Source organism: Tyto alba, unplaced genomic scaffold (genome assembly GCF_018691265.1).
Source record: "Tyto alba isolate M040663 unplaced genomic scaffold, T.alba_DEE_v4.0 Super-Scaffold_22, whole genome shotgun sequence".
In the NCBI taxonomy this organism is placed as follows: Eukaryota; Metazoa; Chordata; class Aves; order Strigiformes; family Tytonidae; genus Tyto; species Tyto alba.
This window is the reverse complement of record NW_024881296.1, coordinates 31,979,684-32,487,888: the sequence shown is the minus strand read 5'-3', so window position 1 is coordinate 32,487,888 and position 508,205 is coordinate 31,979,684. Positions and strand designations below refer to the sequence as shown.

The 508,205-nt window shown below is 37.6% G+C and overlaps 2 protein-coding genes across 3 annotated transcripts; one reads left to right on the top strand and one right to left on the bottom strand.

Moving 5' to 3' along the window:
- Positions 1-28,856: 28,856 nt before the first annotated feature.
- Positions 28,857-53,951, bottom strand: LOC104366886 (vesicular inhibitory amino acid transporter-like). The gene is made up of 2 exons (XM_032992770.2): positions 53,715-53,951; positions 28,857-30,008 (listed from the first exon to the last, which is right to left on the bottom strand). Exons 1-2 carry the CDS (start codon positions 53,949-53,951, stop codon positions 28,857-28,859), a joined length of 1,389 nt encoding a protein of 462 aa, XP_032848661.2.
- Positions 53,952-84,904: 30,953 nt separating this feature from the next.
- Positions 84,905-478,745, top strand: LAMA2 (laminin subunit alpha 2). Of its 2 annotated transcripts, XM_042795938.1 has the most exons (64): positions 84,905-85,090; positions 175,469-175,639; positions 180,925-181,037; positions 204,136-204,378; positions 231,714-231,893; positions 234,064-234,153; positions 236,389-236,506; positions 238,169-238,347; positions 239,794-239,893; positions 249,463-249,623; positions 253,257-253,397; positions 254,749-254,922; positions 301,032-301,133; positions 301,697-301,908; positions 311,740-311,851; positions 315,628-315,741; positions 322,553-322,680; positions 328,314-328,400; positions 334,622-334,833; positions 339,386-339,492; positions 343,688-343,868; positions 347,265-347,401; positions 349,854-350,090; positions 353,581-353,724; positions 357,258-357,437; positions 358,242-358,430; positions 358,524-358,762; positions 363,405-363,522; positions 367,458-367,592; positions 368,251-368,375; positions 371,826-371,912; positions 372,805-372,998; positions 381,997-382,139; positions 382,676-382,774; positions 388,113-388,224; positions 392,619-392,781; positions 397,267-397,477; positions 399,047-399,163; positions 400,322-400,485; positions 404,076-404,214; positions 410,441-410,543; positions 419,008-419,124; positions 422,413-422,595; positions 425,246-425,400; positions 427,005-427,148; positions 428,067-428,200; positions 434,107-434,266; positions 439,151-439,275; positions 441,069-441,231; positions 444,386-444,530; positions 446,850-446,988; positions 448,654-448,665; positions 451,186-451,306; positions 453,590-453,808; positions 455,178-455,326; positions 459,063-459,239; positions 460,047-460,260; positions 465,550-465,662; positions 468,054-468,243; positions 469,795-469,950; positions 473,443-473,596; positions 473,951-474,081; positions 474,727-474,949; positions 478,482-478,745. In XM_042795938.1, the coding sequence occupies exons 1-64, from the start codon at positions 85,006-85,008 to the stop codon at positions 478,637-478,639; spliced, it is 9,528 nt and encodes a 3,175-aa protein (XP_042651872.1). In that variant the 5' UTR covers positions 84,905-85,005; the 3' UTR covers positions 478,640-478,745. The 2 variants fall into 2 exon arrangements, with proteins under 2 accessions (XP_042651872.1, XP_042651874.1); XM_042795940.1 differs by lacking the exon at positions 448,654-448,665.
- Positions 478,746-508,205: the final 29,460 nt, after the last annotated feature.

The following is a 508,205-nucleotide window of genomic DNA, read 5'->3' as shown; positions in this document are numbered from 1 at the left end:
GAACATGGTAAAAACATTTTTTTATATGTTGATTTTTTTAAAATTATTTTTTTCTTTCTCAAAACATATTTATCCTGAGGCAGTTCTATTCTATGTCTTTATTGCACAGTCTACACTGAAGCCTGTAAAGAAAGAGTGTTATGACCACTGTACCATTTTGTAACTCTAGAAAAATAAAGACACAGCAGTAGATATGTTAATAGACACTTTAAAGCTTATTGTTGCTCATTAAGGAGGAGATTCTTCTTTCAGCTGCACATCCAGACTGCCTGGAAAATGGAGATTTCACTGCTATGCTGGGGGCTTCAGGGAAAAAGTACCTGAGACCTATAATTTGTCTCTAATCTCTCCAAAGTAAGGGGCTGATATTGATGGAGGAGGTTCGTTGCTGTGCCTTTGATTTCCATCCAGCCATAATCTCCGCCTGACATAACTCCATCTGTGTAAATTTTTCGCTTTATATATTTAACAGCAACATGAAGAAAGTCTGGCACAGAATCTTAGAAGATGTTATTTACAAACACTGGACAAACATGCAGTGACCTTGCTGTGCCTATAATGCTTTGGCTGGTTTCTAAGAGTTTCTGAAACACAGTAAATAACTATTTACAGTGAATAAGCTATTTTACAAACTATTAGAAACATACTAGTTGATCCCTGTATAGGATATAATTGACAGGTCACAGAAAACTAGTGCTTTATTACTTCTGTGCTTTACTGGATGGCACTGTCACCAAAGAACATCTCACGTGGAGATAAGCCCAACCTTTAATACAAAAGGATACAGAAAGTTAGATATGCATAAAAGTTTGGCAAATATGCATGTTCTGTTTACAAAGCCTTGTAAATTCTTTCTGGATAACAGTTTATTAGTATCAAAGTAGTATCTGCGACAATATGCAGACACTGTATGTCTGTACCAGACATTCCTATAAAGAGTTTAGGCCACTTGCAATTGCTACTGGGGCCTGTGTTTCTTTGGTGGTGGCACAGAACTATTTGGGCAAATATACTGTAGATCAAGTACATAAATAGTACATAAATAATAAATAATATCCAGGACTGCGCTTATCTGTTCACATGTTTTCTCTGTGAACAGATTTCTGTGTGAATGAAAAGGACCATGCCAGTTTTATCTCGCATAATGCTGAAGTAATCTACTGTAATCATTCAAGATATCCATGAACCGTTTCCACTTTTGCTAAGATCCTTTCTTCCCCATGAAGGCTGTGCAGCTGCGTCTAACCATGGCTAGCCATGTGGTCACGTTGTTTCTCTCTCAAGAACATCCATCTTAAGACTGTACTTAAACAAGCCTGGGCAAGATTTTAAATTCCCTCTTCCGAGCAACCACTTGTGATTGATCTGATAAGCCTGGGCAAGATTTTAAATTCCCTCTTCCAAGCAACCACTTGTGATTGATCTGTTGCCTTTCTCTTGGACAACATAATGCCTAAGCTTTTGTTGTGAGCTGCCTTTATTGAGAAAGAGAACAAGAATCATTTGCAGGTATTTTTTAATAAGTGTCTCGATAAATCTATCTTTGGGAAAACGGTAAGGGTTCCAGTCTCCTAGTTCAGTATATGCTATTTATGGGTTTATTAACTTTACTACAGCAAAATCCAAGGATTTCCTCATGCTGTCAGTTCTCCATTACTAATTGTCACGGGTGTCCTCCAGGAGTGGTAAATCCTAGATAACAGGATGGCTGCTGGAAGGCATGTTCTTCTCAGACTGCTCCCTTGAATGCTGGTCTGCTACTCTACTGGTGGTGCCACCAGTTTCCCTTATCCTTGCACACATCAAAATAATGTGAAGAAATCACATGGCCTCTTTTAAAATCTGATTAAAAGCACCTGACCACTCAGGCTAGTTTCTGTTGATTAAAAAAAAAAAAAAAAATGGCTGTATATTAGGGATTATCAGATTGCTCAGAGCATTTTAAAGGGATACAACTGTTTTTCTATGCACTGTGATCCTTTTCCCTTGCATTCATAACCCGAGGTCCATCCTCTGCTACACTGTGGAGCCTCTGAGAAAGTCGAACAAAATGCTTCTTTGTGCTCTCTCCCCTCAGCCCTGGCTCTGCCCTCTGTTCCAGGCTCATGTTTGTACACAAAAGCATACATATCATTCATAGTGGCAGAAGCAAATCTGGATGAGCTGGGTCCCTTGCGGATGTGGAGCCAGAGGGCATGATCAAGCCTGCAGTTGTTGTTGACTGATGGCCCGTTCGCACAATGCACATCTGAAATAATTCTTTCTACTTAGGTAGTTTAGCTTATTGTTAAAATAAAATTGCTTGGTTTTTATTTGGGTAATGTGACTGCTGGAGGGTGTGTGAATAAAAGCTTTTGCATCTGAGAGCACTGAGATGCATAATATTAGTGTGATCATGATGTCGTCTTATTAGTAAGACAACTTGTCCTTTTTTGTCAGTGAATTGCAAAGATCTGTCAAGGCCCAGTTTAATCTACTCCCTGTAATAGGATTTGTCTGTAGCTTGAGGAAACAGAAGCTTGTAATGCATAGGGTTATTAAGAGTGGGATGTAAGCTATTTGAGACTCTTTAATAAAATATAATATCAGTATATTCAATGAATATGGAAAGAGGGATCTAAACATTTCTTGTTACAACCTTCAAATATCTTGGGAGAGGAGAATGATACCAATTAAAACAAGGGGGAAAAAAGCAATAGCTCTCTGAATTCTAACCTTCCTCAAAGTTAAATATTGATGTAAGTAAGAGTTCAGTTCAAGAATCTCATTGCCCCTGCTGTAACCATTAAACTAAATCCCTGCCCCGTTCCAAGACAAGGTTAATGTATTTAGGGAACCTTGCGAGCAACAGCCTTAGTTGCTTTCATGTACACCCATGCGTAGCCCTTTTGCAAACAAGGCAGTTTTAAACAAGGAAAGATACAGCTGCCAGGAGGTACAAAGTACTCTGCCCTCTGAATTGCCTCACTTCCTATGTAACAAGCTTTTGAGACAGCTGAAAGTATTTGCAGTCCCAAACCTCACTCACCTCCTCCCTCTGTGCCTTGACAGGAAGCACAAAAATCGAAAGCTTTAATTGCCTCTTTTTAGAGGGAGTTTTAGTGTCCAGAGCAAGCAATCAGCACAAAGTGATTGAATTTTTTTGTGGATAGAGCCATTAGGAACAGGGCTCTATTTTGTATGCTCCTGAGCATTAAGGTATACACTGGCAGGAAACAGGTGGCTTTAACATAACATTTCTGATCCTCCTCCACAAACACAGTTATACCCATCACATGTAAAGTTGTATCCCTGTTATTGGAGATTCCTGGAACTGGAGTATACTAAGACTGGCATCTTTTAGTCAATAACATCTTTGCAGCCCCTATAGTACATCAAATTCACTGTTTACCTTGCTGATTAATATGACCTTCTCTGTGTTATATCTAGACAAGTTAAATATCCAGATTGTCAGTCACTGCCAAAATGTCACCAAACCAATTGAACTAAAATCACAAATAAATATGTTGGGACACTTCTAGTTGAGGTACTCTACAAGTACTCCCTGATTATCGTCCTCCAAAAGTACTGTAGGGCAAAATGTATGTTTTGAAATGAAACGTCCTGGTTTCCCTAACTGGTTGTCTCTGAATACAAACTCTAGATTCAGATCTCTGAATGGCTCACTCATGAACTGTGCCCACTTGTCACATATAAGTAGTCCTCAGTCTGTGGAAAGAGAGAAGAGGGGGGGGCGGTAGTGAAGGGCAAATTTCACTTTCTGTTTGTTGGGGTTGGGTGTGTTTTTGTACCTTCAGAGTTTTGCACGAATGGCTAAAGTACAGTAATAAGTATGGTAAGATTTTTTTGTTTTAACTGAAAGAGAATTATTTGGGATTTGTCATTATGAATTGAAAATTATCTTTAGACAATGGTAAAAGAATGAGATGAAACAAAAGGGGATTTTTCTCTAAGGAATTAACCTTAGTTTAATGACTAAGAATTTGTTATTAATTAACCCGAGTTAATCTAATAACAAGGAAGTTGAACTCCCTCTGTAAAGTTATTTGCTAAAGGAAATAGGCCTGAATACTATCTCAGATAGACAGAAGGGAGGAGGCATATATATAGGTCATTTTCCTATTAACTGTGTTCGAGACAAAATCATACAGTGAAAGCATCAGAGAGAAATTTAGGCTAGTCATGATTCAAAGATATTCCACTGAGGCTTTCCCCAGGTCAGAAAGAGTGTAGTATGCCTTCTAGGAGTCCAGGACTCCCAAAAGAGTTTATAAACTGGCCTGTGGAGAGACAGCGGATGGTTATTCCTGTGGCCTCACCCATCCTCTGTCAGGAAGCTCATTCACGTTGGGAACTATTGCAGTGGTGAGACTGCTTTTGAGGATTAAATTGGACCTTACCAAAGAGCATCACGTCTCTATCTGTACTCCTTCCCTGAAGTGTCTCAGGTTACTCCTCTGAATTCTTCCTTCCAAAGCAGATATTACCTCTTTTTTATTAGAGAACTTGGAACATAAACCATCCTTTTTATTGCTACTCTGTTTTGGGTCCCAAAGGTTTTGCTTATGATGAGCAACATGACATCCAAAACATTTCATAACTTGCTGAAGAAATTTGGAGTCTATAATTTTCGGTGACTTCTAACACAGCAGAGAATTGAACAGATTGAGAGCCCCGCTCGCAGAGGGGATTTGAGGAGCACAGCGCTGAGCGGTGCTCAGGGGGTGCCTGCAAGAAAGGTTACATGCCTGTAACCCAAGGAAAGCACCAGCTCTAAGAAGCCTTGCGCCTCTGTACAGTCACAAAACCTACCTAGGAGGAAATCTCAGAGAGAGAAATAGGATTTATTCTTTCCTCCTTTCACAGAGATGAGCATTTTTCCCAGTCACAAATCCTCCTCAGTGGTAGGGACCTGAGAACCAAGCCCTTCCCTTTCTAAGCCAGAGAAAGCAGGGATGTGCCACTTCCCTCTTCACTGCTTCCAATAGCCGATGGTAAAGGGATGAAAGTAATCACTGGGGGCAGCATGCAGGGCATGGACCAGTCCTTGGCCTGAGCTGAAGCAGGAATCTGAAGGTTGTTTCAGTTTCTCAGATAAATGTGTTAACCACAGGCTGTAGGGCAACCCAAGGAGCACCCAGAAGCCTGCCAGACCAGGAGGTCTGTGGGTTGTCCACCCGGAAGCCTGCCAGACCAGGGGGTCTGTGGGTTGTCCACCCGGAAGCTTGCCAGACCAGGAGGTCTGTGGGTTGTCCACCCGGAAGCCTGCCAGACCAGGAGGTCTGTGGGTGCTCTACCAGGCGGGCTGCAGTTCACGTTCTCTGACCCAACACATTTCCACATCTGTGCACGAGAGAAAATCTTCAAAGAAGAGAGCACAAGAGACCAACTTTAAAAAACATTATAGCCTAGTGAAAAATATGCTTAGTGACAAATTAAGAGACCAACAGTCAAGCAAGAATTAAGGTTTTCTGTGCATCTTAAGTATGTTGACTTACTGGGCCTAAGGGAAGGAGTTAGTAGTGGGAAGTAGCTTCTCCCCGTTATTGCCAGGGGTCTGGTATACGTTCTGGTATTGCCAAGTTCAGTGCTGCCAGTCAGAGCCAGTTCCCCATACAGATGAAGATTGTACCCAGGCCTCTACCTACCTTCCAGGTAAATGCTCTAACCGTGCTCATGATGTAATTAGAGAGATTACTTCTGTCTCTTCTTTGCCTTTTGCTTTCATTAGACACAATTCCAGAAAACCATCATGATCAGGCTTTGTAAAAGCTGTAATTAGGGGCAGGGAACACCTGACTTTCAAATTCTACTCAGTTTTGTGGAAAACAAAGAGTTTTGCCAAAGACTTTAAGTGGATAGGATGAGAGAGTATTAGTGATCTTAATGATGAAAAGTTGACCTAAGTGTCACCCTCGGGCACCCTTAGTTGAACTAAAGTGGCACCCTTGGGTCTTAATCATTAGATTAAAAGAGAGATGAAGGTCTACAATGTGGACATAAAAACAGATAAAAAAGACCAGTGTTTTTCAAAAGCAAAATGTCCCTAATTAATTGATTTCCCACCCAAAATCTGAAGTGCATGTCACTTCATAAACACAGAAATTGTTGAAAAAAATGTAAGTAATGGGTTCCAGTGATGTGGGGAAAAACAAGGACTGACAAGAAAAGGCATGAACAAAGTAGCAATGAAGTTCTGCAAGTAAGGCTATTTCTGGCTGTAAATTATTTTAATAAGGCACACAAGAGAGAACCTGCTTCCAATATAATCATGGAAAGTCAGTTCTAAGCTTACTGTGTCTTACTAGAGCTAGAGACTGGTAAAAGATTTGGGGGGTTTTGGACCAAATCTTGTGTTTACCAAACCCTCGTATAATAGGATTGCAGAGTGGTTCACAGTGAAACCCTATACATTTCAAACAAGGTTTATAAGCAATGAGCCTGTGAAATCAAGATTTCTAGCTTCAGAAGGTTAAACCATCTGTTGACTTCATCTTTCTAAAGATTTCAGGACTAAATAAGAATCTGTGGTCCATGCAGCTGCAAGGGAAGCAATGCTCCACGCTTATTTTTTAATCTTATTTGCAACAGCAGATAAAATAGCCAGTCTTCAGGCACACATACACACATGATAGGCACTTTGTTAGTGAGATATCACAGAGCATACATCAGACGCAGTGGTAACACTTCTAATAATATTGAACAAAACTGAGCAAAATTAACCCACAGAAAAAAAAAAAAAAAAGATTAAAAAAAGATCCTACATTGTAATCTATTATTCTGTTGACTAATCTATCAAAGGAAGGAGCACTTGCACCATTTGAAACTACAGTGGTCATTTTTCTTCCCATATAGGATCAATACATATATAAATAGCTGTTACAGTTAGAAAATGGGTTTTAGATAACAGAGCTGAAGCTTCAAAGTTGGGTTGTTGATACAGCAAGTGCCAAGATTCCTTTAACCCACAGATACACTAGAAATTGCACAGATCTGCAGAAAAACAGTAAGAGGTAGGAAAATCTCTATAAAAGTGAAATTTCTCTCTACTGTAGGATCCCTTTGGCAACAGGGCTTCACTTTGTGAGTGGTGCTTGTGGCTGGATAAGGAGCTATTTCCTGCAGGATTTCTTCTTGAAAGCCTGAACTTTCCCTGTGGGAAATTTTTGTACAGGCACTAAATGCTTTACAGGCCATTGTACACTAGCTTGCCTAATTCTTCTCTCCTTCTAACTAACAAAGATAAAAAGGTATCTGTGGTATTTTAGGGAAAGCGGTTGTAGCCCTTTTTCTGTCTCTACAGTGAATGTTAGGAATATTCACCTTTAATTTGATCTTTCCCAGACTGCTGCAATTAGAATGTAGATTGTGTCCAGAGCAAGAAAGCCATGTACTGTCTAGTAGACTGCAGTGGTCAACCATTACCTTCCTAAATTCTAGAAGAAATATCTCTTAGAGTTTAAACCCAGCATAATTAGCTGCACCATTGTTGGAAGACCAAGCATGATAGTGGTGGACAAAAGCAAGGTCTGCTTCCTCTCAGTGGTTACAACCTCTATTACTTCTCGCACACATCAAGGTAAAGAAACAGAGACCACATCAGTGGTATGTGGTGTCAGGGAGAAGTTGCCACAACACACATGGTGGTGCTCAGAGAGGCACTGTGGAAGCTCCAGTGCTAGATCTCTGGTATAGCCTAGAAGAACTTACAAAATGAAAGGGAAAAAAAAAAAAAAAAAAAGCATTTGTCTCAGAATCCACGTGCACAGACTATCCATTCTGAGATGGACTATAGGTTCATGGGCAGCCTGCTTTACAGCTGTCCTCACCTTCATCCTGAAGAGTTCAAAGAATGATGACAAAATTACACTATATAACGTGATGTCCTATTATCTTTTCAGTAAAAGTATGTACAAAATAGACACTCTCAGGTGAAGCTTACTATCTGGACCTGGAAATTAGAGGATGAGGAGACGAAAAAAGAAAATGGGAATACACGTTCTGCAGAGAAAACCTGATCTTTTCTAAAAACAAACTAGAAATGATGAATGCATTGAGCAGACTGACAAAAACAGTTCTTTGGACCTGGCCATAGACAAACTTTAAATGTCTGTACATTTTTTTTTTTAACATATATTTAATACATATAATTACATACATTAAATATATATACCCTGTGGTGAAAACTGCATGTTCAAATATAAGGGTCAGTCTCTCTAACTCTAATAGATCAGTCTTGGAACCTCTTACACCTCCTCTGAAAACTGGGCTTTAGCTGAGGAGAAGTGAGAATTGAGCTAAGAAGCCTGTGATGCCCCTGGTAGCATCAGAGTCCATGGTGCAGGATCCAGGCTCAGCATCACATACCAGGGCAGCAGCCTCCTCACAAAGCACTCTCCCTGCTGAGCTTTCCTACAGCCCTGTGTTTGTCAGGCACCAGTCAGAGATCAACAGCTGCGCATAAAGCTGCAAATGTTTGTTGCATGTGCAGATATTTCCAGACATAGTGCAGAAAAGTCCCATTATTTTGCATTAATTGAAACACTTACTTAAGGAGCACTTGTTTACAATTCTGTAAAGTTCTTTGGTTTTCATTAGTGCAAAATAATAAGAAATAAGCATGTGCACTTTTGGCACATTTCATCTTAGGAAGTCAGAGCACTTCACAAATATTAATTAATCTAACACCCCGTTTATTTATCAGAAGCCTTTAAATGTTCTCAAGTCATAAATGGTGCTGTATTGTCAGTGCAGATTGTGTTGGTGATCTCAGCCAGTGCACCTGGGATTAATCACTCTGTTCCAAACAGGCCCTGGCACATAATTTGTTCTAATATATATGTTTGACAGATTACATAAATTAATATTAGTAATTATTTTAAGTGGCTTTAGACCTCATGAGTGCAGGAAGCTTCCTTGTAGATTGTTGGCTTTATTTTTTTAATAATGAAATTGCATTAAAAAAAATGAGGGTACAAATTATTTTTTATAAGATACCTTGTATTTTGACACATAAGGAAGATGTTCTATGAGTTTCTAAAGAGTTACTGTAGAATTAAGCATATCAGACTTTTTCCCAGATTAGTCTCAAAGCAGTGAGGTTAACAGCCTAATCCAATAGTCACTGCGTTTCATGATATCCTTTTATACTGGCTTCAGCCAGATCAGGATGAGATCTGATACAGTATATCCTCTTCTCAGCAAACCAGTTGTTAATATATACTTAAACCATGTTGCTTAACAGTGCCTCTGAAGAGAGATTGCCTTGAGAGTATGCTTAAGGTTCACTATATGCTTAAGGCTCACTATGCGCTCAAGTGCTTTGGTGAACTTGAGTACTTTAAAGAATTTAGAACATTTTGACATAAATCCAGAAATTAGAAGTATTTTAGCAAGTAATTAATTGCATTTGAGAAATGTTTCTCACATAACAAGCACAGGTCAATAAAAAATAAAATACTGAATCTTTTTTAGATGTGGTACCAAGGGTAATAAAATTTTGTGTGATGGACAGAGAACAGTCTTTAACCTAGATCATAAAACAAGCCTTTCAGTCTCCTGTTACATGGAGGTATCTGGATAAAGGATGGAGATACCTATGGAAAGTGAGTAAGAGTCAAATGAGTAAGCTCAAGTTGAAAATCCTGTTTCAGAAAAATTTCTGTGCAGATTTCTTCCAAGTCTTGAAGGTACCCAATATAGGAGGCCTTCCTGTCCTTCCATTAGACCTGGAAACAGCATGAAGTCCCGTACTCCTACTGTGGAGCAACCATTCTCTGTGCCAGGCAGTGAGCCAGGCTCTGGGACAGGGGCTGCCCTGAGGCACCCCATTGTATAGGTATGCTCCAGCAGGCTGGGAGTCCCTCGCGAAATGCAAAATCACAGATTCAAAAAGGAGGAAATTCCTCCAGACCCTCTACCACAGTTGCGTGCCTTACGTCTCGACTGCAGAGCAATGTGGCCCAGCCCCAGAGGGAGCGTGTGCCCCTGCCATCAGCCGTGCAGGGGACGCGCGGCCACCCCAGCTGCACCATCCAGGCTCTCTAGCCTGGTCAGAGCACTTCCTGGGGCGGTGGGAGATGTAGGTCTGAAACCTCTAACTGAGTTGGTGTTGAACTGAATGTGTCCATTTCCTAAGAATGAGTTTTTTAAAAACCTACAAGTGCTTCTTCTTGTGGAGGTTTTGAGACTGTGAGTCCTGGTTAGATCCTGAACGTTAGAGAGATGGGTATTTCAGATACTCCTTAGGACTCCGTGATTTTCGATGTATAGGCAATTCCATGTTCAGTGTATGACATTTCTTAATAATCATTCGGGGTGTATAATGATCCTGTGTAGGCTATGGGGAGTGCAATTCTGGGTACATGTATGTTACTTGCAGATACTTAAATAGTTTTTAAGATCTATTTCTAAGTGCCTGAAGTAACCTTCTTTACATGGGAAGTCAAAGTCAACTTCATATCACAAAAACTGAAGAGAGAAACATCAACAAGACTGTTAAAATAAGTGGAAGAATAAGTAGGAAACCACCTATTGGAGAGTTGGGGAGTATAAAGACAGTTCTTTGCTGAAGGAACTGAAACAATTCTATAAAAGTTCTCTGATGTGTCTTTGAAACTCCATTTCACATAGAGATAGCAATCTTGATTCTCAGCTGGTATAAACTGTCAGGGATACATCAAAGTAAATTTCCTCCAGCTTCTGATCTGGCCCAGAGATATCATCTACTGTTATCTATACTAGTATCATCTGGTATCATCTATACTGGCATCAGGTTGAAATGTACATGTCTGCATATAGATTTGTATCTGACAAAGACAAAGAACTGCGCTAGCATAGAAGAGAAAAATAACTAGTACAGAATAAAATTAATAACAAAGTCTGAAAAATTCTGTATACATGATGATGCACTGGTTACCCTTCAGTTTCTGTTTTTACTTATTTAAGAGGTGTTTTCTTTAAACTGACTGATAGTTATATTAGCCTCATTTATAGGCTTTTTCCAATGCAAAACAGGAGCAGATTCCTTCCTACTGAAGGCAGATGTTGTAGTAACACACCTAATGTACTGCTACTGTTTCATGCAGAGAGGATAAAACATATGATGCAGTCAGGGAAATGGCAGTTAAGTGTGCTCACTGCACTGGTTTTTGGCAATAAAAAAAGCTATGTCTTCCTCCTTTAGAAATCAAAAAATTGCAGTCAGAATGAAAAGGCTAATGTGGGCAAGTGACCCAGGTTTATTTTGCAACATTTTGTCAACAGTCTGATAGAGCCTCACAACTCTCAAAGAGGTTTTGTATGGTGTCTTCCTCTTGTGGCAAGCACACATGTGTATGAGTGTGGGTGTGTGGGTGTGCAGGTGTGTGGGTGTGCGTGTGGCGGTGGATGTAAGTTTGGAAATGTGAATTGCGATGATACCAGCCGCATGACTACTGCCTGAGGTGAGAGATTCCAGTAATTTTCCCTGCTGTTATGGGAAATGTCGTATGTAATTCCAGTTTTGACAGGTTTTTCTCTAATTGGTATCTGGCTATCGGATGCACCTTTTCCTGGAACAAGACACTGCCCCTCGGGCTGCGATCTGACAGTCCGCGGCAGTGCTGCTGCCTCTGCTTCTGGGCTAACGCTGGTGTCTGCACAACTCTGCGTGAGAATCCGGTGGGGAACTGACTTTAAAAAAAAAAAAAAAATCCCACCCCAGCATCAAAGGCCTATTTTTTTAGCTGGACTCAGCACAGATCCCTGGGGTGGATCAATGAATGGCCAGGGTGGTGGTGGGAGAGTCAAGGGGTCGGGAGCAAGTGCCTGGGGAGGAAGGGGTGGCAGCTTCTTGAGGTGACTCAGCTGATGCAAACTTGCCCACCACTGGGCTCCAGTGTAGGTGTAGGTACTTGCACCGCTGCTGTTCTGATTCAGGTTTGTGCTCAATCAAGCAGATTTAAATGACCACATAAGGCACAAGACCAAAGCAAAACTTAACTTTTTCTTGTGATCATAAGCTGCGAAACATACCATTGCAGCTGGAATGCTGGAGCTGCTGTAGCACTGCCTCTAGACCTAGGCAAGGTCTTGGATGTGCTAAACGCAAAGGTAAAGACTCATTAGTGATACTGACTTACCAGTCAATTTGTCTATTGTGTACACAGTACTGTATTTTTAACACTTCTACCACCGTTCAGCACATGGAGCATGTTCTGGCATGCATTTTAAAATGGCTGTTATCACCACTGTATTAGCAGGCAGGCAGTTTGAAATAATATTTGAAAGACCTGTAAGCAGACAAACTCTAAAATTTGAAATTCATTTGCCTTGAATAGATTTGGCCTGAAGACGGGTAAAAATCTGAGCTGTACCAGTCAACCGTAGTTCAGCTTTGCTCCAGAGGTACCTGCAGTCACACTCATTCTAGCACTAAACAACCACAGTTCCCACACCTGTAATACAAGGGTGACATTTGTATAAGTAGTTCTTTAGTGTGATCTGACTCTTTTTAAAAGGAAGGTTATAACTAGGAAAGGATTTTCACTAGGTGCATGGTGTTGAAAATTTGATTTTTAAAATCACCTCTTTTTCTGAAAAATTATGACATCAGAATATGATTAACTGTGCTATTCCTGCTGTATCTTATTTCAGGAAGACCACACTAGTGCCATGGAAGCAGGAGAATATTATTTTACATAGCATGCAGATTTAATTTCGAGATGTATGCTGACAGCCTATGTTACTCCTTCTGTCATAATAAAACAAAGTAATTAAGTTTGGAAAACCTCAAATACTCTTTTTACTTGATCTTTAGAGCTGCTGAAAATACTTTTACACTCAGAAATCTACTTTCTTTGCTTGTGCTGAGATAGTAGAGAGCTACTGGCCTTTCGGCTCTGTCCTAGAGTACCACTAGCTACACAGTGGACATTTTATCTGTTTGTTAATATAAGGTTAGACCCTGAAGTCCATACATGCTTTTTAGTCCAGCACAGTTTTCCCTAAAGTCAAAAGATTTCTTCTGAATAGGACTGATTAAACATGTCAGGAATTAGATCTGTATTTGTTTAGTGCCAACAGTGTGTTCAGCACTGTCAAGTATGTAATTGTTTCTATCTCAGGCATTTAAAATGCTTTATATACCCTAGTGTCTACAGACTAACTCAAATAACTCCATGTTTTTTGATGAAAGACTCTTAGATTTTCCGTAGGGCCATAGCAATAACCATCATTTCAGGATGGGCTTTGTGAACAAGTGATTTTTTTTTTTTTTTTTTTTTTTTTTCCCTAGTCCTACAGTGAAACCTTTCATGAGATTTCCTTTTTCTAATTTTGGAATTACATTATTGGAAAGGCAAGGAAATACAAGCTGAAATTCAGGACCTACGGAATAGCAGAAAACTTCTTATGGAAATGGAGTTCAGAAGTGAAATTATGAACCTACCTGTTTGTCGCATATGAAGCTCACTTATCAAAGGATATCCGGCACAGTGCCACTGAGGATTTAAATAAAATAATATGCTAGACAAAAAGATCCCTGAAGCAGTGAAGAAGTAGGTGTCCTCCTTACCACCTTTTAGATTGGGGGGGGGACACCTCCAGCACAGATCTGGGGCAGGTTTCCTTGGCTCCTGAGACAAAGGTTGTGGTCCCCAGGTCTGCAGAGGTTGACAGGATCTGCCGTCCTGTCTGGTCACTCTCCCCCTTCCATTGGTGATCCCCGCTCAGTGCTTCACCCCTCCGAGCTCTGCCTGTCGGGGGACAGAGCTGGGAGGCCAGAAGGGCAGGGGCAGTGAAGAGCAGAGTACCTCAGCCTCAGGATGCAGAAAAGACACAGAGGGATTGATCCACTTTGGACCCGACTTCTGAGTTGGCCCTGCTTTGAGCAGGAGATCGGACAAAATTGCCTCCAAAGGCCCCTTCCAACCTAGGTTGTTTATGACAACCCATGCTTATGAAAAAAACCCTACTTTGCAGTGTGATTCATTTGAAAATCATGAGCAATTTTTCATGTAGCATCTGTTTATAGTTATTGGATATTCTCAACATTTAAAAGAAATTTCAGAGCATTTCTACTGCTCAATTCTTCAGACTTGGATTAATGGCAAATGCTTCTCTTTTGGCTTTGCCTCTGAAAATCTTTTTATCGTATTGATAGATGGAAATCAGCTCCTGATGTCTGAATAAAACAGGGTGTGCATGTCTTTAAGAAAGACCACAGTGCTCCTGAGTCACCTGTGTAATTTTAGAGACATTTTTTTCTGTTATGCCATTAGCAGAACATATGTGGTCAATAAAGATATATTGAAGTGCTGCAATTTATTAATTAATTGTTCCAAGTAACTACTATGACTAACATTAAAGAGGTGACTCTCCTATACCAGAGATATAGCAAGTACCTGGTAACAAATATATAGTAGTAACAAGTGTATGACAAATAAATGAATAAACAAATTTATTTGCAAAGTAATAGTATATTTAATAAGTCAAATCCAGTCCAGAAACAAAAAGAGTTGTTTCAGTTTGTCCTTTGAATTGTAGTTTAATAATAGAGACAAAAATGGCTGAGTAGGGGAAGCAACCTATCAGTCAAAATGTGATACCTTTACTTTCAAAAACCATTTTATTTCACAAATAGTTCTATTAATTTAGTATAACACATAAGAGAGTATCACAGTTAAATCATGCAATCTTGAGGTTGTAAGTGGAGACCTGAAGCAAGATTAGCTTTAGTATCACAATTTTTTCAATTGATAAGTCAGAAATAAACACTCTCTGGTCTCAGTAGAAATACTGAGGAGAGCAGGATGTTAAGTTTTATTGTGTATCCTGTTTTTTAGTCAGCTCAGTATTACTTTTAAAATCTTTCAGAGTCTTCTGCAGGCTTTGTGTGAACAGAAAATAGTCACAGACAGCTATTCTTTTGCTTGCTGAAAATTAGTATCAAGCACTTCTACAATACAGTCTAGACAGGAAATTGCCTTGTCCTTCAGCAGAAAATTGATTAGGCAATTCATTACATCAGTCATCTAGGACACTCCATCCTTTGAAAATTTGTTTTCTGTGGCTCTGATAAAGGTAAGATCTATAGGTCTTCTCTTCTAAGTAGATGAGTCATCTTAGGTTGGACATTTCACACATGTTTTCTTAGGACAGCAATTCTTCTCTGTGGCTAAGTCAATTGAAGAAAAACATTAAACTTACCTGATGCTTATCTGTAGGATGCTCAGGATACAGGACAGAATAAGCCTCCTATAAAGAACTTTAGGTACTTCTGTTCCTCTTCAGCTTGCAATCAATGGCTTTTGTTCGTGTCTGAAATGTTTGCACTCCCCCAAGAGAATGCTCTCAGTAGAACCTGCACATCCCGGAGGTATTTTCATTGCTCTGTATTGATTTTCATTTAATTCTGTAGATCACAGTATATACTTTAACTCTGTAGATCAGCTCAGAAAAAATCTTGCTTACATGATGCATTCCTCTTCTGATGCATTAGTGTTAATCACAATTATCTGAGTTTTAGCATTTGCAGTCAGCATGTGACATAGTTGAACCTAAAAATGTGCCCCACGGATCCCATCCAACAGAAATAAATAAGTCACAAGAGTAAAGAAATGCAGCAATTCATACCAAATTATGACCAGGAGGAATTCAGAAAGCAGGAAAGCATGAACAGAACAATAAATGAGCTGAATGTAAGTATATGACATGGCAAAAAAGGAAAATAATAAATCAGTATTTAAAAAGTAGAGAAGAAAAGAAAGACGATAAAAGAAACAGTAAAAAAAAAAAATTAAACAATGATTTACAAAGGGGGTTTGTCCTTTTTCTTCCTAAATATGTAGTTTTACAATCTTCATTCTAAAAAATGCTGAAAAAAGTAAGAAAGTATCCTTCAAAAAGCTGAAGCCACATCCAAGCAAGCAAAGGAGAAGAGAATGTGAAAAGTGGCAAATTAAGCATAATGACACAAAACACAGGCCAACAATAAATGTTTTAGGGGCTATTTGCTAAACGCATGAAAACTAACAGCAAACTCTTCCTCAAAACCATTGGGAGTGGGAGAGCCTCCCTTGGAGTGGTTAAGGCCAATTGACATATCAATGAGAGGATAAATTACAGCAGAAAAGACAAAGGGATTCTTGCATGTTTCCTCATCCTGGAAGATCTAAGAGATTCACACTCCAGAAGTCGTCTTTAGGAGGACATATCAGAAGATCTGTTTTAAACTGAAATGTCTGTGGAGGAGGTTATAGAACAAATTTACAAAATGAACAGTAGCAAACTGCCAGGACCATATGGTATTTACCCAGGAGATCTAAAGGAAATTGAGGATGAAATAGCTGAGCTACTATCTTCCTGAAAACTGCCTCTGTACTAAAGATATGGAAGGTGGCAACTGTGACAATAGCTTTTTACAAGCATCTCAATTAGGGATTCTGGGATTACAGAGTGGTTATTTTGATTTCTGGGAAGGAACACACAATGTGGAAAAAATAATCCTAACTTACATGCAGGGCGATAAACTCTGTACTGGCTGCTACAACTGAGAAGAAAAAGGTCTTGGATATGTAACACATAATTCTGTGAAAATGTCAGTTTCATGTTCAATAAAAGTCAAAGAAACAAGTACAAAATAAGACAGAATTTTTAGGTATTACACTTGTTCTTCAGCATATGTGCCTCTTTGCAAAATGCATGTCAAAAGTATTTATTTTTTTTTTCTTTTTTTAATTTGTTCTGATAAACAGATTACCTCTATTTCCAAGCCGCTTGCTTTGACATGTCCTTGGGCCACCACAGCAAGAACAAAAGAAAAGAGCAGGAAATTATTACTGCAGGAATAGAGAACAAAACAGCATGTCAAGCTATGTCTGCTTTTAAACACTGTTACGTTTCTGGTCTTCCCTCCTATCTCTCATCCCCAGAAGGGACAGGGCAGAACTAGAAAAGGCTCAAGGAAGGACAATAACAGTGATCAAGGAGATGAAACTGCTTCCATAAGAGCAACATCTAAATTGTTTAGGACTGTTCAGCCAGGGAGAGACAACTTAATTTTGTACAGCTATCATGGCCTGGAGAAGGTAAACAGTCAGTGACTTTTTTCCAACAAAAGCTAGTGAGAGCTCAAATGATATTTTTGAGAGGTAGCTCGAAAATGAACAAAATTAGTTATACTGTGGAACTTTTTCCCACAGGATATTTTGATATTAAAATTGTACAGCTGCTCAGAAAGCTAATTAACAGAGGAAAAATCCACCAGATACTATATGCATAAAGATAATACCTCTCATTCAGGAATTTGCTGAACTGCTAATCACTGGAGATTGAACAAGTGTTGTAGGGAAGTATTAGCATGTTCTGGCTTAATTTTTACACTTTACCAAGGTATCTGTTACTGGCCACTGTTAAAGATCAACTTCTGGATGGACTTTTGAGCTTACACAGTAAGCTATACTTATAGTTCCTTGTTTGCATATAGGAATACCCCACACAAGGTTGTAAGGAATATCAAGGTTAATTTCTGAAATCCCTTATGCCCTGGTGTGTGGGCAGAGTCTCAGACAGAATCAACCTTCTGTTTCTCTTAGTCATAAATGTGGCTAGATTTTAGGTATGAAGGGAATGTCATAGCTACTACTGATACCTGGCTTCTCAAGAATGCAACTACTTCATCAGATCTTGAGGAAATGAAAAAAAATAGTGTTTGCCTGAAGCAATAAATTATTGTTTTCTATTAATTGCACACAGCATTGTGCCTCAGAGGAAGTGTGTAAAATTCTGTGCAATCATTTTGAACATAAAACAGAGCAAAAATAAAATATTCCAAAATATCTATAAAGAAAATCTGTGCCCAGGAAGAATTCAAGTGAGTGTGAAAAATAAAAATAAGTAAAAAATTATAAGTCTTTCCTGTAGTTGGATTTTTTTCAAGATACAACGAAATTAGATCTCCCTTAAGTTTTATTATCTGTAGACATTACACAGTTATGAATTCTAACAGAAAAGGCATTCATCAGTGCAACTCTGTTGTCAAGTTAGAGCTGGAATTTTAAATTAGAAATACATCTTCATGTGTCTTAAGTGTGACCATTTCCTACAGAGTTTCTGATGAACGTAGTAGCAATAAAATGCTCCTTCAGAGTTTGCACTTTGGTGATTAGTATTTCACTTTCATGACAACCCTTGCTTTTTAAGGCTAGAAATGAATGCAAACTATTACATTCTGCTTGTTGCTTGAGACCTTACAGGAATTAATTGCACACTTTTTTGTTTCTAGAATCAACATTCAAACAAACAAAAAACCTGGCATGAATGGAAACTTAACTATCAGCCCCTAGTTGCTGTGAATCAGATGACTGGAGTTTGATCTCACCTTTTCTCCTTGGAGACAATCCATATAAAAAAATGTTGCGTCACCAGTAGGTAGGGACCTATACATGTAATTTTAAAAGATGCCATTATAGGAAGAATGAATCAAATATTTGGACAGGAAATAGCCAAGATTCCCTTCTCCAACTTTGAGCAAGTCACTTACCCATTTCTCTCTTTTTCTCTTACTTTTTTGCTAGGTTTCTATTTATGACAGCAGATGTATATTGTCAGTAGTGTAACCCCTTCTCTGCACTTCAGAAATTCCTGATAAGTATCAGGATGCAGTGGCTCCAAATTAATACACTAACCAATATCAGTCTGGACAGACCTCACTGATGCAGAGAGATTTTACCTAGCCATGAGACACTAGCCAGTTACAACTTTGTGGCCCACTGTAACATCAAAATTTGACAGTTTTCAATCTTTCATTGTGGTTTCAGCAGAACTGGTGGCAATAAACATCAGTGTGGTAAAGGGGAGAAAATTTTAATTTCTGTTTGCTGGACATCTTGTTTTCTGAGTCTCAAAGGTGATAAGCAGGTAGCCTTTGCTTCTGAGACTGCGATGGGTCCTTCTAGACAGTTGAGAGATTTCCTGGATTCAATCAATTTTCTGAAGAGTCTCCTCAATTTAATTCATTTTTTCTCTCTAACCACAGCCCCCATTCAGCAGACTTACTAAAGAGGAGACAAACAATAGCAACATCAGCACCCCTTTGCTGGGAAAAAAGCACCTCTGTGAAACAAGAGGTGAAGCTAGCAAAGAGAAAATCAGTTTACTTTTTTTTTTTTTTTTTTTTTTTTTCTGCCAACTACTCTCTGTGTAACCCATGAGGGCTTAATTTCACAGTGATGTTAGTCTGAGTTATTTCATGACAACTGTTTTTTCAAGTTGCTTTTAAGAGATGAAAAATTCTATGAAAGGTGCACAGCTCTGGCAACAAGCTAATAGGGAACAGCCTGCTACAGCCCACAGTATATGAGCCCTCACTTGCCAATCTAACAGTCATTCCCTGTTTGTATGATTGGATTATTTCATTGGATTTTTTCCCAGATGGGCATTAATGTGTTTGTAGGGCACATTCATTTAAAGGGTCAATGTTTATTAAAGCTGCAGATATTGCATTTGCTCCGAGCATGTAATTAAAACAGCAGATTGCTCTCTGTTTTGCCTTTCATACAATAGGCTGTATTATAAAACATCTCTGGATGATTTTGTCACCTGTTTTTGTCAAGAGCTTTAAATTAGAATATATTATAGGCTTCTTATATGAAATGAAATAGTATTTTGCCATAAAGCTAAGGTTTTCAAAGATTATGATTTATACTGTAGGCAGGGAAATTCCATATTCCCTCAAATACCTCTGCCTTGCTTTATGGATTTGTTGTACCTTTCTCCCTGCTTCTGCTATCTAACTTGAGGGAGAAATCTTCAATGAAAAAAACACATTTAAAACTTATAATTTCTGAATACATGATACTGTACATAGTCATTCTTTCATAAAAGCAAGATTCTGATCATACTGTGATTCCATCATACTGTTTAATGTGATCAATATTAGTAATATTAATTGTCTTACAATTGCCTCTCCCTGAAATATTAATGGTGTCTATTTTCAGGAAGATACAATATTATTTTTTCTTACCTATACTGTCTTACCCAATTCCATTCTGCACTTCACATAATATATTCTAAGATTGTTTCAGTACAATGGCAAATGAAATTATGGTTCTTATATTTAATATATTATGTATTATGTATTATAAATTAACCATTGAGATCAAGCAATCTTTTATCAGTAGTTTTAATGACATTAAGCACTAAAATACAGCAGTCCCAGGCATTAAAGTTCTATGTTCATTCCCCCAATACACCACTTGTACCATACAAAGTCAGTATTCAGAGGCTTTGTTTCTCTTATTCTATCTTTAGAAGAAAGTCTCAGAGCCAAATCTCCAAGTTCATCCAAGAAGGAATCTGCAGACTTGAAAAATGAAGGCAGAAGGACTTCTTGGTTTTCAAAGTAACCTTTTGACCATATGTCATTAGGAGGCTAGATCTGTTCTAAGAGCCTCTTCCAATTGTGCTGGCTTAGCATTATTCCAGAAGCTTACCATGTCCAATCACCCTAAAAGAATCCTAATCAGGCCTTAGGCTGAAATGCTGCATTGACAGAAAAACTGGATGGCAAGCAAGATGTTGCATTTGCTTGTGCTGATGGCCTTGTCAAATAACTGTGTTTCCAAATTCTGGAGTTAAAACAGATGAAGTGTAATTTAAAATCAAGGTCAGTCTTTTGTTCCCAGGTAGGCAAACAAGCTAGACCTGCAAATAAGTTTTAGATTGTGGCCTTGACTCATATTTGAGGGTTTGGATCTGAAAGAGGAGCCTGGATGGACAACATTCAGAGATGATGCTTTGCATTAGACATTTATTTAAGAAGTGTCCTTCAGAGCTGCTCATACGGTCCATCCTAGGAATATAGGACTTCTGATCCAGTCCTTCCCTCTTTTAGACTTGTGGCCTTAACAACTTTCAAAACTACTGCAATTTGTGTCCTCATGTCCTTTTTGGTGCTGCTACAGGGCTCTGAAAATAACTGTTGTATTCCTGACTCCATTGATGCATTACACACTGGCCTGGAGCTCTCTGTACAGCTGTGTTATGGCAGGATTGATGATAAGACTTCCATTACGTTGATTTTTATTTTTTTGGGGGGGGCGAGTGGTGTGACTAATGGAGTTTGAGAGCATAAGAAAGCGCAATGCTTAACTGTTTTGAATTGCACACAACCACTGTGAAATGTAAACTATTAAGGTCAGATTTGTTTTACCTGCAATAACTAAAGTAGGTATATTTTATTTGGTAGTAACTTGCTTTGCATGACTTCCATTTCTAAAGGATTAAGGTTGGGCCCACAATAGCAAGGTGTGTGACTGATATGACTAGAAAGATGGTGGGAGCCTACACTTTTCATTTTTAATTCAAGTGACCACCTGTGTTAAGCAGCCTATGAGTTTAGTTACCTGTTTGCAGAGTATCATGTAAAAGCAACACATTGAACCAGCACCATTGAACCTGGAGAGAAGGTTGCCCACTTAGGTTTCCTTTGCCCTGGCTGCTACACCAGGTTAAGAGCAGCCTGTGGAAGTTTGGGGAAGTTTTTTTTTTTTTCCCTGAAAGCTGCTGAAAACACATGGGGGTGAGCTGCTTGTGATGTGCAAGTGAGAGAGGCAGAGACTAACAGCACAAGCAGAGAATGAAGGGATATCCAAGAAGAACTGGGAGCAGTCATCTCACTGGGCCTTAACTGTGACGGAGAAGACTTTTTCTGGGAAGCAAGGGGAGACAGTGGAACTTGTTGCAACCCAGTATGTTTCTGATTTGCAGTACTGAGGGTGAGACTGAAGGGTCTGCCCAGTAATTATATCTGGGACAGAGGAGAAATTTGTTTATAAATCATCTGCTTCTGATGTTTGTTTAAGTTCCTGTTCTCCAATAAGACAGCTTTTGGAAATCAGTGCTTCAGGAGTTCCAGGAACACTCACAAAACAGTTGCCCCACCTTTTATTTGGATTTATTTATGTTGACATACCTTTAAAATTTGACCAATTTCAGTTTCCCATCACACCATTCTTAATAAAACTTTCTCCTGAAGTGTAATTAGCAAGTCAGGACCAATGAGATTAGTGTTGTCTAATAAAACTGATAACTTAATGCCTGCTCTGTGTTCCCATCTGATGCCTCAGCTGGCAAGACATTCCTCTCTGTAGCCATCACTCCTAGGATTAGTTAACAGCTGATTAAATCACAGGAAAGCCCTTGTATCCTATGGATCGGGTGCTAGCCATGCTCCCTGCAAGCAGGTGTGGGAGCAGATATTTTCGTCTGATGGAGGGTTATGCCTTTGCTCCTGTGCAGACTGTTGTGAGTAGTAGCACCAGAGATGCAAGCCACAGATGGCAACAAGGGGATGCAGCTGTCTGCATGAGGCTTAGTATCCCTGAAGCAGCTGCACAGGGTATTTGGTAGACGTAGCATGGCTTATGTGTGCTGAATGCTCTCCTTTAATCCTTCTGCCTTCACCTTATCTTTGCTCATTACATTATTATTACAAATTATGATCATTGCTAAAGCTCTAACAATATGGCAACCTGTTGACCTAGTCCTATGTCCTGTGCATTCTCTGGGTTCCTGACCTAAGATAGATTACACTCTGCATTCAGTGTAAATTATTACTTTTCTTGACTTTTTTGTTTTGTTTTTGCTTTGTTTTCCACTTTGAGTAGGAACAATTTTATGAGTGTCAAGAGCCCTGTGTAGGAAGGGTAAATAGCATTTTAAATGGCAACCCATGACACAAGAACATGATGCAAAGCTTAATTATTGAATTCAGTCCCTTTTGAATCTATCACTGAAGCCAGAAGACAATGGTAAAAGATAACCTTGATGGAATACTTAAATTTCAGCTATTATTTAAATTACGTTCAATTTGCACAGAGTGAAATTAAGATTAATCTTATACCTTTAAAATTCTTTTCCACTGCAGTCTTAGTGTTTCTTTTTTCTTCGTTTCTCTAGTCATTTCCAAATTTGTTCCTCAAGATCCTTATCCCATCCTCTTTCCCATTGCATTTATTTATTTGATTAGCTACTAATAAATCTTTTATCTCTTATCATTCCCTGTGTCATCATCAGTGCTTTAGCATTAGTACTGAAAGCGCACAGTAAAACTCCTCTTGATGTTGGAGCAAATCTTTCTCTGAAGCGTCCACGCAGAATTTGGATTAGTGCTCACACTGCATCCGAAGGCAGCCTGATCTCCCACTGGTGTATTACATATTCTCTGGAAGGAACTGGATCTTGCTCTCGCACATTCCTGATTTTGGGGGAACTGACAGGCTAATTATGTCCCTATTACCCTGTGAAGGAGCTCACAGGGATACTTTCATTTGTATCCTGGTAGAAATTGCCATTTAACATGTTGTGTCACCTGAGGAGCAACAGAGGTACAGTAGAGTGCCACCTCAGTGTTATCTTTTCCCAACTCCTGCCTGACTGGAGTTTGCCAGCAGGCACCTAAGTGGATCTAAACCATTTTCAGACTGGGAATTCTGCAGGGATATTAGCTTTGGTTCTGGCTTGAGGTGCAAAAGAGCCTCTGTGGTGATCATTGTAAGAGGATAGTTTCCCATTTTAAGATCTTTTTGCCCTGGCTTTGGGTCTGCAATGTGATAACTGCTTAGGAGCAGTTTATATCTCTGAATCAGTGATGTAGGAGAAGTCAGGAAGAGGAACAGATAAGGATGCACAGAGAAACAGAATTTGCTTATAATATTTATTTAGCATTTTTTTCATATTCCTTTTGGAAACAGAAAACATTAAATACAGAGATAATTCCAGAGAAATTAGAAGGATTTTATTTTAAATGTTTTGAATTCATGAGAGTTTTGGGGAAGTGAAAGAAAATAAAACTGTTCACACACAGAATATATCAACTTGCATTAACTAGAGAAGCTTGAATTACTGCTTGTACAAGACTGTAGAAAATGTTTACAGGAGATGTTATTCTTATATCAGATGATTTCCCCTGCTTTGCCTTCCCCTTCTCTCTTTCTGAGTTTTTCCTTTCTCTGATATTTCTTTTCTTTTTCACTTGCTCTCAACTTCTCACTTTTTGTTAATTCCCAGTTGTCCTCTTCCAGTCCCTCACCACACTTTTTCTCCTCCTCTCCCCTTCTGTCTTTTTTGATGTATTTGCTCTATCTTTAATTTCTCTCCCATGTGACTTTTTTTCTTTCGTATCACTTGTTGATTCTCTCTCAATATATTTATGTAGCTACTTAACTTTACTGAATCTCTTAATAGTTCTATCCTAAAAGACAAAAAAATAAAATGGGATAGGCAGTTTTCAGTTAAATATTTATGCTGCATAATGGGCTGCTTGCTGTGTTATATACCTTCATGTTATCCTGACACAAACTGACAGAGGAGATAAAATGATGGATGAAGGAGAGAAAAAATGGAGTGTTGACTGTCAGGATCACCATGAAGACATGGTATAGTGAAGAGCATTAACCTAGAGCTTCCTTGGGACTCCCTTTTGGGTTAATCCATGCCCTGAGTATTGGTTTTGCAACTGTAAAATTAAGACTTTGGAATTTCCCTCTCTCAAAGAGACAGTGTGAAGACAAATACATTAGAATTTTGAGGGGTGTCATCAAAACATTACATAAAAAAGGTAATGACACCACAGAAGAATGAAAAACAGTTAACTTCAAAGTGGCAACAGCTTGACAAATACTTAAGCAGTGGACAAAAATACTGAAGTGGTTTTCAACCTGTGTATTTTCAAATTCATTGCCAGTTACCACAGAACTTGATAAATTTTCCAACATCTTATTTCCCATATGAGCTCTTGGGACAACTAAATCTCAGCATACTATCAAAATATTTTTTGAGATACATTTCCTTTTCTACTCAATTTTGGATGATAAATATTTTCTAAGATAAATATATCATGTGGATAATTAATAAAAGTGTGAGAGAACTGGATAAGTGATTTCTAGAAACCAGCTATCAGTTTTAAAAAAAATGTAGTTCTGAAAACAAATACTGAAAATTGATACTTGATTTAATGAAATATTTGCTGGATATCGTATTTGGTCCATTTTTTCACAACCACATCTTCAGAGTAGCCAGTTAACGCAAAGTGAATTTTGTACATGTAGTTCAGAATTCACTTCATGAAATAAAAATTAAGTGAAAAATCAAGGATGAAGAGTTAATTAAATAGCATCAGCCTCAAGAACTTCTTTCAAGACCTCTTCTGACATCTCTCTAGCATTTTTAGCAGCATTGACAGAGAAAACATTTATCTCTGCTGGAAAAAGAGAAAAGATGTGATAATGTGGAAAAAAATCTCCATTTATGAATTAAAGTGATGACCAAGCTTTGGTGTAAAAGTAAATTAAACACTGTTAATGGACTACAGACGTTAGAGCCTTGGTCCACCGAAGTCAATGATTATACTTCCACTGAGTCAGTGGGAACGAGGTTTTCAGTTTTCACCCTAACTTCAGACTTAAGCTTTTGAAAGCCTTCATAAGCACTTAAAGTTCCTCAGTTTATCTGCCAGAGATACCTTAGTTGAGCCTATATTTTAATTTTAGAGTAATCTGACTGACTTAAATCTGCATAACTACTGTCAGAACTAGGAATTCAGGGTTTGATGTTGACACTGCACTCCCTATAAAATGGGAGAAGCATTCGGCAATGCCTGTGATATTCTTACTGAAAGGAAGAAGGTTCCTTTACTCATACTTTTGCTGGCAAAACAAATGAAGCAAGACTGTTTGAAAATGCTTTATTTTAGCACATAATTTGTTCCTTAGCATTTTTTTCATGTTTACTACTGTTTGTTGTTTGCTTTCAGAATTAATTTTGATAAAGCACCATCATATTACAACGAATAATCCAGGAGTGGCTAAAATAATAGATTAATATTTAGTCAGTCTTTTACTTTTCTAGCTTCAGTGATTCTAATGATTAGTGGTATAAATTTAGTGACAAAAATTCTTGATAGCTATTCTACAGATAAATACACTGCCTCCTGGTTTGTAATTGGGAGTAATACCACCTTTCTCGATTCTCTAAACATATTCTGTAAATGTTATTTTAATGTCTAATATAGACAGTTGCAAATATTTTATGTACATTATTAATAGAATTTTGTCATTGGAAAGTATTCAGAAATAAGTCTATATCTAAAAATAGACAATTGTGTGTTTTAGGAAATGAAATCCAGTGAATCAGCCTTATATCATGAATATTTATTTTGTCTTTATCATGTGCTGAGCACCACATTCAGGCTTGAACTGTAGGGTGTGTAAGTGTATCTCTGCCTTTCTGAGTTGGAAGGTTCATTTAATCTTGACCCTAGAAGATAGTTTCTCGTTAAGATATCTGGCCATGGTTTTAAAGGGATTCAGCTTTTGTGTCCCACAACAATGTCACACTTCAAAATTGCTGAGTGCTGGCCACAAAAAGAGAACCTTGAACTATGTTTTCTCTTTTAATCTAGTAGCCTCTGTTAAGTGACTTCTCAAGGCCTTGCACTTGGATGACTTTCCTTTCGCTTTTGTGCATTTACAGTTGTATTTACTTGTTAATCATAGTCCTTGCTGTTCCCTGATGTTAACTGAGATTATATAAATGATTAAATAAGGACAATAATAATACATGTCTTAGAAAACATGAATCATCTCCCCTTGCAGGAAAGAGCTTGCCTAAGTGAGAGAGCATGACTGGGGGGTGTGGGGAGTGGCATGAAGCGCAATTATTTTTGGCTTGAAAGGAGTAGGAATTGGCTTCTTAAAAAGGCTGAGAGAAGACAGTCCAACTAAAAGCAGTTTTGAATCACACTGAGGAGCCAGGGAATTCCTAAAACTGCCATACAAATGAAGTGCTTATCCCATTTCCAAGCCTTCCTCAACAACAAGTGCACTGAGGCAATTCCAAGAATTTCTGAAGAGGTAGAGACAAAACATACTAAATAAAACTAGGAAATGGGAAAAAAATGTGAATTGTTTGTGGAGAGTTTTTAAGTAAAATAGCTGAAAGAATTTTTGCAAAACTCTTTGGACAACCTCTCTCTGTCCTCAGAGATTTATATAGGATAAATAGAACAAATACTGTTCCTGCATGTTTGTTTATCTGTGAAACTTTTCCACACAAAAAGTAATGATACCTTTCCATTGACAGCATCCAAGTAATAATATCTTTCTGATTGTGTCATAGGGGTAATAACAAGCTTTCAAGTACTTCAATGAGCAATATATTTTTGCCATTCTACATAAAAATAAAAAGGCTCCTATTTTATACATACCTCCTATTTATTCCAGCACAAATCTCAATATCAATAAATAAAACTGCTGTGGATTTGAATGCAGAATTTGACCCACTGTACCAAAGAAGTAATACAAGTTGTAAGAGACTAGTTATTTCCTCAGTTTTCTTAATAATTTTATAATGACACAATTAATTTGTTTTAATAAACTTTTCATCACTATTCGACACATGACAAACATACATTAGGAGACAAGGAAAAGAACAGGGTGATATACAAGGCTTATGAAAACTCCTCTTGTAAGTTTAATTAATGTTATTTATCATCCAGCAAATTAGCCTTGAGAGGTCACTGTTGCTCACACAGGACAGAAGCATTAATGCTAAAACACTACATAGAAAAACAGTTTATTTAAGCAGTTACTACTAGGCTTTTTACTCTATAATCCAGTCTTATGTTGACACACAAAGACTTTTTCATATGACACAGTAGAAGGTTGTGTGAAATTGTTCATAACGAAAATGTAATCTTTCTTCTTTCAAATCATTGCTTTAATTACCTAATATAACATAGATTTAGTACAATAAGATGATCTGTATTCATTAGAGTACTATGATTAGATTGCTTCTTGTCATGATGTTTTATCACTAACGTGAAACACATCACAATGTTGATCTTTTTATTAAGCCAATATCTCTTAAAGCTAAGGATCTAGCAAGTCATACAGGAAGTTAACTGAGTGTCTGTTTATTGAACTTGATTTACTTCCTTGAGCTTTTAATATCATCAGATAAAATATAAAGATCAAAGAAATTTCCTGCCTAAAAGGGGAAGTGAACTGCATATTAACTTTTTCATGCTACCAGTGAGACTTCTTGTAACTCAACCAATAGCATAACTGCATTGCAGAGGCATGAATCTTAGGAATTAAACTTGCAGAAAAGCTGCAGTCATAGGCTATAGTTTCTTTCAGAACAAATTCCCTTTTCCATGACTATGAGCTGTTAGAATGCCCATTTTAGTCTGACTGCATTCCCATTTGAACTCATGATACAAGCAGGCTTACAAAGCTGTTGTAAACTGAGCCCTCTTTCTGCCTACTCATTTAAAAAACATGTAGTAGAACTTGTCTTACATCAAAACCAAAATTCACCGATTTGTTCTTTTCACACACTGAATTACATTCCGCCAATAATGTGAAATCGTATTTCATCCATTTGCAATGACAGCTCTCTCAACCTCTTATCATATCCTGTAAGCTAGATTTGATAGCTTTGAGACTGAACAGTATCTAACCCTGTGAGAAATTCTGGTTACATTGGTGGAATCACTCACAGTAACCATTTTAGGATGTGCATGTCACGTATGAACAAAACCATATAGGATTTATTTAAAATGATTTTCCTGCTAAACCATCTCCAGCACCTTCTTTGTTTTCAGCAGTTTAAATAGGGGTAATTTTGTACTTTTTGGCTATAAAGTTTATTTTCCAATTTGCTTAGAGCCACACACATTTACTAAAGCCCTGACCCTGCAAACATTTAAGCATACGCTTAATTTTACGTAGTGACAAAATCTCTTATATACTGACTAAGAGGGTAAAGGCATTTATAAGATTTGAGCCTTTTTTGGCTTTCAGGAAAAATTTTTACACTCCTCCAAACACTTCAAGCAGCCCTTTTATTGAGCAAACTATGCCTGCAAGGCTACAAAGGAAACCCAAAATAAAACCAGAGATATCTGCACATTTCTCTAAGAACGATAGTTTTTTCCATTTAAGTTTTAAATGGAAGAGAGAAGGAAGAAGAAAAGTCATAGCAGCACCTGTTACACTGCCTGTTAAACCCATCAACAGGGCAAAATGCGGTATGAACATGGCCATCAGCAGAGTTAACAGGAGAAATAAGCCTCTTACACACAGAGCAAATAGTGGAGATCTGTAATTGGTATGGTTGCCTCTAGAAATACAAGTATACACAATTTCTGTGGCTGCAAAAAAGGGCAAAGGGTAAGAAAGAAGAGCCTTGGTTAAGAGACACAAATTCACTAGAATTTGAAGAAATGATGGCAAGTTGTCAGTAATAACTTCCTTTGTCTCTTCACCCCAGGTCAAGAATGCAGTCAGTGCAAAGGTTGTTTTCAAGACACAAGCAAAAAAGTGAGTCCAATTCAGCATACATCTAAATTCCCCTGGGTTTTTCATGTTACCTTCAAGTGTGGGAAGAAATATTTGTGAAGTGTAACTGAAAATGATCACCCCTACAGACACCAAGAAATCCTCAAACTCAGTAGAGAGTCTGAATTTTGCCCAGGACCACTGATGTATTTGTGTGAGACAGTAAGTCATCACTACAAGGATGATAATGAAATGGACCAAGGAGCAAAGCTGACTGAGTCTGGAAACAATTTTGAGAGTCTTGATAAATACACAAGGCAACAGCGTAACAAAGGCAATTACAGACCAAGTTTTCTCAGTCACGAGTACATATGGAAAACTATGTGACAGCAAGTTCCCACTAACCACCAGATACAAAATACACGTCATGATCAGTTCCATCACTTGAGTCACATTGACAACTATGCCGCCTAGTCTGGGAGCTAGCTTTTTGCAGCAGGCATTCGCAATATCTTCATAGGTGTCCCTCACTCTTATGAGCTGCCCATCTTCATTTTCTTCATACAGGCAAGCGATCAGAATTTTGCCCGTGTAACAGCATAATGCTGCAGCCAAGATAATAAGAAACAGGCCACTGTATCCACTCTGGAGAAGAGCATATGGCAATCCTAGGACAAATATTCCCTGAAGAGGAAAAAGAGAAAGAAAAGATAGCACAAAATCCCCCAGGCAAAATGTTTACTACAAGTCACACTCCCAAACCTGCCCTCCACTGAACATTGCTTTCACCTAACTGAGTGGTGGAAGTACTGCTACATTCAGGTAAGTAAGTAACAATCATGAGAAATGTGTTTATTTATGATAAATGAAATTATCACCAAAAAGAACTGCTCCTATTGAAACACATGTAATGATAAGCTAGGAAAAAAAGAATGTGACTGGATGATAGAGTCAGGTTCCTCGTTAATATTTAATGCTGATGTGATTAGAAGCACATTTTAGCAGGTTCATAGGCAGTTATTCAGTCAACATGCATATTAATGAAACAGGTTCAATATCAGTAAAATTAAGCAACTGTAGCATCATCTGTACCAGTTTCATTCAAACTAAAAATAGCACTGTAGATAGATTCAGTCATGACAATTCTCTTCAGTCTAAAAATTGTTAACAGAGCTCTAGAAAGAATATGGCATCAGAGTGACTTCAGACTTTGCTTGTGTTTGTTCTGAGGCTTTTGTATGCCTCATGCAGCCCTTGCTCTTGTTAAGTCCACTGCTAAAGTGATTCTTCTCAAAGCTGAGATTCTAGACTATAAAACTTATTTAGGTGCTTAAAAGTACATGTAAAACATATAGACATACTTTCCTATAAAAAGTTTATGAAAGGAACAGAATTATATTTGTTTTATCAGTAAAAAAAAAAAAAAGTGACGTGTTAGTATCACAGAACACTGCGTATTTTTTTGTCATTTTCCCTCTCTTTTTTTTTGCTATATTTAAGAGCAAATGACTCTTATATGTGGTTTATTTTCCATCAGCACAAAACCAGCAAGACCCTTGAAAAATAGTTATTCATAAAAAAGATTCCATTTAGGAAAGATGCTTCTGTGACATTTCTCTTTTTATGCTACAAAGCTGAAATTAAACAATGCACATTACTCACATTGGTCAAGCATTTTCGTTCTTGATGACTGAAGAAAGGTAGGGAAAAAACAAAATACAGTTAACTAGTTCTACAGAAATTTTTACTTCAGTATTTCTTACAGCACCAATTACATGAAGTAATATGAGCATTTGTCCTCATGTTTGCTATTCCGGTCTGACAGAAGGACTTGGTTTAGATCAAACCCATCCAAACTCTTTCTCTGACCAATCCTGAGCAACCCCATCTCCTCTGCAAAACCCATGAACCCCAAACAGAAACAGGCCTCCTCGCAAAAAGGGTGGGCGACCCACTCTTCTCTTGCTTCCTGAGTGGGTAGTGTCACTGACTGCCTTCAGGAGCCAAAGCAGAAGAGGTGAGTTCAGTGTTCTAAATCTTAATTTCATAATTTTCCATCCACAACTGTGGACATGAGGCCGTGTGGGGGACAAGTGTTTCAGGCATGCTTCTGCCTTTGGTATTTTCTATCAACGCCCTCAGGTTTTATACCCAGCAGTCAGATTCTGTGAAGGCAGTCTAGGAGCCAGGCTCTGCCAGAGCTCATCAGGAAGGCGGGTGATTGTCTCATCTTTGTGGGGTTTATACTTAGCACCCCACTTCTAAGTGATGCACGTACTCCCTGATCTATAAGGAGGGCTCTGAAGAGAAGCGATTTTTCAAACACTAAATAATCATCAATGTATAAAAAAAATTCTCCTTTTCTTCCAGCCACAAAATAGCAGTCTTCTTTAGGCAGGCTGTGGGATGAGCATCAACCAGAAAAGAAAGATTAGAAGTGCTTGAATTAGAGCAGTATTTTTTCTCTAAATCAATGAGAAAAATGGAATGCCCATCATATGAATGAACAGCATTACCTGTTTCACGAGGCTTCACTCTAGATTCAGATATCATCACCTTTCAGCTGAATTAGAGCTGGAAGAGTCATATTAAATACATGCCCTAGTACATTTTGATAAAAAGGTCTATGCCTTTATGTACTGAAACAGAAGTACCTTAGTTATTATTACTGATATAATAATAAAATTATTGACTAGTTACCTGTTCTGGTCATTTTCAATGACTTCATTTACATCAATAGCTTTGTATATGTCACAGGTGTCATTTCATTTAGGAGATGAGATGTCCAGCTACATAGCTTGTGCTACTTCAATCACCCAAATCTCCCTATTCTGATGATACAGCTCCATTCTAATACAGGTCTCGTGACCCAATTAGCTTGCAGTGTAATTAACATTTCTTTTGTACACGAACCTCACAGAATTGTTCAAAATTCTGCCATCTAACAGTCTAGTTTTTAAAAAAGACTTGTTATCTATCTGTATACAGATTGCAGGTAGCACACGTATAACAGTAGATTTTGATATCACACCATTTTTCATTGTGGATTTCACTGACTGGTAAGTTAGGTAGTTGCCTAAAGAACAAAATGTGATTTCTTTCCTATGAAAACAATCCTTGGAGAGCATTTATGTAACATACTGAGTTTAAAAGCATCACAAATAAACCACAGCTATGAAAAAAATGGGAAGATAAAAGACACAGAGTCATCTTCCATATTAACATAAGAACAATGATGTTTTCTCAGTTCCTTGTGGCTTGTAGCAAGCTTATCTCATTTGTTCCATACTCACAGCATTATTATTTTGCCCCTTAACCTGCATTTGGGAGTTCAGATGCTATCTGCTGATACAAAGGGTCACTGTATAATTAAACCACAGGTAAGTGTCAGCACAGGGCTTACCCACACAATGGCTTCTCCCCTGCTGAATTTAGTCTATTAACGTTTATATGACTAGCCTTAACCTACACCAAAGCATAAGTCATTCAGAGACATTATCACATTAGACAGCCATTTACAGTCCTCCTCACAGGTATCTGTTTTTCCATGCTTTATTGTTAGTTTAATCAGAGTATAACAGAATTCTAACCTCTAACATCTCCTTGCTGTTGTTTATGTCAAATAATTTTATCTGGTACCTAACACAGACCACAGGATGATAGAGGTGGGGTTTTTTGGGTTGATATTTTTTCCATCTTCTGAATTCAGCCTTTACTAAACAAACTCATTTTTTGCACTGTATATATTCTTTCTTAAAATTATGTATCAGTGATTGCTAATTTCAAAGTTTAGAGCTTAGAATTTCTAAACCAAACCTTTGTACAGAAACTCTTAAGTTTTTCTTTCAGCTGATGTATTTGACATCTTTTTCCCAGAGTTTGTAAACTTCAGCTTTCAGTTGATAACAGAAAGCAAACACTGTAGACATAAACTGGTTTTGCAGCTTTTTGGATACAGAGAATGGTTAGTGGAGAGAAATGGTAGAACTCTGAATATGTCAATATAGTAAGTATGTATGTGGCAAAATAACAGTGCTTTTCGTGCCTTGCCAGAAATTATTTTTCCATGAAAAAAAAAAAAAAAGTTTAATGTCTCAGCACATTGTCAAATTTCTACAAAATAACCAAAAACCTTAGTGATGGCCATGAGAACTCAAAGAACGAAAGACCCTTTGTCAGACTTCAAAACCCTTTTTGGATTTGATCTTCTGTTCTTACCTTTCCAAAAGCAATACTTTCTGTTAGGACCATTTCCTGAACATCACCTAGTTTCAAAGGAAGGTATCTTTGTTAAGCACTTATTTTGCTGTCAGCATAATATAACAGTACAGGCATCGAGCTGTGTTCTCTTGTTTAAAGCTGCTCAGCGTATCTGTGGAAAATTCCTCCTCCATAAAGAAATCCTTTCATGGATGTTGTTGAAGGTGGCTTTTGTGCCCCTCTCACGAGGAGTGAGTGTACGGAGAATGTAGACAGAGCACATCAACATTTCACTGATTCTTTGCTAGTGGAACAGGGACACAGGTAATTCCTACACCATTTGTCAATGTTCATTTGGTCCAGCCTAGCCCCAGCACTTGCTCTTATTGAGTCTTCTGATCCTGTGTCCAAATTATGGCACAGGCAGCCTTAGCTGTGAGGCACCAGTTAAAAGTGAGCAGCAAAAGGAGCTGTTTCTTAAATTGCCTTCCATCTCTTAGTATTAACGTTCTGTCTGGGAAGCATTCCTTCTGGTTTTATTTCCAACTGTTCTAGTGCAAATATGTTATCTCTATATATGCTGTTTTAAAGTGGTCTGTTTACAAAATAGAATAACACAGGGAAAAAGCACTCACACAGTTGGGAGATGGAGTTTTTTAAACAGTTTCCTATCATGGCTCAGCTTAAGTGGTTGTGTTATTTGTCATCACTCCATCCACTTTGTATAGGTAGGGACTCCAAGCTTGCCCAGCAGGCTGCACCTTTTTTTGTCTCCCAAGATGTTTGCAAGACTTGGGTATTTTCATCCTAGACTGAGGATGGAAGCAGATTGTACATTGTCAATGAGTGAATACAGGTGCCTGGGTGGAGGTCCTTGTCAAACATCCAAATTAGACCTAACCATAGGCAGCTGGGCCTAGAAGGAAGAAAGGACCAAGGGCTGAACTGGTGATCAGCCTTCAAAGAAATGGCAAGGACAAGAACGGAAAGGGCGTGTAAAGAAAGGTCAGTCTCAGCCAGAAGCTATTGATAAGCCTTGTCAGAATATCTCGAAGTGGAAGCAACCAGCTATGACAGCTACCACCAGAAATTACCAATCCACCTACAATACAAATGCAGCAGATCAGGATTTCCAAACTACATCTGCACACTAAAACATTTTTGCATTTGTCGATGGTGTGACTGCAATATTTGAACTACATGGGAGTGTTTCTCATGCCAGCAAGGCTGGCTGTTTGTTTAAAAATATTTGGATTAGCATAGAATACAAAAAGTGGGCCTTCTGCTATCATACCACTGTTTGACACTACTTCACCTCAGGTCAAGCACCTCCCCAAGGAATAAAATGTGTTTAGAAAAATGCATAAATGAGCACAGACAAGTACTCTGAGAACATATAAAATTCCTTAATCTTAAATTTTAAGACTTTTTAGTCCCAGGTAAAATGCTTGATTTCATAGGCTGTTTTAACCTGAAATACGTTTGAACATTGCTTGAAAAACAAAGCAGATTGAAAGATAATTAAAAAGTAAAGAAGATCAAATCATGGTCAGAGTTGAGAAATGCTAAAAGGCAATGAAATAAAATGGAGGAAAAGCAATGCTAAAAAAAAAGAGACAGAAAAATATTTTACCGTAAGACTTAATCAGATGGAAAAATAAATTAAAAAATTAAGTAGAATTTAACTGAAAATTATTCAGTTAGTACAGATCTCCTATATGCAGAATACATGCTAATATACCAAACTGCTGAATTAGCTCTGATTGCCTTTCTCACCATCTGTAGTTACTCCACTGGAACAATTCATTTAAGCATGAACAAGTGTTAGGCATAGAAACTATAAAGGAAAGCCTCCTTCATGGATCATCTTGAAAGAGTAGGGAGCTAAATCCAAAACCCCTGCTTTTCAGTGCACTTCCACAAAGTATTTAATTATGTTGTTCAGCATTTGTTGTCATTTAAAATCAATCGTTTTCCTGCACCAATGCAAGCCTGTGTTGCTGTGGTATTTATATGAACTTCAATAGCATTAAAATAAAAAATATAGCTAATCTCTTAATCTCATGCCATGATAACAGAGCTACTTGCTTGTTGACCTCCATGGTCTTTTTCTTTTTCAGCCATCACCGTGATCAACAGTGATTTTGTATCTTCTTCCAGATCACTGTTGACTACATTGAATATTACTGGACCAGATCTCAATTATTCTATTAGATAACCTCCTAACTCTACTAGAAATTAATTCATTTGACAATAGATCCACATCAACAATTACTTTTCTGGGATCTGTCACTTAGGCAGTTGTTAATCCATTTAATATGTATTCTCTTGTTGTACTAATTTTTAAATCAGAATGTTGTATATTAATGTGTCAAAATTCCTTTTAAAAGTCTAAATATATTATTTATCTTTTACTGCCTATTTTACAATATCATCAAAGAATTATATTAAGTATGTTTAATAAGGACTGTAAAGACTCTTTTTCCACAACTATAATGATTGACACTAATTATATTCCTAACTTTTTATTCTGTATCAATTAAAGCCTGTATTAACAATTACATTATTTTTCTCAGAATTGTTACCAGATTTCACTAGTCAGGATTTAACTGACTTTTTAAATACTGGAATGATATCCAAATTCTTCTGAAAATTTCACACATAATGGCAATTAAATAATAGTATTATCAGGTCAAATATAGCTTTCATTAAGTGTCCCAAGTGTGAACTTGCTGGGCATTCTGCTTTCAAAATGTTAATGAGATGATACATTTTAACATCCATTTTTAATAATGACTGTAGTTGTCTAATAGATAATTGTCCAAGTCTAAGCTTGGAAAAAACAGACATCTCAATTTATAACTCGCACCTACCTTAAGATAGGTCGTTAGCAGAGCTGAGACAAATTTCCTGTCAGAAATGCCTGTTTCTCTTGCTGAGCAAGAGAATATGCACACAACAGAGTGTAGACACACAGCTAAGAAACTCCGAGAGTTAACTTTTAAATGTCTTTTGCAGAACACAATGATACCTGTCCAGAAAAATTACAAAATGGCCCACTGTTCTCCTGTGCTACTGGCACATCCTCCAGATTCTCTACAGAGACTACTCATGAACAGTTGCATCTTTTTTCAGAGTTAAAAAAAATTTTAGAACCTCCCTCTATTGCTAATGTATGAAATCAGTGTAGCAAAATTCAGTGAGAGATCTCAGAGAAGAGGAAGGGGACTTTACATTAGGAAATCTCTAAGTTGATTTTTCCCACTCTCACATCCACATACTCAACAGGTGTGTGTGTCCTGGTGGCTTGGCCAGGATCACTTATGAGCACCAATGAGGACAAAGGATGCTGGCAGTCAAGTGCTCATTATGTCTCTGGTGTTCATCTTGACTAGTGATGACAAACAGATTTTGTATTTACCTTCTATACTCTTCTGGAATGGATGCAGTTTTGGATCTTTTGGTTCATTATTTCCTCTCATCCCTCATAAATATTAGGCAGAATTCCTGAATTTCACAGTACTGTTGCTTTCCTTATCTGCATGTTTTATAGATACTGTCCTCTACTTCATTCTCTTAACACTTATCTATAGGTCAGTTTTTCTACCTCTCAGTTTGAATGAAATCACATATATTGTGCTCTGTAGCAGCTAACACACACCTTCCCTTTTAACTTTGTTCTGCTGTTTCTCCTGGTGCTTTTAGACAAGCATACAGAGTTACATAAATAGACACACACTTCCATTCATACTTAATTTATACCACTATAGTATTTCTGTTTAAAATGTTTACAATAAACCTTGTCTTCTTTTTTTTCCTAATTGCTAAAAATTGCATTTTTACTGTCCTAAACTCTGGGAGATGCATTTTGTACTAGTGCCTTTGCGTTCTTATATCTCTTTGCTACACTTCATAATTTATAATTTACAGTGATTATTCTAACCCTTCCTTTCTCCCTTTTGTAATTTCTTTTTTTTTAATTTTAATTGATACATTCACTTCACACCTGAAGTAGGAAGGATTTTAACACATAGGCGTACTATTTCTTAATTATGAGATGTGGCTTCTGGACATCTCATAAATTCTTGTTAAACAACTTTGAAATTGCTTTCACAATTGGCTGTCTGTATTTATTCTTCCTAATCAATTATCTCTCATAATTTTCTCCAGGTTTGTAAAATTCACTTTTTTGAAGTACCAAGTTTTTTATTACTGTCCTCTGTTTTCCCATAGTGAATGTAATTAGATCCATTGATCTGTTCATCTTTATTCAATGTAATGAGGCTCAAAATAAAATTACCTTATGTTAGGTTCAATACCTTTTGTGTTAGGTAATTATCATCTATCATTTTTAGAAACTTTAATGATGTTCTACTACAGACTACATACAACCTCCAGCACAGGTCTTTAAAACTGAAGTCACCAAGAACAATACAATTTTTCTTTCCAGACAATAGCTCTAACACAGATAATCATCTCTCTAACATAGAGTGCCACCCTCACTTCTTTTACCTACTCTTTTTTTGTAAACATGATTTATCTGATTATTTTAAAATTCCAGTTGCATAAATCATCCCGCTATGTATTTGCAATATAAGTTACATCCTATTTCTTCTCAGCAGTAAGAAATTCTCATTCCCTAGCTGGCTACCCAGACTCCTGGCACTGCTCTGCACACACCAGGAAAAGAATTCATCTGCTTTCCTACTTGCTTCACAGTTTGTTCACAGCTCAGCTGAGTTCGAATTCAAAAATACTACAAGCTGTTCTGTGGAAAACTTCAAATATTGTCCATGGCCTGTATGACCTTAGCAGCAGATACATCTCCTTTAATGTCAGCGAAAAATCTTCCTTTAACTTCAGGGATGGCTGAATTAAACCCCAGCAATCTTGGTTTTCCTGATTTTTCCTATTCTTTCTCTCTGCCAATGCCAGTCTGTTTTAGCTGCAGGGAGGAAAGTGGCTAAGGTATTTATTCTGTGATTAATGGCTACAATCATCTTATACTGAGAGAAATTTTAGAAATGTTGTTCTGTCAATCCTTCAGGTGCCATAAGCAGATGATAAGGCAGATAGACTGCTCAGGAGATGCTGTGATAAGATAAGCAAGTAAGGAAGTTTCATGGTCTGCACTGCAAAATGTATGTGTCCATTTGACTGACAGAAGCCACTGATTTTGTTTGCCTTTTAGTGGCCTGATTAGTCTTAAGAATCTCCTAAAGATTAGGAAAGGGAACAGAAGAAATAAAATGTCTCAACAAAAAAAGCAATTGCTGCTATTAAGCATGACAGCTGATCCATTGGCTTTGCTATTGCTTTAAATATTTGTTCTAAAACTGAAATAATATGCTTGATGCTTAATTCTGCATGGTTTGGTGGAAAATGTTAGTTTGCATAAATTCAGAGCTGTCTGCAAGAATGCACTCAATCACACAAAGTAAATCTCCTAAGAAAATTACCTTTTAAGAAAACATATTATTTTGCTTGGTCCCAGAGGAGAAAGCAGGCTATGGTAAAAGAATGAGGGCTCTTATTATGTGTTATGTACTGCAGAGGAAAAATAGATGAAAAAAAGTAAGGCAGTCAAAACTAAAACAAACATTATTTTGAAAGTTAGTAGTGGTGAGCAACATGGACTCACTGGCTGCTTACCTATTTTTCACTTTATATGTCATCATGGATTCTCAGGTTTGCACCTGAAGGCAGGCAAGTACTCAAAATATCGGTACAGCAACATGCGAGTGAGTTTCCATGAAAATGTGGTCAAAAGAGCTTGAGGGGAGGCAAAGAGGGAACTCTGGGAGACTAGAAGCAAAGCAAAGCAGTGGGGAGACACATAACTTTGTTTGAGTGTGCACTGACATAACAAAAGGAAGAGTTAAAGTGCAGAGAAAGTTCAAACTTGGGCTGGGAGAAAGCATTTGGCTTGTTAGGAGTTTTTCTTGAATGCTGCCTGTATGGGACAATCCACAGTTCTCGTTCCTATTAACAGGTCAGGCTGAAGAGGAAATGGAAAAAACCAAACCCATACTACAAAGAACTTTGCACTGGAACAAACCTTATGCACCTCTGAGAGGTGAAAAGGAAGACAGGTTATATCTTCTGTAGCCTGGGTTATATTTTCTGAAAACTGGCATAGGATTTGCCATGACTGAATGCAGAATAAAAGATAACTGAATCCTCCCCCGGCTAATATTATCCTGTTCTTTCCTCAGCACAGACCCAACCACCAGTTTTAGGTGGACTCTTACTCAAGCTATAATGACTCCCAGAGCTCAGTGTATAAAGGGGAAATTTGTCTTAGAACACTGCCTGGAGAGAATACAGTTAATAGTCTGGGTGAAAGACATAAATAGTAGTATACTACTACTTTTGGTCTCTAGGAATCAGTAAACTGATATGGAGTATCATAGTATATTCTTCTGGAATATGTGAAAAAAAAAGATGCTGTCTTACAATTAGGCTGGGTATAGACAACAAATCTCTACTGCTTTTTCTCCCTTAACCTCAGTTAAACTTCAGTGACATCCCTGGAGGCTTCTACCTTTAAGATAATGTCCTGGGTTTGAGTGAGTGGTGGGGTTTTTTGGTAGCAGGGGAGGGGACTACAGTGGTGGTGGCCTCCTGTGAAAAGATTCTTGAAGCTCCCCTGGCTCCAAGTTGGCCCCACCTCTGCACCAAGGCTGAACCAACCAGCTGCACTTCTGCGATAACGTATTTAAGAAGGGACCTGGGAGGAAGAGTCGGACTTGTGAGGAGGAGTTGCGGCAGCTGCGTAAACACCAAGGTCAGTGGAAGAATGGAGGAAGAAAGGAGGGGGCAGGTGTGCCAGAGCAGAGGCCCCCCCCTGTATCCTGTGGGGAGACGGCAGGGCGGCCCCCCCTGCCACAAGCAGACACTGATTTATGGCCCATGAGGATCCTTGCATGGAAATTTAAGGTGACTGTGCCTGAAGGAGTCTGGGATCCTATGGAAAGAAGCAGCCCCCACTGCTGTAGTTCAGCGCTGGGAGGATTGCAGCATGCGGGGGTGTCCCACGCCGGAGCAGCTCGGGAAGGACTGAAGCCCATGAGGGGGACTCCAGTTGGAGAAAGTTGGTGTCCCACGCTGGAGCAGCGAGGGAAATGCTGCAGCCTGTGGGAGGGACTCACGATGGAGAAAGTTTGTGGGGGACTGTCTCCTGTGAGAGGGGGACCACGATGGAGCAGGGGGAAGAAGTTCCATAAGCTCCCCGCACTGAAGATGGAAGCAGCGGCAGCACTGACTGCACCCCCCATTCCCTGCCCCTGCGCCACTGGGGGAGGAGGTAGAGATATCGGGAGTAGAGCTGAGCCCAGGAAGAAGGGAGGGGTGGGGGGAAGGTGTTCTCAAGACGTGGCAATGCTTCTAAGTGTCCTACTCTCTTAAGTGTTGTTATTCGTGTCTGTAATAAGTCTATGGGGTTTTTTTCTTCCTCTAACAATTATGCCTTTTTCCTGTGACCATAATGGGTGTTTTATCCCTCCCTGTCCTATCTTGAATCCCCAGCCTGATTTATTTTCTCCTTCTCAGTGCTGGGGGGGCAAGGGGGAGCGAGCAGCTGTGTGGTGCTCAGTTGCCCTCTGAGCAAAAACCATGACAGGTAAAAAAAAGCAACAACTGATTTTATTGCTGATATTTCATCATGCACAGATACAGATAAAGTTGAGGTTGCTAATGTGTTCCTGTAATGGAGGTGTCTCTCTCCTATAATGACATAAAAGATCACATAATTCTGAACATTTAATGAAGTAGAATAATTCCTTTAATTTCAAGTAGATTAGACAAATATTCTCAAATTTGTATATTTAATAATAAAGATAAAAACTAAAGATCAGGAAAAAAATGTGATTGAGTTTTCTGACATGTCCTGAGTACTCAGTATAAAAGCGAAGTTATTTAAGCTCTCTTTAAAAAAAAAAAAAAAAAAAAAAATTAAATATAGTTATGTATTGTGACACCAGGCATATGGCATATAAAATGCATGCTGAAGATGTCTGTTTAAGGTCTCTAGACGTAAAACACTTAGCATTGTTACCTGAGGATGTATTTCTCATCTGTACAGACTGTGACATAGTGGTTCTTGACCTCTACTAGCCCATGAACAGAAGTACTGGAGTTACAAAGTAAGTCATATTCTTTTTCTGTGGGTTATTTTGTTCTTTTTTTTTCCTCTTTTTAAAAAAATGTATTTTCTTGGTCTGTAGCCATACTGAAAAGACTTGGATGCTGTCTGAAAACAACAGCTGAGGATCTCTGGATGAACAAACTGGGGACCTTAATTATTCTTGACCTTTGACAAAGACCTTAGGTTTATTCTTAACTTTTAGATACAAGTACTGTCTGTATGGATAGAGATAAAAACAATTCTTTCATTACTAAAATGAAGTTAGTTAAGGAATTGCTGTAAAATTTGGTATATTTTAAAAGATAGTTTAATTCATTTTCCTTAAATTGAGCCATTCTCACAGTGCAGGGAAAACTACTCAGCTTTATTGGATCTCCTTTTTGTTCATACTTTAGTGTTGAGAGCTGTAGTGATTTCATATTTGAGAAATTTATTTTAAGACTGGATTTCATTTCTGTTTCTTTCTCCTAAAAAACTTTAATTTCTCACATGCAAATTTTTATGCAAAATCCCAATTTATTTATGAGGTGAAATTAATGGATTTTAGGCAAAAACTCAGTGACTATTACTAAAATTACTTAAGTGACTACTTTTTTTACTCTCTTTGATGCCCAACAAAATGATCACTTCTTAGCATCTATGAACTGGATTAATCTTATCAACTTCTTCTGTCTAAAAAAGACATTTAATGAATGAGTACACACAGTAGCAGAAAAAACATACATGACAAATGTACCTTGCTTTGATGCACACTTATTAACAATGTGATTCCTAACTTCACATATCTACATACAGCAAAAAGTAAAGCTGATCTTCTAAGTCTGGAGAGTATGGAGAGAAATAAGTATCACCAGAGGACTATTCATCCCAACAGTGTAGGGCACTTATTTTAGGATTTGTGAATCTCCATGAGAGATGCCTTTCTCTCTGTGTTGCCTGTAGAGTCAGATGAGTTTGTTTATGAAGGCCATGAGACTGTGAGGTGCCCTGGAAGAGCAAACAAAGAGCAGGAATCTGGATAACTTGGGAAGATGACTGCACCAGGGGAGGCAGGAACAGGGAGAAAAAGTTGTCATTAGGTAAACTGGAGAACACTAGAATATAAGGCTGTGAACCATATGGGGTAGAAACGAGGGGTAGGAGAACATAACAGGCAAGAGGCTGTGAGGAGAAATGACTGGATATGAGAAATATCTAACTATACGCATAAGGCAGGAATAAGTAGAGGGCTAGAGGGAAAGTATGCTTCATGCAGTTGATTATCCTTTCTGATTAGGAAAGGAAACTTTCAGTGGTAGAATGACAGCTCCTCACAACTTAGGAGATGGTAAAGAGTCTCTGAAATCCCACCTGAGAAGCAGAGGGAAACCTATGGTTTTGTGCAGGTATTTTATTTTTAACTTGAGATGACAACAATAAAAAGTACAAAAGGAAGAGATCTGAGAGCAGCTGACTTCCCAGCAAAAGTGAAAAAAGTCGGTAGGCAAGCAAAAGCAATGAGAGCAGGAGTGGAGAACTCATTTGAAACTCCAGATCCCAATTAAAGCTTAGAAGATTTTTAAGTCCCTTATGGGAAGGTGGCTGCAGAGATGTCATTTGGAGTTGCAGAAATCATGCAGACAACGAGACAAGAGAACAGCTTCAAAATGTAGTGAGACAGAATAGACCTCGGTGCCAACTTCTAAATATGATACAAACAGTAAAATGAAAGCATTAACAGTCATTATAAAAGAAAAAATAACTTCTTATAAATAAAAATATCTTTCTTATATAAAAAATATATCTTACATTTTATAATTCTTATACCTATATTTACATTTCTTCAGGCTTCCGTAGAACGATTCATAACTTCTGAACTAACCAGATTTAGTTTGAAATAATCAAACTAGAATGAGTTTTAAAAACTGAAAAAAGTCCTTTGCTTATCAGTGAGGAACTAGCCTGAATCAAACATGTTTCCAGAGAGGAAAACTGAGCAGTAAAAAAACCTATCATGAATGGAAAGACCCATGTACAGTAAAGGCAAAAGCTGTAGCTATTGGTATGCTAGTGATAACATAAAACAACCAAAAATGCTTGCTCTAGGGACCTACAGAATGTAATTGGGTGGTGCTGTTACTTGTGTCAATTTAAGAAATGGACTGAGAGAAATTGAAATTGATAGCAGCGTATGTGTGTATGAGTTGAAGTGAATGTTTCCTCACTGTGCCTCATATGTTTACATTTTTCAGAAGTAAATATTAAATTTGATTTTTTTTTTGTTAGCTATTTAGTGAACACAGTATTGTACATATGGCAAAACTAGTGCCACTGGCCAAGAATACAGAGAAACATTGGCTTCCAAGAAACATGGTGTGTGTGGGGAGAAGAGGGAGAATAGATGCAAATAGAAGTAAATTTCTTTTATTTAGCTTTAGGGGCAAAACGTTTTATACAGCTTACTGTGCTAAAACTAGGTTACAATATATCATCTTCAGTACTGATTGTAATCAGCGTTTAGGGCTTTTTATTTTCTCAAATAGCTCCATTTGCTCATTCAGACAGAGTTTGTGCCATTTCAGCGAATCTCCTGCTGTCAGGAATTACACACATTGAAGTAAACTGTAGATTAACCATCTATGAATAGTGTAGAAGAAGATTCACCATTTGGAAAGTCTGCTACAGAAACATTACAATTTCTGATTCTATCAGAACATTATAATATTACAGATTACTTTCAGAATTAAATTCTCATACACACCTGCAGATGTTGAGCTTGTCAACCTTTATTCCTTAATGAACACTAAGGCTCACTCTTTATTTTTATGAAAAAATGAGCTCCCTTCTGAAAATTTGTTAATGGAAGTGAAGGAAGTTTATAAAAAACAGGAAAGGAATGCAATCTGACAAAATATTTTACTTTCTGCTGCCTATCACTATGTTCTTGCTGTCTTGGGAGGAATGTTATCTAGGGAGGACTTATATGTCTAAATACAGTTTATTAAAGTAAATTTGCTGAAGTTACACACCTCTTAAGTTTAAGAATAGGGACAGAAAGAACATTTTTAAGAAGAATATTTTCCACCAGTGATAGCTGCTCCGTGGCATGAGCTATAGAGGCACAAGTGGATAAATGATCTCAGCCACAGAAGTGTAGTAAATAATTATAATACGTAATTTGGGTTTTGTTTTGAAAGGTAACTGTCAAACATAATATCACAACAATAAAGTAAGCAGATATAACAGATAAAGAAATGAAAAGTTGCCTAATAGTAGTGGTTTTAAATACCATGTGACCTGCCATGAATTAAATAGGGAGAAATTATACCATCTGTTTTCATTCAGCTTGTTAAAAATGCTCTCAGGGAATGATGAGACCAAAACAAGACATGGTAGATTAATTTGATTTTAGTGTAGTGGGAAAGTACATCAGCCATTCCCTTCACCTGAGGGAGCCAGAGATCCTTATTCTGCAACAAGTCGTGGTGCACTGGGTTCTCCCATAGAATAAAGTGATGATTGATTTCAAGCAGCTGACTGTTGATTGATCCTGTTTGGTAACATTTACTGTTTCAAAGGGTATGATTTTAATAATGCTACTATCCATTTATCTTTGATATCATGGTTCTGTCATCCGCTTTCTTGACCATCTGGATTATTAAGATGGAATACCCATTTTAATGGCTGAGTATTCTAAAGGTACTCTTATCGCATTCGTCTGCTGATTTATCTTGGGCTCAGCCCCTACAATGGGTCTCAATAGCAAGGAGAATCCATTCTGCATAGAAAAAAAGAGAGTAAATTGAATCAAATGTCAAGATGATTTATCTCAAGCCACGTTTAAACAATCATTATTTTGTAAAGAGTTTCTGTAAAAATATAAAACATTTTGAGACTTACTCTCAAATTGTTTTCATTATTGGAACACCTGGAAGTCCTTGATTGGAAACCCATTGTGCAGGGCATTGTACAAACAAAGTACAAAAAGATGGTGTCTTCTCTAAAGAATTTAAAATCTATGAGTAAGATAACAGGAAACAAATACAGGCAGACAAGAGTCAAGAAAACCATGAGTCAATACCAGAAACTGTGAGTCAAGAGAGTAAATGGTGGTTTCAATATGCCTTATAACTGTGAAATTTTCAGCAAAATGACATTTCTAAGAGGATCAAAGGAGTGCAAGTAAATATCTTCATATAAATTCATAGGAATGCTTGTTTAAATATTTAACAAACTGACAATGGTAATTGTAACTGGAAGAACTGAAGAAGATCTGAGTCAATAGATGCAGAAAGATAAATGGTAGATTGTTAAAGAAAAGATGAGTACCTTACATTTGATCTGATGGTTGAATTGGCGCTTGCAAGAGCTAGTGGACACATGGGGTATGGAACTGCATCATCTTTCCAGGTGGGTGTGCATGGGGCAAGCTTGGCAAGCTCAGGGAAGAGTGTGCTACTGTGACCCGGATGGGGAGTAACTAGTGCTCAGATAAGTTTTAGCCTTGTGGATTGGCAAATCAGACTATGTATTAGTGAGGTTTTACAGTAAAAATAAGCAGAAGCTGGACATAGTCTGAGTGTGAGGATTTAGAAAGAGGCCTGACTGAAAGCTGATGACAGATAATAGGTGTGGATGGCAGCGAGAACAAGGACATTGACAGGTGATGAAGGAAGAAGGTTGGTGCAGGGAGACTCTAGATGGAAGACGAGGAGCTATGTTTAGCTGCTTATACTAACTGCTGAACAGACAGACCAATATTTTATTGGTTAGCAGAGAGATCTAAATAAGATGTGAACTTGGACTGGCCCAGGAAAACACACTCTGCTGTCGTCACACACTTGCACAAGTGGTGAAGGATGTGGTGTCTATCAGCAGTGTCTCCAGCAACCCTGAGAGCCTGACTCTGTTGCAGGTGACAACCTCTGGGAGAAAGGCAGGAGGCAGACATTGAGGAGACATCACCAGCATTTGTTTTATTTAATAATTCACATAACATTTTTCATTATGAAAAATCCTTGCAATGAAAAATACAAATGTAGTGGTGTAGCATGTGTGTGCTTGTAGTTATCTACCTACCTATGCAAAAGCTTTTTTTTGGCATTAACACTCCCAGAGTAGGCCATCTCCTGGGTTACTTGAAGGTTTCCTAATGAAGAAATGAAATAAAAAGAGGTCTGGGAGAAGGAGGCATAATGTTCAGGTTTCTGAAGTGTATCATTTTTTTTATATACGCCATGGGAGAAACACAAACTGACACACCCTTTTTGCGAGTATATGTAAATGTGCATGTAAATCACACCTCTGTCACTCAGCTATTAAGCTCTAAGAACACTGTTGATAGTAGTTGGCCTTTGAAGAATGGCAGGGTTTAAAGCTCTTGGGTGGAGATGTGCTTCCACTTCATTCATGTAACTGTACTTAAGTTGACTGAGATATAAAATAGCAGAAATACTGATGTTCCTGCTAAGGGTGTCTGTTGTCAATCTGAATTTGGCAGCATGAGAAACCAACGCACAAATTCCAATTAACACAGATGTTCACGTTACTACTGGCTAGAAAGCACAGCCATAAGGAGAAGAGTGGAGTCAGCCTCTCCTAGATCCTCCACTGAACCCCACACCAGGACCTTGGTGCCTATTCCTTGCTCTGACTCCACCAGACCTACGCGGGGCTCCCTCTTGCTGTCCAGCAATGAAGTTAATTTTCCGCAAGCTGTGTCTGTTTTGCTCAAAACTGTGTTTGGTAGGCTCCCTGTCCTTGTCTAGACCCATGCACTTTCTTGTCCCTGTTTTATTTGCTCTCCACCCTTGCCCGGCGGGGGGGTGGGAGCGTGGCTGTTAGCCAAGTCTAACCTGTCATATTACTGTATGCTTATCTCCTAGTTCATTTGTCCTTTTACATGCACCAAATTTCAACTACCATCTACTTCTGTACTGTACTGTAGGAGGGCTATAGACTCTCACCTATACGATAACTTCTAAAATATTAATAGTAGTTGATTTTCCAGATGAAAAATTTTCAAACTTATATGACAAGTGAACAATCAACAAGAACTCTCTGCTTACAAGAAACAGGCAATTGGAAATTCTTCAAGACTTCCCTGACCAGACTGTGTCAAACTGGACATCAACCTCAGGATAAGTATCCTATGCATTGCAGTGACTCAGCTACTGTTTCTAAGAATAACCTGCAAGATAGCATAGTGGCTTTGAAATTTAGATGATGAAATATACAGATTTCAAAAGTACTAGACAAGAAGAGTTTCAGCTAAAGTTGTTGGAAATTATAGATGACATTGCTAAAAATCAAGTGTTAAATAAATACTTTCTTGAAATGTAGGGTTATAATGTGAGGTTCTGAACAGAATTATTTAGATTTCTTTAATCACAGAAGCACAGGAGTCCTTCTGGCTACTGTTCTCAAAAGGATGTAATATTAGACAGCTATGTCAGTAAAGCTCAGGTAAAAATCAGTTAAGGATATAAAATAAAGGCAATGGTTAAGAATAAATATTATAAAAATATATCTATCTTACACCCAGTACAATCAACATATTCAGATTTAAGGCTGAGGTTGCATGTTAAATTCCATGACTGGGTTGAGTATTATACTACACACATTATACTCAAGTAATATATGTTGAGTGTCCCTCTTGTTTCAATGAGATAATTATCTCATATGTCAATTAGCTTAAAACATATCACCATCATAAAATATAGTCCACTGTATATCAGTTATAGCCAAACCATTGAGGCTATTAGAGTCATTTATGAAGGAGACAGAGACACACCTGTAACTCTCTTATGACTTACCTGTTAGGAAATGCAATTTTGGGCCCATGGTGTGGGCAAGCATAATCTAAGGACTGCTTTAACTTCTAAAAATTTTTAATGTGCCATTTTAACATCTAGAAGGCTGCAAGAATTACAGCACTTTGATCTGTTACTTGTGTAACCCATGTACTTGTTTCTGGGATGCTTCAAGAGCTAGTATGGTGCTTTCTGAACCATTTGTCCATATGTTACAACTGTTTCTATGTCCAGGGAATAATTTGTGGAGTAGTTACGTTATATCACAGCTCCTACATGCTGGCAAATTTGACACAGAGGAGTTATGGAAAACTGATTTGCCACTCCTAACATTTCCATAGTAGTTACAGTAGAATATGCTGATGTAAATCCATTCAGTGCTCTCTCCATCTGTTCACTGCCCAGATGATGTGACAAACAACATAAAATGCAAAACCTACAAAACAGCAACTTAAATCCCACGAGAACAATCCAAATATTTCTTCCCGGAACAGGAAACAATTTTAGATGAGCCACCTCTCTATGTTTAGGAGTTCTGGCTTCATAACATTTTTAGTGTTTGCAGCTGACCAAGGGAAAAGTAGACTGATATAGTGCATCCTCTAATGAGATTTATGGGAATGGCTGTTAGTTAACTCAAAATCAGTCCACTGCACAGTGCTTACATGTCAAATTAAGAGATTTCTGTGAAGTAGATATAATTTCATTGTTGCAGGAAAACACATTTTTGATAAAAAGCTTTTGTGATAAAAAGTACAGTTGGGAATAGAGAGAATATATATCCTTTATGCAGCCTTCTCTGTACTGTATGAATATGTGCACAAAACTAAAGAAATCTATTGCAGGTTATGAGCTGAAATAAAAGGTTATATGAAGTACTGACATATGTCCAGAATCTTGTTTTCCCTCAGGAGAAAATCCAAAGAGAAAATGAGGGCACAAACATTAGTCACAGAGTCTTCTTCCCTAAAATACATCTTTTATCAATTGCATTGCATAATGGTAACATTCTATCATAGGAAAAATAGATCTGAGTTTAGGTGGCTCTCACCAGGCTCTAGGCTTTTTTGGGGTCTTCAGTTGTGGCTATATGGGTTTGTGGTTGCAAACCTATGAAAATTAAATTTGGCCAGTACTGCAGGTGCATTTTAGCTAAAATAATATTGACTGGCATTTTTATGTGCACCAGATTAGTTTTACAGTTTTGGAAATTTACACTGTGTTGTCATTTTTTGACTAGCTCCATTTGGAAATTTGAATTCCTTACTGGTTCTAGGTTAGATATTGGCATTGGATATCTCCCTTTAATTCTCAGTACCATTTCTTGATATGAAATGCAGAAGTTTATTTCCCTCAGACTTCTATAATTTAGTTCAGAGCATTACTTCAGCTTCAATGTATAATTCAAGGAAGTTACTGCTCTGGGCACCAGAAAGGATTGACCCTTGTTCTCAAGTTTGGAAAGTAAATACTTAAGATCAAGTACTGCAGTTAAGATCTAAGTGGTTATTTAGCTAAGTGTCACTAAATTATTTAAGATTGCGGATGAGAAGATTTGTATTGTGGTGCATCTAATGACCTGCTGGCAAAAACATTTAGCTTTCTAAGCACACAAGCATGTACATATTTATATTTAGAAAACGCTTAAATACAGTGTCAGTAAATCTTAATGGAGGGGGTGTGTAGACCCCTTAAAAAGATGTTTGGTTTTATATCTTTAGGAGTATGTCTGTTATTTCTGTTTCTCAGTGTCACTGTGTTTTCCACTTAAGTCTTTGGGAGTTGTTGGTAGTCAGTAAGTACTCTAAAGATTTAGTCTGTGTTGGGGAGACGAAGGCAGGTAACTCAGAGGAAACAGAGTAAAATAAATATTAACTATGAGATATTCTCAAGAAAATCTTTTAGAGTTACATGAACAAAAATGAGCTAGATTGGAATGCAATATGGAAATGTATCTACAATGGCACACCCTAATGGATATACAGATATACACTTTAATTTTTAAAAATGGTGATTATTTAAGTGTTGAGTCTTTTCTAAACTAATGTACAATATACAGAATATAAATATGAGAATATTTATGATCACTACTATAATAATTATTAATATTGACACAATTTAAAATAATTATTAATAATATTAATTTCATTATTGTTATTCTTACACAAGTACCATATTGTGTTATTCTGATCATGGAACAAAAAAATTGCCTCTGCTGTATGTATTTCTAATCTTTGTACAACCTAATCTCTGCAAAAGACAGGAGACAAAAGATGGCTACATTAGGTATCAGATGCATTGAATCATATGGCACATGCTTTGATACATCATGTTTTGCCAAATGTCCAGGGAAGAATTGTGGGTTTATATTATACTGTATTTTAAAGACTGTACAAGCATCACAGTACTGAAAGCACTTTGGAGCTTCCCAGTAAAGTGGCTGACTTTTTTGCACTGTTAAACTTGTTTGTGCCTCTGGGACCTAAGTGAAGATAGACTCACAATGGTGTAAATTACAGCTATGCTGAGATGAACATTATTTCACTCGCTGTCATTTCACTTCTTCTCTTTCTCTCTCTTGGTTGTTCTCCATTCTTTGTTGTCTTGTACCCCTTTGTGATACTATAGACTGAATGCCTTTTTCTTTTACTTTGTCTTTTTCTTTCTTGGACAAACATTCTTCATCCTGTTTGCCACAATCCTCCTACGTGTGTCTGGCAAATAAATAGACTTTATTGTCCTTTGGTTCTGCTGTGAAATGCTGTACCATTAGAATTTAACTACTTTCTTCCTTGTGACTGTTGCTTTTCTTATCTATCCAGAACTACCATACAAGTCAGTATGAAATTTTTTGGCCTTCTACTGCAATATGCAAACAAATGCAACTTGCATCACTCTGCCAGATGATGTCGTTCATTTTCCCCTTTGAATTAACTCAGCTTTATGGATTCTGTCCTTACCTAGATTAACTGGCTACAGGTTTTCACTTGCCTGTGCAGTGTCGGAATATGAAGTATGTTTCCCTGGAAACTTCAAATGTCTGAAGCAATCATTTACACATACAGTATCATCACCAAAAATGCACATTTTTTTCAGCTGAAGTTAAAAACAAAATAAAAATATCTATGTATTTGTTTGAAAATATTTGCATTTAAAACACTGTAAGAAGCCCCTTGTATTTAATTTCAGAGACCAAAGAATTAATCGTTCCTATAATAAATCTGGATTGTAAAATAATTTCACTTTTAGACTAAGTGTATTCACTGGAATAACTGTTTAGAACATTTCCAAATTCTGCTGAAATATTTACCTCTAATTGCCATGCAAAACACTTCTGCCCTTTCCTCTGGGTAGGGCAAAAACAACTGTCATTTTAGCATAGATTGTCTTCACCAGACAAGAATGTTTGGATTGTTTTAATCATTCTGTTCACAACTCTGACTTTCTCTTCAAAGTTATTAATAGAAATGTCTTCAAACTGTTATTTTTTACTAACAGATGCCCGTTCAAAATTCTCTCCTCTTTCCTCCTCTCTTGCCTTCCCCCTTCCCTTTCTCTGCTCTCTATCCGTGTTTCTAAACCAAATGCCAAGGTATTGAGAAATAGGAAAAATACACACGTGTACATAGATTCACATATGTCCTCACATATGCACGCAGTTTCACAATGTGTTTTCAGGACACTTTGGCTGTACTCTTAACGAAACTGCAGCTCCTAGGCTTTGCCATCCTCAGCCTGCTTTAGGAGGAAAGCTCAATACAGCTGTAGCCAACTGCTCTTTTAATGCTGATTTCTAAAATATTTGACCAAATGAGGTCCAATAGCAGTATGCAACACTCAGCACACTGAGAGTTTTGACTAAAACCATAGTTACTTGTCTGATTGGATCATTTAACTTAAATTTGTCCTGTTCTTAAATAGGCAACTGTATGTTTGATTGTGATTTTATGCTGTGCTATTGGTCTACTTTTTAACTAGAAGCTATAATTAATAGTAATTGTGTGCATAACGACATTCAGGAATTTTCAGACACTTTGATGTATTTACAGAGGCATTATTACTTTTTTTTTTTTTTTTCAGAAAGCAAAACAATGGGTGAGAGAGAACATGACTTGCCAAAAGGTCATACAGCAAATATTGACAAAGTTGACTTCCAGAATGAAATCTTGGCTTCAGTGGAATCAAAGGCAAAACTCACAGAGATAACAATGGTCTCTCCTCCCAGACTCCTGTCCTGACTAGATGCTGCTGAGGAAGACTGAAGATAGAATGTGTTACTAGAATGTAGTTGGGGTATTTTAGGACTTCACGCTTTTATTCGCAGCTGAACACTTTCTGAGTATGATATGCTACTGTGCCCTAGATGTTATTGCATTGGCTCTCATGTGGTGGTGCTCATGTTTGAAAATACAGTGGGGTTAGAAATATGTCTTTTTTCTTGTCCTTTGCAGAGCTGAAGGATGAACTGGATACCTAAATATTCACTGGCATAATCACAGACTTGTGTGAAACTGGAAGGATTATTTTTCTATAACTAAAGTGCCATAAGAAGTGTTTAACAGTTACTGGGACTAGATGTGTCTGTGGATACTGCTTTTCTCTTACCACGTCAGACAGAAAGTTAGTGGTAATGATAGAATTACGTAAGGAAATGAATCATGAAAAGTGAGAACAAGAATCTGAAACATTTAATGCTAAATTTAAGGGTTCAGAAAGATACTCAAATTCCACACAGAATGCTGGGACAAAATGCTTTCAGTCTTTTCAACCTGACTATTTTGTTTAACATTGACAAGTATTATTACACTTCTTGTGCCTCATGCTCCAATTTATATCTAGTCTAACTTACAAGTCAATAAATTTATGTGTGACGTTAGTCTGGTTCTTACTATCCTCTTTTTATTAGATGTTTACCTCACATTTCTATTGAACATCTCTGTCACTGAATTCAAATATACTTATTAAAGATAATGTCTTCACTTCCAAAACAGGTGTAATCACCACCTTTTCATTTTCACCTAGTTTAAATATGTTTTAAACTTTAGCTAACATATCTATCTTTTTTCACTTTGGAACTTTATTTCTTCAGACTGCTAATCTTATGCAGAAAGGTTGAAATATGTTAGTAATAAATTCATAGAAACCTTTTAGAATATTGCCAAATGATGGTATGGTTAAGTAAAATAAAACAGGCTAAGTGATGAACAGGTTTTTCAAATGATGATTGTAATAAGTGGGGAAGTAAAAGGTTACCTGAATGGCATTTGTTACGTTCCATCCTGCTTCCCAGCTGGTGATCTGTTTGATCTGGGCATGTGGCAGGGGAGCTGGGGACTTGTATTCTGGATCCTGGTTGCAAACTTCGAGCTCAAAGTTCAGGGGTCCGTCTGGTTCCTCTCTCTCCTCACTGTGAGCTCTGTTCAGTTCATCTCTTCTAGCAAAATTCATGTGCTCTTCATCAGTGTCAAGGCAGCTGTCCCATTGCACCATTCCCAAAAAGAGAGATGGTGTTTCCCTAAAGCAGTTGAGAAGAGATGAAAAAGTCTGCTTCAGGTGAGCCATCCTGAACACTGAGTATTAAAGTCAAATGTTTTCTTACATATCTTTGTTATTTTTTAGCAATTGTACATTCTTAATTCTCTCTTAGGTAAGCCTTGATATTTTAGCTATGGTTAATGAAGTTTGTTGTCCTTAGTTCATTTACTTGTGTCTGTTTCAAATGCTAGCAAAAGAAATATCTCCAGTGTCTTCAGCATACTGTCCAGAATAGTCTGCATCAAGGTTTAGTAGTCTGCAAGCTGCAATTTACAATTCAAATCCTTTTTTCTTTTACCTATGGTATCTCTGGAGATCAGTCATTCATGAAGCATCTACAGGTAGCTGCAAGAATCTCTTCCTGGAAATTATGCATGTTTCTAATACAAATAAATAGTTCTGCCAAAAGGAAAAAAAATATGCTTCATTAAAAACTAAAATTGATGGACTGACTGCTAAGTAAATGCATGTAAATAAGTTCACTTTTCCAGATGTGAGAATTTTCTGCTGTGTTTTAGTGTCTACAGAGGTCAGTAGAACTTTAAAAATGTTCTTTAAAAAGCTCAAAGTTGCAAGAAAAAAAAGTAGCTTTTTCATAACTATATCTAATTCACAGTTGCTGGCAACAGGGGAATGATACAGAGCTGTGATTATATCTTTGCTGTATGGATGTACATGGTGGTACATTATGTTTATTCACATTGCAAAATCCTAAAAATATTTACAGAAGTAGCCTCTTCTTTCCTTGCATGGTCCATGGAATTTGTGAAAGAAAGGTAAAGAGAAACAGTTGGGTAGCACAGTTGTAGGACTATTTATGCCCATTTTCTTTTGTTGTTTTTTCATGCCTTTCCTACATTCCTCTTCCCTCTTTGTTTCTTTATTAAGAGTACTGAGTTTTAACAGCTATATTTCTACATTAACAACTGAATAACTGGTACAACACTGCCAATCACACTGAAAAAAAAAAAGTATTTGCTTAAAAAGGGTCTGAATTGAACCACTTGAAAACAATTATAGTCCTTACTTGCACTAACATGTGCTTTCTGTTAGCAGAAATTTCAGGGATTCTCAACAAAAATTTAGAAGTTTATATTTCTGAACTAGAATTCTGAACCAATGATATTTCTGCCAGATATATATGAACTGCAGTCTCACTAGTAACTCTCAGGTCTTGCCCATTTCCAAAATGAAATATGCTTTATGCAGGCTTTGTTGTCTGTTTTTTCTTATGTGTTTAGGATTAAATAAACATAGAGACAGCCTTTACTGTTCTGCCTTTTATGATCAGATGCTCAAATTTCTCTTGTTCTCATCACATAACTAATATTCTGAAGCTTTCCACAGTTTATCCATCTGTTCTAAAAACCAGGAATATTTCAGAAATACTACCAGTACAGAATTAGTTCCTGTGGCTACCTTGTTCAAGCCTCATCACTGACACCTGTATGTGCCATGTCCGTTGGTTTATCACTGAATGCTCTAGAGTAATTATTTTATACATTGTGAAATCTGCTAATGTTGACCCGAGCTGAACAACAAGTGGCTCTTGCTTGTCGAAATATCCATTCATAGGTATTTCTGAAGACCAAAGTGAATGTCACTAGCCATCTCGCAAACATATCAGGATCTCCTGGAGTGACCTGGAAGGCGCCTGAAAATGCGACTATGGTTTTTACAGCAAATTTTGACCTCGGTTTAGTCCTTCTCTCATGAAATCCATTCCAATAGAAAGCTTCAGAGAGATTTCTGAGGGGAACTGTTCTATAATAAGTGTATGTACTGCTCACATTAAGTAAACCTGGTAACAATATCTATAGAGTGAAAAGAATAACATAAAAATTACAAGGTTGATTTTCCTAATATATACAGAATGGTCTGAGATTTCCAGTGGTTCCATTTGTGTGTGGTAAATATTAGTAGGGATTTTCAGTCTATTCTTAGGTATTGCTTTTGTAGATGTTTACACTTCTGCACAGAAACGTTTGGTTGTAGTTGACCTTATCTCATGCAAAAGGTGTAACCTCATGGGACACACAATTAGTATTTAAAAATACATTAATTACTTAATTAAATACAGATAAGAACCATCTCAATATCCTGAGGAACTGGATTATATCAAATGCAAAAGTTGTTGTTCATTTAGAAATGATGCATTATATAAGGAATTGCATTGCTTATCTGGTATATGTAGATTTATTTTTTTTTTCTTTCTAAGAGAATTTATTGAGAAAGCAATCAGTGTTGCTTGGTGTTTTTTTGTTTTTCTTTGTTTTGTTTTTATTTTATTTTTTTTTTTAAGCTTGTTTGGTTTTCCTTCTAAATTGGTCGGGGTTTCATGCAGTTATCAAGGGAAGTGTAAACAAGTTTAGGAACAAACAGAGAGATACCTCTGGATATAGAACAATCTCATTTGCCTCTACATGGTTAGAGAATCGTCCAGTTTTATCCAAAGCCTTCGGAGAGCAGTGGAAAAAAATCCCATTTTCAGATCTCTTATCTGTCAGACATGTCACATCTGGAGGTCAGAAAAATTAAATAATGGTTAAAAATGTTCCTTCACAGTTACACAAAGGAACTTCAAAAATAATGTAAAACCTGTTTTAAATAACTACTCTTAGTTGATTTAAATCCGCTGCTTTCCTACTGACTACTAAATTCAAATGCAAGTAAGTTTATGTTTCCAGAAATATGTGAATTTTAATAAACCATTTATGTTAGATCTCCCAAGCTTGGTATACTGTTAGAATTATTTGTTTCAATTAAATACCATTATTAATCTCTGACATACAGCATAGTATAGGACAACACAGATTATCATTGTACAATATTTTTTATTATTTACATACAATAATGCTTAGAGATCCTAGCAGTCACCTTTGAATTAAGTGTCCTAAAATCAAATAGTAAGAGTCATCTTCTTTATGAAAGGTTTACAGTTTAACAAGAGAAGACAGACAGAGATTTGTCAATCTGTGTGTCTATCCTTCTTCTTCTACTGAGCATGGATTTTTCAATCTATATATTACCTGAAGCTTTGATTTTTTGCAGTCAGTAGGACAAATTAGGCTCTTATTTGCATCACTGTATATCTACTGGCTGTTTCACTGACATAAATAATGAGCAACTGAATATATATCAAATCTGGTTTTATTATTGCATTAAAATCTGCTCTACGGATGACTGCAGCAATTTTCATACTTGTGCTACTTCCAGGCCATCAGAAATGAACAGTAAAAGCAAAAAATGAGACCTGGACTCAGACAAAGGGTAGTCTAGTTCTTCACTTTTCCCATGCACTGCTTATGCTAGACATTCTTTCTACAGATGTTCTTTATCCACACAAGCCAATATTATAAGTTTAATTAAACTTTATGTCTTATCTTAGGAAAAACATTCTGATTTATGGTAACCCATAAGCATGGTTATCATTGTCCTCATCACCTATTCACCTATTTCTATTTCAATACATAAATAGAGATTAAAATTTTCTTCTTGTAAAGCAGCAGACTGTCACTGTGATTCATAAGCTCGAGAGGGCTGAATTTCAGTAACAGGAAGAGTGGGTGGGTAGTCTTGGAAAAGACATCTTTCTTGGTGAGTAGGATTTCATAGTGCAACTGCTTACACCTGAGGGAATTAAGTCTTCAGAGCTGCCATTTGCTTTGGCCATGTTTTCTCCAAAATCTATTTGACTGTAGGATCCTTCAGTTATACCCTTCAAGGACAGTGTTTCAGAACATCAATGAAAAGCAGGTAAACAAGATAGTTTCTCAACGCCATATGCTTTTATCTTACAAAGCAGTGTATTTACAGATCTTTTTGTATAATGGTCAATCCTATCTCTTATAATTCCACTTTTGCTGTAGGACATGAGTTTGGTTCAAGCACTGGGGTAGTAGGATGTCACGTCTGCTTAACATACTCTTTTAGAAGGGAGAAGACTTCTCTCCACAAAAAAGGTATTTTAAGTAGTCATCATTTGTGGTCGAGAGGCTAACGGGTAAATACAGCACTTCTAGATAGGTAAGACATTTTCTTGAGAATAAATGTCTGCTTAGAGGATAGGTGCTGCTATTACTTCCCATAATGGAGTCAGCTGACAACTAAAGGGCTTTTTCAGTCTTTCCATGTCAATGCACTAAGCCTATGCGTAAACCTGGGTCCAAGAGAATGAAAATTTGAGAGTCAAGCAAAGACAAATCTGTGGTGTATTCCCACAGAATCCTGAAGCTGTATGATGGAGCAACCAGGAGTGCAAGTGCACTGCTGAGTGCCCATGTTGCACGGTTTAGGTACACCCTGGCTACCCCACTCTCCAGCACAATCTCAGTAGGGTCTTTTTCAGTAAAGAAGCTCTTTTTTGACATTAGTCTAGCTTTCTGTACAGCCTGAATGGCTTTAAACTAAAATAGAGATGACAGTGCAAAATGAAAAAATACCTGAAACAAAACAGTGTTCAGTCTGACAGGCATATCTAGAAAAAATAATCACAAACTATCCATCTACCCTTTGTCTGTTGTAGGTTAATGGAGACTGAGATGAGTAATTTTTTTTAGTGAAATAAGGATTTCAGTTTTGATACTAATTGGACCCCTAATACAAACATTTGCAACATACTTTCACACTTGTAACTGATGCTTCTTATGAGTGCCCAGGTTTCTTACCAGAATTCATCTTCTTCAAGTGTTTCTGCCAATTACACAAATTTGGAAAGCAGACACAGAGAAGGCACAACAAACAATGAAAGACAGTATTAGTAGTTGATTGTATGTTTGTGGAAAGGTTTCTTTGCACTTACATTTATTTGTATACTTTTGTAAGTTTTTCTGTATTGTTGCTTGCTCTATGCATATTTCTCTGTCAACTGTTTAAATAGTTAAAATTATGTTCATGCATGCAAATATATATAAGTATATGACTGTAAATGTGTGTGGCACTGTAGAAGTGCATGAAAGATAAGATCCCATCCCTAAGAAGGTAAACAATAATCCAGACAGAAAAAAATGTGATACCAATTTAAAACAAGAAGGGCATAATTGAGTGATTAACACTGAACAGATCAGTACTGTGAAGTTTCTTGAAAGACCTTAATCATTGGCCAGAATTTATAGAAGACAGTTCTTGTCAGAGAAGGAGCCATTAAAAAAACAAGAGATGTGAAAGGAATTAAGCCAGTAGTGGAGGGATAAAAAGAACAGTAGGAAAGAGTATTGTAGAGAAACATACGTCTGCATGGTGTGAGTAAGAGAAAATGAGGCACAGAGACAGAAAAGAAACTGGAAAGATCAAGTGTTCAAGGGCAGGATATCATAGTATGAAAAACTTTATTACTTACTTACATAGAATATTGACTAATACATGCCACAAAAATCTCCATATGTAATGAGACTTTTGAATCCTTTTCTGAATTTCTCAAAGATGTTATATGCTAAGATTGTTTCTGTTTCTTGCAAAAGAAGGAAGAAGAATCCGTTCTGGCTATTTTCATAGGTAAGGATATTCTGCTGAAAAAAGAAACGTTATTTGTGAGGATCAAAAAGAATGACAAGGAAAAAGACAGAAGGATACTGCATTAAGAGTGACTATTTAAACACATCCTAGAGATAACCCTCAAGGAATATGTGGTCTCCAAATCAAGCTCACAAGAGATGCAGATGCCAGAAGTAGGCAGTGACCTTAATTCAGGTCATTTGTACATATGCATTATGATGCAGTCCTTAACTGTACAGAGGCTTATTTCTTCCCATCAGCTACTTCATTGAAGAGAAATCACCATTATCTAAAAATGAATTTGCATTATGGAGTTAAGACGACTGATGATCTCAAGAAGAGACAAAGTAGTCTTGTAGCTAACGGAGAAATGTGTTTTCTCTCTGACTGCAACAATATGTTACAGTCTGGTGAGTTGCACCACGGTTTTCACATGGGTTAGTATGGGTGGGATTCCTCTGAGCAGCAGAGAAATCTTCTGAGCTACCCATTTAGGCTCCTCTCATATACATATTAGAATAAAACAGGTGGTTCTAGAGAATGGTTTGTCTCAGCCTAGAGCTGGCACCTGAAGTAGGTCAGATGCCATAGGTCAGTGCTATAAAATTGACCATTTCCACCCTCTGTATATAAGGGAAATCTGGGATCACTAGCTTAGAGTTATATAGCTATCTGTACTGTAATCATGTGAAGATGGGTAAGGTGAATTCCATACTATGTGTTTCCTGAATGCTCATTTCAATTTGTGAATAACTGCTGCTGCAGTGTGGCCCATCTTAGTGCTCTCGCCAGATACTGATTAAATTTGGCATTCAAATTCATCAGCATCTTTGTAATTTTTGCTGATAATCTGTGCTTTTGTTCAGACATGTAGATATATGTAAATGAAAATAATTAACCCTATTGCTAAATGTTATAGTAGAAAAAGATTCACTCATTTTTTTAAAGAAATAAGGGCAAGGTTTTAAACCTAATTTATTTGGAAGTACTTTGCTTTCATTGATTTAGAAAGTTAGATGCTTACATTTCTTAAATTATAGCCTTACGATGACTCAGTGTTCAAGGTGTGGTTTTGATGTTGTGTACTCTGTTTTGTATGAAGTTCCACAGTGAAAATGAGGATTAAAAAGAGATTCTGAATAACTGTCTCTTATGTGGAGAACATCCCTTGAGCACAGGATAAGATAGGGGTGAAAATATGTGATTATGTGGTAAATGACTATTTTAATGATGCATAAAGGAGCTAAATTAAGATTACAATAGCAAATCATAAATAGCATTTACAGCTCTTCAGCATTGCTTTTTCAGGCTTGCTTTTTAAACAGTCCTTGGGATACGCTGTTCTGTAGAGGTGCATCCATTTCATAGGACTAGAAAAGTCAGGTTGTGAGGAACGTGCCAAGTGTCATACAGCTCATGCAAAAACTGTACCTATATTCAATGGCATAATTCTTTTGCTGGACTGATAACACAAATGTAATCTTAAACTTTAGTCACATTGGTAGAAGCCATGTTAACTCAGTTTTGTTCTTGTTTTGCTTTATTTAAATGACAGTTTTACAAAAATAAGTATGTATTTATATTCTGACTTTAGATGGTATGGTAAAAGAACTATCAAGCCCAACATACTGCCCTTTAATCCAGCAATCCATATATTAATAGCACACATGAAGACTAAAAAACAGTCTGTCATGTCTGAAATAATTCAGTGATGTAGGTGAGTGGACAGTGGATAGATACTAACATCCTCCTCCACTTCCTTATAAAGTTAAATGTGTCCTGGTTTTGGCTGGGATAGAGTTAATTTTCTTCCTAGTAGCTGGCGCAGTGCTGTGTTTTGGATTTAGTGTGTGAATAATCTTGATAACACACTGATGTTTTAGTTGTTGCTAAGTAGCACTTACCCCAAGTTAAGGACTCTTCAGTTTCCCATGCTCTGCCAGTGAAGAGGTGCACAAGAAGCTGGGAGGGAGCGTGGCCAGGACAGCTCACCTGAACTAGCCAAAGGGATGTTCCATACCACAGGACATCATGCTCAGTGTATAAACTGGGGGGAGTTGGCCAGGAGGGGCAGATCACTGCTCAGGCACCAGTCATCAGGTGGTGAGAAATTGCATTGTGCATCACTTGTCTTTTCTCGGGTCTTATTTCTCATATTCCTTTTCATGACTATTATTATTATTATAATATTTTAGTTATTAAACTGTTCTTATCTCAACCTGTGAGTTTTACTTTTTTTTCAATTCTCCTCCCCATCCCACTGGGAGAAGGGAAGAGTGAGCAAGCGGCTGCCTGGTGCTTAGTTGCTGGCTGGGGTTAAACCATGACAGACTGTGAAGAGGAAAAGACCAAGAGTTTACTAATTGGAAGTGTAACATCCAGATGAAGTAATTTGCCACTTAGGGTGAGGGACAGGAAAGCAATAAAGCATATCTACATGTAAAAGGTGAAGTTGATGGCTACAATTCAAGTTGAGACAGTTGTTGAGAAAAAATTTTTCATGATAACGAAGACCAACAGACGTAAGCAATTCCTTATGTAGCACATAAAATTATTATTTCCACTTCTTTAGAAATAACTGAGATGTACAACGTGAAAACCATACCAGATATTTTTGTACATATGTTACACAGAATAATAGGTTTTTTACTTCGCCTTCAGCAAAGAATATGTGTCTCCATCAGAGCTGCAATTTTCTGTGTTTATTTCTAGTCCCACAGGCCCAACTGTATTGCTTCATCAGCAAGTTCTGCTGTCTCAGTTCTCATCTATAGCCTCTATATTCAAGAATTAAATCTTTAGAGGAAGAGTTTCCTCACTTATTATATGTCTTTGTTACAGGTATTTTCTTCAAGGAATCCTACACAGAAAGATACAGGTATAAGTTATATGCATGGCATTATTGTCATCTGCCTGTGCATTTAATTTAGTGTTATCTGTGGAAACTGTTACTTTTAAGAGCAGTTATAGTTAACAGAGAAGATGACAGTGTTGTGATGCTTACAGTCATCTGGAAACAAAATATTTTACTCTTGTTCCTGGTGAGAAATATTTTAGACTTTGAAGGGTGATTAGGTGAAACATTAGTCCAGCCCTGTGACTTTCCTCACAGTCTCTTACATTTAATTTTTTGATACAAAGTTCAAATACGTAGATAAATAGTGAAATCGCATAATCCCACTACAAAGACATCCATCATTGTAAGTATATACGAAAAAAGAACGGAAAAACGTATCATTGTCCTTTGCTTTCATGGGTAAACATGTGCTCTGAGGTGTTAAGCTTGGCTGTCTTTTCTAACAAATATTAAATATCAACACTTCTCCAGATTAGAATAAACTGTATGCAGTAATTAAATCAAAATAATAGAAAATTTTCAGGTGGTTAAATCAGAATAAGTAGAGGAAACAAAAGGTGCAGAAAACAGTTGAATTAGTCCTCTCCTGTTCTTTACTATAAAACTACCATGCTCTGCTATCTAGATTAGAAATGCATCAGGCTTCATAGGTGGTTTATCTCCTGTTTTTCCCTTTCAGCAATGATCTTCAAGAACTCAATTAAAAACCTATGTATTCTATTTCTTTTTATCTCATTTTTTCATCTTTTAATGATTTTTTTTTAAATCACTGCTCCTTTGGAAAGTGACAGTGTCCAATGTCCGGAAGCGTTTCTGATTAAATATAAATACCAAATTTGGGGCTATTTAAGTCTCTGTGCTTGAAAAGTTACCATATGAGATCTTCACAATATTTTCATGTTTTGTGCAAGTACTGGTCAGAGCACATGACAAATTAAATATTTCATTCATAATAATATACACAGAATAATTTAGGTCAGAAGGGACTGCAGGAGGTCTACAGTACAAACTCCTGCTCTAAATCAGGTCATCTGTGAGGTCAGACAAGATTGCTCAGGGCTCTTTCCAGCTGAGGCTAAAAAACCTCCAAAGATGGAGCGTACACAACTTCTCTGGGCAACCTGCCTGCTCTACTGCTAGACTGTCTTCATGAGAGGAGAGTTCCTCTTTGCAGCCAGTCTGAGCCACTCTTGTTTCATTTTATGCCTGTTGCCTCTTGACTTGCCATCCCCCAACACAGCAAAGAGCCTGGATTCATCTTCTTGATAGCCTCCCTGTAGGTGTGGGAAGGCTGCTGTTGGGCTCCCCCTCTCCGCAGAACCACTGGAGATTTCCCTTTTCCAGACTGAACAAGCCCCACTCCCTCAGCCACTGGCTCATGTTAGGTTTGCTGCCCACCAGGACCCCCAAGTCCTCCCTGCAGAGCTGCTCCCCAGTCAGTCCCAGCCTTCCCCATCTTGGAAATCACATTTCCTTCTTAAACAAGTACAGGTCTCTATCTGCTCCTCCTCTTGTGCAGTTGGATGATTTGAGCCTTTGTCTCTGCAGGATCTCTGTGAGCAGTTGTTTTTTTCACCTTCTCTGACACAGCACAGTCTGCTTGCTCCCTTCTGTTGGCAATGCAGGTCCTCAGCCAGCGCAAAACCCCTGCGGGCGAGGACGCCATCTTCTCCCGCCCCAGCCAGGGAGAGGCACCAGGCCCGCCCTGTGGCCCCAGACCTGGACAGCCACGCCCGCCCGCCAGAGCTCCGAGGCAAGGCCTCTGCTGCACCCCTGCCTGCTCCGGCTGGCGCTGGGGACCGTGCCTTGTGGCACACGCTGTTTCAAGCAGCCTTCCAGCTCCCTTCCGTGCACTCTGCTGCACGAGCTACGGCATCTATTGGTGTTGGAGAATGGCTCAGAGACAAGGGTCCTGAGCCCACCGAGCAATTGTATGATCAGAGCCTGCTCTAGCTGCTGATGCTGGGCCTCACTAGGGTTTGCCTGCAGCTGCTCACAGCTGCTGATACATGAGGAATGTCAAGGACGCTTCAGCCCTGTGTACCGTGGTGTGTCGAAAACAGGTTAAGGGGAATTAGGAATAGTGGTCTGAGAAACCTACTGTTATGGTAACGGTGGTCTGAGAAACATTGTGTTACGGTACTGTCGTGTATCGAAAACAAGTCAAGAGGAATTAGAAATAGTAGCATGAGAAACTTAGTGTTATGAGAAGCTTGTGCTGTAAGCTAACTGCAAGTAGGTGGACTGTGCAAATACGACCTTTAGAGCTTAAGCCAATCAGCTAGTGACTAGTAGGCGTAATAATTAGAGTTGTCTGTATAAATATATGTACCCTGGACCAATAAACACACACGTTGATTGATGCTCTATCTTCCACGTTGAACCCGTCTCGGCGTGTCGTTCGTCCGCGGCTCTGCATATTAGCTACTCCTTGTGGCACTGCAGCCGTGGCAGTTGCAGAGCTCTTTCGCTAGTGCTAGCTCAGTGGGTGTTTGATACTCTCTAATCAGGAGTCAGTTACAGGCAAAAGGAACAAGCACCTTTTTGATCAGGAAGACTAGCAGACATTTTTACAAACCAAGTCTGCTGGAAGCAAAAACCTCTAGTACTTTTTCAGCAGCAGTAGGCACCCCAAAATTCTTACACAAGTTCCAGGAAGTCCTCCAACTATCCCAGGCAATAAAAGAAGCCCAGAAATTGCTGTGTGCACCCTGGGCAAAGGAAGTGAAGTTTAAATAAATTAATATGACTCGTATAGCCCCACAATGCCTATATTTTGAGTGAGTCTTTTGCTTTACACTTGACTGGAGTATATAGTATAAGGCATCCAGTTAGGTAAATAACCTTACCTGTCAAGAGGTTTATTTAAACTAATTATCACAAAAAGATTTTGCATCTCCTACGTGAGTAGACTGCCTGAACATTCTGCTGTTCTTAGCACTGTTATAAAAGTTGTGCAGAAGAAATGTTGAGAAACTCCTCTCCCACATTAAACAACTAAGACGGTTGCTCTTAAACAGACCATTATTAATTGTTTTCAGAACTATTTCAGAAGATTGCTTCATGCATAAAAATGCATTTAGTCAAGGATTTCAAGTTTCAGCAACTCTGCTTAGAAAAGCTTTATAATTTTCTTCTTGAAGAAAGATCTTTAATTGCATTGGAGCAATGGAGTGGGATTTATGCATATATTCTAATTATGTACTAGTAAAACTGAAAAGCTCTTCGTTAAAACTGTGTGGAGAAAAATCAGACACATGCCAGCACTTCATTACTGAGAACTTAAGAGGAATTGTGTGGTGGCTTATTATCAGTATTATATAAATAGAAGGGCACTCTGCATATTGCATATGTCGACACAGAATTTTAGATTAAAAAATAGGCTTATTTTGAGAAAACAGAAGAGGATGCAAATTAACTCGGTTAATTAAACCAAAGAAATTAATTTTACATAGTGATATTACCACCTCACTACCTATTTAGTAGAGCAAGCGTAATAATAAAAGTGTTCTTTCTAAATTAAATCTGTATATATACATCCATGTACAGATATATATGGAGAATATAAGATGAAAGATCAAGATTCAATCAGCTGCAACCTGATTAGATCTAAGTGTTCATCAAATAGTATGGTTAGCTCATATAATCGTTCATAAGAATTACATGCTTATAGCATGAGCAGAATATGTCATGCTTTCTGGTTAAACATAAGCTGTTATGATGAAGGGTTTTCTCATGTTGTAAACAAGAACATCTGGTGCACAGGCTGTGTTACAACACACTGTAATAAAAATACAATAGACTTATTGTTACTTCTAAGATTGCGTATAAAGAAGTTATTCATATTTCAAACACAGAATTACTGAGCGCTTCTTGCCAAATTGCAGACTCTCATGAACAATTCCCTTTGAGTCAAAAGCGCATGACTTCTTAGGGTCAGTCCATAAGATGATAAAATAATTAAGACTCATAAGGGGGTTGGGTATGTACAACATCCAGCTGCTGACTCCAAATTCATAGAGAAGAACTGAATAAACTCTGAATCTGAGCAGGGTAGGGGGATAGCAGTAAAAGTTAGAAATGAGAATGTAAATAACAGTGTGCCTCTGTAGTGAGTCCCTCTGTCGCAACTCACATTTGACCAACTCCTGCAGCTCTTTCTTTATTATTGTGATCCTTTATATTATACATCTACCCATAAAAAAGGATATTGCTGTATATTCGAAGTGAACCAGCTCATTAAATGTAAAGAGAGTTGACATAGTGGTTTGATTATGGGGAAGATTTCTTGTGGCTGTGTGTGTAAAATACCTAGCTCATTATTTGTTAGGTTATTTGTTAGGTAAAAAAGCATCCTGAATTATGCATAGCACACATATCACCGTATGATTAAACAACATAAATAATTTCCTAATATTTGCAATATCTCATTTCTAACTCTATCAGTAAGTATTTTCAATAAGAGGTATTACTGAATTTTTTTAGGGTAACTTCAAAGTAGGACACATATGAATGAAAGACTTGCACTATCATCAGTTCTAGTTGTCTTTTATTATGGACAAATTTATCATGTAATCTGTTTCTTAAACTGATAAAATTTGATTTTAAACTTCTGAGGTTTCTTATCTAAATTACTCTTATGAGAAGAATCACAGAATTATAGAATGGTTGAGGTTGGAGTGGACCTCTGGAGGTCATCTGGTCCAACCCACCCTGCTCAAGTAGGGCTACCTAGACCCAGTTGCCCAGGACCATGTCCAGATGGCTTCGAAATGTCTCTAAGGATGGAGACTCCACAACATTCCTGGGCAACCTGTGCAATTGATTGGTCCCACTCACAGTAAAAAAGTGTTTTCTGATGTTCAGAAAGAAGCTCAGTTTGTGTCCGTTGCCTGGTCCTGCCGTTGGACACCACTGAAAAGAGCCTGGCTCCATTCTCTTTGCACCCTCCCTTTAGGTATTTATATACATTAATAAAATCTACCCCCTCAGCCTTCTCTAAGCTAAACAGTCTCAGCTCTCCAGGTTCGGCCTCACCAGTGCCAAAAGAAGCATCACCTCCCTTGACCTGCTGGCAGTACTTTGTCTAATGCAGCCTAGGGTACCATTGACTCTTTTTTTTTTTTTTTTTTTTTTTTTTTTTTTCTCCCAGGGCACATTGCTAGCTCAAATTCAACATGGTGTCCACCAGAATCCCCAGGTCATTTTCTGCAAAGCTGATTTCCAGCTAGGTGGCTCCCAGCATGTGCTGGTGCCTGGGATTGTTCCTTTGCAGTGATCGTGATGAGGATGATTGGCTTGTAGTTCCCTGGGTCCTCCTTGCCCTTCTTGAAGATAGGAGTGACATTTGCTTTATTCCAGTCTTCAGGTACTTCTTGCAGTTGCCATGATCAGTCAAATATTATTAAGAGTGACCTTGTGATAACATCAACCAGCTCCCTCAGCAATCATGGGTGTATCCCATCAGGTCCTATGGACTTATGTTTGTCCAGTTTGCTGAAGTATTCCTTGACCTGATCCTTTTTCACCAATGACTGCTCTACCACCCTCCTTGCTCCAGCCTTCCCCCTTCATTTCTGGGACCTGGGATTCCTGAAGGCTGGTCTTGCCAGTAAAAACTGAGGCAAAGCCGGTATTCATTATTTCAGCCTTTTCCATGTCCTGTGTAACCAGGTCCCCTGTCTCTTTGAGCAATGGGCCCATAATTTTCCTAGTCTTCCTTTTGCCTCCTGAGAAGAACAAGTTATTTTTCATATCAGTCTAATCATGAAATTTGGAAGAAAGAACAGCAACCCAAGATGCAGCAGTGGTGCCTCAGTGTCTCTTGGGGGCCTTCTGATGGAAAGAGATTATTTATTTTCTTGCTTGAAAGCCCAGTTTCAGGCCAGTGGCATTTGTCCTTAATGGCTATTGCAATTAAGTTGCACTGTTATTTCTAACTTACATTTATTCTTACTTATGCCAATTTATAGTAACATGAATTAGCTGTGTGCTTTTGCCCTAACACAAATGTTTTCTTAGACAGTAGTCATACAGATTTTTTTTTTTTCTTTCCTGAAAGGAACCAGTGTCTCTTAGTCTTTTCCCATAGATTCATCTAATAATCTTTTGTCTCATTTCATTTTGAATTAATTTTTCTTGAATGTGAATAATCAGAATTGTACACAGTACCTCACATGAGATCTCTCAAATTTTGAACAATGTTGTCAATCTTGTCTCCTTTTGTGGGAAATGGTTGAGACATAGAAGAGTGTATTTGTCTTTTTCATGATATCATCACATTTGTGAATCATAGACACCTTGTAATTGACTAACATGTACAAGTCTCTTACCTTTTTAGTTGTATTCTGCAACGGACCCTTTCACTGCAGACATTTCTATTAGCCCTATGTGCATAACACTGAGCTTCATATTCCCCAGTTTCCATCCCATTTCTATTAACTCTGTCCTCAAGGTCATGCATTTTTTCCCTGTAAGAGACATAAAGTCTTTCTTAGTATATATTTGTTACCCTGATGATTTTAATTTTCAGTTTTTCTACATGTTCCTGGTTTACAGATCGATAATAATTTCACTGGCTATATAGATGATATATGCACAACAACAGATATACTTCATTTATATTACCCAGATTACAACTCTTTAATGTTACATACTCTTATCTATCTATATTGTAAAAATTAGTATTTCAACAACAAGCACAGGAGACCTTTTCTTGTTTGCTTTTAAAGACACTGGTACTTTTAAAGCAGTACTTGCTTTAGAGTGAGGAACTGATGGCCTCATGAAAAATCAAAGCCAGAATATTTTAGCTTCTTCCTTGTGCAGAAACAAAAAAATGAAAAGTTCAAACATGTATTCTAGCAAGAACTCCAACCGTTATTACCATAGTTATAACAGGATTGAAATTGTATGTTGCAGAGACAAAGTGTTTGCTAATAGAGATAGGCAAAGTTAAACAAGAAGCACTGCATGCTAAGGAAGAAAAGAGAGAATTAAGGACTGATGAGCATCTGTCACTCCACGAAACCCTTAAGTTTTATCATCATCACTTTTCCCAACCAGAGATTGTTAGCTGCAAGCAAGAAGAAAAAGGGTTGAAAAGCAATATTGGGCTTCACACAATGTTCCATGTAAACCAGAGGAATGGGAAAAAATTACCTATTGATATGGTCAGGACATATGGCTGTTTTGTCTGGCAGGTATTCTCAATTTCTCAGATTTTTTATGGAAGATACTACTCATTATTAATTTGTAATAAAAGGAAGGTTTCCTTGGCATATGTAGAAAGCCTATAATGAAAAGATGTTAAATTGCTGTTGATCTAAGGTAGTGCAGCCACAGCATAATGCAAGTATCCTTATTATCTGTATCATGGATTTTAACGATAAGCTATTGAAAGGAGTAAGTCATGGATGCTGAAAATACAGTGTGAATAACCCAACTCTGCTTTCCTAGACAGAGACCGGGAAAATATTTACTTTTACTAAAAAGAGTTGTGTTGATATAGGTCGTACAATATCTGTTTGCTCTAGAGTCAAATCTGGCCTTCTGAGGTGGATTTGTAAAGCAAATATTTCTCCCCTCTCTAACAATTTTTGTGTGTTCTGCTCTCACTATTCACCTCTCAGCAAGTCCTGTTCACCTATAATGCTCATTATGAACAGACCTGGCTAAAGGTACTTTTTCTGAAGAGGGTTAGGGATTAGAAATAAGAGGTGTCCAGAGATATTTCTGACTTAACACGAAGTTGTGTGTATTGCATCCTGACACAAAGGTAAAGTTCATTGTATCTTGACACAGAGGTAAAGTTCAGTTGTTCAGTTCCTTAAATTTAGTGATTCAGTAGTAGCACTTAAACATATTTTAAATTCTATAATTGCAAGCAAAAGGACTAGAAACTTTTATCTTAAAGGAAGGCTGGATATTGCCATTACAACACTGCTTCTAAAGCAAGGCAGTGCTGGATCATGGTAACCAAATCCTAGAATGATTATTTCATTCAACACATGGAAACAATATGGAAGTTAGCGACAAGTTAATATTCTTATAAATAACTGGTTTGTGATTCTTCATTATTGTCCCATTGAGATTTGACAAAATAAAATGGTTTTATTTTTCCTCAAGAAATTAGTATGAGCTGCCTGAACACAGGCTAACATAGGGCTACTTCTCTGTCCCAGAGAAGAAATACCTTACTGTTGATTCTTGCTTAAAATACCAGGCCACAAGCATTGTCTGGGCTAGTAGACACCTATCATTGTACTGCATGGAAAGATGAACACCCTGTTTAGACATGGGGGATGTTTCTGATGTTTTTTCACAGTCCTCAATGGAGCTGTCTTCTGCCTTGGAAACCTGTATTTCTTCAACCCTTCCCTTTCTCTGTCAGGGGGATGAGGAGATCATTCTTTCCCTCACTCCACTCACCATGTGTTTATTTCTTGGCACACTGTGTAAGAGTGTCAGGTCATCTCAGAAGGCACCCAAAAGAAAATGTAGAGGAGCAAGGAACTGAGTTCCTCAGGCCTTCAGTCACCAGAGGTAGTTCACTGCCAAATCCAGGTTATCATTTGACAGCCAGAAATCTTTCCATCATTGTTGCTCTGCCAATACCCATTAAGGACAAATACCACCAGCATGAAACTGGGCTTTCAAGCAGGTAAATGTTCCCATTCCGTTGGTGGGCCCCCAAGAGAGAGTGAGGCACCACTGCTGTATCTTGGGTTGCTGTCCCTTCTTCTAAATTGCATGATTAAACTGATATGAAAAAGTAATTTGTTCTTCTCAGGAGACAAGTTTTAGTAGAGGAAGGGATTCTAACACTAGCAACTGGTCTGTGCTTATGTAGAGAGGTGCTATGAAATGAAACAGATTACTTGGAGAGAGAAAGGGGACATAAGCCTGTTCTTCACACACTGATGCCTCAAAGCCCATCCTTCTTCTTGTCCCTTCTAGTAGTCCCTGCAGCAGCAGACAAGTCTTCCACAGCTTCCTGCTGAGTGATGGAAACCTCTGCACATTCTAGCAGTTTTTAGCCTAGAAGTAGAGACCTCAGAGAAGATGCTAAAAGAATAAAAGGTGGGGTAATATGTCCTGACTCTAGGCTCCAGGTTCAGGATAGTAGCAGGGGAGCAAGGGAAGGTTGGGAAATGTGTGGGAAGCATCCTGCAGACAGATTTTTGCACTTTCTGCATGTGTGGGCAGCCACCCACTATGCCTTATGTTAGACACTGAATAGAATGACGTTTTTCATTCAACTCTCACAGGACCCGGGCTTCTCTAAAAAGACTGGGCATGCACAGCAGCAGGATGCTACATATGGATGTGAGAGGGACTTTGGACTTGGTGCTGTGAAACTTATTTTACAAGTGAGAGTAAAGCAGAAAGTTATCATTTAGGATACAAGTGTTCTTTCCCTACTCTAGCCAGCCCAGTCAATCTGCTGCCTGTTATAGGGAGAAGAAAGAAATCTAATGTCTTCAGGAAGAGAGAATGATAAAGGATAGGAGGACAGATATAGACAAGATGAAAAGAGGAGGAGTCTAGAGTAAGTTAGGACAAGTGGAATCAGTGTAAGTGCAGGTGATGTTACGGATAATATTTTCCTCATGGAACCAGATCCTCAAGGCTGTTAATACAGCATCAGGTGGGCAAAGGTCTGGGAAATGTTCATTCTTCCTGGAACTATATGAGTGAGAAAGATTCCTCATTTTCTTTCTGTAGGTCATAAAGGGTACATGTCATCAAATCAGCATCACATGCAGTCCTGGTGGACCTTAACACTTCAAACATTCAGCAATGGCAAATAAGTATCAATGCTGACAATGAGGGTAAGAACTGTCATGCAACGAATATCAATACAGTATGGTGTCTGTTTGGTATTTCAAAAATCTTAGGCATCATAAACATGGCTGATGTGTCTAATGCTGATGGGATGTGACCAATAGACCCTAAAGTATAGTAAGCAGCTGTCTCTTTTCTCAGTTACTTACACTAGTCATGGATTCTTTTCTATGGATGTTGGAAGGAATGTATATCTGCCTAAAGCTGAGAACAGCTGGGCATGTTTCCCCATTGGAACATGATCATGTCATCTTAGGTTTCAAATGGGGGACCAGAAATAACCAGATCTAGTGTTAAGTCCTGAAAGATGGACTTGGATATACTGACATTAGTAGCCCACTGTCAGTCACCACAGAATTTGGAAGGTGAAATGGTACTATCAGTAAACGTTAATGCTTGAGTTTCTCTCAACCAGGACTGTGAAGTCACATCAGGTATGTTATCCAGAGATGCCCCAGAAATTTAAAGTATAGATGTGAACGAAGCTGTGAGTCCCCCAAAATATTCTTGTTAGGGTAGCCATTGGAACAGATCCAGGAGAACACTGTAAATGCACATATGGATCTCTGTGTTGCAGTTGTTTAAATGCCAGAGTCTAGTTATAAAATACACTAGCTTTTTGAATAAGAACTGTCAGGGAGTGCCAATGGTAGACTGTGCCACAATGGAAGGTGAGCTAAGAGCTTGCTGTGACAAAAACTGGGGTGAAATGCATCCAAAAAATGAGGGAACACATATTGCTTGAAAACACAGCTGAGGCTAAAAGACTAATACCTGGTAGCAGAGAAGATTTTGCTCAAACCAGGACTGCAACACATTTTCTAAAGAAACCACCATAGCTCAAATGATATATTGAAAATTATATAATTCCATGCTTAATATGCTAACTAGAATTAAGAAAAGAGCACTTAAAAGTTTGGAACTACTGGGCTGGAACAAGAATGATCACTTATTAAGCATATTAATTTTTCTTCATGAACAATGAATCTTGAAAACCACAGTGGTTTGTCAAAATAATTAAATTCCATTTGCTTTTCAGATATAAATGCCTACATATCTTGCCAAAGTAATCCTTGCTTGCTACTCAGAAGCCTAAACTTTCATACGTGTACTTTCTAAAACACTTTTTTTCTTTTTCATTGTTTTACTCGTACTGATTGTAACCTTCAGCATTGTTCACACTGATTCTACTAAGAGAATTAGTACTTCAGAATCATGTTCACATATAACACAGGGATAAAATAAAGTCAAATTTCCTTTATTTTTGACAGTGCTAATTTCACTCTGATTTGCTTTCACCTGGTTTATCAACGGTTCAGGCTACTGGATCCCATGATTCTAATATGAAAAAGGCCTGAGGATTTCAGGTGGTATACCAGTATCAGTCTTATTTTGTAATTCCCTTGTATCTGTGGGTAGACATCTACATATATTTTTCTTAGATTTCTTATTTCCTTTATTGGTAGTAACAGTGTCAGTTAATCAAAAAGGTTTTTTTGCTATTCTTTGCAAAACCTCTGTGATTTCTACTGTGACACTTCAGTACAGATCAAGAGCCTTTATTCAGTACTGTAGCAGCCCTACACACAAAGCCCCCCCAAAATCTCAGTGTCAAACCACACTAAAGAAAACTCCAGAACTAGTTAATTGTACTGACACACAGTTAGACTATACTTACCCATAGAAAAAGGCACTATCTTCCCTCAGTCCCTGTCAAGGCTCTGAGTGCAGCCTGCCACACACCTTCCTAGACAGTGGGCTGCCTGCGCTCAAAGCTAGCTCTGACGTGATGCAGGCATGTAACCCTGGGTCAGACAGTGGTGACGGTGCTGTGTGAGCTGGGAGAAGCCCTCCTGGTTACTGCACAAGGGAGAAAGAAGTTAAGAAGTTGGATATCTTCCCAGGAAATCTCTGATCCTGCTCAATTTTTTTTTTTAAGCACGGGTGAGAACAAACTTTTTCAACAGTAACATTTGTCTGCTTGAAGGACGTTTCTTCTTGCTCGTTCAAATCCAGTCTCAGTCCTCAACTCCTAACCCAAATACATTGTGATTGAAAAAAAGTCTCATCTTGGTATTGACAATTATAAGCACCCAGCGTTCACAGCAAAATTCCACACTTATAAGAATACAATTTTTTAAACGTGTATTTTTAATGCGTTTTTTTAACATCTAATATTCTGGGGGGTTTTATGCAGTTTGAATCTTTATGCATGCTATCCTATCAGTGCCAGGGAGCAGCACAAGGTAAGTTGCTCCACAAGGAGACAAACCTGAAGCTGAGGGCAAGACCAAGGCAGGGAGGGCAGCATCTTAACTCACAAGAAGCTGAACAAGGAAAACAGATGGGGTCCGGTGACTGTAGCCATGGTTGGACATAGTCCGGTGACTACCAGAGAAGTCTGCAGTGCCAAGACCAGGCCAGAGAGCCAAGTCTGTGGGTCAGGGTCAGAATCAGGGAGGTATGAGTAACCATCCCTGTAGTATGACTCTGGCACAGAACCAGGTTGACAGCCTGAGTTTAAGTTCTTGTCCCAGGAGAAGTAGGGGAAGGCTCCCCAAAGAGGCTTCTCATAGCCCTCCTCAAGGCTTCCACCAGGCAGCCAGACTCTCAGGATGGGGGAGGATGCATGCTGGTAGTTCCCAGCTGTCCTGGTAATTAACTGAATTAGTCCATTTTGGAATGTAAACCCATTTTATGTTAACCTGGAGATTAGGAAACTGAACTGACTGGACAGTGTTGTTGCATTCTGCATGTATGTATATCCTACAGAACAGGACATCCTAAATATTACTTCAATACCCTCTATCACAGAAGTAAAGAATCAGTAATTTCCTCCTGGAGATCTGAGAGAGAATTTAATTTATGTTTTAACATATTCAATTGCTTTTTAAAAATTATTTATATTTAATAATCTGAACTGGAAGGCTTTGGAGTGATTTCATAAACAATAAATGAATCTTGACAAGTCCCTAGTGAGATTTTGTTAAGTTTATAGTAGAAGAAAATCAAAATATGGAGCTAGGAGACAGTTGCCTGTGCTAATTTATCAGCTTCTTGAAGTCTGGAATTACAGGTAATTCTCAAACAACTTTAAGTTTTTTTCCAATTCCACTCAGGTAAACTTTACACCAATGGTATTACTAAAACTATTAATACTATGGATAGTGTTTATGAGAGATATATATCATTCATTTACATTCATTAATGGATGTGACTTTCATTAAAAAGTAGTATTTAACATACACCAAGTGGGTGTATATGTATATATGTATATTAGCAGAAAATTAAAACCATATATAGCAACTGTTAGAAGCATATTTATATGTACACATTTAATATTGTTATTTTAGTGTTATATTTAAAGTTACTAAAGCATAATGCATGGTTTTAATATTCATTTCATATGTATTTTAAGATTTTATTGATTCCAAACATGGAAAACAGTTTACGCCGAATACCTCATTATCCATTTGTAAAAACAGGTCTCTTATAAACGCAATAATTGGACAAGAAGATGTAAATATAAGTTTGAAAACTAGTTATAAAGGGAATGGTTTGCAATACATCAACTCTAATCTTCCAAAGAAAAGTATTTTTTTCTACCTCTTTCAATTTATGAGTCTCCCTATTTTCTTACAAGATCATTTGCAATTTATAAAGGAAAGAATCATATTCTTTGAGCAACAGCAAGCATGCTATACAAATGTCATAGAAATCACAGACAGAAATGTTGGTTGGATGAGATGTTTGGAGGCCCATTAGTCCAGCTTCCTCCCTGATGCAGTCCTTCTGCCAGTGCTATATCAGGTCAGCCATGGCTCTGTCCGACGTCTGTTAGTCCTCGAGTTTCTCCGACTTCCTCTGAGCTGAACCTCTACCAGCTGTTGTGTTAAACACTTCAACTAGTCTAGTGCCATCTGCAAATCTGTTTTGATGAATTAATTAAGCATTATGTGCCCCAGTTACAACCTCTTGGTTATTTTGCTACCAGATGCCATTTGGATGTCAAGCCACTGATTATGACATTTTGAGTCTAGCAGTCCAGCCAATTTTCAGCCCATCTAACAGTTGATTCATCCAGCTCATACGTCTTCAGGTTCCCAATGAGAATCCTGTAGGAGATGATGTCAAACTCTTACATCCAACAAATGCTAGCAAAGAGAAGTAAAAAGTACCTGTGCATATAGTAAAAAGCTCAGTGCATATAGTCATATTTTATTGTGTTCCTCTGATATGTGTCAAGCTATTCCTTACTACTTACAAACAAAAAAAAGATAATGATTAAAATTGAAACAAATGCATGAGCAAATGAACTCTCCACAAGCCAACTGTACATGAAATGAAAGAAATCAAATAATGCTATTTCAACATCTTTGGGTTAATAACCTGAAAAGACAACAAAAACCACATCTGATATAAAATATAAAGAACTCTATTGTCTAGATTAAGTTCAAAACACATTTCTTCTAAATTTTTTCTCATTTCTTTAATGAAGAAGCAAATTTTGGATCAAGTTCTAGAAGTCTACAACCTTGGACCGAGGAGGAGAAACAGAATGAAGAGCCTTCTGTTCTTCTGAACATCCCGTCACACGTCTCATATAAAACAAACCTAGGAATTAATCTTGTTTGTCTTAGTCAAGCTGTCAACCTAAAGCGTGATGAGAGGTGATCTGTAAGACATTCAGTTTCTTGTCTATAAAGATAGAACAAGATCAACTGTTTCATTAACAGGATTACTTTCCATGTGCCTGTTTCTTCCTATGTTTTACTGGTTCTGTGCAGAAGGGGTATTATTTTGGATGTCTAGAACAGGTAGAATATACTTTTGTACTGTGTGCACAGTTCTGCAGGATAACAGATGGGCAAGTATACCAATAATGAAAGCATTTACAGTTCATGCTAGACTAATCTTTTTTGACTAAAATAATCGTCCAGCCAACAGTGATACAGTGTACCTAAGAGTAAAGATTGGGTAATTGGATATTTATTTAAATAAAAGATGCTTTATAATCTGGCTATTTAAAAATTTATTTTAAAAAGAGTATAATCTTATAAAGTAAATAATTTACTGATGGCAATAATTTCCTTCCTTCCTTCCTTCCTTCCTTCCTTCCTTCCTTCCTTCCTTCCTTCCTTCCTTCCTTCCTTCCTTCCTTCCTTCCTTCCTTCCTTCCTTCCTTCCTTCCTTCCTTCCTTCCTTCCTTCCTTCCTTCCTTCCTTCCTTCCTTCCTTCCTTCCTTCCTTCCTTCCTTCCTTCCTTCCTTCCTTCCTTCCTTCCTTCCTTCCTTCCTTCCTGCCTTCCTGCCTTCCTGCCTTCCTGCCTTCCTGCCTTCCTTCCTGCCTTCCTTCCTGCCTTCCTTCCTGCCTTCCTTCCTGCCTTCCTTCCTTCCTTCCTGCCTTCCTGCCTTCCTGCCTGCCTGCCTGCCTGCCTGCCTGCCTGCCTGCCTTCCTTCCTGCCTTCCTTCCTGCCTTCCTTCCTGCCTTCCTGCCTTCCTGCCTTCCTGCCTTCCTTCCTGCCTGCCTTCCTGCCTGCCTTCCTGCCCGCCTTCCTGCCTGCCTCCTTCCCTCCCTCCCTCCCAAAATTGTCATCAGCTTCAATTACACTATGATGCAGAGTTTTAAAAGCCTCAATCCAGAAAAATGACAAAGGTTTTTCCTTACCATATCAAACCACAGTACAGCCAGCTCAGTAAGATGTAATCATGTGTGAAACTTTAACTATGCAACTGATTTTACTGATTCTAACAATTCATACTCCTTTCAGTTGTCTCCATGAATACCCAGGCAATGAAGGACATTTCTCTAAATACTTTGCTAGACTAATGCCTGTTTTGATTCCTTGAAGTCAGTGGAAGGAGCGTGGACTGTGTTGCCTTTTGGTCAGTCTGTATGGTTATCCCCCCTTATAGCAATGGTACTTCCTATCTGATGAATTCTGGTTGTGTAAAATGTAGCAATATTCATAGCACATTTTTCTTTTGTGAATTAAGTCACTGAGTGTCTCAGAGAGGAACAATTTCAAAAGCAAACCAAAGGGTTTATCAAACAATTTCTTGAAGATAAAATCTTTCCATTATGAAAGAGGGAAATTTAGTACCTGTATTTTTGAGGATATAAATTGGTAATAATCTAGTGAACTGATCCTTACTCTCAGATTACTGCATCAACCTGCTTTTGCTAATCTTTGGGTGTGACGTCATTGCAAAGAGGAATATCACCTAAGCAACCCTATAATGCTAAAAAGCTTATAGCCGAAATGTGTAGAAGGAAACAGATGGGGCAGTATCTGGAAATTTTATTTGTCAGATATCGTCCATCTGTTTCTCTCCATATCTGCATGTTTTGCAGTAATACCCATTTTTAGGAAGGCAAGTCAATATAATTCTACAGAACTGGTTTAATCTCCTGTTTTATTATTATTATTTAATTTTTATTTTTTACTATTCATTAACGGATGGCAGGAAAACATAAAACCCACACTGATGATTCAGCCAAACAATCCTCATCTCCGTTCCATGAGAGGCAAAGTTGTACTTCAGGGCAAAATTAGTAGATGTTAACTCTTCTTATTAATCGGTTCTAACAATTTTGGCAGTTTCTCACATGCAACAGACCTCCTAAATAAATGAATGATAGAGACTATTTTTAAATGCATTCTAAAACTGAAAGGATTATGTGTCACTTCAGAGTAAATTCTAGTTTTTTTGTAATGAGTAGCTATTAAAATCAGTAAGTATTTTTTGGCAGCTATCCGATTCTCTGGAAATAGAGCCACAAAGTGCTTTGCAACAGGTATATTATTTATGGAGAGCATATAAAGGTTTTGGTTGTAAAAATTAATTATGGGCTGACCAACTCTATTTGCTTTCTGCTTCATATTCTTAGCTAAACAAAAGCTAACATAATGTTGCTGCTGTTGCTCTCCAAATTGTTTCTTTCTCACAAGACCAAAATTAAAACAAAAGCAGCATAGTCAGAAAGGACGGTGTCTTAAAAGTAATTTATTAGAAGTCAAGACAAGAAATGAGTGGCACTTACAAACGGCATCCAGTATCAGGCAAGACCATGCCTCCTATCCGTTCCTTATGCATAAGTACCAATAGCAAGGTATTAACAGATGAGCATTTAGCTTTGTAAGAGTTAATAAAAAATAATGGCAGTGGGTGGGTTGATTGCATGGGATTCATAGTCTGACTAATTACAGGGGTGGTAAGCAAGGCAAAATGGAGGGTTTGAAACAAAATGAGCTCCATTCTGAAATGAGCTCCATCCTGATGCCATTTCAAGCTCATCAAACTCTAATAACTCTGCTTTTGACTCTTCAGGATGCAGTGACTGCTACTGTTGTCATCCTTTTCTGCACAGCCTTTCCTGTCAAATTATCATATTTACCCTCTCTTTATTACCTAGACCCAGTTCTATCCTATCCTTCCCCATTCATTTGATTATTTTTCATTTCTTTCCCCCTTTAATTTTACAGGATTACTTCCTGACCTGCAGTTATCTGCATCTGCTAGCATATCAGCCTTTAAACTGACAATACTCAGTGACCCTGGCAACAGAGGGTCTCACAAGAACAGCTTTCGATCAGTGTTAGATTGTTCCTTTTCTTCATGTCTCCTTTGTCTCCTTTGATCTTGAATTCTGTTCCCTGCTTTGATATTGTTTCCAAGTCAAATATCTCATTTCTTTATCTCTTGTCTTTCTTTATCTTGTCTTTTGCCAGCCCCTTCCCTATGTCGTGGTTTGAACCCAGCCAGCAGCCAAACACCACACAGCCACTTGCTCACTCTCCCCCTGCCCGGGGGATGGGGGAAGGAATTGGAGGGGTAAAGGGAGACTCGTAGGTTGAGATAAAAGCAGTTTAATAATTGTAATAAAATAAAACAATAACAATAACAGAAAGTACAAACAGGCAATGCACAGTGTGATTACTCACCACTGGCTGACTGATACACAGCCTGTTCCTAGCTAGCAATCCCAAAATACCAAGGTCCCTCAACCACAATCCCAGAAGCGAGAGAGAGCCCCCACCTTTCCGGCTGACCCTCCTTTATATACTGAGTGTGATGTTACACGATATGGAATATTTCATTGGTCAGTTTGGGTCTGGTGCTCTGGCCGTGCTCCCTCCCAGCTTCTTGTGCACCTGAGCACGGGCAGGACATGGGGAGTTGGAGAGTCCTTGATTCTTAGCAACCACTGAAAACATCAGTGTATTATCAGCATTCTTCTTATATGAAATCCCATACTGAATCCAAAGCACAGCACTCTTCTAGCTACTAAGAAGAAAAATTAACTCTATCCCGGACAAAATCAGGACACCCTAATACCTGTTTTGGATGAACACAATCCTGGCACGAGAACATCTCTTGTTCCTCCTGACTTGGGTCTAAATCACAGGCCATATTTCACCTTGCCCCTAAAATGGGTTAATTCTTTGATTGTTGTGATTCACACATTTCAACTCATCCTAAGTGCTGCATCTGATTCTTTTCTCTATCCTTTAAACTTATTTTTCATGTTTATGTGCTTTACCATTTGATTACAGTCCTCTTAAGAATATAGGACAGGGTTGCACAGGTCATCACATCTATTCCTCATGCCTTTTTCAAGCAAGTTTGTCATGGAACTATTTTCATAAATCTGCCAAGCTCTGCTTCTAAATCAATTACATTTTCTCTCTCTGCTCTCCTAACAGAAGGGTCTTTCCACACCTGTGATTAGAAACCATCTTCCAGTTTTCCATCCTATACTGATTTGTATGCTGCTTATGCTCGTTTCCTTTTGTGACGATTCCATCCATTAGCATCCCTGATACGCTTAGAACTGTCTCACATCTTATTTTCCTAGGTTAAATAAATGAAACTCTTCTAATCTACGTGTCCCAGATAAGCTTTCCATTCACCAAAGGCCTCTGCTCTGTTTAAGTCTGAATTAATTTTTCTTGAACATGGGTGATCATAATTCCCTATGATATCCTAAGTGGGATGCAACAGCACAACAGTATTAATTTCATATCTTCACTGGAAATATTTTATCTGATCCTAGGCCTTATGTATCCTAGGTACTACTTGTTTATTTCATAGCTGCATCACTCTGGTGACTCAGAAATGCCTTGTGACTCATTGACTTCCACCCAGGAGTTTCAGGTTATATTCTCTATTGTTAATTTTCATAAGAAACTGTTACTATTAGTCTTTATGGTTCTTGTGGTATTTAGTATCTTCTAATTATCTATACTTCAATCATCCAGAATAAAAATGGTATAAATTTACAATGTATATACATATACATAAATGTATAAATTTATAATGTGTACATTGGTCTTATTTTACCAGCAAAACTCATTAAAAACCCCTCTAATTTTTATGAAAAGGTCATGAAAATATTAGGTGATATTGATTCCCAGATGAGTCCTTACCTGTTTGTACTCACATTCTTCTTTCAGCCCAGAAGTTCTGACCTTAGTACACACTATCTTTATCGCCCCTTTAGTCAGTGCTATAGCAAAAAATCTTCATATCTATCTCCATTTTGCCCAGCTTGTCATGGCCCCAGTTGCACCTACAGCCTCTTCTCCCAACTCCTATGGGTTTGGCTGCCTGTGCTCAAGGCCGCCTCTGACCTGGCACAGCCATGTAACCTTGTGTCAGGCAATGGTGACACCTCTGATGTGTGAGGAGGAGCTTGGAGAAACCTTGTTGATGCCTCCCTGCATTTAAGGAGTGGGTGCTGCATTTAAGCTCAAGTCCGTGCCTTCAGTCTCAGCCTACACTACACTGCAGCTGTGCCTGTGCATCGCTTTGCACCTCATTGATCCTGACCCTGGTTTGCAGACTTGACTTTCTAGCTTGACCTCAGATCTGTCTCCTCACTACAAACCTGTCTGGAGATTTGGACTCTTGGTTGATCCTGGTTATCATGCCCAGACCTGCTCTTCCTGCATGCGGGTACTGTGGGATCAAGACCTGTTAGTGAGGGCACTGCCCTACCTACCTTGGTGTTGTCTTCATCTTCCAACTTGCCTCTGCTTTTGGAGCAGCCCACTCTTGCCGCTTCTTGACACAGATTGACTTTTTATAGTATGAAATTATTTCCTGTGGTTCAGATGGGAAAAAATGTTGTTGATTTAATAAGTCAGTAGGTTATCCTGGCATATTTTGCCTCTCTATGTCCCCAAACTATTAAAGTTTATAGCTCTGGTGTGCAGTTACAGAGATGTGAGTGTTGGCTCTGAGTGGTGATTAGGTACCTGGGTATCACAAAAGTGCAGCTGAACTGCAATTAGGCTGAGCTTTTACAATGCCATCTCATGTTAAAGATCATGCAGGCAGGAAAAGCCTATTTGAAGAATAGGTCAGGTAAACAACATATATTGGGGTTAATATTGGTATAACACTGATATTTCGGGAAGTAGAGACCCCTACAACCAGTCTGCTGTTGATCTTAATAATTCACAAGTCACGGAGATATTTTGCAGACACATAAAAAGAGGAAAACGTACTGGGCACTGAAAAAGTAATAACTTTTGAGTCTAACAGCAACCTGAGAAGCTGCAAAGGCAAGAAAAGGTGGCACACAGAAAAAGCAAGCACCAACAAAAGTGAATTTGACTTCTCTTTTGATATGAATAAAAGGTTGTTAAGATAGTTTTGAATATAAAGCCAAAACTAGAACCCATTTCAGCCCCGGTAAATGCTGGATCCATATCTGAGCCTACTACTTAAGATCTGATGGGACCTTCTTTACATACAGCAGCAGAGGATCCCTCCTTCAGGTCTCACTTCTGGTTTCTACAATCTGCTTCTGGATTATTACCTCAAACTCATCTGTAGGGCTTGCAGCTCTTGGAACCCTGGAAAGGATTTCTTCAGCTGGAGGAGTATGCGACTCACGCTAGTATGGCTTTCATGCAACAGCTGCCACTGCACTTGACAATAAATGTGGCTTTAGTCTCAAACTGGTGTAGATGTAGTCAAATCCCTACCTATAAAACTGGCACTGAATTCTTCAAATTACAGGCATATACTTGGGGTGAAGTAGTTTTACTTTAGTTGTTGCATTTAACAATTCACTAGCTTATTCCTCTTGCATATATGCACAGTTTCTCACAGTCAAAATTCTTGCATCAAGGGAATTGCAGAGGGAGAAGTAGTTGGGAGAAATTAGCAACTGTTACTGCTTGAATGGAAACATTTTATGGTGACAGTGATGAAACAGTGGATAGTGTAATAAACGCGTTCTCCTCTCTGTCCCTCACAGCTCAGTATGTACACTTCCACAACAAAGCAAATAGTTGACAAGATGAAAACCATCAAGATGAACCTTGAACTCGGGTTTCCCAGTAAGAAGTGCAGAAGGTCGCTACATCATCTCTTGGCAAGAGGACTGGAGCATTTTCCATTGATTTCCAAGTAACAAATGGCCAAGCCGTATAAGAGGATTATTGTTGCTGCCCTGTACTGGGGGAGCAGTTTCTAGAAGGCTGCGGATGCGATGGGCATCTGGTAACGGGAATCCCAGCATCAGAGCTCAGGCCATTTGGGGTGAAACCTCAGAAGTGAGCAGTCACTGTGAAGGGAAAGAACGAGCCTGGTTGAGGCGGGACGACAGTGAGAGAAACAAGCAGGCTGCGTTACTGGTCTATTATACGCAAAATGCCGAGTTCCCTGAATTTGTGCTTGGAGTAACAGACAAGTTTACCAACAGAAAATGCTGTGGTTTGGGAGCTAAAATAGACAATGTATCAAACTCAGGCTTGCGCATACTTATCCCTAGACTTGCTCAGTGTTGACTTCAGCAAGTAAAGATGTGTTTGTGCACATACATACTGAAGTACTTATGTCGGGAAATACATATAATTGCTTAATCTCTGTGTGAAATACAAAGAACGTTCAGTTCTAAGCACAGTGTTGTGGGACTTGTGAAGATGCAGGGGTGGTCTTGCAAGTCAGAAATGGGCTGCCAGTGCAATCTTATTTTTGTGGCTTTGTGCAGATACGCTGCAAGTTCAGCCCAGCCCTAAGAGTCTATTATGTGCATTTCAGTATACTTATATGCAGGTTGGAAGACTTGCTGTTCACTTCCTTCCATTATCAAAATCGTTTTTTATTGACTTTTTTTTTTTTTCTTTAGGAAAACAATGCAATAGATTTTAATCAGCATTTTATTATAATGCAACGCTAATTTGTCCTTCGTGCAGCAATATGGATTTTTTTTTTTTTTTTCCTCTCAGAAGTGGCTAGCGCTGACATTCGACTCCCAGGCGCAGCAGGGAGGGTGCATTTGTTTTATTTGCAATCCCAGCTTTCCGAATGCCTACCCGCAAAGCTTCCCCCCGCCCCAGCACGGGCACCGTCACCTCCCTCACACGGCCCGGTGAATGTGCGGCCCCCGCAGCCTCCCGGGGCGGGGGGCGGGGGGGGGGCCCGGCCCTGCGGCGGGAGCGGCCGTTAGGCGGGCACGTGCCGCCCGCCTCGCCTCGCGCGGCCGGCGCCCGTCGCGCTCCCCCGGGCCCCTCCCGGGCCGCAGCTCCCGGCTTTACTCCCCCCCCCCCCGCAACCCCCGGGGGACAGGGCCCAGCGGACCCCCGCTCGCTCTCGCGCCTCGCCGGCCGTCGGAGCTGCGGTCCGGCCCGGCCCGGCGGGGCGGGGAGCGGCGGGGCGGGGTGTGGGGGGCAGGGGTGTGTCCTGCTGCCGGCCCGGGGCAGCGGGGCCCACTCGCTTCGGCTCTTTGGGGCGGCGGCGGCTCACTCGCCGGTCCGGCCCGGGGCGGGAGGAGGCAGCAGCCGGGCTGCCCGGGAGCCATGGCGCGGGAAAGTTTGCCGCTCCTCCTGCTCCTAGCGGCGCTCGGCAGCCGAGGCCAGCCGTCGCCGCCGCCGCCGCAAAGAGGTACAGGGGAGCGGGGAGCCCGTGCCTCGCGGAGGATGTAGGGGGGGAGGCGAGCTTGCCACCGGCTCGGGCGTCCCTGCAGTGCCGGGAGGGCCGGAGGTGGTGGTGGGGGGGGAGGTGTACAGGGACCGAGGGTGACAAGTAACCCCCAGCCGGTGGAGGGGGCTCGGCGGGGAGAGCGCTGCCGGGGCACCGCCGCTGGTACCTCGGCCGGGCCGAGGAGGGCCGCCCGGCGCCGCGGTTGCCGGGGTGCCCGGCTCTGCGCCCCCCCATGAGGAGCTGCCTGCCGCTCGCTCTTCCCCCCCCCCCGCCCTGGGAGTGCTCCCCCCTACACGCTTTTCATTACGAGGCGCCGTCACGGCTGGGAGCACGGCAGGCGAGCTGCGTCGAGGCTGAACGCGGAGGGGCAGCTCGTCCTTGTAGTTTGGTAGGGAGGACTGGGCGACGGTGTCCCGGTCCCCGCAGCGTCCCGTGCTGTGCTCGTCTGCTGGCAGCTCTGTGAGGAGGGGGGGCTTGGTAGGCGGTCTTGAAACAAATGCGGGCGGCTTTTACTTCAGGTGGCAATTCAGGTCACTTAGCCGGTAACAAGGTTTTTCCTCCGTGTTCAAAGCTAACTGCAGTGGGGACAGAATCAATTGTACGGGTAATCAGTGTCTTGCACATACAAGAATCTTCCATCATATAGTGTTCGGGGGTGTTGACACTAAGGGTTTTTTTTTTTTTTTGGTTTGTTTGCTTTTTCAATTAGTGTTACCTTGAAAGGTCAAAAAGGGTGATGTACAGATCCGGGAGAAATAAACTTTATTAAATTTATCAGCTCTCATAGGAAATCCTTAAAAACCATTCTTCAGCTCGCAGTATTCCTTCTGATGCCTGCATTTGCTGCTCTTTACATTTTTAGCCTTGCTAAAAAGAGTTCAGTAAGGAGATACCATGGGTGTGTTAAAACTAACGAAAGCCACTGGAAAACCAGCCAGTTTCTATTTTCCTTGATGTCATACTGTAGGCTGAACACTTTGCATTAGGAATTTTTAGGGTTTAAGGTTTACTTTGGAAAGCATGATGCACTGTCATTTAATGAAAGAAGTGTCTAAAGCAGCTGACTCCTTAATACTAATTTTACTGTGTGAGGATAAACGACAGTCGCTCAAGTATCTGCGTAGATAAAAATTCATCCAGAATTAGATTGTGTTTAGATGATGACTAATTGGTAAACATGGAAGTCTGAGGTTTTAAAAGTAGAGCATTTAAGATATAGTACATCATGCGTTTTCCTCTTGCCCTTTTTCCTTTTTCTTTTTTCCCTTGCCAGCTAATTTATTTTTCAACTAGAAAAATACTGATTTGGCATTTCTTTCAATATTCTCTATCTCACAGACATAGACGTTTTTGGAGAATGTCCTTTTCTTTATGCAGTACCTTGGGTTTTTTAATCTCTGCAGTGAAGGAATATGATCATTATTTTCCTTTTTAATTAGAAGTGGGTGTCTTGGGTGTTCTTCTGCTGCATTGTTGGTATTATGTTATAACTGAGTTCTGATAATTCAGTGAGGAGTATTAGGACTTTTAATTAAATGCTAATAATGAGATGATTGGACCTTCTAAATCTCACAGTTGAATTCAGGTGTTGGCCTGCCAAATTTTTAAGCCATTTATTGTCTTCTAAATGTCTTTCTAAGATCTGTTACAGCTGCTAGGAGGTGCTAGCACTATGTAGATATCACACTGTTGCCCAGGCAAAGAAGTAATGAAGTACACTTCAGTGCAAAAAGTTTGGTAAGTCTGACTTCACTGAAGTCCTGGGGCATTTTTAACATGTACAAGAATGTCACTAGACCCATGGTTTATACCTTTAGACTTACAACTTCAGTTTTTCCACTTAATAGTTATTTGGTAATAATCATAATGTTGGATGGTAAGTTTTGCTCTCTAATTGTTAGCATCAGTCGGATGTCTGCAGAGAAAATTATGTAACAGAGCTGCAATGCTTTGAAAAACAGCATTTGAGACATCACAGTGAATTCCCATGCTGTTTTTTAGAACAGAACAGTTCAAGAACATTTTGCACCTCAAAGATGAGAACAGTCTGTAATTCTAGTTTGGTTTTTTTGTCGTTTTTCTTTTTTTTTTTTTTTTTTTTTTTTTGGTATTGTTTTGTTTTTAAGTTGGTAGAAGATTTACTGTGGCCAGAAACCTGGAGTTAATTTTATTTTTTTTTTTTTTCAGCTACACATGTTATTTGTTCTTCTGTTGTTTGAACATTAAGTAATCATGTATAATTTCTCATAGAACGGAAGAATCAGAACCAGAAAGGCAAGTGCATTCTGTAACAGTGTTTCTTAAAGGTATGCATAACTTGCAGTTAAAGCAAACTTACTGAAGTGCTATATAATATTCCATTCGAATCTTGAACCTTGGTTCATCCACTTTCCTCTGGAATGTGAGAGAAACAAAATAATAATAGTTTAGACAGGAATAAAAAAACTTGCTTTTGATCTGGAAGAAATCATCCCTTTATTAAAAGATGTATGTATCTATCATGGGAGAGAACTGAAGCTATGTATCTACAAAAGGCGTGAACAGTAGGGTCAGGACTGAGGAACACACACTGCACAGTAACCTGATCTGTGGTGTCAGCTGCTGACATCAGTGGAGATAACTCACAGAGTACAGGTGTTTCTTATCATCTCACAAGTCGGAAGTGTAAGTTGACTCCAGGTGGTGATGTGCATAGGATGTTTATAAAGCCAAAATAAAATTTCTCACTCGAAAGAGAAATGAGGGGTGGATGGATGTCAACCTAGCATTAGCAGAATATGCCTGGTGCCCGTCTGTCAGGCAGTGGATGGTGGCAGGTTGGTCAATATTTTTAAGTCTGTTTGTAGGTGTAGGTTTTTTAAATGAGTTTTCAGAGTTTAGTTCAAAATGCTTCTCTCTGTTTTATCTCACGGAAATGAGGAGTTACAAGATTCCTTCCCACGTATGTACGTGTGTGCATATTGTACACTTTGAAAAGTCAAGGGAGAAGGATAACGGGACATAATTTTAATATTTAACTTGTTAAGATTTAAGAATGTTGTGTGGACATAGATTCTGTGTTTCTGCAGACCAAAAAACAGACGCTTTGTTAACATGATTTGGTAAAGCAAAAGTCAAGTTTCCTATTTCTTTATAGAGACCTATTTGGAGTAAGGTCTGTTTTCAAAAACGAACCTCTCCCCAATCCATCCCTCCAGAGCTGTAATCTTGATATAGTGAGCATTTCCATCAAACCATTCAAAACATTCTGCTGACATTATTTGGCGAATGGTGCTTGTAAATTATTTAGTTGGTATTGGAAAGAATAATGTAGGTAAATCTGCATTCTGCTTTCATGAGAGGACAAGGCTTAGGTGATTGCTCTGTTTACCAGCTTGTTCTCACCTAAATAAATTTTGAAGCTGTTGTACAATATCAAACAAATTTGAAGGCAATGTGGAAATCTTTAAGATAATCACTGAAAATCAATGGCTATTTGGGGGAAAGAGCCCCAAAGTACTTTATCTTCTGCAAGAGGAAAGGAAGAATTTAGCTGTTATCTAATCCATTCGTTCTGGTTGGTCAACATATGTAGGGCTCTGGCTTCAAGATTGTGAAGGAGAATATGTCCATTGTAGAGGGTAAGCATCTTACAATGTGTAAAATTGTGTATATTTATTTTTAAAAAAGGAAGTTATTTAATCCAATTTCAGGATTTTATAACAGGTAACAAGTCTTGTTCACTGAAGGTGTACTGCAGTACAGTACATGCTATATATGCCCTTTTTACGTTCATTCTATATGCTACTAAATGTTTTTATAGATAAACTTTTGGTGATATGGAAATTAAGATTTTTGTTTGTTTTTAATTATTTTTTTAAATGTATGTATACATAGCAATGTTAATCAGTTCTAGAAACTGTTTTAGGAGTATTTAGTGCTGCCCAATCAATAGGGATTAACCAGCCCCAAAATTTTGGGAGATGCTGCTCTCAATATGTTGTGATTGCTCGTAACTTTTTAATTCAAAGTTGTCCCTGTTATTTTTTTTATAATTTAGTAACTGATTGAGAAAGTGAAAGCAGAGGGTATTAATATGTGTTTCATGTTTAGAACGTGAGAAAGGAAAACATAGTAATTGAAGACTGATTACTAAGGTACTAGAAATAGGTAGAATTTTCCAGACTGACTGGAGACGACATGAGTTTGTGTGTTTTTTGTGCACGTGCTTTAATTTGAAATAACTACAGCCAAGCTGAAAGAGGTAGGTCTTGTACAAGAATGTGTGAATTTCTCCAAGCAACAAATAACAACATAAGATATGCTTTACATTTAAACCACTTACTAATTTTTCCTCCTACAAGTGTTTTACAGGAGTCTTTCTTATTAGGCTTGAAATACTAAAGTCAGAACAGTGATTCTTTAACCTGCTCCAAAAATCTGCTTTAAAATAATACAGCAAACAATCATTTTTAATTAATTCAGGCTGGAGGAAGGAATCCGCCCACACATGTTCTAATTCCTTATCCAGCTACTTGGACTGACAGTTTTTGGAGGTTATAGTATTTTGTAATAAGAGGCAGCACGAATTCCTGGTGCTATTTTTCCTTTTTTTTTCCCTACCCTCCAGAAGTACACACCCTTTATATTTATAGGCCAGGAATGGTGACAGGACACAAATACATTAAAATGTGAAGCACTGTGCATACCTAATTATCTCCTTTTCTTTCCCAACTTCTTTCTTAATAATAAGCCCTTAATTACTGGGTGTTTTTCTCCTGAATGAGCATTCTGTCTAGAATATCTGAAAGCTTATATCTCACACATTAACAATAATATAGACCAAATCTTGCTTGCAATTGTAAAATATAGACAAATATGTTATGTTTGCTAAACTTTGTATTGACTCCATCCATGTCTTTGAAACAGGAAAGGGAATTTCTTGATGTTTGCCAATAAAGCTAGTTCATGAGCTGGCTCCTGCTGATGACTACATGTTATTTATTCTCTTATACCAGTTACTGTAGTTGATAGCCAATTCCTAGTTCCTGCTTTTCCACAGTTTTGATGTTCTTCTCAATCTGAAAATGTAGAAAATCCAAAAAAGAGGTGTGCCAAAGAAAATGGCAATGATTTTGGACTACTGTACCATGGATAAGGTAGAGATTAGACCTTTCTAATTAAAAAAAAAAAAAAAATTACAATTTATTTTGATTAAAAAAATGATAAGGTTTCCAGAAAAAGTAACTTGAATTTATGTGATTTTTGTTCTGAGAAATAAGAGATCACTCGGGATTCTTGCAAAGCTCAAAACAAATAGCTGTTACTACCCTAATTTTTTTCAACAGTTCAGTCTCCGTTACTCCAGACACCTTAGCATCACAAGGATTTTGCTAGGACTCTGCTCCCTGCCAGATTCCTCTAGCAGACATTATCTTTGAATCAGACCTTGTAATAACATTAGACTGGAAAACAGATGTAGCAGTATTATGCCAAGGAACTCTTGTGAAACCTCAGGAAGAATAATGAACATTCCTGCAGAGTGGATTATCCAAATATCATTACAGCGCCTTGTTCTGTCCCAACTGACATGTGTAGAGATGACTGTCATAATTCACGGATTTAAAGTGCAATAAAAAAGGAAATTACCAAAAAGTGAACAAAATAGGATTTAAAGAAAGTATTTTTATAGCTATATATATATATATATATATATATATATATATATATATATTTTTAATGGCAGGTGGCTATATCTTGTCATTCTTCACCTACCCCAATGTGGGGGTAATCTTTGAGGTCAGTTAGAAAGAATCAGAAGAATTCTTCAGAAAAATTTGGAAAATGCCTCTAATCATACAGTATGTTTCCCACTGTTGCAGGAAAATGGAGCAAAGCTGGGGTTTGGCAATCAGGAACTTAGAGGTACAAGAAAAAGAAATCAGAAGCACTGTTTTTCTCCACACTTCTAGTGAGAGTGAGAGTTGTTTAGGATTTAATTTGGTTTTCTACATATACACCAGCTCCTTAGATGAACTCTGAGAGTTTTAGATGTCACTCAGGCTACTGTTAGTTTTGATGGAAGGTGCTGAACATGGCAGTGTATTCCTCTGTTTATGCTAGCTGCTCAACAGCCTGTTCCACTGCAATAGATGGATAATCTCTATTATAGGGAAATGCATTATATATTAAATTTCCTGGAGTATATCCTGCACTGAGAATGCAGAACTACTGCTATACATTTGTTGCTGAATAACTTTTAGGCTGGGTAAAGGAATAAATAAATAAAGAGCATTATTTGTACATATTACTATGCTTCTAAATACGTATGATAAAATACTGTGTTGCAGTGATAACTATTTTCTGCATTTTCTGAGCCCGTCTGAAGCTGTAGGGAATATGAGTAGTCTGGATTCTTCTGAAAGCTAGAGAGCTCTACACAACAAGGAGAAATCCATGCCTTTTAAAGAATGCAAAGTAACATAAATAAAACATACAGGGCTTTTGAATTTGATATTTGAAACCACCAGGAATAGAACATGTATGTTTGTGCAAATCCCAGAGCTGGTGATTTGAGTGTGATGCAGCTCTACATCTGATTTAGTTGTGTGAATTATGCATGCATTTTTTTGTAGTGGCAACAAAAAGATGGTTGCAGAGCATCAGAAGTATACTTGATGTATTTAACCTTGAGCCATTATTGACAATAGTGAATTTCTTAATGTTACCCAAAAGAATAAATTCTTGGTACTATTTCATCCCTGTGGATAATTTTTTACTCAGCTTTGATGATAATTGAGGAAACACCCCAACTGTGAATGTAAGGATTCCCATACACAGTACATGGCATAAGCCAGAGTACGTTTCTCCTTGGCTTTTGATTTTGGTATACTTGGAGAATATTTTCTATTAATCATTCATTTTTAAATCAGAATGAGCCTCACACAGAAAGGTTTTCTTTACCATGGGACCCCCCCCCCCATGTTTAATTGAAAAATATATTTGTAATATGCACACTGAATTCTTCTCTTAAGCATGGTGTCTTTCTACAGCTGAGCGCTGCCTTCTAAATTGGTTCAATTGTATTAAGGTGTGTGGGTTTAGGGTCTGTGTAAGTGTGCTTCTCCCTCCCAATCATTTTTAGTATGCTTATATAGTAAATATGGCAAATATTTTCTAAATTCAGAGTAGGTAAGAAGTTTTTACATGCATACCCTGTAATCATTGATTATGCATGCAGCTTCAGTTTCCTCCCCCAGCTGTAGCTTTGACATGGAGAATAAGGCAGTCATCTGCCAGCAAAATTAATAACTAAATGCTTGTATCGACTTCATAGCTTGTTAACTAGAGGGAAAAAATGCACTGAGCCTGCTTGCCGTGTTAGTAGGAGTTATTTAAAAGTGACTTTGAAGCTCATAATTTAATTGGTGAGATAACTTTTGTGGCATAGAAAAGTGATGGGAAAAACAACAACAACAACAATAATAATAAACATGATCATCAAGAGCTTGAGTCAGCTCTTGGGGAAATTAGACACTGTCCTAGAAGGATAAAGTGGAACTCCAGTTGTTATGCTGAATCATTTTTCTATTCATTGAAGATACACCTTGGCCTTTGGTCAGTATTGTTACTCTCATTATTTAATTTCTGGCTGTCCTTCTTATATGATAATACCTAAAGGGATCAATGGATGCAACTGTGTTCCACGAGTAAGAGAGAGATCGGTGCTTGGTTTAGTATGTTACTTTGGACAGAGAGTAAAACTATGTGAATATTTCTTTGCGTAGTGTTTCTATGTTTTTCATTATCTATACAAAATCTGTTTTTTATTTCAGTCATTTGTTATTTTTAATTTGACCACGTGAATATTGATACACTGAAACATTGTTTGATGAACAGAAGGTACTTTTTGAGTGGAAAAGTTTGGGAGAGAAGACTGTTTATGTCTGTCTGTAAGAAAGAAAATAAAAATAGTTAGGTATTCTGCGAGATGACTGCTAATAAACCACGCTTTTTGCTTCAGGAATTAACCTTTGTTGGTATTAAGCCTTGTCTTTGTATTCCAGGCTTTTTAGGATTAAAGCAGAAGTGCCATATATACAGAAGGTGATATGGTGCTGGATCACGTATATAATGTAGTTCAAGAGAAAAATGGTGATGATGGGCAAACTAATGAAAGATATACAGTAATTTCAGACAGCTAATGCCCTCAGGGTTTTGATCTAAACAGCAAATACAGGAGGATAGAAGCACTGATTTATTAAGTTATCAACTCAGGGTATAGGATTTGTTGTTGGCATGAAAATGTTTGTGGGATCAGCTTAGATACAGATGAGTATAAGGCTGATGAGTGATATTAGCTCAGTAGCTCTAGGGGAAATAGGTATTTGAATCTGAGATTTATGGAAGGATGTAAAGAATTTGGTGTGAAAGTGCTGATAGAGTAATGACATTATATAACTGATTGTTGAACAGGTTATATGAACAGCCTCATTAGAGGGGAAATGGAAGCTAGCAAATATGATGCTAATATTTAAAAAGGCCTCACACGGTGAACTTGTAACTATAGTTTTAGAACTGAACACAGTTGTAGACATGATAAAGAATAGAATTACTAGATACGTGGATAAATATGTTGTGTTGGCAAGAGCCGGAGTGGCTTTTGCATATTATATGGATAAACATTCAAAGAATTTGTAGTAGACGTGTTAATAAGGGCTATTATAGTAGCCTGGGGTTTTCAGAAGAGCATTTGAGAATATGACTGAGTATCTTAAACTACGATATCATAGGAAAAAAGGGAAGAACTCCATTTATGGAAGAATTAACAAAGGTTTTGACAAGTATATGCCTGGCTGGAATGGAATTAGTCTTAAATTGAATTGATAAATATAAACATTAGTTATTGGAAGCTATTCAGTAATTTGTTTTAATACTTGTAGTGGTCTGCAGAGCTTCTTTCCTGCAATTAACATGAGAAAATGCAGTATTCAGTTAAACAGGGTGCAGCCAGTTTCTTACAGCTCAGTTATTAAATATCCAGTGAGTAGCAGGTGTTATGCCTTATCCAAGTGTAAGCTGCTATGAGTGTTCAGGAATTCCAGTTCTACAGACGATCATTTATAGACCATCACTTTTCATGTGAATCTCTCCATCTCAGTGGAATATGTGATAATTTGTAGGCAGTCTGCTTCAAAAATGGTGAAGTCTCTTGTAGCTCGAATGTAGACTCTACTTTTAATTTTATGCCTCAGTTCTGTGCATTTGTGAGACAAACCAGTTGCACATTGCCCATGCAAGAAATTCTCATTGTCTCACTTTTCCCCTATTTTAGTTGTAAATACTTTAATAGGAAGACTTATGCCTGGCAACATAAAGAGTCACAGAACAGAAAATTTCACTGCACAGGCAGTTTGAGTAAGTTAGGAAAAGTAAGGCTTAAGCAGTTTTGATATAAGTTGTTGCCCTACCTTGTTGGTAAATGCAAAGTTTAAATGACCCGTACAGTAACGTGCATAATGTAGACTTTAACTACTACTTCTCTTCCTCTGTTTTTACCAGTCTTTATTTATATTTGTATGTTTATTTACATTCAGAAAGTTATGATGTCATAGGAAAAACTGAAACATGGTGAGACAACTCACTTGCCTGGAGGGTGGGAATGGATGGCTACAGGCTGTTTTGTAAAGACGGGCAGGGAAGAAAGGATGGAAGAGTCATGCTCTATATTAAGGAGAACCTTGAATGTATAGAAGTCAACTATAGTGATTGTGGAAGCCCTATCGAATGCCTCTGGGTCAAAATCAGAGGGATTGTCTCCAAGGGGGATCCTACAGTAGGCATCTCTTAGTGAGCTGCAAACCAAGATGATAAGGCCAGTGCGACAATATTTGGGTCACTTAAGCAAGCTTCAGATCAACAGAACCTGGTTTCTTATATGTGACTTCAATTAGCCAGACATTGTTGGAAGAAAAATACAGCATCTCACACGTCATCCATCAGGTTCCTGGAATGTGCAGAGGACTGCTTCCTCATCAAAATGTTAGATGTGCTAACCAGGAATGAGGTACTGCTGAATTTGCTACTCACTAACCAAGAAAACCTGCTTTGTAATGTCATGGTTAGTGATACCCTTGTCTGCAGTGATCACAATATTGTGGAGTTTGGGATCCTGCTGAGCATGCTGAAGGTTAGTACTAAGACAAAAGTTTTAGATTTTAGAAGAGCTTGCTCAGAGCTCAGTTGGGTACTGTGGGGAGCTTCCATGGAGGATAAGGGAGGTAGCTACTGCTGGGAGTTTTTCAGGAATGCTCTCCTGGAAGCACAAAAACAGTTCATCCCCTTTAAAGGAAGTAGATGGAGCAAGAGACTCCCTTGGCTTAACTATGAGATTCTGAGTCTGTTCAAAGCCAAGAGAGAAGCGTACCAGAGATGGAAAAATGGACTAATACCCATTGAGAACTACAAGGGCATTGTCAGGACATGCAGAGACGCAGTTAGAAAAGCAAAAACTCAACTCGAATTGAAATTGGCCAGAGATGTCAAAAACTACAAGAAAGAGTTCTTCAGGTACATAAACAACAAGCAGAAAGAGAAGGAGAATATTGGCCTGCTGTTAAACAGGAGAGGTGAATTAGTCACCAGCAACATTGAATAGACAGATGTTCTCAACACTTTCTTCACCTGTGTCTTTACTAGCACTGTTGGGCCCCAGGCCTTGGGAACAAAAATCCAGGTCAATGCAAACATAGACCTACTGTCAGTGAAGGAAGAGTTGGTATGTAAACTATTACAGGAGCTTGGCCCCTACAAATTGATGGGTCTTGACCGTATCCACCCAAGGGTGTTAAGAGGGCTGGCTGATGTTGTTGTGAGGTTGCTCTCCATAATCTTTGAGAAGTTGTGGAGATGGGGTTATGTCTCAGAAGACTGGAAGAGGCTAATGTCACCCCCATCTACAAGAAGGGCTTAAAGGAGGATCCAGAAAATTAAAGGCCCATCAGTCTTACTTCAATCTCTGGGAAAGTCATGGAACAAATCCTCCTCGGGGCTATCAAAGGTCAGGTGAAGCACGTGACTGGCAAAAGCCATCACAGATTCATGAAGGACAAATCGTGCTTGACAAACCTGGTTGCTTTCTACAGCAAAGTACCCTGCTAGATCCTCCTCCCAGGGGAACTGATGCATTATGGTCTAGACAAGCGGTCTGTGTGGTGGGTGGGGAGCTGGTTGCCAGGCTGCACCCAGAGGATGGTGGTAAATAGCAACTTTTCAAACTGACAGCCTGTCAAACAGGGGTCCCCCAGGGATTGATATTGGGCCCAACACTGTTTAGTATCTTCAGAAGTGATCTGGTCAATGGTATCAAGTGTACCTTGATAAAATTTGCTAATGATACCAAGCTAGGTAGGGAAGTGGACAATTCAGAAGGGAGAGCTACCCTGCAGGAAGATCTGGATAGGCTGGAAGAGTGGGCTAACAAGAACCTTATGAAGTTCAACAAAGACAAGTGTAAGGTTTTGCATCTGGGAAAACATAATCCAGGAGTTCAACACAGACTGGGATCTACTAGGCTGGGGAGCTGCTCTGTGGAAGGGGACCTGGGGGTCCTGGTCCACAGTAAACTCAATAGGAGTGAACAGTGTGCTGCTGCAGCAAAGAAAGCCAACAGGATGCTGGGTGTCATCAACAACGGCATCACCAGCAGAGATAAAGAAGTCATTATTGCACTCCACTTAGTGCTTGTCAGACCACACCCTGAACACTGTTCAGTTTTGGTCCCCGCTATATGAAGAAGTTGTGGACAGGCTGGAGAGGGTCCAGAGGAGAGCCACAGAGATGATCAAAAGATTGGGAAGCCTGCTGTATGGGAAAAGGCTGAGAGAACTGGGTTTGTTCAGCCTTGAGAAGGCTTAGGGGAGACCCTATCACCATTTTCCAGTATTTAAAGGGTGGATATAAAGAAGATGGAGACTCCCTTTTTACAATGAGTCACATGGAAAAGACAAGGGGTAACGGGTACTAGTAACTCTTGACACAAGAGGAGGATTTTTCACAACAAGAACAATCAGCCACTAGAACAATCTACCCAGGGAAGTGGTGTATTCCTTAACATTGGACACTTAAAATTCAGCTGGGCAGGGTGCTGAGCTGTCTTGTCTAGTCTGTGCTTTTGCCAAGAAATATTGGACCAGATGATCCTTGAGGTCCCTTCCACCTTGTTATTCTATGTTCCTGTTATGACAACAGTTTTCTTCCCAGTAACTGTTGCATGGGCTATCAGTTTTGTACAAAAGAAACTGTGGCTGAGTAGTGTATGCCCAAGATTACATGGCAGACCTCCAGGGTCAAATGTGACTGGAGGAGCATTTCTACTGCTCAGTTGCATGACTTTGAACATGGCGTGTGAAGGGCACTGTTTTAGACTCTTCTTGTCCTGTAAAATAGAGTTGTTTCTTAGGAATTAGTAGGAATTTTGGCTGCACAGTATGAAAATAAATATATCCAATTAATTGAAAATTAATTGATGAATTAATCTATTCATTGATCTAAGTACATCTGTAATATAACAGTTTCAAAGTGAGTCAACATTATTAAGACAATCTAGAATGAGATGAAATTACTCTGCTCAATCTGCTTCATAAACCTGAGTAATTACTAAATTTCATGTTAAAAAGCCATTATATTCTGCACAGGAGACCTTTAAATCACTTCTGGAATTAGTTTAAAAATGTAGCATCTGTCAACAGTATGACAGTTCCTGTACAATTATTTTCTAGAAGTGAAATAGAATGTATGTATTCCCTGCTAAACCAAATCCACAGACAGTCTAAGGAAATAATTCTCTCTTATTCACTACCTGGATTTCCTTTATTGCTGTGAGTTGAAATATATGGGTAAAATATATTGTGTGATGTGTACTGGTTTTAGTGTGAAAGGTTTGTTTGAAGTTACAGTGAAATTCTTACTGACTTCCTTGTGGCAAGAATTTCATTCCCAGTCTTTATAAAGGGAACATACAACCCAGAACATAACATTTTGTTCTGATTTTAATGTTCTGCTGAACATATGTGTGTGTAAGCAGTTTATTTCTACAATGACTGGAAGAACAAGAGGAGCCAGAGGGTCCCAGAGCTGTCAGAATGGTTAAACTGAAGCATTAGATACAGTTGACAACTTGAGAGTGAGTTGTTACAGTGAGCTACTAAGAAGCATTTAGTGTTGTTTCCTGTTTAAAGGAGGCTTTGTTTCTTTGTATCACCTTCCTTGACTTTATAGCAGTACCTAAACAGTGAAGAGAACCAATTAGCTGTTAAGGTAAACTAATTGTGGGAGTGGCATGCAAAGGGAAGTTCTTTAAAATGACATATACAGATCCATAGTAATAAATTCTGTTAGGAATTAAACTTTTCTGTGTCCAAGCTGAGATGTTTTCACTGTATCAGCTGGGCTGAAGAAACAGCTGTTATGAATCTGTGAGGATCAAAATATTGATTGGCATGTCATCAGATGTTACTTCTAGAATCCCACTCTTATGTTTCAAGAACATTAATCACTCCTACATGTGCAATTATGAGTGTATGTATGTTTTATGAAAAACCTGACCAGTGGTAATTTCAAATAGGTGTATAATTCTTTATGTACAAATAATTCTTGTAATTTTTACCAGTGCAAAGGAACTTCAGCAAGGGATTCAGACTTTATTTGATAAAGTGTCATAAGAAGTAAGCTTAAGGTTTTAGAGGCTTATTCTAAAAGAATTTAGATTCATTTTTATTAGCAAAGCTTATTGTATCTGGCATCCTATTTTAGATTTTAAGGTGGATTTAATGTGTAAGAGTGTGTTTAGGCTTATGGGACCTGAAGAGTTTTTAAGATAGGATGCTTCTCAGCTTTAGTTTCCACTAGGAAGTCTAATTAGCATAAAAGAAAATGAGTGTATTTGTTTTAAATAATTTGCCTTTTTTTTTTTTTTTTTTATTAGCAAACACACACAAGCTGTTTTCTTCCTGAATATCTTTGCAGCTTTGTTCTAAAACAACCCTGAAACTTTAACCTATTTTAACTCTAGTTATCGTTAGTGGATGTTATACCTTACTAAAATCTTCCTCCATATTCTTAACTCAATTTTTGTGCTGTACTACACAATGGAGGACTTCGGTTTCATCATAGTGTGTTTCGCTCTACCTAAGATACAACATACATAATGTTTAGAATTACTGCATATTACTAAGCTGCATTAAAATTCCAGCTGAATTAATTATGTAGGAATTCCAGATTTTGAGAACAGCTTTGGGTGTATCTGTATTTTTCATATTAGACTATGGATATAGGCCTGAGATACAGATGATGTAGTTTAAAGCAGATAGATTGGCTGCTAGAACTGGCCTAGCTGTGACAATACAGACTGATTTACTGTAAGGAGAAACAAATAAGGAGATTTCAGGTATTCTGATGTGCTTTGCTTTTTAAAACAGTATTTTTAAGAGGATTCTAGGCTAGAGATAGGTCATGCTTCCCACCCTTATAAGAAGCCTATTGTGTTCCAATACTGTTACTATTCTACCGTCCCCTTTCTCCATGCAATGTCTGCATAGCTTCCATTAAATGGAAATTATTTGTATCTATCTAGAATAGATGTGTATTTGAAAGGTGAGCTAAGCTGTTCTTTCCACATTCGTAAATGAAGCTTGTACACTGCTATTTAGATAAGTGCACTGAGCTTTTGATATAGTGGATGTATAATGGAATACTGAATTGATTTTTATTATTCTGTTAATGTTATTAAGTGTAGTAGGTTCATGACCTCTGCCCACAGAAGAAATTATCCTTGGATCTGACAGTTTACTTGGTAGAAGATCTGAAAGGAAAAGATGAGGTGCACACACCTTGAATAGTTTGTTCGTGGTTCAGTCTTCAGCCTGATAAAAAAGGCTCAAGGGGATTATTTCAGTAGGCCCAGAAACAGAAGTCGTGATTCTCTTGGAAATATGTTGTTGTCCAAGAAAAAACATCTGTTGGTGTGCCAGCCTCTGTCTTCCTCAGAAAATGGGTCAGTTTTTATGTTTTGTTTTGTTTTTGTTTTTGTGTGTTTTTTTTTTTTTTTTTTTTTTTTTTTTTTTTTTTTTCCTTAGAGAAAGAGGCACTCTTGTCCAGAATGTGCTTTTGAAAAATAGCAACATTTCTGAAGACAGGTGCTCTCTGGCACTGGATGGTCTATTGTTGCATTCAGTTATTTGAAATGCGTGATGTGTGATTACTTGTTTTCTTTAAAATCTGTAGCTGATCTGCTTGAATCATACTGACTCAGACAGAGGGAGATTGGGGTCAGGTTTCCTTCCCAGATATGAGTATTCCAGAACAATATTCCAGGAAATTCTACTGGCTGATGCTTTTTAAGCAATGCATGCTATTATGTAGAGATATGTATTTTTCAAATATATCCTGTTATTACAGTCTGTGAATATGGATGATTAGCCCTCCACAGGTAGCTCTTGACTAGAAATATAACAACATGACAAGTATGTGTTTTTAAAATGTGGTATTTGTATTAAGTCAGTCCTCAGTGGTGTGGAAAGGATGGCGAACCTGGACATAGAAAGTGCTGTGTAAATAGTTAGATATACTGTCTTTTACTTAAGACTGCTACACTTTCAATGTTCTTATTCTACAAATGGTTACGTGCTCAGTAGGGGATTTTTGAAAAAAATCCAGTTATTGTTATTAGTGGAATGCTTTGTGTTTGCAGAGTCAGACCTTAGAAGGACAAGCAATGCATGCAGGAAGTAGAAGTTTAGTGGCCTTCTAAATTACAGTCAGGTCACAGTATATTTTTTTGTATTTGCTAATAAGCTCTTGCAAACTTGATATTTGAACAACATAAACAGGAAGTTATAAATTTAAATAAAGGTTAAAAAATAATGTCCTGGATTTTCATCCGGATTTTGTTACCAGGCTTAAAATGCTACTCAAAGCAACAGCATGCAGCATGGGAAATCTGATAATGTTGTGAATCTTTCAACTTTAGACATTCTAATCTGAGTGTGGTTTCCTGTAGTACTGCTGATAAAACAAGCTTGGATCCAAAATCAACCTCTGTTATAAATGGATGCTCTCTGTTATCCGCATTTGTCCTGTAATCTGTGATTAACTGTTCCCTTTCACAAAAGGAAAGACATTATTGTATTCAGTTTTGTGTGTAGACTCACTTCCAAATGAAAGCAATTGCGATATACATGACTGTTTAGTTCGGGTGCAGGCAAGTAGTATTTTATGCTACATTTAAGTGTAGAAATACTTCTATTCAAAGCAGCATCTTCAGAGTAACTAACTGCTTTCACATTTCTTCAGTGGCAGTAAACTTTCCACCATGATCATGAACTTATTCTGATGTGGCTTCCTCAAAATAAGCATTTTTTTTTATTTAGTTGAAATGATGTACAGTAGATTACATTCTCTGTAGAATTAAAATCTACCAGCAGAATTTGATTTGAACAAATTTGAAAAAAAAAAATTGAACAAATAAAATTATTTATTTTGCTGTCTCTGAGTGCTGAATAGAATCTGTGGATAAAAATACCAAGATCTGCTCTCTTTCATTTTTTTCTGCCTGGGCAGTCTTCCATCAGAAGTTTAGATATGAATTCCAAAATCAACATTTCATTACTACACTGAGAGCACTTTGGTGTCTTTCTGCTCTAAAATATGTAGAGTTACACACTGGTCTCCCATCTCACTGAAGGATTTTCTTATTTGTAAAGAATCAAGAAAGTTCTGAGAGGAATGCTGCTCGATCTTATTCTAGAAGTGTCTTAACTTTATATTTCTTTAACAATTAATTAAGGAATTTCAGAAAAAGAACCAAACCCAGAAAGCTACTGCAGAAATGCAAGCTACTGAGACATAAAAGTGCTTGGGGAAGTATCTATACTAGTTAACATTAGGCATGTATTTTGATTAGGGAAGATACTCTTTCTGTCAATCACAAAGTTATTTTGTTTAATCCAGCACTTCAGAGTACAAGTCTGAGGTGCTCTGATTTGTCTTCTGAAGGACACTTGCTCCCATCTAAAGAGAGAGATTAATTTCCCAATTTAGGCACTTTACTTTCTTGTCTGATGCCCTGATACTGTTAGAAAAGGGGGCAGGTGATGAGGAGAGAACTAATACAAATGCATAATGGATTGTATAATTAATATTTGAGACCAATGCTGTATATGTAGAAGAGCAAAGGACGAGTAGTAATGAGAAAAATATTGGTGAAGATGCAATATACCTCTCGTGTTGAAAGACTAGACAAAGCTAATTTCCATGGCTGAAAAATCATGCTTCCTTTTGTTCTCTGGACCACTAAATTAATTTTAAGGAATTCACAGGAGAGCGGGTTGAGTAAGAAAAGTAAAAATACCTCTCCTTCTCAACTAGTTTTGAATTTGGGCTAGTGTCCTAGGAGATAGAAAACATGGATTGAAATCTTTCTGGGCAAGTATGGCTAAATTCTCTGTACTGAAGCTGTTCATTTTGTTTCAACAATGTATTTCTGAAGCCTTATTAGATATGGAAGAGTGATGAAATTCACACATCATGTACCACTTGGTGGGGTGACATTAACTGAGGTGTTAGAAAGTAAGCAATACTTGTAGTATTGTTGAGACCGAAGTTGAAATAATCAGAACTGAAATAAGCCAGAAGCTGAGATGTACTCTTTAAAACTCAAATCTTGCTTTTTTTCTTTAGCACTGTAATTTTTGAGTACTACAGGGTGGCCATATCTTGCCTATGTCTTGCTAGAAGCACTGCAGGCAAACAAAAGTTTATATGACATACAAAGTGATAGAACTAAAGTTTTCCATGGTAAAACTGGTAATAGAAATGAACTACCAGTGTCTTCTGTAGCCACTTTATTGCACAGCTGTATTCATTGTGAGTTAGAGAGACATCGTTTTAATCTGCTTTATAGCTCAGCTTTTCTGTAAAGAAATTGCATCAGTAAAATATTACTTGCAGCTGTACCTGTGGTTCAGTGATATTAGTTAAAGATTGCTATTATAAAAGGAAGGGGGAAATATATTTCTAGCTCTCATTTTGAAATGCATGTGGGTTGACGTCAGGAAATAAGTATGGTTGTGTCTTAACCTAAGGGGAGATAATAGCAGGAAACCCTTGTTCTTCTCATAGTCAACTGTTGTCAAAATGGTAGTTTTCCTCCCATAATAATTTAATTTCCTCTGATAATGCATCATTTAATTTCATCTAAATAATGCAGAGAATTCTGCATGCACATAAAGAAATTGAGGTCTATAAAATATTCCATGCACTGTAGGGTTACAGTGTCAGGGAAGAGAGGATGAGAACATGGCAGCTTTGGTATAGTGAAAACCATGTGCCTAGGAACTCAGGATGGCAGAAAGAGAACACTTTTAAATGTTGCTGTGGAAAGTTTATCGATTCATTTTTTTTTTCCATCTATTTTAATTTCTATCTTTCTGAAAAATAAATTAGCCCAAGAAATCAAAATAATATCTGGAACTTGGCTTCTGTATTTCTAAGGCAAAGATAGTACCTACTGCCAAATGATGATGTCTTAAAATTCATTGATGTTTTCTGTATTATTACTAGACCAGCTTTAAGGCATCCAAACTTACAAGAACTGGGATGTAAACCAAATCTACTAGAACACACATCACCAGTAGACAACTTTTTATGGCTATTCCCATATTTTTTTCCTTCCTCTCCCAGGGGAATCTTGTCTTAATGGGTTTTGGGGGGACAGGGAGGGTTCCTTGTAAAGACTGTGATTTTTAGCAAGGGGTAGGTTGCCACACAGAACATGAAGCTTTCTGAGGAAAAGTGGGAAAGGGTTCAGTTCTTTTCTCAAATCTCCAAGGACACGGGATATGATCAGAATTTTGGAAACCTGATTTTACATTGTAAAACAGAAATGTTGTGTACAGAAAGAAAAAAAAAAAGATTGCATTGACAAATTGCATGACAAAACCCAAGTCTTGTGAAAGGAGCAGCTGTGATATTCATTACCTTTAGAGAATAGGTGTGGTTCATGCTTACTACCTCATTAGATCTGTGTAGTTGTATTTGAAAGGAACTTGGCTATCTTGTCACTGAACTTCAATAAACAAAATATTACATAGCTGTTTTCCGCTGAGATTTTCTTGTGCTTTCTATCTCAAACTGAGCTAACAGAAGATTGTTTGCCTGAGTAGCATCAGACGTGACAAACAACTGTTATTGGGAAGTCTGTTTATGCCTTTGAGTATATGAATTGCAATTATGCATGACCTGGAAGTCAATGTTGAGATCATGACCATTGTGGAGGGTTCTTTCAATATACGTGGCCAGTGGGCTAGCACAATTTAATGCCTTTTCAGGACGCTTAAATTTTTGCAATGTAAAGATTTGAGAAAGGGTTTGAGAACTGGGAGAGGCAGGGTTTGCAGAGCACTTCTTTAAATTCTTACAGCATGTAGAGCATATACAAAGTTACCTGATGAACAGAGGATTCTAGGAACATTTTTAAGTAATGTCATCAAGGTCAGATGAACTTTAAATACTTTTTTTTTTTAAAGCCTTATATTAGAATTTTATCTTTTTTAATTGGATGAAAGAGTCACAGTAAAGATTTATTTCACAAAAAAAAAATCTAGGTACTAGTGGACATAATGAGCAATTGTGGACACTTGATTTACTATTTGTATTCCAAAGTGTTTGGATGCTGTTTCAGGATTTTGGAGGTTCACTGAGTATCTAGATCTGACATTCTGATGTGACCTCTTTTCTTGAATGAGGAAAGCTGTAGCTTACATATAAATTTAGTTAGGCTCAGAATTTTGAAGCAGGAATGGTTTTATTTTGCAGAGAAGAAAGATTCAGGCTTAGATGCAACAGTAATGGTCTTGGAGTCCTCCAAGCACTGCTCCACTAATGCTGTTTTGGTGTTTGGCATGAAGGAAATAACAGGCGAAAAGGAAGACAGTAGAAAGAACTAGGATGTTACACTGGCTTGCCTGCAGTTTAGGTAGTGAATTAGGGAATGTCCAGATGATGCTATAAGGCAAATCCCTGTAACTGTGGGCCTGATTTCAACCTTTCAATTCTGCTGAACTCTGTCAGATAAAGGCCACAGCATTTTGTCAAGATACTGTCATGCAAATTTAAGAGCTTCTTTGAATGATGGTGTCAACAGGGAATGAGGAGGAGAAAGTTACGCAGCTCTGGATATTTTTTTCATGAAGCTTCCACATCTGAAAATCTTTTGGTCTCTTGACTGAGAGAGTTTTGGTCACCTGTGTTACCAAGCCCCTCAAAGGTAAAAATTGACCATACACTTGGAGAAGCACTTCCCTCCTCCTCCAAGATCAGGAGCATTCCTACTCCTGTTTACAAGGACAAAGCTTCTTTCTCTCACCTTTTCTTGCCTTCTCTTTGTCTGTCTCTCAGTCTCACTTTGTTTTCCCTCTGTCCCTTTCTCTTTCTTTCTCTCTCTGTTTTTCTCTTCTTGTTTTCTCTCTTCCCTTTTTCTTTCTCATCTGTCTTGCATTGAAGCTTGCCAGAAAGGGCAGGTCCTTTGTTATGTAACAGTCTAAATAAAATAATGATTGGTCAGTGCTTAATAGAACTAAAAAATTTTACTGCTCAGTCTTAAGTGAAAATACAACCTAAACAAATATAGCTAACAGAAATATTTAGTCTTCTACTCTAACACCTCAAATTCTTAATATGTAATTGGTCCTCTGGAGGTCAGACAGAGATCTTGCTTTAAGGTATCATCATAGAGTCTACTGCTTTAGGTCTCAGAAGTAATTTAGAAGTTTGGTAAGTCTATATGACTAACCCTGGAACTTTCTGAAACCTGAATTATGATTCAGTTCATTATTCCACATCCATTTAAATAAATGTCCTTTGTAGGCTGGAATCTCCCCATATCCAAAGCCAAAGAAGTTTGGTCCAAGTTAGCCTTTGATATTGTAGTACATTAGTCTCATACTTAAGGATGAGCAATACGAAGCTTATAGGAAGGGATGAGATCATTTATTAGACCCAGTTAGTTTACTTAGGGGAAAAATGAATGAGCTTTTTGGGTGCAGACGTCTTCCTGTAGATACTAAAAAAAGGTATCTTAATGGTACCTTTATCTTATTGAAAGACACATGAAAAAAAGTTTCAAGTTTCTGCAGCTTGTAACAGTAGAAATTGGTTAAAACCTCAGCAAATACTTAAGAATTGACATTTGTGATCTGCTAATAGCTACCTTCTTTTGGTACATAAGTCTATCCAGGAAAATATGAGAAATGACTTGCAAGTTGGGGAGATAAATGGGTATAGTTTGGGGAACAAGTAAAAATTTCAGGTACATGAACATAGAAATCTTCTTAAAGGCTTGTGAATAATGACACAGGTCTATTATGGACAGAAGTTACCTTTAGTGCATGCTGTAGATCTATCTAGGCATTTAAGTAGCAAGTATGTGTAATTATTTTCCCTCTGGGTACTATTGCTATATGTGCTATCTGGGATGTCCCATATATTTTGTCTGTGTCTAAGATACTCTCAAAAGCTCTTTTTTAAATGTAAGACACTCAACTCCATATTCCTGATGGGATTAAAAAAGCAAGATAATTGTTTGTCTGTGGTCTCTGCAAAGACGTATATATTCATGAAGAAAAAAATATTCAGGTTTTAAAACTCACATAATAATCTAGGTTAAAATGGCTAGACTTTGTCAGGGAGAATGTTCTGCTATCTGTGATGTTACATAAACTGCCTTTTTGGGAGCATGGAATGACTGCAATTACAGTCAATAATGTATTGGACATAATAGCTGAACTATACTAAAGTTAAGCTGCATTTGACAAAGTCAACAAGTCAATAGAGTACAGATAACTCTTTCCTTCCCTCCTGTATTTGAGTAGTGGTAAGTGCAGACATGCTGTGAAAGTGCAGATAAAGTGGATTTCTCTGTAGGTAACCTCAGTGGTACTCCTATATGTAAGATGCCTAGGCTGTAGTTTTGATATATGGTAGCTCTGACAAACTAGGCATGTTCATTTGTAGCATGATGCATACACAAGGAGTCTTCCTGGCAGTGGATTCAGTGTTCAATATACTGGGTTAAAAGTTGTAGTGTATTATGTAAACACAATTACGTAAATGTGGATATACACATAAATACATATTTATACAATTATGTAGTAATCTTTATGTAGTCTTGAGTGTCGTATATCTATTAATCACTATATTCAAGGAGTAGTGGGCATGTTTTATATATTAAACAAATTAAATTAAAATAGAAAATATATTAATTGAAGCTTAATCTATTTCTTGAGGTATTCTTGTTAGTGTCAAGTAGTCAGAGAATTACCAGTAGTGTATATTAAGTAATAGTGACATTAGATTATTCTAAAGACTGACAATTGCTTGCCAGTATTATATAGAGTGTGGAGTTGTGGAGAAAAAAAATCACCAGCAGTTAAAAGGCTGAAATCCAAGACCTTTGATTTTTTTACTTGTCTTACTATAAAGTGTATTAATCAATACCTAGCACCCAGGTAACTAGCCCAAAGCAGGTATGCTTAAAATATCATACATTTTTCCATTCTATTTATGGTGCAGTTTGGAATGCTAATTGCTTTGACCAGCAACTGGCAGCTTTCTGACCACCATGAAGATGCCATTTAGTTGCTTTGCAGTATCAAAATGGTAATTTGACCACCTAAATCCCATTTAAGCATCATACAATCATTTAGTAAAATTAAGCTGGAGGAGCTTTTGTATCAGCATATGGGTCTTCCTTAGGATGCTGGAACATTTTTATCTAGGCAAGAAGATGAAATCTGACCTGATAAATATTGTGTGCTTGTTAGAAAGAAAATGGAGTCAGCAGAAGGGGCCTACCATTCAGTCATGAGAGAATCAGAAAAACAAATGCTGTGTGGCTCGTCTCACTGTTAACTATCAAATAAATGAGCAAGTAAGAACAATTGTGTTTAAAATTTTGTGAACTCCTAGAGAAGGGGGGCATGGATTTATTTTAGTGCCTGAGGCAGAAGTTGATGATAGGCACAGACAGAGCTGAAAAGCAGTTCTCTTCTGAGAAGCAGGGACAGGACAAAGGGAAGGACTCAAGCAACCTTTGCATGACTTGGTTCACAAACATATATGTTCTCTTTCTGCCAGTCCACAATGTTTTGTAAGTACAGAAGGTAATTATAATTTGCTTTGAAGATGTTTTGAACAGCACACAGTTTTCACAGATCTGTCCTTAGCTTTTCTGCCCAGTTTTTAAAACATATATATAATTTAGTCTTTATTTTGAATAGCTTTAATCAAAAAGGTTGTAATTTTGAGATTTGTGACTCAAGTTTATTTTTCCTTGAAATCCTATTGCCTTGCAGTACATACTCCACACTTTGGAACAATGTTGTTGTTTTTGAATACTTGTACTATGTTTACTGTACTTACTTCTAATGCTTTTGCTATGCTTAATGTTTATGTGTGAAGTTTACTACTGCTGAAATTCTTGAAGCTGCACTGTGTGTGTGCGTGTATGTTCAGTGCTACATTGTGTCTTTGGAGTAAGAGTTATAATCAGGATGTACAGTTACTCTGAAATACAATTCCATTGAAGAAGTATATGCATATTTTGAGGTCCTGGTCAATTTAACAAGTCCAGTAGTCTATGTTACCATCCATCTACCATCTGATCTATAACTTCAGGCCCTTTATATTAAAATACATTCTATGTAGTTTCTGAATTTCAGCTGTAACGAGTACTATAAATTTTCCATATATTTCTACAGGAATTTCATGGTTTCACTTATTTTTAATTAATTTTTTAAATACAGTAATATATTTGGTGTTGGAAGGAAAAGATTTCTAACAGCCGTTCAGTGTTACACAAGGTAGGTTGGACAGATATCTTTCTGTTACTGCAAATACAGAGTTTGTCACACATCTTGTAGATGATGAAACATGCTTAATGTTCTGGGTTAGTGTGAATGGCGGGGCTTTTTGGTAGCAAGGGAAGGAACTGCAGTGGTGTAAGGATTAAAACTTCACAGCAACCAAACAGTATGTTTTCTTACAGCACCTAGTCTGTGTACTTCACTTTCCTCACCTCCTGACTTCACCTTGACTCAAAACATCACTACCATACATATGCTAGAGGACTGATGTATTACTCATTTTAAGTCCCATTTTTCATTCTATGTTCACCAACCCCATAGAAGCTGCTGGGCATTATGTGTAGGATTGTGCCATACATAGCTGAGTAGATGGGATACTGTGAGCTGTGGTTCTGCTTATCCAGTATAACTTAAAGGCCCAAATGAAGCATTGAAGGCATCACATCATATTTCAATATCTGTAAGCGCACATCTTCTCAATCAAATGCCACCTGAGTAAAACACTTAATTTACTGTTTGGAAGCATTTCAAACGATCTATGAATGGCATTTGCACAGTATAGTCAGTGACCTTGCAGTGAAAAAGTCTTCTAGTTTTAAATATCCTGAAATGTTAATTGTTTTGCTTTGTGCAATTACTGAGTGATCGGCTGGTGGTTAGAAATGTTACATAGAGAAAATCATTATTATATAGGTGATGAAATATTTAAGGGAAGAGACAGAAGATTACAAAAGAGTAGAAAACAAAATAATTCTGATTTTTCATGGTGATGCCAAATGCTGAAATTTAGTACTTTTCCACATGTAGGTGCTGACTTGCAGTCCAGGTCTATATGGCATCAAGATTCCTGGCCTACTGCTCTGTTTCTGTGTCTGTATTGTTCTGGATGCAGATGGCAACTGCAGCCTTTTCTTCCAAATGGCAGGTGTTAGAGGAGGTGTCTGACAGTGTCTCTTTTTTTTTATGAAATACATCTCTCACTTCTGATATGAGGACTGAGCTTCTATCTCTTTTCAGCCTGAAATGTTTTGGTCTTGTCTCCAAAGAGGATGTTCTATGCATCAGTATACAGACAAAGCTGGTGGGGGTTAAGTTACACCACTTGGGTTAAAGCCAGGTCACCAGTCAGTTGAAGAATACCAGTGTTTTGGGGAAAACTGGACTATGTTGTATAGTGATGAGGCAACTCATCTGGCAAACATACTAGATGTCATATCTACTCCTTGTTCCCTATGCTTTTTAAATACAGTTCTGTATTTTACTCACTGATTCTGTAATGAAAAACATAGGGGTGCTTCCTTAAATAAGAACAAGACCTTATGAATCCCTTCAGACTACCTTTCTCTTCCACTGTTGCATCCCATAGTACAGTATGTGCGTTTGCAGAGACTCAGGCTGCAGATTTCACCCAGTTCATCCTGTTATGTCTGATAAGCAGGACATTCTCCAAGAAGAAAGATAGTTTTGGTTTTCCATTGCCTGGCAGTCTTCAGACTTAGATTGTGGAATATAAAAGGTGGTCACCACAACTGTACCAACATTTTTGAGTGGAAGTTGCTGCTGTTGTGATGGTCCTGGGCCTGTGGCAAGCTCATAGCTCAAATGAGACTTCTCATTTGGTCACAAGGATGCCTACTTGTGAATCCTGAACAGACCATGAAGGTATAATACAGTGTACATTTACTATATTGCAAAAGACAGAAGTAGAAAAATAAATCTTAGATCAAAAAATAACTAATTTCTGTGAAATCAAGAGTAGTAGCAATTGCAAGAATGTTGACAAACTGTTGGCAAAGCTGATGAAGCATACAAAGCTAGTTGCTCAAGTACCCCAAGTAGGTTGGAAAGATTTGTGTACTACCATGTCTGTAGTCTTTATTAAAGATTATTGTAATTTACAGTATTGTTGGTCTGCTACTGAAAAACAGGAATCAATTTCTAAGCAGTAGAAAATGCATAAATGAAGAAGATTTTATTATCAGATCCCATCCAGTCATTTGGATGAGAGGAAAAAAGTATTATTTAAGAATCAATGTATTGAAGAAATAAAGTAGAACCAATATTGGTTGAATTCTATCCAGGTATATTAAGAAAGATTATACTGACAAAAATTATCTCAAATTTCTCCAAATTTAACTATAATAATTTGTATTTCTTGTCAACTCTGTTAATTTTTTTTTTCCATGCAACATTTTAGTGTGATGTAAACATTAAGAATTCTAATGTGCCTGTCAAAGATTCTGGTCACCCTACTATGAAGATGTATATAGTTCCTATACAGAATTTTTCCTTTTTTATCCTTGGATCTTTGACAGTGCATGTGATCTTTGTCTCTCATTTAATATATTTTATGTATACTGAAAAGAGCCTAATCTATGTTTTAATGCTCTTCATATCTGAATAGCAATACCGTTTTTTGCTTCATAAGTGACTAGAAGGTATACTGTTATTGTCAGCTACCTAATAGGAAGGTATAAAGAAGATGCAGACAAAATCATCTTGACAGTTCGGAGTGGTACAGTAATAGACAGTAGACACAAGGAACAATAAGGGAAATTCTTTTTAGATATTTGGAAAAAATTTTCAAATTATGGACAGTCTGAGATAATGATCAGGCAAAATGTGTGCTGTGATTTTTGATCTATGGCTGAATGAACAAGCAAACTACAGCTGCAAACGTAGAGTTTCTTCAAAAGTTTGTTAAGGATCTTTTATGTTAAAACAAGAACTGTGATGTTCAAGTTCAGAGCTGGCAGTCAGACTGAAGCACTGAAATTAAGGTATTCTGAGTATTTTTTGAGTTTAATAAACTTTTATTTGGCTACCGATTCATAATGAAAACTTAAATTTTGAAATATGATAGAAATAATATAAATGTTGATGTCCAGTGTTTCAGCATTCTTTCCTGATTAAATAAAGTACAGGTATCTCTAGATCAGTATTTTGATTGACTTTTATTTTACTTCATCCTAAGTGTATTATTAGTATGATTGAAAACTCTTCTGAAGCCTTTCCATTGTCCAGTTGCAGTTTAGGAAGGTGAAAGACATCCAAAACCTAAAATACACTGGGAGAAGAAGCACCAGGCACCTTATCACCATTCACTTACATGTGGGACAATGATTAATACGTGGCATGGACATTTAGGAAGTAAGATTCTCTTATTTGTCTTGTCTTTGACTTTGTATGGTTCCTTAAACAAGTAATTTTGCATGGGTTATGTTCTGCAGTACTTCTTTCTTTTTTACCCCAAGACTGAAACTTTCTTTTCTTGTCAAGTGGGGTGGTGGTAGGTATATCTAAATCTTTCACTGGTACATTTTCATCCAAGCTCCTATTTGTGAACTTAAAGATTTAAAGTGGACCTGAAAGGCCTTTTACAAAACCCTGCTTCCATCATTGAGTATTAGAGGCTTTTACTGTACGGAGAAATGTTGAAGCACATTGGATGTGCAGCCATAATAGTCATCAGGTATATTTTACAGCTGAGGATTGTCCTGTATGCTAGATTTCTGTTTGTTAGTAGGCAATTGGTGTAGGTGTTGAAATAGGCCATCTTTAGTACTACATAACATCTGATTTACATGATGTTTAGAAAGCATGAGATCAATGATCAACTAAATTAAATGAGGGTATCTGTGTGAGTAGACTCTGTCTATGTGACTTAAATTTGGCAGGGCAAAAATGCTCTAGGATAACTAGGTAAACACTGCAGTGTTCTCCTAGTGGTAGGACTATGATATATGTCTTTTAGAATCTAGATAGATGACGTAGATATATAAAATGACCTGTGGATATGGAAAAAATTCCCAGAAGATAAAGAATCATGAAGAAAAAAAAAAAGAAGTAAAAGTAAAAAAGTAAATCAAAACTCAGACATACATTGTGAATCCACCCTAAAATTTGGAGATAGTTTGAAGAAGTATTTGGAGGTTGAGAATATTCTGGGCTATAATACTAATTAAAGCAGTATTGAAGTGAGACAGAAACTTTATGTTGAAGTATTTCAACACTTCTTCAACTATTAAACATTAATATTGAATCAGGAGTAGGGGAGAATTATTTCTCGTTGATTTGGTATGGAGATTTTCTGTCTTTTGAAACACTGAGTGATTGTTATATCAAAACTCCTGTATTATTTGAAATGTGAGTTTGATGCAATAAAACAAGTTCTGCATTCCTAAAATCATATCAAAATGAGATAACGTAGCAGTCAGAAGAAAACAGCTACAGCAAATTGTTGAAATAGCTTATAAGCTCTGCCTCATACCCACCTGTTGCATGCATAATGTTTCTTCTGGTAGAAGAGTCTCAAGTCCCTCACAAGGCTCGAGGCATGATGGAAGACAGCATATCCCCACCCCTCTAATTTGCTTTCATCATATAATTAAAAAAATAACAGCATTCAGTCTCTTCTAAAAAGGCTTTGCTCCTGTGCTGTTTGCTGTCAATAAACCTTGGAGACAGGAAAGCTTATTTGATGCCTAGTAAATTGCTTGGATTGGACATTAGGAGAAGGCTCTTCACTGAGAGGGTGGTTGGTCACTGGAACAGGCTCCCCAGGGAAGTGGTCACGGCACCAAGCCTGTCAGAGTTCAAGGAGTGTCTAGATGATCCTCTTAGTCATATGGTTTATTTTTAGGCAGTCCTGTGAGGAGCAGGGAGTTGGACTTGGTCCTTATGTGTCCCTTCTAACTTGAGATATTCAATGATTCTAAAAATATTAAAATACCTAGAATGTTAAATGAATGCTAACTGTTTAATAAAAATGTTTGTGTGGTTTTTTTTGTGTTTTTTTTTTTTTTTTCTTTTTCATTTCTATAGCACTGTTACTTTAATTCTCTTAAAAAAATTAAAATAGCCCTTATAAAAGGTTTTGTTCTGCTGAGCTGGAAACCAGAACTATCTGTAGCTATCTAAAGAACACAGGTTGGAATAACATGTTCCATTACATTCACTGTCAGCATGGCCTAATCATCATCTGACTGTTATGTTCAAGACATGAATTTTTATTTTCATTTAGTATTTAGCCCCTTTGACTTACTGAGTGTTAAAGGAGCTTGTGCTGTCTTTTGCCTTATACAATGTCTGATGAATTGAAACTTTTGGTTACACAGCTCCACAGGCCAGCTCTCCAATGGTAATGATCTTCAGTCAATACTATTCTCAACTGGTTTGTCTTAGAGATCAGTAGTTTCTTAGGCTTTATCTAAAGCATTGCAATTGTATTGTAAAAGTATTACAGAATTGCCACCTTTGCATGTGAGCTGTAAATGAAGAGAGGGTATGAAGTGTAAAAAGACCATGAAAAGTGGACAGTACTGATTGAGCAATCTTGATGAAATGTCTGAAGTAGTTCCTGGCAATCAGAAAAAATGTCATAAGGATAATGTTCATAAGTTTTATCACCAATCTCGTATATACTGGTCATTTTTCATAGCAGTAATTGCTGTTTTTTTTTGTTTTTGTTTTTGTTTTTTGTTTTTTTTTTTTTTTTTTTACCCATAAATTGTTACCTGCTTACACAGACTTGTATCAGGGACAAAAGTAGCTTGTTACAGGGTAGTGTGGATTTCATTCTATACAGCTGCACTGACCGGTACCAAGAAGGGATGGGGAGTAACAGGGAAGGGTTGTTACTTCTTGAAATGTCTGTCTTTCACTTCTGCTAGGGTATTTTTCCTATTCTTCTCTAATTGTGAATGTGAGCAAAAACTCAGATGATTCAGAACTATTTAGATATTGTATCAACGGAGAAGATACATGTAAGTGAAGATTCTGATACTCAGTCGTTTTGCAGCATGCACTTGGAGGAGCCTTTACACCTGCTTTGAGAATGATCCAGAATCTAAGCTTTTGTCATCTGTTTCCACCACTCCCCATCTGTCTACCAGTTCATCTGAAGTTCAGGAAATGTAACCAAATTTCTGTAAGTGTAACCCATAAAAAAACCCAAAATTTGAATTTGTAGATGAAAGATATAATGTGGACTTGTGGGTTATATTATGTTAACATAATTTTATTTATCTGCCTCATCACTTTCTGGTGGCACTGCCCTGTTAGTGGGAAATCATAAGTCTGTATTAGAAGACTGTCATGATATTGGGCTCAAGAAGATTACTTTAATAAAGAAAGATTGCAACATTCTGAGTGCTCCACAACAAAAATATATATAAAAAAAAAAAAAAAAAAAAAAAAAAAAAAAGAAGTGTTTCAGGAAGGGCTGTTAGAGTTTGGAAGGAGATTCATAGGACCTCAAGAGGAAAAGAGAGTTGGAGCCTTGTTTGGAATTTGGAACTAGAAGGCAGAGGAAGGAAGCCATGTGACAGTCAGTGGGGCAGTCTTATCAAGGGAAGTTTTTATATTTCTTTTGTGTTTGAACTCAGCGAGCTTTTTTCTGAGATTCACATTCTAATCTTAAACTGGATGTTATTTCTGATTATTGTTTTGTGCTTCATGCAGATGAACAGTACTTTAAAAAGAAGAAATAAAAAGTATTACTACTGAGAAATGTGATACTTCAGGTGCTGTGTATCAGTATCAGAATACTCTTCTATTGCAGACAAAACTGTACATGACAGCCTTCTTCAAGAGGCATTTTGTGTTTGGATGCCTCGCTTGTAATTACATCTGACTGGGTTAGTGAATTAGGCTCATGAGGTATGCAGTAATGATCTGCAGCAGAACTGCATTTCTCGGGCAACTGCATTAAAAATGGGTCTTGTGCAGTATGAGTGCATGTCACTGTCAAGTTTCAAAGCTGTGTTGATTTAAGCTAGTTTTGGCAGGGTAAAGAAAAGTCTCTTTTTTAATTCAGGTAGGTTTTTTTTTTTTTAGGTCTTACTTCTAATGATTGTCACATTGAGTTCTTCAGATCTTTATTCCATATGAAAATGTGGACACACAAAATCACCACTACCAACAAGCAACAACAAAAAGTAATTATTTTCCAAATATTACATTATTTTTAATCCTGTGGAAGCTTTTAAAAAGGTATTTTAAATTCAATATCAGTTTAAGATCACCAGTCAATATGTTTTTAAAAAAGATAGAATATGAGTATCCAGGTTTGCCTGTCTCTGTTCGTATCTTCTCCACCATACAGACTTCCTTTTAAGGACGGGACAACTGGGTTTGGAGAGGCAGGGCAGAGGCCAAGATCCTGTGTAGCCACAATGAGGATGGTGGCAATAGGGATAACACCTGAAGGATGGATAACTCTGTACAGAAATAAATGTGCAAGTGTGCAGACACACGCTGGTATACACACGCAACTTAACTCACAGTTCTAGGGTTCTTTCCCAGTTGCTATTTAGACATAAAGAGCTGTGTTTCTGCACACCGAAGAGTTCAAAAGCCTAAATGATAATGTTTGCAATCATTTGCCAATCGTGTGTGTCAATGCTGTACTAAATATTAAGTGTATTGTGCTATTTAGTACATGTATTCCTGCATTAGCAATGCCAGGGAGGGAAAAATTTTTCTCCTGTTTATAAATTGGATGCAGAGAGTTTTCCTTGTGGCATCATTAGCCTGAAGTACAATGTTCATATTACTCTTAACCAATTCCCATTCACCCACAAAAGTCTGTAGTTTGAATTTAGAGGTGTTTTAAGCTTGAGCAAGTCAGCTGCTTGCCAGTTATTGGTTGAAGTTCCAGTTCTGCTTACTCTGTCTAATAATGCAGTGAAAATATAACTACAAGCCTGAATAAATACACAAACACTGATTGCTGATGAAATCACTTTATTTGTAAATTGGAAGCCTTTTGTTCAAGCTTGTCCTAACTACCAGTTGTGGGCCTTAGGGCTTTAAACAACTCAAATGGAGACGTGTGGCTGGTAATTTACAGTATCTAATGCTTCTCGGTGCCTTCAGGATCTTGTGAGGGACACGTGATTAAATTAGACCTCTAAGTACCCTCCCTAATCAGCTTGTGGGGTACTTTTTGCATCAAAGGATGAGAAACACAACAGCTGGTATAGGGGAATGCTGAAGCAACATAGGATTTCAGTCACCTCCTTTTCAGAATCTTCTATTGACTAAGCCATACCATTGGATAGAGCCAATTCATGCTTTTATTAATGCATCCCACAGCAGCCCCTTCTGCACTCCATCTGGGGATGAAGGGATTCTAGACCCTCATATCCTGACGAGGTTCAATATATTCTTCCCTTTTTTGGTTTCTTACCTATGTAGGATAAGGCTGTGGGAAGGGGAATTTCCCATCCCCCTTAATTTTTGATAGAGGAAGGATCACAGGGCAGAGCAAATATCCAGACCTCTCCATGCCATTCTTATCTTTCGGAAGTGCTTTTATAAGAAGATTCTGCTGTCGTCTTGTAGTCATTTTGTACACCTCGATGAACACTGTTGCTTCAGTTTTCTCAGCTTATCCAGGAGCCATGGGGCATTTGACAAAAAAGATACTGTGATTCTTTGCTCCTCTGTCTTGCCAGAGCTTCTGGCAGAAATGCAGGTGTGACAAATTTTTAGGTGACTATTTTTACTGATAAAAAATAGAAATGAAGCTGATAAAGATGATTGTTGTTGGGTCTAAGTTGCAGTAAGGGTGTTTTGGACCTTGTGCAGACTTTCACATGTTGGGGGTCTGGAGTTCAGTTCCCTGCTTTATTGTTGTTTCATTAAATTGTGGGCTAGTAGCTTGATCATGTGTGTCATTTCTTTTCCCCAAAGATTTACTATTGTAAGTGCTACTACCGTATACCCATTTATATTTTGTTAGGGTTTTAATTTTTCAAAGCACTCCTATTAAACACATTCATCTAGATTTCGTATTACATTTATTTTAGCTATGCCCACTTTTCAGCGTATCCATCAAACTAAATGTTTTTTTGCCCCATAACTAATTTAAAAAAATTACTTTTGTAGTGCGGAGTTCTTTTATTTACCCCAGTTTAAATTCCTAGTGGGCGTTCAGACTGTATGTGCTGCTTTTCAGTTATAGCTGGGTAGAAGTGCAGAAGCCCTGGGAAAGTAATAGAAGTCTCTTAAAACCTCAATAATTCAAAAGTTTATAAGGCTTCTTATCCATGCAAATTTTCCTTGTGTTTTCCCTTTTTTTTTTTAAGGAAGTATATTTATAAAATTACTTGGAGTGGGCTGTTACATTAAACTATGCCATTCCTTCAGGCTTATTGCCTAATTTTGTATTGCATTTGCTTCTTTGTAGGGATAATTTATGCACAAAGTGTTGTTATTACCACTCGATCTGAGTTTAAAAACCTGTCCCACTGACCAGTATAGTAACGTATTCTAATTACTCCAGAACACAGAAGCTGTGTTAAAGAATAAGCCTATCTGAAATAATGACATTGACAATAATAAGCATAGAAGACATCGAAGGCTTAATTTGGAAAGAAAACCTGTGCTTTGGAGTGACACTTTTTCCTCATTTTCATTGTGAAGAATGGCTGTCATTTTCACTGTTAGAAAATAAAGGCATCAATGAACATTAAAATAATATCAGCACTTAATGTAATATATAGCTAAGTGATGTGAAGACATGAAGATTAGTTTGTGATTGTGCATACTTAAATTAGACTTTTGGGTTCTTGGGTATTGCATATCTTGGGAAAAAATGTGAACTATGTGCTAATTCTTTGTATCCAGGAGAAGAAAGCAACTTTGGGGCTTTATGGGTACCTAACGCTTCTACGTAAATCTAGCAGGAGTCAGCAGGGCTGAACTTGCTAAGAATATGTTTTGCTCAATCTAGCTCAACAAGAAAACAAAAGAACAAAATCTTAAAACCAAACATGGTATATGGAAAAATATCTCAATAAATTAAACGTTGATGTCTCTTACCAGATTGCATAAGTACATTATATTTTCTTAAAGATTTCCTTATTTGCAATAAAATTGCTGATGGTTCCTTTAGGTTTTTTATTTTGCATTGGATAAATTGCATTGGATATGGTGAAGTTTTTGTAGAAGCCAGACATGTTAGATGCCAAACTCTGAAGAAGACAATGAATTTCTGTTAAGTACTGATGAAAAGTTAATACTGGATTTTCACTTTTTCTTCATGAGGGTGATATTGATTCTCTCCACCATGACGGTCCAGTAACTGCTGTCAGTCAGTGTGTCGGCCTTTAGTCAAGGGTCATTAATTCTCAGATAGGCAAAATAGCTTGGAGTTGTACAAGTATTTAGGTGTCAGTAGGATCTGGCCTTGACAGTAATGTGTCATACACATCCCAGGTATGGTCTGGGATTTGAAGGTGTTCTTTGATTCAAAGAATTCAGTAAGGTGCAGGATGTTCTCCCCTGTTTATCGTCTTGGAAACATTTAGCTATTACTGGTCCTGCCTTCTATATTTTCACACTGCTGCCTGTAAAAAGCAGCAGATTAGCCAAAGCATTGGAAGTACTGCTTCATTCCTTCCTTGCAGCTCTGCACAGTGTGTGGCTTTGCACATAATCTGGGTAGCTAAACATTTGATCAGGGTCTAAGGGGCAGTTTGGTACTTGTATCTGAAGATGCAGTAGATGACCCTAGTGACTTCTTTCTACATGAATCAAACTGTTCTAATATTAAACCTCCTTATAAAAGTACTGTAGAACTATGAAAGTTAACATAGGAATAGAAATCAACATTCAAAATTTAAGGCAAAGATTTACCCACAGTATGCACAGGCTAACCCTGGATAACAGTGTTTAGGTAAAGTGGTGCTGTGTCATTGTTGTGGTTTGAGCCTGGTCGGCAGCCAAACACCACACAGCCATTCTCTCCCCCTTCTCTTCCATCAATGAGAAGGGACAGATGAGCCAGGCTTGGGGTTCGAGATAGGACTGGGAGGGGGTAAATCACCTTTTATAGTCACTAGCAGAAGGCAGACTCGTTAGGGTAATTAAAAAAGAACATACATTTATTACAGATAGAGACACTAACAGCACTTGAGTAGGACAGTGAGAAGCATTGTCACATCTTGAGAACACCTTCCCCCCACCCCTCCCTTCTTCCCGGGCTCAGCTCTGCTCCCGATATCTCTACCTCCTCCCCCAGTGGTGCAGGGGCAGGGAATGGGGGGTGCAGTCAGTGCTGCCGCTTCTTCCATCTTCAGTGGGGGGAGCTTCTGGAACTCGTTCCCCCTGCTCTATTGTGTCTCTCACAGGAGACAGTCCTCCACAAACTTTCTCCTATGTGAGACCCTCCCATGGGACACAGCATTTCCCCACACTGCTCTGTAGTGTGTAACCAACTTTCTCTGACTGGAGTCCCTCCCACGGCTGCAGCCCTTCCCGAGCTGCTCCGGCTTGGAACACCCCTGCATGCTGCAATCCTCCCAGTGCTGAATTACAACAGCGGGGTCTACTTTTTCCCACAAGAGCCCAGCCTTCTTCAGGCACAGACACTTTGATCATCCAGGCAAAAAACACAGGCCATAAATCAGTGTCTGCTCCACTGTAGATCTCCATGGGTGGCGGGGGGGGGGCTGCCCTGCCGTCTCACCACAGGATACAGGGGGGTCTCTGCTCCGGCACACCTTCCCCCTCCTTTCTTCCTCCGTTCCTCCACTGACCTTGGTGTTCACGTAGCTGCTGCAACTCCTCCTTACAAGTCCCACTGCTCATCACCACGTCCCTTCTTAAATACGTTATCGCAGAGGCGCAGCAGATTGGCTCAGTTTTGGTGCAGAGGTGAAGTTGACTTGGAGCTGGGGGAGCTTCGAGAAGCTTCTCACAAGGAGTTGCCCCTATAGCCCCCTCCCCTGCTACCAAACAACCCCACTACTCACCTCAACCCAGGACAGTCATGAAAACCAAGGTGTAGACATCATGTCCTGGGAATCCTGTATTTTTATTTGAAAGGGATGTTATTAGGATTGGCAGTTTTGATGTTTGCCATCTGTTTTTTTTTTTGGATTGTGGCTTTTCTATTGATGTATTTATAAATATATTTGCAAAATGCACATACTACCAGGTTTTTGCCAAAACAGCTGGTTCTGTTTTTAGCTGGTCCAAAGAGCATCTGTAATAATAATCGAACTGGGAAGAATGACCATGGGCAATATATTTTGCAACTTTTTAATCACATTGAAAACAGTCCTGTGGTTTTCAGTGTGACTATTCATGTGAATAATTTCAAGCATTGTGAGAAGAGGTTGCATCATCAGGCCTTCAGAAGAAGAACAGGTTTTGATAGGTGGATTCAATGAGGCCATTAAAAAAAGATACAAGGAAAAATATATTTTAAATTACAGAAGATTTCTTGATAGTGACCTTAATATTAGGGCAGAGCAGTAGTTGATTAAATATTATTTAGGTTTTACTGGGCACATTTTGAATTCTAAAGAGAATGTGAGTTGTTTTTTCACATTAAAATATTTTAGTATCATCACTATGGGTATACCTGACAATGTACATACAATAGCTTTCTCTTCCCAGTACTTTTTAGGAAAATTCTCTTTACTTCATACTTCACAGAAGCTCTCCTAGCAGATATTGCTGTATTAAAAAAACCAACCATCCAACCAACCAACCAAACCAACAAATACCCACAACATTTTTTTTTTTTTCACCTTAACATGTTTTATATGGTTTTATGCCTAAGCGGTTATAAAAGTTTTTCCTTGCTCTAATGGAATCTGGGGGGGAATATGGAGAACTTCAGTTTAGTTCAGGAAGGTACTGCTCTGTTGGGTTCAGAGAGCTGACAGTATGTCTTCTGAAATATAGTGAAATTCAAAATAGTGACTGAGTTCAATCAACTGAGTAAAACCACACTCTGCTCTCAAGAGAGGAGGATGCAGTCACTTCCAGACTATTTCACTTAAAGTAGTATTATGAACTGCAGTGTTGGAGCTATCTCGAATCCATCATCTAAATATGGGGCAGATCACTGCTTCTCTAGCTGCTCACTCGCAAATGTGAGTTTTTCATTGGCTAATGAGAAACCTCACATGGAGAGCTAATTATAATTGAGTGGGCAGCATTTTAAGATACTCTACTTTTTTTACTGATTTCAGTTTTAGGGTAGAAATCTACTTACTCTGAATTGCCATCATCACAGTTACACTGTTATGGCTGATATTCAGGGATCCCATTTTGCTGGTAAATTTGTAGGTGGCAGAGTAAGGTAATCACCACAGAGTGGCTAGGGATGCCTTCTACGTCTATTTGATTCCAAGTATTAGCTCCACTCACAAAGAGCTGCATGCTTTACAATTAATCTACGCAAGTTGTATCACAGGACCACTTCAGAGCATAATGTTGGGTTTTGGTTATTTTTGATTTTGTTTTAAAAGGTAAAGCATAAAGTAATGGGGAAGATGAAGAGACTCACATTAAGTAATGTGAGGGAAAACATTTAGTAAATGAGACTTCAGAATATTTATCTCTGCTTTATTGTTGTCCCTTCTCAGATTCCGCTTTCTAAAACCAGTGTTGCTTCCTTCTTACATTCTTCAATTATATGTTTATTTTTTCCTGGATTCAAAATCCAGTCAAAACAAAATCCTAACACCATATTTTTATGAAGCCATCTGCGATTGCCTTCAAACTAGTGATGCCAGAATCATGTCGCCATTGTTTTAGTAACTGTTTGAGAAAATCTTCACCTTTTCTGATTAGGTTAGTGCTGCTTTACACATATATAATACATAATCAGTATTTCTAGTAGAAAAAACCCCACATTCTTACTGCTGGTGTCACAAATGTGAAATAAATCATTCTGATGCATTCAGATTTTACCCTCATGAAATTATATGGGAAGAAAATGTTAAAAAAACAGTGCAGTGGGAATGACTGGGTGTTATTTGAAAGAAAATCTCATCAGATACTTGAAAAAGCATGATTCTCAAAAACATCATGTTTTTAAAAAGCCTAGTTAAGAGAAATGAAAATGGCAGTATCAACAAAAGAATACATAATAAATAAAAGGAAAAAGATAACTGGTATGAATTAACATCCATGAGTAGGTATCTGAAAGCTAAATAAATCTGCAGAGCAAAAATAATCTTTTGGTATTGTAGATAAAGACAGTAAGACTTCTTTGAGAAAGAAGAACAAAGCCATGGGAATAGTGCAGATCTTTTATTATTTAAGGATAGGCATCAATGAAGTCGTTTCAAGAACACTGCAATTCTAGAAGTTGAAAGTCTTAAGGGCTGAAGCTATGCCAGCGTTTCAAAGGTGGAAGTAAGATGTTTCAGATAGTGGTAGGCAGATTAGCATTATACTAATCCAAAGATTAATCTTGGAGATGACTGATAACTAGAGATAATCAAGATGCATGATACTTTTGGGATTAGTTAACAACAAATTAGCTAGCAAGAAGTCTAATGATGGAAAATAGTTTCATGAAGCAACTGTAATAAAATGTTTGTTAGGTTATGCATTTTAACAAAGTTGACATACTTGGTGCTCTAAATTATTTAGTTTACTTTGATCAATTTAACCTCATTAAAATTAGCATTCTGCAAAGACCAGTATATCACAGATTTAGTGATAACTGATATGCCATAGAAACTATAAACAGAAAATCAGTTAATGGATTATAACCAGGTCCAGAAGACCTTTTCTTGTCCTGAGGCTGTTTATCATCATTGTAACCTACCTGCAAGGAAACCTGAATTTGTTGCTAGTAAATATTATAGATGTCATAAACATTGGTTAAGCAACTGTTAGAGTAAACAGTATCAGAGTTTTACAGCACAGTATAGATTGTGTGATAGCATAGTCTTACTTGAATAGGGTATACATTTATGAACAAGTGGTATAAATCATATCACCTAGATATATAAATATAAATAATAAACCTATCATATACATACCATATAAATCATATACATACATATACATACATACTATGCATACGCATTCAGAAAACTGAATTATGGACAAGCAAAGATTTTAAGTGTTGTGTGTAGCCAATCGTTCATAATGCAGATTGGTGTCTACAAAACCAACAAAGATTCTCCAGTACTTGAGAGAAAAATCAAATGAGGAGTAGGGAGTTGTTACTACACTGGAATTAGTACTTTTTTTTTTTTTTTTTTTTTTTAAATATTATCTTAATTCTAGTAATGACATGTTCAAAAGGTTTTTGACTAAAATTGTGTGAATAATTAATAATTTGCCTCTTTTTATATGAACTGAATTTTTTCTTGACTCTTTTCCACAATAAAAAATCACCCTTAAAATAAAATTTTTCTTCTTTTTTGAAGATTTTTGATTACTGTACATACTTTAATACTTACAGCATTTTGAAGTAAAAGAATTAATAAAATGTCAGAGCAAAATTATTTAGATAAGAATTAGTTCAGTACACCAAATATATATCTATATGTAAAAGGTTTGCCCCAAATCTGACCAGATCCTATTTTTGAAATATTTTGGGACAAGGCAAAAGACTAGTCATGACTGTATATCCTTCTTGGAAACATTTCCCTAGCTCAGCGAGGTAATGTGATACAGGCACCTCTTTGTGAAAATCTGCAGTTTAGGCATTGCATGTGACAAGACTAAGTGAAAAATGGGTTCTCTGTGCCTTAAAGTCTAGGACTCTTTGCAGTAGTCCATCACATAATTTTGGCTTTGTCTGCGGCAATTAATAGAAAATAATAGTTCTGAGGAGAGAACCAAGAGATAATTCTGAGTTTTTTTCTTGTTGTAACTTAATAGTAGTTTCTTAGTCTGTTTTTATGGGATTTTATGGAATTAATATTAATCTTCTTAAGTGTTTTTTGCTCTGTATTAGATATGTTTTTGATTTACTTATGAAAATAATCTAACTGCCCATTCAGATTTTTTGATGAAAACATTTTAAAGATAACCTCGTAATAATTTGTGTCATCAGAATAGAATTTGTAAGTAATGTTCAATTCTGCAAATTTTTCCCAATATTCTTAAAAAAAAAATCAGTACTGAATAAATATCAAGTCAGAAAAATTTCAGCCAGACTGCTTTTGTTCATGAAATTCTGATAGGAATTTAGAATTTGTTTTTCTAAGTCAAGCATGTACGAATTTGAAAGTGCTATCTTTAGAAAAACCTCAGAGCTTCTGAAAAAGTCTCTGATTTTTTTTTTTTACGTAAACCGTCAAAATAATTTAAAATGAAGTGCATTTGCTTCCCATTAAGTTTATACAACACAAAATTCCAGTAAGTGAGATGATCATGACTGGTAAATAATAGGGGGCAAAAGAAGCTGAATTAAGCTAGTGTTGCTGTTGTAGAGATCTATTATGAATATGCTCTTATGGGATTTGACCTGCTGCTTGTCCTGCTGCAAAATAATCCTGTTGTGCCAAAAGAAGTTCTTGTCAACAGGAGCCGAAGTTGAATTGACTCAAATTTAGAGCTTTTATACAAATACTAGTTATTTGCATTGCAGCTGAAAGATGGTGAATCTGTCATTCAGCTGTTGTTTAGCAATTTACTATGAATTATTTATTATTCTGACATCTCTGTTCTTTTTCTAATATACAGGAAAATTGCTGGAGAAATGCAAGTGTATTTATGCAAATAGAAACAAGTTAGGTTAACTCAGTGCGATATGTATTTTATAACAATAGCATGTTATGTGTTTTTATTTTTTTTCGGTAAGACAGAACTTAATAGATTTTTTTTCCTGAATTCCCTTGTTTATTTTCACTAAGGCAGATAGTTACAAGAAGGATATCTATGGTCTTTTATGAAATGCACGATGCAGTACACTAGACAGATAGATTTCTGTGATCTTTATTCTTCTGAAGTATTTTTTTTTTTTTCTAACTCTAGAGAAGCTGCTGTATTTTTCAGTCTGGCTTCTTTATTTATCCCAATTAATTTTTGGGACATGTTATATAAGTCCACGTGAGGCATACGCTTCTTAATTAAAATACTTGCAAAACTACCTATGGCTCTGGGGTGAGAGTACTCATTTGGTGTGAGGATGAGTAGCACTACCTGCTGTCCCAAACATTCCCTGGAAATCTGCCCATTCTTGTGGTTAGGACACAAGAGGAAGGCTTAGGACATGGGGGATGGCTTAAACCTGTTTCAAGAGAAGTACAGATCGGGTATTAGGACAGAGTTCTTTACTGAGAGGGTGGTTGAACACTGGGACAAGCTCCCTTGGAAAGGGGTCATGGTCCCAAGCCTTTTAGTGTTCAAGAAGTGTATGGACAGCACTTTTAGATATGTGATTTAACTTTTAGATTGCCCTGTTTGGAGTTAGGAGTTGGACTTGATGATCTTTGTGGGTTCCTTCCAACTCAGGATGTTTTACGATTCTGTGATTTGGCTCTGGGTCAGAGTACTTTTAACCCTTTAATTGGATTAATCCCAACCTATCTTCCTTTCAGTTGTTTCCTGTGGTTATACAGGTATCACACTGAAAACATTCACAGCATCTCTCCCTCCTTTATTCTCACTCTTCTTAATTAATGCAGAAGTGTATTGTTTAACTAGTTTTTGATTGATTGCATCATTTGGCTGTTGGTTGTTTCTTATGTAAATGGTCAAAGAGAAGTGTCCTTCACATAATTACTATTTAAACTTACTCCTTTGTATGGCTCAGACTTCTTAAGTTGTTTTTTTTGAAAGCCAGAATTTTACTGTATTTTGTAAGATGCAACTAAAGGAACAATAATCTTGTATGCATCTGGTAATGTTACAGAAGTCATCTCTTCCCCGGTGACTGCTAAAATCCAAACACAATTCATAAATACCATAAAGAACAAAATTAGGAATTTATATGTGCATGAAATTGCCATTGTTAGTTCCAGTGTGAAATTTGGGAAATGTTAAAAAATGCAGAGCACCGTGTTGAGAATAACTACTGATTCTGTCAGACTGGGTTTGGAGTGGAAAAACAAGGATCTTCCAAAAATCTATTATATGAGAATAATGGGTTGGAAGAGGCTCTGGTTTAAGCTTGATCACGCATTACAAAGAATGTAGGGCAGATAAACTGCACAAAATGACCGGACACCATTACACAACCCAAGTTTTCACATTCATGTCATTGTGATTCCTGCTGAAGTAAAGCCAAACTTGTACCATTTACAATTATGTTGTTAAAGTGTGAGATATGCTAATTATATTTTTAGAATTCTGGAGAAAATTCTATATTGAATGAGGAAAAATTGTCTCCATGTCTTATTATCTGAACTCTTAAAAAGTATTCTTATGTTAGAAATGTTACATTAAGATATCTTCTTTCATGTGTATTTGAGAGAAGGTCTAGACAGTGAGATGCCCAGAATATATGAGTACCTGCAGCTTCTCTATGCTAAGTCTCAAAATGTTATATATGTTTTGAATTTTGTGGAATACATATGAATTATGAAATTATTGTCTTTAGATGAGATAGTCTGCTAGAGAAGTTAAATTACTTGGTCAGTTTTGAAGATCATACTTTGCTATTTGTTCAAGGCTGTGCAATGTATCACTGAAGATTAAAGGCTAAAACTGCTTAATCTTGAGTATTTGTTGCTCACTGTCAACTAGATAGGATTTTCAAGGAGATACTGATAGAAGTATTTTAATCTACTGGTAAAACGTATCAAATAAATCAAATTATGATGATGATGACAAAATAATATCTGCTCAAAGCATTAGTAAAGCAGCCACTTCATGTCACTTCCACAGTTTAGTAAACTCATAATACTTGCCTGCTTAATCCATGTATGGTTTCAATGTGGCTGAGATGCCTGCAAATTATTAACAGACATTAGCTTAAAGACAAGAATTAAAATAACAATTAAATGATCATATTTTGATTGATGAAACTTTCATTGAAATGCTATCAGTATAAGGCATTGGAAAGTTCATTAGAATGTTGAATATACTGCTTTACAGAACAGACAGACCACAGTCCACTGAAGTGGTTTAAGTTCAACATCATATTAATTTGGGTAAAACCCAGATATTTATAATTTTCAGATGAGTGTCAGAAAAAGGAAAGAAAAAAGTAGAAATAACATATTCTTCAGTTTGACTTCTTGTGTGCTCTGAGGATTTCACATCACAAATAGCTAAATTCAGAGAGGTTTATTTCACAACTATTTAAATTTTTTTCTTTAGTTCAGAATTTATGGATAATTGACTGTTAATAGATGAATTACTTTAATGCAGATTGATATTTCCTTCTGATGTAAATTAATCCCCCTTGAAAATCACTTTCCTTCTAAAGAGGAATATGCCAAATCTAAGTTTTCACTAGAGTCACTAAATTGTATGTGATGCCTAATTAAAATAAATAAGCAAAAGTAAGTATAAATATGAATCTTCAGAATACCTGCATCAGCCTAATCTGGTAAAGGCTTGGTATGAGTTCCTCTTAAGTATTTAGAAGTATTCAAGTTGAGTTATCATCTACAGTATGACACATTACAGTTATATAATCACTTTTTATTCTTTATTTTTATTTCTCCATTTTTGCCAGGATAGCTTTCTTCCATCAGCTCCCCCTGCCCCAAGTATAGAATGTGTAACAGGGCAAACTGGAGCATTTGAAAGCTTGAAACTTCAGAATTAAAATCCTCAGAAAAAGACTATGAATTAACCTCTTTCATCTGCAATACAGTTTGTTGTGTTTTTTTTTTTTTTTTTTTTTTTTTTTTTTTTTTTTTTTATTACGGGGTGTTACAAAAGTGTAAGATTTTTCCAGGCTTCTTTTAATCCTCAGATGTGGTCTTTTGTCTTACTGCTTTCCATTTGTACACTGTCTTGAACATAAAATGACTGATTTCCGTCTTAATGTTTTTGTGCTCTTTTGTAAATATTTTCTGTAATTATATTCAATGCTTAAATAGTTCTAAAGCATTAAACAATTAAAGCAAGTGAGAATTCACTATGAAGTCAAGCAGAGAAAGGTATTACCTCCATTTTATAGCCATTAAATAGAGTTACAAAGAGGTTATAAGCAAAAATTTCCCATTAATTCTTAGTGCCCACATGAGACATTTGGAGCACAATTTTTTCTCTAAGTACAGGAAACCACAGTTGGAATCTTCAGAAAATTTGCTGCCAAACTGTAATCACTCTCTTTTCTGCTTGGTAAAATGTGCACAAATAAAGAAAAGTAGACGTGAACAAGGTGATGTCTGGTTATCTTTTCAATAGGGCATCAAAGGCATATCCTTTAGAGCAGGACTGCTATAAAATAGCAAGTTGTTAGAGCTATCCTGCAGGAAAGTTATCCTTAAGACTGACAAAACAATTTATCTTTACCAAACTTGTTTTCAGTATCCAGAGCACTGTTCTGCTTTACAGAAATTTTCATTAAAATTTTAATCCAAAGCATAAAAAACTTAGTCTAATTTGATATACTTGAAGTTTTAGTTTTAATTACTTAGATGTCTTCTTAAGTGATATAATTAGAAAGTTTGTGAAATACTATCACTTAGTTGGCTTCTTATTAGTGTGTGTTGTTCTTTCCTAGTTTTTTTTTTTGTTCTTTTATAGATTTTCTCAAATTATTGTCCTAACTGAATGAATAATGTAAAAAAGCTATTGTAAAATTCCCTCCTTTTGGTAGTATTGTTGCAGGCATATGAAGATTCCTTTTTGTCTGAACAGAACATCTTGAGTTCTTCTCGGTGTTATCTGGGCTTCTAATCATTTCTCACGCCCTCTGAAACTGAGATCTTTTAAAAAGTGCAGTGTCAAAACTGCGCTATTGCTCAGGTCTCATCTTGAACAATCTTTTTACTTTTTACTGCTGTTTCTCACCTCCAGTTACTGATAAAAGTTCTAATATGAATTACTGGGACGTGATAGCTGGACAGACTATACCTCTGATTAGATGCCACAGAATGATGATCACCCTTTTTGTAACTACATTGCATGGGCACTCATGATCTGAGGTCCACCCTAGCTCCTATGTGATTTCTAGTCAGTAATTGCTCCTGTTCCTGTGTTTGTGGAGCTGATTATTCCTGGTCTAAATTCTGAAATTTGCTGGATTTTCAGCTCTACTTTTCAGACTTCTCTAGCTGCTAGAGAACTTCTAATCCTGTTTTCCAGACTGTGCCACTGTAATAAGCATATTCTTTGTTCTATTTCTTTAATTAATGAACAAACTAAATAGTATTGAATGTGGAACTGAATTTGCAGAATATTTCTTTTTGTATCATTCTGTTTCCATGATGAATACTGATAATCAGTCTACAAGTTTTATAATTAGAAAAATTTCAGTTGGTAATTTGACCTAGCTTTTGCTTTCTGTCTGTAATTTATGTAATTTATTATTTAATCTAAGAAGTGATTGGTGTTTCCCTTAATTTCTTACCTTTCTTTTGCACTGAGGTAATCAACAGGCTTGGCATAATAAAACATTTTAAAAAAATTTTATAATACTTTGGCTATGGCTTTCTGCAGGATATACTAATGAGATAGATGCCACACAGCTCTTCCTTTGCCATTTGAAATCCTTCCCTCTGAGTTACATCTCTGGATAAGCTTTGTATTAGGTCCACTGTATCTTTAAAGATAATTAAGTCATACAGCTATCTCCTCCCTCCTTTCAGTCTCCCTAAATGTATTTTATATTGAGAAGAGACTTCTGGGTGTTTTGTCATCTGTTGAGATGGAAACAAGACTGGAACAACACGAGTACCACAAGTCCACATTGTTCATAGTCTCTGGTTTAAAGGAATTGTGTAAGAGAATATGACAATCTTATAATAAAAAAATAAGTAAAAATGAGTAGTTAAGTTCTTGCTATGTTAGAAGAAAAAAGATCTAAATTCCTTTTGGGAAGCAAGGTTGTGACTGTTGTTCTGTCCTTGCTTCTGTCACAGCTAAAATAGAATCTAATTCTGGTCAGAGATTTTGCATATTATAGTAAGTAAATTCAGCTTATTGTAATGGTTTTACTGATGTTACTTTGATGATCCATGTTCTTTGCTATAGAAGCAGAATAATTTATTTGGCAAAATGCACAGGGTATGCATGAATGGAAAACTGGGAAGAGGAAAATAGGAAAATATACTTTTTTTTCTTCTCAGAATGGTGATTAGCTTCTCTTGTCTTAAAGATGATTATTCACCTTTTTTCATTGTTGGCTGTCTTATTTCTTTCTGGTATGGCTTCGAGGGATAGTAATAGAGCTGTTGAAAACACCAAGTTAGACTTAATTTAAAAATCAATGAAGCCAGATAAGACACTTTCTACTACACCAACTAAATATTTAGTTAGTGGAAACAATCAACATTTTCAAAAAATGAGCAATTGATCCAGTCAGTCTATTATAGAAGTTAGCCTCATCTAGAGTAATTTGAGTCTTTTTTGTGGCATCATGATTTTTCTCCATGATTAATTTTCTGCATTTAGCAAGGAATACATACAAATAGCTTCTAAATTTCATATACCTTTCCTTTCTCTCATGACATTTATAGTGACCTTTTATTAGAAGACAGTCAATTACTGTCCTAATGAGAGAAAGGATAGAAACATATAAGTCTGCCCAGTGTAAGAAAAGTAAGAGAATGTATGCCGACATGGAAAATGGAAGAACACTTCCCCAAAAGCTGTAGGGGTATTTGACTGTTGAGATATTACAAAGATTATTTATATATGGGTATGAGAAACTGGGAACCTTAGAGCCTGATGAAAGACAAGAAGATTCTTTTCCTGAGAAAAATGTAATGCTTGCAAAGATGAAGCATGACTAAAAAAAGACTGCTGTTCTAACCTCCTTATATTTTGATAGCCTGTATTAGGTTCAGCAGGGGTTCATCCAGTTAACATGGACGTTATTTGAAAAAGTAAAAGTTTGCAAAAAATTATTCTATGCTATTGATAATGTAAGATGTTCTTACCTACTAAGCATAAAAGAAAATGTTTTGTCCAAATGAAATTCCTGATCCCTAATTTGTGATTCTTATGCTAGATGATATTTTCATCATACTTTCTTTGATTGGGTAATTAGCAGTTTTCTTTTTATTTATTTGCTGATTTTGGAGGTCTGTTGTCCCAGTAACTTTATAAAAAAAAAACGACGTCGGGGCAAGAAGCTTTCATTCAAATTAATATAGCTGTATTAGAGTTAAAGTGATCCTCATTTCAGATGAGTATGCCAAAGAATTAGATTAAAAATAAAAGTAAGGCTTAGCATTTCTTTAATTAGCTCTAAATAATAACAGCTATTTTCTTAGAGTAGAAAAGTTGAGACTGTTGTTTTTTAAATAGCATTTTTAGTTGCTAGTTTGAATTTATCCAAGTGAACAAAATGGTAAATATGTATGTTTAAAAGCAGTTGTGAGAGACCGGTGGTCACAATCCAATCCTGTTACTACATTACTTACTTTAGTCTGTACTTACAAACACCCTCAAAACTGATGCTTTTATTCACAGATGCAATTTGAGGCCCAGCATGAAATGGTAAAGGAACTACTCTGGAACTGTTTTCTTCTGTGTCATACTGGTTGCTGTATTTGATATTGCCTGTACCTACCTTGCAACTGGAGGAGCCGACCAATTTTTTCCTATTTTGGACACGTAGTAGATCAGTTTTTATAAAATTAGTTAGATGCTCCCTTAGCCTGCTTATATATAGCCTGCTCATACGCCTGTGACTTTTTAATGCTTAAGTCTTTGCTTTGCTTTATGCTCTAAAACCCCTCAGTCTTGGTATTATAAGCAGGTCACGCTTACAACTAAGATCCAGAAGTTGGGCATTCTTTCTCTGCTTTATGGATACTTCAGTATCACCTCACTATGCACTTGCAGGAACTGTCTCAAGCCAAAATGAAATGGTAACATCCATTTTATTTTACACAGAGCACCTTACACAAAGGTGAAAGCCTCTAGCTGCTCTTAACAAGTGTATGCAGAAATGACTCAGTAGGCTTTGAGGAAAGAAAAAACTATGATCATAGCTCAGTAGGATATAATGATAAAGGTTGTTTACTGGAAAGGGGAGAGTAATGCTCTTGTCTGTGCTCAAACTTGTGTGTATTTTACATGATGGAGGCATAACATAAAAGGCTGGAAAAGTCCCTAAAGCATGGACTGGAAGACAGGCTTCTGGTCTCCCAAATAAGTGTCACAGTTGCTTTAGAAAGAAAGAGTACCTTCCTGATCCATTTTTGAAAGTGAAATTGTGAATAGAGTTTTTGGAGATAGCTGGAGACTCTGGATTCCAGGTGGGCAAGGGCATTCTGTGGTTGTCCTAGGGAAAGCCTGTTCTGTCCTTTTTTTCCCTGTAAATTCACAGAGATGTGGATTGTTGCCTGTTTTGTTTCTATTTTGCCTAGTTACACATTAGTTGAAGACTTTTCAGATACTGATCCAATCACTATAGTGACATGGTTTAGTTCACATTTCGTCTTTGTATCCAAGTGTACACTTTACTTCAAACAGAGGACTAATCCCATTGCCTTCAGTGGAGCTGAAGCAAGCATTAAGTGTTCTTTGGATTTCAAGCCTTGTAAATGCTTCCTGTACACTGCTGAAATAAGATAGAGAAGTATACCACAGAAGTAAAAAGCTAGCTGTGGAAGTGCAGTAATCCAGATACAACTACATTGATAGCAGTTGTGCTGCATCAGGAATTCATTTGTTTCGCAGCCTCACTGGCAACCACAGTCATAGGTTTGGGTTTTTCTTCTTCTTAACAGTGTTTGTAGAAAATAGTTAAATGAGTCTGATGGAAGACAGTGCTGAAATATCTTCAAGCTGTACCTGAGCCAGTGTCTGTCCATGTTCCTTTCTGTGCCTAGGCTTCCTCCTCTCATTCAAGTTCAGAAATGAAAATAACACATAAGAAAGAAATTCTGATTTTTGATTCCAGGTGAACTGATGAATGCTGATCCTGTGAATACTGTTACTAGTATTGTCCACTGGTACTTGTTTTTGTGTAGTAAATTTGATTTAGGATCCTGTCATGCAGTGTTGTTTGAGTTAGTAGTTGTTAATTGCTCATCAAAACAACAAAAAATTACATTAAAGGGTAAAACTGACACTCTGTAGTGGAATCTGTTCCCCTTAAGTCCCATAAAACAGTCACATCAAATTTATTTTTTCCACTTCTCATATCTACAATTGCTTTTCCTCAAGACAAAATTCTACACAGTGACCAATTACATACAACTATGTTTCTGTAATCAATAAACAGGCTTATACTATGGTATTCCATTTTTACAATAGGATTTCAAATAGCATAGAGGTAAACACAGAAATTCATATTGTGTTTCCTGTTATTTCCTTCCACAGTCTCAATCTTAAATTTAAAGCTGACAGTTGCCTATCTTTTTGAAATAATTTCCAATGTCAGTCGCTTTATTGTTATAATTTCTTATCATTTTGCAATTCCCATAATACATTGTATTGCTTGAAATAAGATCTTGTCTATACAGGAAACACTTCATGTAATTAAAGGTCCATTTGTTATGCGTACTTAGTTAAGCTACTCTATGTTTATGTGTATTATTACTTTATAGGCTACACGTACTTTATATACCTTTTAATAGTTTATTTTGGTCTAGTTTATTTCCCAAAGGTTTCATAATGCTTGTTTAAGGTCACAGGAGTACTAAAAGATCTGTAGTGTGAATAAGGTGTAGACCCATTACGCCTGATGCCTGTACCAGAAGCAATAGCTATCAAATTTCTGCCATAAGACTTCAGTCTCTTAAAAAATTTGGGAAGGCAAAAGCTAGCCCTGAGACTCAGTCATAGATTTCTACATGTTTCTTTCAGGTTCATGGCTGCATAAATAAATAAAAATGCACCATTAATTATGTATTAATCATTGCTGATTTACACTTCTAAAAAATATAAGGTGATACTGTTATTCAGATAAATTTTCCTTTCATTTGTGACAGAAACCTTATGGAGAAGAAGTATCAGGAGTCCCTGATAGCATCCCCTCAGCCCTTATAGGATTAACCTATTGTCTTTCCCAGTTTCTACATTTTCTTAGAAGTTAATTCTGATGCTTCTAGTAGTTATTTAGAATCTGAGTCCATAGTCTCAATTTATTTGTTGGCAAATTCCAGTGACAAGAAGTTACTGTTTCATTTACTTTTCATCAGTGACTTTCAGTGAAAGCCCACTGAGAAACACAGGGATGTTTTAATTAGCTATTATGGGCTTGGTATAGTTCTGTGTTGCTGAAACATCTAAATGGCTGTTTAATGTAGAGATAACCAACTAGCTCAGCTACTGGCAGCAGTTTTGCTAGATTATGAGAGAACTTAGTACAACTGCACTACTACTGATAACTGAGGTAGTTTAAGCAGGGCTAGCTCTAGTGGCCTTGTGTCATGCAGGCATACTATAAATTACCTTACACTTTGTTTTTGTTTTCCTTGATTGAAATTCAAGAAAAGAGATGCTATTCCCTTACTGCATAGGAAATCATAAGTTAAGGCCATGAGCCCTACTGATATATGCAAAGTGTTTTGTGACTTTGAGCATGTAAATTATATGAAGGGCAAGCTATTCATCCTCACAATTTCTTTTGGCCTTAGAGTATTTATAGAGGCTCCCTGTGGAGCTGCACTGTCAAGCATCCCCCAGCCAGGGAACAACTTATGAAAGGTTCTCTGAGGAGTATGTGTACACACTGAAAACTCATTAATAGTCATACACAGTCCTACAAGCAAGGTTATGCCTATGGCCTTTCTTTATCTGAAAAAAAATCATTGGGTTTGTTTCTTTAAATGTGGTGTCCCCTTCTTTGCTGTATTTTTTGTTGATGCTCAAGGTTGGCTTCAAAAAGGACTAAATGTCATAGAGCTTGCTATTTTAATGACTAACAAAATTCTTAGCTCAAAAAAGGCGTTCAGGGTCAGTCTTGTACTGGATGCTCAGCTGTCTGCAAGCTCTGAAGTACAGAATCTAAAATGACCTGAGTGTGTGGAGAACAGAGCCATAATAGGAAATGTGGAAGACTGAAATTTTAAATTCTGTAGCAGGGTAAAGGTTTGGTGCACAGAGTAATTAATGTGGTAGAATAAAAAGGCAGAATTATTACATAAAGTTGTAAACATTATTTCTTACCTATCTCTCAATGTGTATAGATTGCTGAAAGAAACAACGACAGACAACGGGCAGGAAGGCAGATGTAGATTAAAGCTGAGATGATGAAGACAAGGAAGAGGGATTTGGAACAAATGGGCAGGCTGTGCGGACCAGAGAGAGTCCAAAGGTCCCTGCCTGTACTGGTCCCATGCTGCTGATGTGGGGCAGAATCTCTTGCCAGTTCTCTGAATGCTGGTGCTGGGAAGGTGCAAGCACCATGTTTGTCCTGGGGTCTTTGAACAGGACGGTTGTTGTATAGTTTGATCTGTGTATATCCTTTGGATGATCATTTTTATTCAATATGCAGCATTTCATTTAGTGACCAATTAATGATAAGTATTTGCTCTTCTGACTGTTCCTTATCCATCGCAAAGGTTTTTAATCATAGCCAGAAATTTGTAGTTTAAGATGTAAATCTGTGAAACCTTTCATTGGCATTTTATAAGCTATAGATTTTTCAGCTACCTGAGGACCTGATGAAGATTTTCTGTTCCCAGATTCAGGGCTCATCTGTGTTTATGTAAGAGAGCTGATCTGGATTGTATTTTGAGTGCATATCTTAATCTTTCCCACTTGATGATTTTTTTTTTTTTTTTTTTTTTTGGTATTCCAGACTGCATAAACTGGATTCCTTTCAGGTTGTTCTAACCAGAGGTGTGATCTTGTATGCAGTTCATGGGATCAGGCTGGAGTTATTCCAAAAAGAAATTTAAAACACCATTTACTTCCCCAAAATGCCCACAGCTTGGATCTGCACCAATGTTGAACTCTTCAGGTCCATTTGCACTTTACTGTGCTACTTGCTAGTGTAGATACAGCCAGTCAGCTTGTTGTTGAGATTGCTACATAGATGCTTCAGGATTGGCAGCCTTGCCACATCATAGCTGACATTTAGACACAGAAAAAAGAGCAAATACTAATATAAACAGAAATTAAACTTTGAATTAAAGTATTGGTAGTGCTGATAAATAGAGCTTGTGGACTTGTGTGGCTCATTAAAACTACAGTTTAAAAACTGCAGTTTGGAATGTGAAGCACTGTACATGTGAAATTATTAGGACAGTTTTGTGAGTTATACTTAATCAGATTAATATAAAGAACTACAGGAATTTCAGAAGACTGGACAAGTCCGGTTTATGTTTTTCTCTGTCACAGATATCTGAATTTATGAGAATAGCCAGAAAAGTGAGCAGAAGCTAAATGATAAAAAATAATATTTCATCATGTTAGTATTCAGGAAAACAGTATTTTTCAGAAAGAACACTATATTCATTAATATTAATGGACCTGGAGCACGTGCTAATTCTTTGCTTAAGTTAAGTACCATCTGCTCCTGTCACTTTTTTTTGATATTTTTCACCATCTGAGGAGTCTCTCACAAGACAAATTTCTATCCATTTCAAATAATAACTTAAAATTTTTCATGCTTCTCCTTTATGACTGTGGATCTTGTTAAGTCATTTAAAATATGGCACTGCTAAAATGAGTTGCTTCTTATTCTTCTGTAGAGGTCGAACTAGGGATGATTTTGAAGCATCTCCATAAAGGATAAGAGATTCTACTCCTGAAATAAGTACTGCAAATGTAAGGTTCTGAATATGACCCTACTACAAGGGCCTGAGTTGTGCAGGTTTTGTGTTTAGGGAGTATCTTTGCTTTGGTGTTTTTTTTGGTGTGTGTTGTTTTTTTTTTTTGTTGTTTTTTTGTTTTTTTTTAATGCATACTAATGGAAAGCTCTATTCTATATCTGTCACTGATGATGCATTTAGGAAGAGCAGGACTTGCTGATAATTTACAACACATTGCTTTAGATCATTCAAGCTCTTAAAAAACACAGGAAAGTTAGTGAAACTGGTGAAAGTAATTCCTAGCATCTTGGTTAGGATGGCCTATCCAAGCAGCAGGGTGGGGAAGCAAGTTAGAGATTCATCTAGAATAGGTTCCTGCTGTTCACCTTCCATCTTGAGATTTTATCATCTTGAAAAACTCTCCTGTCTCTAACACATAAAGAAATGACAAGGCATGACAAAGTAGACATGTCTACCGTCATGTATGTTTGAGATGAGTTCTATAATGCAGTAAGATAAAAAAAACCTTGATGTTTTCATGCTAAATTTACATTAAATTTGAAGGTGTTGCATTCTTCTGTCATTCCCAACTGAATTAATTAATATTAGAGTGTTCTCACCATTTCAGCCAACAGTGTATACTCACGTGCACCTTTACATGTACTGAGAAGCAAGTGAAGTTGGTGTACAGGCAAGTGAGATCCTTTTGCGTTTTGCATAGCTGTAGCATAAAAAGAAAGCTGCAGGGTGTTCTGACGGATCCTCCAGAAGGATCTTTGTGTAAGGTGAAATGAAATAATATCATCTGCAGATTACCAGGGGCAGTGAGTACTAAAACAACTGGTAAGAAGATCCCTCTAAAAGCAGAGGTCCCATGAGGTAAACTTTCAAAGAAGACATTAACTCTCTTTCTGTAAGAGGAAGTTGCATTAGAAGGTTGTATTCCAGCTAGCTTGACAGACAGCATCTGGGATCTCTGGAGGGTGGCAAAACACATAAGTATTATGTTTTGCTCTATTACTAGTCATGAATAGCCATGCCTTCTGTTCTGATGCAGCCTATTCTGTTGCAGCCGTGGGGGAATTAGTGACACAAGAGAAAACTATTTCTATTTTTCTTCAGTTGTTATTGCTAAGCTCTTGTAATGATGTCCAAGGCTGTGCAATATGCAAAAAACTGCCCTTATGCTGCCGTTCTGTCTCACTGCAGAATAATCAATATCATATCTCAGGATTCAGAGCCTGCCTGCAGCAAATCTGGTTAGAGGAGAGATGCTTTAACTAAGCTTCAGCCCTAGGATTTAAGCTACAAACCCATATGTTTAGGAGTAGTTCTCCCTGCCACTGGAGTAGGCAAATTATTCCTGCTCTGCATGCTTCAAAAAGGGGAATGCTGATTTGAGTGTTTACATTTTCTCTCCTGCTGCTTATGTGGTGGTGTTTCTTCTCAGGGCTCAACTTTTCTCTGAGCTGTAGATTTTAGCAAGAAGTCTTTTTCTTCAACTTTTTAATTACCTTCTGTGCTTTTGGCTTTTGACTCTGTGTGTTGTTTCTTTAGTCCAAGACAATTTTTCCATTTTCTGCAACAAACCTTAGAACACCAACAAGAAACAAAAATAACAAAAATGAAAAGCAACGTAGCTCTCCTTACAGTCAATACTTCATAATTTTCTTGAACAAAGTGTAGGCCTTACAAGAAATTATCAACTCTAGTAATTATTACCAGTCTCTACCACATACTATAATTCGTAAAATAGTTATTTGAAGTAGATAATATGTCTTTACTTTCCATGTTCCTGGGTTTTTGTTTGTTTTGCTTGTTTGTTTTTTTAAAGTAACTGCATACTGTTGTACTCCATTTTCCAGGAGGAGGTAGCAGAGAAATGTACCAGAGTAGTTCATTTTACTACTCTGTATCGTAATGAAATAGTTTGGAAAAAATGAGGAAAATAATTTCAAACACTTTAGTCATAGCAAATGTTTGTTTGGAAATTCTGTTGCAGCTGATATTGTCATAATAACCCTCATACTGCACTGAATACTTCTGTGGTTTCTTCTGAAGACTGCAGACTGAAGAAACATTATTACTGCTGAACACCTATACTTTGGATGAAATTCTCCAACTGAATATTTCTTGACTTTGCTTTCCTGATAGGACCTTATCTCATGGGACAGTGGGTTGGATTAGATGAAACATAGGAAACATATGTTTGTTGAGCTCATCAATGTATCTGGTAAAGGCATTACACATGTAGGGAAAAAAATAAGCTTCTTTATACGCAGTGCCAAAAATGAGAGAAATAATCAGATTTCACGTAAACAGTGTTATGGCCATCTGCAGTATCACTCTCTGGTTATTGCACATGTGTTTTGTTTTAGACAGTTGCTTCACTCTTCCTGTTTTAGAAAAACATTTTCCTTGCATCCCAAATTATCTCTAAGGATGTTAAACCAAGTTTCCATACACCTGCAAGACCACAACATCCCTGTTTTTGGGGTCATAGGGGATGTTGTTTCTAGGGCTCCAAGGATGGAAACATGAAAGAGGAATTCAGTCTTAAACTACTTGGGAGGGTGTGGGTTGTTTTTTTTTTTTGTTGTTGTGTTTTGTTTTGTTTTGTTTTTTTTTTTTTTTTTTAATTAACATAAATGTAATACTAATGAAAGATTTTAAACTGAGGGCTCTAGTAATTGGTTGCTGCTGACTAGGTCTGATCCAAAGGCTGTCATTGATTTAAAGGACCTTTGGGATTAGGTTTTATAACACCAATTCCAGTCATCCACTCCACTGATCTTCAGATCTCACTTTGTGCATTTTGGTTGCAGTGATTATTTAAAAAAATAGTTGTGGCATTTATTTTTGGTTCATTTTACTCATTGTCCAAATAGACTTGGCAATATTATGAGTTAGATATTGAGGATGAGAATTGAAATTCTGTGGTGAGAAGGGGAAAAAAATATCAAAGTATTGAAGAATAGATGGGATAACGAAGTTCCTGTGTCAACGGGAATGAATTCTTAAGTGATGGGTAATTGATATGACTGAACTAACCATCAGGCTGCTTGCCAGACTGCATACGGCAGGCATCTTGAAGAGTTACTGGCCCAGTAACTGGTTTTGTCCACTGACTCTAAAGAGAACTGGGATCTGAAAGCTGTGGCTGGTATCACACGTTACTTCTTTAAATTCAAAAAACATGGTATATGTCAATTATTATTTTTACTGCCAGTAAGAAATGTGAATAAAACCTTGTGTCAATAAAATAGGTTAGCCTAAGGTCAAAGCAGAAATGATAAGGATAATGTGACTCTGAACTTGAGAAACTGTGTCCAGATCTGTAATTTGTTCAATTTTCCTGTCCATTTTCCTATGTGTTGAGCAATCTGCAAGGACAGTGTTGAGATCCTATAAATGAAAGGTAAAGGCTAAGGTCTGGTCCATTTTTTAAATTTGTGGGCTTTGTTTGCACTTTGCTTCATGTTCTCTTGATGTTTTGTTTTCATCATGCTTAACAGTGGAAAAGCTACATGTGTGTGGTGTTGATACATACTGGGCTTCTTTTCCTAGTGAGAAGCCATGCCACTGTGACACCGGGAATGAAGTGCATGTTGTAGCTATCTGTGGCCTGGATTCTGTGGAGGGCACGTTTTGTCATGAAAGTAGAAAGAAAGAAAGTTTGGGTGGGGCTGGCATAGTTGTCTTCTCGTTTTGGGTTCCTAATGCCTATTTGTAATCAAAGAACAAAATCCTGCTTTTTTTCCTGGGTGTTTAATGTCCTCTAATCCCAGCATGAAATCCTAAGTGTGTTTTCATGTACTTTCTGAAAAGAAAATAATTTCATTAGTTTTCTGTACTATTCACATTCTAATGTAGAACATTTGGTACCGGGACACATTGTGCATTTTCAGCTTGATTGGGAGTACAATGACCTATTGCAGGGGAGCTAGAAACTGCATGTTCCTAGAAGTTACTCTGTCACTCAATGTGAAATATTTTGTCTTTGCCAAAGCTTTACCATGTTCTTGATTTCAGTTCTTCTGATGCTCTTATTTTCTAGAAATATCTGTATTTCAATAGTAAGATTTTAAATAACTGTCCTCTGGCAAGGTTTAATGAAAACCACTTATTTTAGCTTCTTGATTCTAACTGAAAAAAAATTTCTCTTGTTAAATTCAAAGCACTTGTTTGAATTGTTACTTTTTTTGTAGGTTCTATATACTACTGAACAACATAGAGAATTTTCTTTTATGTTTTTTTTTTTTAGTTAAATTTTAGTTTAGTACAGTTTAATTGTCAATGTACATGTGATGCTTCCAGGTTCATAATGTTCTCCTCTAGAAAGAAAATGAAGAGCTAGGGTTTCAAATTAGGAATTCAGATGTTAAAGTAAAACAAAATTAACAAAATCCCCTTCAACTCCACCAGAAGACAACTGGTTAGGAGCATCCATTTTGCCGTTTCATTATTCATGTCCATGATACAGGAGAATAAACAAAATGGAAATTCTAGTTGCTCTGAGTTGGTTTTGACAATAGCATTTCTACCATTCTGACAGGAGGAAAGAAAAGTGAAGGTCTTTTGAATAAATCAGCTTGAAAGAGGAAGAATGCTAGATGCTCTGCTGTGCGCTAGACATCTTCAGACATACACATGACTCTCTAATTTCATCATCTAGTTTAATTTCTGCATTTCCCTGTTGTCTGTAGGATTTCTTCCTCTTGTTCTATAGAACCGTGAGACTTAGGTGCAAATAATGGTACTTTTGGGACCACCTGTTAAAGCAGTAAGAATAATTTTCAACAACACTCTCTCCTTTATTTGCTCAGTAGAAAGGATTGCTTCATGGCACGAACATGGTTTTATTTCTTGTAACTGTTTTCATTTTATACTGTTTGTCCAAAGGGAACCCATTCTGACATGAGAGACGTCCTCCAGCACTTGGGAAGTAAGTGTTATGTAGTTAAAGCAGCAAGACTGTGAGGAAAGACCTGAACACATTTTTTTTTTTTCATGTCAATTAAAATGAAACAGACTGTGCGGTAGGGGCAAAATGTTTTAACCTCAAGCTATTGGATTCCATGTCCAAATTAATCCCAAGAACCAGTCACTTGCTGCAGACATCCATGTTTTAGATGAGGTTTCTATTCTAGTTTTCTGCAGGGCTAGCTGGGGGTGCCTATGCTACTCTTATAGAGCATAAATTGCTTTCCTGAACTTTGGAAATCACTTTAGTACAGTTTGAAACACTACAGGATTTTAAATGTAAAAGTATTAATATTTCACTGTTGTTGAGAAACTGTCTCACTTGCTCATCTGTGTAGCATATTCTACAAATTAATTACTTGGCAGGTTTGAAATACCTGTTTTTATTAGGCATTCAAAGATGGAATATCATATTTTATTCTTTTGAAGTAAATCACAGAGCACTACCCTGAAAGTAGCTCACTGCTCATGCCACCCCCATTTGTTCATAACCTATTTCATCCCTTTTCGATTTATGTCTGTTACATGTGTATGGCCACGAATACAAAATGCGTCCCTATGAATGGAAATAGGTCAGTTGCTTGTGCAGATTTTGAAAGAAAAAAAAAAAAAAAGTATACCTTTTTAGATTCTCATCTGAAGAACTCAGATGTAAAATATAGATCAACCAAAACTGACACCAGATTGCTACCAGATGGAATGCCTAGAATGGCTCTGCAGCTTATGTAGTTTCATGGTCAGGACCAAATCCTTTCTCATGAGTTATCTTTTAAAGACATCTGGGGTGGTGAACAGATAATGCTCATTCTTTTGCATTTAAGTACATTAACACATAGTCAATATTCTTTATAGGTGTTCCGAGCCTATGTGAATGTTACTTCCTTTATAATTTCATAACATTCAGTTTTTGATTACTGAAACTAAAATAGCTGCCTAGTAATTTCTTTGTATGCTATTAGTAAGTGAATTTCTAGTTGTAGTTGTGTCACTTGTGAAGTAATATTCTGGTGTAACTCTAAGATCAAGCAACAGTAAAACCTAAAAACTGCATGAAAAATAAAGTTAGAAGATCATATTATAGGAGGTCAGCAGAGAAACATCATTATGTACTCCCAGGCATAGAATTAAATAGTCTTGTATTCTTAAAGATACATTGAATATAATCTGTGGCAGAATCCTTCTTCTGGTGTAATCATACAGCTCAAACTAATTAACCTGTTCAAGGCTTTAAGTGCTGTATCATTTGCATGTACAGAGATTGCAGTTCTTGAGCAATAAGGCTCAGAAATGTGTTGCTTTGATCTGTCACAGGTGACTGTAATGATCAAGATTTTGGAGAATATTAAATAGCATTTCAAGATATGGTGTTTTTGAAGAAACCTTTGTCCCAAGAGGCAGCTGGAGTTAGGAAAATCGAATTCATCTTTAGTTCAGGAGTCTATTCAATGTTAGAAATCTGTCCACTAGTATTTGAAGGTTTCTGACATTTGGAGGTAATTTGCAGGAGAGGCATATACATTCTGTTATCTGTAACTGATTTTTACAGCAGTAATTTGGCAAGATAAAAGTTAAGTGACATTCAGAGTAAATTTTCAAAATTCAGTTCAGCTGCATATCTGGAAACACATAACAGTACTTTGAAAACAGCCTCTCATAACATATAATGGAGTTCCAGATTTTCAAAATCTCTTGGAATGATAAAGTGAGGCTGAGATGCTAGAAAAGCATGACTTCCATGATTTCTAATATTGTACAGGCTTAGACAAGTGATGCTCCTGTTGTACTGCTATAGGCTGGTTGGGTAGTATCTCCCCCCTAAGCAATAGTCTACCTGACATACTGAATATCTCTAAAGGTCCCAGAGAGGTTTATAATCTGAGATGAATGGATACTGAATGTTTGGTAAATGGATCCTCTGGTTTTTTTGAATTGTATTAATACAGAAAGTGGGATTCACATTGTGAATTGGCACCTGGGATGAGGTATGCTAGTGTCTGTAAATGCACTGTGTAAACTTGCTGTAACTATTAAGTCTTCAATGAAACCCTGCTCACCTCAAAAGACAGACTGATAAATTACCTTTTCAGGACCTGGGTGACTAAGCTTCTGTTATGATATTTCTACATTAGCCATTAGGTTTGCAGAAACTGTGCTGTTTTGAAGGTAGTTCCCTGATGTCTTCACTTACTGTGTGTTTTGTTCTCTCAAAGCGGTTTTCTTTCTCAACTTGAAGCTCTTCCCTAAACCTATTCTAGCCCCATTAAGATCTAAATTAATGAGTGGACAACATAATTACAAGTTTCTCTGGCAAATACATCTAACTTGCATATGCTAACAGAAAGATCTTAAATTGTTGAAGGCTTCTGCAGTACACTGAAGCAAAAGCATGTGACCAAGTGCCAGTCATACTTTTTATACTAGCAGCCCTCAACTTTTTGCAACTCTTGCTTATGCTTCATTCTTTCCTTCTTGGGAATCCTACTATACCTTCTGTTGTCAAGCTGAATTTTGATCCCATTATTTCTGTTCTGTTTTTAATTACTTCGATTTCAGCCTCTCAAAAAATCAGGTGAAGTGCAAACCAAGGCCTTGAGGAAGTGAAAGTGTTGATAAATCTGTGACATTTCTCTAGTTGAAGAATAATCTGAATATCAGAACTTTTCTAAATTTTTGAATGCCACTATGTAAGAAAGGACTAAACAAACAATCCTGCATAAAATTCAAGATGATGAAGATAACTACATGTGGAGTGTCGCACAGCAGACATATACCAAGTAGGAAGAGTATGAAGAAGTCTTTGGATAACACACCCTTGAACTTGTTGCTTATTTGAAATAACACATAGTGCATATTGTGTGAGAATATGAAAGTTTCTGGAGCTTTATGGTGTTTCTGTGGTCTCAAGCCTTAGCTCTCACAGAAAACCACTGTGAGGGCATATTGGAAAACATATTTTTTGCCCGAGATCCATCCTGGCAGGTCCTGTCCTTTACACCAGCATTCCTTGATTCCAACTAGGTAAGCATACTGCTTCTCTGAATATGTCTTTTAACTGGAACAATGCTGATGAAATCAGGGTGCTCAGCTGTGAACTCTGGAGAAATGAACATGTAAACCTGGTCTAACTGCAGGATCTGTTTTCTTCCTGTGGTACTGTGAGCTGTGAAGTATATATCCTCCCCATAGTCACTAGCTACAGCAAAACCTATTTGCTCAAACTGACTCAATGAGCTGTGCTTAAGGCACATGTGACAATGCAGCCCCTCTAGACTTTATAATGACCTACCCTTTTGCCTTCTTGAATGCAACAGTTTATCATATGGTGATGTGGAAATGGCACTGCATACAAGAACATTTGTCCCTGCCCTGCAAAACAACAGGAAAGAAACATATAGATTCGGGTAGTTTCCATCTAATTGCAGGGCATTACTGTCAGAGATGTCAGCCCGTCATGGCATTTCCCTCCTCACAGATCAGGAACCTATGGAGAGCAGACACCTGGAGAACTTTGATATTGCGCTGTTTCGCAGTGTCAGCTGTCCAACCTTTGAGGAGGTGGGTTGAGCAGCAGACAGCATGCTATTGCTCAGAAAAATGAAGAAACATGGGCAGGAAACAGGTTTTTGCATGAGTGGCTTTATAAAGATAATGGTAACAATAAGGACACACTGACATGGTCAATAATGTATTAATACCATCTGTGTAAGGTAGGAGAGCCCTGTTGCCCTTATGTGGGCCTGTAGTTGGCATAACAAATGTTGAATCTGAAAAAGTCAGTTGGACACAGACTCTAAATGTGGATGTCTTTCATTTTAACATCCTGTGGGAATATTTTGGTAAAGAAGGATCTGTATGTTTTGGGATACACTGATGTGAAGAAGCTACTAAGGTTGGCAGTTGACAGTGCATCCTGCTGCTTCTTTGAAAGTTAGAAGGGAAGCTCCCTTTTGGTACCAATCTGAGGAAGGGGCCTGATGGAAATGCTGCAGAGTGGTAATAGACCTTTCAGAGATGACTTAATTGAAGAGAACGGTTCATCATTTCCAGCTGCTTAGCTGAACTCTGAGGCCATGAGAACAAGGACACTTGTATTTAAAATAATCCAGCATTTCTTAAAATACACAGATTTCTATTCCTCTCAGCAGGGCAGCACCAGGCCCCTGATTTACTCCCAGAATTATTTCAGAAAATATTCTTTAACATACTGGATACGTTATGAAAGGCAAACAAATGGGAAAAAATCCTGGCATCTGTGAAGTCAGTGAGAATTTGATTTCAAAAGAGTCAAAGTTCATCAGGGTTGCAATCCTAAGGTAAGCAGGGAGGTGAGTTTCTTAATTTTCAACAGTTTTTTTAATGGGTTTATCTGGATTTGGTAGTTGAGAAGTCACAGCAGTTGTAGAAGGTGCTGCCCATCATCCAGAACTGTATTTCTGTCATCAAAAATAACTGCAAGTGCAATCACTGCCATTCCCTCCTATTGTTTTTGAAACATTTTTTTCGCCTTACTTTCTTCTTTCTTCCATGCTTCTATTGTGGCTCAGATTCCCATGATACTGCCAGATCTGTTTGGAAATCGAGTCACAACCATCTCATGATCGACTTCTTTGGTTTAAAATGATAGATTTTAATTATTTTATTTGCTTTTGTTGTTGTTGTTGTTGTTATTTTGATTTTTTGGGTGCATACTGTTCATTCTTGATTATTTTTTTTCTTTACAAACATAAGAAATGTATTTAAATCTCTCCCTGAAATTGAGATACTTGACCACCTTTAAAAATTAGCTTTTTAGACACATCTCCCAGATGCTGCAAGCCTCTAAATACAATCTTCAGAGTATATCTACTTTATTTGTGGATTTGATTAAATATTTTTAATGATAGACATTCTGGCATTTTTTCTTCAGTAAAAATCTTCTAGAAAAATCATAGCAAAAAGGTGCTATATTAGCATAGACATTTAGTTCAAATATTAAATGGGATAACATGTACTTAGGTTATTAGACTTCTCTTGACAGCCTGGGTATTTGTCAGTACAAAAGAAAATGAAAGAGGACTTGCCTTGATTCAAACAAAACAATGCAAATAACCACCTTCCTCTTCTCAACATCCCAACAATTAATTCTTTAGAGAACTTAAAGTTTTATCTATGGCTTCTTCTTGATCTTAAAAAGGTGTATGCTTACCACATGTTGAAAAAGCATCATTGCCCAGAAATCTAATAGTGCTGAAAATTGAATGTAAGCATAATATATGTAACTTTTATTGTATTTCAAATTGGAAACGGTGACAACAGCTGTCAGAACCAAACAAGACTAACTAGAAATATTGATGGCCTTTTCTGGGGATGAACCATAGTTCTTGACTCAGGACTGTCTAACAGAAGTTACTAAATGTGTTTGTAATTTAGGAGGTACTATGTGAAATGCTTAACACTATAAAATAATATCAAGATTATTAGGGTAGAGTAACTGTGCCCTGGTATTGACTGTTTCCCGTATTTTTTTTAATAACTTTGAAGTATAAATCTATATGAAAGATTTAAAAAGATATAAATCAGTTGAAGTATTTGTACATTTACCTGCTTGTTTTGTAGAAATTATGTGAAAAGCTGCTCAACCACTCATAACTTAATACTTCCTTGTAATAACTCTTTTCAATGGCGCAGGCTACTTTTGCCAATAAATGTATTTGTATACATTTTTATACAGGTACCTACTTTTCTTTAGAGCTCTGTAGTATCTTCCTGATCAGATGACTTCTTTTGATAAGACTTGGAAGGTATTTTGTGGTGTGTGAGACCTCTTTACTTCTGTTAAAGAATTCAGGACAAGGCTTCAATGCAGAGCCCAGGACAAGGGATGCATCTTGCTAGTGGTTGTCACCTTGATTATTGCTAAGGCTTTCAAACGGTGGAAATGATATTTCACATGGGCTATGCAAAATCCTGTAAGTGGAATTGAGTCTATTAGATATTGCAGTAGAAAAAACTCTGTTGGGGACACTTTACAATTTCCAGTATTTTACAAAACTGTTTAGTCTTCATAAAAAAGTTACTGTACTGGGGAAAATATATTTTGTTGAAGAGCTACTTGTAGTTTGAATATGTAAATTGAGGAGTTATGATAAAGTTTAATACTTCTGAAATTCTGGATGTGTCCTAGCACTCCAAAATATGTCTGACACATTTTCTTGTTCTGGCTTTGCATTTTATAAAAGAGCAATGCTGCCAGTGAAGTGTAGTTTATTCATTCATTTAATAACTTTCTTCATTCACTTAATTACTGTTCTGAAATATTACCCCTTAATAATGAAAACATGCCCCCAAACTTGGAGAATGCTGCCACTGATTTAAAAGAACTAAGTTCCAAGATTAATCGCTTATAAAAATTTACATTTTATAGTGTGGTCAAAGTTGGATGCCTTACTGTGCTGTGCAAAAATCACACCATCCAAATACTTGTGCTAAAATATACACTGGAAAATTCAATAGAATGTAGATAAATGTAGGCTGATAAAAGGAAAGCTAAAATATGTCTAAGTAATTTCTCCTGGGTTAAAAAAGTTTTGTTCCATCTTTTATTGTTTTATGTACAAGAAGTTATGAAATTAGCAGCACATTACTAACAAGACAGAGTTCTGAAAGGTATATATGAAATGTTTTCTTTTTCCTGAAAATGAGGTATTACCTCAGCATTACAAATTGGATTTTTTTTTTTTTTATGACATTTACATTGAGGGGTTCATAAATAGCATATAGTATGTTAATACTGGCAACTCAGTGGATGACTCAACTCAGAGGATAGACTATAGGCTTTCTAGGGCATGTGTGTATCTGCAGTGGAAGAAACTGGCATTTGGAAAGAGCAATATGCTCTCCAGGCTCTTTCCTGAGAATTTGACGGACACAGAACCACAGATGCCAGGGTACAGTTAGCTGTGGAAATAATTGTGGAATCTGAGAAAATAGTTCTGCTCACCATTAATATCTATTGTTTACTTCCCATCTGCTGCAACGAAAGCATGAAGTAAAGGACATGGCTGGATTTTTGCTTTGCCTCTAAAATAAGAAGGCTCCTAGCAACTGTGATGTTCTTTGAGTATCTGATATATAACTGCACAAAGAGAAAAAGTTCTAAATGTCTGTTAAAGAGTTTTGTGTAACACGATCAGTTTATGTATACAAGTCAGTGTAGTTTTGTCTTTGAATATCAGTCATCTACAAAGCTATTACTTCAGCAGTATCCATACCAGTTCTTTCTTTTCCTTTAACATGAGCAGGTAAGATTGGCAGTGAAATTGGCTGTGATAATTAGTTGATTTTTTTTTCTGTCATCTAGAGGATAGGATGATGGAATTTAAGTGTAATATATTACAGTATGTGGGTTTTATTCACCTCTTAGCAGACAGTGAAAACATTGTCAGGTCTCCTGGAAAATTCTGAAGCTACTCAAAACAAATTTTCTAGAAACTTTTGTGAGGAATACAGACTTTTTTACAAAAGAAAAGAAAAAGGTATAAGTGTCAAGCAAGAATATGCAAGATGGTTGAGAACTGAAATTAAAGTTGAATATGATTGCCTACTTAGTTTTCTTATTTCTTGCCCTGTGTCACCTTAAACGTTTGTATTTGTCTTACTGGTAAATCATCTGCTATGGAAGAGTAGTTACGGTCTGCTGCTGCTGTGATCAGAAATAAGTGGAGATGCTTAGGCAGCAGTCCACTTACATTATCAATGTTTTTTGGTTACTTATGACAAATTATTTTGAAGATAGAAGACAAACTGGTTAGTTTTCTTCAGAGCTTCTACAGAAGTGATCCCATGTACTGTCAGTTTATTAATTAAATATGTTTCATGTTATCTAACTATTGCTGTATATCCCTGTATTACTGTGCTAGAGCTGTCTTTTTAGATTGCATGTCTAGTCTGTGCCGTAGGATTTCATCAAGTGCTACACCTCCCCTCCCCTGAAAAATTAGAAATTCAACAGATCTGGTTGCCATTCCTATCTTCAGGAAGCAAGAGAAGGAGGATGTAGGACATTACAGGCTGCTGAGTCTCACCTTGATCCTTGGAAAGGTGATAAACCATGTCCTACCCTGGAAGCCATTTCCAAACTTATACAGGGCAAGAAGGTGATTGGGAGTGGTCAGCGTGGGTTTGTGAAGCAGAAATTGTGCTTAATCACCTCCTACAATCAGATGATTGGCTCAGTGCATGAGGGGAGAGCAGTTGATACTGTTTATCTTGACTTCAGCAAGGCTTTTTTCACTGTCTCCGGGAAACTGAGGAAATACAGACTATTTAAGTGGACAGTGAGGTAGACTGAAAACAGGTTGAACTGCCGGGCTCAAAGGACAAGTGTAGGCAAGTCACTAGCGAAGGGTCAGTACTGGGGCCAATACTATTTAACCCCTTCGCTTATGACCTGGATGATGGGGCAGAGTGCACCCTCAGCAAGTTTGCAGACAATCCAAAACTGTGAATGAGTACAACAGATGATTGTGCAGCTATTCAGAGGGACAGGCTGACCTTGGCAGGCTGGAGAAATGGGCTGAGAAGAACCTCATGAAGTATGACAGAGGGAGTCCTGGTGGACAAGAAGTTGCAAATGTGCCATCAAAGTGTCCCTGTGACAAAGAAGGTCCAAGAGCTGTGTTAAAAAGAACATGGTCAGCAGGTCAAAAGAAGTGATCTTTCTTCTCTCTTCAGCAGTGGTGAGAGCACACCTGGAGTACTGTGTCCAGTTCTGGGTTCCCAGTACAAGAGAGACATAGACACACTGGAACAAGTCCAGAGAAGATAGCTAATGGCTTGAAGCATCTGACATACAAGGAGAGACAAAGATATGAGTGTTTAGCCTTGAGAAGGGAAGGTTCAGGGCAGGTTTCATCAATGTGTATAAAATATCTGATGGGAGGGAATAAAGAAGACAAAGTCAGACTCTTCTCAGCAGTGCCTAGTAAAAGGACAAAGAGCCACGTACACAAATGGCAATAAAGGAATTTCCATTTAAACATAAGAAAACCCATTTTTCCTGCGAGGGTGATCAAGCACTGGAACAGGTTGCCCAGAGGGCTTTGGATTCTCGACTGGACATGGCCCTAAGAAACCTGTTGTAGTTGACCCTGCTCTGTGTAGGGGGAGTGGAGGTCCCTTCCAACCTTAAAGATTCATTCATTCTGTGATTGATTTACCTTCAACAAACCTTTGCCTGTCTGAATCTTGAGCAAATATTTCTTAAGCAAATATGCAGTTTCTTTTTTATTTAAACTAGATAAATTCTTAGTAATTAAATGTTTCACAACAATTCTCAAATTCTTGCTCAAAAATTACTTATTTTGAGCTGCTTTATTGTCATCCTGTTTTCTTCCATACATTATCCTCCTTTCAAGTCATCAAACTAACTAATCTTTACAGTAAATGTTCCATTAGTTCTGGATAACTGTATCCTGTTTGTTTATTAATTTGGAATTGATGGATTTTGATCGTAATACTTCTTTCATCGCAGATGAAATAGTTGTTTCCTACATGCAGTTTTTCATTAAGTAGCATATTATATATTTAATTTCATAGGCATGAAAGAGATTCCATTCCAGTATGATAGGCCAGTTTGTATGTAGAAATGCTGCTTTACCTTTCAACTTCAGTTACACTGCCCACCTAATCTCAGAAGTTTTTCAAAGTGAATCACACCTAGCTAGTCTTCTCATAATTTTTGGACTTCTGGAAGTAATTTAGCATTTAAAATAAATATTGGAATAAACAAGTGAAGTTCCCTCAGAGGTGGTGGTGGTTTGAATGTGGCAAAAGATGAAGTTCTTACAGTTGAGTGGCCAGGTCTGCTACTGCATCCACCAAGGAAATGGATAGAGAGAGAAAGTAGATCCAACCTGTTGGAGAGGTTGGTTTCTAGTCTCCTTGGACTATGTCTTTCATCAAAATAATGCTAGAGCTATAAGGAAAAAAAAAAAAAAAAAAAGTGAAAATTTGTGTGGGCTATTAATTTGTTTAGATTTACATATTTATAGTGCTGTCTTGACTGACTGGTTTCTGGGTTCCCACAGAGTGCAAGCCTGACAAGCGGAACAATAAAGTCTGATTGCTAACAAGGTTAAAGGCCTCTGAGAGAATGCCTAGCTGGGAAGACTGAAGATATAACAAGGCTGTGTAACACCCCTTGCTAATATTGCAAATTAGCATTACAAATTTTGGTCATTCCATGAAAATCTTCAGGATTTTAGAAAAGATTTTCTATTACTCATAAAATTTTATTGTCAGGAATATAATAATTGTTATTTTCACATGTTTTATTTGCAAGATCAGAGCACCAGTTAAATAAATCAAGAGTTGCAGACTTCTGATTTCATTTTCAGGAGAATATGTAACTTTAAGAAATAAATTTTTTTTTCTCTCTTCTGTTATGGAAATTACACATACCAGCCACCGTAACAGGGTTCAACTCTAGGTTTCTGAATAAAATGAAAGGTAGATTCCTTTATGAAAGTACTTTTTATTAATCGTGCTACAGCTTGAGCTGGGTGCCTCTGAAGAGGAACCCCAAAGAAAGAAATCCCTGGGCAATTATACCCATACAGTCTAAGTTCCCCACCCCTCATGTGATAATTCAGGCCAATGGTAATATTAAGGTCTGGGACCTTCTTGTTTTTTATTGATTTGATTTGTTTGTTGTTTTATTATATCTCCTTACACAATACCACATCCTCCCCGGTTGATTTCAGCCAATACTGTAGTTAGCTGTTTGGCATGTTGCAATGTGGTTGTTATACTTCATGTACCACAATCTATAAGCTTTGTCTAGTCTAGCTATTATTAATGTTTAAGCTGCTAGCTCCAAGTTTCGACTAACTTTTTCTACAACACTTCTTACTGAATTAGAATAATTAGTACAATTTTAAAGTGAAGTTCAGAGAAGATAAGGTTAACTACATCAGTTTTGCATTATTAGTTATTTAGCATTGTGAACAATGGTTTTGTTAGACTAGGAATCATTACTCACATGGACTTCCATTTCTCAGTCTGTCAATGTAGTTCAAGGAAAGACTTGAAGCACAAAGAGTTAACTTAAGAAAAAATAATTTTTATGGTACATTAAAACTCATTTGTAGTTGGCTTCAGATTGTAGGTGAACATGCTCTAGGACTTAATGAAACTCAAGACACCATTTTCAAGAATGTTTTGTGGGTTCTCTGTTCATCTCACAGCTGATCAGTTGCATTCAGCCTTCAGAGGAAGACCTTTGCTGTAGCTTCCCTAAAAATCTCATAAAATGTGTAGCTGTAACAACTGTAATTATGGTAGAATGTACTTTCTTGATTATACAGTAAGGTTTTGTCTCCCACCTAAGTTTCTGCAGGATATTAAAAGTAATATTAAAACTGCAGCAGTTGTTCTGCTTTCCATATTGTAATGGTGAAGGAGACAAAATTGATTCCAGTTTATGGTACTGTGTTTCAGTGCTATTCAGCAGCACCTGTTGGCTGACAGCTGTTCAGGATTATTACAGGTTTATTAGTCATGAACAGGATAGCAACAACAGTAAATAAGATTTAAACTAGCTACTGAGGAATTTTGTCTAAAAGATACAAGTCTTTTTACAGCTGGATAATCTTTAATGTTAAATTAGAAAGAACATACACCCATGGACTAAGCTATCTAGATAAATACATGCCATCTTCATACATACACCAAAATCTGTAAAATTCTTCTAGGCTGTATCACATGAGGATAAGGAAAAGTCAGAATCCATCAAGGTCAACAAACAGAAGAAATAATTTTTTGACCTTTAAGTTATCAGCCCAGATGAAGTGAAAATGTATTGCTTTGTGTAATTCCTTACCATATGTATGCCTTGAATATGTAAGGATTTTATTTAGTCTAATAATTTCTATACCAGACTTACTCTTTGTGATGAAATTTCAGAGATTTTTCAGAAACTTGGAGAGTAACTAAGGACCATATCTATCTTTTTTTGTCTTGAATATGAGTGTTATTGCCAGACGGTCACAAATGAAGTAAAAACTTTCATGGTTCTGTTGGAGTCTTTGTATGTTTGCAGGAACTGAAAGATAAATGTTATTAAGTAAAAGCTTGTTGTGCTACTTTGTTTAAAGAAACAAGACTAAACCCCTTTGGCTGCAGGAAACTTCCAAAGACCAATCTCGTGCTGTGCTCTTTGGAGAAGCTAATCGCTGAATGTTCTGAATGTTCATAAAGTGTAGAATAAAAATCCCAGATCTCATGAGTCAAGATAAAATTGTACCAGGTTTTCTTCTTTTGTTAACTTTGTTTGGTAGGAAAGTGATATTTTGTACTAGCATAGGTTCAGAAGTGCTTATTTAGTTTTCTATAAGACTACATCTGTTCTTGCACATTTCATGTCCTTCTTGAATGGCTATTGTTCTGCCATTTAATTGTTCTCTTATTAGCCCAGTCTACAAATCCTAAGGCATAAAAAGTCTCTTCCTTAAGAATAACTAACTACATTCATCATTTTGATGACAAGCTACTCACTAAATCTGTTACTTATTTAAAGGTCTTCACCCCTGCCACTTGCCTGCAGGAAAGTTTGAAAAGACCTCAGATGTGAAAAATAATCTTCGAATTTTTTATATTTCAGTTTCCTTCCATTCCCACACCCCTTTTGTATGTCTCCAAAGTAATTTTGTCTTTTTACTCCCATGACTTAACCAGCTTTTATACGATTAGTCTTTATCTGGTAGCTATACTATATGTAAATGAGCAAAAGTTCTTTTCTGCTATGTCCAGTTCACTATACAGTCTCTTAAAGCATTTTGCTTTACTGGCTTCAAGGGAGCAAAAAGTGTCACTAAGAATCAAGATATGTGCTGAAACTTTTAGAGCTTCAGTTTTAACTGAATTCCTATTTATGTGGTTGGATATTATCAAGATTACCAAAGAACTGAAGAAGCTGGAGATAGAGGTACTTGGGTAGAAGGGTTACAGTCTGTAGAGAGTACACTCACTCTATTTGGAACCAGGAACTCTTTGTCAAACTGAAATTGCATCTTAATTTTAAGGCTAGCCTTTTATTTCTCAGTGGTTTTTTTTTAAAATCCTTCATAGATTAAATTCTGAGGGCTATAGTCACAGCAAGGAAGAGGAAGAGTACAAGCCTACACTACTTAGGTGATAGTGCCAGCCACTCACCTGAGGTAAATGACATGCCATTCCTGCTTCCAGAAGTGTTCATCTGTAAACTATAAGGTTTTGGGCATGGATGGGTTTCTGAAAAAGTGTGCTTAAGTGTAGATGAGAGCGTGCCAATGCTGAATCTGCCTGCGGATAGGGAGTTGAACTGTCATCCCGGTGGAACTGTGCCTGAGGATAGCCAAACTGAGTTCAGTAGTTTTTCAAGTTTTGGGCTTAAGCCATCTAGAGATCTGGTGCTTGCGTTTTTTAACAGAAATTTGGTTAGTGACCAACAGTAGGTCTGTGACTCTATGTATTCACAACTACATAAATAAATAAATAGAGGGGAAAACACTATGGCTCCACAGTTGGCTCGATTTGGCCTCTAACAGTGTGCAGTTACAAAAAGGGGAGAACCTAACTGTTCCCCTGGCTTTCTCACAAGAGTTTGTCCCCATCTCTTTTGCGTGGTTGTTACAGATTATGTGGTCATATGGTGAGTTAAGTCACTGTCCTTATCAGATACTCATTTTTTCTCCAGGTGCATGAGTAATTGCAACTTACTGTGCAGCCAAACGATTTCCACAGTTGACAAAAATAGGGTAAAAATGTGTGGATGCGGGCAGAAGGGGAATCTGGTGTTTTCAGTAGCAGGACATGCTCAAGATTGATTTAAGGCAGCTGGGGAACTATGTGCTAACTTGAGTAGAAACACGAAACATGCAAAATAAAAGATCACTAAGAAAGAGTGCCACTTTGCTTTTCCTCAGTTAAGTAAAACATAACTGATCTTGACATAAAAGCCGAACATTTTGTTCATGATAGATATAGCTGCATAATGAGGGAGAATCTTGGAAACCATGGAATAAAACAGTAATACTAAAATAAAGTCTTGCCAAGCAAGGAAATACATTATTTGAAGCAAGGTATTTTGAAAAATCACTTCAACTTAAGTCAGTAAGTAATTACTCAAGCTGAATCTTGAACTGTTCTGACAAGAAACGTAAGAGTTTGTCCTCTTACTCTGTATCCTTTTTGATGACAACAGAAGAACATCTGTTTAAGAGATATACTGGTGATTTCTCAAAAAAACCCAAACAAAAAAAAAAGGAGGAGGATTGTCATTCCAACTGTATGATCTGGATAAAAGAGGTATGAATTGACAGTTCCTCATGCAATTAAACATTTGTTTTATGTCATATTTATAAAAAATATGCTATTAAAAATATGCCATAAGCTAAAAAATTGTAGGTGGCTCTGGAAGGGGATTTTGTTGGTTTTGGTTTTTTTTTTTTTTTTTTTTTTTTTCTTAAATCTAAGCCATTTTGAATACTTGCTTTTTGTATCCTGTATTTTTCTGTTTTCTCTCCCAGTTGTTAATTATAGAAATATTGGTGGGAAGGGACCAGTGGAATCTAACCTTCTGAGATTCAAAGCCATAATATGACCTGCACATAATTAGTTTATTAGAATAGAATATTATTAGAATATTACAGTTTTAGCTGTGACTTTGTCTAGTCAAGTCTTAAAAACAGTCTAGGGCAGAGATTCCACAGCCTCTCTAGAAACCTGTTCCAGTGCTATCAACTGCATCAAGATAAGTTTTTCTTGGTCTCCAGTTTAAGCATTTTGAACTGAAATCTGTGTCCATTGCCCCTTCCTGTGTTCTTGTGACTTAGTGTATTCACAACTCCTTGTTTACCTTGGACTCTTGTTTTCCTGGTGTTTTCTGCTAAAGACTTCTTTTTTTTTTTTTTTTTTTTTTTTTTTTTATTCAAGGAAGGATCCAGCTCTTCCAGCTTTAATGCAAATGTCTGTCTTTCACATCTTTCAAATTGTAAGGATTTCACATTTGATTCAAATAAATATCACAGATGCTAATAAACTGTCATCTTAGGCTGGGTTGGAATCTGGAATGTTTACCAGATATGCTGGTTTGTGCTGTTATTAACAACCCTGTTTTCAAATTAACACTTATAATTAACTATATTTTAATATAACTGTATTAAGTACTGTCTATGTAACTGTTTTAACTATATAAGTATTAACTGTACTTTTTATATAACTAGTTTATAATACAAATACTATGTTGTTTTCCATAAATGGACACTACTTAGTATTCTATTTATGTAATGAGAAAGCTTTTGAAATTCTCATTTAGCTTATCTGAAGTTCATTATGAGGGACTTTTGTGTAGCTTCTGAAAGCATTTACATCACAGTTGTTTTTCAGTGCTTTTCTGTAACTCATAATCTAATATCACTCTAGTATATCGTCCATACTTTGTCATTGGTTTCGATTTTATTTCCATTCTTTACATGTCCATATACATGAAATAAAGCAACAGGAGAGAGTGTCTTTAAGTAGAAGGTGGTGACATTTACCGCTTTGTTGAAAAAAAATTACCTCATTAGGAGGAAAAATTTTCTTCTTTAGTCAGATAACATCCCAGGATTTTTTTACCTCAGCTGCACAAATTCTTATGTCAGCAAAATATAGAGAGCCATATAATAAGAGTATAAATAAAGACTGGGAAGTCAGCAGAGCAGTGATGACTAGCCAAGGCCATTACAAGAAGGTTGACTAATTATGCCCTCAGTGGGTGTGTATTGCAGAAGCAGAGAAAACTTTTTGCAGAAGTAAACTATAGCAAGACTGGGGATAGTATTTATAATAGGCAGGTCTGATCAAATGAAGAAACAAATATATGTGTTTCTGACTTTGCCTGACTTCATCTGACTTCTGGTAGCTGGCACCAGAAGTTTTCTGACACCAAGATGCAAAGGATTCAGACCTGCCTTGGAATTTTACCAATTTTAAACAAGACACATTTAAGACATAGCACGTAAATTCTGACCCATTCTTCCAACTTAATCATACTCTTCATGAAATGGTATCAAAATGCATTGGTTTCTCTACATTTCTGTTTTAGCTGAATTCTGTTTTAATTGCATGTTCTTCAGATTCCTGGAGCAACTGTATGTCCATATATACACAATTTGAATTCCATGTGGTACTCATGATTAAAGCAACTTACACAAAGGTGTTTACATATTTTAAGGTAGCTCCTCACAGAGTTCATTGTTTCTCTGTCATGTAAGAGATGTTTAGGAATGGACACCAGCACCTCTGCATTCTTAATGGATTCAGGTTAGAATGTAGAATTAAATAAAAATCTGATACACAGTATTGCTGCGTAGCTGTGGTGAATAAACTTGGAGTCACGAGCATTGTGTTCTGTTGATCTATCAGAACTTTGCTTCTGTTCTCTGACACTGGGGGTTACTAAGTTTATTTGACTGACTGTTGTAAGTAGCTGATGCTTTCCTCAGCACACACAGAGCATAAGTTATATCAAAATACACTGTGGAACTGTGTATGTAGTCTTAACTTGGTTGTGTGCTGGGTGGTGAAAGGAGACATTATGTCCCTGGTACTTAACAGAAAAGAGGTGTGAAAGATTGCAGAACTATGCAAGAGCTTCCTATTGGTTTTCTTGCTGTCTTAATTTAGCACAGTTTTTACTGAAAATTTCTAGTCATTTTTTCTGCACTTGGCACCATCATATCTAAGTGTCTGTTAAACATTAACTGCTGGTGTGGGAATTTCCCCACGAAGGGAATTGTAAAATACCTAATATATCAATCTGTAGATCTCAAAGTTCTTTTACAAAGGGAATTGGAATCATTATTATCTTTTTCCAGTGATAATGCTGAGGACACAAAGAAAGAATTTCCTATACTTAAAATGAAGGACCTTGACAGAATTAAATCATTAGGTTTAAAAGAATGATTCATGAAAAGTGTCTTATGGTGGTCTACCCTCATTTACTTATGTGTGTATGTATATGTGTGCTTGCTTTCCCCTAACCTAGTGTGTTTCCAGGATAACAAATTCCCTTTGACCTCCCTAGATCTCCTGTATCAAAAAAGAAAGTTACATTTTTGCTCTATTTATTAGAAGTACTAAGAGATACATTTAGATATTGTCACATCAGGAAAAAAGTACATATGTAAATATATTTAATTTTTTTCTACCTCTACACTTTTTCTTCCAACATAATTTCCATATTTTTATAAAGCAGGGCAGGTATTATCTCCATTTTACAGAAGTAGAAAAAGAGTTTTTATGTGGGTCTTGCAATAAACCAGTGGTAGAGTTGGAAGCAGAACTTTGATATTTTGCCTTCCAGACATTAACATGATTGATTCATATGTGTATACTTTGTGGCAGAGGAAATTTTAGAAGTTATTTCCATTTCTTTTAACTTAAACTCCACAAAAGTGACAGAAACTGAGGGAAGCAAATCCCATTCTTCATGGAACGCCACATGAAAGAAATTAGTGGGTTTTGTTTTTGCTTACAAGCACGATGCTCTGATGGAAAAAAATGTTATGCTTTTAAAAAGCAGACTTATAGTAAAAATGGAAATGAAAAAAATAGTAACATGGAAATTGTGTAAGAAAAATGTATGTGAAGTTTTTTCAGTTATGTTACCAGCACCTTGTGTTATCTGCGTAACATAGATGTGAGTTCCTCCGATTAAAACCAACGGATGTTGTAACTTGCAGGAACACCCCTCAGATTCTCTACCCTCAAAGCCTCCTCTTTCTCTAGGTTTATCTTACAGATTTTTGGTTCATATATATCTATATATCTTCATAATTGCATATTCCCATTTTCATAAATTGTTCCACTTAGAAAACTTTCCTTTCTCTTCCTGTATTTGAGGGCTTTGGTAAATGTATATTTTATTTTACACTTTTATGCCTGTGCTATTTCAGTTTCTTGTCCATGAGAAGGCCTTCTGATCATTCAGATGTTTCAGTTTTTAGAACCAAGAAGACTGAAAGCATAGTAGTTTGTAGCATTAAAAAAGGAAAAGAGACAGTGAAGTTTCAGTGTTGGTGAGAATTCTCATATTGGTACGTAGTCTGATAGGAACTGAACAAAAGCTTACGGAAATGATTCTTGAGACCTAGATGGCAGAGGAAATTGTTCTTAAAACAGACTGTTCCAGTTCTATTTCCCATTCTGTTGTGGAGCAGTTCTATTGTGAGAAGTTGCCTTTGGCCACTGGAACCCCAGGAGAAATGGCAGCTGCAGGGAGTGGAGCAGAGGGCTTCTGTGGCCAGGACCTGAGCCTCATGTGCACAGAACAGGGTGTAGGTACAGTCAGGGACAGATTACATCACAATTTTCAAAACATACTGCTAGAAACTTGTTGCATGGTTGCCGACTTCTCCAATAACATTGTTTTAGATATTACTTTATCCATAGTATAACAATCATCTAAAATCAGAGCATTTAAGATAAATTGTGAGAGTATGGAGTGTACAAAATCAGTATCATGAATGTGTGTGTGTAACATGCAAGCTTCAGTGCCTGTCCTTGTGTACTACAAAGGAGGATGTAGATAGAAGTAATACAAGCAAACTTACTGTGCCTTTGTCTAACAGGCGAGGAATCTTTTATCTAAGAATAATTGCCCTAAACAGCAAACACCTCTGTTTTGTTTTGTTTTGTGTTTAAAGATGTGCCTTTTGGTTGTCTTTGATTGCAGATTTTGTCAACTGGGAGTTACTACAGGTTTGACTCAGGTGTAGTGAGCTCAGGAGATTGGGAGATGCCCAAGTCAGACACATGAAACCTGTAACCTCCATAACAGCAGCTTTTTTCACGAACCAATCTGTCTTGAACATACCTGCTTGCTACCTGAAGTATCCAGATCTCTCCTTAAAGTTGATAATGCTAGTGGTAAAACAATACTGCATCCAGCAGGAGCACTTTTCTCCTCAGTCCTACCTTGCCATAGAAAGATAGAAGCATTCACAAAACCACCAACTGAGAAGGTTTGGGGGAGTACAGAGTACGTGATCCAGGGCAGTGTGAAAGTTACAGTCTTTTCAAAGTGAGGATGAAGAATGTTTCATGGAAGAATTATAATGTACATTATTTCTCTTGCAATCAAAAGCAAATATTTTTATGAATATTTAGCGCACCTTTCTCCCCCACCTAAAAAAGCAGAATCATTATACTGGCATAATGGCCTGTGATCACCTTATGCTTGGACAAGTGAACTTCTGTTTGTATGACATCACAGGAAATGGTTGACTTTGATGCTTGAATGCAAAACTGGCTAGGGGAAACAGGAGGGGAATGAGAATGAGATTAATGCTAAACATTTAAGTATTCTAAATAAAAGCTCATAGGGGTGCCTGAGATGGAGCCATGCTTTTAGCATTGACTTTTTAGAATCCAGTCTCTCTGAAATAAGAGGTTCAAGTTCTTGTAGGACTCTCTTGAGAGTTTTGTTACTCTGCAGAGGCTATACTATTTATCCTTCAGATTGTTAGGTTTCTTTCAGATGAGAGCATAAGAGCTCAAATCTGGCCTGTATGTAGAGATTACAATCCCTTGTGGCACAGTAAAAGATTGCTTGCTCTCTCTCTCCCACTTGCATAAGATCAACTGTACAATAAAAATAGTCAGTAGAATCCAATTAAAATAGGGAAGAAGGGTTAAAACACAGATAAACTAAAAGAACAGAAAGTAGAAAACTCTAAAATGATGAAATATTAGTATATTACATGTTTTAGTCAAGCCTTGGAGCAAGATGGATCAAGTATAAGCACACCATAAAAATCAACAGAAAATGAAATTCTGCTATATTACAGCAGGGGTACTTTTCTTTGATATCAGCTGCATTGACAGTACAATTGAACCATTATTTAAGAAAGGATAAAGCCCAGCAATATCATTTTACTGAGAGAAACTACTACCGCAGAAAACCTGTCTACCAACCCATGTGCACTGTGTGACTCAGATATTGAATATATGACAGGTGGGCATGCAAGTGAGCAGAAATCTGCGAGGAATACTTGTGAGTAGTTATAATTTGAGTTGAGTAGTTCACTGAAGATGACCCAAGGGGTTCTTTTATATTACGAAGGATTAATTGAAATGTGTATTTCTGTTATCTTTCCAATAACTGGATAGATTCTCTGTTTCTAATGAAAGAAAATTTCCTGTTACAGGATATTAAACTGATCTCCACTGTCTTATGAATTTAATAATTGTCTGCCATATGAGCTTTAATTTTCTCCGACAAATGGATGAAAATTCATAAATAAGGACACTTTTAGGTAGGGCTGTAAGATTTATAGGGTCAAAAATACAGTGCTGCTCCCTACTATGATACAAAGACCCCATGATTCCTGCTGGTGTGCTGATAGCTACCTGGGAACTGTAGTAAATTTCAAGTGGTTTTGCCTTGGTTCTAATCTAGGAACAGCTGAATGAACTGCAAAGACACAAAATTAACTGTTGATATATACGGGGTAGAAAACCAGTTATATTCTATGCTAGTTAACACTGAGTGGAATTGTCTGCAGCCCTAAAGTAATCACAGTTATATGAAAAAGACACTAGGCAGATTTAAGAATCAGTGTTTGAAGATTACGAACACGGTGAAGACATGGACTATGTTAAAATGGCTACTTTATACCCAACTTTTAACAGGCTCACTGTTTAATACAAACATGGAAAACTCATATTTAAGCTCATATTTAAGTGTAGATTAAAATAAGTATATACTTGCAGTATAAATTATCCCCTTTAACGTCACCTACTAATAGTCGTGAATCATTGTGAAGAAGGTCCCATATTGAAAAGATTTTCAAACATGAATCTTTCAGAAGAAATTAATTTGTATATGTTTTGCAGAATTTTCCTTTAACTCCTCTGTGTAATACCTGAAAGAAAGCAAAGACTAATTAATAATTATGTTTAGTGTTCCAGTGCATGAAGGATCAAGGAGAGTATTTGTACTATTAGATTATCCTAGAAGAATAAAGAGACTTGGCACTGATTGCTAACTTTTTTAGGATTTTCAGTCTGGGGATTTATGACAACAATGTCAAAGAAATTCTTTTAGACTCAGAATTAGGCATGGGAATTTAAGGAGAGGATACACTGTATCTGTGCATAACAAAAGCTGAGATGTGTTTGTAGATATAATTCTGCATCTTACTTTCAAAATAATACTTTTGAGGAAACTAGTCAGAGAAATAACTAGAGAAGGATGGTTGTTTCTTTCTCTAGTAGAATAATCAAACAAAATTTTAAAATTAAAACTTTCAAGTGGAGAGATGTGGCTCCAGGCTTTTTGTTCTTTGCTGATTCTACAATGGCCATTGCACAGTTGGAAGCTTTTTCCACAGAAAATTACACTGAAGAAAATTCTCAGTCTATCCCACTGTCCCTGTAGAAATTACACTAAGTCTACCTTGCAATTTTGTTTTTTTGACATTGGAGTGATGGCTTCTGTCTCCTTCATAGAAGGAGACTTTTCCCCTGGGTGTAAGGAGAAGATTACAGTCTTTGTATTGTCAGTAACCAGAGCTTATTACGTGTTCCCACCCAAATTTACTGTGTAAAACTTTTCCCTCATCTTTCCTCACTTTGTTTCTTAGGGGTTTTCTTTGTTACCTACCTTTTTGACGCTGTTACTAAATGTGCTTATTGCTATTCTGGTTTTGGCCCCTGAGATCCCTCTGGGCTCTACTGCTACCACTTCACCTATTGCCTTTCTTACCCTGTGCCCTGATGCAAGGGGTACGGTACATCTCCAGGTGTCACCCCCACATACACTTGGATTGTCTTGTGCTCTTGTCACCTTCCTGCTTCCCTGCATCAAGTGTTGCAGGTTGCAAAAGCAGAAGGGCCACACGAAGTCTGGTGTTCCCTTCTCTCTGCATTTAGGGCTCACCAGACCTCTAAACATGATATATCTGCTGAATGTTCTTTTATAATTTTCCCTTATAAAGCACTCTCTTCCCTTTCTTGTAGGAACTTCCTGGTTTTACCCCTTTTCTCTTGACAAAGGGTGTGTCTATTCCCTTATTTTCTCTGTCCTTAAAAGGAGCTCTTCCTGCCCCACCACCTGCCCCATCTCATGTATCAAAATCCCCCCAATTCTCTGTAAAAGGAGTGCTGCATTTCATTGCTGCCTATCTGCAAAATAACGTTTCCTGCCTATTTTAGGTGTCAGTACCTATTCTAAATTCCTTCCTTCTTCCAATTTTTCACTGATCAAGAAATCATTCACTTCAATTCTATGTCTCTTAGTAACTACATTCCATGGAATGCATAATCAAGTGTATCACTGTTACCTGGAAAGCATTAATAGGTGCCTTTATCAGCCAGCTCTGTTGGGTGTGGATTTATAGTTACAGGCAGTTAAACCTGTCAATCTTCTAACCCATCTAGCTCTGACTTTTTGTGCCACTCCTTCCCTTCCTCTTTCCCAGGCCAGTAAATGATACAGAGAACACTAAAGTTTTAGATATAGTTTTAAATATTACAGCCAATTATCATAGTACTTACAAATATGCATGTAAATGTTATCAAATTGGTAAGTCTACAAAGACCTTACATTTCAAATATATTTTTTGTAGGGATGCCAATCAGCTATGTCTTGTCATTACTGCTAAAAGTCTCATTGTATAATGTGGCACTGTGTGCTTCAGTGGACAGTTCATGAAGAATTAAAAAGTATAGAAGTTAAGGTCTCCATGAACTGAGCAGTCTGTCACCTAGAGTGACTGAAAGCAACTTTTGTTAATCAGAAAAAGCTGCGTAAAGAGCTGTTGCTGTATACAAATGTGAAGGACCAGAAAACTTTTTTTTTTTTTTTTTTTAATTTTTCTAACTTTCAGAACAGTGAGACCAGCCAAAGGAAAACCCAAGAGAAGTGTATTTTCTTCAGATTTCTGGAAAACAAACTGTTTGTTCTCCAGCTGAGAGTCCATTGCTAAAAGCTTTAATCATGCAAATAAATGTCATACTAGTGACAGTAGTACCACTGAAGCTTGTTAAAATCCTATTGGAAGACCCGAAGGATTCCTTTCCTTGATGTGTCATCTCATGCATTTTTAAAGCAACATGCAAGGATTCATCTGTATGCAGTTCTGACTGATTTTAATGGAATGTAAAGATGTGACATCTGTGACAGCTCCAAGTCCACTTTTATAAAGAAGAAAAGGAGGGTTTCCACTAATACAGATAGGCACAGCTTTACCAGAGAAGTATTAAGAGATACTGATATAATTTAATTTTCATGAATGATGAAGTAAATATGTGTAGGGATGTTCAAGCTGGCTTATATTCTAAGCCAGATGTCTTTGGTAGTTACAAGCAGAAACTGTATACCAGGTTGCACATTTTGTCTCTAATTCTAAACCAGAGTACATTGTCACTAGTTTGCTGTCAGCCATCTGCTCAGACCTCATTTGATCTTCCTATTCAGTCACAGTTCAAGTTAGGGTAGAAAATATATATAAGGGAGGGAAATTATTGGGCTGTATTTCTCATGGAGAAAATAAATATTATTAAATATTATTTAAATATTCTTTCTCACAAGATACATATTAAAAAGATACTGAAATCATGTACATATCTTCATGAAATTAAGACTCTTAGACACTTATACTACTGTGACTGCAGATATAGATGCACTATTATATTTGTAGATCTGTATCTGACACTCCTATAATTTATAAATATAAAAATACTCTATTAGAGCACTTATATATGTATTTAGTAGGTCTTTTGTAGCAAAGTCTGGTGAATAAAAGTATGTAACATACAATAACTGTTTTAATGTAACAGAACAAAAGGATACAGTAAAATTGACACAGTATTCAAAATATTTTTTCATTTTTTCATATGTAACCAAAGAGTTTCTTGACTCAATATATAGGAAACACCAATGTGTATTACTACATAAAGCTACAATTTAATTTGCAGTTTATTAAGCAATTTTTTTTTTTGCAATGTTTCTCAGATATTCAGCTAATTTGTGCCTCAGAATACTGACTGTATGAAAATGAAATAGAGATGACCTGTTCTGTTGTATGGAAAGTTGGGAGTCTGTCTGAGTTGTGAAAAATGTGCTTTGCATTCTACCTTCAATGATGGCCTTGATCTTGCTAATTGTGCTTTATATGCATCAAAATTGAAAAGATCAAAGGTGTAATGCCTTATAGTATTATCCAAGGAGACCAATTTATTTCTGATTTTAATAAGGTGTTATGTAGCTTGGGTTTAAGTGACACATACATGTAAAATGGTAAATGTAATGGTACATGTAGCTAAAATATTGGTTTTAAGACCAGCATGGGTTTATAGAGGGGAAATTATGCTTAGCCAACCTCATACCCTTCTACAATGAGGTGGCTGGCTTGGTGGATGAAGGGAGAAGAAAGGATGTTATTTATCTTAGCTTTATTAAGGCTTTTGATGCTGTGTCCATAACATCTTTATAGAAAAGCTGATGAAATATGGATTAGATAAGTGGACAGCAAAGTAAATTTAAAACTGAGTGTATAGGCCCAGACGGTTGTGATCAAGCACAAAGTCCATGTGGAGGTAGGTCACTACTGATGCATCCCAGGGGTCAATAGTGGGACCAATATTATATAACGTCTTCGTTAATGGCCTGGATGATGGGGCAGAGTGCACCCTCGGCAGGTTTGCAGGCAATACAAAATTGGACAGAATGGCTGATATGCCAGAGCACCATGCCTAAGAACAGAAGATACATGATTGAGAGAATTCTTGTTTGCAGTAGATCAATGTTGTCTCTCAGAGGTCCTTTTACTTTTTCTTGTTAGGCTTGCTTGGCTGACCAGGACCATACTACTGCATTGCAAAGGTTTTAATGGAGGTCATGTAGCTAATAAATACAAGGAAATAACTGTAAAGAGTGCTGCTTGCTTCTTCATGCACAGTGAACTCTTTCTACAGATAAGGTATTTGTAGAACTGGGATTTTGCACTTCAAAATTTGTGCCAGAATACAGACATGTATTTGAAAATCATTAGGTGCCTGACTCAGACTGGACATGTAAATACCCTTGAAAATGAGATGTCCATTAAATCTTTGTGCTTTGGATTTTTAATTCAGTGGGAGTTCTGCCATGAGTGTCAAGGAGACAGGACTTCATCTTCCCCTATATTTTTCCTGTTCTTCTTTGCAAAACAGCCTTCTGTGACAGCTCTGGGAAAAAAGGAATTCATTACAAAGCTAGGAGAATGCTTATTTATTTTATACAATATAATATTGGGGTAAGCCAATGCCAATTTTTTCACTCAGTCTCCCAATCTGTAAAAATGATTGTGTTTTGCTATTAAAATTGGTGAAGTCCCTACGGATTTTGAATGCTGTACGCTGTGGACAGGCAAGGTAACATTACTAGATAATCAATATACCCTTTTTCAGATGCATCTGTTACTTTGGAAGGATTATATTTACCTCTGCTATCAGACTTCCTCAGGTCAGTGTTTTTTCCTATGTCTTTTGTGTTGAAGTTAAATATTCAGGAGGATATATGTAACATTACTCAGTATGAAGCGAGAAAATTACCTGAAAGTAAAAGCAAGCTGCCTCTACCACCAAACGTCAAAAAGTACACTTCCACTTCCTTTGGAAGGAAAAAAAGTATGACTACTGAATAGTACTATAATACACAGTGGTTTAGGGCAACTGACATAAACAGGGACTGAGATACTTGTTTTTCAATTTTGTCTTCCTCTGGACAAATGGGCTTAGTGTCAGTTTTTTCAGGCTGCAAGCTCTGTTGTGTCTGGACAACTATTTCTTCAAACTGGGCTGATTTTCTAGTTGTATAAAACTCTTCATCTACATTGTGGTTAGAGTGCATTAAGTTATTCCCTGTGGTGCACAGCTGGAAGCTATTCTGTGCTGCAACATTTTGTTTTGTTTTGTCCCAGTTTTTTCTCCCCACAGTGTTCCCACAGCCTAGCATAGCTCTGCGCTCCAGCAGACAAGTCTCTTTTTTTCCAGTGACACTTCTTAGAACATCTGAAATTGACATATTCTCTTTTGTCTCTTTAGTACAAATTCAGTGGCAAACAGCTCTGCTTGACTGCACGAACATTTCAAAGTACTCTATAGACTAGGAAGATTGGCTTGAAAAGTTACACATATTTAGGCAGGCTGTTTTATTTGCTGCTTTGAAGAGACTAGGGATATTTTGAGAAGATTGAAGGAAATACACAATGCCAAATATTGGTCTGTTTAGAAGGAAGAAGAGAAATATGCAGGTCTTAACAGAGCTTTCTTTGAAGGAGAAAAACATTTGCTCGGTTCTAATGCTTTAATAAGACACAAAGAAATCTCTGAGTTGGTAAACCAAAATTTTTTTTCTATCTTCGAAGGATTTTCAAAATGCTATTAAAAAACAATAATGATTTTTTTTTTTAAGTTAACATTTGCTTATATGTGCAGGGACTGTGATTATTTACATTAATTTTACCCTCAGTAAAATGGCACACTGATCTTATCACTGTGTAATCACAATCTAGACGTTAAATAATACTGACTGCAAAACTTTGTGTGCCAACCATTATCTATCAAGAAGAAATGTTACAGAGCGTTCTGTCAGTATATTTGCAGTGGTCTTTCTCCCTCCAATTTTTTCTTCTCTTTCCCAGTCTCCCCCCTCAGACAGTTTCTTCCTTCATTTCCATGCAAAGATTTCTGCTGCTGTCTTCCATCTCCTGTCACTAATTGGTAGTTCCTTGTTTCTCACTCAAGGTGGCTGCTGCTTCCTCTGTACAGTAGTAGAAGCCTAATAGAGGTTATAATCTTGGTCTTGGGTCTTTGCTTGTGATTCCTGCTTACATTATAGTGCTGTAGTGTCCTTGTGAGATGTATCCCACCAGTTGCTCTGTAGATGTAGGGTGCTGATGTGATTGAAAGAGTATTTGCAATTCTCTGTAGGTTATGTGAGGGGAAGGAAAGAAAAACATGTCAGAACTGGTAAATGGTAGGAAGACTAATGCACAAGGTAATAATTTTGTTTACATTCATATCTATTTTCAGTACACCTCCTTTGCTGTAGCTGCTCCTTGACGTATTTTAGAAGTAGGTTATCCCAGTGACTATCCCCACTTCATAATGAATCTCTAATCACCATTCTGTGGGCTGGAGATATAGTTAATACCTTTGATTTCCCACTAGAATTCCTCCATCCTCTCTCAGCTAGGGAAATCAACTGGGTCTTGCAGTGTGCTCTGAAGGTCAATCAAATAGTGCTATTTGGGAGGAGAGTGAGAGCGAGAATGAGATTGAATTCAACAGCTGACAGGGTTTATGAAAATGTCTTGTACCTGCTACTTGTGTAGCTCATGTGCTTCTGCTGATTTCAACTATTGCAGTAAAGCATGTGGAAAATCTGTCAGTTTGGCAGAGAAGCAGGTAATAGGGCGTGACAAAATAGGGCAGGGTGCCAGGCATCAGATTGGTGAGGTTTATTCCACTGATAGTCGTTGAGTTTATGTGAACTCAAGGTTGGTGAGGAAACGTGAAACGTACATAAAAGAAAACATGTGAAACTGAGGTGTTATTTTCCTTTATGCAATGAGATTAGCAAAACATAAGAATATGAATTATGTAATACTGCTTTGCAGGAAACAGCAAGGAAATCACCAATCCCAGAGATTGTTCCAAGGATCTGTAGAATAAGTAGCCATTAATGAGACCTCTATGGATGCAAGGTAATGATGGGAAGTAGTACAGAGGACAATGGCTGGTGGAAAAAAATAACATTGGCAACAATATTACAGTTTCATTAGCAATGCCACACAAAATTAAAGTTACATTTTCTATTCCATTTTGGGTGGATCTTGATGTTGGGCTGTAAGTGCTACCAGCCTTCATAAGAAACAACCACAGGTATATATTAGAGACAATATTGAGGAAAAATGTGAAAGAAGAGAAAGAGTACAATGATGCCTCCCTGGATAAAAACCTGCAAGAGCCAGTGATTTAAGGACATTCTGAACTGACAATTGAACATCAAGCCTTTCATGTTTAACAGCCCCAGATGAACCCTTGTTCTATGTATTAATCTAATTGGTTTTTAATCCATGCTTGCTTTTGGAATAAAAGCATTTTATTATAGAATTTATTCATGTGTTCTAGAATTTAATTTCTATCATACTGAAAAGCAGTTCCATTTATAAACAGACAAAAAATCTCAGTCAATGAAGAAAACTTCTGTATGATAATTTGACTCAGCACCCCCAGTTTGTCGTATAAAGGTAACTAAACTTACCATTTTCACTTCCAAATGTTTGCTTATTAAACCCATTTATGATTTTATATACAGTTACATCATTTTGTACATCTCCCAATCAGTTCTTTTCCCAGTGGAAGACTCACAGCCTATTAATGTTCACATTCAGAAGATGATCCACAGCTGTGATCTTGTAAAACTTTTATCTTTTTTAGTTTTACCATGTCCTTTTGGAGATGAGAGATATAGAACATCATACAGTATTTGAGTTGTCATTCTGGATGGATTTATGCGATAATGTAACGATGTTTTGTTTCTATCACTTGAGCTTATATTTTCATTGAAATATCCATAATAACTCTTCCAGAGATGATAATAGTTAGTGCAGAGCCTATCGTATCTTCCCTTTGTGTATCAATTTCCATTCCTTGATTTCATCTGCCATTTTATTGCATAGACACACCATACTGTGAAATTTTTCTACCACGCTTTGTGGTCTGTACTTATTTTGATTATCCTGAATAATTTCTGTCATCAGTAAACTGCCACCTTTTTATCTTCTTTTCTAAGTTACTTATGTAACTGTTGAACAAAACGGGATTCAGCAAACATCGCTGTTGTTTTCCACTGTTATTCTCCATTCTCCTTTTTTTGTTGTTGTTATCTCATGAGACATCATTCCCTCATGTGTCATGATACCTTAATTCCTTTAATGGTCTTTGTGGAATATTGTCAAAATCTGTTTGTTAATCTAAATGTGTTGACCTCAGTGAATCACACCTATATACTTGCCAGCATTTACAAAGAACTTCAGTAGTGATAAGGGATGACTTGTGAGGCCTCTTTAAAAAAAACACTGATCCCAGGCATCCCCTATTTTTGTCTTTAAGATAGATATTCAGATCTGCTTTGATCCCGGAACCATTTAAAAACCTGATAATGTCATTAGCACTTTGGTACCCTACTTATCTAGAACAGTGGCAGTGTAAAACTTGAGTATATCGGATTTTGTAGGCAAAACTCAGCTATTCCTGCTGACTCACTACTTTTAATTTTTACTAGTCTTTTTCTAAAATTTGCTTTTGACAATATGTTCTAAACTTATCATCACTAATTCTGTAGAGAGTTGAGCATCTTTCTTGATTACCCTTGCATGGTACACCACTTTAAAGACTTTGATTAGTTTCTGTATTATTTTCCTTTCACAGTTTAATCACCTGTCAATGCTGAACAAACTGTCCATCAGGCTTCAATGCTCTAAAAGCTCCATGGAATATGTTCCATGCTTAGTACCAAAGTGGCAAGCAGAAAGATGACTATGCCCATTTTATAGGTTAGAATCTGAGATTCTGTTTTTCTCTTCATGCAATAGAAGTCTGTTGAAAACCAGAAATTGAACCCAAGCTGCTGAAACCACTGTGGAATTACAAGACAATCTTTTCTGCCTACTTCCTCCATGCAATTGCTAGAATTTTGGTATTTTTTACAGGTAGAAATGAATGCTAATCTGTTTTTCACCAGTGACACAAAGGAGGGAAAAGATTGATGTAGCTGGCAGTTGAAGGCAGTAGAATTTCTCTGCTTGCACTCGAGCTACACAAAATAGAGATAATGTGTTTCTGACTCAGAGGCATTTTACCCAGTCTTTGCACTGGAACAAATGATTACTAAAGGTATTCTGCAATAAAGAAAGAAGAGCTGTCTGTAATTACAGCAGATGATGTTTTTGGAAGTATTTCATAGCAGGATGCCCATAGAATGGGATTGATAACTAAATAAACTTTATAATTTAGTGAGAAATTTAATTTTAAGATGCACAAAACTAGTACACCAATTTTAAAATATTTCTTCTGTATGACTATCATCATGAAAAATAAGGCAAAATTCTCTAAAAAAAAAATGAACCATGGTGTCTTGAGCTCTCTTGCTTTTTTCCTGGGGATTTATGGTTGGATAGATGGGAATCTTAGAAAGGGTAAACAGTATATAGTAACATGGCAAATGTTCACATTTTTATTTCATATTCAAAAGGACTAACTAAAGGATTCAGGACAATGTTTTTGTCTTCTGTATTGCTAGAATCTCATACTTATGTTGTGAAAGTATTATATATATTAATTGCTAGAAATCAGTGTGAATAGTATTGCTTCCTCCATTGCATCAGGCTTGCATGTCAAATGTTCTTTAAAAGCAAAGCCTTACTCTGGACTATAGAAAGAAGTATCATAGAATCACAGAATATCTTGAGTTGGAAGGGACCCATAAGGATCACTGAGTCCAATGTGCTGCTCCTTGACAAAAAAAAAGATTATTCAAAAAAAGTTCGAAAGTGTAATTGTTAATTCTAATTTTTAATTTATTAAAATGTCAGGGCTGGGGAATTAACCAATACCAAATGCGAAGTGCGGGGTGCAGTGTAGGAGCACTTTGTGCGTCTCTTGCTCTCTGCCTGCCGGATCCGCCCCTGTGAGCCCGCAGGGAATGCACTGTGATGCACTCCTCTGTGAGGCACTGAGTCTTGAAATGGTCCTTTTGGTGAAACACCCAATACGGGTTTCAGTGCCTGTGTTTGTACTGATTATAGGCGAGGGTGTGTGGTAGTTTTGCCCTAAGCTGCACTGTACTTAGGTTACCTGGGAGTGATTATGTTCTAATTGGTGAGTTCCTTAAGTACTCTTCATTTACTTATGTCTCCTATGTTTAAAACGTAAGTTAAAACTTAGAGCAAAGGTATGATCTGTGTATAGACATATAATATGTAATACTTTTATAGCTCTGTGAAACTGGAAGCTTTTTGGCTGCTCTTTTTCAATTGTTTCACTGTTTTTTTGAAGGATTTATTCCCCTAATGCCATGCACTGCAATTCCTCACATGTAGGATCATTCTGTCCTTTTTACAAGGTTCACTTTTGAGGGAATGTAATATTTAACTCCAAACCAAATGCCAGACTCTGTGTTAAGACTAAATGATTACTGGCTTTTACACTGTTAACTTTGTACAGACTAAAAAGAGAATAATGAGGTTGTAAGTCAACATAGGAAGTTCCACAGCTATTAATTCATCTACTCTGCTAATGCTTACACAGATTTTTACCATGTGCCCCCATTGTAGAAGGCACCAGGTACCACTGAATGCATTGAATAAAAGTAGAACAACTGTATAGATTTTAAAATGTAATGAAAATGAGCTGTAATCTATACAGAAAAAAACAAGAGATCAATAAGATCTCAACTACTGATTGACTATACAAATTGTACAGGTTAGTAACTAATGGGTTGCCTTGCTCAAGCAGTATGTTTAACATGGTTTTAAAGTGAGTGTTAGAGTCACTAACTCTCAATGTGAGAGGGCAGCTGTACCATGACCACGAAGCCTGGTAATTAAATGGCATGTAGGTTAATTGCAGAGATAAGCTGGAGACTGGAGTTAAAGGACCGAAAGGAGTCAGATGAATAGTGTTGTCCATCTGTGGAGTGGGAAAAGGACAGTCATGATAAAGGAAGCTTTATCAGTGTACAATAATTGCAGATTCGGTTTTGATTAAAGCCTTATTTTAAAGTTGTTATAATAATACAATATGGTTAGAAACTGAATGAATTGCAGAAGGGTGGGTTTGGGCCTAGTGGAAATTGTCATCAAATAAATCTGAAAATTATCCCAATCCATACCTCAGATTTTTTTTTTTTTCCTGTTTTGATTTAATCTGTAGTCATGGCAAATTACGCATTTGAGAATGCAAAACTGATTGATTTAATGCAAGGGGCTAATGTGTACATTTGACACATCATATCACTTTGACTCCATGGCTCAGTTTCATCACAGCTCAAAGATTTTGATCAGTACTTAGTGGGAAGGAGAGTAAACCACCTTAATGATTGTTCTTCACATGGTTTATAGTCTTTATAGTTTACTGCTACATAGAGCTTGGTTCAGCAGAGCACTCAGACATGTGCTTAAGTGCTGTGCTGAATGAGACTTATAATACATCACTCAGCATGTGCACCTGAGAAAAATAACAACAGTACTGCCGTAAAAGCTATAATGTGGTATATATAAACCACAAATGGCAGATGCTATTCATGTTGCTGCATGAATTACTCAGCTCCTCTGATGACAAGGGTGACTATGAGGTCCTAAGCAGAACATGAATATAGTGTGATACAAGTGATGCAGTCTGTGAAGGAAAAGCTTTCCCATGGAGATGTAAGCAGAAAAGAAGAATAATAAAGAGTTTTCATAATTAATTTGTATACAATGTTTCAATGTCCACTTGGGTAGGAACACAGGGTTTGATGATGAAAAAAATCTTTTATGATGCTTTGTATGTTTCCATATTTTACCTTCTCCTTTGGAGTCCTGCTGTTGTTCAAGATCTAACCAAAGGGTACCAATTTGAATTTTAGAAGGGAATGAGGACAAAATTATCAGTATAATGGTTTTATTCTGATGTCTAAATTCTGGATTCAAAACCAACGTTGTTGGTGCTTTCCTGTGCTTCATTACTTCCATAGTTGTTGAAAACTAATCCTTTTGCTTTAATGCCATAGCAGGTGTTATGTTCATTTATGATTGTCCTGCTAAATTGTACTTCTGTTGCTTTTGTTTATGTTTTCATTTTACTTGTCTTTGCAGGGTTGTTTCCTGCAGTGCTGAATCTGGCTACCAATGCTCTCATCACAACCAATGCTACCTGTGGAGAAAAGGGTCGGGAAATGTACTGCAAACTTGTTGAACATGTACCTGGACAGCCTGCAAGGAACCCTCAGTGCCGTATTTGTGATCAGAGGAGCAGGGTTCCACATCGTATGTGTGCTGCCTTCTTTTTGTTCCTTTAAAAAGATTTTGTAGACGTTGTAGATACTTGGCAAACAAAACTGTAGGTCACTGGCCCAATTACTGTGAAATTTCTGTCTCTTTCTTTTTAAATTAGGTTACCTATCTCTTCCATTGGTATTTAAAAATCTGTGTTATGTGTATTCCTTGAACTGAACTTTCTAATTCAGATGCTTGAAGTGGAACACTTAAATTCAGCTTTAGGAAAATTAAGTATCTACAACTGTTGTTTAATTCTCTTGATATATACTGACCATGACTGAAAACCAGATGACTTTTACCTGCATACGTACATGTGAAATATGAACATTTTGGCCAATCTAAGCTTATTGGGTTTGCATGGCAAGGTTTTGCTAGTGGAGGGGCTACATGGGTGGCTTCCATGAGAAGCTGCTAGAAACTTCGCCTGTATCTGAGAGAGCCAATGTCATGGGCTCCAAGATGGACCTGCCACTGGCTGAGGTCAAGTCCATCAGAGATAGTGGTAGAACCTCTGGGATAGCATATCAAAGGTGGGGGGAAAACTGCTACACAACAGCAACTGCAGCCAGAGAGATGAGTGAGAATATGGGAGAGCAACAGCTCTGCAGACACCAAGGTCAGTGAAGCAGGAGGGGGAGGAGGTGCTCCAGCACCAGAGCAGAGATTCCCCTGCAGCCCGTGGTGAAGACCATGGTGAGGCAGGCTGTGCCCCTGCAGCCCATGGAGGCCCACGGTGGAGCAGATACCCACCTGCAGCCCGTGGAGGACCCCACGGTGGAGCAGGTGGAGGCACCCCAAGGAGGCTGTGACCCCGTGGGAAGCCCGCGCTGGAGCAGGGTCCTGGAAGGGCCTGTGGCCCTGTGGAGAGAGAGGAACCCACGTTGGAGCAGGTTTGCTGGCAGGACTTGTGACCCCATGGGGGACCCACTCTGGAGCAGTTTGTGAAGAACGGCAGCCTGTGGGAAGGACTCACATTGGAGAAGTTTGTGGAGGACTGTCTCCTGTGGGAGGGACCACAGGCTGGAGCAGGGGAAGAGTGTGAGGAGTCCTCGTCCTGGGGAGGAAGGAGCTGCAGAGACAGCGTGTGGTGAACTGACCACAACCCCCACTCTCCATCCCCCTGAGCCACTGAGGAGGAGGAGGGAGACAAAATTGGGAGTGAAGTTAAGCCCAGGAAGAAGGGAGGGGTGGGGGGAAGGTGTTTTAAGATTTAGTTTTTATTTCTCAATACCTTACTCTGGTTTGATTGGCAATAAATTAAATTAATTTCCGCAAGTTGAGTCTGTTTTGCCAGTGATGGTAACTGGTGAATGATCTCTCCCTGTCCTTATCTGGACTCACGAGCCTTTCATTATATTTTCTCAGCCCTGTCCAACAGAGGAGGGGGAGAGTGATAGAGCAGCTTTGATAGGAACCTGGTGTCCAGCCAGGGTCAACCACCACATTAAGCAACTTAGGAAATTTCAGTTAGGACCATCTCCAGTTTTATTGTGTTCTAGAATATTTTTCTTCTTTGTTTGATGTTAATTCAGTTTCACTGAGCCAGCAAAAAGAAGATAAGATAATGGAGTACTGTTTGGTTTAATTGCTTAATTTTTCATATTAAAATTGATCTTTGCTAACACTGCTTTCTTAAAAACTACTCAGAAGCAAAATCAGTTTTCAAGTATAAATTTATTATCATCTGCTTCAGAGATGCATATTCCTAATAGTTGTGAAGATTATAACTAAGAAAATTTCTTACTCAAGTCATACAAGTTTAATTTCATGCGACCTTGCAGTGAAAAACATGAAAAGCATTAACATTGTTAGATTTTTGTGAGAACATTGGCACTGTATATGATAGAGGGTATAGAGACCTTAAGACAGCTTTTAATGGAATAGATAAAATGTTGGAAGAAGCACAGCCACAGAAGCATGGAAACAATGTCTCTTTTTTCCAGTTGTTTCTCTCTAAAACCTAGCTCAGCTATATTTACACCTCATGACAAAGCACATTTAAGCATGTGCTTAAAACTATAGGAAAAGAAAAAAAGACATTTAATCTATCTGCTAGTTCTAGACAAGATGAGCTATGTATGTCTGTAGTTTTTCAGATAGAATCTTGTTTAGCTTCTCCTTAGAAACTTCCTTTCAGGGCCACCCTTCCTAGAGTTATTTTACTCATTCTGAAATCTTTTCCTAATAGCTAATCTGCATCTTCCTTGCAGAAATTAATGGTACCTTTTTCCTAACTTCAGTCAATACAAGAAATGAATGACTCCCTTTTTCTTTACAAAAGTATTTTACTTAATTGAGGGTTGATGGCATTCCTTTATCTAGTTTCTACACTAAACTTATCTTTTCTTTCATTCTCCTATAGGTTGTATTTTGTAGAAATCTAACTGTGCAAATTGCAGTTCTCTGAACTCTCTCTAGAGGTTTTCATCTTTATTAAGATTCACCTGAGCTCTTACCAGCACTGCATAAAGATGGAGGTTTGCTTCAGAATAAACAGAATATATTCCTGTTCACACGTTTTACTTAGATATTTCCCCCTTTTAATGGTGCGACACCACTGAGAGATATATAGCTTGTTGTCCATTATAATCCCCAGATGCCTTCTTGCTAAATGGCTACCTACATTTGCTCCCCATCTTGTATTTGTGAAGCTAATTAGAATTGCCCCAGTATAGACTACTTCATTTGTCTGAACACAGTTGCAACACTTTTTTTTTTTTCCCAAGATAGTTTTATGAATTTTGACATCTTCTTTAATTGTAGTAAATACCATCTTCTGAGGAAAGGTCATAAGATTTTGTAGTAATATAAGCATTTAAGTATTTTATACTATAGTAGTATGTCTCACTCGAGAAGATTTCAGGGGGTTTTGGAACCTTTCTGCCTGGCAGAAACACAGTGCAATAGATTCTTTCCCTTCTTTATAGATGGGTATTTAGAGATGCATGCACATTGTACAAGTTTTTTTTCTATATCAAGTTTGTTTAATTAAATAACCAAGCCTAAACCAGAGCTAGGTTGCTTTGATCCCATGTCCTGCCTATGATATCAGATAGTACACATCACTAATGTATGTGTACATACACAGGCATACATATGTGTGTGTGTGTATATATATATATATATATATATAAACCCCATCTGAATGATTTATGTCTGTGTTTCCCCTCAGTCCTACCCTCTTAAAAACTTGAATCTGCCCAGCTTCATGATGTCTGGTCTTTTGTTGCCAACCCCATCTCATTTTAAGGTTTTTAAATGTTCATTTGGCAGAAGGAAGTGCCTTATTTAAACAGAGATGGCTCATTAATAGGAGAACCATGTAATGTAATCAGACTTTAAATGATCCCCCTGGAATGTGCAAGTCTGGAGTGTCTCCCCTTAATTACTGTAGTAGGAAATGAACACAAATTCCCTGGTTAATCACATGTGAGCCCAAATTAAAGAGCACAGTTTGATGGGCTCACTGTAAGTTCTCCCCCTTGCCATCCATCAGGGAGATTGGTCCTTGAACTGCATTTGCAATCCAGTCCTTTTTACAAATATTCTATTATTTTCCCTTACCTTTTAAATAGGCAAAACATGACAGCAATTAATCAGTGTTTTCAAATTAATTATGATTAAACTTTCATAATGGTGATTACAGTTAATTGTTGGTTCATCTCCCAACCCTCCTTCTCATGATTTACCTTTATATCAATTTCACCTGAAGAAATTTACATCAAAATGTCCAATTAGACAGCTTCTGTCACAATCACTGTGGAGCTCTGAGTTTGATTTACAGGTGATTTTTGCTAGTACTCACTTAAAGCCAAAGTTTGTGACAATGATCAGAGCTGTGGGAACAGACAATGTGTAAAACATGAGTGTCTTTTGCTTTTCTCTTCAATATAAAGATAAAGCTACTAGTAACAACATTGTAGCACCAGTATTCTAGCCTGCAAATGTTGATGCCCACTAAAGCCACTGAATATTCTGATATTTAAATGAAATTTCTGGCATTTCAATTTTGAGGGCTTATGCCATCCCTCACTCCCACAAAGCATTTTAATTGTATCTTTAAATATGTTCAGACATTCTGGCTTTCCTTAATAAGCTCGGACTCCTGTCCTCCACAGGTGGTTGATGTAGCAAAAAAACAGACACAAAGACGATCAATCTGGCTGGTTGATTTAAGTAATAATTAAAATAACAAGTAAATTAATAATTTCACAAATTAATTATTTGCAATTCTATGATTACCTAGTAATGAAGCATATTCCAGTTTTATATCAAGAAAATCTGTCAGTTTAGAAAACAATCCTTGATGAAGGTGTAGGATTTCTGCTATTTTGTTATGTTCTTGCAGACAGAACTTGCATAGAAGAAATCTACTGTATTTGAAATTCCTTTGAGTTATTTTACCCATAATGCACAGACTTGCTCCAGGCAATTAGGGGCTTCAAAATATAGATCCTCATACCTTTTAAATTGACGTTATATTAGTCTCCATTTTGTACAAGAGAGAAATACGAATTGACCACAAAAAGTAACCTGGAAATGTTGAGTGCGATTTTTCTCAGTCTAAATAACACTGAAATACTCTGTAAGCAAACTTCAATAATTTAGAAGATCTTGAAATCTGGGAAGGATTCAATTCTGTAAATAAATTCTTATCCCTATTATTTGGGATTCATTTGGGACACTGCAGCAGAATGAATGTAGACACGAAAATTAATACATCTTTATATGCATGTATGCGAGTTGGACAATTTTCCAGTTGAGCCATATGTTCTGTAATGATTTCTGAATTGTTTCATGAATTATTTCCAAGTGTGATTTGAAATGTCTTAGAAATGCAAGTACCAGTATTACTTTAATATTTGCTTTCCTTGCACACCATGACTCAGGTTCCTGATTTGTTGTTTCTGTTGCAACATTTGATGATTTTACAGTACTTGGAACTTTGGAAGACTGCAGGCATTATTCACTTGATTTAGATGCCTACATTTTCTGTAGAATCAGGAGAGCCTCCAAGTGCATTTAGCTGTTCTGAATCACCTTCTTGTGATTGTAGCCAAAATTAAACAACTAACATTAAAGGAGTATTCCAATAATAATAATAAGCATGACCATGCCCCAACAGTAAATGAAAAATTAATTTCCTGTTCTTTATTTTAAAGTGCTGCCTCATTAGTTCTGTAATTTTATTAAAATCTAGATTTTAGATCTAAAACCATTTAAATCTCATAATAATTTTGAAATATATTTATGTATTTCTGCTGTTCTAACAGAACGACATCCGATAACAAATGCAATTGATGGCAAGAACACTTGGTGGCAAAGCCCTAGTATCCAGAATGGAATTGAATATCACTATGTGACCATTACATTGGACCTCCAACAGGTAGACTTCTGTTTGTTTGTTTCTGCAAAGGCTTTCTTTCTTGCACAATACATCACCCTGGATTGTTTTCCTCTTTGCTCTGTGTTGCTTTTATATTATGAAGACACACTCAGCTTCTCCTATAACTTTCTGTTGTTTACACAGATAATTCTGACTGACCCATTAGTTGTAACATACTGTACCAAATTGAAAAGAATTATTTAATATATATTTTATGAAGTTATATTTAAAATTATTTTAAATACAACATTTTCAGTATTTTTTTATTGATAACTTCTGTTTTGGCTCTTTAAGGACAATTTAAAGATAGTTTCAGGGAAAAATTTATATGGAGTATGTTCAGAATACTGTTCTTGTTTCTGTAATATAGTGCTATACAGTTAAATACACAAAAAAACCCCTAAAAATACTAGAATACACTAAAAATAGTCCAGCTGTGCTAGGAATACATGTGCATGTGATGGCTTATTTTGAGGGACAACCTGGGTAAAGGGAGGAGTTTGACTAACGAGGTCCTTCTGCTCTACAGAAAGCAGTTATTTGATGCTTACAAAAATGCTACATAATTTCAGGTATTTAAACAAGAGGATTTGAGGGTAGATGGAAAATAATTTTATTGTTATTATGCGAAGATAAATACAGAACTTCTAGCTGGTACCAAATTAATTTATCATGTTATTAAACTTGGCCATTTTGGTATTCAACTAAGTATGTAACAAATTCATTCCTGCTCCCCTTAAAATCTTCTTGGGTCTCTGGCTGGCCTATATTTGTCTGGAATTTGAATCATACCAGAAAATACAGAATCACAGAATCATTTAAGTTGGAAAGGACTTTTAAGATCATCAAGTCCAACCACAAGCCTAACACTGCCAAGTCCACCACTAAACTGTGTCCCTAAGCTCCACATCTACACATCTTTTAAATACCTCCAGGGTATTTAACTCCACCCCTTCCCTGGGCAGCCTGTTCCAGTGCTTGACAGCTGCTTTTGGTGAAGATGTTTTCCCTGATATCCAATCTAAACCTCCCCTGGCACAACTTGAGGTCCTTTCCTCTTGTCCTGTCACGTGATACTTGGGAGAAGAGACCAACACCCACCTCACTACAACTTCTTTTCAGGTAGTTGTAGAGAGCGATAAGGTCTCCCCTGAGCCTCCTTGTCTCCAGACTAAACCACCCCAGTTCCCTCAGCCGCTCCTCACGAGAGGTGTACTGCTCCTCACGAGAGGTGTACTGCTCCTCACGAGAGGTGTACTGCTCCTCACGAGAGGTGTACTGCTCCTCACGAGAGGTGTACTGCTCCTCACGAGAGGTGTACTGCTCCTCACGAGAGGTGTACTGCTCCTCACGAGAGGTGTACTGCTCCTCACGAGAGGTGTACTGCTCCTCACGAGAGGTGTACTGCTCCTCACGAGAGGTGTACTGCTCCTCACGAGAGGTGTACTGCTCCTCACGAGAGGTGTACTGCTCCTCACGAGAGGTGTACTGCTCCTCACGAGAGGTGTACTGCTCCTCACGAGAGGTGTACTGCTCCTCACGAGAGGTGTACTGCTCCTCACGAGAGGTGTACTGCTCCTCACGAGAGGTGTACTGCTCCTCACGAGAGGTGTACTGCTCCTCACGAGAGGTGTACTGCTCCTCACGAGAGGTGTACTGCTCCTCACGAGAGGTGTACTGCTCCTCACGAGAGGTGTACTGCTCCTCACGAGAGGTGTACTGCTCCTCACGAGAGGTGTACTGCTCCTCACGAGAGGTGTACTGCTCCTCACGAGAGGTGTACTGCTCCTCACGAGAGGTGTACTGCTCCTCACGAGAGGTGTACTGCTCCTCACGAGAGGTGTACTGCTCCTCACGAGAGGTGTACTGCTCCTCACGAGAGGTGTACTGCTCCTCACGAGAGGTGTACTGCTCCTCACGAGAGGTGTACTGCTCCTCACGAGAGGTGTACTGCTCCTCACGAGAGGTGTACTGCTCCTCACGAGAGGTGTACTGCTCCTCACGAGAGGTGTACTGCTCCTCACGAGAGGTGTACTGCTCCTCACGAGAGGTGTACTGCTCCTCACGAGAGGTGTACTGCTCCTCACGAGAGGTGTACTGCTCCTCACGAGAGGTGTACTGCTCCTCACGAGAGGTGTACTGCTCCTCACGAGAGGTGTACTGCTCCTCACGAGAGGTGTACTGCTCCTCACGAGAGGTGTACTGCTCCTCACGAGAGGTGTACTGCTCCTCACGAGAGGTGTACTGCTCCTCACGAGAGGTGTACTGCTCCTCACGAGAGGTGTACTGCTCCTCACGAGAGGTGTACTGCTCCTCACGAGAGGTGTACTGCTCCTCACGAGAGGTGTACTGCTCCTCACGAGAGGTGTACTGCTCCTCACGAGAGGTGTACTGCTCCTCACGAGAGGTGTACTGCTCCTCACGAGAGGTGTACTGCTCCTCACGAGAGGTGTACTGCTCCTCACGAGAGGTGTACTGCTCCTCACGAGAGGTGTACTGCTCCTCACGAGAGGTGTACTGCTCCTCACGAGAGGTGTACTGCTCCTCACGAGAGGTGTACTGCTCCTCACGAGAGGTGTACTCTAGACCCCGCACCAGTTTTGTTGCTCTTCTTTGGATGCGATCCAGCACCTCAGTGTCTTTCCTGTAGTAAGGATCCCCAAACTGAGCACAGTATTCGAGGTGCAGCCTCACCAATGCCACATACAGGGGGACAATCACTTCCCTGGTCATGGTGGCCACACTATTTCTCATACAAGCCAGGATGCTCTTGGCCTTCCGGGCCACCTGGCCACACTGCCGGTTCATATTCAGCTGGCTGTTGACCAACACCCCCAGATCCTTTTCCGCCAGGCAACTTTCCAGCCACTCTTGCCCACGCCTGTAGCATTGCATGGGGATATTGTGACCCAAGTGCAGGACCCAGCACTGAGCCTTGTTGAACCTCATACAGTTGGCTTCGGCCCACTGATCCAGATCTCTCTGTAGAGCCATTCTACCCTCAAGCAGATTAAGACTCCTTCCCAACTTGGTGTTGTCTGCAAACTTGCTGAATGTGCACTCGATCCCCTTGTCCAGATCACTGATGAAGATATCAAACAGAACTGGCCCCAGTACTGAGCCCTGGGGAACATCACTTATGATCAGCTGCCAACTGGATTTAACTCCATTCACCACCACTCTTTGGGCCCAGTCATCCAGACAGTTTTTTACCCAGCAAAGAGTGTACCCTTCCAAGCCACGAGCAGACAGTTTCTCCAGGAGAATGCTGTGGGAAAGTGTTATAACCTGTTTTCCAGGTGTTAAGGAAAAAGGGAAGGCCGTTTCTCTGGCTTACTGGAGACAGGTTCCCTCTCAGCTCTCCCTTTCTTTGTGATCTCTTCACTGAGATCAGTTTTCTTTTTTAGATTATTATTATTGGTTTCACTTAGAACCTGCCTGTCCTGATCTCCCTTCTTTCTCATTTAGCCATACTTAAAAAGGACAGTAGCTAATTATCAACTAAAGAGGGTTGAATAAAGCATAATTTCTCAGAAAATAAAATAAAATTAAATGAAAGCCGGGGCACTGAGACATCGGTGTTCATCATACATATAATTTTGTTGTAAGCGATCAGAGTCTTAACTTAGTCCGAAACTTAGAACTTTAGTAAGGTTTAACAAAGACTAATGCTTAGATCTCTTTTTTTACAAGAAATAAAGAACAAAAAACAACTGTCATCCAAACGATCTGATGGTAAAAGTTTTCATAAGTAAGTACCTTGTATCCTTGACACTGAAGTACTTGGAGGTCAGTAGTCTTCGTACCTGGAAGAGCCTTTGAATCCTGAAAAAATGATTATCATTCTGGCTTTGGAGCCCTTATTGTTACTGGCAGAAACAATCCTACATCTGTGCCCTTTGTCATATATATGTAAGAATATTGTCGTTTGAGCCTGGTCAGCAGCTAAATGCCCCGCAGTCGCTCACCCACCCTCCCCCCAGTTGGAAATGGGGAGGGAATCGGAGGGGCAAAGGGAGACGCGCGGGTTGAGATAAAAACAGTTTAATAACAGTGACAGAATAACACACTGACAGCAGTATCAGTGGGTAACGTACCATACAGCTGCTCACCACCCGCCTGCTCCCAGCCGGCAATCCCCAACACAAAGGCCCCACAGCCACACCCCCGGAAGTGAGAGCCCCTCCCAGCCCTCTCCTGCCTTTATATAGTGAGCACAAGGTCACATGACATGGACCATCGGCCAATCGGGGCCCAGCCCTCCAGCTGTGCTCCCCCCACCCCCGCACACAGGTGAGGGCACTGGGGCCTGGGGAGCCCCTGGGGTCTCAGGGGGCTGCAGCTCCTCCCGCTGCCAGACCAACGGGAGCTCTAGGCCAGCCCCAACCAGGACAGTATTCAATGTGCATTCCTCTTTCAATCAGCAGAGCTAAACCTTTTTACAGAAGTTTGAGTTTAAACTCCCATGAATTAAGAAGTTTTTGAGGTTTTTTAAATGTCTTCTAAACTTTCAGAATTACTAACTGGTTTGCCTTTACAGCAAGGGATTGTGCCTCTTGTTGGCTATGATCTGTTGATATGTGAGTAGCTCGCAAGCATTAGAACTAAATTACCATCCGTGTTTTTCATCACCCTAGGGATTTTGCTTGTGTAGTTGTTTAGGTCTGGTCTGCTAAACTAGTGCTTTACAACTTCTGTTTTTTTCTCCTGTGTCAATATCCAGATTGTCATAAGAAATAAGCAAATTTGTGCGCTTCTGAAAGTTTGGGGTTTTCTATTATACTAAAAGGTAGCTACTACAGGGTCAGTGACTATACTGAAGAAAAAGTATGGGTTGTTCTAATGTATTTAAAAAGCTTCTTTGTGTGCCAGTTGACAGCAGACTGAGAATACTGCACTGTGTGTTGTGTGGGTTTGTGTTTTGTTTTGTTTGGTTTGTTTTTGTTTTTTTTTTTTTTTTTTAAATGAGACAAGGCTCAAGTATGAGCCTGTTTCTTTCCCATGTTCTCTTGCTTATTGTTCAAAGAAAGCTTGGCAGTCCTTTTGCAGCACTAAAGCTGATAGCTTCTTTTAAGCCCATTCAGTTGTATTGACTGGAATAGGAGCGGTGTTGAGGTTTCTGTGGATGTCAGAGAGGTGGGATAAGACCCTCTATCACTAATTCTGTCTGGAACACTCTTTATGATCTGAGTAACCCATGTAGTTAGGAATGCATGCTATGTTTACTCACCATCTTACATGAACAGAACAGCAGTTTTGCTCTCCAAAATGTAGTAAAAGGTCTGTTGCAATTTGCATGGCTTTTAGATGGCTCATTAAGAAATAAGAGTTGTTTGGATTTTGAGGAGTATTAGGAGTTTTTGTTTGCTTATATGGGTATTTTGTAGGCTTTATTGAAATGGTTGGTAAAATACAAATTTTCTCTTCCAGCTTGTGTCATGCCTAGTAGTCACTACGAATGGTGAAGGTCACCAGATACCTTTGAGACCCCACTTAAAAGAAATACCATTCTTTACTTTTGGCTTATAGGAGATTCAGTAATTGCTGTGATTGTGTTGATAAAATATTGCTTTAAATATAAAAATGCTTAACATCTTTTTGTGAGATAGAAATAACAAATGACAAATCTACAAGTAATGGACTGAAAATTGCAGGAATGCATTAGATTGTATGTTGTTACTGATAATTATGATAGTACATGGAATGCTTTTAGTAATCCTATTTTCATGAAGAAATCAGGAAAATAATTACAATTTATTCATTTATATAATGCTTGGCCTTTTGGGACAACTACATTTTTTTAAAAATTTTATTGTGCAATGTAGCAATATAAAAATAGTGTATACTAGTTAGCAATAACTAATGAACTGAAAAAGTAAAATATGCTTAAATTTAGAAGGAGCCAAAATATTATCAGTCAGGTTGGGAAAAATGCAGTACTTTTATTCTTTTCTCCCAACAGTTGAGGTTTATCATAATACTTATAAAGAGCTTTTATCTATAATGGAGGCTAGGTTTCTAATTCATTAAATTACATTTGAAATTTGTACCTCATCTATTATAGAAATATAAGTTGAAAATTGGAACGCTGGTTCTGATCATCTTTGTTAATTCACTTTTAACCCTTCACTTTTCTAGACTTTTTAGCTATTTTGACAATCACCGTCATATCTGTTTTACAAGAGTATTATGGAACACCATTCGTAGCTGTACATGTGAAATTATTTTTTACAGTGCTTTTCATCCAGCAAGTGCATAGGAGGTCAAAATAGGAATGTATATTAATTTGGGAGTTTCTCACACAGATTTAAATGAAGGTTAAAATGAGAGGTTGAGCTACCCTAGTTACTGAAAATGAAACTGCAGATCAGAGTTTGGCAGGGTAGTTTCACTGATATACTAGGTTGTTGCATCTACGAAGCACTTGCAGGTTATCAAGAGAAGCTGTCTGCTGTCCTACATCTCTTAGTCCTGATGGTTGTGTAGGCTCTGTGGGTTTTGCCTTAAGTGTGGTGGGAAGTTCAAGTGCAACAAAAGCAATTCAGGTCCAGTGAGTGAAATGTTTAGTGGGACGGAAAATACGCCTTCTCTTCAAGAAGTACGGAGAAGGGAGTTGGCAAAACAGAAATGCTTAGACTTCCAGGGAGAACATATTCCCTGTACTCATGCCATCCCAAATCCTCAATTGGTTTAATTTCACAGTGATGTGGAAGATTAAGAGAGTATCTTTAAAGAAAATTGGCAAATACACAGGAAAACCAGTTGGCATTTTGAGGTGAGGTGGTCAGCCCATCTGTTTCTGATTTCTACACACACCAGGACACTTTTATTAACATATTCCCTGCTGTTGTGGGGAACAAGAACATTGGCAATACCCTTGATATTGCTAAGATACTTGTGCCAGGAGATATTTATGTGGGTTTTGATTTTATGCACTATATTTTTTTAAATAGTGCTGGAATGTTTTATGGAAGTTGCATATGTGTGGAACTCAGGTGGACCCAGAGTTAATGTTCCAGCAGAAAATTCTGGATATAATTGCTTGAGACTGTGGAAGATCAGTTCAGTCTTCTGGTAATCCTTCCCAGGCATATATTTCTGAAGAAGAAGAAAGTAGTTGACACTCTTCAGAGCCTTGTAAAATCTCATAAGGTACACCTCATAAGGTGCTAGAGCAAGAATAACTGATCAAGCTATGTCGTTAATTTCTTTACAAAGCAATTGCAGTTCATCAGTTTTAAGTTCCTTAAGGTCTGATAGCATCCAACTCTTTCAGCCTGTTTTTCCATCATGTTCTCTACCCTCCTTCTGTAGGAAGGGAGGAAGGAGTCTGTAAAATTGTGTTCTGACACCACGTAGAAGTCACTTCAATCCCACTTCTCCTGAAGTGTATTTCAGTACTTTTTAGAATGTAAGTTTTTAGACTCACAGACTTCACTATTTGAGTGGCACATACTCTACTTTGGGAAGTAGTATTTCTGAAGCTATATAGAGAACTGAGTAACTGGAAGTATTGAATTGTTCAGAAGCATTTTGAAAAGCATTTACGAAAAGCAGACAGTAATATTCTGCTAACACTAAATCCATTATTTTGTGATTCAGTATTGTCCAAATATAATTTGAATGGAGGATTTTGATCTGGTTTTGGATGATTTGTTTGTTATTTGATTCATTTTAATACCCATGAGCAGAAATATACACACACACATGTGTCTCTGCATGGTGACAAACTTACTACATATCCTTAATAAGGATAATGCTAGGAAGAAGAAAATGATTGCAAAACTGAGTGATTGCTTTTGCTTTCTCTACACAAGACTGTACAACTAAGTGGCCCTGTGGCAAAAGACAGACATGAGAGAACTAAGAAACCATGACAGGATGAGTGTGACAGATTCTGTCTGGGACAGGAAAATAACAGGATAGGACTCAGACTAGTGTTGTAAAAGCTCAGTGTGGTGTCTATGGGAAGAGCTTAAAAGGGAGGGAAAAGCCCCCTCCTATGAATGAAAGGAAACAGAATCTGTATGTGCACAGTTGCCACCAAACTGAAAAAAAGATCATTAGGGAAGAAGAGTCCCATGGAAAGAACATCTTCACTCTTCGCTACTATAGGTAGGACAGCTGCAAACATCAGAAACAGCATATAATAAATCTATGAAAGTAACATTTCACAGCTGAGTTACAGATACCACATGCACAATGGACTGTGAATCATTATTTTGTTACTGCGCTTCATAATTCTTTATTTTTTTAATTATTATTTTTATTTTAAAGCTTGAATTTGGGGTTGCACAATGTGTTTATACATCTGCTGCTATGCTGAGGACTACTATACATATTGTGAAATGTGACCAGAAATTTGAACATTTGGGTAAAATTTGAAACCAACTGAAGAAAATATCCGAATATTGATACTTCAATTTTGCCTGCATTAGCAAAGGGCATGTCACAGAGGGAAAGAGAAGGGACAGACTTGGGAGAGGACTTGTGTTTATTTGGTGATGAGGACCAGTTCACTTGTCAGGAAATTTTCTTCAGACCAGCTCTATTCTAGACCATAGGCTGAATGTCCATTAGCAGCTAAAACAAATCAGGTATGTGTAAGTGTGTTCTCCTGGTTAGTACTTATCTGAAAGAAATCCAGTTTGTGAGCTCCATGATCTATTCATGTATGAACCAAAGCATGCTAAATTGGGGCAGCTGGGAGATTCACCTCAAAAGTATGCTCTTTATCTGAGCTAAAAAGCTAATGTGGGTGTACCCTCAAAGCTCTGTGTCTGAGCAGAATCCAGATTTTATATTAAGCCTATCAGATGCTACTCACACCAAAATGGTGGTATTCCCCCATGTCTTAATGCAATATTGCTGACCTTTGTTGGGGGAGAAGGGAAGTATGAGAGAGAAGAAGCCTCCTGCAAAGAGACCTTGCTTGTGAAACCTTGTTTGTCATTTGCTCCTTGACTTTGTCAGTATGACTGTGCTGTGTTGATAACTGTTCGAAGGAAACATTATTTTCATTATGTCAGTTGCCTTGATGCACAACGTTATCCAGATCCCTTGGGGGTTCACGGCTCTCTTTCAGAAAGAGTTCATCACTCTTACACAGCAGCAGAGTTCACGTTTGTTAGACAAGGAAGACTTGAGGCAAGCGTGTCAGGTACTGTCTTGCAGAACCATGTTGAAGATGTTGCCCAGACGTGTGGCCAAACAGGCTACCTGTTTGTAATATGTTTAATTTAAAGAATGGCTGTTTTTAATGAAAAGTTATATAAGCAATTAATTTTCCATCACCAATTCTGTGCTCACTTTTGGCCTTCTTCCCTCTCCTTTCTAGTGTTTCACTGAGGAGGTTACAAAGAGATTGCTATAGGAAGGACTGGCTTGGAGTACTTTTGTAACTTCAAAAAGTAAAGCTGCCCTTTTTGACTAGCCATTTATTTGTTTTTCTAGTAAATACGATTGCCTGTGTTTCACTATCCCTTCCAAAGCCAGGCTGAAAACACCTGTTCTCAGAACTGTGTCATATTGCAAATTAAGTGTCAGAGACCATAAATTTACTCAGTCTGAATCCTTGTCCAATTTATTTTCTTCTTGAGAAGAAATAACCACGTTTTTGAGTCTTGACTATTTAGAAGTTGTTGCATGATTTGTGGATTCTGGAACCATCTCCCTGTTCTTTGGTTTCAAACAACTATTAGAACCTGTTGTGTGCGTCTTTGTCTGTACAGCTGAACCCCACAATTAGATCCGGTTAAATGAAACCTTTAGGGACTGACTGAAGTCAGTCTTACAGACACAGTGGAATGTAAGGTAAATTGGATGAAAAGATATTTCACAACAACATTGCTTGTTTTAATATAGATTTATAGGTGGTGGTTTTTTTTTTTTTTTAACTAATAACAATTCATCAAACAGTGGCTAAGGAATCAGAATGTGTTGAGCAACACAGCCATATTAAAATAGGCCTTACACATGATCTGCACAGTAGTATATGAATATGTATATCACTAGGAGATACTTGGTTTTCATGTTATATATTCTCTGCTCTGGAATATCAAGTACATTTTCCAGCAGGGAAAAAAAAAGTACAGCTAGCTTTCTATTGAATAAGTTCTGATATCAAATATCAGAATAGCTAAAGGAATAAAGAGAAGGTTAATGACACCATTTAGTCATGGGATACAAGAACCAGATTAGTAAAATGAAGTGCCAGTAGGTCTTGATATGTTAAATTTGTATATATGTCCAAACATTTTGCTTAGGTTCTTGGTTAATATTTTCTTTTTTCTCTTTTCCTAACAATTATGTGCGTCAAATGTCTGAGATGCTTTCAAAACAGTTTCTGTAAAAGTAAAGCTTAAAGCTTCTCTTCATCCACAAACCAGAAAGTAATTTAACAGAAATGAAAATTAATCCAAACTGAGACTTTTCACCAACAGATGCCAGTCTGTTTTGTCCATCATCAAAAATGTTTGCCTAAAGAGAGAAACGTGAACAGAAGCAAAGTCTGTTCAGACTGTAATGCTGCAGTTCCATGGTTGCTGGTCCCACCCATTGCATCCCCCTCCCCAAACTGGCTAAAGGGAGACATTTCTGTCTCCCTTGTGCTGGCACTAGCTCTTGTGCTGCCATGCAGCGACCCAGATCAGTGCCTCAATACTGAAAATTGTGTCCTGTCTTGTTTTTGGGGGATTAGGTTTCTGCCAGATCAATTTTCTGATTTGGCTTGCTGTGCGAGGTTTTAATGCCAGCATGGGGGAGGGGGCAGGAACATATTTCTGGAAGCAGTGGGCAAAACAGTTCCACCCCTCTCCAGAGCAGCTGGCACTCTGCATTGGCTTCAACTGATTGTAAAACTTTGAAGTATAAAATACTGATCTATGAGCTACAGTCCGTGCCTGCGACATAGAGCTGTCATCCTGAATATTTGTTTTTAGTATTTCTTGCACATAAATCATTCTGTTTTGAAGTAATGTAAACATTTGGGAGTTCAAAACATTATCTCTTCCCCCCCCCCAAAAAAAAAATCCCAAGTCCAGTTTTATGTCTCAGTTATACCTAAGTGCTAATGAACTGTTAAAGTGACAGCTGAAAAAAGATGCAACTAAAATCATAAAAATGAGACTGTGGAACTGATATGAAGATGAATGAGCTCTGTTCTGTTTTATTAAAGTCCCCAGCCAACTTTTACACATGTAACTGGATATTACTTATAATACTGATTTTTTTTTTTTTAATTCCTGTTTTTTGTTGCCTTCATAGACTAGAATCTGAAAATTTTAGTAATTCCCTTCATTTCTTTTGTTTCATAATTTGCTGGTAATGCAATAATCAGATATCTATAAGATGAAACAAAGTGTACTTGTCCTTCTGATATTATTTTTATCCAAATCAAAACTGTTGGATTTGCAGTTTATAATGAAATGATTTGGAAAAAAAACCAAAACAAAACAAAACAGAAAACAAACAACACATAAACATACCAGTGAGGATTTATAGCAAACGTACCTAGAAAACATAATTATCAGTAATTGCAAAACCAGACAGAACTATAGTAAATATTTTGACATTGCAGTGAACATTTTTAAGAACTATCTGGTTTATATAGTATTAGCAAGTATACGTTATATTACGTAGCTTTGCACCTGGATTTCTCTTCATGGGAAGGAGAGGATATATGCACACTGGTAACAAATGTCATCCAGGGCTGGGTTCTTGTCTCCGAATAAAGTTTTCCACATTGATATCACTCAGACAAAAGCCTAAAGGAAAATGAATGACCTCTTTCCTTAGCTAAGGAAAGATCTGTGCCAGCTGTAACTCCAGTAGAGCCTGCTGCATTAAGCTTTTAGTTGTTCTGACAAACAAGTGTTAGTGAAGTTACTCAAGCTGACTTTCCTGCAGCATTAAAAAATAAAGTTTTTAATGAGTGGTGTGATAGTACATGGAGGGAGTACCCTTCAATTCATTCTGAAATGCTAAGAAGCCTTTATTGTCCTGAAAAATCAGCTGTAATACCCACCGTATAAAGTGCTGCTAGCTAGGTTGAGTAGTTATATTAACAATAAACCTCCACAGGATTATTTTGCCCAGTTTTTTTATGATCTCCACTAAATCAGACCATAACTTTATTGCTTTGTAGTTAGTCAGAAAGATTTTGAAGTAAGCAAATCCTTTCAGCTTCAGTTCATAATACACACTGACGAAGTTTAAAAAAAGTTTTGAGAATTTATAGTTTTTCTTTCTGAGGTTACTTGCCTTATATTTTCCCTGGATGAGTACAATAAATATACATACCACTTCTCCTTTTCTAATTTGGGCTTTAACCAGCGGAACAGTTTACCTTTCCATACTTCAGGCAAATAGTTTAAGCATATAGGGTCTAAATACTCTATTAAAACCTTTGAATCCAGAGTGACACATAGGATCTGACATGAGTATGAGGTTTTCTTGTGATTTTGTACTGTTGACAATTCTTGTTCTAAAGAAAGTCACAGAGTCTGGGAGAATGGTGTCATGAGAAATAATAGGATCATAGGGTTCTCAGTCTTGAACAGATTTTCCTCTCCTTACTGAAGAATATGTTGTCATTGAATAGTTTATGATGAATGAAAAGCCAACTTGAAAAAATGAATTTTGCAGCTGACAGTGGTGGTTATGAAAAAGTGCTTCAGTTGTGATAACTGTTTATCAAAAAATTATGATTGAAATGTAAGGTCTGTGCTACAGGATGGGCAACAAGATTCTGTCGTACACCTGATGAAAGCTGTATTAAGGAGAGCTGAATATGTGTTAAGAGATAGGTTATTAATTGACTAATTTGTGTTTTGTAAAGTTTTGTGTGTAAGTTAAGAGTTAGGGGAGTAGCAATAGCAAGAAAGTACCTTGTCATATGAATGTCATGCAGTGCTTTGCAGCATTATGCCAGTATTTGTACAGTGATTTGATGAAATATGCTTAAGGTTGGTTTTGATTGTCTTTTGTTTAAGCTAGCAGGATGTAAAAGTGTTCAGATAGCAGTGTATGGCACGGGGTAAAATGCTGCTACTCTTAACAATGTGCACAGTAGTACAGAGCTTGGTGAAGAGCATTGAATCTGACTTGCCAGGAGTTTTTCCTCATCTGTGCAATGGTCTTGATTTGTTGGTGGATCTAAAACCACTCTAGGAAAACATACTAATGGTAATAAAGTAAATATTTAAATAGGCCTTGGGGCTGCATAAAATCATCACTTGTTCTGAACAATGAAGAATGAATATTATGTATACACTCCTTTCATCAAATCTGTTGATGGCAAAACTATTCTCTCTCTCCCTCTCTCTCTCTTTCTGTGCTCTGTGAAGTCCATGTGCAGCACGCCACATGCTCTGTGGAAGCACTTAGGGACTCATTTATCAATGATGTAGTTTAGACAGTCAGTAAAAACAGCCATTAATGTAGGGGCTTTTGTTTGATTTGGACTAATGTGGACTAAGTGAATGAAGAAGCTCAGAGAAGGATGTGTAATGGATCTCTCCAGCTACAAACCATGGAAAAACAGAGACTTGGTGTGTTCTTAAATAGAACATACAACTTCATGGTGAAGATAAACCTTTTGCTTTGTTGTGAGTCCTAATGTGTTATGTCTTCTAATTATTTGTAAGTACATTCTGATTGTGAAAGGGGTCTATGAGATGGAAATATATAGAATTAGTCATCTCATAATTAACTTTTAAAATTCCATATATCCTCTGCTATGCCATACAGCAACATATACGCATCTAAAGCAGTTTGCAGGATAATTTGAAAAGTATTAAGATCTAAAAGCGTAAATGAAAACTGAACATGGGCACACTCTTTTGTTCTGGAAATTAGATTTAGAATGTAATTTCTTTTCCATTTTCTTCTTTACTTGTGTATGTTTTTGAAATTTACAAAGTTTAGTGACATGAGACAGCTTAGAATCACTGCCAGAATATATTTTTAAGCCTTTTTAACCACTATCATGTTTAGCTAAATAAATGAAGCATGGTGTATATGAAGAGAAAGTGAAGAGAAAAAAGCAAACAAGAGGCTGAAAATATTTTGGAAAAAAGTCTCTGTATTTTTATTTGAAGGCTCAAGTTACTACTTTATTCATATTTTCATCGTGCAAGTTGTTCATATTGCACCATATTTCCAGATCGAGATGGAGAGAGAGAACACAGTGTCATGTTCAGGAAATGGGTATAAATTAGTACATTCCTATTTCATATTTGGATCAATGATCTTAACCTCAAAGAGTTCACAATCAAAATCAAATCATAATCCCAGTTCCTCAAGATGATGTCTCTTATCATATATTATATATGGTGAATAACACGTCCTTTTCCAGAGAACTCAAAATAAAATCTTGTGAAGGTTTCAGCAAAGACATGTTAAAAGTTTAAATGTTGGTAATGCAGAAGAAGCTCTATGCTAACAGTACAACAGTTTCAGATGATTGTTTGTATCCCTCTCTATAAGGTGGGTAACAGATGTCACTTCACTAAATAACAATAGCACTCTGCAAAAAAGTCAGAAACCATAACATTGAAAAAGATCTTTAATTTCACGTTGATAAAATGAGTGCAGCATGAACTTGTTCTCTGTTGTTCAAAAAGGAAATCTGAGTAACTTCAACGAGATATATCACGGGTCCCTGAGGGAATTGGCAGATGTAGTTGCTAAGCTATCATATTTGACAAGCTTTGGTAAGCTGTAGCAGTCAGGCAAAGTCCCCAAAGACTTGAGAAAAGGGAATATCACACCTATTTTTAAAAAGGTAATAGAGGACCTTGGGAACTACCAAGCAGTCAGCCTCTAGTTCCAGATGTCCCTGCTTAAAGCAGGAGGGTTGGACTAGTTCTTCAAAGGTCCCTTCCAACCCAAACCATTTTATGATTCTATAAGAAAAGTGAGCATTCTTTAGGAAAAGCGGATACTTATGTGTCATTCCTGTATCTGACTCAATAGTTTTATCTATGTTAAAATTAATATTCCTATTATGGAATTAAAATGTAAAGACTTGGTATAAGTCTGTAATAGGTGATGAGATTGAGAATAGTTTTTAAATGCTTCAAGGTTTGTGCATTGTAGAACTTTTAAATGGAGTCTAAAAAAAATGTCTGTGATAGTTCTTTTCTTTTCAAGCTAGAGGAACATATAGGTCACTCTGAAATGAAGCTAGTGAGAGGACACTGCATGGAAACCTCACTGAAGGAAATGAGAACACTTTACCCTGGGTACCCTCAACACTACTGGATCCAGGCTGAGCATCAGTTCTTGAATCAAGCAAAAAAATAAATTTTATTTTTTTTATGTTTTAGCACCGAAATAGAAGAACCACCTTTTTCTATTCTTCTGTTGTGTAGGTTTGAAGAAGAAAGGTGTGAATATTGGCATTTCCATCAATTTTCCTTTCCTCACCATATTCTCTCTCCATGGAAAGAAGTGATTAGCCTTAGGAAATAGAGAGAAAAAAAATTGCTTTCTGCTATTATTTGAAAGCACTGTGAAAAGAAATTACTAACTTTAGACCTCAATTCTGGTGTACAGTAGGCCAATGATGAGCAGCAAAAATGGTCAACAGAAAGCTGCTATTCTTTTTGAGGCCTTCATAAACAACTGAACAGTGGGTAATGGAGAAAACCAACAGAGAAAATTACAAAGAACAAAGTTGACATTGCCAGAAGCTTTACAGGTACTGACTCCCTCCATTTGGCTTAATGTACCTTAGATACTCAACAGCTGGACAACTTGAGAGCTTTACAGTTCGACATTTTGTAAAGTGCACTGTTTTAATAGATGTTGCTTTTAATTTTTTTTTAAATGACAGAAATTATAATCATCTTTTACTTACAACATGAGCAAAAGTTGAGAGGTATTAATAAAGGATCTATTTTTCTTAAGGAGAAGAAATTGTTCTTAAAGGAACCTGAGCCTCTCTAGCAGTTATATACAGGGGAAGGAGAAATCTGAGCTTGTTCTAAGTTGAGGTATTTTTAAATTGTTTTGTTTTGGTTTGTTTTAAAATGCATCTTCTGCAGGTATAAACTGAATGGGTTGAACATTGTACATGAGTGAATTTTTGTTTAATTAGTAAAGATGTAAGATTTCTAATTGAAACTTGGCTTGATTTGGAGACCCCGCCTTGGAGCTTTTCAAGGTTTGCTATGGTAAAATCTTTCTAAATTTTTCCCACAAAATGCTGTGGACATTGTATTTTGCATGACATTCATAGCTACAATTTTTCTGGGACAGATAATGCCTTGCTAGCTAGAAACTAGAATTGTTTGCAACACTGTGGAAAAAAAAATTATGTTGGAATCAAGTGTGTGCATCTTTCATCCCAAATTCCCCATCTGGTAGCATCATTTCAGTTGGAAGCAGCTCAGATGAACAGGAGAGACATTGTCATTAGAAGGCAAACTGCAGCATGGTGGGGAACTGTTCAGCTCTCTAAACTGATATTAGCTGAATCCTGCTGGGCATCTTTTTTTTTTTTTTTTTTTTTTTTTCCCCATGCCAACATTTTCAATTACAGAATTTCTAACTGTGAGCAGAATGTTTGAAACCATGGTCGCTGTCTCTCAGGACAGTGATAGAAAAAGATACATGCTAGATGGTAATTTGGGGAATCTGGACAGCCACTCCATTTCTAAATTAGGCTTTCTCCCGCTCCGAGTTGGATGTGAGACTAAAATGAGAAAGTTAGTCGTTCTTAAATAGACAATTTTTTGAAAATTCTTGCATCAAAACTGTCTACTCTTTCATAAATAATAGACACAAACAATAATCCATAGCAGTATATGCGAATTGAAATATGACTGATCACATAGAATCATAAGGACTTGATAATGGCCTCTGAGAACACGAGGGACTGTTTCTCAAATGCACAAAACCTCTGCTTTAGCTCATTAGCAGTAGTTGGATTTGGTGTGTTTCATACCTTAAGCCTGTAGGAGAGGCTATTCCAAAGCAAAAATTAGTGCAAAAGTGATATTTAATTTGAGATGTACGATGTCCTACATATATAGCAGTCATTTTTATACCTGAATCTAAACATAGAAGTTAATGATCAAGAAATACTGTTTTGCATTGAGAATTTGTTTACATCTGTGATTCCTGATTGTTGGTCATCCTAGGCACTAGAAGTTACTGAATCTGGTAGCCTGATGGATATAAGGCTGCTATGACTCTGTGTTCACGCTCAGACTGTAACAAGGCAGAGCTCATGTTTGTGAGAGTGAAACACACACACACACACACACACACGCCCGTGGCTGCAGAGAGCAACATAAAGAGACCACAGTGCCCTGTCAGCACCCACACCAACACAAACGTAGTACAGGCTGCCTCACCCTGCTCTTCCTCTCCAGCTGATGAGAATTAAAGTCTGCTAGGGGCACATGTGTGTGTACATCTATGGATGCATACACAACATGCAGCCTTTCAGTAGCTGGCCCTAAATAATCTATCCGCTAATCGGCCCCAGATCTCTTGGTGTCCCCAGTTGCTGGCACCCAAACAGAAAAGCCTTGGAGATTTCCAGCACTGCTCTAATTGCTCGTACTCAGACCTCTTCTATTTGCTGGCTAGTCAATCTTGAATTTATCTCTTGTTCATCCATACCCACCCAAAAGAGGGGGCCCACCTAAAAGGAATATACTTAGAAACAGGATTTAATGAGAAAATAGGGCAGACTTAGTGATTGAAGTCAGGGCAAACATGCTGACCAGCTAGCTATTTACAGTCAACTGGTTCCTTTTATCTCCTTTTTCTTCTATTTTACGCTTGTTTCTCCCTGATCCACCTTGATCCCTCCCTTTCCCCAAGTCTGGTCCCTCCCCTAAATGTTCCATAATCTCACTCGTTTACACAGTCCCTTTAACACATTTCATAATAAGTTCTACATGCTCCAAAAATGTTCTTTCCTCTGCTCCTCTTAATGAGTCATACTGCCCTGTAGCCAGCAACCCTGTTAGCCTGAAGGGTGTTCTGAGATGGTTTTCACAGCTGACTCACCTGGATGGATTTCACATTGAGACAAGGGGTGTCTGCAGTTCTTTGCTGTCCCTAACAGCACTTTTGAATGGCTGGTTAAATGAATCTATGGATGTTTAAGGCCACAGGTTTCCACAGTATTTATGCCAGTCTATAAGGAAACAAACCCTTGCCCAAATTCTGCACTCATCTCAATAAAATGTTTATTTGAGCACTGGACTGGAATAATAATCAACAACATAATATAATTATGGTAAATAAGTAGATACACATTTTACACAAGATTGCTGATGGAAGCCTCCATTAGAGCTATTACCTTCTTCCGTCGGGAAAATGAAATGGAAATACAGAATTGTGTGGTACTGTATTTTTTCTCTGATGATATACTGACTTACATGAATGGTTTCTAACTGAAGGATTTATTTTTTTAAATAGAAGCGCAGGTGGGAGTCAGACACAATGAGATTTCCTGCTTCACTAGCTAACCCTATGCAGATTAATGATTCACTTCAGCTCTATCTGAATAATATTAGTGTAGCAAATTATCCTGTATAGTAGGATGCACTTTTCTATGACTTATGAGGCATTCATAGGAAGATACAGCACTGTAACTTATGGAACTCTTCCTCACAATATGTGCTTTGCAGATCTCACTGCTGAGACAATTACCAGTGAAAATGAGACCCAAAACTCATTTTGTTTCTCATCTTGAGGATTATGTTGTCTATAATTTGGGAAAATCTTTAAGGACTATTTAGACTATTTCCCTTCCACTCCCATAATTACACTATGGTCACATGAGCAGAGAAATAGAAAAAAGCACCAGCTGCACTTTGGCAGCTGTGTTAATGGACTGTTACATGCTACTAGGCAGCTTGGTATTGCTCCGTTTCCACATTTGTATCAGCAAACTTTGGCCTCCAGGTGACATTGTATTGGACTTGTACAAAACCAGATGTGCTCTAAGGTTGTACAATTATTAAGTCAATGGACAAGTGTCAGTGTCCTGGTTTGGGCTGAAATAGAGTCAGCATTCCTTTTTGGGAACTAGAAGAGTGCTGTGTTTTGGATTTAGCTTTGGGTTTGGTATGAGAAGAATGCTGACAGCACACTGATGTTTTCAGCTGCTACTGAGACTTCAAGGACTCTCCGACTCCTCGTGTTCTGCCCGTGCGCAAGGGCACAGGGAGCAGGGAGGGAGCACAGACAGAGCACCTGACCCAAATTGGCCAGTGAAATATTCCATATCATGGAACCTCATGCTCACTATATAGAGGAGGGGTGGTCGGGAAGGGGCTCGTTCTCTCTTGCTTCCTGGATTGCGATTGCAGCATCTTGGTAATGGGCTGGGTATTGGGCTGGTCAGTGGGTGGTGAGCAATTGCATTGTGCATTGCACATTTATATTTTCTATTACTGTCATTGTTCTCATTTTATTATCATTATTAAAGTGTTCCTATCTCAACCTGTGAGTCTCCCTTTACCCCTCCAATTCCCTCCCCCATTCCCAGGTAGGGGGGGAAGGGTGGATGATTGGCTGCGGTGTGGTTGGCTGCTGACCAGGCTCAAACCACAACAGTCAGCTTATTGATGCTATTTGAAAAGTAAACCAGGCATGCTCCATCAATTAGCCTGTGGGAACAGAAACTCAGTGTTAGAATTTACTAGGAAACTGGGCAGGTTTACTAGAAAGCTGTGCAGGTTCACTTTTTGTGATTGTGGAAACAAATACAACAAAACTCAGTGATACATTAGCCTTCATCAGTAATAGTATTCTCGTGCCAATAAGCTCTAGCTGGTTGCATTATAGTAACCAGAACACCACTTGCTAAGTAGCTCCATAATAAAAGAAGGGCTACTCTTGTACCTGGAGAAAGACAGTTTTCCAGTTGGTTGGAAAATCAGTGTTGCTTTCATGACATTGAATTGATTTGAGAATCATCATACAGCTGCTGTTAATTTTAGTCTGTTTTTTTCTGCACTAGTTGTCAACTTGTTTAGAAAGGACATGAAAGCATGGAATACACTATGTTTGTTGTCTGTGTCATAGCACTGTGATGAGCTGGTAATGACTAGTGTAGCTCTCTAAGCTGGGACAACTGTCTTCCTGATTAATTCTAAAGCTCTAAAAATCTAGTTGTCCCCCAAAGAAAAGGTGTTTCTGAGAAGCATGGATAAGCATCCTGTACTTTCTTTAGCCTAGCCTTAGTGAGAAAAATCAGGAATAATATCAACCAGGGCATGTTTTTGATGCATGTGCTTGCTCATCTTCCCTGACTGCAATTAGCGTTAACAGCCTACCAACATTTTAAAACTCTGGTCTTCAGTGCCAGCTCTATTTCTCTACCCAGGAAATGTTTGTTTTATACAAAACCGTGTTTCAGTTCTACTTGTGAATAGAGACGTGAAGGAGAAAAGAGAATGTTTCACATGTTAATGGGTTGCAGATAGCTAGGTGCTGTTGCAGAAGCCACTACAGGAACTCTCAGAAACTAGGACAGGATCAGGCCGAAAACTGTAATTGAGTGGTAGTTAAAAACAGTCCTTCATGTGTACTCTTTTATTTATGTTAACAAGCTTTTTTCGTTGTGAAGTTTAGATTAAGAGGAATAGTGTTCACCCCACTATGACCTGCGATATGCTGTTTCCTCTCTGCTGCTTTTTTTAATAAAATTTTGTTGCAGTTTCATTTACAAAGTTGCTAAAAATAATCAAGCCAAAGGTATGCAATGAACTGCAGTCAAACTGTACACTCTCCCAGAAGGTAAGAAATAAGACTTCAAACAAATCTTCGGCAGAATGTGCACGAAATGTTACTGAAATAGGGCTCTAATTTGAAAAGTAGCTGTAGAAAATTTAACTCTCCCACACAGCCTTGTGTTTCAAAGCAAGCAAACAAAAAAAGGCTTCCTGTTGGTTATGCCTCTTGGCCCCACAAAGCCAATGCATCCAAGATGTTTGCAGAGCTAAATGTTTTTTTGGCTAAAGGCAGTATTTAACATTGAACCTTCTGTGAAGTTTTGCAGATTTTGCAACTTCAACAAAGGAAACTATATATACATGCCTAAGATTATGAATCTATTGTTGGCTATGTCCTAAACCTCAGATCTTCCATGGTAGAAATCCTAGCAATGTGTTTAACCTCAGTTGTTATCCACTGAACATATAAGGAATAGTCTTATTATGAGAACGTGGGGTAAAACACTTTTTTTTTTTTTTTTTTTTTTTTTTTAATATTTAAAGTACTCTGGAATGAAATCTCTATTCTGAATGGCTGGAATTGGAAGAGTTTATGTAGTTTGACTAGATCATGCTGGTGTAAAAACAATTTGCTTTGTACATTGGATTTTTTTATTCATGCAAATGACAATGTACAAAATAACTGTTGATAAAGTAGTTTCTTAAAATATAGCTGTTGCTCGTTACCTCCCTTAGGACATAATAAATAAATAAACACTCCAGCTATTTTCTTCTCTTTCAAAGAGTTTAACTGGGGGGGTCAGTTTGGAGAGGGATATTAATGTTGTGTTTTTCTCTGTTTATTGTAATCAGTACTGGTGACACTGATCCAGTATAGTTACAGTTATAGTTATGTGTGGCCACAATGGAAAAGATCTATAAATGACTTTAAGAGAAGAAAGGGCATTTGTGAAACAGGAGACATGATTCCCTTTGAAACAGTGGAATAAAACACAGGCTTCTCCTTGTCTCTGGAGATGTCCTTTTGTGCTATTGAAGAAAAATACTGAGAAGTTGGGATGATCCTCCACAAATGCAGCTGCGCACACGTTTTTCAGGTTAAAATAAGTACAGCCTCATCCACTTCTTATTCCCACTGAAAAACTTTGGTTGTTAGTGATTTGACTTCCTGACTGAAGCTAATGTGGATCTTACCATTTTCTCATCATCTACACAGAAGGCAGCGATGATAATTGGAGATAAACATTTTCTTTGCCTCCATCATCAAATGTACTGTAGTATTTGCAGAACTCTGCCACTTAACATAATTTCTATTTTATAATAATACCGATGGTTATTAAAAAACAATTTGAGTCTTCTTACTGTTTCTTTCATCTTGTTACTGATTATCTAAGTATTCACAGCAGATTTTGTGTGGACTAAGTCTGAATCATGCAGCTACTTTACAACGACTATCCAATATAGAAAACATTAAGTATTAAATCAACACTGTTCTCTCTGTGATACCCTCTGGCATCCTCATGTGCAGACTCACAGCACTGCATCTTAAAACTATTAATTTGCTGTATGTTCATCTTTTCTAGTGAAAGTACCTGTTTCCTTCCCTTAGCTTCAGTTTTACCTCTCTAGTACCTAGATGTTACTACGTTAAAAAAAACAAACCAAACCAAAACTGCATCACTAACATATGTCATTCTGTAATTGCGAAGGTACTGTTTGTGGCTTGCATTCCAGTGAGCCTGTAAACAGAAATAAACTTTGATAAATCAATTGAATAGGCTGGTGAAATGGTCCATAATGAGCATTGATTACATGCTTGCATTCTGTTCATAGTGATATTTGATGTGCCTCTGTCCTATAAAGCTTATTTATGGCCACAGTGACAAGTCATGTGATTGAAACAAGAATGTTTTGTAGAATGATTTCAGCATGATGTGATTACCTTTCAATAGCTTAAACCTATGTTTTTTCTTAACAGCAGTAAAGTTGTAACAGTGCTTGGCAACTCTTAAACATTGCAGAAAGTGTATGTCTATAAATACACATACATAAACAAACCCACTTCTACAAATTGAAAATACCTGAAAATCAACTTTGCAAACATTTGGCTGAAACTGCAGCTTAGCAATTAGCAAGTTATGTGGAATTTAAGTGCTTTTTAATTCTATTTTCAAAGTCTATTGGCCTAATGCAACTAATCTTTTTTCAGAAATGTTAATGGGGAATTTATTTCTGTAGTTAAAGGTCTTCAATGGAATCTGAGGCTTATTGCATTTTTAGGAAAAAAATATCAAACATCATATTTACTGTTCTTAGTTTGATAACTATTAAGAAATCAGGACACATTTATAATTATGTATATATATTTTTTTAACAATTCATCTATTTTTCAGATTTTCCAGATTGCTTATGTTATTGTGAAAGCAGCTAACTCACCTCGACCTGGGAATTGGATATTAGAGCGTTCGCTGGATGGTGTAGACTATCAGCCATGGCAGTATTACGCTATCACAGACAGTGAGTGTGTGACACGCTACAACATTCATCCCCGTCCTGGAACTCCATCCTATATAAAAGATGATGAAGTTATATGCACTTCTTATTATTCAAAAATCCATCCTCTGGAGAATGGAGAGGTAAGATCAGATGTTATTCCATGTACCTTAATATGGCAGAAAAAAACTCCTTTGCTTAACTGGCAAATATCTGCCATGAGTAGACAGTGTTTTGGTGTGCTTGAAAAATGGGGAGGTAGTCTGCTTGCAATTTAAAAAAACTCATCTTACTATATAAATGCATACAAGGTGCACTCTAATAAGTATATTCTACAAAGTAAACCAAGAGGTTAAAATATTATTAGGTAGAAGTAGCCACTTAGTACATTCAGACAACTTTAGGTGCTTAAAATATGTTCCTGTGTCACTTGTGAACAAAGATGAGAATACTGGGAAAAATCACGGACCCAGCGAAGTGATTAAAAGACTTTTCTTTGAATCTCATTTTCAGTCCCTGTGTATAAGCTAAGATGTTAAATAGTAGTGATTTTACTCAGAATTTAATAGATTGCATTTAAGAGCTTGTAACTGACCCTCTGCCCCTGTATATACCTATTTATTCTTCTCCTGTCAGAGACCTCTGCTATTTCAACATGAGTGCAGGCACATGAATCACAGAACAGTCATTTGTTTTAACTGAGGATGTAGAAAAGATGTGGTAGAGATGAGAATGAGGATCTGTGGTTGAAAGAACGAGGCAAATGTAACAACTGTAGCTGAAAATACAGTATTTTCAGCCACTCAAGAGAGGGAAAGCCATATGTACCAAATTCCAGCAACTGTTTATTTTTTTCACAGATTTTTTGCAACACTTGCTTTGCACACAACTCGGTAATTCAAGGAAATAGCATGACTTGAATGTGCACTAGATCTGAATTATTTATTTATTTACAGATTCTTTGATGTCTAATGATGTTCTGTGAAACTTTAGCCTCAGTATTTATCATTCTGTAAATTTTTTCTGTTCCTTTATTTTAATGGCTTATCTCCATATAAAGAGATACAAACTTACTCTCTTTCATTCCTTTACATACAAAGCAACATTCACGTACAAAATTGTTAAGTTATTTTTGAGCACTGGCTATAGATATGTATAGTTTGTTTATGTTCACAGGGAATATCCAATGCCAGCTGCAAAAACAGAATAATACAGCTTTCAGTGACAATATCCTGCTGATACACTTAAAAAAGATGTAAGCTTGGATCTAAAGGAGTCTTATATGAGTTATCAGATATGAAATCAGTTGCACATCAAGGAAAAATCATCTCAAATACTTTGTAGCTGTATCATTTGTAGCTGTATCATTTGAATGGGTATTTATTCTTGTAAAATCTAGCAAGAGGAGATAAAGTGATATTAAAAGAAAAAATGCATACATATGTGCTATGTTTTCAAAGTGTTTCCAGCTGGGTGGTTTTTTGGAAGTGAACAGGACTTGAGTTAGCAGTTTATCACTTGCAAAAAATTTAATACAGATCTTTAGGAGAACATGTCTGCACTGAAAATATAATACCAAAGTAATTATTCCAATAATCAATTTAATTTACATTGTTCAATTTCTCTGATTATCTAATTCTCTTGCAAACAGATACCAATTTCAGTAGTCTGCTGTCCTCTTGGTTAAACCAGTGCTTCCTTGTGTTCTTCACTGGCCAAGTTAAACAGCAGAGGGCTTTTATTCACCATGCTCATATATTTCTGTGACTGAAACACTGACTTAAGTTGTACTGAATTGAGAGGAACTTAATTCCAGTCTTCAGTGTGCAGTTAATATTTTTAACTTGGCCTGATGTGCTGTAAGTGGTGTTCTGGCCTGAACCTAATAAATGACCAGCGACTGATAAACAGTTTATCTAAATAGGAAGAAGACTTTGAAGGGAGGAACGCATCTGTTCCATTCCACTTGGAAAAGGGAAATTGTTAGACACAGGCATACTCTATGAAAGGCATATGATTTAAGCCACCCTAAATTAATCTTATTTTACATAGGTAGTTATTAATCTGAGGCATGGTCCTGATAGAGAACATCTAAAAAATAAAAGCTTAAAGTTTAACTTTTATAGTCACTGGAAGAGTATTGTTCCACATGAATTAATCACCTTATGTTTTTAACAATATACTTCTTAAGTAAAACACTAGTTTCATCTGTCTGAGTAGTTATAGACTATGAAATATGTAACATTAACACAGAATTAACCCAGGTTAATGCTTTTCCATATTTCATCAAACACATAACATGAAAAATAATACAATTCATACCAATATCTAATTTACTTTCAGTTGTGTTGTAGGTGGTATTTGTCTGGTTACTCGTCATTCAGTGGAACTATATCTGCGTATCACCTATTTTTGTTCCAGGGTAGGGCTTCTGTTCTGTGCTTCAGATATTACAGATATTTTGTAAGACTGACAGAGTTATGAAATGTACATTAAGTACATTTTCTTCGTTTCAAAATCCATGAGCTATTTAGGTACACCATTCTGGTATACACTCAGGAAACGTGCTGAAGTGCAGAAGGAGCATAGGTTGGCAAGCCAGTTCCAAAGCCGAATCTACATCTACAGTCCCGTCCTAATTTAAAACTTGTAATCTTAGAGAAAGCAGACTATGTTATTTTCATGTATACTTTCAACAGACATTTTAGTCAGTGACTTGACTGATTAGATTATTTCCAGAAATGTTAATTCTAAGCAAAATATGTTGGGCATTTAATAGTGTCACTATTTGCACCAGTAATATTCTCTTGGACAATCACAGAATTAAAACCAACAATAACTAGAACAACAAAAAGACAACAAAAAAACCCTCCATGTGGTTTATCTTCAGGCTGGTGGAACTAGTACAAGTTTAAGTTCTCCCAGTCAAATCTGCATAAACAATCTGTGGACCAAGAACTATTTGCATAAAATAATTTACTGAGTATTTTAATGAATTAATGGAAAACTGCGTAATGACAGCTTCTGAGTGAACAAAACCAAAAAATTCTCAAATAAGGAAATGTCTCTAAAATCATGGACTTGAATGAAGAAAGACTGTTAGCATTTCAGTTTCCATACTGTGTAAGATCAGTGGTACCTGAAAAATTCAAGAGCAGTGTCTCTGTATCACACAGGCAAAGGTAGACTTTTAGCATCTATATTTCTGATAGGACATCAATAAATGTAAATGCTCAAGTTTCCCAAAATAGTATTTCAAAATGAAAAAGCAAGTTCCACTGTCTCAGTGTCCCCAAGCCAGAAAAAGAACCGAAAGAGATCAGTTATGTTAATGAGTTACTCATTAACTTTTACTGAATTGATGTTTCTTGCACTAATGGTAATTTCACACTAACTGAGAAAGAGTCATTTATGTAAGGGTTAATAACTGGCATGATGAGGCTACTATTTTTGGGTAAAGAATGTCCATTTTGTGACATTTTTGTCTTTATTTAAACACTATATCTGAATGGTATTTCTTTTTTTCTTTTTTTTCCTCAGATATTCATTAGGTTGAGAACTAAAAATTAGTGGGTTACCATAGTGATTTTAGATTCATTTCCCTGACATAGGAGCTTCTGATGTTTACATCTAGCTTGTACCTTTTTTATTGAAAGCTTTATTCTTCTTCTGAACTATGATTTGTGTCACAGCTTCTTTACCTTGATGACTAGATGGATGTAAGGCTCTGGACATTAACTTTCAATGCTATATATTTTTTTTTATGTGAAATGTTTAAAGATTTCTTTTAGCAATTGCTTGTTTGAACTATCATGTATAATATTTGTATTTTGATACATGGGTATCTTCCCTCTTGCTTGCAGTTTTTTCAAATATGGATCTGAAGATTTCAGGTACACCAGTTGATCACTATAACATGTTATGAAAATGTACATCTTTTAATGGAAAATGCCACATTTTACCTGACCTGTAGTTTTTAAACTAATAATATTAAAAAATAATTGGTTTATTGTTTCTTTAATATAAATTAATTCTCTGTGCAAGCAGATATTGAAAGTCAAATCCAGTGAAGACAGTGGGAGAAAGGTTTAATTAATCTGATAGGAAAGCACTTGCTCTTACTAAGAAGTCAGGAAAAAGAAAAAAAATCTTGTATTTTGGGAAACATTGAGTTTCTCTACAATGAGGCTTTCTGAAAGTATAAACACCAAGAAGAGGGGTGTGAATTTAAGTCCCACCTTATTAAATCTTAATTGGAATTGCCAGTTGGCTCCCTGGTCCATATTAGTGTCATCACATAGAGGAGTTCTGACAGAAAGTTGTTCCTTAAAAATTATAATCATTATTCTTGTGCAGAAGGTATGTAAACTTACAAGGAGAAGAAATCCCTTCCTCTTTGTGGGCAGAAACTCTCTTCAAATCATGCTGCATTAAAGGATATTTCTGCAGTTGAGTGGAGTTTAGATTGCACAGAAGTTACAAATGCTGAGCATTGTTTGTCAGTTTGGGAGGCAGATCTAATGTGAAAAGGAGGGATTAAGAGAGCGGAATCTGGAGTGGCTGTAGATGAGGAATACTTTTCCTTCAAAAGCCTGTGTGTGTGTAAGTGTGTGGGTGTAGCCAGTGGAAAAATCTCTTGGCAGGACACAGAGATAACACTGGTCTCTTCTTCAATCCCAGTTGCAATTTGCCAGAATTGTTAGATGCAAGGTGTTCTCCTGAAGTTCTTGCTCTGGGTAGGATTGCTCTCTGGTTTCTACTTCCTGGTTATGTAGTCTGCACTTGCTCTTAACCTCGTAGAGACTAGATGAACAGGACAACAATGTTGAAACCCTTCCTAGATGTTTTTGACTCCTACCTAAGACAGAGGTAGGTTGGATACCTGTCTTATATTGTCTGGATCTTTTTTCAGGAACACATTCAGCTTATCTTTTTTGTAGTCAAGGAGGATGGGAGACGAAAATATTAACAATGTCAGTACTAATGGAAAGTTGAGAGGCGGCGAGATGAGTTAAAGTTTCATTTATCCCAATCCTTAATGAAAGCTTTTACATTTCTATATATATATATATAGTATCTCATACCTCCCCATCACAAAATAAACTTGTACAATTGTGAGCTTTTTGGCTTTCTACCACATTGTTACTTGTTTTGTTGTATTTCATGTTTAATGAAAGAATGAAAGTGGGATGTAGATTAGCTGCATCAGGATGCTGTGAACATCACATCCTGCTAATTGCTGCAATACTAGTTTGATATCATGAGAAGAAATCCATAAATGTATTTCTGCCACAAATTGTAATTGATGAAGAAAACCGTATATTTGTAATCATCCTAATGCAGCAATGGAGAGGTGAAATTTCAGGATTCAGTTAATTTTTCCTTGTACTGAATAAGAGAAACAATCTCTGATCCTCCTGTGTAAAATGCTTTTCATACGTTATACTCAGTTGCTGAGAATGGTCTACTCAGACATTCAAAGATCAAAAAATTGAAAGGTTTTAGCCCTATATTTGAAGGAAAGTAATCTAATTCTAGAAATGAGAAGGCCACTTAACTGCAGTATGCCAAGTTTGCCAAATTTCCAAAAGGGTTGTCTGGATGCCTCAGATCAAACAGAGCCCAGGGTGTTGCTTGTTTCTTTACAGCAAGTGGAGGTTGTGAAGCAATCAGTGTGACTATCAGATAGTTGATATAACTATATTGATAATGATTATCAGACTATTATTAAGGAGGTAATATAGTTGCATATCTTCTATGTACAAATTTTTGAGTAACACAGCCCAAATGCACCTTTTAAATAACTAATCAGTGCTAAAGCACTGGGTCATTTACTTCAACGTCAACCTACTTTCAGCATTATGTTTACTATGTAGACTTAACCAAATTAAAAAAAAAAAAAGTTGCACCCACAGAGGAATGTGAAGTATTTTTATAATACTGTTTTTTCATAAGTAAAGCCGTGCATGAAAATGGATTTAAAAATAACTTGGATATTAGAGCTCTACTTTATATTCAGCACTTCTTCAGCTCATGTGATTTCCTCATCCTGATGTGCTCTGCCCTTTTTGTACTGTTGAATCGATACTCCAAATACTTTTCTATCCTTACGTCAGACCCCTCTGGAGTTCTTGCATTCCTAACATCCTTTGGCAATTAGTTCCATATTTCTGGTACCTGTTGTATAAGGAATCACCTAATTTTGCTTCATTTTACTTGGCTACCACTGGTTTCATTTGATGAACCATAATTCTTGTACTGGAAGATTTAATGAGCAGTCACTCTTTACTGACTTTCCTCATGTCAGTTATAATTTTATATATTTCTGTCATATTTTTCTTAAGTCATCTGTTTTCCAGGCTGAAGAGTCCTACTCTATTCTGTTAGGGTTTTTATATGGAAGATACTAATTAATTTCATTATCTTCTTGATCTTTTCTGAACTTTTTCCAGTATGTATGTGCTCATTTTAAGATGAGGTGACAGTGGTATTCAAGGTGTGGGTGAACCATGGATTTATAATGGTCTAATTATGTTTTCTACTTGTAATTTTCTAAAAACATGCTTCCAACTTGCTATTTTGGATTGTTGCTAAGCATTGTTGCTCATTGAAGTCTAATTTTTCTCTAGGTAAAAATAATAAGAGTATCACCCAAAAATATGAATAACCTCCTAAATTCTGTACCACTTCTGCCTTATTGGCTTCCTTTCCAAGGTCTGGTAAAATTTCCACTTAGTTTCGTTTCTCTTTCTGATCTTTTAATCTTTTTTTTTTTTACCTTTGTATGTTGTCTTTCTACCAGATCATATGTACTTCCTCTCTATTTTTTTTGTTTAAAATAATTTTTGTTTCAGATTTACTTCTTTACCTTATAGAATTCTGGGAGGTTCAGTTTTATCACCTTTCCTACAGTTCTTAAAGGACTAAGGTGTCAAAGTGAATGAAGTGCAGATATTTGAATAGATAGACAGATATGAGTATTTTGTGCTGGCTAAATCATTTGAATGGACTGTGTCATACCTCCCGTCTGTATAAATATCATTAGTGTGATTCTACTGCCAGAATGATGCCAAGTATTAAACTGAACTTCCATATGTCTTCTCTATTTCTTCTGACAGCATATGGTGCTCACATAGTATTTGTGCAGGCCTTTACAAGAGTTTGTTAAGACTTCTGCAGCATGAAAGCTTAACCTTGTTCTGTCTAAAAATTCAGCCCAGAAAAAGGTCATGTCTTTACTGTGGGAGGCATAGTACTAACAGATCATCTTAGCAAATTTCCTGAGGGGGAATTTCAGACATTGATTCTTGAGCAAGAGATAATACTAGGCAGTAGATTCAATTACTGCAGCCTCACCTTGAGTACTGTGAGCAGTTCTGGGGCCCACAATTTAAGAAGGATGTGATGGTCCTTGAATGCCTCCAGGAGGACAGTAAAGCTGGTGAGGGGGCTGGAAGGCATGTCCTGTGAGGAGCAGCTGAGGACTTTGGGCTTCTCTAGTTTGGAGAGGAGGAGGCTGAGGGGCGACCTCATTGCTCTCTGCAGCTTCCTGAGGAGGGGATGAGGAGAGGGAGGTGCTGATCTCTTCTCCCTGGGACCCAGTGATGGGATGCATGGGAATGGTTCAGAGCTGTACCAGGGGAGGTTTGGAGTGTTCACTGGGAAGCATTTCTTTCCTGAGAGGGTGGTCAAACTCTGGAACAGGCTTCCTAGAGGGGTGGTCGATGCCCCAAGCCTGTCAGTGCTTAAGAGGCATTTGGACAGTGCCCTTAACAACATGCTTTAATTTGGTCAGCCCTGAAGTGGTCAGGCAGTTGGACAAGATGTCTGTTGTAGGTCCCTTCCAACTGATAAATATTCTAGTCTATTCCAGTCTAATTCAGCTTTCTTATTTGTTTGGGTTTTTTTGTTGTTGGTTTTTGGTTTGTTTGGGTTTTTTTGTTTTGTTTTGTTTGTTGTTTTTTTTTTTTTTTTTTTTTTTTTTTAACCCGTATCTAGTGTTAAATGAAAAGTACTTGGCAATATTTTCAGAAAGATACTAATACTAATACATCATGCTTATGAAAGGTTTCTGAGATGACTACCTGTTGATCAGTAAACTTCATAGTATTATTTCTATGATCACAAAGGTAAAAATTAGAGACTAAATGACTGTCTGTGAACAATGGAGCCTAAGATTCTCTGAGTCCTGATGCTAGCCCTTAACAAGAAAATTCCTCCTGCCTACTGTATGGCCATAGCCAGCACTAAGGCTGAAGCAGAGGACTGACAGGGAGGCAAGTTATGGTGGGAATTAAGTAACCCGTCTCCTTCCTTTTCCACTAATGAGTTTTCCTGTCAATGTTTTTATAGTGGTGAGAATGATACTGCAATGAAGGTGGTGCTTCAGTGCTGCTCCTTCAAATGCTTAACCTCTTACTCTTCCTGTGAAGATAGCAGTGTAAGTGTGAGGTCAAAAAAATAAAATACTGTTTCTGTGGTAATAAAGGCTAGTTTATATGAGCATATTCATTAGTCTTTATTTTCTTCAGTCAAGTGGAAGTTCAGAGTGTGTATTAAACATGTAAAGAAGAAAAATAAATAGAAACAAGTTCCTTGTTAGTAATGTTTTGTACTTTGTTCACTTGCCATACTACTTGAACGCTAATACTCTGTCCCTTTTTAAACATCTCTGTGCTGCATGTCTCAGATCACTTTGAACCTCCCCTACCTCCCAGTAATTTGCTGTTTGCTGAGCTAGCCTCAGCCCAGTGATGCCAGGAACATTGAGCTCTGCAATTTCCCAGTATTTTCTTGCTGGTTTTCTTCTTTTCATACCATAGAGCTTGTCCTCTTCACTGTAGTCTCTTTGGTTCACAGAGAAGGAAGGGAAGAAAAAGAGACTTACAAGTGGGCTGTTAAGTCCATTTTCCCCACAGTCAGATTTAATCCTTTTTCACTAAGACTCTGACACTGTCAATGCCAAGAGGACAGAGGGTCAGAATTTTTGGAGGTAGTCAAAATTTGAAACGTATTCAGCTGCAGACTGAAAATTTTATGATGAGTTTTTTTCCTAGCAATAAATGATATAGATGCTACAGTGTTTCTAAAAAAAAAAAAGTTGCATGAACATTTGTGGATTGCAGTATTGATACTGTTTATAATTCCTATTTTTAGACAGATCCTCTCAGCTCCTAACATGAATTTAGCATCTTGTCTTTATTGTGAAATAATTTTCTAGAGTCTGAACTGTCAGTTCCCCTTGAGTGACAGTGATAGGTTTATTTTCAGTAGCATAAGATGTAGAAAAGACATCTGTACAGTAAAAAGTAATGCCAGTCATATCTCTCTCCATGCCCTCAGCTGCAATCACCCTAGGCGTTTCTCATGAGTAGGATAAATTTCCATATAACTGATGTGCATCTCTGTATATTTCCTTAGAGTATTTGTGGTTACGGCCTATGTTGTCCTATACTATTATTTTGTTGGTATGTTGTCATTGCAAAAAATGGATACAAGAAACTAGGTAACAATCTATTCTTAACAGATTAAGTTGTTCAGAAATTTAATCTAGTTCTACTTCCAGCATCACAGTTTAGACAAAGACATTAAACAAAGACTAATGAATGCAGTCAGAAATTTCAAAATAGGGTTCTGTGAACAACTTTATTCAGCTCAATGTCTGAACAGGAAGGATAAAAATAATTTTAAATTATTCAGAATTTATTTCAAAACAATGAAAGGGAAGTTTTAATTTTTATCTATATGAGTTGTTTGATGTAATCCAAAATGAAAGAATTTTATCCGGTCATTTAAATTTTTTTAAAAAAATGCAAAGACAAAGAAAAATAGTTCACAAAACTGGGAATGAAGGACATGTGATAGTCTTTTACCTAGAAAGCAGAAGAATGCTTCAACTGGTAGAGGTCTTATCAGATGTAATCCTTGCATCCAAGAATAAGTCCTGCTTCCCAGATTTTTAGCACTGCTTCCCAGGTTTTCAGTGTACTTTGAGTCAGGCTATCTAGCCAGGTGGCATAGCTTCATTTTATAAAAAAAAAAAATTGAATCAGGTTTTCTCTGGACTGAAATCCCAGTGTCCCATCAGCTTAGGATCATTCTTATCTTCTTATTTTTCTGTCTTACATGCACAGTTAGTATTTTGTAGTGATTAGTAATCGAGACAGGCAACAGGATCCTTAGATAAATGATGCCTGTTATTAAAGAACTTTCCACTGAAGTCAGTAACCTTTGGATCAGGTCTTCATGAAAACTGTTTATCTCATTTAAATCAGTGTTCTTCCACTGCAGTTGTTAAACAGTCACTGTTTAAAACTCTTTGTTCTCCCTATTTGTCTTCGTTTATATTTTTTTGCTTTCCCTCCCACCCTCACCTCCTGGCTAAAGCAGTTTCAGGAAGTCTTACGGTAAAGTCATGGTTTTGGATATCCTCTTTTTGTCTATGACTGGTCTCAGTGAAAAGACTCTGATAACTTCTACTAGTGAGTCTCCTTTTTTGACTGTTTTGAAAGCATAACTTAGCCTAAAAAGTTACTTGTTTCTACTAAGAAGGGATAGAATATTGATTTTCTTCAAGAACTTTGTCACGTAAGCTTTCAGTTGGTCCAAAATTTCCAGTTAGAACAATCATGAAAGAAGCAATTTACAAAAAAAAAAAAAACCAAAAACCAAAAAAACCCAAACAAATAAACCATATTTGACGTTTAGACAAAAAACCAGGTCCAGTTCATTTTGTTGCTTTTCGGTTTTTGTCTTCTTTTTATTTGTCTTAGTAAAATTAAACTTCAGTAGGTAATCTGAGGGGAAAAAAAAAAAAAAGGATATTTACCAAATTGCTGCCAAATAAATGGATAAATTTTACATATTACATACATACAACGTTACATTGCCTCACTAATACAAAATTATTAACATTTCCTAATTTCATAGTTCATAGATACATAAAAGGAAAAAAAAAAGTAAACATTTAACATGCATGCTCAATATCATAGGAGAATTTTGAAAACATCTAGAATTTAAGACAACCTTAAATGATTTTATTATGCATGATGAGAATAATCTCAATAATTTATTCAGATCTTGTACAACTAATGTTGGAAGTCAGTAATTTTATAATTGCATTATAGCAATATTCACTGTTAAATTTACCTGAAAAAAGAATAGGAAAATTTATAGTAATATTTTTAAGTTGATAGTTCATACTGAACTTGAGTTTCTCATACTTAAAATTATAGAAAAAAAGACTGGATATAAAATATGTAATGTACTTCTAAATTATGCACCAAAGAGGAAACAACTGTGGAAATCTACATGTAGGTAGTATAGTAGACTCCCATTATTGTAAAAACAAGAGGAAGGATGTATACTGGTACATCTATGGGGGACAAGTTTGACTGAGTTTCTTTTGTGTAGTTAGTCAGATAATCCACTTCTCTATCTTGGCATGTCTTCTGTCCCTGAGCAGAGACTCATGTCATAATTTCTACCATTTCTGGAAAAAAAAAAAGAAAAGTTTATTAATTATATGAATCGTAAGACTTAAAAAGTAATAAAGTTGCAATATGCAAAGTGTGTACTATACTGAGCAGTGTTTCAGTCCGAAGAGTCAAATTGGTAAGATGATTTACCTTTTTTCTTTAGCATGCATCATTTATTGATGACAGTACTTAATGAAAAGAGATAAGAGTTGCACATCTTTATATAGATCTATAGTAGTTTTTCCAAATTGTGAAAGGAGGGCTCATGCCTGTAAATGTAGTTTATGACTCAACATACTCTTTTAGTGTTGCAAAGGGAAATTATATGCTAAGTCTTGGCATCTGCTTGCAAAGACCCAAACCTGTCTTCTTGTTGGGTCTGGTAACTGGTCTTTGGACAGTAGTAGATTTCATTTTGGCAGCGAAACAAGAACACTGGGTACTTGGTAACTTAGTGAGTTTTTTACTCTTCTGCTTGATTAGGGGAACTGTAGATCCTGGGTGGGTGATTGTTTTGGGGACAGGGGAACTGATACTGGAAGACCTTATTCACACAACTGAAACACTTAATAGAAAGTTTTGCTTAAATGAAATACTATATGTAAGCACTTCTCATTAAGAGGTAAAACCATGAACATTTATTTTCTTTGGCTATCTGTTGCATTTTGTGTGGGGTTATTGTTCTGAGATGGGAACGTTATAATACAACTTTCTAAGGGGTTTTTGTTCTTTTTTTTTTTTTTTTAATTAGTTGTTAACAGTCATGGATAATTACTGGGAGAAAGAATAGCTTAATTCTTGTTTTTAATGAGTCTGATGGCGAAAGGCATAGGAGGGCTTGCAGACTTGTTAAGGTCGATAAGCAGCTGAGAGATGCAGAGAGGAGAAAAAGCAGTAAAGGTTATAGGGTAATTTAAAATGAGGGGTTGGGAGAATTCTATTGAATGTCTAGTTCAAGATGAATCATCCTTTAATGTTTAAATAATAAGACTCTGTATTGTCAAAAAATGACTAATTTTTTTAAAAGGTAGAATTTTTTAAAATCCAGGTGGGCTACATGGAGGAGTAGTTTTAATCAATAAAATCTCACTGAAATGGGGACAAATTAATAGGTCAGCCTGAAGCCAAATGTAGCTATGCTTTCATGTCAGTGCAAAGGAATTTTATGTAAAAGAAAATCAAAATCAAAGAGCATAGTTTACCTGGAGTTTTCAGTTTAAGTGATGTCACAGAAAATTGATAGTAGGAAAGTTAGTCAATGCGACACTGTAATACCAATGGACAAATTCTTTGATTGAAGTCTAGACTCTAGAATGCATGAATGATGAAAGCATAGAGTTGCGTAAGTAGACAAATTGTATCAGCAAACAACGCTATCTGAGAAAACTGATATTTCATGCCTAAGTCAGAGTAGGAAAAGTTAGGACTGCAGTACTACTTAATCAAGATGGTGAAACTAACTGAGGAGGCTGTGAAGGCAAAAATAAACACCATGATGAAAAAGTAAACTATGGTTAGCTTCCCATGGGCTGGCTAACTGTCATAATGGGGTAGAGGCTGATTTTTGAGTGCCCTTTAACTGTTCTTCCAAGAAGCAGTCTAACTGAAGAACTGAGAATAAGGGAAGCAACTCAGAATGTTGTGAGAAGAGTGCAAGACAGACTAGTTCAAAATACTGTTATTAAAAGACTGTTCTGTAAAGGGGCAATAATATTTTCACTGTTTGATGTGCTCCTAAGAAAATTTGGAAAGACAGTCAAAAAGCTAAAGCAATCTCTAAAGGTAGAAATATATTTTTATATGTTTTTCTTAAATATGTAGGAGTTTATGTATGCTATTTATAAGAAAAGAGTACATCTTAGAGTATCCAAGAAGGTAGCAGGATAAAATAACTGAGTATATAATAGGCATTAGAAACCGAAAGATATCATGTAAAAACATCTTGTCTCAGCAAGCAAAGTAGGAATTTCGTAAATTAACATAAAATCACAGTAAGGCAAAAGAAAGAACAAGAACCAAAATACTGCCCTTCCCTACCAAGAAAATGACAGTGCTGAAGACTTAAAAAGCAATATGGGAAGCCTTTTCAAGCATATCAGAATAATAAAGCTGATAGGCAATTGAGGTAGGAGTGCCAAGGACAGTAAGTCCATAACAGGTGAATTCTGTGCCTTGAACTCCCTATGGAGGGACATAAAGAAGTAGCTACAACAGAGTTTTTCTTTGTTTTAGAAAAAGTTGGGAGGAATTCTGAAGGAGGAACAATTTTAAAAGAACAATTTAAAAGCCCTGGCAAACCCGCTCCCCTGCTTTTATTGCTGAGCACAATGTCATATAGTATGGAATATCCCTTTGGTCAGTTGGGATCAGCTGTGCCCCCTCTTAACCCCTTGTGCAGCCCCAGCTACCTCGCAGGGGGGGTCAGTGTGAGAAGCAGAAAAGACCTTGATGCTGTGGAAGCACTGCTCAGCAATAGCTGGAATGTCCCTGTGTAATCATCACTGTTTTCATCACAGATCAAAAGCATAGCTCCACACAAGATACTGTGAAGAAAATTAACTCTATCCCAGCTAAAACCAGTACACTAGTTTACTACACATGTCATATTATTTAATATCATATATCATAAATGAAATCTGAAAAACTGAAACAGTTGAGAGTTTGACAAAACTGTGTCAGTTTACTTTTCATAGCCAAAGTAAGCACTGTTATTTTTGTTACAACAATTAATGATAGCACCAAGGAACAAAATGTTGCTTTCAGGCACATAATTCTTTAATCTTCTGCGTTTTACAGATTTGATACCATTCCTGACCTGAGCTTTTCATTCTGTGGTACTTAGAAAAGGATTTTTTTCCTGACTTTTCTTATATTAGCTCCCATAAAATATCTCTAAATCTGAAAAGATCAGGTTCAGAGTGGGAGAGGGATCAAAGGTTTTCGTATTCTATCTACAGCTGAGTGTCCTATTTGTTATTTCCTTTAAAAATAATTATCAGTGGCTTTAAAGACACTGAATGCTTAACATTCAGCAAGTTTGCCAATGACACCAAGCTGTGTGGTGCAGTTGACACGCCGGAGGGAAGGGATGCCATCCAGAGGGACCTTGGCAGGCTGGAGGGGTGGGCCAGTACAAACCTCATGAGGTTCATCAAGGCCAAGTGCAAGGTCCTGCAGATGGGCTGGGGCAATCCCAAGCACAAATACAGGCTGGGCGATGAGTGGATTGAGAGCAGCCCTGCGGAGAAGGGCTTGGGGGTATCGGTGGATGGAAAACTGACTATGAGCCATCAGTGTGTACTCGCAGCCCAGAAAGCCAACCGTGTCCTGGGCTGCATCAAGAGAAGCGTGGCCAGCAGGTCAAGGGAGGGGATTCTCCCTCTCTACACCACCCTTGTGAGACCCCACTTGCAGTGCTGTGTCCAGCTCTGGGAACCCCAAAATTAAGAAGGACATGGACCTGCTCAGGTGGGTCCAGGGGGGGCCATGAATATGATCAGCGGGCTGGAGCACCTCCCTTGCAAGGCCAGGCTGAGAGAGTTGGGGTTGTTCAGCCTGGAGGAGAGAAGGCTCCTGGGAGACCTTATAGCGGCCTTCCAGCACTTAAAAGGGGCTACAGGAAAGATGGGGAAGGGACTCTATCAGAGAGTGTAGTGATAGGAAGAGGTTTTAAACTGACAGAGGGTAGATTCAGATTGGATATAAGGAAAAAATTCTTCCCTGTGAAGGTGGTGAGGCGCTGGCCCAGGGTGCCCAGAGCAGCTGTGGCTGCCCCCTCCCTGGAAGGGTTCAAGGCCAGGTTGGACGGGGCTTTGAGCAACCTGGGGTGGGGGAAGGGGGCCCTGCCCGGGGCAGGGGGGTTGGAACTAGGTGATCTTTAAGGTCCCTTCCAACACAAACCATTCTATAATTCTGCTACTCAAAGGGATCCCATCAGGTTTTCAAAAGCATTCATCAGTGAATGTTCCAAATGATATGACACAGCTTTGCTATAACTTAGTCTCCAACACTGTGCAGTAATTGTAATGGGCTTTTCCACATATGAGTCTGCCATGCAAAAAAAAAAACAAACCAAAGTTTTTCTGAAATGTCCCCAGTTCAAAACTCTTCAGAGTTGTAGTTCAAAACAACAATGCTGCCGTAATGTAAAGCATATTACTGCAGTCTATTTAATGATAACATTTGGGAGCAGATGTACTCGTTTACTGTTTGAACAGCTTAAATCCTCACATCCTCCCTCTTTTACATCTGCAGTTGTGTTTGGCAGCCCTTTGCAACCGCTTGCAGCTGGATGAGTTCCTGTGGACTTTCTTTCTACTGGTCACCATTCTGTTCTAGCAGCAATTTGTCTGTAATTCCACAGTGCACTCCACAATGCATCTCATTCAGGAAATAGATTAGTGGAAAGTGCCATGATTTTTGAGGACAATCATATAATGAATAAGGGAAATCACAAAATCTTGGTAGGAAAGGGGATGCGGGTGGTTTTTTTTTTTTTTTTTAAATGTTGTTTGGTTTGACATAGTTAGAAGTCCTTTAGTTAAACCTGGGGATCAGAATGTTTTTGTTTTTTTTTTTTTTATAATCTGCAAGAATACATAACTTCCCTGATTTAGTAATTCATCTGGAATTACTTGTCCCATTCATGATCATTGTCCAAAAAGAAGTGTACAACTTTCAAAAGTAGTAATGAAAAAATATGCTCTTAACATAATGTGCCATCTCAATTCAGTGTTTTCTTTAAAAAAATAGCATAATTTAGATTTTTATGTTGTGCTTTTTGATTACTTGTGAATAATGTATTTGACAGACCACTACATTTCATCCTTTAAGATGATAGATGATAGTTTTTAACTCAGTAATGCCAGTGTGTTTCACCTTTGCTTGAGCAGAACCCAGACTAACATAATTTTCAGAATTGCTTTGCACTTAGAGAATGGGCCATTGAGTTCCTGTGGCTAGCTTAATTATTCTAATTTGCTATCTTAATGGCCACTAGGTTAGGCAGCAGCTGTGCAACACTGACAAAATGTAAACCAGAATGACAGTGGTCGTACACGTTTTCAGACATCAGAGGTCAGACCACTGTTGTGTATGGTGAAATTTTAAACAGCTATCATTTGATGATTTAAAATCATAAGTCACCTGTGGTATTATGTGTTAGAACCTATAGCATGTTGCTGATCTACCTGCTTGTAGATAACTCAAAAATACTGGTTCAGTGTGTTCCATCTTTCAGAATGTTCTGGTAAGAGGCAAGCCTTCATCTTTTTGTGCAGCTATCTTGTTAGTTATCACTAATCACAAATTACCTTTTTATTGTGTTAAGAGATGGAGTCTGACCTATAAGCACACTTTGAAGAGCCAGTAGAACATAAATGGCCATTGTTGTGCTAAAGTACAGTATTCCAGGCCTCACATCTTGTCTGAATCCCTTATGGACTGCAATATACATAACTGTTGCTAAAACTACAGCATGGTGTAGCATTTCCACTTAGTTAAGACAGTAACAAAGAGAAAATAAAAACTTGAAATGACAAATATGCTTTCAAGGTAATAAAATTCCTTATTATTCTGTGATTTATTAATAACTGTTTCTCTGACAATGAGCAGTCTGTTTAAAAGTATGCAAGATGATGTCTTTGACAAATTGTTTCTTGTCCAAAAATGACAAGCATGAGAATTACAGGAACCACAGAAAAGCAGTGGCTAGAATAAGAAATTTAAGTTTCAAGTGAAATTGGACAGAGGAAAATGACAAAGGCAAGTTAATCAGAACTGAAGAGATGAAGCCTTATTTAGCTTAAGCTGTAGGGTATAGTTGTCAATGACACAATAGTATTTGCTAAACAGTTCGCTAAGCTGACATTTGCCTGTATTCTTAGGGGGAATGAGTTAGTTGAGATAGAGTTTGACATGCGTAGCCCTTGACATTTTAATGCAAGTTTAAGCATTGCATTTCAAGCAGCTCTTGTACTCATTAGCAAGGCACAGAAGGGAGTTGTGCTTTCACTTACTAAACCATTAATTTATTAAGATAGTGAGATATTTATACAGCAAACCTTGCCAAATATACTATTTCTTATATGCAATTATCATAAATATGTATTTATGATGAAAAATTGGATGCTGAGTTCTGACATATGCTTCCGTCTTCTATTCTAGTTTTGAAACCAACTCTAACAACTGATTAGGGCTTGCACTAAGAAAACTCACAGAACTTTTGTCTTTAGGGATTAAATATTAGATGCCAAGAGATTAATTAATCAACAGTAATTTTACATCTACTACAAATGAGCTATTTGCAACAGATAATTAAAGATGGTATTGGATAGGAGAATTATGGGAGCTACTGAATCACCTGTGGAAAAATTGATGTTCAGTATTGTCCATCTTCATATTGATGTGCTTGTATAACTTGAAAATGCAAATCATGGAGTATCTTTCTCATTAAATCATTTTAAGACTGACATACCTGCCTTCTCCACTGTTGATAATCAAGTAGCAAGTCTTTTTGTGCAGGACAGAAGCTTTCCTCTCCTTTATGTTGCTGCCTGCAATTAAATTTTAGTGGGAAATTGACCTTTCTTGACAATATTTTAGGTTCAGACCACTGCCTTACACAGAGTGTCAGGCTTGAAGCCCATAGTCTTGATATGTTGTCCAAAATAAAGTACTGAGTACTTGAACAAAGTGAGTTCTTTACCACTACTAGCCAAAAATTGTTGTAGAGTGGTGTTCCTGCTCCATCCTTGTGACAGATTACACTAAGTGAACTTCACTTTTAAAGAAATAATTAAGTCTTCTAGTTTATCTAACATTCAGTATATAGATATGTATCAGTGAAAAGCATACTGGTTAGTGATTCTGTTTTCTTGAAAGTGAACATAAACCCTCCATGCCACATAGCCAAACAGCTGGGGTTTTTTATATCCTACAAACAGCTTGAGACTGACTGCACCTAAATTGCTTGGCAAGGTAACAAACTTCAAATACCAAAGCTCTAAGTAGAAAAATACACCACTTAGTTTCATACATTGATATTTTAAATTTGAATGAGAATATTGTGCATACTTAAAATTCTTAAAAACTTTGGTGAAGTGTGTTAATTTTAAGTAATTTGGCAGTTGATAATATACTTTCATGCAAAGCAGCAGCATTTTTACTGTTGCATTAAGTAAAACAAGTGAGGCAGCTAAAATGGCGAAGACTGCAAGCTGGTGACTTCTGACACCAGGAGGAAGGCTCCTCCTCTGCCTGCAGACGGGCAGCTACATAGTAGTTCAGTGCCTGGTAGCAGATAACGGGCTGGGAGCTCTTTTCAATGAGATATGTGAGCCAGCTGTGCCTAAATCACCCCCAGGAGCATCAGGAAGAAACAGCAAGTGACAGCAGTGGTGGACACCAAGTTGAACATGAGCCAGCAAAGAAAGCCAACAGTATCCTGGGCTGCATTAGTTAGTGTCACCAGTAGATCAAGTGAGGTGATCCTTCCCTATCTGTTCAGCAGTGATAAGAGCACACCTGGAGAGCTGTGTCCAGCTCTGAGCTCCTCAGTATAAGAGAGAGGTGGACATTTTGGAGCAAATCCAGGAAATGGCTGGGAAGAAGATTAAGGATTTGGATCATCTATCCTATAAGTAGAGGCTGAGAGGGCTAACTTTAAGAAGTCTGAGGGAGATTTTTTCAAAGTGCAAATATGTGATAGGGTACAAGGTGATACCTTTCTCTGTTCTGAAGACCTGTTACAAGTACAGTCTAAACAAGTCCATGTTCATCAGTATATGAGACTGGTCTAATGCCAAACATGGCAGAAAATTTCTTAGGCTACATCTGTCACTTCTCAGTGGCAGAAATCCAATGAAATATGTTGTGAAATTCTGGTCATATGGCTGGATGGTCTGATGGTCATCTGGCTTGAGCATGCTGCAAGTCCTCTCAGATATATTTCTTACAGAAGCTAAGATTGGTTGTATCCAAGTATTGCCCCAGTATCTGCAAAAGTGTCCATACCCAGCAGCTGAGAAGAGTTACTTTGCTAATTAATACTTATCTGTAAAGGGTGTTGGAAAGAGGTGATGCAATAGGCATGAATAGGCATGTCAGAATAAGAAGTTGAATGACTGAGTGGCTAGTGATGAATGACTGAGAGGGTCTATGGATTTAGTAATAACATAAAAGAAAGCAGAAATAAAATGATGTTTGAGATCTCTATGAAATAAAATTCAGCACCTAAATTGCGACAGCATAGGTTTAATGTTATATCAGCAGATGCCCAAACAGGAGTGTGGAATTGAGTGAGTCTTGCCAAAGGAAGGCTAAGAATGTAATATCAGCATTCTATAACACTTTGGCAGACTGTGTAGGTGACAGAATAGAATGTAGTGCAGAAGAGTATTTCTTAAACACCTGAATATTCTTGGTGCAGCTAGTAAAGGAACCCACGATTTCATCCAAAACAATGAACAGATCCTGGTCAGGAGTATTAACTGTTGAACAATTGTTATGTAAAAATAACCAGAAAATACTCAAAATGCAACATCCCAGGGGAATAAAATCTGCCAAAGTATGATTTAAAAATAGAAAAGATAGTCAGCTAAAAAAATTTCAGTCAGCCTAGAGGTCATTTAAAGATAGCTTTATACACATATGCATGCTACATTTAAGAATGATTCAAAAAACCCTACAACATGTTTATACCATAAACTAAGGAAAGATAATAGATATTAAAAGTAAACTAGCATCATTTATGAATGGAAGTCATGTCTTTTCCTCCAAATGAGGAAAAGAAGTAAGAAAATAAGCTCCAGCAAATGAAATGTTAAACCACAATAAAGATGTGAAAAAGATTCTGAGTGACTGAGTATGAAGCTGAAATAAACCTTTTTTCAAACACATCAGATTCAGGAAGTCTGCCAGAGAATTGGTGGGCTGAGAGATGATCAAAGAGCATTCAGGAAAGATAAGGTCATTGCTGAAAAACTAAATTAATGATTTGAATCAGTTTTTGCTATACTGTCAGGAGAGTTTCTGCACTGGAAACATTATTTACAGGAGAGGAGTTGGAGAAGCAGTCACAAACTAGGTTGTTAACTGAAGAGGCACAGAAATAATTGATAAATTGGATAGTGAAAAGGAACTCAAGGCTAAAGTAGGTGAATTACAACAATTATTATTTAACCCTTCACTTACAAATATTCTCAGTGACCAAGGAGTGTGGGATGTCAAATGAGACACCAGTTTTAGAAATATTCCTTAGGAATCCAAGGAAACTACAGATCTGGAAGCCTGATGCCCATGCTAAGCTAATTAGTAGTAAAGAAATGTAATGAAGAATAGAGCCAATAGAAAGTCATATTTCTTTGATCCAATTTAAGAACCAGAAAGTATTAAGTGAATTTAGTAGGAAGCAGGTTTAAAACAAGCAAAAAAAGGATCTTTTTCCCTACAACATGTAAATGAGTTGAGAAAATCCGTATTATATGATGGGTGTAGATTTTAAAAGGTGATCTGGATTTAAGGTGAGACTGAGTAAGTTCATGGAAATCTTTTGAGGCTTACAAAATGTATAGAAACCACCTATAGCTCAGGAAATCCTTGAGGGAGTATTATGTATGCTTGCTTCTGTCTTACTGTTAGCATAATGTTTTGGACACTGTATGAGGCAGACTAGCATGCTAGACAGATCTTTTGGTTCTGACAGGGTTCAGACATTCTAATGTACTGAGATTTCATAGAATCATAGAATACCAAGTTGGAAGGGACCTCAAGGATCATCTGGTCCAATCTTTCTTGGCAAAAGCACAGTCTAGACAAGACAGCCCATCACCCTGTCCAGCTGAATCTTAAAAGTGTACAATGTTGGGGAATTCCTTTGAATAACTTCAGTAGTGTCTATGTAGTTCAACATACTTGTGGGCAATCTGTAAAATCAGAAAACTGTGTAATAGCAGTGTTTGTTCGTAATACAAAACTTATGATAATTTGATCTATTAGCAATTTATGACACTAAATTAAAAATGCTCTATGAAAATTAGTGTTGCTAAAAATGAAGTAATACATGTAAGAAAAAAAAGAATTGTGCATGAATGCTGATGGGCTCGCGCTGGACTTAAATTCTCTTCAGAGTAGGGGACTTGTGGAGCGGCTGGAAGAAAATAGGCATATTATGAGCGATCCAGACTGAGGGGCCTCACAACTGCAGCTGTTGTGAAGGACATATGCAAGGTCGAAAGAGATAATGAAATTGGGGTTTTGAGAAACTGTCTATGTTGCAGAGAGGTAAGGAGGATGGAACATAAAAAACAAGATAACAAGAGGGAGAAACAGAACATAGGTACAGCAGAGCAAGGCGTGTGAACAAGCAGCTTTAACCTATTAGCAACCAAAATGTAACACATGCGCTTTGTGCTAGTGTATAAATTGCTGTGTATCCTTTAATAAAGTGGCATTAACTTGATCACATTGATCATGCATGTTGTGTCCGAGACTTCCGTGTCAGGAACTTGTAGCATTCTCAACAGTTCTCTGAAAAAAAGTTGATTGAACATCATAATGAAGTTCAAAAATGAAAAAATGTTGACTGCCCACAATTTCCTCAAATGAAAAACTAGAGCACTGTCACTGAAATAATTAATGATATGAGTTCCAGGTTTAAAAGGAATAAAAACCCCACAACCCCATCAGAACTAGTTATTTTTGTTGTTTTTTTTTTAAAACAAAACAGATTTCCCCTCACTGGGACAAGTGTCTGTAGTGATAAAAAATGTAATTGTGGAAAAAGGGAGTAGACTAATAATAGAGACAAGGGCAATTGATAGACATTAAACACTATGTCTCAGATTCACTTTGTAGCTCAGGAAGTGTTTAGACTGTTCAGTCAGAGGAAGTGATGATATTGTATCAGAGGGATCACTCTCTAAATGCTCTGTTTCTTGTATTCCTTCCTAATCATTTTTTACTGTCCTCTGTTGAGACAGGACACCGAATTAGGTAGATCTTTGGTGTTACAAAGTGGCTTTTCTGTTTTTCCATTTATCTAGAGTATGCATTTCTTTGGTAACTGGTAGAAGTTTTGGTTCCAAAACAAATGTAGAAGATAGATAACTTGGTAACTAAACTAACCTGAATATATACTATTCAGTCCTGTCCTGTTTAATATCTTCATTCATGGTTTGGATGATAGGGCATAATGTACCCTTAGCAAGTTTGCTGATGACATCAAACTGGGAGGAGTGACTGATAATGCCAGAGGGTTATGCTGCCATCCAGAGGGACCTCTACAGACTTGAGAAGTGGACTGACAGGAACCTCGTGAAGTTCACAAGTACAAAATCCTGCACCTGGGAAGGAATGACCCCAGCCATCAGCTTATGCTGGGGGCCACTCAGCTGGAAAGCAGCTTGTCAGAAATGGGTTCAGGGATCCTCATAGGCATGAGGTTGAACATGAGCCAGCAATGTGCCCCTGGGGAAAAGGTTAATGGTACTCTGGGCTGCATTAACCAAAGTATTGCCATCAGGTCAAGGGAGGTGATCCTTGCCCTCTACTCAGCACTGGTGAGGCCACACTGGGAGTGCTGGATCCAGTTTTGGGCTCCTCAGTACAAGAGAGTCATGAATATACTGAAAAGAGTCCAGTGAAGGGCCACAAAGATGATGAAAGGACTGAAGCATCTCTCCTATGAGGAAAATCTGAGAGAATTGGGACTGGTCAGCCTAGAGAAGAGAAGGCTCAGAGAAGATCTCATCAATGTGCATAAATACCTGAAGGGAAGGTGTAAAGAAGATGGAGCCAGGCTCTTTTCAGTGCTGTCCAGTAACAGGACCAGGCAATAAGCACAAACTGAAACACGGGAGGTTCTGTCTGAGCATCAGGAGACATGCTTTCACTGTGAGGGTGACTGAGCACTGGCACAGGTTGCTCATGGAGGTTGTGGGGTCTTCATCCTCAGAGATAGCCAGAAGCTGTCTGAACATGGTCCTGGGCAACTGCCTCTAGGTGGTCCTGCTTGAGCAGGGGGCTTGGACCAGATGACCTCTGGAGGTCCCTCCCAACCTCAACCATTCTGTGATTTTGTGATATAATCTTTTTTAACATAAATTGCTAATGCAGCTACTGGAAAGGTCATCATACCCTTTTTGCTGAGAAATTCTGACTATTGAAGTTGTTAGCAAGTTGGATACTGTTCAAAATGATTTTACAAAATGAGAATTTGGCTTTCATTGTGGTTGCATTTAGATGTTTTGTGAGTGCTCATTTTCCCTAAAGATCCCATCTGTTGGAATATAATCCTGGAAAAAATTCCTTGTTAAGGAAAAATTTTCTAGGGTTGAAATCTACATAGCTTTCATTTAGAATCCAAAATGATGATTAACTGAATCTTGGAATTGGTAAATAAAAGTTGTCCATAAAACCCGAGCAAAATTTGAGATTGTTCCCTCATGGGGACTTGGGTTAAACAAATTGTAGCAGCCCATTGGGCAGATTAAAGTTTTAATATTTTCCTGGTAGACTCAGCTTTGGATCTTAGCTCTGCTGTAGAGCTCTGGTGTGGCTCATGCTGCAGTACAAATACAGCTAGTGCAGGACATCCATGCCTTAGTTGCCTGGGTGAAAATGGGACTAGCCTTTGCAGGTCTTAAAGCTGTATATGAATACTACGATGATCTTGGATGCCATAATGGTAGATGGCTATTGAGGACTGTGTTCACTGGAACAGTTTGCAGATCTAATTCAAAAATATTTGGAGGGTGGGGGCCACGTTAGTATCCTGACTGAAAATGTGCTATCACACAAGCAGTGTCTTACAAATAGGTTTAAGATTGTGGAGGGAGATGAAAAGAGGAAGTGTGCTCTGGAAACACACAGAGATGTCTCATTCTGAGAGTCATAATGAAAATATTGAAGTCTGATTTCTACTTAAACTTCTTTTAAAAAGGTTATTTTAAATTTTTACTGTTTATTCCTGATTAATGAAAGATGTTCCTGAAGTACTCTTAGTCTCTTCCTTATTCTCTTTTCAAGGAGTAGGAACAACTTAGTTGGACACTCTTCAAGTTGATTCTAAATGTTTCTAGGGAGAAATCGGTGATTTCATCACAGATGTTGAGAGGAGAAGAAATAGAGTAATTAATTTTGCCTGTGTAAAATTTTCCCTTCAGATTCATTTTGATAAAACTACCTGGTTTTAATTTCCTAATCTCAGTGTCATTTTGGTGTACGTGTTTGAACAGGTGCCACATTTAATTCAGGATATACCTGCTTTTCAGTAATTATGAGAAATTATTATTGTTTTAAAATGAAATTGTGAAACATTTAAACACGAGCATGAAAGACAATATAAATGGAAGTCATCATCTCTACTATTTTAGCCTTGCCAAATAGATGTGCTGCTGGCAGACAGAGCCATGAAACCTTTTAAAAAGGGTGTCTATTCTGAAATGGATGCTTCTTGTTTTATTTTGTTAATTACATTTTAATTCTGTAAAACTACCACTCCAAGGTGGTGGGCTTTTTCACATCAGTGTTTTAAGACTAAATTTGTTCTGTTTTAAAAATTACAAATCAAAAGATATGACTGCTATTTGTCAGCTGCGTCATTTGGGGTCAAGCTGTGTCTGTGATTCATACTTCTAACTCCCTGTGGGCACTTGTTTATTCTGATACATGGGCTTTTACCTGCATCTTTCTCCCTCCACCATGGAAAGCTTAAGTTTTTGTCTTTCTGACAAGATAGTCAGACTGCTGTGCTGCTTATAGCCATGGTGCTGTTGCTGCTTCAGGGTGAGCTAGGGGATGTTTTCAGCACTACTTTAGATATATTTCTTCTTTATCTCTGGAATATCAAAGTTCAGTCTTTAGTATTCTATTGCTTTAAACTGTAACCCATCTATGTGTGATGCCTGTAAAAAAGAAATCTCTTGGATCCTTCTTAAAGGAAGGAGGTGATGGTGTGAAAAAACACTCAAAAGAAATGTATTTCCTTGCTCACAGGTAAATATAATGCAAAGAAGTCTTTAAGCATGTGTTCTTACCAAAATCTTGATTCTTTTGGAAAGTTCTATCAATTTCCACTGGACCAATTGCCACCATCCCCAGGCTTCTTTTGAAGTTTACTCTCCACACATGTTCTCTCTCTTTCCAGCAGGAACTTGAGCAGTTTGCTTTCTCTCTGGTCATGTGTTTTTGTCCTGCTTGTAGCCAAACGTTTCTCATTCAGGATCAACTTGCTTCCTCTGGGGTTTTTATTACAATTTTTTGTTTGTACCCTGTGTTTTTCATAACATTTTATTCTGTTTGTTTTCAGCCAACTGTCTCCTTTAATTTAATTACTTGTAGTCAGGAGTAAACTGAGTCAGAGCTTGAAGTGGGAGGGTTGTTATGACCTCAGGAGGAGGTAGCAATATCACCTATTCCTGGAGATAACATGGCAGAAGCCTAGAGGTACTGATTTGTACTTAGGCAAGATATGACTGATAGTTGCTCCTGAAAGAGTGGATCACAGTGATTTTGGTACCTGTGGATACTGTGGAGCAGGATGCTGGACATGATGAGGTTTAGGGTTTCCCTGTTGGTAGTGAAAATAAGTAAGTTAGTAGTATCACATAGCCAGTGCAAGACAGCAGTTGTTCAATAAGCCTTCTATCCAGCACCTGCAAAAACTCCAGGAAAGGAGGATCAACTGCTTTGCTGGGAGCAGTAGATTTGCTGTCTCCTTCCTTGGTGTGAGGTGGCCACTGCTGAGTGAGTGCCAGCTGGCATTCTGAGTGCAGCTGTTTGTTTGCCTAAAACAGTGGTAATATGATCATGTTCAATGATAGAAAATGGCTGTGTGGCCTGACCTCTCACTCAGAGCACTGAGGTAAGGTGCACAGCATGTTCACTGCAAATAATAAATAATTCTCTTATTCATTCTAATGTTCCGCATGTTTGGCTCAGCATCTGAACAGTCTTTCAGTGTACCAGCCTGTAATAAAAATGCCCCAATTAAAATTTAACACTTCAGAATACAGGAAAATTAATGGTTTCTTTCCTCCCTCCCCCTAGGTGCTCATTAACAATATTTTGCTATACCTAACATTCTTCTTCTTGAAGGCCTTTTCTAAGAACAATTCTGTAGCAGCCCATCTGTTTTATTTTGTTGATTCACAGCTAATGTATGCCATGATCAGCTAAAAAGACAGGAGGGGAAGAAGATTGCTTATTTTTGTTGCAGTGCCCTTGATGCTGCAGTTGGGGTCAGAAGTCTCTTTACAAGAGCTACAGAGCAAACTTATCTAGATTTCTAGACTTTGGATAGGGCAGGCAGAGAAAAGGGGACAATCTTTACAGAAACCACAGTGTAAGCCGGGATTGGTAGCATCTTTAGAAAAACAAATGCTGAACAGGGTTCTCAGAAGTGATAAAGACTTGCCTTAGGGACCAGGAGAAGACAGTTGCAACCCAGAAAATTGCTTCAACTTTCTGAGAACGAGATTCAAAAGAAATGTTGTATTGTGTAAAGAGACAGTGGGAAAGGGGAGATGCTTATGAATGCTTGTTTTGTCTCGTATAGCTGTTACAGTTTTCAGTATTTCAAAAGTTACCTTATCCTGGCTTTGGAAAACACCTAGTTCAAAAGTCTTTTGATGATGACTGCTCTAAAAGGTACAAAATAACCCCTGTTGAATTCTGAGTCCCATTCCAGGTATCCATTTCTTTAACTCAAAAAAATTTGTAGCTGTTTAGTTGTTCAATAACTTGAAAATACCTATTTTAGACCAGAGGAGGAAAAATGAGTTGCCTGCAGCATGGACACTATTGTAGGGCCTTGGTACACATATACAGTTTGTGCTGTGTGTGGATACGTGCAGTATTTTTGGGTGAAATCTGCTTTCTAAAGAAAGGTCTTTTACATTTACAAAGGCATTCACACAGTGCCTGTAATGATATTTGTTGGCATAATCATGGCAGCATTCCTGTCATCTAATTCCTTACTGCTTTAATAATTCTTTCTTCAGATTCACACTTCTCTAATTAATGGACGGCCTAGTGCTGATGATCCTTCACGCGTATTACTAGAGTTCACCTCTGCTCGTTTTATTCGCCTGAGATTTCAGAGGATACGGACACTAAATGCTGACTTAATGATGTTCGCACACAAAGATCCAAATGAAATTGATCCCATTGTTACAAGGAGGGTAAGTTTTGGCAAGACAGTGGAAATGTATGTCTGGAACTTCTCTTATACTTGTAAATGCTGTACCTGCCTTTGTTTGCCATAGGAAATTTTGGGAAACAATGAATATCCGTTGTTATCTGGTGTTAGAGAATTCCTTCTTCACAGTATTTTGTTATCTTCTCTGTAGCAGAAATAGCAATTTTACCTCTTCTGCTTATTGATATTATACATAATAAGATTATTAAAATAAGCACATAGCCCCTTTGGCTGCAAACATTCGGATGCAGGTAATTGGCAAGTGGTTGCTCTTAGATAATGTCCTCTTGTCTCTTCTGTCCTCAATCCTTTGCTACCTTTAACATTCCTTGAACACTTCTTACTTTGAGTAGAAGTTCTACTAGTGGTATTATAAACAGTAGAAGGGTCTGAATGCAACACTTTTAGCATTATTATGTGATTGTTCCTAACATTTAAACTTTTACATTGTGCTTTGGCTTAACAGAATGGATGCAGCACTCAAACTCACACCATACCCTGGTCTTCTCCGGTGTTCCTTGTGTTTGCACACCCCTATCTCTTCTTTCTGCAATCTGTACTTTCTTCCTATGCCACATCTCCCTGTTTTCTTCCTGCTGAAATGTTGTGTGTTACTCTTTTTTTCCTGATTTTTCTACTAAGCATTCTTAAAAGCTATTTAGGGGAATATATACCTTTCCATGTTTTTCTTTCTGCTCATTCGCTCACTTCCCCTTCCTGTTGGTCACCTTACTTTTCTTTTGGAAAGTCTAGGGTGTCACTATAGTAAGTCTTCTTATGAAGGGGGAGTATTGTTATTCTTGGTTTAGTTACTACCATTTATCAGTGGTGGATAACTGCAAAGAAAATTTGCTTCTTCTGTTCCTTATTTCTGGTTTCCATTGCTTCCCCTGAATACACAGAGCGCTGGCTATTTCTGAAAGTTTGGAATGTGCCATTCTGTTTTGTATTACAAACCCAGAAACCCTGCATGTTGAGTTCAGTTATTGCAGTTTCACTAATCATGGAAACTGTGTGTTTATGTAAGAGTACACATTTAATAAACTGATCTAAGTGAACAGAAACACAAAATTGAATTCACACTCTAAAAATCACTGCATATTCATGAAAACCTAGTGCAGGATAATCCACAGATTTCTCAAACCAACAAAGAACAATAACTTCGGTATGGCATTTCTACATGAGGCTATCTTCAAAGGAACAAGGAGCAACTGAAACTTGCCATCTTTGTCTGGCTTTCCCTATAGAAGACTTCAGACAATCCACTATTCCACAAAATGGGAAACAAAAGGTAGCCACAAGTGATACGTTTTCTATGTGGTAGAAGGTTAACTCTGAGTTGTATGAGTTCCCATTTTGTTTGACGTATTTATTAATGATCTGAAAAAGACATTGAACAGCAAAATTTGCAAATAACATATATTCATTTTGATTAGCCAACTGTTAGGATATTACAGGACCTCCAACAAAACAGAGGAAAATAGACAAGATGCCATGTGAGATTCACTTTTCACAGATGTCATAATACATGATTATTTTTCCACTCTTCTTTCTGACTAGGACTATTAATCCCCACCAAAGAAAAAAATAGAAATGGTCAAATAGCAGAGCAACTGGTCAAAAGTTATTTAACTCTCAATACTGAAGACTATTCCATAGTCACTCGAAAGGCCAATAGTGAAAAACAGTTCTTTCCACAGTCTAGTGAATGCCCAAGTAAGACCCATCTAAGGTGAACAACTATGTTTCTTTCTTAGTTTTTTTTTTTTTCTAGTCTTTCTTTTCTCCCCATCATCATGCCTTCTCCTTTTCATTTTTTCTGAAGAGAATAAATTCTATAGCATTCAACTTTTCATTATCCAATATACATATAGCGTTTTCCTATTCTCGTGTTTGGTGTATGCTGTGTATAAATTGACATGGCTCTTGTGACTTCAAACAAATGGAACCATGCCAATTTATACCCTTTCTTTCACTAAGCCTGAATCTGTTGATCAAGACTCAGCTTGTATTATACTGTCTGCTATATTTGTGATAGATCAAAAAAGAAATAAAACAGGACTTGACAGATTTGTCACAGGAAATGATTTCTGAAGTTTGGCACCTGCATTTTACAATCCACTTAGCAATTCAATTTCTGTTTTGTCTTACAGTATTACTATTCTATAAAAGATATCTCTGTTGGAGGTATGTGTATATGTTCAGGCCATGCGAAGGCTTGTCCACTGGATCCAGTGACCAATGTATGTATATGTATATTTTTTTATGTGACTTATTCATAGGGTGGAATATGAGAAAATAAATCCTGGTATTCCTCAGAGTTCTGTGAATTTACGTCTGTTCCTCACCTAGAAGAACAGTCTGAAACAGTGCCAAGATGAAACAGTGCTGGCAACCAGAATAATAAACATTCATACAATGTCAGCAGAGGCTTTCTCTGAAATGAAAGAATAGGTTTCATATAATTCAATCCATACTGAAAGTTTCCTAGGAACAATGGAAATTTGGGTTACATTATGTAGTTGTAGAGATGAGCACTAACAGTCAGTCTTTCTTTTCCCTGTTGATATTAATCAAAGTGTTTCCTAAATGACTCAAGTATTTAATCGATACTTGCAAACAAATGATGGCTCTAGAATGGTGCATTTACTATGCAGGAAATATTAATTGAGTGATTAGTCAAGCTAGTCTAGAAAATCATGAGTTGTTTATAATGTCTTCCAATTTGTAGTTTTCTTTTTGCACCATTAATAAACACATAACCAATATAATTGAAATATAGAAATATAATTTGTTGCTGATGATCCAGATCTATGCACACATTATCAGTAATACATGTTTCCAATCTTACTAGTATTACTAATGTGCCACAATGTGGGATCTCTTCATATACTATTCACTTAAGTAGGATCTTAGTAGGATTTAACAGAAAGTCTTGTTCGTATATGACATTAAGCTATTCTGTAGGAACTGATTAAAAAGAGAACATACTGGAAGGAATCTTACAGGGAATGCATTTACAGTTCAAAGCAGTTTCCATGGATCCTTGTAAAAATTTTACAAACTCCTTGGCTTAATCCTCCTAAGCCTCCTCTGTGGTGATGTGTATAGTAAGTGTTGAACTATTGTGTCAGATGGCCTTAGTTATGAAAAGACAGCATTGTCTCAGTGCCATCTGTTAGAATTGGGCCTACATCAGAAAATAAGTGCTGCTATTGTGATTAATACATACTTCAGATAGTTTGGCTACTAGATAAACTAAAAGTATTTTGACAAGTGTGGTGTCCTGTTTTGCAGAATGACAAATATGTATTTGTTGTCTGACCAGTATAAAAAATAGCATAAATGAAATAACTCATGCCATAAGAGATTTGGAGTGTTTGGTTTAGTTCTCCAGGGATACTGTTTAGCCTGAGCCATACCAAAATAGGTGGGCTTTGGCTTATAAACATCATGACTGTCATTATTAGTCATATCATTGAGTCTTTCCCCTAGCATTACAAAGAATAAACTTGCTTGAATTTCCTGCCTTGCTTTTCTGAAGCACACCTTAACTTAACCTCGTTTTGCAAGATTTATGCTTTGTCCTGTGAGTCATAGAATTTCTCCAGGTTAACTTGCTGCTTTGACCTTGAGTGGCTTCACAAGGACCACAGAGAATCCCCTCCACTGAATAACTACTGGGAAGGCAATTTTTGCTCTGCATTTCTCCAAAATACAGTTTCTTTTATATTTTCCAAGCTGCTTCTGGGGCTTAGAGAGTTTGGGTGTTTGCTACAGCAATATTTTGATGCTGGGACTAAGGTGTTCTGCCGAGGAACTGAAAAGTGACTGAAAGGCTGGTCCTGACCTAATCTCTTATTAAATACTCCTGCTATCTCGCACACAGAATTAGTTATGCAATTAGTAGTTTATATGATGAGTTGACTCATCCAGTAAAAAAATAATGCTAAGATTAAAGGCCAATTTTTATTGGATCAGCAAACAGAATTGATTTCACTCTGCAGCTGCAGGATTGCTGCATCTAAGGGAAGAGTGGAGAATGGCTCACTCCTGGTGTAAGCTAGCTACCAGATCAATTTTCCTGTAATGGGAATCTGTATCTGAGGGCTGACAGCACTTTGGCTTATTTGCTATACTGGGGGAATTTCAATCTCCCACCCTCCTTTCTTCAGCCATTTGGAATTAGGTTCTCCTCCATTCTTAGATTCTCCTTAGATTCTCTGGCCAACCATCTTCCTTTGCATCGTGTCTGTTTTCTTAAAACAGAGCTATAGAAGTTAAACACACTCTTTTGTCTCTCACTTGGCAAATGCAGGATACATAAATGAATAAAAATGAATAAATAGAGTAATTACAGAATATAGCCATTCTTAGTGTTAATGTTTTCACAATTTGAACTGGAATGCAGATTATGTACACGGACAGATTCTTCAAATCATCACATTGTGTAAATATTTGTTTTTCTTTTAAAATAGAAATCCGTCTGTCAGTGTGAGCATAACACATGCGGAGAGACATGTGATCAGTGTTGTCCTGGTTTCCATCAAAAGCCTTGGCATGCTGGCACTTTCCTGCTTAAGCATGAATGTGAACGTAAGTTGAAAGCGGTATAGAAAAGGTTTGTTGCAACTGCTAGTGAAAACTGAAATCAGATCTTACAGGATTTTGCAATTGATTTTATTTTATTAATTTTACTAATTTTATTTCTAACCAGATTTGTTTATGAATCAGTTGTTGTTCTCTTACTTAGGCTGACTCAAGAAAGTTAACAGAACAATTACATGTAGATTTGTGTCTTAACGTACTCAGAATATTTTAGTGTAAACTACTGATCTTGGTGGAATGCTGTATAAAAAAATAATCTTGACTTGTTTAATATTTATAATTGTGTTTTTGTTTTGATAAAATAACAGGACTGTATTCTGGTAAGTGAAAAGTCTTTTTTATTGATTTTTCATTATATTAAGCTTTAACAGTATGACTTTTGTATAAATGACACTTTGGTATATTACAATGTTCAGCCTTGTTGAAACAACATATTTTTACATAATCAAAATGCAGTTTGAGTTTCTGTTTTTTTTTTAATGGAAAAACCACTGTATCTTGTTTTCCAACATGGAATTAAAATGTACCTTGAAATGATCACATACCCACAGTGTGGGAATTCCATTTTCAGATTTACTGTAGTAAGGATAGTTATAATTGAACTTTATCATTTTGCTTCCAAAGGTCACATACCACTCACATTTCTGAACATAATAAAATCTAATACTCCATTACATGTAAATGTTTATTTGATTGTAGGATTGCAGCTATAGTTTTACTATGAGTGGTTAAAAATAAAAAGAAACGGATATCCCCATATTAAAAGTAGTAATTGCTTATTTGTGCCCTGTAAGCTTTGGTCTCAGAGGTCTTTGTTTCAGTAGGGACTGTGTCTGTACTGGGAATGCATTCTTGAATGAGATCAGGGTACATTTATTTTCATTTTTAAGAGAGACTTCTTATGCCCTGTTCAACCTTCAGTGAATTGTACTTTCATGGTGGTAGCAGTTTCCTGGGATCTGGTTCAGATGTGAGGAAAATGACTCCCTACAATGTTGACAAACTTTGGATTTCTCTTTATGTGGAAATGAATGTTTTAATACCACAGAGGAAGAGAGAGAGGGAGCACTACCTCATTTTCACAGCAGCAGGTTATTTGATTAGCTCTCCTGCATGTGGACCTGAAACGTAAGAGTTCAAATCTAAACTTCTAAAGAAGTTTTAAGATTGGGAATCTATTTTTTCTGATATGGACATGTGAAAATCAAGTGGTTTTAGGATGTCTTTCAGCTTTCATGGAAATTATTTTATTTCACTCATACCATTCTGCTGCTTTCCTTGTAATTCCTATTGTATTTTAAACTAGCTGACTCTTTCATGAACCATATGTATGTGCAACCACCAAAATGTTTCTGGACTATCAATTTAAACAGAAAAAAAAAAATAAAACAAAACAGGAAGAACGTAATTAGGTTATATCCTACCAGACAAAACATTGAGAAAAAACCACAACACACAGAATTCCAGGCTGGATTTGTGATGGGACCACAGTACTTTTCACAGGTGAAGTAGTAAATTAATGCTTGGATGTGCTGTCAGTTGCAGTGCAGCACCAATGATAAAATGTTGAACAAGTCTTTTTAATATCTTTGTAACAGCATGACATCTCTAGCCAGAAAGTGTTTGCTAAAACAGTTCCTTCTCTTTTAGCATGCAACTGCCATGGGAAGACTGAGGAGTGTTACTATGATCAGGATGTTGCAGACAGAAAGCAGAGTTTGAATGTCCATGGAGAATACATTGGGGGCGGAGTGTGTGTGAATTGTACAAGCCACACCAGTGGCATAAACTGCGAGACCTGTGTCGACGGTTACTTCAGACCTAAAGGGGTAAATGTGTGTTCCTGTTGCCACTACACTGTAAAGCTTGGTGGCCAAACCATCACTTCAGCATGGGGAGTTAAGTTATTAAAAAGAGATGACACAGTTTGGACTGCCATTTTGTGAAGATTAATTTCTAATTCTGACAGTGTAGCAGTTGCTTTTCACAGATGGAAATCTATGAAGTTAATGCTCACAGAAATAGGAAAGGGAATTGTGTTGATATGAAGGAATGCACTTAGGATCAGGGCCTCCAGCTTGTATTTCAATTAAATTTAAAGGAGGATGTGGTCCTGTAAACAGAACTTTTGCCTCAGTAATGAATTTCAAGATTTGTTATCAAAGATCAAAGAAATATTGCTATATTTGATACTGGAGAAAGATAGTCTGTGATTTTTCTTTTAAAAATGTAATGTAAAATTAATAACCGCTGAAATTCTGTAGTGTTTCATGAATGCCTTTCATTTTCAGTGCAGCAGGAATTGTTTTTTGCATTTTATCATATAAGCCTGTATTTTTATCTAAGTTGAAGCTGTCAGAAGATTAATCTTTATATTAGGTTGTATGGGCTGTGCCTGTGCTTTAGACAGCTATGCTATTAGTGTGTAAGTGTGTGCTTAAATTCCTGATATTTTGTCTGTATAGTTTCAGTTGGGCAAATCATGGCATTTAGTCTGATTCGTTTCCAATCCTCAAACACAGAAAACATCGGCAAATAACAATAATTACAGTCTCCCTGATATACTGGTTTTAGCCTTAGAGCTTGAGAAAGGGAGTACTGATCTATTCAACAGCAGTGTGCTTGATTTTTTTCTCTGAATTGGGTTAGCATCCAACTAATACCATTTTTATATATGTGTGTGTGTATAGTGCGTCTATAGTATGTATATATACCTAGTTCATGGAGAACTTCTACTTTATATTCCCAGTGTGATATTAAACTAAGGTTTGTGTTTGCTTGAGGTAACTTTTTCAAGAAAGGAAATTGTTCCATTTTCTAATGTTCACTTTTCTTCCCTTACCCCTTTTGTTCAATTACTGACTAACTTCAGTTAGTTTTTTGAATCATGTTGACCAGAACAACTGAACTATTTGTCAATGTTACTTTAGGTAGTGAATGCTTAAAATCTACTTCATTACATTTATTGATTTTAATTATCAGTATAACAGACAAGGGTCTGTTATTATCTCTACACCTGTTTTCTTGAGAACATTTGAGAACATGAGAACATTTTTGTATCTAAATCACTTATGTGTTTCTAAATACAAATTCAAAATGTATCTTTAATGCCTAGACTGCATGGGCTAAGTTTGGCAACCATCTAACTTTTGTTAAAGTGTGAGCTACCTACACAGAAGTCATTCTTTTTTTGTTTAAACTTTTTGTTTCAGAAGTAAATAAAATATTTGAATTATTAAAGGCAATGTTTTGTTTTGAAATCCTTGTTTTTATAGATATTGCCAGATAGCCCAGATCCATGCCAGCCATGTTCCTGTGATCCAAATGGGTCTTTACATGATACCTGTGTCAAAGACGAGAAGCATACAGAAGGAGGTAAGATCCCTAAAAGCCATTGATGTTAAAGCTTAAGCTCAGTGATGGTCAAAGAAAAGCTGAAAAACATGTTATACCTCTTTAAAAAAAACTTTTTTTTTTTTTTTTTAAGTTTACTCATGTGAACAATAATCTACCTGCATTCTTATGGTACTTTTCTTTGGAAATTCAGATTTTATATTCCCAAATTTGCTAAGACTTTGTTCAGGTTTATGGCTTGCAGACTTGGGTACATTTGGAAGAGTATTCCCCATGGAATATATTGGAGAATTTTGGCTTTAAAGAGCTTTCTTCTATTACAACAGAGATTAGAGCTAGTACAACCATAATGTTTTAATTTCTTTTCCTCTCTAAGCATATTTCTGTTTGAAACCTAGAAGAAAATCTGTTTGAAAGGTGTCATATTTATGTGCCATCTACATTATTAATATAGAATTGCAAACTGTTTACCACAGCCCTGTAAAGTCTGTCTTCAAATAGAGAATAAACTGCTTCCTTGTGCTTTGGAAACAATGGCTTGCCTTTTTTTTTCTGGTTCTTTTGTTGACAAATTTCTGAAAATACGGTAGGAAGAAAACAACAAAACTCAAGGTCAGTTCTTAAGAGATGTTTTAATTGGGTTAATTACAGTCTATTGACAAAAGATGTCGTAGCGATCTTTTTTGAAACAGAGATCAATGGAACATAAAAGCAGCATAACAGAGATGCAAATACAGGGCCCAGGGTTGTAAAATCTACTGTAACAACCATGTACTGATTGCATCAGTTTAATGAAAGGATACTGATTACTGTCACAGTGGTGTATATGGTGGGTAGACTTTGGCCAGCACAACTGCCCACTCAGCTGCTCTCTCACTACGCTTCTCAGCAGGATAGGGGGAGAAAATAAGATGAAGCAGCTCACAGGTCAAGGTAAAGACCAGGAGTTTGCTTACTAATTATCGTCATGGGCAAAACAGACTTGACTTGGGGAAAATCAATTCAATTTATTGCCAATTTAAATAGATTCTGATAACAATAACCAAAGACAAAAATTGAAAACCTTTCCCCCTCACCTCCTTTTCTTTTTTTTTTTTTTTTTTTCCCTCAGGCTCAACCTCACTCCTTCATTCCCAACTCCTCTACCTCCTCCTCCCCTACCACATGTGGTACAGGGGGATGAGGAATGCGAGTTGTGGTCATTATGGTTCCTCTCTGAAGCTGCTTTCTCCTCACAGTTTTCCCCAGCTCCAGCACAGATCCTTCACATGGTCTGATGACCTTTAGGAAAAAAATCTGCTCCACAATGGGTGTTCTTTTGGGAAATATGCACCTGTTCCTTCATGGGGTCCTCCATGGTGTGCAGTGTGGATATCTGCTCACCATGGTCTCCTCAAGGGGCTAGAGGGGAATCTGCTCCAGTGCCTGGAACACCTCCTCCTCCTCCTTCTCTGACCTCCTCTGACCCGTTCTTTCTTCGGGGCCCAGCCGGGCCCTGTGCAGGGTCTGCTGGAACCGGCTGGAAGCGGCCGTGTCCGGCGTGGGGCAGCCCCGGGCTCCCCTCACAGGGGCCGCCCCGCAGACCCTCCACTGCCAGGCCTGGGCATGGGCAGCCGGTACGGTATGTCACACGGATTGATAGGAGAGACAGTAGCAGCAGAAGAGAGGATGAATCCCAAAGCTGGAAAAAAACCAGCAAGACTGTGTGATGCCTGTACCAAACCTGTGGGTGAGAGTGTACAGGTTACCGGTGACAGACTTAATACAACAGAGAAACCTCTCAAACAGGACAACTTTTATTCAAACATTTGCCACTACTAACATTCAGTGCTTTTGTAAAATACTGAGACTATGATTTTGAGGTGAAAGAATGATTAATTCAAAGAAATGCAATGTCTCACTTGTGTGTAAAGCAGCTGCTTGGTCTCTCAGTTTTTATCTGTTACTGCTGTGGTCTTTTCACACCTTCCATGTTGGCTGCTGGTGTGGGTCATTCTCCAGGGGACTGCCAGCTGAAAGGCAGTTAACAGGCTGTCAGCTCTTCTCTCAGGGGAAGAGGGAAGCAAAAAGATAAAGACATTTTTCCATCTTGTTTGGTTGTCAGTAAGAGTGTCATTAGGAGCTCTCATAATGTCTTATTCTTGCCTCTGAGCCTTCAACAGATCTAAACCATCTCATAGTTGCTTTCTAAATCTGCTTGCACTTTCTGAATCTGACTGGGTGGTACTGTGCTTTAACATCTTGCTTCCTGTATCTCCTCCCACCTTTTTAATCTTTTTTTCTGGTAAATTCTTCTCTTGCCTGTTTTCTGGACATCTCTAGGAAGAGAATAAAGCTCCTGTTTGGACCCTTCCTTTCATTTCTTGCTTTTTCTCTGTTGTCTCCATCCATCTACTCTAAAGATCATTAACTGTAATAAATCAGAAAATCTGTCATGCTGCCATCTTGAAGATAACATATCCAAAAATCAGATTATCTCTGTTTTGCCGCCTTTTACTTTTATTGGCAAGCAGCCAGTCCTGCTCATCTAGCCCTAGGCAATCAAACACGTTTCATATATCAGCGCTTCCTCCAGACCCAAGAACCAGAGAGTTCTTTTGTTTTCTTCACAAAATTAAAACTCTCATAATTTTCTGTTTTGACTATGACCAGCTTCACATGTTCTTCCTGAAATTTAACTCATGTGGGTGCAATTGCTTAGAGGCCTGTTGCTTTTGAGCACATTAGAGTATTCTTAATCTCTGTTGAATCTGCTGTTTGTAACACATCAAATATTTTTTTTCCTTTATTGCTTTTTAGACCCATTGATGTCTCCTCTTTCCAACTTATTTACTGTAGAGGTTATTCTGTGTGTTTAACCTACTTCTTCTCATATATGACAAGCACAACAGTTGTTATTTAGATAACAGCCATGATACATGGAATTCCCTCCCCAAAGTAGTCCATGCATTTGTTCCTAAAACTAGTTGTCTGTGTCCTGCCCAGTCCTTGGAGTCCAATGAGAAGTGGACAATTGCACTGTCTAGACAGTGTTCAGAGGGCAATTCTGATATTTATTTTATTTTATTTACATATTTTAAGACCACAAGAACAAACATAAGTCAGCTTGACACATAACTGGACTTTGTAGCCATTCTACCTACAGTAGTCCTGGTTTTGCTCCTTGTCCTTTCTGTTTATCTGCTTTCCTTTATGTCTTCTTCTACTAAATAAAGTTCCAACACATCAGGAAAACTGTTTACTTCTCGCACAGTATGTTTGATTATAGTGCTTGGACCAGTGGCCCAGATTTTTTACTATAATGTCTTATTCAACCGAGAAGACACGATAATACTAGTTGAAATAAAAAGCCTTTTTAATATTTCTTTTAACAAAAGATTTTTGTGGTAATGGAGTAGGTTGTGTTTGAATCAAGAGCAGGATATAATTTTTAGCATAAAACTATCCTGAAAGCAGATCACTTTTTTTTTTTTTTTCCCTCAAATTTATATTCAATACACTGATAAAATTCTTACTGTACACTGCTTACCCTTGGCTGCAGTTGGGTTTGAAGCACTGGGGAGCCTTCATAAAGGAAAGGTTGGAAAGCATGATCTGTCTGAAGGAATCTATCCACCTGTGAATCAGAATGAATACACACTGGGTAGGCTGAAATACATCTCAGAGTTGTCTGGCTGATTGTTTAAGGATAAATCGTTTGCTTGGTGTAAGACAAGAATATGCTGTTTAAATGTGTGGTAAGCAAATGAATCAGGAAGATTAAAAACATTAATGTAAAATGGAAATATGATAATAAGGAAAATCACCAGGGATATAAAGTCACTGTGAACCGTTTTCAAGGAAAACAAAGCTGGAGGCTGTACATTCTCTGTGTGCTTGAACACTGTAGGTAAGTAACAATTAAAATGAAAAATTGTAGAAAATACCATAAGAACTGGTACACTGATGAAGTACACCAAGAGGATTTAAATGACTGCATCCTGTAGTTGTCATCAGGTTTCGGTAGATAAGAGAAGGACATGAAGGAGTCACTTTATAATTGACCAGGCATTGTTTTAGGGGAAAAAAAAAGTATTTTTTTATATTAAGCATGTATAATATCCAATTTTATCAGCCTAGTATAACTTTGTCCTCACGTGTTTCACTTGGCATTCTGAAATGAAATACTATTATTCTAGCTTGTATAGTATGTTTTTGGTTTTGAATCTTCAAAAATGCTTTTCAGATATTCTTTCATAGCAACATTATACGGTATGTTCATGAGCAATATAGAAAAGATAGAGTTGGAAACTTACAATAAATCATAGTATGTTTGCAAACTGTGGTACTGATAAAATAAACTGATCAAAATGTCTCTAGGTTTGTAACTGAAAGGAAATAATTTTGAAACTGAACTTGTCCACCTATGTCCCATCCATCTTAGTAAAAAGTAAACTTGACCATTGCTGATATTGTGATCACTTGCAATTGTCCATACAGAAATGAAGGTGGAATCTAGACATTCAGAACTGCTCCCTACTCCAGTTATTAGGCTTTCTCAGTGATTCAGTGCTATTGTTTCATGCTGTAGCGGCTAGATTTTAATAAATAGCCATTTTACTTGGCTTTTAAGAACTTGCAAGAGGTATGAGGTTTGGAAACTGTCAGAGCTTTGTGACTCGGTCTTCATTGTGTGCTATCATGCAGTGAGGTTTTTTCCCTATTGCCTATTTATGTAGAATATAATCCCATTGAGAGATGTTTATTTTTGCTGAAAAACTTTCTCAGACATTTGTTGTGGGTTGAGCTCAGAGGGCAACTGAGCACCACACAGCCGCTCACTCCCCCCTTCCCCTCCCAGTGCTGGGAAGGAGAACATAAAGCAAAAGGCTTGGGATTCGAGATAAGGACATGTAGGGATGATTCACCCATTACAGTCACAGACAAAAGACAGACTCGTTAGGGGAAGAAAAAAGAACATAAATTTAATATGGATGCTAGCAACAACACTTAGCAAGCAGAGTGAGACAGTGAGAAGCATTACCACATCTTAAAAACACCTTCCCTGACCCATCCCTTCTTCCTGGGCTCAGCTTTGCTCCCCATATTTCTGCCTTCTCCTGCCCAGTGGCACAGGGGCAGGGAATGGGGGGTGCAGTCATTGTTGCTGGTTCTTTCCCCTTGGAGGGGGGAAACTCCTTGCACTCTTCCCGGGCTCCAGTGTTGCCCACCTCTCACAGGAGACAGTCCTCCACCAAATTTCTCCAACATGAGTCCCTCCTACAGGCTGCGACGTTTCCCTAGTTGCTCCGGCTTGGGACACCCCAACATGTTGCAGCCCTCCCAGTGCTGAACAACAACATCAGGGGCTACTTCTTCCCACAGAGTCCCAGCCTTCTTTGGGTGCAGCCGCCTGCTCCAGCGCGGGCTCCTTCATGGGCTGCAGGTCGGCATCTGCTGCACTGTGGGCCTCCATGGGCAGTAGGGGGGAATGGCTCCTGCCATGTCACCACAGACTGAGGGGACTCTCTGCACTGGTGCACGTCCCCTCCTCCTTCTCCTTTTTTCTACTGACCTCGATGTTCACATAGATGTTCTCCTCACAACTCCAACTCCTCCTCCCTGGATCCCCTTCTTAAATAAGTTATCACAGAGGCGCAGCTAATTGGTTTGGCCTTGTTTCCGAGGTGGGTCTGACTTGGAGCCAAGGGAGCTTTGAGAGGGTTCTCACAGGAGCCCACCACTGTAGCCCCCTCCTCTGCTACCAAAAACCCCACCACTCACTCAAACCCAGCACAACATGTTAGAATAAATAAGGTCCAGACATCTCAATCTTTACTCAGGCTTCGTAGTACTTTGCTCAGCAAGCAGTCCCACTGACTTACAGGAGATACTTTTTGAAATTTATACACTGTTGAGCAGGAGTGAAAATGGCAGAGGCCAGTCCTGGGACTGCAGGTATTTTCAAGGGTCTGGTGCATGCTTTTGCATGTATTTCTTTTTTTGTAGTTTTGGAAGACTGTTAGGCTGGGAGAAAACTGACTGATAAAACTCATATTTCAAGATGACTCATCCTTTAGGATGAACTTTCAAAGCCTCTGTACTCTCAAAGATAGGACAGAAACTGATAGTATTCAGGTAGAAAACAGGGAATAACAGTTTCAACAAATAAAGCCCCATTCAAACAAGGCCTGTGAAGTAATAGACCAAAAGCAAAAGAAGATGTGCTTCTGCTGAAATGTTAGTTCATTGCAACAACAACAAAAGACAGACCTGAAACATCTGCCCTAAATTGAAATGTAATTAGGCTGCTGACGTGGTATGCACTACATATGCACTACAGAAGCCTGTTCAAAGATAGCCAGTGGGACACTGACAGGAGTTTGCATACTGTGTAATACAGTGACAGCTTAGATCTTGCAAGTGCTGTAAATGAAAGAAGGCATTGAGCCAAATAAAATATACAGATGAACCACATCAACAAGCGTAAGAGCTGGAAGAGTATATGACAGTTAGTAGTCTCTACGCCTTCCTCTCTTTGTTGAGGTCCCTTGATAGATGGTAGGCTGAAGGTTATCCCTGACTGTGTACATATATTGCATAAGAAAGGGGATTGCTGGGCTGGTGGCGATGGAGCTTCCAATCCTGGTCTCTCTTCCTTAACTGCAGAGAAAGGAAAGAGCAGGATAAGGGAAAGTTCTTGATGGGAAATTAAAAAAATGGACTGACTAGACAGATTTAAATGAGTATTCGGGAGTTGTTCCATCCTGAGACATTTAATTGAATTTGAGTTTGCTAAGACTTAACTCGTGAACGTAAGAATGAGTTCTTGAAACTTTCAAATACGACTGGCTTACTTCTAAAGAGTTAGTCTCACCTGTGTGCTTTACTGCTGAACCCTGGTGTACAGCAGGGTATTTTCATCTGGAAGGAATGGAAGTTTCTCTCATAAGACAAGACTGTCCAGCTAGGACATGTTGACCTAGATTACAAAAGAGCGTGAGGCTTGCTGTGCTGTAGGGCTGCGCCAGTGGCTAGTTGGGAGGAGGGTAACTCAAAAATTTGAGAATCAGGTGGGACACAGGCATCAAATCCCATGGTGCACATTGTTTTGTGATAGTAAATAACACCAAAATTTCATGCACTGAAGTTCTGTGTATATTTAGGACAGATCAAGGAAGTGACAGTCAATATGATGTGCTAGAAGAGATCAAAAAGGCTGCAAAGTTAGAGAAGACAGATTGAATTTCATGTCTGTATAGATTAATGGATAATATTATTTAAAACTCCTGTAGGTGACTGCATCTCAAAACAGCTAGTTAGAGAAAACATAAAAAGAGAAGCACCTCTGGATTTATGCACGAGGAACTGGTTTAAAACTCTCCTCTTGAAGGGCAAATTCAACATTCTTGTAGGAATGAGAAGGCCTCCCTATAAAACAACTTAATCAAAGCAAGGAAACCTTTAAAAAGAAAATCAAAATGAACAATTCAAGATTGCTGATGGCAAGCATAGGGTTTATAGACTGCATATTAGACATTCAGGGAAGATGCATTTCTCTAGTTCAAAATTATTCAAGCAACACAATTAAGCAAGAAAAAAATAATCTATTAAACAATAAAAAAGAAGCTCCATGAAAAAGCAGCAGTTATATTCAATTGGGAATAATAGAAAAGGACATAAACTGTGACAGATTCTGGAAGGTCATACTCTTAATAACACGTACACATATATTAAGGAATAATTTGGTAAATGCTTAAATGTTACTGAGAAGTACTTCTTCAGATAAATCAGAATCCAAAAGATTACTAGAGATTCAAAGGAGTTAAATACGATTAAGGTGTAATCAAGTTATATCCAGAGATCTCAAGAAAGAAAAGGACACAGCAGAAAATCCGAAAAAGCTAGATTAGTTCATTTGTATCAGTGAATAGAAAAGCTCAGGGAATTTCCCACTTGGGAGTCTTTGTTCATGGGAACAAGTCAGAAAAACTGTCTCAAACAGAAGTGTCAAGTTTAGAGCAAGCTGATAAATGAAGAATAAAAATTAATCAGGCATATATTGTATTTATCCATGTCTTCTGGCTGTAGTTAAAAATGAGGTTGCTTGAAGCATTAAAAATAGTTTATAATACTTTTAAAAACTTACATTAATATTACATAAATAGAAACTCTTTATCCAACTTGTAAAAGGCAGGCAGAGGTTTCCAGTAAAGTAAAATCAGAAGGTCTGATTTCTGTACCAGGCAAATCAGTAGAACTACAGTAAATGATTTATACCATTTCTGAACTGTGGCAGAAATAGGCAAAACTCAAGATCAGGTTTTTTGTAGAGGGCAGTGTGCCTTATGAATCTGTTTGAAGGATTCAATGAACATGTGAACAAAGGCTCATTTGATTAATATTGTATTTTGATTTTCAAAAAGTTTTGACAAGATCCTTCATGAAAGACCATGAAAGAAAGTGTACTAGAATAAGGAGGAAAAGCTCTTTCATGGATTAGTACTTGGTTAAAAGAATAAATGGACCATTTTGACAGTGATGATCAATATGAACTGTTGAAAATATTCATATTTAACCTGGAAAATGGATGAGTAGGAAGGTGACAAAGTTAGCAAGTACAAAATCTTTCAGCATAGAAAAATGAAAGAACTGCAAAATGTTCAGAAAGATCTCAAGATAGTCACTGGCTGGGTAGTAAAATAACATGAATTTCTGTAGCGATTAAAGGAAAAATAGAACATGGAGAAAAGTAGTTCTACTTGTACGTTGATTACAGAGATTTCTGAATTAAGCACTACCAGCTGTGAAACAGCACTTAGAATTACCTTGGGCTGTACCCTGGATCTATCAGCTCAGTGCTGGCTCAGAGATAGTAAAAAAAGTCAACAGGGCCTTAGGAAATATTAATGATGTTTGAAAAACAAAACTGAAAAAAAACATCAAACCATTTATAGATCCACACTATGGACCCTTCTTCTTAAATAATTTATTAGAACTGGAAACAGTGCAGAGGAGGACAATAGAGATTTTCAGCCATACAAAGCAGTTTCTGTGTAAAGAGTTATTAAACAGGCTCAGGAGTTTTTGATGTATGAAATAAAAATGATATGGTAGAGGTGTATTGAAATCACAGATGACATGGAGAAAGTGAGTAGGGAATGGTTACTTTCTGGTTATATGATGAGAATTAGATGGCAATAAGTACAGGTTTAACACACACCAGTGTTTTCTTTCACACTACACCTGGCCAAATGTGGAACTTACTGCTAGGGAGCTTTATGGATTCTGAAAGTAAAAGTATGGAAGACAAGCTTTTTAGGGACTATTTGATGCAAGGAAGTAGGCATATCTCAGCTTAGAAGATATCTGATAAGTGGATTTCTGGAAGCTCAGAATTCACTATATACTTGCTATGTTCTTACATGCTTTATTCTAGCCTCTCTCAAACAGGATACTGAGTTAAACAGACATGTGATCTGACCCACAGTAAATGCCCTTATGTTACACATACCAAAGTTGTTGCTTTGAGCACTCTAACACACATACCTGATAATAATAATAACAACGATAAATCAAATATGTCTTATGTTTTCTCCCTCTTCCCATAGACATGCTGCCTGGTTTCTGTCACTGCAAGACTGGCTATGCAGGAGAGAGCTGCAATAGATGTGCTTTGGGTTATACAGGATATCCTGAGTGCCTGCCCTGCAACTGCTCAGTGGAAGGCAGTGGGAATGTTGACCCTTGCATAGGTCCCTGCATCTGCAAGGTATGAATGTTAAATTCTTCTGAGTCATGGGAGAATACTAATGATACTGAAGGATTGCAATTAATGGTTTTCTATCATACAATAGAGTTCCACTCTCCTACCTAGATGAGTTAATGCCTATGTTAGTCACTTCTCATAGAACACTTGTTCTTGGTCCTGTAAAGTCTTACATTGTCTCGTGTTGTCTCAGTACTCGCTGTAATTAACGTAGGTAGCTAGGAGCCTGCTGCCAGTCATGCAAGTCCTTAGAAATCTGTAATGAAGGGATACTTAAGAAGCCTGTGAATCATTTGTTTCAAACTTGCATCATCATCTACTCAGAAACTATATGTTTGAAGTATTGTAGACTCTAAAACTAATCTGTAGTATGACTTCAAAAGAGAAAGTGAGGTGAACCAATGATGTATTGAAGCAATCAATGAAGTTGCCTTTTAGGAGTTGTCATTAAGGACATAATCCTCTTTTCTTGATAAATTCCAAATTGAGAGTATTCTTTTCTGACTTGAAATGGTTGTTTAGAAATATCTAACATATTTAAAAGGTAATAATCCATCCTTTCTGTAGGATGAATTTCTTAATTTCTAGAAAGAAAATTTAAGAATGATTTTCTCAGTGTGCCTTCATGTACTTCCAGCAACACGACATTATATTCAACACAAATAAAATAAAAAAAAACATTTAATAACATATGCATCCACTTCTTATAAAATACCTAGTTATCAGAAATGCTTTAGAAATGGTGGTGCTCTGTAAATCACAGTTTACTAAGTGACCATGAATAGGCCCAAAGGACAACATACTGTACTGTGGGTCAATTTTTCTGTGTTGTACCTGTGGGGTTTTCCTTCCAGCATTTAATTAAAAGAATTAGTCACAAATGTGGATTTAAAAATACTTACATTATGTCCTTAAATACAAGACTGTACAAAAAATACTTCAATCTATCAGCTCATGCTGCATGCACACATAAAGCTCTGGTGTGACAGCTGAATAGCACTGAAATCTACTCAGAGAATTAACCTTATCCTCACTTTATGTAACGGTCACATGCTCTCTGTCAGAAATAAAATCTATCCATATCACAGTTCTAATTCCTTAGCTATCAAGTCTAGAACATCAGAAAAGGAGTGCTTTTGCTATATTCTGACTTGAAAGGGAGCTTTTATGAAAGTATCATATGCCAAATACAACATAACCACTGCTGAATGGTTCATATTATTATGACATTATTTGTGTAATGGCAAAGTGATCTGTTAGTACAATCAGACCAAAATGAACAAATACAGAATAGAGATAATTGTTCGTATCCCAGAGAGTCCACACTATATACACTTTTCCCTCTGTGTTCATCCTTTGTTTCCTTTCTGCTCCTCTAATCCCTTCTTAAGTGCTGTGGGAGAATAATGATACCCTTTGCAGATAGCTGAGATACAGATACATACACATTTATTTTCACTACCAATCTTCAAATTCAAATCAAAGCAGATTATGGTCAAAGGGACACTGAAATCATCAGATTAGTTATGCTCCATATGAAGAATAAAGTGGGATGTCTGGACAAGTTAATAGCAGGTCTTAGGAAAAATGCTTCCCTTATTTTAATCACATCTTTCAATTACATATGATGAGCTCTAAATTTACTAAAGACAGTTTTCTTGTAGAGGAAATTGACTGCTGAAAAACAGTTCTAACTGTAAGCAGCAAAATGAAACAAAGTAGACATTAGATTGTTATCTTTACCATATTATCCATAGTAAACTAAAACACAGAAAAGTGAGGGACAAGTGTAAATGAGTGTTTTACCACAAATTATCTCAGAGACCTTTCTGAAAGTATATGGTCAAAGTCTCGTTTTTGCATAATTTAAAACTGGACTGAACAGAATATTCAGAAATAAATGAGGCAGTTGAAACGTTGCTTCATTGGATGAAGGATAGGTTAGATCTCCTTTCCAACTTCGAGTTTTATGTATCTGTTATCCACTGAATTTGCTGCCTACTCAATAGAATTATACAGCTTTTACTAACTGATGACATGCTTGTGACTGCAGAGTAGGCCAACTTTTTGTTTAAACACATGTTTTTGCTTTTCAAGTTTCTGTTTTTTTTTTTTTATTTTATTTTGCCCTTCCTATTCTACACACACTAAGCACATCAGCAAAGCCTGAAACTTTTGGGACCAGGGTTCATAAGTAGTAGAATTGTGTGTGAGAGGATTTGGGTGCCTGTGAGTTCCCAATTGTTATTTTTCATATGAAGCATGAGTAGCTGGGTGATTTCAGCATACCTATGACAATATTATGCATTGATTAATCCTGAGATTGCTGATGGAAATGTAAAAATGCCTTTCTTTAAATTAATGAGATATTGAAGTTAACAGTGATTGACAGATAGCCTTGAGTTGTATTAAAGAGAATTTTGGTTTATTGAAGGGAGTCTATATGATGTTGTTGAAGGGGAGCATAGATACAGCACAGCAATAGAGAGCCAGCAAAGATATTTTGCTGCACATATTGTTACTGTATAATTAGTGGTGAAAACCTATTTACATTTTCATTTTATCTCCTTCTTTACCTGTCCTTATCCTTTCCCCCTCATTGTCCCTATTTTCTCTCCATACCTCCACATGCTTTGCCCTGCTTTTTTCGTCTTTGCTAGATCTTAACCAGGAGGCTATCCAATGGTTTTTGGTGAACTTCAGAGCTGTGTATTTCAAGCAATCATAGACTACACAGCGTGGGCAGGCTTTTTATAATGTGTTCATTCTCTGCTGACGTGGAGCCAACAATTTGGTACTGTGTGCATACCATAAAGCACTGTCTCCAGGATTAAAGAGACTACATATAACATTTTTGAAAGGAAAAGAATTTTCTGGGCTATCTTGGGAAAAATATTGAATTACTAAGCCAGTGCCATAGCATGAGTCTTTTGCAACATATTCCTTGTAGAAGAGCTAGCTTTATCTTTGCCTACAGGACAAATCAATTTATTGTATAAGGTAACAGGACTTACTTAATGCACAACATAAGCTTTCACTGAAAAAATGTAGTTACCAAGTGCTAAGTTTAGAATTCTTCTTGTATGTTTAGTGCCTGGCTTTCTGCAGGGGAGGAGTTTGCAGATCTGACTGCATGGCTGGCAAACATGTGCAGTTATGGAAAGAAGAAATGCAGCCCTTTTGACACTTGGATTTAGCCCGTATTCATCTATTAATGACAGACCACTGAAAAACTGACATGCTGAATGATTGATACAACTAATACTGTGTACCTGTGGTTTGCATCAATTGGGCATGCACAGATTTTATCAGCCATACCTACAAACTACAGTTGTTGAGTAACGTTGTGTCCCATACTTCCTACCCCTCTGATACTCTTAAGTGTAAAGGAGTTAATTTAGGTTATTCCCTGAAATCAGACATGTCCGTTCATGTAGAAAAATTAAAAATCTTACTATGTCCAAATTCTGTGTCCTGTTATTTACATGCAGCTGTAGTAACTTCTATTATCTAGAGGATGTGCTACTAACATTCACAAAAGTCTTTATATTCCTGCATTTATACTCTCCTGCAAAGTAGAAAGCTGGTGATCTCAATCTATGACAACTGAAGTAATATTCTAATGTGCATTTCCAGGAACATGTTGAAGGAGAAAACTGTGATCGTTGCAAACCAGGCTTCTTCAATCTACAGCAAAATAATCCCAAAGGCTGTGAGGAATGTTTCTGCTCTGGGAAAACAAACGTCTGCACACACTCTCACCTTACGTACAAAAGCGTAAGAAAAATCATACTGTATCAGTACATGTCACATCCGTTTTTTGTTTCTGTGTGTTGTCACTATTGTCACCACAGTGCATCTTATTATAAAATCATTCATGTTCTTTTATGCCCTATGGATTTTTCATTTATCCAAAAGAAAATGCATATAAGCTTTGTTTCTCTTCATTGTGTGAAAGTTCTGAAATAGTTCAGCTGAACAATGAGAAGTGCAAAGGAAGTTTTAACAATCATAAAGCAAGCCATGTGCACAGTCCTGGAATGTGTATACATAAATAGTCCTTAGTTAAATGCAACATATCCATAGGGCAACCTCTTTTCCAGGTCATTACTAAATTTCTAGACCTGAAATAATTAAGAATATTGAAACATTAAATGTACAGCACACAGATTATGTAAGAAAAAGATATGCCATACAGGGGGCATTTTGAGTGAATTTCTTTTGCTTACTGAATTCCTAGGAAAGGATGTGAAAGGGAGATGAACCTACTGTTCTTATTTGTGCTGTAGGAAAATGTTTTTAGCCTGCAAATATACTCTAAACTTCAAATTAGTTCTCAAAGCTCAGACACACATTCCACTGTAATGGATGTATGCTACATATTCATGTCTGTAGATCGAGTTTGGGAAACGCATTCCAGGTCTACTAGTTCCTGCTTTTGGCTGTATTGCTATGCTGGAAGTCTACAAGTCAAGTGTGCTCATTTACATGCCAGCAACTGGGAATTTTTCCATCCCGTGGCTGAGCTAATATATTGTTCTGCTTGTATCCAGGCTCCAGAAGCCATCCTTGTATGAACAGCGTGCTCTTCTCTGATGATTCATTTTTAGTTACGGGATTTCAGAAATTCAAGTGTTTGTGCTTTCCAGCTTTGATTTAGCTTTCTAAAAAAAAAAGTATATTTGAACTTGTAATACTTGAGAGTTACAAGTTATTATAAATTATGCTGTCTACAACAATCAGAAAATGTATATCCACTTGTCAGCTCATCTTCTGTACCATCTGTGACTGATATTACTTATTGAAAACTTGTATAATATTTGGAGATATTCTTGTGCATATGTACAATGGAATTTCCTCCTTGCTTTGAACCATATGAAGCAGAGAAAGCAAATATTTGCAGTTTCTTCAAATTACTCAGAAGTTATAACTCCCAGTCACTTACAATATGAGAAATTTTTGCTGTTACTGTGTTGTTGTTTCCTTTGTTCCTAAACTGTTATTAATCATGTAAACCAAACCATTTTTTTTTTAAATGGAAGAGTGAGAGGCTGTGACCGTTGAAATGACTGATGTCCTGATTCTCATTGTAATGTGTTTTGTTTTGTTTTGTTTTCTGTCATTATAGATAGAAGACATGAATGGCTGGTATCTGACTGGCTTACCAGGCCTCATCAGAGTTACCCCCAAGCAAAAGAGATTTGATGGACATCAGCAGTTTAGCATCAGCAACGTAGCTGCACGAAAAGTTCTGCCACAGACTTATTACTGGAGTGCACCCAGTTCTTATTTGGGCAACAAAGTAAGTGCAGATGGTACTTGCCTAAATGCTAATTTGATTTATTGAGAAAAGAAGTAAGGCTTTGAAGGGGGGGGTGGAGCTGAGGGGAGATAAAGTTGGATAGCTATTTGACCAGCAAAATTGCAAGCAGAAAGAAATCAGGCGTATGGAGAAACCTTGTGAGGCAAAAAGTTAAATAGAGAAAATTAACTAAGTATCTTTGAACTTGAGCCTTCTTCAGGCTTCTGCTGTCAGGTATTAGAGAAGTCTTTATAGTTTGCATCATGAATGAATTAGTTGGTGTGTGGTTCAGCTTGTCCTGTTCTCTTCCCACCTTGTCCTCAGCTTTGAAAACCATTTCCCTTGTCTGCTTTTCAAAGATGCAAGTTGTGTATCAGATGTTGTGGGGGTGTGTTACAAAACTTTAATGTTTGGCAAGAAACTTGTGTGTGGGGAGCGCTCTGCCCTGGAACTCAGAAAATGATGTTGTGAGCTCTGTGCCAGTTCTAATGCATATATTTATCCAAGTCTGCATGTGTCCATGTGTTCGTTTACACGCATAGTCACGCCCTGCAGCTTAATACCAAATATTTGCTTTCTAAAGTCCTGAATGCTTTAGTGGTCTGACTATCAAGCTTCTCACCATTAGACTTTCTACTATCATACACGATACCTTCATGAAAATCTCATTTTTTTCCAGAGAGTAGAGTTGATGACTGAATCAGTCCTAAATGTGAAGCTAAACGACTTTCCATATACCGTAACCCCGATTATGCTAAAACTTATCAGAAATTCTACCACTAATACATTTGAGTACATTTTCCTCTGTAGTCTCTTAAGGCTAGTCAACCTCTTATTTATTTATTTTTTTCCTGCTGGCTGAAAATCAACATGACAGAAGATAAGTGAGCATGTTGAAACTGAATAGCATCATTCTAAAGAATTGGGCATCCTGTTCATGCCTATAAATTGTTAAAGATAGTCAGGCTCATTTAGCTAGGCCAGGGAGAGTTTCTTCTATAATCTTCCATGTCTGGTGAACTTACCCTGATATATGAACTGATACTTTTCCAGACAGAATTTCATCCTGCTTCTATTCAGTGAGCAAAATAATGGTAAGAATGTGCACAAATTATTTGAACGTGGAAGATGCTTTTTTAGTGTAATTTGGAGGTCCTTTGTGGTTACTGTCAGATATCTCTGTATGAATGAAGCAATTTGCCTTAATAACTGAACCATATAAATTTTTGATACTGCAATAATACTGAAAGCACTCACAAATTACCACAATACATCTTAACTGTCATGTTGCATCACGTAAATTATAGTCATAATGACATGCTTAGGCCATATGATTTGTGCTATGGAAAGTGAAATGGAAATAGAATATTGAGAGTCTTTATTTGTAAACTCAATAAAACATTTCTCTAAATAGCTGTGTCGTGGTTTAACCCCAACCAGCAACTAAGCTCCACACAGATGCTTACTCACTACCCCCTGGGGAGAGAATTGGAAGGGAAGAAGTGAGAAAACAATGCAGGGGTTGAGGTAAAAACAGTTTAATAGGTAAAGCAAAAGCTGCACACACAAGCAAAGCAAAGCAAGGGATTCATTTACCGCTCCTCATGGGCAGGCAGGTGCTCAGCCATCAGAGCAGGCAATCTTCTTTAAGAATTTTGGTCTTAGGAAATACAGAGAATGATTTAGGAAGTCTTATATCAAGATGTACACTTCTGTTGTAAATTATAAACCTTGTGTCAAAGAAAACTGCCTTTACTTTTTATTGTTAAAATTATTGCTCTTAAATACTATTCCCCAAAATAAAATTGAGTAACAAAAGGTAGTAACTAAACTATATTTCTTAGTTTTCAAATATAGCTCACAAACCTTATTTAGAATAATTCTTTTAATATAAAGTTGGCATGTTATGCATATGCTTCCACAATGTTGATTGCCATATGTGTGCTATCTGCTTGTTTTACATCCATCTCCAAATGCTTCTTTTGGATGAAAAAAGCATTATAAATAGGGTGCCTCTGAGTGTGCAGCCTTCAACTTTTTCTTTTTTGTTTAAATCTGGGTAACACTAGGCTATGTGATACTGGTTTTTGACCATGTCTTTCAGGAGACATCTTAAATAACAAGAGGCTATACATGGTACAGGATTTTTGTTTATGTCAAAGTGTGACAAGAACATGAGCAAATTATTTTAACATCACTGTATTCTTTTAGTTTTCTAAATATATATGCTGCTACCAAAACTTAAAGTTTGTTGTACAAATGATTTTTTAAAATCCAGGTATTTTATTCATATACTATGTGTTTGAACTGAAAAGTTGCACACTGTTTTTGATGCAGAATATGTAATCTGGAGGAATTTAATTACTAGAAATAAAATATCTAGTGGATAATTTGGGAGAACAGATTTAAAATGGCTAGTATTAAGGTTTTAGTAGGTTTCATAAAACTGTTTATCTTCTTGCCTGCCTACCTTATCATAGCCTACTGAACGAATGATTGCAGCACTCATGAGGACTTGTGGTCTGTTGGAGCTTCTAGTTACTCAAAAATTGTCTTATTCTATCAACTGTAATTACATTCTAGGTATTTGAAAACCCCATTTGTTTTTTGTTAAGTTTCTTAAATTGTGTTGACAATGGATATATAAGTTTATTTTAAACTTGTGTCCATGCTAAAATATTTTATAAATTTGTCTGGAAGTGTTATGAGTTACATTCTGATAATGTTTGATCAGGGCACTGAGAGGAAAGTATAAAATGAATTTAAAATTAGATCTCAAGCTCAACAGGGTGATGTGAAACTCTTGTTTCTTCAGTCAGTGTAAAAGGGTTAGGTGTCTGCAACGTTTCAGAAGTCTGTCATTATATATATATACTCTGCATTTTTTCCTTTGATACTTCATCAAAAATCAATTTCATAATTCCTATGCTGAGTAGAAGACATTTATGGTTAGCCAAAAGAAAACATGATATGGAGCATATCTAAATAAACATATGACTTCCCACATGACCCCCACACATGAGGGGCAGCTGAGGCCACCTGAGATTCCATGAGGAAATATCCATCTTTGGTTAGAGAGTTTCTCTACTTTATTTTCTCTCTTCTGCTGCAAATTTTGTGCTCTTTTCTCTGCTAAGGGCCAGCTTTAACCATGAAGGTGGACATTTACTCTGCCTCTCTTAGGGGACTGCCCTCGGTCAGCAGTCACAGGTTAGTTCAGCCTTTAGGAGGTGGCTGTCCTAGAATCCAGGTCTCTGAACAGTCTTATGCCGCAACAGCCATCAGTCATACAGAAAATAGGTAAGATGTCCCCTTTAACTTCTCTAACTGGGTTTTGAGCAGATATTAATGCTGGCATTACACACTGCAAACAACATGATAGAAGCCCTAAAACACCTCTGCTCAAAACCACTATTTGCTTACCAGCAGATTTTACTCAGATTAAGAAGTTTCTTGCATCAAATGTTGTTTTACAGAGGAATTTGAACTAGTTGCACAGCATGATCCCATTAGTGTAAGTAAAGTTAATGTAATGGGGTCCTTCATGAAGTCAGAGTTGGTTGAAAATTAATGCAAAAGATGCTTGACTAAAATGCTTTGTTATCTCTTGGAAAAATTCTAGCACATCATGTTTGTCAGCTTCATAGACTTAAGCAGCCATATGGTAGATACACTGTTCTTTCTCTGACCTCTAGTTAAAACCAAGACAACAGCTGAAAGTTTTGTGTAGAGTCTGTGCATACAGAACAGAGAGGGGACTTGTTTGACTTAACACTGTCACTTCATTTATTTGGCCTGTTCTTATAATTAGCTTTGTAACCTATTTGCTGACTTATAGAAGGCAATGTTTCTTTAGTCCAGAAATGAAGACACTGTAGTACGTCCATAGTCAATATGTGCAAACTTTAAAAATCTATCAGCCCTTTAAAAGTATTCTACTGTGGAAATATGAAGATTGGGGTGAAGTGAGCTGTTTGTTTTGTGACATAGTATCTATTGCACACTGCCCAGAATACCTCATTGGATTAAATATTGAATTATAAAATAATCATAAGTTAGGTCCTTGTGGCTTTTATGTTTATTTCCTTCCATTTGTTTTCATTTCGTAGGCAATTCTGATGCAAAAGGCAGAATAATGCAAAGCAAATTGCAGTCTGCAGCTCCCAGAGGGGAGGGAGAGAGTTGAAACCCAAAACATAAAGAAGCGTAAATAATACAATAATCAGCTGGAACAGAAATGCCAGGATCAATTGTCCTAAATTATTAATGCGTCTAAACCCAGAAAGCTTTATCTAGTATTGTCATGGCTTCAGATCTCAAGACTTTCTTTTTCATAGTACATGATAGAGTTATATAGATCCACAACTCTTTCTTGCTTTTACTGCCTGCCTCAAAAAGAACAATCTGATTTAACACCTTTTGGTATAAATGGATGAGATGCAAATTAAATTGTTGGTGGAAGCTACTTTCTTCTACCATCACTTTGTTTTGAAATTCATTGGCTTCATGAAAAACAGTGAGTGACCTAGCCTACATAATTCCAACACTCAGCTGTGTCTTAAATTTAGCCAGCAGACTGATTTTTTTTGAGCATGTGTCTGTATTGCTTTTATTGTCAGGGAAGTGAAGTAGTGAAAGTTAGGTGGGCTGATGTGATGTCCCTTGGTGCACCTTCATAAAATACTTCTTTCTTCCAGCTGGTTGTATGGACAGCTTAGGCCCTCGTGTAGAAGATTTGGTTCCCTAGTGCAGATGGATTGTCCAAGTCTCATGCCACCTTTTAGCAACATAATGTCAGTGCTTGAAGTATCTACTAACTGTGTGGGGGGTTTTTCGGCAGTAAGTCCAGTACTTCATGATGAATTTGCCTTTTTTATACCCTCTGCACAGAAATGAGTTTCAGCCCCAGGTTTGAATGTGTAACAAAGAACATCCCCTAGCTTGCAGAAGTAAATTGGGGATGCAGCAGGGAATGTGATCCTCAAGTTTACGGCATAACATGTCAAAACCAATTTTGTACAGACATTTACTGATTCTTAATAGCTTGTAAGTTTGAGTGGAATGAAATAGTTAATTTATATGCATGTTATCCATATTTGTAAAAGAAACAGTAATAGGCATCAGCAGCACATAGTATGCAAGTAATCTCCATACAGTGTAACGCCCCTGAAGTTATTCACAGTCACTGCAGATCCTCAGATTTTTTTAAGTAGTGTGAACAGCCAACACATGGCAGAAAATGAAGATGATTCATTTGAACCTAAAGAAAAATATCTTTTGTGAAGACAGCTACTTCAATATCTTTTGTCTTCCATATTTGAATGCATTCTGATAAAAAGCTGGTTTAGTTTATTATTTAATTTTTAATTTTTAACAAACCTTAAACTATTACTTAAATAATGCAGTTTTATTTAAAATCGTAATCTAAATTGCCTTGACTGAAATTAAGTCACCATGATAATCAGGCTCAGTCAACAATGTGAAGATGTTTTCAACTTATACCAAATGTGCTGTTTATTTTATTAGCACTTACTTCACTATAGCTTCTAAAAATTGAGGTAATAGGCAAATTCAGGTACTGAAAGGATGAGACAAACATAGCAGGAATACTAGTGAAGAGCAAAACATTTTAAAGACCTGAACCACAGCTGACTGATGCTTTCTTTAAGTTTTCTTAATTTGTGTTGCACTATTGGATTTAGATTCCTTATCTTTGCTGAAATACTCTCAGCATGGCACCACAAAATGAGACGGGTAGGTCTCTGCATTCTTTCACAGCTGTGGCTAGCCAAAATTTGTTTAATCCCCAGTACAAATTGTAGCAATATCAGGACTGTCCTATGTGGGGTTCAGCTACCCATGACTGTGAAGAACTACCAAGATGTAAGTAAATTTTGCACACTTTGTTCCTCATTAATGCTTTTAATGATGTTTGGATAGCCTGTTGGGACAGCTCAAGTACAGCCATTATTGTGATTGCAAGGAAAACTAAGGATGCCCAGTGGACTGTTACGGCCTCTTTGTGCCTTGGAAATGAGTTGAAAGAGGGGTCAGAATCTGGCTAGCTGAGTCCAATGACTGCAGTATTTCATATATCCAGTGATACAGTTAATTTCTTTGTGCTAAAATCATCTTATACTACTGTAGAGAAAAGAGGAAATTTATTGTTGGTGAAATGATTTCATAAATCTTAAGTGTCCTTTGTGTTACCTGCTTACCCAAGTCTGTCTTGAAAGCAAGGGTTTTAATCAATAGTGGCAGTTGAAAAATGGAGAAACAATCAGGAAATAAAGTAGTTTCATAAAAGAATGAATGATAGAGATAGAATACTGAGGGGTGTTAGGAAATAATGAAGAAAGTAAATTGGGGAATATGCTTACCAGATTGAAAATTCTTGCTCTTCTTATCTTTGATATCAAATACTAAAATACTGAAGGATCCAACAAAGCAGAAGAAAAATTAAAAATTCTTTGACTTGAAATAATTAATGTATTTGGTGATTTGTACTGAGGGCTAAATGACATGCAAAGAAGCATGGTGATGGTGATTCCTAAGCTAGAGATAACTAAATTGAACAGTAGTTACTTAAGGCTGCAAAGGAAAATGGAAGTTTATGAAAGGGAGGATACATGGGGGTTTTGTTCCTCTTGTATGCCTTTGAATGCTAAGTACTTCTTCAGCAAATAAGCATGTGATTTGAGAATTATATTTGGAGCTCCTTGCCGATCGCAGGTTACCTGGAAATAAAGGGTTTAATGGAGTTTTACTCATCTTATCCACTTACATTAGTCAGACAGAATTTATAGTCCAGACACCTAATTGATACTAGGTTACACAGGAGTGTGATGAAGGAATCTATGCCCATCTAAGAGCTATTGAAAGGTCATTCTCAAAATATGAGAGCCAAAAAGAGGTAGTGTTCAGTTCAGTTTCCAGATTTCCCTTTATGAATAATTGAGTTGCTATTTCTGTTTGATTTACCCGTCTTCCCCCCAATTTACTTTAAACTTAAATTAATTACAAAAAATTGAATTAGAATGTAATTGGAATTTTTGAGTTCATAGCTCATTAGTAAAACTGCATAATGCCACTGATCTTTAGTTTTGTAATTTTGTGGTATTCAACTTTTGCTTTCCATATCAAAAAAAGCAGTATGGAGAAGGGCAAAAGTACTGAGAATTTCTGATGGTGCGCAAGGGAAACAGCCTTTTCTGCAAACCATTTGTAGTACTTTCAATCTGTGCTATATTGTTTTTGAAGTCTGGCATGCTCAGTAGTATCTGACAATCTCAAAATGTTCTTGATATGCAGCTTCTCTACAAGATGGATAAATTCCATTATTTCCATTTTATATATAAGAATTAGCATTGCTTTTCTTCTCATCTGTCTTCAGAAACTAAGTTTTGGTGCCTGAACTTCATTGACTAATTTTACCTTGTGTCATTAAAAATTTTAAGACCAAACCAGGGTAACACAGGTGCCCAAATCCAAGTGCTAGTCACCTGTGTACAGATGCAATTAAGAGATATATGCATGTGAATGTGTGTGACACATATTTCACTGTATGGGTGTCATGAATTTTTAATCTGTTCATAGGTCTGAGAGACCTAATCCAACTAACTTTGTTAGTGGCATTTTAAATCCATTATCATTAACAAACAGGATGTGTATTTGTACAACAAAATATTGGCAGGAGTCATTAATTTTTAACAGACGAAGCACCATTACCAAATAGAGTATAGGAGAAGGGAGAGCGGTTTATCAGTAGTTGAAAATGGTACAAATTCAATTAAGATATGATTAGTGAAAGAAAACTCAAACTGACACTCAAAGTGTATGCAAACAACTGCTTTTAATTTTATGTTATGTTTGTTTATGGGGAGAAGTAACCAGTTCCACAACTAATTATAATAAAAATCAAATGAGTAATTTGGTAAATTCTATATATTCTTGACTTTTTCATAAATGATTGGTGAGCTGTAGGGCCATTATGCTGTGAGTGCCTTACAAACTGTAATTTTCAGAGGGTGATTTTCCAAACTTACTAAATTTACAGTCCAAAAAGTAAGTATCAAAATTATCACTTTTGTATATTTCAGTTTAATAAGAAAAAGAGGAAGGCGGGCCATCAGTCTGATATGAACATAGTATTTTAACACCTCTGCTGGGTCTGGTTGGGCTGGAGTTAACTTTCTTCATAGTGATGTGTATGGTGCTGTGCTTTGCGTTTGTGGCTAAAACAGTGTTGGTAACACACCGGTCTTCTGGCTCTTGCTGAACAGAGCTTGCACAGCGTCAACACTTTCTCTCCAACCCTTCCCACCGATCAAGTCTTTTCATCTTCCTTCTATTTTCTCCCCATCCCATGGGAGAGAGGAGTAAGTGAAAGGTAGATGGGTGGCTGCTGGCCAGAGCTGGCCCACCATAACACCACTGAAAGTGATGGAAGACATAGAACCTTAAAGCCTTTGACAATGCAGCAGTTGCAAAGGAAGGTTTCAGTATGGCTGCAATATACTGACAAAGAGTTGGACAATTAAATGGTAACTGGAACTGACAAGAAAGTAGCACAGTAGTGGTCAGAAGCTTGAACTATTGGTTTAGTTTTAACTTGTCTTTTCATAGAGTCATTCATTATTCTAAACATTTTAACATTGTGAGTGACAATATCTGAATAGAGTATGAGGCATCCTTTAAGTCCTGTCCGTCCTGTGTCTCATGTACACTATTTCCTCTGTCTCATCTACCCTACCATCACCTGATTGCTAAAGAGTTCTGAATGGACCCATACTGTTTCATTAAGTCTCTAGAGGGCAAAACAAGCTCAGTTACTTTATGTTCCTATCAAGTTTATGTACTGTAAGCTGATCTTTAGCAGAAGAAATGATGGGGCCAAAGATTTTATTTTCCAGACAGAGACTCTAGTTAACCATAACAACTTTCTTTAGAAAACATACCTCAGCAGAAATTTTAAATATTCACTAATTTTCTAGTAGTAAAGGTTACCCTAACTAATGGATGAATTTGCCTTTGTCTTCCCAGACACAAGAAACAAAAGGGTTAAGACCAGATATTTGGCATACTGAAGGGATAATCGTGTGCTAGAACCCCAGTCTGAACTGTGATAAATTATTAAACAAGTGGTTTGTTGTGTGATTGAATATTACCTGCAAAGCACTGAAAGCACAGCTCGTCTCCTTGAGGCACATCCAGACCTAACTGAATTGAGCCAATTAGACTGACTGTCTCTTCAATGAGTTGTGACCTATCAATGGTAATAGCTTATTATGATGATAAATGAACCCATCTCTCAAACTGAAGCCTGAGTACACACTTCAGCAGTTTCCCTGAACCATAGGGCCATTACCTATCAACTTCAGATTGACAGGAGTGACAGCAATGAGAGCAGCTAGCATGCATATGTAGATACAGATGATTGTTTTACCCAAATGAATATATTTGCACTTATTTTTGGTGAGGTTGTTTTGTGGTTTTTGGTTCTTTTTTAATGGGCCCGCCTGAACATTCCATATTTTGCTAGAAGTACCTGACATTTCTCACAATATGTGCAGTACCACCCCTCTCTCATGAGATGGCTGGATGAATTTCTGATTGCTATCTTTTCAGTCTCAGAGGCACTCTGTATTATGATACAAGTGAACCCTTTTTTCCAATTTAAGAGTTTGGTTTATTTGTTTGGCCCTCTTAGCCCTGTGAATTTAATTTCACGAGGTAATTTCCTCAGAAAAATGAACAAGATAGAGGAACTGTAACATTACCTATATTTTTCATTATTTTATTAGAAGCTTTTGAAAGCTTTAAGTATCAAATGTCATGAAATACTTAGGCACTTCTGGACCAGTTCTTTGGCTAGTTTAACTCTTTTTGGAGACAGGAAAATTTTTGACAGTGAAGGCAATTGTTTTAACAACTTTCTGTGTTAGTTTTCTTCGGGGCTTTTTTAGTCACTTCCCCCACTGCCAGTTAAGGATTTTAAGTGTATTTTATTAATTAAAAATAACAGTGCCAGAGGTACAAACTTTCAATTTACTGTTCTGAAAGAAGATTTTGATTATGACTCAGTTTTTAAAATGAAATTGCGTAAGAGCAATGTCTCTATATATTCCTAAAACTATATCTCAGTTATCCATGATAGCTACAGCCTGCTCTGAAAGTGTATCCTGGAGTGAGTTCCCTCTTGAATGAAAGGCTTTAAGATCTGCTACTACCCAGTCAGCTCAGCAATCCTATCTATATCCATACCTTTCTTACCTAGGATGCTTTGTACCAGAAGGTTTCCTGCTGTGTGTCCCGGTGAGCTGTGCCTCACTACAGTGTATACTTTTACTGTGCAGTCAATAAGGTAAAACATATATAATTGTAAGTTTGCTTTGCTGTGAACTATGTAGCACGTTTGCAATAATATTAATGCATATAAATACAGTGAATAGAAATCCATAATTTTCCATCAATATTGCATCTTCCATGCTCCAGAAAACCATAGCACAGTATTTCTTTTACTTTGAAGTTTTTTTGGAGCTCAGATGATCAAAGTATGTCATATTATAGAGGAACTTTTTCTTCTTACATATTTTAAATTAAATGTAACAATACAGAGCTATTTATACATCTAGTAATTTTAAATGTTTGCCGAGTTAAAAAAAAAAACAGATGGAAACGTAAAAAAAGTAAAATGAAAAAATGAATAGATCAGTGTTCTGTTGTCTTTAGTTATGAAAACAAGATTTCCTAACTTAATAAAATTAGGCAGTCTAAACTAATAAAACTGGTGAACTGAAACTGCATTTTTAAACTTACAAAGTAGATTTGTAACAACAGATGCCTTTAAAGCTGAACAAATAAATAGATACATTGTTTGGTCAGCTGTGTCTTATTACTTAAATGTGTGAGCTAATTCTATTTAGTCTGCTGTGATGAAAAGTCCTTTTGAGAAAGAACTTTCTACAGTTTTGTTACTGAGATTCATCTTATGTGATGTGCAGTCCAGTAAATTATTTCTGTGTTTCATAGATGATGTATTAGTTCAGTTTAGGTAGGTGCACAAAAATCCAGTTTTGTCACTGTCATGTGTCTTTTGTTTCATATCAAATATATGATACGTATACATATCTGTTTGAATACAGATAGTTTTATACATTTGTCTCCTCTGTTGAACAAAAATATGAATGTACGACACAAAGGATGTGAGAGAGTAAAACTAGCCACATGAGGTTAAAAAAAAATAGAATTTAAATATAGGAATGATCAAGGTAAATTTTCTTAAACAAACCTCAAGCTTTTATATTAAATCTAGCTGACAATTCTTCATTAAAATACTGGTTTAGCTTTTTCCACCAAACATTTTCAAATTTTCTATTAGAAAAATTGGAGTGAGATAATTTGTTTCAGATTTTGGACAGTGTCTGAGACTGTCTGGTATTAGTGGAGATTTTCTGAGCTACTGCAGCGTGCCTTTGTCTATCTGTCTTTTTCCATCCTTTGTTACTGGAACGGGTATAGCAGTACTAGGAAAGCTTTAACATTTGATACAAATACAGGTACTCAAAAGCTCTTATTCCCACCACGAATATGAACAAGTAGGTGACCTTATAAGTAAATCGTCATCATTAGCAAGCCTTCCCAGAGCTCCATGAAACAAAACATCCCTCTGCCTGCAGTATTCAAGGAGATAAATGATAGCTGAAAGATTTGGGAGAGTCAAAAGAGCTCTCCAGATCTCAGAGTATCTCCTCCTCACTGTCCCTGCACTGAGTCTCAATTTTGAATTAAATAGAAGTGTATTCATTGTTTAGTGGAGGTCTCATCAAACTGTATGAAAATGTGTGACAAAGCATGGTTGTTAGTACAATTGACAGAGTTGCAAATCTAATGTTTTTCCAAAAGTTACAGAGAAATGTAAAATGAAACAAGAAGAAAGGTTCCAAATTTTCATTGCAAATCTTTGTGAAAAAAAAATTCTATTAAGTTCACATGCTTTATTTAAAATAATGAAAGCAGCAGCTTTTCCCTTATATTTGTTTATAAATATTTTTCCTGACTTTAGTGTATTTTCAGTCTACCGCGTATATACTTGCCTCATAGCTATTGAGAGTAATACTCTAGGAAAATATGAAAAACTTAGTCTTAGCTATTTTTCCTGTAAATCATTATTTAGCTTCTCTGTCTACTTTCTTTCAAGTACTGTGAAGTGTTTTCTATATTTACTTTTGAGAAGTAAGATAATTCTGGGCTACCATCTATAGATGCATTATGCAGAGTATTAACATTATTCTGATCACATATTGTATATTCTGAAAGATAAGTGGTTTTGCTTCCGTCTCACAATTTTTACATGATAGTTTTTTCAAACTGTCTTTCAGTATTTTGGACGACTAAATGCTGAAGATTCTGTTTAGAAAATGGTTGTTCGATAGATCTATGAAATGTTTTATGACAATCAAATCTCTTTTTTTTTTTTTATGAATGCAGCTAAAGTAAAAACATACAGTAAATCTATAAAAAAATATTTTTTTGTTTTCTTCCAAAGATTCCTTGTGTTTTTAACATAGGAAAACTAATTTAAAATGTTATATAGGTTTTCTGTATGTATTTTGCACATTTTATTTTTTATTTCCATTTAAAATTTGACATTTTATGTCCATTTCTGCATAAAAGATATGCAGAACATGTAGCTATGTTCTGCTCTGTAACACAGCAAAAGACTGTATTTTTCAAATACAGAAGTTTGGGCCAGTTTGAATATATTCAGTGTTTTTTGAGTTGAAGATGACAAATTATTTACTTAGTAACATTATGAAATTTTTCTTAAGTTTAGAGAGAGGTTATTAGTCTGAACAGATTCTGATCTGACCTACCGAAGCCCTTCTGACATTTTTACGGCACGAATTTAGTTTCATATTCAAAAATCAAAATCTTCAGAGAGCTGAAAAGCCATCTATCAGATTCTCTATTTACCTGAGATTGTTCTGTGTTGCTGAGGTGTGTAGAGGAGAACCACAGCAGAAATAAGTGTAAAGTGACTATAGTCAACAATGTCTTTGAAAATCATGTTGCAGAGTTTCTTACTTGTTCGAAGTGTGCTGTTTTCTAGTGTGGGAAGGCCCACTTTTCATAAATACTACAGCATGTATGCTACTGCTGCAGCATTTCATAAAGCACTGAAAAAGCTGGGGTTTTTTACTGAAATGTGTTCAATTTGCCTGAAGAATATGGTGAATTTAAGCTTCAAGGGCAACCTTGTCTGCAGTTTCCATGAAATGATGGAGTTCAAGATCCTTAAGGCAGCAAGGAGGGTGCACAGCAAGCTTGTTACCCTGGACTTCAGGAGAGCAGACTTTGGCCTCTTCAGGCATCTGCTTGGCAGAGTAGCATGGGATAAAGCCCTGGAGGGAGGAAGGGCCCAGGAAAGCTGGTTAATATTAAATGATCCCCTCCTCTAAGCTCAGGAACGATGCATCCCAGTGAAGAAGAATTCAGGTAAGAAAGCCAGAAAGCCTGCATGGATGAACAAGGAGCTCCTGGACAAACTCAAAGACAAAAAGGGGGCCTACAGAAGATGGAAGCAAGGACAGATAGCCTGGGAGGAATACAAAGAAACTGTTGAAGTAGCCAGGGCTCGGGTTAGGAATGCCAAAGCCCTGATAGAATTAAATCTGGCCAGGGATGTCAAGGGCATTAAGAAAAGCTTCTATAGGTACGTCAGTGATAAAAGGAAGACTGAGGAAAACATGGGCCCTCTCCGGAATGAAATGGGAGACTTGGTTACCCAGGATATGGAGAGGGCTGAGGTACTCAATGACTTTTTTGCCTCAGTCTTCACCAGCAAGTGCTCCAGCCACACTGGCCAAGACACAAAAGGCAAAGGTGGGAACTGGGAGAAGGTAGAACAACCCACTATATGAAAAGATCATGTTCAAGACCATCGAAGGAACCCGAAGGTGCAGAAGTCCATGGGACCTGATGAAATGCATCTGTGGTTCCTGAGGGCACTGGCAGATGAAATGGCTAAGTCACTATCCATCATATTTGAGAAGGATGAAGTATAAAGATGACCCAGGGAATTACAGGCCATTCAGTCTCACCTCTGTGCCCAGCAATACCATAGAGCAGTTCCTTCAGGAAACTGTGCTAGGGCACTTGGAAAATAAGGGAGTGATTGGTGACAGCCAACATGGCTTTAGTGAGGGCAAATTGTGCCAGACAAATCTGGTGGCCTTCTACTATGGGGTTACATTGTTGGTGGACAAGGGAAGAGCAACTGATGTCATCTGCCTAGACTTGTGCAAAGCATTTGACACTGTCCTACATGACATTTTTGTCCACAAATTGGAGAGACATGGACTTGATGGATGGACCACTTGGTAGATAAGGCACTGGCTGTATGGTCACACTCAAAGAGTTGTGATCAACAGCTCGATGTCCAAGTGGAGAGCAGTGACAGGTGGCATTCCTCAGGGGTCAGTGTTGGGGCCAGTGCTGTTTAACACCTTTGTCAGCGACATGGACAGTGGGATTGAGTGCACCCTCAGCACGTTTGCTGATGACACCAAGCTGTCTGGTGCAGTTGACATGCTGAAGGAAAGAGATGCCATCAGAGGGACCTTGGCAAGCTAAAGAAGTGGACCCATGAAAAACTTGTGAAGTTCATCAAGGCCAAGTACAAGGTACTGCACATGGCTCAGGGCAATTCCAAGCATAAATACAGGCTGGTCGATGAGTGGATTGAGAACAGCTCTGCGGAGAAGGACTTGGGGATATTAGTGGATGGAAAACTGACCATAAGCCAGCAATGTGCACTCGCAGCCCAGAAATCCAACCGTGTCCTGGGCTGCATCAAGAGAAGTGTGGCCAGCAGGTCAAGGGAGGGGATTCTCCCTCTCTACTCCACTCTCATGAGACCCCACCTGGAGTCCTGTGTCCAGCTCTGGGGCCCCAAAATTAAGGACATGGACCTGCTCAAGCAGGCCCAGAGAAGGTCCATGAATATGATAAGGGGGCTGGAGCACCTCCTTTTGCAAGGACAGGCTGAGAGAGTTGGGGTTGTTCAGCCTGGAGGAGAGAAGGCTCCTGGGAGACCTTATAGTGGCCTTCCAGCACTTAAAGGGGGCTTACAGGGAAGTTGAGGAGGGACTTTTTATCAGGGAGTGTAGTGATAGGACAAGGGATAATAGTTTTAAACTGTCAGAGGTTAGATTTATATTAGTTATAAGGAAGAAATTCTTTCCTGTGAGGGTGGTGAGACATGGACAGGGTGGCCAGAGAAGCTGTGGCTGCCCCCTCCCTGAAAGGGTTCAAGGCCAGGTTGGACAGGGCTTTGAGCAACCTGGTCTAGTGGAAGGTGCCCCAGCCTCTGGAAGGGGGAGTTGGAACTAGGTGATCTTTAAGGTCCCTTCCAACCTAAACCATTCTGTGATTCTATGATTCTACGATTCTATTACATATCAGGATTTATTTTGCTCTAGGCAGGTAGTGACTACTGCTTTAAAATAAGTGGATGTTAATTAATGCTTCAATACAGCAGATATTATATTGGATAATGTGGATACAAATCCACATTACTAATGAAAAGATCCATCATAATGAGTATATTATCGTCTATGCTGAATTATGATGGAATTCTTACAGAAGGATAAATGACATCCATTGTAAAACCTAATGGATATCATTATGGTCAGTGTTAAAACAATGAATACCAAATGAATTAGTAATAGGAGGGACACTAAAATTAAATTTTATTCATTACCTGTGTTGGTAAAAATGTGTAATCAGTATCACAGATTTATGTACACATCTCAGTTAACTGTGCATGTGCTTTGGGTAATCTGGGACTGTCATGAAAATTTGAATACTGCAGCAAAATTCCTTAACCATTGCACTAGAAGTACCTATATATGTTTTATGTAAAATATTGAAATTACAAAGAAAATAGTCTGAATACTGCCCAAAAGGCCATAAATCTTTTATTCTTTTATTTTGTATACAAATAAACTTGAATAGAAAACTTGGCATTATGACAGTGGCAATTAAGCAGTTGTCCTCACTATGTGGACAAAAGCATGAATATTTAGTGACTTGAGCTGCCCTAAGAAGTGCATCTGCTTGGGACAGTGTTCAGCATCCCATTAAGAGCAAAGATAAAAGCATCCTGTGAGGTTGGATCTCCAACTATGAGTACATGGTATGTTCATTGAGCTCCTCAAACTTCCCAGGGTTCTTACAATTGACCATAGGGATTCATTGTTGTTGTAAACTCTATGAGGTCTTCTAATAGGTTCCCTTTATTATTTAATTAGTTAGCTTATTTATTTATTCCCTGTTAGTTTTTGTGCCAGCTCTCCACAGGGAAATTCAACTTGCTACAAGCTTTAGAGAAAATTATGTTGTTAACAACTGGTCTAAAAATACCACACGATCCCACTGAGTTCTTGTTTTTAGGGAGTAGAAAAGGAAAAAGTGGAGTTCATAAGGGGATTGTATCTAGGAAGAGTATGGATGCATGCTTGCATGTGGCCTGATTCTCATCTGGATGGCTAGGAAGAAAATGAAGTATAATTTTGCCAGAGAAGTATGGGTCATTTTTATGAGGGGATTTTTTCTATCTTGAAATAAGTAAGGCAAAAATTCTTCCATTTGATCTCAATCTGTATTGGGTATATTAACATATACTAGCTATTCTATTACAGATCTTTAATGTGGATCTGTATCATGTGTTCTGTCTGTGGGTCTGTATCAGGTATTCTACAGTGGCTCTGAGGAAGAACTTTGACCTGCAATACTGAGAGAAATAGAAGCACAATGTGTAATAAAGCAGTAAATTGCAAACAAGATTCACACTGCAGAGCTGAGAAGAGGCATTTGCCCTGAGAGGGAGATCATAGATTCAGGTTTCGAACTACTCTTGCCAAGTAGTTTTGTTTGGCTCTTCAGGGAAAACAGAGAGAGATGTCGTGATACATTACCTTCTGAGTATGTTGCTATTATGATGATCATAAGGCACCAAAAGAAAGGTTTATACTTCCAGTTCTTGACATAGAATCATAAACTGTTAATATCTCTCTGAGGAAAAGACAAAGTTTGAGAATATAACAGTATCTAAACTGTACCAGAGGAAAGTCCATCCAGCCCAGTACCCAGTTTAATCACAGTGGTCAGCAAATGCCAAGGGAAGAGCGTAAGAATAAGGCAAGGCTGTAGTGATACTTCATCACACACTTTTCTAATCACAACCAACCTGTAGCCGGGGTACTTCTGAACGGATGGAGGTGTCTTTGTATTTAATGATCGTCATTCATACTAACCACACATGAAAACCTTTATCACATGAATATCTAGCAATAAATGAGATTCTTGTTTGGGACAGTGAGTCTGGTTCTGTAGCAGCCCACTCTGTGTCCGGCCCTCTACCATCGTTATTTGATTTTGAATTCACCCTGAAAAATAGTTTGTATGGGAAAATCCATGAGATCAAAATGTTTCCTCTCCAGCCTCAGCTGCGCTATTAAATGTTCTTTATTTTTTTTAAGCAAAACCACAGTGTTTTTGTAATAGGTCTTAATGCTTCTTTACTCTGTCCATTTATGCTGGCAAGTCAGATAAGTGGTCTGGAGGCAAAATTAGCTGTATTTTGTAAAGAAATTTAGGTATTTGCCATGACATCAAAGTACAGACTGTTATATTTGCTTCTCATCCATCTGTTTATGCTTCAAATAGCTGTAAATTTGACACTGATCAGAAAGAAGGAAGATATTTTGAGATTATATTGTAGGTAAATCCTTTTTAATGTCTCTTTTTCAGGAATAAGTTATTTCTCTCTTTACATTATAACCTTCTGCTATTTAGTTAAACCAGTTATGTTATCGGTAATTAGAATCTATATATCCTTGGTGTTAATAGATTAAGAATTTTTAAACCTATCTGATTCAAGTAGGTATCAAAATAAATGAATGAACAACGTTGTTATTACTAGTCTAATTTATGTGACTGTATCACACACTACATTTTAGTACTGGAGTATATAAAAAGCAGTGAGTCCTGGAAAGTGATCTGAGCCAGTACTAAAATAGCTAAATAGGGTTGAAGAAGGGGAAGCAATAAATCAGATCAAGTAGCATCATAGGAGGATATGTAAAAGAAGAATTAGTGTAACTACTTTGCAAGACATATTCTGGCTTTTCTTGAGTGGGCCCCTGCAAGAAAATAGTGGTCACAAAATATCTTTCACAGCTTTTGTTGTCTCACTTCTGTTGCAGAATGAGATCAATAATGTGTTCTCCAAAACCTGCTTTGTGCTGACCAAGTAGAGTATTGTGGGACAGTTAATTGTATAAAAGTATATGTGATCATGACCTCATCCTTTTTACTTATCAGCTCCTCAGCTGTGGTAGCTCTCTGTGCTCCTTTAAAAGATGCACCAATTAATGATATTTTGCACACTATTGACTTCAGTTATGAAGCAGAGAAGATGTATTTCATATCGTAATGTCTTGTCTTAAACCTTAAACATCTTTCTGGGGGCCATAAGAATAACCATGTGTGTCCTCAAAGTGGAGTTGAGACTTCTGTTCTTAACTGTGTACTTGTTCAGTAGCTACTCTGCATTGGTATTGTCTTCTCTATTCTTGTAGACATCACAAATTGCAGATGACCAGTTTTCAGTTTGTGAGGCTACTGTTGATGTTTCTTGTATGATGGGATCCAGGCAAAAGCATATAAATGTCTTATCATTAATGTAATGTTGAAATGCTGTTAGTCATATCTTGTTTCACATGTGTGTTAAGTCATTGATTAAGCCTTTTAGATATTAAAACACCATGAACTTGAAAACAAAACCCTCCATAGTAGAAATTATTGCTAGGGCACTATGTCTAGAAATAAAGTCTGTACAAAAATGTTCAAAAGGAATTGTGGAGTTCAAGCATTTTGTGTTATGACTTTGAGAAGCAACTAAGCAAATAATTGTGCAAAAATACATGACACAGATACCATAGCAAGTTAATCACTTTGGTGTTCCTCCTCCTTCACAAAAGTGAGCTGCATTAGGAGATTACCTATAAAAACAATCTGACCTGAGAGATTCTCATGCTGTATGGATTGAGGATTAGGTACTGCTCCAACAGCCAATTCACTTAATAACTTCTCGTGTCTGAAGTTACATTATCCACTTTTCTATCTTTTACAGAATCCAGCTAAGCTAGATCAATATCCTGAGGAAATGTGGCTTTCTATTTTAGGATGACATTTCCTACTTGGCAGGATATTATCTTCATGCAACATGTGTACAATATGGTACTAATTTATGTCTGTGTGTTAGTCTGGGAAAAGTTGCCTTGCACAATGTATTAGGGCTTACAACTATTACTTCAGACATTTTTAAATGCTTTTAAAATATCATACACTTACTCATTTTCCTGTAAAATGATACGGTATTGAGCAGAGTCTAGAGTTGTAACTGTAATGAAATGAAGGCCTAATAATTTAATAATAATTTTCATCATTAACTTCTCATTCCATTAGGCTGAAACTGGGGTAATAAAATGGTGCTTGGATCAAGACTCAACACACAAAGTTCTGTATTCAACCATAAGGTGCCACTTGAGTTGAATGAGTTTTAAACACACAGATTACCAAAAATGGAAACAAAAGTTTTCAAAGTAGTTTTTGAGCTATGCTGTCAGAAGTGTTGTTCACATGGGTACTTTAAGGACCCATCTGTTATAATAAACTAAGAATTGCTGGGACTTGTTCTGTAGATTTGAGACCACTGGTATGGGCATACTTTTGAAACACTATGCTATTGAATTAGTAACAACTATTTAAAGAACAGTATGGTGTAACTAATAAAATTATTACATTACTTTACTTAAATCTCTCATCATCCAGAAGAGAATTGTCCCATCCAAACTATAATTTGAGAATGGGCTCCTAGCCCGTACTGCCTCTCAGACTCCTGGAGACTCCTTTTGTTATTATTTTCTCCTCCCTCTGTGCTAATAATTTGAACTTCTCCAGAGTTAAGCAGTATGCATCTAGTTGAGCATAGAAAAAATTCAAACCACATTAATTATTTGGCAAGATGAAAATCACTAGAGAAAACCATTCTAATCAGTTTAAAGAGTTGTGATTTGCTGGCTCACCATGCAGTTTATCAAATGAACTTCCTAAATGGGAAGTGCAGAGACCTTGCCAAATAATTAGTTCTATTCTGGTGTGTTAAGTTCACAGGCCAGTCTCGATGGTTTCCTATGTAACCAGAGGAGAGAGACAAGTTCCCCCAAAGGGCAATTCATAGTACTAACTTATACTCTACATGAACTTAGGGATACTCTCCTTCTTCACTGACAGTGGAGAGAGACTACGAATATCACCTCTAAAACTAAATGAGGCATCTATCATTATCTGGAGTTAGGGTCCCTGCAGTGTTCCCACTTTAAGTATTCCATTTTGAAAATTATGCAAAAATGCTGACAGAAGGTAGATAAAAGGGTCCAAATCCCTGTCCTATTCATAAGAAGTACTTTAGTTTGTAATTTCTGTTGAAAATCTCTTTTGACAGTCTGCGCTGGTCTCTTTACCTATAAAGTAAGCTTAAATATAGAAAGTCTCATTGTGCCATTGGTATTAGATTTGTGCTAGAAACCTGTACAGACAAGTTAAATATCCTGTATAATAACACCCAGATCTCCCAATCATGTGAGACATTTCACAAAATAATCTCTTGTAATGTTTCTCAATTTACACATAAAAGTAAGATACAGCATCCTGTGTGTAACATGGCTATAAGGAAACTACAGTCAATATAATTTGTAAATTTTACATTACACTTGTAAAGTTTACATTACAAAAATGTTTATATGTACATTACTGAGATGTTTATATGTGGCAGGTTATAAACCATTAACTTTCTAAACTATAAAGCAAAGCACAAAATGTATATACATACTTGAATCATCTTGTGATTGCAAAGGTCATTTCTTCATCCAGTCATGTCTGCATATTGTCCCAGTGTCAAATATAACTAATGCTTATATGGAAAAAATACTATTAATAAATATTTATGTATTTTAGCTTTCTGAATAAGGTGAAGCAACTGGAAATCAGTCATCAGCACATGGCCAGTCAGCAACTGCACATGACCAGTCAGTTGTAGATCCACAGTGGTCCAAAACAACATTTATTAAATAATTGACTTGGCTATACTGCTATCAGCAGGGTGATGTAAATGTTCTGAGCTAACTCTAAATGATCTAGGTTAGTTAGTTATTAATAACTGAATTACCAATCTCTGTAGTCTATACTGCTTCCAGTCCATAAGTTAACTCAAGCACCTCTACATGCAATAATCTGTTAATTTTTGCACAGTTTTGCACCAAATTGATGTCATGCATCAGTAAAACAAAATTCAGACTAAAGTAATTTATATAATAGACAAAAGCAATACGGAGAGTTAGTATATCTAAATAGGGAGATAACTTGAAAGAGAGAGTGAGTTGAGAAGTAGTTTTAATTGCATGGAGACATATGAGAAGAACACTGAGTAAAAACAAGGTCATGCTGTGCCTAGATACATTTCCAGGAAAACATAGTTACTTAATTTACGTGGGAATTAATTTAAATTAAATGTACTGAAAGCTGCAGAAATATTTGTGTCACCCAAGAGATTGTCCTCGCTTGAGTGGCAATTCATGTCCTGATGGATAGTTAGCGCTTTCATATCCTGCTTTGAACTTTAGCAGAAGCTCTACAATGTTCTGGGGGCCTGCCCTCACCAAGAAGAAATTCCAGTTTTCTTAGAAAACAGCAAATAATACAACACCATGGAGACACCTGTGGTTTATGGTAAGTAGCCAAACTAACAGTCAGTTGTAGACCCACTTAAATTATCTAGCTCAAATATTTGTTCCACACTTCAGTGTTTACACAGTCTCTTCTTCCCTGCAGCAGCTAGATTTTTAATCTGAAAAAGGATAGTTGTAATTTGCTCTGTAAATAATTCATGTGCACTGGAATTATGCAGCATTAATTTTAAGGGTGAGAAGCTATAACCATGCAAGAAGACCAGGGATTCTAGCAAGATGGGAATCATTCTCAAGTGTGTCTGAGTGAATAATCCATCTTTCATTGGGCCGTGAAATAAAAAATTTGGGGCAAAGGGTAGTGGGAATTTATTTGCATCAAGTTGGGTTTTTTTTTTTTGCCCAGCAAAAATGAGAAACTGAAGGATTTCATTAAAGGTCAAAGATCGAAGGTTTCATTTGACCTGGAACAGATTTTTTTTGTTTGCAGGCATTTATTAAACTGTCTCTGGTGAAGTACAGTACCATGACCTATTCCAGAGAATAAGAATCATACTAAAAATGCTAAATGCCAGTAAATTTCATTTGTGCCTGAGTTCATAGTAGTTAAATGGCAGTACAGAGATCCACAAGAACTAAAATACAACAAGAAACAGTCTGTGTCACATCTTGCATATGGACTTTAGAGAAGAATAGTTTTTCTTTAAAGAGTTCGGTGGTTGACACACTAGAAGTTAAGAGTTCTTTTAGTTGCAGTACCTTAAACTTACTGTTCATTTTAATCAGTTGAGTCGGTGAGATTGACCTAACTGGTGAGATGTAAAACAATGTGTTAATATGGGTAAACTGCTTTAAATACTTAAATTAACTGCAAGTTAAAGTCTTTGCAGAGCCTGAGTCTGGTCATGCCACGTTGAGTTTTACACTAAAAGCAAAATCTTACATTGAAGACTGTTGAACAAATAATGTCACATAGAATTTACCATTTGCTGTTCACCACATTGAGAGATCAGTCCTCCAGAATACTTGCCTATTTGTTTCAATCTTCATTTCTAATTAATATTTTATGATGTACTATATTTTGGTCTTTTCTAATTATATTTTTTGTGGTACATCCATGAAGTGCTAGTCAACCTTAGACACCATAGCTTCAATTCAGATTACTGAAATTCAGCTCCCTGCATTGACTTCAGTGAGACCTTAGCCTTCTTGGATTTTAAAAGGATTGTATTCCTTGCCTTCAGGTATTTCTCAGACACTTCTTATAAAAAGACTGAGTGTTTTCCACAAGCTGTAACTAAAAATATTGTTGAGAAATTTTCTTCTGTTTCTAGTAAGCATATCTTGATGTTTGCAAACTTTACATGATAATCTCAAATCATCTGTTCCAGAATGAAAAGTAGATTGTATGGTGGGTTAACCTTGGCTAAGGGCCAAACTCCCACCCAGCATCTCTCTCACTCTCCCTTCTCAGCAGGACAGGGGAAGAAAATAGGATGAGAAAGCTTGTGGGTTGAGATTAAGCTGGGAGATTGCTTACCAATTACTGTTGTGGGCAAAGCAGACTCACTTGGGGAAAATTAATTTAATTTATTGCCAATTAAAATATATTCCGTTAGTGAGAAACAAAGACAAAAATTTAAAAATTACTTTTACTTCATCCTTTCCTAGGCTCAACTTCAGTCCTTCACTCCTGATTCCTCTACCCCTACCTGACTGCTGTAGGGGAGGTTAAAGGGTATGGTCAGCATGTAACAGTTCCTCTCTGCCGCTCCTTTCCTCTCACACTTTTTCCCCTGGTCTGGCATGGGCTGCAGTCCTTCAGGAAAAATCTGCTCCAGTGTGGGCTCTCCATAGGCTGAATTTCCTGTCAGGAAAATCTACTTCAGCATGAGCTCTTTTACAGGCCACAGGGATATCTGCTGTGCCATGGGGCACTTCCTTTTCTGACCTAGATATTCTCTCTGATGTTTCTCACTATTTTTTGTTCCCTCCTCCTCTCCCCATCCTGCTGTTTTTTTGTTTGTTTGTTTTTTTTTTTTTTCCTTTCTTAAATATATTTCCACAGAGGCATCACCAACTTGGCTGATGGACCTTTGGTGGGTGTACTGCAGAGCCAGCTAGACCATGTTGTGCCTGGCACAGGGCAGCCCCTGACTGCTTCCCAGAGAGTTCAGTCCCCCTTCTACTAAAATCTCACCACTTGTACCTGATACACTAAAATACACTGTATTACAGAAAACATTGAGAAATAAATCATTAAGTCAATAGGCAGGCAGAAATCCCTATGATAATTTTCTGCACGAGGATTGAATTAGGCTTTGAGGACTTGACTTTCTCAAAAAATGCAGCTGATGTATTATGTGCCTTCCATGCAGTAAAATACTTTCTTATGATCATATTTTGTTAAATTCTTAGTTGCAGAAATGTAATAGATTTTGTGTATTGAGTGTTAATGGTTTTGTGTGTTGCTCTTGGTTCTGTGACTTCCCACCAAATACCTGGAGGAATGATTTGGATGTGTTGTGGCTTGAGCCCAGAGGGTAACAAGTACTGTCACAGGTTGGTTCTCTGGTTCAACTGCTGTGCCTGCCACCATGGTCTGAGTAGCTGCAGTGGTTATCACTGGGGTTTGAGTAGCCGCGGTGCCTGTCATTGGGATTGGGGTAGCTGCAATGCTTGTTGGTCTGTTTTCCCCCCTTCCTCCCGAGGGTGCTGCGTATTATCGAGCAGTGTTCAGCAGACACTGGCTAGGGCCCAGCACGGTGTGGTAAGTTGTGCCTCTTTGGAATAGCCACAGCATTTTCCTTTCAAATATTCTATAACTTTATCAGGGTTCTGTAGTTGTTCAGGAGTGAAATTCTAAACCGCTGTGGGTGAGAAGTTCTCTAGATACCTGCCCATATTGTCCCACATGCCATGCCACCCATGACTATCGAGCCTTGGGGCAGATCTCTGGGTGGCATTCTTAAATATTTTTTCTGTAACCCCATACAAGACCTGAGACACATTCAGGATACATAGCAGTAAGAGCATGCTGGCTTGAACATCCCAAGGATGTTCAGAATTCTCAAAAAAATGTTGTAATTAGCCTGAAGGAGAAAGCATGCCTCCCCGTCTTCCCTATAGATGGGGTGCAATTACTAATAGATTCAAGACAAAGTGTCCAAGGTATGGGAATAGCAACAATGCCACACACAAATACCAGTTTAACCTCATGACCATACATAGTGCATGTAGATTTGCATAACCCCACCATGTGAACAAATGACCCAATATTGTGACCAGCATCTATTTGAATAATATAAGAAATGCATATAATATTTTTTTCTTAACATGCTCTGGTAAGGTTTTTTTTGCTGTTATCTCAACCCTTAGGGCCCCATTTTGGGCACCACTAAGGACAGTCATGGTTTGAATCCAGAGGACAAATGATACTAATTCAGGTTGGTTCTCTGGTTCAGCTGCTGTGCCTGTTGCCCAGGAATTCTGGAAGTAATCATGGGCTGGCCAGAAGGCAGAGATTTTGGAATATTACTGGAGGAGGAGGTGATGCATGATGAAGAGGCCCCGTTGTATAATAAAATGCCAGAAAATGAGAAGCAATATGCCTTGTTCACTGATGGGTCCTGTCACATTGTAGGAAGGCATTGGAGGTGGAAGGCTGCTGTATGGAATCCTATACAGCAAGTTGCAGAAACTGCTGAAGGAGAAGGTGAATCAAGATGATTTGCAGAAGTGAAAGCCATCCAGCTGGCTTTAGATATTGCTGATTGAGAAAAATGGCCTGAGGTCTGTTTCTATACTGACTCATGGATGGTGGCAATCACCCTGTGGGGGTGATTGCAGCAAAAGAAGCAGAGGATCTGGCAGCACAAAGGCAAACTCATCTGGGATGTCGCATTGTGGCAAGACATTGCTGCGTGAGTAGAGAAGCTGGTTGTAAAACTATGTTACATAGATGCCCACATACCTAAGAGTAGGGCCACTGAAGAACATAAAAACAACCATCAGGTGGATCAGGCTGCTAAGACTGAAGTGGCTAAGGTGTATTTGGACTGAAAATGTGAGGGCGAATTATTTATATCCCGGTAGGCCCATGATACCTTAGGCCATCAAGAAAGAGATACAGCATAAATATGGGCTCATAACCAAGGGGTGGACTTGACCATGGACACTATTGCACAGGTTGTCCATGAATGTGAAACATGCGCTGGGAACAAGCAAGCCAAGTATTTAAAGCCTCTGTGGTATGGAAGACAATATTTGAAATATAAATATGAGGAGTCCTGCCAGATTGACTATATCACACTCCCACAAACGTGCCAAGAGAAGTGCCATGTGCTTATAATGGTGGAAGCAACCACAAGATGGCTGGAGACATATCCCATGCCCCATGCCACCTCCTGGAACACTATCCTGGGCCTGGAAAGACAAGTCTTATGGTGACATGGCTCCCTCAGAAAGAACCAAGTCAGACAATGGGACTCATTTCTGAAACCACCTCATAGACACCTGGGCCAAACAGCCCATACATTGACTGGGTATATCACATCCCCTGTCATACGCCAGCCTTCAGGAAAATCGAGCAATACAATGGAGTGCTAAAAACTACACTGAGAGCAATGGGGGGTGGGAACTTCAAACACTGGGATACACATTTAGCAAAAGCCACCTGGTTAGTTAACAGTGGAGGATCTACCAGTTGAGCTGGCCCTGCCCAGGCAAAACTTCCATGTACTGTAGAAGGGGATAAAGTCCCTGTAGTGCACATGAAGAATATATTAGGGAAGACAGCTTGGATTAGTCCTGCCTTGGGCAAAGGCAAACACATTCATGGGATTGTTTCGGCTCAAGGACCTGGGTGCACTTAGTGGGTGATGTGGCAGGATGGGGAAGTTCAATGTGTACCTCAAGGGGACTTGATTTTGGGTGAGAATAGCCAGTGAGTTAAACTGTATAATGTTAATTTCAGAAAAAGCCCTGCCACTGTATGTCATCACTACCGCAGTTGCTGTGTGCCATATCAGTGATATTACAGTAGGACTCGCCCAACTCAATGAAGGATGGACTTTGATGAAGCTCAGTGAAGTGCAATGGTGATGGAACTTGAACTGGCTTCAGCAACTGAAAGGTATTATGGGATATCACTATTAGTCATCCAGTAACCTAGTATTTTGGTGTTTTTCAGCACAATAATCCTAAAGTAACTGATATTACACTTAATGCTGTTTATCGTGAAGCATATGTAAAGGGAAGTATAAAGAGGAAATAGTCTGACCTCCAGCTGAAACACATTTCAGATTCTCTACAGAAACATCTGAAAAGTTTACATAACTGAGGCTTATGATGATTTAGGTTGAAGTCCAAGTAAACTAAAAGTTTTATGAAGATCACTTACTGATGGCTGGAATGATGAAGGAATTAGTGGAGCTGAAAGTTTTATTATAAACTAAATGCAGGATTTAAAAAAACTTTTTACTATTTGCAATTTTACCAGTTCATTGAAGACAGAATTAGATGGACCCTGCTCACATCTGAATATTTCAAAATAGAATTCCTGCATATAGCAAATGACAGGCCATTTCTGATCTCCCACCATTATTTGTACAGATGTCTGTGCACCTGATGTTACACTTCACTATGGAAAAGAATTTTGAAAAAAAAAAAAAAAAAATTCTTCATCTAAGCTAAAATCTTATAGAATCGTGTTGAGAATGCACTGGAATTCCACACACACTGTTCAGGACTGTGAAATTTACAATCTTCCCAAATGTGCATCAATATATATATTTTCCTATTAATAACCCCATTAATGGTATAGAAGTACGTGCATAGAGTTTTCTGTCCAGAGTTTATTACAAGACCATGACAGTGATAAAGACAATGAAATAGGCAGTTGTGGGAGTACACAGGTTGTCTGTTTATGCATGTCACACAGGGGCTGCATGCTTTTCTGAGTTTGTTTCCAGAGCACAGCACACTTCCGTTTTAAAAACAAAACCTGATGGCCTGCATCTGTGGATTTGTGCAGGTTTAGTATATAGCAATTTACTTCCTGTTGTCTCATGTTCCATTATTTCTTTCACCTAATATAACATGTTTAAATGTTTCCATTTGAACTTTAGCTACCTGCTTTCTACATTCAGAAATTAATCTGTGAAAGTTACTGTCTACAAAAATCTCAGCTGACTTAAGTGAATACAGAACAGTACACATCTTCTTGAAAATTAGTGGAAAAAGGCATTTCTTCAAGTGTTAAGTAATAGTAATTCTTTCTAGCTGCCCGTGGTCATTCCCTCCCCAGAGCTTGTCAGCATTATTTTTAGCTCTTCAGAGATGAGGTATCAGCAACCTAGTTGGCACTTGGTGCTACAGGAAAAGACAGATCCCCTGTTTGCAGAAATTTTCAGAAATCAATTAAGTTCATGGAGCTACAGGAGTTTCTATCAGCAGGAGACCAGTTCTGAAAAATCTATGAGAAAGTATGAGCAGCTGTAGTTGGGTAGGGGAAAGGTCTGCCTAGCCTAGGAAGTGGTTTCCAACAGTGACCAATACTTCATGTGTATGGAATAGTATAAGCAAACAAGCATACATCAGTGCTGTCTTGCACACCAACACAGTATACAGCAAATTTGCACACATTTCCTGAGCTAAAGAATATCTCTGTTACAGTCTGGGATAAGAGAATGAAATGCTGAATGGATTAGAAAATACACAGCATTAGATAAAAAGTGATTTACTTAAATTCTTAAACCATAATTGGTAATTAATGCACAAGATTATGAAATAACAAATGGACCAGTACAACTAGGGGGAGGGTGGGAAGAGAGAGATGAAGAAACAGAATTTCTACATTAATAATGGAGGTCATGGCAGTGGAGGACTGAAAGACAGTGTTGGATCTAATCTCTGTCCATTCTAAATTTCAAACAACTGTAGATCTAAGGAATTTTACTGTCAGCAGTGGGGAGCAGAATTTGTCTTATGTCTGAGGAAAGTGCAGAGGGTCTGGAACACATCACTGAGTCAAAACAAACAATTAATTGTTTTGACAAAATGCTATGACAAAAAAATAAAAAAAAACAAGACAGTAAAAAATCCCTCCCTGATTATTTATGATTAACTTAATACATGAGTAATATTTAAATATAGATTAACATTTATAAAAGAGTTTATGACATGTTCTTACTGTATGTGGAAACTTGTGTAACTTTGTGTAGGTCACAGTCCTCATCTACACATATTTTAAACAGCACTAAGTTAAGCTCAATGTTTTTAATCATTTTTTCTCCTAATGCTATTGTGAAGTAATAGCTCTTTTATCCACATTTTACCTTCCAGCTATAAAGTTAATTGTCGCTTCAGACTACACCATTTGCATTAAATCTAAGGCGGCATGAAACCCTGCTAAATATTAAAGAGTTTGAGATTGAAGCAGAAAATTTACATTGTTAGTCAAAACTTGTTTTATTAGGACCTAGCAGCTTGGAGTACATTAGAATTGAGTAGAAAATATACATTGCCAATAGAAACAAGGAAGGAAGGAACACATACAATTAAAGGAAATTTATGTAGGTATAAAATCACATTAATCACTCTCAGAAGACCTAGTATTTATATATTATATATGAACTACATACAAGGACGTTAATTCTTTGTGAGGTTTATAGCTATTTGTTACACCAAGAATTTAAAACATATTGAAGGGAAGTTAAAAGTTGATATCCTGGCTAAAACATAAAGTGGAGGTTTTCCAACCTCTGCTGTTGAAATTCAGAATAACTTTTTGAAAAGCTATGAAACAGAGTGAATAATAATGAATAATAACAATTCCTAGATTTTACTAGAGTCAATTCATATGCTGTTATTTAGCTTTAAATATCCTGTAGCATGTGATGAAATTCTATACTGAGACTACTGTTTGAGGTTGCAAAATAACAGTTATTCAAACAATTGCTCATAACACCAAAACTCAGAATGATTTTATCATTCTTCTTTTGGTCTCCGATGCACATAGATACTGTTGTTCTCCATTCTCCAAGGATATAAATGAAGAAACATGAATCGATCAGTTGGTAGAAACTGAACTTAATGCTGAGAAAAATAGCTAGTTAGCTTAAACTGATTTTTTAATGCATTTTTTAAATAATACTTCATTATTTGAGTATTATAGCTGTTACACTTTAAGTATGTTTATCCTGAAATTAGAGTAGGGACTGGTTTGTTATTTAAAAATTTAACATATCAGAATTTTTACTGGCATAAGTGCGATATTTTCTGAGAGATTCTGAAGCACCTGACTTTGGGGTCTCTGTATCTTCTGTGTGGATGGTATCTCAAACATAGGTATGCTCACTGTATGCATAAAAAGGCATTTGCGTGCATGCACATCCACACACATTCTTTCTTCCCTTCTCTCAAGGTGAGACGGTTGGTATGTCAAACATTGTTTTAATGTTCTACATCTAACCTTTTCTCTCTACAAAAGACACTGTTGCAGTTCCAACTTTATAAAAGGATCTTTGGTCTTCATTAAAGGATACTGATGTATCTGGGACTCTAATGTCAACTGGAGATAGCGCAAAGGAGAGTAAGACTTAAAGAAAAACAGGAAGAATTGTGTTTATTTAATGACAAACATACATAAATAAAATTAATAAGGACTGAAGCAGATGTTAAACTACCTAAAAGTCAGCAGCTGTGTGGAGGGAAGGAACAATTTTTTCTTCATGTCCAAGTTGAATAGGACAAAAAAGAGTGAGCTGAAATAATGGCAACAAGGGTAAGAGTTATACATTAGGAAGACTTTTCACCAATATAAGTTAAAAAATTAAATACATAAGGGAAGTTATTGCAGCTTCATCATGGATGTGTTTGAGAACATTCCCAGTGGTATGTACTCCTCTAGTATAAATGCATTCCATAGAAACTCATTTGTCTTTCGGCATCATACTTGTTGTGTTTTTTTTTTTTTCCTGATATTGGCAGACTTGACTTTACCAGATTTGCAGTCATATACCCTTACTGAAAAAAAGGAATTGTTGACCAAGATCTGCTGTACCAAATTGGCATCAGTTTTAGTATCAATTTCACACAATAACTGAACTGCAGGATCCTTGCTACTTTCAAAACACTATTACAAGAAAAAAGGAATACCTTATATGTTGAGATAAAAATTCATTGTTAGTCCAGTTAGTGCTTTAAAGCACTAAAGGTCTAAATGTTCTAATTAATATAGAAAAGCATCATTAATAATACAGTTAAAATTTCCATATGAGAAAGCTTTGTGATATCCACTCTTTTTCTCTGCTCTCATCCTTCCAAACAAGGTCCCTAAGGGGCCCTAAGGAAGAATTGGATTTAAGTCTTCCTCAGGAAGAAATAAGGAAATGATTCATCATTCAGTTTTTAGATGGGCATCAGCCATGGGTGTATTTGGCTTCGTGGAATCTGCTGTTCAAGGCATCTGGAATCTTTCATTGTTCTAAAGCAAAAGCTCTCTTGTTAATTAAGTTTGTATTGGGCTTATGTGGTAAGGTTTTGGTAGAAGGGGGCTGCAGCGGTGGACTCTGTGAGAAGAGATCGGGGGCTGCCCCATGCCAGACACAGGTGATGACAGACAGTTCTGAAAAAGACCTTTGCTGAGCCCATCACCAGTGAAGCTGGTGGCCCCTCTGTGATAACATATTTAAGAAAGGGTAAAAAATACTGCACAGCAGCTGTGAGAGCGAGAAGTGAGAAAAATGTGAGATAAACAACCCTGCAAACACCAAGGTCAGAGAAGAAGGAGAGGAGGTGCTCCAAGCACTGGAGCAGAGATTCCCTTGCCACCTGTGGAGAAGACCATGGTGAAGCAGGTTGTTCCCCTACAGCCCATGGAGGACCGTTTTGGAGCAGATATCCACACTGCAGCCCGTGGAGGACCCCACACCAAAACAGATAGATATGTCCTGAAAGAAGCTGCAGCTCATGGGGAATCCATGCAGGAGCAGGTTTTTCTGACAGGAACCATGTCCTGTGGGGGACCCACACAGAAGTCTGTTTCTGAAGGACTGTACTGCATGTAGAGGACCCACGCTGGATCGGTTGTTGGAGAACGGCAGCTCATGGGAAGGACCCATGGTGGGGAAGTTCATGAAGGACTGTATCCCATGGGAGGGACCCCACACTGGAGCAGGGGAACAGTGTGAAGAAGAAGGAGCAGCACAGACAAATTGTTATGGATCAACCACAATCCTCATTCCCCATGCCCCTGGGCAGCTTGCGGGGAGAAGGTAGAAGAGTCAGAGGAGTGAAGTTGAGCCTGGGAAGAAGGGGAGGATGGGGGAAAGGTGGTTTTAGTTTTGTTTTTGTTTCTTGCTATCCTCTATTTTTAATTGGCAATAAATTAATCTTCCCCAAATCAAGTCTGGTTTTCCCATGATGGTAATTGATGAGCGATCTCCCTGCTCTTATCTCGACCTGTGAACTTTTTCATCTTATTCTCTTCCTCTGTCCTGCTGAGGAGGGGCAGTGAGAGCGTGACTTGGTGGGCCTGTGACAGCCAGCCGATTTCAACCCACCACAAAATCTCACAAACTTGGAGAATACCTTCAGTCTCAATATTCCAGTCAGTAGCTTTAACAGCACCAAGCTTTTGAGATCAAGCATCATATTCAAACTCATTTTGGTGGAATTACTTCAGCCTTCCTTATTAACAGCTTGGCCAATCATCTTTAGCTAAGCTCTTCTAGCTGAATATCATTGAATATGGTGTGGAAAAAGTGTTCTTGCTTTTAGGTAGAGTTGGGAAAAGAACTGCAGTTCATCACTTTTGGTTTTCCATTAGTGGTCTGTTGAAACATCAGTATATCCCTCCTTTAACTTGGTTACTCTTTGAGGATTTATGTGTAGATTTTTTTCTTTTAATTATGCCAATGACATTTTCTGCATCTTAATAAGTTTTCAGTCCAAGCAGATCTGAATTTGAGTCAGAGAGTTGTCTGAAAAATGAATTTATCCTTCCTTCTTTCATACTCAGAAAGAGTAAAGTTTAAAATATATCCTTTCAAGAAGGCACTGTCCGAGAAGGAAGCTGCCAATTATCAAAGATGAGAAGTATCCACACATATAATAACAGCAACCAGATATAACATAACCAGTGCCCATGTACTGTAAGGCAAGGAATTTCTTTAAAAAAAGCCTCCATAAAATTGAGAAGTGTTGGCATTCATAGAAAAAGCAAATTGAAGGGATGTCTTTTAGCTAGTAAGGTCAAGTATATCTTGACAAAGGTCCAAAAGATACAGGGTTGAGTTATATGACTATCAGGGATGTGCAGAAGATAATTTTTCAGTAAAAATAATTTTTTCACAATCCTTTTTTTCATTGTTGTGTGTGGATGCTTACTATATATTCATCCTATACGTTTGTTATGATCTTATTGGATTTAATTTTAGATAACTAGACTTTGTGTATTTATTCTTCTCTAAGCATGTGAGCATTGTATTACTTTTTACATGCCCCTGATATTTTCAGAAGATTAAAATAAGGTGTATATAGGACAATACTATCACATAGTTTTCATGCTCAATTTGTTGTGCAGTATATTCTGTAGCCAAAGGTAAAGGAATTTCTGACATTTTGTAAGGTGAATTTGTGAAGAAAACAGGCTTTCTTTGAAATATGTGACTCTCACTTAAATCCACATAGCACTTTCTGCAAAAAAATTTGCAAAATATCCACATGATTAAGTGTATGAAGTGACAGGACTGAGAACATTTAATCTCAGTAGAACTTTTCCCTACCTGTATGAATTCAAATTCATGTTACATTAATCACACTCTCTATGTAACATACCTCATGGAACGACAGTGTTTTTTGATGATGAATCCTTCAAATGGGACTCGGTATATGACTTTCATAGAGCTTATGCCAGTGTAAGATTGATGTTGATTCATTCAGCACATTTAACCCTTGGGCAGTATACTTGCACTTTTTCTGGACAGTTATTAATTCATCCAAAGCAAATTTTCTCCACCATTCTGCCTTTAAAGCAGAGGTAACTCATGAATATAGGGATCCTTTTTTTTTTCCAATAACAGATACAGTATATAAATTAAAATTGGTAGAAAATATATTGCTTCAAGTCTGTAAATGGAAGGCCCTACGCTTGTAGGAACAAATGGTAAGAAAAAGTGGCAAACTGTGTTGTCTTGCTGTACAAATAATGTAATTTTTAATCAGGGTAATACATGGAGAACAGGTATTATGCTTTTCCTTTAAGAAAAAAAAAATGTGAAAAATAACACACACAAATGTAGAAATCACAAAGTTCATAGAGCTAGATTATCCTCACAATGACTAAAATATATTTTTTTGGTCAACTCCCATTAAGGCAAATTGAAGTTGAAAGAATAAATTCTCTTATGGAAGTCTTATAAAGCTATGCCATTTCTCCTTTCTTGCACTTGGGCATTAATTCACTTGTCCTTTGTCTTTCTTTTTGTTTTCCAATCTCATTAGCTTGATTGCTTACCCTCCCTCTAGCTTTCTAAGAAGAAGTATAGGTTTTTTCATAGAAGGTCTTATCTAAGAAAGGTAAAGACTTTGAACGTCAAGAAAAAAATAAATTATACCTGCAAAGACTTTAAGAAAGGACCTTTTCTTTAAAATTATTTTGAAATAAACTTTTTTTTTCTTATCCTTTTAAACAGCAGCACAGTTTCTTAGTTTTCGAAGATGAGTGCATAACAAGTTTAGTTTTCACTGTGTGTGCATATGCATATATATTGTGTGTCTGTGTGTGTGTGTGTGCATGTGCAGTGTTTGTATATATGAGTGCATTGCCTCAGGTAAGAATCATCTGTGGATTACCATGATGGTGATAACAAGTGCAGAATTGCTTTCTTGGGCACAGTAAAGAATGGAATGGCAGATTTTATCTTGACTGATATTTTTTTATTTTAAATTCTGTCTTTAAGCACATTTATTAATTGTGCTGTTTATACTGTTCTGAAAAATCTCTGTTCCTGAAGTAAAAGAGTATTAAAATTCAGGTTTTGTGTAATATATGCATATATTTAGTTACTATTAACTAGCATGCTTTTCAACTAACACCAAACACATGTTTTTTTCTTTAAAAGAAATAGGTATTTTTCAAAACTATGTTAGCTTGTCATGAATAGGTTAGTGGCAGAAAGGCTGCAAAACTAACAAGCTGGGAAAGTGGCCATGAATTTAATCATGAGAAAGCATTGGCTTTAGAGACAAAGTAACTCAAAGCATGGTTTGTGCTGACAGAAAACAGGAAAAATCACAGAAGTTCTGATTCAATGCTTTGTTTTCCCCTGTCCTGAAAAATGAAATCAAAATGCAAGGAAATTTTTGGTTTTGTGTTTTTTTTTTTTTTATGATTAGTGTCAGTGAATTACAGTACACAAAGAGACGTTTATACAGATCTATATATGTGTTTAATACTCAAATGTTTATTTTTACTTCTTTTATTTTGATATGTGATCCTTAGTGGTGTCCATGATATGCAGTAAAATACTAAATAAGCCTGTATTATTGTTGCATTTATTCTATCAAATGATAAGCTACCTCTGAAGAGCAGAGATTTGGGCTTTCCATATCCTTGCATTTTTGTTAGAAAAGAAGGAATTTTCTTCAAAATATTGATGTATTTACATGCTCTTTAATTCAAAATATCCTACTTTAAAAGTTAAAAACACTGACAGGTATTAACAACAGTATATCCTTTCTGTCAGAATAATTTTGGGCAACAGACACTGCAGTTACACAACTCTTTCATGCTTGAAACATGATATGTTTCGATTTCCTAAAGGATCCCAAAGTGCTGGTTATATGACGCTTTGCTTTGAATTACTTGTGCAAACATCATTGTGATACAGTATCATCCATAGTAATGTTGCAAAACTGTTAAGTAGAACGAGGTACGAAAATTTCTTTTGGCTGGCTCAAAGTTAAGGGTTTGGCAAAGTTTAGAAATAACATTCCTGAGCTATTTTGCTTGGTGCTTTATATACACAGAAACAAAAGAAAACCCAAGATCAAGAATACTTACAGTGTAACTTGGTGAACTATACTAACAAGGAAACAGGATTTAGCTATTTCTTGTTTCTACTTACAATGTTTAAGCTTTTTCAGTAGTGAGTCAACACTTTAGATTTCATGGAGTTTGATTTTAAGATCATCACACAGTGGGATGTCTTCAACAATATCAGATGCAAATACTCAATACCTCTAGATATAATAGAAAGGCTGAGGGAAATATTTTTGCTAAGAACAGCTTTTAATTTGGACTTGAACAATTGCTCTTGTTTTATAGTCCTTCATTTTTGTTTTTAATAATCCTTGCATGCTGGGATTTTGTTGCCATAGGAATATGAGCTTTTTGAGGTTTACAAAATTATGCAAATTATTTTTCTTGTTAAAATATTCATGAAGGAGTACAGCCAGAGATGGGAGGTTAAGAGTAGGCTCTTGTGTCTTAATGGGATTGAACATTGACATAAATGTTCTAGTTAGTATTTCATTCTAGTATTACAGGAAGTCATTTATTGATATGTCTCCTGTAATTACGGTTTGTCCCTTTGGAACCACAGACCATAGAACTGGGAGATGAACATTTAATCAGTAAAATTAAGAATTACTTGGTTTGTCAACTGAGGCTGTTGACAGATACAAGATCAGAAACGTTTAATGAGGATATGTTGTTTAGAAACATATGTCAGAGCTGATGTTCAAATAGTGGGTTTGGTTTCAATACCACTAGTAGTCTTAAAGTTCTCCACAGTTAAAGAAAAAGTGGTATTTTTATCCAGATCTACACCCTTCAGCCACTCTGGCCCTGATAAATTGGTGCTTATAAGAATCAGAGCAGCTGTTGCAAAAAACTAGTCAGCAGCTGGTGAATTTTTATCAGCTGTTTCTTTTTCCTCTGCAGTTTAACTGTAATCAGTCAGGGAAAATGTCTGCAATTTTGATGATGTATGAGGTTAATTTTTTAAAATATCCCTCTATGACTAGTGCCTGACATACTGTGCTACAGTGTCACAGCTTCTGGCATATTTTTGCCAGACTGGGAGACTTCTGAAGACTGAGATTTACTTCCCATCATAGTAATACACACAGGCAGTAACTGTGCGTGAATTACAGTTACCACATCACTACTGGAAGAATATACACCCTACTTCATATTTTTGAATCCTTGATCTAGTTACTATGGTTTGAGGAACAGTGATTGGGAAGGCAGAGTCACAGAAGGACATTGATCATATGGAAAGCAAAGGAGGAGGAAGAAGGTGAGTAACGATACTAAGGTTAAGTGCTGTGGTTACTATGGTTAAGTACCTATAACAAATTATTCATATACTCTAAATTTTGTAAAAGCTTATCATTAGCAATGTGGATTTTGGACTTCAGGAATGGTTGGCTAGATGGTTCTGTTTCTCTTCTCCAGTGAGAGGAAATGACAGCTGGGAATGATGGTAGAGATTTGAGAATTTGTAGAGTAAATGTCTACAGTCGTAAGTACCTTTCAGGAAACAGCATATAACCTTACTGTGCAAATATTTTAATCAGTCATTGATTCCATTAATTTTTTCAGCATGAAATTCAGAGGGAGCAACTACTCAAAGTAAGTAGGAGTGGCGGCATAGGAAAGCTGATGTTTTTCAGATCTCGTCTTCCTTAGGAACTGAGATATATTCCATTTTTCCTTTTAGAGTTCCATGATGTTATTGAATGTTTCAATATTATGCATTAAACACAATGAATTGTTGCATTTTATTTAGACATCTAATTTTTCTTTGCTTCCAAATAATGTAGTCTAGTTCATCCAAGGAGGAAGAGAACCAGGGCTATGAAATGGTAATGTTAATATAGTATCCCAGTAACAGTGAGACTGGGCTGATTTTATGTGTATAATTTATAAAATCCACAAATCAGAAGCTTCTTACTGAATTCTTTAATATTTTCCATCTAAATGTTTCTTATTCTAACAGATACATTGAATTAAAAGAATAGTATAAGATTTTACTTGGTCTACTTTTTGTGTAATAAACTATTTTAAATATGAAGGGCCTACAAATAAGTGTCAGAATTTCATGCTCAGGCTAGCAAGAGTTATCAACCACTTTACAAAAATTATGACTTGCATCTTCTGGAGCAAGAAGGAAAAGGCAGCAGGACCAGAAATCAAAAATCTTTAGATTGTCTGATTACACTTGATTTATTGGTATTTTAGCAAAACCAAGGGATACTTACAAGGGATGATTAAGGAGATACTTACCAGAATATAATGCCTTCCCCTTTAGATGTTCTTTCTTCACTCATGTTTCTGTTGTGTTTGAATTTGAATACATGGTATTTCTCTGATAGGTGACAGCGTATTCTTTATATTGGCTAGTGATAAGATGCAGTGTACAGAAAGTCTTCATTATAGATGAGAGTAATATGTGTTCTGGAAGGGATCCCAATTGCTCAAATATTGATATAAAATATATGGGAGAGACATGGTCAAGGTACATATGAAGTAGAATTTGGCAGAATTTTGGTCGCTGCTTATCCTTTGTGCTTGCTTTGTGCACAGGTGTTATTTGTCTCTTAATCAGGAAACGTTCATGTAGGGGAAAAAAATTAAAGCCACAGATTTGACAGTTCTTTTAATTGCTGGGAAATGTTAAAATATATTGTGAATCAGTTGTTCCATTATGCAATGTACAAAGGAGGAAGGACTTACACAGTGAGTTTTTAAGGATTCTTTTTGAATTTTCCATAAAGGTCATTCGAAATAGAGCAAATACATGTTTTCTCACTGCTATGCTTTATATCTTGGTCTTTGATTTCTTAGCATATAGCTTAGACATTGGAGAACATTCTGTGATTAAATGAGTGCCTACATTGAATAAGATTCCTTTATCTTTGACTGAACTTTGCCTTTACATAGGGTCAGCAGAAGAAATACCAAAAATGAAAGAAGCTGTATCATAACAATCTCTATAAGGTTCCAGAAAAGAGTGACTTGGAAATCTTGGTTATTGGAGTAGTCTGTTTCAAGAAACTGGAGGTGACAGTGAATGGTTTGAAATGCTCAGTTTCCCCTTTGAGTGGTTCAATGTTGTCGAAAAACACTCAGAAAGCAACTGAACCAATCAATATAGTTGTCAGGCTACTTTATATAAGCTTATTCCCTCTTTGTTCCATTAACTTCTCTGGAAGCAATGTTCTGAATAAGTGAATTTAAGTAGAATGTAGCATCAATTTATACAATTTATATAGAAAAATTCTGAGTGTACTTAAGCAGGGAAAATGTCGAATTCTGAACTAGCTGGAATAGAGTTAGGGGAACTCTAGGTGGCAGAGAGTTGGAGAAAAGAGCCCATTCTTTCAGGTGAAAAATTTAACTTCTTTATGAAGAAAACTGGCGTTTTTTAAAGCTAGTCAGAGCTATACTGTCATTCAAATGGAACATGACTATTCTGCTCCCTGCTTTATCTGAAATATTACTATAATGCCTCAGAAGGGCTTCTATATCCTATCTAAATTCAAGTCTGTCTAAAAGAGGAGAGTCTGTGTAATCTCTAATTGGATCTTCAGTAGAACTAAAACATGCAGTCTTTACTGAGAGCTATTACTAAATTAATAAAAGTTGGATGTTTTCTTAGTGATGGTTCTATTGGAACTCTTTTCTAGTCCCTGCCTTCCTTCACTCTATGACCAGCATGAAGACAGGATCAGCAAAACCCAATTAACTACCATAAATTTACAGCCGGTACTTTTTCATAAAGAAGATAATAATCCAGATGAGAGCTGGATTAACAATGGAATATTTCCTTAAACATAAACAAATTAAATTAGGAAAAGCAGCCCTTTGTCCATTCCCTTTTGCATTGAGTGGGTGGCTGGAAGAACAGATATTACACTTAGCCGTCAGTTAAGATTGTACATTGTCCTTTCAGCACCTTGTCAAATCATATCACAACTGCATATTTGCCAATCATTTATGGACTAAATTGGTCACCACTAATAAATTGGGAACAATCTTTTTTTTTTTTTTAAAGGATTTCCTTCACATAGTTAGTACTGATGTTCTGATGGCAGATATCTCTATATTTGCTGAAATCTGTGTCATAAAATAAACATGCACCTAGAGAGTTTGTGAAGGTGAAAGAGTCCAAATAAACTTCAACATTTTATTGCAGCTCTATTTCATGGAAATTCAGGAAGGCTAGCAGGGAATGTTAAACTGTATATAATAAGACTTCATTACGTCTGTATCTAGTGGTAGATATTGCCACCAGGTATATGACAGAGCCACTGGAAGACTGAGTGAGCATCTATGTAATTTCTCATAATCATGACAGCAAGTGAAACAAAATTCACAGGCATATCCGGAAACAAATGGGTTTTGTTGTTTGTTTTGGGGATGTCTTCTGGAATAAGAGAACATTATTATCTCCTGGAACCTTGAATTACTATCAGCAGCTTGCTGTGAGATTCCTCCTTGGCTTTGTATTCAGCGGTATGTATAGTAGCTTTCTCCACTGAAATGTTCTGCCTGTTCAAGTTTGTAGCATTTTTTTTTTCTTTTTTCTGATAGCATGTATTCACTTGGTATAGTTCTAATTGTATGTCTACACATACAATAATATAATGGCAGGAGGGTTCATACTTCTAAAAGCATGTCACATTTCTATAGCTGTATTGCAACTATATTGGTCTAATTAAAATATTAACTCTCTCTAATGCTTGTCTCTCTAATACAATGTGTCGTTGACTATATTTCTGCTAGAACCACTAACAGTGAAGAGGGAAAAGATTGTCCAACTTCTTGAAATTTGTTGATGCATTTTATTTTGTTCATTTCTAAAGTAGTATTGTATGAGTATTGGTCTAAATCAAGTTTAATGCAGTAATATATTTTTGCTTTTGAAAGTGTCATATTCTCTTGGATTAGGCCTGAGATCAAAGCCTCTCTGAGCTAAATCCATTCTGATACAGATTTTACTGCTAAACATATGAACAAAGTGCATGCATTTAATTTCAATACTACACTCACTGTGTAATACTTTGTTCATTTGTGAAATGTGTTTTATGTCTTCAAAGTTATTTTTAAAATATAAATACAAAGTGAAGTAGTTTGAAAGTCATCCATTGGTGGGGAAACCATAGACAAGCTACTTTCTAGATTCCTTTGACCGTACAAAGGACTTCTTTCAGTTATCTACACATAGCCACATAGTGTCATATCAGATGTCCCAGTATATTCCATCTGGCTTCCACTCAGAAGGGTCATAGTCATCTAATTCACAAACAGGCAACTATATTTGGATGCTTTAATCACAAACTGAGTCTCTTCCTAGCTGTCAGAAGAGCATTTTACTGCTTAATGAGATAAGGGATTGTAAACAGCATCCTGTTTATTGGAGGTAGCTCCTGATCTTCTGAAGCTACATTTGGCAGATGTTGTTCAGAAGAAATGAGGCAGCCTCTAGTGTAGTGAAGTGCCAAAACTTTACAGGCAGAGTTACAAGAGACATTGGAGAGGGAAAGTATGAATCACCAAATGATTCAAGAATAAGATGGGTTATAAAAGCTGTAAAAGAAAGAGGTAATCTTGAATGTCATTAGCAGGAGAGCTCTCAACAGCTTGCCTGAAAAGCATTGACAGCAGACTAAGTGGAGGAAGAGAAAGACATCTAGATTTTGATTTCCATATGGAGAGATGCAAGCTTTCCTCTTCTGTGGCTTTGCAAATATTTGTAGTCACACTGTTTTTTTTCAATGCTGTAAATAATTGTGGTTTACTATCACTTGTATTGATTTAAAAGTAGTTTTAGTATGACAGGCATAACATCAAAGCATGATTCACATAAGGTAATACTGAGTGCTTCCTCCTACCCTTCAACTTGCTTCTTGTTGAGCATGGGCATTTGATCACAGGGAAGGAGCCATCTCGCTTACTTCATAAGGTTTTGACTGACCCAGAATGCAACCGTCAGGATGTTGTAACCAGTCTTCTCTTCTCTGGTTATACCCTTCAACAACATGTAACATAATAGTAGAATTACAGTTAACTGTGAACAAACAAAAAAAAATTACTATCTGCCAGAAACTTTTTGATTAGAATTAAGGTAGCTGATGTGGTAGGATTTTTTGAGGATCAGGGTCATTCACTGATCCTACAGGGTTTGGACAATCCAGGCTGGGTCTCTGAGCAGAAAACTGACACTTGATAATCCTGCCCTTGAAGTCACCTGGAAGGGCAAGAATGAGGACGTCAAGCTAGTGCTTCCTTCCTGTTTGAATGCCTGGATGCACTAACCACAAAGTAGATTTAGTCTATACATGTGTACTAACGATGCAGACTATCACAGCACTTCCAGGGGCGTGATAAGTGCCTTTAGCCAATAGATTGTAAAGCATAGAGCATGTGACCATCTGGCTCTGTATATCTTGGGGCTATTCGGGTAAATAAAGGAGTACGACTTTGATCACATCGGTGTGAGGTCTAACTCCAGTCTCGCCCTCCCTATGAGGTCCCTCCTACAAGCTGTGATTTCTCTCTCCTTGTATTTCTTGGGGAGTCTGTGACTTTTCTTGAACACACTGATTCTGCCTCCTGAGCTGGAAAGAAATATTTGATGTATTAATCTAAAAACAGGTGGGAGAGACAAAGGAAATTCTGTGGAACTTCCTTGATGTTTTTAGTCAGCTATTTTTGTCTCAACAATACATGCTTTTGTCACCAGCAAGGCAAACTTTTCTGTTCTGTTCTCTTTGGTGTGGATACAGCCTTGGATGACAATCCTTGAGGCGGAACTCTGAATCTTTGGGTGATACAGAGAACAATGTCAAAATGAAGGCATCTCACAGGTGCCCAGCTTCTATATTGCCTTTGTATTCAAAATTCAGTGAAAAGTATTTTTTGCACTAGATTAGTAGATAATCATTCGTGCAGCACACAGATTGACCTCTGAATTCTTTTGCCTGTGAGTGAACTTGTACTTTAAATATACAGGAAGGAAATTACCTTTATAAACAATGGCAGAAGGATGTAGTACTTTCTGGTTTGTATAAGTTTGAGGTTTTTTCTAGTCTACACTGGCATTATACAGCACACAAGGTAACTATATATTCTGAACTACTAGGTACTCTCTCTGATAAGTGCCATTTTGGGACCTTGACTTCAGTGTGTGATCCTGTTTGTGATATGCAAATCTTGCCAGTTGCAGCCATGAAACTCAGACTGGTGTGGCTAGCAGAGACCTCAAGAGACTTCTTAGTCATATTCCAACTCTTAGGCATCATACCTTGAGTATGTCTGACATGTTTGAACTGCTGTTAAACATTTAATGAAGGAATTCAATAACATTTTCAAGCAGCTTGATACTGTTTTGACCATTCTTACAGTCAGAAAGCTTTCTGTATACTCAAGCTGAATCTTCTTCATGCTTCCCTGCAGTTGCCACAGGAAAATAAAAATGTCCATTTCATTCTTACAGTCTTTTATGTTTTGGTAAACTATTTTTCTATTCCCTCTTAGCGTTCTCTTTTCTGGATGAGTCAACCCCACCCCATTCCTCTAGTGTTCTCTGTTTGTTTAGAAGTCCCTAATTCCTTCTAGTTGCTTTCTCTAAACTATTATCTGTTTGTCTACTTCTTTCTAACAGATTTTTGGTCAAAATTTGCATTGTTGACTGCCTTTCTATCTGCATTTATTTTAAATCAGAACCTTTTTTTTTTTTTTTTTCCAATCAATTCCCCATATTGGATTTTCATTTGCTAAGGTAGAAGTTATTTAGTACATGTTTTTTATAGGTTGCCTGAAACCACACATTCATTGTTTTCCCATTATTTTCACTTTCTTGAATCCTGTAGTTACTCTGAACTTGAAATAGACATTATAAAAATCTGCAAAAGTTACTCTTTTAAAATGTTTGTTTAAAGCTGAAAGCAATTTTGGGTACTTCTTGAGGCATTTTGGACATCTAAATTTTCTACATTCCTCTTATAGTTATAAACCAGTGTTTAGTCTTGACCACAGACAAAATGGGAATGCTGTAAAAGGTGTGTCTAAGGGAAAAAAGTCTTTTCATGTTGTTATGGTCAAGACTGAATGTAGTTGCACTGATCCTAACATGTTTGGATGCTATTTAGATAAACATCTGATGCCAGTGTTTGCTGATGATACTAAAGTAGGAGGAGCTCTACCCTTGAGGGTAGAGAGGCCTTACAGAGAGATCTGGATAGACTAGAGAGCTTTGCAATCACCAACTGTATGAAATTTAACAAGAGCAAGTGCTTGATTCTGCACCTGGGATAGGGTAATCCTACTCATACATACAAACTGGGGGACAAGAGGCTGGATTGCAGTCCCACAGAAAGAGACCTGGGGCTTGGGTTGTTGGCATGTTAAATGTGAGTCAACAGTGTGCCCTGTCAGCCGAGAGGGCCAACCATGTTCTGGGGTGCATCAAGCACATCACAGCCAGACAGTCGAGGGAGGTGACTGGCCCACAATACACTGCACTGGTGCAGCCCCACCTTGAGTACTGTGTGCAGTTTTGGGCGCCTCAATATAAGAAGGACATCAGACTATTAGAGTGTGTCCAGAGGAGGGCGACCGAGATAGTGAAATGTCTTGAGGGCAAGATTTACGAGGAGCAGCTGAGGTCAGTTGGTCTGTTCAGCTTGGAGAAGAGAAGGCTGAGGGATGACCACATTGCAGTCTACAACTTCCTCATGGGGGGCAGTGGAAGGGGAGGTGATGATCTCCTCTCTCTGCTGACCAGCGATGGGACACAAGGAAATGGAGTGAAGCTGTGTCAGGTAAAGTTCCGACTGGACATTAGGAAAAGGTTCTTCACTGGGAGAGTGATCAGTCACTGGAACAGGCCCTCGAGGGAAGTGGTCACGGCACCTAGCCTGTCAGAGTTCAAGTAGCATCTGGATGATGCTCTCAGTCATACGGTTTAGTTTTATGTAGTCCTGCAAGGAACAGGGAGTTGGATTTGATGATCCTTATGAGTCCCTTCCGACTTGAGATATTCTATGATTCTGTGATCCTGTGATTCTATGATACAAGATTTAGCTTAAAAATTGGAGTGATTTTTCTGACTTTAACCTAGCAATTACCTGTAAAGTTCATATGCAGTTTATGGATTTTTTTACCTTTGTGGATAATTCAAAATTGTTGATTTTCATGCCTTAAATACTGGCACTTTTTTTTCCTCTTAATTTAGATGCATCATAAAATAATGTTGATGACTTTCATTGCTTTTTGTTACTGTGTGCAAAACCGTGTAATATGATGAAAAAGAGATAGCACATTATGTCCTTGAGAATAACCAGATTATTCTCTTTGTAGAATTTTTCTCTGTGGTCAACAGTATGCACTGGAAGGGCAGAAGCATACCTGTGATTTTAATAGTCTCTGAGAGGAGGCTCACATTGCACTAAAGTATGAAGCAGATGCATTTAAAAACCAAAATGTAGCTCTTGCAACCTCTGATTTACTTATGCTGCTTCCAAACAATTAACAAAAAGCACCGGTTTTGTACTGAACTCTGTCATGCAAGTCTGCAGCTTTTGATTTGCATCCTAAAACTGATCTATTTTTTTCCATTTTTTCATGGAAAAGCTAGTGTCAGTGACATGGTTTTGGGAGCTGAAAGAGCATAGAAAAAATATATTGACATGACACCAGACATTTATCACACTGAAGGCTGAGTCAAACTGAGAGAAAGGGCTGGAGAGTCTTTTAAAGTATATTTATTTGACTCCAAGAGGGAAAATTCTTACTTTATTTTAGGTTACAGTTCATTCTAAGAAAAAAAAAATTACTGGGCTTTTTTCTTTTTTGGTAGTTTGTCTCATCAACAAAACTGAAGTTATTGAATCTTCTGAAGGTTGCTAAGGCTGCTCATGTAGAGGCCCAGCCTAAATGAGGACCATGTAACCAAAATAAACCGAAAACCTAATGTCAGTATCAAGTGGAAATTGTGATTGATTTCAGATCTGTTTCTGATTACTTTGTTAGTCCATATGTTTAAGGAATTTGCAGCCATCAATAGGCATAAAAGCAAAATGACTAAACATGATTTCTGTATGGTTGAGCGAGAAGGGAATGGTCCATAGAGCTCTAGTACCCAAGTATCTGCATGTGGTTTTGCAACACTAGAAGTCTATTTCTGGCAAATACTGATGCTGGAGAAAACTTCCCCCAAACGGTTAAGGCCTGTTTTCTTTCACTTAATTGCATTTTTTTTCTGTCTTTTTTCTCCCCAGGTAGCAGCTGCTGGAGGACATCTGAAATTTACAGTCTCCTATGACTTCACAGAGGAAGAAAAGACAGTTCAACTGATGGTTCAATCTGATGTCATCATAGAGGTAAAGTGATTGTATTTTCAGCCACAAAAAAAAAAAAAAAAAAAAATGCCTGCTTCAACATGAAGCCTGGTGGTTGAGGACACAAAACAGCAGGGTGCATGTACTTTCAGCTAATTTATAGTATCGGAAAATGGACACACTTTAGAGAACTAAAACCTTCAGTACTCAAGGAGCCTCTGGCAATATTGCAGTAGCTTACAAAACTATATTCTTCCTGTTCGTCAGAAGGAATGAAGGAATATAATAATTATTTGTTTGAGATAACACTTTCACATTCTTCCAACATTCCTGTTCTTGTGCAGCTCAGCATTGTATGAATTTGCTTTTGCCTAGGCAAAGCCATGACACTAGATTTTAGCTAAATATTCTAAACTTTCTTTTGCACTGACTATCAACTTTATCAGGCAAGCCCATTTTAGGGTTATGAAAGGTGAATGTTATTTCTGATATTTGTTATTCTTGTAAAATATATTATTCAATAAATCCTATACCCCAACTGGCTAGATAGCGGTTTTTCCTGACTTTTTTCACATTTAAATGTCTCCCCTCAATGCTCTATCTAGGGAGATGACTTGAGAATCAGCACTCCAAAAGGAGGGATTCACCTGCAGCCTTCTGAAGAGCATACTGAAGAAGTTGTGCTGAAACCAGAATCTTTCTCTGTGCATGGCACTGATGTTCCAGTCAGCAGGAGAGAGTTCATGACTATTCTTGCAAATGTAAAGAGGATCCTCATAAGAGCCACATACAGCAATGGGATGAATGCCATCTACAGGTGAATGTGGGAAATGTGTCTGTTTGCCACAGGCAGCTTCTCAAAATACTTGTTTTCTCTTTTCAGAGAACTAAGCTGATGTAATTTAAAACACACTAATTTATTACCATGAAACCCATAGCATTCATTTACACTTTCAAGCAGTTGTTAGTATTTTTTTCATTTTGGGTAGGCAGGAGGCAGAGAGGCAACAGAAAGAATCAGCCTTGTAAGAAAATGAAGTCACATGGACTATTAAGGCATAAATGACAGTTCTATAAATATGTTCATTTTGTGAACACTGTAATTCCTATGTATATGGTAAATCATGGAGTACAGTAATGACATGCTGAAGTAAGAGTTAATATATTGCTTATATATTGGTTTCCCCATTTTATGAGCATACAGGGCCACATTAACAGTGAACCAGAGAATAATATCCTAAGTCTCTAAGCTGGAAAAGTGGCTCGAGGGGAGTTTTCTATGTTTTTAATCAGTACCACACACAGAACTGGCTAATCCCAAAGCCTGTCCCTTGATTTATGTCAGGCTGCTGCCTGGACTGCTTAAAACCACTGATTTCATATGAACCTTTCTGAGTCTTCTGATAAAATGAAAGACATGTTATATGAGATGACACGGTTGTTCTATGTCAGTGGCTGCAGTGTGGTTGAACCTGTAAAGCTCATCTTGCATTTAAAGTTTTCATAAGTGCCTGAGCAAATACTCCAGATGGGCCAGAAGACAGCCTGTCTCCTGATACTGTAAGATTGCATTCTGTCTATACATAAGTATTTAGGTGGCATAAATAATATTTTTTAAATGTGCAATGGAAGTGATTGCATAGTAGTTTTCTACTCACAAGGTGTGAAACCTGAAATGTTCTCTAACCTACACATCACTTGATTCAGTGACATAAGCCAATTTGAAATGGAGGGAGCTGATAGCACATTAGTGATTATTTGCTGAGAACACAGATACAGTTTTTGCTACTGTGAAATTTCTTGAGCAATCCAACCATCATTTGAATACTTAGGTAATTAAAATACATCCTAAATTGAAAGGCAGGTTGTGTCAACAGTGTGCAGTTTTCTGATTTGAGCTTTTGCAGCATAGATTTTTTCCCTGAAAAAAAAGAATTCATGTTTCTTCAATCTGTTTGTCTTTCTGTGGTTAATAAGTAAATACTACCTCTCTGCAAATACATTTGTGTATGATATCTAGTTTGAGTTTGAGTCAAACTGTTTCCTAATTTGCTCATTTGGTCATCAAGCTTGCATCTCCTTGCATCCAGTTTGAAAACCTTTCATGGCCCATCACCTTCCCACCCTGGTGTTAGAGGAGAGTCAAACCACCAGGCTGAAGCTCATCTCTTACGCACTATGAGCAGACCATGTGAAGCTGTTAATCCATAGTTTAGAGCTGAGAGTGGTGGGAGCTCAGGGAGTGCTGTCCCACTACTTTATTCTCATTCAAAAAAAAACCCACCCAAAACATTAGTCAGAATTTTCCAAACTAAAGGAGTACAGGAGCAATTGTGGGGTGAACAACAGGGACTTCAATGCTATGCTGTTTTAAAGGAGATATGTATGATTGACTGACTTCTGGCCAAAGGTCTTACTAAGTATTGTAGGAAATGCAAACTTAAGTTATCAGTGGTTTACATACATTTGTGTACTCACATTTCCACTTAAATGAGAAGAGAAGCTTTCCTACAAAACCCACTTTGGCTAGGTAGTTAAAATGTGGGGTGGGATGGATCAGATCCCCTCTGGGCAACAAAACAGATCTTGGGTCAGCATACACATGTAGAAAGGGCACAGTCTATAGTTCATGCTTTGTAAGTAAAGAAGTGGCAGACCTGTCAGTGACAGGTTTGGAAGACTATGCATTTCCACCTGCATCCCAGATTACTGCTTTAGCCATCTGGCCACGTGTGGTCCCTCATTATTTTGTAGTCTTGTTCATATTCAGCTTTTGGAACATTTTAGTGGTGTGTTATACAGAGCTCTGAAAACATGTCTTGGAAATATTCTTCAAAAAGAGCTCTGGGACCAACATATCATTTCTGCTCTGCAGGTTAGTAGCCACCATCTTCTAGATGTAGTGACATTACAGTTAGGAAGGTTGGTCCCTTAAAGACAATTATTTAAAATGGGATTAGGGGAAGGGAATGAAGTAGTTTTGAAAAGTACCTTTTTTGCTAGAAATGGATTTATATTACTGGTATATCTCTAGCTGTCCCTATGATGTCTCTTACCAGAGAAGAATACGATGGTTACTGTGTTACTGTGATTACCATCAGCATGTCTGGAAGTCTCTGAAATCCTCTGAAAAAGAGGATATTCTTTGTGATATCTTGGGCTGATTAAGCACTACTGTTGTTTGGCTCCAAAGGAAGACAATTTTTTCCAAAGAAACAGTGTAGAGCTAAGCCTTAGTAGATAAGTAGATATGAACTAAGAGTTTTTAATTGTCTTTTAAACAGGTATGTGTGGTGGACAGATGGATATTCCTCTGAGAGAGTAGAGGGTCTGGCAGAGAGACAGAAATATTACAGAGTTATTAGATCCTTCGTGAATGACAATTTCTGCCTCAAAGCATCAGCAGAATTATGTAACATACTAATTAGAGATTGCTATATTAAGCAACCTATTCATTTAAATACTGAAAGTTTTCAAAATGTATAATGACACCACATGTGTAAGGATTTCCAAGGGTGCTGCTATAATCTGTGCTTGAGAAGAGGCCAGAGCAGAGAGAGGCACTGTAAGATTAAGCAACTTTCTTGCAGTCATGTAGAAAGAGGCTTAAAATTCAATGGAGTAGTCAGCAAGAGCTTTAACTTAAAGACTGTATTTTTCAGCCTTGTTTAACTTAACCTACTAGAAACATTAATCACTAACACTTTCAAGTAGTTACTAAACAATATTAATTCAGTAATGGTGAGTTCAACACAAGCATGTTTTTGAGAACAATTTGGGGGTCATTTTAAGCTTAGAATGTTGTTATTGGTCTATGACATAATTAGGAACCTTCCTCAATTGAGTCAGCTTTCATTTAGATGATCAAGTAGGATAAAAATTGAGAACACAGAAATGCAACAATCAGTTTGAAAGCGATTACAGTTTGTGGGTTTAAATCGAGATCCTACTCTAAATTGACAGACCTTCCAAACTGTTACCGTTAAGTCCACATGTGGTAGAAGCAACAGGCCAGGAAAAGACAGCTCTCTCCTATCGTTTTGTTTAATATAATATTGTTATCTTATGCCTCAAAGAAAGTTTAGTAGCAATGTTTCTTCAGTTTTAATATTCAGAGTGGCCACTGATGGTAAATGTTGTAGACACTCAGATGGGCATTGGAAGTTGTGGCACTAACTAATTGATTGATTGCAATCACATATAGAATCAGTACTAGATGCAAGTTCAAAAAGGGAAGGAAAGGCCAAAGGTTTTCTTCCATATGCAGAACTGGTTTCAAGACAAATGACCAATGATTGGGTCAGCACTTCATGTGCCTTATGTCACTGATGTGATTCAGATGCTTGGCATAGCAGACAGTAAACTATGCTGATACTGCCCGAAATGTTCCCTTCCTTTTTAATCTTGTTTGTTTTTAGAAGTCAACAGTTGCCTGCTGACAGTAACAGTCAACTTAAATATTTGGTCTTGATGTCAAATCTCAAATTGTTCATGCATCTCCAGGATCCAGTGCCCCATTACTGTCTGCATTATGTATTTTAATGAATGCAGAATGGAATTAAGGAATCAAAATTCCAATATAAAAATGGGAGGAAAAAAAAATCACTGCAGCTTTCTTCACTGAGTAACTGTTAATGCTAAAAACTGTTAAACACATTAAAATCCCATTTAGCAAATAGCAGAACATAATGAAAATTGGAACAATTCAGTGAATACAAATGTGGGATAATACTGGGCGGATTGTTTCTGTGTGTAAGTGCTTCTCTTTGTTCCAAGATCTGTGATGAGAGGGAACTAGATGTAGTTCAAAGGATAAATAAAACTTAGAATCATAGAATCAGTTAGGTTGGAAAAGAGATTTAAGATCATCAGTCCAACCATTAACCTTACACTTCCAAGTGCACCACTAAACCATGTCCCTAAACACCACGTCTGCACATCTTTTAAATACCTCCAGGGATGGTGGCTCAACCACTTCCCTGGACAGCTTGTTTCAATGCTTGACACCCCCTTTAGTGAACAAATTTTTCCTAATATTCAATCTAAACCTCCTCTGGCCATTTCCTCTTGTCCTATCACTTGTTACTTGGGAGAAGAGACCAACACTCACCTCGCTACAACCTCCCTTCAGGTAGTTGTAGAGAGCGATAAGGTCTCCTCTGCCTCCTTTTCTCTATGCTAAACAACACCACTTCTCTTAGCTTCTATTCATAAGACTTGTGCTCTAAACCCTTCACCAGCTTTGTTGCTCTTCTTTGGATACACTCCAGCACCTCATCGTCTTTCCTGTAGTGAGGATCCCCAAACTGAGCACAGTATTCGAGGTGCAGCCTCACCAATGCCACATACAGGGGGACAATCACTTCCCTGGTCATGGTGGCCACACTATTTCTCATACAAGCCAGGATGCTGTTGGCCTTCCGGGCCACCTGGCCACACTGCCGGTTCATATTCAGCTGGCTGTTGACCAACACCCCCAGATCCTTTTCCGCCAGGCAACTTTCCAGCCACTCTTGCCCACGCCTGTAGCATTGCATGGGGATATTGTGACCCAAGTGCAGGACCCAGCACTGAGCCTTGTTGAACCTCATACAGTTGGCTTCGGCCCACTGATCCAGATCTCTCTGTAGAGCCATTCTACCCTCAAGCAGATTAAGACTCCTTCCCAACTTGGTGTTGTCTGCAAACATGCTGAATGTGCACTCGATCCCCTTGTCCAGATCATTGATGAAGATATTAAACAGAACTGGCCCCAATACTTTCCCCACAGGGAACACCACTTGTGATCAGCTGCCAACTGGATTTAACTCCATTCACAACCACTCTTTGGTCTCAGCTTCCAGACAGTTTTTTACCTAGCAAAGAGTACATCCATCCAAGCCATGAGCATCCAGTTTCTCCCAAAGAATGCTGTGGGAAACTGTCAAAGGCTCTACTAAAGTCTGGGCAGACAATATCCACAATCCTTCCCTCATCCGCTAAGTGGATCACATTGTCATAGATGGGGATCAAGTTAGTCAAGCAGGACCTGCTTTTCACAAAACCATGCTGACTGGGCCTGATCAGCTGGTTGCCCTGTACTTGCCTCGTGATGGCACTCAAGATGATCTGCTCCATAACCTTCCCCAGCACTGAGGTTGGACTGACAGGCTTGTAGTTCCCCGGATCCTCCTTCCAGCACTTCTGGTAGATGGATGTCACATTTGCTAACTTCCAGTTAACTGGGACCTCCCCAGTTAGCCAGGACTGCTGGTAAATGCTTGAAAGTAGCTTGGTGAACCTGTCTGCCAGCTCCCTTAGTACCATTCTGTGGATCCCACCAGACCCTGTGGACTTGGGCATGTCTAAGTGGTGTAGCAGGTCACTAACCATTTCCCCTTGGATTGTGGGGGCTTCATTCTGCTCCCCATCCCTGTCTTCCAGCTCAGAGGGCTGAATACCCAGAGAACAGCTGGTCTTACTATAAAAGAGTGAGGCAAGGAGGGCATTAAGTACCTCAGCCTTTCCCTCATCTTTTGTCACTATGGTTCTCCCTGCATCCAATAAAGGATGGAGATTCTCCTTAGTCCTCCTTTCATTGCTCATGTATTTATAGAAACATTTTTAATTGTCTTCTATAGCAGCAGCCAGATTAGGTTCTAGTTGGGCCTTGGCCCTTCTAATTTCCTCTGTGTGTAACCTCATGATATCCTTATAGTCCTCCTGAGTTGCGTGCCCCTTCTTGCAAAGAAATTATCCTCATTTTTTCCTGAGTTCCAGCCAAAGCGCTCTGTTCAGCTGGGCTGGTCTTCCCCACCACTCGTCTTTCGATGCATGGGGACAGCCTGCTCCTGCACCTTTAGGATGTTCTTCTTGAAGAATTTCCAGACTTCCCGGACCATTTTGGCCTTCAGGACTGCCTCCAAATGGACTCTGTCAACATGTCTCCTAAACATGCTGAAGTCTGCCCTCTAGAAGTCAAAGGTAGCAGTTCTGCTGACCACCCTCCTTAATGCTTCAAGAATCAAAAATTCTTATAATTTTGTGATTGCTGTGCCCAAGATGACCTCCAACCATCACATCACCCAGAAGTCCTTCTCTGTTCACAAACAACAGATCCAGTGGGGTGCCTTCCTTAGTTGGCTCACTCACCAGCTGTGTCAGTAAGTTTTCTTCCACACACTGCAGTAACCTCCTGGACTGTTTCCATTCTTTTACATTGTATTTCCAGCACACATCTGGTAAGTTGAAGTCCCCCATGACAACAAAGGCTAGCAATTGTGAGACTTATCCCAGCTACTTAGAGAATATTTTGTCTGCTTCTTCATCCTGGTTGGGTGATCTATAACAGACACCCACCATGCTATCTGCCTTGTTGGCCTTCCCCCTGATTCTTACCCATAAACACTCAACCCTACTGTCACCATCATTAAGCTCTAGACAACCAAAACACTCTCTAACATACAGGACTACCCTACCACCTCTTCTTCCTTGCCTATTGCTTCTGAAGAGTTTATAGCTATCCATTGCAGCACTGAAGTTGTGCAAGTCATCCCGCCATGTTTCTGTGATGGCAAGTATGTCATAATTTCCCTGCTACACAATGGCTTCCAGCTTCTTGTGTTCATTGCCCATGTTGCATGCACTGGTATAGATGCACTTCAGTTGGGCTACTGATCCCACCACCTTTTTGGGGAACAAAGCCCTAATTCCTACACAACAATTCTCGGTTGTTTCCATGGTTTCTAACACATCAATGACCCCCACGTCTTTGCTGACACATGGATCTCCATCTTCTACCTCTACTGAGATGGTAGACCAAAGAACCTTGCTAACACACTGTCCCTCAAACATTTGCATGCCACCCTCAGGCTTATCTCTAGTGAGCCTGGTTTTATCCCTTTCCCCCTTCAAATCTAGTTTAAAGCTCTTTCAATGAGCCTTGCTCACTCTTGTTCAAAGATCCTTTTCTCCCTTTCTGACAGGTGTACCCCATCTGTTGTTAGCAGGCCTGGTGCCATGTAAATTGACTTATGATCGAAACCCCCCAAAATCTGCCTGCAACACCAGGCTCAGAGCCAGGTATTTATCTGGTGGCTCTTCCTATTTCTTCCTCATCATTCCCTGCAACTGGAAGAATAGAGAACATTACTTGTGCTCCTGATACCTTAACCAGTCATCCCAAGGCCCTGAAGTCTTTCTTGATTGCCATCAGATTTCTTGCAACTTCATTGCTGCCTACCTGAAAAATCTGTAATGGAAAATAATTTGAGGGCCATACCAGGGTAGGGAAGCTTTCTCTTCACATCTTTAACCTGGGCCCCAGGGAGGCAGCAGACTTACCTAAGAAGTGGGTCTGGTCTGAATATTGGGCCTTCCGATACCCTCAGGAGAGAGTCTCTTATGACAGTGACCCATCTCTTTTTCTTTATGGAAGCAGTTTTGACCCAGGGCATAGGCTGACTTAGCCCTGGTGACACAAGCTAGGTGAACCATCTTCCTCATTATCGTTCAGTTCCACTTGCAGAGCCTCGTAGCTGTTATGCAAGGTTGCGCAGGAAGGTGAGGCAGTCACAGAGGAGACACGCCAGCTCTGCCGGACAGCAGCTTGTCGCCATTGCCCCCTGTCCCTTAAGTCACTGTGTCCATCCAGGAGGAGAGAGGATAGGGAATTGCGTCCTGTCTGCCTGTTGGGCCTGTCCCAGGGAAGGTGGGGTGCAATTCCAGTAGTCTCTCTCTCTCACGCTCCCTGATACTCCTCAACCTCCTCACCTCCTCCCAGAGCTGTCACTAAGCGGAGGAGCTCCTCTCCTTGAGGGCACCCCCACGGCCGTGCTCACTGCCACCAGCCCATCCTGGTGTCAGAGCGGGGCCCACCCTGCCGCCTGGCACCAGGGTGCCGGCGTGTTCCCGCCGCGGCTCTGGCTGGGAAGCTGTGTCAGCCATGGTGGGCGCAGAGCTTGGAGAGGCCATGGCTTTCTGCTGGCTGGATACCATTGCTGCCTGGTCAAGCTGGCAGAGCTTCAGTGCCCTTCCTGCGTGCCCTTCTGCGCAAAGGTCTTTTACTAGTAATTTGTTTCTTCACTTACAGATTTTTCTCCTTAAATTTTTAGAATTTTTACTGTTAAAATCATCAGCATTTGATATCTAATATCCTAGAGGTTGGTTATCTTATTGTAAGGAAAACTCCGAAGGACAATTGAAAAATAAGCATGCAGCAATGGAGCAAAGGGGAAATATTGAAGAGGGAGAGAGATCGTACTGAATATCTAGATAGGAACATGCATCTTTCTCTTAAAATAGTTTCAAGAACCTTTTACAGAGGTTCTAGTATCACCAAATTAGATTCAAGTTTCTAAATGCATAATCTCCAATGGTAGTCCCTCAAAAGTCCAGTCATATCCCTTAGTGATAATAGAATTTGTTTCTCTGAAGCTCCCATCCTTTCAGAAATCTTCTTTTTTTTCCCCTTTACCTTTCATGTCTGTCTTATTGAGAGTAGTCATAAAATTGAGTGGGAAAATATCTTGTCTTAACCCTTCCTCCAACAGCTGCAGTAACAGCAAAATATTTGTCTTGGAAGTTTTCCTATCCAAGGTCATCCAGATAATTTTCAGGATTTTTTGTCAGCCAAAAGATAAATGCCTTATTATGGAGGAAAAAAGTTTGTTTTATATTTTCCAAAGAAAACTGATTACTTTTTAACAAAATGCACGTCGTGATAGAAAGAAGAAGACTTCAAAAGAAGCATTTCAGGTAGCTCTAGTAATCAAACACTGTTAAGATTGCTGGGTGAAAATAGAAGTCACTGAGCCTCTATAATGCCTTAATGTGTATTTGGAATTCTCATAAGAATTAAATCCCCAAATCCCAATTTCTTTCCCCAAGTGGAGACTGTTGAGGTAAACTACATTTCTTTTGCATATTAGCTGTAAGTTTACAAAAAATCTTTTGTTGTGTCTCTCCTCGTACTTCCACTTTCATGTTCAGTGTTTGGCTAAGCGATGGCTGTTCAGCCAATGTTTAAACATTTATTTTTTAAGGGCGATTGTGCATGGAACAAAAAAATCTCCAACTGTCTTCTCTGTTATTGGGAAAACCAAGTTATATGGTAGAAGATTTCCTTTTTCTTTTACGTACATACCTTTTCTCTCATACACATACCTTTTCTTTCATACACATAGTACTTTGATCCTCCTGGACAGAGCTGAAATCTTTTTCAGAGATCAAACCTCTAGAATAAAAATGCCCTATAACCAAAACTTAGTAATATAATATTTTAGAAAGCTGGACTAGTGGTTTATAAATTTTGAAGACACTTCTTAGTGTCAAATTTGCTGTATGTACAGCTGCAATGCAAGTTGGCATATGTGGCTTGCTGGCCATGAATAGCCTTCCATGTATTGGTACAGTGCTGTGAGAATTTTTAAATCTATTTTTATTAATGTGTGTCTGACCGTAGTCTCCGTCACATGATGGACAAAAATAGTAACAAGCCTACAGACATACAGTTTAGGAAAAAATAGATTAATATGAAAACCTCCTTCTTTTTAAACTGGAAAACATAAACAAGTCACGGAATGTCACTATATACTGTTTCTTGCATCCAGCTGCACATATACTTCCATCTAATTTGATATTTTAACTGCTTCATTTCTGTTACATCCAGACTAAGAAATGTTAGCATTGAAGCTGCTGACCACTCTTCAACTGGGAGAAAGGTGGCATCTGCAGTGGAGTTATGTGACTGTCCCCCGGGTTATGCTGGTAGCTCGTGTGAAGTGAGTATCATAATGCAGTCTAGATCAATTGTTCTAATGCTGTGATAGTTGTAAGCAACCAGTGGTCCTGTGCTGGTAGAAAATATTAAGAGAGCTGTCCGTTCCTGTTAGGAATTTGGTAGACCTTATCTAGTTACATTTATTTCTAGGTAGTGGTTCATTATATTTGATAATATTTGAAATCTTAAGTTTTACACTTCTGTGGTGATCTCTAAGTTACGAAAAAACATTTTTTCTAGCAAAAATAAAATGAAAGCACTAATTTTACTCTTCAGCCAATTGATATTACAAATACACGAAACTATCACAATTAGAAGGAAAATGGCAGTTATCTGACCTGTGCACTACAAAGCCAGATCAAATTATCCGAGTCCCAGGGCTTTGCCATTTGCCTTGGAGTCTTTGATGATTGTGTATGCATATGATTAACCAGCTCACATGAGCACAGCTTGGGGTAAATAGAAGCCAAAAAAAAACTCTTCAGAAGCTTTGCCTTGAAGGAAATAGTTTCAAACACCAAGATGCTCTGCTTCACAAAACTACAAACAGTATGCCATTTACACAGGCACTCTAGGCATTTGCTTGTCAACTCTCTTTTTCTTTCAAATCTTCCATGCTTATATGTGATATTTAGGGCTTAGAGTCTTGTTTCATGCCAAATGTGGCTGCTTGTTGCTGGGGCTAGATAAATTAATGTAGAAAGAAGGCCTGAAGGAACTAATGGATATTCCTATTACTTCCAAAATGGTACAGACAGAAAAAAAAAAAAACAACAAAAAACTGGAGAAGAATATTGCCTGCCTTGGCTGAGAAATAATTTTGAAGTATGACCATTGTCTATCTGTTCAGTTATTTGAAGAAAATGTTGGATGAAATGGCAATGTGCTTTTGACTCTTTTTTTTTTTTTTTTTCTTTTCATTTTTCCTCTCAATTCAAATTCAGGTGTGATTTCCCAGAAAGTAGTTAGAAAGGTCCTGATTGCAAATATTTCAGTATCTGCTTTTGTTGTAGAAGCTGAAGGACTTGAGTAGAATTTCTGCCATGGTGTTGCTGAAATTCTCTGTCCAACATTGTGTCCTTCAATGCTATACTTTCTCTCCAATTCAAAACAGTCCCTGAAATTTGATATCTACTTATGATCATTTTCCACAATAGAAAGTACATATGTAGATAACCGCAAATTTAAAGTCTCAATGCACATTGGTGGGCATGGACACTCTGGTTCCTGCCCTGGCTGAGTGTTAACCACAGACCTACTGAACTAAACTGTATTGCAATCCCTACCTGTACGCTGTTTTTCATCCCAGGACTGATGGCCAAGAAGATATGATAGACCTTTGCGTGAGCATACTTTTTCTGTGTCCCCTCACTGAATTTCAGAGCATTTTGGACAGCTCAGAAATGGCATTTGACATAGCTAGCCTATCTTACAATAATGATACAGTTAAAAGTTTTTGTTTCCATGCCTTTATTCACTGAAGTAATTTCTCATGAGTCTTTTGTAGCAGAGGTTCAACATGCAATATACATTGAACAGTTGTGCTTGATAGAAGAAAATGGAAATGTTTTGGTGTTCTGAGTAGATGGTTGTGCTTTTTATAACAAGAACAAGCAAGAAAACAAAAACAAAAACAAAAACAAAAACAAAAACAAACACCCCACAACAAAAAAACAGTGAAGTTTTATATTTCCAGGCAAACTAGCAGTTGAGAAAGTATGAAAAGATAAATTGAAAATGTGGATTTTTTTAGAACATCATATTTGTTTCTTCTGAATACTTCTGATCTTGTCCAACATTTTACTTCTTCCAGTTTCAACCCAGCAGAGTTTCATTTTTACCAATTTTGTGGGGGGTTTCAGTTTCATTTTCTCTTCTTCATATAATTTAATGTATGTGTTTGTTTCCTGCCTAATGATAAAAACACTAAAAACAACCATTATTTACTTATTTTCTTTCTGTGAATGTTTTGGCACTATCAGTCTTCAGAAGACAACCAATCTCATTTAAAATATGCTGTCTCTTGTGAGATTGTTCCATTACACATTAATTTTCTACAAGATTCCAGTCAAAGAAAATTGTTGTGTTTGTTGCTAGTATATCTGAGAAATTAACACAGAAATGCATGAGCACAGGTAAAGCAGATCAAATTTTAAATTTCAAATACTAATTGGATTAATTTGTGATAGCTACTTTGCTCTATTCGTGTGAATCTTCTGGCCTTTGTCAACATCTTAATATCTAATTGCTCTTCTCCACCAGATTTGTTCCTTTTCTATCTACTCTTTTATTTCCACCATGGAAGAAGTTGTGTTTAACTTGCATCACTATGATGGTCAAGAACTTTCCTGATTTTTAAATGTTACATCATTTCTTTTGTTAAGATCCCAATCGGTAGTCTTTCGCTTCAGTTCTGTTCTAAGACTTGCTGTTGATATTCTGTGTCTAAGTCCTTAGAATTAGTGACTTTTGGAACCTTATCTTGTACAATATCTTACATATCTGTGCATAAGGTCATTCTTTTCAGAATCACTGAAAGAGGAAAAAGATTTATAGATTTATACAGAAACAGCTCAGGCAGTTGCATCTCATGCCACAGAAAAAAACACAGCAATTTCTTTTAACCTGTTTTTCTTTTTGGGATTTTATAACTCTGAATTTTAATTTCTAGTATTTATGGGGTTCTTTCAGAACGCATAACCAAGAATGAAAAGAAGAAAAAATAATGATAATGTCTCAGGTTTTAGAATGCTTTTTTAAAAGAATAATTTCAATTAGCCTTCAAATTACTTTCGCATTTTTCAGGAGTAAGACAAAAAGGGACATCATCTTCATTTCTATAAAGGAGAATCTCATTACCTTTTTGGAGAGCGTATGTGAAGGGGAAGTGATTTTCTTTATTAAATGATACTTCTGGTATTCTATCACTACAAAACTTTGTATTAGCAAGGCGCTTTTGCAGGTCAACACTCTGTCATGCACTTTTTTTATATTATGCAAAATCCTTGGATCACATGAGCATTCTTACTAAGGAAAGATAGTTTGCAAAAACTATAAAGCCATTTCTGAGATATATAGTAAGGAAGCCTGCTGTTTGACATCTTATTATGAAGAAATGGAATAGCTAAATTTTTGCTGATGAATCACAGTTGTATGATGTCACCTTTCCTAAGAAAAAACTGTCCATGCATTTAATATTGATCTAAATTTAACATTTAAAAAGTAAAATCAGACCACTTTCTTAAAGGGAAATGACTACACTTTATAATTAAGAAGAACAATTTGTAAATAAAAGGTTGGCTTTGTTTTCAGCCTGCACTGTGTTTCAGTGTAGCCTTTTGTTATACTCCAAACAAAAAAGACTAAATGGTATTTTAATTGGTCTTTGCAGCTGAACTTCTCAGAAAAGGTGTTTGTTGTTTGGGGTTTTTTCTCCTCCTTCTCTCTGTTCAGTATTTTGCCTTCTAGCTATTTTTCAATCTGTACCTCTTGCTTTGATGCTGTCATATTTCAGTTCTGTATTTCTATGCTTTATTTTACCATTTCAGAAGAATGATCAAGTTAAGTCTTCCTCTAATCTCACACCTGCCAATAAGCCTAAAGTCAATGCAAAGCCATAACACCAGAAGAAAACTTTCTAGAGAAATGTTGGTATTTTTATTAATTTGACAAGTATGGCTTTGTGTGTGCAAGTACCAAATTCAACAATATTTTTTAAATCCCATTTCTTTCTCTGTTCAACTGAGAGTTTAACATTTCATCTGCTTTATCTTGCAGTCTTGCTGGCCTCGACACAGGCGTGTGAATGGCACAGTTTTTGGTGGAGTCTGTGCACCATGTACATGCTTTGGTCATGCAGAATTGTGTGATGATATCACAGGAGAATGCCTGGTAAGTGTCTCTACAGGAAATTTGATGGACATGACCAACACTGATTCCATATACCTGTGCAATTGAATTAACGACCCCTGAGACCTGACATACTCCAAAAGGAAAAAACCAGTGATTAACAGAAGAGATCTTTATGCTGAAATGTTGCTGGAGTCAAGGATCCCTTCTTACCAAAATATGGTAGCTTCTGCAGTTAAACAAAAGGGGTTTTTTATTCACATAGGATTTATGTTTTGAAATAGAATCAATAGTATAAGGTATGGCATGCAGAAAGCAGCAGATATATCAATATTCTTCCGTGCAAGATTTATCTCCCCCTCCCATCTGTCTCCGGCAGTGTATTCAATTTATAGTATGTAGCAGGTAACTTTGTAAATTCTGTTCTAGTTCGACAAGAAAATACTATTAATGGCTTCCTTCATCTAAATTCCTACTAAACCTTAATAAATTGTACTTTAAAAAAATAGGAAAAGCATATGATTTGGGCTAAATTAGCTTTTTTTTCTTGTAGGCTATGGAGATTTTATGTAGTTACCTACTAATTCAGCAATTAAATCCATAGCAGGCCTACCAGCACACCACTATTTCCATCCTGTTTGGTAGCCTTTTGGAATAGGTGATTATGCTGAATAGACTGTTCTTGTTAACTCAAGGGCATTTTTAATTTTACATTGTCTGACATGGCATGAAGCTTGAAACAACATGTCTCATTTCATTAGTCTTGCAGAAACAGTTTGAGCCAGTGCCAGGTTAGTGGGATATCATACTCTCATTTCCCTGCAGAATTTCAAGCAGACTCAGTAGTGTGCATGTTTCTAAATGTTCCCTTTTATTTCCTTAAGAAAAAGATGCTGGGAAAAATCCAAAATTAAAATCCAGGCTTTTTTCAATGTAATTTGGCACTTACAGTTATCACTGTTCTTCCTGTTTTGCCCATACAAGATGTTTAATTGCACTGCAGTGCAAAACAAGATATCCTTAATGTGTGGATCACTGAATTTTTCAAATTGCTTTTCATGAATAGAAGCTTAAAATGATTCTCAATTTAATTATACTGTAAGTCTTAAAGCAGTACCTAGGATGAAAAATATGTATGAAATGACAGTCATGTTTTGATCCTTCACTTACATGCAATTAAAATGTTTATCACTAGGGTACTATGAATTTGTGCTTCTTGACAAAGATAAAATTTATTACATCAATGGCCATAGCCTCTAGCTATGATGTCTATAATATCAGTGCATCATAAAACCAATTAACAGAAAAGAAAGGGAAGGGAGAGTCCTGTTTAAGATATATCGTAACTATTGACTCTTTTGCTTAGCAGTGCATAGCCAGATGCGAATTCTGAGGTTGCTTGCTTCTCTGTCTTCAAGTGTTAGCCCTCGCACAAGTTTCCTCTTTAATTTTGTCTGTATCACCAGCCTGGATATGAGAGAAGGCCATATAGTTGCACAGTGTAGTGCTTTTGCACTTCTCAGCTGATGTGAACTATTAACTGACACAGTAGAATTCCCCCTTCTGATGTTTAAAGGGTGATGGCGTAAAGAACACAGCACTGACAAGGAAATGGAGAATAACCAGTTGAAAATATACTTTCATCTAGATGCATTATCAAGTATTCTGTATTTTATGTGTTCTGTCTGAGCTTATACTACATCACGCTATAAAGAAGGGGCACACAGGGAGCTTAAAATCAGTTCTGGATTTCCTTGCAGCTTACTTTGAAAACACTGTAAGTGAAGTTAGATTGGTTAGTATCCATGCAGGCTATTAAATGCTGCTATTCAATTTGGATCATAAGCCTTTTGAAGTGAAAGAGAGAGAAGTCTGAATGCTGAAAAAGAGAAATGTTTCACATCAAAGGCATTCTTTCTATTGAGGTTTACACAGCCTTTTGGCCTCCTTATTATTATTCATGGTGTTTTTTCAGTAATACAACAGACAATTTAGGCACCTAATTTACTGATATGATACTTCTTTTTGCTCTTCCTTAGCTTTGAAATGTAGTTGAAAAGCAGCTGAAATATGTTTTTGACTCATGATAAAAGCTCAGATCATCTGCTTCAATATAGGCCTGTATAAGAAGCCCATTTTAACGCATCTCTTGCAGTAACCTGCAAAGCCCTTTGATCCCCACAGTAACCATGTAGAGAGCTGCATGACACTTCATTCTTGTTACTATTGTGATATACATAACTGCTTTGGTACATAAGGCAAGTTCTAACTTTAAGAAATACTCTTTTGTATTGTTATACACACACACATTTATGGTAGCTTTAGGAGGTGGTTAAACCTAAACCTTGTGAAGAGCAAACACATTTCAAGGTGTTTCGTTCACTGAAGGGTACTATGTTCCTATTAGTAAGCCAAGAGAAAGCAAATCTTTCTCCCCTAAAATATGCTCAGATTGCTAAGTGGGCAGTCCCCAGTGGCATCCATTTTGTATTTTAGTCCTTTGTGTGTAAAGCATATACCATGTAGATTGAGGCCAGTGTCAGAACTAGTGGACATGTGCTTTAGATAATGTTCATCACAGGAGCGACAAAATGTCTTCACCCATCTTCATATACACAAAATGATTCATTCTAATTTAAATGCAGTACAGGCTATTCCACAGGTGAAAATTATGGAAAACCTCTGCAACATCCTGATTGCATTTGTAACACAATGAAAGGGAATTGTCCATATAATCTTGACATTATGGTAGTTGGAAATTACCAGAAGAGCATATTAATGCTTCCAGAGATGTAATACTGTTGTCTGGTCTAGATGGCTAGGGAATATACTAAAATAGGCAGCCAAGCTTACCCTTTCACTTTCTTTAACTAGCTTAAACTGGCAGCTTCCCTGGTTGTCTCTGTGACAGATATCCCGAGAAAGGGCAGCAGCGTGCCAAAGGCACTATCTTGGACTCATACTCCCTGATTAGAGTTCTATTTTCTTCACTAGCCTTCTATTCAGACTGTTTCTTTCCATGTTCATATACACTCATCTGCATGTGCAGCTAAGCAGGAGTGGTTTTCAGTGTGAATTTAGGGTTCCTTGATACTAGGCATAAAGATGTTTGTTCGGTTTCTTCCAAGGGTGGAGAGCTGGCTCAGTAGGAAATGGTGAAAAGCATACTCCAAGACATCAGGAGTAAAGTCTTTGGGCAACAAGGTCTGAGTTGTACATAAAATTTTGAACAAAAATAAATTTCACCATCTCTTTTACTCAGAGGTTGACTAAAGGAGACAAAAGAGATCCAGAAAATTGATGCATTCAAAGCAGTTTGAGATCCAGTACCTGTAATTTGAAAGCATAAAGATTTTGGCATAAAATTATTCCTGGCTACAGAGTATACAGATCTATGGAAAAAGGCATTGATTTTACCAAACCCACTAGATCAATGTGCTGGAACAAACTGTATTTCCAAGGGAAGAAAAAGAAAGGCTAGGGATGGTTGACCATGATCTTCTTTATGCCAAGTCTCATGACATAAAAAAATTAATTAAATGTTCCTATGAACATGAAATTAAGACTTCACAGGCTAAAGCATGTTTTAAGGAAATAATCTCAGTAAAATTAGACATTGCTCAAACTAGATGATAGTCAAAACCATTGCTATACATTGGTAAAGTTTCAAAGTGAGATTCAATGAACTGATATCAAAAATCACAAATTTTTCATGAGTATTATAGTAATATCTTTAGAAGGGCTAATAACTCATCTACTTCAGTACTTAAAGTGTGTCCTGGTTGGGGCTGGCCTAGAGCTCCCGTTGGTCTGGCAGCGGGAGGAGCTGCAGCCCCCTGAGACCCCAGGGGCTCCCCAGGCCCCAGTGCCCTCACCTGTGTGCGGGGGCGGGGGGAGCACAGCTGGAGGGCTGGGCCCCGATTGGCCGATGGTCCATGTCACGTGACACTGTGCTCACTATATAAAGGCAGGAGTGAGGTGGGAGGGGCTCTCACTTCTGGGGGTGTGGCTGTGGGGCCTTTGTGTTGGGGATCACCAGCTGGGAGCAGGTGGGTGTTGGTCGGCGGGTGGTGAGCAGCTGTATGGTACGTTACCCGCTGATACTGTTGTCGACGTATTATTCTGTCACTGTTATTAAGCTGTTTTTATCTCAACCCGTGAGTCTCCCTTTGCCCCTCTGATTCCCTCCCCATTCCCAAGTGGGGGGAGGGTGGGTGAGCGACTGCGGGGCGTTTAGCTGCTGAGCACAGGATCAAACGATGCCAAAGAGATCTATAAATTTGGCAAATTAGTATAACGTTTAATGCATCACTGGTGAGAAGAGGAAAATTGTCACATCTACATACTACATAATCCTTGTTCTTTGTCCTGAAAAATCTAGAGTGACTCAGGGAGAAAAGTATAGCACCACACAAGATTGTAATTTCTCATATGCAGTGCAGTACATGCTTGGATTTTGGTACTATATGTATGGGGTTCCTTTCTTTTTTATTTTAAAATTTATTGATTCAGGGTGAGGAATTAAGCAGATACAGATATCTGGATTGAGGAGAATTAGACCCAGTATGTAGAAATGACTGACATTAGAGTTTCAGAAGATAATTCATCAGAGAAGGTGGTCAGCTGTTTGTAACATCGTTTTCCCACAAAATAGAAGGTTTCGGGTTTTTTACTGTAAAAAAGCAGAATCTGAAAATACCACTCTGTAAGAGATGCGTAGCTTTAAAATAGTGTGTTAGCTCGTCTCACTTTAATAACATCCTTGACATATAAGCTGTTCATATTCTTCAGAAACATTAAGATATGTCTGAAGATATTTAAAGCTAAACTTAACACAAAAGAAGAATCCATTATTTTTCAGGAAAAGTACAAATAATTTGACATGATGCCTTAAAAAAGTTGAATTGCAAAGGATTTTTCTTTTGAAACACTTAAATTATTTTTGTCACATCTTCTTTTAAAAGCTATCTTGATGTTCCCAGATACTTTTTTCAGTATAGCCTGTAGATTCTTTTTGAATGACAGCACTCGAAGTAACAATCAAATGGACTTAAATGGCCTAATGAAGTAGAATTTAACCCAGCTGACAGTTCTAAAGCCATAATTTTGCTTGGCTAAGAGTCTTGATAGTTGGTATTAGCTCACAATCTACCAAATATGATAAAATGTAATATTGTGATTAATGCTTTCATTTCAAAGATATGCTGATTGTATACATAAGCAATAAGAATGTATCCTTTAAAAGAGCAAACAGCATTTCTGGAGACAGATGCTTTTGACTCCAGTGCATTCATGACTGAAAAGGGTATTGTGCTTTTCAAGTTGTCCAAATGTATGGTACAGGATATGCAGAGCAAAGTGCAAAAAACTATACAGATCATTGCAATCCTGGGAAGTTGTGAGGAAGAAATCAGTGTTCCTTAGAATCGTGCCATTTTCTTTTTCTTTTATTGAGGATACATTATGTCTTTAAGACAGTTAGGCTGTTAAATACTCACCTTGATACATGACATTGTGAGAAAACAATTTTTAAATGTTCTTAAAAATACTATAAATTAAATCGTAGGTTTGGAAAAAACTACACTTCAAAAAAAGCCCCACACCTTGATTTCTTAAGCAGCAGCTTGGGTGAAACAGATTCTAGATTTGATCTGGCCCATTGTCTAAATCAGATCAGAACATACCCCGTTCAATAAAATCTCTCTCATGGCTTTCATTTTGGCCTCTCCAAGTTGTCATGTACTTTTGCTGTCTATACCCAAGCACATCAAGATGGCGTTTAAGAGGCAAAAAGTTTTCTCCTGCTTTCTCTGTTTTTACACTGTGAAAGGGCTACACGTCACTATCTTGTGGCAAACAGCAGTGAAAGGAATAGTGTGGTGTGCTAAAAACGTGGCAAAAAAAAAAAAAAATTAAAGAGTTTAAGACAGAAATCTAATTTGCTGAGCCTATCATGGATCCTGCCAAATTATTTAGAATTTCTAAATCCTATCTGGTGAGGGGGAAGAAGAGTAGAAGGGGTTATTACTCTTTAAAACATGGTTCTTACAAGTCATCATGGGCAGCCTATTCTCAGAGGACGATTTCCCATTATGCCAAAAGATCATTTAATTTGAAATCAGGCCAAAGTTTATATATAAAAATGCAGATCTAGTGCTGCCATTTTTATGTTGGATGTTTCATATGGTCAGATAAACAGTCTTTTCTATTATGAAAGTCATTCACATACAGGAACACAAGCTGTTGGATAGGACCCTACATAGAGTATACTCATCTTTGTTTCTACTCATAAAAGAGTCTGGATGCTATTCCATCGAACAAGTGTTAGTTAAGTAATTCAGACTTTGTTACTGTTTACAAATATATTTAGTATACTGCTAGCCATATACCTTGTAAAACAATCTAATGCGCATAGATGTGAAATGTAAGAATTCATTTTTATAAATTACATAGTCTGGGCTGTATTTCTGGGATCAACATCTGAAAACTGTTTGTCACAAAATATGGTCCATTGCAAGACTGCAATACTAAACCTATTTTGTGCTTCTCTGAAGGTTGGTTTTCTTTAAGCAAGGTAAAACAATAATGCAGCTGTTGTATGGTGGAAATATAAAGGTCTGCAGTTAAATACTCTTTTTCTTTTACATAGAGAATTATCCAAAAGAATACAAATACCTGACATATGAAGCACTAAGTGTGACCTCTAACCTCCAGGACTGGTTCTTAACCACCACCAGAAAATCAGAATATATGTTGCATCCTGTTGCAAGGATGGGCTAGGTAAATGACCTTCAAGAACTTTGCAGATCTAAGTTCTCTAACTGTGTATTTGTACTTTTCATCTTCTGTTTAGGACTGCAAACACAACACAGGTGGTTCATATTGTGATAGATGTCTTCCTGGCTTCTATGGTGATCCTACTAAAGGAACAGCTGAAGACTGCCAGTTGTGTGCTTGCCCCCTAAGTATGCCTTCTAACAAGTAAGACATGTATTTATTACATATTACACTTTTTCATGTAGTAAATTGCATAACTTTTAAATTTATACTTTTGTGTGTACACCTGAGATTCTTTGTGTTTTAATCAAATAATATATTATGCAATACAATTTCTTTTACAACTGTATAGAGTGCTAAGCTTTGCAGATAGGCAAAGATCAAGAGAAACGCTGGATGAGACTGGGCTAGAAAGAACAACCGAGAATTTGGATGACTGCTCTTTGAATCAATAACTAGGAATTGCTTTTCTGTCCTCCTTAAGAGTAGCTGTTTCTAGTTTTAAAGTTGAAGTTACAGATTTGATGTATGGGGTTTTTTAATCATTAAATTGAAAATCAATTTATATTGATCAGATAAAATAGTAATTTCTTCTGCTTTTAATTTTCTGTTTCTTCCAGTCAGCATTCATTGATAATGTTGATTTGTTTGGAGTCTGAATTCAGCCTTAGATCTTGCAAGTAAAAATATTTTGTAAAAATATGAGTGATCATTATAAATTTATTAAATAAAAATAATAGTGAAAAGTTAGTAAAAATTCTGATCTAAGAACAAATGTTTCCTTCATTACTAAAGCTTGTCTGTGCTCCTTGCTACCTATAATTTAATAGACCAAGTAGCTTGAACATTTTTTAATTTGTTTTATCTCAGTCAGTACCTGGAAAATAACAATACCAAAATCATTTGACTTGATGTAGTTGAAGAAAACTATTCTGAGTCTTGTCTAGTTAACTTTTCTTCTTCATACAAAAAAAAAAAATAGAATGGAAATGGTGTGTATCATTTTGAATTGTCACATTTGGTTTATACCATCCACTACGGCTTTACAGAAAAAGAGCCCTGGTGCAAGTAGCATGTGTCCAGATTACACAGAAGAGCTGCTGTGGTACAACACATCAAATAGTTGTTCAGGAAGATCAGGAACTGTTGAGTATGTATCTGACATGTTTGCAGTGGCCACTAGGGCTTGCCCAAATTACAGCCACAAATTGGATGTGCTTCCCTTCTGAAAAGAATCACTGTTAGTCCATATATGCATTTCAGAAGGGTTGTGGAATTGTACTTGAAGATTGTAAACTATGGACAGAGGCTGCCCCATCCTAAACTCTTCACACAGCTTAAAAGTTGAAGTGACTATAGGAGCTCATAAATCCACTGGAATATTTTTTTTCCTCCCTTCAGCCCTGCATCCTCTATTTCATACCATTTTTCCCAAAACAGAAGTCAGATTCTGTCAATTCAATGCACTTTACTATTTAAGAGTATAAAGAGTATTTCTTAAGGTTTACAGGGCAAAATGCATGGCTACCACCCGCATAGAGAGGGAGCTCTGCAAGATGCAAGTAAAGAAGAGAACATCTGAATGGCAGTGTGCCAACCTAAGGCACAGCTGAAACAGATTTTGCTCTTAAGTAATTCAGGCTAACTCAGTGGCCTGCAGTGACATTGTGTCCTATTAAAATTGCACTGATCAGGGAAATTTTATCTAACCTATTTATTTAATCTAACCATTTATCAGCAGACATTCCAGGGGATTGTAGCATGGGAGTCCACCTTCCTGTTTTCACAGCTCTTCAGTTGGTTTTGTTAGTTATACATTGGTTTATTACATCTGCTGCTCAGTCATGGTTCTTCTGATGTCCTCATTGCCTTCACATACTTAGTATTTCCTTGCATAATTAATTAATTCTTTTTCTCTTGTTTAAGAACACTGTACTGACAAAGCAGGAAAAATACTATCACATTTATATCTTGTGCAGATGTGCAACAAGCCAAGTCAAATAGATTGAATTTAGGTTTTTATTGGCAAAACGCCTGGAGACCTCTATTCCATATTCATCAGTGTTCTGGCTACTTTGCCTTACTTTCCTTTTTTGAAATTGAACAAGAGAGCCCCATTTTTAATATTTAGTTTTCTTTAAAAATATAGGTATAATACAAACAAAGAATGTAAGTATTCTTCAATTGTGAAACAGTGGGGGTCCTGAACCCTACAAAGTTTAACTCCACATTAGACCTGTGCAGTAGCTTCTTATGTCTTAAGTGGACAAAAGCAAAATTGTAAATGACATCTTCAAGCTCTGTAGAACTCATTGTAAGGTTCAAGCTCTTATGCCTTTACAGTTCTAGATTTGTTTATAAGAAAAAAGGGGTTGTTAAAGATCTAATGTGTTACCTGAAAGCTGTTAAAATACTTCCTTAGTTGGCAGTGATTTTCATATGCCAGAGATAATATATGTAAACAATTCAGATTCCTTCATACATCCTTCACATGAAAAATAAAGAAATTTCTACCAAGCCTATGTCACTGTACAGGTGTAGTATATGTCATGTTATTTCTGAACAACCTAACAAGTGACTAATTTATGTACAAATTATTTTAAGTAGTTGTCTATAGATTTTAATTCCTGTAGTATTTAATTCCTAACATGGCATGACAGGGCATCTGTAGGTCTCTAAGCTTAACACAAAGTTCCTGGTACATCAAAAATATTGTCTGTGTAATGAACCCCTGAGATATAAAAGGTAAAGCTAATTTCTTAATATAAATATAACAGTGTCTTATTTCTTTATGGAGTTTATAATGATTCCCATCACTGTGTTCACAACAATGAGACTTTTTCTTTGCAATGTCACATAAGGTGGAGGAGAACTGTTCTATGCATTTTAGAAATGTGGTGGTAATTGTGGTGTGCTGTAGTTAAACTGTTTTAACTGCTGCTCATTCCTTCTCCTGTTTCCTAATGGCAGCAGTTTCCATATGAAATCACTGAAGCCAATCATAAAACTGCCTTCTGAAGCACAACAGTGACAAGTGACTTGCCATATGTCAGGAAAAATTGCTTGGCCAAATCAAGAAGCTAAAATTAAATTGTCTAAGCTTGTTTTCTAGATCCTGGGCTATATTTTCCTCTTCTTGCATGTATCTCCATATCTGCACTTATATGAGGCAAATGAGATCAATGGTTATTATAAATGGCATATGTAATTCACGCTTGGCTTCTTCGTCTTATCTCTTCTCATTAATGTATCACCCTTACAAACTGTTCTAACATTCTTAATCTTTAAGGATTTTCAAATAAACTGATTTCTTCCATAGCAATTATCAGGGGTAATACTATATAATTCTTTTTACCAAATGTAAATGTCTGGGATACTTACTGATTTTCTCTTGAAGTGGCGATAAACTTAATATGGAAAATGAAGACCCCAACAGGAATGTTATGTCACTGGAAATGGGAGATACAAGATATCTCACTCAGCCTGGGAAGGTCGCAAGTAAATGCATAGCATGTGAAGTAAGAATTTGAGTTGGTCTCAGAATGTTAATATTTTCTTGAAGAACTAAGTAAAATCACAAACTTATTCCCAATAGATGTTTTCTATAACATATTTGTAAGCGTTTGGGAAGCTCTGTCTCCCAGCAAAGACTTAACACACATATACCTGTACTGTGTATTCGAACTTGTCCCATGTCCTGACTAATGTTGTTACCTTATGTAAAAACTGAAAAGAGTGAGGATGAATCAAGGACTGAGATTTTTTTGAAGCTTGTTTTGACAGATCAATACACACCTTTCATTAGTATTCATCACTAGTAAGTAATGACATTCTAAGTAATCGGGAAGATAAACTCTTCTCACCCTGCTATCACGTATTTCCTTTATATTAGGCAGATGGGAATTTCTAGATATATTACTGTTTAGTGTTGAGATGTGGACTGACTGCTAAGTCAGAGAAAGAATCAAAGAATGCTTGGTCTGAGCACAACCCTTAGAACATGGAAATTCCGCTATTAATATTGCTTAGTAAAAATAAGTACTTAATTATTGTTATCTTTAAAATTTATGCAGTTGAATTCAGAGCTCTTGATGGAACTGTGGTACAGTCAATCTTGTGCAATGCTATAATGATCTGTGATAGCATTTCCACAGTTTCCCATGTAGCTCTTAGAAAGAGTGAGGTTGGGACTGACAAGCAGGATCTTATTTGAAATAAGTCAGGTGCTGCTGATTAGATTCAATGATAATGTGCACCTCAGTTGAAAATTGCTTTAATTCCTATTTAAAAATAGAATGAACAATTATGTTTCTTCAACTGGCTCCTCGTGCATGTGTGAATCTATTCTTGATTGAATGACATTGCAAAATAACTAACAAAATCCTATGGGAAAGGGGAAAATCCCAAAACCTGTCTGTTTACTGGACCTGACCTTCCCACATTTTTCCTTCTGATCTCTTTTATGTCTGTGAGATAACTTGACCTATGACAGACAGGATATTTATAAATGGAAATCATCTATAACAGAATAAAGAGTAACTGAGATCAAATCATAGGTTGGATGACTCCTGAGAAGTGAGGTCCAGTCACCAGTAGATAATCATGTTACATGATCCTAATTAATCTTTTTTTTATCTTCCTAGTGCCTATTATTTTCCAGAAACTTTCATCATATATCCTGCTTTAATTAATCTGAGGTCTGATTATGTCTATTTGTTATTATTGTAGTGTGAACTTTTATCTTGAATATACCTACCTTCTGATGTCTGTTAGAGCAATTATATTGCTTCTCAACTTCTGTTTTTCTAGGTTACAAAAGGTAACTTTAGTGTCTTTTCATATAGGTGCTTTGCTTTTCTGTTGTGAATAGTCACCCCACTACACACCCATTCCGATTCTTTTTTTTTCCCTTTTTCTATTTTTCTACTTGGTTACCATAATTGATTACCATTATTTAGATGAGGCCTTGTACAGGTGTTCATATGTCTCTGTCTCTAATAATCATTCCACAATGATAGAAGAACAGGTTGCCTCTTCTGTGCAATGTCTTTTAGAGTGTCAGGAGGTTTCCTCAGAAAAGTGTGCTAAGGGAGAAAGGTTATGGAAAACAAAATGCTAAAGAGTAGAGGAGCACATGTCAGAGTTAAACATGGACATCTTGAAGTGGAGCTTGCAAATGCCTACAGTAACCCTATTTATAAAAAAAAAGGTCTAAAAATAAATAGAGCATAGCAAAGAGGCAAAGCTTTCTACTCTTAAAAGTTTAAGCTATTCTTAAACTTCAGCATGCCTGTCTGGACTGTTGCTTGAGGTCATTGGCACTCAATTTATTCAAATGCTCTCACTGGGAAGCTGCACCAGATATTTCCCTTTTTGCCCCTCTCCTTTCTTGTTCACTGGGTTCCTTTCACAGCCAGTTATACACAAAGTTAACTGAGCTTTCAAATCAGTTGTCTTTCAGAAAGATTTATATAGGGGCTACATTATGGCATAGATTGTTTTGCCAGGCCCTCGGGGGACACAAACAAACAGCTGTACATTCCTGCCTTTATAATGGTATCCAGACCACTCAGTGGCAGGCTCAAGTCCCATAATAACAGGCTTTTGGGATGCTGCCATCCGTTACTCTATATTCAGTGTCGCAGAAATAGCAGAGTCATTCCAAATTCTGTTTGCCAGAGTCAAACTTAAGCCCCATGTCATAGACCAGAATCACTTTTCCTGGGTGCTGTTTTGCAAATTAATGATCTCTGAAGTGGGAAGAGAGGTATGCTGCTAACGATCTTTTCTTTATGTTTCTTCCTCGTCCCTCTTTGTACCCAATATCAACAACACAGCTTTAGCCCAACGTGCCATTTTGACCGAAGTCATGGATTAATATGCGATGAATGCCCAGCTGGGTACATGGGACCACGCTGTGAAAGGTAAGCAAGCGCCATGCTTATAACCATAAGAGATCTGAAACAGAAGTATTGGTCTTATGGAACTGTTATACCTTTTTATTACTTTCCCTTCTCTTCCCCATTCCTGCGTACTGAAACTCACTGAAGAAATTCCTGCTCATCTTCCTCTGACATTGTGTCCATGCATTTTCATATTTCTAGTGCTTGTTTTATTACTCTGTGGTAAAGTGAAAAGCTCTCAAGAAGCATTTGCTGAGAAAAGTCTTTTTTTTAAGATGATTTTCTAGCTTTTCTGTCACTCTTCTGAGATTTTTATAATTATTTTGTCTCTTTTGTCATTTAAATGTTTAGAGCATGGTGAATCGAGTATGCAATAAATTACAGATACCTCTTTTGAAGTTAATATACAGCAAAAATGAGGTTCTTTTAAGAAGTTATTTGTTGATTTTAATTAAACTTTACTTTTCTGTTGCTTCTAGTTTCCCATTGCAGTCTTTATTTAATAAGTAGAACAAGCTAGGTTTTGATGACAAAAAAGATAATTCCTCTGTCAAATACATACAAAAGCACAATATATATTTCCTTGACCTACTACTACCTATCCAAAAGACAAAAAAAAAAAAGTCTAGCCTGTCTTTGGCTATGAAAGGTCTGAATGACATGTTAGTATTGAGACAGAAATTTCTCTCCCCTTCTTATCTGGTTATTCTGAAAGGATCACATGGAGAATTTAAATGAAACAGAAGGCTAGTGTGAGTGCTGGTGCTAAGCTCCTGGGAACCCCCTTCCACAGGAGATGAGACTGCACAGACAAGAGAGATCATCACTGTGTTTGCACTCCTTCCTGTCCCTTGGGTTTTCACATGGATGGAACAGCTTTCAAGAGCAGTTAGTGTGCCAGGGGACCTCTGCTAGTTGTTTGGAGGTCATGATGAATCAGCACTGGCTTTGGCTCCATGACCCCAGTCCCTTGTGACCCTGCAAATGTCACTTTTTTAAGAGGGGCTGGGGGAGCTAGACACCTGGCTGGATAGTTATGGGGCATGAAAACATGGCACTTCTGTTTCTTAGTAGGCTTTTGCCACTTGGCACTTCCATGAGCTGCTTGAAGCATTTTCCAACATAAAAAAGATAGAGCTTCTGAATGAAGACTTACAGTATTCAGGCTGGGATGAGGAAGAGTAGGAATGAGCCAGGAGGAAGAGCCAACCAGGAAAGCAGGAACCTGACCATAGGCTGTGAATCACCTTCTAGTCCTGTCTTTCCAATTTACATTTACAACTACTTCCTTTTAAATCCCCTGTTGTGCTGTGTCTGTCCTCAAGTGGGAGTGCAGGCTGTCACCTGTTTCCACCCATCATCACTGAGTCTGCCCCTGCTGTGTGCTATTTCTGCCTGTCTTTTCCTGTCTGTCTTGGAAGTCATCACCTTCTTTCAGCTAGTGGGTTGTGAAGTTAATGACGGCAGGAATAAATCACATCAAGAGCACTTTGGTGGCAGTTTGTCAATGCAGGGTCATTGACAGCTTCCATTAGCAACAAGTGCTATTTCAGAGTGGAGCACAGGCTGTAGATGCAATAGGACAGAATCTGAATAAGTGGCAGACTTGGATTTTAGCCTGATTTCCTAAGGAAATGAGGCTAGTGTGATCTTTTTGTGCATGTCTGTCTGGCTGCCTGCAAAGACATTTGAACTTGTAGGTCAATTTCGACCAAATTTGACAGAAGGGTAGGAGGTCTCAGAGATAATAATTGTTCCTGAAGGTTTTGTGAAAAGAAGTGGCTGAATAGAGGTTAATAAATCAGGACGTGTCATCGCTAAGGGGAAGAATACTGTGTGAACTCACACCTGATTAAACAGCAGAGAATACATGAGAGAGAGAGAACGGGAGAGATTATTAAATGTTCTGCCCATAAGAAAACTTTCACAGGACAAGGAAAAAGCACTGCTGTAGCCTGAGGGATTACTCCCTGTTGAATAGCAACATCCTGCAGCAAATAATCAGCCCTTAGCCTTGTAATCATGAGATATAAATCTGGTGGAAATTAGGCCATTAATTCCGATGCTCATAGAAAGATTTGCTTTTAATTGTAACAAGTTGTTTGAAAATGCCTGCAGCTGTCAATAATAATGAACAGGAGAAAGCATGTTGCCTTTTGCTATTCATAGTGACTGTATAATTGCTAAAGGAGTTTATATGAAATTCTCTTTAATTTTAGCAACTGCGAAGTGACAAATGATCTGAGCCACATGATTTATTAACTGAACAGTCCTAAATTATCATGACATAGAAAGTATCATGAAGTGAGCATATGCAGGACTTATCTGGCCTCCAAAATCATCCTCTGTCCCCAAGGGAGATAAGTTCTTTTATATAAATATATATATATACACACACATCTGAGTTGTAAAACGTCAAAAACCTTGTTACTTTTCTCACTTGAACTCTTCAGGAAAATGTTGACAAAATTTCTTAATGTTCTCAGAGTTCCAGCTTGTAAGACCATCAAAATAATTGATATAAACAGATATAAACTGTGATGGGAGTTACCACATATCTATAATTGTAGAGAAAGCCCAGCTGTCCTAATTTATCCTTTTCCCCAGCAAATTAGACTTATGTTCTTCATTTACTTGTTGCTCACTATTCCAAGGAGTATGAGGTAGGGCAGATACTTTCCTAACTCCATAGAGAGGGTGTATGAGAATGTCAAAAATCTGCCCGTTGAGCCCAGCACATTTAGAGGATGACAGTAGGCATTTTCCATCTACACAGTCTTGATATAGACAAGAGCACACAGTTTTAGGAAAAAGAAGCCAAATGTGGGAGAGTCTAGCTTCTCCTGTAGCACTCCTTCATTTATGAATATGGTTCCAGTGATCTTTTCCTCCTAGAAGGAGAGATGAGAGGTCAGTGTAACTTACATGGGAGGAGGAGGGTGAGCTGGGTCATGTCCTTCCTCCCCTTGTGCCCCCATTATTCAGGTCTAACACAGAGTGCCACCAGCCACAATCCCTTTTGAGTCCCTTGGCTTCAACCTGCTGCTCCTTCTAGCTATTGTAATTCTTCCACTAGTGCCAGAAGTACAAGCCTGTATTGCAGCGCAGGTGGGAAAAGGGTCAAACATGCAGGAGATTTGATACAGCAAATGTGTTAGGCAGGATTGTTTACAGCTTGCAAAGGTAGGCACTCTGATGTTAGAAAATGAAAGATTTATAGTTGGTCATACAACAGTAACATCTATGCTGTGCCCCTGAGTTGAGATTTTTTAACTGGGTGTTCACAAGCCGCTTCTCCACAGGGCTTTTGCCTGGTTTTGTACACGGGTTGGATGCACGTAAATTTCAAAGCAACTGTAGAAACAGTATTTCCAGACTTTAAAGTGTTTGGGTTTGCAGCTCAAATTAACTCTGTCTCAAGAGGTTTTTTTTTTTCCACTAAATATAAAGAAAGGTATAAAATAGGTCTGTGTTTGTGTGCATATAGGTGTATATACACAGCACCATACAGGCTGCTGAAGAAAATTAACTCCATCCCAGCCAGACCCAGTACACATAGATACACATATATTTATATAGTAGCCCTGTATTTGGCACCAGTTATGCCAAGTAAAAACACAGTTTCATTCACAGACATACCTGCATTAGAGAGTAAAGGTCAGCACAGAGGAAGAAAAAAAAAAGTCAAAATCTTTCTTCATTGCTTTTATTCCAATTTTTGTTTATTTTTTTAATCTCAGAGGTGTTCTATTGTACTTAACAGTAGTTTCTTGAGATGTATTTTGTGTAATGCCTAAATGTAATTTTCTGTGCTACAAATATTATTGAGTTTTTTAAATATGAACCTTGCCAAACATGTAATGCTTTGAATCGGAGAAGAGTAGCTGAAGTGGAAATGTCCTTAAGGGAATAAAGATGGAGTTGGTGAAAGTGGATTTTTTAATTTTCCCCCTCAGCTTCAGGAGAAGTGGGAGGAAAAAGTGGAAGAACTTACACATAGATACATGCACACAGTTTTCTTTTAAGCTTAACTGGTTTACCACTACTTTCAGGATCATCTTGAATCTGGATTTGAGATTATGTATGTATGTAAATGGAACATAGCTATGTGATGGTAGTGAGTTTTGCTAATTTTAATTAGCAAAGTCTAAACTGATGAGAATACAGAGTTATCAAGGTCTCTTGCTATTAATAGAAGGAAATGATTAGCAGTGCATTTCTCACAAATCCCTGCAGTATTTTTTCAGTGAACTGCTTGGTAAGTTTCTGCGAATGCTATCAGATACAGAACTAACCCATAAATGAAGGTGAAGGAGGAAAATGAATATGCATTAAGTGAAGTCAAATACATTAGTAGTAGCAAAAAATACGGATTTGACAAATATGCCAGTAATAAATGAGAAGAATCTCAGCAAAGCGTGTGTGAACTTCAGACATCATCTGGTTTAGATAAAATAACTGCATAAATTATCCAGTTATTCTTTGGCTTTGATAAAACATGGCTATTATTTATTACATGTATTAAGAGACATTCCTGGCCTTTGTAACTGAGATATCATCACTGAAAAAAAGTCAATTTGTTTTGGTGGAAGTAAGCTAAAAATCAAATCTTTTGTGATTGCTGAAATATCCTCCATCCAAGGAAAAAATACTAATTTCTTTGCAGGGAATACAAAGAGGCATAATACTTGGCTACATTTATGACAGATTCTGAAAACAAAGTGCCTCAGTTATTCTAAATACAGGATTTTGATATGTTGTTGCTATAAGAAGGTAATTGTGAGAGTTGGCTATGCTAAAGGAATAAAACAGAGTGGGTTAGATTGAAAATTTTACTCATGTTCTTGAGTGCTTACGTGCACCCAAACCACTGGACTATTTACAAATACTTTTCATCTATGATCTGCATTGTGGGTATTTTCAGAGAATGGAAAAGAAACCTACTTTGTGTAATATCTTACTACAAAAAGCTGTTCAGTTAGATCCAACTATAATTTCTTCCCTAGTCTCGGTTATCCATTTTTATAATCTTTGCTAGTTATATTGAATAATACTTAATAAATGTTTAGATGGCTTCATTTAGGATCCAGTTGGAAGCTTCATGAGATATTCTGAATTGAAGGAAAAGGATAAACTTGATGGGCATAAAGGGACAAGAGTGTAGGCATACTGGAGCTCTGCATTCCTGTATTAGCATGGTACACAAAATCCTTGCTTGATCATATCATCTATTTCTATTACAATGTGGAGAGGATATCTATGTACATTAGAGCTACATTCAAACCAACTTTAAAATAGTAGAAAGCATTGATTTATGCAATGTGTTTTATGTACTTTCTGTTTTCTTAACACTAATTGTAATTCATCTGAGGTGCACATGAATAACTTAATTAGCTGAAACTGGGCAATTTTTCTTCTTTTTCTTCACTATCTACAAGTTGCTCCTATTGTGAAGTATGAGCAAATATAATGGCAAGGGAAAGCAGACCAGAATATAAATAGGAAATAGTCTGTGCGACGAGTAGAAATTTGCTTTATATACACACTCATGCTAGGTCAGATTCACTAACCTGTTTTACGTGGTACTCAAAGGAAATTGCTAGTGGACAAAGTGGAAAATGTGTTATTTTTAAACATCTCTGAAATATGAAGGATATAGTACACACCAACATAGTTCCTGTGATAGTGATTCTGTTATCTGCCTGTACACAGAGTTTAGCAATCCATTAATTAAACAAATCTGATCATGCAGTAGATCAAAGGAAGGCTAAGTCAGAGAAGGATCTTGTTAGGTAAACAAATTTATTTCTGTATTACTTTCTAAACCTGTTTTTCTAAATAAACAGGTTTTTACGGTAGAGAGAAAAAATCATCAAGCTTGCTGGTAAATGAATATGGAACATCTAGACGTGGTGTGCTGAAATATAAAGCCTATCTAACATGGGCTTGAATTCCTCTGGTGTGCCAATAAACAGATTTCTTACTGTGCTTTGTCTCATCTTCAGTGCCAATGACAAGATTTTTCTCTCACTGAAGTCTAATTACTAGCAGAACTGGCAGGATTTCAGCTGATTCTGTATCTGCAGTGTTGTTAAAGAGAAGGATGGAGAGAGAAAAAAGATGCTTAAGAAATACTTGAAAGAAGATCAAATAATTTTTGTTGATTAGTGAGGTGACAAAATTAAATATTTCTAATACAAGGATTATTTAAGGGTCCTAACTGGTCATGTCTTTTACCTTAGGTGTGCAGAAGGCTATTTTGGACAACCTTTAATACCAGGGGGATCGTGCCAGCCATGCCAGTGTAATGACAACCTTGACTTCTCCATTCCTGGCAGCTGTGACAGCTTGTCTGGTGTTTGCCTGATATGTAAGCCGGGTACAACAGGCCAATATTGTGAGAGGTGTGCTGAGGGATATTTTGGCGATGCTCTTGATGCAAGGAACTGTCAACGTAAGTCATGAACTTTTACTGCTCCTGACAGTATTGATCTATCCTATAACCATGTTCCTGAGAGGAAGACTGTGCCTCAGTAACTGTGAGCAGGAGAATGATACGGTGCGCTTACACCTCTAATAATAATATTAGTGTTTTACTTGCATCTACATCTCAAAGGGAGTCTTCAAATTAAATAAAAAGAACCACCTATTAAAAAACTTACTGCTGTAGTTGAAACAGTAATGAAGCAGACACAGAAAAAACCTGGGAGAGCGGAGCATCGCATGTATGCAAAAGGTTATACTAAATGTCAGATCTACAAAAATAAATACAAATAAATGGAAACGATTCACTAAAAACACTATAAGCCATCCAGGGAAATCCCATTAACTAGTGAGATTGGTGATGAAAGGAGGGAGTGATATTTCAGTTACTGTAGGGTCCAACTCTGGCAGCACTTGTGGCCGCCTTACCACCTACATGACCTCAGTAAGAGTTGGGAGCTGCTGCCTCTTACAGGGCAAGATTCTCCCACCTCCTACAAAGCAGAGGGTAAAATCTCCTGACAGATTTTCTAAGGTGCTCTGGAGGAAGATACCTGGCATTGCAGTAAGCTACTACTTCTCAGCTGAGTGATGGCATGTTGTTTAAATATCAGCCCCAGCTCCCACTTCCCCACAGTGATTGCAAAACATTATTGAGAGTAGATGGAAGTAGGAACAGGAGCTTTTGCTTCTGTATGAGGCAGTGGCAATATCCGAGCCATTGCTGGAACAATTCAGAACACTGCTATCAGGCAGAACAAGTGCTTTCAACTTAAAAACATTCTTCACATACCCTTCCAACCCATACTGAGGAATGAAATGCAACAGGTTATAAAATGTCCTGAAAGAGCAGAGGATTTTATTTCACTATCACAAGGATTTAATCCCTTTTCATTCATTGGAATAAGCTCAGAGCAACTCCATTGAGTACAAAGGTGTTATATCAGGGTAAACATATACAAGTAAAAGAGCTGGGCCATTGACTTGCTTCTGTGTGCGTAGGAACATTGGGACCACTTATGCAATATGTGTTGCAAGCATGAAAATCTGAGCCCCTGGCATCTGTTTCCAGGATTTTCTCTATTGGAAGCTTGCAGTTTGACAGTGAGAATACTAAATTCTCTTGAACCACCTAAGACTGCATGGGAGCCAGTGAGATGCAGAACATCATCAGGTTTCTCAACTAAGGCTAATAAAAACTGATATAAGTAAAATCATAGATAACAGTGAAGACAGATACATGTGTAAATGCTTTCTGTACCTACTTTATATAATGCTGGATAAAAATTGGACAGTCACGTATGTTTTCTGTACAAGTTAACAGTTCATGGTGATGTCATGTGAGTTAGGGTATTAACTGTGTAATGTGATTTAAGAAGTGTATCTCAAAAATCATAGCTTCCAGTAGCTTGTCACTATTCCTGAGGCATCTATAGGACCATTGCTTTGAACATTTTTACAGTAGTGGCAGGTGCATGAGAAAGAGATGTAATAGGAGGAGAGCTCAGAAAACATACAATTAAAAAAATATTAAAAATAAAAACCATATTTAATGTAGCATTACAAGCTTTGCTTTTATTGTTAGTATCACTGACAAGGAGAGCCCCCTTAATATATTCATAGCCTTGTGCTCACAGTTACCTTGTATTCATCTACTCTCCGCCTTTCGCGTGGGTTTTCTTTTTCGCAAATGATTTTTTATTTCCTTTGCAGACTTACATGAAGTTTGCCCTGCAGCTACAATATCAGAGGGACTGTGCCTTTCCTTTGTTGTTTTCAATTTCGTTCCTTATTAAGAAGCCAAATCCAAGAGCATTGCAAAGCATGAATTTTGCTTTCAAATTAGTTTGAAACGATTCTTGCTCTTTCTCAGTACAGTGCTGTTATCTGCATTAACCATTTGAAATGACAGTACAGCTTTATATGTTATAGCGTCTCTGAATTTCTTGGTGTATCAGTACAAAATCATAAATCTAAGCACAGTGAGCAAATGTCCTAGGCTTATTTGATTTGATTCTAGTAGGTTGGATTTTGGTGTGAAACAGTACAGTGTGATGCAGCAAACACCTGGAAGTTGTGCTGGTGGTAATAGAGCTAAGTGGTGTGAGATTAAAGCAAACATTCAAGTGTGCTAGTGCATAGGTACTACTTTTGGAGGAGAATAAGTGTGTAGGTTAATTTTAAATACAGACACATATATTTATACAAATCTAGATGGAATGAAGTGTCTTGACCAGTGTCACTTTGGGAGAAAATAAGACAAATTTCTCTGACAGTCTGTATTGTATTATAGCAACCATTTGGAGGTTTGGACAATAGCTAATTGTCCATTGTCCCAGTAGAAGTGAATGAATGGGAAGGCTTTAGGTGACATAAATGCAATTTATTAGATTTAATAACAGTTTATTAGATGAATAGCCCCAACTGTATGCTTATTCTGTATGTACGTACTGCCAGAGTCAATAAAAACAATCAAAGTCTTGACTTCCAAATTCTGCCTTACCACTTCATTGAATTCAGTCATCTGTGGCTGAGTTAAAAATACATAGTGTGCCATTTGTGGTAATATATAATATAAATAGGACAAACCAGTGTAAATTTTCTTTTTTATTCTTGTGGTATCATATGCCTGATATGCAAAATAATTCAAATAAGACTTACTTTGGTTTTTGAGGTCTGTATAAAAAGGTTGGTAAAATATCATTAATTTGCATAGAGAACTGTGGTTGTTGAGCCTGAGCTTTTGCATCATCCTCACTGCTGTCCATTTTAATTAGAAAGGTGCTCAAAACGTATATATGTGATATTCATCACTGTGTACTGTTTGGAGTATTGGCAGTTTAAAAACAAGAATATTATGGTAAAGATGGCTGTATACAGAATGGAAGAGGTAAATTATGGGTTCAGTTAGTGTTGAAAAATTAGAGTAAAAGGAAAAGAGAAGTGATGTTAATTACAGCAGAAATGTTTTAAAATGTTTACATTTTTAAAATATATTGCAAAACAGGGAGAGCTCAAAACCTCTGAGGGTGTTACCAGACTGATATGAGAGCCCAACATATTTCTCTTATTTTTTCCAGAATATGAGACTCCTTTGGAAATATTTGAGAAATAATGCCATGAACAGACTGGCAAGCCATAAAGACACTTTCATTTAAAAAAAGCAATTTTACAGAGTACCTCAAAACTAGGGAGAAAACAAAAAAACCCATCCTTTCAATTTACAATTGAAAATTGTAAATTAGCAAGTCCAATAAAGTGATGAGGAAGCTCCTGTTGTAATAGTCTGTACATAGAAAAGATATAACTGCTTTGTCTCAAATGGCACCTTGTGACATACAAGTATGTCACCACCATGTGTTCACTGTTGGGACTCTTAAGTGTTTCTTAAAATGAAGCTGTTGGGTTGAGGAAAAAAAACAACACATACAGGCAGAGCACTGCAGGAAGGCAAAATGTGGATTGGAGCTGTGGTTTACAGCGATTGATAAACACGATTGATAAACACGATTGATAAACAGTGTAGAGATGTGAATTCATTCCCCTCTGGTGAAAAGAAAAAAGGGGATGTGCAAGAACCAGCTCATGATGTTGGAATTAGTGGCTGCATGGTTATAGTCTCTGTGGCACCAATCACATCCTTCTTCTCTACTATGAGTCCTAAAGGGTTTTTTCCCCTAATCTCTGCATGCCAGAAGAGTTGTGGTTGAAGAACATAGTGATAGAAAGCTTTCCTAAAATTTCTCTTCTCCTAAAATATAAGAATTTAGAAGCCAGAAGCATTGTTATTTTCCTCAAGAAAGAGCAGTTCCTTTTCATGGTTGTTTTAAATCCTTAAAAGAGCATTGTGATGAGTTAGGCTGGTCAGTCAGGTTGTTTCCTCTGGGAGCTGTGATGCTGTTGCTGAGACAGAAGTCCCAGAGAGTCACGGTAGCAGATAACCCTTGGTCTCAGCTGTGCTCTGGGGTGCTGCTGGTGAGGAGGAGCTCTTGGGGGGGTTGAGTAGGGTACTGCCCCCATAGCGAGGCCCCTGGGGGTAACCTTGTTCTGGGCCCTCAGCCTGCCAACACTTTCTGCCTACTACAGTAACACAGACTGGACTCCAGGGCAGCAGGACCAGCATGTGGAGCAGTAACAATCCCACCTGCCATAGCTATGTTGTCCCGTACACACCCTGTGTAAGGGTCTGTACCCTTTCTTTTTTTTGTCTCTCAGTGCTGCCCTGCACACTCCAAGTTACGGGATATGTACTCAGTAACATGCCCTAAACATCCTGCTTTGATGTGAGAGGAGCATATAAAACATGAACATGAGGTAAAATTTCTCACTGCAATAATTTGGAGCAAAATTCCACAGTAATATGGGTAGGTTAATGTGTGTTGTCACTGTATGGGAATAAGACTTTCCTGCTTTACTGAGGCCTTCCTTCCTGGATTTGTCAGAGTTGCAAAACACCGTAAACATTTGACTATTAAGTTTAGCTTCAGGAATTATATTAACAACTCCTTCTTCTTCCTCTGCAGCCTGTCACTGTCATATCAATGGCTCCTTCTCAGAGATCTGTGACTCTCGGACGGGCCAGTGTGAGTGTAAAGACAACGTGATCGGGCGTCGGTGTGACATCTGCAAGGTGAGTGACAAACACAGTGTTCCCTTCCAGCTTTTTTCCCTGGTTGTCATATCTAAAACCAAACAATATTTAGTTAGTTTTTATTTTTTGTTCATTTTTCACTTGAAGAACATTTATGGGTTGTTCTTATGTACAGAACGGTAAAATGGCTGTTTTAAAAATGTTTTCTAAAGGTTGTCTAGAACAAACCACAGAACATTGCATTTACATGCAATTAATGTATTTTAAGCCTCACTGTACATATAAGTACATTTTTATATGTATTATATACCCTTTATATTCTGAATTATATAAATAAATTAATTAAAAATATTGCAGCTCTGGGGGATAATCCCAGTATGAAGAAAGCTTCAAAATGTCTTATAGCATCTGATTTTTGATAAAAGCAGGATGCTAGTTTACTTCTGCTGTGAGTGTTCTGCTTTTATGTTTTTTTTTTTCTTAAGGTTTCTTCTTGTATTGTCCAGATAACGTATTCTTTTCTTTGGTGAAAGTGTCTTTTGCCTTGACATTGTTTTGCTGTCTCATAAATCCCAGCAAAAAAAAAAAAAAAGTTTCATAAACTTTCACACAGTTGTCTTCAGGCTGCTAAGGAATATGTTATAGCTGGCTGCATGTTTCTCTAGTTCAGCTTGAGGACTCGGGTTATGCCTGAGTCCTCAGAATACTTCTGCATGTGTGTAATTTAAAGCACATACATAATTCTGCAGAAATCACAAGGATCATTTTCACCCTTTAAAACTGCATAATTTCTGAAGTAGGTTTCTCTCTATTTTCAACAGTAGTTTATTAAAAGAGTCCACTCAAAGAAAAATTGTTGGTATCAATGGAATTTGCACAAATTGCATAACATACACAGCAAATATCTCAAGCTTGTTAATACAATATTGGTGGTTGAGTGGAATGAATCTTTGTTTACTACTGTGTTTACTTCTGTCTTTATTCCTGTGCTCTTTTATGTCATGTAGTTTGATTACCTTCACTTTCTAACTCTGCTTACTTTTCATTCTTAAAGCCCAGCTACTTCTGGGCCCCAGAAAAGCTGTTCTGTATACCCTGTGGCTGCAGTGCTTTAGGATCCACATCACTGCAATGTGATGTGTCAGGAAGATGTATCTGCAAATCAGGATTCATGGGCAGACACTGTGAAATCAGCAGACAGGTGTCTAAACTGAAAGAAAATGCACGAAGCAGTCAGCAGATCCGAGTCCCGCCTAGGAGATGGGGCATCAGCAGTGCCAGTGGGTGCCCACGGGGTGCTTACCGGCCTGCTACTCTGGTAATCAGAAACTGTGTGCATTGCATGGGCTGAAATCTCATATTTGCTTGTGTTTGGAGCTCCCACAGGCTTATTTTATTTTATTATTTTATTTTAAATACATGTGCTACGATATGAAAAACTAACAAGAAACAGGCTCAGGAGACAGGCAGCCCACTCCTAGGGTTTCTCATAGTGCAAATGACAACATAGGCCACAAGTCAAATACCAGAATAAGTCCAAAATCAGCACCACCAACAGCAGTATGTACAAAAGGTATGGGTGGTATATATACATCAGTGGAATCAGTGGCATTTTTGTGGCCTTCAGCAGGAAAAGACTTCCTCTTCTAACAATTCAAGAACCAAAAGCTTAAGGAATTTGCAAGAATGATCGGCTCCAGAGGCAAATAGTTAAGTTCTAATCTTAAAGTATCAAAATTAACTGGTATTAAAAGTTCTCATTCTTGAATATGGCCAGTTAATTGAGCCATTTTTAATCAGGTGAAGTGCCCATAATTTGAATGTAATGCCCAAAATGACAGAAGTGTTCATTGTTTATCACATACCAACAAAGTACCTTATTTCCTAAAATGATGTAATTATGATGCAACTGCTTCTAACAGAGCAGTGTTTTAGGAATGTTAAGGGGTTTTCACTGCAACTGAAAACCTTCACGCTTATCACACCCTGTTTGAAAAATACCCGGCATTGTTTTTCCTCCTCAGCCAGCCTCTAGGACCCATGTCATATTTGCTCATATGGATTGCCTTGGAGAACATGAGCTTTTACCCATTAAACATATATTACGTAACTGCATTGCCTACACAAACACTCGACATGCACTGATACAGGGACACAATATAATAACATATTCAGAAAGTTCATCATATTTCCTTATTGTCATCCAGGATCTTAGCTCTTGCTCGGTAAATGTGATTCTTAAAATTTCTGTGTGTAAACAAGCTTTGAGGGCTTAACCTGGGGGGTTCATCTTGGGTTTTGCATGACTGATAAAAATGTCTTTGTGCAGAGCTCATCACAGAATAAAACCTAGCATGCTAGCAATCTTTTCTTCCTTCACACAGTGTGGTGCTAGTATCAGACCTTTTCTGGCTTTCAGCCCTATAAACAGGATTTATTAGATCCTATCAAACTTTCTATTGAGAACTGAGATGCATGCTGTGCGTTGGTTACTTCACTGCATTAATCTGAATGACTGTCCTGAGATTTGTGCATATGCACATCTCTGTGTGTTTCTTCCTGTGGAAAATAAATCTTTAGAGATAGTCAGTATATTTAATTGAACCTTAATTATATGAGTTTTAGTATTTCTTTCTGATATACCACATTTTGTCATGCAGAAATATGTAATGGGCAAAACATTTCAATATAGAATTTGGAAATGAAAATCAGTGTAATTCTTTATTAGACATACAATCAAGCATTTTCTTAGGTTCATGATTCTTCAGGCCAAATTCTGACTGTAGATGTGGTGCTATATTCTGATAGCTATCAGCAGATTCTCCATGGGAATGTGGAACTTCAATACTAACCTCAGAGATCAGATTTCAGGACTTGTACATAGAAACCTGCTGAAGTCTCTGGGAATTCACCTACGCAAGAGGTTAGGGACTCCAGTGTGGAACAAATCCATGTAAAATGTAAGTCAGTGCAGCTTCACTGACTTGAAAAATCTGTACTCATGTATACTAGGTAAAAATCTAACACCACATGCCTAGGTCACACAATAATACATTGTAAAAGTAAATATTTTCCCCTTTGTTCCAATTATATTCATTAACAGTGATCTTTCTAATCTCTCATTTTTAATGTTTTGCTTTCGTAGCAAAATCTCTGATAGATTTTTACTATTAAATGTTGTAATATCAATGTCAAGTGAAGTTAGTAATATTTGGGTTTCAGTAGTCTCTGAAAATCATCATACCTGAAAAAAGGAAGAAAATTACTCACATTTTAAGTCACTCTAGCTTAAGACTGAGTTAAGAATTTCAATATCAATTACAGTTTTCTCCTAGGGACCTCTGTTAGCTGGTGCAGTGAAACCCATGGGGTCTGTTGGCTAAAAGCTTCCTGAAGAACTCCATATTACAGTATACAAATAGCATGTGTCTTCCCTTCTTTATCCGTATACTTTTTGCACTCCACTAATGGAGTTAAAGAGGAAAATTATTACTGTAGTTGATAACATCTATCCTGGTTCTGTAGGAACTTTACAGTACTCAGTGCAAAAAAGAAAGCAAAGATTGAAAATATAAGAGAAACAGAGGCTCACTAATGACTTCTATCTTTCTCTTAGACCTAAACCAAAACTGTTTTTATCTTAAAATAGATAATTGCCATTATGTGCTCATAATATACACAGATACATTATATCTATGCTATGGTCTTTAAAGTTATTCCTAAATATAATTCAAGAGAAATGCCCTTGAGTTACAGAATACTGTATACAGACATTGCCCCTGGTCAGAGGAGATAAAATCTAGTTATTCAGACACTTTCCAGTTGAATCAATCTCCATTCATAGCTAAGAATTTGAGTTCACTCTCTTAGCAACAAACTCTGCCTGACATAATCTTAGAATGCAGACACAGCATATATATATATGGTGCTGACATACATTCAATTTCTAGTGGGAATTTTACTTATGGAAACAGAACTTCATAGGAAATGCATTATGTTGCAAAATATGCATTACAGCATCAGGTAACATTCTGAAATCTTTACACTTTTTCAGCTGTGTAGGGTGTTTTGTGCTCTTGCTCCACTGTTCTACCCCTACAATTCAATCTGTTAAGAGTAGTATTTCAGTGATGAAGAGGAAAGAACCAACCTGATTTCCCTATCCTCTCAGCTTTTCTTCTTTTCTCCCGGTAATCATTCCATGTACTAACTGCTCTTCCTCTATCTGTGTCAGCCTGAAACATTTGGCTTACAGTCTTCAAGTGGATGTATTCCCTGCAACTGCAACTCTTTTGGTTCCAAGTCCTTCGACTGTGATGGAGATGGACAGTGTTATTGCCAGCCTGGAGTGACAGGAAAGAAGTGTGACCGCTGTGCTCATGGATTTTACAACTTTGAAGAAGGAGGCTGTACTCGTACGTAAATTCTTTGCAGACAATTGCAGATTTATTTATTTGTTTGTTTGTTTGTTTGCTTGCTTAGTTGTTTATTTATTACTAAGATTCTAGTTTGGCTGGTTTTGGATTGCCTAACAAATTTTCCTGGCAGGTAGGTTTTTTTGTAGACAGTCCTGTAAATCAGTCAATTGGCAAGGATGATGATCGGCAAGAACAAAAAAACCAAGAAATTCTTGCTATTTTTACGTCAGTTTATGGCTAATCTACCACATTTAGAAGGAACAGGAATGCCCTTTTTCTCAAGTAATTTCTGACAAAAAGGTTTCTATGAAGTTCCTATAATTTAGTTATGGTAACAGTATCATAGAAGTCTGATTAAGGTGCTTACCAAATTGCATCAGCTTGAAGGGATGTGCATGGAAAAAAAAAGAAAAAAATCCCTTTGCTTCTAGTTTTATCCAAAGCCTTTTCAGTGTCCTTACATGGTTGATCATTTTTTATTAAATATCTATATAGTAATTTTTAGGATCTTGCTTAATTGTATACTTTTTGTGTACAACAGGATCTTCAGATAAAATTCTCAACTATGTCCCTTGTATAAACACATGAATAGAACTATTTTCCAGATGCTGAAATTCTAGCATCAGACATAAGTATATCCAGCCACTTCTTTACACTTATGTTTGTCCTATAGGACACTAGGTCAAACACTAAAATGAATACTTCCCGTCCTTAAAGTAGTACAGACCGCTACATTGAAAGGAATCTAATCACTAGGTCTCTTTACAGGGAAATATCTGTCTTTACTAATAGAACTATAATTTTAAAGTCTCATAAGATTCATTTAGGTGTGATCACACAAGACTTAGATAGTTGTCTAGTGAGGCTGGCTGTTGGGATGCCAAAACGGCAATGGCTCCACAGCATTCTTTGCTGATGTCAGTGCTATAAAACCAAGGGTATTGCTGCTATTATTCTTCAGGCATAAACTTCATTCTTTCCAGAATCAGAAATCACCATGCCCAGTATCCTATTCTTCCTCCTTTCCTGTCCAGAATGGCAGCAGAAACAGCAAGCCTAGCTCTCTGCCTTTTTTTACTCCCTTTTTTATGGAAGGAGGATTGAGGCCTCAAGACCCACATCTGTGTGGCAAAATTCAATTTCACCTGTACTGTTGATAAACCTTGAGCCAGGCTGGAATATAGATCATATTGAAAACATTACTCTATGGTATTGTCTCCTTTGGGAAAGAAGGGCTCAGAAAATATTTACTGCCTTGAAAAGTGCAAACACATTGGCACCTTGGAAAAGGGAAAGATTGGTTCACAGGCACACTGATGAGAGCGCTTGAAATAAACTGCAGTCCTAAAGCCCTTAGCACATATACGGAGGGCAAAAATACTACAGATTATCTTCATGATTAGTCTCTTACTCTGACATTTCACAGTTTAGAAGCACATCACTATATACTAAAAAATGTTAATTTCATACAGTTGGGGAAGGAAAATGAGAGGACAATTAACAAAATTTCACATTAAAATTTTAACTGCTCTCTTGGCAAACTTGAAATGAGAGTTTAAGGAACAGTGATGAAAAGGAAAAGTAGTGTAAATTCAAACAATATTTTAAATAGAAATGTATCTGCCTGTGGTCATCAAATATTTTAAGTATCACAACAGCTAAAGATGTTCAGAAAATGCAGATTTTTAAAAGTTCTGAAGTTAATACAACAGATGGAAAGGAATTCTGTTTTCAAAAAGCTGGTTTTTCCCCACTTATTTTTAGTAGGCTTTTTATGTATTCCTTCAAATGACAAAAAAAGGAATTATGAATCACAGAGAAAATCAGAAATTTAATAAAAGTATATCAAATCGTGCTAGGAAGAAAGTGCACAAAAATGAATTCCATAGTGACAGTTAAGTATCAAATAAAATATAGGACCTCTTTTATCTAGCATTTATCCAAAAGGAATATAATTTGATTTTTTTTCTTGTGCAATAAAAAACCATAAAGCCTAAAAAAAACCCCTAAAGCATCATCAGTTAGCATTGACATTCTAGCAGCAAAGATACAAAAGATATTTCTATTTTGCTGTTGCTTACAACAAATGTGTTGTATTTTTTCCATCTTCTTTCTAATAATGATAAAAATAAAAATGCAAAAAAATATTGGTGTATCAATTTTTTCCCCTCCATGCCTTTTGAACCAATTTTGTGCAAGAACTGGAAGCCCATAGAAGAGCTGTCACATCTGAAAGTCTCTGTCTCCCAATAAGAGATGTATTCTGAAGCATCTTCAAGTGTGTCAAAAGATTTTATGCAGCATGCAAAACGTTCTGTTCCTGTCATGATGGAGGCAAAACTTACTATCTTCTTTGCATCAGTTACCTTATTTTGAAAGCATTGGTGGGGAAAAATAAAAGTCACTTGTTATCTGAACTGCAGATATGAGTTCTATCTTTGCACATCTCTTATCTTCTAGTTTTACTCGGAATTAAAGTATTTCATACAGTAAAGGCAATGAGCATAAATACAGCCCTTAATGATGAACCTTATATTACACTGCCTTATAAACACCCCAAGGAACAGATTATCACTCAGAGAGTCAGAATTTGCTTATGATGCTTTTTCTCTGACCTTAGGGGTAGTGTTGACAGTGCGTATGAAAATAACCATGCACCAGTTCTGCTCCTCCAAGCAAGTAGGTGTCCTGTGCCCCATAACTACTTATTAGTTACATACCTTGAATCTGCTTTTGCTACTAATGAGTTGTTCACTTAATAATGCTTTAAGAGCAAAGACCACTTTTGGAACAGCTTCCAAAACTGAAGTATTTTTAATTGAATAAAATCTGCAAAGAATCCCAGTTTCCTGTAAAGAAGCACATTGTTGATGTCTTCCCAAGGCAGCATACATGTAATCTGAAAAAAAGGAGTAGAATGGGAAGAAGAAACACGCACCTTTTTTGCCCTTTAAGAAAAGTCTGTTTACGACAGCAGAAATTTCAGGAGGTTGGCTCAGATTGGTGGAAGATGTTAAATACACTGCAGGTCGCCTTCTTAGAGGGCTCAGTGGCAGTCAGGTGGCTTCTTGCAGCAGAGGCCCAGAAATTGTACAGCGATACCCCTGCAGTTCTGTCATGCGAGTGCACTATCTCAGAAGCCTCTGCAGTCGGTGCCTTTATTTTTCCCATTCTGTTATTGCAGTTACTTCAACCTCGGTTTCATTGCTTCTCATTTTGGTTTCTCTGGATTTACCCTACCTTTCCTGCCCCACTGTGTCAGCAGATAATGGAGAGTTCACTGTAAAGTAAAGACTTCAGTGGAATGATCCCAACCCTGTTAGGGTCTGCTGTCCAGGTGTCACATAAAGGCATAACTTTTCTTCTGTTTTACTTTTTCTGACTCCCATGCAGCCTGTGAGTGTTCACATTTTGGTAATAACTGCGATCCCATCAGTGGCCGCTGTATCTGCCCTCCCAATACTGTTGGAGAGATGTGTGACAAATGTGCACCAAATTACTGGGGCCATGACATTGTCAGTGGCTGCAAGGTGAGTGGATCTCTGTTTTCTGTGTGTGTGTGTTACCTCTTTCCTGTGGGGTAAATACAGGAATTTTTTAGTTGGAACACAATTTTTGGTTTGTAAATCATGGTTTGTCTCTGCATTGTGAGTTTTGGTGTCGGACTGTGGTGTAAATGTTGGCGATTTGTTACAGAGCACTACAGATCCTCTGTCTTGGGTATTCAGCCTGTAACACTAAACACCCTGTTTATACTGCTGTCACGCTGAGTCAGTGTCCTGCTTGAGCCTGGTTTCTTTTATTGCAGCTGTGTTTAACGTGATTGAGGAGATTACCTTGGTATTTTGTACAATGTATATAGATGAGTAGTTACAGACAAATGACAGTGCCTTTGCAGAACAAATTACTTTGGCCCTAATTGTGATACCACTGGGAATATGTACTTCAAGTTTACTTCAACTTACAAGTTACTTCAACTTGTGCATAAAAGACAGTGAAGAAAAGAAACAGCCACCTTAGCTTTTAATTTTTTTTCCTATGTTCTTCTCATTAGCCTTTAAATCCTTCTTACTCCAAAGTTCGACACAGTTAAAAAAAAATCTGAAGGGAAGAACAGAGAAGAAATAGGAAAACAATGATAGTATATCAAAGAGGCCATGCAAGCTGTTGTTAATGTCCTACTTTTGAGTTAAGGGGAGCAGTATTTGCTTAGGGTCGAAAACCTGTGACCGTGAATATTGTGCAAAGCTCAAATGCCTTCTCTCTGCTGTTCTCATTGATGATGGGAGATTTATAGTACTGCTGCAATTACTCAAAAAAACCCGTGTCTTGTCTGAACATGGTCATACACCATTAATGCTCTTTCTTAAAAGGCTGTTTGTCATGTAGCTCAGGCTGCAAACTAATTATCGAGAATGATTTCTTTTTTGTATGTATGGAAAACTCCTCTTGTGAAACCTCTGCTGTGCTGCTGTGATATAGACTCTTGGCTTCTGAAACCAGTTTAATGAGGTTGAAGACCTCTGTTTGAGCTCTGGAGTATATTTTCTGATTGTCTTTTATGTGAGCACATTAGTATGACAGTTCCATGGCACCATCTAAATTAATAATGATCTATCAGCCCGCATCTCTTTCAGATTTTTGCAACTAATTTCTGCAAATTGAGATGTGAAACTCCTGCTCGCACTCTTTGTAGATTTCCAGGGCTGTCATAACTCAGGGGGATATAGAGCATTGCATAAAACTGCTTGCTCACAAACAAACATAACATCTGATTGTAATTTAGGTTTTGATACTGCACACCGAGCTATTTCAGTGTATGGTGAACAATTTGCTTTCTAAGCTTTATGTTCAAATGTATCTTGAAGAATAAGGTTCTTTCTGTCAGAAGGTTTTATTTCTTAGGTTAGGTAATAGTCTAGCAGTCAGACATTTAACCAGTAGTTAAATAGTTTCTCTGGCATTCAGTGAAGATTGAATTTGAATGTTTTCTGTATATAATCACCTTCTCTGTAAATGGTCTTTTCAGATCAGAAGCAAGGTGCAATAAATATTCATGTAATAAACAGTGTTGCTTAGAAAATGAATCCACATTTTCCTTCTCTCTTTTTCAGCTTTGTGCCCTTAATTTTACCAAGTCTATCCATGTCAGTTACTGTGGTAACCTGTACTACCAGCACTGAGTTTGCTTCTGCAAGCTGAACTTCTCCATATGAGATTCTGGTCACACCAGTGATCGCAGCAAATGTCCTGTGCTAACTTTGCAGTGCAGTCACAGTAATAGCACTGAGGGGTTCTTCTGTTCTTTGGAAGCCTGCAGCTTTCCCTGCTACTTACTTCTGTATCCAATATCCAGACCCCTGGCAAATCACCTATTTCTATCCTTGCCTGTCTGTGCAAGTCTCATTCTGTGAGGAAGTTTACTTCCCAGTACACCACATGACTAAATCTTTATCCCTTACCATGTAAATCATTGTCATCTGAGTCCTGTTTGTACAAAGATAGTTACCTGTCTGATGGATGATTAATAAACATTGAACTAGATTCCACTGGGACTACTGCCCCTGAGCAATTTCAATTTTAACAAAGTGGTCTGAACATGCCCTGCAGAGGATTTACATAGAAAGCACTTTGTAGACAGCACTTACAGATTTTTATGTTAATTTTGTCTGCAAAGTATCCCAGTGTCCTTGAACCCTTTAGATTTATTTGATTTCACTGCCTAACTTATCAGTGGTAAGTAATATCTTTTCAAAAGAAAACAGTGTTGTGAATGTATTTAGTGTAATTGCTTCTTGAATAAAGATAATATATAATATAATATATTATAATTCAGAGATGTTACCTTTGGACAGTAGAAATTCACTGCTGTACTTTATTTATAGGTACTTGAAAGAGCTGTATTCCATTGTTGTTGGGATTTGGGTTTGTTTTTTACAGAAGCACAATTACAATTTTCTCTTTTGTTTCTCTCCTCTTTAGCCCTGTGAGTGCAGCCTCATTGGAGCCCTAAGTTCTCAGTGTGACTTAAATACAGGCTGTTGCTTCTGCCGTCCTGAATTCTCTGGGGATAAATGCACCGAGTGCAGGTTGGGTTACTGGAATTATCCGCAATGTGTTCCTTGTCAATGCTTCCTGACAGGGACCGATCCACAGAGCTGTGATACAGAGTTGGGGAAGTGCTCATGCATTGATCATACTGGCCAATGCAGCTGCAAGGTAGGACAATGAAGGTTGTAAGCTGATCTTATAGCTGCTTTATTTCAAAATTCACCGACATTCGTACTTGCCTGTTCCAACAATACATGCAGACAAATCTCGTTGGTTTTCATAGTGCATTTGCTAACTGCTGTGGGAGGAGTCTAGCATAAAGAAAGACTGTAGTGCTTATCAGTTGTTTTTTCACACACTAACACTTGCCAGGATAGCATCCTCTTAGGCTCTCTTCTCACTTTGTATTTCCTCCTGTTCTTACAGAACTGTTGCCAATTTAACCCCATTCAATACAGTTCTTGTTCAGATATTTGGCAAATTAAAAGCAAACACATCAGTAATAATAATATGCTACAGGGTTAGTTCCTTATAGTACATTGACTTAGAGGGAGTCAATATTGATCATTTTATGAGTAGCATTCACTGCAGTAGTATCCATTCTTCTGCATACACTGCATCCAATTCAGGATCACTGAAGCAAAGACTTGGCATCATCATCCACAACATTCTTATTTGGAATTGTTCTTGGAAGAACAACACACTTATGTGGTTTGAAAATCGACTGGATTGCTAGGCTTAAAGGGCAATAATTGGAGGTTTGATGTGCAGTTGGTAGCCAGCAAGCAGAGTACCTCAGAGCCAATACCTTCATCAGTGACACAGATGACAGAATTCACCGTCAGCAAATTTGAGAATATTGCTGATTTGGAGGAGGTAGAGTTTGACATGCTGAACAGTAGAACTATACACTAGAGGGTCCTTGAAAAGCTTGATGGTTGGGAAAATAGGAAGGTCATGAATTGGAGTGAAATAACCTCAAGAATAAGTACAGTGTGGGAGGAAAAAGGCTGAACGGTAATCCTGCTGAAAAGCACATACGGGCCTTGCGGAATGGCAAACTGAATAAGTCAACCATGGACTCCCATTGTAAATAAGGCAAACTGCCTACTGAACTGGATGCATTGATCATACTGGCCAATGCAGCTGCAAGGTGGGACATCATGAAGAGCATGACCAGCAGAAGAGCATCTTTATCCCCCTCTACTTGGTGCTGGTGAGACTGCACTTGGAAATGGTGTCCAATTTTAGGACCTGATTCAAGAGTGTTGTGGAGAAACTGGAGAGGATCCAGAGAAAGGCTACAAAGAGAATTAGAGCAGATGATTTTTAAGGATATACTGACAGAGCTGGACTCTTTTTGTCTGAAAAAAAAAAAAAAACAGAAGCTAAAAGAAAATGCAATTGCAGCCTACAGCCACTTCAAAGAGGAGTTGATGGAGTCAAGTCCTTTCTGGTAGTAGCAAAAGATGTGACAAGGGACAGCAGCTGCAAATGGCAGCTGGGGAGTTTTGGGTTGGACATTAGGGGAAAAAAAAAAATCACTAGGAGGGTTATGCAACGCTGGAACAGATTATCCAGAAAGGTTGCGAAATCCCTATTCTTACAGATTTTCAATAATTGACTAGAAAGAAGCATACATAACCTGATCTAGTATTGGTGATATTCCCACTATGAGGAGGCTTTTAAAAGTGAGATCTAGAGATTCCTTCTGTGATTTTGATTCATTCTTTTCAGAGACTGTACTGACACAAAGAACTAGTAAAATGGAAGGGTAAATTTAAATTATTGAATTGACAGGTAATTATTTTGTTAAATGGTCACCAGTTACTTCATTCTGAGTTCAGAGGATAGACTCAATGGAGGAACTAGACAACAAATTAGATTGGAAGGGACCTATGGAGGTCATCTAGTCCAGCACCTTGTTTGAAAGATATTGCCAAGGCAGTATTTCCAAGGACGGGGATTTCACAACCTCTTTGTGCAAATTGATTGACCATCCTCCCATTTTTCTGTTGTATTTGAACTGAAAATATCATGTTCTATTTCACAAATACTGAATAATTTGATGGTGATACCATAAGAAAACTGAAGTGAGTTGATCACATGGACCATCTGAGTAAAACTCAGCCTAATGATGTTATTTGTCCTGTGTCATACACTGAAATGGAAAAATAGAGGTATCTCAATTCTTTCAGCCTCTCCTGATACATGGTGTGTTCCAAACCCTCCTAACCATCTTGGTGCCCCTTTTCTTGATCAGATCCAGTATGTGAATGTCTGTCTTCTATCTCTTGTAAGCACTAAGGAGAAAGAATGGGGGTTTATGAAGGAGAAAGAATGGGGGTTTATGACATTTTCAAACAGAAATATTTCTTGGTTGATTCTGCTAAGGGTAATACAGTTACTTTTAAGTTTCTGTGAGTGTGAATTATCAGTGTATATTTAGGTGATGATTAATGATGAGAAACTGCAACTGAATGAAATAAAATGCAAAGCAAGTAAAATTCACAATTTATGACAGAAAATGGACAAATAATACTGGATTAATTCAGCAGATTTTTATCTTTTTTTTCCAGAATTTAAATCTAAGGTTGAATTTAAATCTAGGGGTGGTTAACCTTTAGTGTAACTTTTTCAAAAGAGTTATATATTGAAGAAGCTAGATTTTTATAAAATGGTAATTGTTCCCATTTAAACCTGCTGTTATAGCTGTAGAAATGAGCTTTCAAAGGCTCAGGAGCCCCTTTGTCAGCCCTGACAAAAAGCAGCAAAATCTAAGCTAAATACAGTGTGGGCACATTTGCTGGTAGAGTTACATGTGGAAATGAGGGTTAAAAATGACAAATCCTTGGGGATAATGTTGGTTCCCTGTATAAGCTTTGGAAAGTTGAATTTGTTTTTTAGATTGGCTTCTTCACATTACTCTCAAGAGGAAAAAAAAGGGTGGGAGGAAAAACTAACCAGTGTTTTCATATTGGTGATTTTTTTTAATACCTTGGTATCAGTATGAAAATGCTTTTAAAAGGCTATGCATAAATTATTGTGTATCTGGCCCTATCTGGTATAGCTTTTTTTTCCAACTAATTGAAAAATGAAAATAAAAGCATTGACATTACAACAGTGAAACATTTCAGCCTTGTTAATACTGTTCAGTGATGTGGAAAACAATCACAAAGTGAGGAAACCTTTTCTCTACAGTATTTCCATTAAAATATGTTTCTCAGCAAGAACATTTAGTAGTGTACCTTAAACATTCTAACTTGTCAAAGCTAATTCCTATTAAACAAAAGGCTTGATTAACCCTGGCAATTTCAGAAGGACATATTTTTTCTTATCTTTTCAATCGGTTATTGAGCATGTCACGCCCAAAGTGCCATTTGATTTTTCTGTGCCTACAACTGCAGTATGAAACCAACATCCATTGCTCAGAGCTACTCAGTGGATGCAAATGCATATGCCTCAATTACATTAATTGTATATGTTTGCATACACACATGATAATAAGCTGGAAAGTTCCTTGAATATTTTCTTACACTGTTATTTCTTTTTGCTCTCTGTTATTATCATTGCTGTATGATTTTCATTTTCTTATTACTACCTCAAAATAAACCTTCGCTTTTTTTTTCCCCTCCCCCAAATTTTCTCTGTCTTCCAGGTTAATGTGGAAGGTGTCCACTGTGACAGGTGCAAGTCTGGTACATTTGGTCTCTCTGCCAGAAACCCACTTGGCTGCAGCAGTTGTTATTGCTTTGGCCTGACTACACAGTGCAGTGAGGCAAGGGGGCTGATTCGCATGTGGGTGAGTAGGAAACTGCTGAGCCATGTAATGCGATAATGTTGTTTCCTGCTGGTATCTTTTAGTCAGGCACTGAGAGGTAGCTAGAAAATGGCCAAACATTTAAGCAATCATTTTCCTCTTTGTGCTTTGAGAAGTGGAGAGAGTGCTATGTTCCATTAGACAATCAGGGTCAAGGCATTAAAAATAAGTAGATAAGAAAACCACTGATAGGACAGCTGACATCAAGCCAAAGTCAAGATATTAAAACCCAGGAAAAGGGCAAGCTAGTCATGTGGGGAAATTATGTAGTCCACTGCATTGTATAATAAACTCTGGTATACGATGCACAGTTTACCCAAGTGTATTCAAGGATCTCAGATGCTTGTTGTCCAGCAAAGATTTCCCATGGTTCAATTAATCTGTTTATTTTCATTGTTGGTTTTTGGGTTTGTTTAGCCTTTTTTTTATTATTATTATTATTTTTTTTAAAAAAAAGAGATTATTGAAGCTCTATTTAAATCCAAGAATGGGAGGGTATAATCCATCAGAGTAAACAAAGAGGTCTCCATCTTTTTCTGGAAGAGGGCCTTGAGACCTATGCTGGACTGACTGTCATGGTTTAAGCTCAGAAGACAACTGAGCACCACACAGCCACTCACTCGTCCCTTCCCCCCCAATGAGAAGGGAAAAATAAGCCAGGCTTAGGATTCGAGGTAGGACAGGGAGGGGCAAATCACCCATTAAGGTCATGGGCAAAAGGCAGACTTGTTAGGGGAAGAAAAAAAGAACATTGATTTATTACAGACACTAACAACACTTAACAGAGTAGGACAGTAAGAAGCATTACCACAATCTTGAGATTCCCCACACCCCTCCCTTCTTCCCAGGCTCAGCTCTACTCCCGATATCTCTACCTCCTCCCCCAGTGGCTCAGGGGCAGGGAATGGGGGGTGCAATCAGTGCTGCCACTTCTTCCATCTTCAGTGGGGGGAGTTTCTGGAACCTCTTCCCTCTGCCCCATCGTGGTCCCCCTCTCACAGAAGACAGTCCTCCACAAACTTTCTCCAATATGAGTCCCTCCCACAGGCTGCAGCATTTTACCCCACACTGCTCCAGCGTAGGACACCAACTTTCTCCAACTGGAGTCCCTCCCACGGCTGCAGCCCTTCCCGAGCTGCTCTGGCGTGGGACACCCCCGCATGCTGCAATCCTCCCGGCGCTGAATTACAGCAGCGGGGCTACCTTTTCCCACAAGACCCCGGCCTTCTTCGGGCACAGACACCTTGATCAACCATGCGAAAAACACAGGCCATAAATCAGTGTCTGCTCTACCGTAGATCTTCATGGGTGGCAGGGGGGGGCCGCCCTGCCATCTCCCCACAGGATACAGGGGGGTCTGTGCTCCGGCACACCTCCCCCCTCCTTTCTTCCTCCGTTCCCCCACTGACCTTGGTGTTCACGCAGCTGCAGCAACTCCTCCTCACAAGTCCAACTCCTCCTCACCACATCCCTTCTTACATATGTTATCACAGAGGCGCAGTTGATTGGGTCAGTTTTGGTGCAGAGGTGGAGCTGACTTGGAGCCAGGGGAGCTTTGAGAAGTTTCTCATGGGGGGCCATCCCTGTAGCCCCCTCCCCTGCTACAAAAAAAAAAAAAAAAAACAAACAAAACAAAAAAAAAAAAACACTCACTCAAACCCAGGACACTGACAAATAAGGCAGACTGGATGTCTCCATTTTTCTGTACAATGAGTGCAAAACACACATTGTGACCACTGTTGTCCATCGCTGCTGTGCCTGCTCCTCAGTTACATTCTGGAGGACCTATTTCTAATGGAGAACGACTGGTTTAGTCCCCATGTACGGTCAGTCATATCTCTTCTAGAAAGCACATCAACCATAGAGGGAATGTCTGCCTAATGCAAATCAGCTAAAGCCCCTGACTTGTCATGCACAAGCATCAATTGTATAAGGATACTTTAGGCTGAAATCACAGTGTGACCTCTTAGTCTAAAGAGTTCATCTCTCTTGGTTAAAGTAATATGAATAGCATCCATTCTCCCCTTCGTTGTTCAATCTAATAGCACCTCTTCCCCTTCCCAGTGGATTAAGTGATTTATCATGACCTGACCCAATTTTTCTCATTATTTCAGTTTTGCCCATCATGTGCTGGTAGGCTGGAGATGAAAGGCTGTAAAAAGCTGACAAGTTATAAAATTTAATCAAGTTCCATGACAACAACAGTTCTGGAAAATTGTGCTTTAACCTTTGTGGCAACACAAAGCAGAAAAATAGATTAAATCTCCTGATTATTTTGTGTCTCTTGCTTAATTTCATTTTGTACTTATGCTCATATCTAAACAAGTGTGTGTCCACATCTCATCTAGTTTTTGGTACTCTGCTCTATTTCAGAACTGATTCAGAGTTGTAAACTGAGGGAGACTGGGTTCTGTCAGCTGCTAGTGGCTATTTCAGCTACTCTCAGGTGCTTCAAATGGCATTAAGCATGTTTAAACAATCAAATCTTGTCTTATGACAGTAAGGCAAGGCTGACCTGAAATTCAAATGTGTTGGCCACTTGTTGCCTAAAGTAGTAAACAGTAAAATATGGTTATGGTAGGAACTCAGGAAATCTAACTTAGGACTGGCAATGTTAGGAATGCCTCCATGTCTGATCAGTCCACAGATGCTGCTGTAAATGGAAATACCAAAATGCTTAAAGTACAGTACAGGACTTGGTTGATTCCTCATTACCTGATTCCTATCTCATGAACAGCATGTTGATGGGATGACTGTTAGAGATATGACTCTGCATTTGTTTTCTTTGTTTTCCTCAGTCTTTGGGAGAAAGCAATTTTGATACCCGCCCTTTACTTTTGTTCACACACTTCCTGTGATGCTCTCATCTGCACAGAATTACTGAGACTCTCATTACAGTTTTTGATCAAAATAGTGATTTCTATATAATGCTATTGAGAGTCTTTCAACAAGTCTAATAAAATTACAAGTATCTAAGTGGCATCCTGATATTTTTCATTAAATCTGAATTTAGAGTTACAGAAGCCCTGAGCCCTCACTCTCTTGCATATTGCCTGGAGAACACTTCACTTGAATGTTGCTTAAAAGTACCAGGGGATTGGGCACCGTGTTTCACAGCCCCAGTGATGTACAATAAGTGTTAGTGAGAAGTATGCTTCTTTGTAAGGTACGTTTCTCACAACCCAAACAGAAGAGGCCCAAGAATGAAAGAGCACTATGAAAATCACCTCAATAAAATTAATGGAATCATTTGCTGTAGAAACTATTTTTATTTTAACCAGTGCTAGTACGTTCTTTGTTAACATGAGAACAAGGTGCAAAAGCTTTGAAGGGAAGGTTATTATTATCACTGTTTATACTTGAAGGAGTAGTAAGACTGTTTTGTGACAAATTGCTCATGATGTGAAATGGAATTACCTAGAAATAATTTTTTAAAGAGTTAGAATTTAAAGACTAACACTTCATGGGGGGAAAATAGACTTGATTTTCTTCTCAATTTTTTTGAATATTCATAGGTAACATTGAAGCCAGAGCAAATGATTCTGCCACTGGTGGATGAAAAGCTTCAGCACAGCACTCTTTCAGGGATTGCATTCCAGCCTCCTGAAATAGTAGCAAATATAGAACAGGTGATGCAGGATCTTCATTCAGAGCCTGTTTACTGGAGACTTCCAGAGCAGTTTGAGGGACGAAAGGTAAACACAAAATTCCACTGAATACTGACATGGATTTTTTTTTTTTTTTTTTTTGCTTGTATTTGTATTTTGCAGTGTCTTTTTTTCCTTCCAGTAAGCATGTCATCACACAGTAGAAAGTACTTCAAAAGAAAATAAATGCCATTCCATTATTAAAAATTATTTGCTCTGGTGTAATGGAAATTTACAAATCTATTACATAAACACTATTTTAAAATAGACATTTACAGAAATTAGCATATAATATTTTTCCACAGGATAGATTCTCTCATAAAAATTATTTAAATAAAAAAAATATAAAGTTGTATAAATTTATTTGAAAAATCAAGCTGCATCAATTTAATATAACTCTTGTAACTTTTTGTTTCTCTCCATTTTAAACAAGACATGCCTGATCTTTGTAAGTTACACAGGAGCAAATGATTGAAATAACCCTCCATTTGGATATTGCTATGTGCCTCTGTGACAATTTATTTTATGCTTTTGATATTTCTTGTTTTCACTTGGGAAAGTTTAAGTATTTCTTTCTCTAAACACAAACTTCAGGGAGCACCAAGTCACATACAAAGAAATAGGTAACGCTTTGTTTTTAGTGTAGTACAATAGCAAATTGCTGATGGGTATTTCTGAACACAGCCCTTGTCCCCATATAATTCCACAAATATATATTGCTATTTTCTACCACACGCACATTTATCAGACTGCACACAGGTGTAGAGAGTATCTAGCTCCTACATATGTCCCGAAATTTATTTTTAGCCAACTGAAAGAGATTTCTTTTTGTACTTTGTTTTGCTTTGTTAGCTGACTGCTTATGGAGGGAAACTGAAATATGCAATCTACTTTGAAGCACGAGAAGAGACAGGTTTTACTACTTACTACCCGCAAGTCATCATAAGAGGTGGGCCCCCCACTCACACAAGAATTCTTGTCCGGCATATGGCTGCCCCACTGATTGGGCAGCTAACAAGGCATGAGATAGAGATGACAGAGGTAACATTTCCATCTGCTTTTTTCCCCCATTACTTAAGCACCTGGTTCTTTTTAATACTGTTAATAATCTGGTTTTGTATTACTGTCTTTCAGCATGAATGGGAATATTATGGTGACGACCAAAGAGCCAGAAACACTGTGCCCTGGGAATATTATCATGATGACCCAGGTATCAACAGGACAGTGTCCCAGGGAGATTTCACCTGGAAACATTATGGAGATGACTCAAGACCAAGTAGAGCTGTATCCCGGGAAGACTTTCTGAATGTGTTGTATGATGTTCATTACATTCTTATTAAGGCTACTCATGGCAATATCATGAGGCAGAGCAGGTAACTATTTCATGCGGTGGTTTGAAATAGTGCAGTAGTCACAGATAACCTGATAGAGCTCCCAGCTATTTCCAGCAGAATTTTTATTCATAACATAAGCTATAAACAGATGCTGAGAAGAAGAACAGAAAGAGATCGCGTTCAGCATAGCAGAAGATGCAGAAGAGGGAAATTTCATTTAATAGAAAATTTAAATCACAATAGGTAAATTAAATCTTTATTTGCAGGGTCCTAGAACACATGGAAGCACATGCAGCCTGAAACAAACCCAAAGTATTTTTTTAATAAATGTCTACTTTATAAAAACATGATGCAGTAATTAAATATAAATGTTAGCATATGAAGTTGGAAATGAGATAAAAAGGCAAACATGAAAGAGTACTCCTTTAATGAAATGCTATTTAATCCAATATTTTAGGGGCAGATATATTCAATGTTTTCTATTCAGTTTATTCATTAAGTTAGACGATGAACTAAAGATAATGGTTACTAAATTTGGAGTGGACCTCAGACAGCAAGGAGGGAAGAATAATACAAAAATCTGCTGCAATCTAAATGTCAGCTACAACACTGAACACTTTGAAAGAAGTAGTCAATTGAACAAACAAGGAACAGCTGCTTAGTTACCTATTCTTCAAAGAGGGGTCTGTCATTTACAACATATCACCGGACTCAGTAATTATATTCTTCTTGAGAAACAGTAATCTAGCTGCATGTATAAAAGATATGGCCTGCAAAGTGCAAAAAATTAATCTTTTACCTCCACCCAACACTAGTAAAGCCTAAGCATCAAGTTTTGGATACTGGAATTCAAGAGAAAAATATTAAAGTGTTCAGAGGATAACAGTGAACTTCATCACAGGTTAGAAAATAAGACCTGTGAGAGAAGACGTAAAGAACCGGATTTATTTAGAAACTAGAAATTGCCTTAAGATGCATAAACTGTTGTCACGAAGGGAAAGAAAAGAATCAGTTCCCTGTTGCCATGGTGGGTAAGTCGAGAAAGAAATGAGCTTAAATTTCAGCAGGCAAGATTCACATCAGACATGAAAGAAAAATTCATTAGGGTAAAGAAATCCTGGAATAGATTACATAGACTGTTCCTAAAAGTTTTTAATAATAAATTCACAATATTATTTGCAAGCAAAATTTATTAGCATTAACATGAATAATTTGAGATAAACTGCAAAAGTGTCCAGAGGTTCTTTTCATGATTCTGTCATAAAAGTGATAGGCTGAAATAATTTCTAGATTTCTAGGTTACAAATAGGTCTATAAGAACATGAACTTTGGAGTTTGAAGGTGAATAGTGGGGACAGATACCATGCAACTTTGTAGCATTGTGTGACAGAAAACAGTCATTGTTGCTGCTATTATCTCTTTTAAAATTATATAATTTACAGAAAAGTATGCATCCAGCTTGTGCTGGCTAGATGCTAAATATTAACAGCAGATGTCATGAATGTTTTACATTGGTTTCATTTATTTTTGGCTTAGTCCATTTAGGATATTGTATTACAAACACAAGGAATTCCCATGGAAAGAATTATGAAAGTAACTCCAATGCAACATGGAAAATTTGAGAATCATATCCATATTTTGTCTGTTTCTCACTTCCTTTCCCTAGTTCAGCTGTGAAAGCAAAAATTTAATCCTATCTCAGGTCAAGCATCGTAAGCAAATTTATGAAAACAAACCTCTGTTTTCATCATTTTGTTCTGAGATGCGTATGACCATTGTGACTGAGTTAGACCTGCATTGTAATAAGCCACAATTTTATCAAGGCTACCTAGTAATGAGGCATGTAACAGAACAGAGGAGGACTTTTCAGTTTCAGGGCAGGTTTGCAAGGTGGCACTTATATCACATTTTAGAATGTGACATTTTATATGACAGCAGGACTTAGCAAAGAGTTCATCTGGTCTTTCTGGTAACTTTCCATCTGAAGTCATAACCTTGCATATATCACTGTAGTTGATTTTGGAGGTGGTTATGTTGCAATAATTTTTTATGATTTGTCTAGTTACATAGGTAACATCTATCACATGGCATCTGAGACTTTAAGTAGAAAATAAACAGCAGGAATATATTTTTTTTTTTTCAAGTTAGCACCTTGAATGATTTCAGAGGAAGTTTTACTTAAGACCACAAAATAAATTCCCCAGAATGCTTTTAAAGGTTAGTGGAATATTAGCTTGCATAAGAATGGAAGGCTTTTATTAAAAATAGGCTGAGACCCTCTAAAGGACAACATTTATGCTCAACTTTAAGCATATATTTGAATTAAGCAACTTATAATAAGGCATTTGTTTAAATAGAGTGTGTTGTTCTTTCTAAATAAAAGCCCTATTCTAAACTAGTAAAGTTTCTCTTTCTACTTAACTGTGCATAGTAGAAAAGTATAAAACAAAAGAAACTGTGGATGGGAAGAGGAAAATATATGTGAAGTATTTTTAAATTTTTAAATGTTTTTAATAGTGCTTTAATTTCGATTACAGAGTTTAAAGGCTGGAGATAAGTTATAAACTAGAGGAAAAGCATTTTAAAGTAAAGTCAAAGCAGCGGCAGCAGTTGGAAACCTAAAAATAGCCTAGTACTAGCCTTAGTGCTGTATTATCTATATAGTTTAGCAGAAATGCTAATGTTGTTTCTGCTTCAAAGCTGTAGCATTATTAGTGATTTAGAGATTTCTGCTCAGAATCCAAAGCCAAATATTTTTCTCCTATATTGCTCATTTTGTTGCTCTCATTTTCACATTCACCGATCTAAATTGAAACATTTCTTTTATTAGATTTTGTTTTGCTTTTCAGGCAACTGGGCTGTGATAATAAATTAGTTGGAATTGGAAGTATGCTTTCAATTTGACTGTGAATTATTTCAATATCCCTGACAGTGATCAGGTAGCAGTTGTTGGACTGCTGCCTATTAGACATGTTCCAAGAATCAACCAAGCCTGACCTTCCTTAAGCAACATTTTCACACAAACAACAGGTAGCTTTGTGGTCCCAGAGTATATTATTATCTAAACACAGATTTCTGACAGTAAATAGTTTTTTTGAAGCACACAGACTGTTGCCTCAGCCTTGGAGATGATGGGGAGGCAGATTTCATTTTGTTTTTCCTTTAAATGTACAGAGATTTCAATACAAGCTTACATTGACATGTCAGATCTGAACAATTTTGCCCCCTTTATTTTCAGTTTTCTGTTTTGACCTGGCTTTGTTTGCTTGCCATTTTTTGTCCACCTTTCCCTGTTCCACTGAATCCCTTTCTTCAGGTAGTAAGAAGAGAGCACAGGGTTTAAGTTACTAGATGATGTGGTGATTTTGCATTGATGCAAGGTATCAAGAGGTATGTGTCTGGTCACCTAAGCTCAATCGCAAAACTCTCATCTAGTTCAGCAGTGGACATTTGCTTTTCCTACAGTCATCCTGACATTGGTGCCTATATGCCAATATGCAGAAGAGCATCACTCAGTAATCAAGGTTTGGGAGTAGATGAATGGACTTGGAACGTGAGGATGAAATGAACAGTTCTGTCAGCTCCTCTGCATTAGCCCTATGCAACAGACACTTAATGAAGAGACTCTAGCAGCATTATTGACATTCATTCAGCTAGTTACACATTCTTTGACATTTTCTCTTAGGTTGGCATCACATTTGAAGCTTTAAAATTTAGACTATTTTACCCTTTTTGTTTCTCAAAAACTGTAAGGGGTTCCAGAACATAGCATTCATTTAAACAAACTAACAAACCCCCAAAATAAAGAAGTAAGCTAAAGGAACGGCATTGCAGTACATTAGGATTAAGTGTATTTCAATACTAGTGTATTTCATGTTTGTTGTCTTTGTCCATGATGTACTCAACCCTGTTTGGCAGGTCAGCATGCATGCTGGAAAGACAGGGAGTGGTTGGGAGGCAAGGTTATTGTTATTACTACGATCAAACAAATGTTTTGAAAGTTAAAATGTCAGAAGATCTACCATGAAACATATCCTTTTCTGATACTAACAGATGCTTCTGTACTAGGATTTCTTGTTTGCTTTAAATTGTTTGTTTATGTAGCTAAATGACCATAAGGGGGAAAAAAAAAAATCTATCTGGCTACAGATCTTAAAATTCCTGCTAAAAAGGCAAATGTCCAATGTCTTTGAAGTCTGTTCTAGAGCTTATTACTTGCTTTAGTTGCTGAGGAGAGATTTTATTTTATTTTTTAAAATAGTTGCCTCATTAAAAGCTCATTTAGTGAACAATTTTATTGCCATACCTCTGAGAGTCATGAATTGGAACTACATTTAGTATGTGACTTCAATTTCTTAATGAGTCCCTCCAAATGAAGGATCAGATATGAGTCTTTGCTAATAGTTTGGCTGAAAAGAAATTAAAAAAATAGATGGGATCAAGCAGGATAGAAAAGTTAGTTATACTACTGCCTAGAAATGGAAAATGAGACTAGAGGTGATGGTAACTTTGTTGTTTCTTTAAGAGAGGCAAAAAATAGTGCTGTTTGTCTCCTACAGATTAAGAAGCCTACAGACAGCCAAATAAGACCATTTTCTCCCTTACCATCTGACTATGAACTATCTGGGTTTGAGTTAGTGCTTGACTAATCTCATCAGAGATGTTTGCTCCTCTTTTTCAGGATTTCTGAGATCTCAATGGAAATTGCTGAAGGCAGTGCTGTGTCTCAGTTGACTCCTCAGGCTTACTTGATTGAGAAATGTGACTGCCCATTGGGTTACTCTGGGTTGTCTTGTGAGGTACAGTACTAACCTGAATTCCAATAAAAGCCGTTGTACCTTCTTCGGTCCATTCATTATCAAGGTGTGATAAGTAATTAAGTATGAATTATTTTATCTGGCATCAACTCTCTCAATTTAATTTCTTATATTCTTTCTCTCTCAGGTATCTCACATGGAATTTAAGCACTTTTTTTTTTTTGATTTAGGCAAATATGCCACTGAAACCATAGCAATGACTCAAATACATCGGATAGAGGAAAGTGTGCCTTACCAGATCAGCATCTCTGAGGCTGAATTGTGTGACTGATGCTTACTGATCAGGCCTTTTTGGGCAGATAAGGGTATAATACTATTATAATAGTATTACAGATTGTAATTACAACAGATTGTACTATGTTACTGTGTTACAGTGAGGCCATAATACACAGTACAGGTGCAACATCGTATCTTCCAAAAGGCTGAAGTATATGCATCATTTTATCATGACCAGAAATCACAGAATATGTAGAAAAAAACACAGAAAACCTCTGTGTCGAATTAAAAAAACCCTAATTGATTCCACAAGTTCTTGATAGTCATAAGTAAACTACAAGTTAACATTTATAATAGTGAATAATTAAAGGTTATATATTACTTATTCCTGAAAGGTTAGGTACCTGTCGGTTGAATGAAATTCACCAAATAAAGTATAAAAACAAACTCAAAAACAAGTTTAAAAAATGTTACTGAAATTGTAGCACCAAGCACTTTAAACGGAACCATGCAGAATTTTAAAATTCTGTTCTGTAATTCTATTCTGTTAAAGGCTTTCCAAATTTGCCTTGACATTTGAATTCCCATATGAAGTTTTAATGGCTGTATGATTGATTGAAATATTTTGTTCTGAAAAAAATAAAGTTTCAATTTTGATTTCTTAAATGTCTGTATTATAATGAATAACTCAACAACAAAATTTAAAAAGAGAAGTAATTTCAAAAGCAAAATTTTAAATAGTGCATTTTGATCTGTTGGTCAAAAAGGCAGCTGACATATGAGAACCTGTGGATTCCTCACATGGATCTTTCCTCTTGAAACTGTTCCAATAGTATGCCTTTGTGGACCAACACTAATAGGATGAAAGTGGTCCATTTCTAATTCATTTCTAACACATTTAACACTGGGAGAAAAGTGTTGGTCAACTGAGTGAGCTCGGTGCTCCTTATACATGCACTATAATTTTTTTACTTATGTAAATATTTTCATGCTGAAGATTGCATGTTTCAGAAGTATCCATGTTTTATAGAGAATCAACTGACTTGTATACTTTTGTAAAATGGATCTTGATAAATTGTTACCAGATAGATGATAGGTACCAGACAAAGTGTTTAAGATGTAATATGTTGAATGCAGAGTAACAGTTACTATTTTTGACTGTCTGTGCTCTTGATGGAACTGACAATCTTTCTGTGTGCAAAACACCATGTTTTCTTTTTTAGGCAGAACTAGCAATTCCAGATGCCTTTGTTGCAATTGCTAGGTGGAGGTAGGAGGAAACATGTCGAGTATTCTGCAAATCCCTCAGACATCCTGACTAAGTTACATTTTATAAAGGGTTCCCCCAGCCTAGTGATGGGAGAAAATTTGAAGTAAATGAAGGGAAAGATGCCTTGTTATGTGCAAGAACTCTGCCCCCTACAGATGTGTTACACAGCAAATGAGGCAACAGGAACAGTGAGTTCACAGGAAATGTGTGCAAGTAAATGAAGTCATTTTCTCTGCACACCATTTTGGTAAGGCCATACACCTGAATGTGTGTAAATACACAGATGAGAAATCAACGGGCTGCAGCATTTGCTCAGAAATACAGATATTTTTTTAAATTACTGTAACAAATTGCATTTTCAAAGAAAAATATATGATAATGTAATTAGAACATTATTTTAACTCACACCCACCAGGGGCTGGAATAAGTGTCTCAGTTGCAACGTTCATACGTCGTGCTTAATTGTGTGATCTTCACATGCTCATAACTTCATTTATTTTTAGTGTGCTCAGTGAAGGTTATGGTGTGTTCTGTGAAGGTTTATTTAATTTTAGCAGGAGAAAAAAAACATCTGACACTCAGGCATTTTTTAAGCAAATGCTAACAGGGTATATGTATCTATTTTAATGATTTATTCTGTAATTGCATTGTAAGGACTATGTGCACAGCAGTTTTTATGAGAAGTTACATTTATATCCCTTTTGTTTTTGTTTTGTTTTGTTTTATTTTTTTCTTTAAATCCAGTAGCAGGCTGAAAAAGTAGTGGTAAGAGTTTCCCTAATGACGACTACTGAAAAAATTCCAAACCAGTAATGAAAAATGTAGTCTGCTTCATCTTTTGTCTGTGTCCTGTTTCATATCAGAAATGCTTATATCAAAATAGGTGAGAAGAGTGTCAGTAGCATATCAGAAAAGAAACACTTAGAGATTAGATTTGTTTGAGGATGTACCATATATTTATACACCGATCCTAAAGTCACTCAGAACTTGTAAAGCTGTGCTTTGTACCATGTTTGGAAAAGGACTCTTGTGGGGATGGAGAGGGAGAAAAATATTAGGAAATTGTAGTAAGAAACAAAATTACTTTCATTTGAGATTATTTATCTAAATTGGAATTCTTCACAAACCATGAAAAAGCCAATAGACTGTTTCTATGCTTGAGGGATCTTAATGTAGTCTAAGTCAAAATAAAAGGGGAAAAGAAGAAGTGAGTTAGATTACTTTCTTTGTGATTCTAAAGAAAATAATTGTGTTTATGATTTTTCCATAACTTAGACTCCTGGAGGTTTTGGTGACTTATTATTATTTATTTGATTATAAAACTGTCAGAATGGTGTTGTATAAATAGGATCTAGCATGTGAAGCTAGTGCTTGACTGAAGAATCCTGCTTCTGATCACGAAAAGTTACTTCGGATTCTATTTTGGTTTATTTTACATTCATTTTATTGCTGTATGAAAAGTGTACTATTCCCATTCTTTCCAAAAAGCAGAAATTGTGGTCAACCGTAGGAAATTACCTCATCAGACAGCCTTCATAGGCCCCTAGCAATACTAGGTGGTAGGGATTTAAACATGGGACAAGGGACTTGTCCATATGCACTTACCCCTTTTGATAGTCTGAACTATCCAAATGGTCCTGTTTGTATTTTTATGCTTCCGTAGTCGTCTGCTTTCTGGGAACTATGTAGACACTTTCATAGATTTCCATAATAAGCCTGAAATAAGGATCAAGTGCTTGATTTTGCACGTGTCAGCTTTGCTAGTAATTTTTGGGTTGCTCTCAGAATCTTATTGCCAAGCTGGCATAGAGAAGACATTGTGATAGATAAACTTGATTTGGGGCTGATAGTCTCAAGACATGGAAAACCTTTGATTTTTTGAATTCTGTACTTTTATGGTCTTTAAATTATAGAGCTATAAATAATGCAGCCATGCAGCCATTTTTTTGATTGTTATCATTCGGCTTTTGCTTGTTATCCATCAGGCAGTATCTAGCCAGATATCAGCTTGTCAAACCTGAAAAGCTCACCAAGGGCAAAAGAAACAGATTCATCATGCTTGCTCTCCACAGTCCATGCAAAAAATTTATTTTGAAAACAAACCTTATTCCTAAGAAATGAAAGGAATGATGCTTGATGCACAGTGAGAACAGTGAGGTGTTCTGCATCTGAATGAAAGGTCTCTCGAGCTGTAATATGAAAAGCCTGGTGCCAGTGGAGAGTGCTCCAGGGATTTTTCAGCAACGTTTCCAATTAGGGCTGGCTCTTGTTATCTGTAAAGTACTGTATATTGTTTGTAACACAGCTGGAAGCCTGTCAGGTTCTTTTCACAACTTGTAAAAACTGGGTATTGGAAAGATGAGCTGCAGTGCTCCCCATGCCCAGTCCACTCTGTAATGATCTGTTTTCTTCTGCATCTTTTTTGTTGCAGTCATGCTCTCCAGGATTTTATAGACTTCCATCTCCACCTGCGGGAAGGACACCTGCTCAGTCCTTAGGCACCTGTGTTGTATGTCAGTGTCATGGACACAGTACTATGTGTGACTCTGAAACATCAATTTGTCAGGTATTACATTTCTGAACTTATGCACTAGGTTAATCGTAATGTAAAATTCGTAAATTGTGTAAATCATCTAAAAAAATAGAGGACAATATTTTAATCCAATTTTGCTTAAATAGCTTAAGTGTCAAATTTCAATAAGCATCACAAAAGCAAACTATCCATCTTTAAAGTTTTCCATTCTGATTTTCTGAAGTTCAGATTATGCAGTGTTTTTTTCCTCTGCATTACTATTTGTGCAAAAAGAAAAACTAGATGTCTGCAAACTAAAGAGGCAATGTACTGTGTGTTGTGCAATAAACACAACACTTCTTTTATAGGTAATAATACATGTGACCTGATACAGTAAGATTGAATTCTAATTGATTATTTCTCCTGCCTCAATGGCTGGAACAAAGGAGAGAAGGAAGGATGAATGGGATAAGATATTCTGTAGGACACATCTGGCTAGCTACAGGCCTCCATTCTTTCTCCTTGTAAACCCATATATAACTCAGCAGGCATTTGATAGATGCTTAGAGCAAGCAGTCCCACTGTGAATCATATCAGGGAGAGGGAAATTATGAATTGAAATAAGTTTGAATCCCTAAGGCTGAGAACAAAATGTTGTCTGCTTTCTTGTAATTATCAAATACGGCTTTCATTCTGTCTGCTTCCTCTGCAGAATTGTCAGCACAATACTGCTGGTCACCACTGCGAGAGGTGTGCACTGGGATTTTATGGCATTGTCCAAGGCTCTCCGGATGACTGTCAGCCTTGTGCTTGTCCCCTTTCTATTTCTAGTAACAAGTAAGTAAGCAAGCTTATGATGCAGAATTACCTTTCCAGCAAACAAAAACTTTGTTTTGGGCTCACTGTGTGCTTTTTGGGATGTCTACAGGAATACTGTACCACGTAAGCCATACTAAAAAGTTTCCTATCTGCTTTTGTTAAGAGATCTTCCTTTAAAAATCAGAAATTGTTCCCTTGCTAATTTGTGATGAATAAATTAATAAGTGCTAGAAAACGCAATACTCAACAGATAATGAATGTGCGTTATAAAGGTATTCTCACAAATGAAGCTAGAGCAGAACTCAAGTACAATATAGCCACAAGGGAGCTGTAAAAAGTCTTATGCTCATCTATTATGTTGGTATAAATGTGTTACAGTGCCTTCTTTGCTCCACTGTGGAATTTATTGATTCCTTATTTAATGTTACATGAGTTTTAGGCAATTTGTGAAAGATAGAATAATTTAAAAGCAATATAGTTATTGCAGCATAAATTTTATTGGTTGCTTTATGCTAATGAGCCTCGCCATGATGTCTCCACATGTGTTCCCAACAGATGATACTTTAGCACTTGAGATTTGTTTGTTGTTTTGCTGAGAAGCTCTTAATGATATTTGGCATCATACCATAGTACTGCTCTGAAAAGGTTTGTGTTTCATGATTGTTCTCTTGTAAGGTTGTAAGTGTTCCCTAAAAGCATTTTTGTATGCTTTGTCTGACCTTTAGGATCTTTTAGGGAGTATTTCAGCCAGTATATCTGAGAGGTTTGGCTTTTTTTTTTCTTCCTTCTTCTTCATTTTCTCATTTTAGGGTGGTCTGAAGTTTATTTTGAAGGAGGGAATTCCTTTCTCCAATATCAGTAGCTAAACACATCATGATCTTTCATCCACAGCAAGTGTTTTCAAAACTTCCAAACCTCATAAATACCAAACTCAGAACAACCAAAACAATTATAAAAGGAGCTTAAAGAAATACCCTTTATATTAGAAAGTTATAATGTGGTCTTAACGGCAAGTTTTTCTGAGTTATACCCTTTTTCATTAATGTTTTCTGTTAGGACTTGATTATGTGTCCTAGTTACTAATATCAAGACAAGACATTCAAGTTGCACAGAACAAGATTGACCAAGCTTCTCAGCTTTGCACATGAGCAAACACAGTGGAAGAAACTTTTTCTGTTGCTAACTGGCAGGAGGAAGTGCTGAAAAATATCATTTGATCCTACTTTTTTTCTGCGGCTTAAAAACCTGTGGTTGCCCAGAAATACAGGTGTCAGATCAGAAAACAAACAGGACTCTTCACCTGGGTGGTTATGGCACTCCGCTACAAGAATTTAGACGTGCTCCACACTGTGTTCCAGAAATCCCTTCAGTATCTTACCAAAAAGCTAATGTAAACCACAGGAAGTGGGTGTCTCTGAAGTGCTCTACAGCTGAGAAATGTGTGGACTCCAGGTAGTATGTGTGTCCTGGGTGCACACTCAAATTGCTGAGCTGCCTGAGGAAGGGGGGAGCAAGCAAAGCGCCAATACGTCATGCAGCCACATGGCTGCGTGGCTGCAGGTATTGCCAGGGCCTTTTGTGTCATGCTCACATAAAAGTGATCATGAGGCTTGTTTGTTCAAAAATCTTCATAGGAGATAAGTGAGTAACACCTATTCTGAAATTAGTAAATAAACTTAATCATGTAATAGTCATCTGATTTCTTAGTAATGTTGAGAGAGGAGTCAGATCTGAGCATGTCCAGAAACAGAACTACTTGCGTTTTATAAGGCTGAACTCAGATGTCTGTAAACATCACAGATGGGATTTCTACTTCTGTTAGCTGTAGTCATCAAGAATTTTGGTACCTGTATAGTAAATGCAGGGACAGACAACTATACATCTCACCCATGTTAAAACTGAAGAAAAACACCATTGGAGAGAAAGCGGGGAAGGAGATGTTTGAAATGTGTGTATATGCCTGTCCATGCTTCTCCATTTTCCCCTGTTAATAGAGGACGCCTGAACAGTTGGCTTTAGACTACATCACTAACTTTTAGATGGATAGGCCTAGGTGGGATAGATCCATTCCATAAAGCTACAGAATTAGATGGAAAATGAGAATATCACACCTTGGATCTGTGTGTGTTGTGCAGCTCAGTGAAAGTTCTTCAAGATACTATTAAGGAAAAAAATCTTCTACCTGCATGTATTGTATGGTATAATCTGCATGAAATACAGATGGCTAATGAGCTATCTCATTAGCTTATTGTGTCATGACCAACATGATAATATTTGTGAATTAGTATAGTGCAATTATTTTTATTTATGAAATTTTGCAAAACTCCACTAAGGTTTTAAATACTGTTTTTATACTTCTGTACAATCAACAGTCAGCTTCAAACAAGATGAGCTGAAAAAAAAAAAAAAAAAAGAGCAGAGAATGAGTTCCGGGGGTGTGGATCTATTTTTATAGAGTTGAAAATGTGTTGGATAATGAGTTTGTGAGTAGTGGATCAATTTGTTTACATTTTTTTGCAAAGTTGTAATTTTATATACTCATTCAAGCACTATTGATGCAATGCATTATAAGCAAGTTAGAGTAAGATGTTGACTGTACTGTATCAAGAAGGAGCTCTGGGCTCATTGCTAGCCATCTCTGTGCTTTTCTGGCTCATCTTCCACAAAGAGCTGAAAAAGTTTTACAGTATTGGACCATTTTAATATTTAGTTCTCCCCTACCTACCCTTTTAGTTTAAGTGTCTGTGCAGACACATAGTGCACTAATATTCCAGCAACATGCTACTTTTCACAGTCCCCATAGTCACACACAGCAGTCACTAGTTATTCATCTATGTCATGTCTTAGAAAAAATAATCTAGAGTCTTCTATGATTAAAATATGACCACTACCAGATCATGAAGAAGGTAGCATTTAGGGTTTTTTTCTCTGTAGGCCAGTCTTTTCAATACATCCTTCAGAAGATCATCTGACGCTGCCTCTTTGGAAGATTCCACATGGCTATGACTGTGGTTCTTTTCTCCCTCATTATGTCTTTACATCTTGGCTTATCTCCTTTTATTCAGACTAAAATTAAATCAGACTGGAAGGGCTGGATGTTTGTTAGCTCGGATTCTTAATCTTTTGTTTCCCATCCTTCCCATTACAACCTTTTCTTGATCACTGTAAGTGACAGCACCATTCAGTCACACAAGCCTACAGCATGGGCGTAGCTAACTCCATCCCCTCTGGTATGATCCTCATTGATTCTGCCCTTCCAACATTTGTCTAAGTTGTGCCAACATCACAGCAAGGTATTCACAAAATTCTTAACAGAAAGGAGGGATCTCCCACAGGCATTTATAAACAGATATGAAAATGCTGCCGTTTACATTAAGAGTGGAGCTTACCATGGGCCCTTCTGCACAGCTGACTAGAGTGAAATGGTGCAATAGAGCGGAAAAAGTTTTTTATTTGCTTTTGTTTTAGTTTCAGCCCTTCTTGTGTTGCGGAAGGACCTGGTGATTACCGATGTACTGCATGCCCACCTGGATATGAAGGCCAGTACTGTGAAAGGTAGGAAGAATGGAAAAAGAAGAAAGAGAGACAATGAAAGGCAGGCAAGACATGAAGGAGAGAAGTGTCCTTTAATTCTATAAATGTATATTTACTGATGTTAAAATATATACCTTTGCACACATTTTCCTCTTCCTATGTTGTTAAAACTCATCCATAATAGGCAATTTTTATGTACACCCTCTGTAAGTTGTTAATCAGTGTTATTTATATCACAGATATTGTCCTAGTCTTAATTTCCGCTTTTTTCCCCGCTGGGCCTCAGAAGTTAAACCAAAAAATATGAAATTTATCTAAAATTAGATTCCATGCTTATAGCATGACTTGATGTCACTCATACCCTTTGTTCTAGTGACTGTTGTGTTCTCATGGGCACTGACTGTGAAAGACACTTACATGTAAACATATTAATGACAAAATTACAAACTAATAACCTAAACAGCAGCTGTTGTCCCATCCATAGCAACACCGTGAGATTAAGGTGATCAAAACTAGCATGTGTCCAGTATGAGATCTCACTTCTAACACAAAACAAAAGTGGATAGTGGAGAAAAAAAAGCTCTATATAGCAAGCATTGCTAATGTAGATACCTTTTTGTCATGGTATAATAGAAGTTTAACTTAAACCTGTTCAGGGTGTGGAATCACTTTTGCATACTCCTTCCCTCCAGACTGTTCCATGTCCTGGTTAATAGTTATTATCAGTTTGTTGGACAGTTTGCAACATTTTTCCCTCTACAAATGCACGCTGAGTCACAAAGCATCAAAGATTTTTTTAATGGTTCATGACTTAATGTTCATATACATTTTGTTTGCAAGTTTGCTAAGTATTCATTGTAGTACACTATGTGTCTCCGTTGGCCAAACCTGGTTTTGTATTTGTAATGTCTAGATGTTCGTCAGGCTACAGGGGAAACCCACAGACTTCAGGAGACTCCTGCCAGGAATGTGAGTGTGATCAATACGGTTCCCTGCCTGTGCCCTGTGATCCTGTCACTGGACAGTGCACTTGCAAGCCTGGATTCACAGGGAGGAAGTGTGCTGGCTGTGAACATCAGCATGCACGTGATGGCATGAGATGCATTTGTACGTATACTAATGTGATTTTGGATAATTTTTGATTGTGTTTGTCATATTTCAGAAATTCAACCCTGCTTGTGCATCAGTCAGTTGTGTGGGTTTCTTTGAAAACAGTTGCCAGGTTTCTTCCTATGGCATTCTGGTCCATTTTTTTCACAAGTCTTGAGATGTTAAGAAAACTCTCAATACTTTTTACTATGTTCACTGAAAATTGACAACAAATATTTGAAGGAATTCTGTGTGGGTTTTTGAAGTCTGTAATTTTTCTAAAGGTTGTCACAGCTGTTGTGACAATATTTGCTCTTAGTGAATTTTTTAGTGTTGTCCTAAATGTTTAACCAGCAATTGCAATGTTCCATGCTGTGAGTCAGATAGAAGGTTTATACCAAGCTTTGCTTAGTCATGTTGGTTCAACAACCACCCATTGGAATCTAAAAGATATAAGGAATGACAGTACGATATATCCAGGAACAAATAACTTCCTTTGTTTAAAACAAAAAACTAATAGCTTAGAACACCAAATTACATTTTACAGTACCGGTATCTTTGCCCTACCTTCAGTTTTTCTATGTACCAAGTATTTTGTCTTTTATTATTGCTGGGAATTTTTTCCATGAAATTGGATACTGTGTGTTTTTTGAGCCCACAATCTTTTTTTCTGTGATATTTTATGTCTGTGTCTTATCAAAAAAATTCAGGTAGCAAGACCTTTCTAGAACACTTAGTAAATCCTGACTGAAATAAGACATTTTCATCTCTTTCATCTCCCCCCACTGAGTAGGAACTAATTTTATTGTAATATCTTTTTTTTTTTTTTCCCCCCCTCTCCAAGCCATCATTGTTCATTGTAAAGTAGAATACAGATAGGGATCTAGTAAGTCCACAGTATATAATATTTCTTAGTCTGCGCATCTTCTAATATATTGGCAAGGCACAATGAGCTGGTTTAAATGCTTTACCTGATTTTTATTTGTTATAGGACTTTAATTGGGGATTTTTCATTTGGTTTTGGCTTGGGTTTTTTTTGTTTATGTGAGGGACATGTAATATCAAGGCAAGTAGACACGCAAAAAAGACTTTCAGTCTTTACCTCAGTGCCAAGAGGTATACAGTGCTCTAATATTAAAATCAGCTAGTACAGCTCAAACAAATTGCAAATGTTTTAAAAGAAAATTGGAAAAATAAAGAAACTGAAGAAGCGCTAAAAATGGCTGAAGGTGTCATATCAGTCAAGAATTAAATGTGTGACTTCTTTGAATGGTTAAAAGAAAGACACTAGACACATAGGGTTGAGGACTACACAGTGCAGAACATTGTTTCACTCAATATAATGGTTGCAATCAGCTCTGAGAGTGATTGGGGCTTAGCAGAACAAAGCTTGTAAATGTGACTTGGGTTCAGTGCTTTTGCATTAGTCCTGATTCTCAGGTACAACTCTTCTTTGACAATTAATAGAGAGATTACTGGGAATATAGACATAAATACTTCTATTTCTATATTATTAATAATATGGCATTGGTTCATTGATGATAAGCTTAGTGTACTTAAGGGAAATAAAGTTCTAATGCCCTGCAGTGTGATGTAGTTTAGGACTTATTTCTGAACTGTCATATATCTTAAGCTCTATTTTAAACTACACCAAAATTAATGCAAATAGAGTAACTACCTTGCTGAAATGATTATGCTTTAGATTCCATTTTGTGGCCAACATGACAAAGAAAATTGGAATTATGAGTTAAATCCATAAGTGTTACAGCTACAAAATTTTAAAATAAGGACTGTGTTTTTCAGAGTGGCATCTAAATGAAAATTACTTAATTTTTCAACATCCTGAATACCTGTTACGTTATTTCCAGTGCTAGCTAATGTTTTCAATCTCAGGCACTGCTTATCATACTTTTTACTGGTCATTTGCCCTATCAGTGTTCTGAAAAGTCTTTTGGATATCCAGGATGTCAGAGTTTCTCTGTACAAAGCAGGTTAAGTGCAAGTTATAATATGTAATGGGTTTCAAATTTGTTAATCAGACTATTTCACTGTGTTAGTAATAGGGTTAAAAATCCTCGCTATGAATAGGAGAAGCTGTGTGTGCAGGCAAATCAAATTTTCCACCTTTTTGCTTTGAAAGATGTGGTTCGCTGTAATCTCTGATTTAACTGCAACATATTCATGTCCTGCCGTTGAAATGTGCCTACACTACCTGTAGCAGCATTTTTGCTTTAACTAGATAATCAATTTTCACCATAAAAACAGTCCTTTGCATGTGCATATGGACATTTCATATAATTGCTAGAAGTGAGGAATCAAATGAAAATATTTCTTTCCTTTAGTCATAAAAATAGGAACCACCTATGGGAACAGGTGAGAGGTATTTTAAATCACCCCTATCACAGGAACTAGTCTGTTACTGTTGGCACCACATCTATAGCATAGATGTCATAAATTGCAAAAACTTCAATTAAATATTTCAGTGGACACTTTATGCCTATTTGCTCTCACTATATGATTTTCCCTTTCTTTAAAGTTCCTCAACCACCATATTACTCCAAAACCCCCTTTGCTAATGCATGGCAATACCCCTGTCATGGAAGAAATCCAGCCTGATCAATAAACCATTTACCTTTATAACCTGTGGTGGACACGGGTGCTGTGGCAGACAAAGGGAGTATGGCAAGCACAGACTTGCTGGGAATTTGCTGGTAGTTAACACTGCCTAGTATGTCACAGACTTCAGACTACAGCTGTTTTCTTCTGATAGGGTTTCATTGCCGCAGCCTCTAATATGCTTAAATAGTCATTGTGATGTCAAAGAACCATTAGAAACACCTCTTGGGAAAACCCTGAAGCTTGCCTACCTTACTCACAGAACATATATTTGTTCCAATCTGAGTTTAATGCAGCTGAGAATTTGGTCATGTATACAATATATTTTTACTTTCATGTATCAGCCACTTCCAAAATACTCAGTAAGTTCCTCTCCGACGGCTAGCTTCAGTTGTAATGAAACCTTAATAGTAATAATAGTAGTGATTAATTAGTCTTAATGTACAGAAAATTAATGCCGTATGCAGAATCCTTTTTGCATTCAATATTTCAACTGAGCTGTATGCATGTATCTACTTTTGCCTATTTGCAGAGTTCCGTTTCAAATACTGCAATTGCATTGTATGTCAGAAGTGTGAAGGACCCCTACTTAGGTAGTAAAATGGTCTAGCTTAAAGAAAATGCATGCAGATACAATCAGCCAGGTTTGAAAAAGAGTAGTTATAAGTAATACAAAATAAAGTGTGATTAGGCAGTCCAGTGTTAGTATGTTACAGTTAATATTTAGGAAAGTGAAAATTGATTTTGAATATCTATCAAAGAATAACTGTCTGAATACTGAATTTTTGGCCAATTCTATAAAAGGTCACCACACCATATGACATAAAAGCTAAGTAATACATATTTAAATCCAATTAGAGAGGTATTTTAGCTACAATATTGTAATGTATTATCATGTAAATATAACATTTATATTTTAATATATCCCTTATCATAAGTATTCTAAAGATTTTAGAGTGAAAATTTGCAGTGAAAAGTCAGGAAAAAAAAAAAAAACAAACAACAGAGTAGTGTGCATGTTCATTAAAGTGATCTATTTTTGATATAGCTGAAAATCTGTTTTACTAGGCTCTTACTGTTTTTTTCATAACACATCATTTTTCATTTGCTTAGTGCATGCCACTTTTCAGTGCTGTATTATAGCAGGTGTATTTTAGAAAGCTACAGGTAAAATGGGAAGATAATATATTTTTTAAAAGCCACTGTACAAAGGGGAAGAATTTGTTTACTGCTAAATAGCAATGGAAAGATAATTGCAGGTGAATGGCACAGACAGAATTCACTTCCCATTATATTCTTAGAACAGAACAATGTTGTTTTCTCTAGGATGCCATTAGGGAATGGAAAATGATATCCAAAATGTTGTTGGTTTTTGTTTTTTGTTTTAATAAGTAATACAAAAAATTATATCCAAAAAGCAGCTTTTTTTATAAGTAATATGAGTCTGGATGGTCTACTACACATCATAAAAATTCTAATTTTTTTACATTAGTATGGTTAATAACTGGATTATTTCCCCACCTAAAGTGATCGTCTGGATTGTCATGTACAGATACTCATGTTGCTCTGATGATGAAGACATCCTTGTAATTTTTGGTCTCAAGTAATCTACTTCTTAGGCTCACTTTCCCTTCTCTTTTGAAACAGTCAGTAGCCAATAAGAAAATCAGTGATGACTGCAAACTAATTTTAATAATGCTGCCAACATCCTTGTATACTGTCAGATATGACAAAACTTGCCCCAAATCTCTAATCCTTACAGATTTTTTTTTTTAATTTGTAACTACAAACTAATTGTCCTCTAAATGATTGATGCCCCCTTATACATCACTTATTTATACGGTAATGAATATATCTCAATGTTTATTTTCCTGAAAGTTATCAGCTGGCTATTGCTAATTGGCCTATAATCACTCCAGTATTGAATACGTGTGTTTAAGTTTTCTTAGTTAAATCCCACCATTCCAATTTAGAACGCAGCTCACTTGCGTGATAAACATGAGCAGCCTTTCCTCAGTTCATCTGTACCCAGCATGCTTAGGCAGACTGAGATCATTAATCTTGATTCATTTTAAGCTTGATTCATATTTTACACATACATAGCAGAAATATGTAAACAAGCCAAAGCATGCATTGTTCCTTCCTCATCCTTCCCAAAGAGCTTTGACCTTAGCAAGGTGAAGCAGAAAGAAGGAGCTGCAAGGGGGTTTGGATCAAGCCTGTAGCAATCAGGCATTTTCTTATATTAGTAATTCTCTGGTTTATTTTTTGTTATACCTTGTGATATTCCACTGCAGTTGTAGAGTCTGTAGCACATAAAGTGAAGAACCTTAGATTGCAGTGTTGTTGGAACAGTGAATGTGCTTGCTACTTACTGTGCAGCATTTAGGAAAAAAATGGTACTAGTGAGGACTTAAAGGCTTTATTGTTAATCATATGGCAAGTCAGAACTCACCTTCTGAATGCTTTGAAGGCAGCAGTCATAACTACAGTGGGGACTTCAGAAAAATTTGGCTTCAGTATTTTGATGTCTGTTGCAACACAAACTGCAAAACCTTTTCTCAGGTGTATGCTGCTGCTACAAATGTTCCTTGCAGTCAAGCAAAAACCTAAATGTAAAGCAGTTGATGTGGTTCTGCTGTACGAGATTAACAGGGAACAGGAAGCAATAATGACATAGAGAGATCTAAGATACATCATTGTTAGGAATTTTTCTTTAACTCAACCTTGTGAAAAAAAAAAAAAAATGGACCTTCAGCCATGCTGAAGTCATCAAACTTACATCTTTATGTATTTAAATATTCAATATTGGTAGAAGGAGAAAATTATATAATCAGGTTCCTTCAATATCAGGTCTTGGACACATAAATATTGTAATTTAAATAGACTTATGCTTGCAATGAGAGGGAGTTTTTCCCAACTGCTGCTCAGTTCTGCACCCAGGAGATCAAGGGAGCTCCTAGCCACCAGTCCTGGCAGAATCAAGGTTTTGCCTCTAAAATAGGGAACAGCTCCATGATCTCAGCCCTTCTAAATGCAGAACTAAGCAGAGATGCTGTCTCCATCAGAGGCAGATCTTGAAGTCTCTGTGAGAAGAAGCATCTCCTAGCTCCTACACAGTCCTTAATTCAGCAGGAGCTGGGAGCTTCTTATCACGAGCCTTCACAGAGTGAACTGAAAAGAAAGATACTGCGTGTAACACCAGATCTATGAAGCCTTGGACTAACTTCTGCTCTGTTCTGAGTTTAACAGAAGTGAGCCCTTATGGCACAGCAGTAAGAATTGAGCTTACCTCTGTGCTGGACAACTGCTTCTCTGTCTGCATGATCTCAATGATGGATGGGCAACCTTACTTAGCCTAGAAGCTGATAAGCTATCAGTTGTTCTCCCTTCTTTTGATGCACGAGCCCCTGTTGAGTTTAGACCCATACTCCAATGTCTTTTTCTCAACTCAAGTACTGTATAAACCAAACTAATACTGTCCTGTCTCAGAACCAGCAAATGAAACTTTCTAAATAATGAAAATTGGAAATAAACCTGAGTCAACATTAGACCCTGATCTAGATCTGAATTTTCTCAGATTTTGGAGACCTATTGTTCACACAAACTCCCTGAAATCAGCACCCATGGCAAGGAAGCTAAAGCTTTCAGCTCTCTACTAGGGTTCTGTTTTGGGGGGTGGAGGAGGGCTTGTTTATTAATTGGTATGAGATGAATGCCAAAATGGGAAAAATGGTGTAACAGCCAACAGATAATGAGCCTAACAATAGTTCAACACTGTATTGTGAAGCGACAGGAAACTAATATTGAAGAGTCACTGGCTATCATAGGATACCACCTCATATCAGAGATTGCATGATTGCCCTTGGACCAAAAATCATCTAGTCATAACACAGTCTTCTGAATCTTAATAGTATTTAATGTATTAGAGCAAAATTGTGTTAAGTAATCACTCAACTGGAGGAACACATTGCGGCTCAGACATGTGATTCCTTTTCTGTACCTTATCTTCTCTTTGTATGATGGGATATGTGGCTACATGTCCATAAACTGACAGTGTCTTTTATTACTTGAGCAATTATTTTAAAAAAAAAAATTTCTTTGGCATGCATACTTTGGAGATGCTTCTCACAAGAGGTAAGTCAAAATCCTTACAGGACTTATTGTGCATGGGAAAATGTGGTGAGAATGGAAAATGCAGTAATTTGCATTAATTGCTTGCTGGACTATTGTAATATTGACTGCATGATTTGCCTCTTACATGCTTGCACTCCTGTAATGATCTGAATTTTTAGTGCTGCATTTGTTAATATCAGACAGAAATTTATCCTGACAGTTTTATAGATAGACACAGAAGTATTTAGTGTTGCAAAATATAATCGTGTTCTTGAAATATATCCTGTAGCTATAGTACATTTCAGACTGTGTATTGGAGTAGCTTAGTCCTGGTCCTGTCTCAGCTACTCAGATGTGGTCCTCACTTGATGTTGTTCCTCTTTCAACATGATTATTGTGCAAGAGGTGTTAATTTATACTGAATGCTCACTTATCAATTGTTTACTCATTGAGAATACTTCATCTCTTCATAAATTGTTCATTTTTTTCTTATTGATATGAATTGAGTTTGTCTTTGAAATATAGCAAATTTTTAGCATTTTATTACCAACCACTCTGACAATTTTGAGGGTGAATAGATTTGACTTGTTCCATAAGTGAAATAATGTTCCAGAAAAAAAAAAAAAAAAAAAAAAAAAAGAACAAACAACAGAATCCAACTCTTTTCAGATCTGAGATAATTTATTTGCATCCTTCAAAATGGTTATCAGGTCTGCTTACCTTCTTGGCCAGCTACAAAATAGATGTTTGTTACAGAAAGTATTCATTTAGCTGTAAAACTTGCTTTTCCTTTAATTCTCTCAGACCTCTAAAAGTAAGCACACAGATGACAAGAGCTGGGATGGTAATAAGGTGATTTTTTTTTAATTTCACAGAGAAACATAAACCATAATGTATCATGCCCAGAGTTAACAAATGCAGAGAAGTTCCAGTGCAGTTCAGCTTATGTAACATAACACTGTGAAACAGGAGGAAGAAGTGGAAGCAATGAAAATGCAAAAGGAAGTCTTAAAATAACAGTATCTAGCTTTCTGCACCCACTTCTTACTGCACAAATCCATCATCTACCTTGTCTTCTTTTCAATCATCACATGGGTTTCATGGTGTATTAAACTAGTATTCATTATTCTTCATTTCTCTGTATTTGACTTAACTCCTTGCTATATTGAACAGCCAGCCTGCAGATAAAGAACAGTGTTTAGATAACTGTGAAAACTTTAAAGAACAAAAAAAAAAATTAATCTACATGAAGAATAGATTTCAGGAAAAAAAAATAATTCTCTGTTGAAAATTGCTTCTCTTTTTCTACAGAAACATACATGTTTAGTGTTTTTTTAGCCATTGAGCTGCCCATGAGTGTTGCTGAAATAAATAATTACATACTTGTAAAACTTTAGGTACCACCCTCCATGTCTCTTAGCATCACTAGTGAATTCATTCTTTCACAGTTTGCTCCATCTCCTTAGCTTAGGTTTGCCAGTTCTGGGTAGCACTTTTATGCAGGGAAACAGAAAGGCATTCCCGCAACTCCTTCTAAAGGATGAAGAAGTTTCCTGTCTGCACTATAAACGATACAAGACCAAGGTTATTAGAATTTCTTGTGATAGTTAATAGAAAGCAGTGTGGGAGACAATGCAAAGTCCTTTTGGTATATGCAGCACACAGCAGTATTTTTCATGTGAAAGAGTATTTCCAAGAAAGGAAGCATACGTGAAACACTTATAAGCTCGTTAGTGAAGGGAGGTAAAAAAAAGCCTTTCTTAAAAGAAAACTATCTATGTGTTTACCTGGACTCTTTCTACTGTCTGTATTACAAATTTAGCATGCCTGGTCATGCTGTTATATAACTATAAAGTATGTAAATTCTAAGATTTCTTCATTTTTTTCTTATGATCAAATCCACAACCGTAATATACTTCTTAAAATGCTCCTTAGATTTTTCAAATTACCTGTCCACTTTCTCAAACTTCATCCAAATTCCTTGTCTAATTTAGGATTTTATATTGGCTAGTCCATAAGGGACAATGTTAATTATATCCTGTTTTTGTGAAGTAAGCCTATCAATTTTGCTCAACTGTCCCATTACAAAGTCCTAAGCAAGAAGATCTTTCCTGTTCCCTAGTTGTTGTTTCCATTTTTTCTCACACTGTGCTTTTTTAGGATAAATTATCTGAAATCTATGTTGCCTCTCACAGAATTGTGTGTGTGTCATAAAATTTCTAACTCAAATATACATCTTAAACATTTAGCAGGAATAAATAAACTTTGCTGTTCTTACCCCCAGCTTGTGATGATGAATGCACAGGACTCCTTCTTAGTGACCTGGATCGGCTAAACCAGATGATCTTGAGTGTTAACCTTAGTGGTCCACTGCCTGCTCCATATGAAATGTTGTCTGGTTTTGAGAACATGACACAGGAATTAAAGGTACGTTCACAGTATTCACATACATAAATAACAGGGCTTCAGTACAATTGTACTTGAATCTGTTCAAACATACAGTCATGAGTAGGTTCAGGGAAGTAGGAAAATTCAAGATTTAATTGCTTCAAACTTGCCTTGAATGATAAATAGTTATTATAGTTATTTATTTTGACTTATTTTAATAAATAAATCTTGCAGCAGTAATTTTTGTACATATATGCAAGGAATTATACTACAAGCACAGAAAAAGTGATGTCACATACAAATGAAATGGTGTTCATGATGGTAGTCCATAAAGTGGTTATGTATTTTATATGCTGTACGTTCCCTACCATACTTATAGGTTCTCTACTAAACTATGTAAAGCTGTCAAGATCTTTGCAAAAAGTATGTTGGATGGATGTGGCACAAGAGTCAGTGATAAAAGGCAGTTGCATACAGTAATGAAAAGGAAATTTTTGATGCTTCTCTACAATATTTGGAAGCACCGAGATACATTAGATACAGATTTTCACTCTCCCTGCTCTCTTTCCCAACAGCATTTGCTTTCACCTCAGCGAGCACCAGAGAGACTTCTTCAGCTAGCACAAGAAAATCTGGATACCCTAGTGACAGAAATGGATGAACTACTGACAAGAGTAAGTCTATGATCACATTGGGGTCTATGGGTTTGGTTAAAGCTGCATAATGACAGAAATCTTCTGAATATGAATTAAACATGAGTGAAGAGATGAATTATAAGATGCTTGTCAGTCTCAGTGTTTGAAATGGCAGCAAGTCCTCTAACAACCTTTTTGTGGGCTGATACACTGAGATACGTTTTCTACAAAACTTCATAATAATGTAAGAAAACTTTATAATGCTCATACAGAGCACTCAAGAATGAGCTGATTTGGAAAAGCTGTCACTAAAGGAAAGAAAGTTCTTGATACAGCATTTATGGGCTTTCCCATGACTTCAGCTACAGGTTATGTTACAAACCTAATGGCAACAAAACCATGGGATTACCACACACTTTCTCACATCTGGTGTTTTTCTTTGACTGGCTGAGGCTTTCATAAACTGAACTGCCTGGTTTCCTTCCTTTTTTTCTGAACATTAGTACTGTCTCTGTTAAGGCCAGCAACATCAACTCATCATATTCCCTTTCAAATCTCCTGAGTCTGACTGTCTCAAGATAGTTCTCAGCCTTGTTTCTGTTTTAAGACTGCCTGTTGCAACACAAGTAGCCTGGCTTCACTCAGAGTTACTTAGTGTCTAGCCATCTCAAGAACATTACAGGAAAAGTTTTGCTGTTTTGCAGCTTCATTTTCCATTTTGGGTTATCTGCTGTGTTGGCTTGCTTCTCCAGGAGCTGTAGAGCAAATGCTAGCTGAGCCTGATTCACTTATTTTAAAGACATTTTATAGCAAGTCAATGAAAGTCCTGATTTAACAAATAACGATTTCTCATTAAGAGTCAATGAATTAAGTAATTTAAACGGGGACAATATTTAAAGGGAGAATTCAAATATACGTACAAGATGTGTGAGTTCAGTTAAATATATATGTTCTATATTTCATCTATGAAGATAGTGAGAGTCTTCTGGATTTCAATCGATGTGCTATTTACACCTTTTATTAGGAAAGTTTTATTTCAATACAGACCTGATTTTGGTCAGTAAAAAACAGTCTAAGAAAATAATATAAATTCTGCCACCTAGTGGAGAAAAAATAGGGAAATGGATCAGCCACGATAAAAATACTGGTGTTCAAAATACACTGAAATAAAGAACTAGCAAAAATCTTGTTCATGAGTTCTGCTCTCCTACATTGAAATAGCCAAATAATAAAGATGTGGTTTACCGTTCTGATGAATATGCACCTGTGAGAATTTACCCTAACTCCATACAGTTTTAGCATCCTGTCTTAAAATTGTTTATGGCTTACAGAACTAAAATTCTCAGAGAAACTGGTTTGTTTGTGTGGATTTTATTCAATTTTGAATAAAAAACTATGAAAACGTGGGTAGTGGGTAAGAAAACATCTGTAGTGTGTTTGCTTGTGTATGTGTTTATCTGTACACCCCCCATACATGCATACACAGGTATCTAACTATACATACTCTCATTGTGAGTATAAGGAGTGTTTTTTCACTTCTATTTGGTCTTTTATTTTTCTGCCAGAAATAACTATAGTAGTTTTAAGTATAAGTGGATTTTTAACTCATGACAGCCCTACAAGCAGGGAAGATTATGTTTCTTCTACTGAGATTTCTCAACCTTAGGCTAAGACAATTTTTTTCCTTTGCATTTCCATTCCATTCCATGCATTTTCATTCCACGCAAAAGTTACTCTTTTTAGTATCCTTTTCCAATTGCACCCCCACCCCCACCAACCCAAAATTAAAGACATTTTAATTCCCCATGGAGATGACCTAAAATAATGTGATTCTGTAGACTAGTTTTGTAAGGAAAAATATTGATGATGTGGTTTATGGGAGTTAGTGTGGTGGCCAGATTATCAATGCTTCCCTTTCTGCAGTTTTCCATTGTTGCAATGAGTAAGTAGCCTTATGATTTCCAATTATCCTTACAAAGAGTTGTTCACTGGATTGCAGTTGGGTTTTTTAATTTGGAGACTGGCAACTGGTGACAAGCCCTATCCTTCTCTTTCTATATTTGTAAATAGGAGTAATGTCACAAAAAGAAGAGTTGAGTCCTGATGTAGTGTTCAAGTCTTTTTTACAAATGAAAATATAGTTGATAACCACATAATGGCTAACACTCGGAACACATGGTGCAACTATAGACAGCAAAGTTTTCCCCTGTATCACATTTGCAGGATCATTAAATTTTCAAAGTGAAACCAGTAATGATGAAGAAAAAGATTGCTGAGGATTGGTGAGGAGTCTATTTCCGTGGAAAAAAAAAAAAAACCCTGTTCATTTTAAGATAAAATGTAGAAGACAGGAGTATTTAGTCACTACAAAACCTTTGGTGTTTTTGCTTCCTTGTGGTCTCTTTTCAATCAATGATCTCTTATATCAGTGCAGCACTCCTTTTTCTTTTTTTCCATCATATTCTTTCCTTCATGCAGTCTTGCCATACAGAAGATCCTCACATCTTCCTCACACTAATTACATTCTTCCATGCTTGCATGCATGTTCCCACATCTACCACCAGAGGCAGACCTCAGACACTTCCTTTCAATTCACTACTTTTAGTCAAAACCCCCTCTTTCCTTCTAATTAGGTACCTTCAGAGCCTTCAAGAAACACAGGGATGAGAATCACTCTGCCTGATTAAAATGCTTCTTTTGACTTTGTGAACTTTTTCATATCTCCCATACTACTGAATTTCCCAAGCTCAAAAATTTATGGAAGTAGTAGCAGAGGCAACATAGTTTGCAATCGTTGTAAGCATTTGAAAGGAGAGCCATCTGTACAGTGAGATCTATGCTTATTCCTCCTTCTGTGGTCTGCAGCTCACTAGCTTGAGAAATTCCTTTAGGGGTCCCCTCCAGATACCATCCACAGTCATTTCTTATGGCTTGATTAAGACCTCAGACTAAACACACAAACAAAACCAAAATGAAAATGTGTACGTAATTGTTAGTGCTTGCTGATAGTCTAATAGTGTTCAGACTGGGACATGGTCTTCCATGGAACCTTTGGCAATAAATACAGAATGTGAACATCACCAAAGCAAGTTCACTGATCTCAGATACTTTCTTTACTAGATTTCCATGTTAGGGGTCTCCTTTATGCCAAAAAGTCTTAATTGTGTCCAGACTTCTTGAAGATTCTTTCCAAACCTTTGCTCTGGGTGCAGTCTGTCTGATCCTTATAGCTCCCCCAGAAATTGTTTATTGTGCCTGCTTAAACTGTTAAGAGATGCTGAAGATTGATCTTAGAGGAATGGTGAACTGTAGTAAACTGAATCTATAGAAAATGAGTAGGACTTATTAACAAATGGAAAAATTTAATCAGCCATGAAATGGCTAGGTACAGTGTGAAGGATGTTTGCCATTTTATTTGGTTTATAGAGTTAAAGCTAGAGCAGATGATAATGAAGCAAAAGGTTATTTTTCAGCAAAGCAAATTATGGCAAAATGCAGAAAGCCTTCAGTGGAGCTGAATGGACTTTAAGTACTAAAGAGAACTGTCACAGAGAGGAAATTAAAACTGCTCTATGACAGATTAATGTGCACAAAAATGTAATACGTGCCATTCAGTCATAAATAGAGTGGCCAATTGAAATTAACATCAGTGTGGAAAAAGTAATCAAAACTAAGAAAAGTATATGTAATTATAAAACACCATTTGTAGTAAAGGACTTAGACATATTATAGAATATAATAAAAGTGAATATGAAAATTTCAAGAAAAAAACCTCCAGATAATAAAAGGCTGATTGTGGAGGATTTGACAATAAATAATAAGGTAGTTCTTGATTACACGAAGAATGAAATGACATCAGAAATGCTAAGCTGCGTTAAAGTAATGGTCCATCAAAACCATTCTGTATTTTTGCCTTTTTCCTATCCCAATTGGCTCTTACAGCTGACTGTGACAATATTTTAGTTCTGTATCCAGGCAGGTTTTGTAAACCTTAGAGGAAGTAACCAGTAGCATGACTAAAGCTGTATAAATGTGAAAAGCCGTGTTCTGCTACTGATACAGGGATGAAATAGAACCAACTTGCCTGAGTCAGTACAGGTTCTTAATTCTTCCTGTATAATTCTATTTGCCTGAACCATTTTCATAGAAATTGCTTTCAGAGTAACTACTCTGAAGTAGACCAAAACTGTAAGTGGTATGATAATGCCAGGGATTTAATTTCAGAAACCCAGCTGTCCTTATGCATCTTGAGGGCTTCCATCTAGAAGCTAATCAGGCAAAAATAAATGTGTAAAAGTGAAACTCTTTCTCCTTGACTATTATTGAAATGTGTAGGGTTTTTTTGTAACTGAGAAAACAGTTTGTACACCTTAAGTCAGGGAAAACCTAAGCTCATTTTGAATCATTGATCTTCTAGTAATTTCTCAGAGACTGGAAAGATCATAATGCCCTGCTTTGAGACTTTTCTTGGGAATGCAATCCCCAAAGAAAGAAACTGGGTTTTCTTTGGTTTTGTTTGTTTGTTTTGTGGGGGTTTTTTGTTGTTTTTGGGGGGGTTTGTTGTTGTTTGTTTGTTTGTTTTCTTCACAGTACAATTTACAAGCTTTGTTGCTTGAAATGGTCAGCTGCCTTGTAATAAAAATGGGTCCATTTTGTAAATAGGGACCTTGAGAGTTAAACAGACTGTCTTAAGATGATTCCTTTCCTCAGCATGTTCTCCGGGTCTGCAGCAGATGTCTGTCTTCATCTTGCTGCTGCTGCAATTCAATAAAATTATAAAGCATTTAGTTACACAAAGCTAAAATTTTACTGAGCATCCCAATATGTTATAAACAACTTCAAACATTAGAGCTTAAAAAAAATAAAAACAATTCTATTTTTCTCTCTTTCTTCGTTTATTTAGTGTATTGATTTAAAATTCTTCTTGCTTGTTGGCATGAACTATCTCTTTGAGAACACCTCCAGGGAGGAAGCAAAGAGGTCATGATATCTGCTGCACTTTGTCACTCGAAAAGTGCACAAATGTGAAACTATGGAATGTATTGTCTGAAGAATCTGTTAAAAGGCTCTAAACAAAGTTTCTTTAAGTAAATTCTGTGAGTTATTTTATCCTGTATCTTTTTGTGTACTGTTGCACACAACTAGGGTTTCTAAGAACCTAAAATAAAGCCTTCCAATTTCCATTTAAAGGAAAAGGTAATGAAATTTAATTGTATACTTGAACAGAGTGTGTCATTTCACATGCATCTGATCAATAATTAATTGATTACCTTTTGCCTGAGGAAAGTTTTGTATATAAATTCAGCCAGTAGGAATATCACATAGTACAGCGTTGTCCTGTTTATTAATTATACTTTTCCTGAATTTGGATCACTAGGCTACCAAGGTGACAGCAGATGGTGAGCAAACCAGGCAGGATGCTGAGAGGACTAATGACAGAGCGAAATCTCTTGGACAGTTCGTCAAAGGCATTCTTCAAGCTGCTGAAGGTACTGGGAAAAAAAAAAAAGCCAATTGTCTCTCAAGAAAACTGAAGGATGGTGGGGAAGAGAGAGACAGTGAGGAAGAGTTTATTCACTGAGAAATATCATGTGCTTTAAATATTGAGTGAAGAAACTACAGTTAACTATCTTCAGACTTTTTCCATTCTACAAATGCAGTTTATATAAACAGTGTCTTGGTAATTAGGAACTAAGACTATCAGAAAATTGAGGATGTTCCTTCAGGATTTTTGCAGTTATTTGAAGAAAAGCTATTATGATGAAGTAACTAACAGGGCTTAGCTTTTGTTTATTTTCAAAGCAGTTAGAAACATGTATTGGTAAAAAAGCTTGATGTAATTTTAGCACTTGGTACATTAACACTTCATCTTAATTCCCCAAAATTACTTCAGAAATACATTAGTGCTTGCCGTTAATGAACACCTGCTGCTTGGAATTTGCAAGTGACTTCTAACCCTACCTAAGCAGTGGCACGGAGCCAACTCTCTTCCACAAGCTGCTTCACTGCACTTACAATGCAATAAAGACTTATGAGCAAAAGTATTGTAGATTGCTTTAAGAAGCAAGACCTATATATTGCATGGGCTATTAAATAAGATAATAGCTGAAAATATGAAAATCATTGGTAAATCACAGGCAGCTTTTTTACTTAAATAATACCGATATGTTCAAAACTCCCACTACAGTACTGATTTCAGTACTTATGCTTCTGAAGGCCCATTTCATTGAAAGGAAAAGCTTCCACTTTTGTCCAAGTGCTATGAAATGCATTTTATATTGCCTTTAATGGTACACATCCCCATACATGTTCTGTAGCTGAACTGAAGAGCAAAGCAGGATATCTTTAGGACACGAAACTTTGACATTAAATAAATGTGGGAAAAATCAACAACAAAAAGTAAGTGATATTTCAATTTTATTTTTTTCTTATACAAAAAACTAGGTTCCTTGTATTTCAAGATGAATTTGGGGTAACAAGGGCTAAACCAATTTTTTGCTCCACAAAGTTTATGCGCAGTGTTTGTAACCCAAGCAAAAGTTTCCTCAAGCAGGATTAGTAATAGGATTCTCAGAGTTAGAAGACATTGAGGGGGGTGTAATAAATTTATACAGTATCTTGGAAGTAGACAAAGAATTTAAAATCAATGTGTTTGCCTTGTGGCCAAGTTAAAATTTTAAGAATAGATGAAATATAGGAGCACAGCACTGAAACATACCTCCCGGGTTACTACATCCACTCCTGGGCTATCGTAAACTTTCTTAACCCTCGTCTTCCAAGTAGTTGTCACAAATACACACAATCTGAATAGGAAGCAATTTCAGAACTCTTCATAACTACAAACCTTCTAATTTCTAGATAAAAATATTAATGTTTTGTTTATCATTGAGTTGTTTTTCTAACTTTGTTCTCTAGTTCAAATAGGTTTTTTCCTCTCCCTAGTGCTTTTCCTCCCTCCCCCACACCTGACTGTGTTCATAGAGAGGAATCATATTCCCCTTGGGTCCCTTTTTTTTCTAGACTAAAATACCTTAAGACATATTCTGCCAAATCTTATGCTTACCTTCATATAATTTCCCTTTCTCTGTTCAAAATTAAGTTCATCTTTCCTGAGCACAGATAACAAACATTGAAATGAGATTGCTTCAGTGTCTTGCACTTCAGCAGCAGTGAAACCTGCCTATGTCAGCTCTCCTTACACATTCTGGAATAGCATTTCCTTTTTTTCACAGCTGGGTGCCATTGGAGATTTATAATATTAGCTATGTTCTTCTCATTCATACCTTATATCTAACTGGCAAAGCCATAGTTTACAGCTGAAATGTCTGTTGTTATTTAGTCCACAACCTTGTACTTTCTACTGTTGAATCTCATTGCAGTCTGATTACTTCCGTTTTGAAGGTCACCCAGTTCATTCTGTACAGCATTCCAATCCTTCTCTACTAAGACTGTCTTGGAACTTTTCCTTATAAGTGTATTCTATCAGCAAACTTCCGTTTGTTTTTTCCCTAGAGTCATTAATGAAAATATTCAACTGTATTTCCTATTAAGCTGTAGAGTCTGACATGTGCTACCTTTAGAAAAAAAAAAAAACTAAAACCACATTAATCTGTTCCACATCCTGTTTTCCACTTACTTCTAAAATGACTTCTCAGGCCATAGCAGAATTCCCATTTCTTCAAAACAGGCACTACATTTGCTTGTTCTTAGCCAAACAGTCCTCTTCCTGGATTTGCAATGTCATGCACCAGATCTTTCAATTTTCTAGAATGGCTGTTCTCTGGCCGTTCCATCTTGAGTTTTTCAAAATGTTCTTCCTCTGGTTGTGATAATTTCTATATCCTTAATTCTGTTTGCCATCCTCAATTGTCTTCCTATTCAAGATCACCATCTTTCAAAAACTGAGGATAAACTTTCACCTTATGTTGGAGCTATTCCTAGATTATTTTAAAATTTGATGGCACTTAAACTACATATTGGCTCTATACCTTCTTTGCTTCTGCTCCTTTTGACCTATGAGACATTGCTAGATTGTTGCCTTTTCAGGAATTCTTTACACCCATTCCTTGTCACTCATCCCTAGATTACAAATTTCTTAAAGTTATAGTGCTTTGGATCTCTAGAAATGCAAGCCTGTATCTGTGACCCTGAGCTCCCTACTACTTGTGACCAGTAGGCAACAAATTTAGGATGAAAGGCTTTGAAAGGACCTATTTCTTTCCGTTTACTGAAGGTAATGCTTGAGAACTGCAGTGCTCAGAAGTACATGATTGTAGATCTGACAGACACCTCCCTAAACATCAGGGAATCAAAGAATTCTTCAAACCATAAAAACTTCTTATTGCAAGTGAGCAGTTTGTCGTGGTGTGCTGTAATGACCATATTGTCAACACTGAGCCATTTCTCCTGAACTGACTGCTGACTTTCTGAATTTCTGAATACCTGTAACTAGTTTTACCTCTTAACTATGGAATTTCCCCAGCTTTGAACTTCCTTGTATTTGTCTGTGTCCGTGCATCCAAATCTTCTACCACCACTGGACTCTTGATAGTTTGCAATACACTAAGACTAGAAAGTAAAGATTGTTACAAGAAGAGGTGGATGGAGGAGAAATCTAGGTATAAATTTTCCTGAATCTATTAAAAGCTGAGGCAGCATATCCATTTTCTCTTTGAGGGTAAATATCCAGGGAGGTTACATTACTATTAAAAAAAAATAATAATAATATATGCCCATTCCTGGTCTGAGGTAACTTAGTAATGATACACAACATAATGCACAGAAGTGATCCGTAATCCATTTAAGCAAAGTGTAGTTTTTTCCAGCCCTTACTACCCCACACATAACCACTCTTGACTAAAGATCCAAATCTCAGTTCTCATCAGCAAATTGAAGACATCATTGGATTAGAATTTTGGTCATAATTTGCCCTGAATCTACACAATGTGTAGATGAAATAGTAATTTATTTGAATTTTGGAAGGCAGATTTTAATTTTTTCAATTAAAGGTTTAATTTAAAAATATTCAGAAGTATCCATGCAACCAGCAACTGTGCTATTTTTGAGAAATCATTTACTTGTGATCTCTGTGCCTATGGAAGTCAGCAGTACTTTTTAGAATTGAAATGGAACTGATTGTCATAGATGACCTAGTTGCTTCTGAAAGTGTATACTCTAATATGTTGTGATGTGCTACGGCAGAAGATTTTAGTCTGTCCTTGAATGTGATACCGTGTGTACAGCTTTATCAATTAGAAATAATTCAGCACTTCCAAACACATTACATTTACAGTGTATCATATATTCCAACCTTCATACCCTTCTTTTCCATTTCTGGATAAATGCTTCTAAATACATAAGCAGGTTTAGACATCTGTGGGTGTCTTTCACTCCTCTCTCCTCCTTTTTCTGAAATTTTCCAATCATTTATTCTTCCTAGCACTATTAAGTCTGGATGCTAAAAATGACATATTTTGAAGTTCTCCAAAAGTAATTTAAATATAATTTTCATTGCTTGTACTACCTGCTCCTTAATTCTATAAGCAGTATACCAAATTATCTTCTGCTGTTTCGAAGGTTCAGTGCAAATTTTTTCTTTCAGGGGAGAGGAGGAGGGCAGCAATATATTTCTTATACTAGATAGAAAGACTTCTTCACTTTAGTTGTTGTACTTAAAAGTGAACTATAATAAAAGGTTAGATGAAACATAGAACATTTTGTCATTTCTTACTGATGATTGGATTAGCCATCCTTTATATTTGATGGCAAAAATAACTAGTGCAAGTTTCGTTCCACTTGATGATAGAGTTGATGGGCAGATGCTTAAAGCCTCTCTTGTTTTTATTTACTAACTCCCTACATAAATATCTTTTGGCCCCTGCAGCTGCAAAGGAAGATGCTATAAAACTGAACGAGACACTCAGAACCCAAAATGAGACCTTGGAGAAGAGTCTTCCAGAACTGCAGAGTGAGGCTGACAGAATGATTGCAGTGTTGAGAGGTAGAGCACTGAATATGCAAGAAAGAATAGCTCAAGATGAGTTAAAGTGAGTAGAGAGACCTGTCTTCAACTTCCCAATGATAATACCTAACTCTTGTAAGTGTGACCGTCATCTTTTCTAACCAAGTTTTCAATCTGGGCTTACAGAAATGTGAAGGAAAGTCTAATGCTTCATGTCTGTTTATACAGCATTTGCATTTTTGGAAATGCTAACATATGTGGAAAGCAATCCCTAGGAAATTGCTTCTCTGCTCCACGTGTACCAGCAATATTTCTAATTGAATTCTAAGCAATTTTTCTCAGTTTGTTTTTGGCTTCTGCTTCAGACCGGATGAATGGCTTTTGTACTAAAAAGCTTGTCTAGAAGCTTGGGTTTTTTCTGGAAAACTAATTGATCTAATAAAAACATTATCTGTCTGCAAAGTTTGTCCAGTTGCATAGACATTCAAAAGGATGTATTTTGCCATAGAAAGAATGGTGTAGATCAGAATATTCCAACTTTGTGGCAAAGTTCAGAAGCCCAAGGTTTGGTTATTTAGATATCTGTAAAAATAAAACCTATATATGTATTTATTATTTTGGCAGCTCTTTATAAAGCATTTTGCAAAACACTGAAAACTGACCTGATCCAGAAAAATACTTGGCTTGAAGTTAAAATTCTGGTAGTCTGTTACTTCTGTATCAGTCAGACCAGGCATATTTCTAGAGCTAGGCTTTGCTTAGCACTTCACCAAAACAAACAACTAGCAGGTAATCCAGCTGAGCACCTACGTGGTCCATTGAAGTTATGATGGCTCAGAAAACTGTCTGGGATAGAGGTATTCAGGACTGAAAATGACAGTTATCAAGTGCGTGCGTACTGTAAGGAGATGTAAATAGAATACAAGGTTAGCTAAGAATTCCAAGCAGTACAGAATCAGATTTGCACTGCCTATCTTACACTTTATAAACTGGATCACTTTCTGAAAATTCTACTAGTACAGTATTTCTTCCCATAATTATGGTAATTCTACTTTCTGTTCTCTTGAGAAAGGATATATTGCAAATCTATTTTTCAGCAATGTTTTATTGCTTTTTCTTCTCATTCCACCGAGCCTCTTCTATCCCTTCTCCACTCGCACATAGAAATAAAACAGGAAAAAGTAGGGATGACAAAAATTTAGCCAAACCTTTGAAAGTGCTGCCTGCAATTGGCGGCAAGCCTCCCAAACAAGGTGTTCTTAGTCCTCAAATGCTACAGCCAACATGAAACTGTCAGACTAGCGTGAAATAATTCCCTACTCTAGCTCAATAGCTAGAGTAGGAAATGCAGTAGGGCTTTTTTGAGGGAAAGAACTTCTCTCTCTCTTACCATACTTCCTGAAATGTGCAAAGTGAATATTTTAATTTCCTGATAAAGGAGTACATTTTATACCAAGAAATATATGAATATACTCACTAATTTCAATCAAAGTTTTATGGTTTATCTTAAGGATAGGATTACTTCTTTATAGGCAGTCATTGAGATCCAAGAAATTTTGGGAGTGAACTCAACAGAAGGAAAATTAGTCACTGTAAATTATAGGGCAGGAAGGAAAGGTCCCTAGATAATGTTTTCTGAAACTCTTCTATAAAGTAGTGGCTCTTAAAAAAGAAGTCTTAAAACTGCTTAAATATTGTAGAAAGATTGTGGATAGGATATATTCTTCAAGGGAAAAGGATTAAAAAAATTACTCTTAAAACTGTGTCTGTGCACACATGTGTATGGATTACTATGCTCACATGTATTCTTACAGATTTACTTAGAAATATTTACTTTTGAAAAGCTCTGCAAGTCTCATGATCACTTTGAGGTAATCATGTTTACTCTTTGGTAGTGATTGTATTCTGCTTTCAGAATTTCATCCAAGAACAGAATAATAAGAATCAGTGGATTCTTCTTACCTCTCCTATATTTTCAGTGAATTCTCAGAAGTTAAATGAAGAAGACAAATTAAGTGTAGTCTTTCTGCTTTCATAGATGGCAAAACTTCTCTTATATGTACAGTTTTTTTCCTGCATTTATTTTCCTTTAAACTTTTCAAATCAAGTCTGTTATCTGATTGCCTTGGTGTACTGCAATGGCATATTAGTCAATAATTTGTCTCTAAAAAGAGCTTGTTAAAAAATACATGTTTCTGTCCAAAACTACCTTGATTTTCATACTTATGATATAAATCTTCCAATATTTTATAACATTCCTACACATTTTCTTGGATGCCACTGAGTTGCTATCAAGGGATGCTGTGAGCTAGAATTCTATCTTTCTATATAGTATGCTGGATAGCTTTATTTTTATGTGACTTTTTCTTCCATAAATTTGTCTGATGGCTTTGAGCCACTGTGAACTTCTATCATCCAGTTTCCTATAAGAATGAATTGCATAACTCAGCCAACAGCATTTGAAGAGATGCCTCCTGTGTTTTAAACATTGCTTCCTGATATTTTCATTTTTGTATTTGGAGAGATATTGGACAGTTGATCACCTTACCCACGTTACTCATGATGTTATAGTCCTTGTTTCTTCTCCAGATAGAACAATTCTAACATATTTAGACAATTTTATATATATATATATATATATATATATACACACAGCTGGGATTTTTTAATCATATTGTCTTCAGTTTCTAATCTTTCTTTTGTTCTCTTGTACTTATTTTGAGGATGCAGACCATACAGCATTCCAGGTGTTAGGCCAGACCTGTGGTTGTTTCTCCTAACACTTCAAGCATTTCATATAGTTTTGGGTTTTTTCTAGGAAGTTATCCAGTGAATGTAAAACAGCTTTAGTGTGCAAGATAATATTTCAAGAAGTGCGGTGCAGTCCAGTCACAGAGAAACCCTGATACATAAAGCAAGGAATTACATGGAGCAGATTTATTGCCTTGTACTTCATTAGAAAGAGCAGAGGGAAAAATGCACAACAGGTCGATAGGGAAGTGTTATCTTTAGAGCACCAATGAAGAGTTTTGAGGTAGACTACTGGACAGATAGGTAATTTGGACTGTGCTGGGAGGCAACGGCATAAAAAGGAAATCCATCTGTCTTGTATTGTTTCTCCAGTACTGCAGAATCATAAGGGTGTAAAAATTTGCCAGAAGTGTAAGGCAGTAGCTGCTTATACAAAGAACAATGGAGAAAGTATGGGAGAAATACTGAATTCCTTTCTACACTTCTGTGACAGGATGTCAATACTGGGATTTCATTTTGATTAAATATTTTGTCCTCAGAAGTTGCAAATTCACAATGTGAATAATTTTTTTCATCAAAATCAAAGTCAGGGCAGATGGGGGAAAACAAAAGTTCTCATAAAATCCCAAACCTAAGGTAACAATTTGACTTTCCTTGGCTTCAGTTCAGATCCTTCATCTAAATTATGCCCAGTAGCAGCATATCTTTTCCACCTCTCAGATATTTTTGTGTGTGTGCACTTATTTATGTGTTTATTTTTAGGAGGTTTCTAATGGGACTGACTATAAGCAGACCAAACTGCAGTGTTTTTCAGAAAATACATTTCTTGTTTTCCACACAGCTTCTTCAGACCCATTGCCGTAATGAGACAGGAAGAAAAACTTAATTCTAGGTGGAATTGCAATAGTTTTCTTCTATAGGTATTATCTATCCTACAGATTCCTGCTTACTTAGGATTTTTGTTTCTCTCTAATGCATAACTTTGGAAGTGCCTCTTTTTTTTTTTTGCCTTTATTTTTTTAGCTGCCCTTGTCATATCAGTGCATTAACACAGTGGTGTTGCATTAAATGAAACTGATTCGGTGACTTGGTATCATGAGGCAGAGAAATGAGATGGCTTAAAGACTCCAGCGTTCCAGTCCTTTAAAACTGGGTGCAGCAGCTCTCTGATGGTGAAGAAATATTTTATCTCCTGTCAAAAGGAGGCACTTGTGAACTTTCTATTTCTGTGTTGCCAAAGTCCATTAAAAATAGCCCAGAATTTATTTTAGATAAGCAAAATTCTTTGGCTACTGGAAGTCAAAATCCAAGGATCCTTTGGATTATTTGTTTCACAGGAAACTGGATATGATTTTTGACTGTTTAAAGCAGTTTGTCTGCTCCAAGACAGCTTGAAATCAAGCATATCTACATATCCCCTTCAGCCCAAGGTAGGAAACCACTTTGAGTCACATGTCACATTAATGTGAATGAAGGAAATCTTTTTGACAAGTTGAAATGTTTCAGAAAACATCACTTTACTAGTCAGATCTCAAGAATGGCAACTTACCAAAAACACAAAAAAGAAAAAACAGTCTTCAGTGGAGAATATTTCAGTATTTTATACTTCATAAATAGGACCTTAGTGGCATTTAAAAACTTCTTTAAGAAAGGGCTTAAGAACAACTGTCATTTCACTTCATTAAGCATGTGTTCTCTTGAAAGTTACTTTGAGTTTTAATTTAGAAGTCTATTTCCTTTGCATGTTATTAAGAATATTCAGAGCGATCAAAGTAGGGATTATGAACTCAGTGCCTTCATGGGTGGTGATGTATTGCAGGAATGCAGAAGACCTTTTGGACAAGGTGAAGAAATTATTTGGTGATCCCAGTGACAAAAATGACATTCTCAAAAATGAGGTCCGGGACAAGCTAGCAAACTACCACACTAAAGTTGATGATGCTCGAGATCTGCTAAGAGAAGCTACAAGTAAAATTAGGGAGGCTGATCGTTTATCTGCAGTCAACCAAAAAAATATGACCATGGTAGAGGTGAGTCCTGACAAGCTGTATCCTTGATTACATGGAGTCTGATTAAAGTTTGAAACTTTGCATGATTAAATCTTGAAACAAAAATATAACCAAATCAAAATATTATTAAAATATAACTATATCTAATTAAAAGGAAGCATGTTTCTCAGAACGGTAAAATACATTGGCTTTTAAAAGTAGAATTACTCCACAGCTTTATCAAAATAGTATCATCTGCTTTTCAACACAGAGTGGAGGGTGCATTGAATTTACTATTCTGAGGGAGATTAAATTCATCCTAGTATAAATAGTCATGTAAAATTCAAATCCTGTGCTCGAGATAATTTAAATAGGAGTTCAGTTAAAATCTTTGCTATCATATATTTGCTCCTAGAAAACTTGCACTTTCATCTCCCTCTCTAACCCCTGGGAATAAGACTGAAGGGGGTATGTGGATATTACAGAGTAATAAATCAAACCCTATCCTCTGTAGTTAGTAGCTGTTATAAATGATCTCCCTCATAGCAGAGGGGTCTGGCTGTGATTTAATTTAAATTGCAGAGACTTAAAGAGCATATTTTACTGTACATTAACAAGCATTTAACCAAGACATAAAGAGCAGAGTCAACCTAATGAAGATAAATGTTTCAACTCTGTTTGTATCTCAGTGAGCTTTTGCCTCATGTACAATGATGAGGTTAGAGTTCTGAGACCTCAGTTCTCAGCAGATTTGTGGCCTTGATTGAATTAAGGAAATACAGTGCTGTAAAGAAGTTAGGTGATCTCTGTTCTGTGCATTTTACTCCCAAAGGTGGATGGATAAAGGTTGGAGAAATTACCCATTATCTCAGTTTTTAAAATATTCTCTGCATCACAGTATCAGAGTGCCTGAAGGCATCCTTTCCAGAAGTCCTGCACAACCTGGCTGTTTTGATTTTTTTCCTTTATTTTGATCCTGTTTTGACCAAGAAGCTATCACAGTGCTTTTAATGCTAAAATGCTATGGTCTCCTATCAAACTAATCTGTGATATTCAATGGATCTTGCACAGGAAATTACCATTTCCTTATTCAGAAGTCCACTTTTACTACACATATGCAGTCTTTTTACTAGGTGGAAAATCAAGAATCCTAAGGTTGCTCCAAACCATCATCTTTCATTTTTCATTCAGTAGTTAGTGAAACACCAGTGGACATAAATTGAAAAGCAGCAGAATATTTTGATAAATTTTGCCTTCATAGCCAGAGAACGTAATTGTCAAAATGAGGAATTTGCTCATCTGTGTAAAGATTAGGATTTCTAACTTCTTTCTGATTCACTTTGCAACAGTACTGCAGTCAGTTACCTCTGTTATAGAGCAATAAAAAACCTGCTGTGTGGGAGGGGGACACAAAGATGAGACAGGAGGAAAATGAAAAGATAACTTAGATTATATGTGCTTTATTGTTGTCACTGTCTTTGATCTGAAAGCTCAGAGAATTCCAGAAGTGGCATTGTGGCATCATGACAAAATGCGGTCTTGTATTGGGATGCTAGTATCCCTGTTCTAGTAAACAACTCATATTTTTCTTTGTATGAACACATCCTGTAGACAAAGAAGAAAGCTGTAGAAGATGGCAGACAAGATGTTGAAAAGAGCCTGCAGGAAGGGAATGATGTCCTTACTGAAGCCAACAAACTTGCAAATGAAATCAGTTTAGCTGTAGAGGTGAGTGTCTTGTCATCCTTATCTGAGAATTAGTACAACAAAGCATCACTATGGAAGCAAAATAGATAATTAGAGTTACAGCTGATTTCTCTTTTTATTTTTCAATGTTCGAATATTTGAATTACAAGAAAACATTTTTCCATTGCTCTATGGCAGAAAAGGTGATCTGGTATATAAAAATTATTAACTTAGAGATTTCAGTGTTTCATTGGATTACATTAAAAGCTAGCTCATAATTTTTCATGGACTCTGCCTTCTTTCATAAACATGGTATTCTGACTGCGGTACTGACTTTATCTTTAGAATTGCAGATGAAGCAGGCCCATTCACAATCTCACTGTGACTCTGTGATCTAGATGTAGATTTATCTGCATAAAAACTGTGTGTGCATATCAGAAGGAAAGTTCAGAAATAATTTATTGCCTGTGGCAACAATTTTAAGTCTAGATAGATGAGGCAGAGAAGATTGCACACTCATTTTACATAATATTTTTGAAAATTCTGCCGTAAAAGTTTTATCAACAGAGTTTGAGAACAGTGCCTTCGCTAAAAAAAAGAATAAAAATCTTGAAATATCATTGGTTCTGGAAATATTTCCATCATGCATTGAAAATTGTTATAATGAATGGAAAAATGACTTTTGGGTAAATGGGAAAGTAAACACTTTGAGATGGCTTATTGGAACAGGAACATCAGATCTTCAAAAAGTGTAGTTCTTACTAAGATACTTTAATAAACAAAAATACATTGAAAGCACTCAAAGGGTCCTGAAACATGAAAATTCTGTCACTGATTAGTTATTATTGTGGAGCATGATGACAACATAGTATAACTGTGTAGGCATCTACATTTAGGAAAGAAATCCAAATTACAGTTTATAAACTTTTAAACTGTGCAGTTCCTTAATTGTAAAATAAGAACTTCTACTAAGGTCAAGAGAGGCAAGTAGCTCTTGGAATATTTTGTCTCCTCTCTGCTCTCCACTCCAGCCATTCCTTTATTCTTTCTATATTAGTTCCCTGAAGTCTTAATGCATGCATAAATTATGAGCTAATACCTCACCAGCAATATATATATATATATATATATATATATATATAAAGGGGTACAGAGTACTCACGTTCAGCTACTTAAAGGCCTTTCTTTTGTCATTTTCAGTATGTAGAAGGAGTTGCAGATAAGATACAGCCAATGTCTGATCAACTGAAGGACAAAATAGATGACTTATCACAAGAAATTCATGACAGGATGCTTCCAGAAAAGGTGTTGCAAGCTGAGAACCATGCAGCTCAGCTGAATGAATCATCTGCGATACTGGATGGGTAAGGCAGCCATTCATCGATAATGATAAAAGCATGAAGCAGGTTTGTAAAATTGCTTGACAGAAAATGGAGAGCATTCTTCTTAGACTTCAACATCTGTCACGGGGAATGCACAAATAACCAGTGTTCTATATGACCATACAACTACCCAGTTGGTTAATTTGTGTATCTCTTGTAAACCGTTTCATATATCTTGTGATGCTTATAGGCTGCATTAACTGCAAACAGGGCCCTCAGATGCACTCATAACAGTTTAATTTACCATATGCTCACTGATGTGTTGATGTGAAAAAATTTGAACTTCATCATAGAGAGCCCACTATATGTTTCATAAACATTTGTTAAAAACAGGCAGTATTTTTATTTTTAAGATGACCATTTTGGTAGGAGACCCTTACCATGGTGCTCATTTGTTTGTTGACAGAAATCCCCCATTGTAACAGGCAGTAGTCTCTCTAGTGGCTTCAAAATACTCTCCCAAAATGAGTAGGTGTCATGGACCAAAATGCTTAAACCTAAGTACAGAAACTTCGGTTTCTGTTCTACCACTGTCACATTCTGAAATATAAGTGAGAATTGTAATGCCCTGGTTTATAGGACCACAGCCCTTTCAGAAGAATGATACTTTATAGCTTATCATGAATACAGTTTCCTGGAAAGAATAGACAGTAAGAGGGTTTGGTTTTGTTTTGTTTTGGCTTTGTTGGGGGTTTTGGTTGTGGGGAGACGTTCTTTTGGTTTATTATATTTTTTACATTTAAGAAAACAAGCCATAAATAGTAAGTGTAATTTGCAACAGTAATAATCAGATATAGATTATGGATATTCTGCCTCTTGGACCTGTCCCAGCACAGTTTCAGTGTTTTATTTTCTCAAAAACACTGCATGAATAAAAAAGATATTATTTTTTTTAACATCAGCGATATGCTCCTTTTTTGTTGCTTACATCTTTTATATCTACCTGAAGACTTTAATATCCCAGAGACTTGTGAGCAGATGCTTAACACATTTTTGTCTTGCCAGTCTGTAATTTTGAGGAAAAAGCACAGAATTATCTCCAGTAGTGTCTGATGCTTGTAAAATTACTGTCTTCATATACAGTGTAGTCACACTACTCTAGATATTCAGTCTAATTTGTGTTTTGAGGAGTACATAAAGTAATGATAGCTGTGGTTTCTTGAGTAAAAAGGATTTGAAGGGCACTGTTTCTAGAAAAAACATTGCTTCTGTAAATGGTATGCGCACTATCTGATTAGGACACATCAGTTCTGTGTTTCATCTCCAGGCCTAAAGTAGGTGACTAGTGTCACATCCAACCACAGTACTGAATTTGGATATAAATATGTAAATACATGGAAAGTTGGCATGGAGGAACTAAGAGGTAGAGAAAGTATAGACAGGAAAGTATATTTTGCTTCCTTAGTGAAATGTTGGCAAGAGATATTTTGAGATAGTGGGTTTTAACTATTCTAAATAGACTTTTTTTATGGGTGCATACATGTTCTTCTATCTTAATGCAGGTTGACAAATTGGTCTTAAAGAGCTTAGGGTAGTGTTTAAAGTTACATTCACTGTGGTATAATAGTACCATGTATGCTTCTATATGGTCCAGACATCAACCTCAGTTTCTCAAGACCTACAATACAAATTGCAGAATTATGGACATTAAAATTAATATCTAAAAGCAAATTGTTCCAAATTCAAATTTCTAATGTGATCAGATAGAGATGAAATTTCAAAAAACAAAAAAATACCAAGGTGCTATGTAATCCTGCCTGCATCAGGATAAAGTTGTTTACTTCATGTCCTGACGTTAAACAGTCATACTTTACAGGAATATGCAGTCTCTATTTGTCTTAGGAATTAAAAAATGTATCTATCTTCACAACTGTCACTTGGATGTCTTTCAGTTAATAGTAAATTGCTGAGAAATACCATTTTGTCTTACAGAGGAAATTGAGGGAGAGCCCTTTCTCTCCAATCACCCCCTAAGGCTTCAAATAGTGTATTGATTGATGGTGAGGATGTTCTCTTGAGCGTTAGAACATGGAGCAGTTCATGAACTTAACCAAAAAAAAACGTTATTTTTCCTGTATACGAGGAGATATTAGTGTAGGCTTCTCTCTTCTGGTTAATTGCCTGCTCATGAGTAAACGTCACAGGTATTTGGCAAATTCAGTTCAGGTTCCTCCTAACCAGAAGGGATTTGAACCATATTTCTATGCAGTACCTAAGCTACTAGCTAGATAGCTATTCTGGGCTGTGCATTTCTCTACAGAGCATCACAAAAACTTACTGTAGTCTAGTGAGCTCCATCTGTAGATGAGGAGGGAGATATGCTTTCCTGGGGTGGTGCAGAGGCAGCTTAGTCATGCAGTTTCTGCAGTAGCCTAAAGGGAATCTCTCTGCCTCTACTGACTGCATATGGAGTCCAGGGAGTATACTTTCCATTCCCTTTGTCTTTCTTGTTGCATTTTGTAGAAATCATTGAAGTGAGGATTTGAGCCCAGCTGTCTCGTTTCCCCAGAGAATAGATTAATTACCAGGTTAGAAAATTAATTTCTCTTTCTTCCACATGCGCTGTCTCAATGACTAAGTATTTTATACAAGCTGGAACAGGTCCAAGCAGGAGTAATCCCTGCCTCCCTTATATTGCTATACACCTTGATGGCTAGAAGATTTCCCAGAGAGGCAAAAATCCAAGTTCAAATCCATTCTTGTCCGGTTCAATTGGGGATTTTACCCCATTTACCCTTTATTCAGGAAAAGCATCATAGGCATCAGGCATAATGTATACTGAGATATATGTCTTCCAGTTAATTCTGGTGCAGTACTTCTTAGTAGAAAATATTTTAATATAACATACAGACAGAGTGCAAGAAAAATGATTTCTCCACACTGTTGGCTAGAAATTCCCTGGAAGATTGTTAGCTGAGCTCCAGTCCTTGCACCAGGAAATATTATTTGCTTATAATTAACTTTTAATCCAATTGTAGTTGTTAGAATGGAGTATTTAATGCAAATGGAACATCACATTCAATATGAAGAATTATTGCTTGTTTTTCATTTTGGTCAGCAAAATTAACATTTAGGATTTGGTTTTGACAGTGATACATCCTCTAAACCTGTCATTTCTCTGTTTGGCAGCCAGACCAAGAAATTAGTTGATCAGAGAGTATACTTTAAAACATGCCTGTGATGGTCCCCCATGTTCATACAGTGCCAAATTATTTAAGTTGCCTGGTTCAACACATAACCTGTAAACCCACATTATGACTATATGTTATCTGGACTATAGTGTTAAGCACTGCACTACCTTTTCTCAGTTATCTGATCCCTTTTTATCTCACAGAATCTCCTCTTTTATCACACATTGTTTTTTATGTCTTTCTGCACAGATAAAATGTGAATTCCATTAAACACATGATGCCAGAACTCCGGAAATCTCAAGTGTAGCATTGCTCTCTAAAGAAATGCCTTAGAAATAGCCTTAGAAATACAGGCTGTTGGGTTTGAAAAAGTAGGATACTATATTCTGTTGAGCTCTGATAGCAAGTTTAATGGTGTGTTTACTTTTCCCATCCCAACAGAATCCTTGCTGAAGCCAAAAACCTCTCTTTCAATGCCACGCTTGCTTTCAATGCTTATACTAACATCAAGAATTACACAGATGAAGCTGAAAAAGTTGCCAAGGAAGCCAAGGGTCTTGCAAATGAAGCTATGCAAGCGGTAAGAAAAATAAGTAAATTGGGAAGAAGGCTTAGATTTTCTGTGGAACCGTGTTACACCTTATCTCAGATCCATGTTTTGCCATTTTGTGACTTTATTCAGAAAGCTATGACCCTGTCAGAGCTACATTTACCTTCAGACTACATTCCCATTTGTTCCTACCTTACATTCCTTATTTTTCTTTCCCTTTTTGTTTACTATTCTTCCTCCCTCCATCTTCTGCCTTTCAGTCTCTGTCTGTGGCTCAAGCCAAGGGCTTAGAGTCAGCAGTGTAGGTCATTTGATACTCAGTAAAGCTAGTTTATATTTAACGGATGTTTTGCACACATCTAAAAAACTCCATACCTTAATTAACTCTTCACGCTCTAGTTCCATGAAAATGCTCCGAGTCCTTTCCCTGTACATAGGATGAACTGCGTGCACCTGGCAGAATTCTAGAAATGGAGAATCGTAGGAGGGGAGCGGAAAGTTTTATTCATAGAAACCATAGAGCTTCTTTTCTGAACTCTACCAGTTTTCACAGAGAAATCTTATTCTCACTATGAGGTACTGCATGCAAATTCTTAGAGGAAGCAGAGAGAACTTTTAAAAATAGGATTGTAAGGTAAAGCCAGCTCTCCAGCCTGAGTCATAACGAGGAACTCTGCTCCTTAATGCATATATGGTGAGCAGAAAACATTCTGAGCATAGCCAGAATGATTTTATGTCAAATATCAAAGGAGTTAATGGCTAATTTGTGGATGTTGGTCAGAGGGCAACTGATGTGCACTTCACAAGCACGCAGAAACACGAGGAAATGACAGTATAATATGAAATTGCCAGACCCTGTATTTGATACAGAAACATATAGATGAACAGAAGCAACTTGTAGTTACAACACTTGTACCTGAATAAAGTAGCTTGCAGAGAGCTACTTCAGTCAAATGGATTAGGAGAATAGCAAAAGCAATCACATGCTGTGAATGTCTGTATTTAGGAGAGGGACAAAGTAATCTAGCCACTGCACAAAATTTTGATTATTTTTAAGCTGTTTACGTTGCCAACTTCTATTTCAAATAATACTAATTAATATATTCCTCTCTTGATGAAGAAATCTCGCCTCATGCATTAGTATGTGCTAGGTCTCTGTAAATAGTTATTTGTTTCACTGAAACACCTAATTACACTGCAGAAGTAAATAAGGAGTTGTGGGTTTTTTTTTCTTCTCATGACAATTTAATACAGATAGCTGTCTTTTGCTCCTTGGATGACTTACAGTGAGTAGAGCAGGCAACTGTTTCAAGGATAGAATAGGAAAAGAAGACACATACAGCAGTCAAGAAACAAAGCAAGCAATGACAGTATGGCTACAAAAGAGTATATATCAGACAGTGAACTGTCTGATTATACCATGGAGAGAAATCGGGTAGATAATTTGAAAGGGAAGAAGGTGAAGATGGACAATATAATGTAAATAAAGGCAAGTGAGTAGCAAGGAAATAGACTAAGTTATTATTAAGGTGAGATTTTAAGCATCTCCATTGCATGTATTCATTAGAAGGAGGTGTTTTGTGCTATGAGCTGTATATGTGTAACAGGGATCTAGTTGATAAGAAAATGGAGGAAGCTGCTGCCTTTTAAATGTAATTGACATGATATAGAGGTAATCAGTGGTTTGCCATCAAATTTCTGCAGAGCAAGTTAGATTTTAACCGTTATTTGATGATGTGAGGATTTCAGGCCAAATTTTAGAAGTATGTTAATTGTGCTGTTCAGTCATCATTTCACTATTCTATTTTTTTGTTTTTATGCAAAGACTGTTGAATGTTTGTTCATCCTAAGTGAAGAGCTTAATTGCTAACCAGGTAAATCAGGCTCCCACTTTCTACAGACCCCTAGGTACTTGCTTTTAGCAGAGCTTCAGCATGAGAGTGGGAGTGCACCCTCACTCAGGGCTGGCTGGAGCTCTATGGTTCAAGCACTCTCCCAAAAGGTAGCATTTGTGGATTTGAGCTCCCTCAGAGTGAGAAGCTCCCAGAAACTGTGTCCCCTCTTTGCTGAGAAGGTGCTCTTTGGAACCCTGTGTAGAAGACAGAGATCATGTCTTTCCCCTGCTTTTGAAAGATGGAGCCATGTTCTCTTCTTTATGAGAGCACTTGTGGGTGCGTGCCTTCTGTAAAAGACTCTGATCTCCAACTGCTAGAAGGTAATGGAGAAAGTGCTGAGGCTCGCATTCATCCCGGAGCCTAGCTTTTCCCACTGACCATTTGTAATTTTGGAGCAGGTGGGAGGAAAGTTTCCCAACAGCAGCAAGCCTTGTGCACGAACTAGAGACAGTAGGAACAGGATTGAGTTTTAGATTCTACCTGGTATGTTACTGGAGCAAATAATTTACCAGAACCTTAGTGATATCTCAGGGGTTCTTTGTTTTTTGGTTTGTAACAGGAAAATTATTTTGTTTTCAAATTAAGCTAATGTTGCTAAAAGCAAGAATGAAAAGATGCTTAAAATCCATTGTGATTACAGGAAGCCTGATAAATGACTGGAAAAAAATGTATTAAAAATATGACAGAAAAATTCCTCCTGAGCTTTTTATGATGGATTTGCTTTCCCTTTTAAAAGCAAAATTAATTTATCACAGATGAGAAATCTGTAGCATTCAAGCAGCTTCAACATCCCATTACTCAGCCAAGGCAGTAACTGACTAAAGAGAGGAGTCATATTAACAGATCCAGTTTGTATCTCAGAGATCAGAATCATAGTTTTACAATACATCTTGAAAAAGTGTGATTATTCTTAGGCTTTTTAGAGCGGGCTTATAGGTTAGTAACTGGAACCACAGGGGACATGTTAGGTGTTTAGGGTCCTAATTCCTTCTTTGCTTTTGACTTTCTTTGTAGTGGTACCCCAACAATTATGTTGGGTGTCTAGGTTTCCTTACATGTTAATGGCATAAAGTTGCTTAGCCATCCTTCTCATGAGGATGTCCTGAGGTGCAAATCATTCATAACATTTTGGTACTTCAGTATGCTCAGCTATCTTCAGGACTGGTAAAAATTAGAGTAGCCCTAACTCTTGCATAGGTGAAAACTTCCCAGAATATAAGTGTACGTGAAAGGAAAATAATTTAGTTTAAGAATAAGGCTATTTTTAACTGATGTGAATTAACACTCAGGTCTATAAAATACTTTGTATGTGTGTAAGTTCAAGTATGTGATCCTCAAAACTGTCCTAGTGCATTTACATCCATGCTTGGAGCTGTACCTCTCGATGTGACCAAAATCACCTACGTGTCAGCAGATTTGGACAACATGGTGCCTACTTCACGTTTACATCCATTCATGAAACCTCAGAAAAAATTCCTTTCTGCAAAGTTCCCAGCAATTCTCAGTCTGATATGTGTTCAGACCATGCCCAGCACGTGCTGTCAGAGGAGTCTTCACAGTGATGTGACTGTGGCTGATCTTATTCAAACTGGCATCTTGTAGCACATTTCCCAGTTAATGTGACAAGTTGGTGATTCACACTATCATCCCTGGGAGTTCTGGATGGATCTTCTCCATCCCAGAAGAGTGCCATGACCCACCAGGCTATGGGCTGAACTGAAATCTTTCTGCCACTCCTGAAGAAGCTGGGCTGTTTATCAAAAACAGAGTTCAAAATAACTGAAATACCAGAAAAAGGAAGAAAGAGGGTATATTCTTTCTCAATTCTTTCCCTACCCAAACTTGTCTGTTAATGATCAATTCATAGAGTTCTTCTGTAATTTGATGGATGTTTTTCTTTTGCTGTTAAACTTTGTTAAAAATTTTTGCTAACACATGGATAGGAAAAAACCAGACCATTAAGGATGATGTATATTTTCAGTGGCAGCATTTTGCATTATATTTTTATAACAGCACTTATGCCTCTAAACCACAATTAGGATTGCATTGTTTGGTAACAGAATGAGATCCCACTCCTGCCACAAGATGCTACAAGAAGTCAGGCCGCACAGATTGCATGGGGAGGGTAGGGGGCATGAAGGAAGGCACAGGGAAGGGAAGGTACTATCCCCGGGTTATGGATGCTCTGGAAGAGGCAGTTTTAGAACAAATTAAATGCATGAGACCCTGCACAATCTTTTTTTTACTTTTCTTTTACAGCAGGTGTCCCAATTTAGAAAATAATATGAAAGATCCTTGACTGTCAGTCTTACTAAATCATAAAGGGGTTCATCATGACTCAGGCTTGTCACAAGCACACAAATTCACCTCACACAAAGCCAGAAAACATTTGTTTTTTTCATTATTGACTTCACCATAACTTGACATCTCATGAGCCACAAGAAAAGCTAGCAAAAATGGTATGTTTTATGTCAGATGTCTTGATTAATCCTCCCTTTCAAAATTATTTTAAAATAAATATAAAACAATGCTTTTCATCAGTACAAGTGTATTTGTCTCTGGAGGGGATTTTTTAGTATTAACTTTATGCTGAAATCTGCTTCTGACTAATTGTCAGCACATGCACAATTATTGTCCCTGATTTGACGAACTTGGTTTTGCATTGTAAATCTGGCCTTCCAACTTCATTTTATTGAATATAAACTGTTCTAACAGCCAGTCAACCATGACTAGTCATTTAATAATAATAACAATCTTTATTTTTTAAGTTCATGGTCACAGAGTGATCACACCCTGGTTCTGTTGCTAATGGGAAAAGAAATATAAAGTATTATCTGATTTGACAGGTACATCTGCCACAAATCTGGCCAAACATTCTTCCTCAGGAGCAGACTTTTGCTTAATTGGATAGTCTTTTTTTTTTTTTTTTTTATGGGCTTATATATATTTTTCTATTACCAATGCTACTTGTATTACATGATAAAGAAAATATATAAGAAACTAATTTTGCTCATCTTTTGAATGTACGGTTTCTATTGATGTTGAAAGGAATTTGTGTACACAGTTTAATATTTCAGGTGAGTTTAGAAATATGGCAGTCATATGGGCCTTACTTAAAGTCACTTAGCCTATAAGGAAAGTTAAGCATACATTCACATCCCATATGAATACAAGGAATCTGTAATAGCTATATTCCTGTGACATGGCGACATATGCCGTGAGATATCCCGTAACAAAAACCTTGTGTCTGAATTTTCCAAGTATCCAAAGCATTCCATAAGATTTTTAAAAGAAAAATAATTAGGCACATCCAATACATGTTTTTTACAGTGTCACTGAAAAACAACAAAGATTCAGTAACATGCAAAATACCACCTCTGGGCTTGCTCATTATATAAATAATGAATAGCGATAATAACTGTGTCATTTAATTGACACAGTTAATTTTTGAGTATATGTATCTGCCGTGGAAAATGAAAAGTAGCTGCTTCTTAATTACATACTAGTTACAAGGCTATGACCCATGACTAATACAGAATGCTATCTGGCTGTCAGGAGTATTCTCAAAGAAATGTATTCAGTATGATGTGTGACCTGAGTTCAGTTTTACAAACTGAACAGTAAGTGATTCAGAACATAGAACATTTCCTACCAACTGAAAATACTAATCTAATTCAGAAGAACCATTCTATCTATTGATCAGTCTCTGCACTGAAGATAGAGATGGATCTTTTTCAAAGGAAAGATCTTTAAGTGGCAGGGTATGATGAAGGATGGTTATTTGGTAATAAAACTCTTTCAGATTAACTGTAGTTTGCCCTTATTTTTAAACTCTATTTTTTTTTTATATCATATTTGCTTTACTGACTTAGCAATTACAATTCTTGTATTTAACCACAAAGGAATCTCTGTTCTTGGTATTAGAATTTGGATCATCAGATCTAGTCTGACTTCTAAAGGTACTGTAGCTGCTGTTAGGGAAAAATACTGAATTGCATGGTGTTGTGTCCATAGCTGGAGGGAGAAACCCATGTTTTAGTTGAAATATCTTTTCTTTCTTTGTTTTGGAAAAAGTTTTACTCCTAGAGTCAAAACTGATCTTTAACACTATAAACTTTTTCTCTTCTTATTAAAGTCATCACTGGTATTCCAGAGATCTGGCTTCCCATAAAAACAAAAGGAAATTAATTAGAGAATTTTTTTTTCTGTCTCTTGTAGACCTATATAATGGCAATGGGATATATTTCAGAGCACAGTGACATTCACTTAAAATTTAGATGGCTGTTCACTTAGATCATCTTCATATATCTTTTAAGACTTCAGACTTTCCTGTATGTATGACACTGCTTGTTTGTCTACAGACATCTGGCCCTCAAGGATCATTGAAGGACGGTGCTAAGAGCTCTCTTCAGAAAAGCTTCAGGGTCCTTAATGAAGCCAAGATGTTAGAAAATGATGTTGAAGGTATGTGCAGTATATGGCATTCAGAACCATCAAATACAAGAAAAACGTTGTGACATTGCTATGTTTGCAGTATGAGGAAGCCATATCAGAAGCCTGATTCATTATCTGATTTGAAGTTGAGCACTGTATCGGTGAAAAAGATTCTCCTGGTTTGGGTCCAGGCATTACTCAGGGATGCTTGTCCCCTCTGTCCATTTCTTGGACAGGAAGGCTGAGGAAGATGGAGCCTTGGTCTTCTCTTGCTAACTTACAGTAAGGACAAGAGTGAGTGGAGAGGGGAATGGAAGTACTGGTTCTGATTTACTAAATGCTCTAGCAGAAAATTATTACAAAAGTCAGCCCAGCATTAAATTTTTATTCTTGTCAATACAGAAGCAGGGTTTGCAATGCCAGTCAGAGATACCACATCTTGGCAGGATGCTTATGGGATTGTGCCAGAAAAGGGAAGCATGGGAGGTGGAATGAAAATGTTTGCCAGATAGAGAATAACGGGAGGGAATTGCTAAGTGTTTTCTTAAAAAAATGAAGCTAAAACCATGCCTTTAGAATTGCTAAGTGTTTTCTTAAAAAAATGAAGCTAAAACCATGCCTTTAGAGAAAAATTACTATTTTCACACACACAAACAAAATATTTATTTGTTCCTAAAGCATAAATACATGTCTAAATGCAACTCAGATCATAGAGTTTGTAAATTCCAAACCAAATACTTTGGTTTTCCAGTGAAAAATAAACCATCTTTACTTTGTATTCAGTATTTTCCACCGGGGGAAAAAAACCAAGTTTTGAATTATGCTATTTGATGAGATGTAAAAGCTGGTATTTTGAGTCAGACTGACCTTATAATGTCCTTAATATTTTCTCATCAATAAATGAGAGCATTATGGTTGAATGAAATAGTGTAAGAAAGTAGGACAGTAGTCAGTATGGACAAAATAAGGCATTTTGTGCACACATGAATAATCAGTTGCAGAACAGGATGAGGGGCAATTGTCTGGGTGACAATTCTCTAGACTGAGACTAAAGAGAAGTATGGATCGTATGCTGGGTAGAGGTGGAAAATGCAGATATCATAGAGGAATGCATGAATAGGAGCATGGCTTTTTCCAAAACACATGAAACAATCCTTCCACACTGTTCAGGGTTCCTAGTGCTTTAGCTAAATTACTGGCTACAGTCCTGGGCACTGAACTTCATAAGGGCTAAGGTGGTTTACAGACAGTCCTGAAGATGTCCTGAAGACTAATTGGAGATCTAGCGGAGGAGAGATGCGGAGAAAGATTGAAATAATTTAAGTTTGTGGACCGGAAAAGAGACAACTGAGTGGGGACTTAATATTCTTCAGTTATGTCAAGACTTCTCCAAAGAAGATGAGACTAACACATTTCAAACGCACTGATACAGATCACATATTAGGAAAATCTTCCTTGTAATTAAAATACAGAAGTACTGGAACTGATTCCTCAGGAGATTAGGGAGATTCGACCTTTAAAAATCTTTGAGAACAGCTTAGACAAACGTCGGTGAGGAATGATTGTTGGTCAGGAGAAACATTATCTTTGGGCAAACATCTGTTCTGAGTCTATGATTCAATGATCTTCTGGTCATTGCAACCACGAGCAGTTTCTTTCTTGCATCTTTACCCAGACAGATTGTTTTATAGGTCCTCTAAGAAAATACTTATTACAGCACTAATGAAGCATCTGTTTAACAGTATTCAACACTTCTTTCTCCACAGCAGTCTCAGAAAGGAATTGAAAAAATAATTCATTTCTACTAAACCTGAGGGGAAATAAGCATGATACAATTATCCACTTTCAAGTAGGCCAACACTGAGTTTCACACATCTGCCCTTGTGAAAAATGTTAAATGTTACTGCGTTATTTGCTTTGTTTTTACATATAACAAAAGAAGCAATTTAGGAGCATACAGTGTTTGTGCCACTGGTATAGTAAAAACTGAGAGGATGATCAATTAACTTAGTCCTGTGTACCACTATTTTGAAAATCTTTCTTCCAAATACCGAGCAATATTTTGATTAGTCTAGATAGAATAAGTTCAAATTGATAACTTTGTGGTTTATTTCTAATTAGTGCGCTGTAATTCCCTCCATTTTGTAATTTGAAATTGTCATGTATGTTTTGAGGAGCTTGTGTTCACTCACCTTAGTTTTTGAAAAATTCTTTCATACTAGATACATTATAATTTAATTTGATTCAATTGGATGAAGCTGTAATAGGGTTAACCTGGAATTAACCACAAGGGTGAAAAAAGCATAGCACTGGAAAACCTATGTGAGAAAACAGATTTAGGACTTAGAAGAAATAAAGATGAGAAGAGGAAAACAGCTAAGATATGATATAATTTTTGCTCATCATAGGATCTGAAAATCAAGCTGTTTGGGTTTTTTGTTTGTTTCATGGATCAGAACTATAAAATCACACACAGTAAATATTCGAGGTTGAGATTTAAACTACTCACAGAGATAATGCAAGAAGCTTCCCTATCATGCAAGAGTAGTTAAAATACCTTTTACTAGAAACAAGACAGATTTTTATAATAGACCCCAGTCTTTCAGGTTTTAACGTACAAAATTTTTGTTGGCCTCCTGGGAGATTTACAAAAAGTATACAGCATGAAGGATGAGATCTATACAACTTCAGAGTCATCTTCTGACTATTACTTTAATTTAGTTTTGGCAGCTCTAGGATTTCCAACTGCGGAACTAGTTAACAAATAAACATAATGTTTAATAAGGTCATAAAGCATAATGTTTCATAAGGTCATTAATTACATTTCACTGTCATACACTGTTTGAAAGTTAAAAACATTTTTATTTTTTTATAGCAGCTCTGAGAAAAAAAAAATGTGATGTTACAGAAAAACACAAAACTTCAAGAGGAGGATGGTGTGCAATTTAAGTAGCATGGCTGAAATAGAACAATTAGGGATGCTGTTAGTGCCCTTTTCTGAAATGCAAACTTCTGCTGTTTGCCATGGTTGGTGTGTACGAAACACTAAACCAGCAGTGTTCCCCTGAGCACACGATGCCAAAGTGGAGTCCAGAGCTTTGTGTGCTCCCCAGGCAGTTATAATGGAGTAATCATCTTCTGCATAGCACTGTGCCCTGCTTTCAAGGACAAAAGAAAATACTGCGTGTACTTGGATATATGTGAATTCCATGTGCCCACAACGCTGTCCAATTTAACCCTGAGAAAAATTGTATTACAACCTCAATTAGACATTACTTCAGAGATTTTTGAAGAGAGTATGTTATTCTCCCATTTCACACCAGTGAGAATTTAAGTTGATTACAGTTTCATAATTCAGAAACAAACATCTAAACAGTCTAAAGATTCCTAAAGTAATCCTAATGCAAGCAGGGAGCAGTGCTTAAAATGCACATATTCTGTCTTTGTCTATGTTCTTGCCCCATACTGAAGGGTAATGAGATGGAGCTTTCTTAATGCTCCCTGATACATCTTAGATTTAAAGTGCTTCATACAGACAAACATTCTGAACTTTTCACAGTATGCCTTTTTGCATCTAATAAAATACAGCCATGCTCCACAGCTTGACCCACAGAAATCAGTTAACGTTGTGTCCAGAATGCAGATGTGTAAGAATATGCAATGACTGATTTTGTAGATTTTTTTTTTTTCCCCACCTGCTTTTGCTCCAAAGTGGTGATTGTATTCATATTATTACCATATTCCCTTCTGGATGTCTTGATGTTTCCACAGTAGAAGTGAGAGTTGAGTGTGAAACTAATAGAAAGGTATTTTCTTATGATTCTTATAAAGCCACCCTGTTCAGAGTCTCCACTGGAAGAGCAGGATGGATGATGGGCACTCTATAAAGATCTGGTAAACAGAAGTAATAATTAGTTTAAAATTTCTCTGTCTGCACTACAGGTAGTACATTAGCTAAAGTAATGAAGACCCGTAATCTACTCAACTAATACACACTCCAGAAATCCAGGCTGGTCTGTGATGGAGGTGGGAGTGTTTTCTTGCTACATTATGAAGTTCACCTGATTTGTGGCCAATTACCCGAGTTATAAAACGGCTGTTAATCACTGAAATGTTTTATATTACCACCAAAAACTGCTGAAACAGTCCTTACAAAGCAAAGCTTCTGACAGAAGCTATTAAAACGGAGATTTAGTAATTTCTCTCTCATGGTTATTCCTTCTAACTCTAAGAGTTAGAAGGAATAACCATGGTGGGAGAAGCAAAATCTGCATGCAGTGTTCTGGCTAAGAAGGAGTTTTGAAATTTTGGCTACAAATGAATAAATGCTGCTGCCTGCCAGTTTCATTCTCTCTGTGCCTTGAGGGATTTTCAGTTTGCCAGGAGCAATTTTTCTTCCTTATAATTTTGAATTTACAGTTTTAAAAATATACTCGCCCCAGTGCAGATTTGAGACTATACACAGATTTTGTCAAAACTGATCAATGAATAGCAAAAATAAGATGAACTCCTCTTCAGCTGGAGACTGCTGTCAGGTGGCTAACGAAATTCAGCTCATGTCATTTCTTTTGCTTAAGAATTGACAACTTGAGGGGGAGTTGTCTTGTCTGACAACACGTGAATATTTTTAGCTAAAACATTTTCCAGCTGATAGGCACATCTAAATCCCTTGTTTGTGTGTTCTCCTCTGCTTTGTATTTTTGCTGATCTGGCATATTGCATTCACCAAATTATTGCATTAGTTTGATGACCAGCATAATATTCATACAAAAACTGCAGGCAGTGCTGAAAAGTCTCTTTAAAATGTTAACCATCATTAGCTGCATTTCTCTAGTAACATCTCTTTCCCCTTTTTTTTTCCTAATGTCAGTTTCTAAGTCTTGCTTGTTTTAGGGGTAAAAAAAAATAGCTTGTGACTCATCTTCCTCTTTATACAATGAGACTATGGGGAGGAAGAATGCTATTTGGAAGAAACAAAACAAAGATAACAAAAGGGATGTGTGTAACTACCAGTTCATTTGTGCAGTATCCAATCAATAAAAACAGTTGCATATGTTACTCCTTGATAGATTTCCACAGTTATTCTGACTTTGGAGTACATGCATTGGGTAACAGCCTTATGATATCTTCTTGGATGGTTTCTCATGGAAAACTGCATTAGGTCATACTATCAGAAGAGATCTGTTTCCACTAGCATTGCAATGGTGGCACATCATCAGTAATTAACCAGTGCCACCTATGTATGTGATCTGCAGAGACATGTAAAAACCTGTCTCTTGTAAAAATAGATCACTGCGTATAAACAGTAGCTAAGTTCTTAAATTCGTTTTAAGATTAAATATATGAGTACAGGGATTTCTTTTATTTTTTTCCATTTGACTCACTTCAATTTATTCACTCAAAGGAAAAAAGGATGATGCTATATTCTGTAATGTTGTATTTAACTATGGAAATATAAATTGAAAATCTTTGTTCATATTAACAAAGCCAGAAACCCTAAAGACCGATGCCTGCAAAGTCCTTCAGAATCCTGCTTACTCTTTAGGGTTTAGTTTCAGTGATGCATGAATGTTTTTGTTGATTTGAACACTAAACAGTGCATTGATTGGCATCCTGTGCCACCTCAATGCAGAGATATTCAAGTGGAAACGGGATTGAGATAAATTTCTCAGGATACTCCTCAACCTACACTTTAATGTGAATTGACAGTGGCTGGAATCTTCCAGTTCAGACCCACTAACCTCTTCCAAGTCAGATAAGCTGTGTATTTTGGAAAAACTCAAGACTGTAGCTGCCTGTATTTTGTCTAGCCTCTATGAATGACTGAAGGATCTCAAGCCTTCAAATCATAGCTCCAGCATTTTTTGTAAATGCTAATAAATAAAGGATGGGGAAAAGCTGACATGAAGTCAGTTCGGTTCATGATTCATACACAAAATTAGCTAAGTGCTTAGTGAAGAGGCCATCTGGATTACAGTATGGGAAGTTACTTCAAAATGTAACTTCATGTTAATATCACTGTGCAAACTTAATAATTTTGTTGAAATGCCGACAGGGGCCTTAGTATCTCCTTACATCTCTTTGTATAAGAGCCTCCCTTGAGGCACTTATTTATGACTTTATTATTGTCATTTTTAAAAAAACACAATTAAATGTATTTGAGTAATTAAAAGAAGCAATATTAAACACGTGGAGTCTCAATATTCAGTTTCAGGAGTTCTAGGGAAACTTCCCTTATTAAAATCCATAAAAATCAGTTTGCTGCTATGGTTACAAAGCTGAAAACAGAAGTCTGGAAACATGAATCTTCAGAAGTATAACCAGGGGATAATTAGCATAATGTTGGATCTGGCAGAGTAAAGAGAAGAAAAAGAGATAATTTAAGAGTATGCAACAAAGTTAGTACACCACCGCCAGAAATGAATCAAATATCTCAGAAATATTAACACACTTTATAAACACTAACATCCCAAAGGCACCAGAGACACCAAGGAAATACCAGGAAGACTGTAATTTCAGAATTAAGTGGAGGAAATTAAAACAGTTTTGTCGACATTACTACTTAACAAGAAATGAACTCAGATAAAGTCTCAGAGCTCTTAAGACCAGAATCTCATGAGTTCATTCTCATTTAATAACATCACATTACCGATAGCCTCATTCAGCAGTGGAGACAAAACCCATCATTTAAAAATAAGGGTGTTTTCGAGGAGAAGAGTGATCTTATAATTTATATTATTCTTCCTAACTTTGTTCTAGTATTAACTGTCCCTATTACAGTTCACAGAAACGTGCTGTTCCTCTGCAGGATACTTTGCAGGAATGGAGGCTTACCTGCAGGCACTCCTATGTGTCGCTCTATTTTAAATAAAGCAAACAGATTTCTTCCTGAATGACATTTCAAAGGACCTAGCAACAAAAGTATGATTCTCATTTAAATTCCATCTGCGATTTTAGCCTTGCTGTAGTCTTGGAAAAATTAGTTAATGGTTTCTTATAGGTAATATCCATTTTGTTTGATTTTTCTCTTTACAAATTGCTTCTTGCACATCTAATTTTAAGAAACTTTACTTGTTTAGAATTTGTGCAATCTGAACCACAATCCCTCATTTTAATCTATTATTCTGTTTACTCTCTCACAAAAGTGTTACAGCCCTGATGCTGTTGAACATGCTGGAGTACCAATGATAATCTAATTATTGTCCCTTAATAAAAAGAGTTGCTTTTTACTTTTGACAAGTATGTGGCTATAATTCACTAAGAAACCTCATCTCCAATATGTTTTCCTATCCCGATACCTACTTGAATGAGTATCCAAAACCTAGGTGTTTATTTTCAATAACTTGTCACATATCTGAAGGTCACAGTCATACTTTGTATCCTGAACTCCTTTTCTACAAATTCTTCTCCTCGTCCTACTATCAAGCACAGTGATGTTGAATTAGTTTCCCAGTAGGGCATGCCTTTAAGGTAAATTACCAGTTGCCTGTTCCAAAAAGTTCCATATTAATATGAAGAAATTATGAAAATGCCCCCTAAGATAGTAGTTTAAGCATTAACTACCATTTTCTGTGCCAAACTTTACTTCTAAATTTTTAAATAATGTCTGTTTAAATAGCAATAAAGTTTAGCTAGAATCTCACTTTTGAGAGTTTGAAAAACTATTGCAATGCTGGATACTGTTCCAAAAAACTCCATAATTTTTATTCAAATCAACTGCTGAAGAAAAGGAACTGACCTGTAAAGGATAACATCAGTTTCATCTGTAATGTACCGAATATGACACACCGGTGCCTTTCATTTGTACTAGCTCTTTGGTTTGAACAAATTCTTAGCTTTGAGTTTTATTTGCTAGACAGGCTTTTTCCCAAAAGCTTTCTTATGCTTTTTTCATTACTGTTATTAGTTTATTCTCCTCATACTGATGATCAGTGCTATGGTGATCTCATGTATTTTCTTTAGATGTTAGGATGGTTGTCTTTCAGAAAATCCAACAGAGCTGAGCTCTGGCCAGTCTAATTGCAGCAGCAATCTGACCTAATCAATCTTGCCTCTTTCACACTATGTTCAACTCATTCAACCCAGACAACCACCTTAAGAAGAAAATTTCAGTAGTAGCTTTATCTAGGAATCAAAGCTATGACTAGACATCATACTTTTTCAATCTCTCAGTAGATCTTTACATGAATTTGCATAAGTCATACCATCAGTGATTGTAATTTTTTTCTTTCCTCTGTACAGCTTAGGAAAACCCTTGATAGATACACAACAGTACAAGGAACTCAAACGTTTAGATACCATGGAAGTAGGGTACTTAAAGAAACAGAAGATTATCAGTGAACCCTACAACCAGTTTTACTGGACTTCCTTATTTACACAATATAATATCTTAATCGTAAATGTCTTGCTCATTATTATGCATTTAAATTACATGCAAGGAAAGGATAGTGGAAACAAAGAATTAAAGCTTCTGTACCATGTGCACTTTTTACAGAAAAGGGGAATAATCTGGACGGCATGAAGAACAGGCTGAAAGATGCTGATGAGAAGAATTCCATTCTTCTGAGAGCTTTGAATGAAACCTTAGGAAAGCTGTCAGCCATTCCTAACGGTAAGCTGGAAAACTGCTGCAACACTGAACTTATCCCTGCTTTTCTGTTTCATTTTCCATCACTTAACATCTGTCTGATTAATCTTTGCCTTTGCCCATGCTGTGTCCACTTTGACCATTGGCTGCCGTAATAAGACAAAGATAAGCAATGTGAGAGAGAGAGCTGAACTGAAAACAGTTACAGGGCATCAGTTTTTATTTAGGCATGGTAAAAGGTACCATACTTCTGCAGTTTGCATGAGGTTTCAGAAAGAAAAGAATTATGATATCAGGAATTTTGATACAATCTGAGACAATCTTTTCTTTAAACGTGAAAAGTCTTTTTATGAAGCTCCTGTTTAATGAACTGTTCTAATTTAACTAGTATAATTTAACCCAATAAAAATAAAGATTTACTGACTTTACAGAAATAGCAGGATGAAATTTGCTGGGTTTTGTCTTACATTTCTACCATACTCTCATTAATTATGCTGCAGTATCATTTCCAGTCATTGTTTGGTATTGTATATCTTTTTTAGACTATAAATTACTTAGCACTTGGACAGACTTTCCTCAATGAACTCTGAAGTGCTATACACATTTGTAACTCTATATAACCAAAGAAAATTTAAAAAAAAAAAAAAAAATCTGTAATACTCATTAAAATCCTGATGTCCTGGGACGTTAGCTACTTTGTGTTGTGGTAGTGAGAGACAGAGAGCTACAACATAGTTTCATTATAGTGGACAGTGATAAAATGAATGTTTGTTTTAGAAAATAAAAAGTTTTTTATCAATGTAATCTGCTATCACTTTTCTCTCCGAGGAACACTAAACTGAAGATATGCCTTAAGAAAAGTCTCTAAAGAAAATATATTCTGTCTGATTTGTGATGGTCTGGAAGATTCAGACTACAAGTAGAAACTTGACATGAAAAACAATTTGCTATTCATCTTGCACATTTTTGTGACTTTAAGATTACAGAAAACTGGAAAATTTTGTTTTAGATTTAGTGATCCTTGAAATCTAGTGTTCACAAAAATTTGTTTTAATATGTCATGCTCATTGTATGCCACTTCCTGGATTTTGGCCACAGGTATTGACATGACTGTTTCTCTTTTTGATACAGATAGATGTCTCAATTAAACATAATGGACCTCTAAGGCCAGCTGGCCTTAGGACACAGAATACTAAATATGAAACAAGTAAAAGAAATACAAAATATGCAACCATTAGCAATGTAATAAACTCTTGTCAGATTACAGTTACAGGGTGCTTGCTCTTGGGACAAGGACACTCATAAAAACAAGCAGATGTGTATTAAGAATGAAATTCAGAGCAAATAAATTGCATGGATAAGAAAATGCAGTAAATTAGTTGTCCAACAGGGAAATAACGAATGAGGATGGAGGAGGAAATGACCCTGTCGTATATCTTGTTCTTCAAGGATTCAAGAAAGCAGAGAGGATCTTAAACTAATAATTCTTGCATCCATGCTATACTAATAGCCAAATAAAATCAGAAAGATTCAAAATGAGATAGACAGGAAGATCACATTAGGACAAGGACCCAAATGTGCAGGGATGGCATAATTTAAAGTGTGGCTGAAAATAAATATTTGTGTGATGAATAGAGGGGAGCAACACAGTAACCCTAACTTCCAGTTGGGCAGAAAGGTGCATGACCTCTAAGAAGGGCCTCAAAAAGATACACTGAGATATAATGAAAAAAGGCAATCAGAGCTCTCTGTTCTTTCACTTGTCAGTACTGATGATGATAACGGTTTACTAACGGTTCAGTTGTATTTTCAAGATGTCATTGTATTACAGGGGGTTTTCAGAGCCAAAACTTCAGAAATAAGGGTGGAATTGTTTAGAGCACAGGTATAATATATTTTTACTCAAGAAAACAAAAAGCATCATATAGCCCTCCAGTGTGCAGGACAAACCCACCAGTTCTCTATGGCCTTAGGAAATACCACACGCTCCCCAGGCCACAGGCTTGATCACATCAGATGTTCCACAGACACTGAAATGAGATGTTCCACAGTCATTGATCCATTGAAATGGAGGAAATGTCCGTGTTTCCCATGTCTTCGCACAGTCATAGAATTAGGAATGTGCAATCTACTTCAAGCAAATATTGGTATAAAGTAACTTTTATTAACTATGTCTTAGAAATTGAAGGAAATCACAACCTCCTGTGGCTTCCCCACTACTGCAGTGCAGGTTGTTAACTTCATGGAGTACCACAGGAAGCCCCAGTCAGGATGACAAGTGGCACTATCTCTACATGGTTGTTTCAGAGATGTCAAAATTTCTGAACTGCACTCCAAAATTCTCATATGACTGAAAGACATTAAGATACCTTGGAGAACGCAAGGGAAAAGCAACTCCAAGAACATTTTCACAGGAAGCAGGTGGCAAAGCAGGTTCCTACGGGTCCCACGACTCCACTGTGGGGTGAAGCTCACATGGGTTCCCTTGCAAGCTGGACTGTCCACCCCAACATTTTCTGCTTGCTCACTTCCTCCCATCTGTGGGAGTTCAGAAAATTTGGTAGTTCCCTAGCCCAGCACAACCTGTGCTGCTGGCTCATCATCCAGTGTAATCCTGTCATGGCAACAGCACCTGAGCGGCATGATGAGTCTTAAAGCAATCTGATTCACTAACACAGGATTTGAATAAATACCTACTTCAATACCTGACTGTCTGTTTTATCATTTATCAATAGCAGAATCAAAACCATTCCAGACTTGAATGTTTCCATTCCAAAGATAGAACATTTAATTCCATTTTGCAGGGAGAGAGGTGGGGCAGCATTAGACTTACTGTTTTGCTCAAGGTCACCAAGGATGTCTATGGATATATGTGATTAACTCAGTCAATGGACCCTTTCCCTCCTGATTCACGAGATTATTCACATCAGAACATTGAAAGTCCTGTTTCTACTATAAGTATCAAATATTATGTCTGACACTTGATCAGAGGTTAACCAGTGAGTCAACAGCAACAACAAAATTGCAAAAAAATTTACCTAATAAAAATGAATTGTCCTTTACATACAAATGGGGCTGAAGCATTTTCTCTTCTTCAAGTGCATTTGTTATCTCATAAAAGACATAAAGGGCCAGATTCTTCAATCCACATTTACAACTAGTAATGTCTTACTATGAATGAAACAGGAGCTCTCAAAGAACTACACAACACAATTTAAGATGGTAGAATTTTGACCCAACTTTAATCTTAAGATGTGTGGAGGAAACTTCTGTACTCTAGGCAATCATTTCATTATCCTTTTCTACCTACAGATACAGCTGCAAAGGTACAGGCAGCCAAAGACAAAGCAGGACAAGCCAATGAAACTGCAAATGACATCCTGGCCCAGATTAAAGACCTCAACCAGAATCTCCTGGGTCTGAGAAACAACTATAGTAAACTTGCAGATGATGTGGCGAAAACAAATGCTGTTGTGAAGGATCCTATCAAGAACAGTAAGATCTTTTCTGAGTTGTTTGGTGGTGGTTTTTTTTCAGCTCATGGTTTTCATTTCACATCTCAAAATGAAACAGACATTCCAGAATTTCACTCACAGAACATTATTACAGTATGCTGGGATAAAAGGAATTTCTGTCACTTCTATTTCCTGGACTTTATATATAAAAAGAATTTTAAATTTTAAGGGCTGCTGCCAGTAGTTGGAAAAAAGTCAGCAGGATGAAGACGTAGTGGATAGATTTGTTCCACAGGCTACTTTTGAAAGTATTTAGGAGATGAATAATCAAAGATTCTGACTGGCAATTCACCCCTCGATTCAATCAAAATTCCATACACTAACCCTGTCTTCAGTCTGTCAGATAATCAGTTCTGGGAGAAATGTATGACTTCTTTCATATACGTTAGTATTTTTGGTAGAACACTGAGGACACTTAAGAAGAAAGAGAAAAAGGAGATTCTGGGAATGGTTTTGTATGTTGTTTTGTTTTGTTTTGTTTTTTACAGTGAATTCTGTTATTAAATGTGACAGTTGCTTTAGCATTTTCACTTTGGTTATAATGGATAAAATTGAATTCTAAATTACAAATTATTTTATGGTAGATTAGTATAATATATCATATGGGAGTATACAGCCAGGGGTGGCCGCAAAACCAGGGTGTCTTTACAAAATTACTGAATGAATAATTTCTCAGCTAACCTGGTCTCTGCAGATTGTTGTCAGCTTGATGAAGCTGGGCACCTGAAAACATCCAGTTTAGGAGGTTGTCATTCTCATTCTATGGAATTGTAGCTGTATCAGTGAAAGAAATTAATCCCAATGGCTGTTTGTCACTGCCTGCCTATTGCAAGTTCCTGATTTCTCATCAACTGAGATACATGTGTGAACCCCAAGTATAAACCCCATCAGGCAGACTGATCCATACTAGTTTAGACAGTATGAAAAGTAGTTATTGATTGAAATAGTGTGGTTGGATTACAGCTGGCTATGGAACAAGCATATCTATGAGGTAATGACCTCTGGCAGGATAATGCTAAATAACAGAGAAGTGGCCCAAAAGCACTAATTTCTTGGCACTGCTAGATCTAGACTAGCCCAAGTTTTCTAAGACTAAGTGTACATTAGCATTTTAGTTGAGATTAGGAGCGACAATTTAGAAGTGAATCTCTTGATTGTCCCAAGTCACCATTATTTTGTTCACATTGAGGAGTGGTCTTAACACTTGCAAACTCATTCATGTCAGATAAAGCTTAACTGGAAGATGTTCTCAAGAAATGCACTTTTACCACTCTCCAGCTGCTAATGGATGCTCAGATTACAGAATGAGATTAAAGTAGATGCAGAGTAAACCACTCCAAATGTATATAGTGAGTCTGTTGGCACTCACAATTACATGCTGAAGTAGACGTAGCCTCTCTTCTTTGTCAAAATTCAGGCCCCTATATTCTCATTATGTAGATGTGGAATATATAAAAGGTAATAAGGTTTTTTTCTAGACTAATCCTGTCCCTTAACTTACTTTACATTTCTCTTTAGATCTTCCAAACATTTTCTTACATTTTCTTCTGTTTTTTCTCTTCTCTGTGTCTATATCTTGCCTACAGAAATCAGTACGTACATTTTCTTTCTTGCTGCTTTTATTGTGCCTTTTTCAGTAAACGATGATACACTGTTTACCACCAAAGCTTCTGCATGATGCTCTACATTTCGCATTCATTGAAATAGTTAAATAGTTACTTTTTGAAGGATCTGAGATAAAGTGTCTTGGTAACTAGTTTCGCTTATGTGAAACCTTAAGAAGCATCTTGAAGGTTTGGTATCAGTGTCTAGGTGACTACTGAAAAACTAGATATGCAGACTTTAATGTGTTATCTAAACATTATTATTATTATAATATATATTTTTTAATCTTCATTCAACATACATTCTTCTGCTAAATGCAGGTTTGTCCCTTTCAGTGTCATCCACACAAAAACATATTCTTATGCTAGCCAAGTGTTGCAGTCCTTAAATCTGCTGATGAATTGTCAAAGAGAGTGCATTTTTCAGTGGTTGTATGTTGAGAGGTTAAAAAGTCATTTGAAGCCTAAAGAAAAAGAGAGGAAAAGTGTCCTTGTGAAATTATTAAATTCACACGAAAAAAATAAAATATTCGCAGCTTATTGCCACTGCTTTCAGTACACATACAGAATTTTAAACATGTGACAAGAATAAAGCCTTTTTCTAGTTGTGACCTTTATAATTAATTCATGAATTAACTTCAAGTTAATTCTAACCCTGTTTCAGAAATTACTAATGGAAACTAACCAGTTTTCATTAATCTAGCATTTTTCTTCAAAATAGGAGTTAAAAAAAAAAAAATCATTCATAAGTGTATTTTGCTACAGAAAGTGTTTTCCATCCTGATCTGAGGCATAGTTACTGCTTCAAAATGCTGCTTTAACACCTGCATTTGCTACTATTGCTACTTTAATTTGATTCTAAATATTCTTAAAATATCTTATTCTGTTCAGGTCTGTGTGTACCTCATGGTAGCATATATAATTGCCTGAGTATTGTGTATGAAGAATTTTCTTGGATTTTATTATTGCAATGTATAATTACTCTCTAACACTGTTCTCTAAAACTCTGCCTTGTTTCTTACAAAGTTGCTGATGCAGATTCCAGTGTTAAAACCCTAGAAAAGGAAGCAGATCGTCTGCTAGATAAAATCAAGCCAATCAAAGAACTTCAGGATAACTTAGGGAAAAACATTTCTCAGATAAAAGAGCTGATAAATCAAGCTCGGAAGCAAGCCAATTCGGTAAGTCCTCTTTCTCAGTAAGATGACCTTTTGAGTATTGATAGGATTTTATTTTCTACTTTTCTATTTCTTTTGCACAGGGTATATCCTTTCTTATTTTAAACATGTGCAAAGAGAGCAAATAATGCAGTATAATTTCTCAGATAAAAAAGAGAATGTTCTGATGATTTTAACTCTGTGCTTGTTTCTTCATTTAAAACATGCCCTTGTTCAATGGATAACATCTGTAGGAATGTATATAGAGAGGTTATTATTTAGGTAGCATTGTGGATGATATTACAGCAGGAGTCACAACATCATTGATTTTTTGCGAAAATTAAAATGGGGGGGGGGGTTGCCTCAGCACTGATATTTAGCCCGTTTTCATTTCACAGAACTTGCATTATCTGAGAACAACACCATCTCAAACTCACTGAAATTGCTGAGTATGTTTGCTTTTCCCATATTCTTGACTTTCTTTGTCCAGTAGCAGTTCTGAGAACCAAACCTGAGAATATATTTCTAGTCCATTTAATGAATTTGGAGTCTATCTCCCAGACTCAGTAACACTCTAAACTTGAGGATCCACTGTTATTCAGCTGTGACCTAATGTACCAAAGGAAAAAAGTTCTTGAAGCCAGTATTAAAAAAACTTCCTGAAAAATAGTTGAAAAAAAAAATCTACTGAATAATAGGATCCTGGGAAATAAGTATATTCCGTATACTCAATGAAATTTGCACACAGTAGAAAGACAGGCTACTGTGATGATACGGTTTTGTTACATTCATCATATGTCTGGAAGCATTGAAGTACTTAACTGCTCAGCATTTCTGAGATAGGGAAATTGTGAGTTTGGTCAAATAATGGATCTTCTTTTTGACAAAGTTTGCCCTGAGCATAAGGTGATACCGTTATGTACATCTACGCTAATACATAAACATGTCTAGCTGGAATTGAAATAGCATTGTACTGTCATTATATCTGTGCTGGCATTATGAAAGCGGACAGTATACTGTTTTTATCTGTGCTCGGAGCCTGAGGAAACTAGCGCACATACCCAAATGCATATGTCACTCAGCTGTGAAAATGAAACTTAGTTATGAATACCGACTCCATTAGGGGCTATGTAAAAGCAGTGATAGACACAACTATTGGTTTAAACAGAATTATTACAAGGTGTCTTAAATTGGCATAATCAAAGATATTACAAGGGAAAAATAGATCATCCTGTCTACTCGATAGCAATGTGCTATGATCCCTTCAGGAGTGCTGCTTGTTTTCCTGGCTGCACATTCTACTTATAGACTGTCTCTACTGTTAGAATTCCACTGCTTCTTCCATTAGACCAGTACATCTTCTAGCTATTTTTAATCCATACAGTTCATTCTTTCAAATCCGAATGCCAGAAAGAGCTTTTATTTCCTTTTAATAAACAATGACAGAAAGAAGATTCCATTTATAACTCCTGTGCATATCCAAGCAACTCCCTGGTACATGTAACACAGAAATGGGAAAGAAGAAAAAAAAAAAATATAATATTCTTATAATTATTTGGAAGCATCTAAAACTAATTCTGGAATAATAAGCAGTAAACTGAATTCTTTCTGCTATGCTTTTTTTGAAGATCAAAGTGTCTGTGTCCTCTGGAGGCAACTGTATTCGCACATACAGACCAGAAATAAAGAAGGGAACATACAACACCATCATTGTCAATGTGAAGACTGTAGTTGCTGACAATCTGCTTTTTTACCTTGGAAGTGCCAAGTTTGTAAGTCTGTCTCCTGCTTTTCATGTCAGGGTTGCTCGATCAGATCAGACTACTGACAAATACAGAAGATGAGAAAGATGCTTTTTTTCCTCCTAGAGGCTTCAAAGCAGTAGTAGAGAGCCTAAAATAATCTAGACATTTACTGTCCTTGGTATTAATATAGGGACTTCTAAAATATGACCAGAAAATACTTTAAAATATTTTTTTATTTTAACTATATATGAAATGGGAGACTTGTACATGGACTATATTAGACCTTTAAAATTTACAGTGCAGCCAGGGTAATTTTTGGGTTGGTTGTGGGTTTTCCCTTGGGAATGAAGTAGCTAATCATCTTGCATCTGTCAAAGCTCCTATTTATTTTAATTCTAAGACTACAATTCCAAGCATAATAATGATGAATGATTCAGTTTCCCATGAGCCCTATAGCAGACAGACTTCTAGAATAATCAATAATAATTCAATAAATGGGAAAAGTATTTTATTTCTAGCATTTTGAAGTACACATTTTGTTTACCTAATACAAAATGAAGAGGCTAGATGGTATCATGTACTATTAGCTTAGAATCCTGACATGTTTCTGCCATCCAATGGATGTTTTACAAACAACATTACTCTTGAGTTAAATCCTTCTCTTGATGGCTACAATATTAACATTTCTGTAAGTCTAGCAGCCATTTACTGCATATCACTGACAGAAGTCATTTGGCATTTTTGGCTTAAGATTCCTTGTTTGAACTAATGAAAGCAGGAAAAAGAGAATCTTATTTTAGATCACTGTGAGAATTAATGTTCATACTTTACTGTCTATATATGAGTTTCTGATCCCTCATTAGAGCTTCTGAAATGTGAAGTGTTCTGGAAAACTTACTTTAGTGAAAGTATGAGTTTGCTTCTATTTTCATATTTCACATGTAGACTGACTTCTTGGCCATAGAGATGCGCAAAGGCAAGGTGAGCTTCCTGTGGGATGTGGGATCTGGTGTTGGACGGGTAGAGTATCCAGATTTGACCATTGATGATGGGTTTTGGTATCGGATTGAAGCCTCTAGGCAAGTATATATTTCATTTGCAAGATCTATTTCCTAAAGAAAAAATGGTTAATTTTAACACATTCTGCTTCTAGTCCACTGTCCTCAAGTTGGCATGCCTCAGGTTTATGTGGAAATGTTTGCTGTGTGTGAAACATCAACTTTATTTAAAAAGATGATGTCATAAATATGAGAAATTCTAGTCTAGTTTAATGAAAGCTTTTGAACCTACGTCCAATAGTACCAAAAGTGTAGACACTATAATTACTACTGAAATGTGAATTCTTCTGTGTCAAGAATTTATTTTCATCACATATTTCCCCTCTAGCATCAGCAATCTATGACTGCTTCTATTCCCTTCTGTTTACTTATTACTCTATCGATTCTCTTCTTCAGCTGGCTTGCTTTTAAAATCAGTTACAGGTTTTGGCACACAAATGGATAACTACTACTTCTTTCTCCTTGAATTTCAAAGAGGAACAGCTTTTCTGAATTTCTGGTCTTGACACAGTACTGCAAATGAATGGTCTGTCATACACTGGTATCTTGATTCTTACTCAAAATGCCATTTCTGTAGGCAGAATGTCTCTTCAACCTGGAGATATTTAAAAAGATACAGTTTATGAAAACTCAAGAATTAAATATTCTGGAAAGTTAAACTGTACTTTGAGATCAGCTGTTGAATGCTTTTGAACTTTAGAAATATAGACACCTTAATATTAAAATTTCACATTTGTTAGTTGAAGCTCATATTTTCCTTTCAAATAGCAACTACATGACATGGTATAGTAATTACAGCATAAGGGTTACATAACTATATTCTTTGCCTTCTACTTCTGAACAGATCTTAGTAATTTAGATAACATCATCTATATTGCAATTTGATGTGAAGCTGAGTAATTCCTCCTGCATCATTACAGTTAATTTCATATAGTATTAAACATAGAACTGATAATATAGTCAGAATATGGGAGAAAGAGAAAGAAAACAAAACACTCTAATTCCAGTTACATCCACAGCTCTCAGAGGAGGAAATGGCATCCAGTTTAAATAATTTAGTGAAACCACAGAAAGCAATTCAGATCAGAGAATTAAATAAAATTATGGCACCATCTCCAGAAACTGGCTTAACGAAACGTTATTGCTAGGAAAATACATACTAGGGTATGATACAAATTGTTGAAATCTTCACCAGTTCATATTATGCATACTAAAACAGCTTCATGACACAGTAATGCCAGAATTTCATTTACAAGAAAGCTGCTTCAGCAGAATATGGAGCCAGGACATGGTATAAAAATTCACACGTCCTACAAAAGCACATTGCCTATTAAGCTGGTTGCTCTGGATATATAGGGTATGCATGCAATTAGTTTTGAACAAAGTACTGGCTCAGCAATTTAGAACAATTACAGCTGCACAAATCTGAAGTACAGAGCAGTGTTTAGGAGAATTACATTGCAGAGAGATTAGCTGGATTTGTGGGATTAAGGTGAAGAATTTGAGATTTATTTTACGTTCTTAAGGCAGACTTCATAAATCACGTACCCTAGTGAAGATTCTTCAACTTTGAACATTTTAGTCCATTTCATAACTCTCCTCTGACTCCCTTCATAAGCTGTTGGAGAGTTTTACTCGTTTCATTCCCTCACCTATTTTCTCCAAATTTCTGCTCAGTTCCAGCAACAGACTTTTTAGTCAAACTGACAGAGCTGCCTGCACTGCTAGAACAGGACATACACTTAAAATGGGGACATAAGATAAAATTCTGTCCTTGCTGAATTTTGTCATTGATTTTAGTGGTGACAGGTGTTGAGATGCAATAATAACGATATCGTAGGCTTAAGGGTTGATACCAGTTCTTAATCAAGGATCCTCAAGGCCTTCAAAGGAAGAGATGTGGTGGCACAGAGATGGTGAAATTCTTAAGGTCACTCAGCATACTGAATGAAATCTAGATATGAAAAAGCTGACTGTTGAGTAATGATCAGAGATGTTCTGTTCAGTTAACATCTGCACCAAAATTTCCAGTGTGTTAAGACTAAATTGATAATTACTGCATCTATTTTCCAGGAACACCTTTAATTTTCATCACCTTTTTATTTAAAGCATACTAATGCTTTGCATTTTATTGTATATGCAGAGGTTATCATGGAAATATATTTTTTAAAATGGAATTGAAGTAAAATTTCTTTATTCTTATAGGAATCCCTAAAGGAATTCCCTATACTTTGATGGTACAGGAATTTAACAAATGTCACTTTACAGAGTTACTTACCTGCTTACAGAGGCAAATCTGATTGGCATCAAGAACTGCAGTCAATTAAAGTATCAATTAACAAAGGAAAATCTGGCATAACAGTGTGTGACAAAACGCTTTAAAGCATGTTTCCAACATGCAAACAGTGTCAATTTTGTGAAACAGTCAAATGGGTAACAGAATATTTTTGAGACTTGCTAAATCGGTGAAAAAATGTCACTTGACTGAAGCAGGACCTGATTAGTTGTGATTTTAATCAAGTGTGATTTAAGTATGACCGTGATTTAATGGTTAATGACAGAGTTTAAGCAGCACCCTTCCTTTGAGGACAAAGGATACTTGAGTCACAAGTTCACTGTAGACACATCCAGCCCAGCTCAACAAGAACTCAGTCAAACTACTGTGGCATATCTAAGTCATGCTTTCCAGTTAAGATTTTCTGTGCTCTCAAGGGGGCAAGGAGCAGAGATTTCTACATGGTATTTTGTAATATAATATTGGTAACTTGCAAAAGTCATCTCATTTACATCATGCATCTCCTAAAGAGCAAACCCTGAATGCATGGCGTAACATAAATTTTTCAGATGATCAGCCACACCATGCTGGTACACCTTCTGTAATCCTCCAGTTTTGCAGAACTGACTACCACTAGACCAATACCTTCTAACCTGATGACTTTTCATGCACAGGATAGCAATGTCTTTTTGCTGTCAAGTTAACCAAGTTCTTTCTTCAAGCTCAACTGTCCTCCCTAAATAAGAGAGAATTATTTATGGAAGAGACTCCATTGTTATCATTTCAGTCTGTCTGAAGATGAAAGACATCCGTGCTGTTTGTGACATAGTAGACACCCTAAAAAGTGACACTCTTCTCGGTGACTTCTGCATTATTGCACTTGAATGTTTTTAAACTGGAATCTTGATTTCAGCACAATATAGATTGAAAGTGCCAATGACTTCCTTTCAGAGAGCATCAAACTTAAGCAGTTTAAAAAAAAAAGTCTTTAGCAACTGTTAGGCTTTCAAAAATTACTACTTTGAGACCTTTTATCCTTTAAAGGGCTTCACATCAGTAAACCTTCTGGAAAAAAACAAAGTAAAAATTTTGAACTTCTGCTGTATAGAAATGCCATATGCTATCTATTTAGCATTCAGTTGATTTTAAAATGAAAGGTAAAATATTGTCATTAGAAGGAAATTTAAAAAAAAAATCTTTAGAATAATGTGGATGTCTTTATCCCACTACTTTGAAATTATTTGGACATCACACGCATACCCCAGATGTCACTTAGGAGATTCCCTAGGAAAGTGAGAGTCCCAACCATGTGGTTTCCAGAGCTGCCAGATCAAGGTGTGGGTGTGTTGTTGAAGAGCTGCAGTGGTTTTTTGCAAATATGTATTTTTCACATTGAAAGCCATGAGATCCCTGACTACAAAGCAGGCAAAATGGCATAGATCTCCAAAGGTGTTCCCTATTAATTGGAAACAATCAAAATTAATTTGCAACCCTGCTTCACAGTTCAGGAGAAATTTATCAAGAATGAGATGTCTCAACTAATTTTTTTTTTTTTAAGTGGTTTTTTTTTCCAATTGTATGTTATTTCATAATATAACTCTCAACTCATTCTGGTTTTGGGGGTAATAAATTCTGAGCCAAAGAAATTTCTGAAAAGTATTTTTTAGACATAAAATTGTTAGTCTTACGGGATTTTTCCACCCTCTAGAGCCCTGATCCAGTAAATTTTCTAAATCCAGGAATTCTCTAAGTACAGGATAGCAATGTCTTCATGTAGCTTATTCAGTAGCCTAAGCTATGGAATCTTCCTTACTATGCTCTAAATGCAAGTTCTTCAAGTAAAGCATTATTTAACAGAAATTACAGTTCTTCCTGAAAGGTATGCTTTTAACTTTTAGTTTGCTTGTTACTTTACTATCCTAAACCAATCTTTTTTTTTCTAAGTAGACAAAAAAGAACTTTGCATCTTTGCATGCGGCAAAATTCAGGACTTTAGAAAATCAAAGGAATATTTTTCTTTTTCCTTTCTGGCTGTGACTTGACAGTATCTTGATAGCATAAGTATGTAACTTTTTGTCTAGAAAAGTTATATGTGGAATATTTTGTTGAATTTTATTACCTCTGTTTAATCAGCTTCCTTCCTTTACCTAGAAACCTTTTTCACAAAAATAGTTATCAAATCAGTTTTCTGAAAAATATCTCAGTTTTGTCTAACTTGAGAATAGGTACTGAGTAATTTTTAGAGTCTAATCAGGTAGTCAGTGAAATACCATATGTAATCTAAAAAATGAGTCATTCTTGATAGGTATACACTCTTTCTAAACTGTTATGGAAAAATAAAGTAAGTTTTATTTAAAATGGTGTATTTCTGCACTAAGTATCAAACATCTAAGCTAGAAAAGTTCCATACTGGTATCCATGCTGAGTGTTTCAGTGCTAGTTAGGGCTGCAAGATCAGGCATTCATGTTAGGAATTTCCAAATTAATGTGACAACTGTCATGGAAAACCAAGCATCCTATTGAAAATGAGATAAAGCAGAAATTTCCAAAGTTATCCATAAATCCACTGTATATGATGTCCCTCTGCCTACCTCATCTCCCAGCCACTCCTCTACCACATTACTGCACATACTAGATACTTCTTCTGCACATAACAGGATTTGGGTCACACTCCATGCTTGTTTCTACAAGGATATTATGACCCCATAAGAAATTATGTGTGTTGATTATGGTCCATCTATCTGGGATGAAATGCTAATTTATGGTGTGATTATAAATGCCTAATAGGTTACTTCTACTAGGTAAGTAGTAAGCTTTCTATGGAAAGCTACTATCCATACTGCTGTAAACTAAAACAATATTAAGCAAATTATTGCAAAGGATCCAAAATTACTCAAATTTCCTTTGAAATACATTTCTATATACCCAAAAGACTAGGAGGTATCATCTCCCTCCATATTCTGTTCCTTCACTTGTAAAAGTATGTCAGCAAACTCTTTCCATGCCAGTTACTACATTAATATAACCTAAGGAGTAGAAAATGAACTGCTGCAGAAACTATTAACAAATAGTAAATTCTTCTGTTGTCGTTTTTGTTACCATCAATATGTGATATGATTCATAGAGGACAATGAGGTAACATCCTTAAACATAATGGGATTGTGCCTGTTTCATAAGCAACCAGAGAGCTCCACTGTAGAAAACACAAACTGCATCACAGGGAAGGAAGTTGAAGTACTTCATCACATGATCATCCATTTCAGTTCAAATATAATCTAATAAACCTTGTGAAATTCAGAAATTTAATTTGGAACTTTGCCTGCATCATTTGTTATGTCAAGAAACAATTACTTAACAATAATTTCATCACAATAATTTTAAAAATGCAACTTCTTTGTTTTAGTCAGTGAAAGTTCCACTTCATCTGTATAGTGGATTTTGTTCAAAAAGGACATTGTGGTGAGAAAAGAACCTGGTTCTGTGATCATGTCTTTAACTTACACAGGCATAAGAATCTATTCATTTGTATCATGGAACATAATCAAATCAGTAATACATGCCTCTATTGAAAGATGTCATCTAAAATAGACTTTCCCTATGTTTAATTTAACGACTAACTCTGTATGTTTACATATTTTGTTAAAATCTCTAGGACTGGGAAAAATGGCACAATATCAGTGCGAGCTCTGGATGGTCCTAAAGCCAGCATTGTGCCAGCCACATTCAGTGCTGTCTCTCCACCTGGATATACCATTCTGGATGTAGATGCTAATGCCATGCTGTTTGTTGGTGGTTTAACTGAAAAACTAAAGGTAATGGCTTGTCTGGTGCTACTGTATTAACGGCCTGTTTATGTGGACAATTTTCTTTATTGCTTACAGTAGAAATAGTACATTTTAATATGGTGGCATCATTGTAGTAGGTGCTTTATAGCAAATAGCACACTTGCACTCTTGAAAGATTATTGAGATTTGCCTAGACATGTAGGTGCACAGACCTGAAGTTTCTCAGCCCATGCTGTTAACTTCTAGTCAGATGCCTGGCGGCTGACTGTACTGATGCAACATTTAGCCCAAACAGCTAATTCCTGCTGGGTAGCTTGGTGCTTTACCTTGGACATACTGCTGCCCCAACAGGCTTTCAGAATCACAGTGATAGGAGCCCACTGCTGTTTCCATACATTCCTGGTCTCCTAACAAAGTATATAAGAATATATATTCCCTTGCATTCAGGGATTCTTTCTTTGTCACGTACCCACAGTATCACTTCCTCCTTTCCAGTCTACTTCTGGCATTTCTGCATTATTTTCTTCATTTTTGTTCCTGTTTCACCCCCTATGCCACCCCTCTTTTTAACTGCTACATGCATCAGATCTATTTTCTCTTCTTCTTGCCTGTTCATTTTTTCTGATGACTGCTTCTACATTGCTTGACTTAATGGGAATGAATAGATGATTTATGCCAAATAGAACATATGGAAATCTTTTAGCCAAAAGTTCTCCAATGAGTACTAATTAGCATATAGTTTCCAGTGTCATTCATTACATAACCATTTAAATGAACTATGTTGTTCCTGATTGATATTTTGCCTTTTTTTTTTATTAACACTACAAAAAAATCCTCATTTAGCATTAAAGAAAGAGCTAATGTTTAGAATTTCCCAAACAGTGAAATCAAATAACTTTTTTACACTAAAGTTTGTATATGTCCCCAAGTGTTGAAATAGCACAATCTTTTATGGTCCAGCTTTCTAGTTTTCAGAAAGTTCAAATTTCTAGATGGTCCTGGTTTGGGAATATGTGGATAGACATATTCTTTTTTTTTATGGAGAATAGTGTGGGTGCATATTTCAAGAGACAAATACAAAATCAGCAGATACAAGAGGAATAGAGAATGTAGATTCCATTTGATTGAAATCAGTGTTTTGAGGTCCAGCTTTAGCTTCAAAGATATTCATGTGTGTTAGAGCACAGTTAGGTAGTTTTATTTTACAACTTGATCACAGCTTCTGCACACAATTCTGAACAGATTTGCACAACTACCAGCTAACTTAACTGAGATATATCTGACTTTGACATGCATGAACAGGAAAGAATTCCATAAGATTTTGAGCTATGAAATTGCAAGTCAGTTCATATTAGTAGGACTCAGAGCTACTCTCACTGTTTTATCTAAAATGGATCTACAAAAAATCATGAACATTTGCAAGTTCTAAAGATGCAGATGAAATGAATCTTGATGTTCCTTGTTGATCTTTAAGGGTATAAATAACTACCATGCATTTTATTTTTTGTAATTTGATTTCATATGTGAAATAGGCAAGGAAGACAATTGAAGAATTTATTGAAAAATTACATATTAGTAAAAACAGCCTTTCTGTCACCTTTTTCTATGTTCTCCTTACAGCCCTAAGCAGAGGTTTTGGTTTGCTCTCTACCTTCCAGCTTTCTATCTAGAGGCAGCTAAAGGTGTTTGCTTTCTTCTGTTTGCCCTAAACAAGAACCCTTGAACCATATTTCTAAAATTAAAGATTCATAAGTTGCTAGAAGTGGCTCTGTACTGCAGAGATTAGTGACTCTTACTAAACCAGAATGGCTTCACTGGCTTTCTGTACTCTGTCCCTTTGATCTACTTTTTCAAAGGGAATGGAAATTAACCGAGGATTGGTGCTTTATCTCCCACACCTAATTTACTTCTCGGCTTTCTTTCATTCTTGGATTTTTGCTATGTCGGATAAATTTTAATTTCCTCTGATGTTTTCACCAGTAACAAATCTAATTGCATTGGCATTATGTCCTGTTTTTTACTTGCCATAATAACTCAATGGAATAAACACTCCACTCAGCTGAATCAGAACTATTCAGTGCTTGCCGTGCTGTGTAGCTATAATGACCAAAGGCCCAAACACAGCAGTCCATAGAGGCTACAGGGCATCTATGTGTCTGCCTACATCAATAAATGCTTAACTGTGGGAGTCTGACTGCAGGCTCGGGAAGACAGACTGGCTCAGGTAGCAGTCATAAGTGCCAGAATTATGATTAAATGAATAATGTAATTGTTCCACATTTAGAAAAGCACTCGAGAGTCTGGTTTATACAATAGTTAGATTTCATTGACTCAGTTGAGACCCTAGAAAGTGCATGGTCAGGTGGGTTTCGGCTTGTTGTCTTTGGGTGATCTTCCAAAGGAATCACGAAACTTCAACCTCAAATGCCAGCCTAAACCCAAACTTTATCTTAATTTTATTTTAGATTTCACTTTTGAATTATCAGAGGACAATTGGAGCAAGTACTGAATCATAGTAATACCATTTATATTTGCACAACTCTAGAATATCAAACCTCCCAGACCAGAGCTTTCACCTGAATTCTACTTAGAAAAAAATTCTTGTCTTTACATTAAGAATCCAGAGAATTGAAGATTATACAGAATTTCAGCAACAGCTGTCCTGTGCTGCAGCATGAATTAGTTTTGTACCTAGTCCTAATTTCCACAGCAAAGCTGTCACATTAGACTAATAAAAATTTATGGTTTTCTTGATGTCATCTCTAGTTTTAAGTGTTATAAATATGTTATTGTTAAATAAAAGCTCTTAGTATTACAGTTTGATGTTAGAAAAAGTGAGGCAAAGGTATAAAGAGAGATCATATCTACTATTTGAGTAACCAGGCCCCAAGGATGGTACCTACTGCTCCAATAAAAGATGCCACCACTCCTAACAAAGGTCATCTTGCTTAAATTGAACTGTAAAAGGAAAATTTAATTTTGAGTTTTAAACTATTTAATATTATATCTACCTCTTTTTACTTCATGTTTAGTAGTATTTATTTGGCGTATTTATTTAATATTTAAGTACTAACAGTATTTGAATAATATTTAGTCAAGAATTACTCCACAATGAAGCTTCATGACGTGTGCATTTCAGAAAAAGAGATTTAGCAGAATCTCTAGAGGGGAAAAGGTTCAAGGGCTCTTGATGTTTCAGGATAAACAAAAGGACCTGGAACACAGAAATGTTTAAATCTGAACCCTTTGTTGAATGTTTTTCTTTTTTTCTTTAGTTAGATACAGTACGGCAGTGGTGGGTAGTGAGCACAGTGCAGTACGTAAAACAGTTGTAGGATCAAGTATGAGGTGCAGTGCTGAACCAGAACAGGAATTGTGGATGCTGCAGAAGTCTGATGCCAGAACAGCCATTTTCAACATCCATAAGAGTTCTCCAGATATTTTCTGGAGAATTCTCCTTTTTTCATCTTAGTCAGGAAAACCTTCCTGATTTTTTTTTTTTTCTCCAGGTAAATAAAGTCAAGGGCAAAGTTAGGAAGACAGTGTATTGTAAGGTTGCTGTGGCTGGTATATTTGCAATTCAGAGTTTTAAACACCATCAGATTTTTTCTGTTCAGACACAGTCTGGGAATTAAAAGCTAAATTGTAACTTTACTTTGGGGGGAATTTTTGTTATCATGTGGTACAATTGTCAGGATCACAAAATGAAGACCTTAACTGAGACACTTTTCCTAAAACCATTAAGTTCTTCAGGCGTTTATAAAGGTCACTAATATTTTTTAAATCTTTGTCTCAGAAATCACCTTTTTCATATTATTGGGTTTTGGAGTGCTTTAGATTTGTCCTGGGATTTTGTCCACATCCCTTTTTGCATGCATCTTTGCAGTGTATTCAAAAAGAAGGATGATTTTCAGTTTTTAAAAACATCTTTCATCTGACTTGAGTAGAAGACTATGATACTTAGATGTCATGAATTTCTCAGAAGTGACATTAAGTTCATACTTGTTGCTAATTAAAACCTTCCCAATTACCCTGGGAAATATCACTGGCACATTAAGTCTTTTGAGTCATACTTTTCCTTGAATAATTTCAAGTTGCACTTCTCTATATTCTCTTGCAAGATCTTAATATTTGTAATTGGTGTATGGAAAACAGCAGGTGCTTGTCTATCCCAAATAGCTAAGTATATAGATTTTCAATCAGCTCATATTGATGAAGTGAAATTTAAATGAAACTAGGTATTTTTAGAAGGATAATTTTGAACTGAGTACTCTGTGTACTGTTAAATATTACTACTTGATCATGGTACTGTGTTATGATCTAATGATCATTACCCCATGTGCATGACCCTAGCTGAATGCGTTTTGATGGGATACAAATTACTTTGCCATCTGCACTTTTTTCTGCATTCAAAATTCATCGTGGACTTTACAGGTATTGCCAGTTGAGTTCATAGTTGGTCTTTTAGCTTGGACAATGTGCTCGCTTTCCAGGCTTTTGAGCATTAAGTACAGTAGAAACACTTTGCTCATTGTATTGTGGGCAAGATTCCTCATAGTCCTTTCTATGAAGTCTTAAACAAAAACCCAGACAGACCTTGAACAAATGGGAGTGGACAGCTCTTTGAATAGCCAGGAAAGCTGACGGTGACGTGGAAGCCAGGAATCATTCTGCCTAGGCCTTCCCCAGACTCTCAAATATAAATGGGCTTTTCCATTCTGACTGACACAAAGTTTAGCTTGCATTTTTGCTGATCCGTTGTCTATAGGAGGGCTTCTCAGATTAAATATTACTCTTGATGTTTAAAATAGTAAAAAGCATCTTCTGGTATTTGTGATTTTCATACTAGTTATGCTTTAAGACACAATAGACCAAATTGAATTCTAATGAGGCTGCTGTTTTCTGTTGCAGAAGTCAGATGCTGTAAGAGTCACCACCTTCACTGGCTGCATGGGTGAAACCTTTCTAGACAGCAAGCCCATAGGACTGTGGAATTTCAGGGATATTGAAGGTGACTGCAAAGGCTGTGCTGTCAGGTAGGTGAAGCACTGACTGTTTCTCACGCTCCTTTGGGAACTTGTCTGCAATGACACTGCGTTCTGTGGTAAGCAGCAGGAATTTCCACAGCAGCCATCAAGTTCAATAGACAGCTGCGGTCTGTATGCAATGCTGAGCTCTGTAGGAAGTATGAAGTTAGGTTGCAATTACACCAAGAGGGGAAGCAACCCATCCGGGTCATAAATGTGGTTGGTGTCTTAACAGAATTAAGAGGGTGTAACAGTGCTGTGATGGAAAGACTCCTGCTAACCAGTAGCCAGCAAGTCAAAACATGAGAGAGAGCAAGATCCACAATGGCACTGGGTCTGGTTCATGGACAGCTGTGGTGTGGGTGCCTGCACCTCTTAAGCAGCATGAATCAGAGCCTTCAAGGTGACTTTCACAGTCACCAGTGTAGTGAGCAGAGACCCCCATAAGAGAATGGTGTTTCCATTCTTGAAAGAGAATGGGAAATCCTGTCCCTGTCAGTGACCTGTGGTTCCAGGTAGTGTAAATGGCCCATACAAGTAGGACCAGGATTCACATATGTAGGCTCAGAACTCTCCTCAGGAATTTTGAAACAATATGAGTTACTTCCTTTCCAGGTGTCCTTGTCCTTAGAGCGCTGTGATCTTCATTCCTCTTTCCCACCAAACTTATCTCAAACACTTTTCTGTGTCCTGTGTCCTGTCTCAGCTTCAAAAGCTGAGGACCCTTATGCAGAGGCACCACATGATACCACAGCCCAGTCCTGGGAATTATCACATAAAGACAAAAGTCTCTGAGTCTCTCACATCCTTGTTTATGGCTTTCACAGTGACACACTGCACAAAAGCAGCACTGTTCTCTTAGATGCTCCTGTTTCTTAGTGAATTTGGCAGTATCAGTATATGGTATAGATCTCATGCTGCATTAAGTAAAATAACTGTAGACCCAGTCAGGGAAGGTAAGAGTAGGCAAGTTTTCAAACTAGCAGCCTAGCTTGACAACCTGATAAGGCTTCACCCTTTAAAAGTGATGAAAATTCCATTTGTGAACTGAGGAAATACCAGAGGATTTCCTTGAATGAAACTGTAGGCCCTTGACACTTCAGTGGAGATTTAAGGAGCATGATGATGGATATATGCATTTCAGTTCCAAGCAAGTCCTAATGGAAATGGCTAAACTTTTATGTGCATCTCTGTCTAAATTTAATTTTCTCATTCATTAGTGATAGTGCAGATCTGCTTGCTTGGAGTGGGTGTGGGTGATAGGGGGATTAAAAAATATATACTAGATTTTAGCTTTGTAGAAAACTGTATTAAACTCTCCCTTTTACCTTAACCCATTGTCCCAGTACCAGAAATGGTTCTGTTCTGCAAAATCTAATTGCGAAAACTTAACTGTTAAACGTAGCTATGGAAGGTGAGAGGACTACATTCAAGATCCTTGTATGTGTGCCACGATAAATGGGAAACATGTTCCTGGACAATATTTCACATATAGGTCCCTTTATTACAAGATGAAAGAGTACATAATGCTATTTTACCCTGAGGATTGCAAAATGAGTCATTACAGACCATGAGATATATCCAACATAAACATCTTCCATCTTCCTCCCAGTTGTACTTTTGTGTTGGACAGACAGTGAGCTGACCTTACAGCCTCACTTGTCAGAAAAAGGGTTTGATATGAAATCAAACCAAGTTCAGGAAGCCTCCCAAGAGATGACCCCTCACTACCCTAGCACCACAATTCTTTTTCTTTTAACCTCACATGGCAAAGGAAAATGGTTGGAATTGGCTCTTTTCAGCCCACAGGTGGCAGACAGTGAAGGGACAGTCCAGTTCGATGGTGACAGCTACGCCATGGTGAGCCGCCCGATCCGCTGGAACCCCAATATTTCCACAGTCACGTTCAAATTCAGGACCTTCTCCTCAAACGCCCTGCTGATGTATCTTGCTACTGATGACTTGGTAAGAACAACCAGCTGACCTCCACACTCCTTACAGGTTTCATGCCATCTTTGCAGTGGCTGAATTCATCATACTATGAAAACAATTAGTAATTTAATGTAGCGCTGTCCTGGTGTGATGTTGCCTGGTATGATGCTTCACTGCTGTCCAAGAGAAGACAGTGTTACAGTGTGGAAGTTGTCTACCTATTCTTTACTGATGGGAGCTTTATGTTAGACTGAGGGGAATTCCAGCTTTTCTGAAATTATTTAGTTTTCATTTATCCCAAATGTTTACCTGTGCAAACATTGTCAGCTGTGGTTGTATATTCATAGTTTAAAATATTGTACTGTGAGGGCAGGGACAATATGGGAAGAGACAAGTCTTAGGTAGAGGTTCTACTGATATAAAGAAAAAGTTTAACATAACTGGCATTAAAGGGGAACTGAATGGGGCAGCAAACAGGGTGTGATGGTGATTACTTTTTTATGAGGTCTACATATGGTGCCTTTTACAGTTAAGACAGAGAATAGAAACATTAGTTATAAGGCTCTTCAAGGTTTTTATTAACACAGACTATAAAATGTATGTGGATAACAGGGAGAAGTTATTTATAAAGACATCTGGCCAGATCCTCACATGAATCAAGAATAACTCAGCTTTAACATCTCTGATCCAGATTGATTTGCACACCTGACCAGGAACAGAGTCCTTTCCTTAGCCTTTTCATATGGGCCAGAAATTATGTACAGCAGTTGTTACTGACGTCTTGAAAAATTACTGAGCACTCACTATTTCACAAAACTGTATGTGTAAATCAGTCTTATTTCATATTCCTGTATTTTGGAAAAAAAATCATAATTACTGAAATTATCAAGGAGGAGGGTGGTCCTCCTGACGGCCTATAGTAAAAGGTAACATTTTATTATGATAATGAAGTACTTAATTTTTCTACTTATTATTTACAATTGACTATTGAAAGTATAATTAATGTAATAATTTTAGATTATTTTGTATAATTACTTTTTATAATTATTATTAATTTATGTAGTTTTCTAGAAAAAATTATTTACTTGGACTTCTGAAAAACACTGGGAACTGGAAGGCAATTGGTCTCTGATACAATTTGTCTCTTAAGATATTGTCCCACTGTATAAAGACTTTGAGGATGCTCTTTCTAGCGATGCGTGGACAGACATGCATAAGCAGCTGGAATACTGAGTTTGTTAAATTTTACTCTTTTCTTGGTAACATAATTTTATGTTCATATACATAACATTATCATCACAGTTTTGTGTAAGGATACAGAACATGGTAAAGTATTTTCATTCTCCGTAAATCCGAGCACAGGTGGAACTGGCCGTGAGCAAAATGATAACTAAACTTAAAATTTCTCTGGTAAATTCATGTCCTTGGTCATAGTTCCACTATAACTTAATGCCTCTCATACTATCCAGTTCCCTCGTTATTTGTTTTACTCTTTATATCCTGCCGGCTCTTTTTCTGTAGATACTGCAGCATATATCATTGCTCCGGTGTCGTGGTGAGTTCAGAGGGCAACTGAGCACCACACAGCCGCTCACTCCTCCCTTCTGTTCCAGTGATGAGAAGGGACAAATAAGCCAGGCTTGGGATTCGAGATAGGACTGGGACAGGCAAATCACCCATTATGGTCATGAGCAAAAGGCAGACTCGTTAGGGGAAGTTAAAAAAGAACATAAGATTTATTACAGACACTAACAACAACACTTAACAGAGCAGGACACTGAGAAGCATTGCCACATCTTGAGAACACCTTCCCCCCACCCCTCCCTTCTTCCCGGGCTCAGCTCTGCTCCCAATATCTCTACCTCCTCCCCCAGTGGCGCAGGGGCAGGGAATGGGGGGTGCAGTCAGCGCTGCCGCTGCTTCCATCTTCAGTGGGGGGAGCTTCTGGAACCTCTTCCCTCTGCCCCATCATGGTCCCCCTCTCACAGAAGACAGTCCTCCACAAACTTTCTCCAATATGAGTCCCTCTCACAGGCCACAGCATTTCCCTACACTGCTCTGGTGTGGGTCACCAACTTTCTCCAACTGGAGTCCCTCCCACGGCTGCAGCCCTTCCCGAGCTGCTCCAGCGTGGGACACCCCCGCATGCTGCAATCCTCCCAGCGCTGAACTACAACAGCAGGGTCTACCTTTTCCCACACGACCCTGGCCTTCTTTGGGCACAGCACCTTGATCATCCATGCAAAACACCTCACAGGCTGTAAATCAGTGTCTGCTCCACCGTAGATCTCCATGGGTGGCAGGGGGGTCCGCCCTGCCATCTCCCCACAGGATACAGGGGGGTCTGTGCTCCGGCACACCTCCCCCCTCCTTTCTTCCTCCGTTCCCCCACTGACCTTGGTGTTCACGCAGCTGCCACACCTCCTCCTCACAAGTCCAACTCCTCCTCACCACGTCCCTTCTTACATACATTCTCGCAGAGGCGCAGCTGATTGGCTCAATTTTCCAAACAGAAGTGGAGCTGACTTGGAGCTGGGGGAGCTTCAAGAAGCTTCTCCCAGGGGGCCGCCTCTATTGCCCCTTCCCCTGCTACCAATAAAACCCCACCACTCACTCAACCCAGGACATCCAGTCAGCCATCTCCCAGTTACTGCTTAGATACTGGTGTCAGTGGTTGATGAGAATAACAGATCATAGTTCTGTGTTGCTCCATCAGTACAGGTTACCCTCTGGAAAACCTGGTAAAACAAGCCCATTTTACCATCTTTACTATGCTTGTTTTCTACCTTGCAAGTTTAAATCTATCTGAGGTATGTAGTAAACACACTAACTGTAGTACAGACCTATACTCAAAGCTAAGTATTATTTTCAGTTAATTTTAATGTGTGTTTCTATCTTCAGTCTAAGAAAACAGAAGTACAGACATCCTATCAAAACTCCAGCTAAGTTGTTAGCAAAATTCCAATTAAGTTAATGATATAAAGGAGAAGAAAAGGGGAAAAAAGAACTTGTTGGCATCAGACTTTTGTATATGATCACCCTAGACAGTAAATGCCTAAGCAGATTTTTTTTAAAAGCTTGAAAAAAGTTGTCACTCGGGAAAAAAAAGTGTTTATTTAACGTCATATGCCTCTGACTAAAATGAACAAGAATCGTAATTTGTGTATCTACTCCTTTTCATTAACAGAAGGATTTCATGAGTGTAGAACTCAGTGATGGGCATATAAAAGTCAGCTATGATCTGGGTTCAGGTACAGCTTCTGTTATCAGCAACCAAAATCATAATGATGGTAAATGGAAATCTTTCACCCTGTCAAGGATTCAAAAGCAAGGTGAGTTCCTATGGTGTCAACACCATGACTTTCCCAGTTACCTGTGCAGTACAACTAACCACCTAATCATGGAGGTGGTGTGCAAAATTGCTGGAATTATTAAGTTCTAGTGATTTAGCAGTTTCTTTTGCTTAGATTACAGGTGTGTTGAGTTGCATGTGAGTGATTGCACTGTTAAACAGGCCTTTTATGAGCAGGCAGCTTAATTTTCAAGCATAATTCTGCTTTACAGTTGCATAAATTATGTCCTAAAATACTTCTGAGTGGTTAAAAGATAAGCTTTTTCACCAATTCTCTAATGTTTTTCAAAATCATAAACCAAACCTGTGTGATTTTTCTTAGGACAGCAATAGCTTTCATGCTGTACAGTCCTCTCATGCTCAGCATATCCCAAAGCACTTAAAAAAGCAGTGACTTCAGTACTGGTAGTACAGTTTCTCAGTAGACGAACACAACCACTATTTTATATTCCTTAATGATATACAGTGTGCCATGATCTGAATTTGCATGGAGACAACTGGGAACATCTTCAGAAGTGCTACTAATTCTTTAGCGTGTTACTGGTGCAGAAAGAGAAGTGGATGCATTTGATAAGACTGCAAAGAATGCTGGCTCTCATGCTAACAAAACCCTTTTTTTTTTTATTTGTTTTTAATCTAGTTATAGGACTGGTATGATCTTACCTGAGCCAAATTAATTTTATTATGGCATCTGTGACACTCTCTGTGACTTTGTATCCTGAAGCCTTACTGCATTTTGAATCTTCAGGGGCACCACAAGCCCATGAACACACTCTTCATCCTCTGCCTCCTGCAGTGCCAGCTCTCTAACTAACTTTCACATCTCAAACACAGACCCACTCTCTTGTCATTTGGCTGAAGTAGACTTGGGAGCTGGGACATTGGCCAAAATAACTCAAAGCTCTCACTTGTAGACTTTCTGCACCTTTAGAGGAGGAATGTCTTGTTGCTAGCCAGTTATCTTAGTTCATACTTAACTCAGGACGTATTAAGATAAAATACAATGTCACATAATTGTAATTTATTAATACCATTCAAATATATCATGTGTTTATAAAGAAGATGCGGGTATAGAAATTAAAGGAAAGTTAATTTATTTACTGTAAGGTACAACAGGAAAGCCTAACCCCATTCAATTCTCTTTCACTCCTGAAAACAGTAGTTTGGTTTCAGGTTTTGCACATTCTTTCTCTCTTTTAAGGCATTTATTTAGTCAGCTACTGCTACGAGAGACTCACGTGTGGGGAGAGCTTCTATCAGGGAAGATTATTCCTCCCATCCTCCCATCACTCCTTCCTCTCCATGGATTATACATTACCACTTCTAGCCAGACCTGCCTTTGAAATCTCCTAAGAGGTTGACAGGTCTTTCATCTCCAGACTCACTCTCTTCCATCTTTATCCAGAAATCAGGCCGGTCACTTTTTCATTTAAAATAAATGTTTATTTCATTCCTTAGGTATGTGGATGGGGAGGGGGCGGGGTGGTGTGGGGTGGGCAGGTAAGCTGTAAATTTTAAGCAATCTTTTGCATTTAAATGCATGAAGAAAAAAAAATTAAAAAAAAAAAAAAAAAAAAAAAAGGAAGGAAGGATGAATGGAAGGAAGAAAGGAAGGAAGGAAAGTAGAAGGAAAGAACCCTTCCTAGAACCCTTTCTTCCTTGGGAGCTGCTCAGTATTTTTCACTCTGTCTTGTCTCTCTCATTGAACTTTATATTCTGTATTAATTCATACATTAAAAATAAACATGGAACAATCATTTAAATAGGATGGTTGTATGTAGTGCATCACTGACTCCAGATTGAGATTAGACATGACAGCAACTGACTGCTTTAGGTTTAGAAAATTGTTTAGAGTGAGGGATCCCCAATCTCTAAAGGCACATAATGACAATGCTTAAATTTTTACACTAAAAAATCCTCCTGAAGTGACAACCTTTGGACTGAAATCACAAATTAGATATTAAATGATCTCTTCTGTCTTGACTTTGTCCTGAAGTTTTACCTCCAAATTCCACTGACACAACATACCAAATTGAAACATATTTAGAGAAGATACAAAAATAAAGCATACAGAATTGCTATAGCTTTTCAGGTTGTTATGGAAACAGAGGAAAGTGCAGGTTTCTTCCCCTGCCCATAATAGACAATTTGGAATTCCAGTGTCTTATTTGCAAAATGCAACGCTCCTTGCCTCTCCACTCACCTGCTAACCCTCCAAATATTTATCTGTTGGTTTCTTACATTAAAGACATGACTGTTTGTGTCTGATATTTTGAAACCAATCTCAAATCTCTTCCAGCCAACATATCAATTGTAGACATTGACACCAATGAAGAAGAGACCATAACAACAACTTCTACAGGCAGCCACTTTGGGCTCAACTTAAAAGGGCATGAAAAAATCTATTTTGGGGGATTGCCAACGCTGAGAAATCTAAGGTAACATCACTCAAACCTATTTCTTTACCTTTGCTAAGAGGATGTAAATGCAGTGTAATCTTATTCTCCGTATTTATTTCTCAAGTTCACTTGCAGTAAGTGAATGGTGAGTTCCCAATGTACCCTATATTGCCACAGCAGACTAATGCTTTATTTGCATATGTTGTATATTTCAGTGTATTTCACACAGCTCATGTTACACTGATACAATGGAAATAGTGGTAACGGTGTAGTACATCTTTCTGATGCTGTGCAAGAACCATGATGTAGTTGACTTTTTAGGTATTTTTTTTTATTTGATTAATAGAATTTGTGACTTCAAACTTACAGAAATGGCTGCATACCTCCACAAAATTAAGTGCAAGTGTTCACCTTGTGCATGAGTAGAAAAGTTGAACTACAAACTACTCCTTATGGGATTATAGTTAAATGAGTAAGAATGTTTTTGCATAATGAGGGTCAGTATATTTTCAATACATATAAAAATATTGTGTTTAGATGTAATTTGACATTATTTGTAGACATAAGTTCCTGGACTCCTTCAATTAAATTCCTCCTGTATTCAGGAGTTGAAGTATAAGATACAATATTCTTGATATATTTAATGCAAGTAGAATGAAATATGTTTACCTTTTCCCTTCAGAAGCCTGATCCTGAATTACTTATGCAAATAAAATTCCCAGTATTTATTTTTAAAAATTGCAAAATATTATTAATTTATTCTTTAATAAACTGAAGAAATGGGATAACAGATACTTGCATTTAGTGACCGTATTACATGATTATAAATAGACCAAAAAAATTACTTAAGGTTTAAATGAATATTCAGCAGTTTTGCCATGACAAGAACAAGAGAATTCTGTGCTAGAATGAACAGATGAGCAACACAGAACCAAGCCCATTAATCTGTGTCAGCTTTAGCTACACAGCATAATGACAGCCTTGAAGTAGTCTTGTGCACAAGTAACTGTTGTGATCAGTCCACAGGCTGTTCTGCAACTAAAAGAATGGCCTTATCTGTTAACTTATTAGGTTACTAATTGACCTCTGATGTCAAATCACCCAGCAGTAAAAAGATCTAAGATCTATATTTTACTCATTACATGTAAGGCTATGTTATGTAATTGCAAAATCACACCAGTGCATAACAAAATATCTAGAGCAGCTATCTTCCAGCATATCCTTTGTGGCTGCTTAAAAAATCAAGTGTACCGCAGATACTTGGACCTGTGGTAGCCATTTTGCCTACAGCTACAATTCATCGGTCACTGGGGCAAGATGAATGTTACGGTAAATTAGAATCAAAAATAGCGAAAGGGGAAATAGGGCAAATCTGAGCTACTGCAAACAATAGATGCTGAGGTAGCCGTGACTTTGTAATTATCAGGTCGTGTCAATTCTGCCAAATTCTTTTACGTGGTTTGATTCTACTCACAACCAAATATAGCAACAAATTATAAAAGCACTCTCGTATATTACATTTTAACACAGCTGTTTGCAGAGTAACCCTGTTACTTATTATTGCCTGATAGTGTATATAGAATCTCAGTGTTGCTCGTAAATGATGTATATATGCTTCACTATGAAATATTTGAACCTTGCTAATAAGTATAATTTGCTACAATTAATGTAATTTTGATTTTTTTTTTTTCTCTCTCACCCTAGTATGAAAGCAAGGTAAAAATACTTGGATTACTTGCATGAATTGCATGTGTCTAGTAAGTGCAGCTTGAAAGCACGGGCGGCAGCGCAGAAGCAGCGCGTGGGCAGTACGGCAGTACTTACACCAGCTGTTACGCTAAGGCTGTTAATTCATTGAGTTGCTCCTGCTGCAACAAGCAAAGCTACTCCCAAGTCCTTAACACTGTCATCTCCCATGCTGTGCACACACCTACACAAACAACTTTTATTTTCTCCACACAGCTGCTTGCTTTGGCTGTGTCCGCGTGTGACGCTGGAACGCCTTGGAAGCAAAGCTACGGCAAGCTGTACCGCCGAGCTGGGCTCTGGCCTCCGGGCTGCAAGAGCAGCGTGGTCCCGGGTCGGGCAGGGAGCAGGGCACCCCGAGGCAGTGGAGTAGTTACTGAGGAGGGTATGAAAGCGAGGCGCAGATTTTTGTCAAATCTACCACTTCTCAGTTTAAGAACAGGAGGATGGGGGTGGGGGGGGAGGGAGGACAGGGGAGATCATCTATTTCTGACTGTTTTCAGTTTGCAGCTATTTGTGTCTCCTACTTTTGCTTTGATGTGCTCAGATATGAACTTCACAATGTTTTGTGGCTTAATTCGTGGCTTGAATTAGAAAAATGCAACTTCACTATCCACCACCCCACCCCCTCAATCCTGAGAAAGATTATTTCCTCCCAAACTCCAGAAATCTTTGTTTGTGTTCCCTTGAAACTGCTCCTAGTTTGGAAAAAAAAAAAAAAAAAAAAAAAAAAAAAAAAAGTCCCAAGAATTTATGCAAGATCTGTATGAACTTGGACCTTGTTTTGTATGTTTTGGAAGGGAGCAAGGGAAAAAGGAAGTCTTAAGAAAACATCAAGCAAGTGTTCAGCGTTTGCGAGGATGTAGAGTTCATATGGGTTGGGAATTATAAGATAACAGCAACTGCTTGTAGCAAGACAGCGTGAGGGCAGTCTGTAACTGGACAGGGTGGGAAGGGGGTAGGAACGTGGATGGCTTCTGGATGGCAAAGACAGGACAATGTGGTCACTGCTGACGGTGACACAGCAAAGGTGTTCTGCTACTGGGAAGATGAGTCTATAAAGGAACTGGGGAAGAGCTAGGAAACAAATCAAAAATTAAAAGTGACCGTAACTACATGATTGTAAATAAAGCAGAATATGGATTATTGTAATAAACCGGATGCTTACTTTAACTTATGTAGAGAATGCTAATTTGCCAAAGAATACACCGCACTTGCTACGATGGCTATACTGCAAAGAATAACTTTCAGTACCAAAACATGCAGCTGTGTAGGATCTGTGCAAAATGGTTTTATTTTGTAATTAATATTCTTTAAAATCTCTTCTTTCCTTCCAGGGAGCTGATGTGTTCGGTGGGTTTTTTTCTCACCATAGTTTTAACTCCTCTTATTTTCCAAATTCATTTTCTTTCTTTGAGCTGTTCATATTATTCAGATATTCTAGTAAGCACTCATGGATAATATTGTGAGTGAGTTAACTAGTGAGTTTTTTGTGGGGGTATTTACACTCCACAGCATGAATGGTAACTTTTTTTCTGAAGTGACTCTACAGGGCTTTTCTTCCTGCAAGCCTGGTTCAGATGTTGCCAGAAGTTATGGTCACATTCCAGTGTTCCCAGGCCTGGGAAATCATACTTTCGCATTCAAGCATGCTACCTTTGGTGTCATTTTCAGGGCTTTTCTCATTTCTTCTGTCAACCAGCTAATGAGCCAAACCATGGATCTTTGCAATTCCATTACAATATTTTCCTGTCTTGGATGGATAGTTAAGTTCTGTAACAAACCCAAATGTTTTATTTTCTTTAACTGCCTGAGAAAGTTAAATGTATTGTTCTGTCATAAGAAAATATGCAGCAGTTTTCATGGGAAAGATACTGAGAATACGAAATACATAGAAAACAAATGTCAGTCCACCTGAACATAAAGAATACCTGAGGCAAAAAAAAAATTAAAATTTTTTTCAGTCTTTGTCAAAGACTTTATCCAAAATGTTTCTATGCTGTTCAAATTCCTCTTTTGTTAGGATCTAGCATGTAAAAAAGATGAATGAAGCATCTGCCTTCCAATTAAAGTCTCTCCTTATTGTTATGGTTTCCTAGCTTGCATCTTTCTGCTTTGCCTAAGGAACAACTACTTACTTATTTCATAGCTCGCTGCATTTAAACACCAAAGGTGATAGCATTCCTTCACCAAAAAAAATCCAAACCAAAAAACACTAAAGAAAAGAAAGAATGGAAAAGAGGACTGTTGAAAATTGGAGATGAGATGAATCTCCTGTTATACCTTTGAGTGATGCAACGCAGAATGCAATATGTGCTGATAGGTGGTAGAAGGTAGGGTGTATTCGAGTGTATGTGTGTATTTAAAAAAAAAAATCAAGCATATGTGCATCTGAAAGTGCCTATGTGTGTGTATCTGGCTGATTGTGATCTTCCTAAACTGTATATTTGAATATAAACACATTGTATTTCTAAATTATTTTTTTTTTAGGCCTGAAGTGAACTTAGAGAAATATACAGGTTGCCTCAAGGAGATTGAAATTTCAAGGACACCATATAATATATTGAGTAGTCCTGATTTTGTTGGTCTAACCAAAGGATGCACACTAGAGGTTAGTCTGACTTCCATGTGTTTTGGTCTTAGTGGATATAAATGTTTTCTGGTTTCTGATTTCATACCATAACCTATTAATTGTATAAGGCATATTCAGATACACATAGGGATCTAACCTGAAAATCAGAACAGTTCTATTTAAGAGAACGAAAGATGAATGAGCCTGATCAGCAAGTAGAACAGTTTTCCAGATCCTAACTTCTTGGACAGTATCCCTGGCCAGTTGGAATATCCCTGTCCCTAAAGGTATGATTTTCTGAAATGCTTAGCAGTGGTCCAACTTTGTTTCAGCTGACAAAAATGGGAATTATTGACATTATTGAGGATAGAGTTAGGCACTGACAATATTGCAAAAACCGTAACAAATTTTGATGTACATAAAATCCAAGGGTTTAGATTATTTTTTTAAAAAATTGTTATTACATAATCATTCACTGCAGAAAACCTGAGGTACTTTGAAATTCACGATATATTTGGGAGTAACTGAAACAAAGTCACCTTTAACTGTAGAGCTGTACAGTTACTGTAGAGCACTTACTGTTACAAGCTACCACTGAGCTGGAAGGCACATTGTTATTTTAATTTTAAATACAATTCAGGTCTATTTATTTTCAAAAGTTGCTACTTCTAATTAACAGGCTTTTAATGTGTACAAAATTCAAGGAACTGATCTTAAATTTGGGAGAGAATATAGTAATTTTCCATAGAAAAGAATAGTCTTCTCTTCTTTATATAGAAAATATTTCTAGTGGCATGTGTCTCCCAATAAATAGTTTATATTTCTTCCCTGGAAATATATACTATTTAAGATAGTTTTGCAAGCAGATGTATGATCTAGAGTTCTATATCAGATACCACAAACAGTAAATCCAAATGAGTTGTTGTTAATCTGATGGTTTCCAAACATTTCTCTACAAAACATTAAAAATTTCCTTTGAACAGTGACTGGAACTTGGCCAAGCCAAAATAAAGACAAGGATCCTCTTTTGCTGTGTTTATCACTTGTACCTCTGGCCTTCATCACAGCAAAAAGCACACAACAACAGGATTCTCAGACAGGATGTTAGACAAGATTGATCTGTCATGAGATGGCCCTTTTTAAGTTTCTGATAAAGCTAAACTGTAAGCAACCAGATTGCTCAAATGTTTTTAAATCTTACAAATTTGGTTTCAGCAAAAAATCATATTTGCTCTTATTTGTTTTCATATTTGTTTTCATTTGTTGTAGATTCTTTCCCGAATAGGAAAGAATAGTTGTGCTCATTTTCCTCTGTTGCTATGATTCTTAGAAAGTACTTTGTTTTTCACATTATTCTGTAACACTTGAGGTTTCAGACTATGAAATCTAATTGGGTTAACTATTTTGTTGCGGAATTAAATAAAATATTCTAATTGCACAAAACAGGTTATGTAGGATAATTAAAAAGAAGTGAAGTAAAAGCAAAAGATAAAGACTGGATATACAGTTATTTAAATATCCTCAGATTTCAGAGAAAAGTGAACATCATCAGCAGTGATTATATCTGGCATAATCTATTATCTGTAGACCTGAAAACGGTTCTACTGTACTGAAAAAATGTTGAGTTAGTTTAGAAAAAGTCACTGTTTCTATAGACTGGTCTCCCACATCTGGAAGAATACATGAACTGGCAGCGATTACAGAAAATCTCTAGGAGTATGCACTGATTTATTATTTGATGACATATTCTACTCTTTAAACTGTGTTAATGACTACCAATGTCCAGAGTTGGGCCATGTGCAATGAGTGCTTCATTTATGAGCCTGAGTCATCAAGAAAGGAGTCATGGTTAAGAAAGCAATAGTGATGAAGCAATAATGACTAATTAATGAAAAGTATTTTCTGGGCACATTTGACAAATTATAGGATCTAGCTTACGTTCATATTGGCTGTTATTATCTATTGTATTGATTTAAAAGCAAAATCCCATGATATAAACTCAATGGAAAACAATCGTATAAAAAAACCCCACCTGTGAGCAGTTATTTTTGATCCAAGAGGATATGCCAAAATAAGACTGGAACTTTGACTTCCTGTAAGCCTGGATTCCTAAAATACTCTTAATGATGCCAGATGTAAACAGGTAAATTAGTGTTTGCACAACACTTTGAGAAGTAAATTGCTTAGTGTTTATTATTACTTTCCATCTCTTCACACTAGTTATATTTACAGTGTATTATTTTAGTTAAGAAATCTTTCTGCATGTTCATACTCTTCCTTTTAATTCTGCTAATGCATTTTCCCGTCCTCTTCTTCCTACAGAACATTTATACAGTCAGCTTCCTCAAGCCAGGTTTTGTGGAACTGCAGCCTGTCTCCTTTGACATGGGCACAGAAATCAACCTCTCCTTCAGCACCAGGAACGAGTCTGGAATCATCTTGTTTGGCACAAGTGGCACAGTTGTCCCCCCCAGAAGAAAGCGGAGGTACACTGGAAGAAAAGCTGCCCCTCTGAGGAGAAAGCGCAGACAGACTGGACAGGTAGGAGGAACTTAGCAAAAGATAAAGAAAACCCACAGTTTTATTGAACTTCGTCCACTTGATGTGTTTCAAGACACTGTCAGATCTTTAGGCCTAAATTACAATTCAGTGCTTGGGAATAAATTATTTCTATTGTTATACCTTATCTGATGGGCAATATGATAGAGGCTCAGTATTATTTTTTTTTTTTTTGCATTTGAGTGAGGCATCCATTTCATGTTGCTAAACAACAACAGATTTGGTTTTCTATTGTACAGATGCTTCCATGTTGTTTTTTTAATCAAACCTAAATATTAGAGAATTCTACTCTTCACTCATTCTGTGGAACTTTTACGCACTATTAAAGCTTGGAAGCATCTCTCATTTCCGTTCATACAGATATAAATGAGGATCATTCTTCATCCCCTGGAAAAAAAAAAAAAAAAGCTGCTAAAAGCAGTGCAAGATAAGCCCCTTTTTTGCGATCACTGCTGTGGGATATAACTTAAGAGTGCTGCAACCTCTCCTTCTCTCCCATAACATTCAAATCTGCAGTATAAACCTGTTCTGAATTAGAGGATAGAGTCAGTCTGTTCAGAGGAAGTACCTACAGAGTCCAAAAGACTAACTGGTAAAAGTGTGATTGCTGTTAGAAATTATTCAAATCTTCATTAATTAAAAACCTCACAGATAGACAGACATACTACAACAGAAATAAACAGAATATTTTGGTGCTTTCTTTGTTCAGGACTTCTGGGAAATGATATTTCATTATTCTCCTTCCTGCCTGTTTTGGAAGAGAGCTCTCAGTGACCTGGAGGAACCCGCTTCAGGGACAGCACATTATAATGGCTCACCCACATGACATTAACAGGATAGGGGCTCCTTTAGCATTTCCCAGCTCTTCAGGTCACAGAAGTGAGCATGACACTCATTGCTATAGTAACTGGAGGTTAGATCCTGAAATCCACTACAACATGATGTCGGTTGCTAGAATAACTACTAGCATGATTTTCCAGCCCTCCAAATGCAGAACTCACACTGAGATCAACGCTGTTCAGGGCTTGAAGAGTTTAAGACCAGGCCTTGTAACAGCAAAAATCAGAAGAATTGTAGGTTAGAAGTCTCCATCCTTCCCTGCAAACAGGTATGCAGGCAGTTAAATCTTTTGATGAGACTTCCCAGCATCACCTCATTTTACCCATGCCTCATTACAAAAATACAGGAGATTCTGAATGTAGCAACAGAACTGAAACTACAGTATTTTGTCTGTGGTAAGCAAATTAAAAAACAGTGTAAGAAAATAAAACATGCACACTAATGTAAAACTAAATGAAATTATTTCTTTCCAAAGGTAACTTACCTTCTCATACCAACATATACATTACAGGCCTACTATGCAGTGTTCCTGAACAGAGGTCGACTAGAAGTGCATATCTCCACTGGGATACGAGATCCCCACAGAATCACCATCAGACCAGAAGCTGGCGAGTTTCACGACGGCAGAGCACACTCCGTCCGGATAGAACGAGCTAGAGGGTAACAAATACCTAGAGGTGCTACAGACCAGGCAGCACAGCTAATTCAACAAAGCAAATCTACCGATGTCTTCAGCAATCTATGTAAATGCTCTGCTGAGGCAAATAACTTAGTGTGACTTCATCCTTACCCAAAATCTTTTTAGAAGTTAATTTCTGACAGTGCTTACTATTCTGCAGAACTGGGTTTACCTCCTTTCCCAGGCTATCAGCCTGTTTCTCCAGTGACCTGCATTTGTCTGAACTGGCATCTTTAACCTTCTGATTCTTGGCAAATATATTTTATTCATCTAATCTCTGGCTAAGAAATACTGCTGTGGTGCAGTAAATCAGCTTTTCAAGACATGTAGAAAAAGACCATTTTCAAAGCGTATAAACAGCAATACCACAGCAGCCTGTAGCCTTTTTGAGATGCCATGTGCTGGTGTATATACATGGGGTTACTGATTTTTCATAGTACATACATGCTGCTTGTTCAGATGAAACCTCTGTGTTTCCAAAGTAGCTCTGTTACAAATGAAGACAGACAGTCCCCGGTCATTATTATTGCTGGAAAGCCATTGCAGACCTTCTCAGACCATGTTTTTCAAACAGAATTTCACTTAAATTCCTTTTTTCTTTCTCAGACATTGTAGAAAATACTAATTACACTTCACCATTCAGAAAGTGATTAGAAACAGCACTACTATAGTATGTAGGACTCAGGCAGTCAGTATGATTTATGGCCTGGAATAGCCCTTGTTCCAAATAGGGTTTGTTGTAGACATTCAGACATAAAAATGTGTACATATTGTACAGACATTCAGTGCATTAGTGCACCATGCACAATATTGTTTTGTTTTGTTTAAAAAAAAAAATAATAATCAGAAAGATGATGTGACATCCAGCATGTTACAAAATGTTTATCCGAGCACACTGAACACTGGGCTTCACCCTCTTACCCCCACAAACACTGCAGCCTTCTTGAGCAACAATTCCTGTCTGTCTAGTCCCAAGATGCCCTTCTGTCCTCTCTATAATTTGCTTTGCTTTGTCCTTTGTCAGTATAATTTTCTGATTGAATTTCTATTGTATCATAAAAAAAAAAAATCTTTCAAATAATGCCTTCAGACAATATATCTCCCCAGCTTCAATGACTAGTTTGAGGTAAAACTGTGAATTCTTTGGGAGAAAAACTTATTTTGGAAATGGATGACTGCATTTTGTGAAACATGTTGTGTCACTGTGACAGAACACAAATATGCAGATGATAATAAAAAGCTCTAAACAACAAATGAAGTTATTTTATGCAGTGCTATAGCAAGTACAGTAGCTTGACCTCTGAAAGTACGTCGACACAGTAGCTGTATAATGCCATCCAATGATGCTGTTTGTTCAGATGAAACCTCTGTGTTTTCAAAGTAGCTCTGTTACAAAACAAATTGTCTGAACTTTGCAGTTCCTGTAACCTGAAATGGATGTGAAAAGATATTAAGATTAACCCCTCCTCTGCTCATCACAAACTCAAGCCTTATTTGACTAAATATGAGGAACACCCTTTGAAAACTCTTCAGCGAGATAATTGTCCATATAATTATGAAGTATTTGCTTTCTCTTCCAACGTAATTATAGGATACTGTTGAAGGCAAATGCACATCATTGCATGGTTCTGCTTGGAGCAAAACCGCTTACTATGGTAATGGCCAAAGATGAGATTAAATATTTCATGCCTGTGAAAATGTTGACACTCTGTAGCTATGGCTAACATGCAGCAGCACAAAGGATAATACAAGTCTTGGCAGCCTGATTTCCTTACACTTCCTCTGAAGGCAGTGGAGAGAAGTGTCCTCTCTGGAACACTTCACAGAACCTAAATTAGTCTGTTTCTCTGAACTGTCCCCAGAGAAATCTCTCTCCTTCTGTTTCCACTACTGAAGGGTCTGGGGAAATCCTAGAGATTGTCCTGAAACATAAGTGTTCTAAACCCACTTCCTCTAACCCTTTGAAAAATGAATCACTTTCTTACTCTACAGCTTTCTAGACCAAATTAATCCATCCAAAACTATGAGGAAACTGGACAATTTGCATGTAGTGCAACAGTTACCTAATTCAGGTGCTTAAGTCATGATCCAGTTCTGTCTAGGAATTGTGTAAATAACAAAGCAAAGCATTTTACATATGAAAACCAGCCTCTTTTCAATAAACATTTTCAGTATTCCATTGCTAACATTTGTAATTATTGTTAAGGAAGAATATTGGAGTTCAATATAGTTTTGTGGTTGAAAAATGTGAGGTTATTTGCCAGAAATTGATTATTTCTGATATGTTGTAAGGATGCTCAGTAATTCTGAAAAATCAAGGCACTTACAGATATCCAAGTTGGGTTTATATAACTAAGTGTAGTCAAAGATGCTTGAATAGGTAGGCACTGATTTTTAGCATGACTGTAACATATTTGAAATAAAAACTGCACTTTGTAAATCATATCAGAGTTTACCATAGACACGTATAGCTTTTTTCTGGTCCCGATTCTCTCCTGGATAAATTCTATTAAATATGGTCTAATAACATAAAGAAATTATACCAACTAGCAGTCTACATTCACCTTCCAAAATACTGAAGTTCTTATCCATCCTTTGCAACTCAGCTCACCTTGAGTTGGATTTGTTCAGAAGTTGAAGATTTTTTATGTTTCATCAATGGTAAACTGTCTTAAAGACAGCAGTTAAATTTTTGACTCTTGTTCCTATGCCTTGTTTTATCTTACTCATCAAAATAATCTACTGCCTCTCAAATCCACAGCCCTTACACGAATGTTGCTTTCTCAGTATACACAATGTATGGCTTGGCAAACTAGTTTTTCCACTTTCTGTCCCCTTTACCATGTTTCCTTGTAAATGTGGTACAAATCCACAATGTTTGCATCAGTAGCTTTGACAGGCAAGAGCATTCGGGTTTTCTCTCACATTTGGATTCCTGCTTTTACCAGAATAATGCCCTTCACCATATTTACCCCTTTCCTATTTGGTCTTTTTTCAATTCCATGACTTGGCTTGGTCTGTCAGTGCTGCTGTGCTTCAGAGCCTTCTACCTTCCTCTGTTCAACATTAACAGTATCTTCCATGGGACTGCTTTGTCTTTAACCGGTAGCATGGGCATTACCCATGAATGAATTATAGCACTTGTATCAGTACGTGGTGAACCATCAGCAATTCTCCTACTTTGCTGTCTCCCCCAGAAGAAAGCTACCAGATCTTTTAAAATGTATGCAGTATGTATCTGCAGTTGATTCTGCAAACAGAGCAGTCTGTAGCACTGTTTGTCCCCCAGCAAGAAGACAGTAACTTTTACAAACCAGGAAATAGGGAGCCCAGACAAAATGTGCCCCCATGCTGTTCCCATCCTGCTGAGCACTAGAGGATTGTATCTGCCATCCCAGTATGGCAGGTTTGGCCCTCACCATGTCCATGTCGCCACAATGCAAACCATTTCTTCCTATTTGACCAGTGACTGGCACTAGCACCTCTCCGCAGCACAGCTTTGCCAGGCTGTCAGTGAACTTCCAAGGGAGCATAGCAGTAGGTGAAAACCTTCTAGTGGTTAATATGCATTTAACGTGAGATGCTAATCACATAATCTGGGTTGCTTGGTGTTATAACTGGTATAGGAGTAAATGGGGCCTGCAAAGTGGTGGTTTCAAGCACAAGCAATAATCAGAGTAAAATACATATTTCTTTGCTTTCAAATCTTTCTCACAGGATGTTCACTGTTCAAGTAGATGAAGACAAAGTCCAGACTCAGAGATTGTCAACAGACCAGCCCATCTCTGTTAAGAAACTCTTTGTGGGGGGTACTTCTCCTCAGTTTCAGACTGCACCTCTCAGAAACATACCACCATTTGAGGGCTGTATATGGAATCTTGTCATTAATGCCACGTAAGTCTCGCTGATGCCAACAAATGTCCAGTTAATGAGGTCTGGTTAACTATTTTGGCTGCCAAAAGAATCTTTATTGTTGCAAGGAATCATACTAACAGCAAATATGATCTGTTTTCTTAATATGCCCTTCCTTTCTTTGTCTACAATATACACTACATAGGCTAGGCAATTAATGAACTCTTTCACAGACAAGCCAACACCTGTCTATTTATCCTTAAAATTGGAGAAATTCAACAGTAACACTGCAGTAAGACTTGCCTCAGTATTAGGTATTCATGGTGTGCTCTAATACTTTAAGTAAGGTTGATCTCCAAGAGTATACAAATTCTGAGAACTGCCATGGGACTTAATTTGCTTTGTGGGAAGTTCATACTGCAGTAATCTGGAAGGAATATATAAGTAAAAAGAAATGGAATGGTGAATAAAGTAAAACTTCTATAGAAAGTTCTCATCTAAATCTTTCTTTCACATAACCAAAGTACCTAAATTAGGATCTCATCACCCTACACTCCATCAATGTACATTAGAGATAAGGACTTCTCCCCAGTGTGAGTCAGCCTAACTAGGCTGGTAAAGCTTGCCAAAGAGGGTGTCTGTCTCTCTGCACCAACTGTAGGAAGGACAGGCAGCGATGACTATCACCTCTAGTTTAAGTGTCCCACTTCTGTACCTAGAACAGATGAATCCTGTCTCTTGTGTTCTGTGAAGTAGAATTACAGTGCATGATATAACTAGTCTTTATAAATGGGTGGTAAAAAGGAAGAAAAACTAATAACAGACATCAATTTCTTTGTGTGTTCTCAGCCCCATGGACTTTGCTCAACCTGTGTCATTTGAAAATGCAGATATTGGCCGATGTCCCTCTCTAGAACCAGTTAGGCCACCTGAGGATGAAGATAAACCAATCCACACAGCAGTCCTGATCCAACCTGAACCAGACACTAACGGGAAGGAAGAAAGACCAAGGACGACTCCTGCTTCCCCTCCTTCTCCAACACCATCTCTACCTTTAGCACTAGTAAGTGTTCACTCAGGTCAAGGCTGAAAAGTTTCTTTTCAGACAAAATTAAAAAGCTAGCCATCAAGAATAATGAAGTAATTTGCCACAAAAACAGCAGTAATTCAGCATGATATTGTAAAGGGGACACCTTGTTGCAGGTCAGTAAAACCTGTGGATAATGGAAAACTGGTCGATGTAATTTGCTTGGATTATCACAACAGTCATTTAAAGAACAGTACATCAGTAGAATTCCCTTTGGCTTGCATGCCTAGCCCTTGCATTTCAGGATGTAAGCCAAGTAATATCAGATCGGGGTTGGAAGGGAAATTTCCTATGGGAAATCCATGTCATTGTGATATTTCTTGTTCTGTTTTTTGAAGCACGTAACAGCCATGTCAGTGACAGGATGAAGAAACAGGTAAACCAGAGGTCTGATATGGCAATTCCTCCACTGCTATTTTGTAACTATAGTCGGGAGACTTGTGAACTTAAGAACTGAAACCCCAGTCACTGCTAAATTGAGCTCAGCTGTTGTTGCCAGAAATCTTAAATAGCTAGATAGCGGTAAGCAGTCTTACACAATGAAATTTAAGAAGAAACTTCTTCTGTCAGAAGTGTAGCAGTTTTACAAGTTGATGCAACATTTTACCATCTAGAAAAGATAATGTTTAGATATCTGGATATTAAACTGAATAATATATCCACCGGAAGATATTCTTAGAGGAAGAAATCCTTTGCATTTTGTTATATCTGCATACAACCCACAGTTTATGTAGGATACAGTTCAGTACGGACGAGGTTTCCAAACAGTGTGAAAAGACTGCACATTTCCCAGTTAGGAGCCTATGTGCACTACCATAATAAGACAGTTTTGAGAAGTTAACAAATGGAATATTTACCTTCCTTTCTATATATGTCAAATACAAAAGAGTCAGTAATTTTGTCAGCTTCTTCCAGGCTGGCTTCATAACATCTCTTAACTGTTTTCGGAGGCACTCCCACACTGGGTCAGGTTTAATCTTCATTCTCATTTCACACCTCCTTGCTAACACAACATTACAGAACACTGAGTTTGTTTGTATTGGATTTTTCTGTGTGACCCAGAGATTAAGATTTACCAGTTCATTGCATGAAGACCGCACGCACACAAAAAAAAAAAAAAAAAAAAGGGTGTTATGATTTTCAGTGAGTCAGTTGGCTGTAAGTCTCTCAGAGACAAAGGAACCTGAATTTATTGCCACAGTCACTCCCTGCCTCATTTTCAGAATTTAGGTCTGGTTTTCCTTAAACACAGGTAGGATTTCTAACAATATTCTCCTACAAAAAAGGGTACAAAAATTAAGCCAAAACCCCTAACTCATTGATTTTATATTTGAGATTCATGGCCACCTACATATGGCATGGCTTTATCTAGGAGGACTTGTCAGGGAAGTCTCCATAACACATACGCAGCCATCTGTGTACCTGGAAATGCGAGCCTGGGGTTCAAGATAGGCAACCTCCACCTCAATTACTACTCTTCCCTGAGCCCGAGTTACATGTATTGGCCTTTTAATGCTCTAGGGCAGCATTTTTGATTAATTCCCACAAGGTGGAGTAGTTGTAACACGAGGGCTCTGATTCATCTTTGTGTTTGGAGTTGAAAATCAGCAAATTTGCAGTATGGTAAGGCTACCATGGAAAGATAAGGAACCAGGCAACAAGAAGGTAAAAATTGTTATCCAGTTTAATGTTCACTGTTGTGAAAGACTGCAGTCACATTATCCCTTGATCAAGCATTATAAACAAAATAAAAAAATACAGAAGTTCATGAAAGAGCAAGTCCACACTTTCGAAGACTCCAAGTACTAACTTTTCAAAAGCAAAAGTGAGAAGAATAGATCTACTCATTAATATCAGAAACTAGTCCCACTGTAACTAGGTGAGTTTTGTCTACCACATATCTAGAGTTGTGATAATTTGAAACAGGAGTTCAAAATAAAAATCTAAATAAAACGCCATCAGTCCACTTTCTCTCTTGGTAAAAATGCAACCATTTTAGTATTCTGAAAACTTGAAAGTATTTTAAATAAAGCAAGCTTTTGGATAATTTTTACATAAATCTAAGTAAGTTCTCCAATGTATTTTTCTGGGGCATCATAGAATCACAGAATGGTTTGGTTTGGAGGGGACCTTAAAGATCACCTAGTTCCAACCCCCCTGCCCCGGGCAGGGCCCCCTTCCCCCAGCCCAGGGTGCTCCCAGCCCCGTCCAACCTGGCCTTGGACACTCCCAGGGAGGGGGCAGCCACAGCTGCTCTGGGCACCCTGGGCCAGTGCTTCACCACCCCTGCAGGAAAGAATTTCTTCCTTGTACATCCTTATATCTAATTTAAACCTACCTTCTGTCAGTTACACTCCCTGATACCGAGTCCTGCCTCATCTTTCCTATAGAAACAATGTTGCAAAATAAGTAACCACAGTCTAATAATGAGATCTCACTGATAGGACAGTTAATTATACAGCAGCTCAGTGTAGAAGTAATGTATATGGAAAATTATTTCCACATAGTAGGCTTAAATAAAGTATCTGTTCTATATAAGTCCTTTTGGGACCTTTCTTGTCTCTATTATCCCTCTGCATGTAAAAGAGGAGGGGAGTTTAATCCCAAATTAAAAAAGCCTACCTTCTACTAAAGGCAAGAAAAGATCTAAAAGTAGGATAGTTGGGAAACACACTGGTCACCAGCCTGCTGCTGCTTGCTACAGATGCCAAAATGTTTCTCGACATGAGTAACTGCTGCTTCTGCCTTGTGTTATTCACTGCTTCTTAGGATTCGCTTGCCACTGAAATGAAGAGCGCCAGCCTTACTTCTGCACCTGACTCCATGACGGTATCTTCCACTATTTCTCCATGCATTACTTCATTGTTTTATTAACACTATTCAGTGAACTATGGGGACTGCTTCAGTGGTGCTCCCTTTTTCCCCTAATTACTTTCTTTGTAATTGCTAATACAGCATTGTTTGTAGAGAATGTGTGACAGTCCACCAGTGGGCTTTTCTGTTCTTCATTTCCACTTTTGATATACACCTAGCTTTTTGACTTACCAGTCAAGCCCCTGACATCTAACAAGGCTGAAGTAAAGTGCAGCTCAAGAGTTGAGTCTGGAGGCTCTCAGGTAATATGAGAGATTATTAAGCAACCAGGTTTAAACCCAAGACATCCTAAGGCCATTACTGAAAAAAACAAAGCTGAGATATTTTAATATAGGCTGATGATCCATGTTTAGTTCACAGTCTTGTGAAGGCTATAAAGCTGGCTGTCCCTAGATAAAGTGAAAGCAGACACAGGTGAATAAAACCGGGAAGTTTTTTAAGCATGCCCTACTGATTTTTTTTTTCCTTTTCCTGATATTTTCACATCAACCTAATAAATGTTCACTGTTATCCAAGAGTTTTTATCAGTAAATAATCACTGTATGCTTGCTAGGATTCCAACCATCATGGTGTGTTTGGCACTCGCCTTGACTCCTTGCCCTTCCTTACAGTCCTTCTGCTGGGATGAATTAAAACTGCAGTGTTTGCTGATGCTGAGGAGCAGCTAAACTGTTAGGGCCAGACCCTTTACTAACGTATAACAGCCTAAGATTGAATTTACTGTCAAAATATGTCCTTTTACCATGTAATATGTAAAAATGTGCCACATAAAAGTGTGTGTTTGTGTATGCTGTTCCATTACCAGTAGTTAGTCCCCATCTTCAAATTTTAGCAAGCCCAAATTCTCATGTAAGTATTATATATACAGAATTATTAACATAGTGTTAAATTCCTAGCTAAACCTGTAAAGCTTAGAATAATTAGAAACGTTACCCAGCATTATACAAATATGTTTTGGGGTTTTTTTTCTATTTGATGATCCCTGGAAGACTGCTATCACACATCCATAACTTTGTTTGGACCTGCTGAATTTTCCTTGTGTTTATTCCCTCCATTGCACATTGATGTGTACTTGTTGTAATGCATGGTGTTCTACTCTGTCATATTCAAACCAGAGCATTAATTGTGGAAAACTAATTTTTAGAAGTGCTCTATAGTGTTGTGAAGATTTTTGTAACACGTGAAAGCAAAAAATATAACACTACTGAAAAACTGAGTGAGAGGGGGAAAGAAATATTCTTTTTGCAGCCGAAATCTCAGTGCCTGATGAGTCACTCATGACATTTTCAAAATGTTTCACAGAACGAGCTCTTTGTCAGCAAAGCACTGCACCTTGTGCTTTGCAGGTCCCTGCTGAGTCAGGGCTCAAATAAGAGACTGTCGCCAATCCAAAATGATATCAGCCACAGTGCTTAAAAACAGAGCTTGAAGCTATCAAAAGTTTGTTTTTTTCCCAGCAGTATTGTCCTGATATTGTGTTGTGTTAGATCCTTTGAGTAGTTTCTTTACAATACTCTCAGTGGGAGGCAAAAGCTAGACATGAGTAGGAGCTGGTAATTACCATGGTCTCACATTGCCCCAGGCACCCCTGTACAAGAGCTTTAGGACCAGAGATTAAAAGACCCAGTGAAATTAAAAAGAGAAGATTATACCGGGCAGAAGATATTTTACCTTCCACTGTTGCATCACTTTAATAGAAATGGAACAGACAGGGAGGGGTTTCTTCCTTTGCCCCCTGAGTAATGTGTCTACATTAGACAGCTCAGGGAGTTTAACAGTTGTTACTTCTATCCATCATTTATTTGGCTTCCCTTTTTGTTTGTGAGGGCCTTTCAACAGCACCAGGGGAAACAAACAACAGCACATTAAACAAAGAATACAATTGTAAAACAATATAAAGAAGTAAAATGGAGGACTCATTGACAGGTGTGGGATCTGAAAGTACTTTTAACTCGTTATTTTTAAGGTGATTAGATTTCAAGTCCACAGCAAAGCATCCTTTTAAAACTTAAGTCTTGCTTCATTTCTGTAAGAGGGCATCCTACTGTGTAAAACTCACTTATGTGAGCTAAGAGTACAGTGAGCTGCCTGGAAATCAATTAAGACTCTTGTAAATGTCCACTGGTGGCATGAAAGCAGCAATGTTCATATATTACTTTTATTTGCTTTTATAGCCAGCTTAATGAGCTCTGCTTTTACACCAAGTTCCTGTCATACTGGTTTATAACTTTAGCTGGTGTGATGAGACATCAACACACTGGAAAACTGCAAGACCGGTGTCTAGACAAGGTTTAATATTCTCAGTCCTGACCAGCTAGAAGACTTCTAGCTCATGCACAGCTGAAATAGATATAAAATATGAAGTTTATATGATCACTGTATATTTTGCAGGATTCCTGTGCTGCTGACACAGAACCAGCCATTTTGAAAGGTGGCAAACAATTTGGTCTTTCAAGGAACAGCCATATTGCAGTTGCATTTGATGACACCAAAGTGAAAAACAGGTATATTGTTTATTTCAGCATTGAGTTTTGATGAAGTAAGGTCAAAATGAAATGCCCCTCCTGATATTCTCGAAAGCATCTCCCAAAATTATGGGCATAATCTGAAAAAGACTACATCCCATGGCTAATTCACTTCATTAAGCAAACATAAATAGCATTAAAGCATGAAATCTAGGCAATGAAGTGCCCACCTAAGTAGCTCTCACAAAAACAGTTTACCTCTTTGTAAAGGTTTGGACACACACAGATCCCACACTGATTTGCAGAAAAACAAACAAAAGAATGCAACCAAGTGTTGCGGATGAAAGTATTAGCACAGTAATGAATCAAAATTTATTAATAACTAACAGCACTTGATCATTAACCACTTTGAATACGTACAAAATAATTCAGGAAAATGTTATAATTAAAAATAGCGACTTTACGGATTCTAAGATGACAAGATTCACTCTAGCTTACTATATGGTATCTTAAATCAAAACATATATACATGCGCATACACAAACACAAAACATACAAACACATACACACGAGACAAAAGTATTCGGATCCAGTAGAATGAAGTATATATCTATACGTACCAATAGGCAGAGAAAGAGTAAGAGAAGCTGGCTCAAAATAAAAGTTCCCTCCTTGAGTTTAGAGCAAATACTCACAATGCCTTGGCATTCCTCAACGGGCCATAGTTGACTTGGCCGTGGCTTTCCATCAGCTCTGGCAGCAGCCGGCGCCTTAAGGTTTTTGATAGCTGAGAGGCCTCCCAGCTCAGAGGAGGTGCTGGTCACAGACCAGCTGCAATCCAGGAGAGCTCAAAGGGTCCACGTGGAGTCGCAATTTATAGGGTCCAAGATAACTGACTTTCCTCATGTATTTTCACTCAGGCCCAGCTCAAACAAAGAAACATTCTGGGACCTTCCACCAGTCGCACAAGAATTTGATGAAGGTGCAACTCTGTTATTGGTCTCCTTTGATTACATCCCAGCCACAGGTGTGCCAGGCTGTTAGGAGATGAGGGACTGTTACAACCATTTCTGAGTGATTGGGAGGGGCAGGAGCCAGGCTCCCTAAAGGGGCACCTTAACGTTCTGATTCACACCATCAGCAGTCCTTATCTCTCCGGGTTGACATATAGCCCGGGGCAGGTGGGTGGAATCACACTTGGCACCAAGCAGCCCAGGGGGTGAGAATTGCACCACCACAACAAATCACCCAACTAAGTTTACAGGTTGCTTTTTTGGAAGAAAATTTCTTGGTTCAGTAACTTAATTTCCTGTAATAAGCAAGCCTTTTTTCCACTTTCCTCTGATAGTTAAGATTGAGCTTGCACAGTAAATAGGCAAAATGACATTGACCCTTTAAAAGCATAACAATATATACATATACATGTTGATATTCAGAGGAATTCCAAGAGCTACTTATAAAAATACAGCTGGTTTCAATAGATATATGAAGCTATAACTTGTTCATTTTTGCTTTGAAGACATATGATCAGTAACAAATATGCCGTCTCACACCACTAAGAATTTTTGCTGCCTTATAGTTTACAAGTCCATCAGCCTCACATTTTTACCTATAAAGGTGCTGTGCTGCATATTTTCACATTTTCTAATTTTAGAAAACCAGGAGCATAATTAAAAGAAATATGTGATCCTATAGTCCTTGCCTGTCTTCTTTTCAAATAAAAATCCTGGCCTGATCATTTTCCTGCAGTGATTTTTCACATTTATATTCTCAACTACTTTCAGGTACTGATTTTGCAGCTCAGCTTGGGCTAGGTCAGTGATGTGCTGCCAGTACAACATTAGCATCTAAATAATCCAAATAATTTCTTCCTTGGTTCTTTGCTGTAGTGGAGATTTTTGCCATTACCTTTCTGTCCAAGAGGTCAGACACACCCCCATTTTCTGATGGGAGAAATCAGAATAAGTGTTTTATATCATGATTGTAAACTCTTCTCTCTGCATCTTTAAAAGTTTTGCAACCTGTCTTCAGGCAATACAACTCATTAGAAACTCAACATTTGCCAGCTGTCACTACAGCTTGCTCCTCTTTGTGAGCATAATGTGTGTGGATGACAGATAACACTGCTGGAATTTTACAAGCACTGGGATTTTCTAGCAGCTTCAGCTGCAGTTGAGAATTATATGCCAAATTCTATTCCACAGCAAAGGGACTAATGAACACTCACATGTCAGGGATCAAATACGTGTGAAATGCAATTCACATATAACCAAATTATTTTTCTTAAACTCTGATGGACAAATAAAATGGGTCACTAACTGTAAAGTTGTTTTAGAGAAACACAAAATGTTACAGCAGATAAATTTGTCTACTGTCTGACTCCAAATATCTTTTCCTTTGTTGTCGTTTTCCTGTTTCTTTCATTTCTAGACTTACAATTGAATTTGAAGTCCGAACAAGAGCTGATTCTGGCTTGCTGTTTTATATGGCCCGCATCAACCATGCTGATTTTGCTACAGTTCAGATAAAGAATGGACTGCCTTATTTCAGCTACGATCTGGGGAGTGGAGACACCAACACAATGATTTCCAACAAAATAAATGATGGCCAGTGGCACAAGGTAAAGTAGTCTCTAATGCTAAACTATTATTTATAATGTTAAGAGCAAGCTTTGTTTTGCCTTAAGATATTTGCAAAATGTAGTTTATACAAGCTTAACTTCATGGCTAGGATTTACTGTAGCCTGCAAAATCTGTGCTTTCAGATTCACTGATACATACACAGTACATATTTCACTAACAAAAAAGTTAGTGCTGAACTTTGAAATTTCTCCTTGAGGAAACATGTATTTCTGGACATATTTAGAATATGTCCCATGTATGGTAAGGAACTGAAGAAAATGTTCCTTCCTGCCTAATAGGGCTCAGGTATCAGCTCATGATGATGGAATACATCATTAAAGCCAGTTGTTTCTATGTTAATAATGTCATTGTTTGGCCATAATGCTACAAGCAAAGAAAAAAGCAGTAACATTCAAGTAAATCTTGCCTGCATTATTAATTCAATTCATTAGGGAATAAATATGATATTCATGGTTGTATTTGGCAGCCCCTTCTGTGACTTTGTGAGGAGCATTTATATGCAATATCTGTGGCATTCAGATGGTAAGAGAAGGAATAATATCACAGACATGAAGTTTAGTATTTACTGGGACAAGGACAACAAACACATAGTATATTCATCAGGTAACATGCTTGAAGGCACCAATAAAGACAGAAGAAAAGCATATATGTAACTATGTATTCAAGTTATATACTGTAAGAGACGTTAAATTTTGGACAGATATTTGGAAAGTCACCATCCACATCTCTATCACCAAATGAGAAAAAAATCTAATTGCATTTTCTATTATGCTTTAATTGCTTTTATGAAACCCTCTTTGCAGTCATCCTTAGTGTCTCTCTGCTTCATTCCCACCCTGTACTGCAGGAATTTTATTTTCACTGGATTTTTACTCATGAACATTTTGATGATAGCAAATTCTCTATACCAAGGTATTTTATGAGGAGAAAAAATAAAGTTGTAGTCATTATTTATCTGGTTTATATAATGCCTAGGAGCACTGGCATTAGACCAGGGCCCCTTTCTGCTAGACTCTCTATAAATGCAGAAAAGATTTGGTTTGCTCTTTTAGCTGTTTTCTCTATATTCTAAGAGAACTAACTGGAGCATATATTTCTTAATGGAAGACTGTGCTCTTTGGGCATGAAGCTTGGCACTCTGCGAGAAAAGGACCCTTTTTGTAGACCTTATTTTTGTAGGAGAGAATGGAAACGAAATCCAAAGTTCCCAAAAAGCACAAGTCCACTTTGGGAGGGAGGAAAAAGGCAACCTCTTTAAGAAAAGATCACAGTCTTTGTTTTTAAGAAAGCAGGGGCTTCTCCTTAAACTAAACCATTTAGTAACAACCTTTTCTCCATTTGAAATGGTTTAGGTTAAAACATGATGCCTCCTGACCCAGATGTAATTAAAATGCAGTCATACGTTTGCACAAAACCTTGCCTAGGAGCTCTGTTCCATGAACATTTTCCATGGTTGCTGCCCTGGCACTTCTGCTAACCACTCCTACCACTTTCTCCTGTAATTATATTGCATTTGTGTGTCTTTTTAGATAAAAGTAGTTCGAATGAAGCAAGAAGGAAACCTTATAGTTGATGATGTTTCAAACAGGACTGTTAGCCCCAAGAAAGCCGATATATTGGATGTTGTAGGAATGCTGTATGTTGGAGGATTGCCTGTTAACTACACAACTAGAAGAATTGGTCCGGTAAGCAAGTTTGTTTAAGTTATCTTACACTCCTTAAGTGTGTCTTCATTGGTACCAATGTCTTCCCAGTTTTGTTTTGGTTTGCTTTTCCCTCAGGCTGCTCAAGAATATGGATAAAATGGACATTACTGGAGGTATACTACATTCTTTCAGTGGAAAGATCTGACTCAGAATCCAGTTAACGAAAATAACTAGAAATAGCAGAGTTATGGAAAAGTAGAAAGATCCATATGGAAAAGTAGAAAGTGTTTATACTCTAGTACAACTAGAGTATAAAGTCCTGAATACTACCTGTCCTTTCTCTTGGCTGTAATTCATCTAGTAATAAGTGCTAATAAACAGTGAAAACATCTCCTAAGAGAAGCAGCAGAAGCCAAAATTACCCTGGACAAAGTACCCAAGTAGTACTGCTGTTTACTGTACTAATTGGTTTTGTGTTATTACTAAACTAGGAGAGAATGTATTTTGAAGTAAGGCCATGAAAACGCTGTTGTCCTCTTTCTGTTTCCAAATCAAATGTGCATATATCAATTTATCACTGTTTTGGTCTAAACGACCAGCCTTCATGCTGACACAGAAGATGTCTTAGATAACAGAGCCCAGAGAGGTGAATATCATTTTGGCCTAAATTTTGTAGAATTAACTAGGAACACTGTATTCCCTCACCCAGGCCATTTACTGCATCTTTTTGCCCAACTCCATGTCAGCCATCTCACTTTCATGCTGTCCTCCCACCCCTCAAGATATTCCAGTATCAGAATCAGAAAAATACCTTTTCCCTGCATTATTTTTCTCTCTATGCAGAGGGGTCTTTCAAAGCAGAAGCCAGAACTTGAATTAATTTAATTATAGCAAAAAAGAAAGTAGGCATATAGTGCAGCATGATTCAGAAAAAGAACTGGAATCTCAGTAGCAGCTATGTCTGAGCTTATTCTGGGTGATTATGCAGAGTCAGTAAGGAGGAGGCAAAAGTAGAATTCCTGGTAAGGAAACAAGCCAGACTCTCAAAGGAACTACATGTGAATAAATACCATTGTAGTAAGATGGTTATGGAATGGCAAATGCTAGTCTATAGACAAGCAAGAATCCACCAGTTTGGGCAAACAAAATAAATACAGAAAAAGAATTCATAGATCCTGCTTAAATAAGTCCGTATAATAACTTGTGGATGGGGAATGAAGGGGAAGAGTAACCACTCTAAATCTGAGAGTTGTATTCCATAAAGAAAACTGACATGTAGGATTGTATTTGTCAGTAAATTATGGATTGTGCAGAAAGCCCAAATTGAGGCAAATCTGAGCGTTTGGATTTACCAAACCAGATCTGATGGACTGAAAAACAAAAGCAATACTTAACTACCCACAAAATATAATTCCTAGTACTATCAAGTTATGCTCTTTGAAATACATCTACAACTTACAAATACTAATGTAAGGAGAAAGGTAACACTAAATCCTTATCTACTGCTCCTTGTCAGAAGTAATGGAGGGAACCCGTGCGGATAAATGGCTCAGTCTGGCAATAACAGTCATGTCAGATCCTGACAGTCTCGGGTGCTTTGGGACTTAAATGAAGCTGTGACTTCAAATGTCATTCACGGAAAGTAAAAAACCGCTCTTGCCTTTCAATCATTCTCAGTAAAATACACCACATGATGCATTAATAGAGTGCTATGTTGTAGGCTTCATGTAAAGGCTCTGAAGCAAAGTAAGTTGAAAGGATGTATTATCTTAGTTAGGGCTTTCTTCTAAACACACATCAGCCTTTCTAGACACTAATCTAATATGTAACCATAGGTGGGCTGGCTTCCTATTCAGTGCCGAAGACTGATAGCTCCTTGGTTGGCTTCAGCAGATGTCACATTTTAAGCACTCAAAACTCTGCTTTCAGCAAAAGAGATTATATTGCCTGTTACTGTGCTAAAGTATAATCAGATTTTCTTTTCCATAGGGAAAGTGAAATTTTAAACTTAGATAATGTTATCGAGTTGTCTACAAATCTTGCTTTTCTGTGATTTATTCTCACAGTGAAGATGGCAAGATTTGTTTTCTTTTGTGGCATTTTTCTTTTTTGATAACAAAACGTGTTGATCTGGAGATGACTTTCACTTGTTAGAAAAAAGTCTATTTATGAATCTGACAAAAAGCATTGCTCAGCTCAGAAATGAATTTTTTCACTGATATTGCTCAAGTTCTCGTGAAAATTTTTTATGGGTGTATTTAGCAATAATAAGCTATATAATTCCATAGTACATTCAGCTTTGACTTACAAGGAAAGAAATTATTTGGAAATTCTTTATAATTAGTGGACAGGATATTGTTAGAGTCAAGACTATTCTCTGCAGGTCTGCCTTTCTCCTTTCTGTATTTGTACGTATTTCTACACTGTATTTGGTATGCTGATTTTTGTTTTCTTCCTTCCTACTGCATTGCTTATGAATATGTCTTCCTTTTCTTCCTCAAAGTACATGTTTATCATTTTCCTCTTTCCCACTGATACCAGAGATAAATTTTCCCGGCTCTAAATCAAAGCTCAAAGCCTTTGCCTGAAGCCAAGAACCAAAATGCAGCTTCTGCACACCTCAGAGAGAAGAGGGAGGCAGAGCTCCAGGGAGATGCCATCAGTCCTCAGCGGTCCCGCTGGGATGCACTGACCAGCCCCGGGGCGACCCTGGGCACGGGCCGGGCAGCCCCTCACTCCTGCCCCGGGCGGGGGCTCGCACACTGACACCACCAGCTTACGTGTGCACGTACCGCCCGCTCGGAGCCACAGTAACTGCTCCCAGTGCAGAAGCCAAACTGGAGGTGCAGCTTGTTACCCTGCGCGGGAGCCTCTGTACCCCTGAGCACACCCTGCACCTCCACCTGTCCCTCTGGCCAACAGGGTGGCCCTGGTCACTGTGGCCATCAGGCCTATATACAGATATTATATGAACAACTCTGTACAGTCAACAACCCTTACGTAGGGGCTTTGTTCATTCTAGTAGCTGTGTACCTGCATTAGTTCTGTTTTACCATGCAACATTAGGCCCATTGTAAAGTGATGAAAGGGGGAAAAAAAAAAAAAAAAAAAAAAAAAAAAGCCCCAGTAAAATTACAAACAGCCCAGAGAACTATATCCAGTATCTTCATCTACTTGCAAATCCCATAACCTAGTCAATTAAAAAGGTAAAGTATAGGCCATTAAATTCCTGCATTGCTGATGTAATTTGCTACGTTTCATTATGCAGTGTATTATTTTATGTCCCCTCCATTAAGCCAAATAGATATGACTCAGATCACATCCCTGCAAAGTAATGTAATTCATCCTCAGTATGACTGAGATTAGATTCCAATTACAATCAGATATTAAGGATTAGCCATGTAAAATTCAAGTTTTATTCAGCTCCATAAATCCAGCAAAGGTACTTTCTGATGACATACTTTAGGCCTTTATTCTGAACATTTCATCTTGCTTTGCAGTAATACATTTTGTTTGAAATATTGACTGCAGGTCACCTATAGCATTGACGGCTGCATCAGAAATTTTAAAATGACAGAATCACCTGTTGACCTGGATAATCCAACTTCCAGCTTCAATGTTGGAAAATGCTTTGTCACTGCACAGAAAGGAACATACTTCGATGGAACAGGCTTTGCCAAAACAGGTAATGAACAACTCTGCTGATAGGCAAAGAACAGAGAAAGAGCTACCATTTTCAAAAACTTCCAGTGCTACCTAACACATGTTGACTAGAGGCAAAGTGAGACCGATACTTGAAACTTGCACTGATCATTTTTAGTTATCTTGCCTGGGGATAGACTAGATGACTTTCTAGCAAGGTCTCACACTAAGCACAGCCACCATAACCATTGCTTACATGAATTCACATGACATGGACTGCATTAATAATGCTGAGTTAGTTAACTTGCATTACTGGCAATATACTTAATTTAATTATTAGGAATGATGTACTAAATACTTCTCTTCATTTTATTATGCTTCTCCTTTTCTCTCCAAGTTGGTGCATACAAAGTGGGAACAGATCTGCTTGTGGAATTTGAATTCCGTACAACACGGATGAATGGTGTTCTCCTAGGAGTCAGCAGCCAAAAAATGGATGGGCTTGGCATTGAATTAGTAGATGGAAAAGTGAGTAGCAGAGCATTTTTGGCTCTTTGTAGAGACTGGTTTTATAAAGCACAGGTAGTTTAAGTGCAAGCTTACTACTCCAATCTCAAGGTGTCTCAGTCAATATCATGGCTTCTCCTTTATGCAGCACTTGCCACTTCCCCATATGTCAAGAGGCTCTTACACTTTTACAAAGATATTTTAAAAGATTCTGTAACACTTGAGTTTCCTAAAGCTGCAACATCAGGACTGAAATTAGTGAGAATATTAAAAGTTTTTAGGAAAGACTTTGTCATCAATAATATCAGTTTCTTGTGTATATCTTTTATTTCACAGTCTGGGAAACCAGTCAGTAATCTGTCACTATAAAGAGCTTGGGCTGGGGGTGGGGGAGGTGAAACACCCCAAAACTAAGACAGAAAAATGGAAAAATGACAACCTATACAACAATTTTGCATATTCCCACTAGTGTTTATCTCAGTGGTATAACCCAGATCCCAGAGGGACAGCAATCCACACAGAATCGGGTATTACACTGGAGCTTTAGCGTATGAAGTCAAAGCATGTTGACTTTAAAGAAACAAAAAAAAAAAAAAAAAAAAAAAAAAAAAAAAAAAAAAAAAAAAATTTTTTTGAACTAGCTGACTTCCATGTCATACTTTTCAGGTGATGTTTCACGTTGACAATGGTGCAGGCCGATTCTCTGCTATCTATGAGCCTGATGCACTAGGCAGCTTGTGTGATGGACAGTGGCACAAGGTTCTTGCAAACAAGATCAAACACCGTTTAGAGCTGACTGTGGATGACAGACAGGTGGATGGTAACAGCCCAAACAGGGCCTCGACCTCAGCAGACACTAACGACCCTGTCTTTGTCGGAGGATATCCTGGTGAGAATTTAACACACAAATGATGCTTTACTTATGCTCTAGCAACACTGCCTTGGTAATGTCTTAAATGCAATTAGGACTAGCAGGCTAACGATGACGGGTAAGACTGTCCAAGTTTGTATCAGTTGGCATGGATGCTTGTTTCTGCATCCAGCTGCATTTTGGAACAAAAAGTGCTGCAGCACCAACGGACTCTCACTGATCCCCCTGCCTGGTTTCAAATGTAATCACTGTCACAGAGGAGCAGGCAGACTTTCTGCCTTCTGCTGCCCACACACACACAGCCTCCCTCTTAAAACTTTCTGTTTAGTAACAGCATAATAGTTATGTTTCAACAGTACCAGCATTTGGAAAATTTAAATTTAACTAAAGAATGCAGGTATGTCCATGGCGGGGTGGGGCACTGTGTGTGTAAATCAGTCTGTAAAACCTGAGGAACTGAGGAATGTGGAAAACAGCTCGCACAGAGAGGTGGAAGGACACCATCTCTTTCTGATTAACGTCTTTCCTCTTGGTCTGGTGGTTTTTAAAGGAAAAATAATAATCAAAATTTGCTACTCAGTATTCTGAAAGGCCTCGAGAGATCTTGCTTCATGCAGAAGTAATTGAACAGGATCCAGAACTGGGCTGAGCTCTGTAGCTGGCTTCATCTTCCCCTAAGCTGATAATGAATGCTGGTATTCATCTGTTCATAGACAATCAATAGTTTCATCTAATAGCAGTTTACTTTCTGGAAACACAGTCAAGATGTTTACAAAGTGTCAATTCTATTGCATTTATAATAAGGTTTCCCTCCAGTTTGTAAACAAAAAGCTAAGTATGTTCACAGTATGTGTCTGCTCTAGTGCATACCGAGGTCAATGGCAAGACGCCTCTCAAGTTAATTCCTCAATGACTTTCTGGAAGTTGTTTTTCGCCCCATTCTAATGTCTGACACAGTACATCCAAAAAGCCTTCTGTCTCAAACTTCAGAACATTTTCAAAAATGTTTGATACTGAGATGTGAAAGTTGTACTTTAGTCACAGTGAATATTGTTAAGGTCCAACTCTGTGCCAGAAGGAAAACAGCTTTGTGGCAGCCTTTTTATAACAAAACACGATTCTAGCATAGGCGCTAGCACTGAAGAAACACTGCAGATGGAGTTACTATCTAGTTCTGAACCGTACGTCAAGAGGAACATAGCAAGAGAAACAAATGGAAGTAACACTGCAATCTGTACAAAACAAGCCTACACGTACATCATGTTGAAGCGATATTCTTGAGTTCATCCACATGGCAAGTTATGGAATGATTTAATAAACCTACATACACATTTAAACACCTCACACTTCTCTTGCTGTCTAGTCTAGCTCATCCAAGATTTATTTTAAAATTCCCAATACCTAGACAGGCTCATCACAAATTTAAAACAGTGTCATGGGATTTTGTAAACTTAGTAAGTGTTTGTATTTTTCAGCCCTCTTGAGGCTTCTCCTGGCTGCATAAACAGTGTAAAACAGTTCTAAACCAGATAGAATTAGCTGGTGGAGAATTTCCTGTGAAGAGAAACTTTTCACCACCAGAGCATGGGCGCAAGGATATAAATTCCTGGCTACCCCTAAAAGCCATTACTCATCTCCTGCTATCACTCTTCCCTGTGCAATCAGGGTGTCCTGGGTTTGAGTGAGTGGTAGGGGATTTTGGTGGCAGGGGAGGGGGCTATCGGGGCAGCCCCCTGTGAGAAGCTTCTTGAAGCTCCCCCAGCTCCACTTCTGTTTGGAAAATTGAGCCAATTAGCTGCGCCTCTGCGATAACGTATTTAAGAAGGGCCGTGGTGAGGAGGAGTTGCGGCAGCCGCGTGAACACCAAGGTCAGTGGAGGAACGGAGGAAGAAAGAAGGGAGGAGGTGTGCCGGAGCAGAGACCTCCCTGTATCCTGTGGTGAGACGGCAGGTTGCCCCCCCCGCCACCCATGGAGATCTACGGTGGAGCAGACACTGATTTATGGCCTGTGTATTTCACATGGTTGATCAAGGTGCTGTGCCCAAAGAAGGCCGGGGTCTCGTGGGAAAAGGTAGACCCCGCTGTTGAAGTTCAGCACCAGGAGGATTGCAGCATGCGGGGGTGTCCCACACCGGAGCAGCTCAGGAAGGGCTGCAGCCGTGGGAGGGACTCCAGTTGGAGAAAGTTGGTGACCCACACCAGAGCAGTGTGGGGAAATGCTGTGGCCTGTGGGAGGGACTCATGTCAAAGAAAGTTTGTGGAGGACTGTCTCCTGTGAGAGGGGGACCACGATGGAGTGGGGGAACAAGTTCCAGAAACTCCCCCCACTGAAGATGGAAGAAGTGGCAGCGCTGACTGCACCCCCCATTCCCTGCCCCTGAGCCACTGGGGGAGGAGGTAGAGATATCGGGAGCAGAGCTGAGCCCGGGAAGAAGGGAGGGGTGGGGGGAAGGTGTTCTCAAGATGTGGCAATGCTTCTCACTGTCCTACTCCGTTATGTGTTGTTAGTGTCTGTAATAAATGTATGTTCTTTTTTTCTTCCCCTAACGAGTCTGCCTTTTGCCCATGACCATAAAGGGTGATTTTTTTCCCCATCCCAGTCCAATCTTGAACCCCAAGCCTGGCTCTCTGTCCCTTATTGCCAGAAGAGAGGGGAGAGAGAATGGCTGTGTGGTGGTTGGCTGCCGACCAGGCTCAAACCACGATACAGGGACAGATGGAGTCAGCTATCTCATCCTCTGTGAAACATCATAATGTTATGGTCAGTCAGTCCTCTACAGGTGCCAAGTTATTTCTGCAACCCTACTTTATCAGTCGCATAGATTTGTATCAGAGTGCATCCCTGTACCCACTTTTTCACTTGGAAGAACACTCAGAAACAAGTTGGGCCATGAATTTCAAGCAGTTGAGAGAAATATTTCTAGCTTCCCAGTCAAACCAACCCTCACTTCTATGCCCTCCTTCTGTAGTGGATGAGATGTATTCAAATCCCCGGCTTTACTATCAGCAAGAGGAAAAAAAAAAATCAGAATGCTTGAAAACTCTCAAAACCATTCCTTAAATGACACCTGAAGTCCATACTGAGGAACTGCTTTTCTCGTGATGTTTGAGTTAAGAATTGCATCCATTCTGGCCTTTTTTTGCGCTGTTATTCTGTGGATAAATAGCTTAAGAATCTGCAGGACTAGCATGTACACATCATACACCATTTGTAGGTAGCCAGCTGCCATTTGGTTGTTTTCCTTAATTTTCTCTATGTCACATAACTGAGTTACATGGTTTACAATGGCAGTTTAAACGTGTTCAGATTCTGCCACTGTTATGCTAGGGCTGAAAAAGGAAAGGAGATTGGATTGTTACCACTAACATAGGCATTTATCACATTCACTCATCATATTTGTAATTTTTTAAATAAAGAAGATATACAGCAAATAAAATACATTAATATATTTCTGGGGACATATATTCTCCTGCAGGACTCTCAATGAACAAACTTACGTCTCAACTCAAACTAACATAATACCTTTTGCTTTTTCTTCCCCTCCTTCAGATGGTGTGACCCAGTTTGGGCTGACCACTAATATCCGTTTTAAAGGATGTATCCGATTTCTGAAGCTCACGAAGGGTACTGCTAAACCTCAAGAGATTAACTTCAGCAAAGCTTTGGAGCTGAACGGTGTTCAACCGCTGTCATGCCCTGCAAACTAACTGTCAATCAACAGATATGAGTCTGTTTATATAAGCACTTCAGATTAAAAAAAAGAAAAAATATATATATACTTTGTATTCATAATAAAATGTCTTTATGCAAGTATTTGCGTAGTGTTTGCGGTATATTCAAACTGCTATTTCAAAGTACCTCCCAAGAATGCAAGAACTAATCCTTTCCACTCACCCCCTTCATTACAGGAGTAGAACAATAATTTTTATCTCTTCCCTTATAGCTTGAAATGGAAATGTTTCATTATTTTTCTGACGAGTGAGACCACGTATTAGGCAAGATGCTCCTTTACTACAGAACTTCAAATCATAGAATATCTCAAAGTCCAACTCCCTGAAATGCTCCCTAAATGCTTTTGGTGAGGCAGATCTGTGAACTTGTGTTCCTTTACCATTCTAAATACAGCACACTTTTGTGCATGCACACCTCTGTCCTTCATTAGAAATGAGCATATTACCTTGCTTCAAAAACGTTTGCTTTGATCATTCCCAAGAGGTCAGAAAATTCTTCTGACCATAGTATTTCCCATGAAAATTCCACCAAGAAATTCAAAGTTTTATGTAGGCTGTCATGCTATCGCCATGGAACCAAGTGCAGGGAAATGTTACTGCTTGCTCAATTTATTTGGGATTACTGAAGAAAATATGTTGCACCTAAAATCCTTGCTTCAAATCTTTTGAACAGCACTGGATTTTAACAGAGGTTATGTTGTTTGATGATGGGAGATATAGTCTCTAATGGAAGGAGAGTTCTATCACTTACCTGGAAATATGATTTTAAATGATCTTTAATAAATAAAGTTTGGTACTGCCCATCTCTGCAACTATACATGATATTCAAGTTACACATAGCAAAATTCACAAGCCAAGTTTCTAAAGGAAGATAAAATGTGATACTACTGCATTGGAGCAGAATGGAGGTGAAGCAGGAGAATCCAAGAGATTATTAGCACAGCACATGTCGCTAATCTCTACTGTCATCTATTTAATTAAATCCTTAATGTAAAAGCAGCTTCCAAAGTTCGACTCTACTGCTTCTGCTTGATGCTGTCAGTTTGTGAGGAATTCTGAATTCAGACACCACCCCAGATCTTCCTTAGAATTTAGAGTGCTCTGTGGATAGCAGTTTAGAGATAGATGGGGAGAGGAAAATTGCTTCCTCGATTCTCACTAAAATGCCAAATCCTGGTAATTTTCCTCAGTGCTTTGTACGTTTTAGAAGACTATAAAATCATCACCAAAGTGTGGATTATCTTTTCTATGGATTGCTTCAAATTGTTAAACTATACTTTTGCAAAGGTTGTGTTTGGACATGCAGAGCAGCTACTGTACAAATGTAAAAACAACTACCTACACAAAAGAGAAAAACAACAGAAAAAAGGCTAGCAGTGAGGTAGCACAACCACGTAATTAAAATAAAAGGGTTTTTAAATTTTTTTTCCTACCCATGGTGAGCCTTGAATACACTTTTTCAAAATTTCTGACATTACTAAAAAAAGGCTAGCTGCAAAATTTGTGCATAGGCTATCTGCAAAATTTGTGCTGCCAGAGAGTACTCCTGCAGGAGTGCTTTATATTTTACAAAAGGCACCTTTGGCATATAGTGTTTCTCTAAACTGCCATGGAAAAAGCACCTTTATACTGGAAAATTAGAGATAGTAATAAATATGTATATTGCCACTCTAACATTCTGGGGAGTCTAACATTGATCAGATACACCTGAAGAAAAAACATCTAACTCCTGTGAAGCTCCAAGGTAATGGACTTCCACAAGTATTCTAGTTTTCAAATGCAACTGGTCCTTTAACATTAACAAACAGTTAATGGCTGTGCAATGTTATACACAATCAAAATGCTAAGAATTAGTAAAGCATGCATTTGTCTCTGAAAAAGCCTAGTTATGGGACATGTACCGTCTTACTAAACTGCTACATTCTAGTGCCACTAACAAACACACCGTGAAATATTCATGTGTTTATATTTTATTCTTTTTATTGTCCCTCGTATTTACCTACTCTCATCCCTATAATATTTCAGGATAGTTCAAGCAGCTCAAGAAAATAAGCCATAACACTTCAAATACATTTGAGTATTTCCAAAATTCTATGAACAAATGAAGCCCAAAGACTTTAATGCAGGGGGACGTGTGTTGTTCTCATGAATTTCTCACCACACACAGAACAGCCAAGCTGCTTGGCCCATTACACCCACAGGCATTACGTAATTTAGAGACCTATTTCCTAGTGGCTAGGTTCTATTCAACATGTTGGATTCTTTTTTAACCCAAACTTGCTTGCAAAGTTTTTTAGTTTTGGGGTTTTCTTGGACTCGAAGATACGAGAGGAATTCAAACAAGGCAGACTAGAGCACTGCGAGTTAACACTGTGCCCTGCCTCAGAGGCAGGAAATTGCCACTGCTCAATGCTGCATCAGCAGTGGCCTTTCACATAAAGATGTCTTTGCCATTGAAACAAACAGTGGAGTTTCTGCATAAAAGAAATGGAAAGAAAAAAAAAAAAATATGAGAGGCCTTTATGTTCTTTGCTCCGTTGAATTATTTCTCCTTTGCATGGCCTTCCAGGAATGTGTGGGACAGAGCAAAAACAATGAAACAATGCACATTATTACATTTCTTGAACTTTTGGGTGGAAAGAATCAACCAGCTGCTGTCCTCCACTAAATGAAATAAATTCAGTAGCCTGAAACAACAGCTACTTCAGCAAATAGCCAAGCTTGAAGGAAACAGAAAAACCTGCCTAATTTGTTTCCAAGCATCAGTGAGTGGATGCATCAAGTACTGTTAGTAAAGCTTTCTCCCTTTGAAGATTCAGAAGAGCATCTGGGAATGATCTCAGCTCCCTATTATTACCTTTTGCCATACAACAGATTTGTAGATTGGCAGACTCCAGATAAAGACTGAAATTGCCTGAAAATAGCAGGTTGTGAGCCTCAGAGCCACATGCAAACTGCTGGAGATTACGTCACTGCTGACTGTGCCAGGAGCGATGCAGTATCTTCCCAATTCAAGACAGTAAACTAATATAAATCTACAGAACACAGCTATTTAAACTCTTATTTTGGTGGATTTTTTGCATAGAGAATTTTTTCTGCCTTTTTTTTGTACACTTTGCCTTTTTAAAAAATAAATACTCTTTACTGCTAAAATTCAAAACTAAAAGCTTCACACTTGTGTTTAAGGTTGGCCCTGTTGACTGAGGTTACTTCTAATCACTTATGACAAACATTCACTCTGAACAGGACAAATTCCTCTTCATCTCTAACCTTAGGCAAACTGCTATGTATGAAGAAAGTTGTGTCTTCAATTTTAAATACAACCAGTTTTCAACTTAGACTCTTTGTAAAGAGTAATTTACTTGTTCTTTCTATCATACTTTAAGCTCTTTATAGAAGCTTATAAAGGGAAAAACATTTTGCTGGCTCAGTATTTTTCTTTAGAATGCACAAGAAAAATTTAAAATGCTTAAAAATCCAAACCATTTTTCTTGTCTTTTAACATAGAAACCACCAGAAATGCCAGTTCCAGACTTCCCTCCTTGAGCTACGGGGCTTCGGGGGCAGCTCAGGTGTCTGCTGAGGGGTTTCTCAATATGCGCAAGTAAAATTTTTCACTTACCTGTTTCTGACCAACAAGAAAAGTGTATGTCATACCTTTCATAAGAACACATCTACTGAAGGACCCACAAAAGATCCCTATCCCCACATACACACCAGTTTTTAAACCTTTAAAGATGACCTTGCAGTTTTCAGCTAAGATTTTATAAGAGCCTATAAAACTCTTTTGAAAATATCCTATGCAATGAAAAATGTTATTTTCAGAGCAATTTAATGAGATACCATATCTAGACCACTGGCTTTTTAGCCTATTTTTTTTCTTTATTTTATCTGCATTTCCTAATGAGAAATGCAGATCTCCAATCATCCATCAAGTCTTAGCACATACATAGAAGCTGAACTTCTAGTGTAAATATGTAGGAAGTAACATCACTTTCACTGTTTCATGCTTCATAAACAGACATGAAACAATCCAGACCTTTCTTCAGAATAGTACCTTAAACATACTGCTGGTGTGTTACTCAACGGAATTGAAACAAAACCCCAAATTATTCAGTCTATATATTTCTACGCTGCTATTCTTCATAATTGAGACTACAAATAATTTCTTCAGGTACCCAACGTCCCAGATAATTCCTGATATGATGCAACTATTTCAGCTCCAAAACCCAAACATTTCCATTTCAAGTTTAGTGGATAACATTGCATAAAATGACAGCACTTCAGGAACTAAAATACCTAGTTTAAGCAAAGAAAGAAAATCCCCAACAGTCAATGCTCTTGTACACTTTTTATGCTCCCCCTGGGACCAAGATCAGAACCTTTAGCCCAAATCCAAGAGTCTCACAATTTTCACTTGGCTACAGAGTTCATTTATTTTGAAGAGAACTGCACAAAACTTCATAATGCTAGAGTAGCCTCCTTTTTCCCTTCTTTTTCAAAAGAGTGTTTGAGTACAAAATTAAACTGATGCTTTCTCCTTGCCCCATCTTTATCTAACACTCTGTAATAACAATAGTAATGAAAGTAGATGACTTGAGTTTCAAAGACTAATTTTTATGATATATAGTATTATGAAATATTCTGCAAAGCTGAATAATCTGCTGTGACATCTCCCCTTTTGATCATAATTTATTTTGACAACTTCAGTACTTCTGGTTGGCACAAGCAAGGAAGGATGACTGGCAGGTGAAGCCCTAGAGTTGCTGAATTTCCTACGGTTTTCTTCATTATGATTCTGTACTGCAGTATAACATGAATTTGATTTAAACAGCCAAAGGCCTCACTCTTTCACGGAGTTTCATGTCAACAGAATGGCTCCCTAGGAGAGGAAAAACTGATGCTCACGTCTATCCCTCTGCATGGGGCAGCACAGCACATAGTGTGACGTAGGCTCCTGTGTCCCCCACAGGCACAAGGCTGGGTGGAATAAATCAGGGCCCTTTCCTCCACAACTTTGAATGACTTGATGATAGAGTCTTCATAAGCACCAAGATGCCTGGAGGTGTAGACAGGACTAAGACAGCATAGACTGATACCTCTGCAGTTCACATCAGTTTACCCCACCTGAAGATTCAGGAAAGATGCAAATACTACAAGTTTTTCTAGTATTTCTTATTTAGCACCTGTCCAAGCAACAGCTCTATTTCATTCCTCTTGTTAAAATCTTATTTTTATGTTAAATTTGCTTGAGGGAAAGTCATTGCTCCTTATATTTTTTCCCTGTTTTTTTCTTTCTCTGCCTTGTGAGCAATTATGTCCTACAACCGAGGGGGGAGCAAATCTCCAGCTGAAAACAAATATTGCTGCTTGGAAACAAATGATGTCATGTCAAACTGTTATTGATATACCCATCAGACTACAGTTTTTACTTCAAATGACCAGAGGAAACACCAGGCTCTCGTTCACTGCATCTGTAGATGCCATGTCCAGAGCTCTTCTGCCTCCTACTGCCCCAGAATCCAAATGATATTTGAGAAAGCAGGGCTGCATCAGCAACCAACAGGCAGCAACATTTGGTCACTCCAGAGGCTGCAGACAGGCCTGCTATCACCTTAGGTGTTTTGCCTCATTTCGTGTCACTGGTAAAACCCTTCTTCCCAACTGGAATTGGTAGCTCTGCTGCAGTTCACTATGGCACCCAGTGTTAGGTTTACCCTTGACTGAATACAGCAGAACCCCAACTTATGGAAAATCTTCCAGATCCAAGTAATATCATACATTACTAGCTAGTTTCTTCTCCACAAAAAAAAACCAAAAACAACAACACAACCTACCACAAAACTTCCCAGTAAACCTGGGATGCAAGCACAACCACTTAGATCTTTGTCACAGAGCTGCAGCATTTTAAGAAATTAACCTAACATATGTATTCCCTCAAGCCCATTTTTTTCTGTTAATGGCTGCATTATTGCTACTATTCAGTCCATTTTGACAATCTGAACAAATCTCCCCATTAAGTAATAGAAGGTTTAACAAAGGGAGGTGAATTTGGCTGGAATAGATGATCAAATTGCTTGAGAATTCACTGATACTGAGGCAAGTAGGAAAAACCTAAGTAACTGCTGCCTAATGTTACAAAACCACTGTCTTGTGGAAAGCCTCATGGCCGAAAGGCCAAGGTACTGCTAATACTGTACTGCACCTCCACCAGGCCATGGGCAGCTGGATGGAAAAGCAAACTCCCCAGACAAAATCAACTTGCAACAGTGGGTTGCCCTAAATTAGAAAACCCAGCTTTCATCTGACACTGCATACAGCTGGTGCACACTGAAGGAAAAGGCTACAACATGCAAAACACTGAAATCACATCTACATATGAGATTACACATTCCTATAGCCAAGCAGACAGCTCTGTGAAGGCAATAAGCAGGTCAGAAATGCCACCATAGCAGGCCAGAGAAAAGAGCTGCTATGGACAGGAGCAGTCAAGCTTCAAGTCTGCACCAGGGCCAGATACAAAATGGCTCACAGTGGTTTGTTTCTGGCTTTTCTCATGTAAATGAAAGAATGAGGGGGAAAAAAAAAAAAAAGTAATAAAAAATTCTACTCAATGTGTCTATTTTCTTTCAACTATTTACTCTCCTGATGATTACAACTGTTCGACAAGCAGTTAATGGTTATGAGTATAGGTAGGTTTTTCAACAGCATTTGGATTTTTGGGGGTTTGTTTTTTTATAAATTATCATGGCCCAGAAAATTCAACACTTCTCACACTACTAAATTGCTTAGTGTCTGTCCTATAACGGGATAACAGAGAGGGAAAAAAACCCTTTTAGACAAGACATTACTCTTGAAAATACAAACTAAAGACAGCAGTGCTGCATTCCAGTTACACTAAATATTAAGCAATCATCATTGACCAAAATCCAGCATAGCCACTTTAAACCTGGTAAGGCAAGGTTAAAAGAGGTATAGTAAGCTCAGTGTTCATCCATATCATAGCTAAGGCCAAGTTCATGAGCTGCTAATACATTCAGTGCAAGCCTAAGACAAGCATGGCCACAAAGCACATTCACATTTGCATTGCATACGTTGTCTATAAGGCATATGATATTTTAAGCCTCCAAGCAGTTTTATATACTTACCTGAAATAGCACTGTGCTCTCAAACACCAGTTTGGCACCAGTGGCACACTGGGTTGTGAAGTCTCTAAAATGTGATTCCATAAAATACACTGGATGTTGCTGCTACTTCGGAAATGTTGAAAATACTAGAACAGATGGAGAATTAAGTTTACCATTTAGCTGCCTAGTTCACGGACCATTTTCTGTTCCCCTGCCGAATGCTTCTGAAATGAAAATTTTTTATCGCTTGACTGGCATTTCTCTTTTCCATGGCGGTTTTAACAAACCATTTCTTATTTCGCTTTGTGGTGTGACATCTTTGTAATATCCTACTTTGTGGTATGTAAGAACTGACAGTTTTGACTGATAGTATTTTGCACTGATAATTTATAGTTAGTCACCTCAGTAACAACAACAGGTTTCTTTCTTCACAGAGATACTATATTTTCTAATTTTTTTAATTCTTAATTGCAAAACCAAAAACTTTTTTTGGCTACCTGACTTTTTCTACCACTTCTTATGTGGCTAATTTGGGATAATCAAGAAAGCAAAGTCAGTCTTGTCTTGTACCGTGGGGGAAACTCTTGAAAGAGATGTGTATAGGCCTCACTCTAGAGGACGCAGTCCTGCAGCAAAGAGAAGCCCAAGCAACCAAAAACCCCCACCATACAGTAGAAAGAGCTTGAAGAGGCCGCCTAGTTCATCCTCTCCTATTTGCAGAGCAATGGCCTAGCCGGTAATTCATCATTTGTGTCTGTGCACAAGGTTCCTCCTGCAATAATACCTTTCCCTGACAAGCATCAGCACTCTGTGCCTGTACTTGGTAAGCGTGCTGATGGGGGGAAGACCAAAGAGCAGAGAAAGTGTCATCATTTGATCCTGTGCTCAGCAGCTAAACGCCCCACAGTCGCTCACCCACCCTCCCCCCACTTGGGAATGGGGAGGGAATCAGAGGGGCAAAGGGAGACTCGCGGGTTGAGATAAAAACAGTTTAACAACAGTAACAGAACAATACACTGACAGCAGTATCAATGGGTAACGTACCATACAGCTGCTCACCACCCACCTGCTCCCAGCCGGCGATCCCCACCACAAAGGCCCCACAGCCACACCCCCAGAAGTGAGAGCCCCTCCTACCTCACTCCTGCCTTTATATAGTGAGCGCAATGTCACATGACATGGACTATTGGCCAATCGGGGCCCAGCCCTCCAGCTGTGCTCCCCCCGCCCCCGCACACAGGTGAGGGCACTGGGGCCTGGGGAGCCCCTGGGGTCTCAGGGGGCTGCAGCTCCTCCCGCTGCCAGACCAACGGGAGCTCTAGGCCAGCCCCAACCAGGACAGAAAGAAGAGCTGGGTAGCTTATATACTTGCAAGGATTCTTCAACTCATCCTTTTTAAATTTAGTAATCCCAACTTCAGAGAGATTTCTCTCTTCTCTACCAGTTCAAAGGAGCAGACATAACAGCACTTCAGCTCTGTAGCTGGCCAAATGCAAGTACACTTCAAGATAAGGGCAATTTTACAGTCCTGCTTCATTTATCAAACCTGACGTGTACTGCACATTATGATTTCCATGTAGTGGTTTGACTGTAAATTTACCCTCAGCAAGATCCTTTTATATGCATTCAAACTAATTTACCTCTCACTGATCGAGTCCTAACTTGTAATTTGCTTAAATGCAGAGCCTAAATTGACTAAATCAAATGCATTTGCGCAAACTCAATAAACAGAACCATTACCCACTGAAATAAGCAAGTCTCCTAAGAGTATCAAATGCTTCCTTACAGTGGAGGATTTGCCAGGAGCCAACCGTCACTCCACCTGATGACCATGTTTCTCCCTCTATTTCATTAGCCAGCCTGAGGACTCTAATTTTTTTTTTTTTTCCCTCTAAATAGAAGTGCAAGAAGCGTACGTAGCTTTATCAAGTACTGCAACCAAAGCCACTAAAGCTTATTTTCCAGTGTAACAAAAAGGAATCGGTGGAGAAATATACACTTGAATATCCCTGTTAATGCAGACATTAGCTAAGCCATAGCCATCCTTAAAGATCTCAACCACCCAGCACACTGTATCCATTTGTGGAGAAGGTCATAAAATTATTGGAGCACAGTGTCAGTACATGTTTTGTTATAACAGTGCAAATATGATTGGGTCATACTGATCTGCCTCCAACTCGGTGCTTAGAAAGGGACATTGATCTGCAATTGCAAAGTAACCATTTAAAAACTGACACGCTGCCATCAGTCAAGAATGCATTCAGCCTCTTAATGAAGGACACTCAAACCAGGATCCACCTGGAAGGGAAAGAATACTCTTATCAGCTGCACTGCAACCTACCCTGAGTATTTCACTAGTGTACATTTATTTCGGTGGCTTTGTAATTTAAATGTAATGGTGAAAATAATATCTGAATGGCACATGATACACCATACATACCAGTAGTTGTTCTGGTATGAAGAATTATTACTGCAGGGCAGTACTGCTACACTAAATGTTCTCACTAGAAGTTATTACCATGGGCACACCTTCAAGCTATGATGCAAAGGGGTTCAAGCAGCAAAGTTCATTCTGAGTTAAAGTTCAAACTTCAAGTATCTAGTTGCCATGAGGAAAAAAACTGTTACCAAAATTAATAATACAAACATTTTTTGTTGATATGTATAAAATAAATATATAACCAAAACTGAAAGTCTTAAACTAGCAGACTAATTTTGGGAACAAGAGCCAAGTTTTTAATACAAACTATTAATAAAATGTACCATTTATGAAATACTTATGTTCAAGATGCTTTAGGAATACTAACACATCCATTTTTATATTAATAATCAAAACTAATAATTTGTGCTTACTACGAACAGCATGCCCATGGCAAACCCATAAAACCCAGAAAATTAAGTTATCCAATGAAATAACTACACCATTCTATTTCATCTGTTTCTCCTTTGAAACTTCTGCCTTCAGTTCCCTGCATGCTAAATTCTGTCAAAAATCAGTAAGACAGACTCTGTTGTGGTTTCCAAGATAACATGTTAAAGAAATATGTACAGACCTACCGAAGACAGGTTTTCCTCAGACATGCCAGAGTAGCTGTGGTGCAGCTTCATACAGAAGAACAGAGATAGCAATCATATGAGAAGGGTGTCTTGTGATTGAGAAATGATTCTGTACTGCATGGGGTCTTGACTCTCCCTGCTGCTGGTGACAAGAACATGAAGGGTCTAGGAATTACTGGTGCTTCACAACAACTACTACTTTTAAAATATTTTTGTTAAGAATTAATGATGGTTGACACTAGATGTGAGGAACTGCAAGTTTGTAAGATGGCAGCCAGCTGAGAACATGGTATGGCACACTCTCAGCAACTGCACCAGAACGACAGGGCACGCTCTTCCTTGGTGGTAGAAAAAGTTGCCAAAAGGGAGTGCCTGGCAAAGATCTGTGTATGAGGCCAATGTTTTGTGTGACAGGTGTCTCACTCAACAGCTGAGATAAAAGAAGGGAAAAGGGACACTGAAAAGGCAGGCAGGCTGAGGGAACAGGAGGTAAGGCAGGAGGCAATGTTGAGTGACGGCAGAGAAAACTTTAAGAAATCATTTCTTCAAACAGCAGCCACCAAGGGAATTCTGTCTCCTGGACTGAAACTACAGATAGCTAAAACACTAAAATTTGGAACTCTGAACACAACTTTTTGTTTAATTTGCTTCCTAAATTTGCAGTTTAGATGTACTATGTCTTCCCTGCCTAAAAATGGCATATAAATCCAGATGCAACAGCTCAGGCTACTCAGCAAGGTTCTTCCCTGGTAAACAAGGGAGAACAGGATTTCCAAATACAGCAAATAGAATTAAGTTCCTGGACCTGGGTTCTGGTATTTTTTTTTTTTTTAAGACCTTTTAGAAAATGTACTACTTTTCTATACTGAGCATTTCCCTTATTTTTCATTGTCTTTATATAGAAATTATAGTCCAGTAAGCAGCATACTAGACTATACCCACTGGAATAGGTCCAGGATTAATCACATTTTACACAGCCCACAGTCTAAAAGATTTTCAATTCTGGGTTTATTCCAGTTACAATTAGGATAGCTTGGACAGTAAGGGAAATTTTTGTATTAATGTGCTGTATCCTGAGGAAATAAGTGATGCAAATAACCAGCAAAGCCATAAAGGAAGTCACAGCGGTGTTAGTGCTTTAATTCCAGTGCAGGCAGAGGTTTATCAAAACCCATCAGCAGTTGTTCCACCCTTTATGGAAAACCAATTACCACTCTCGGAAGTCCCCTGTCCAAAACCAACTCACCTGGAGCACAAGGGGTGCCATAGATCTGGAAAACAAAAATCAGCTGTAGTGGTCTAATTACTTTATTTTCTCCTCAAGTATATTCCACTGGCATTACCTTGTGTATTACATGCTAAAAGAAGTATTGTGTGATCTACGACTACATTGTGAAGCTGAGAATTGCTAAAGGCGCAGGTGCTGTAGCTGTGATGCACCTACCAGATGAGATGCGGTCCAGGTACATATCCAGAAATCGCAGTCTCATTAAAGAGATGATATAGCCATAGATTTTCAGGGGGTTGTTAATATAGGGGGGATGCTGTGTTACTTCTGGACTGGTGCCAACACTTCAATTACCATGCTGTCATCAGCATCACAGGCTTTTCAAGCACATGGACATCTCATAACAATCTAACCTTATACTACACAAAAGTTCAATATAATCTCACATTCCCCTCTCCAATTTTGGGAAGACAGCTGCCAACCAAGTGTCTCTAAAGAAGGCCTACATACACTGCAAACCGTCTGACACTTGAACACTACAGAGTGATGTTGTCTTAAAAAACAGTATGAATTAAATCCAATTCAACTCCTCTCTTTCCCCATGCAACTTCTCTCAAAACCAGACATCCTTGTGTGCAGCAGTGAACAAGAATTTATTTAGCAAAGGTGTGTGTTCTTCATTTTTCACAGCAGCCAGACATACACATATTGTCAGTTTGTCTCTCGCTGATTTGCTTATAGTTAGTGCTGTTTCAAACTAATAAACAGAATAAATATTCATCACTCACTCCCTTGCCTTGAAGCCCATTTAATGCAACTGGAGAGAGAAAGGCATGGAAGAGTCAACCATTGTAGCAGTATAGCTAAAATCATTCTCTTCATGGGTAATGAGCAATTGCATTAAGGAACTGGCGTTTTTTCTAGTTGTCTTCTTTCACTGTAAGGGAGACAACATTTTGTCATGTTGTCTCCAGACACAATTTGAACAAGCTGATGAAGAACTACTGTCCCTCCAAGGCAACAAGGTAGTTAGAGGAAACAGTGTAGAATCAGAAGAGGCAAATATATTTCAGGTAATTCACTGTGAGCAAGGCTCCAGTTAGTAGCAACCATTTTATTCCTGCATTTCTAAATTGCCTTCTTGCAGCTCACCATCAGACACTATTCAATCCCTCTATTGTGTTCTAAGAGCTTGCTTAAAGTAATGCCAGCTGACAAAGGCATAATTATTGTATGTGCAGCACATGTTAAGCTTGTCACAGTGCTTCTTTCTCAGGAAGCATCAGAAGCTGGATTAGGACCGAACTGTGCAGCCGGGCACTGCGCGGGGGAGCGTCTTGCCCACCTGTAAGAAGTGCAGTCTGGTTTCTTCTTCCCCTGACAGCTATTCTTACACCATTCTCCCCTTCTTAATTATTAAAAAAGAAAGTCAAACACTGCTTAGCCCTTTTGGAACAAGAAGGTAATTTATCTTGTGTCTGATATACAGAATATAAGCATTAACAACATGGCTTTCTGAACTTGCTCGAGCTTGGGGCAAGGGAGTAGGCAAAACACTGGCACTTCTACAAGCACAGCGCCACAAAGCCAAGGCCATAACAGAAAAGTCATACCTGGAACTTCATTTCCTCCTCCCTTCCCTCCTTTACACAGATGCTGAGGATGGGGCTATTTGCTTCCAGTTCATAACGTGGTGGTACCGGTGTGAGGGGAAGAAGGGCAACGGGTCCTTCCACAGACCTGCCCTGTAGAAAGCCTCTACTGGTGCCACCACTGGCACGGTCTCATCCTTCCCCACTGCCTGGGACTCCAGGTAAGTCTCCTGGGTATCTCACCTGGAAAGCTGTTCTCCTTGGTTGGGAAGTGGGAAGAGATAAAGGTGATATAAGAGGGGACTGATGTTCTGGGTACATTAACCCTCTTTATTTCCTCATAACATGGAGAAGATTCATCTTTCAGAATCAAAATGATCAACATTTCTGCTATTTCCACCTTCTCTGTCACTGAAGAAACACAATGAAGCCTATCTACAATGGTTTTATCCACAGATCCAAGACTAGCTAAAGGTTTTTGTAAACAACTGATGATTGTGACTGTCTCTAGATGCCCTACCTGGGGCACAGGAGCAAGTGCTGATTAATAAAAAATTCACAAATGAGCCACACACTCTTGTGAGCCTTGCTCTCCTGAGAAGCTAAGTCCTTCTGAGGTGCTCCTCAGTCAGTCAACTGTAATCACCACTCACACTTTGCAAATTCAACCACAGTATGGAAGATGGATTTTCTTGCTATATAGCCCCACAGTAAGGTCCCCTGTTTCATTTTTCTGACATAAATTTCTGTGTATGTCAGTTTGCATTAATACCATCATACTAGCTATCTTTCTCCAATATTTCTGCAAACAGACTACCTAAATACTGCCATGAGCTCAGTGGAAGTGCTACTTAGAACCAAGAAAATAATAATGGAAAATAATAAACTATTTTCTGGATATGTGCAGAAATTAAAGTTTGGAACAATTCATTAGTCCTCACATGCAGTTATTTTAGTTTAAAAAGAATTAAATTATTTTCTAAAGAGGAAGAAAATTGTTCTGTTGTAATAGGTAGTAATGAGTAGTGGCTTTTTTAATGCTGCTGCTCCTGCCGCTGTTCCTAGAAGAAATATATTAAATAAAAAAAAAAAAAAAAAAAAAAGTAATATCCATCTTTCAGTGGGAGAAAACAAACAAGCAAACAAGCAAATAAGTCTGTAAGCAATATCTACTTAGTGCTTCTCTTGTATATTTTAATATTTTTGTTCCATAAATGACTTTAAGCAAATGAAAATAGTTTTCTTGTTAACACATTGCAAACTTCATTTGAATGTTGGCTAGAATACGAAACTTCATCTTACATTGAAAGTGTCTAAACTTCCTGTGGAGAGAGTTGCATCATAAGCAACTGCTATCTCATAACAGGGAGCCAAGACAAACACTACCTAAGAAAAATCATAGTGGGTCAGACATCACCAAAATAAAACTCACTTCAGTATACTTTACATTTCTAGCTATAGAAGTAGCTATATGACAGGTGAAAAAGGCCAGGAACACTTCTGTGGAGCAAAAAGGATTAAATGCTTCAGATGTACAAGTAATTTGATTATACTCTTCTCCAGCTGTCTCCCTAGCCAATATTTGGAAACTGTCAGATGTTACTGGAACTCTTTATATATTTGCAAATCACATATTTCATCACTAAAATAGAATTAACACATAGAGCAGCAAATAGGGTTATCTGCCTCACTTCATTGCTGTAGTACAAACATACCAGACTGTCAGCTGGAAGTAGAAGTTATTATGAAGTTCTCTATGGAGCCATACCCACAGAGCCTAGCAGGGTAGCATCAACTACGCTGAGAAGAAAAGACAAGCAATCTGAATGCAGTAGAGCCTCCTCAATGGCTTTGGCTTACAGTATACTTTTATATCTAAGGAATTCCACTTAATATCATATCAAAACCATCTTTTAATGATACTCCTTCTTTAAGATGTTTTATGGTTGATTTTCATCCTGGTACTCAGTGGCACCAGGTGAGAACCTCCACATTAACAAAAAAAATGGAACTACACATCAGCTTTACTCCCTGCTGCAAGTCAGGGCAACTTAGATGCAGAATTAAAGGCTAGCACAGCCTTCATGCCTTTAATAAATGGCAAATGCTTATGTGTATGAGTTCCAAATAATTGAATAGCATTTTTTTTCTTACCTCCCCACCTTTTTTTTCCATAAGGAGCTGAAAGGACCATGAAAGGTACAAAGTTGGCAGACATTGGCAAATATTGTATTCATGGGGGAAATTTTAAAAGCCTGAATAAATGTAATGCTCTAACTCTTTTGTATTCATTTCTAAGCAAGCTGACGTTTGGGAATCTTTGCAGAAGAAAGTTTTTGGTCTCAACCTGCAACTCAGCTCTTTTTCATGAACAGAAAGCTATAACTCAACCCACCCTGAAGTCCAATTGCAGCAAGACCACATTACTGATTGAAAGGGTTATTGATGGCATCCTCTGTATTATCGTAGCTTGATCCAGTCTAATGATGAAGATCTGGAAAGTGCTGCTAATATGCAACAAAGCACTATATAGTGTGCATTTCATAAATCTACCTTCTTTCATGCATATAAATGTGGAAGCAAGAACATACTGATTATGTGTTATATTTTTATTATTGAAGAGTAGGAATGACTTTCCCTTCTGAGACATTCTGATATATAACACTGCTCCTCCACTGGGGTGGGGGGAAGCATAATGGTTTCCCCTAAACTTCAAGTCCTACAGTGTGCTGAGTAATAGATGCTGTCCCCATCTCTACCATAACCTTGAGATTTTGGTAGTTCTCAATGACTCCACTGGCCCTCTGCAACTCATCTGAGGCACCAGCTCAGGATCCCTACAAAGGCCGTGACTGTACCCAGGTCACATTGCTCCAAAGGGTCTATGAACTCAGCTTGGTACTCATCTTTCCCCTGATACCGTTGCCAATATAGCTCATAATTTCCACCAACCCACTCACTTCTTGGACCGTGAGGCTTCAGCAGCCTGTTAGAACATAGGAATTGCCACTTTGAACCAGGCTCCATCTACTGTAGCAGCATTCAGAGAGCAGCCATAGACGTATCAGCAATATGTTAGGTTTAAGGACACTGCAAAAGCCTTACCAGGGATTCGTGGGCCCCCATGGATGACTTGACTCAGCTGTTCCTGTGACAACTGCAGAATGGCTCATACCAACTGAACAAGCAGAAGGAGATCCCTTCTGAAGCTTCAACACAGCATATGTAGCAGACTCTCCCACAGTCTGGCCTCATCTCCCAGTTTTGCCTCAGCTAAGGAAGTTTTGCATAGGTCTGTGTATCCCAGAAAAAGAATTATTCCTATTGGGGCATACACATAACCCAAGAGAGTTTATGAAATCAGAAGGAAACTTTTACCTATCATTCCCAGCTGTTTTCATTACTCCCAAAGCTTTTGTCTCAAAACACTTCCTTCTTCATGGGTTCTGCCAGCCTGGTGCATCCTACATGTCTGTGAGGCTCAGGGGGTGCAAGGAGGACCCCTTCTCAACAGAACAAACTACATCAGCCTCCAGCTTCTAGATGTCTCTCTGAAGAGGGGATCTTGTTCATCTTGCAGCAAACAAGCTCTGACATCAGGCTGCTGTCACTTCCAGCTGAACAAGATAACATTCAGTCCAGTCCACGTACCAAGTCAGTTTGACTTTTACTTCATTTGCTACATCATCAGTACCTTGTTATTTATATAAATATTCCATTTCGGACATTGATAGATACTGATTTGACACTGTTCAGTTTCACTGAATGTTCCCTTCTCCCCATGCTCTAAAACAAGGAATGGGGATGCTTCATTTTGGACTTCATGTCACAGCATAAATCTTTGTCTAAATCTTTTTCTGCCCTGCAGAACTGAGACCTAATCTCATTTACAACAATGCTGAGCAAAGAAAACTAGAAACTCATTCTGCCAAGCAGGCTATTCAAAGTGCACAATTCTGGACTGCAGGGTAGTATTGATATTTGATCAATACAGGTGGGTGGTTTGTTTTTTGTCTGCTTTTGATATGTTTTGTTAGAATACAAAATCCAAACATCAAACTGTAGCTTTAGATATAAGGGCACAGACCTTTTAGAAAAAGTATCCATTTAAGAATATGCTTAAGTGTCTATGTTTGGAAATTGCTCGACAAGTTAGCTGTCTCCAGATCCCAAAGACACTCCAATATCATACAAAAATGAAGCAATTTCCACATGCCAACTATAAAAGCAAATGAATATAAAGTTTAAACTTCATGAAAATTTTTAGCAAATTATGCCAGATAATTGGCTAAATGCAAGGAGAGGAAAAAAAAAAGTGCTATTTGCTATAAATTCATTATAACAAAGAATAATTAATTGACTACTTGCTAACCAGTCTCTCACTGTTTAGGTATCATTGTTTAATGAGCATGTGGGATCATGCTGTTAGTGGGGGAAACGAGGATGAACTACAAACTTCAAATCAAGCTTCCAGTGTAACACATCCAGTATTAGGAAGGTAGAACATAATCTACAAAGTTCTTAAGAAAATCTGGCCCATAAAAGCTAGAACTGGCCCTTCTGTTCCTTAATAAACTTCAATGACACACCAGAGAATAGTTCTGCTTACTTCACAGTTTCTCTTCCTCTAATATAAGACTATTCAACTTTATGTTTGTTTTGGTTTTGTTTGGGTATTTTTTTTTAAAGGCAGCTAATTGCACTGTGAGGACACACTGAAGAGGATAAGAACAAGTTATTCCGGGGGGAAGAGAAACAACGAAATGCTATATTAGGGTAAATTTGCAGGCACCTCTACTTTAGAAATAGATTTAATAGTTTTCTCTGAACTTTGCATCAAATTGCCCTCAGTATTCTGAAATTGCTGCACATCTCCCAGCTAAAACAGATTTCTACGCTAAACATAAAAAATTAGGGCTCCATATTGAAGACCTGGCCATTACCATAACTTCCAAGATTAATATCTGTACTCAGCACTAAAAATTATTTCCTTGTTCTCACACCCCCTCTCCAGAGTGTAGACAGGAGGGGTATTGATAAAAGCCACAATGAAACAGTGAGCCAAGGCATTCCTGACACCATGCATACTTAAAAGTGATACAGAAGGTCAGAGGAGAAATAAATTAATAGCTCAAGAAAAGATCATTTGTACCTATGCTGTTTCATTCTGAAATGAATGGCATTTGTAAGAAGTGTGACACAGAGGAAAAAGGATTTAAGAATGACTGGGTAATTACAGCAGTTGTTGAACATTTCTAAGCAGGTTCAAAGGCACAGGACTGCTGGTGATTTGCAGTCTCTGTAAGCCTGAATATATTGGGTGCCTGCAGAAGCTTAGCTGCAGAGCTACAGTGAAGACTTGCACCCAGCTGACCTGCTTCACTTCCACACGGCTCGGCTGCCTCCCAGGTCACTGGGACACTGGAACAGCATGAATGGACTGGAAGACAACAAAAGGAATGGAAGGACAAGAAAGAGAGAAAACAGAATCACTTGGGAAATGAATTAAACTGTTCCTGAATGGGAGGGACACAAAGAAATAGTACATTAGGATTCAAACAGTACAAGAAGGGAAAATGTTGCATTTCATCAAGTTTTTGGGTTTGGGGTTTTTTTTTGGTAGTAATTAATAATTAAATTGTCATGAAGCAGACAACCAGTGTCAGAGCAAAACCTTGACAAGAAAGCCTCCAGTCCATTGAGACTCATCTTCTGAAATGCCACCCTGAGATACCCCTCAAAACACGTACACCCCACAGGGACAAGATGGGCACAACCAATACTGATCCTCCAGAGACACTCTCTCTTCTTAAAAAGCTGCCAGAAAACAGGCAGTGACTTCACTCTTGCTCATGTCATTCTTAAGCAGGAGCTTTGGGGCGAGCTCTTGGTAGGGGGAGGGATGGTGGCAAGGTTTCCTGCCATTTCAGATGTGACCTGGAGCCCTGAACATGAGCTGGCAGAGAGGAGAGATGAGCCCTGGAAGTGAAAGGAGTCTATAGTTCAAAACTTGCACTGGCACTTCCAATACAGCCTGTGAGGACAGAAATACCTCCGTTTCCAGAGGCACTGTAACTGTTTGCACAACTTGGGGGTGGGGGGGGGGGGTGGGGGGGGAGGGTGAGGAGAAAAAAAATAAAGTACTTTACTAACCGTTAAGCACAGGAGTTACAAAATGCTATTTAGAGAGCACAGTTCCTCCTGCCTTGGTTTACCAAAGCACACCTTGACATAAACAGTCAGGTGGCTACTGTGTCAGAGCCCTAGACGCTCTTTACCTAAATTCCATGAGAGAGTTGATGTGCTTTTGTGAAGGGGGACCTACTACAGCAAGAGTCCAACAGAGACTGGCTGCAAAGCTTAAAAGAAAAATAGTTAAAAGGCAAAGAAAAGGGGAGCTGTCCACTGGTGGCAATCATATCCTTTTGAGTAGCACAGTACAGGGAAGGTATTAGAAGAGAATAGAAAGGTCTCAGAGCTGCACTGATGTGGCTGAAGCGAAATTTACATATATATATATTTTTTAGTAGCAGATCATTCAAAGGTAAACTCCACAGGGATTTGGACACTCTAACTCCCTTCACTGTGTGCCACATACTGTAATGGTGCAAAGGAGCAGGCCAACACTGTTGACCCTACAAACAATATCCAAAATTCTAGTCATAGCAGAAGCCTCAAAACACATACCCTGTACACTGAGACAAGCAGTCGAGGCACAGCTCAGGTGTGAGAAATAACAGAGATTCCCCAAGGGCCCCAGGACTCTGCTGGGGCTGGGCTAGACACAAAGCTTGGCCCCAGAGCAATCCGACAGTGTCAGCACCAGCAAATTCCCTGGCTCAACTTGTCTGGGACCATGAAATTCAGACAAGCAGCAGCTTGTGTGCTACAACAGCTCTGTGCCTATCCAGGTGCTAGAAAATGACAAAGTCCACCTGAGATGCTCAGCAACTGTTTTTCAGCTGTATGATACCAACAATACATGAAATCACCCCTACCACAGCCCCTCTGATCACAAATAAGCCACAGGCACAGCATGGTGGGAGGAAGGAAGAAACAGAATAGATCTGCTGGTATAGATCAGCTGGACATCTCATAAACCAAAATGCTGATGGGAGTCAATCCGGGGGCAAGAGGTTTCCAGACATCTGCAGGACTGTCACACATGTGACTATGTGCCCTGTGGCCAAGTGACGTATGCACACAGACAAAAACCCCATCTCTTTGACCAAGATGAGAGGAACCCGGGGATAGAGAGATGCACTGATGACACTGTTAAGGACCCTTGTCCTTCCTCCATGCTGGAGCTGAGGTAGCAAGAAGTCTCACGGTGAGAAATCACAGAGTTAATGAAAATAAAAGTGATGCCCTAAATGAGGTGAGGACAGTGATCCTGCTTGTCAGGAGAGGGGCAGGCCATAGTGTGAACTATCACTGAAACCTCTCGTGTCTCAGATATTAGGGATTCCTGGGTGCCAACAGGCCTAAAGGGTGAAAAATAGGTGACCTCATAAGCTATGAAGAAAGATATGAGGGATCTGTTTTTATGGCCTACCTACACAAGAGAGTAGATGACTAGGTCACAATATCAGCAGTGGTGTTCTCTGAAATGCTCCCAATGTTGCAGTGGTACAAAGTGGTACAGCGACTGTGGATCCAATGGCATCTGAGGAAACTTCTGGAACAGAGAGAAGAGAGGAAATTTGTACAGGAAACATATTCTTCACCTAATCCAATACAGAACCATGTTGCTTTTAAAGTTATAAGAAAATTTTAAGTCAAAGACAGATGCAGAAGAGCACACTGTTCAGAAATACATGTCACCTACAGAAAGGCACCATAATTCCAAATAAAGATAAGTGAAGAAGTGAAGCAGAAGAGTGCCATTTAACAGGAGAGGGAAAAAATTTTAAAAATAAACAAGACTACAAGTCCTAACAGATATATACACACACACATGGGTTTGATTAAGAATATCATTATGACAGGTATATCAAACACCTGGGGGTAGGAACCGATCAGCTGCAGAACAATAATAGATACAAATTCTATACACAAGGGAATGAGATACACATGTGCAGAGAAATAACAGATTCCCTATGAGAAACACAGTTTCCCAATAGACTCAATTTCTAGGCAGAGAGAGGAAGAATATGGTACTAGGGACCAACCATGAACACAACAGCAAGGGTCATATACTGGAAGAGGCTCAGAGGTTAGAGAGGCTGCAAGCTGAACAGTGAAAGATGCCAACTATTCTCATGCATATGTGTTGTATAAGATATGAAGTTACACATTTAAACACATAAATAATTTCCTCACAGAGCAATTATTCAGGAAACACAGAAAAAGCAAAGCAATTCCTGACTGCATTTTGAGGAATGTGCAGGGTCTGGTTCCAAAGGCTGCAGATATTCATTCTGCCATACCCCAGATATACTAAACTGCAGAAGCACCAACAGTACCTTCCCCCATCTCATAAAATTGCATTTTTATTTAAATTTAAAGAAAAAAAAAAAAAGAAGCTATTTTAAAAAAATCCTAAAATATATAAGCCAAAAATTAAAGTGTTTGTAAGTGGCAAAACCACTATAGTGGAGGCTCACTGAATTCATATTTAACCTTTTTGTTATTTAATCATTCTGCTAAAAGAACAAATTCTTTGACAATTTAAAGCCGTGTCCATGTAGGAAAAAAAATTTTTAAAAACCAAGCCCAAGCCACATACACACACACTGTCATATGTTATGTAAGATTATAGGGAGCAGGCCAAAAAGGGGTTTCGAGGAACAATTCATTAAAAGGGCATAAAACCAGTTATTTTCTCAGAAGATCTGCCACAAATTTATAGGATTGATAATTAATGTGTAAATGGAGTGACAAAAGAAGAGACCACAATAGGAAAACTAAATTAATCTTTCTGCATCTATATAATCTCTTTAGGATTTACAGGAGCAACTCCAGATGAATGGTCTCAAACTGAATTTCAATTAAAAGTTGTAATACAAATTGAGAAAATTAACGCTGGCTAGTTATCAGCACCAGATGGTCTTCACCCAGAAATTAAACAGAACTCAAGTATGACACAGCTGAATTGTTAACTATAGTTACCCATTACTGAAGATAACACTGTTATTTTATAAAGTTATGACTCATGAACCTATTAGAGTTTTTGAGGAAGTTCATAAGCATTTGGATAATGAGGACCCAAAAAATAGGTACATCAAAAGTCTCAATTAAGAAATCAAGTTGCCATGAGGAAAAAGAAGAAAGAAAAAAAAAAATGGTGCTCATGTGGATAAATAAGTTTAAAAGATGAGAAAGAAAAGGTAGGAAAGCACAGTCTCATTGCAGGCAGGTCACCAGTGTAGCACTTGAGCCCATGCTGTTCAGCATACACCTGATCTTGAGGTGGGGGTGAATAAATGAAATTATAAGATTGGTTGCTGAAAATCATTGGTGAGAAAATGGCACATGAAATTCAGTGATAAGTATAAAGCAATGAAAATGAGAAAAAGTCTCACACTGCATTCACAGTGATTGAATCTGAACTGTCTACCACTGGACTTGAAAGATGATTGTGTAAATAACTATGAAAATATCAACTAATTGATTAAAAATAGCCAAAAGACCCAAACAAGTATCAGATGTCATTAAGGTACAGAGAACAACAAAATTACTGCCCCACCATACAGATCATTGCACATTCACCTATTGATAAGATGCGAATGCAAGGTATGTTTCCAATTTCCCCTAATCTGAGACGACAGAGCAGAATAAGAAAAGGTTCAAGAAAGGTAACATAGACAACTAAACTTCTGGACTGGCTTCCACACAGAGGACAATGAAAAGAGCTGCAACTCTTTGACCAGAGAGGACAACCAAGAAGGTCTATGAAACCATAAGTAGGATGGCAAAGGTAAACAGGTAGAGTTGTTCACTGAGCGAAGAAGTCCCTTCCAAAGGGACAATGCACAGTTACACTGTAAAACTTACTCCCATAGTGTAAAGAACTGAAGGAAATGATGCCTCAAACATTTATCAACACAGAAAGACTCAAGGGTGAGCTGTGGCCTTTGTGATTAGTCTAAGGAACATTGCCCAAGAAAGCTTAGTGTGTATCGAAGGGTGCACGGCTTCACTCCCTTGTGGCTGTATTGCCAAATTCCTTAGATAAACCCCAAAAAGGGGGAGACATAGAGTGAAAGCAGGTGTTGGATTAATGCTTACACTTTAACCCTGGAAGAAGGGCTAAAAAGACTGATAAGCTAAAGGCTAGACAATTACCCAAGAACCAAAACTGAGGAAGAATTAAAGGGGAGGGAGGGGGAGCACGACCACTGACTCAATTCGACAAGGGGGTTGGTGCACCCCATTCCCCCTCAATGCATATGCAGAACCCATGCTCCACCCTTTCCTCATCTCTCATGGAAATGAGATCATGGAATACCTGCCCCTCTTTGTGTACTATGCTAATCAGCTGATAAGGATGAACTTAAATGACAACAGAAAACTTTGCTGTGTGTGCACTCATCACCCAAGATTTTCAGACCTGAGACAACACTGGAACCAGGGGTGGTGACCGGACTCCTTTCCTTTTCTTTCCTTTCTTTTCTTTTGTATAGATTTATCAATAAGAGACCACATTGTTTACTATCCTTTTAGTAGTTTAAGTTGTTTCTTCTACAAGTAAAACATTTTAACCAGTTGTTTCATACCATTCCATCTTAATTTAATCTGAGGGTATCACAGAACCTTTACGACTGCCTGGGTAGTCTAGGTCATAACACATAGGATGTAGTGAATCCCATGAGTTTGTAGGGGTTCCGAAGTAATTATGAAAATTAGTGGAAGTAAACCTCATTAATGGCTACCAAACACAAGGACAATACATGCAAGTGACAAGCTCATTGAGAAAGTGTACTAGGAAACTATGACTATGTGCTTGTTCTGTGCTTCAGCCCTTCCTTAAGCATCCACTACTGATCACCATCAGAGATAGGCAGATAATAAAACTAAACAGACCTTCGATCTGGCCAATGCAGTTGTTCTTACTGCTTCCACACTTTGTTAAAAAACTCCAACTTTTTTCAAAGATCAGTGGTGAGAAGGTGAGACTGCAAGTGAAAGTGCACAAGCTGAGATGGTAGCTAGAAATGATCAAAGCTTTCCAAGCCCAATGACATCATGCTGAAGCAGCCAGCGCTAACTGCCAATTCTACTAGTGGCATGGATGAGGTCGTTTCACTCCAAAAATGTGCAGTCACTTCACACTCACTTAACAGAGCTGGAGAAGCAGCAGATCATCCTTCATTGCAGCATATATACACACTTCTAGCAGCAACCACTCCTACGTATCTGTACTGAGAGACTCCCTGTGTTCAGGAACGCCCTTTGGAGAACCCCTCGGGAACATCAGCTCCTCTTTAAAACATATATGTTGGGAACAGCTATGCTTTCTGGGGTTACATAGATGAATATTATTTCTGGCCTTTTCCTCTGTACATAATGTAGATGAAGCACAGAGAAAAACATCATACAGGGTAGGCCTTTTTGTCTCTGTCATACTACCTGCTCCAATATTGCTAAAGAGCTTTTTAAGTAAGAGGGCTAAAAATATCTGAAAGTAAAGGTAGAGGCAAATGAAGAACAGCCACCCTAATCATCAGCCTTGCCCACACTCAGCATTATTTAATGGAGTCTTTAGGAAATTATTTTTTATCCTTAAGGATGTCTCACCAGTACACAGATTTGTGAGATAGGGCCTAATAGATGGATCTGGGATACCAGTTCTGTCATCGTCAGCATATCTAATTATGCAGTTTAGTTGTACTGTTTATGTGCTAATTACTGTTTCTTAGAACCAAGTAAGTGTTTTCAGAATTCACTGTGCCACAGCCACAGGTGCCTTGGCAGAAAAACTAGTTCTTTCCTGGCTTTACCAATGGTGTATCTCTGGCTTATCAAGTACTTCTGTACTAGCTCAATTACTCTTATAATGATCCAAGCAGATTTGATAGAAGCAACTTAGAAATTCTTTGGAAAAAATGAAGAGCAGATTATTGTAATCCTGTGTATTCTATATATACCCTCAAAACACTCACATTGTGGCTCTACAGAAAAAAACCCTTCCAATTATACTATCACAATAATTTTCATTATTCCCAACAACAACAGCATTCAAAGATAAAAATTACCAATTTTAAAAGGAAAACATTTTTAAAACCCTAACCCGACACTTGCCTTTGAGTGCTGGCAACACCATCTGCAGGAGAACATCTCCTCATTCCAGAATGGCTGAGGATGTGAGTATTCTTGTCTTTTGACTCTCACCTAGAAGGCCTTTGGTGAAACACTGTTCTGCATAGATGAGAGAAACATTTGGTCTACAGACTAGGCTGTCCTGTTTTTTCAGCTTGGAAGGAACTGGAATAAGTAAGAATCCTGTTCCGAAGTACTCCATTTCATTTTCACACACTGGCCCATCACTGTTACATTAACAGCACTTTTAACAACAAGATTTATTATTTTTTTTTTAAATAGAATAATTCTCTTACATCTCACTCTACCACCTAGCCAAGGCAAAAATGTAATAAAAAATCAGAATAACCTCCCAGAAGAGATCTAAAAAAAAAAATAAAAAAATGTACCACCTTGGTAGAAAAAGATTAATGACTGAAAATGTTTTTGCATAGTATGTTTTCTGATTTACTTTTTGCAAAAAGATATCTGAACTCCTATGTCAGAATTGTCTGTTCTCTCATTGCTAAACCCAATGAGAAGTAAAATAGAATAGGTGGTTTTCTGGTTTTGTTTTTGTTTTTGTTTTTGTTTTTTGTTTGTTTTGTTTTGTTTTGTTTTTTGTTTTTTGGTTTTTTTTTTTTTTGTTTCACAATGGCACATTAAAAACACCACCAGATATTTTTGCCAGGGCTCCAAGACTGCACAATAAGGTTTCACCCTTTTCATAGCCCACAAAATACTGTTTATTTCAAGATGAAGTGTTTTAAACAAAAACAGAATCCCAGATGGATGTCACCTGTCTGCATCCCAAGATTTTACAGACAAAGAAGCAAAATGCTGTACTGAATGAGACTGAGGCGCGGAAGAACAGGAGGTAGGCTGGGACACTGAGATGGGTCCCTCTCAGCTCTGCCTGTCACAGACACGCAAAGCCCCACAGTGAGCCTCAGCACCATTTCACCTCCTCAGGCTCTGGTTCCTGCTGAAAGAAGCTCCCTCCGTGCAGGCTGAATGAGATTTATGAATAAAGATGGTTTCTGGCAGACTACAGCAGAGGAGGAGCATCCAGACTAAGGGTTTGGGAGCAAATCTCCCTTATAACTAACAGAGCACAATGTGGGAAAATACTAGAATATAATCAAGACAACTAAATTACACTGGACACACTGTAAATTTCAGACTAATCCAAAATCATAAGGTAAAATTTAAATCAAACAACTCTTCTCAGATTAGGGGAAAAAGTGAGTAAGTGAGAAACATGTTTCCAGCTGTTAATCCATGGCAGCCCAGGGTTTGGAACCTCAAACATTTCCAAGTAATTATGTGTTCCCCCGTTTATCCTGGTTCATTTGGAGCGAGTCATAAATCTGCATGTTGATAACCCACAAGGGATACTCCAGTAACTCATGCAAGCTTGGGATTTTCTGCTCTGCAAAGCTTTCCATCCTCACAGCATCACTGTGTCCAGACAACTGGACACTGAAGTTGTACCTGCCTGATGCACATCTCAGATAAATCTGTTATGTCCCGCGCACCTAGCTGCAGCTGTGAGAAAAATACACTAAGTACATGACTTCAGGGGGTCAAAGAGCTCTCCAAGCAGCTGACAGGGATGGATGGCATGAAAGCAGACAGCAACATGCAAGTGGCCACTAGCCTAGATTAGGTAGACTGGCACAGCATGGCACAGCATGGAGTGGGAGAGCACGGGCACCCGCCACCGCCCCGGCACCCTGCCCCACGGCAGCCACGGGAGAAACACAGACGTGAGAAAGTGTTGCTGCAGCAGGTCCGGGTCAAGTCAGGACTCCAGGGTCTGGCTGCCCGTGGCAGTTTACAGGGATTTCACGCAAAGAGGGTGGCTTTCAGACAAGGAGATAAAGACGTGCATGCCATAGGAACGATCCTCCGCCTCTCCCCAGTGGGTGATGAATTACACCAGGCAGCAAACACACATTCATGTTGTAACCAGGTGGCAGTTTCACCGTTCTGAAGGCGCAAGAAATCCTATGGGAAAACAGCACAGAACTGACTGACCTGCAGGGTCTGATCTACTGACGTAGCATGTAACCAGATCGTTTATGGGAACTGAGCCATTTAAACCAAACCCCAGGCGTTCTCCAGAGTAATGCACAGTGGCAGCATAATGGCAACGCAGAGGGCAAAGCTCATTCAGCAGGTAAAGCACAGAGACTGTGGCTCTCAATGCACGAGTGTCACTGGTTTTACAGCGTCACAGGAAGAATGAAGGATCCTTTCACTTATCCCAAAAGGGACTACTCAAGGAGTGATAACATTCTGAACCATCACCACCTCCGTATGATTCGGAACAGAGGATCTGAACAGCCACTTACGTTCCCACTACAGTTTAAAACCTGCATGTGTAGGCTGTCCTTTGATACGGACCGATTTTCAATCTGATCTTTGTCCAGGACAAACGTAATTCCCAACAGCCCTACAAGCGGAGAACGCAGCTATACCGGTACCCACCTCCTCGCCCGTGTGAACACCAGACTGCCGGGGCAGCCCAGGCCGGAGGGGTGCTCCGTTAGCTGCTCCGTCCCACCGGAGGGGATGGGGCTGAGCCGCACTGACTGGGAGCTGCAGAGAAGCTGCACCACAAAAGCCAGCCCCGGAGGACAACTGCATTTTCAGCAACGATCACCCACATCACGGCAGCAAAGAGGATTCAGAAGTCAGACGGCAACGCAAGCAAGTGGTTTCACAGGTATCCAAGCACCCGCTGCCAGCTCCCTCCGCCGTCAGAGCCGGTGTACGGCCTCTCTCCCGCATCTGTTCTGGTGCCTCAATAAAGGTTGAGCTTACACTGTCATCTTCCCTCTGAGCAAAGGACTCGCACTGCCTCTGTCTCCCTTCCAGTTGCCTAGTTTTATGAAGCTCATAGAAACGTAATGATTTTTGAGACATTCCCTCCCCCCACTCCATTTGCCAAAACTGACTGAAGTCTGCCAGCAGATTCAGAAGTAATTAGGGGAAGGCACACAGAGGCAGCGAGATTACCCCCGACACCTTTCCTCTGGAAACCAGGCTAAAAGCCACAGTATTGTATTTATTAGAACAGCCCCCTGAAGTCAGATTCATGATTGCCGTACTTCTGTTATTGGCAATACGACAGATTTTAAAAACAATATTTGGAGGATTATGTTTGGTTTCTACAAATCAGATTGATTTCACCCCGTCTAGCCGCAGGCCAGCCATTTATGAATACTTTTCCCATCTGGAATGGGATGGTAAGTACTCACCTGCCTCAGATGTGGTTTGTGTGCAAACAAAAACAGTGGTTTGAAGATCTTTAGTGCATTGCTCTACTATTATGAATATTGCTGTAAAATTAATGCTTACATATTATTTTTGAACTGCTGCAACCTTTTAAAAATAGAAGCACAACAGAGGATTAATCCTCAGATATATTTAAGTGTGATGCAGAGAAAATAATTTATTTAGCAATTTTTTCACCAAGTTAGCTTTCTGCTGCAATTTAACTCAATACTCAGTAAAAGAGCGTATTTCACTGGAGAGTTCCATTGCTTTCAAGAAGCAAATCTGACAAATAAATAATGGGCTGGAAAAAGTTTCAAGCAGGCTTTCCTCACATTTCCTTCTCCGTCGGTGTTCGCTGGGTAAAACTGCACCTCCTTACCCTTGAATTCATCTCAGTCATGCCACCGCATTCCGAAAGGCCTGACGGAAGCTCCGCCAGTGCTTCCAACGCACCCAGGCCCACCGACCTCCCTGCTCCCCGCCAGCCCTCCCGAGCCCTCCCCAGCACTCCCACGCGCTGCCCGTGGAGCGCCGGGGCGGGCAACTGCGGGAGGCGCCAGAAAACGAGTGCGAACTCTTCGGCTTTGAAGAGGACTGAAGAATTTTCTGGCTGTGCCAGAAAAGCATCGACACCCCACACGAGCACTGCGGGCCTTCTCACACACACACACCCCCCCCCCCCCGAAAACACACATGGGAGGATGATTTCTGAGTGTCGAGGCAGCGGCCTGCTTCCCCACTCCTTCCGTCCCCTCCTCCCAGTCCTGCAGCGCACGCGGGTGCACGTCGAGTGCTTAAATCAATTAATGTGTCAGCTGGGTGAAAAACCCCCTGCAGATGTGTTTCCCAAGTCGTCAGTCAAACAATGATTGACTGCCAAATTTCCCTGAATAAGCAATCCAAGCAGTGTTGTCTTCTTAATTATGAAAGATTTTTATCAGCTTACCTGAATGAGTTTTGAACTTCCTCTCTGTGCCCTAATTTAAATCTTTAATTATGAGGAATTAAGAGCC

Coding starts and splice junctions, on each gene's coding strand:
- LOC104366886 (XM_032992770.2), bottom strand. CDS start 53,951: ATGGTGCAATGGGACAGCTGCCTTGACACTGATGAAGAGCACATGAAT. Junction 30,009..53,714: donor ACGTAACAAATGCCATTCAG/GTAACCTTTTAC, acceptor TTTCCTCTTCAG/GGAATATTTGTCCTAGGATT.
- LAMA2 (XM_042795938.1), top strand. CDS start 85,006: ATGGCGCGGGAAAGTTTGCCGCTCCTCCTGCTCCTAGCGGCGCTCGGC. Junction 181,038..204,135: donor TTACATTGGACCTCCAACAG/GTAGACTTCTGT, acceptor TCTATTTTTCAG/ATTTTCCAGATTGCTTATGT. Junction 311,852..315,627: donor ATGCTGGTAGCTCGTGTGAA/GTGAGTATCATA, acceptor TTTATCTTGCAG/TCTTGCTGGCCTCGACACAG.